At 42.4% G+C, this 576,716-nt stretch overlaps 6 protein-coding genes, 1 long non-coding RNA gene and 1 pseudogene across 22 annotated transcripts; 3 read left to right on the plus strand and 5 right to left on the minus strand.

The window, feature by feature from the left end:
* Positions 1–2,788: 2,788 nt before the first annotated feature.
* On the minus strand, positions 2,789–96,159 carry PIAS2 (protein inhibitor of activated STAT 2). 5 transcript variants are annotated; one of them, XM_081253024.1, is made up of 16 exons: positions 95,976–96,159; positions 80,745–80,833; positions 78,437–78,545; positions 67,524–67,998; positions 61,009–61,093; positions 50,549–50,599; positions 50,328–50,418; positions 42,524–42,658; positions 40,190–40,295; positions 38,728–38,801; positions 32,173–32,333; positions 25,311–25,444; positions 22,646–22,817; positions 14,629–14,768; positions 9,537–9,574; positions 2,789–6,846 (listed from the first exon to the last, which is right to left on the minus strand). In XM_081253024.1, the coding sequence occupies exons 4-16, from the start codon at positions 67,993–67,995 to the stop codon at positions 6,664–6,666; spliced, it is 1,842 nt and encodes a 613-aa protein (XP_081109150.1). In that variant the 5' UTR covers positions 67,996–67,998; positions 78,437–78,545; positions 80,745–80,833; positions 95,976–96,159; the 3' UTR covers positions 2,789–6,663. The 5 variants fall into 5 exon arrangements, with proteins under 5 accessions (XP_081109150.1, XP_081109151.1, XP_081109148.1 ...); XM_081253025.1 differs by lacking the exons at positions 80,745–80,833; positions 95,976–96,159 and having other exon boundaries at positions 78,437–78,943; XM_081253022.1 differs by lacking the exons at positions 78,437–78,545; positions 80,745–80,833 and having other exon boundaries at positions 2,790–6,846.
* LOC308627212 (small ribosomal subunit protein eS25-like) lies at positions 14,777–22,615 on the plus strand (annotated as a pseudogene). Its single transcript has one exon. The product of its transcript is annotated as a small ribosomal subunit protein eS25-like (transcript).
* A 15,433-nt stretch (positions 96,160–111,592) lies between the features above and the next one.
* KATNAL2 (katanin catalytic subunit A1 like 2) lies at positions 111,593–199,769 on the plus strand. 6 transcript variants are annotated; one of them, XM_081252550.1, is made up of 16 exons: positions 111,593–111,713; positions 146,932–147,002; positions 160,019–160,185; positions 161,503–161,545; positions 165,259–165,376; positions 166,477–166,575; positions 168,720–168,818; positions 169,028–169,105; positions 171,966–172,064; positions 174,168–174,231; positions 174,430–174,548; positions 179,909–180,000; positions 182,113–182,223; positions 197,438–197,600; positions 198,399–198,501; positions 199,013–199,769. In XM_081252550.1, the coding sequence occupies exons 1-16, from the start codon at positions 111,663–111,665 to the stop codon at positions 199,150–199,152; spliced, it is 1,617 nt and encodes a 538-aa protein (XP_081108676.1). In that variant the 5' UTR covers positions 111,593–111,662; the 3' UTR covers positions 199,153–199,769. The 6 variants fall into 6 exon arrangements, 5 of the variants coding, with proteins under 5 accessions (XP_081108676.1, XP_081108677.1, XP_081108678.1 ...); XM_081252551.1 differs by having other exon boundaries at positions 161,506–161,545; XR_014017331.1 differs by lacking the exon at positions 197,438–197,600 and having other exon boundaries at positions 199,013–199,098.
* LOC308627082 (elongin-A-like) lies at positions 125,170–126,947 on the minus strand (the record flags this gene model as incomplete). Its single annotated transcript, XM_081252790.1, has 1 exon — positions 125,170–126,947. The coding sequence occupies exon 1, from the start codon at positions 126,880–126,882 to the stop codon at positions 125,170–125,172; it is 1,713 nt and encodes a 570-aa protein (XP_081108916.1). The 5' UTR covers positions 126,883–126,947.
* Positions 199,770–202,647: 2,878 nt separating the features above from the next.
* On the minus strand, positions 202,648–245,245 carry HDHD2 (haloacid dehalogenase like hydrolase domain containing 2). Of its 4 annotated transcripts, none has more exons than XM_081253457.1 (7): positions 245,027–245,245; positions 232,678–232,788; positions 229,976–230,184; positions 224,907–224,991; positions 213,394–213,610; positions 211,914–211,977; positions 202,648–207,688 (listed from the first exon to the last, which is right to left on the minus strand). In XM_081253457.1, exons 2-7 carry the CDS (start codon positions 232,776–232,778, stop codon positions 207,585–207,587), a joined length of 780 nt encoding a protein of 259 aa, XP_081109583.1. In that variant the 5' UTR covers positions 232,779–232,788; positions 245,027–245,245; the 3' UTR covers positions 202,648–207,584. The 4 variants fall into 4 exon arrangements, with proteins under 4 accessions (XP_081109583.1, XP_081109585.1, XP_081109584.1 ...); XM_081253459.1 differs by lacking the exon at positions 245,027–245,245 and adding an exon at positions 244,970–244,987; XM_081253458.1 differs by lacking the exon at positions 245,027–245,245 and adding an exon at positions 244,718–244,828.
* A 4,088-nt stretch (positions 245,246–249,333) lies between these two features.
* IER3IP1 (immediate early response 3 interacting protein 1) lies at positions 249,334–277,468 on the minus strand. Its single transcript, XM_081253461.1, has 3 exons — positions 277,277–277,468; positions 251,449–251,550; positions 249,334–250,587 (listed from the first exon to the last, which is right to left on the minus strand). Exons 1-3 carry the CDS (start codon positions 277,365–277,367, stop codon positions 250,532–250,534), a joined length of 249 nt encoding a protein of 82 aa, XP_081109587.1. The 5' UTR covers positions 277,368–277,468; the 3' UTR covers positions 249,334–250,531.
* Positions 277,469–302,003: 24,535 nt separating this feature from the next.
* On the minus strand, positions 302,004–353,949 carry SKOR2 (SKI family transcriptional corepressor 2). 2 transcript variants are annotated; one of them, XM_081252892.1, is made up of 9 exons: positions 353,594–353,949; positions 338,833–341,468; positions 337,747–337,810; positions 337,312–337,386; positions 325,937–326,002; positions 325,458–325,556; positions 316,001–316,068; positions 307,519–307,584; positions 302,004–302,556 (listed from the first exon to the last, which is right to left on the minus strand). In XM_081252892.1, exons 2-8 carry the CDS (start codon positions 341,416–341,418, stop codon positions 307,522–307,524), a joined length of 3,021 nt encoding a protein of 1,006 aa, XP_081109018.1. In that variant the 5' UTR covers positions 341,419–341,468; positions 353,594–353,949; the 3' UTR covers positions 302,004–302,556; positions 307,519–307,521. The 2 variants fall into 2 exon arrangements, with proteins under 2 accessions (XP_081109018.1, XP_081109017.1); XM_081252891.1 differs by lacking the exons at positions 302,004–302,556; positions 353,594–353,949 and adding an exon at positions 307,043–307,107 and having other exon boundaries at positions 338,833–341,459.
* A 2,741-nt stretch (positions 353,950–356,690) lies between these two features.
* On the plus strand, positions 356,691–426,971 carry LOC308626964. Of its 2 annotated transcripts, XR_014017332.1 has the most exons (4): positions 356,691–356,939; positions 377,196–377,257; positions 408,990–409,124; positions 422,720–426,971. It is a non-coding gene; the product is annotated as an uncharacterized lncRNA (long non-coding RNA). The 2 variants fall into 2 exon arrangements; XR_014017333.1 differs by lacking the exon at positions 408,990–409,124.
* The last annotated feature ends 149,745 nt before the right edge of the window (positions 426,972–576,716 follow it).

A 576,716-nucleotide genomic window follows, 5' to 3' on the forward strand; every position in this document is an offset into this window, starting at 1 on the left:
GGTACCAAGTGATTTCCACAGTCAGCGTAAGTCAAATACAAATGACGATCCACCATTTCTTCATTCACAAATATTTATTGAGCACCTACTATGCGCCACACCATGTTAGGCTCTGGGATGCAAGTGAAATAAGATATCACCCCTGCCCTCATGGAGCTTACAATCTAGCAAGGGAAACAGACAATACACAGTAAACTAATACATAAAATAAACACAGGTTGTGTTATCTGCCATATAGGATATAAACAGTGGTAAGATTAGAATAGTTAGGAAACACCTCCTTTTTAGATAGAATGGTCAAGGCAGGCCTCTCCGAGAAGGTAGTTAAAAAACTGGGTATGAAGCCCGGCTCCCCGCTTACGAGCTATACGACCTTAGGCAAGTCACTTACCCTCTCAGAATCTGTTTCCACATTTGTAGAATGGAGATAATCATATCAAACTCAAGAAACGCTCATTACTGTGAATGATCATGAAAACTCTTCAATGAATTCTTGCTATTTTACAAGGCTTTTCATGATATCTTACATACTGAATATTACTTAGCAAATTTCTAGCTATTCTGAACATTTTTAGTCCTCTCTTTATCTGTGTGCTCCTATAGCACCCTGTCCCTTTTACCACTGCACTGTAATCTCCCTATTCACTTATCTGTATATTCTACTGGGTCTGAGGACGTGTTGAAGGCTGTGATAATGGAGTCTAAGTTGGACAAGAAGTACAAAGGAAACAGAAAGGGTTCAACAGTGGTAGGGAGTTTCAATGGAAGAAAATGTTGAAGGTGAGGTAACCAAAAATCTCACTGGCCAGGGTGTTGGATGGATCATCCACCAGAACACTGAAGATACTGAGAATACGAAAGAATCAGAGATGGCAAACTGTGCTGTGAGTTAGGAAGTGAGGCCTTCAGGAAATCAAAGGAGTGATCAGTGGCAAGTGTAGAGGTAACTGATAGTATAACTTCTTGGCATAGGCTGCAAAAGGGGCAGATTTTTGTCAGAAGCTTTGGGAGAAATTATTTAGAAATTACCATAGAGAGGAAGAGCAGCAACCACCATCTCCTGAGGTACATGGAATGTGGACACAGCCCACACTGGTGAGAGCTGCAGGCTAGGGCAGGCCTTCAGGTGACAGCCAAACTGGTTATGGCAAGGCAGTGAAGAGAAAAATCAAAAGAACAACATGCAGCCAAGCCTGGATTAGGGAGGAGAGAGGGAGGGTAGGCAATTGGGAGTGACTAGAATACATATAGAAGGGAGACAAGTGAAGGTGAAAACGGAGGGCAAGGGAAGTTTGCACTTCTTAAGACTGCAGAACTGATAAGCTTCTTGGACACTTCCTTTCTGAAATCTCACCCCTCCCATCAAACTCACCACTGTCTCCCCTAAATGACTAACGTCCATTCTAACTGCCTCCTGTCTTGTAATATCACCATTATCCTGATTACCCAGGCTTGAGAAATGGACTCAGCCCTTACTCCTGTAACCACTCAGACACTGAATCTTGAGTCTTCCTTTGAAATGGCTCCAGCATCCCCGCCTTACTTATTCCTGTGGCCAGCACCTGAAATCAGTTCTCGTAACTTTATGTCTAGATTACCGTTATCAGTCTCCCAAATAGCCTACCTAATTAGTGTCACTTCAGTTTAGTCAGAAGGCTTTTGAGGTACGTCTGTTTCAGACTGCCAAGTCCACTGCGAAATTTACGTTTCTTCCTTTGCAAAACAGAGACAATACTACTTTCCTCTGAAGGACCATGGTAAGGAATGTGACATTTTTGTAAGGTTCTTAGAATGTCTGTTAGTAGGTAAGAATTCCTGAGTTTTGAAAACTTGATTATAAGCCTTCTGAAGTATGGGACCAGATCTTTTATACTACTCTACCCCACATACACTTACAAAACACGTTGAATATTTGTTGAATAGTTTGATGAAGGCCAAAATAAGAGGGATATTTTATAACACAACAACACTCTTCTTCACATAAAAAGAGTTGAGCTTTGAGAACATAAAAGCAGCCTTAAAATCCATTCAAAAAGAAAAAGCAGCCTGGGAAATGTGGTATGCCAATCAAGAAAATAATACCTTGAGCATCCGAAGATAGCAATCTGTTTTTCTTTCCCCAGAGCGGCCCTGAGAACACCAATATGGGACTGAAAACACAAAAAGACAAAGTGAAAAAGCAAAGCTTAGCTCTGCTTTTGTTGTTGTTTCAGCCTTACCACTCTTCCAGTTTGGTTTGGACTGCCTTTGGCTCAGAAGATCCTACTGGCTTTGGGGAACTCAGAAAGGCCAAAATGGAGCCTACAGGAAGAGGAAAAAAAGAGCTGGCTACTAAGGGCTGGCCCCAGGCACAAAAGATTTAAGAAAAGGCAAGATTTTCTAACGAAAAACAGAAAATGTAGTGTAACAATGGGCTACTTCATAGTGCAAGTAAAACTATGTATAAAATCATTTGGATATCCTTATGTAGGTGTTTCTGGAACATATCAGATACATATATTTGAAACTGAGACATCCCAGCAAAGTCTCTGCCCATTATCTCCAAATCAGTTTCCCCAGCTCACCAAGGTCAGAAGGTGGAGGTTCTTAATGCGGATGTCTGCATAGAGTTAAATAGCACATATTCTTGGAAAATATGGTTAGACAGTTCTTCTCATACCAAATGGTTACAGTATAACTTAGTAAAACCACTTGGAAAAATGATATGAATCAAAAACTACAAAGTATTTACATCCTTGACTCAGAAATTCACCTCTAGGAATTTATTCTAAGGAAATCATTTATGCACAAAGACATGAACTGTAACACTGCATCATGAGATGCAACCTAAAATGTCCAACAGGGAAAGGTAACAGGAAGCATGGCACATCCATACAGCATAGTTTTTAATGACATGGAATAATGCCTGTAGATTGAGAAAAAAATCAAGGCACAAATTATAGTGAGAATGAATGAAACTATGTAAAATTGCAGACAAGTAGCTAAAAGACTGGCAAGAAATATGCAAAAATATTAAAGTGCCCTTTTCCCCTTTTCTGTATTGTCTAGATTTCCCACAATAAGCATGTATTACTAAACATAAACAGAAAAAAACCATTATTGAGTCAGGCAAGCATTAAAGAATGGGCATTTATATTTAGCCTAATCTGTTTCTCCTAGGAATTGGAGCGTGTTTCTTAACAAAAAAGTGGGGGCTTACAAACCAGTCATTCTTAAAAAAGCAGAGGAAGTATTAAATTCTTTCCACAAGTTTCACCGTATTAGTGTAGAACCGCAGCAGAAAAGATGGTGAATCAGGTTCAGACATCAATCACCAACCTAAATGACAACTCCATGCTCCCACAAGACACAGATCCAGGGTCACAAAATACAACGTCAGACCCAAGTTTAAATGGCATACTGCTCTACATTTTTCAAGATGAAAAAGATTAGGAAAATAAAAGCGTTTACTTGGGGGCGGGGGGGGAAAGACTTTTTTTTTTTTACACCCATTGGGGGCTAGAGAGAAATGAAAGACAAAGCTGAGAACTAATGCTTTATAAAATTCAACTTTACTTAAAAAGACAAAATGTTAACAATAAATACTTTTTTGGCAGAAGAAAAGCAGACAACTCGGTTACTAAATGACGGATGTCCAAGACTCGTCTGAAGGCAGAATGGTTCAAAGGTCAGAATCCAAAGTCAGAATAGTCTCTGTTGAATACCATTCATCTAAAATCCAACATCTTACCTTTCTTCAAATTCTTAGAAGTTTCTACCCTAGGGAAACTTGTTTTATACCAAGAGTTATGGATCTCCTTATTTATACTCACACTCTTTCACCAAATCATGATATTTTCATTCTAGCTTTCCTGATTCTACTGTTTTGTTTGGCCTTTATAATTATTCCATGACAGATGCCAAGAATTTATACCTTCTGGGCAGAAATGGAAACAGAATCCTAAAGCGGCTCACCTAAGGGTCAGAAAGTCAGTGAATGTAAGCAGACCTTAGGCGTGAAGCTACATTCAGCACCCATTACATTGTCACGAGTTACCAAAGCAAGGAAATCCTTTAACGTTTCTATGTGAATAAAGATAAAAATACAGGTTGGCTAAATGTTTGTAAGAGACTAATAACTGCAGTTCCTTTCCTTAAACATAATCACTGGTTGGCTGACATCTAAGCAACAGCTATAGATGACCTCCTCTGAGACTGAATTATACTTGGTTGAGCAGATATCTGGACTAGTGAAAGAAACTGCTACAAAATCAGAGCCGCAGTAAAAAATATTTAGTGACCATTCTAAAAAAAGGACAGTGGCTTAATAAGCATGCAGTTGTCACAGGGCCAAAAGCATGAAGAAAAGTACTCACCTTCAAATATACATACACAAAAGTCTTAATGTTAAGATTATAAACTTAAAAGTATATTTTAAAAAATGTTAGTCGCCTGTATGAGATAAATTAAAAATTTATGTAATTCAGTGTAAAGCACCAAAAATGAACATAAAACTGTTCACATAAAACAGTGAAAAGGAAACAAAGCACAACTATAAAAGCACAGAGGTATCATTTACAAGAACCAGGTAAATACACTAATTTCTATTAATTCTTTTCATTTACCTGATAAAACTCTGTTGGTTAAATTGGGGAGGGGAGGGGAGGGTCTCTGAGCATCTAAAGGGTAACAAAATGGTAACAAATATACAGCATTTCTTTATTAACAAATTACACCACACAAATCAGGTTATTTTTTTCTATCTGATTACAGAGTTAACAGAACTTGCATCCATATTTAGAGCAGCAACATAAAATTTTACTAGGAAGAAATTCTGTATCTGGACCAAAGGACTGTAACCGTGGACTAAGAAGGTAAAACTGGCAACTATGATGCAACTACTGCAAGAGAATTCAGGTTCGTTTTCCATGCTTATAACTCTCCAAAAGGGATAATACATTAAGGGGATAATGCAGCCAAAGAAGGGATGATGTAGAAAATCACATGAAATTAAATGAGTACAAAAAGAGCACGGGGGGTGGGGGGGCATGAGAACTTGAGAGGGTGTGAAAAACCAAGCAGTGACAAGTCAGCTCCCTGGAGTTGCACCAACCCAGATTGTTCCCTATCCTAACTGAAATTGGTGGACTCTTCATCTGGGCACTTCGGCTTGAGAAATCAGTTAGATTAATCATTTTTAACACAGGTGCATTTTTAAAGTAGATACAGCTTAGGGAGAGAAAGCTAAATATTAGGGAAGTATTAAGTCCTTCAGAACTCAAAATTTTGCAGCCAAATGAAAGCAAAGGAAAGTATAAAATTTGGATAAAAATGTTTCTCTAAGGGTAAAACAGTTTTCTGAGAGATTTTAAAACCAAACACACAGTAAGAGAGTGGTTTTCAAAGTGGGTTTCAGGCCCATCCTCTCCTCTTCAAACGTTTCTTATATTCAAACATTTCTAATTCTGTTTTGTCTTTTGTGGCTTCAGGAAAGATTTCCTTTTAAAAAAAGGAAAGGGAAATCTGATGCCATCCCCATCCCCTTGCTACTGTTTGTTCTTTAAGTTTGAAAATCACTGCTATGAGAAAAATGAGATCTAAAACATATTTTGTCAGTGTTACTAAACTGAAAAGTTTCAACACAGATCTGTACATTATCCTATAATGTAATAGAGGATAATGTAATTATCCTATAATAAATAAACGAGCAAAAGAAGTTCTTAGGAAGAAATTAAACTTTGCTATTCCCACCGCCCCTAAATCTGTTCTTCCACTGCCTCCAACCTCTCAATATTTCTAGACAGTGTGAACAAAATTCTAACAAACATTCCAGACCACACCTTAATCTAAAAACATTTCATTTGACGGCTGCAGAGAATTTTTTTTGAGAAGGTAAGCCCCCAATTTATAGAAACCTCTAGAATAAGAATGTACGATTACCAAAGTAACACACATTACGTCAGGGTAGACTCTGCATAGGGTTTCTTCAACATAATCACTAATAAAGAACAGTCAAATCCCAGAACTTCACTCTGCATTCATCAGCACACAATACCAAAGTGTAAACAACAACCAGGGGAAAATGCTTAATACAAAGGCCATTTTTCTTTGATGGAATCAGGGAGAGAAGTGGAACTGCAGGAAGAAAAGTGGAACCCAAGCTTTGGCCACTTATCAAGACTTCATTACTTCAACGAAATAGAACAAATCTCCATGGAAAGGACTCATTCGGCAAATGTAATTTCTTTCCATATATTTTTTCCTTCACATCAGATTAAACAAAACCTGTCATTTCAGAATCATTGATTACGTCTTTTTTTAATTAGAAAAAAGTTCACTTGAATATTTACATAACTTTATTGCTGTTTATTACAACAAAAAAATTTTTAACTGATTTGTAGAATCCAACCAGTAACATATGAAATTGAAATCCATCTCTCAAGAAGATGCAGTTACAGCTGAATGTATCTGATGCTCAGAGTACAGCATGAATAAGAAAAATCCTTGCATGTCATGTGGTTCTTGCTGCAGTCATCTGTGTTCATCTCTCAGAAGGCAAAAGGATTCATTTGACACTTCAATAAATATCAAAGTAATCGTTACCAAAAAAATAGCTTCCACGGACCAGAGATCCAAGAAACAGCAGTTTTAATGAATGATTCCTAGAATCGAGTGAGTCCTCCTTTAGTCCAATGAGATGATGTCAGGAATGTTACTTCCACTGCTGGTTATGACCCCTGTCTCACTCCTGCTGCTGGATGAACTAACATGAGTACTGCTTTCATGGGGGCTGGTGGTGGTGACAGACGTACTGCTTGCTGTTAAGGGTGAGGTGAGACTATCCAAAAACATAGGAGGACAGTACTGCTTGAAACAAACAATGATGTCGATGAGGAAGAGGCTACATTGATTTTAAATACAGAGACTAGAAATTGTTAGATATGCACAAGTGATAGCCACATATTTAAATCTCAGTGGGACTTAAAAACTTCTCAAAACTTCACATCTTTGGATGGAAGGTGGCATGAATTTTAACATTTTACATTATTTTGTGAGTGCGGCATATTCCTGATTGTCTCAAAACTTACAGAAGCTGTGACCAAATATGTAGTAGTACAAAAATGTCAACAATAACTAAAGTTATTTAATACTAAATACTGGCCCCAAAATTATGACTCATACTTAATCTCAAAAAGAATTTGCTCACTAAATGTATTTATACCAGATTTAAAACACACTGTAAAAGGCTAATAAACTTATTTTTAATGGTGTTAAGAAAAATGCTAATGCAAAATTCAATAATTCTCTCAAAATTTAGTATTAATCAGACCCTTAGGGAATAATGTTAAGACTGATCAGCGGGAAGGCAGCATCTGACCCCTTTGTACATACATATAACAGTACCTGTGTAATTAGAAGATAGCATACATTCTAATATAGAGACTACATGGTAGCTAACTACCATGGGATGCTCAGAAAGAGAGTTATCTCAGGTACTCACAAAATTTTGGAATAAATCTTAAAGGAAATCTAATCTGATCTAGTTTCCTTTGAGATGCTTGCTTGACACCCCCTTCCAACTGTTCAAATTCTGGTTTCTTTAACATCTTAGTTGCCGATTCCCAAACTAATCCAACCTGAGTTTAGTACTCTAATACTGACCTGGAGAACAGAGAGAGACAAGAGCTAAAAGCTTTATTATCACCATAGAATATTTTATGTGAGACAACTGCACTGACTTGAGTGAGATAAGTGAAGTCCAGTATACATTACAAGAGGAGAGGTCCTAAGTCTGTGTTTACATTGACTGTATGAAAGAAGATCAGTAAGGATATCTGATCAATGTGATCAATTCTATATATTATTCAGCCTATCATCAGAGATATTAAAAACAGAAATTTAAAACTGAAGTTGTTTAGACTACATGATCTTCAAAAAGACCACAAAATGGGAACAACGGCCCCAGGTTTAAGGCTGCCAGTCAGTGGAAGGGCAACAACTAAAATTCAGGGTGACTTTTAAAAAAGTAACTTAATCTTTAGGATGGACAATTGTCTTGGTTCCTTAACAAAATGAATGCCAGGCACAAAGACATTCAAGGGGAGTTCTTAAAGAGCTTCTAAGAACCTCTACAGAGAGTTGCATTGTCGGGTATTAAACTTCTTTAAAAGCAATTTCTAATTTTCCACTAAAATTGAGCCAAGAATCTGGAAAAAGCCCAGAAAGTTAACGTTTTATTTCTACTACCTCTGAGGCAGTTTTTGACCACCTAGGAGTAAAAAGGTACTCTTCTTCATTTGTATAATGAATGCTAGATACTACAGTCCTGCTATCAATAGCCTCTACATCTTGAAATCTTACAATACTCAGGTTGCAGCCAATCTAACTCTGTAGCCTTTATGTGTAATTTGAACACATCTGCATAAGGATAACAGGGATTCAGGGGGCAATGTGGAGGTAAAGTAGAACAAATCTAAGGATTCAAGGAAAACTGAAAGCACCACCTCACCCTTCATTTGGCTTAGCAACAAGTTAGCCTGACACCAAGCATGCTAAATAGCCCTATAAAATCAAAATCCTCTAGGTTCCAAGATCATTTTTTAAAAAGGAATGATTCACATTAAAAACAGTAATACTTTAAGCCTGAAGAATCTATTTCCTAAAAAAACAGACAGATATTTTGCTATAGAATCTACTGCTGTAACAAAGTCAACTCAGGGTGAGAAAAAGAAACTCCTCATTCTGTGCCTGTTCCCTTGGGCCCCAATTTCCAGTGCTGTTTATGTGATCAAATACAGAATACTGAACCAGGAAGCTGACACAAGACCTGTGGTTAGCTGACTCTGAGCAGCCTACGAAGCAGTGGTGCATGGTTCGTCCTCTATCCCTCCCTACTCTCAACACTTCTCTCAAAGTCTCTTTCTCTGTTTTGCTTTTCCCTTCAGCGTTTCCCATGCCTTTTCCTCCTCTGCTCTACCTCTGCTAGAAGCCTTATCAGTGGAGTCCATGCTCACTGAAAGGTTTTCATGTTGGGACGCTGGGATACTAGAGTTTCTTATCCCTGACAAAGAAAACAGGAATTACTGGTTTATAGTAATTTTAGATTAGGGCATCTCCAAAGTCTGAATCTGATTGCCTTTAAAAACAAGGAAGAATCAAGCTAATGATTCAGTCTGTTTAATCAGCTTCAGCTATTTTCTATGTATAGAGCAAGTGTTTTACAACTTATCTCTATAAGGTTTTAACTTCCAGTCATGTAGCACTGCTTCCCCTCATTTTAATCACTCAAATGCTCATAAGAAATGCCAACTGATTATATTAAACTAAATAAAATATAATTTAAAATTCCAATATTAAAGGCCAAAATATCATAAACTGAGAACTAGCAACTTCATCCCTCCAAGTAAAATGTTGAAATATTTATATAGTACTTCCTTTCCATCAGTTTAAGTAACTGAGAGTTGACTGTCCTGATTTTATGCAACTGGTCATTTTTCGTTAGTATGACACAACCAACAATCAAATACAAATTAGTTGCTTAAATTCAGGATACATACCTGGGGATCAACTGGAATAAGGGAAAGAAAATCCAAACCTAAAACAAAAATGTTCTGTTAATAGTTGTCTCATATGTTGGAGACAAGAATTATTTCCCTAAATCATTTTTTATTTATCTTAAGTCATAAAACATTTGGGTTAAGGTCTTACCATTCTGCCATAGGGAAGGTCTATACCACGATCAGGATATTTCAGGATGTTTACGTGGATAAAACCCCAAAATGAACATATTTCCTAACAAAACAACTAGAAAAACCGCCTCCCAGAGACTTAAAGGGGGCAGTCCAAAATTTTCAGATAAATAGGACTAGTCAAAGCAAACTTTCCCCCTTTATCACTTAGCAGAATGAGAAGCAATAAAATGAAAAGATGACGATCTGGATTCGGACCATTAAAAAAACATACTTAAGACTCTTAAGGTACTTCACATTTATTTTTTAGAAATACACCACACTGAGCTTCATCTAAAATATCACTTCTTAGGCAGATAAATGTCTATTTCATGGACAGTTCTGTTCCCCTGTTCCCACAACAAGAGTAGCAGTACACAGTTCAACGTGCTGCACAAAGCAAGCACTTGCTAACTGCTGCTCACTAACAAGCTAAATCTTACCAAGGTTTGCTGGGTTATAAGCTAATGCAGTTTTCTAAACCAAAGCTTTGGGATTCTCCAATTATGCTTTTGAAATAGAACTGTGGTAGAACGTTGCCCAGTAATACCATTTTGAAATATTAAAGTTATAACAATAAATAATAAAAAATTTCAGGTCTGAAAAATCTAGCAATAAACTTCAAGGTCAGTCCCCATAGACCTCTGTTTGACTAAATTTCAAAACATTAAAAAAAAATAAAAATCATACTAGGTGTAGGTTACTAAGACAGGCCAATTTCTATTCATTCTATGAATTTTTATATGCTGGTATTCAATGTCATCTCAAGTATAATAATCATACATAGTGTACTCTAATACTAGACTGTTACTCTAAAGAGAGAATATTAGTGGGAAATGATATTTAAAATATTTAATAACCAGTATGAAAAATTTATAAATCAAAATGTTAAAGTAGGGCTTCCCTGGTGGCGCAGTGGTTGAGAGTCCGCCTGCCGATGCAGGGGACGCGGGTTCGTGCCCCGGTCCAGGAGGATCCCACATGCCGCGGAGCGGCTGGGCCCGTGAGCCATGGCCGCTGAGCCTGCGCGTCCGGAGCCTGTGCTCCGCAAAGGGAGAGGCCACAACAGTGAGAGGCCCGCGTACCGCAAAAAAAAAAAAAAAAAAAAAAAAGTTAAAGTATATTTATTCCCTGATAATCTCTAAATAAGGGTATGATTAAAATACTTATCGAGTAATACAAGCTATAGCACCAATCATTTGAAAGAAGTCATTTAATTTCTAAAGCATTTTTGAAAACTGCTGATATTTTTCATTTCATATGCCTATCACTAGCTATATGATACAGCAAGGTTTGAGCCAATACTGGAATCACAACAAACTTTTCCAAGGAGTTTCCCATTAAATTGATACTAAGTAGGTGACATATCTCAATAAGCAAAGAGTTTCTCTTCACACTAATGATACTGTCCAGTAAATCCTCTCTCTGCGTCAGCTGAACAGTAATTCACAATTTGTCTAGCCCTTATAATACCTTCTGAGAGTTTTATACATTCAACATTTCTATTATGGACTACGTCACAAAAAGAGCTTATTTGCATATCATTTAATTGGCTTAATTTTATTAATTTTGTTTTGCTCCAAATGGTACATAACATTATTTATATAGTAATTTCTGCTTTTAAAAGCTTATTTAATTTCAAATATTCAATTACTTTTAATGTTTGTTGAATCACTCAGTCCATTTGAATAACAAAATTTCTTTATAAAGCTACAGAAAGTATTGTTATTTCTGTTGGAATATTGTGTATTGAAGCCAAATCACTCAAAATGCTCATTTTCTAAAGCTTATTCCCATTTCATAACTTCAGTTTAAATAAATACACAGGCTTGATATAATTTTCAAGCTGTTTTTGCAGTTCTAGCACTGGAGACTGCCCATCGAGGAGGTGCCAAGTGTCTCCATATTTTCATTATTTCAATTCCCATCTCTTCAGAAGTACTGCAATTCTCTTTGATGATTATTTCATGTCTGCTAGTAGATATATAGTCTATTGATAAAACATTTTAAGAGATTTGTTTGACCTGTATCTTTTGACACCTCATCCAGGGATAACTGAATACAGTAACTTATACAATGCCATAATAAAATGTCTAGAAATTTTTCTGAAATTTTGGTTGAAACCCATTGTCTCCCTAGCATTACACAGATGCTGTCTACACAAAATTCAATAATGTTTTTAATGTAAATATTTCTCACTGAAACCATTTTTCTCAAACAGTAACACTGAAGTTCGATATAGTATTTCAGATGTTATTCCTCCTATTAAAAAAGATTATCAACAATGTCTTGCAATTCTACTTTGTAAGTACAGACTATTAAAACTCTTACATGAAATAGATGAAGTTTCATGAACAGTGATCAAATGTTATTGCCTTATTTTGTTTAGTAAAATGCTGTTTTCTTATTTCACCATAAGTCTGAACTGCAATGATATGCTGTACTGACGTATTTGTAGGCCCTCCTAAGTATTCCACAGTTGAAAATGCTCAATTATCTTTAACTAAAAAGCAGGTAGTGTTAAAAATTCTGATGGTACATTCTAAATGCTTTTGTCAATACTGATAAAATTGTTGTTTTAGATTTTAAATGCTTCTTCATGTGAAACTGACTCTATATGGCTTATTAATAACAACACATTCTCCTTACTTGAGCCATGAACTTTAACAAAACATAACTCCTACATGATTAAATATGTAAATGTTTAGCACTTTCAAATTTTAATGATACAACTTTTGAGCACTATTCCCACCTGACAAATATGGCACTAGCAATAATAAGGCAGTCATATTTTTTCATGAAATAATCAAGCTGTTTTCCATTCCATAAATACAAATTATGTTTTATTTTGCATTCACTGTTGCACAGTATCAGAAGATGTTCCAAGCTGCAGTTCATTATTAATATCATTTCTTCTTTGTTCTCCTGCAGATTCAGAAGATTCATGTTTATGACGTTTAAAAGGAATGTTAAGAAATGTATTAAAAGTTTGTCATCTCTCCATTCTTGGTGTTCTATTTAATATTTTATTATAAATTATTAAACTTATAAATATCAAAACTGTACAGTATGACTAATTACATAAAAATTATGCATAAAAAAGCCCCAAAGTAATTACTAATTACAAAAGAGCATATTAACAGTAAAACTAAAGTAAAAACTAAACTATTTAGATGTAGTAACTGCTACATAATTCATAGATGACGGTAAACTGGTAACTCTTCTAAAGTACAACAGCTCCTATTCTATTCTGTTTATCAACTGATAAGAAAGCCTTTCAACATTTTAATAATCGGTATGACTATATTGGCTTATATTGGCTAAATATCAGCCCTGGATATTAGTCTTAGTTCCTTAATGTCAGCTTGAAATGCATTTATGTATGAAATACACAGTTAACATATTTTACTGTTTTTCTCAACTCTGTACATTTTATAAAGTAAATAGGCTGACTTTATGCCCAAATTTTGAAATAATATAAATTCCCTGAAATTAAAAATTCATCCAAGCTCACATAATTCAAAAACTAACAGGGCAAGTGATTTGTACATTGTACCTATTCTATTGTTAAATAGCCAGTCACTTAGTAAAAACAGAGAACGTTCATTATCTTTTTTCAGGATTTTTAATTCAAGGTCTTTAGGAAACAAATCCTTCTGGAATGCTTGTTTGTAAGATGACATGTGGACACTCTTCAACTTCATTTGAAACTAGCCACAGTTAAAGCAAAACATGGCAGTAAGGAATTAAGACTCTCTGACTTTCCATCTTTCTTAGGACCATGAAACCTCACCTGTAACTCAGCATCAAGCTTTGTATCAACAAATACTCTATAATTGGTGCTAGCTGGGTTTACAAACAATTTTTTAAAATACCAATTCCCAAAGTACATGTGGAGTAAACACATTTAAGAAGCAAAAGGTACCTAACGTTTTTTTGATGGATACTATTTTTAGTCTACTCTTTTCCATTAAATTTTATTCAAACTGAATAAATGATGAACAAATTTCAAGTGACAAAATTACACTGGGGCAGAGTACACAACTATCAACTTTTTCAACAACACAAACTTTGCCCAACAGAATATACATTGTGCTTAAAATAAAGACCTTACTAAGAGGGGCAAGAAGAATAAACCATAGGTCAAAATTAATTTCCTAAATCCAGAAAATTAATAACAGGAGGAGGTGACTGTATTCCACTAAAAGGACCCTTCAAAGAGAAGGGAAGTCATGATTTTAAGAGTCACCGGTACTAACTTGCTCAAATTTGATCGACCAAAAACTGTCTGCAAAAACAATGGCTATGTAGGCAGAGAAAAAGAGGGAGGGAGGAAAAAGCTTTAATTTTATAATATGGCCTTGGTTGCATACATCTTGGTACTAAGGTAATTCAAGCAGCCTTGAAGCTTTTAACTGTTGAGTTAACATACATATAAAAGATATCCCTCAATATTAAGCAGAGCTCTAGGGAAACAGCAGGTAGATCCTATTTTTACAGGGTAAAGCTGGTAGGCAACACTGACCTCACAGTACACCAGTATATTCTGAAGTTGTGATGGGATACCAAGAAGTGATGGGCTACTAAAAAAAGTATGAGAAAACACTCTCCCTAACCTGTGAAGCTTCCATGATAAATGAAGAAAGAGTCTCCGAGTACAAATTCTCTATGAGGAAGAATAAATTCGGTAAAATTTTTGTACTATATTTCCTCTCATCAAAATCTACAGATTGCTCTAGAGTTAAAATGATAGGAACTGAATGTGATATATTTAAAACAGATACTACCTTTACAGGAAGCCTTTCCTTAGCAATATCCTTAGCATTTCTATTTAAGATATTTAAATTATATTTGCTCCACAGATTAAGATAAAAAATAAATGGTAAAACTTGATAAAAAAACAAAACACCTCTTCACATACCTGGCAAATCTGATGACATGCTTGATATTGGCGTGTGGTGGAATGGTACTGAGTAGTCTGTTAATGAAGGCGGAATAGCAGCAGGATCAACCGAAGTCACACTGGGCACCCTTACAGAAGATGGCTGATACATGAGAACCCTGTTTTAAATAGCATGGGAAATTACAAACAATCTGGCTGTTAGTTCACAGGAGAGAAGGGCTGTACCACTGGGCATTGTCAGTCGTAAGTTCACTAAGTTTCCAAACAACTATATGGCAGCTACTCACTACACAGTACTCCACTCACTCTCCTCTTTCATAACAGTCTTCACTTTAACATGAACATATGTTGGCTCTCAACAGCAGCTGTGACATAAGAGCAAGGTGGCATTAAAACATAATGGACAGTGCTGGAGCAATACATAAAACTTTGATCCATAAACAGGAATATACTCTACATAATGATTTTATTAATGTATGTGTAACATGTATGTGAATATTAGTAATTTTATATATAAAGAAATTTAGAAATAAAATAGAAGACTCCTAAGATTTGATTAAAATCAGGGTACCTTTATGAGTGAAGCTACTTACTATAGCTCAAGCATGATTTCTTCCATTCTAACGTGAATTGTATTAATTATTAGTGATCTTATCTGGGAATCACCCAAGCCATGAGAGCCAGTCCTAAAGCCAGCCAGCCTGATAACAACAGGCAGCAATCAGAAATTAGAATAAGACAACTACTCAGGATTTAAGACATAATATCCAGAAATAAAAATACTGGCTGCCATGATACCATCTACTCTTCTAAGAGGGCTTATGACTTTGAAATTCGCTGTTCATGCTATGAAAAACACAAATTACACTTAAGATATACTTTATTACTGGTATTTATACATGTACGTATACACACTATATATATAATAACTTTATAATTTTAAGAAGCAGTATAGTTAAACATATTTTTGAAAAAGTTCAGGAAAAAAGAGAGATGATTTTGCATTCTTCCTACTTAACCTTCATTTTATCTTAGTCCAGGGTAAGCAATTAGAAGTTCTCAAGAAAACATCTTGAACATATATATACAAGAAACTAAGCAATGTTACAGACTCTCTGGCTGATGGTGGCCACCTTTTTGTCCAGCATCTTAGTGAGGCTGCAGTGGTAGCACCTGCTCTCCGAGCTCTGCGATGCCACACAAGGATGACAAGAAAAAGATAGATGCCGGAAAGTCAGCCAAGAAAGACAAAGACCAAAGGCAAAATGTGGGACAAGCTCAATAACTTAGTCTTGTTTGACAAAGCCACATAAGACAAACTCTGTAAGGAAGTTCCTGACTATAAGCTTAAAACCCCAGCTGTTGTCTCCGAGAGACTGAAGATTCACAGTTCCCTGGCCAGGGCAGCCCTTCAGGAGCTGCTTAGTAAAGGACCCATTAAACCGGTTTCAAAGCACAGAGTTCAAATAATTTATACCAGAAACACCAAAGGTGGAGATGCCCCAGCTGCCAGTAAAGATGCATAAACAGGTCCCACCACTGTACATTTTTAAAAGTAAAACTTTACTAAACTAAAAAAAAAAAAAAAAAAAAAGGAGGGTGGGGGACGGGGACACAGGGACATTAGGTCATTAGGACATTAAGGTCAGCATTCCAAAGCGCTGCCAGTAAACTACCGTGAGCTTAATGAGAGAGGCACAGAGCTCTGTAGCTGGAAGGGACCACTACAAAGATGAAGCACAACTGACAGAAACAGTACAACCATCAAAGTTAGACTGACAGGACAAGTAGGACCTCTAGACATCCTTTCCCTTGGTTGAAACTTCCTGTTATTGCTCAGATTATTAAATACTGGTAATAAGAAATGATGACATATTTGCATGACATTCTTCATACTCTAAACAACTGACAAAACTATTTCATAATCTCTATTAAAAATCTCAAACCACTTAAATAATCACCACCTATCTAGACACCGGAGTCCCTCTAAAACCAGTTTGCATTATAACATGAGGCTCTTGTCTAGCTGTTATTCTGTACTATTTGTCAAAAATACAGATGTTGTTGGAAAGGAGGAAAATGAAGCCATCTTGAGAGGACACACATGGCTGTGCTGGCGAAAAGCAAATAAAAAACATAGGTCAGAGTTCAGGAATCTTAAACTGATCCATTTGGGAGGCAAAGGAAATATAACATGCTTGAGACGGTAACATAAGCCTCATGTTTCAAAACACATTTTCCAGATGTAGATGAAGATGGACAAAAAGAGCAACCTGCCTCTGTTAGAATCAGAAGGTTTCTTGGCCTCCAGTGTTACCTGTCAACCTAAAACCACAAAGGTAGACTCCAGAGGGGGAAAGAGAAAACCTGAGATGAGCTCAAGTACATATGTTATATTAAAGCACATCTTTTTCTGGAGGTTTGAAGACACTGGTCCTCTACAAGGATGAAAGTAGAACAGAAAACCACCAAAAGTGTTTTCAAATTACAAATGATCCTACCTCCCACACAGGAATGTGTATCAGAAATTGGGGGATGGGAGATGGGGATAAGAAGGAAAAAGACAGGGACTTCCCTGGTGGCACAGTGGTTAAGAATCCGCCTGCCAATGCAAAGGACACGGGTTCAAGCCCTGGTCTGGGAAGATCCCACATGCTGCGGAGCAACTAAGCTCATGCACCACAACTACTGAGCCTGCGTTCTAGAGCCCGTGAGCCACAACTACTGAAGCCCGTGTGCCTAGAGCCCATGCTCCGCAACAAGAGAAGCCACCACAATGAGTAGCCCCCGCAACTAGAGAAAGCCTGCGTGCAGCAACCAACACCCAACACAGCCATAAATGAATGAATGAATGAATGAATGAATGGAGACACTGGTATATGTTAGTACTAAGGAGGGGGTTTAAAAAGTGGCTCTGGGGCTTCCCTGGTGGCACAGTGGTTGAGAGTCCGCCTGCCAATGCAGGGGACACGGGTTCGTGCCCCGTACCGGGAAGATCCCACATGCCGCGGAGCGGCTGGGCCCGTGAGCCATGGCCGCTGAGCCTGCGCGTCTGGAGCCTGTGCTCCACAACGGGAGAGGCCACAACAGTGAGAGGCCCGCGTACTGCAAAAAAATAAAAAGAATAAAAAAAAAAACTTTAAAAAAAAAAAAAAAAAAAAAAAAAAAAGTGGCTCTGATTATTATGGTTGTTTCACAGTATTAATATATCTTAATCATATATATATTTTTTAAGATGCAAGCTTTTGAAGAAGACCCATATATATATGTGTGTGTGTGTATATATACATATATATGTATGTGTGTGCATATATATATACACACACATACAATATACACACATACATACGATTTCATTTATTTTAAAAAGTTCCTACTTAAAGGTACATTTAATCTGTCACTTTTTCTCTGACACTGAAAGAAATGAAAAGAAAAATTTCAAGTTTACAAGAAAAAGACAATGGCTGCCTTCCTCTTGCTCCCTCTTCTCTTCCTTTGATATCTCACATTGGAGATTGTCTTTTGTCTTGATCCTGAACTGACCTTTCAACCTGGATCAGACTTACAGAAAACAACAATAAAACTCATTTCCCTACCCTGGCCCCTTTATTTCCATCTGTAAAGGAGTAAGGTCAATGTCCCAATGCGCATGTCACCACAGTAACTTTTTTTTTTGTTCTTTTTTTAACCACAGTAACTCTTAACCACTGCATACCTTCTGTTCTCATAACATGGAACTTTGAGTGATTAAATAACTATTCCTTGTTTCTCCAACACAAAAGGCTGTCACAACACATGAAAATGTCACAATCCACTGACAGTACAAATTATTAAATCAACATCTAAAATCTCAGCAAACATCAAGCTATTTAGTGTAGGTTAATTCCTATTACCTGAACTTTGTAACCATTAATACAAATTCAACTTTATATCGAATGGGTGAAATGTGTCGTTTGTTAGGATTATCAAATTACCTACTGGTAGAAAGATTTTTGTTTTAATCAGAATCTTCACAAAGACCACATTCAGAAAGGTAAATGATTCTGATGCCTATGCAAAAAAAGATGTACTTATAGATACGGAATAACAGGAACCATGGAGAAATGTAAATGGCTATGTCTGGTGGAATTGTGGGTATGTGATGCTACAAAATAATAAAAACATTTTTTAAAACTTTTAATATTTGTTACTCCCTCCTCACAGGATTGGCAAATACACACACAGGCTTTATGTGTACAATATGTATGTGCACATATATGAATTTTTATAGCTGTATCCCTAGTATCACAGCACAAAGGTAAACTGCTGGCATGCTGCTAGACAGCAAATATTAGTATTCTAGACTGTGTACTAGATCACTGAATTCATCATACTTGGCCCCAACTTACATGTCTGAAAATTCAATAACTTGAATTTTTATCCATAAACCTAAAATTCACTGGGTGCTCCCACTTTATGATCATAAAAATATTTTAAAAGATTCAATTTTGCTAATGATTCTTAATCTATTTCTAATCTTTGTTTCCTGTCTTTAGAATACCTCCTCATTAATGACAAAGCAGTCATTCAATTTCCCAGGCATGGGGTAGGGACACAATATTTAAAATTATCTTTTAATTTAGAAAAATAGCAGAGGTTTTCTAAAAGTCTTAGATTAAGGTGCCAATTTCTTCTGACAGGCTATGCAGGGAAAGAGGCTAGAAGAATTACCATCAAAGTGTTAACAGAATGCTTTTTATTTCTTGATGCTTTGAAAAACTGTTTATAAGAATAATTTTTTTCAAAAACAATACCTCTTAAAAAATAACTGCTCACCTGAATTTTAGACTGTAACTTAAAGTTTTCCTGTTTTTCCTCTATTTCCCATTTGCTTACTATCATTGACCAAGAAGTCCTATGATAAACTTACACCTCAGAGAAAATTTCTAGATGCTGACACAAAAGAGAGGATATGAACAGAATGACCAGGAACAAAAACTAGGAGATAAAAATGTAAGAGTTGGAAGGGATTACAGAGATGATATAACCATAGCATGAGTCTCCACTGTGACACCTGGACAGGTGGCATCCACTCTTCCTTAACACAGAAAATGTGATTTTAGCACAAAACTTCAACTTTCTTAGTGTTCAGAAAACTCCAACGGGAAGTTTTTCCATGTATCTTTCCTCCATTGGACTTAGATCTGCCAAATGTTATAACAAAGAATCAACTTAACCCAGTTCATCAATGACTCCCGTTCAAGAACTACAAGATAACTATAACATATTCTTTTCTCCTGGCTTAACAGCTTCAATCCTTAGACCCATTCATCCATCAGGCTATGTTTCCACTATTCACATCCTGTTTCCCTCCTCTGGCTGCTCTCATTAATACCCTTCTTGATGACAGCCCTGACTAAAATGGTCTAAGTGAAAGTTTTCTAGCCTAAAATGGAACAAAACTGGCATGCGTATGTATCCTGGACACTGCTTCGTTTATTAATGCAGTCTAAGAACAAATCAGCTCAAGTGGTGAACCCTTCAAACCATTAAGTGAATTCTGACATTTCAAAGAGTTTCTATCAGGAATGGCCATTAATTTATGGAATGCCACCATCTATTAATATGACTATATACAGTCATCCCTTGGTATCTACAGGGGATTGGTTCCAAGGACTCTCCCACCCCCTACAGATACCAAAACCCATGGATGCTCAAATCCCTTATATAAAATGGAGGATACTTGCATATCATCCCATATACTTTAAATCATCTCTAGATTACCTTATAATACCTAATACAATGTAAATGCTATGTAAATAGTTGCTGACAACAAAGAGCAAATTTTGCTTTTTGGAACTTAAAAAAAATTTTTCCCCAAGTATTTGTGATGATCCCTGGTTGCCTGAATCCATGGATATAGAGGGCTGACTTGTTATCCTATGACAAGATCCATTTTATCAATGTATTTCCTAATAATAAAGCATTCTTAGATAAACCCTACTTGGTGGTAATGGATGCCATTTTAATATATTATTAAATAATTTACTAAGACTGAATTCAGAATCTTCACTGAACTTCCTAATGTGAGCCTGTTTCATAATGGTTCTTCTCTTTTGGCTGTTAATGTGTAAGTCTAGTTAGGGTATTAAGAGTTATGTCAACTTTGTGGAATGAGCTGGGAAGCTGCAATTTACAGACATTTTAAACCAAAATTTTCATGTGTTGCTGGTTTAGTCAAAAATTCCTACCTTATACTCACAATGCTAGTTTTTATTTTCTTTTTAACCTCGATGAGGAGACTTACATCTACCTCTACAGTAGCTGACTGCAGGTGTGAACTATCCTGATTCCTCTGCATATTGAAGTCATTTCAGATTGTCACCCAATGTACGTGCCACTCCTCCAGTTCTGAGTCCTCATCAAGTATTGGTAAAAATGTGCTAAAGGACACATAAAGGGTAGACCCTTATGGCGAGCCACCAGAGACACCCTCTACGATCACAGTAACTCACGAGTCCATATCACTACGCACAACCCTTCAACCTGGCAGGAACCCATCTAACTATAATACTGTGCAACCTATGTTTTTCCAGTATATTCTAAAGGGTTTCATTAGAGAGTAAAATCTGGAAATACCACATCTAAGCATTCATTCCCATGATTCTCCACTTCAGGAAACATTTCAAAATTACATTTTCATTTTTTATTATTTAAATTCTAGAAGTGCCAAGCAAATTGTCTGAAAGGAACAATAAATGATCAGCACCCCACCCAAAAAATCCCACTTGAAATACTTCATTTTCTGTTCCACTAAAAAAACAAACAAACAAATAAAAAAACACCCTTACTGTGATGTGTAAATCACATCTGGAAATATAAGCATTTTAACAGTGAAGAAAGCAGCACAAAAAGTTTAATTCTCCTGGTTTCAAAAGTAACTATAAAAAAAGAATGTTTCAAAAGTGCACCGAGAATATAACTCCACTTGTATAAAATGTCTAAAAAAGGCAAATTTATAGAGATAAAAAGAAGATCAATGGTTGCCTAGATTTGGGGTGTGCATCAGGATTAACTACAAATGAACATGAGAGACGTTTACTGGCTGTTGAGAATATTCTACAACTGAATTGTGATGATGACTATACAACTCTATGAATTTACTAAAATCACTGAACTGTGCAATTGAATACTTAAGATGGGAGAATTTTATGGTATATAAATTATACCCCAATAAAGCCACTAGAGAAAAGAAGTGCTATGAGAGGCCAAAAGATAAGGCTGGCATACCCAAGTTTGAAACAATATGCTCATGGATGTCAAGAGAACCCGCTGCTACTTTCCTGTAGGTTCCAAAATCTCTAAGAAGCACCTATTGCTAAATACTCAAACCTGTCACTCACTATATGTCAGCAACAGCTTCTGCCAGATGACTCATAAATAAATGCTAGACTACATTTACTAGCCCATATTTTGCCCTGGAGAGGGTGAGAAGGGAAGGCAATCAATTTTTTACTGAGACAATGACCATGTGGCTGACACTGAGGCTGAGCTCTTTCATTACCTTATTGAAACCTGAATTTAGTCTTATGAGGTAGGCATTATTTAACCCCATTTTACAGAACAGGAAAAGGAGGCTCAAACAAGTTAAATATTTCACCCAAGATCACAGAATGAGTAAGCAATGGTGTCAAAATTGGAATCCACACTTGTCAGATTCCCAATTCCACACACTCGGCTTCCTCATGTTGGTCTGTGATGCCAAATTTACTCCTTCCAAACAGATTCAAGAAAATAACAAAAAGTATAAATCTGAAATAAATATTTAGACATGAGAAGATTTCAACTCTCACTTCCCAAAGATGGGAATATATTCTTCATCAAAATTTGCTTTCCTATAAACAACATGCTCACTTGAAAATATTTCAACTGAACAAAAGGCAAATTAAAATAGCCCTATATGGTTATGCAACTCTCAAAGAGACATTTACAAACTTATCCCAAGAACAGTTAGTTCCAAGTGTAATAAACAATAGTGAACTATAAATTAACAAACCCTTTGGTTGGGCTGCTTTGTGTTTCTGACATAAAGATGCATTTCCTTTTGGCAGGAGGGTCTTCCTCTTCATCAGAAGAGCTTTCTATTGTTAGGTCAATGACATCCACTTTCTTCTTGTTTGTCTCATTGGCTACAGTCACTGAACAAGGCTTACTGAGGATACCTGCAGCTGCAAGTAGGGAACAGAGGGGAAAAAAAGTCAAAGATGCAACACGAGCTCTAACCATAAGAGTTTTAACAGTGCAGCACATCCTGGAGAATACACAGCCAATAAAGCCCATACTCTGTCCGGACAGAGACCAACTCTCTAACTCCAGTCATCTGTCTATAAAATGACTGCTTACCTAGGGAGACAGGGTGAGCGCTATGCCTTGTGAGAAGATCGAAAGCCTCTTTCAGATGGCACACTCCGCGTTATCTCTCCAGTACTGCCGACAGATTTGCACAGATCCTGCTCCTCATGCTATCTCCCTAGGTGAGGACTCATGTTATACACAGACATCCAGAGTTAAGGGGCTGGTCTCTGGCCATGGACAAGAGTATGTTGCTTTACTGGCTGTGTACTCTCACAGACATGTGGTAGGGTTAAGTCAGAATCATACTTCTAGTCTAGCAAAGCAGTGGTGCTCATATCAAAGAATATATAAGCTCTACACCATAAGCAAGAACTTGATAAAATTTTCACCTTGATAAGCGGAAAAAACCCCAAACAGCTCACTTAAGTTACTCAGACATCTAAAGTTTTTCTTACCCGCTATCTACTTAGGTTCTCCTTTCTGCCCACTACAATAGTCTCACATGATATGTTAACTCAACATTTCAAAGAGTGGCGAGTTGAATCACCATTCTATTACAATCTATTTAGTAGAAAATGCATGCTACTTAATAATGGAAAAGCAGCAGCAACTAATTAACTAAATCACTATTTTTCTCAAGGATGAGGAAAACCCTGATCATTCCACCCATAGGTTCAGTAACAATCACAGGAGAATGATTAATATTGACATAAATCCTTTACTTTTTCCTCTCTTCTTACTCTGAACGCCTATTATTCATTACATTATTAGAATGTTAAATATAGTCAGCACAAAACTCAAATGCAGTGAGTTGACTATGTCAGATAAAAGAAACTAAGTTCACCTATCAGTTTCAATTTCTCAAACAGCCTTTATTTTCCCCACTCAGTGTAGACAGCACAGGGAGTTGAAGGTTGAGTATAATTCCTAGGTAACCAAGGCAATAGTCAAATTTCTTCCCACAAGGCAATGGAAACAATTAGTTCACTTCTTTACCAACTAACCTATGACCATCTTCCCCCACCCTCCATTAATGGATGATACAGCCTCTCTAACCACACCTCCATCTGGGGTTCCTCCAACAGGTGCTCTAAAAATAATTCTGAGGGACCTCCCTGGCAGTCCAGTGGTTAAGACTCCATGCTCCCAATGCAGGGGACATGGGTTCGATCCCTGGTCAGGGAACTAAGATCCCACATGCTGCGCAGTGTGCAAAATAAATAAATAAATAAAAATTTAAAAAAAATTTTTAAATGAAAAGTTCCAAATAAGTGTCCACAGAAATGTCATTTATAATTTTTCATGTTGTAACAAGCACCATATATATTAAAATGATTTTAAATAACACAAGTAACAAATGTTGGAGAGGATGTGGAAAAAAGGAAACTCTTGTGCACTGTTGGTAGGAATGTAAATTGGTGCAGCCACAGTGGAAAACAATATGGCAGTTTCTTAAAACATTAAAAATATAACTACCATATATGACCCAGCAATTCCACTCCTGGGTATATATCCAAAGAAAACCAAAAACACTAATTAGAAAAGATACATGCACCCCCAATGTTCATAGCAGCATTATTTACAACTGCCAAGATATGGAAGCAACCTAAGTGTCAACAGATGAATGGATAAAGACAATGTGGTATATATATGTATTAATATATACAATGGAATATTACTCAGCCATAAAAAAGAACAAAACTTTGCCACTTGCAGCAACATGCATGGACTTGGAGAGCATTATGCTAAGTGAAATAAGTCAGAAAGAGGAAGACAAATACTATATGATATGACTTATATGTGGAATCTTAAAAATATAACAAACTAATGACTATAATACAAAAAAGAAGCAGACTCACAGATACAGAGAACAAACTAGTGGTGACAAGTGGGGAGAGGGAAGAGGGGAGGGGCATTATTACAGGGGTGGGGAAGCAGGAGATACAAACTATTAGCTATAGGATGTGTTGTACAACACGGGGAATATAGCCAATATTTTACAATAACTATAAATGGAGTATAACCTTTAAAAATTGTGAGTCACTACATTGTACACCTATAACTTCTATAATATTGTAGAGCAACTATACTTCAATAAAAAAATAATAAAATGATTTAGGTGATTGTTTTATTTACTTTATATATGAAAAATATACTATGAAAAAACTGATTATAATGTGGTATAAACTTTAGCATACTTCTTACGAATAAAAATCATTTGGGAGAAATTACATATGTAATAGATGATCAAAAGATAAAGTGAACAAACTGAGCTCCAAATGGTAGCTCTAATGGCCAAAGTTAACGCTAATGATAACATCACACAAGTCTCATTGCTTTGCTCTCTGCTGCCATTCTGCACATACTTTCTATTTTTGTACATGGTTGGCTGGATACTTTCATAGCTTCTTTCTTCGGTCTCATTGGGCACCAAGAACCATCTTCTTGGAATTTGATCTCATCCACATCAGAACAGTCATTGAGAATTTCCATAAAAAGCCTATAAACCAAGTAAGAAGTACAGAAATGTAATCAAATGGCTCTGTTCAAAGGTGAAATAAAGTAACAAATTTTACCTTGGAGACAAAAGTAATGCTTTTTGTTTGTTTTGGCCCTAGGCTTTAGCTGTTTAATGGGCAACAAAAGAGTTAAGTGACTTACTGAATATCATCTTAAAAATCAGTGATTAAACAGAAATAGACACCTGGAGCCTTCTTGCTGGGATTGGCAGTAAAGAAACCACCCTCAGGGACTTCCCTGGTGGTCCAGTGGTGGTAAGTCCGCCTTCCGGTACGGGGGACACGGGTTCCATCCCTGGTTGGGGAGCTAAGAGCCACATGCTGCGGGGCAACTAAGCCTGTGCACCACAACTACTGCAATTGCACACCTCAACAAGAGAGCCCACGTGCCACCAACTACAGAGTCCATGTACCCTGGAGCCCGCGCACCACGACTAGAGACAGAAAACGTGCACTCCACAACTAGAGAGAAGCCCATGCACTGCAGTGAAGAGCCCATGCGCCGCAAAAAAAAAAAAGATCTCACATGCCACAACAAAGACCCAACGCAGCCAAAAAAAAAAACAACAACCCCCAACATAACACATAAACCAAACATAAAAATTCTTGTACGAAAAATCATTTATTAGCTTACTATCAAGAAAAAAGGATTATAGGGGTGGGGAAAGGAAGTAGAAATATGGACACAGAAGAAGTCTCAATAAATTTAAAATAACTCAGCATACAAATTATGTTCTATGATCAAAATGAAATTAAATTTGAAATGTCTTCAGAAAAATACCTGGAAACTAAACAAAACAACCCATGAGACAAAGATAACATTAAAATAATCAGAAATTATTTTGAACTGAATGGAAATGAAAATATAATACAATCTGTGGAAGGTAGTTAAAGCAGTACCATCTTCCTATATTACAAAAGGACGCAAATCAATAACCTCAGCTTCTACTTAAATGAAACTAGAAAAAGAAGAGCAAATTAAAGTGAAAGTAACCAGAAAAGGAAAATAACAAAAAACAGAAACAAATGAAATAGGAAAAAATAAAATAAAATAGAGAAAAATCAATGAAACCAAAAGTAGGTACTTTAAGATCAATAAAATTGACAAACTTCTAGTCAGACTTAGGCTCACTCAGAAAGAAACAGATAACCCAAAGAGCGCTGTGTCTATTAAAGACATTTGTAGGGCTTCTCTGGTGTCGCAGTGGTTGAGAATCTGCCTGCCAATGCAGGGGACACAGGTTCGAGCCCTGGTCTGGGAAGATCCCACATGCCATGGAGCAACTAGGCCCGTGAGCCACAACTACTGAGCCTGCGCGTCTGGAGCCTATGCTCCGCAATAAGAGAGGCCGCGATAGTGAGAGGCCCGCGCACCACAATGAAGAGTGGCCCCTGCTTGCCACAACTAGAGAGCTCTCACACAGAAACGAAGACCCAACACAGCCAAAAATAAATGTAAATAAATAAATAAATTTGAAAAAAAAAAAAAGACATTTGTAAAAACTTTACCACAAAGAAAATTCTAGGCCCAAATGTCTTCACTAGGAAATGCTACCAAATATTTGAGGATTCATGGTACCACCACTTCCCGCTCCCTATATAAGGCCAGCATTACTCTGATACTAAAAACAGACAAAGACAAAACAAGAAAACAACAGACCACTATCTCTCATGAACTTTAGCAAAACAAACCCAACAATAAATATAAAAGATAACAAATCATGACCAAGTGGGGTTTATCTCCAGAATGAAAGGTTGTTTAATATTTGAAAGTCAGTCAATGCAAATCATCATGTCAACAGACTAGTCAGTTCAAGACAGCAGGACAAAGATATAAAAGGCATCCAGATTAAAAAGGACGAAGTAAGACTGTCTTTATTCCTAAAATATTACTGCCTATACGGAATATCCTATGTTCTATAACAACGCTATTCTAACTACAAAATGCATTTAGTAAGGTTTCAAGATAGAACACACAAAAATCAACTATATTTCTATATAATACAACTAAAAATATAAAAAACAATGCCACATGAAAAATATGAAACAATGGGATAAATCTGACATAAAGCATACAAGACCTATATACGGAAAACTACCAAACATACTGAGACCTAATTAACTAAATAGATATATATCATGTTCATGGATCAGAAGACTAAATATTGTGAACTCACCCTTAACTTATCTATAGATTCAACATTATACAAATCAAAAACCCAGATTTGTTTTCTAATTGACAAGCTGATTCTAAAATATGCAATGAAATGCAAAAGATCTATAATTGTCAAAATAATTTTGAAAAAGAATGAAGTTAGAAGTCCCAGGTTACCCTGATTTCCAGACAGTGCAGTACTGACATAAATACAGACAAATCAATGGAACAGAATACAGTTCAGAGATAAATCCACATATATATGGCCGACTGATTTTTGAAAAGAAGGTGCAAAGGCAATTCAATGAGGAAAATACAATCTTTTCACCAATGTGGCAGAACAACTGCATGACCGTATGCCAAAAACAAAAATGAAGCTAAAACCTTGCTTCTTATCTCACACCATGTACAAAAATTAACTTGAAGTAGGTAACAGATCTAAGTATAAAATTAAACTATAGAACTTCTAAAGCAAGCAAGGAGAAAATTTTTGCTTAGGTTAGGAAAAAATGTCTTAATATGATATCAAAAGCACAGTACATAAAAGAAAGCCTTGATAAGCTGGCCTTAATCTAAGAACTTTTTCTCTTTGAAAGACACTATTAAGAGACTGGAAAGAGGAAATGGCAGAAAACATTAGCAAACTACAGATCTGATAACGGACTTACATCCATAATATATACAGAACTATCAAAACTCAGTAATATGAAAAACAAACAACCCAACTGAAAAATGGGCAAAAGTTTAAGCAGTCACTTCACCAAAGATGACACACAGATGGCAAATAAACACACAAGAAGATGCTCAATACAGTCATAAGGGAAATGCAAATTAAATCCACTATGGGGTACCACCATATACCACTAGAATGTCTAAAATTAAAAAAACTAACCATACCAAATGTTGATGAGAATGTGGAACAACTGGAACTCTCATATATTGCTAGTGGGAATATAAAAGAGTACAACCACTTTGGAAAACAGTTTGGTAATTTATTAAAAGATTAAGCATACACCTAGTATGTGACCAGGGATTCCACTCATAAGTGCTTACCCCAGATAAATTAAAACATCAGTCCACACAAAGACCTGGACATGAATGTTCTTAGCAGCTCTATTTGCAAGAACCCAAAACCAGAAGGAACACATAAACAAGTGAATTGATAAACTGTTGGATATCTGTACAACGGAATGCTATTCAGGAATAAAAATGAACAAACTATTGGTACATGCAGCAATGCAGACAAATCTCAAAGCAAGTATACTGAATAAAAATAAGCTAGACAAAGGAAGCAGACTCTTCATGATTCTATTCATACAAAATTCTAGAAAATCCAAAACAACCTGTAGAAACAGAAAGCATATCAGTGTTTGACTGAGGATACAGTAAAAGAAAGAGATTATAAAGATAAATGAGAAAACTTTAGGTAGGACAGATATATTCATTATCTTATTGTAATGATATTACAGGTGTATACTGGGTCAAAATGTACCAAATTGTACACTTTAAATATGGGCAGTTCTTATACCTCGATAAAACTGATAAAAACAAATAAGGAAAAATGCTACCTTCATTAGAATATGTAATACTTTAAATATGTATTTTCCCTAATTATATGAAAAACATAATTCCAATCAAAATCCAAACAGGATTTCTTTGTGTAATTTAAGCATGCTTTTATTCAAGTGAAAATGGCAAACTGTAAAAACAGTCAAGAAAATTCTGAAACATATGGCCTAAGAGATATTAATGAATAACAGAAATCCAATAATTAAAATAGTTTTGTGCTGGCCAATACTTTGATCAATGGCACAAATACCAGTTCAGAAATGACACTTGAGTACAAAAAATGGTTTAAATGATGGAGGCAGTATCTTAAGCCCATGGGAGAGATTATTCATTAAGTGTTGGTGAGATTACTGACCAACCTTCAGGTGGAAGGGTGGAGTAGTGGGATCACCTATTCACTACTCTAAAGTTTCTCCCCTATCCCCAATTTTTTCACATAGTTCCATTCTTTAGCTTCATAGAGCTTAACACAATATGCAGTTCTTCACTGTCTCCCACTCTGGAAGTGCTCTCTTTACCATTTTAGATCTAGTATCTGACACAACAGCCAGTATTTAATAAGTATTATATTGAATGAATTCATGAAGGAATGCATGATGGAATAAAGAACTGCATGAATGGAAGGGGAAAAAAAAACGAAATCTTAAAAGTACCTGACAAAAAAACAAGTGAATGCTCATATAAAATCTCTGGGACTTTCTAAAACACATTGAAGACAGAAAACCAAAATGAAGAGACAGACTTGATGGAATAAAAATTTAAAGTTTCTGAATGAGAAAAATGTAACAATACAATCAGAAGGTAAACTGGGAAAATATATTTAGCATGTGTAAACAGAGAAAATAATATCCTCACTATATAATGAGCATTTATAAGTCAGTAAGAAAAAGATGAACCACACAGGAAAAAAAACATTAAAGGCAATTCATAAAAAGTATTATAACCAATATATGGATGAAGATAATAATTGATAATTATTGATAACTGATAATTCTTACAATAAATAAAAGTCAAAACAATAAGATATCTTTTCAACTAGGAAACGAGTAAAGGCATTTTAAAAATAAGAATTAATATGATAAGCTTGGTAAGAAGACTGAGAAGTGGGCTTCCAATACACTACTGGCAGGAGAATGAAACGACAACTTGGCGAGTAAAACTGTTTACTCCTCCTGGGAGGCATCTTGGTAATAAATAGTAAAAGTCTTAAAATTATATATTCTCTTTTATTCAGCATTTCAATTTCTGAGAGCTTAAGGAAAAACCCATAGACATAAACGAGCAAACAAAAGCTTCAAAAATGTTCATATCAAAAAAAAAAAAAAAAAAAAGATGTTCATATCACAAGGTAAAATAGAGTGGCAACCACATAGGCAATAATATTGGGTTGGCCAAAAAGTTTGTTTGGGTTTTTCCGTAAGATCTTATGGAACTTTTTGGCCAACCCAATAGGAAAGAAAACAAACAAACAAACAAAACGCTTAAATGATTAGTAGTGTAACCACAATAGAACATCAAGTATTTAGGAAACACACCCTAAAATATTAATGGACAAAGGGACATGACATATGCAACTTAATTCTCAAATGGTTCAAAAGGTTTCTGAAAATAGTTATCTCTTTCTCTCTATATACACACATACACACACCAAAAATACCTACACATTAAGAGGGAATGTGACAAAACAAATATGGCAGAATGTTAACAACTAACACATTATGCTACTGTGCAACTTCTTGCTAAATCTGAAATTATTTCAAAGTAAGTTAAAAAGTAAAAGTTTACAGAGAAAAAAGTCCCATCACTCTTCATTGTCTCATTCCTTTCTACAGTAATACTCTTTTCAAACTGAAAAAATGCCGAAGTATCTTTAAAGATCTAGGATATTTTTCACTCTATAGAGTGAAAATCATGATGTATATACACATCATTATGCAAAGAGTGATTTCAATCTTTTTTTTTTTTTTTTTCTTTTTTTTTGGCGGTACGCAGGCCTCTCACTGCTGTGGCCTCTCCCGTTGCAGAGCACAGGCTCCGGACGCGCAGGCCCAGCAGCCATGGCTCACGGGCCCAGCCGCTCTGCGGCACGTGGGATCCTCCCGGACTGGGGCACGAACCTGCATCCCCTGCATCGGCAGGCGGACTCTCAACCACTGCGCCACCAGGGAAGCCCGATTTCAATCTTTTTAATACATCAATAACAAAATCATCACCATAGGGTGGGATGTTGATGATTTTATTTTAATCTTTCCATTAACTGTATTTCCTAAATTTTAATAGGGGTGCATGGATGATATATGCAATTTTTTTAAACAGTGTTACAGGAAAAGAAGGGTACCTCATTTACCAATAATTAGTTTATATCATTTTCCTTAATTCTGACATACGCAATATGACATGAAAGATAATGCTTAAAAAAGTTTGGGCTCCAGGGCCTCCCTGGTGGCGCAGTGGTTGAGAGTCCGCCTGCCGATGCAGGGGATACGGGTTCGTGCCCCGGTCTGGGAGGATCCCATATGCCGCAGAGCGGCTGGGCCCGTGAGCCATGGCCGCTGGGCCTGCGCGTCCGGAGCCTGTGCTCCGCAACGGGAGAGGCCACAAGAGTGAGAGGCCCGCATACCGCAAAAAAAAAGAAAAGAAAAAAAAAAAAGTTTGGGCTCCAGAGTCAGAAAAACCTGGAAGTGAATTCTAGTTTTAAACTTAACAGCTGCGAAACACAACTCTAGCTACCCTATCACTTGCTCTGCGGTTTTACACAGACCTGGTTGCTCTTCAAGAAGTTCTAGGTAAGCAAAATGACATCACTAAGTGGATTTTACCCTTTCCTATGGACAATGAAATATGATCATGAAAAGCAAAAAGAAAAGCAAACTACTCACCCTCTTGTCCCCAAACACAAATAATATTATAAAGATAAAAGGGCCACTAACTACAATTTAGAAATAAGATTAAGTATAATTAAGTATTATGTTGGGATATACTTACCCGTCTAAAATTAGACTTTCATAGGCAGCTTTTTTGTCACACACAGGACAAATCCAGGTGGGCTTCTTCTCATTCATTTGCAGATAAAGGGCAGCGTCAAAGCACTGTAGATGTGTACAAGTCACTGCACGGCATGGGATTGTCAGTCTCATTTTTCCTAACTATAGGACAGGGAAGACAACATGGGAAATCATTTCAGAAAAGAGGACAAAGCCTCAAAAGTCATAAAAATGTGAAGAAGTCATACGAGACTAACAAAATGAAAAAGAAACTAAAACCAGAATTTATTTCCATCAAGATTGCTATATATTTTATTTGTATTCACTAAAGGACCTATAATTTTTAAAAGACTATCTCACTTTTTGAAAGTAGGTAAAACTTGTAAATTCACAGGAAGGAAAAGATATATATACAATGAAAACATGTCTCTTTCTCATCTCTTCCCCTATTTAGAGAGAACCACTGTTATCCATCTCTTGAATGTCCTTTCACAGATGTTCTATGCATAATCAAATGTGTATTTTAAAAAACATTTTCCCAGATATGGTGGCATGAAATCCACACAATTCTGTACTTACATTTAAACTGTCTCCAATCTCATCACTACAAATAATGCTGCAATAAATAGCTATGGGATAAATTCCTAAAAGCAAACTTTTTAAGTCAAAGAAAAAGTGTATGTGTGATTTTTGTCACAATGACAAACTATCTTCTACAGAGGTTACCTACTGATTTACGCATATACATGTATTAATGTGCTTGGTTCCCCTCGACCTTGTCAATATAGCACTATTGAATCCTTTGACCTCTGCCAACCTGATAGGTGAAAAGTACCCCATTGTAGTTTTGGAATACACTTCTCTTATTATAAGTGAAGTTGAACTGCTGCTGCTGCTTGTTTTTTTTTTTTTTTTTTTTTACTTCTAAGGGTCATTTGTGTTTCCAAGAACTGTCTATTCATAACCTTTTCTCATTTTCCACTTGGTTATTTATCTTTGGTTACCTGTATTAATCAGCCTCCTGTATGTGATATGAATTGCAAATACATTTTTATATACTTTTCTTCACTTTTGTATAAGCGCATATGTTGATGTTTCAATATACTCATATAATCTAGTACTCTGTTCAATTCTTATTCCAATTGGTAGAGGAATACCAACATCAAGACATATATAGCATCCAGATTAGATCAGATCAAGTTTTTCTGTAGAGCCTTTTGAATCTCCCTGTATACTCCCTTTATAGAAAAGATCTCAGTTTATAACCAGCTTTCTTATTCTGATAGAAAATCTGTTTCTCCCACTACACTCTAAACCCCACAAGGTCTATGTCACTGTTCACCAGTATAATCCAAGTGTCACAACACAGTACCAAGCATGCAGCCTATGCTCAGTATTTGTCAGCCAGATGGTAGAATGAATGGAGAGAGTGGGTAAGGGGCAAAGAGAAAGAAAAGGAAGAAGGAAAGACTTCTTTATTTGTACTATAAAGTCTAGAAGAAGTCACAGCTAAACTATAACACTGTTAACTCTGCCTGAGGGGTGGGATTTTTAGAATGTTCCTTTTTTTTTTCTTTTGGTTTATCTGTAGTTTCTTTCTGCTAAAATGAACATTGGTTATTTTATAATTTAAAAAGAAAATAATTATCCAACTCATCATTATAGCAGTAACTAATGCTTATACAGTTGTACCTACATGTAAGGTATCACGTTGAATACTTTAATCTTCGTGACACTTTACATTTTAACCTAACAACTACACTAAACAGTTGATATATATTATCATCCCCATTTTATAATGAGGAAATAGGCAAAAAGAAGCTAACTAAATTGACTAACATTACAAAGTTAGAAAGTGGCAGAGTCAATATTTGAACACAGATGCTCTAACTCCAGAGTCCATAGTACCTCTAAGTGTCTAGGATTCTAAAAGAGATTTTGGAAGTTATAGTGATTCATGCAAGTACGTAGCACAATTTATTTAAGGTGGAAAAAAAGTGAGAAAAGAATGTGAGGTAATTTCTCTTCTATGATATTTGCCTCTATATTTTCCCTTCCTTTAATAACGAATTATCCCTTAAGTAATGTAGAACCTTACAGCATGCTAAAGACTTTTATGTAAATTTCATATAATTCTCATAATAACCCCATGACTCCAAAAGGACTAGTATCTATATTTCTACTTCTGAAATGAAGATGCTGAGGCTACAAGAGGCTAAAAACAATACAATCACTAAGATGCAGTTGCTAGAGCTATAACACAAATCCAAATGTTTTTCACTTTCATAAAGACATTCCTAGTCTTACATTATACACGGTGGTAGTTTTTGGTTTTACTTATCTACCTTTTCCTACTTTGCTAAGAGTTTTTGTTCTATAGGAATGGATGTTGACTAAATATCTATTTAGCACCTAATGAGATGATCAGAGGATTATTTTTTCTTTTTCAATTATTATTATAGATAATTTCAACAGATTTTCTAATATAAAACTATACTTGCATTCCTAAGAGGCATCCCTTTGTTATCACATATTATCCTTGAAAAAGAGTACTGGATTCTACTGGCTAGTGTTTTATTTAGGAATTTTCCATCATTGTTTTTTTACATAATCCATGTTTGGAAACAACCCAAATAATCACTAAAAACGGTTGAAAAAAAATAAGCTGTACCATACCAATTCAACAAAATACCTAGAGTGGTTAAAATTAGATCTAGACATATTAATATATTTAAGATATACCATTAATTTAAAAACAGTAAACCACTGAACAGTATATATAGCACAATATAGTTTTTTCCAATAAACATACACATGATTATAAACAGAGTTAAATCTAGAAAGAAAGATATCATATTATTTAAAATGTTACTTCTGAATAGGTTTTAGCAATTTAAAATTTTCTCTTTTGTTTATTTGAACAACTGTATAATAAAGTAGGTATTATTTGTCAATTTTTTGGATTTGTTTCTTTAAAATAATGCTCTATCTAACTCAACCTACTATGGTTTTTTTAGGCAACCAGTTCTCAAACTTTTGGCTTCAGAATCCCTTTACACTCTTCAAAATTGAGAACCTCCAAGAGCTTATATGTATGTAAGTTGTATTTACCAATATTTATTGTATTAGAAATTAAGAGACATTTTTAAAACACAAGAATACACAAGTACAGATTCCATCAGCCATCAGAGCAATGACAGCAGCCCCTGTCAGGTAACCCCTATCAAATATCACTGTCTACTCATGAGAGAATGAGAGCAAGAAAGGGACAAACTGTGTCCTAGTATTATTATAAAAATAGTTTTGACTTTCTGGACTTCTTCAAAGAGTCTCAGGGATCCCCAGGTACCCTTGGGCCACAATCTGCAATCTGCTGCTTTTTTCTTTTTCTTCCTCTTCTACGCCATTCTCATCTCTCCTGTAACTGCCTTAGAATTTCCATAGCATAAAGAAACAAAAACATTCAGGACTACAAAAGTTGCTGATCCTAAATTTAATGCTACTCTAGTGTCTTCCAAGAGCTAATGAACATTTCCCAAGTTAAAAAAGCATTTATTACTAACTGGCAAAATCTGACCGATTTCCTAATACTGATTATGGAATGTTAATAAAAAAAGATTTGAATGTGCTGAATTCTATTTAGTCAGATGACGGCACTGTTTTGAAATGTATTGATTTTTTTTTTTTTTTTTTTTTTTTTTTTTTTTGCTGTACGCGGGCCTCTCACTGCTGTGGCCTCTCCCGTTGCGGAGCACAGGCTCCGGACACACAGGCTCCGCGGCCATGGCTCGCGGGCCCAGCCGCTCCGCGGCATGTGGGATCTTCCGGGATAGGGGCACGAACCCGTGTCCCCTGCATCGGCAGGCGGACTCTCAACCACTGCGCCACCAGGGAAGCCCTGAAATGTATTGATTTTATGAATAAAATGGTATCTAACACTGTAATGCAGCTTTTTTATTAATCAAATATTAAGCAGGTAGCATCTAAATTGATTTTTACTTCATTATAGACTAATTAGTATCTGTCTAAAGAAAGAGTAGGTATAAGCAAAAATGGCTCAAATCAGTGGTTCCAAACTATTTGTAGAAGCGGTACCTTTTTAAAAAAAAACTTGAGTCAGAATCAAACAGGACATAAAATCAAACCTATTTTTCTTTTCTATCCTGGGGCACCCACCTAGCCCACCTCTGCAGGACAGTCCAAAAATCACTAGCTAATATCACTAAGATGGAACTCCTATGTAAAATTCAGATACTGTGTTCAAAAATTTAATTATACACACTCAATCAGATCCCTCTTTAACAGGTGTTGTAAAATGACCTTCCTTAGGTCCTAAGGACAGAGGTTTTGAACTGTGCTCTCACTATCCAGATTCATGTCTACTTCAAATCACTTTACAAACCATATTGTGAAATAGAACATTTCTCCCACAACCTTAAGCTATCATTTTCTCTCATTTTTGCCTAATTAACCCATGGTTCACCACTTATCCTTCCAAACGCCTATGATCCTTTTTTCTTCACCATTTCTCATCACCACCCCAGATCCTGTGTTATTTCCACAGTCAGCTGGCTATACCCCCTCCATTCTGCTATCTTCAACTGATACTAGTATCATCTCTACCTCTAAAACTACTTTCATCATCTAACTTCTGTCATCTATCTGTTAAATTTGATCAAAACACCTGTTTGGTTTTCTGATAACATAGATCACATCCTATAGTTAGCAACCCAACGTTAGGTTAACACTAGTATAGTTGGAAGAGTACCATTCACTCTTTTCTTAGAAAGTGCTCTGAAAAAATCAGGTAGGATGAATACTGAGGAAAGCTCAAAAGATAGTCTCAGAAACAGATCTGTTTTCACTTGTAAGCAGAGAAAGAAAACATTTAATGAACTTAAAACAGAATCTTGTTACTTCATTTCTTCAAATAATTGAAATGTTAATTTTCTTAAAACTGTCAGTTTTATTAAAATTGACACATGTGAAAGGAACTATTCCCTATTCTTATATAGAAGAAATCCTAACCATGCCAATATACCACTCTCACTATTTGGAATGTCCAAGAATCCAATAGTTTGGTTATTGTTTTGTTTTGGTTGTTGTCATGTAGAACAGCACAGTGTTTGAAGGAAAAAGTGGAAAAAAATTTAAAAACCAGTTCCAAGACAGTAAGACTTACAGAAAATGGAACTGTGCAAACTGTACAACTCCTTAAGTAAATTGTGTAGAAGCACTTTCTTCCTGGACATACTAAAACAAAAAGGTGACGTGAGTTCCCTTCCCAAATAGTGGTTGTGCTTAGAATACAGCTGGCAATGAACATTTGCTGAATATACTAGAGTTAAATCATAAGAAACTTCCAATATCCAAACTGTTTTTGACCAACAAAATGGCAATTTCATGTGTTCCAATTTAATATCAATCTTAACATGAGAAGGAGGAAAAGGTACTGTGAAGAAATGAACTCAAATGAACTCACGACCAGCTTGTGAGTAGAGGAGGTCCCAAGCCCCTCTAGGGCCCCTGCCACCACCTCAGGGCATTAATGTCCTCCTGCAGACCTTCTCTGTGTTTCATAAACACACGTTTCCGATTTCGAAGCAATCCCAATTTCATGTTAAGTCTATCCCTTCCCAATAAAGGTAACTTAAAGTTAATGATAATAGATAATAAAGCTTTAGAAAGAAAGATATCTGCTTTCCCAAATAGAGAGGTAGAGACTTATAATCAGGATATTTATATTTTTGGCCCCATGTGGCAATATGGTACATTGTCTTATAGGAGAACTGGAATAATGTCAGAAGACCAAAATTTAAATCCTTGTTCTACTACAAACTAACTGTGTGATTTGGGTTAGCCAACTCCTTTCAGTCTCAGGTTCCTCATCTGCAAAATGGGAACAATTCCATACAGGCTTGCTAATAAGACAATATAAGGAGCACACAATAGGAACTCAACAAATTATTCCCTTCTCTGACAATTCTCTTTCCATTTAAAAAACTGTATGTTTCTCACAATGGTAGCTGGTCACCAAATGCCTCCCCCCAGCAACTATATTATAAATTCCTAATTCCATACTTTTCTCATAAAGTTCCTCTCATCTGGAAAGGGTCCCTTCCAAGAGTAGTGATTTTATAGAAGCCTTCATCCACTCTTCCTGATCTCGCCTATCAATTAGCATTTATTAGGTCCTAATAACTTTACTGCTATTTTTCAATACCGTTTATATTCTGATAAAAGCAGCCAACTCTCTAGATATGTTCAGTATTAGCTGTGGATTATCGATAATTAACAGTGACAGATTATTCTGAACCTAAAACTCTCTTCCCTCTTTGATGCAATATCCCTTTACACCTCTTCTTGCTTAGTCATTGCCTGAAGAACGTTTGCATTCTTTGGAATTATAATGCTTAACCATGAAGATCCCGGAATGGGAAAACGAAAAAAGTTCAAAGTTCTATAATATACCATTCATTCACATACTTACTTTTATAGGAAAATTAGTAACTTATAAAAAGTAAGATGCCCCAGAATGTTTTGTTGCTTTACTTACAGGGCACATCAAGGACACCCGAAGGCTAGTGGTAGCAATTTCACTATCAGGATCCGCAGTAAGTTTTTCTTTAACTTTAGGAGGGAAAATCAATAATAAAAACACAGTTTAAAAAATTAATTGTGACATATGAACAGAATTATAGAAATATATATATCATCTTATATAGTTTCCCAAACACTTCAAGAAACTACAAAAACAAAACAAAATGTTAAGTATTAACCATACTTCCAGTTATTAGGTTAAAGAATTACAAACTTACAAACTCTAGATGACACGTTTAATTGAATTTCTAAAATTTCTTTTTAAAAGTAAAATTGCAGGTGAGGAAGAGTTTCAAAGCAGAAAGCTGTTTAGGACTTAAGAACAATACAACAACTAGGAAAGGAACTTGGAAGGCAGCTATCCTCTGAGCTTCAGTGCTTTTCTAAAACACATTCATGACTGTTTTAATTTGGGAGTACTGGTAATTTCCAACAATTGTTAAATCTGTAAACAGAAAAGGTAAAATATTCTTATACTTCCTTTAACTATTGAAAACTACTATGGATGTGGGAATGTCTGTGATCTTAATCATCACGTAATGTATACAAGTTATTGTCTATACAAGCTAATGAAGACATACACCACCTTCAGATGCCTAATTCTCAACACCACGATAGGGAGAACAGGACTGGAAGTAGAGACAGTGGAACCTGAGTGGGGTAAAAAAAAAACTATGGAAGAGCTTCCATGGCTTTCAGCTCTAGGCAGGAAGATCAATACTGTACTGTCTGAAATGAGAAATGGCTTGAGTATAAGAAACAAAATACCATTTCAACCTACTTGGTTCCCTTTTCAACCTAGAGATCCTCTCCTCCTTTCTGGTTCATTCAGTGATATGGGAGGTAACTGGGAGAAAAACATTCTCTTTCCCCCCAAAAAAATGTCCTGCTCCATTAATTTCAATTACTGAACTGAATTATTTACACTTTGGGTTAAGACTTTTTTTCTCTACCTATTATTATACAGTATGAAAGCAAAGTACAAAATAAAACATCTCAGAAGGCAAATATTATTGTTGATGGATATCAACATTTCTTTTGCAAAAAGACCTTTTTTACTTAGAAGTTTTTAAATGTACATCACACTACACACCGCAGGTTTTGAAGACTTGCATTCCTATTCTCAGGTCAACGTAGGCATCAAAACTGCCATCAACCTGACATTTACCTAAATAACTTCTTATGAAAAGGTGAAAAATCAGATTAGTTGAGATTTAAAATTAATCCTCTTGGGAGTGGTTTCTAAGAGAAGGGCTTTTCAATTCATAGGGCTCCATTCTTAGAGTGTTTTTAATTCATAATTCATTTTAGGTTTCTAATAATTGTTCCCAAATTGTTCCTGTACGGATGTATATGTGAAGCTTTTTAAATTTCCATTTAAAGCATCTCATATGCTCAGTCTTACAAACATTACTTACTTAGTGCTCTGGAATGATCAGGGTTTCTAATACCTTTCATTTTTAATCTCTGTAATAACATGGCTGATGTGAGCTGTCGTACAAGATATACAGACATGGAGTAATTCTACAAAGAAAGATAATCTGTATTAAAGATGAGAGATAATAGTCTATTTACATAAAACACTTGTCTAAGAAGCTCTGGTTTCTAAAAATAACATTCAAAATAACTTCCACAAGACGGTCAATAACTGGGAAGGGAACAAAATCAACTCAGCTACTTTAGGGAAGATGAACGCTTCATCATCTCAGTGATTGAGATATTTCTCAATCACTTATAACTTTAAAACATCTATGTGAAAGATAAAATGGCTCAGATCAGTGGTTTTCAAACTGTGTTTCTAACTTAGCAAAACTGATGCTTTAGGGGCCACCATGGTATAAATGAGAATGCATTCTCCCATGCCCACTTTTAACTAGAATTTTCTGTTTTTATGCAATGGGGCTCTCATAATATATTCATTGAAAAATACGTTCCACTGCAAAAACAAAGTTCAAACACCTGTGGTCTAAATTAACACTTCACATCCAGAGTTCCACAGTTCTAATTCTGGCAGACACTTGCTACATGGCCTTAGGCAAATCACTCATATGAACCCAAAATCAGCTTTCTTTTGAGAAAAAATTTGACAGTTAATTCCTGTTCCCAAACGGGCATTTTACTAGGGAAGGGGAAGCTACTACAGTATATAAGACACATGAAGAAACTATAAAAATAAAAAAGACAAGGCCAGAAAATAATAGCATCCAATCCCATACTCTCTTAGATCTGGCACAAAGGAACTTTCATTAGCTATTTATAAAGCTATGAAGAGATGATATACAATTTTACCTAAACGCTAAAAACCTACTTTCATTACATTCATTCATTCAATCAATTCTATAATAAACAAAATACTTTTAATAGTTGCCAAACCAAATACTTTAAATATCATTTTTAATGTCCTGTAACAGTCCTTTCAAATTTCTGAATACCCACTATAGTGTGAAAATTTAAGTCAATTAATCATTATAATTACAAGGAAAGAATATTATTCCCATTATGTGGCCAAAAAACCCCCACACCTGTCAGGCCTTCAATGTCTGCAATCTTTTACTCAAAAAATCTGTAAATTCATAATCATTTCAAAAAGATATACTAACTTTTGTTCAAATTCCTCTCACTAAGCTTTAAAGCATTAATACTTGCTCAGTTAACAATGTCCCTTATATTTGCATATAACACCCATTCTCGAGATTTTATTTATTCTTTATAATAAGCAGGCCTCAGGGAATTAAGCAATTTGGCCAAAATCAAACAATTTGCCAACTTGGGACTAAGCCAAGATTTCCCAAATCCTTATCCAGTGCTTTACCACTGTACATTCAGTTCACACAAATAAAAAATATTAGGGATCAGTGTCTTATGATAAAAAAGTTAGAGTAAAAATTCAGAAATGAGAGCTCAAGAGAACAATCATTAAAGAGATCCTAATGTCTGTACAGTCAATACAAAAATATTCTTTATATCCAGCTCTGCAATTACCTTGGTGATAAAACCAAATAATTCTGGCTACAAACATGACTCAACTTCTCCATCCACAAATAGGAATACTATCCTTTATTTCTATGAAACAGCAACATTAAAGCTGATGTTCAGAAGTTAACTGAAATCTCTTGCCATTCTATTATTTCAGTTATATAAACAAGCAGTTCTAAAACGGAAATCCCTTGTTGTATTAATCAGTATCTCATAATTGACAAAATGCATTTTGAGACTAAGCATCAGCAGAAACCCAGGTTCATCAACCTAAAAATACAGAGGAAATAATATAAGTCTAAGTAAATATTTTCATATGGATGTCCACGTTATTTGAAGTATCAGCTGTTCATATAAAGGCTGGAACAGATTATTTCTAATCACAACATGAGTGCATTTAACCAAATGTTAATCTTCTTCAAAGCCTGAGAAAGCTTTCTTTGTTCCTCTTCAAAAATATATAACATTACCCCAAATTCCCAGTTTCTTAAAATACTACTTAAACACACATAAACACAATTGTGATTAACCATTAACTTAAGAAATACTGTAATGATACTTATTTCCTTTCTAAGAAAATAAAGAGATGATACTCAGGAAACCTTAAAGTTTTAACCTTGAAAATCTCTACATCTCTACCCTGAACTGAAAATTACTGCTTTTTAGGGTTACAAACAGAAAACTGAATGAGCTGGAGCTAGTAGCCTAAGAAAAAACAAAGTAAATCAACACCTAGTGGGAACAGTTTCATGCTACCCAGAGAAAAGAATCTTTACCTTTCCAATTTCTGATGCCCAAGAAATGGAAATCTGGTTTGGCACAGCTGAGGATAATCTAACTAAAGATGTAATATTCAAAGGGCGTCCAGGGCGCTTCTGTTCAATCCCATTTTTAGGTGGTGGTGCATAGCCCTATAACCAAGAAAGAAATATAATATTAAATTCTCTGTAGAGGAGCAAACATTTTCTCCAAGACGAGTACAGTATCTTGCCTAATTTCAGTCACACTTAATTACTTTTATTTTATCCTGGAAATCACACAGTCCTCACCCTAAGGTCACCAATCCAAAAGAGGAAAATGACCTTTTAAAAATGTTACAAAATATCTCACAAATACAGAAAAATACAAAAAAATCCATGTTCCATTAAAATTAAAGATGCTGAGATCTTGCCATATTGACTATGAATTTTTTTCCTTTTTTTAAACAATAAAGTTGCACCTCTTTACACTGATTCATCTTAGGAGCTCTCATTCATTCAAATACTAGGGGTGAGAGAGGGAAAACGAACTCTGGAAATTAAAAAAAAAAAGCAAATCAGTGAATTTCAAAGGAATTATTAAAATCTTCTGAGTGATATAAAAGCTCTCCACTGTCTTCTCTCCGAGTAGAACAGAGATTGCCATCTTTAAAACCAGGTCACGTTAACAAAAAAGAATAACCAATATTTCATTTGGCATTGAATTAGCTTGATGGCTATAATAAAATCGCTACTTATATATTTTTCTATTTTTTCTACTCCTTAAGTATTTGTTTTAAATAGTAAACAGTCTCACTTTTGATTTCACAGTACATCCGATTCTCAATTACCACAGGACTTTTCAGTTTCTGATTTTCAAAACCAATATAGTTTTTAGAAAATTAAAATTTCTTAACTGCGAAAACATCTACGTATTGAAAAGCACACACCATATTTCATTGAATCTAAGACGCCAATGATGCAATTTATGTACCACTGAGAAGGAAAAAACAGTAAGTTAATGATACAACCTAATGTACTTTTTTTCCTGCATACATATCAAGAAAACATAAGCAAAATGAACTGGCTAACATATTCCTTTAGGATATACAGAAGAATCTTTTGAATCATTTTTTTCACTGTCATCAATGCATGTTTTCCACATGATACTCTCCTATATGCCACCAAGAGCTCAAGATAAAAATACTTCTTAAAATTATATTCTACTCCACAAATATCTCTCAGATTTCCTTACAAGTCACTGACACCCTTAGACTAACTGCAAGTGTTAATGTTGACACACCCTGGATATCAAGAGAACAAAAATTTCAAATAACAGCCAGGATTCACGAACCTTCCTCGAAATGTTCTCAAGTCATTTGTTGACAGAAAAACCGATGAAGGGGAGTTAACCAGTCATGCCATGGGAATAATAACATCAGGGTTGTACAAGTGCAGGCAACAACAATACATTACAGCTGCCACCTGATCATCAGAAACTGTCAAGACACCTCTAGATTTTAAAGATGTCAAAAATATGCACCTTGGTAACTATGAGCTACAGTTTTGGTGGTATCACACAGCAGAGCCTAGGAAAACAGTCTATCACACTAGGGAACACCTTTCGCTGCCTTGTAGGATGTAGGATAGTAATTATTAAGTGTGAATTCCCATGATAACTTGTAATCTATAACTTACAACAAGACTTTGAAAATCATTGAGAACTATCTGAGCAGAGGAATAGAAGACAAAGAGAAGAACGTAAATAACTTTCATTACACTATGGAAAAGGGAAATTGTGTGTGCGTGTGTGTGTGTGTAGAGGAGGATTATGCCCATCTAAAGTTGTTCAAGTGAAATAAAACAAAGAAGCAAACTCATAAGAAAGTCCTCTTATCAAGACTAGGAATTGGTTCAACGAGCAACACACACAAGGAATATCAACACCAATATCTGGGTAATTGTAAATGAAACCTTTGTTTTGCCTGTTTTGGGCTTGAAAGACAATTCTGTCTTCTGGTATGTCCACTAGTACGTTAACCAAATAAAAATAATGGCACAGGGTGTGCCAAAATGATAAAAACTCATGAACTAGTTAGACAATAAACTCTGTAAATTGGAATTTGAGACACCCAGCAACAATGTTGTTAGTTAATTTGACAGAAGAGAGCAATAGAAGGGAAGAGAATAAATGAGCATATAAGAATGAGGTGTTAGCAAATTCAAAACCAAATATGGTACTAGTATTATTCACCGAAATATTTTAAATCTATTCTCTACCCACATGACTAGTTTAATTTCATTGGTAATTCTGAGTTATCTGTATACTTATATTCTCCCTCTGACCAACAGTATCACCTCCAGTCAACCATCAGTCACCTGATTATTGAGAACAGGATATACAGTTGACCCTTACACAATGCGGGGTCTGGGGCACTCACCCTCCACACAGTTGAAAATCCAAGTATAACATACAGTCAGCCCTCTGAATATTCAGTGCCTCTGTACCTGAGGCACATGCAATACTGTAGTATTCACTACTGAAAATAATGCAGTATTTGGACCCGAGCAGTTCAAACCCATGTTGTTCAAGGGTCAACCCTAAAAGCTGAGCCTTCACATATTTCTAACAATTTTCCATATCTAAAGCAAAAATACAATTAAGTTCATCTGACAGGAGACCTTTGGAGTAAATCTAAAGCTTTCTAAATAAAGGCTGCTGGAGAGCCATTGAAAGATTTTTTCATCAGTCTCAACCTAACATTTCAATAAAAGATATACCTAAAGAACCTTTTCTGTTACATGCTCTGACAACATCCCATCTACTTGTAATTCTGACAAAAGATGAGTGTTGCTCCTTTAACATTTTCCCCCTAATTTTCTAATTACCATTACTACTATAATACTACCAACATATTTACTATTTTACTTTGTATTATAAAAATTTTCACACATACACAAGAGTAGAAAGAACAGTAAAGTACCCACCAAACCACTTCAATAACCAACATGTTGCCAATCTTGTTTCATTTGTCTCTGGCCCAACCCGAGCCCACCCCAAAATACATACCCCCTCCCAAAATACATACCCCACACATATACACATTTATTTTTGCCCGAGTATTTAAATGCAAGTTCTAGACATGCCATTTGACCCATACTTTTATATGCATCTTTAAAAGACCTTAAAAAAAAACAGTATCATGACCTTAATTTAATCATAACTTAAAAAAACTGTCTAGGGCTTCCCTGGTGGCGCAGTGGTTGAGAGTCCGCCTGCCGATGCAGGGGACACGGGTTCGTGCCCCGGTCTGGGAAGATCCCACATGCCGCGGAGCGGCTGGGCCCGTGAGCCATGGCCGCTGAGCCTGCGCGTCTGGAGCCTGTGCTCTGCAACGGGAGAGGCCACAGCAGTGAGAGGCCAGCATACCGCAAAAACAAACAAACAAACAAACAAAAAACTGTCTAATATCTTTATATTCCAATTTCTCAACCGCTTCAGAGATGTCTTTTATCTTTTTATTACTGAAAGTTTCAAACCTATACAAAAATAGGGAAAAAAGTGTAACAAATTCCCATATACCTATCATCCAATTCAATAATTTACTTATAAGCAGTCTTTACCCCCATCTCAGATTATTATATAAGGTATCACAGACACATTACTTTATCCATACATAGTTTGGTATATATGATGTCCTTTTACAGTTTGAATCGCAATCCAAACTTGACCCTCACAGTGTTGTTTCTGAAGTCTCCTTTATTCTATATTAAAGAATAATTTTTATTCTCTCCCACCCGCTGCCTCCAATTCTACTCCTTTTCCAGTGCTGTCACTGGAGACCCCAGGGCTTCTGACCTGAAGAATGACCTCTTCTTCTGTATTAGACAGACTGCTTCCTCACAGTATGAAAGTGTGATACTCCCATGTTTTAAGCTGGTAATTAGTTGTACAGGTTTGACCAAATTCAGGTTCAAATTTTCAGGCACAAAAACTACATAAGGAATGTTATGTTCTTCCTATTGTACCACATCATGAGGCACAGAATGTCTGTTTGCCCCATTTTCAGAAATGTAAAAGTTGATCAGTTCAGCTGATGTAGGCCTGATCCTTCCACTATAAAGTTCCGCATCCAGCTTTGACCTAATGGTTTTAATATCCATTGATGATGGTTACCGAGATCCATTATATGATTACGGATTACAAAAAAAGTTTTTAAATCCATTCTTCCTTTTGCTTATATTAGTTGAAATCTTTCCATAAAGAACTTGACCACATCAACATTTGGTTACTCTGAAATCAATGATTCTCTCCCTTAACCAGTTTTTAAGAGTAATGAGTTGATGTAACCTCCAATGGTTTATTTTAGCATAATTATAAACTCATTTATATATTTGATAATTTTGAGTCCACTTAAGTATTATTTTTTTAGATGCCAATATTATCCCATCTTAGGCCAAGGGAATCTCTTCAAATTGGTGTGTGTGTGTGTGTGTTTCAAAAGAAAAAATATTGATTTACTTCAGGCCAGATTTGCTGTGAGGCAGACCATCGGTGTAACTAATATATGCAGGAAAAAAATAATATATCAGCAAAAAGAAATCCACAAACTCAGAAAGAGAATACATTGAGATAATGGCACTAGTACTAATAAGTCTCCCGCTACACCGAGAGGAAATACTTAGGAGATCTTTGTCAGCTGAACTGTAAGCACACATTCTCTCCACTCTTTGGAATCTTTCCAAGAAATACTACCCCATGTCAACCCACCTCCACACCCCAACCTTACAGGTCCACAGTTTTACATAAATTTCTCAAAATCCGTTTAAAAGGAAAAATAATTCAGCCTCTCAAAATAACTCTCCAAGCAAAGAATTTTTCTCTTCTGCCCTTAAAAACATGTAATTTTCTCATTTGGCTGTCAGTGTGTATGCTCGCACTGCTTGAGTCAAAGGTGGAGGTGCGGGGAAGATTCTCAGAGGCAGTTTCACTTGTGTCTGTCCACTCTGCACTTATCGTTCTACAAGTCCTGCTATGAACTGCTTACTGTCATCCCTGTATCAAGGGACTGGAAAAATCAAGGGATAAAGATGTCTTATAAAACTCAGCATGTTGATATGGGTAAAACAGCACATAAACTGCTTTCATCACTATTTGACCCTTAAGAATCCAGGGACACATTGCTATTATCAAGGTAACACCATTTCCCATTCAGTTTACTCTTTGTTCATCATGGATCCATAATGACTACATACTGCAATAAGGTCATACACATAGACACTTGTTCCCAGACACAAATTCGAATTTATTCAGAGCTCTAGTGGGAAATCCCATGACTTACTCCTCCAGGATCTGTTGTATGATAAACCAGGATCATGGGCAAGGACACATGTCGAACTTCTTTGTGGCCTGTTGATGCTTCTTACAATTAGAACAAAGTCCCTGAAGATCTCCATGGTGGTGAAGAGCTCACTTCTTCTTCTCAGGCAGCAGTACACTCACATGATTCTCATAAATCTGCTTCATGCTAGTAAAGGCTCCATATTACATTATCCCAAACAACAGCAATTGTGGATCAAGGGGAGGTCTCAGCAGTTTTTCATCAGTTGCATGTCAATTTATGTCAACTGTTCCATAGGCGTTCACAGGGCTGAAGACGAAAAACCTGGGAAAGACTGGCATCTAGTCTTTGGGGTGGTCCTATTAGGGTCAGGCAAGCTCACCCTTGCCCCCACCATCACCCCATTGCCTTCTGTTTGTGAAATCTGTTTTGAAATCCTTTGTCCTAATGCTCACCTTTCTTCTCCTCCCTCACAAGTGCTCCTGGAGCCACTGCAGGACTCTGGCTCCAGAGGTGAGTGCAAGACTCATCAGACAAAGGGTGTTTCACGTAGTAGCTGATGTGTTCACGAACAGCTTAGTGTAAGTGCTCAACGGTTAGTTAGTGCTTTTGGTAAGAAAGCAGCAGTGACTGAGTAACAATGTCCCAGAGGAAGTGCTCAACTGCCTGATTTCTTCTCTCTCACAAGTCCTGGAAGAATGACAAATTCAGAGCTATCCATAGTGGTGCCGCAGATCTCATGGATGACAATATTATAGCAAAAATACTGGTCCACCTGGAAAATTGTGTGGAACGTGTGTATACACATCTGTCACTATCATATTTTCTGAAGCAATGCCAGAGTTTAGGTAGAGCCTCACACATTTCAGACACGACCCCCCAGCACTGGCACATATAATACTGGATAGATCTTCAAGGTGGGTCTACAGACACCAAGAAGATCATCATAATTAGGTATTTCTTCAAGGAGAATGAGAGTGAAATAGCAGTAAAAGTCAAAGGTCAAAAGAAATCTTAGCCCATCGTGGACAAAGAAAATTGGATATGAAAAGCAATGGAAAATGTGCTACCATTCCAAAATCCCAGGTTTCCTTTGCTACACATCTGGCCGCCCAGTGGCATCCTTCAGCTCCAAGTAAGGCTGCTTCTTCCCTTGGTTTAGATCATTATATGATCCATCCAGATAAAAGACAGCTCCTGAGATCTGTTGTTGCTTATAGTCAGAAACCCAAGAGACAAAATGTCCAACCGGGGTTTGAACATGCACAAGGCCATGTAAGCATTCCTCCCCACCATATCTGCTCAGCCTCTGAAATTTCCCCTCTCATCCCCAGAAAACTCTCTCTCATGATTTCAGCCTCACAGACATGTTTCAAAAAGAGTAGGCAGTGGTGCAGTATTGCTCAAGCCCTATAAAATGCATGAAACACGTTATTTCTCAGGTCTCTAAATCCACAGGCTACGTATGAGAGAAATCAGACTCGTGACAACCAAGAAGTCACATCTTTGACTGGCAGGGTCGGCCTTGGCCATGGGCCATCTTCACTTTGGGCTTCAACTACAACCACTTGGTCCTGGTACAGCCTGCTCACAGTTGTTGCGCATATACTTATTCCAGAGACAAGACTTGTGCCCAGCAGGGATGCTAAACAGCTGCCCCATCTCTATCTCAACAGTCACATGGTATCTGCTTTGCTGAAATGGCAGCTTAACATAATGGTGGAATCACTGTTCTCACAGCACTTCTTCAGTTAAGATACATATCCACTCTGTAGGGCTTGAAAAACAGGCCATGCTCTACTACTATTGTGATTAAGGCTTTACTTCCACACAGCTGTACCAAATTAGTAACTTAGTCCAAACCTCAGTGGAGACAGATACATAGTCCAGTTCAACAATAAATTGTTATATTAAGATTTGACTAACAGGATTTGAAGAGTCTGGAGCTGTCTAACAGGTCAGAAACAGGCTATACACACTGAAAGAGAGAATGTGTGTGTTTATCTCCCAGGTGCTGAAGCCCATGTACTACTTCACTGCTTAAACAATAGGTTGTCAGTCAAATACCACTGCATCCATCCCCCAAGTGTGTGCACCATCAAGGCTCAAGCTCAGAATTCTTAATCTCCATGTCCAGTTGCTCTCAGCAGCCTCTAACTTTCATCATCTCATCCATGGCTGAGGCCCAGCTCATTCAGACATCCACTACAACATGCTGCCCTAGATATGCAGGTCCTGCCCTGCTACTATGCCATTTGATATGATCTTAAGAGTCTTTCACAGCTTCCTCGCTTCCTGGCACAAGATGCTTCAAGCTCATCTTTTCCATCTCCCCCAAACCTGGAATCAGCCACTTCCCCAAGGAGCCATGAATCTCTTTAGTGGAAAACAGTATTTAATGCTGGGACTGTTCATTGGTACTAAGTGATCACTATTTCTAGGCCTTGTTAGTATTTATAATAAACTTACATACAAAAGTCTGTGAATAAAAAGCAACTTACAGGCAAAGGAAACAGCTTGCCATTTACTTTTATACAGAGACTATTGGGATAGTTATCTTCTTGAGGACAACTCGTCTCTGCCAGGCAAAGTCTGCATTAAAGGAAAAAAAGAAATACTCTTAAATAATGTACTCAAACATGCTTATGTATTTACAAGTTCAGGACTATATACATATAGTTACAAGTATAAAATTAAAGTAACTAGAAATTTTCAAACTCACCTCAACTGAACTTGGACTGTATAATCTCTCCTACCACCTGGCAAAAAATCCCTGTTGGAAAGAGAAAAAAATTGGGTTAAGAAAACACAACTAGAATTCACAGAAACATTCTCAACAGAAAAAAGCATTATTGGTATTTTTACTCTTAGTCCTTAAAAAATGAACACTACCTTACCAATAGCACAAGGCTTAATTAAAACACTGTAGTGATGAAAGCCCTCATTTGCTTAACATTTAGTCTTGTCTTTATGGCAATTTTAAAGTATTTTCAATTCATGGGAACTTGCACAATACAATTTTTATTTCAACAGACAACAGACTTGGTTAACAGGAAAAGGAGCATGGTTCTAAAAGAGATTAATAAATTAATTTGTTTACTTACAGTGGTTCTGAAGCCTTGGCTGAGCATTCTAATCACTTGCAAATTTTGTTTTAATATACAGACCCACTCATCAGATATTCTTATTGGTTCTGAAACACAGTCTGAGCATTAGTAGTTTTTACAACTACTCAGGTGATTCTAATAAAGAACTAGGAGAGAGAACTGGTGTCTAGAGTCTCAAAACCTCTATACCACAGCAACTTCATAACTATGTACCCGAATAAGGAAACAGAATCTCCTAGAATTTCTAGATGAGAACCTAACAGAGTCCCATGTGAAATATCTCTGGGATGGAACCTCCTAAACACTTGCCACTCAAAATGGAGTCCACAGTGAAGAGCACTGTAACTGCTTGGGAGCTTCTTAGTTAGAAATGCAGAATCTCAGGCTCCATTCCAAAACTACAGAATTAGATCTGAATTTTAGAAAGATTCCCAAAGTGACATGTATTCACTTTACAGTTTAAGAAATCTTCTCCTTAGCCATTATCATAAATCCTGGACTGTGTCAGAGAGAAGATCATTAGAGATTAGTCCTGTCTTGAGAGTACATATAGCCCTCCATCTTGTTCCAACTTGCTTCTTACTGCTTCCAATTCTCTATGTTCACTGGAAGGCAGTAAAGCACAGTAGTGACCAGCCTGAGTTCTATAGTCCCAAACTGTATGACCCTGGGCAAATTACCTAACCTTTCTGTGCCTCAGTTACATCTGTTAAAGACTGAAAATTACTGCATCTACTTCATGAAGTTGTTGTGACAAACGTGTTAATACTACATGTGAAGTGCCTGGATATAAGAAGTGCTCAACAAGTGTGAGCAGCTGGCTGCTATTACTGTAAACTGTTTCTCTTGCCAGTAGTAGCTTCCACATTTCTCAAATGCCTATTCAAAATATCCTAGACAACACTGACCTCTTGAGAGTAACTCATGTCATTCTGCTCATTAAAATCAAGAAACACTGCAAAGTCTGGGTGCTGGAGCATCAAAGATAAATAAGACATAGTATTTGCTCTCAAAGGTCTCATATGCTAGTAAGTAACAAATATATACAACTAAAATAACATGTGGTGTTATAGTACATTATGAAAAATAAGTGTTACAGAAAAGAGGGAAATTCAATTTTGTCTTGAAAGTTCAAGGCAGTTACCACAATCAGTCCAAACAAATTAGAAAACAGGGTTTGTACAGCAGTGGTTCTATTTCCATGTAGAGAGACACACTTCCATCAGTAACAGTGGCTTCACTAGTAGGGTGATTCTCAATAGAAGGAAAGGTGAGTATCAACCAGAGATACATGGCAGAAACTTGTTAGGTTGGGAATGTAATTTTTAAAAAGAGAAAAGACGAACCTAGAAAGATAAATGGGAGAATGTTCTAAAGGGTTTTGAATGGTTCACTAAGGATTTGTACTTTATTCCAGTAAGGGAAATTAACATAAACTGGGAAATGCAATGTGTTACAGATCTTCACAAACGTGACGAGTAATGGCTAAGCATCTTCTGACATTCATTTTCTGCCAGTCACTGCTCTAGGAACTTTCACATGTTGAACTCATTTATCAGATATAAAGGCATTTACTATATGCCAGGCACTGTGACAGGCTCTGAGAATATAAAAATGAGTAAGAGATGTTGAATTTACAAACTTCTTAGTGAAACCAAGTAGTCAAATAAATGCTCTAATAGAAAATAAGTTCATGAGAGTAGTACAGAGAGAGACAAATGATGAAGTTGGGGAAATGTGAAAAGGCATCACAGAAGAGGGAAGACTTGAACTGGCCCTTAAAACATGACTCAGGGGGCTTCCCTGGTGGCGCAGCGGTTGAGAGTCTGCCTGCCAATGCAGGGGACACGGGTTCGTGCCCCGGGCCGGGAAGATGCCACAAGCTGCGGAGCGGCTAGGCCCGTGAGCCATGGCCGCTGAGCCTGCACGTCCGGAGCCTGTGCTCCCCAACGGGAGAGGCCACAACAGTGAGAGGCCCATGTACCGCAAAGAAACAAAACAAAACAAAACATGACTCAGGTTTGCCAAGCAGAGTAGGGAGGAAGAGGATATGCAAAGATGCACAGCTATGAAAGTCTAGCTAGAGTATAGGCTGCTAAAGAAGAGTGACAGGAGATGAGATGATTAAAAAAAGTTTAGTAGGGCTTCCCTGGTGGCGCAGTGGTTGGAGGTCCGCCTGCCGCCTGCCGATGCAGGGGATGCGGGTTCGTGCCCCGGTCCGGGAGGATCCCTCATGCCGCGGAGCGGCTGGGCCCGTGAGCCATGGCTGCTTGGCCTGTGCGTCCGGAGCCTGTGCTCCACAGTGGGAGAGGCCACAGCAGTGAGAGGCCCACATACCGCCAAAAAAAAAAAAAAAAAAAAAAAGTTTAGTAGATCCTACAGAGGCCACTTCTCCGAAGTCGAGAAACAAAACTAACCTCCCACATACATAAAAATACAAAGAGCAACTCAGATAAAATGAGGTGGCAGAGGAACATTTTCCAGATGAAGGAACGAGATAAAACTCCAGAAGAAAAACTAAGTGAAGCAGAGATAGGCAATCTACCCGAGAAAGAGTAATGATCGTAAGATGATCAAAGAATGTGGGAGAAGAATGGATGCACAGGGTGAGAAGTTAGAAGTTTTTAACAGAGTTAGAAAATATAACGAACAACCAGAGATGAAGAATATAATAACTGAAATGAAAAATATACGAGAAGGAATCAACAACAGACTAAATGATACAGAGGAATGGATCAGTGGGCTGGAAGACAGTAGCAGAAACCACTGCCACTGAACAGAAAAAACAAAAAAGAACGAAAACAAATGAGGATAGTTTAAGAGACCTCTGGGACATCAAAAAGCACTAATAATTCACATTATAGGGGCCCCCAAAAGGAGAAGAGAAAGAGAAAGGGTCTGAGAACATATTTGAAGACATAACAGCTGAAAACTTCCTTAACGTGGAAAAGGAAGGAAAAATAAATAAATGGGACCTAATCAAATATAAAATCTTTTACAAAGCAAAGTAAACCATCCACAAAACAAAAAGACAATGTACTGAATGGCAGAAAATATTTGCAGATGATATGACTGATAAGGAATCAATATCCAACATTTATAAACAGCTCATACAACTCAACATCAAGAAAACAACCTGATTAAAAAATGAACAGAACAGACATTTTTCCAAAAAGGAAATGCAGATGGCCAACAACATTGTTAATTATCAGAGAAATGTAAATCAAAACTACAATGAGGTATCACCTCACATGAGTCAGAAGGGCTATCATCAAAAAGTCTACAAAATAATAAATGCTGGAGAAGATGTGGAGGAAAAGGAACCCTCCTACACTGTTGGTGGGAATGCAAATTGGTGCAGCCACTATGGAGTACAGTGTGGAAGTTCCCTAAAAAACTAGAGTTACCATATGACTCAGCAATCCCACTCCCAGGCATATATCCAGAAAAGACAAACACTCTTAATTCAAAAAGATACATGCACCCCAACGTTCACAGCAGCACTACAATAGTCAAGACATGGAAGCAACCTAAGTGTCCATCAACAGATGAATGGATAAAGAAGATACACATACACACAGACACACACAGACACACACAGACACACACACACACACACAAACACTGTGGAATATTACTCAGCCATAAAAAAGAATAAAATATTGTCATTTGCAGCAACATGGGTGGACCAAGAGATTATCATACTAAGTAAAGTAAGTCAGACAGAGAAAGACAAATATTATGTACCACTTATATGCGGAATCTAAAAAAAAAACCACAAATGAACTTATTTACAAAACAGAAAACAAACTCACAGACATAGAAAACAGACTTATGGTTACCAAAAGGGAAATGGGGCTAGGGGTAGGGATAAATTAAGAGTATGGGATTGAAAGATACCACCATATATATAAAATAAATAACAAGGATTTACAGTATAGCACATGGAACTATATTCAATATCTTGTAACAACCTATAATGAAAAAGAAACTAAAAAAGATACATATATATCTGAATAACATAGCTGCACCTCCCCCAAAACTGATGCAATACTGTAAATCAACTATACTTCAATTTAAAAAATTAAATTTAAAAAAAAGAAGACGAGTAGAGTAGGATGTTGAAGAGAACTGTCAAGCAGTAGAGTATGGACTTCATAAGGTTTTTAAGCACAAGAAAGAAAAAACAAGAAAGAAAAAACTACAGGGTTTTTGAGCACAAGAAAGAAAAAACTGAATAGGCTTTAGAAAGATCACTTGGTCAATTGGGAGAGTTAGGAGGTCATTACAACTGTATAGGCAAAAGATGAGGGCTTGAAAGTTATTTAAACATAAATATCACTGAATGATATTTAGGGATAAAAACTGATAGGACTCAATGACTGCCTAGATACAGAAAGGTAGGATAAGGGGACCTAGGATGGTACCCAGGTTTTGGAATGGTGCAACTAGATAGATGGTGATGCTACTCACCAGGATGAGCAGAGGTAGAGCCAGCTGTGGCATTCAACCCCCAACCATTGAGTGAGGTGGTGATTATTTTTCCAATTTTACACACTGGGTAAATAAGACTCAATAGGCTTCAGGAACTTACCTAGGGGCATAGAGACTTAAGTGATTGAGCCAGAATTCACATTCCAATTGATACTATTCTAAAGACCATGCTAACGCCCTCAAAGGTAGAGTTAATTCAAGTTTTAAATCTTGAAAGAGACATAAAAGAAGGATCAACAGAGTGTAGCAAACTGAGGGGATGTGGCAGATGATGTATGGGATAATACAAAGAGGCCTGTCCAGGCAGATCCCATGCCATTAATGAAATAGGCAATAGACTGAAATATATACTAAGCAAAAATCTCTTTGAAGCCAGTTAATAAAAAAAAAAGCACATTCACGGATACTATCACAGGGCAGTGAGAAGAGAATCACACACTGATTTTGGGAACATGCAAGAGAAGTCAGTGTAAGAAACTGAGAGAGCATGATTACAGAGGCAATGGTACCCAATGGAAAGAGCGGTGCTATAGCCAAGAACAGAGCTGAACTCACTGATCAATCGTTATAAGATGTAATAGAAAAAAAACAACAACCCAAACCTGAATGTATTCACGCCTCTGGTTTAGACCTTATCACCATTACAGGCAAAGGGGAGGAGCTGGATGCCCAGCAGTAGTTTTTAAATTTGCACACTGGAAACACCTGGGGAGCTTTAAAAACTACTGCTGTTTGGGTTCCATCCTCAGAGATTCTAATTTAATTGGTATGAATGAAATCTGGGTATCTGGAGTCTTAAAGGCTCCCCAGTTGATTCTAATATGCAGCAAAATTTGAGAACCATAGGGATAGAAGTCAAATGATACCACAAGAAGCACAGTTATCCAAATCCAGAATGTGTAATATGCTAACAGAGTCAAATGAACCACTTTTTTCCAAAGAAAGTGGTAGGAAGTACTGCAAGAGCAGAACCAGAGCTCCTTGGAGAAGTTATCTTTCCAGAACTGGGGCAGAGAAAATAAAAGATGAGCCTGGAGCAGTAAAGTAGTCCTCAGAAATGCATGGAGACATATCAAAAGGGCATAGGAGCCAACCTGAAAGAATGGCCAATAGCCAAAGGTAGAAAAGTTTGAGCAACAATATGAATTATATAGCACTGGATTACAACCCAGAGTACTCCAGGGCCCACACAGATACAAGCAAGTAATTGAATAAATAAATGGGGGGCAAGGGACAGCTCTTCCTTACAAAAGAATAATTCCAATGTGAAAAAGAATAATAACAACAGAAAAATCACATCATTGGAGCACAAGAGTGTTTATGATGAAGTAATTACTGAAGGCAAGATCCATGAGTGAACGCTAAATCGGTGGGAAAAATTTGAAGATAAACAGAATATGTGCCTAGTCTCAAAACATCTCCCCCAAGATATTTATTATTAATAAAGGAAAAAAACAGCAACTTTACAGTGCAGAAGTCTGGTGAACAGTACCTTACCCAAGTGATCAAAATTAACATCACCAAATATAAGATGTATCAATATTATGGAGCACTGTTATGATACACTGAGAAGGGCATATAACTTGAGGTACTCTTGCTAAAAATGCATAATCTCAATCTAATCATGACAAAACATAAGACAAACCCAGGGCCTCCCTGGTGGCGCAGTGGTTGAGAGTCCGCCTGCCGATGCAGGGGACGTGGGTTCGTGCCCCGGTCTGGGAGGATCCCACATGCCGCGGAGCGGCTGGGCCCGTGAGCCATGGCCGCTGGGCCTGCGCGTCCGGAGCCTGTGCTCCGCAATGGGAGAGGCCACAGCAGTGAGAGGCCCACATACCGCAAAAAGAAAAAAAAAAAAAAAAAGACAAACCCAAACTGAGGAACGTTCTCAAAATACCTGATCGATACTCCACAAAAATATCACAAGTTAAGAAAGAGAAGAAAACACTAAGAAACCATCACGGACTGAAAGAGACTAATGACACAACTATTAAATGTGATTTGGGATCTTGGATTGGATCCAGGAACAGAAATTAATTAGCAGAAAAACTGATGAAACCTGAATAAAGACTGCAGTTTAGTTAATAGTATTACACCAAGGTTAATTTCTTGGTTTTGATCATTGCACTTACAATTATGCAACACGGTAATATTAAAGGCACTGGCTGAAGAGTATTATCTACTACGTCCACATCTTTTCTATAAACCTAAGATTACTTCAAAGTAAAAAGTTTTTTTTTAATCTTGGGAGACATAAAAGTCAAAATAATACATGTCTGAATACTGAAGAACTGAGAAAATTTCAATATAGGGTAGACACTTTTATATTAAAGAATTATTAATTTTTTAGTGTGATTACATTAAAAATTAGAGCTGTATCTTGAGGTATTTCTGGGTGAAATTATACGATGTCTGCAATTTCCTTTAAAATATTTCAGGAAAGGGCTTCCCTGGTGGCGCAGTGGTTGAGATTCCGCCTGGCAATGCAGGGGACACGGGTTCGTGCCCTGGTCCGGGAGGATCCCACATGCCACGGAGCGGCTGGGCCCGTGAGCCATGGCCGCTGAGCCTGCGCGTCCGGAGCCTGTGCTCCGCAACGGGAGACGCCACAACAGTGAGAGGCCCGTGTACCGCAAAAAAAAAAAAAAAATTTCAGGAAAAAAAGTTGAGGAGTGGTCACATACAGATTCCAAAATGTTGATAATTATTAAACCTAGGTAATGGGTACCAAACTGTTATTTCTGCTTCTTAGGAAGAAGGAGATTTTTTACTATTTGATTACCCAACTCTGAAAAGGTTGGAGTTTGCATGCACATGTGTATATGTGTTTTGTCTTCTTTGCTGGTAGGATCACAAATAGCCTTACTTTTATGGTTATTTTTTTTTTTAATTTTTATTGTGGTTAAATATTCGTAAGATAAAATTTATCATGTTAACCATCTTAAAGTGTATAGTTCTATGGCTTTAAGTACACTCACATTATACCATCACCACCATCCATCTCCAGAACAAGATTAAAATTTTTAATTGAAAATAATTTAAATTTTAGTCATTCATTTTTTTTGACTAGTTAATACATTCATAGAGTTTAAACTTCAAAAAGATACAAAAAAGGATATAAAGTGAAGAGACTCCCCCAATTCCGACCCCGGCCACCTGATTCCCTCTCCTCCAGAGGCAGCTTATCATATTTGTCCAGACATACTTTATGCACTAGGCAAATTACACACACATACCTTTTTAAGGCAAATGGTACATATTATTCACAATTCCATGCTGAGTAAATAATCTCCTTCCTTCAAAGGCCCATCCAACACCCTAAAGAAGCTTTCCCAGACCACCAACGTTAATAGTAATCTTCTCCTATAAATCAGCTCTTACTTGTCATTACTGAATTGGCTCTTTCCATACTGGCTCTTGCAATGCCAACAATCATTTTATGTATATGAGCTAGTTCACTAACGAGACTGCAAGCAACTTGTAGAAAAGAGGCATGTCATATAATACAGTGTTTTGTACCTAATAAACACTTAGTAAATGTTCTCAAGCAAGGAATCATCAATGAATAACACACGAAACTTAATAATAATGATATGGCTTGGATATAAAATATAATATTTCATTTATCCTATTAATTTTTTAGTTGGTTTATTACTATCCCCAAGATTGAAAGTACTTCCAATTTATTAAAACTGCCTGCAATGTCTTGCCCCTGGTGGACATGAACTGTATCAAGCTACATTCATTTTACTTCTTTGATAATTTCCTCCTCTAAATTTTCTCTACTTTTCTTAAAACTCCTATTATTTGGATATTTGGATATTGGGTCTTTTGGACTAATCCTTAGTACTGTCTTTTTTTTTTTTTTTCATCTTATTTTTCAACACTTTGTCTTTTTCCCTTTTGTGGGAGAGCCAGACTATCTAAGCACTACTTTTTTGGGAGCTCAAATTTTACCAGGTCAAGTTAGAAAATCATTCTGAGACTTTGTTGAGAGCGGTGATGTGATTAATGAAAGAATCTAAAGCTGTGTGTGTCCCATACTCTTCCACATAACAACAGTGCATCTTCAAGATGTCAGGATGTTTAAAAGAGAGAGGCCCATAAATTTGGATCCACCATCCTGGGAGACTGACAATACACATTAACATATTAAAGGCTCTGAAAAGTCTGGCTTTAAGAACTATGTACCTACGATGAATACAGAATTTCCAAAACTTAACTGCAGAATCTTTACTTTTAAAAACTCCTATTAACATCTCAAAGGTGAGTGTTCTAATGAAGAGCTGAAAGGATGCAAAAAACCTCTCATTTGCTCAACTCTTTGTTCCAACTTTTAACTCTACAATCCCAGAAAATCATGTGACCTCCGGGAGTCTCAGTCTCAGTTTTCTTATGCTAAATCTTTCTAAAGTCTTATAAATAATATAATATTAACACCAAGTATGACTATATTTTTAACTGGGAAAATATATACTACAGATTTCCTTTTCTTTCCTCCTATCTCCTAGTTCATTTGCTCTTTATAAATGTGTTTAAGTTTACCTATTTTTTGAAATGGAAAAGCTAAGAGTATTTTTCATAATTGTTTTCAGATTTCTGCTAATTTTTTGGTCTAGGTGACCATATAGCTCAGAATGGTCCCAGTTTATGTTCTTATCCCAGAAAAAATTATTAATAATATCCATTTTCACTCCAAAAATGCCTACGTTTGGATGATGAAGTTTATGGTCACTCTATCTTTGTTCTGTTACCACAAATTCTTTATGTTGCTATATTTAGAATAAAAGTTTAATTAAAAAAAAAAGTTACTGCCAGTCCGCCTGCCGATGCAGGGGACACGGGTTCGTGCCCCGGTCCGGGAAGATCCCATATGCCGCGGAGCAGCTAGGCCCGTGAGCCATGGCCGCTGAGCCTGTGCATCCGGAGCCTGTGCTCCGCAACGGGAGAGGCCACAACAGTGAGAGGTCCGTGTACCGCAAATAAATAATTAATTTAAAAAATTAAAAAAATAAAAAGTTACTGCCAAATGTGACAAAAAGTAATTCAAAGGGGTTTTATTCAAAAGTTAAATTTTTTTTCTAACAGAGTATTTATTAAATATTTGGCTAAACTTAGTCAAAATATACTATGCTTACTTAAGGAGAAATGGCCCAACTGTTATGGACTGAACTGTGTTCCCCCAAAATTCATATGCTGAAGCCCTAACCCCCAATGTGACTGTCTGTGGAGTTGGGGACTTCAAAGAGGTCATTAAGATTAAATGAGGTCATAAGGGTGAGGCCTTAATCCACTAGGACTGGTGTCCTTATAAGAAGAAGAGACACCAGGAATACACAGGCACACAGAGGAAAGGCCATGTGAGTACACACAGCAAGAAGGAAGACATCTGCGAGCCAAGGAGGGAGGCCTCAGAAGAAACCAAATCTGTCAACACCTTAGTCTTGGACTTCAAGCCTCCTGAAATGTGAGAAGACAAATTTCTGTTGTTTAAGCCACCCAGTCTATGGTACTTTGTTACGGCAGGCCTAGCAGACTAATACACCAACATCCTGGAGAATATATTCCAAACTCCTCTTACCTGGATATGCATATCTCTCTAACTTGTTGAGGTGTCAGAGCAAAAATAAAAAACTTCTCTTGAAACCGTTGAATACTGCTTTGAACTGGGGAAGAAAAAAGAAAGATAGATAATATTCCAATAACAAATCCAATAACAGAAGAATCTGCAATAACCAGGCACTTCTGATAAAGAGTCTGCCGAATTCTGAAACTTTTATGGTTAAAATACACCAATATAAAGTATTAAGCTACATTCATCTTGGACTCATGAAAGTAAAGTCACTCTAAAGCAGTTTCAATGTTAAACATTTATCATTCTTCATTCTAACATACTAATTTTAATCAAAATATAACACAACCTTCAAAATTACATTTCATCCTTGACTACAGTATCATCTAATGAAAAGTCTGAGGAAGTCAAAAACACCCCCCAGGAGAATTCTATCCAAGATTCGGGTCTCTTCTGTTCTTGTTTGTTTTGTTTCTTTTGTTGTTGTGTTTTGTTTTCAATACTTTATATTCAATTACACAGAGCATTCATATAAGAGAAAAATTTTAATTTTAAAACTTCTAAGTTGGGAGACTTATTAAGACACAAAATAATTATCGGCATACAGATGATTAGCTAGTTAAAAAAGATTATCTAACGAAGTCATCCTTCAGAAGTGTATTATTAAAAACTGAAGTGTATTTTCTTCTCAAAGAACTTTAACAGATTCAATGATGTTCTAGTACTCATTAAAACAATGAATGCTTTCAATGAACACTTGACTGAATATGCATCTATATTTCAATAATCAATTGTTTACAGTTATTATTAAACACTGCTTTATGAGAACATTTTAAAATGATAATCCTCCTATACACACAGCAAAATTTTTCTAATTTTATGAGATTTAAATAGAATATAGAAAACTTGAATCACCTGGAAGAATTTTATCTATATAGAAACAATCACTATATTAATAATCATCAGTGATGTTTAATACTAAAATACTTTTCTCCCTATACCACAGCTGCAAAGATCATTTGGGGAGGGCAGAGTACTGAGGTTTCACGCTCCTGTAAAACAGTGGCTTTAATTCAGAATTATGAAAAGAGGAGAATTGTTACCAATTGTTCAATCACAGAAATCATTCATTTCCTTTACCTCAGTTCTCCGTCTTCATCCCCTATATCCAGTTAGTCATTAAGTCCTGTTTTGTTTTGTTTCTTAATTTTCTGATTGGCTGCCTCCTCTCTATTTTCACTACCACCATCCTACTCAAAACCTATTATTACTTTGTACAAATGAAGAAGCAACCCTGCCTCTCTGCCAGTCCGTCATCAGAACCCAAGTGCAGAGCTGGTAATCCTTAGCACCACTTTTTCATCACCATTCCTCTGCTGAAAAATGCTAAGCAGAACTTATTTGTGAATGAACCATGTCTAAACTCCTTTATCTATGAGAACCTCCATAACAATGGCCTCAACTCTTTCCTAACAAATCTACATTTCCAGTGTCTCCCGAAGTCCTGCTCTATTCACTGTCAGGTCTCACAACTGTGTCATTTTTATTTCTACTCCTGTGACTACTCACAGTTCTCATCCTTCCTGACGCCTACTCTCCTATACACTCCATCAATTCAAAGCAGGCACATTCATCCTTCAAAGCTCCCTCAAGTGTCACTCCTACTCCAAAAAATCTTGATTAACTTCTTCATTCATTAGGCCAATACAATATTTGAGCTTTAGGTTCACAAGTTATAGGGCTTCGTCATACAAGCATATAACTGCTTGCTACTCTTCTCTCATGGTAATAGTCTCTCCAACTAAACAGCAAAATTCCTAAAGCCCACTCCATACTTCTGACTTCTCCACAATTAGGCTACATGACCATATCCAAATTAAATCCTCATTATATACTTGTTAACTGAGTTAACAGAAACGAAATTATCCAAATTCTTTAGAAGTGAGATTGTATTTTAATGGCTTTACATTAATGTGCATATCACTTTAAACCTGTTTAACTGCACCCAGAGGCTTAATGAGTATTTCCTCATATTCAGAAATTTAAGAATAAGAAAAGATGTTGATGCTCATTAATTTGTCACCTATCAGATTACAAAGATGAAAAGACCAACAACACAATGCTGATGAGGTGTAGGGAAAATAATACATTCATACATTATTGGGAGTATAAATTGCTACGATGCTTCTGAAGCAACCAAAATTTCTCTACAAAAGTTCAATATCAAAATATTAAATAATCATACTCTTTGACCCAAAATATTCACATCTAGGCATTTACATTTCATGAATATGCAACGCAAGTATTCAGAAACACATATGCAAAAATGCTCACAGCAGCAATGTTTCTAAGACTGCAAGAATAGTGCCCAAGACATGTTATACACTAAAATACTTCTGAATAAATAATAAAAACTGAAAATGTACATCAACAGAATATTGGTTCAGTTATGGTACATCTACAAGATAACAGACCTACTATAATCTACAGATGTACAACATATTCCTAAGAAATACAGTTAAGAAAGACTGTCAAGGCGCAGAACTCCAGAGGGCACTTTTCACAGTGGTACAAGTAGAATAATGCCTACTACCTCCACCAGAAAAGTGGAACAGTGGCTCTGTGGTTAGAAGAGCCTTGTTTAATGAAGGGGAAGAGAAAAAAGATGACATAACACGCAGAGAAACAGTTAATTATTGATATGACTCAAGCTGAGTAATAAATGAGGTTATGAGCGACTTTCCCTTTTTGCTATACTTCTATGTTTGAATTTTCAATTACTAGCATAAATTACTTTTGTAATCTGAAAAGCACAATGAAGAAATTTTAAGGAATCAAAGACTCATAATACTTTGACGGTATTTCACAAATACTAAACAGTTAGACATATCGACATGTAGATGTTTATAAACAGAGTGAACAAAAAGAGCTAGTCACAGAAGAATATATACACAGTATACCATCATATAAATTTCAAAAGCCAATTAAACATTACATTTTTTTTTTTTTTTTGCGGTACGCGGGCTTCTCACCGCCGTGGCCTCTCCTGTTGGGGCGCACAGGCTCCAGACGCGCAGGCTCAGCGGCCATGGCCCACGGGCCCAGCCGCTCCGCAGCACGTGGGATCCTCCCGGACGGGGCACGAACCCGCGTCCCCTGCACCGGCAGGCGGACTCCCAACCACTGCGCCACCAGGGACGCCCAAACATTACATTTTTTATACACATATGGTAAAACAAGCAAAAGAGAGAAACACAAAATCCAGAAGAGTGATTTAACTCAAAAAGGAAAAGGCAAGGAAATGGCTTCAAAGATACTGGCAATGCTCCTTTCTTAAAAACTGTGCAGTGGTTTCACAGGTGTTCATTCATGGATATTCTTTATAACAATGTTTTTTATGTATTCTTTTGTACACACTGAATATAGACAAACTTTTTAAAGAGAAAGGATTTCATCATCAAAAGAAATCTTAAAAAAAAAGAAGAGAAGAAAACAGAAAATTGAAAAAAAAGACAAAAATACTGCCTGTGAGAGCAAATTAGAAGAGCTATTTAAGGGAAGAGAAGAGAGATTTTGTTAGCCTGTTTTCAGATTAGGGGATTATGCATCTGTTACAGTAAAACCTCAGCTATAGAGAACCTCACTTAGCATTATTGTGTACACTCACGCTTTCTAGATGCCACAGTTTGTCATTTTAAATGCTAAAATAATTTTATTTAAACAATTTTAATAAAACCAAACTGCAAAACTATGTAATAATGTATCTTCTTAAATAGAATATACTCATCGTGGTTGTTTGGGTGTTTTATTTGGCATCAATACATGCGCCTTGCTGTAACAGCGATTCCCTCAATACTAAAGGACTATTGGTTTCAATATTCCCAAGAGGTTTTGGAATGACATTTTTTGATTTTGTTTGTTTTTTTTCTACCAGGGCTCTTCCAATCTTTCCCATGTTGTTAATTAATTCCTGCTCAACAGGATGTTGATGGCTTAGAAATCATCTAATCGACTATATATTAAACTGAGAATACACAGACTGACCCACAGATGTAAAGAATATGTGCTTTGAAATACGGATTTGTTATCTCTTTCAATTCCTGAGGCTAATTCTCAGTTCCCAAATGTAAATAGGTTTCTCCATAACAGTGTTCCAAATAAATGGATTTACCCCAAATTTTTATTTTTACAAGTATTTTCAACATTATATAACCAAATCATTAAAACTTAAGGCAGTTTCTAAATGTCACTGCATTGCTTTAGACATCATGACACTAAAAATTTTCATATGAAGGTCGTTACTGGAAATGATTAAATTTTTCCACTTTTATTTGGCAGACTATATGGTATTATGCCGATTTTTTAACTTTCTACTTCAAAGTCTAAAACAGCCTTTTTTTAGATCACTGTTTTATCAACCTGAAATAATAAGACTATATACATTAAGAAAATTCTTTTTTCTTTTTAGGGAAGGCAGGATAAGGAAATGTTTAAGCCTCGTTTTAAAACAAAAATCTGTTTATAAAGTTTATAGAAACAATGATAGGCAGAACTCCTGAAAAATACATGAGTCAACAATTTTTTAGCTCAGGAGCAAAAAGTTGTTTTATAAGCTCTGAGGTTTTATGTATTTCTTACATTCTAATGTAAGCTATGAGCAAAAGGCAGGTTTTCTTCTTACCCACTCTTCAACAAAAAATGCCTCTGACATTATTTTATCTAAGCCACATGAGATACAAAAATTTTATTTTAGTAAATTTATAAAAAGCCTATTACCTTCCTTTAATTGAGGTTAATGAAAGAGAAACTCTGAAGAATACAGAAAAGTAAGAAAATTCCTATTTCTGTTTCTGAACAAAGGAAAGTATGGAAAGCAAGGCACAAAGCCTCTTAAGAGCTCGCTTCTTGGCACACCACTGACGCTAGGAGCAGGGAAGACATGCTGCTGCATCTTCTCTCCATCTCCAGTCATCTTCCTTCCAGGCATTCGATCCGGCTGTGAAACACCTTCCCCTGTAACCAGGACCCCACATGGCCTCTTATGCTCAGTCCTGCCTTAGCCATATTCCTGAGGAGTTCCATGAGGTAGGGTCACCTAAGCACATTACTCATCTGAATCTTTCTCAAAACACAAAGAAATAAATTTGCAATAATTCCTAAGAAACATGTGAATGAGCCATGACACTCTATGTACATTGGTGTGAACCAAAAACCATGAAAAAAGGAGAAATAAAAAAATAAATTATGGAAACATTTTAAGCAGATAAATGAACCTGGTTAAAAAAAAGTTAAAAATGGAAGTAAAATCATAAAAGAAACACAGCTGGGTAATAAACATTTTAAATGTTTGTTCCTGTTATTAATTTTAAAAATGAAAAATCTAAACAAGATACAAGTTTTCATCTACCGAAATTGCAAAGATCAATAAAGGCAGGAAGTAAAAAGTGCAACGAGAGACATTCTCTCACTTTGTGGAATTTAAACTGGCACAGCTATTCTGGAAACTAATTTAGTAATATGTTATCAAGAGTTCTTACTCTTTGATGCAATAATTCTACTCAAAGGACTTTGCACAAATGCGAACAAACACAGAATCCTTATTTCAGAATGAATGTAATGAAGGGATAAAACGCGTTACTCTACCTCCCTGGCTCAGTTTTGTTAAACAAAAACAAAGCAAGGAGAAAGGGCCTGGGAAAAGTCCACCTTGGCCTGCCACCATCAGGCCATACTGAGCCCATTAACCAGCCCTGCCCCTCAAGATTTCCTTCTAGTTCAACCAAGATGTACAAGTATAGTCCTACACAAAACTAAAAAAGCACACTGATATATTTAAGAGAGTTTTCAAATGACTTGAGACAAAAAGGGTTCTTCCTAGGATGGAAAGGAAAATGACCTCCCGGACTAACTATGAAATGCTATTTCCCAAACAATTTATTTTATCAATAAATTCAAATACCTCTGTAAATAATTTCATTAGCCAGTAAGAAATTATGCCATTACAGCACAGAAGTCATGAACCTAGGTATAAATTTGTTAAAGTCACATGTATCAACGTTTAATAATATAAAATTTATTACATTTTCTAAGCAGTCAACGGTTATTAAACAAAAAGCTAAAAAACGTGTGTCAAACTCTGCCACGTTAGGAAAAAATTAAGTATAAAAGATTTATTCCTTAGGAAAACAGTTTAAAAAGCTATGTTAAACAGAAACTAAGTCTCTGTAAAAATATCAAAAGCATCAAAAGGTGGAACCACGGCAATAAATGAGATTTGTGTCTTTTCGTATACACACAGAAGCAATTTGAGTTCTAAGCTATAAGAAGAAAGTCTGACAAATGAAGAGTTTTATACTAGATTTCTGTCATGGTTGCCAATATTTCTTTTTATTTGTACATTTAAACACTTGGTATTTTAATGCCTCAGTTTTATAATATTAACAGCAAATCATTAATGAACAGTTGACGGCCTCTTGCTTTACTTACTCTCTTGTCCAGAAGAAACAGATTTCTCTAACACTTACCTAAACTCGTGGGCTTGATGAGAACATCAAGGACATCATAAAAGGGTAAGTTTTTTAACTGCACATCAGGATGAACAGGAGGGATTGGGGGAGATGGCTGCTGCATCTCAAACGTGGGTTTAGTATCTTGAAGCAGCACAGAACCAACAGGAGAGGACGGCGAGTGAGATGTAACTGAAGTGGAAGGCAACGAGTGGATTCCAGCCACAGCCAAGTCAGGTTCTACAGGTGAGGAGCTACCATCCAAACTGAAAACCGATGATTTGATTGTGGATAAATCAGAAAGGCCTTCAAGAGTGCGTGGGTATCGGCGTCTATACAATTCTCGGATTTTAATCTGAACCGCAGGGCTGCAGCCGCTCTTCAATAAATGCAACGCCCTCATCAGGAGGTCATGCTTGCGTCCACTTTTATTCCTTCCGGCAAAGCCTAGTAACACTTGTAGTTCAGAAACCCTAAAACTAGAAACCATATTCTAAAAGGAAAGAAAAAAAAAAAGGATATAAGCCAACAGTCAGCCTCAAGCATATAAAAATCCTATCTAAAATCTACTGTGAAATCTGATTTTTCTAGCATTCTATCAACTGGCATGTGCTAGTAACCAGCATTTTCACATATCACTTAGAACTGTTATTGTTTCTATAGCCACCACCCCTCCCCCACCAATTACAGTCAAGTTATAGTGTTAATTATGCTTTGTTGTACTCAATTTTGGTAATCTATGGTCTACTGGTTTCTGCTAACCACTTCATTATCTGATTATGCCCAAGTGTAAACCCATATTTGCCTTATCACTATGAAATCTAAACCAGTGAAAATGTTCCTCTTCAAAACTAAGCCCTACCAATACACAATGTAATGTCTGTTACAGTATTATCACCAATTAACCGAAAAAATTTAGGTTTCTGCAACAACGTACCTGTAAAACTTCTGAGATTAAGCAAGAAATCTACAAAATCAAGACAGAACTGTAATACAAGATCCAATGAATTTTTTCACCCCAGCTCAAATATTAAGGAACACACAACGTAAGAAAATAAGAATATTTTTAAATATTAAAGCTAAAAACCATATACATCTTATTTAGCAGTCAAACTTCTAAAATGATTGAAATTCTCAGCTAAGTATCCAATGTGAAAAATCGCTTTGAAGAGGAAGGATATGAGTGGTCATAAATCTTAAAAGGCAAGATACCCTCCTTGCCACTCTACCTACTTGTTCCTGGGTGTAAAATGAAGATTATAAGTAGTTCCTGTTTCACAGGAACCTTCTATTTAATTGAACAAAACCTAGTAAACTCTAACCACTTACTGCCTCATAAACCCACCTTAAGTCATTTTCAGCCAATTCTGAACTTAGAGGTAAAACCACACTTGGGTCAGATTTATCCGTACCACACATGCACCATCTGGCCAGAAAGAGGAGTAAGACCTGGAGCTGAGCAAAAGCCCTTTCAGAAACTGACCTTAAGGAAACTTTCCCCAGCCCTCCTCCTCAGTGCTGCACACTCTGCAGCTGCCTGGGATTCCTTCTCAACCTGGTGAGTATGCAGTGGCCATACCTACAGTTGGCAGTGATTCATAATTCCTCCGTTCTGCACTTTTAAGTCTCATTGACAGCCCAGGAACAACTGCTATAACTCTGGTTTTTAAAATAATTGTTGGCAATACTTGCTAGTTTTCCAAAATGCAAACAAATTTCAATATATCAAAGTAATCTGCATGTACATGCTGTATCATAATTCTACTTCATATACTATGTCTCCAAATTTCATATTGTACAAGTCAGAGAATACTAAGTTATAATCCTAGCAACCATTTTATACTCTTGATCAGTGCTGTCCAATAGAAATAGGAACCACATATATAATTCTAAATTTTCTAGTAGCCACATTAAAATAAATTTTAAATTAATTTTGATAATATGCTTTATTTAACCCAATATATCAAAAAGTATTATTTCAAGATGAAATCAGTTTTTGTGGTTTAAAAATAGTCATTTTGGGGGCTTCCCTGGTGGCGCAGTGGTTGAGAATCTGCCTGCCGATGCAGGGGACATGGGTTTCTGCCCCGGTCCGGGAAGATCCCACATGCCGTGGAGCGGCTAGGCCCGTGAGCCATGGCCGCTGAGCCTGCGCGTCCGGAGCCTGTGCTCCGCAGCGGGAGAGGCCACAGCAGTGAGAGGCCCGCGTACCGCCAAAAAAAAAAAAGTCATTTTTTGTCATTTTTTAAGTGTCAATGAGATCTTTTTCATACTAGGTCTTCAATATCCAGTATGTATTTCACACTTGGAGCACATCTCAATTCGGACTAACACCACTTCAAGTGCTTAGGGAGCCACATGTGGCTAGTAGCTACCACACTGGACAGTACGGCTCTAAATCATACTCTAATAGCAACATATATCACAAATACCATGATCGTTATACTTTAACTCGCTTCATTTCCCCCATGTGTAAAAGGAAGACTTTATCTTACCCCTTATGCTATGAACAACAAAGATGGAAAACAAGAAAATTTTTGGCCTATCTCATGGCACACCAGTAACAGTCAAGGTTTCATGCATAAAAAGGACTATGATAGCTTTTGGAAGTTTCCTCCCAAGCAAGAAATGCAATGCATCTTTCCCAAAGTCCTCAATCCTAAAAAAATACTTCAATTGAAATCTGCTTATATTACAGTAGCATAAATAACATTAAATCATGGAGAACGCTAACAACAATCACGCTATCTGTGATTCTTTCTAAAGAAATCAAACTAACTCAGAATACACTGCTTCTCTCCTGACACTTATTTTCAGGTATTCTTCACTTTAAGGAAACTTGTTTTACAGAAATGACAAAATAGAGTACAAGGCACCCTAAAGCTTGACTCTCAAAAAGGCATTTCTGGGAGGTTTCATAATACTTATTTCCAATGGTAACTTTATTTGGCAAAGAATGCTGAAGTAATTGCTCTAATAGCTATTGTAAACATACGAATGAAAAGGAAGAAAGAAAGAAAGGCTTACAACTATGAATGAAGAATCACAGGATTCTGAAGCAAAACAGAAATCCCCCAGTTTAGGGAAGGGCAAAGGAAACAACAGGAGACAGGACAGTCTTTGCACTGCAAAATGTTGCCAAAATAAAGTATTGCCAGGCACGTGCTCAAAGATGATGGTGTTGAGAGTCAATGGTACCCTGTGGAAAACTTCACACCAGCAATCACTAGTTGAAGGTCAAGTCCTGGCATCAAGACTTAGGACTTTGGCAAAGTCACATTATCTTTCTGGTCATCCATTTCTATTTTAAAACAACAACAACAAAAAACCTCTCCTTTATTTAGCATTCACTATTAAGATATTCTCTGATATTCTCTAAGGAGATTACTAAGTCAAATTCTATGAATATGTTTTTCTTGGCAAACTTTGCTGGATCCCACTTCTTCTTAAAGTGATGCCTTTTTTTTTTTTTTTTTTTTTAAACTCTGTCTTCAACCAATTTCAGCAGCCACCAGCTAAGGTGAGCCTGCTATGAATACTACCAAGAATGGATTTCAGCTGTTACTTTCCACCAATCTCTGATGTCTACATTTCTAGTCTAATTTTTTTCAACTGGATTTTATCCAGTTCATCCTGCTGCCTCCCAAACTCTGCCCTCTAATACCTCAGTTACAACTGCTATGTGCTCTACACAGAGAAATTTCTCAATAAATGTTTGCTGACTGACTTTAAGGAAATTCATGAACTACAGAGAACTATGTTGGCATAACTGATTTTTAAAAAGATACATAAGCAATCTGATTTCTAAAGAAAAGCTAAATAAATTAAGACTAGAAATTTAAATCAATCTTTTTCTTTGTCAAATTTAAATAGCACAAAATTATTAAAAAATTTTAAAGCTGGGACTTTATATAACTGAAACATTACATATAGGAGTGAAGGCCACTTGAAGGTGCTATAAAATTGTCAAAAATAGCACAGAATTTGGGGAAGCTCTAGTGGGTCAGCTAACGTATATATATGGAATCTTAAAAAAAAAAAAAGGTACTGATGAACCTAGTTGCAGGGCAGGAAGAAAGATGTAGACATAGAGAATGGACTTGAGGACACAGGGTGGGAGGGAGAAGCTGGGGCGAAGTGAGAGTAGAATCGACATATATACACGACGGAATGCAAAGTAATTAGCTAGTGGGAAGCAGCCGCATAGCACAGGGAGATCAGCTCGGTGCTTTGTGATGACCTAGAGGGGTGGGATAGGGAGGGTGGGAGGGAGGCTCAAGAGGGAGGGGACATGGAGACATATGTATGCATGTGGCTGATTCACTTTGGTGTACAACAGAAACTAACACAGTATTTATACTGTGAAGCAATTATACTCTAATAAAGATCCATTAAAATAAAAAGTCATGGTAAAGAACAATACAGCTTTGTAAATCCTCCATCTGCTATGATGTATAATATGGGGGAGAGGAGCTGCTGAGGGAAACTGACAAATCACATTATTAATATCGCCTATCCCAACTACAATATTAAAACAATCTACACCTTCACTTTTAAGTAAGAATGGATTGAAAAAAGAAAAAAATCAGGTACATAATCAATACATCAAAGGCATGTTTGAGCTGACGCCATAAGAAAAACTATGTGGCCAGTTAGAAAGATACTGCAATTCCAGAAGTCACAGGAGGCCCCAGTTCCTGGCCCTGTACTCCTGTGAAATCATGTAGTCCCTATAATTAAATCCCTTTTTACTTGAGATACTTGATGTGGATCTCTTCCTCACAACACACTGATAAAAATAACTACTCAGCTAAAAAAAATCAAAATTGGAAATCATCTATTAAAAGAAACAATAAAAAAACCACATTTTAAAAACCTATAAAATTAGCCAAAGCTTGGGAGACCATCTCCCTAAATGCTTCCATTTTATACAAGATTTAAAATAAATCGAGTAGTCAATTCGAGAAGCAAAAAAGTAACAACAAACACACACCCTCAAAAAGAGTGAAGAATTAAAGGATAAAAGCAAAAAAACATGACTTAGAAAGCAAAATGCAAGAAGTCTGTAAAGTCAGGCCAAAAAAAGGGTAAGAAAATGAATACGGTCCTGAGAATGAGAAAAGAAACATAAAGACCACAAATACTAAGCAAATTTCTTTAAACAAAGAGAACAGCACATGCTGTTATATTCTAATAACTTAAAGATATAGATGTAAGTTATTTCCTAGAAAAATATAAATTACTCAATCTGATTTAAGAAAAAGGATATTATCTTTGTCCCCCTCCACTTCCAAAAGTATCTGTCCAGACAAGATAGCTTTGTAAATAAATTCTACTAACTCTTCAAGGAAAAGATGGAATTCTGCTCCTTAAACTGTTCAAGAGCATAAGTAAGAGTCAGAAAATCAAATACAAGATAGAAGACAAACATGGAAAAAATGGTTGCACACAAAACACAAGTTTTTAAAATATGCAAATTATTGTTCTTCAAACTTCAGCAGGGGAATCCACTCATCCAACCAAAAGTTTAGGCAAAAGCCTGACGAAACGCCTAGTATACCACCTATTCTTTCTCATTTCCCAAGATAGATGATAATGAGTCTTTTTGTAACACATCAATGTTTCCTATGAGTACAGACACAAAAGCCCTCAAAGTACCCAAATAAAGTTTAATCTACGAAAATAAAAATGGTTTAACATAAATTTAGTAAATTACTTGGTTAAGATAATTTCTGTCCTTATAGTCACATACTGAAATATTTATGAATAAAACTTATATAAAATATATGGAATTTCCTCTAAAATCATTCGTGGGGAGTAGGTGAGGACATATGAAAAAAAGACCAGAGGTGATAACTGTTGGGTATTGGGTACACGGGGAATTCTCTACCTTTGTAAGTTAGAATGTTTCCACAGTAAAAAGTTTGCTTGAATGGGAAACTGGTTGTGGGGTATATGGCACTGCACTATCTTCCCAACTTCACCATTAATCTGAAAGTATATTAGATTTAACTAAACAAAAAATGTCAGTTTGTTTAAAGCTAGGATAAAAAGATTGTGGTCTAAATACCATTTCCCACAAAAAGAACCCAGGCTCCTTGAGAAACTGGCAAGTCTGGGGTAGAAAATGCACAAGATAAGCCTACAACATCCTATCCAGAAAGCAAAGAAATTATCAAAGACTACTGGAATCTTGTCAGAAGGACACAGAAAACAACCCAGTAGCCCAAGACAAGCCAATTTGAGCAGCAAAAAGACTAATAACTGCCATCAGATTCAAACACATCAAATATATTAAGTATCATTTGCACATAATGATACTTAAAAAAACAACTCACTGATCTCCTTTAGAAAATATTGGGAAACCAACTCATTAGTATTCTGAAAATTGATAAAGAATGAAAACAATACAAAAAGATTTATTGGTTCACAAAAAAGCCATATGATTATGTGGATAAATGCTAGAAAAGCATTTGATTATATCCCTTCCTGACAAAGCCTCTCAATAAACAGGAATAGAAAGGAACTCTTAACATGATAAAGGATACCTATCAGAAATCAATAACAAATATACTTAAAGATGAAACACTGGATCATAAAGACCTATAAAATACACATTATATTTTGTCATTTAAAAGAATTCCAAAGAACCTAGACAGTAAAAAACTTAAAAGTAACACTAACAATTTACAAATGATATAACTTTTTATATTGGAAATAAAAGAAAATCCACTGAAAAATCAGACCCAATAATAATCAGTCAACAAAATTTTTTGAATTATCTGTACATCCAATAGGTTTTCAAATGACTTATCAGGGAAAACAGTATTTTTTAAAATGAATCTAGGTAACATAAGGATATGAAATGCAAAGGTATAAATTTTAAAAATCTGCAAGACCTACATTAAAAAAAACCTGATAGTACAGTTTTTAAAAAACCTTGAATAAACTAAGGAATATATTATGTTACTAGGCAAAAGTAGTAAATGCTGAAAAGATGTCAATTCTCCCCAACTTAAGTTATAAATATAATAAAATTCCAGTGAATTTTGACAGATCAAACTTACAACAAAGAATTAAAATTAAATAAAATACATAATATGACATGTGATGATGAACACAATGGACAAAAATAAAGGAGGAAAGGGAAGTGAAGGGAAGAGATAGAGGATTTGCAATTTTAAAGAAAGTAGAGCTCCCTGATAAGGTAACTGAGTAAGTAACTGAAAAAATAATGAAGCACCCAATGTATATCAGAGGAAAAGCATTCCAAGGCACAGGACACAGCAGGTGCAAAAATCCTGAGGAGGAAAGCATACCTACCACATTGAAGGGAAAGTAAAAGCCCATCACTGTTGAACCAGAGTAATCTAAAGGAATGAGTATTCAGATAGCAGAATGATGAGCAAAGAAAATGACAAACCTGGGGAGGGAGATAATTAACTGGATAAAATTATAATATCAAATTTGTGAGGCTAAGAAAAGGTAGAACAGAAGTGCTGGGCAAAATGGCATGCATGAAGAGTGGTGAGCAGTTTAAAGTATTCTACAGGCAAGGAAGGAAAAGAAAGTAATTTTAGATTTACATACATATATTAAAGTCTCAAGAGAAAATTCAAGAAAACTTCAAGAGTCTGTGAGAAAGCAAAAAAAAAAAGTACTAATTTCACAACTAGTAAAATGGCGAAAACATGAAAAAGAAGGAAGGAAAATGAACAACCCAAAAGACAGCAAGAAAACAGATAGGGAGACAAACCCCAGCAAAAGCAAGATGCTCAAAATGAAGGGGTAGAAATAAATGCAAATATATCAATAATCCCAACAAAAAACAATGAAATAAACTTCTCAATTAAAATAGCAAGATTAGGGGATATCATTACAGAAACCACAGCATCAAAAAGATAATATGGGAAGACTAAGAACAACTCTCCACACATGAATTTGGCAACATGGTTGAAATGGATCGATTCCTTGAAAAACACAAACCACCAAAACTTACTCAATATGAAGCATAGGGCTTCCCTGGTGGCGCAGTGGTTGAGAATCTGCCTGCCAATGCAGGGGACATGGGTTCGAGCCCTGGTCAGGGAAGATCCCACATGCCACGGAGCAACTAGGCCCGTGAGCCACAACTACTGAGCCTGCGCGTCTGGAGCCTGTGCTCCGCAACAAGAGAGGCTGCGATAATGAGAGGCCCACGCACCGCGATGAAGAGTGGCCCCCACTTGCCGCAACCAGAGAAAGCCCATGCACAGAAACAGAGACCCAACATAGGCTAAATAAATAAATAAATAAGATGACATAGTAAAAAATAAATTAATTAATTAAATCTTTTTTTAAAAATGTGAAGCATAATTTGAATACCCCCTCTAGCTATTCAGGAAATTTAATTCTTAATTTTAAAACTCCAAAAAAAAAAAAAAAGAAATTACCACACACCCAGATCACTTTATTGGAGAATTCTACCCAACATTTAAATAAGAATTAACACCAATTCTACATAATTTCTTCTGGAAAATAGAATATGAGAGAAGACTTCCAAATTCATTTTATGATGCTAGTATTATCCTGATACCAAAACCAAAGACAGTTCAAAAAATAAAACTACAAACCAACATCCTTCACAAACACAGATGCTAAAATATTTAAAGTATTAGCAAGTAGAATTCAGCAATATAAAAAGAATTAACAACAAGACCAAGTGAAGTGTTTATTCCAGGGATACAAGGTTGGGTCAATGTTTGAAATCAATGAAGTAAACCATATTAACAACTAAAAAAGAAAATGACATGATTATATATACATAATCTTTTATATATACAGCAATGAAGAAAAAAGCATTTGACAAATTCAATGCCCACTCATGATAAAAATTCTCAGAAAGGGCTTCCCTGGTGGCGCAGTGGTTGAGAGTCCGCCTGCCGATGCAGGGGACACGGGTTCGTGCCCCAGTCCGGGAAGATCCCACATGCTGTGGAGCGGCTGGGCCCGTGAGCCATGGCCACTGAGCCTGTGCGTCCGGAGCCTGTGCTCAGCAACGGGAGAGGCCACAACAGTGAGAGGCCCGCGTACCGAAAAAAAAAAAAAAAAAAAAAAAAAACTCAGGAAAATAGGAATAGAGGAGAACCTCCTGAACTTGACAGAAAGCACCTATAAAAAAATCTAGAGTTAACATATTTAATGGTGAAAGAATGAATACTTCCCCCTAAGATTGGGAATGAGGCAAGGATGTGCTGGAAGTTCTAGCTAGTGGAATAAGACAACAAAAAGAAAAGACATAGGGGTTGAAAAGAAAAAAATAAAACCGCCTGTATTTGCAGATCCCAAGGAATCTGAAAAACAACTACTAGAACGAATAACTGAGTTCAGCAAGGTACCAGGATACAAAACCAACACACAAGTACCAATCACATCTCTATATACTAAAAAGAACATGTGGGGCTTCCCTGGTGGCACAGTGGTTGAGAGTCTGCCTGCCGATGCAGGGGACACGCGTTCGTGCCCGGGTCCGGGAAGATCCCACATGCCGCTGAGCGGCTGGGCCAGTGAGCCATGGCTGCTGAGCCTGCGCGTCCAGAGCCTGTGCTCCGCAACGGGAGAGGCCCCAACGATGAGAGGCCCGCGTACCGCAAAAACAAACAAACAAACAAATAAAAAGAACATGTGAAAACAAGTTAAAAACACAATACTACTTATAATCACTCCTAGGAAAATGAAAATACATATGTTTAAAAATATAACAAAACATATACAGGACTTGTTTGCTGAAAACTACAAACACTAATGAAAGAAGCCTAAAAGGATCTAAATAAATGGATTCTTTGTGGATTGGAAGACTCAACAAAGTAACAATATCAATTTTCCCTACATTGATACACAGATTTAACACAATTCCTACCCAAATCTCACCAAGACTTTTTATGGATATAGATGAGATTATTCTAAAATTTACATGGAAAGGTAAAGGAACTAGAAGAGCTAAAACAATTCTGAAAAAGCACAGAGAGAGAGGAATCTGGCTATCCTATTTCACAACTTAGCTCAGTAATTACGACTGTATGTAGTATGAGTAGAGGGACAGACATAAAGGTCAGTGGAACACAACAGAGAACCCAGAAATAGACCTACACAAATACACCCAAATAGTTTTTGGTGAAGGTGCAAAAGTAACTTAATGAAGGAAAGACAGCCTTTCAACAAATGGTGCTGGAGCAACTGCGCATCCATAGACCAAAAAACTAATTTCCACCTAAATCTCACATTTTATATAAAAAATAACTCCAAATGGATCACACGCTTAAATGTTAGAATAAAGCTGTAAAACTTAGGGAAAAAAACACAGAAGAAAATATTCAAGATCTAGGGCTAAGCACAGAGTTTGTATACTTGACACTCAGAGCAAGATTCACAAGAGGCATAACAATAATATACTGAACTTCACCAAAATTAAAAAATTGTGCCCTTGCAAGACCCTGCTAAAAGGATGAAAAGACAATCCAACAAAGGACTAGTATCTAGAATATATCTAGAACTCTCAAAACTCAACAGGAAAAAAACAATCCAATTAGAAAAAGGACAAAAGACATGAAGCGACACTTCCATCAGTGGGGATACACGGATGAAAACTAAGCAAATGAAACGACGTTCAGTATCATTAGCCATTAGGGGAGTGCAAATTAAACACCTTACTAAGGGGCCTCCCTGGTGGCGCACTGGTTGAGAGTCCGCCTGCCGATGCAGGGGACGCGGGTTCGTGCCCCGGTCCGGGAGGATCCCACCTGCCGCGGAGCGGCTGGGCCCGTGAGCCATGGCCGCTGGGCCTGCGCGTCCGGAGCCTGTGCTCCGCAGCGGGAGAGGCCACAGCAGTGAGAGGCGCGCGTACCACAAAAAAAAAAAAAAAAAAACTTACTAAGATATCACTAGGTACATACCAGAATGGCTAAAATCAACAACAGTGGTAACACCAAATGCTGGCAAGGATGCAGAAAAACTGGATCACTCCATACATTGCTGGTAGGGATGTAAAATGGTACAGCCACTCTGGAAAACAGTTTGGCAAGTTCTTAAAAAACTATATGCACAATAATCATACAACCCAGCAACTGCACTCCTGGCATTTATCCCAGAGAAATGAAAACTTATGTCAAAAAAAAAAAGAACAAACCCTATGCACAAATCTTCATAGCACTTTTATTCATAACAGCCAAAAACTGTAAACAACTCAGATGTCTTTCAACAGGTATATGGTTAAACAAATCCATACCATGGACTACTACTCGCAGTAAAAAAGGATGACCTACCAATACATTTAACAACATGGATGAATTTCTAGAGAATTATGCTGAGTGAAAAAAACTGAATCCAAAAGGTGACAAACTGTATGAGCCCATTTATATAACATTCTTGAAAAGACAAAATCATAGAAATGAAGAACAAATGAGTGGGTCCCAGAGATTAAGGGGATGGAAAGGAAATGGGTGTGGCTATAAAAATAATAATATGAGGGATCCTTGTGGTGATGGAAATGGCCTGTATATTGTGTCAGTGTCAATACCCTGGTTGTGATATTGTATTACAGTTTTGCAAGACATTACCAATGGGGGAAACTGGGTAAAGAGTACACAGATGTCTCTGTATTACTTCTTAAAACTGTCAGTGAATTGACAATTATTTTAATAAAAAGTTTAATTTAAAATTACAAAGACCAACACTATTACAGCAGATTAATTTTTTAATTCAATAGCATGACATTCACAAGAGATTAAAAGAACACAAAAATGTAGGGGAAGGGGGAATTCAAAAAATCAGGCAAAACTAGCTGACCAAAAAAAATAGTAATAATAATAGGTATGTTAATATCAAACAGTAGTAGGTAATACAAAAAGCATTACTAGACATAAGGAATCACTACACAGAGTAAAAGTTTCAATTCAACAGCAATATATGATAAATTTAAATTTTCATGTACTACTAACAATTTTAAAATGTATTTTAAAAATTGAAAGAAACTACAAGGAAACTGAAAAAATAATTCTAGTAAAAGAGTAACATACACCTGCTCTCTAAAAAACAAAGATATAAGATTTGAACAACAGAATTAACAAGCCTAACTACTGGACATATATAAAACTTTGCACCAACAAATAGAAAATACACATTCTCTTCAAATTCAAAAAACTGACCACAGTCACAACAGATTTCAAAGGACTGTATCATACAGATCATGCTGCCTAACCACAACACAATTACAAATCAATAACCAAATTAACTAAAGGATCACCCATATGTTTGGAAATACAACTTTTAAGTAACGCATAAATTAAAGAATTCATCCTTTGTGTGATGCAGGGAAAGCAAATACATAGAAATTCATGATCATTTAAGCCTGTCAAAGTGCTAAAAGTTAATAAGCAAGGTGTCCAACTTAAGAAATTAGAAAACAGAAATAAACCCAAAGGAAGTATAAAAGAAAGCAAGCAGAAATTAAGTAGGGGGAGGATACATTAAAGAGCATAAAAAGGACAAAAATTTGATTCTTTGAAAAGCTTTTTAAAATTGGCACTTTTAGCTTTTAAAACTCATCAAGAAAAGGGTAGCATTTAAAAAAAAAGATAAAAAGGACAGTAACTACAAAATAAGAGACTAACAATTTAATGCCATAAATTCAAGAACGTGAATGAAATGGACAACTTTCTATAAAAGTATAACCGACCAAAACCAGTTTGAAAATTGAAAATATGAGCAATCATATAACCAAAGCAATTGAATCAGTGATTAAGATGTGTCCCACAAAGAAAACAGTAACAATTCTACAAGGGGGTTCTACCAAACACTCAAGAAACAAATTATTCTAATCTTACATAAACTCCTCCAGAAGAAAGAGGAAAAGTATATATATCTTTTAAATTATAGGTCAATATTACTCATTATTAGAAACAAAAATCCTACATTAACTATATTCAAACTGAGTCCAATAATGGAAAAAGGGGACAGACCAGGGCTGACTTTATACTTGGAACACAAGGTTGGTTTAAATATTAGGAAATCAATCAATGTATTTCATCATGTTAACAGGTTACAGAAGAAAAACATGATCCTTTAAAAAGATGCAGAAAAAGCTTTTGATAAACTTCAAAATCCATTCTTTTTCTTTTTAATTAAAAAGCTAATAACAGAAAGGAACACCCTTAACCTGAAAAGATTATCTACAATAAACCTACAGCAAGCAGCATACTTAACTGTGAAACTCTGATAGCATTCCCTTTAAAATCAGGAACAAGATCAGGATGCCCCCATCACCGCTTCTATTCAACATTGTACTGGAGATCCTAGCCAGCACATTAAGACAAGAAAAAGAAAGAAAAAAAAAGCATAAGAATTGGAAAGGAGGAAACAAAGAGGTCATTATTCACAGATAGATCTGTCCACACAGAAAATCCTAAAGAATTCTATACACAATTTATCACAATTAGAAGGATAGCAAGGTTGTTATATGAAGTCAAATTGTACTTCTATACACTAGCAAGGTAGAAAATATAATTTTAAAAGGTACCATTAATGATTTGACACAAAAATAAGGTACCTAGAAATAAATCTAACAAAATACTTGCAAAAGTTTAGTTGAAGAAAATTATAAAACTTTATTGAAAGTGACTGTAAAAGACCTAAATAAATGGATACTACAATGTTCATGGTTAAGAAACTTAATAACAAAATGCTAGTAGTTCCCTTCAAATTGGTTTACAAATTCAATGCATTTCCCATCAAAATCCCAACAGGTTGCATGTGTGTATCTATATAACTTTAAAAAACAATACTAAAATTTTATGGAGGAGCAAACCAGCAAGAAATTCCTTGAAGAAGTACAAGGCAGGAGGACCTGGCCTACTTCTGTGTCCCTCTATGACTGACTAGACGGTTTCACAGCAACCCTCCCTATGAAAACTTTAAAAACTGAACATAATATAAAAAACATCTGTTTGAAGACAAGAAGCACTACAAAAGGCAGCAAGAACCTGGGAGGCCAAGACTGTGGAAAGAAGGGAAGCCTAGAAAATGGGAGTCTAACATTTGATGCCTCTTTTCCCCTGGAGATAACTGCCAATGGAAAAAGGGCAATTGATAAGTTAAGAAATCCAGCAGAACTTTGAATAGACTTATAGGGCTGGGAAAACCAGAAGATATTTGCAAAATATAACCTGCAAGTCCTGGTATCTGTGATATATAATAAACTCCTACAAATCAGTATGGAAAAGACCCAATATAAAAATGGACAACATATATACAATGGAATATTACTCAGCCATAAAAAGAAACAAAATTGAGCTATTTGTAATGAGGTGGATGGACCTAGAGTCTGTCGTACAGAGTGAACTAAGTCAGAAAGAGAAAGACAAATACCGTATGCTAACACATCTATGTGGAATTTAAGAAAAAAAATGTCATGAAGAACCTAGGGGTAAGACAGGAATAAAGACACAGACCTACTAGAGAATGGACTTGAGGATATGGGGAGGGGGAAGGGTAAGCTGGGACAAAGTGAGAGAGTGGCATGGACATATATACACTACCAAACGTAAAGTAGATAGCTAGTGGGAAGCAGCCGCATAGCACTTGGAGATCAGCTCTGTGCTTTGTGACCAACTAGAGGGGTGGGATAGGGAGGGTGGGAGGAAGGGAGACACAAGAGGGAAGAGATATGGGAACATATGTGTATGTATAACTGATTCACTTTACTATAAAGCAGAAACTAACACACCATTGTAAAGCAATTATACTCCAATAAAGATGTAAAAAACAAAAAATGGACAAAAGACTTAGCAAGCCACCTCACAAAAGACATCCAAATGGCCAGTAAGTATATTAAAAGGGGCTTAACACCATTTCTCATTAGGGGAACTCAAATTAAAACCATTAAACATCCACCAAAATGTCTAAAATTAAAAGGGTGGATGAGAAAGGACAAGGAGCAACTAGAACTCTATTATTTTGCTATTGGAAGAGAATGAACAAAAAACTACAATTACATACAACAATAAGGATGAATCTCACAAACAAAATTGAGAGGAAGAGGTGAGACACAAAAAATATACACATAATATAGTTCCATTTATATAAGGTTCAAAAATAGGCTAGGTGTTTCCCTTGGAACCCGGCGCTGCTTGGTCTGGTGGGGAGAGGGTCGCCGTAGGGAAAAGATGCAGACAACCCCGGAAAGAAGCACGAAAGCTTGTGGGATCCCAGCTCCCTGACCGGAGGTTGAACCCAGGCCCTCGGCAGTGAAAGCGTGGAGTCCCAACCACTGGACCACCAGGGAATTCCCTAAAATATGTACTCTTTAAAGAGGATTCTTTAAAAAGGAGAAGCAGGTTTGGGAGTGAGCTGAAAGAATACTAAGGACATCAACAGCAGACTTTATTAAGCTACCAACCAAGCAAACCTTGGATTGGATCAAGATTATCACAAGGTCTAGAGAGACTTAAAAAAATATATTGTTTTTCTTTCCTTCATTCTTTCACAAGGGAATATGCAAGACATCCAGAGGGAGGGCTTGAATAACTAACTTGAAATGCTGAGACGGTTAACTCCTTTGTGGCACGTTATGAGCTGGCAATTAAAGACATGTCCTAAAAGGCTAGAGAAAAGCTACCTGCAGGAGCATCTGAAACCAAGATGTACTGAGTCTTCAAATACAACTCTGATAGGAAGAAAATATCTGAGTAGGGTTCAAAAGTTTTCTAAATAAACCTGAATAAAATCAGATTAATAATGATTGTTAGTGCTTAAAATTTAGTGAGAAAGGTACACGTTTATATCTGTTTGCTTTTCTATATAAACTCTTCTAACAAGAGAAAATGGGGCATATAGGATAAGTTTGATCATGTACAAATCTTATAATTTTAGGGACGTGAGTCTAGGGGTCTTATTTGGAATTATTACTATGTTTCTGCCTTCAGAATTGAAATCACGTTTTAATTATCTTTTAAGCTACCGTTGATATTAAAAATATTACAATGAAAAATGTTCTAGTAGAAAAATGCCTAGGAAGATAGACATCAGTATAGTAAGAGTAGGAAATGAAATCACTGTCTCAAAAAGACATCTGCACCCCCATGTTCAATGTAGAATTATTTACAAGAGCCAAGACATGGAAACCACCTAAGTGTCCATCAATGGATGAATGGATAAAGAAATTGTGGTATAGGTATACAGTGGAACATTATTCAGCCACGAAAAAAGACATTCTGCTAAGTAAAGTAAGTCAGAGAAAGACAAATACTATACGATATCACTTACATGTGGAATCTGGAAAAAAAAAAAAAAACCAACTCATAGATAAATTGATACCATACAGATTGGCAGTTGCCAGAGGTTGGGGGTGGACAAAATGAGTGAAGATGGTCAAAAGGCTCAAACTTCCAGTTATAAGATAAGTAAGCCCTGGGGATGTAATGTACATCATAGTGACTATAGTTAACAATACTGTATGTCTGAAAGTTGCTAAGAGAGTAGATTTTTAAAGTTTTCATTATAAGAAAAAAAAAGTATATATGTGTGGTGATGGATGTTAACTAGACTTACTGTGGTAATCATTTCACAATATACACATATATCAAATCAGAAAGAAACACTAAAGGTAATTACATATGTGTACTTATTTCTTTTTTACTCCTATCTGTATTTCCAGATGATTTTTTTGCAAAGTGTAAACAAAAAACATATTTATAAGGCTTTCTCTAAATTGAATATAACATGATATTTCATCAAGTTTAAGATGTGCATTTTTTCTATATTCTAATATCTCTGAGATAGGACTGTGTCTTACAATTAATGGCATCTCACAGTTGCCGTTGGTCATTTTTTCAGTTTAATCTCTCAAATCAGGATGCATTTTAAATTGTCAGCACCTTCAGTCTAATGAAATATAATGTTTTACACTTAAAAAAAAATAGGCAAAACTAGTCTAAGATGTTAAAGTCTGGCCAGTAGGTATCTTTAAGAAGGAAGAGGTTAGTCACTGGGAGAGGACTCAAGGGAAATCTCTAGGGTGCCAGTAATATTCTATTTCCTGACCTGCATATGGTTATATTGAGAAAATTCATCTAGCTGTACTCTCATGATCTGTGTACTTTCTTTCTATACATATGTATGCCCTATAGCAATAGAAGTTTGTTTTTACAGAAGCTGTACAAAAAGTTACAGTAATTAAAACAACGTGATGGTGCGTTTAGACTAAGAGACTAGAGTCCAGAAAGTACAGACAGATCCAACTGTATAACAAAATCCGTAAGAAATAATTTTTTTAAAAAAAAACCTAGTACAATCATGGGCAAAAGAAATGAACAGAATCTCAGAAGAGGGAAGAACATGTTAATCAGCACAGTAAAAGATGCTCAAACTCATTAGTAAAAGGAAAAAATTGAAAACTAAAAGGTGATACTTCATACTCACTGGCAAAAACTTTTAAAGCCTGATAAAAGTAAGTATTAGCAAGAAAGCTAAGGAATGAAAACCTCTCTATTCCTGGAGGGAGCAAATACTGATACAATCCTCTTTGGAAAATAATCTGGCATTATCTAGTACTGTTGAAGATGCGAATATCCTTAAGTCCCAGCAATGCAATGTTATTCCTAGAGTTTCTACAGTGAAACATACTGTATCAAATATTCACATTAAATGAGATCAATAAAGACTACAAATAACATCATATCAATGCAGATTAAATTTGTTCACAAAGTTTTATTTATTTATTTTGCATTTCAGAGCTTTCTGGATTTCAGAAGTGTAGATAAGGAAAAAAAGGAAACTAGACAGATTTCCAACGAGAATGGATAAATTGGTATTTATACAATGGAAACTCAAAAACAATGATAAACCAAAACACCCCAAATATATACAGCTTTATTCAATTTGTATAAAATTTAAAAACACACAAAAACAAAAAATTTGTATATATAAAATGTGTGATTTATATATATATGTATATATATATAATTTTATATATCTATATAATGTGGATGTGATCAGGGAAGGGCACCCTGCTGACCTAATGAACTATTTCTTAACTTGGGTGGTGAGCACATGCATGTTTATTTACCTACATCTTACCTGTTATAAACAACCTTTTGTACCTATTAACTAATTTAAATATTTAAAAATTTTAAATTAGCATGATATACCCAAATACATAAACCACTATTAACCATTACCAATTCTGAGAAATGACTCAAGAGAACTTTTTGAAGGAATTAGTATCCTAAGAGAGTTCAAGGACAGGTTGCTATTTTGTAAAAAAAGGGAAGAAATAAAGAAAAAGAGGATAAAACTCTTATAAATCAAAAATATAATTACTAAAATAAATTCTATGGAAGAGTTCTAAGGAAACCTTCCAGAATGTAAACAAATAAAATGTCAATCTTGGAAATCCGATATTCACCTGCCAAGAGTCTCAGAGAAAATAGGAAAAGAATTATCAAAAAAATAGAAGATAATTCCCCAGACCTGAAGAGCCTTACAACTGAAAAGGTTCCACCAGAAGGAATGAAAAAGGCCCACAACTAGACGCATTTCACAACACCAAAGATAAGATCACCATCGAGACTGTAAACAAGGTTACCACAAAAGATAACCATCAGATTTGCAATGGATCTCTATCAGCAATATTGAGTGTTTTAAATTCCTAAAGCAAAGCTTTCAACATTCAAAAGGAAACACTGTATTACCAACTTATAATTCTGTATCTAAACTTTCAATCAGGAACAAATGCAAGCCATTTTCAAACATTCAAGAAATTAGAAAGTTTATCACCAGCATATCCTTTCTAAAACAACTACTCAAGAGGGGGTGGGGGGAGGAAAGGACTGGGAGTTTGGGATTAGCAGATACCAACTAGTATATATAGGATGGATAAACAAGGTCCTACTGCATAACTCAGGGAACTATACTCAATACCCGGTGACAAACCAGAATGGAAAAGAACATGAAAAAGAATATATACGTATAACTGAGTCACTTTGCTGTATAGCAGAAGTTAACACAACCTTGTAAGTCAACTATACTTCAATAAAATTTAAAAAAAAACTCCTCAAGATTATATTCCAGTAAAATCAAAAAGAAGTCTAGGGCCTCCCTGGTGGCGCAGTGGTTGAGAGTCCGCCTGCCGATGCAGGGGATACGGGTTCGTGCCCCGGTCTGGGAGGATCCCATATGCCGCGGAGCGGCTGGGCCCGTGAGCCATGGCCGCTGGGCCTGCGCGTCCGGAGCCTGTGCTCCGCAACGGGAGAGGCCACAACAGTGAGAGGCCCGCATACCGCAAAAAGAAAAAAAAAAAAAAAAAAAAAAAAAGAAGTCTAAAAAAGAGAAAGACGTGAGATCCAAATAACACACCTAACCCAGGAGTGCAATGTAATCTCAGGATGACAGATGTATAGCAAGATCCAGAAAGCAAGCTGCCCAAATTACAAAAAAAGGTTGAGAGCTCCAGAAAGCCCATCTTCAAGAAAAGTTCAATGGCTACAAGATGAAAACACATTGTACTGGGTTGCCAAAAACTGCCTTCAGGTTTTAAGTAAAAATAAAAGACACATTTTTCATTTTCACCAGCACTTCCTTCCTTTCTTTCTTTCTTTTTCTCTCTCTCTCTCTCTCTCTCTCTCTCTCTCCCCCCCCCCCCTCTTTCTTTCTTTCTTTCTTTCTTTATTTTTGCCTGCATTGGGTCTTCATTGCCACACACGGGCTTCCTCCAGTTGCGGCAAGCGGGGGGGGGGGGCTACTCTTAGTTGCGGTGCGTGGGCTGTAGGCACGCGGGCTTCAGTAGATATGGCACCAGGGCTCAGCAGTTGTGGCTTGCAGGCTCTAGAGCTCAGGCTCAGCAGTTGTGGCACACGGGGCTTAGCTGCTCTGTGGCATGTGGGATCATCCCAGACCAGGGCTCAAACCCATGTCCCCTGCCTTGGCAGGCGGATTCTTAACCACTGTGCCACCAGGGAAGTCCCACCAAGCACTTTATTGAACAACGTATTCACCCTTTTGTTCCACTACCTTCTGCCATTCTTCAGGCAACTTCATAATTCCATCTTCCCAAAACTTTTTAACTTTTTAAGCAAAGAACTGTTCCAGATGCCTTTTACAGACTTCCAGGGAACTGAAATTTTTTCCGTTAAGAGAATCTTGTAAAGACCTAAATAAATGGAAATCCGAAGGTGCAATGTCTGGTGAATACGGCGGATGAATCAGAACTTCCCAGCCAAGCTGTAACAGTTTTTTTGCCTGGTTATCAAAGAAACACACGGTCTTGCCGTTATCCTGATGGAAGATGATGCGTTTTCTGTTGACTGATTCTGGATGCTTTTGGTGGAGTGCTGCTTTCAGTTGGTCTAACTGGGAGCAGTACTTGTTGGAATTAATCGTTTGGTTTTCCAGAAGGAGCTCATAATAGAGGACTCCCTTCCAATCCCACCGTATACACATCACCTTCTCTGGATGAAGACCGGCCTTTGGTGTGGTTGGTGATGGTTCATCTCCCTTGCCCCACAATTTCTTCCATTCCACACTATTGTACAGTATCCACTTTTCATCGCCCATCACAATTTGTTTTAAAAACAGAACATTGGGCTTCCCTGGAGGCACAGTGGTTGAGAGTCCGCCTGCCGATGCAGGCGACACGGGTTCGTGCCCCGGTCCGGGAAGATCCCACATGCCGCGGAGTGGCTAGGTCCGTGAGCCATGGCCGCTGAGCCTGCACGTCCGGAGCCTGTGCTCCACAACGGGAGAGGCCACAACAGTGAGAGGCCCGCGTACCGCAAAAAAATAAAATAAAATAAAAACAGAACGTTTTCATTACGTTTAAGTTGAGAATTGCATGCAGAAATACGGTCAAGAAGGTTTTTGTCGCTTAACTTATGTGGAACACAAACATCCAAGTGATTAACATAATCAAGCTGGTGCAAATGATTTTCAGTGCTTGATTTGGATATTTTAAGTAAGTCGGTTATCTCTCGCGTGGTATAACATTGACTGTTCTCTATTAATGTCTCGATTTGATCACTATCAACTTCAACTGGTCTACCCGACCGTGGAGCATCGTCCAGTGAGAAATCTCCAGCATGAAACTTCGCAAACCACTTTTGACATGTTCGATCAGTCACAGCACCTTCTCCATACACTGCACAAATCTTTTTTTGTTTCAGTTGCATTTTTACCTTTCTTGAAATAATAAAGCATAATATGGTGAAAATGTTGCTTTTTTTCTTCCATCTTCAATGTTAAAATGGCTACTCAAAAATTCACCAATTTTGATAAGTCTTTTTTTAAATGCACGCTGATATGACAGATGTCACATACAAGCTAACACAATTGTTTCGAAGGAAGTTAAAGATAACTAAGTGCTACCAGAGCCATCTTATGGAAAAAAGGAAAGAACCTTTTGGTGACCCCAATAATATTAAAGTTTAAAAATGATTTCCATGAGCTCTCCACAATCATGCAGGGCTTTATTATATTTCTCCTTTAAGGAGCCCAGGTTTAACAACACAGAAGTTCCTCAACAGCTCCACACTACTTGGCTCTATAGTAACTAATACTTATATCAGCACACATATAACAAAGGCTGGCTATTAGCATTCAATTTCTAGAATCTTCCTGTAGAAGCACAGAGAAGTTTAGAAGAGTTATAAACCACAATATAAATGCTATAAATCTTGACAACGTAGTATCAATAGAAAATTAAGGCTAGAATGGGGAAGAAAGGTGGAGGGTGGGAGAAACAAAGGGAAAAAGATGGGTGCTAAATCCTCTTTAAGACTGGGAACTAAAGAGATAGTGTCTCAAACTGATAGGTCAAGAAAGAAATGTAACTGTTACAAAAAGATGAAAATAATCAACAGCAGAATTAGGAACAAAAATGTAACTGGTAGAAATCAAAGTGCTAGGGCAGGTGGAAAATGAAATGACCTAAATTTCTTATCTACTACAGAGTCAAGCAACAGATACTGTTTATAGAGTTGAAAGAAAAATCTAGACATAGAAAAACATGCTTTATTTTTGAGTTTTGGAATTAACCTAAAAAAAAAAAAGAAAAAGAAAAACTAAGGAAAAAAATCCCCATTAAAGGCAGTTATATAAAGATTTAAGAAAGAACTTTTACTTTTCTTTTTGGATTTTTCTGCATTTTTATTAAAAATAAAGAATGAAAGAAAGAAAAAGATGAAGAAAAGAATAAGAAATTTTAAATATGTTATTAAAGCCATTCTCAGATCGGGGTGGGGGGGAAGGTCAAATAATTTGTCTAAGGTGGTACAGTTGAAAACCATGCATCTCCAATGCTAATATCAAAAAAACCCCAAAGAACAAACAAAAAAAACATACCTTCTGTGGCATAATCTACATCTGCTTTTTTACTGACTTGTATGAATAACCAAATGGAGAACTCCGAATGTCTATGTTAAGTTTATATTGTTCTCTGCAAAGTCACAAAAAAAAAAATCTTATTCGTTTCACACCATTTTCCCAAAAAGTCTAGGGAAATGACCATGTTACTAGTGGGTTCAAAATGAACATTCATAGAGGATAGTTTGGACTATGATACCAATTGATTCCACATCACTTTTACTTCAACTTCAATTCAACTGTGAATTTCTTAAATTCAGATTCCTGAATAAAAACAGACAAGCTGTCAAGAAAACTCAATGGGGAAAGAACTGTCTTTTCAACAAATAGTTCTGCAAAAACTGGATATCCACATGCAAAGGAAGCTGTATCTCTACTTCACACCATAAACAAAAATTACCTCAAAATGGATAAACAATCTAAATATAAAAGTTAAAACTATAAATATAAGCTCTTAGATGAAAACAGGAATAAATCTTTGACACTGGATAAGGCAATGGTTTCTTAGATTTCACAACAAAGGCATAAGCAACAAAAGAAAAAACATAAAATTTAAAACATTTGTGCTTCAAAGTACACGATCAAAAAAGTGAAAAGATAGTCCATAAAAAGGAAGAAAATATTTGAAACCATATATCTAAGAACTTTAACTGGAATATATAAAGAACATAAACAGTAATAAAAAAGCAAACAACCCAATTTAAAAAATGGGCAAAAGGTCTGAATAGATATTTCTCCAAAGAAGATATACAAATGGCCAATAAGCACATGAAAAGATGCCCAACATCATTAGTCATCAGGAAAATGCAAACCAAAACCGCAATGAGATATCACTTCACACCCACGAGGGACAAGGATGTGGAGAAAGCAGAACCCTTATACACCACTGGTGGGAATGAAAAATGGTGTAGCAGTTGGAAAAGAGTTGGGCAGTTCCTCAAAAACTTAAACAGAGTTACCACATGACCCAGCAATTCCACTCCTAGTTATATATCCAAGACAATCGAAAACATATGTCCACACAATACTTATACACTTGTAGATAAATATTCACACCAGTCAAAAAGCAGAAATCACCCAAATGTATATAAATTCATAAACGGATAAACAAAATGTGGTATATTCCATACAATGGAGTATTATTCGAAGATAAAAAAGAATGAAGTACTGATACATCTACAAGAATGAACCTGAAAAGATTATGTTAAATGAGAGAAACCAGACACAAAAGGGCACATGTAAGATTTTATTTCTATGAAATGTCCAGAGCAGGCAAATCCATAGAGACAAAGTAGATTAGCAGATGCTGAGAGCTGGGGGAAAGAGGGCATAGGGAGTGACTGCTAATGAGCATGGGTTTCTTTTGGGGTGATGAAAATGTTCTGAAATTCAATAGTGGTGATGGTTGTATAACTTTGTGAATAGACTAAAACCACAGAATTGCACGCTTTAAAAAGCTGAATTTTATGGTATGAGAATTATATCTCAAAAAAAAAAAATTTTTTTAATAGACTAGCTAAGATCCAATCCAGAAAAACGAAGGCAAAAATGCTGAGAAAAAAACATTTGGAGAATTTGCTAGAAAAATGCCACCTTTATCAGAAAAGATATTCATGTTTACCAGAGGGAGGGTGCAGACCTAAGGAGCAAACAAACACAAAAATGTCACCACAGCTAAGAGTATCTTGGTTTACTGACTATACAAAATTATCTATTTCATTTTAAATTAAATATTTGGTTTTGAATGTGCTTTCATAGACGTGATCTTAAATGAAGTCCTCCTGGAAGTTTAGTTGTATCCACTAATAACAGCTTTGAATTACACGGTGAATTCTGTTAGCATCTATCATATGTATTAGTCTATTCCTTTGCCCAATAGTTGGCAGCTTGGAGGGGTGAGGACCTCTAACTTCAACACTCCCCTTCCCCACTAACTTCCTATTCTCCCTCTGTATCCCAACAGCACCCGAAGGTACCAGGATGGCAAGTAAGGAACCAAACCCTCAAGCCTTCTAGGCAGAAAATCTTCTGGTATAGAATTATTTAAGCCTCTTATTAGATCTTCCGTGTCTGGCTTACCAGTATCTATTAAGAAAGTTACTATCACTGGCTCTTCCACTAGATTCCTGCACACACATTGACTCTCATTCTCTGACACGCACAGAGATAATAAACTCTCAATGCACAAGAGAAAGAGGATGAGGAGTACAGGAGAGAGAGCCTTAAAAAAAAAAGTTAGTACAGTAGATCCCCCCTCCACTCCCACACTTGAGAGAAGAAGGAAGAGTGGATTAAGCAGGTTAAACTGTAGCAGGGACCCTTTTAAGGACTGCACCAGTAGAAGTATTGAAATTATGCAACTGGAGGAGACAAGGGTTGAAAAGCCGCTCTGGTTGAAGAAGAGGTGAGGGACTTCAGACTCCAGCTACTCCGCCTCTCTTCCACCACTGTGCTTGGCACTGCTAGAGAAAATTTTGGAGGAAGAAAGCAGGGCAACAGTGACAGAGGCCTAGGCCACCAGACTGCATGAGCTTGTCCCAGGTTAATTCAATAATCAGTTAATTCACAAACTAGTTAATTCACAAACTCCTAACAACATAAATGTTTTAAACAAGCCACCACTGAACGGAATAATTTCTTCTCTAGCACCTTGAAAGCTTCTAATACCTGATGCACTATTATAATCACCTTCGACTATACAGCCCACAATTTCCCTTCACAGAGAACTTACCCTTCCTTCCCCTCAACCCATCAGGATGATCTTGTGAGTCAGGTTTGTATGATGTGACTCTAACCTCCTGGCCACAGATAATTAGAACAGAAGTGGACCCTCACTGATCCTCTCTCCCAGAAGAAATGAAGAGAGGTGTGCTGGTATTCCACTGGTCACTTGAACTGAAAGCAGCGACGTGTGGGGATGCCATATTCTGCTGTGACTGGACAAGATCTCTGGTACTGGCCCACAGGACAGTCTCAAAGACTGAAATTGTCAGGCAGCCTCTTAAGGTTCTACAGGAGTTCCCTCGTCAAATAACTCCCCTTCCCCGAGCGAAGCAAAGGCACAGGAGCCACTGAAGCACAGTGAAGATGACCTTTCCCCAAATTCCGGGCCTCCAGTACAGTAGACGCCAGCACTAGCCAGCAGTGACCTGCTCTGGTTATACGGGCTCCTAGGAAGTGGCCCTGAATGATAACGGACAAAGATAAAGGAAATCCTCTCAGCGGCATTATCAGCAGCCAAATATGTGGCATTCAGGTCGGCTGGCCATTTCTTCTACTGCCAGGAAGTTAGCCAACAAACCAATGTCCGTGATTTTTTCCTGGTCCTTCAATTTACTTCAGAATATATTCTGTAGCAGAGACCATTTAGAAAACCCTCGATGTTTCTTCCCCTTTTCCTCCTTTCTAATTAGATTTTTCTTCAGCTGTCCAGTTTTCCCTACAATATTATATATCATATAAGCAGGGTATTGTTTATCATTCAATTTAGTTCATAAGGTGCAGGATGGTAGCTAGGAGAGCCACGTGGACCCAAAGGAAACTGAACAGAGCCGTAGAGCTTAGACTCTAAGGAGCATTCACTCTAAAGCTAGACCTCCGAGGTTAAAAATCCCAGGTCTGGGCTTGCCTGGTGGCGCAGTGGTTGAGAGTCCGCCTGCCGATGCAGGGGACACGGGTTCGTGCCCCGGTCCGGGAGGATCCCACATGCCGCGGAGCGGCTGGGCCCGTGAGCCATGGCCGCTGAGCCTGCGCGCCCGGAGCCTGTGCTCCGCAACGGGAGAGGCTTAACAGTGAGAAGCCCGCGTACCGAGGAAATAAATAAATAAATAAATAAATAAAATCGCAGGTCTTCCAGTATTGAGCTGTGTGATCTAGGTCAGGTTATTCAACCTCTCTGTGCCTCAATTTTCCACAGAATTGTTGTGAGAACTAAATAAGTATGTATGTAAAGTGCTTAAACCAGGGCCAGGCATGTAATAAGCACTTTCTTATAATGGATATCTGCCATCATCATCATCGTCACGATCTGCAACGGGGAGTGGGGAGAGCTACAGCACATCTTTAAGTGCAGAGGATGCTACTGAGCAGGTAAGGCAAAAACTGGGGTGGATAACTCTTTCAGCATTTGCACAGCCCATACCCTTCCCTCCTCTGAAAACTCTCCCCAGTTAGTCTCCTAACGTGAACTATGGCAGAGGAGCTATCTTCTAGCAAGTGCAGGGAGAAGAAAAGACAGCTGATTTACAGAAAAAGATGAGGAAGCGGACCCACAAAACAAAATGGGAGGGAAGAGAGAGGGGTATGGGATGGAGACAGAGGATGGAGGGAGTGGGGAGGGACGGGGGAAGGAGGGGAGACAAAGAAAGAGAGAATCTTGGTTTCCAACCACTTTCCAGTTCCTGATTCCACTCCAACCTAAGCACTGACTGCCCTTTCTGCCCTATACCAATAAATAAATTCTTCACTTTTTATTAAGCTTTGACAAACAACAGAAAAGTCTAACACAAGCCGTGGAAAACTTTTCATCAACAACAACAAAAATCTTCGAAGAGGTAAAGTTATATAATCCGTTACTACACAAAACCCAAGACAATACTGCAGATATAAATAACTACAAACTTCAGTATTCTCAACCCATCCTAAACCTAATGCATGAATTTACACAGGGGAGGCTCAGGCCTGGTTGTTTCAAAAGCTCTACAGGTGTTATCACCTCTACAGCTGAGGCTCTGACACTAACACCCTTACACTGATCAATATGAACACCCTTTACCTACTATCACGGTTCTCTGTATAAACTAGCATAGGGCATAAAATGCATGAATATACTTTTCTCTTTACTGGGAATTAAATAATTTTTGAAACAGCCAGAGAGAAAATGGCAGGCATTATTCGAACTGAAACAATTTACCTTTAGATCAGAACCATGAATACGTTCTTTTGCTGATGTTCACCAAACCAGCCAGGTAACCAGACAACATGCCTCCCCCGCATCCCATCCCTCTCCAAAAAACAATAATAAATATACAAACTGAATCTTTTACCAGATTTCTCTTCATTCTTATTCGGAAACAGTAATGCTAACAACACGTCCATGGTTGTGCAAACTGATTGCAGTTAACTTAATTTCAAGTTCCTCTTCATCCCTTTTTTGAAAGACTATTTTTTTTAAATCAGCGTTTCCGTCCTTAAGTATCCCATTTATGCCGCCAGTAATTCAGCGATCCATAAAAAAATCTGGCTCGTTTATCACAATTTTGTCTCAGTTGAGGGCTTTGAAGGTTATCACCCACGGGAAAAATATCTTTTCCGTTCTAACCCCAACACAGCGCATTTCAAACCTCTACTATACAAAGGTTAACAACAATAAAGTTATGATCTTGTTCGAAAGGCTAGGGAGAGAAAATTTTCAAGTGCAAAAGGAGTTCACAAACCTCATGACAACACGGACTTTGCGGAGTTCTTACCATGGCACTAAGAAAATACCAAGGTTTAAGGCCGATCATTGAAGGTAGGGTTCCCAAAAGACCACGCTTCTCCCCAAGATGTTGAGGAAGCACTGGTGGGAGGAAGGGGCCTTTCTCGTGACAGACCTAAGCGGTAGCATCATACACAGAAGAGAGAGAATTCCTAAAAGCAACTTCACGTTTCAGTAGACAGCTTCCCACCAAGTGAGTAGCCCGTAGACTTAGGAATCGCCAGACACGTACACCCCTCGCGAAGGTGGAAAAGCAAATCCTGCTTCCCACCTCCCCCCTTAAAATAAATGGGGAAGTTGGGTCCCCACGAGCCCCTCCCGAGAGCGGCCCCGGCGTCCCGCGCCAGGTGTGGGGACCCACGAACCGGCTCACCTGGTCCCCAGGCCCGCCACCACCGGGTGGCACGGGCTTCCTCCGCCGCCTCGCTCCCCTCCCCCGCCCGTCCGGGCGCCCGTTGGGACGCGGGCCGGGGCTCGGGGCTCCGCCAACCTGTCCCCGCGAAACAAGAAGGTGGCGGCCGGCGACGTTGCGGCTCCCCCGCCTCGCCTCCCCTCCCCTCCCCTCCCCCGCGGCCTCCGCTCTCCACTCCCACGCCCCCGCTTACCCTCAACTCCTCGAAATCCGCCATTTTATACCACCCGCGGGCGCCGCCGCCGCTGCCACCACAGCACCCCCTCCCGCTGCCGCCAACGACACCGCCGCCACCACGGCCGCCGCCGCCGCCTCCAGCACCATCCTGCACTGGGAGCCGCTAAAGACGCCGCGGCCGCCGCCGCCGCCGCTGCCTCCGGGCCCGTCACGTGACCGCCGCCGGAGCTCCGCCCCCGGCGAGCGCGGCCCCGCCCCCCGGCGCCCCGCCCTCTCGGCCAGCCGCTTTCCGCCCGCGTCTTCCGCCAGTCCTACAGGCATGCGGCTCAGGCCTCGCCTGAGTACCCGCCCCCTCCCGCCGCCTGCCCACCTCCCGCACGCCTTCCGGCGCCCGGCCCGGTCGCCGTGCAGCCCTCAGCCCGCGGGTGCCTCCTCTCCCCGGCGCGGAGGCCCAGCCCCAGTCCCTGAAGCGCCCTCGCGACTGCAGCGTTACCCGCGGGACTGGAGGAGGGCCTGGGCTGGGGGGAGGGACGGAGAGGAAGAAGAGATGGCCGGGACTCGTGACGGGAACATTTACAGTGCCCTTCCCCACGGTGGCTGTGGACGGAGGGAGCACCCACAAATAAAGGCATCCCCCGGAGTAGTTGTGGCGGAACAGCCTAAATATGGGTGTTGGATAAGCTATTGTTCTGATCTCATGGGGCAAGGTTGGTGAGAGCTTTTTGGGTTGCTAATATCCTCAGTACTAACCTGGCTGGTTCTTTCTGACTTTGAAGGGCGACTGAATGTCAAGGACTGCAGAGTGGAAAGGGTTGGGGGAGGGAAGTTGGAGAAGTGAAATAGGAGAGCGCCCAGAAGGGCCCTGATAGAAAGTCGAGGGGTCAGGGAAATAAGATAGCTGGGAAAGATGAAACGTCAGAGGAAGAGAAGATGGAAGTTTCACGGCACTCCTGACTTGCTGACAAAGGATGAGAAGATGCTGAGTTAAGCTGGTCAAAAAATTCAGGGTTCAAATTTCCTTGAAGAGGTGGATGGAATCCATTTAAGACACCTAATGTTGATCCCTGGGCCAAGAATAGTTTACCACTACACCTCTTCGCCTAACTCCTGTTCATCCTTCAGCTCTCAGTTTAAGTATCACTTCTTCAGAAAGACCTTCCCTAAACCCACATGCCCCCATTTTAATTCTGATCCCTCTCTGACTGCTCATAGCATCGGAATATTTCCTTCCTGATATTTTTCCATGGTAATTACGTAGGTCTTTGTGTGATTATTATATAAGTAATTATCTTTTAACTTTTTTTCTTAAAAATGTTTTTAAACCCGCTAGACTATAATGACTGACAAATGCTTGGAAAACTGTGGGCCTCTTACCGGTTTAATGAGTAAAAGAATGAACAGTACCTAGAGTAGGTTCTAATTCTGGCTTTCCACCATTAACTTTAGCTTGGCTTATTCCTGATCTTGGCTTATTCTCCTTAGACCTTGATTTCCACCTCAGTAGAGTTTAACATTGTTCAACAGACATTAAGTGAAGGCAATGTGAGCTAGGATCTTCAGGGGAATAAAGATGAATAGAATACAATACAGCCCTTCCACCAAGGAGCTTACAACCCATAAAAAGCACCATGCATGAAATACTGAGTTTAGTTTCTAAGCACCTGTCCTGTTAATCCTTTCTCTGCCTGTCTCTGAACCCATCAGTCCTCTGGATCTCAACATCTCTCTTTTCCTTTCCACTGATTTCTTCCTCTTTCCCTATATCCGTGTTCAAGCCTCCTAGATAGTTTCAAGCCACCTTTCTTCTTTTGCCAAGCACACATCTATTTTAATCACATTTCTTTGCTCCTTTACACTTTACCTTAACCTTTACTGAAACTATACAGTATCAAAGAAAATGAACAATGAATTTAGCCTTTATAGTCCCAATTTTTTACTCTGGAATTTTTAAACACAAAAGTTGAAAGCATAACACAATGAATATCTGTATACATTCCAACTAGATTCAACAGTTATTAGTATTTGAACAATTTTTATTAAGGTATAAATAACATATAGGTAAATCTTCCTATCTTAAGTAAACACTTCAGTTAGTTTTGTAAAATGCTTATCAAGATACAGAACATTTTCATCACCCCAGAAAATTCCCTCCTGCCCCTTCCCAGTCAAACCTCCCACCAGAAATAACCAATGATCTGATTTCTAATACTGTAGAGAGAATTTTAAAATGAGGGAAACTCATTTTAAAATGGTATTATAGCCTCAATGCCAAAATCAAACAAAAATTAATTTTCCTATCTAACTTATAAGCAGATTTTATGCCAGTAATGCAAGGATGGTTTCACACTAGCATATATGTTAAAGAAATTGGTAATTTGATACAACTCAACAACTAAGAACAACCAAAAAATCTGGATTTAGAAAATCAGAAGCAAGTGCCAAATGTAAGGAGTTAACCAGTCAAAATCTTAGAAGGCAGTATTCTAGGCAGTTAAACTGAACATTTATCCTGAGACATTTGACAATCCAAAAGTAAAATGTATAAACTGAGCTATGACTTTTGCAGGATTGCTGGGCAAGAGAGATGTAAATCTAAATCTAGTGCCACAGAAGAAGCAAAGTCCAATAAACACCCCCCATATTTAATACAAGATCCCGTAGGGTAAAGATAAACCAGAAATAAATCAGCACTTCCACAAATTGCGTTCAGGTTTTATAGCAATCAGGAAATCTCACTCCTAGAATACTGAATAAACAGATCCTAGGGTGGTACTCCACAGACACTGGGCAGAATCAAACAAAAATTCTCTCCAGATGAAGATATCATTAGCCCAAACCTCAAATTAATCTACATAAAATTTTACAAATTAAATGACCAAACATAATCAAAAATCAGAAAAAGACTGCAATAAAAACAAGCTTACACAAGTAAGTAAATAAACAAACCTTGAAAAAATAATCTAATAGAAACTCTAGAATTGAGATGTTTAAGAACTCAATGGATAAGTTTATAGGTATATATGTATATTACACATGGTTTAAGAGAGAATTAATAACAAGAACAAGTTAGAAGACTATTTAGAATGAAGCTCAGGGAAATAAAAAGATGGAAAATGCATAAGAAAATATTAGAGACATAGATTTGAGACAGAAGATAATGCTGGAAAAGTCTAACAAATGTTTAATTGGAGTCCTCAAAGAACAAAAGACCAAAATAAGGTAGTAGCAATATGTGACAAGATAAAGTTTGAGATTTTTCAGACTGATAAAAAAAATCACTACAGGTAAAGGGTTAACAACACCTTTTCCTTTCTACATAAGAACTTGACCCTCAGTTAATTTTCTAGCTCTGTTCACCTGGAAACATGATAGAGTTTTATGATAAAAACGACCTCTGATTAGTAAATTGCCTCTGGACCAGGAGGAACTATAAATGGTCTACATTTATAGACCTGATGGAGATACCATACTTGGGACTTTTCTGAGTGAGTTAAGTTCACCAGTAAAATATAGCAATTTTAAATCTGTATGCACCTAATGACATGCACTTAATAATGTATCTTACAGAACTACAGTGAGAAAATCCACAAGTATAGTGAAGCATTTTACCATACCTATCTCAGTAATTGGAACAAAAAGCAAACAGAAAATCATTAAAGATATAGATTTTTGGAACAGCATAATTAACAAATTTGACCCAGTGATTACAAATAATGTGCAGAAAATGTATTATTTTAGGTACATATGGAATATTTACCAAAATTGAGCATAATAGAGTAAACCTCAACAATTTTAAACATTGTGATAAAATATGCACAACATAAATTTTACCAACTTAACCACTTTTAAGTGTACAATACAGTGCCATTAAGTATAGTCACGTTACTGTACAGCCATCACCACCATCCATCTCCTGAATTCTTTTCATCTTGAAAACTGCAACTCCATACTCGTTAAACAATAACTCCCTATCCTTTTCTTCCCCCTGGACCCTGGCAATCACCGTTCTGCTTTCTTCATGACTTTACTCTAGGTACCTGATATAAATGGAATTATACAGTATGTGTCTTTTTGTGACTGGCTTATTTCCCTTAGCCTGATGTCTTCAAAGTTCATCCATGATGTAGCAAATGACAAAAAATTTTCTTCCTTTTTAAGGCTGAATAATATTCCATTGTATGTATATACCATATTTTGTTTATCCATTTATCTGTCCATGGACAGTTAGGTTGTGTCTTAATCAGGCTGGGGTACTAAAACAAAATACCACAGAATGTGTGACTTAAATAGCTAACATTTCTCACAGTTCTGAAGGCTGAGAAATCTAAGATCAAGGTGCCAGTGTGTCTGATGAGGATCCACTTCCTGGTTTACAGATGACCACCTTCTAACTGTATCCTTACATGATGGGGAGAGAGAGCTCTGGTTTCTTGATCTTCTTATAAGGGCATTAAGCCAATCCTAGGGCCTCCACCCTCATGACCTCAGCTAAATCTAATTACTGCCCAGAGGCCCCACCTCCAAATATCATCGCATTGGGGATTTAAGCGTCAACATATGGGTTTTTGAGGGACACAGACATTCAGTCAATAGCAGGTTTCTTCCACCTTTTGATTATTGTGACTAATGTGAACAAATATCTCTCCTAGATCCTGCTTTCAATTCTTTTGGGTATATACCCAGAAGCGGAATTATTGGATCATATGGTAATTCTATTTTTATTTTTTGAGGAACTGCCATACTGTTTTCCAAAGCAGCTGTGCCATTTTACATTCCCACCAGCAGTGCGCAAGGGTTCCAACTTCTCCACATCCCCATCAACACTTGTTATTTTCTGGGTTTTAGTAGTAGCCATCATAATAGGCATCAGATGATATCTCCTTGTGGTTTTGATTTGCATTTCCCTAATGGTTAGTGATGTTGAACATCCTTTCATGTGCTTATTGGCCTTCAGAATAACTTCTTTGGAGAAATGTCTATTCAGTCCTTTACTCATTTTTACATCAGGTCGTTTGTATTTTTTTTGTTTTCGAATTTCAACATATTTTAAAGGATTGGAAGCTGCTACAAGTCTATTTTCATTTGCTCTCTATGACAAAGATTGTCTTGAAACAGTGTTTTATCATCTCTCAGGTTCTGATGAGATATAATAAGCCATGATGATAGTATGTACCCTTGATATGATGTGATGAGAATGGCACTTTACCTCTGTGATCTTCCTCTCAAAAAACACACAACCGGGCTTCCCTGGTGGCGCAGTGGTTGAGAGTCCGCCTGCCGATGCAGGGGACACGGGTTCGTGCCCCGGTCCGGGAAGATCCCACATGCCGCGGAGCGGCTGGGCCCGTGAGCCATGGCCGCTGAGCCTGCGCGTCCGGAGCCTGTGCTCCGCAACGGGAGGGGCCACAGCAGTAAAAGGCCCGTATACCGCAAAAACAACAACAACAACAACAACAAGAAGCACACAACCCCAGTTTAATCATGGGAAAAAGTATCAGAGAAATCCCAATCAAGGAGCATTCTACAAACCACCTGACCAGTATTCCTTAAAAGTGTCAGGGAGGGCTTCCCTTGTGGCGCAGTAGTTGAGAGTCTGCCTGCCGATGCAGGGGACACGGGCTCGTGCCCCGGTCTGGGAAGATCCCACATGCCGCGGAGCGGCTGGGCCCGTGAGCCATGGCCGCTGAGCCTGCGCGTCTGGAGCCTGTGCTCCGCGGCAGGAGAGGCCACAGCAGTGAGAGGCCCACGTACCGCAAAAAAAAAAAAAAAAAAAAAAAAAAGGGTCAAGGTCATTAAAAACAAAGAAAGTCAGAGAAATATCACAGCAAAGAAGAGCCTGAGGAGACACAACAACTAAATATGATATGGTATCCTGGCTAGATTCTGGTATAAAAAAGGACACTAGGCAAAAACTAAGGAAATATGAATAAAATATGAATTTTAGTTAGTAATAATGTCTCAATATTTGTTCATTAGTTGTGACACATATACCATATTAATACAAGATGTTAACTACTGCATAGCACAGGAAACGCTACTCAATATTCTGTAACAACCTATATGGGAAAAGAATCTGAAAAAGAATGGATATATGTATATGTATAACTGAATCACTTTGCAGTATACCTGAAACTAACACAACATTGTAAATCAGCTATACTCCAATGTAAAATAAAAATTAAATTAAAAAAAGATGTTAATAATCAAGGAACCTGGGGTATAGAGAAAGGAACTCTGTGCTATCTGCACAACTAGAATCTAAAACCTATTTTATTTATCAAAAAAATTCAAAATTATATTTGTCAATGATAGAACAGGACTGGTTACTTGACTTTTAAAATATAATTTTAATGATTGCAAAAATGCAAAATCTCTTGTCAATAAGAACTTGAAGACATTTGTCATTAAAATCTCTTGATCAGGCTTCCCTGGTGGCCCAGTGGTTGAGGGTCTGCCTGCCGATGCAGGGGACACGGGTTCGTGCCCCGGTCTGGGAAGATCCCACATGCCGCGGAGTGGCTGGGCCCGTAAGCCATGGCCGCTGAGCCTGCGCGTCCGGAGCCTGTGCTCCGCGGCAGGAGAGGCCACAGCAGTGAGAGGCCCACGTACCGCAAAAAAAAAAAAAAAAGTACAGACAATTCAAACATTCAACCTGCCCATAGAAGTGCTCTCAAGCTTTTCACTAACACTTCTGAAATTTTTTATTTGGAAGTTTTATGCAAATTTAATATTTTATATTTTCCTTAATACTTTAGTATTCCACTCTTTCTTATAATTATACGAAAAAATAATGAGCTTTTTCACCAAGCTCCATATAGATATTCCTGAATCCCCTCCAATTTATTAACATGCCACAGAAATTTTATTGTTTTCTTTGTGTGCATGACCTGAAGTTAGGAAGTACTAACCTAGAGAAACTCTTACACAGGCACATGTGCACCAGGAGATATGTACAAGAATATTTATTCCATCACTGTTTGTAACAGTGAAAAGTTAAAAACAACTTGTCTTGTCCATCAAGGATAGGGTAGATATATATATGCATTGTGGTGTGTTCCTGCAAAAGAATGCTATGTATACAGTAAGAAAAAAATGAATAGAGCCAGAGCTTCATATAAGAATATGGACAAATCCCCAGAACAATGCCAAATGAAACAATCAAGTTGGAAAAAGTTATACAACTTTCATGTAAATTTTGCAAAAAGGGAAAACGATGCTGTATATTTATGGATATGTACATATGTGATAGAAAACATACATGTGAATGATGAGTATCAAAACCAGGACAGTGGGCACCTCTGAGAAGAAGGGAATAGGATCTGTAGGCTATTCTGGGGGATTCTACTATATTTGTAAAGTTTTCCTTCTTAAAAAAAAAAGATCTGAAGCAAATATGGCACAATGTTAAGATATGATAGAATTGGAAGGTAGGTATACCAGTCTATCACCCTCTATATTTGTATGCTTGAAATATTTCATAGTGAAACAAAACCCAAAATGCATCCTATATCTGATCATTCTTTACTTCACGGCTGCTGCCGCCATTGTCCTGGATGACCACAGTAGCCTCCTCTCTTTCTATCTTGCTTTCTATCTTGTTCCACTACAATCATTCTCCATGTAACATCCAGAATGATTTTTGGTAAATATAAATCTGATCTCACCATCCCCTATTCAAAATCTTTCAACAGGTTTACAGCACTCTAAAAATAAAAATTAAACTCCTTACCGCAGTCCACAGGCCCTGTTTTGTCTCCTACATTTAGCCTTTATTCTTTCTCCACTGTCATTACTTATTCCCTCAAACTGTGGCACTTCTCACTACCTCAAATTATATTTATTCATGGGTACAATTCTTCCCAGAGTCCCCACCCCCACTAGAATATAAGTTCCAGGAAGGCAGGGACTTGGTCCTCCACTGTATCCCCACTGCCAAGAACAACTGTTTGACTCATATTAAGCATGAAATAAATATTTTCTGGATGAATGAAAAAAATGAATGATTTCATTTTTATTCAAATAGAGGAGGAATAACATTTCAGTGGTTAAAAGAATGATGTAATCAAATGTATGGAACCTGAAAATGACAGGGTACACTCTCAACAATGACAACAATTGCTAAGACCCATTAAGCACTTATTATGTGCATTTCCAAGCACTAGAACCACTTACATTTTGGGGTGCATGTCAGCCTTGTTCTCCTCAGAAGCCCTGCAAACCTGAGACATGGGGACCTCCTTCCTAGCCACAGCTGATTGGATTTGGAGGAGAGGGGACTGAGAAAAACCCATATGTTAGCCAGGGGGAAGCAATCAGGTTCTTTTTCTCAAAAATTTGTCCTGAGTGACGTGTGTGCTAACGAAGTTTGAAGATGAGTCATGTTAATGGCAGGATATTTTTGAGTGAACGGAACAGCTGCTGAGGTCCTGAAAGCTGCACTGGTATCTACCCTTTCTGAACCTTGTTGTTCAATGTTTCATTGGCTAATGACAAAAGTTACCCGACTATTCTTCCAGAAAAATCCTCTCCCTTCATTTTTAAAACTAATACAGTTACTTTCTTTGTTGATTATTCATTCTTTTAGAAACAAACCAACAACAGCAACAACAAAAATTAACAATCTCTTAATCAGGGAAACGTGACTAGGGCAGTCCTTCCCACACAAGGTCTCATTTCACTATGAGACGGTATTAATGTTTCCACTTTACAGATGAGGACTCAAGGCTTGAACAGGTCCAATACCTTTCCTAAATCACAGAGCAGTAAGTGATGGGAGAAGATTCCAATCCTGGCCTATGTGCCTCTGAATGTGGCTGCAGGAATGGCAGCAGGAGGACTGTTCACAGATAAAGTTAGGAAGACAGGGCACACATTCTGATACCATTTAGGGTAAATTAGAAAATGACACTGATAACAGTGAAGGGTAAAAACCAGATTTCATTCTGTTTTTGGATAAGATCTAGTAAAAGCTCTCTATTCTTATGTTTCAACAACTGTTGGCAGAGAGAGATTTATACCAACACAGACTGTCTGTATGATTAAAACTTTTTCTCTTTCTACTGACAGAGATGACAGTTTTTAAAGAATGACAGGATACATTCTTTTTAGGTGACATAAAAAATGGAGTTTTAACAATATATATTCAGAGACAAGTTACAGTTGACTGTCAGAGGGTTTGCAGTTAGGCGGGTATCTTTCTTGTCATTCTTGAAAACTCTCCCTCATTCCTGCATGCCTAGAGAAGCTCTGTGGAAGGTGGTTTGACATAAGTGAGGCTGTGAATACAGAATTCCAAGGTGTTTGCATGGGAAGAGGCTAGTGAAGAGAAAGGGATAGACATTGATGGATTCACGCACAATTTGAAGAGCATAATCAATAAAACAAAAAAGTTTATGAATAAAAAACACTCAGGGGCTTCCCTGGTGGCGCAGCGGTTGAGAGTCCGCCTGCCGATGCAGGGGACACGGGTTCGTGCCCCGGTCCGGGAGGATCCCACATGCCACGGAGTGGCTGGGCCCGTGAGCCATGGCCGCTGAGCCTGCGCATCCGGAGCCTGTGCTCCACAACAGGAGAGGCCACAACAGTGAGAGGCCCGCGTACCGCAAACAAACAAACAAACAAACAAAAAGACCCACTCAGAATTCACCCTATAAAACATCCTTGCCCTAAGAGAAAGAACAAGTGGAATAACTAGTTTTCTCCAACTGAAGTTGCACTGTGGTTTTCAACATTTTAGAAATAATATGCCTTAAAAAAAAAGAAATAATATCTCTTGAGAAACAAGAGGTAAGCTTTGGCTCTGTTTCATACACGTCAAATGACACAACTTGGAAGCATCAATAACGTGGACACCAGATGCAATTTTACTACTTTGGTGATTATTGAAACAATGTTTTAAAACTCAAGGATAAGAAATTTAACGAATGTTTTATAAAAGGAGAGGAAAATAAAAATTTCCTTAGAAAGAGGGGAGTTTTTCTTTTGTCTGTAGGTATGAATAGTATCGGAAGCAATTAATGGACACATTTTTTGAAATGGTTCTGGCAGCGCGGGCGGGTGGTTCGCGCACCCGTCCCTGGGGTTGCAAAAGAAAGGGAGGCAGAAGCAGCACGCTCTTCCTCAGAGATGTCTATTGCTGTGCGTGTTCAAGTCCTACACGAGGCTGAGGACCACATTGTGAATGTCAGACAAACCCGGCGACGTGTATCGTGGGAAGTTCATGAGGTGGAGGACAACAGGAACTGCCAGATGTGCAAGATCACAGTCCCCTACGGAGGTGATGGGCAGCTCACCTGGAGTGTACACCCGTGGCAGGAAGATCCGCTTTCTGATCTTGCCAGATATGCTGAAAAACTCACCCATGTTAAAAAGCATGAAAAAGAAAAACCAAGGCTCGGGGCCAGCCGGTGAAAAACTGCTATTCTGAAGGCCCAACTGGCCACAGGAGAAAGAGGATGTGGAACGGGACGTGGAAACATCTTCCAGAAGCAAAGATACATTGTTGAAGAGAACTTTGCCCTTATTTTTTCTTTTAGGTTATCTGGGTTGGGGTGTGGTGGTAAAGTGCATGCTTATGTATATACCCTAGTTTTTCTTTGACATCTTTCTCTTTAGATGAGGAGAAATGTTAAATTTAATAAACATGACAGTGGGGTTTTTTTTTCTTCTTGAGAAAAAGAGATAGGTCTAAACTGGGGCAATTTTGCCCTCCAGGGGACAATCGACATTTGGCAATGTCTGGTGATATTTTTGGTCGTCACAGTTTGGGGGTGCTGCTGGTATCTAGTGGGTAGAGGCCAGGGACCTGCTAGACATCCTATGATGCTCAGGTTAGCCCCCCGCAACAAAGAACTATCTGGCCCTGAATGTCAACAGTGCTGAGATAGAGAGAACCTGCCCTAGCCCAACAAATCTAGCTGGAGAATATCAGTGAGAAAAAATGGGTTCCTCTCTTAAGGGAAAAAACACATGCTGCTGCTTTTGTGTTTTCTTTCTAAAGTGGTAGCTTTAATTAAAACTAATTTTACCGTACGACCCAGCAATCCCACTACTGGGCATATACCCTGAGAAAACCATAATTCAAAAAGAGTCATGTACCAAAATGTTCATTGCAGCTCTATTTACAATAGCCAGGACATGGCTAAGTGTCCATCATCGGATGAATGGATAAAGAAGATGTGGCACATATATACAATGGAATATTACTCAGCCATAAAAAGAAACGAAATTGAGTTATTTGTAGTGAGGTGGATGGACCTAGAGTCTGTCATACAGAGTGAAGTAAGTCAGAAAGAGAAAAACAAATACCGTATGCTAACACATATATATGGAACCAAAGGGGGAAAAAAAAAGGTCACGAAGAACCTAGGGGCAAGACGGGAATAAAGACACAGACCTACTAGAGAATGGACTTGAGGATATGGGGAGGGGGAAGGGTAAGCTGTGACAAAGTGAGAGAGTGGCATGGACATATATATACACTACCAAACGTAAAATAGATAGCTAGTGGGAAGCAGCCGCATAGCACAGGGAGATCAGCTAGGTGGTTTGTGACCACCTAGAGGGGTGGCATAGGGAGGGTGGGAGGGAGGGAGACGCAAGAAGGAAGAGATATGGGAACATATGTATATGTATAACTGATTCACTTTGTTATAAAGCAGAAACTAACATACCACTGTAAAGCAATTATACTCCAATAAAGATGTTAAAAAAAAAAGAATATTTGAAGAAGAGAAAAAAAAAAGCTAGTTTCAAAACAGGGTGAGATGAGATTGGGGAGTGATGTACATGTCAAAATGAGGGATTTCAATGCTCTAGGTCACAGGATTTTGTAGGTAGTAGTGTGATAAGATCTCTATTCTAGAAAACTAACACTGGGAGTAAGTCAGGGGTCAAGTGACCTCCAAAGATGTCCTCTGAGAGTGTCTCATTTGTGATAGTCCCCATGCCATGACCCCTCATCTAGGCTACACAGCCTCCTTTCTGACCTCCCAGCTCCTGGCAGTCACCCTTTCCAAGTCACCTTAATTTCTGGAGAATATTTTCACTGGGTATAGAACTCTTAACTTGATAGTATTTGGTTTTCTTTCAGCCCTTTAAAGATGTTTTCTATAACCATCTGGACTCAGGTTGTTTCTATGTCTTGGCTATTGTAAATAATGCTGCAATGAATATGGGTGTGCAGATACCTCTTCAGGATAGTGATTTCATTTCCTATGGATATGTATCCAGAAGTGGAATTGCTATACCATATGATAGCTCTATTTTTAATTTTTTGAAAAAACCTCCATACCATTTTCCATAGTGGTATACTAGTTTATGGTTTCACCGAGAGTGCAGTTCCCTTTTCTCCACATCCTTATCTCTTGTATTTTTAATAATAACCATTCCAACAGGTGTGAGATGATAGATCATTCTGATTTTGATTTGCATTTCCCTTATGATTAATGAGGTTGAGCACCTTTCCATGTACTTGTTGGTCATTTGTATGTCTTCTTTGGAAAAACGTCTATTCAAGTCCTCTGACCATTTTAAAATTGGATTGTTTGGCTTTTTGCTATTGTATTGTATGAGTTCCTTACACATTTTGTATATTAACCCCTTATCAGAAAGATGGCAAATATTTTACATTCCATAGGTTGCCTTTTCTTTTTATCAATCATTTCTTTTGTTGTGCAGAAGCCTTTAGTTTGATATAATCCCACCTGTTCATTTTTGCTTTGGTCGTGTGTGCTTTTGGTGCCATATTGAAAAAAAAAACATCATTGCCAAGACCAATGTTAAGGAGTTTTTTCCCTAGGTTTTCTTCTGGGACTTTTATGGTTTCAGGTCTTACATTCAAGTCCTTAATCCATTTCAAGTTAGTTTTTGTGAGTGGTGTAAGATAAGGGTCCAATTTCATTCTTTTGCATGGGAATGTCCAGTTTTCCCAGCACTATTTATTGAAGAGACTGTCCTTTACCCATTGAGTATTCTTGGCTTCCTTGTCAAACATTAGTTGACAAAAAATGTATTTCTTAATGTGTGTCTCAGTTGGAAACATTTGAAAGCCAGTGGTTATGTGGAGAAAATTCTTTAGAAAAACTTATATTACATTTGGAAATAAGTCAAAAGATAGTACAGAATATCCTTTCAATGTCATACTAGAGCAGTGTTTAAGAGGCCCACCTGCTTTCCAAAAGGACTTTTTGTGATGATGGAAATGTTCTATATCTGTGTTGTCCAATATATTAGCCATTAGCTACATATGACAATTAAATATGTGAAATGTGGCTAGTGTGACTGAGGAACTGAATGTTTAACTTTATTTAATTTAAATTAGTTAAATTTTAAATGTAAATGGCCAAAACTAAAGGAATGTTTCTATGTCCTTTAGAAAAGAAAATGTCAAGATTTTACTGCCCTGTAGAACATTAAATAATTTTGTATCTAAGCTAGCAATCTTATCCTAACCTTTCTTCTCAAAATGCCTATAAATACCCAGTTCCTCAAAATGCTCTGTTTAAAGAGCTTTACCATCTTACTGGCTCCCTCAGTGAGTTAGATAAAACCTTTGACATTATGTCCGTTCATATCAAAAGAGTTATATTTTTAACTTTTTTTTTTTTTGCGGTACACGGGCCTCTCACTGTTATGGCCTCTCCCGTTGCGGAGCACAGGCTCTGGACGTGCAGGCCCAGCGGCCATGGCTCACGGGCCCAGCCGCTCCGCGGCATGTGGGATCCTCCCGGACCGGGGCACGAACCCGTGTCCCCTGCATCGGCAGGCGGACTCTCAACCACTGCACCACCAGGGAAGCCCATATTTTTAACTTTTTTGAAAGTCATGTCAACAAAAGAATGTGCTAAGTGTAGCATAAAAGGATATATAGTGGAATCAGGAATTAGTCTTCTCTCCACCTAAGCTCTGCCTGGAGTAAGTATTGTGATCTGATAAACACCACTGAATTGTCCTAGGAAGTGATTCCGGAGCTGACTCTTAGTAGGCAAAATAGGCTTCAATTAGGCAAATGAGGTAGGAATGATCCTTCAAGCAAAAGGAACTGCTCAGGACTGGTTCACAAGCATTGTAAGCAGTTCATTTATGCTGGAGTGAGCGATGAGGGGAGGTGTCTGGGTCAGGGTGGGAATGACAGGTGAAACTGGACAGAAAGAATAGCAAGAGAGTGTAGTGGAAAGGAACACTGGCTTCAGTCAGGAGACCTAGGTTTGCATCTTAACTGTATCTAGTTGGATAACCTAAAATGAGTTAACTCAGCTCTTTCAGCCTGTTTCCACAACTGTAAATTGGGAGTATTAATAACTTGCCATGGGGTGTTAGGAGTAAATTGGATAAACACATAAATCACATAGTACATTGCCTGGTGCCCTACTTTAAATGTTTAATAAATTATAGCTATTATTACTAATGAGAGAGTGGTGAACAACTTCAAATGGTGCCAAGTTTAAATTTGGTAAAGTGTAAAATAATCTATAATTGGATTTCCTATTTAGGAAGTTATTGGCAACTTTGACAAGAACAGCTTCAAAGGAGTAGGGGCAGAAAGTGTTGAGAAATGAATGGGAGGTGAGGAAGTGAAGAAGAGGATAGCCAGTCCTTCCAGAAAGCTTGAAGTGAGTGCAAGAGAGGTGATTCAGTTTAACAATTACAAGATGAGAACTTTTTTTTTTAGATTGAGGAGACTTGAATATTTTTTTATCCTGAGGGGAGAATGGATGAAGGAAGCCAAAGATAATGAGGAGAAGATGGTTTAGAATAAGATTCATAGCAAAAGAGACTGAAAGGAAAGACATTGAAGACACAAGAGTAGTTAGTAGATGAAGAAAATAAAGCAGAGGAAAAAGTAAAGTCCATGTTTGTCCACTTCTAATGAGTAGGTCTGATGTGGGGGAAATTGGAGGGAAGGAAAAGTTTAATGCACAGGTTGCATCCAAGAAAGCCCCTGACAGCCATAGTCCACATCAGATTCTATCAGTCTACATGGACCAAGTACAGACAATTTCAAAGTAAAGCAGGAAGGAATTTCCAAACCTTTTCGTTAATCAGGAGGGAGAGGGGGGCCTAGAGAAGACGGGATGCCAAAATAGAGCCTTGGGAACAGAAGCATTGGGTCACGAAGGCCTGAACAACTGCCGAAATCAAGGACAAATACTATGGTGCATAAACTTTATTTTATTTTATTTTTTTTGCTGTACGCGGGCCTCTCACTGCTGTGGCCTCTCCCGTTGCGGAGCACAGGCTCCGGACACACAGGCTCCGCGGCCATGGCTCGCGGGCCCAGCCGCTGCGCGGCATGTGGGATCTTCCGGGATAGGGGCACGAACCCGTGTCCCCTGCATCGGCAGGCGGGCTCTCAACCACTGCGCCACCAGGGAAGCCCGTGCATAAACTTTAGAGACAGAATTCATGGAAACAAAACAATTGCAAATGACCCAAGACCTGCCAATCATCCCCTTTCTGTCTCTCGATTGGTCAGTGCCGTGCAAAACCTCCGGATTAACAGATTTATTCTAACATTGATTGGCATGAGTAAAGAATCCATCTTTGCCCAGTGATTGGATGGCATGTCCAGGCTCTGGCCAATCCTGAAGGGGGCGGGCTGGTTAAGCGTCAGGTTTCCCTGAGCCGCCATCGGTGGATGTACTGGTCAGCCTAGTAACTGGTTCCTGTTCTCCCTGCTCTCGGTCCCTAGCACAGTGTCCTGATGGAGCTTTCTTACCAGACTCTCAAATTCACGCATCAGGCGCGGGAAGCGGTAAGGAAAACATATACAAAAAAATAATTGGGACTTCCCTGGCGCAGTGGTTGAGAGTCCGCCTGCATGGAACGCGGGTTCGTGCCCCGGTCCGGGAGGGCCCCACGTGCCGCGGAGCGGCTGGGCCCGTGAGCCATGGCCGCTGAGCCTGCGCGTCCGGAGCCTGTGCTCCGCAGCGGGAGAGGCCACGACAGTGAGAGGCCCGCGTACCGCAAAAAAAAAAATAATACCAGGAGCTCCTCTCCCGTTGTTGCTGCGGGCCGATTCGAGTGTCTCCAGTTGCTGTGGTGACAGAGTCCGCTGCCCGAGTGGAGCAAGCGCAAAGTCCGGGGACTGGGCTTGAGGCAGGGGGTGAGGGAAGGATGGGTCTGGGACGCAGGCGGGTTTGGGCTTGACAACGGGTTTGATGAAAGAGACGGCAGGGTTGGTTTGTGACTGAGGAAATGAGGTGTCGAGGGGGAGGTATTATTAGGCAGGCCGAGTCTTGATGGATGAGCGGGTTTGGGGTGTGTTCAAAATGGGATTGTTCAAAGGACAGCACTGACCTGGGAATTGGAATACTGGGTTCTGGTCCTGACTCACTACTACCAAGGCTGACAGACCTTAGGAATTCAATTCCTCTCTCAGGTTCCGGTTCCCCATTTGAAAGTAGGTAATTGGATTGTAATCCTTTTCACAGGAAGATCACATGAATTTTACAATACATACTGTTTCCTGTTGTCTGTGTTATCCGCTAACTGGCTCAGCAATACTTTCCACAACCAAAAATGTGAATTGAAGATGTACTATATGCCAGGCAGTGGGGAAATAAAAACAATGCTTTAGGGGGGAAAATGATAAAAAAAATTAAATTAAAAAATACTGGTATCTAAGCTCCACCTCCAGAGATTCTGATTTACTGGTCTTGGTGTATCCTGTGCATTGATATTTTAGAAAATCTCAATAGGTGATTACAATGTGTAGCCAAGGTTATGAACCACCACTTTAGTGTCTCCCACCTTTAAAAAAAACTAATAATACACAAAAAAGGTAACCCTTTGGTCTCACATCCCCTCTACCTAGCAACCTCTCTCCAACTTCTCCAATTTCTCTCCAACTTCTGGAAAGGATTGGCTACACTTGCTGTTGCTAGCTACTTCCTCACCTCTGTCCGTTCCAACCTGAGCCTGAACTACCTGCATCAGAACATTTTGGACTGGCTTTTAATAAAGCAGATTCCTGGACCTCACTGAGAATTACTGAATCAGAAACTCTCAGGGATGGGGGTCTTGAAACTTGCATTGTAAATGCACACTCCAGGTTTGAAAACCACTGTCCTAGATGGTCTTATACATTTTCATGACTTCCAGTGCCATCTGTATGCCAACAACTCCCCCAAACTGACTCTAGACTGGACTTGTTTGCTGAGCCTCAAACCCATGTGATATCCTAGAATATGGAACACAGAGAGGACAGTGAATCAATTGATTGTTTGACAAATCCAGTGGGGAATCTCAAGAATCTGCATGTTAACTTGTTCAACCCCTAACATTTAACCTTCTCCTCTAAAACCTGTTATCTTTCCCAGTCTTCCTCCCTCTGGGAATGTGAAACCACCCTCCACCCAATTGCTCCAATCAGAATTCTGGGAATCATCCTTAGCTCCTTCTTCCTGCTGATTCCTCCCCCCCATCCTCTACATAAGGAAGGCATCAGCAAATCTTACTGATTCTATTTCTATAATGGGTCTTTAATAATAGCCTTTATCCGGGTCCAAGCCACTATCATCTCTCACTTGAACCACTTCAATAGCCACTTAACTATTCCCCCTGTTGGTTTTGCCTCCTTCCAGTCCATTGTTCATCTAATGATGAGAGTGATCTTAAAATTGTGTCATTCCCTGGCTGGGATCCTTTTAATGGCTTTCCATTACACTTGGGATAAAACCCCCAACCTTGACATGATCTATAGAGCAGGCAGTGATGTGGCCCAACTTCTACATCCAGCCTTTTTCTCACCACTTTCCATATTGCCTCACACTGCTCCAGGCACATTCTCTCAGATCTGACATGTTTCTGAACTCCATATGGTTTGTACCACACAGGTTACCATTTAATTGTGATTAATTTATGTTATTACCTATTTCCTGCATGTGACATAGCCACTCAAACAGAATTCATGTGACTTGGAAACAGAGACCCAGTCTTATTTTTTTGTTCTATTCCCTAGATGGGACTAAGAGCCATATTTAGGTATGCACATTGATGTCTTGAGCTTTTGGGGTCTGAGTGCAAGGAACTGTGTCTGTGGAGGGAATAAGGTTGAGGTGGGGGAGGTGATCAGTGAGTTGGATATAAAGAGGATTGCATGTCCACAAGGAATTTTGATCATCTATGTTGTCTACTGTATTAGGATTTCAAGAATACTTCCTTTTTATTTGGTTAATTTTTATTGTAGTTTCAAATTTTAAATATATATATATATATATATAATATATATATTAAATATATATATATATATATATTGGATTTCTGTTTTAAACAAAGTAATGCGAGCACTCAGTTTAAAAACATTTAATAGTTCTACAAAACTTAAGAAAAAGAAGTTTCCTGTTCCCCTTCACACTGCCTTCCAATGTTGCTCCCCAGAAGCAACTGCTTTTGCCCTTCTTAGCAGCTTCTTCAAAATAACGAGTTAAAACTTCTGAATTCTGATTTTTCATTCTCAGATGTAAATTCTATTTACTTTGGTGGAAAATGAGCATTTGGCTTTTTTTAACTTACCTCACTCCTTCCCCATCCTCTATCACTAACCCATACTTCCTTCCCTTCCTCCATTTTCCCAAGATCATTTTATCACAATTTTTGGTTACATACATATTCAGTACAGTTATGTATATTAATCTGACCATGAGAATGTTATTCGCCGCTGATATGGTACACTGTGGTTATATTTTATTTTTTATTTAACTTTGGGCAGGACTCAATCATAGCTTAAGTATGCCTTACCCTTTGGCTTAATTTTCTGTATATTTGATAACTACTTTCTTCCTAAATTTTCTGCAGGAATTGTAAAACTCCTCTCCATGTGGTGAAGCTCACCAGGAAATCTTGCAGTTTCTTTTTTTTTCTTAGTCACATCCTTTCCGGACCTCTTGCATCTCCTGCTTTGTAGACTGGTTGTTCTCTGGGCTTGCTATGCAGCATTCCTCCTGGGAAATCCCTTCCCCTCTTCCCTGTGTCAGAAACCCTGTTTCTTGGACCCCATGTCTTCTTCCTTCTTGTCCTATATCCCTGTTTTAGTGAAACATACTGACCAATGCCTGCCTGAGAAAAGGTACATGGGAGGCAAAGTTTTTGAAGTAAGGTACTATGTATGAAACTCTGTTCTTCTCTCACCTTGTTGATGGTTTGGCTGAGATTAATATTCTAGGCTGGAATTGATTTCATCTCATTTGAGAAGGCATTTCTCCATTATCTTTTAGCTTCCAATGTGACTGCAACAAGTCTGGTGCTACTCTTTCTCTGAAAGCTTTTAGAATCTTCTCCTTGCCGTTCCTGGTTTCTGAATTTTCATGAAGATATCGCTTGTTGAGAATCCTTTTTCATTCACAGCGCTGGTATGCAGTTATGGGCCATTTAGATCAGGGAATTCATGCCCTCAATTCTGGGAAAAAAATTTTTTTTTTTTTTTTTTTGCGGTACGCGGGCCTCTCATTGCCGTGGCCTCTCCCGCCGCGGAGCACAGGCTCCGGACGCGCAGGCCCAGCGGCCATGGCTCACGGGCCCAGCCGCTCCGCGGCATGTGGGATCTTCCCGGACTGGGCACGAACCCGTTTCCCCTGCATCGGCAGGCGGACTCTCAACCACTGCGCCACCAGGGAAGCCCCTGGAAAATATTCTTGCATTATTTCTTTAGATAATTTTTTCCCTTTCTTTTTTTTTTTCCTCTCTTGCTCTTCCTTCCTTCCTTTCTTTTTCTTTCTTTCTCTCCCTCCCTCCCTCCTTCCTTCCTTCCTTCCTTCCTTTTGTATTTTTAAGGTTTTTCTTTTCCCTGGAAGTCCTATTCATTTGGATATTTGATTTCCAAATGGAACCTCTAATCTGTTTTATTTTACATCGCTTACTTTTCTTGCTTTTCTTATCAAGAGACCTCTTCAACTTTTTATCCCGTTTTGTTGAGTTTTAAATTTCTGCTATCATATTTTTATTTCCAGGTACTTTCTTATGTCTCAACGTTCCTTTTTCACGGCATCTTGTTCTTACAAGATGCCATGGCTCCTTTTATCTCCCTGAGGTTTCCTCTCTCTCTCTCCCTCCCTCCCTCCCTCTTTGTCTTTTGCTCCTAGCATTATGTCTGTTTCCCCTCAGGTTTTTCTTTGCTTTTTTCCCTGGTGCTCTGTCTTTCATGTAGGAGGTTTTCCTCAGAAGTCTAGTGAACCTTGCCTGAGGTGAGACACCTAAAAGCTAATTAGAATCTGTGTGTTTTGGAAGAGGCTCCTCAAATAAAGATGGGTTTCTCTGTAGGATGATCGCGAAGCCAGGGGCCTTTTCACTGGGACATCCCCAAATGCCAGTCAGTGTCTGTAGGTCTTTGCTCTGAGGCCTTCAGTTTCTCCAAGGAGAAGTCCTTCTCACCCTTCTACAGGGAATGAGGGCAAAACAAGCATGGTTGCCACCACTGTTGGAGTTGAACAGGGAAAGACAATTGAGTGGGCGGGGGGGCTTCTCCTCACTGTTCAGCATATAAATTATACTTAATTACTCCTTCTTTAAAAAAAAATTCCTTTACCATCACTTTAATGTGATTTTGGGAGAGAGCAGAGATAAACAATCTCTAGAACAGTTTTTGTTTTACAGATATTTAGTGAATGCCTACTGGGTACAAAGACTTGTACTAGTTGCTTTTGCAGGGGGTGGTTTCAGAGAGGTGAATTAAAAAAAAAACTAATATATGATTCATACCTAAAAGAAAACTTTATTTTGTTAGTTTCAAGTTAGGCATTTGTCATACATGTTTATATATTAAAATTTACTTTTAAATATGGTTATTTCTTTGCATATGATAGGGGTTGGTGGCTGAGCATAAGAATGGGAGTTAGATACTCTTGAATTCATACTCCGGTTTTTACTTAACACTGAGGTAAATATGCATTTATTCATCAACTCATACAATGAACACTTACTTAGTGACTACTATGTATAAAGCCTGGTGTTTTGAGATACCCATAATGCTTTGTGCATTGACACGGTTGATTATCCGTAGGAAATGCCTCTTCTCTTGGTTTTCATGATGCTATAGTCTCCTAGAGTTCTCTTTTCCTTCTTGGCCTCCTTAATGCGCTTATGTTTCTCTGCCCCTTACATTTTTGTTCTTTAGGATCTGAACTTGCCTTTCTTGGTCAACCTGCTTCCCAAACTTGACAAAGTGCCCCTCCTTGATGCAATGAGTAGACATCACCATGCCACCTTTATCCCAGGAAATTATAATTGAATTTTTCCTTGTCGATTGCCTCCCCTGACCCCAGTAGACTATAAGCTCCTTGAGGGCAAGGACTCTGGCAAGTTTCTTTCCTGACTGGTAAACAGGTCATGCTTCTGCAGGGCTTCTGAGTCTTTAATGTGCACACTAAACACCTGGGATGTTTTGAAAATTCAGATTGTGATCCAGTAGTTCCTGGATGGGGTGTGAATCATGAACTCCCTTGTGGTACTGATGCTGTAGTGATCTGTGGGTAGCAAAATCTGTCAGTGGAGAATTTTCTCCTATTCCATTTTAAATTTAGTGTTTAATTAAAATAAGACTATATGCAATTTGTAAACCTCTGCCACTTTCTTTTTTTCAACTTGAAGGAAAGATCCTGGGGGCAAGGAAGCTCTGAGGAGCAATTGCTTCAGTGTTTTTAGTTTGACCGTACAATTAAAACCAAACAAACAGTAATTGGTCTCAGTGCAGAAGAATGGTTTTTAGAAAGCCATAATTGATCCACACATTCATGTGTACACACAAAATAATCTGAAAAATAGTTACTTTTATTTATTCTCATGTGTCCTGTGTCTCATGTGTCATTACATGTCCTTTTCAAAAGTTGTGACTTTGCTTGTGTGAAACTTATATTAAAAATATCTGCTATAAGTGTTAGCTAATTAATGAGGTGTCAGATTAGGTTTTTAAATGAGCATTGTTAAATGCCTTAGCTTTTATTAACTGCATGGGCCCCTAAAAAAAAACAACTAGAGTAATTGAAAATTTAATTACATCAATGTTTTTCTTCGGAGAACTAAGGCTTATTAAGCTTTAAATGTTCGAACATTTAAGCGTCTATTGAAATACCAATAGCTATAAACAATGTGCAGTTCTAACTACTAATTAAACAAACTCTACCTCACCATAAAGCTAAGCTGAATTGTAAGTTACTCATGTTTTAAGTTCTCGGCCCTGCTCTTACGTAAGGAAGGTTAACCACTTCACTACCGAGCACTGCCATAGCCTTGTGGGCATCTTTAAAAGTGCTGTGGCTGCTGTTGAACCCCATTCTTCCTGTACCTGGACCAAGAAAGGGAGGCTGATCAGACAACCTGGAACATTTTGCTAGTGTCACATTGCTACTCTTGGAGATTTGTTCTTTTTTCTTCTATTTTTCTTTTTAACCACTAACTGAGAATATGAGAATATACAGATATGACTTTGTATATTTGATGTTTTGGGTTAAAAACACCTTTCTTTCTTTTGTAAAAATAACATTAATTTTATTAGGTTTTATTTTTAAGTATAAAAAGTATATATCTCTCCACCCAGGTCAATCTTGTAAACATTAAAAAAAATGATAAAGCTTTCTGCTCTCAGATGTGGCAGAGTAAAGGGTACCAGACTAGCCTTCCTGCTATATGTAACTAGGAAACTGGACTAAATATATGAATAATCTGTTTTCAGACATTGGGCAATGTGATCATGAGACAAGATCTTCTGCCTGGAAGCAGTAACTGGGTTCTAGCACACAAAGGAGTATCTAAGCAGAGCACAGCAGTTTTGCAGAGATGAGACAGGGAGTTGAGTTTGGGAAGACTTAGCTGGTTAGAATTGGGAGGAAAGAGGATCAGAGAGGAGGGAGCTAGGCAAACAAATTGCTCCATACATCTGAGTTTTTGGCTGAATACTAAGCTGTGCATACACAGAGTGGAAAAGTATGAAGCTGGGGAAAAACCAATTATCAGGGAACTATAAGCTAAACAACTACTGGTGCTCACATAACATTGAGAGACATTTGAAGTCCAGCCAGCCTGAGTGGAGACTTCTTGTGGAACAGCAGAGCATTTAGTAGAGATTCCAGGAAGTCAATGCATTAAGAGTAACCTAAACTAGGCTTAGAATAAAAGTGACTTTGGATAACCTCCTGCCTAACAAAGCTTGATAGAATCAGACTTACCTGCAAATAACTAAACTATCTGCCCCCTCAAAACCCTCAAAATACTTAAAAGAAGGCAATATAACCTAGGTATTCACAAGACTGGCATCCAAGGAAATAACTAGTAGCGGTCATAAAAACCAGGAAAATGTGCCAAAACCAGGACAAAAATCAGTCAACAGAAGATCCAGTAATACAACAAAAGACAGAATTAGCAGACAGGGTCTTTAAAAATAGCTATTATAAATATGTTTAAACATTTAAGGAAAACATGATTATAAAAAGGAGAAAAACAGAAGATATAAGAAGCATAAAATGGAACTTAGCAGACTTGAAAAATATGCAGAATTGTTTCTGGGTCCTCAAGTCTGTTCCATGGGCCTTTTTGTCTATTTCCTGTGCTAATACCACACTGTGTTAATAAACATAGTTGTATCCATTCTTGATATCCATTAGAGCAAAGACTTCTACTTGTTCTTTTTTTGTCAAATGGTCACACTATTATTTGTTCTTGTAGTTTCTTTAGGTGTAAGATTAGATTGTTTATTTGAGATTTTTCTTGTTTCTTGAGGTAGGATTGTATTGCAATAAACTTCCCTCTTAGAACTGCTTTTGCTGCATCCCATAGGTTATGGATCGTAATGTTTTCGTTGTCATTTGTCTCTAGGTATTTTTTGATTTCCTCGTTGATTTCTTCAGTGATCTCTTGGTTATTTATTTACTTATTGTTTAGGCTCCATGCATTTGTGTTTTTTACGTTTTTTCCCTGTAATTGACTTCTAATCTCATAGCACTGTGGTCAGAAAAGATGCTTAATATGACTTCAATTTTCTCAAATTTACCAAGGCTTGATTTGTGACCCAAGATGTGATCTATCCTGGAGAATGTCCGTGTGCACTTGAGAAGAAAGAGTAATCTGCTGTTTTTAGATGGAACGTCCTATAAATATCAATTAAATCTATCTGGTCTGTTGTGTCATTTAAAGCTTATGTTTCCTTATTAATTTTCTGTCTGGATGATCTGTCCATTGGTGTAAGTGAGGTGTTAAAGTCCCCCACTATTATTGTGTTACTGTCGATTTCCTTTTTTATAACTGTTAACATTTGCCTTATGTGTTGAGGTGCTCCTATGTTGGGTGCATATATCTTTATAATTGTTATATCTTCTTCTTGGATTTATCCCTTGATCATTATGTAGTGTCCTTCCTTGTCTCTTATAACATTCTTTATTTTAAAGTCTATTTTATCTGATATGAGTATTGTTACTCCAGCTTTATTTGATTTCCATTTGCATGGAGTGTCTTTTTCCATCCCCTCACTTTCAGTCTGTATGTGTTCCTAGGTCTGAAATGGGTCTCTTGTAGACAGCATATACATGGGTCTTGTTTCTGTATCCATTCAGCGAGCCTGTGTCTTTTGGTTGGAGCATTTAATCCAATCACGTTTAAGGTAATTATCAATATGTATGTTCCTATTGCCATTTTCTTAATTGTTTTGAGTTTGTTTTTGTGGATCCTTTTCTTCTTTTGTGTTTCCCACTTAGAGAAGTTCCTTTAGCATTTGTTGTGGAGCAGGTTTGTAAAGCTTTTGATTTCTCTGTCGAATCTGAATGAGATCCTTGCCGGGTAGAGTAATCTTGGTTGTAGGTTCTTCCCTTTCATCACTCTAAATATATCGTGCCACTGTCTTCTGGCTTGTAGAGTTTCTGCTGAGAAATCAGCTCTTAACCTTATGGGAGATCCCTTGTATGTTATTTGTCATTTTTCCCTTGTTGCTTTTAATAACTTTTCCTTGTCTTTAGTTTCTGTCAATTTGATTATTATGTGTCTTGGCGCGTTTCTCCTTGTGTTTATCCTGCCAGGGACTCTCTGTGCTTCCTGGACTTGGATGGCTGTTTCCTTTCCCATGTTAGGGAAGTTTTCGACTATAATCACTTCAAATATTTTCTCCAGTCCTGTCTCTCTCTCTTCTCCATCTGGAACCCCTATAATGTGAATGTTGTTGCATTTAATGTTGTCCCAGAGGTCTCTTAGGGTGTCTTCTCATTTCTTTTCATTCTTTTTTCTTTATTCTGTTCCACACAACAAAAAGAATGAAATATCTAGGAATAAACCTACCTAAGACCTGTATGCAGAATATTATAAGACACTGATGAAAGAAATTAAAGATGATACAAATAGATGGAGAGATATACCTTTTTTCTCTTTTAAGAGATGCATTTAAAGATTTAAATTTCCCTCCAATCACTACTTTGCCTGCTTCCACATGTTTTAATATGTAGCATTTTAATTTTTTCATTTTCATTCAATTTCAAATATTTTCTAACATCTATTATGATTTTTCTCCGACCCGTAAGTATTTAGAAGTGTATTATTTGCATATGGGAAGTCTATTGATACCTTTTGGACATTGTTTTCTAGATTAACTGCATTGTGTTTACATAACAATATTCTACATAACAATCTACATGATTTCAGTCCTCTAACATTTGTCAAGAATTGTTTTATGGCTCAGTGAATAATTAATTGTGTTGTTCAAATCTTTTATATCTTACAGATTTTTTCTTCTTCTTCTGTTAATTATTGAGGAAGGCATATAATATCTCTCACTGTGATTGTATTTTTTTGCCTATTTCTTGTCTTGATTTTGTCAATTTTTGCTTTATTTATTTTGATGCCATGTTATTATGTACATAAAAATTTAGGATTGTTATCTTCAATTAATTTGTGTGTTTTATGTGAGATAGGGGTTAAGCTTTGTTTTTTTCTTATTTGGTTATCCAGTTGCTCCAGTACCTTTAAAAATTTTTTTGAATTACAGTGGCAACCTTGTAAAAAATCACATTACCATATATTTGTGGGTCTATTTCTGAACTCTCTGTTCTGTTCCATTGATAGATTTATCTATCTCCGTGCCAATATCAAACTATCTTAACTATTGTGGCTTAGTATTAAGCCTTGAAAACTGGTAGTGTAAATCCTCTGACTTAACTCTTTTTCAGTGCTGTCTTGGTTATTCTAAATTTCCACATAAATTTTAGAATCAGATTTTCAATTTATACAAAAAAGTCTGCTGAGCTTTTCGTGAGATTTCATTCAATCTCTAGATCAATTTTCAAGAGAATTAACATCTTAACAAAATTCATTTTCCCAATTCATAGACATTGTATCTTCTTTAGTACCTCTTATCCCTATTTTGTCATTTTCAGCATAGAGGCTGTATTAGTGTGCTAGGGCTGCCATAACAAAATGTCATAGACTGGGTGGCTTAAACAACAAAAATTTATTTTCTCACAGTTCCGAAGGCTAGAAGTTCAAGATCAAGATGTTGGCAGGTTTGGTTTATCCTGAGGCCTTTCTCCTTGGCTTACAAATGCCACCTTCTTGCTGTGACCTCAATATGATCTTTCCTACATTGGAGAACATCCCTGGTGTGGCTTTGTGTGTCCAAATTTCCTCTTCTTCTAAGGACACCAGTCAGATTGGATTAGGGACCACCCTAATGACCTCATTTTAACTTAATCGCCCCCTAAAGGCTTTATCTCCAAATACAGTCACATTCTTAATTATTTAGGGTTAGGGCTTCAATGTATAAATTTGGGGAGGAAAGGACACAGTTCAGCCCACAAAAGAAATCTGAAACATCTTTTGTTAGATTTGTTCCTATCTGATTTTTATATACTATTGTAAATGATATTGGTTGAAATAGTTTTTCTCAAGTCTGTGTCTGAGAGTTCCAATATCTTGAGGCCCATGTGAATCTGTTTCAGTTGTCTGTAATTCCTAATGTTTTTCATTTATGTTGTTCTTTTCTTAGACTGTATATGGCAGTGTAGTTGATGGTTTGTTTTTAGAAATAATTTGAGATGAAGGATGATGATATCTTCCTGTAGAGGTAATTTAGGCTTGTTTCTGTCTTGTGCCTGGGGAGAGGAGCTAGTAATCTAGGAATATCTCAATCTAAATTCAGGGTCTGAGATTTTTCTGGGCCATACAGAGCTTAGGCAGCCTAACTTATCCTTTGTCCTTATTCCTTGGACTGATTAAGGACTGAGTATTCATTGGTTTTACCAGGGTCCCCTATCTTGGTGGGTCTTGGATTAGAACTTTTGCACCTGTAGCACTTTGAGGTTGTCAAACACACTACTCAGCATCTTAGCCTCTTAGAAGCAGGCAAATGTCTTGGAGAAAAATTCGATTCAAGTGCCATGGTCATGTCTTTTTATTAATTGAGTACAAACACACACACAAACACACACAGTTGTCTGGAGAATAAAATCCTATAAGTGAAATTGCTATATCAGAGTTTGTATATGTGTATGTTTGATATATGTGCATCTGTAGAATACAATTCTTGTGGAAATAAATAAAAACCACCCAAACTGAACAAACAGAGGCTATTTATTGAGAGCTTGCTATAGCAAGGGAGTCAGCTACCATCACTTGCATTTGGCAGGCAGGGGAGTGGGAAAGCTTTATAGTGAAAAAAAAAGGGAAGGTTTTAGTATTTTCTGATTGGAGGTTGCTGACTTGGGAAATCCGGAGTTGGGCCTAACTAGAAGTGGGGCATCTTATGTGATTTGGAGATCATATTTGGCTTTCTCTGGTTGGTCCTGATTTGGAGGCTGAGGGCAAAAATAGGGAGGCTGGGGCTTCCCTGGTGGCGCAGTGGTTGAGAGTCTGGCTGCCGATGCAGGGGACACGGGTTCGTGCCCCGGTCCGGGAGGATCCCACGTGCCGCGGAGCGGCTGGGCCCGTGAGCCGTGGCCGCTGGGCCTGCGCGTCTGGAGCCTGTGCTCCGCAGTGGGAGAGGCCACAACTGTGAGAGGCCCACGTACCACAAAAGAAAAAAAAAAATAGGGAGGCTGGCAGTTTTTGACCAAATCCTCACTATTCTGGGCCAATTGCTAAGGAGGTTGTGATTTCGTTTCCTGGACTGATTGCTGGAGAGTCTGTGATTTGGTTTTCTGGGATGGTTGCTGCAGAGGTTGTGGTTTGGCTTCCTGAGCTTATGTGGTTCTGGCCATTCGTCATTTATATATTCAATTTCTCATCCTAAAAGTGATACTGTAGTACCAAAGAATATATATTTAACATTTGCCTATTAACTTCCATAGAAGTTGTATTAATTTATCATCTACTAGTAATGTCTGATCATCTGCCCCAACACAGCAGGCTATTAACCTTTTGAATTCTACTTAACTGATAGGTGGAAATTTGTATCATATTATGGGTTTTTTTCTTTATTTTGAATTTAATTGAATTTAATTTTTTTATACAGCAGGTTCTTGTTAGTTATCTGTTTTATACATATTAGTGTATATATGTCAATCCCAGTCTCCCAATTCATCCCACCACCACCACCTCCCTCATATTATGTTTATTTGCATTTTAGTAAGATTGAGCATCTTGTCATATATTTAAGAGTCATTTGTGTTTCCTTTTGTGTGAACCATCTTTTCCTATGTTTGCCCATTTTTATAGTAAATTATTGGTCTTTTTCTCTCATTAATTTGTGGGCCCTTATTATATATAAAGGAAATTGGCCTTCTGAATGTTAACTGAGTTATAAATATCTTTCCCAGTTTGTTGTTTATCTTTCGACCTTGTTTTTTTAATATATTTCTAAATTTTTATGTGGTCAAATATATCAGTCTTTTTAATTAATGGCTTCTGGGTTTGTGTCCAAGAAGACCTCATCTACTCTGAGAGTAAAAAAAAAAATTCTCATGTTAAGTACTTTTGTTTATTTATATAAACACAATCTGGGGATAATATTTGTTAAGACTATGTCATATTGTTTACAAAGAGGCTAGTTAACAACAAAAGTATAATGGATCTTAAAATCGTCAGTGGGACTGAGGCATCTCATCTTCAGAATTCTGAAGTGTTCTCCAGGCAGGAGGCAGTGGCTATGGCAGCTCACAGGTGCAGCACTTGAAAACTACAGGAGTCAGAGTCCAAAAGTTTCCACAAAGCAAAACATTCTGGTCTCCTTTGGAAGTCCCATTCCCTAACACCCACTGCCCTTGTATTCCTCCTCTGGAATTCCAGCTCCAAGGGAAGGCCTCAATTTACCGTTGGGAGAACCTGTTCTTGAAATCTTTAATTGTCTTGGCCATCATGGGGGTGATTTTCTTTGCAGGTTTCCTGCTGCTGACTACCCGCGGCAAGTGGGTACTGGTGGTGCTTGAGCAGGCTCCGGCTGGCTTCTCATGGGTGAGGTTAAGGCTGTTTCTGCTGGAGGGAGTATGGATGGTTCCTGTGGGGTACAGGGCTGGCTTGATCTTGACTTTTTCAGGGGCAGCTGCTTCTCCTATTTCAAACTTCTCCTGCCTCCTTCGAACGTCAGAAGGTGGCCTGGGCAGAGAGTTGAGAAGGATCATCTTTGCTTGTCGGCCTTTGGGCTTATTGGCTTGTGCAGATTGGATATTCATTGTCAGTGCTTGAAGCCGCTGCTCTCGGGCATCCTGAAGCCGCATGTACATCTCTCGCCATGTCTCGTGCTCTTTTGGCCTTTCTTTCCTAAAGTTTTGGTGAGAGTGAATTTTCCATAGTTTGTCTGTTTCTTGGATTAATGCATGATTGTCTTTCTCTATGCGATACAGCTGATCAGGTGCACAGCTCTCCAAGATGGGTTCAAGAACCGAATATGGGACTCCTCCCACTTTAAAGATTGAATTGATGTTGTTTCTAAGTACCCAGATGCACTGCTGGCGCAAGGTCATCATTTTGGCAAGATAGGTACGCTTGGAGCCAGAAAACACTTGCATCTTAGAATTCATTCTACGTCCAGTAAATCCAACTTCTTCCTCTTCCTGGGGTGAAGACAGTGCTTTTTGCTTTGGTCGTAAGGAGGACATCAATCCAGAGGCAAGAAGTGGACGGTCATTAGCCTGGACCCTGCGTAATGGGGGGTCCGGCCACGCTGGTGCATCAGTGGTGACTTTTTCCAGCTTGGCCCAGATGTTTCCAGAGGGCTGCAGCTTCTCTGATCTGTTTTCATTCACCTTAGGTAGTTTGTGAACCAAGTCCAAGTTTTCACTTGAATCATATTTTTTAGGTCCTTTTTCTTCAAGAGCAGTGGCTGAAGTTTTCATAATCTTTTTCTTTTTCTTCCTAGGCTGGTCGTAGTTGAGGTATGACTCAAAAGACATGGTGGGCGGCTTGAATTCTTTATCCATATCCACCTCCTCACTGTTAGGGAGAAAGCCCTCAGGCTTTCCATCCAAATGAGGAGGTCTTACTTTCTCTTCTTGAAGCTTTTGGTTATTGGAAACCTTCTCTTTCACCTTGGGTAACAGGCCTCTTGCCCCCTCTGCTATGTCCAAGCAGTGGCGACTCTGCTTGTTTTTGTCCGGTTTGGTTTTCTCGGAGTCTTGGTGCTTCCGCTTTTTAAGGTGTGAAACTTGTCTGAAGGGAGGTAAAACCTGGATGCTGCGGCCCTCTCTTTCCTTCTCTTTCTCGACACCACTAGAGGGTGGATTCTCGTTTGCTCTGTCCCGGGGGAGAGGCCGCGGCCTTTCCTCTCTGGAGAAGACCAGGCCTGATTTTCGTCTGGTCAAGGCAGAGGACTTCTCGTGTCCCTTGGTACCGACCAGGCATTTGTCCCTGTGGGGAGGCTGGTGTCCCCTGCTTAGACTCCCAGCCCCTCTCCCCTGGGGTGCACCCAGGTGGCGGTCTCCTCCGAGCTCCAGTCTGGCCCGATGGGCATCTGAGGGGCCTTCCCCAGGCCTCTGCTGTGCAACACGGGCCTCCGCCAGGCGTCTGTGACAGTCCCCGTACATCAGACAAGGACGGATAGACTGTGGAGGGGACCGGCTGTAACCAGATGATCCCCGCTCCGAAGAATAAACTGGGGAACCCCCGCGGCACCGCCTTCTGTCCTCGCCCCTCTCCCGGCCGTGGGACCCGTGGCAGGGCCTCACGACCTCTGAGGGGTGTCTGTGGAGCTCCGGTCTGTGCTCGTGGCCGTGTGATCGGTCTTTGCGGGCTGCGCGGTGTGCGTGGCCGTGCCCCTCCATCGCCTCCTTCTACGAAGGAGCGCCCTCTGGGCGCTGCCGGGAATTGTTCTTCCCCAGGTCCCTCTCGTCAGGCTCGTGGTTTCCGTCCACTGGAACCAGCCTCCTCCACAGCGCCGCCAGGTCCCAGCCAGGCTATCGACGCGCTGGCGTTTGTGCCCGCGACTGGCCGTCCGGCCGACCCCACTCTCTGTGAGAACGGCCGCCGCAACGGGCGAAGCCAGTGGCGCTTCTGTTCTCTTCACGGCCTTCTCCGCAACCTCGTGCCCGGACGCCGCCGCCCGGCCCTGCCCTGCCCCGAGCTCCCCTGGGTGCGCACGGCACGGCCCCGCCTCTGGCGCTCGGGGCGTGGAGCCCCCGCGGGAACGGCCACCAGCGCGCGTCCGGGACGCAAGGAAGCCCCAGCGCCCCCTTCCTGAGGGGGCTGAGAGCTGTGCCCAAATTACATCACCACCAGTCGGGAGTCCCTGGGCCGCCCCGTCCCACTTGGGTCCGGAGAGCAGCAGGAATCAATCAACAGTGACGACCACCCTAGCGCTGTGCGCTTGCCATCGACTAATTCCAGCCTCTACACAACCAAAGAAGAGTTATATTATCCCCATTGTACGGGGGAGTAAACTGAAAGTCTTAGAATTTATTAGATCTAAGAACTCCTGACAGTTATTTTTATTTTGTTTTCAATATTCTCAGTAGTATCAATTGACAGTTCTAACGATTACTTACGTAATAATAAGTCAAGCTTAAAGAAATAGTACGTAATGGGCTTCCCTGGTGGCGCAGTGGTTGAGAGTCCGCCTGCCGATGCAGGGGACACAGGTTCGTGCCCCGGTCTGGGAGGATCCCACATGCCGCAGAGCGGCTGGGCCCGTGAGCCATGGCCGCTGAGCCTGCGCGTCCGGAGCCTGTGCTCCACAACGGGAGAGGCCACAGCAGTGAGAGGCCCGCGTACCACAAAAAAAAAAAAAAAGAAAAAAGAAATAATAACAGAATAAATAAGTAAAACCACCACATTCCCACAACCCAGATACACTAAGGTATTATTACCCAACAGTGAACGTTGGTGTATATCCGTATATCTTTCCAGATCCTTTGCTATGTATGTATATACACATACATGCACACACCCGTATGTTTTATCAAAATGAAATTGTATTGTAAATACTGTTCTTTAACCAACTAGTTCTCTAGCCAGAGTGCAAAACAGGATCATGCATTGTATCTGGTTGTATCCCCTATGTCTCTTTGAATTTGCACAGCTTCCCCCATCCCCTACCTTCTCTATTTCTATTTTATTTATTTTATCTTCTAGTTTTATTGAGATATAATTGACATACAGCACTGTATAAGTTTAAGGTATACAGCATAATGATTTGACTTAATACATCATGAAATGATTATCACAAGTTTAGTGAACATCTAGCATCTCATATAGATACAAAATTAAGGAAATAGAAAAAAATGTTTCCTTGTGATAAGAACTCTTGGGATTTGCTCTCTTAACTACTTTCATATATAAATACAGCAGTATTAATTATATTTATCATGTTGTACATTATATCCCTAGTACTTATTTATCTTATAACTGAAGTTTGTACCTTTTGACCACCCTCATCCAATTCCTCCTCCCTCCACTCACCGCCTCTGGTAACCACAAATCTGATCTCTTTTTCTATGAGTTTGTTTGTTTGTTTTTGAAGTTTAATTCACTTACCATACTGTGTTAGTTTCTGTTATATAACATAATGACTTGATATACATTCGATTTATATAATTTCAAAATGATCAACACAGTAAGTCAGTTTTGAGTTGTCATCATACAACGATATTATATAGTTATTGACTATATTCCCCACACTGTACATTTCCTACCCGTGACTCATTTATTTTGCAGCCAGAAGTTTGTTCCTCTTAACCTCCCTCACCTATTTCTTTGCTCCTTCCCGCTCCCCTGTGGCAATCACCTGTTTGTTCTCTGTATCTATAACTCTTTTTCTGTTTTGTTATGTTTGTTCATTTGTTTTGTTTTTTAGATTCCACATATATGTGAAACCATATAGTATTTGTCCTCAGTTGGATTTATTTCACTTAGCATAATACCCTCTAGGTCCATCCATGTCATTGTAAATGGCAATATTTCATTCTTTTTTTATGGCTGAGTAATATTTAATTGTATATATATGCCACATCTTCTTTATCCATTCACCTATTGTTGGGCAATTAGGTTGCTTCCATATCTTGGCTATTGTAAATAATGCTGCAATGAACACAGGGGTACATAGATCTTTTCTAATTAGTGTTTCATTTTCTTTGGATAAGTACGCAGTAGTGGAATTGCTGGATCATATGGTAGTTCTATTTTTAATTTTTTGAGGAATCTCCATACTGTTTTTCATAGTGGCTGCTCCAATTTACATTCCCATCAACAGTGCAAGAGGATTCCCTTTTCTGCACACCCTCACCAACACTTGTTATTTGTTGTCTTTTTGATAGTAGTCATTGTGACAGGTATGAGGTGGTATCTCACTGTGGTTTTGATTTGCATTACCCTGATGATTAGTGATGTTGAAAATCTTTTCATCTGCCTGTTGGCTGTCTGTATGTCTTCTTTGGAAAAATGTCTATTCAGATCCTCTGCCTGTTTTTTAATCCAGTTGTTTGTTTTTTGATGTTGAGTTGTATGAGATCTTTGTATATTTTGGAAATTAACTCCGTATTGGATATATTTTTTGCAATTATATTCTCCCATTCAGCATGTGGCTTTTCATTTTGTTGATGGTTTCCTTCGCTGCACAAAGCCTTTTACTTTGATGTAGTCCCATTTATTAATTTTTGCTATTGTTTCCCTTGTCTGAGGAGACATATTCAAAAAAGCATTACAAAGATCAATGTCAAAGAGCTTAATGCCTATGTTTTCTTTTAGAAGTTTTATGGTCTCAGGTCTTACATTTAAGTCTTTAATGCATCAAGTTTATTTTTGCGCATGGTGTGAGAGAGTATTCTGGTTTGATACTTTTGCGTGTAACTGTCCAATTTTCCCAACACCATTTATTAAAGAGGCTGTCTTTTCCCCATTGTATATTCTAGCCTCCTTTGTTGTAGATTAACTGCCCATATAAGTTTTGGTTCATTTCTGGGCTGTCTGTTCTGTTCCATTGATCCATGTGTCTGTTTTTGTGCCAGTACTATACTGTTTTGATGACTGTAGCTTTGTAGTACAGTTTGAAATCAGGGAGTGTGATACCTCCAGCTTTGTTCTTATTTTCTGAAGATTGTTTTGCCTAATATTTTGTTGAGGATTTTTACGTCTATGTTCATCAGTGATATTGGCCTGTAATTTTCTGGTTTTTTTGTGATGTCTTTGTCTGCTTTTGGCATCAGGGTGATGCTGGCCTCATGTTTGGAAGAATGTGTTTGGAAGTGTTCCTTCCTCTGCAGTTTTTTGGAACAGTTTGAGGAGGATAGGTTTTAGGTCTTCTCTAAATGCTTGGTAGAAATCACCTGTGAGGCCACCTGGTCCTGGACTTTTGTTTGTTGGGAGTTTTTTTTTTTATTATTATTACTGTTTCAGTTTCATTACTGGCAATTTGTTTGTTCATATATTCTATTTCTTCCTGATTCAGTCTTGAGAGATTGTACATTTCTAGGAATTTGTCCATTTCTTATAGGTTGTTCATTTTATTGGCATATAATTGTTTGTAGTTGCCTCTTATGATCCTTTGTATTTCTGTGGTGTTGGTTATAACTTCTCCTATTTCATTTCTGACTCCGTTGATTTGGGCCCTCTCTATTTTTTTCTTTTCTTTTTTTTTTTTTTTTTTTTTTTTGCGGTACGCGGGCCTCTCACTGTTGTGGCCTCTCCCGTTGCGGAGCACAGGCTCCGGACGCGCAGGCTCAGCGGCCATGGCTCACGGACCTAGCCACTCTGTGGCATGTGGGATCTTCCCAGACCGGGGCACGAACCCATGTCCCCTGCATCGGCAGGTGGACTCTCAACCACTGCGCCACCGGGGAAGCCCTCTATTTTTTTCTTGATGAGTCTGGCTAAAGTTTTATCAAGTTTGTTTATCTTTTCAAACAACCAGCTCTTAGTTTCATTCATCTTTTCTATTTCTTTTTTTAGTCTTTATTTCATTTCTGCTCTGATCTTTATGATTTCTTTCCTTTTATTAATTTTGTGGTTTTTTTCTTTCTCTAGTTCCTTTAGGTGTAAGGTTAGGTTGTTTGAGATTTTTCTTGTCTCCTGAGGTAAACTTGTATTGCTATAAACTTCCCTGTTAGAATTGCTTTTGCTTTGTCCCATAAATTTTGGATAGTGTTTCTTTGTTTTAATTTTTTTTCTCCAGGTTTTTAAAATTTTGTCTTTGATTTCTTCAGTGAGCCATTGGTTGTGTAGTAGCATATTGTTTAGCCTCCACATGTTTGTGTTTTTGCATTTTTTTCTTGTATTTGACTTCTAGTCTCATAGTGTTGTGATTGGAAAAGATGCTTGTTATGATTTCAGTTTTCTTAAATTTACTGAGACTTGTTTTGTGGCCTACCATGTGATCTATCCTGGAGAATGTTCCATGTGCACTTGAAAAGAATGTGTATTCTGTTGCTTTTGGATGGAATGTTTCATATATATGGATATGATCCATTTGGCCTAATGTGTCTTTTAAGGCCAGTGTTTCCTTATTGATTTTCTGTCTGGATGATCTGTCCATTGATGTAAGTGGGGGTTGTTAAATTACCTTACTGTTATTGTAATACTGTCAGTTTTCCCCTTTCTGTCTGTTAATATTTGCTTTATGTATTTAGGTGCTCTTGTATGGGGTTCATATATATTTACAGTTGTCTTCTTCGATTGATCCCTTGATCATTATGTAATGTCCTTCTTTGTTTCTTGTTACAGTCTTTGTTTTAAAGTCTTTTACCTGATATAAGTATTGCTACCCTGGCTTTCTTTTCATTTTAGTCTGCATGGAATACCCTTTTCCATCCTTTTACTTTCAGTCCATGTGTGTCTTTAGTTCTAAAGTGAGTCTCTTGTAGGCAGCATATATATGGGTCTTGTTATTGTGTGCATTCAGCCACTCTATGTCTTTTGATTGGAACATTTAGTCCATTTACATTTAGAGTAACTATTGATAGATATGTACTTATTGCCATTTTATTAATTGTTTTGGGGTTGTTATTGTAGTTCTTTTTCTTTCTGTCTTCTTTTGCTCTCTTCCCTTGTGATTTGATGACTATCTTTAGTGTTATGGTTGGATTCCTTTCTCTTTATGTGTGTGTGTATCTATTATGGATTTTTGGATTGTGGTTATCATGAGGTTTATATATACCAATATATATTTTAAGATGCTGATCTTTTAAGTTCAAATACATTTTAACAATCCTACATTTTTACTCCCCCATGTTTATTGTTTTTGACATCATATTTCCCATCTTTTTGTTTTTTATATCCCTTAAATACTTAATATGGATATAGATGAGTCTAGTATGCTTGTCTTTTAACCTTCCTACTAGTTTTACATGTGGTTGATTTACTACCTTTATAGTATATTTGCCTTTACCAATGAGATTTTTCCTTTCATAATTTTCCTATTTCTAGTAGTGGTCTTTTCTTTTTCACTTAAAGAAGTCTCTAACATTTCTTGTAAAGCTGGTTTGGTAGTGCTGAACTCCTTTAGCTTTTGCTTGTCTGTAAACCTTTTGATCACTCTGTCAAATCTGAATGAAAGCATTGCCAGATGAAGCATTCTTGGTTGTAGGTTTTTCCGTTTCATCTCTTTAAATACATTGCCACTCCCTTCTGGCCTGCCGAGTTTTTGTTGAAAAGTCAGCTGATCGCCTTATGGGAGTTTCCTTGTACTTAACTTGTTGCTTTTCTCTTGCTATTTTTATCTCTCACTTTATCTCTAATTTTTGCTATTTTTATTACAATATGTGTTGGTGTGGTCCTCTTTGGGTTGATCCTGTTTGGAATCTCTGTGATTCTTGGGCCTAGATGTCCATTTCTTTTCACAGGTTAGGGAAGTTTTCTACTATTATTTCTTCAGATAAGTTTTCTTCCACTTTCTCTCCCCTTCTCCTTCTGGGACCCTATAATGTGAGTGTTAGTACCTTGATGTTGTCCTAGAGGTCTCTTAAGCTATCCTCATGAAAATGTTTTTCCTTTTTTCTGTGCAGCTTGTGTGATTTCTACTACTCTGTTTTCCAGCTCACTGATCCATTCCTCTGTATTATCTAATCTACTGCGGATTACCTCTAGTGTATTTTAACATTTCAGTTACTGTATTCTTTATCTTTGGCTCTTCTTTATGTTTTCTAACTCCTTATTAATAACTTCCAACTGCTCACTCTGCTCACCCAATCTTCTCCTGAGTTCTTTGAGCATCTTTACAGTTATTACCTTGAACTCTTTATTGGGTCGATTGATTATCTCCACTTCACTCAGGTCTTCTTCTGGGGTTTTGTCTTGTTCCTTCATTTGGAACATATTCCTCTGTCACCTCATTTTGCCTAATTTGCCATTTTTATTTCTATGTATTTTGTAGGTTGGTTATGCTTCCCAACTTTGGAGAAGTGGACTTTTGTAGATGTCCTGTGTTTCCCAGCAATGCACTTCCCTCTGGTCACAAGAGCTGTATGCTCTAGGGGTGCCCCCTATGTGGGCTATGTGGGTCCTTCTGTTGTGACAGGCTGACTACTGTGGGTGGTCTTGTATGCCTGGCTGGTTTACATATAGCAATATCTATCTATCTATCTATATCTATCTATCTATCTATCTATCTATGTATATATATATATATATCTATGTATTTTTAAAAACTGGTTTGTTGCCAGGCCCTGTCTTGTGCTGAAGCTGCTAGTCACTGGTGCATGAGGCGGGGTCACAAGGCAGCTGGGTACAAGGCCCTGGTGTGTTCTGGGGCTAGTGCTGGTCTGCTGATGGGTGGAGCCAGGTTCTAGGATGGTGGTTGTGGGGCTAGGTGTCCCGGATCCACTAGATGGCCTGCTGGTGTGGGGCCTGTTCCTGACACAGTTGTCTGTGGGATCTGGGGTGTCCTAAAGCTGGTGTTGGCCTGCTGGTGAGTGGGGCTGGATCCTGGGGTTGGGGGCTCCTGGGGCTAGTGTTGGCCTGCTGGTGGATGGGCCCAGGGCCAAGGGGTTCCCAGGACTAGTGGCGGCCTGCCATGGGTGAGGCTGAGGCCCATGAGGTCCCGGGGCTAGTGCAGGTTCACTGGTGTGAGGGTTCTGAGGAACAGGACTGTGGGCTCGGGGGTATTAAGGCAGCTAGCCTACTGGTGGGTGAGGTTTTATCCCCACCCATCTGGCTACTTGGCCTGAGATGTCCCAGTACTGGTGCTTCTAGGCTGGTAGGTGGGGCCAGTCCTAGCACTAATAAGCTAGAGGGAGGATTCCAGAATGACACTGGCCAGCAACAGTGTCCTGTGGTAGAACAAGCTTCCAAAAATGGCTGCCACCAGTGTCTGTGTCCCCAGGGTGAGCTCCAGTTTCCTCCCACCTCTCTAGGAGGCTCTCCAAGATCACCAGGTGCATCTGACCCAGGCTCCTTTCAAATTATTGCTTCGGCCTTAGGTCCCAGCACATGTGAGATTTTGTGTGCATTTTAAAGATGAAGTCTCTATTTCCCACAGCCCTCTGGCTCTCCTGAAAGTAAGCCCCACTGGCCTTCAAAGCCAAACATTCTAGGGGCTTATCTTCCTGGTGCAGGACCCCCAGGCTCAGGAGCTAGATGGGTGGGGATAAAACCTCACTCACCAGTAGGGTAGCTGCCTGAGGGCCTGAACCCCTCACTCCTTGTGGAGAACCACTGCAATTGTAATTATCTTCCCATTTGTGGGCTGCCCACCCACGGGTATGGGTCTTGACTATACAGCATCTCTGCTCTCCCTACCTGTCTCCTTGTGGTTCCTTCTTTATGTCTTTAGTTGTAGAAGAACTTTCCTACTAGTCTTCTGGTCTTTCTCGTCACTAGTTGCTCTGTAAATAGTTGTAATTTAGGTGTGCCCATGGGAGGAGGTGAGCTCAGGGTCTTCCTACTCCACCATCTTGGCCGTTCTCTCCTATTTTATTTTTAATGACACTAACGTGTTCAAGAAACCATGCCAATTGTTTTGGAGAACATCTCCCTTTCTACAGTTGTCTGATTGTTTCCTCAAGGTTTCACCTGCTGTTCTATCCCTGGTGAGACTGTGGTGTCACCTTACTGTGATGGCAGTCTGATCTCTCCATCATGCAGCCATGTTGCAACTAGAAAGTAGCCTGTCCATAATCTAGTTCCATGTTTAATAACAATGGCATGGCACAGCAAGTCCCCTGTGTTTCAGTAGGCTTTATACTTCCCTGAAATCCCCAATTCTATAACCAGTTCAATCTCAGGATTGACAACAAGTGCCTCCCTTCATGGAACACTGTTCCTGAGCGTAGTTGACCTGTTCTGCTTTTGTATTAAATACAATACATACCTTCCCTGGATGTGTAGATACCCCTTCTGGTAGTTCTAGTGCTTTGTCAAGTTGTGCAGCATTTGGCACTTGGGAAGTTTCTTGGTAGAAACAGGAGGTAATCAGGAAACAAATTAGAACCTATGGGTATATATATTCAAGCTTTTAAGTGAATATTAGATGCAAGGACTGTAAAATAGAACTATAATGAAAACATTTGAAAGAAGAAATGTGTCCTTTTTAACTGTTTTTGAGATGGACAGCTTAATGCAAAATTTGGATCTTATTACAGAAATTGAAACGAGCTCATGCAAATTAATCTCCATTGCACCCATAAAAAAGAAATTAAAAGCACGAATGCTGTTTGTGGTGTATATACAGTAACATTTCCTAAATATCTTCTGGGTCTAAAGCTAGGAATGATATTCAATGCTTTCTTTTCCTCAGGCTACAGTATCGTAGGATTCAATTTTGAATCTGATAATGGAGGCACTTTTGTTGCACAGTAGCCCACAAAGGAAATGAAGAAGTAGAAAACAGCCAGATTATTGAAGCAGAGACAAATGAGACACCCCAGTTAGATGCTCATTTCTGGACCTCCTTTCTTTGGTAGACAGAAACTAATTGAGCATCTAATTGTGTCCATTTCAGGGGCACACCATCTTTTACAGTTTAAATTGACCATTGGCGGTGGCCATTTCTTAGTCTTTTAATTCAGAAGACAATTTTCTATGATAATTTGAATGGCATGAGTAGAAAGGTGTTATAGATCTGGCAAACTTTATACTTTCAATTAACAAATTTATAAGACCATATTCTGTGTTTCAAGTAACCGCACGCCTTAAATATTTAACACTAGGTATTTGAATAGAGTTTTCTTATCTCTCCTTAAATTCTGAATTTACATCAAACTTAAAGAAGAAGTAGCATTATTATTTTAAGGCCTGGGCACCCCAACTATAAGGTAAGAAAGCCATTTTTGAAGCAACCTCATTATCAAACAGTTCTAAGTCACTGAACCAAAGAGTATCCTTCAGTCCCCATCATCTGCTGTAGAGATCAGGACTGTTTGCCAAACTTTGTGATTCCAGCCATAAAGCCCTAGAAATACTCTTGATTGGAGTTGGGACAGCTGTCGTTTTCCAGGAATATAATAAAAACTTTGCACAAGTCCCTCTGATAGATTGTTTATAGTCTTTCAAGAATATGATCAACATTGCTCAGATCAGCTCAGAATCCGGAAGTCCATCCCAAGAATTAGAGCTTTGCCTTCCTATTCATCCTGACGTACCATGAGTTCACTAGGTCAGTGGTGTTCACTGTTTAAGCGACTCTCCAGGGATTCTAAAAGGAATTTGAGGGAGATTATTCTGACAAATCCTCCAGCTCAAGTTTGGTGAGGGCAGCTGTGAAAGCCAAAGCTCTCCCTATGGATAGCGGACAATAAGACTCCTATGTTTCTCTCCCTCAGTGTATACGCACATGGAGGGAGGGAGGTAAACTCAGGGGGACATAGGAGTAGGAAGTGTAGTGTGGAGGAGGAGCTGCCTTTGGGTGACTTTGTCTGGATCTTTCCCTCCTAGTGAATGGAACACCCAAGGCCAGCATCAGTGTCAGGACATTTCTCACCCCACCTCCATATCTACTGATGGAGGGGAGGGGAGGGAACCCAGATGTCAGAGTGGCTCATCTGCCAAGGTGATGATGGAATTCCTTAGCCTGGAAGTGTTTTGATCTGTGAACAGTTGAACCCAAGCCGACGTGTTTCTTTGTTCTTTACTTGCCAAAGTATTGAAGTTAAACAATTCAGAAGTCTATGGATAAAAAATTGAGCTGCTGTGCCCCCATCCCTTTCCTCTACCCAGAGGTAACTACACATCTAGATTTTTATTCCTTTCTTTTTCTATGAGTGAAAGAGTGTGGGTATGTATTTCTGTGATTTTTCACCTTACATATGTCTTAGAATTAGGTGGATTTGCATCTGCTCACATAGAAAGATGTTCAAGACATATTATTAAGTGGGGGAAAAAGCAAGATGCCCAACAGTATATACAAAATGATAAACTTTTTTGCAAATTTAAAAGAATTTGTTTATATATATGTTGATATATTCATAAACCCCTTTCAGAATGATTACATGACAAGTTAACAATGGTGGATAGGGTGAAGAGAGAAACGTTTCTTTTTAAATTTTTTGTACTAATCAAAGTTTTTCTTTGTCAAATTTAAACATTACCTTTTTTTTATAAGTTTATTGGAGTATAATTGCTTTACAATGTTGTGTTAGTTTCTGTTGTGTACAACAAAGTGAATCAGCTATATGTATACATATATCCCCATAGCCCCTCCCTCTTGAGCCTCCCTCGCCTCCTCCTTATCCCACCCCTCTAGGTGGTCACAAAGCATAGAGCTGATCTCCCTGTGCTATGCAGCAGCTTCCCACTAGCCATCCATTTTACATTTGGTAGTCTATATACGTCAGTGTTACTCTCTCACTTCGTCCCAGCTTCCCCTTCACCCCTGTGTCCTCAAGTCTGTTCTCTACGTCTGTGTCTTTATTCCTGCCCTGCCAATAGGTTCATCAGTACCTTTTTTTTAGATTCCATGTATGTGCGTTAGCATACAGTATTTGTTTTTTTCTTTCTGACTTCACTCTGTATGACAGACTTTAGGTCCATCCACCTCATTACAAATAACTCAATTTCGTTCCTTTTTATGGCTGAGTAATATTCCATTGTATATATGTGCCACATCTTCTTTATCTATTCATCTGTCGATGGACATTTAGGTTGCTTCCATGTCCTGGCTATTGTAAATAGTGCTGCAATGAACATTGTGGTGCATGACTCTTTTTGAATTATGGTTTTCTCAAGGTATTATGCCCAGTAGTGAGATTGCTGGGTCTTATTTTTAGTTTTTTAAGAAACCTCCATACTGTTCTCCATAGTGGCTATATCAATTTACATTCCCACCAACAAAGCAGGAGGGTTCCCTTTTCTCCACACCCTCTCCAGCATTTATTGTTTGTAGTTTTTTTTTTTTTTTTTTTTGCAGTACGCAGGCCTCTCACTGCTGTGGCCTCTCCCGTTGTGGAGCACAGGCTCCGGACGCGCAGGCTCAGCGGCCATGGCTCACGGGCCCAACCGCTCTGCGGCATGTGGGATCTTCCCGGACCGGGGCACGAACCTGTGTCCCCTGCATCGGCAGGTGGACTCTCAACCACTGCGCCACCAGGGAAGCCCTGTTTGTAGATTTTTTGATGATGGCCATTCTGACCCATGTGAGGTGATACCTCATTGTGGTTTTGATTTGCATTTCTCTAATGATTAGTGATGTTGAGCATCTTTTCATGTGTCTGTTGGCAATCTGTATGTCTTCTTTGGAGAAATGTCTTCCACTCATTTTTGGATTGAGTTGTTTGTTTTTCTGATATTGAGCTGCATGAGCTGCTTGTATATTTTGGAGATTAATCCTTTGTCAGTTGCTTCATTTGCAAATATTATCTCCCATTATGAGGGTTGTCTTTTCATCTTGTTTATGGTTTCCTTTGCTGTGCAAAAGCTTTTAAGTTTCATTAGGTCCTATTTGTTTATTTTTTATTTTATTTCCATTACTCTAGGAGGTGGGTCAAAAAGGATCTTGCTGTGATTTATGTCAAAGAGTTAAACATTACCTTTAATTCACACTTTCTTTCTATTTGGGAGTGGACGGTAAGTGGGTGGAGAGAAAACACAATGTCTTCAAAATCTTTCCTCGTCAGTATATATAGATCTACTTCGTTCTTTTTATTGGGGCATAGTGATACATAGTAAGCCTGTATCATGATTTAGTTAACCACTAATGGACATTTTAGAGTATTTCTCATTTTGGAGGGGAATACACATAATGCTGTATTAGACATCCTTGAAGATTTATTATTTTGCAGATGTGAAGTATTTCTATAATATAGTATAATTGATCTGGCATAAATGGTGAGTTATGGAATTGCGGGGTCAGTGGGCATGTGCATGTTTCCTTTTGCTCTATAAAAGTGTTGTACTAGTTTATATTTCCACCAATTGTATCTGAGTACATATTCTTTCACACCTTGCCAACTCTGAATATTATCTGGATAAAAAATTTTAAATTTCTGCCTTAAAAATTTTTGAGATTCTTTTTGAAAGAAGTTTATTTTTTTCCAAATGAACTGAGGAAATATTAACACTACTTAAGGTGGTTTCTTCAACTTTTTTGTGTACTGCAAGTTGTGATAAAACCAGAAAGAAAACATATAAAGGACATATCTGCCTAGATGATTTTGTGTTTTCTTTTCTGTCTGGGGAGTCTACCCTGTAGCCACATTGACTCACCAAGCTTGTTACAGCCAAGTCATCAGAGCAAGTAAAGAAGCATCATTGCCGCATCCCAAGACATGACCAGGCTCTGCCATCAGGGTGGTGAAGAGGCCCTCACAGCAGTGTGGGTGATAAGCAGCACCCCCATTTCCATTTTGAATAACTTCAAAATATTGCATGAAATCATTTCTATTTCCAGTCATATCATTTATTTTATATTACTCAAAACATTGCTCAAATTATTTACATTCGTTTTAGCCTTTTTCTCCCTAACTCTCCCTGTTTTTATGCATTTTAAAACAGCTTTATTGAGATATAATTCATATGCCATGCAACTCACCCATTTATTTTTTTATCTTTTATTTTTCTAAGATGATTCTTTTTTTGATTTTTTTTTGGCTGTGTCGGGTCTTCGTTGTGGCATGCAGGATCTTCGTCGTGGCGTGTGGGCTTCTCTGTAGTTGTGGTGTGCGGGCTCTCTATCTGAGGCACACTAGGGGCTCAGTTGCCCTGTGGCACGTGGGATCTTAGTTCCCTGACCACGGATGGAACCCGCGTCCCCTGCATTGGAAGGCGACTTCTTAACCACTGGACCACCAGGGAAGTCCAACTCACCCATTTAAAGTGTGCAATTCTATGGCTTTTAAGGACGGGGTGATGGTTAAGGGGTGCAGAGTTTCTTTTTGGGGTAATGAAATATGTTTTTAAATTTTCATGGTGATAGTTGTATAAATCTGATCTGGGCTCTACCCAGGTGATCACCTTTAGGAAATTCAGGGCTGTCAGCCAAAGCCAGTGCAGTGTGTGTCGTACTGAGGAGCACAAGCAAAACACTCCCGGCTGTTTTTTCTCAGCATCTTAGTCATAAGGGACCATTTGCATTAGTGCGTGTTTAGATTAGGAAGAAGCATGTGCTTTCAGAGTGAAGGATGGAGGGTCTCTGAACTATATGAACAAAGCAACTAACAGCTGTTAGGTACCCACCAAACACTGACCTGATGCTGGCAGGGCACCCCACAGTTTGCAAAACACCAGGTGGAAATCGACCTGGTCAGTGTCCAGTGCAGTCCCTCTGGGGATATTCATGGCTTTCATGGCTCTTTAATTCAAATCCTTTTGTTCTCAAAGACCTTTGCGTACAAATGAGATGGATGGGCTTTGCATACAGCAGGACTGTGTTTTTCAGGAATTAAAGGCATAATCTCCTACAAGACGCACTACTCCTGGTGCAGCAGGGTGACTAACTGAGGTCTAGCCAGTAGTTGCTTTGAAATGGTCACTAAAATTGTGAGATTATGTTTGAGGAATTGTAAGAGACACCATTTGTTGCTATGTGAGCTCAGCTAAGACTGGCAACCACGGTTGTTTGATTCTGGCAAATTTGGCACAATTTTTGGCAGATTAGAACAGCAGCTTCTCTCTGGTCAGATGTGAATGTGCAGGGGCAGGAGTGGACACTGATGAGGAGGGGTTAATGCAGGGGAGGAGTTGATGGAGGGAAGGCCGGGACCAGAGACCTCGGTTCTGAGTCTAACCCCCAAGCATGAGTTTGAGAATGTGGACATTTAGAAACATATCCCATCAATCTTATTACTGCTTGTTTAATATGCAGTTTTATTTTTATTTTGAAAACTTGATTTGGACTAAATTTTGTGATGATTGTCATCTTTTTTGTTATGTAAGTAGTAATTTGGAACTACCTAAATTTCGTGAAGTACTTCCCTTCCTCATACACTAGATGGCACTACAGGCGAGGCAAATCAACTTAGAAAAATAGAGCCGTTGACTACCAAGGCTAATTTTGGTAGATGAGAAAGGTTTCAGTCTTCACCAAGAGTTGTTGTGTCAGCATCTTCAGAAAGATGAGGGAAAACTGCCAGTGTTGGACATCTTAATAGGATGTCATTTTGTATAGTGGCTTTCGAGTTTTTTTTTTACTGTGACCAACTGTGAGACGTTTTAGACTGGGATCCAGTGGACACACACATGCAAACGCAACAAAAGTTTCACGAAGCAATACTAAGCCTTCTTACCTGTTATGCATTCTGTGATAATTCTGTTGTGTTGAACTATGCTGCTTGTAGCCCATTGATTTCATGACCTGTAGTTTGACAAAAACAGTTTTCTAGTGGACCTATCAAGAAATATCAGTCTCTGCTTAGCACTTGGCACCATGCCAGGTACTTGGGGGCGCCATGAAGAAATACTTAATTAACTATATTTCTGTTTTCTGGGAAAGAGAAGAGTTACCTTGAGAAGCCTTAGAGAGCAACCCTGTAAGACACTGCAAAAGTATGCCCACAGACTAAAAAAACTGCGGAAGCAGATAATTGAAGTGAAGATATTATGGAATAGTTGGATCATACCTAAGCTCTTACTCTGATATGATTTTTTTTTTTTTTTTCGGTACGCGGGCCTCTCACTGTTGTGGCCTCTCCCGTTGCGGAGCACAGGCTCCGGACGTGCAGGCTCAGCGGCCATGGCTCACGGGCCCAGCCGCTCCGCGGCATGTGGGATCCTCCCGGATCGGGGCACGAACCCGTGTCCCCTGCACTGGCAGGCAGACCCTCAACCACTGTGCCACCAGGGAAGCCCAGTTACTCCGTTTTGATTTTTAAACGCATCTTTTCCTTAATGGTTAAAGCAGACGTACAATTTGTCTGATAGGCTACAGAACAGGCTATTCTATTCAAGCCAAATCACGTATACGCCAGAATGACTTCCCCATACCTCAATATGTGAAAATTTCTTGCATTGTAACCTTTTTAGATTGGCTTTTTTTACTAAGTAATATGCATCTAAGTTTCCTACATGTCTTTTCATGGCTTGGTAGTTTATTATTATTTTTTTTTCCAACGGATTAATATTCCATTGTGTGGTTGTACCACACTTTCTTTATCCATTCATCTACTGAAGGGCATTTTGGTTGCTTTCGGCAATTATGAATAAAGCTGCATCAGCAGCTTCAGTGTGCAAGTTTGTGTGTAAACGTAAGTTTTCAACTCTGGAGTAAATACCAAGGAGCGTGACTGCTGGATCATATGGTAAGGGTATGCTTCATTTTGTAAGAAACCACCAAACTGTCTTCCAAAGTGGCTGTACTCTTTTGCATTCCCACCAGCAATAAATGAGACCCATTGCTCTGCATCCTCATTGGCATGTGGTGGTGGTGTTAGGGTTTTGGATTTTCACCATTCTAAGAGGTGTGCAGTGCTATCTTGTTGTTTTAATTTGTCATTCCCTGGTGACATATGATGTTGAGCATCTTTTTATATATTTATTTACCATCCATATATCTCCTTTTGTGAGGTGTCTGTTCATCTCTTTTGCCCATTTTTAATTGGGTTGTTTATTTTCTTATTGTGGAGTTTTAAGAGCTCTTTGTATATTTTTTAAAATAGTTCTTTATCGGATGTGTCATTTGTAAATATTTTATCCCAGTCTAAGTCACTGTTTTTTATGTTATATATTTTATTACTTCAAGGATTATAATTTTCCTTTAATCTCCTTTTCTCTTAGACTTCTGAGATCTTGATTTCATTTATTTTAGCCTGAATTCAAAGCAAAACATTAAACTAACAAAAACAACAACAAAATGTGTATAAAACTGTGATAAATAAAATGCAAATTAATTTTTTAAAAAAGCAATAACTACCTTTTGAGTGGCAGAAAACAGAATACCTTTACGTTGAAAAAGTGGTACTTACTTTACTTCCTTCACAGGCTCTTTGAAACACAGGTTGCTTCATTTATTTTCTGGCAGTCTGAATAAAAACTTATTACCTTAAGCAACAAAACTTTATTTGAATCATTTTGGATGGATATCTTTATAAAATAGTGTTTTACCTGCCTACATAAACAGCAAATATTGAACATAACTGACATTGAATCATAAGAGAATAGTGCATTCAAAAAACAAGAACAAGGGGCTTCCCTGGCAGTCCAGTGGTTAAGACTCTGCACTTCCAATGCAGGGGGCGCAGGTTCTATCCCTGGTCGGGGAACCAAGATCCCACGTGACGCATGGTGTGGCAAAAACAAACAAACAAACAAATAAATAAATATTGGGAAACTGCTATATGTCTTAAAAAAAAAAGAACAAGATGTTGTGAAAAAGGAGCAATCAGAGAATAAGAACAAGCTCTTGGAAGTTAAAAATATTATTGTCTAAATAAATTCTGTAGAGTGGTTCAAAGACAAGGCCAAGGAGGTTGCCCAGAAAATAGGAAAAAGAGACAAAGAAAAGGGACACTATAGGAGAAAAAACCTTAAAAGATCAATCCAGGTTATATCCCGTTCAATTAATAGAGGTTCTTAAAAATAAACTGGAGAAAACATAGGGGAATAATTTATCACAGAAATAATAAAAGGCATTTTCTTTTAGAACGGAAGCATGAGAATGTCCAGCTTGACAACGGCCAGCACAGTGAATGGAAAAAGGCTGGCACCAATGAAGTTGTATAATTTCAGAACACCAGAATTAAAAATAAGATTCTAAAAGCTTCCTGGGAATAAAAGATCCTTTACCTGCAAAGGAATAAGAATGTTTTGCCCTTTCAAACTATCAAATTTTTTTTTTTTTTTTTTTTTTTCTTTTTGCGGTATGCGGGCCTCTCACTGTTGTGGCCTCTCCCGTTGCGGAGCACAGGCTCCGGACGCGCATGCCCAGAGGCCATGGCTCACGGGCCCAGCCGCTCCGCGGCATGTGGGATCCTCCCAGACCGGGGCACGAACCCGTATCCCCTGCATCGGCAGGCGGACTCTCAACCACTGCGCCACCAGGGAGGCCCCAAACTATCAAATTTTTAAATAGAATAAAAACACTTTCAGGCATGCAAATTCTCAACCACATTTATCTCCGTGTACCTTTACTTTAGAGGATGTGTGCTTTACTACACCAAACCAGTGACCAGTAAAGGAGAAGACTCCATTTCTAGGGGATCCAACGCAGGAAAGTTTCAAAGGGAAATCCCTGGATGAACACCCATAGCAGGCCTAACGGTCAGCAACCTAGAGTGGAGAGGGAGGGTGGAGGCTTCAGGGAAGCCATGGCCGGGGGGAGTGTAACTGACACATTGTCTGATGTATTTGATGTGTGGAAAGTGATGTGAGGGGCCTTTAGAGGTATGTTGGGATTTGAAAATTAGCAATAGGTATATAGAAAAGTAACCAAACTTTTAAAATGAGGCAATTCTTCATTCCAAGGAAAATAATGTTGTCCAGAAATGGTAAAGTAACCACAGTACTTTTTGACTCAGCAACATTATTTACACAGTCATAATTAATGTAATCACTGCATACTGCTATAACTGTAAGGGGAGGAGAGGGTGAGAAGTCTGTAAGGCAGCTTACTGGTCATCTACCTTAACAAGAAATGAGTAGTTTAATGTCTAATATTCATATATTATGAAACAGTGATATGTTTAAAAACATGGAGGCAAATATCAGAAGAAACAGCTAAAGTAATTAAGGTTGTTGCCTCTCGGGAGTGGGGGGAGGGGGTAGTGGAGTGGGACAGAGACTATTGTTTTTCCTTAAAAATGTATAGTACTGTATTACAGGGCCACGCACACACTACAGCATGGATGAACCTTGATGACATTATGATAAGTGAAATAAGCCAGTCACAAAAGGACAAATGAGTTCCCCCTATACGAGGAACTTGGAATAGGCAAATTCACTGAGACAGGAAGTAGAATGGTGATGGCAGGGGTTAGGGGGATGGAGTTATTGTCTAAAGAATATAGAGTTTTAGGGCTTCCCTGGTGGCGCAGTGGTTGAGAGTCCGCCTGCCGATGCAGGGGACACGGGTTTGTGCCCCGGTCCGGGAAGATCCCACATGCCGCAGAGCGGCTGGGCCCTTAGCCATGGCTGCTGAGCCTGCGCGTCCAGAGCCTGTGCTCCGCAACGGGAGAGGCCACAACAGTGAGAGGCCCGCGTACCGGAAAAAAAAAAAAAAAAAAGGAGAATATAGAGTTTTAGTGGGGGAAGATAAAAAGTCCTGAAGATGGATGGTAGTGATAGTTGTGCAATTTGAATATACTTAATGCCACTAAACTGTACACTTAAAAATGGTTAAAATGGTCAATTTTATGTTATGTATATTTTATCACAATGAAAAAGCAACTTGAAATGAAAGAAAATATAGTACTATTTGATTTTTAAGTAACTATGCATTTTTAATTTTATTACATTAATTTTTAGAAAGCTTGGATGGATGCCTGAAAAATTTTTGTCATCAGTGTGTTTGTGTCTAGGTTTTATGACATAATTTGGCCCACTCTAGGGCCTTTTTTGCTTTCATCCAGTTCTTACCTGTGTTCTCCTTAGATAAATGTAAGTTATTTTCAAATAAGGGAAGTGTTAGTGAAAGTAAATATTTTCTGAATACATTTCAGGGGAATTTGAGATACCAGATAACATAATGTAGCACATTAATACTGTGAGTAAAAGTACAAATTCATCCAGTTTGAATAAGGACACTGTTATGCAGGAATGTCCCCTTTATGGCCTCTGCTACTCAGTGGATATTCTAAGTGCTCAGCTGCGGGGTCCCCCTGAATGGATTATTGGAACTCATCTCCACGTTTGTGCAGGGTCTGGGTGGGACTCCGAGTGAATTTAAGATGCAGTAGCAGGTCAGTACCTGTGATGGTACAGCTTGATTTCTGGCTCATGAGTTTATCATCACTTTCCTTCACCTGGTCCAAATAAACGTGCGTATATTTGTTTCTTTGCGGTGATGAGCAACAAAATGCCAATTAGCTTGGCAGTAAGAAGTTAACTAGTCAAGTGCAATCCCAATCGAAATCACTGTACCTTCAGTTTACAATCGAGAAGGCAGCTCTGAGAAGAAAATAACCATGGAAAACAACTTTATATATCCTTAGAGACGTCAAACTGCCTTCCAGCCTTTAAGTTACGCTTCTTGCTTTTGACAGGTTACATTTACCGTCAAGGGTTTTTTGCTATAAAAGGAGTGTTATATTTCATCGTCGTCTCACCTACATTTTCTTTTTTGTTCACAGTGCGAGATGAGGACAGAAGCACGACGGAAAACTCTTCTCATCTTGATTTTGCATTACCTCACCCGAGAAGGGTATGTTACATTACACATATCTACAGAGATGATTCCTCTCTCTCTCTGACCTCTGCTTTTCCAGATACTCACTTTTAAAAACAGTTAATAACTTTATTTTTTAGAGCAGTTTTCTATTTCCAGAAAAATCAAACAGAAAGTGCAGACAGCTCCCGTACACCAGCAATACCCCGCCCTGCCCCGTCTCCCCTGTTACTAACATCTTACACTGGTGTGGTACGTTTGTTGTAATTGATGAGTCAATATCGATATATTATTATTAGCTAAAGTCCATAGTTTACATCAGGGTTCGCTCTTGTGTTGTGCAGTTCTACGAGTTTTGACAAAGGCATAAAGTCACATATCCACCATTGTAGTATCGTACAGAATAGCTTCCCTGCCCTAAAACCTCTTGTGCCCTACCTATCCCTGCCCACCCACAGCAACCTAGACACATACTTTTTATTTTTTATTTTTTTGCGGTACGCGGGCTTCTCACGGTTGTGGCCTCTCCCGTTGCGGAGCGTAGGCTCCAGACGCACAGGCTCAGCGGCCATGGCTCACGGGCCCAGCCGCTCTGCGGCATGTGGGATCTTCCCGGACCGGGGGACGAACCCGTGTCCCCTGCATCGGGAGGCGGACTCTCAACCACTGCACCACCAGGGAAGCCCCAAGACACATACTTTATTGTCTCATTTACCTAGATATTTTTCACATTATGCATTTGAAAACTTCATTAACAAAGCTACCCAGTTCATGGGATACTTTCTCTTTCCCATTCAGGTTTGAAGATAGTGTAGGCCATTCAAAGAAGGTTTCGGGGTCCCACTGCTTGCTGGCTAATGTACATAAAGATAACATTCTTTCTCCCCAGTTTTCCTTCTCTCAGAATAAAAGTATTGCATTTCCCTGGACGACCTGTGCTCAGATCTCTTGCCTGTGCGATGCCCATTCTATAGCTGGCAGGGGGAGGAAATTTGGAATCATTTGAGTTTGGCCACCTACCTCATGTGCGAGCACTTACATGAAGGCCGCTGATATGCTGGGAGTTGCGAGAGGGAGAGAGACCACCAAGTATCCGAAGGCTACTCTTTAAAGTTTCCTTTCGTTTCAGTTTTCAGTCAGGAAGAAAATATTCAGGTTTCAGGGTTCGGGCTCAAAACTTTCAAGTCAGAGCAGTGGTTCTCAACCTGGAGAACCCCTCAGAGGACATGTGGCAACGTCTGGAGACCTCTCGGGTGGCACACTGGCATCTAGTTGGAGGAGACCAGGATGCTTCTAAACATCCTTCATAAGCAAGCGCAGGACAGCCCCAAATGTCAATCACGCCAAGATGGAGAAACCCTGCCTTAGAGCAGGAGAAACCAACCAGCTGCTGTATTTTCCCAAAAGGTTGAAAGAGCATCTTTTCCTCTGATAAACATAGTAGCTATCAGTGAACTAGGACAGCTACCATAACTAAAAGCCACATTTGAGAATCTAGTAACCCTAGTGCTGAGGTAGGAAGGAAAGCTGATGAGGGCGGGAGGGTGGGAGGCAGCTGGGGCGAGAGTGAGAGTTGGTCCTTGTTTCTTGAGCTGTGCCAGCAACAGCTGTTTTTTGCTTTGTTTTGTTTTGTTTTTTGTTTGTTTTTGCGGTACGCGGGCCTCTCACTGTTGTGGCCTCTCCCGTTGCGGAGCACAGGCTCTGGACGCGCAGGCTCAGCGGCCATGGCTCACGGGCCCAGCCACTCCACGGCGTGTGGGATCTTCCCGGACCGGGGCACGAACCCGTGTCCCCTGTATCGGCAGGCGGACTCTGAACCACTGCGTCACCAGGGAAGCCCCGCAACAGCTGTTTTAAATGAATCTAGTGCCTTCTTGAGGGGAATGACCGTTCTACGGACCTTGAGGAATTTTTCTGTTAAAGTTTAAGGGAAGTAGTATTAGGGTCCCCATTTGAAGAAATCGAGGCTCAGAGGAGTCTAGGAACTTGCCAGAAGTCTCCTGGTGCTAGGTCTCACCCCAAGAGTCTTCAGGGTCCCATTCCTCTGCTCCAGTGTGGAAGATTTAGTTTTGTTTGAGGGTCACCTCAGGAAAATCAAAATGTATGTGGGGCATATTTTATGAGTTTAAAAAAAAATGATGGCTTTTTAAAGTCAGAAAATGAAATCACTGCAACTGTATTTAAGCATTCTTTTATTATCTAAGTCATTGAAGGATTTGAATTTTTTCGCCAAAATTTCAGAGGCACTGCATTTTGGTGACCAATTACAACACTGCACTTCTGAACAAACTTTGTTATTGAGTAATTTGATTTATTTTCTCCCCTGGACTGACCATGTAAGATCTTCAATTACAAAATGTGGCCTTTTTCATAATACCTTAACATCACAATTTTGGAAATGGCCCTTTTCTCAGGGTAAATATGATGAATTGTATCGTCTTTAACACAAAAACGTTTCTCAGTCCACTTACTTTGAAACAGTTTTATCAGACAGTTCTCTTTTTGGTGTTGGGGATTTAAATTTTATTGAGAAAATGGCTCATTCTTTCCACATCACCACCAGTCTCAGACCAGAGAAATGAGTCCCTCCCCACCCCCCATGGTTGGCAGGCAGGCCAATCAGGTGATGCTCAACTGCTAAATCCACACACAGCAAGGGGGTGGAAGCGAGAGCCCAAGCAGAGAAAGGCTGACTTTGGTCCTGTCTGTGTCTTTTTTTCCCCATCTGGAATATGAGAGTGTTCCTGAAGTTGCTCCACACTGTTCACCATCCATCCATGGAAAGCAATTCCAAGGGCAGCATGGAGCTGAGTGTTTTGCTCTAAGACAGGGCTGGCGGGTTGGCGTGGTAGGGGGTGCTTCCTGGGTAAGAACACAGACTCAGGAGCCAGCCTGCCTTGGTTCAAATGCCCACTCTACTCTTTGCTAACCAGCGACCTCGGGCAAGTTACTTATTCTCTTTGTTCCTCAGTTACCTTGCTTGTAAAATGGAGTAATGGAAGATAGTATTTAAGTGTCAGGCAGATGTTATTATTATGAGGATTAAATATGTGAGATGCTTAGAATAGTGCCTGGCACAAAGTAAGCGTATATGAGTCCTTGCTATTTTTACTATGCAGGAGGTAGGAGTTGGATTTTATTCTTTTAATACCCAACCTGGTTCAGCAAAGGACTTGAAGCAGTGGGAATGTGGGTTTGGCACATTTTACATTATCTTTTGATAAAATCTCAGCTCCATTCAAAAAACCCTGAGCTAAATTACCTCAAGGCAATGTTTTCTAAGTGCATGGAACCCTGAAACAATCGTTCTGCAGAATGTTAATTGATGTAACTTTATTTTATTTTTTTATAAATTTATTTATTTTATTTATTTTTTGCTGTGTTGGGTCTTTGTTGCTGCGCGCGGACTTTCTCTAGTTGCAGCGAGTGGAGGCTACTCTTCGTTGCGGTGCGTGGGCTTCTCACTGCAGTGGCTTCTCTTGTTGCAGAGCACGGGCTCTAGGCGTGCGGGCTTCAGTAGTTGTGGCACAGGGCTCAGTAGTTGTGTCTCACAGGCTCTAGAGTGCAGGTTCAGTAGTTGTGGTGCACAGGCTTAGTTGCTCCACAGCATGTGGGATCTTCCCGGACCAGGGCTCAAACCTGTGTCGCTGCATTGGCAGGCAGATTCTTAACCACTGCACCACCAGGGAAGCCCAACTGATGTAACTTTAAAAGAGCTTATGGTCAAGTAAGTTTGGCACACATTGGGTTAAACCGGGTTAAACAGGTTCTCTTATTTCAGGACTTCTCAGATCCTCTGACTTATTAATGTGCAATGGGAATATCTGTGCTAAAGTCACAGTATTCAGGGCTTTGCAAACCAGTTTGGCCAAGGAACCCTTTTCTTCCTCAGGCCAACTTTAGGGACTAGTTTTCCATGGAACACTCTGAGAAATGCTGCCTTCATAGATTAATTGACCCTTTTAAAACCTGAACTCATCTTATAAGACCCCAACACTGTAAGCATTGTATTAATAGGTGCTTGGTAAATGTTATTTGAACAGCCATTAAAGAACTTACTAGCAGGTAGATGGGTAGAATAATTAGAAAGCGACTCAGTCGTTTACACAGGTAATTCTTTTTTTTTTTTTTTTTTTGGCTGCATTGGTTCTTCGTTGTCACGTGCGGGCTTTCTCTAGTTGCGTTGAGCGGGGGCTACTCTTCATTGCAGTGCGTGGCCTTCTCATTGCGGTGGCTTCTCTTGTTGTGGAGCACAGGCTCTAGGCACGCGGGCTCAGTAGTTGTGGCTCATGGGCTCTACAGCACAGGCTCAGTAGTTGTGGCGCACGGGCTTAGTTGCTCTGCAGCATGTGGGATCTTCCTGGCCCAGGGACCGAGCCCGTGTCCCCTGCATTGGCAGGTGGATTCTTAACCACTGCACCACCAGGGAAGTCCCTACACAGGTAATTCTTGATTTTTATTGTAATGTATTCTGTATTTCAGAAACTGTATCAGAAAGGAGAACTGTAAAAACAAAAAGACAAAAGTCAGATAGCTTTCCCTTCTCCTGCAGGTGCCTCAAGAGTTTCCTATTTACAAAGCATGCATTTCCCCTTCTTGCCACAAGATGGCCTCTTGAATCTAGAATCGATGAAAATTATACTGGAGTTGATCATTTTCCTGAGACCTGCTGGGAAAGGGACTTATGAGTGGATTATCAAGATGAAAAGTAAACTATAGGTATTTTTAAGGACATATCAGTGTCAGAAAAGTAGACCTGCCTTTAACGAAAAACTGAGAATTCACAAAGAGGACAGATTATTGTGGATTGGAATAAACAATCAGAGAAGGCTTGGTAGGGAAGGCGATGTGAGCTGGTCTTGAAAAATGTGTAGAATATGGATGGACAGATGGGATGGGCAAGGACATTCTAGGCAGGGGCACAGAGAAAGAAGGGGCAAGGCGTAAGTGGAACCACTAGGTAAACAGAAAGAGCAGAGTTCAAATGCATGAGGGAGAGTTAGTGAGATCAGACAGTGGAGGGTCATGGCTACGGGTTCTTCTAGGTCTGCACATGCATCTCCTCTGGCCTATGTCCCTGTTAACAGCCTCCCCATCTCTCCTACTCTGTCTTTCTCTTTACTGCTCATGCCATTTTTTTGAAGTCTTGTCCTGTTACTCTGTTGGTTAAGAATTTCCAGTGGTTCCTCCTGCCAACCCTATTAAGTTCAGACCTCATGCAAGCCCAAACAGTGGAATAGGAACACAGAAGCACTTCTGTTCACCTGATCAGTTAGTTTAGGAAAAATGGGGCCTGCCATCATCTATTCTTTTTTTTTTTAAACATCCTTATTGCAGTATAATTGCTTTACAACGTTGTGTTAGTTTCTGCTGTACAACAAAGTGAATCAGCCAAATGCATAGGTATATCCCCATATCCCCTCCCTCTCGCGTCTTCCTCCCACCCTCCTTATCCCACCCCTCTAGGTGGTCACAAAGCACTGAGTTGATCTCCCTGTGCTATGCAGCTGTTTCCCACTAGCTATCTATTTTACATGTAGTAATGTATATATGTCAGTGTTATTCTTTCACTTCGTCCCAGCTTACCCTTCCCCCTCCCCGTGTCCTCAGGTCCATTCTCTACGTCTGTGTCTTTATTCCTGTCCTGCCACTAGGTTCATCAGAACTTTTCTTTTTTTTTTTTTTTTTTTTTAGTTTCTGCTTTATAACAAAGTGAATCAGTTATACATATACATATGTTCCCATATCCCTTCCCTCTTGCGTCTCCCTCCCTCCCACCCTCCCTATCCCACCCCTCCAGGCGGTCACAAAGCACCGAGCTGATCTCCCTGTGCTATGCGGCTGCTTCCCACTATCTATCTACCTTACGTTTGGTAGTGTATACATGTCCATGCCTCTCTCTCGCTTTGTCACAGCTTACCCTTCCCCCTCCCCATATCCTCAAGTCCTTTCTCAAGTAGGTCTGTGTCTTTATTCCTGTTTTACCCCTAGGTTCTTCATGACATTTTTTTTCTTAAATTCCATATATATGGGTTAGCATACGGTATTTGTCTTTCTCTTTCTGACTTACTTTTTTTTTTTTAGATTCCATATATCTGTGTTACCATACAGTATTTGTTTTTCTCTTTCTGACTTACTTCACTCTGTATGACAGACTCTAGGTCCATCTACCTCACTACAAATAACTCAATTTCGTTCCTTTTTATGGCTGAGTAATATTCCACTGTATATATGTGTCACATCTTCTTTATCCATTCATCTGTATATGGACACTTAGCTTGCTTCCATGTTCCGGCTATTGTAAATAGTGCTGCAATGAACGTTGTTGTACATGACTCTTTTTGAACTATGGTTTTCTCAGGGTATATGCCCAGTAGTAGGATTGCTAGGTCATATGGTAGTTCTGTTTTTAGTTTTTTAAGGAACCTCCATAGTGTTCTCCATAGTGGCTGTATCAATTTACATTCCCATCAGCAGTGCAACAGGGTTCCCTTTTCTCCACACCCTCTCCAGAATTTACTGTTTGTAGTTTTGATGATGGCCATTCTGACCCGTGTGAGGTGATACCTCATTGTGGTTTTGATTTGCATTTCTCTAATGATTAGTGATGCTGAGCATCCTTTCATGTGTTTGTTGGCAATCTGTATGTCTTCTTTGGAGAAATGTCTGTTTAGGTCTTCTGCCCATTTTTGGATTGGGTTGTTTGTTTTTTTGATATTGAGCTGCATGAGCTGCTTGTATATTTTGGAGATTAATCCTCTGTCAGTTGCTTCATTTGCAAATATTTTCTCCCATTCTGAGGGCTGTCTTTTCATCTTGTTTATGGTTTCCTTTGCTGTGCAAAAACTATTAAGTTTCATTAGGTCCCATTTGTTTATTTTTGTTTTTATTTCCATTTCTCTAGGAGGTGGGTCAAAAAGAATCTTGCGGTGATTTATGTCATAGAGTGTTCCTCCTATGTTTTGCCCTAAGAATTTTATAATGTCTGGCCTTACATTTAGGTCTTTAATCCATTTTGAGTTTATTTTTGTGTATGGTGTTAGGGAGTGCTCTAATTTCATTCTTTTACATGTAGTGATCCAGTTTTCCCAGCACCACTTATTGAAGAGGCTGTCTTTCCTCCATTGTATATTCTTGCCTCCTTTATCAAAGATAAGGTGACCATATGTGCCTGGGTTTATCTCTGGGCTTTCTGTCCTCTTCCACTGATCTATATTTCTGTTTTTGTGCCAGTACCATACTGTCTTGATTACTGTAGCTTTGTAGTATAGGTTGAAGTCAGGGAGCCTGATTCCTCCAGTTCCGTTTTTCTTTCTCAAGATTGCTTTGGCTATTCGGGGTCTTTTGTGTTTCCATACAAATTGTGAAATTTTTTGTTCTACCTCTGTGAAAAATGCCATTGGTAGTTTGATAGGGATTGCATTGAATCTGTAGATTGCTTTGGGTAGTATAGTCATTTTCACAATGTTGATTCTTCCAATCCAAGAACATGGTATATCTCTCCATCTGTTTGTATCATCTTTAACTTCTTTCATCAGTGTCTTATAGTTTTCTGCATAGAGGTCATTTGTCTCCTTAGGTAGGTTTATTCCTAAGTATTTAATTCTTTTTGTTGCAGTGGTAAATGGGAGTGTTTCCTTAATTTCTCTTTCAGATTTTTCATCATTAATGTATAGGAATGCAAGAGATTTCTGTGCATTTTGTATCCTGCTACTTTACCAAATTCATTGATTAGCTCTAGTAGTTTTCTGGTAGCATCTTTAGGATTCTCTATGTACAGTATCATGTCATCTGCAAACAGTGACAATTTTACTTCTTTTCCGATTTGGATTCCTTTTATTTCTTTTTCTTCTCTGATTGCTGTGGCTAAAACTTCCAAAACTATGTTGAAAAATAGTGGTGAGAGTGGGTAACCTTGTCTTTTTCCAGATTTTAGAGGAAATGGTTTCAGTTTTTCACCATTGAGAATGATGTTGGCTGTGGGTTTGTCATATATGGCCTTTATTATGCTGAGGTAAGTTACCTCTATGCCTACTTTCTGGAGACTTTTTATCATAAATGGGTGTTGAATTTTGTCAAAAGCTTTTTCTGCATCTATTGAGATTATCATATGGTTTTTTTTTTTTGTTTGTTTGTTTTTTTGCGGTATGCGGGCCTCTCACTGTTGTGGCCTCTCCCATTGCGGAGCACAGGCTCCGGATGCGCAGGCCCAGCGGCCATGGCTCACGGGCCCAGCCGCTCCGCGGCATATGGGATCCTCCCAGACCGGGGCACGAACCCGTATCCCCTGCATCGGCAGGCGGACTCTCAACCACTGCGCCACCAGGGAGGCCCTATCATATGGTTTTTATCCTTCAGTTTGTTAATATGGTTTATCACATTGATTGATTTGCGTATATTGAAGAATCCTTGCATTCCTGGGATAAACCCCACTTGATCATGGTGTATGATCCAGTGTATGATCCTTTTAATGTGCTGTTGGATTCTGTTTGCTAGTACTTTGTTGAGGATTTTTGCATCTGTGTTCATCAGAGATATTGGCCTGTAGTTTTCTTTCTTTGTGACATCTTTGTCTGGTTTTGGTATCAGGGTGATGGTGGCCTCGTAGAATGAGTTGGGAGTGTTCCTTCCTCTGCTATATTTTTGAAGAGTTTGAGAAGGATAGGTGTTAGCTCTTCTCTAAATGTTTGATAGAATTCGCCTATGAAGCCATCTGGTCCTGGGCTTTTGTTTGTTCAAAGATTTTTAATCACAGTTTCAATATCAGTGCGTGCGATCGGTCTGTTTATATTTTCTATTTCTTCCTGGTTCAGTCTCGGAAGGTTGTGGTTTTCTAAGAATTGGTCTATTTCTTCCACGTTGTCCATTTTATTGGCATATAGTTGCTTATAAATCTCTCCTGATCCTTTGTATTTCTGCAGTGTCAGTTGTTACTTCTCCTTTTTCATTTCTAATTCTATTGATTTGAGTCTTCTCCCTTTTTTCTTGATGATTCTGGCTAATGGTGTATCAATTTTGTTTATCTTCTCAAAGAACCAGCTTTTAGTTTTATTGATCTTTGCTATCATTTCTTTCCTTTCTTTTTCATTTAGTTCTGATCTTTATGATTTCTTTCCTTCTGCTAACTTTGGGGTTTTTTTTTTTTTCTTTCTCTAATTGCTTTAGGTGTAAGGTTAGGTTGTTTATTTGAGGTTTTTCTTGTTTCTTGAGGTAGGACTGTATTGCTATAAACTTCCCTGTTAGAACTGCTTTTGCTGCATCCCATAGGTTTTGGGTTGTCGTGTTTTTTTTTAATTATCTTTTTTTTTTTTGCGGTACGCGGGCCTCTCACTGTTGTGGCCTCTCCCGTTGCGTAGCGCAGGCTCCAGACGCGCAGGCTCAGCGGCCATGGCTCACTGGCCCAGCCGCTCCGCGGTATGTGGGATATTCCCGGACCAGGTCACGAATCCGTGTCCCCTGCATCAGCAGGCGGACTCTCAACCACTGCCCCACCAGGGAAGCCCGGGTTGTCGTGTTTTCATTGCCATTTGTTTCTGGGTATTTTTTGATTTCCTCTTTGATTTCTTCAATGATCTCTTGGTTATTTAGTAGCATGTTGTTTAGCCTCTTGTGTTGGTATTTTTTACAGTTTTTTTTCCTGTAATTGATAACTAGTCTCATAGCGTTGTGGTCAGAATAAATACTTAATATGATTTCAATTTTCTTAAATTTACGAAGGCTTGATTTGTGACCCAAGATGTGGTCTGTCCTGGAGAATGTTCCATGAGCACTTGAGAAGAAAGTGTATTCTGTTGTTTTTGGATGGAATGTCCTATAAATATCAATTAAGTCCATCTTGTTTAATGTGTCATTCAAAGCTTGTGTTTCCTTATTTATTTTCATTTTGGATGGTGAAAATGGGGTGTTAAAGTCCCCTACTATTATTGTGTTACTGTCAGTTTCCTCTTTTATGGCTGTTAGCATCTGCCTTATGTGTTGAGGTACTCCTACGTTGGGTGCATAAATATTTACAATTGTTATATCTTCTTCTTGGCTTGATCCCTTGATCCTTTGATCATTACATAGCGTCCTTCTTTGTCTCTTGTAATAGTCTTTATTTTAAAGTCTATTTTGTCTGATATGAGAATTGCTACTCCAGCTTTCTTTTGATTTCCATTTGCATGGAATATCTTTTTCCATTCCCTCACTTTCAGTCTGTATGTGTCCCTAGGTCTGAAGTGGCTCTCTTGTAGACAGTATATACACGGGTCTTGTTTTTGTATCCATTTAGCCAGTTTATGTCTTTTGGTTGGAGCATTTAATCCATTTACATTTAAGGTAATTGTCAATATATATGTTCCTATTACCACTTTCTTAATTGTTTTGGGTTTGTTTTTGCAGGGTGGAATTTAGGTAGGGGTGGGGTTTAGGGTGGGGTGGGACCTAGGCAGGTGGGAGGTGATGTTTGAGCATGGGGCGGGGCCTAGGCTCAGGACCCATGCAGCCAGAAAAGGCCTTTGGGGTGGGGCCTTGGGGGTGGGGCCTAGGCGGGGCGACATTCAAGCATTGGGCGGGGCCTCTGCTTAGGACCTGCTGGGAAAGGGAGAGGCAGCACGTGGAAAGGAGGGCCTGTGGAGTGTGGAGTTCCGGAGTTTGAAGGTAGGGCCCTGGGTGAGGGTGTGTGGGTGGGGTTTAGGCCCAGAGCGTTGGAGGGGGTCTCCGAGTGTAGAGGTGTGGCCCTGGGTGGGGGTGTATGGGCAGGGCTTGGGCTCTGTGCAGCAGGAGGGAGGCTCCGAGGGCAGAGGATTAGGCCCGGGAGCCCAACAGGCTTCCCGGTGCCTAAGTGGACAGGGAAAGAGCTGGCCCCGTTCCCTTCCATTCCTTCATGCCCCTCCCCCACCATCTCCCCCAGGGTCTCCCCCGTCGCCGCTGTACACCTAACTGTGGGTGGGTCCCTCTGGGTGTAGGAACTCTTCCCCTCCCCCAGCCACCCCTCAGGGGTGCCGGTCCCGGAGGTCTGGCCTTTACTTTTGCTCCCCCTTCCTTCCCTCCCACTCCCTCAGGACCCACGTGGCTGGAGGGACCTAGGTGAGCAGAGGATCAGGCCCGGGATCTCAGCAGCTTTCTGGGGGCCCAAGTGGGCAGGGGAAACCTGGCCATGCTCCCTTTGGATCCTCTGCCCTCCCAGTGTTTCCCAGTTTCCCCCTTTGGGCGTGGGATCCCTTCCCCTCCCCAGCCGCCCCTCGGGCACCATTCCCGTCCCGCCTCCACTTCCCCTTCCCCTGCACTCCCCCCACGCCCCACGTCCTACCTGGTTGCTGGGGGTTCCTCCCGTCCCCTTAGGTGTCTATGGTCCCCCTCAGGTGCCTGGTAGGTGCCCTAGTTGTGAGGAGACGCGAATTCCGAATCCTCCTAATACGCCATCTTGACTCCGCCCCCCATCATGTATTCTTATAATTTTTGTTTAAGTCAAAACCCTATGATCGGGAGGGAGACGCAAGAGGGAAGAGATATGGGGATATATGTATATGTATAACTGATTAACTTTGTTATAAAGCAGAAACTAACACACCATTGTAAAGCAGTTATACTCCAATAAAGATGTTAAAAAAAAAAAAAGAAAAAAAACTCCCCCCCCAAAAAACAAAAAAAACCCCTATGATCCTGGGAAGAGTTCAGAATGTAATGTGATGTCAGCATCTTTATATTGCTGACAATAAAAGCAATCTTTATATATACAAGCAATCTATAGTGTAGACTCCCATCTTCCTTTTTTTTTTTTTTAAACAAGTGCATATATGTAAGTATATGTGTTTTTAGTCATTTACAAAATGTTTGGAAAGAGAAAATGTAAACAGTCATTATCTCTGAGTAGTGGAATGTTCTTTTGACTCATCTGTATTTTCTAGTGTTTTCTTAAATGAACATGTATTACATCATACTAAACAAAAAGTATTAATAAAAAATGTATTTAGTTTTTCTCTCTGTAAAATGGTGATTAAGACATCGGGTAGAAGCATGGTGAGCCATTAATAAGTATAGAAGCTGACAGACTACAGTCAGTTGATGTTTGCAAATTCTTTAAAATTAGCAAGGTCATTGGAAATAGCCACGGCAACCTCTTTCAAGGAAGTCCAATCTTCTAACTGATCTGAATCTGGGACAGGGAAGGAAGCATAATAAAAAAAAAGTTTTCTCCTCTACCTTCCCAGATTTGAAATCAAAGAGAAAGAACTCTAACTGCAATGAGAATTCTTAATCTGAGGTCCTTGGATGAGCTCCTGGAATTGTATGCTAATTTGTGCATATTGCACATTTTTCAGCAGAGAATTTTTGGTTTTAAAAGAAGTTAGGGACTCAGATTAAAACCAGAGAGTTTTTTCACTTTCAGAGGATTGTGAGACAAGGAGCTTGCCTTCAGTGCTAAGACCACTTAAGTCAGATGGCCTTACAACTGACCACGTTAAAAATGAGTGAGAAACCCATGGTGATGACACTACATGCATGCAGAGGCACCTGGTAGTATAATCTGTGACTGATGAAGAAATTATCAGAAATACAATACATCCAAGTAGATGACATCTTCTTATACTAATTTTCCTCGGTGATATTGATCAACATATTTTTGGAATTCCCTTTAGAGCACATGACATATTCTTTTGAGTTGCCTCAATGATGGCAAGTCTTGCCTGTTGGGGTTGAACTGGGGTTTTATCAATTGTCAAATGTTACCTAAAATGAATACTGGTAAATAAAGAAGTAATCAAGTTGGGCAAATAATCATCTTTGGCTAAAAATGAGTAAAAGTAAATTACAAGACATTTTCTTAGTTTATTTACTTATTTGACTTTTAAGTACTTCCAAAATGTTTTGAAAGACAGTATTTGGATTTACTTAACCTATGTGGGGCTTCTTTCTCTATAGGCAAACCTCATGTATTCTAGTTTTCATTTGATGTACTCTTTAATTATAAGCTTTCTATTTGTATTGAGTCTCCTTGGACTTATGATGCCTGTTTGCCTTTATTGTTTTTACCTAGAGTTAATTTTTTCTTTCTTCTGTGAAATGGCCAGATATATTGATGCAGCCAATGCTTTGGAGCAAGAAACTAAACTGGGGTTACGACGCTTTGAAGTTTGTGACAACGTTGATCTTGAAACTATTTTGATGGAATACGAGAGCTATTATTTTGTAAAATTTCAGAAATACCCCAAAATTGTCAAAAAGGCATCAGACACAGGTATCTTTAAGTTTCGTGTTTCTTCCTCATTTTATTTCCAGATAGATGATGTCCCCCACCCTACACTGAAGGAATAGACCAGAAGGATTGTGTAGCCTCTCTTAGATCCAGTGCAGACAACTTAAACATGACATCTGGGACATCTGGACATTGACGTCCCTTTTGTCACGTTGGCATTTGTTTGAGGGCTGTATGATTTAGGGCAGTGAAAGCAAAACCCCAGTGTGTCACAGTACTTTTTAGAAGATCAACATTACTTTCATTTCTTTAGAGATGAAAAGAGCTGTTGGAAGACAATAAATGACAGAAGACTTCTTTTCTTGTTGGGAAGACCTATTATCTATCTTGAAAATAACATGAAAATGAGTATTGGTGAGGCTAATAGCTCATGTATAGATAATGAAATGCTTTTGAAAGCCATCAATCCAGATAATGATCAATATAATGCAAAGACCCAGTATAGGTTAACAGTCAAGGAGGCTGGCTGGAGGAAAGATCTAAAGTTAAGGCCCTGTGTTTTGTAGTGACATTGACTTAGAAGTCTGTAAGTGGGGGAAGTAGTTATAAACCAAGGGAGATCATTCCTGTTTACAAGGCACTTGTTAAGCCACAGACTTTAACGTTTCATGTGGGGACCAGGAAACTAAGAGGAATATCAATTAAAAATGGCCAGCACTGAATCTCAGAGCTGGAGGTGTTCCGAGAGGGTGGTGTTTTATCTGAGCTCCCTTTCCAATGCAGGGTTCAAAGCTCCACATCCTTGGCTGGTTGTTGGATCTGGGTTTTGGCAGAAAATGCACTGACTCCTAACCACTGGGCCACCAGGACTGTTATTGACATGATCTGATATCTAGAATGCTAGTTCTAGCTTGGAACCACACTCTCCTGGGGTATTGGACACAATGTCTTTTTTTTTTTTTAAGGTAAACAGGCAGAATAGACTGGTAAGTGTTCCCTGCCAGGCTCATGCAATCATCCTGGTGTCCCAGGGACCACAGCAAAATGGTGTCAAGTTCATGAAAACTTAATAAAATGGTAACTGTAAAGCTAGCCCATTGGAGGTGCACTGAGTCTGTGGTCTCCAACATGTTTAATATCTGAGGTCTTTGGGGTCCTTGGGTGGAAATGCTTGGGAAGCATGGGCTTCTTTCTCTTCGCCGGTAGTTAATTCCACTCCTCTCTGGATGAGAATAGGTTAGAGTTTCTGGATGTAGCACAAATTTTAAGAACAATGTAAAAGGACAAACATACCTGAAAAATCACTTTCTCTTAAAAATTAAATCTTTCCTTTTCCTCCCAATATTTGTTTTGTCACAGCAGAAAATAATTTACCACAAAGAAGTGGAGGGAAGACCAGAAGGTAAAGTAAATGGTAATTCATCTTGACCAACTCAACTCTAGGAGTTTGTGGGATCTGTTTCCAGAAGATTCTCTCGTGCAGCTCCATATCTGCCTACCAGCAATACCAGACTGTGGTCCTGTGACCTTGGTGGGCCCAGCCATGGGTTCCCCTCTTGTCACAGATGTTCAGGACACGGACCAACGACTGTTGGTTCTCTGGTTTTACCACAAAGAATTGCATCCACTGATGCTCCGTCTTTCTAGGCTGGGTGGTATGAAAAGTATGGACCTCAGAGATTAAAAGACCCATGTTCAGCTCCCAGCTCTGCCACTTACAAGCTTGGAGCAGGAGTTTGACATATAGTGAGTTCCTGCCACATAGTAAGCACCCAAGAGCTATAATTTTCCCTTTTCACATCGTACCTGTCATTGCTTTGTGCACTCCAGATCACATGTCCTGACTGTCTGAAGGGAATCAGGTCTATCTTTTCCTCTCCTTTTCTCATGCTCACCTTATATTTCTTTCTCCAGCTTCTCAAATCCAAGTCTCATCTGGCACTTGGGGTATCTGATTAGAGCCCCTCTGTCTCTTGACCATACTGGGTTGACACAGGCCCCCAGTCTTGCCTCAGTGTCCGTCCCATTCCTCTCTTCACTCCAGACCACACCCCTGTCGTCGGAGCCTGTTCAGAAATGCCCCGGACGGCACAGCTTTGGGGCATCAAGGCCTGTGAATTTTTGCTATTACAATAAAGCCCAGACCTCAGGGGAAGGTGGAAGTGGGCTTCCGGTAGGGGCCACACAATCACTCAGGCAGTGAACAAAATTTTTTAAAATCTTTAGAATGCAATTGAAAGGAGAAAACTTAGATTGTGATCATAATAAGCAACTCATTAGGCCATCAAGAAGTGTTGTGAATTCCACAAATCCCACTAGGCTGTCTGCTCTGTGACTCCAATCCCTTGTCTGCAGCCTAAGAAGGAAGGGACTGAGACACCTCACCTTTTATGAGCGAAGGTGTTTACATCGCTTGTAGAAGAGCCGTGGAGCCCGAGCCTGCTTCATGACGATACTCACGGTGATATTCAGCCTGAGGCTACCTTTGCTTTGTGCAATTCTTTAGGAACAGGTTTACTGTTTTGACCAAAGTGTTCTTCTTTTATTTAGAGTTTCCATAAAGCTAGTCAGACTCTGGTAATAAATGATAACTACTTGGGAACAGAAACAGTGAGCAGCATTTTAAGAGGCAGCTTTGGAGCGCATTTGGATTCTGATTGCTTTTCAGCCACGCATTCATGTCTGGAACTTCCTCAGCATTCCTTACCTGGCAGAACGTTCTGTGGGTGAATGTCCCTGGAGCCCTTCGCCTCCCTTTAGGGCTGGAGCATGGTGGCATCGGACAGCTGGGGGCTTCTTCAGCCCCCCTCTGGGTAGCTGTTTGTACATGGCAGCCATCGAGTTTGGATGGCAAATGGTTGGCGTCAGGAAGGATAACTAGAAAAGTGGTGTTTGTGTATCATTTTCTGCTTAAAATAGTTACTGAAATGAGAGGTTGTGTCATGAGACTGGTTATTAACAAATGAACGTGCTTTTTCCTAATTCCTGCATCTCACACCAGAGAGCAAGCTCCGACTTTACAGATTTGCAGATGACCCAAAGGAGGAAGGCTTACCTTGTGTGACGAATGACAGAATTAGGATGCCAAAAGATCTTGACAAATTAGGAGACGGGGTCCAAAATAGCAAGATGAAGTGTAATGAAATAATGTTTAAGGTCGAATCAAAGATTCACAACAAATAGCTCCATTATTACACAATCTGAGACCTAGAAATCTGAGTGACAGAAGATGCAGTGTGAGTCAACAGTATGATGTGATTGCTAATGTGGTCTCGGGCCTCATCAAGAGAAACACAGCGTCCAAAAAGTAGGAAGTGACTCTATTCCAGTCAGATGACAGTGGACAAAGGGAAGATGACCAGGATGAGGATGACTCTGGGAGCCTTAGGAGTGCTTGGAGCAACTGGAGGTGTTTAGCTTGAAGAACAGAAGACTTGGGGTGGGGGTGGGCGCCTAGAGCAACCCGGTGGCAGTCTTCACTTTCTAAAGAGGGATTGGGCCTTCTTTGCAGAATTTCATAGGGCACACCAAGGACTGGTGACTAAAGTTAAAGCAGGGTGAATTTGGTTTCATATTCGGAAGAATTTTACAGTCCTTAGAGCTGATTGGAAATGAATTGCATTGCTTGTACATTAGTGCACTTGTCTTTGGTCAAGTCAAAGCAAATCTGTGAATCAGTTACCTCCAGTGGGAAATCAAAGTGGGAAAAAGACTCTCAGTTCCTCACCAGCCTCACAAGGATGTTTAGGCACATTTTATATATATATCATGTATGTGTGTGTGTGTGTGTGTGTGTGTGTGTGTGTGTGTGTGTATGTCTCCTTACTTCATTTAAATCAATGCTATTCACAGGGTTTGTACTTGTACAATGCTTGGCACTCATTTCATAGATACTTGATTTTTGTGCCAGCAAAATGCCTAAGGGACAGACATTCTTGTTCCTAGGTTACAGATGAAAGACAAATGCCCTGAGAAACTGCCAGTTGTCCACGTCTTAGGACACTCACCCCAGTGGGCCCAACACTGGGATCACCACGAGCGGACACTGGTGGTGGTATTGGCGTGGGTGGTCTTGCTGGCCAAATACCTATGCGTTTATATTAGACACCAGCAACTTTTTCTTTCCTACAAAAAAAATGGGGTTGAAATAGCAGCTCTGTGAGACCACTTAGGACATGGGGAGAAATACTTCTAGCGAACGTCCTGTAAATGCTCCTCACGTGAGGGACGAGAACCAAACGACTTCCCACGGGGGAGCTCCTGTTCTGCCCCGCGAGCACACCCTGCCTCTCTCTGGATATCATCGCCTACCTGAAAGTATTCCATGTCTACTATGTGGATGTAGTGACAGGTTTATTTTACCTTTGAATTGATGTATGACATAAACACAGTCAAATGCATGCATACTCTTTGAACCACCACAAGTCCCACCCCCGGGCGGGCCCCCTTCCAGGCAAGGTTCCCCGTCTCCACCAGAGTTAGCTACCACTGGGACTTCCAGCCCCATCAGTTCATTTTGCCTCAAGTGAACAATGTTTGGTGAAAATTTGTTCTGCTAATATGAATGATCTGTGACAGCAGAGATGAGGGAACTTTGCCTCCCGTCCACAAGCCACTTTTGATGCTGGCAATGCGCGGCTTGAAAGGCAGTAGGCAGGGTGCACCCAGCACGATGGATTGAAACGATGGACAGATGCCCAATACTTCCTAACGTTTCTTAGTTTGAGCAGGAGGACTCCTTCCTGCCCCGCACCCTTCCCCTGGTCTGAGTGCTATTCTTTAAGGAAGGTGGGAAGAAACATCGGAGGAATGCTTGTAGAGCAGTGTGTTCTTAGGGATAGAAAGCTATCTGTAGAAGCCAGGTGATGTGAAGGGGAAATGAAAAGAGGGTGTCGGGGACCTCCAGGAGGAAGTGGAGCCTCTAGCCCAGTCTTGGAGGAGTCCGGATAGACTGAAGAGGGACAGGGCCGGGCTGGGCAGAGTGGGAGGACGGTGCAGACAGACTTGCATCTGCAGATCTTTCCAGAACTCTCTTTAAATGCACTATGCAAGGTGTTTAGCTGCCTCAAATTCAGTTAAGAGGACTTCCACCATGGTCTTTGTTCCCTTCTCTAGAGTGATGAGCGACGGTTGTCAAAATCTTCCCAAGATCAGCCAGCAGAGGCCACGGTCCAAAAGCACAGTGGGGAAGCCAGAGGGCACCAAGCCCCTCCACAGGGAGCATCCTAAACAGGTCGGGCCGGCTTTACTTGACGTTGGTAAAATTGCAGGTGGCTGAGAAACAGCCCCAAGAAAAAAGTCACATTTATTTGTTTATTGAGCACAATTTGATTTTGTTAAATTGTAGATTTTCTTCCAGCACACTGGGTTAAAAGGACAGGCAGAACCCCAGGCTTCCTAACGTTTCTTCACTTGGAAGGAGGACTCCTTCCTCCCCACAAGCTTTCCGCTGGTCTGAGTGCTGGGTGACAGGTCTTGAGGGGTGAGTCCTAGGCCCAGTCAGAGCAGGAGGGCCTGGTCCTCACGAAGCACAATCCTCCCGCTTGAGGAAACTGTAGGTGCCAGCTCTACCTGTCCTGAAGCATGTCCCTGGGATCCGAAGTGTAGGCCAATGTAGTCTCGGGTGTGGCTGGGCCTCACAGTCGCCTGCTGGGTTTCTCCAAGGCGCACATGGTGGGTCACCACCCCAGACCTCCACACTGGACTTTCTGGGGAAAGAGATGCGTAGCAAGAGGAGAGAGCCCAGCAGGCGTGTGAAATCCATGCCAAGAACCTTCTGGTTTAGGACAAAACATACCAGTTTCAAAGGAAAGAGAACCAATGGAAATGGTGAAGAGGAATGGAAGAATGCATGATAGAAAGGCATCAACACAAAACTCAGTTGGTCAAAAGGAATCTCTCACCTGCAAGGAGGTTGTGTGGTCCTGGCCATTGCAAACTGGCTCAGGGGGAGGGGAGGTGAAGGGGGGCAGGATGAATCCCACAGGAGGCTGGCTAACTGTCGACTATGTTGCATCTCCAAACTCAGCCGCCCCTGCCCACAAATACCTCTGGTCCGAGGAGAAAAGACAGGCCAGTGAGTGGGCATGGGTGGAGGCCCAACCATTTCCTCCACTGCTTGTGCTGCTCAGAGCCCGTGGCTTCCTGGGACAGCCCCTCCCGCCTGTCACAGGTAGAGTTTATTCATCTTGTTGGGTCTGCACAGAAGTGGTTGAATCACACCTGGGAGTCCCCGTTTGCAGGATGGTGTGGGACGACGGGACGGGCAGCTGCAGCCAGCATCTCGAAGTTGCTTTCCGCAGCTGGCTTCTCACTGTCTTCCTCTTTCTCCAGGAGCTTGTCAATCACACTCATAAGGAGAGTGCTGACTTTGGCTTAAGTATATCTGGAATCAACAAAGGCAGTGGAGAAGAAAACATCCGCCCACCAAAAGTAAGTGGGACTCATGAACTGAACACTAAACGGGGGAATTCCCTTTTCTTTTTGAAAATGAACATTTTTAAGTGTTATATTTCTCAAAGAGGAAAGGTAATACCAAAGGTTGGCTGTGGGGTGAATTGGGAAGGGACTGGCTGAGGATGAGACCCTGAGGTGCTGGTCTGGATCTCCCTCCTGGGTGGATGGACTTGAATGAACGGCCCCATCTCCAAGGGGCTCAGTTTCCCATTTGTAAATTGCTGGGTTTGGAAGAGACGGCTTCTAAGGTTCCTTTCAGCTTAAAAATTCTGTGATGACAGCAACAAAATTCTCTGCATTACCTAAGGAGTTGTGGCCTCGCACTCATTCTTTTCTGCCCTGTCAGTAGGAGTTGACTAGCCATGTTCCTTTCTCCTTGGAGATATGGCTCTAGGCTTGAATGTAATTTCATGTGAACCAGGAAACCTCAGTTGATATAAGGCTGATCTTGTCCTCAATAGATATTTACCCCTTTCCTAATGAACCTCATGTCCTGACTCGTAAATAATAGTCTCTCAAACAGAAAAGACCCATATTGGGTAATTGTAGGCCAAAGGTAGGTAAAAATGGGTCACTTGGAAATAAAAAGCAGCATCGACACCAACGTGTGTCTCTTGATGATAACTTTTCAGGGTTGAATGTCATTGAGTCATCTTTCTTTTTTTTCATCGTACGGGACTGCTGACTTACCTCTGGCCAGCTCTTCTCAGGCAAACTAAACTCTGGGTGTGTGTGTTTGGAGGGGAACTGGGAGCATCTCCCTGAAATCAAGGGGAGCCGCTTCATGGGCCAGAACTGGCTCCTTTTAGGGCCTCGATTATATGGGCAATTCCTGGAGGTGACACATTCGAATCACTGCTGCCCATGGAGAAATACTTTCCTGCTCACCGTCACTACCTATGTCATGTTTTTGGTCACTTGTGTGCCCAGCAATGCTGCTCTCATGAATATCTCATGTTAATATGAATGGATGTTTCTGACCAGGTCAAGGAAGGGGCTATTTAACCCAGCACTTAACCTTTGAAAGAATCTGGCTATAAATTCTCTTTGCAGCAGAAATGTCCTCAGGGTAAACTGTGGACGGTTTTCTCCCTAGCATTTCATAAGCTGAATGAGGGCATATGGTCAGGGGCCTATCTCCAAAATGGGTCTTTCATCGCCATCTCAGAGCCCCTAGCTTCATGATTCCCAGGCCCCCGTGCAAATTTTGTAGATGTGCTGTTTCCAAAGGCACTAGCTTTGGAGTCAGCCTGCCTGGGTTCAAACCCCAGGTCAGACCTTCCTGGCTGTGAATCTTGGGCAAGTTGTTTAATCTCTCCAAGCCTCATTTCTCTCATCTGTGAAATGGAAATAATCATAGTGCCCACTTCCAAGGTCATAATGAATGGAGTGCCTTAGTCTTACACCCAGCACATAATAAACACTCAGTAAATGTTGGCTACTGTTATTGTCTTTTATTTTTTACAGGCATCCTTGCTTTTTCATTCTGCCTCTAGGGGAGACAGAAGGAGTATGGGTAGGGGAGAGGGATATCTGGGTTTGAATCCTGGTCTTAAGTCACTTGTTAGCTGTGTGGCCCTGGGCAGATCATTTAACTTCTCTGGCCTTACCTCCACATCTGTGAAACTAAGATACCACTCCTGACTAGCAGAAGTGTTAGAAGGATTGGAAATAATCCTCACAAGTACCTTGCACACCTGTTTTGTGCCAGGCAGTCTCCTGAGTGGTAAATGTACAGTGTAGTCCATAAATAGGAGCTATCAATATTCTTGTGCCAATGAGGTCTTCCTGCATGTGGAATGTTTAAAAAGGACAAGACAATACAGGGAAGTAGACATGTAGGAAGCAGATGGTGTGTCAGGGACTGACAAATGCTTGGGAATTTTATCCAAACCAACTCCATTCCGAAGAATTTCTTTATAACTTGTTTCTTTTTCCTAGAGTGCCCCAACTTGATGAAATCATCTTGTTCATTATTAGTGCAGTTTCTTTTTGAGGCTTTAAGTTTGCACTACATACCAAGGCACATAAATGTGTCTTAATTTAATGAAACTGAGCTATTAAGGTTAGTCTCCCCTCATGTTTTAATAGCCGTTTCAATAACTGTTACTTCCTTTCAGGGCCAAATCATTGACTTCCGAGGGCTCCTCACAGATGCCATAAAAGGAGCAACCAGCAAACTTGGCTTGAACAGCTTCGACTGTAACCCAGACCCTTCAGTAAGTGGCTAAGATGGGACATTCATCTTGCAAACTGCCAAAATCCAGATGAACTTTGGGAATATAATTTTGGGTCCAGGGAAACCTTGAGATCAAGTCAAAGTTCATAGCAACCTGCCACCATTTGTGTCCTGGAGATCCGTGCCCTGCTTTTCTTCCCAAGTGATGAAGTAATATTGTAACGTTAGGCTTTCTATTCCCATCGTCAGGAACGATTGTTGAAACCTCTGAGTGCATTTATTGGCATGAACAGTGAGATGCGAGAATTGGCAGCCGTGGTGAGCCGGGTAAGATCTGATATTCAATTCACAAATTTACGGAGGCGGATTGGGGCTCCTGGAGCACTGTGGGCTGCTTCTTTTATTAATAACAATAAATATAATCATTTATTTATAAAGTGCCCCCACTTGCAAAGGCACTCATATTGTTTAGAGGCACAATAATGCATGATGAATAAATTATAGAATCGTAAAATTACAATATAAAAAGCCCACCATCTCACTATAGAGGCCAAGAAAACCCAAAGAGAAAAAGACTTAGAGTGGAAGGGACAGGTGAAAGGGTTTAGAGCCGAGCCAAGACTTAAGGAAAGAAAGCCTCTCAGAGAAGGAAAGAGCACATCTGCGTCTTGTTTAAACAGTCGAAGCCTAGAAATAGAGATGTTGGGAGTCTGATTTCCTAATTGGAAATTTTCATGAAGAAACGGATTAGTAGGAAAGATCTTACCATCCAAACTACTGATTTTTCAAGATTGGCCCCCAGGACCTAAAGACAGTGAAGTCTAATGGTTAACGACACAGGCTGTCGAATAGGTTGACCTGGATTTGATTCCTAGATCCTCCTCTTTCTAGCTGTGTGACTTTGGGCAAGTTCCTTGGGAATAGAATAGATTCCTGAGTTATAGGAGGTTTTTCTAATTTCCAGTGATCTCGTGTTTAATGAAAGACTGAAAGCTAGACAGGCTCAGAGAGATGTTTAAAATGATGCAAGAACTTTACAGCTGCTCTGAGGTCATTAAGGTCCCCCAGGTCTCCTTTCAGCCCAGCATTTGTCCTCTGCACGCCTCTGATGTGTCAGGCATGTGCTGGTGGCTGGAAACACAAAGGTGAACGACTCAACACAGTCCTTGCCCATAAGGGTTTCTCGTCCCACGGGCAAGGTGCACTTTGAGAGCATAACGGATGGGTATTGTTGCGCCAAGAAGTGGGGAAAGTGTTAGGGAAGAAGATACGCAGGAAATAGCCACGTGAAAAATGAGTAGAAGAGGGTGGGGGGAGGCATTCTGGGCAAAGGTACAGACCTGTGAAATTGTAGCGCTTGTGCAGTGCTTCTCAGGAGCCAACTGGGACGCAAGGAATGGTGGGAGTTGGGCTGGAGAGAGAGGCCAGGGTTCCTGCGTGTAAGGGTGCTGCGAACAGGACCCAGGGCAGGAGTCGGTCTGTAGGAGACTGGGAATTTTCTCAAGTCGTCCATCAGGAGAATGGGGCAATCAAATGTACTTTTAGACAGTTTGTTCTAATGACGGTGTGGAAGGCTCTCAAAGACATGGAGATAGGAAGACCAGCTCTGAAGTTATTGCCAGTGAGAGGTTGAGGGATGGAGCCAGGCTGTGGTAATTAGGATGCGTAAGAGAGCAGAGAAAAATATTTTTATACCCCCACATCAATAGTCTTGTTAGTGTTTTTGCAAAAGGATACCAGGACTAGTGATAATAAAGTTGTAGAGTAGAAGTGGCCTGAAAGGATTCCATTTGGAACCCTTCCCACAGTACAGTGGGAGGCAGTCATGCAGACCCTGCTTGAATCCTGACAGGGATGGGAGCTCACCACCTCCTGAGGCAGTCCTGCTGAGTCTTGAGAACTTTTGATTGATATAAGGAGGGACTTCCTACTGGGAACTTAAACAGTACCACGTGGAATTCAATGTCAACTCTAGAAGAAGGCAAGAAATACTGCTATTATCTATGGATGCCTTGAACTCCAAGGTAGTTGAATCCCCACTGTGTGCCAAGCTTTTCCTAAGAAAGTGTGGTAATAAGAATGAGTGGGTGGTCCTTTAAAGACAGGGTGGTTCTCCCAAGATTTTGGAAGACTGAGACCTTCGTCAGCTCACCCAGGAATGGATCATACATATTATACACCATGAAAATCACCTGTTTATTAGTTTCTCTAATAAAATTTGTCACTTCTGGTGAAGGGAACTGGGAGGATGGGGGACAGAAGTGGAGGTATAACATCTCACCAGCATTTAAAAAATATGTATATTTTTGAGCCATGTGCATGTATTACTTATTTAAAAATTAAATAAATATAAAAGTAGTTTGCAGATTGTTCTGTAGTCATTCAGAATGACTTTGGAAAAGAGGTGGGTTTTTTGTTTTGTTTTGTTTTGTTTTGTTTTTGGCTGTAACACTCTAGACATTCAGCTTGCCCAAAACAGCTCCTACTGAGAAAGGCCCCTGAGTGACTGTTCTGAGCATCTAGTGAAATTGAAGTTTGGAAACTGTAAATTAGTATCAGTAAAAGCTACCTTAATTGATTACCCTCAGTGGTTGCTACAGGGCTCTGCTATGCGAGGGGAAGACTTTCGCTTGGTTGTTGGCTTCCTTGGGTTTTGTAGAAGCAATTGCTCCTGATGGAAGTAGGGAGCGATCACTAGGGAAAAAGAGAAATTGGTTTCAGAGGAGCATTATCTCTTTTAGGCAGCAAATTAAGAAAGTGTTTTCGAGATCAAGGAGCAAGAGAGAGGCCAGGCAACGGCTAGGAACTATGTTTCAGAGTAAAAGCTAATGTAATTTGTAGGCATATTCTGTAGCTTCTTTGATTACGGTTGTAAATCAGCATGGTTTGCTATTGACCGAAGACAGGTATAGTCCCTCATTAGAAGATTTTTTTTTTTACCCTAAAAGTACCATATTATATCAGCAATGTCTTCTTCAGGGAATATCACTGAATATTTTCATGACATCCCTTTGGTGAACTAGCCTCAAATTACAATGTGTATATATACACATGTATCTAACATGAAAAGTGTTTATCACAAGCACTTTATGTCCTGTTGTAAGTCAGGTAGTCTGCTGCTCCAATGTTTATTACAGCTGTAGAGGAGAACATTAGTTTTAACAAAATGATCAAATGTGCATTGCAGGACATTTATCTCCATAATCCAAACATAAAGTGGAATGACATTATTGGACTCGATGCAGCCAAGCAGTTAGTCAAAGAAGCTGTTGTGTATCCTATAAGGGTAAGGATGGGAAGGAAGCCTCTTGGGAGATATTTCTGTTCATTATCCATTGGACAAGCTATATGTCATATACCCATCAGGAAGAGAACGACAGGGTGATTTTCTGTCCACAAATTAACTTTTTGCCTGTGTCACAATATTTTGTCAACACTGGAGCACCAAGGCTCAGTCCATTCTAGGCAATTTGAAATCATGTTACATATCGGTTGAAGGCAGGTGTCTGCTCTAAGAGGTAATTTAAGATCTAAGACTCTATAATATATATGATTTGTCAGTTACTATAGGTTCAAATCAGCCTGCCTCCCTAAAAATATACTTCTTATAGTAGAAATACCTGCCATAAGAGAGAGCATCTGACTTTGTTTGCATAGATCTTCCCCCTGCCCCCAACACCCCCATCATCGGGGGCTTTGCTTTCAGCTGGTTGTAAAAACTAGACAGCCCCTTCCAGGGCACTGGCCAGTAGAGCCATAGGCTTGTGCTCAGCTTATTCCTGACAAATTTTTGTGCAGAGTGGCTCACTAAATAGGAAGAAAAATAGAAAAACAAGACTCTTCACGTTTGGTTTACAACAGTGGTGATGAGAAGGTCAGTGTACCACATGGCTTTTGCTGTGTAACAAATCACCCCAACACTTAGTGCCTTAGAATGACAATCATTTATTGGTTTGCAATTCTGTGGGTGGGCTCTTTGGGCTGGGCTTAGCTGGGCCAGCTTGGCTCTTTTCCACATGATGTTGGTTGGGCTCACTCACGTGTCTGGGACATCAGCCAGGGTGGCTGGAAAAGATGGAAAAGCTGTGAAAGCTGGGATCACCAGGGCAGCTGAGGCCTCTCTCTGCCCCTCGTCCTCTGGCAGGAGACCCCAAGTCTTGTTCACATGGTGCAGAGAGTTCCCAGACAGAAGCAAGAAAGGGCAGGGCCCAATCTGTGAGCCCTTCCCGTGTCTCTTCTTATATTCCGTATATTTGCTCGTCTCTATTTTCAAGTCTCTTCTATTTGCTAATGTCCCACTGGCCAAATTCACCAGGCTAAATCCAGATTCAAGTGATAGACAAATACCCTCTGCCTCTTGGTGGAAGGAGCTGCAAATAATTTGTGGCCATTTTTTGTAACCTCCTGCAGTTAGGATTACAGATTTACTTTATTGAATAACCTATTTATTCTTACCACTGGGCCCTTGCAGCCCCTGATTTTTGGATGCTTCTTTTCGAATGGGACAAAATCAGTAAATTTGGACTGTCTTCCCTTTCTTCCTTCCTGTGTTCAGACATGGGGGTAAGAAATATACTGGTGTTCAGAATTAGTAGAAATGTATTTATTCCCTATTTCCTCTGAGTGGCTCTATTGTACAAGACTTCTTGCATGAAAGAATAGAACTTCCCAATCAGACCCTCTGGTTGTGTTATCTCCATGGTATTGGAAGTTCCACATGATGTCAACATTTTGACATTAGCATCAGCAAGAAACTAATAGCTAGTTATAATTTTACTATTATTTTTCCTTCTCCTTGGTTCTCTACCAACTCCAGATGGCTTGAGTTTGAGCTAATGGGAGAGACTCACTGAAAGTCCACGCATGTCCTGTTTGGAGTCAGTGTCTCATAATGTATTCTGCACTGAATGTTCGCAACTTCCAAATCAGGCTTCACCATAGCTTTGAGCTTTATTCACATACACTTTTGTATGTTGGTTCTAGTGTGTATCTTAAAGAGCATACCTGCTTCACAACATTCAAAAGATTGCCAGATGCTCTGCATATATATCGAACTCGGGGAAATGATGTTATGCATGTGAGAAATGACTGTTGAAACAGAGAGGAAAGTACCTACATATGCCTTTCTTCTCCTTAAAATAACTGCTCTTTTAAAAAGTGACAAAAATTAAGCCATGCATCCTATCAAGTGTGAAAGTAAAATTGGGATAAGTAAGATATATATATACAGAGAGAGAGAGAGAGGGAAGGAGAAAGCCAGCCTTAAAAAAAGGAGGGCCTGACACAGAGTTGCGTGTGTTTCACCCTAGCTCCCCTAGCTTGCCTGAGCTCAGGGCGCGCAGGCGGACGTACAGGTACTAAACCTCATCCTTGTTCCTTGTTCCCATAGTACCCACAGCTGTTTACAGGAATCCTTTCCCCCTGGAAAGGACTGCTGCTCTACGGACCTCCAGGTAAAGGGCTTTCTGTTTTGGCCTTGGTATGAAGCGTGTGTGCAGAGGACGAGTTGCCCCATCTGTCCTTACTTCAGGGCTGGGGCAGTGCTTGCTGAGTAACCACCTCCTGTTTTGCTTGTGTGACTGCCTTCTGTCTGCAGGCAGAGGAATGGAGTTCGAGGGCCGCTCATATATTTTACCCACATGTGATTCTAGGTACAGGAAAGACTTTGCTGGCCAAAGCTGTGGCTACGGAATGCAAAACAACCTTCTTTAATATTTCTGCATCTACCATCGTAAGCAAATGGAGAGGGGATTCAGAAAAACTTGTTCGGGTAGGGATTCTTGATTTTGGATTTTTAGAATAAGTTCTGGCAAAATACCGTGGTACAAAATGAGGTTATATCTTATTTGTTTTAAGTGATTTGTATGTTCAAATTTATCCTGGATCTTAATTACCAAAAACCTGGGAGGTAGATTGACTGCTATATGTGGCTATCAGTCATGCCCCTATCAGCAAACATGATCTCCCTTCCTTTGGGAATTTGACCAACAGCCCTTTTGCGATTCATGCGACTTGGGAATAGAAGCTGGAAAAAAATTGTCTCTGAAGTGGCCTATTTTTTCTTAATTCAAGAAGCATTTATTATTAAGCATGTGCAGTATATTTAGTTAACATTTATTGAGAGGCTACTACGGTATGCTAGTCCCTATACTAGATACTCTAAGGAAGAGTCAGGAAACTTCTTTCAGGTGCTCTGAGCAACTTTCCTTCGCAGAGCCCATAGCCTGTAGGGATTTTTTTCTTCCCTTAAGAGATTGTTTCCATCTTTACAATATCTCATTCATAGTATATGGTATACTTTATATTATAAAATTTTACTATATCTTCCAGTCACCTTATGAGAACACTTGTTTTTTGATTTATGCCTCAATGTAAGGTGGGTCCTGCTCAGAAATCCTGTTAAACTATTGCACTCTGTAGGGTGACTGATAAGTAATCAGTACAAAGTGGATATAAATATGATATATTTTCTGAAAAGAAATTACCCTAAAATATTATGCTTAAATTACATTACTTTGGATAGACTTATTTTCAAAATATTGTGGCTTATTTGGAAGTGATAATAAAACATTTTTAAAGGATTGATTTACCTAAAATAACCTATTACTTATTACTTTGTGATTGTTCTCAAGTTACTTCAAATGTGTAAGTTTCTATAAATTCTTATCACCCCTACCAGATTGTAATTCATGGAAATCTATGTTGACATCTTCTATTTCATTGTTCTTCATCATGAGTCTAACTCAATGCCAGACAGGGTTTAAATTCAGCTGCTCCTAAATTTACGGGTTCCATGTGATTCTAGTTAGCTAGATTTCAGTTAGCTTAAATCCAATAAACTAGAATTCTTATCAGCCTGAAGACTTTTTTCTTTAACATTCCATTTCTGCTTGATGAGGAACAACAAAACTTACAAGGTGCCCCCAGAATCAGTTTAGATTCATCTCCTGTTATGAAAAGTGGTGTTTTGAACTATGAGCACAAAACACTGCAAGGTGCTCAGAGAAAGATTCCCTGGACAAGACTCGCCCAGGCAAAGAAGAAATTCAGATGTTTAATGAATATTCTTAACAAAGATTTAAACTAAATGGACTTTCTTGTTTAATGTTGAATAGCCAGAAAAGTCATTTAATTAGAATGCTCCGTTCTGTGTGAGCATTTTATTTAACTCAAGTTTTCCTCTGCTTCAGTACTGTTTTGTTAGACTTCTAAGAGTTAGGAAATGATTCTGCCCCCAATTTTTTCCCCTTCCTTTACCATACATTTAAAAAGTAGCCTTTCAGGGACTTCCCTGGTGGCGCAGTGGTTAAGAATCCACCTGCCAATGCAGGGGACACAGGTTCAATCCCTGGCCCGGAAAGATCCCACATGCCGCAGAGCCACTAAGCCTGTACACCACAACTATTGAGCCTGTGCTCTGGAGCCCACGAGCCACGACCAACTGAGCCCGTGTTCCACAGCTACTGAAGCCACACACCTAGAGCCCGTGCTCTGCAACAAGATAAGCCACTGCAATGAGAAGCCCACGCATGGCAATGAAGAGGAGCCCCTGGAAGAGTAACCCCCACTCGCCGCAACTAGAGAAAGCCAGAAAGCCAGAAAGCCCAGGTGCAGCAATGAAGACCCAATGCAGCCAAAGAAAAAAAAGTAGTCCTTCTGAAAAAAATAGTAAAAAAGACCCCTGAGCCCTCTCCCCGGAGGAAACTACTACAGTTGCTTTCTAGAACATTTATTTATATCTACATTAACGTCAACAACTGTATCTCGATCTCCCTCCTTTTAAGATACAAGTAGGAACATAGCACACATACTCTTCTGTACCTTGTGGGTTTTTTCACACTTAACAATGTAACTTGGATATTGTTCCACACTATTATAGATAGACAGAACATGTTTTTAATATGTCTGCATGACACTTCATTGCATGGTTGTACCAAAACGTGTTTAACCAATCTTTTCTTAATAGAAGTAGAGTTGCTGGGTCAGAAAGAAAGAAAACCACTGCTTGCCAAATTCCCTGCCGACAGGGTTGCACCAGCTTACATTCTCATCAGTGGTGTGTGTTTGCTTCCTCACACCTTGGCCAACACCATGTAGTACCCAAATTTAAAAATCTTTGCCAGTCTGATAGTGAAAGTAATATTTAAGTGCTCAAACAAGCATTCCTTTCATTCTGAATGAATTTGAGCATCTTTCTATAGGTTTAGAAGATATTCATATTTCTTATTTTCTATGAAATACATTTTTTGGATATTAAAAAATAATTCAAAAGGAAAACAGGACTTCCCTGGTGGCGCAGTGGTTAAGAATCCGCCTGCCAATGCAGGGGACACGGGTTCGAGCCCTGGTCCGGGAAGATCCCATATGCTGCGGAGCAGCTAAGCCCGTGCGCCACAACTACTGAGCCTGCGCTCTAGAGCTCATGAGCCACAACTACTGAGCCTGCATGCTGCAACTACTGAAGCCCGTGAGTCTAGAGCCTGTGCTCTGCAACAAGAGAAGCCACCGCAGGGAGAAGCCCTCACACCACAACGAAGAGTAGCCCCCGCTCGCCGCAACCAGAGAAAGCCTGCACGCAGCAACGAAGACCCAACACAGGCACAAATAAATAAATAAATAAATAAAGTAATTAATTAATTTAAAAAAAAGGAAAACAGATAACTCTGCTAATGCTAATCTGGAATGATCTTATCTTCTGTCCTTTCAGAAATTACTCTTATTTTCTGAGCTCCTGGAAAGAGCCTCACCTGGAAAACCTTGGTCACGCTGTCAAGATTCTTACAGTGAAGCTTTCAGATAAAGAAAGCCCTTCAAGGCCTTCCCCTAAATCAGAGACGCTTTCCTACCATTTGCTTCTCTTTCTATTCCAATTAAAGAGTTATTTATAGGGAACCCTTCGGTTACGTTTCTCCCTCCCCTCCTAATGTTCATGTCTCTTAGGAGTGGATGCTATTGAGTAGCTGAGTGGTCTCTTTAGCAAATGCACACACCTGTTGTTGCTTACATCTTTCAAAATCCCACCCTCCCCCAGTTGTGTGATTTAACTTCCTCCAAGAACTTTTGAAAATTTTAGACTAATGCTTCCCAAGCACTTACCCAGGATTCTATATATTCTCTGGCAGTGGAAGGGCAGTGGCGTGGTCCATGTGGAGACATAGGCTGCAGACGTGGTTCTCCTTCCAGCAGGATGTTTGGTCTTATCGAGGCTGTTGGTCTCTCTGCACTTTGGGGAGCTCCTTAAAAACGTGTAAAAGTGTTCTAATGTGCCATTTTTCATTGGGTAGATTGCTGCTGTTGTAATCATCCTTAAGACCAGGTATATTTGAGCTTTTCTTTTTGTGACAGGAAGACAAATTACCTGCTGCTAATGTGTGTCTAAAAAACATTTGTGATGAGTGTCCCGGCGTTGACACTGTTCTCTTAAGCTCACTGGGCTGAGCCAGTTGTCTTGGCTGAATGAAATAGGATTCTGTGAAAGGAAAACACTTGCACATGAACATGGAGGGACCACACACACACAAGCAGTGGTGAAGGTGAGGAGTTTCCCATTCAGTGACAGGGAGGCCTGTAAGGGACGACCTGCTACTACTATGAAAGCCACAATCTGGCCTCTTCTGAGCCCTTCCCCTCTTATTTATTCTGTGATGCTTTGCTAGTGCTAAGTGACACAGAAGATAAATCTCCTATGCCTATTAAAGAACATCTATTCTTTTCTAAATCTCTAATGCTTTCTCTGATCAACCAGGGAAGAAAGAATTGTATATGGTGCTCAAGAGATTAGTTTCAGGGTTTTTTAAAAAAAGGTCTAGTTTTTTATACTCTTTTCATCACTACCACATCTCCCTTTAGAGCTCTCCATTTTGTTTTTATGGCTGTTCTTTTGCTGGTTGCTTTCCTGTTCTTATTCAGTCTATAATATTTTATTCTGGAATGGAACATTTTATTCAATTGGGAATTGCCTTCAAGTACCTGAGTCTACCAAACAGCAGAGTTGGGGACCCCGTGGAGTAATTTGGGGAACAGAAAGGGCAAAATTCTTTGGCCTTGTTACCCATGACTGGAACTCTGTCCTTTCTCTGCAGTTCTTCTGAGAATAACGTTCTTATTGTCTCTAAGTGGTAAGGGAAAAAAATTATTAACTGATTTTACGTATTCCAAGGCTTTTGTGTCCATGTGGAACATGTTATTGGCAGGGGGTCTCAAGGGTTAACTAACAAATTAGCTAACAAAGTAACTAACAAAGCTCAGGAACCGAGTTTTATCTTTTTTTTTTTTTTTTTTTTTGTGGTACGCGGGCCTCTCACTGTTGTGGCCTCTCCCGTTGCAGAGCACAGGTTCCGGACGTGCAGGCTCAGCGGCCATGGCTCACGGGCCCAGCCGCTCCGTGGCATATGGGATCTTCCCAGACCGGGGCACGAACCCGTGTCCCCTGCATCGGCAGGCGGACTCTCAACCACTGCGCCACCAGGGAAGCCCCCTGAGTTTTATCTTAAGCTCTCCCATTTATGATTAGTAACTTAAAAAAAATAAATTTATTTATTTTTATTTATTTATTTTTGGCTATGTTGGGTCTTCGTTGCTGTGCGTGGGCTTTCTCTAGCTGTGGCGAGCGGGGGCTACTCTTCACTGCGGTGCGTGGGCTTCTCATTGCGGTAGCTTCGCTTGTGGCGGAGCACGGGCTCTAGGCGCATGGGCTTCAGTAGTTGTGGCACACGGGCTCAGTAGTTGTGGCTCGTGGGCTTTAGAGCGCAGGCTCAGTAGTTGTGGCGCACGGGCTTAGTTGCTCCACGGCATGTGGGATCTTCCCGGACCAGGGATCGAACCTGTGTCCCCCTGCATTGGCAGGAGGATTCTTAAGCACTGCGCCACCAGGGAGATCCTATGATTAATAACCTTGAGCTAACAACTTATTCTCTCTGGCTCTAATTTTACCAAGTGATAAATGGAAATAATTGGACCATGGGGTAGTGCTAGGGAGAAGTAACTGTAACGATTATAAAGTTATTGTGAAATAACAAAGTGAAGCATAAATGCTTAATATTCCAGCTATCCTAAGCTTTTAATCTCTGGGAGCATCTGAGAACTTTAAGTATATGAATTTGAACAAGTGGTTGCTTTTCTCCCACCCAGGTGTTATTTGAACTTGCCCGCTATCACGCCCCCTCTACCATCTTCCTGGACGAGCTGGAGTCAGTGATGAGTCAGAGAGGCACGGCTCCTGGGTAAAAGAAAGGGTTTTTTTGGTCATCACTTCTCCCCTCTCATAAGTGTGTTTGACGGTCGGAAGCCCATCGACATTTACCAGCAGTATTAGCCTATTAATAAGCCCACAGATTTTCTGCAGACACACAGAAAGGTCTTCAAATTAGATCCTGTTAACTGAATAGCTGATTTAAGTAGTTTTTATAACCAGAGGAAATGTCATCCTCCCTTCCCCCTTCCCCACAGAGTGGATTTCAGGCCTGAAGATCACCCAGCCCCTGATCCCGGGCTGCCATAACCATCCTGCTGGCTCAAAATAGCCGCCTGTGAACACCTCCCTTGGAACCAGAGGGGCTGCCTGGGGGGAACGGGGCTGCCAAGGGCTAAGCCCTGAGAGGCAGCCCTGGACAAGGCGTGTGAGGCCAGGGAAGCCGCCACTTCTCTGTGACACCAGACTGTGGCTCAGCTGGACCGATTTTAAATATGTCACATATGTTATCTCTAAAGATTAAGTGTCCACTAATGTCCCCAGCAGGCAGAACACATCTCAGACTGTAATGAGGTTGTGTGTGTGTGTGTTTTAAGAACATCTTTCTGTCTTCATCAGAGGTGTTTTTCTTTGAAACTTTGTACTAAACTTGGTATCCCTGGCTTGAAAAACCAGCTCTCAGGGAAAACTCAACACAGCTGCATTTATTGATGGCCTCTAATGGTCTGTCATCAAGGCAGAACTAATATTAATGAAAAGTAAACAATTATCTTGTTGGAAGTATAACTGGAATATAATTTATGAAATTTTACTTATTAAAAACCATTTTCCCAGCAGAGAAAAACAACCATCAAGATGCATCCAAGATGCATGAGATTCATGTCGTTGATTGAAATGCGACTGTTTCTGTGGCTTCATGGGTGCTAGTCAGCCCCAGGCTGGATGCTCTGCCTCTCCAAAGGGGGCCTGGCTGGGAGCCCACCGGGCCGCCCTAGTGGTCAGTTCCTCTGCAATGCCCTGTGCTCCTGGCCTGCCTTACTGCAGTGACACTCGCCCTTACATGCGCTCTGCCCATCTCCATCCCCAGGGCCCTCCACAGCTTTGATTGAGCTACTTTGGAAACTTCATCTACCAGCCTTGAGCATGTCAGTTTCCTTGTCTGGAAGTTAAACACTAAAACGAGAGTCTTCAAAGGATAAGGGAGTAAGGGCAGGTGCTCTGAAGACTTTGGGGGTCATATTATGTTAAAAGAATAGTAATTATGTGTAAATGCTAGACAAATATATAATGATGTTTATATTTATATTTCCTCTTAGATAGAAAGGGGCACAGTTCCTAAAAAACCCATAAGCCTAATTTGGGCTGCCACCATATACAGGCAGAGATGAGAAACTGAATGTCGTGTTGTGCTAGAAAGGCACTTTTTTGTCCTTTTAACTTGATCTACATGAGAGTCTGCTGGAGCTGGTCAGGACCTTGAGCCACTTTCGATTGTGCACGTCCTATGGTGTAGTGATCTCTTTCTTGGCGGGAGGGTCTCAGCAGTGAGGGTGGTGGGAAAATCGGAGGATGAATTTGCACAGAAAACTGCCTCTAATCTGCTGTGCAAGGAAAGCCTAGTTTCCGTGTCATTATCTTGTCTCTTATTAGAAGAGAATGAAGCATTGTGTTGTAGCTCATCTCTCCTTGGACAGTTTATGTCCATACATTATACTAAAAGAAATAGTGTGTGTAAAATACTTCATGCCTGCTGTATAAATGAAAAGGATTATTCTCAATGAAGCCATTTTTTAAAAGGGTAAATGATAGGGCAGGTCAACACAGCCAGGCTGCCTTTTTTAATCTACTAGTGCCACTGTCTCCCCTTCGGTTATTTTCTGGTTCATTGTCAACCTTTGGTTTTCTTTTCAATATCATCATTGTATTCATTTACTTCCTTTCTGTTACTGTTTGAAAGTAGTACCAATTGCTTCTTTTCTCCAACCCTGGGATGAGTAGCTCCTGAGAATGCGGCAGGGAAGGGGTTAGTTGTCAGAAGGGAACCCGGTCTGCCGTCACTGAGTCCTTGCTATGAGTGTCACTCTGGTCATGGAAGCAAAGACTCTGCCTCTTGGCAGCATCTCACCTCCTCGTCTTTCTCCAGGGGAGAGCACGAAGGAAGCCTGCGGATGAAGACTGAGTTGCTGGTGCAGATGGATGGGCTGGCCCGCTCCGAGGATCTCGTGTTTGTCTTAGCAGCCTCCAACCTGCCATGGTAAGAGATCTAGGGAGTACATTCTGAATGCATTTTCATGAGCCACTGAGTACAGATGAAGATATTATACTGAGCACTTGAGAAAAAGTCCTCTTGTTTGGTTCCAGCCCCGGAAGATTAAGCTGAAGGCTTTCCTGGTCAAGTCCTCAATCCTTGCTACTTGTACCGTGAAAGAATCTGCCTGAACAGAAGGAACATAGGTCAGGGCTACCACTGACAATATTTAAAATGGACATTCTGAGTTTAAAGCCAAATTATTAACTGCGTTTAAGCAGGGGTTTGGCAGAGAACTGTAAAATGCTAAAATCTGCAGGACTCAAAGAATATTCCAGAAATAATATGTTTGGATTTTAACATGTTAAAATGAAACTTTAGGGCTTCCCTGGTGGCTCAATGGTTGAGAGGCCACCTGCCGATGCAGGGAACACGGGTTCGTGCCCCGGTTCAGGAAGATCCCACATGCCACGGAGCGGCTAGGCCCGTGAGCCATGGCCGCTGAGCCTGCGCGTCCGGAGCCTGTGCCCCACAATGGGAGAGGCCACAGCAGTGAGAGGCCCGCGTACCGCAAAAAAAAAAAAAAAAAAAAAAATTGTGGCTGTGAAATCCTTTAGAGAAACAATCTCCCTTCCTTCACCTGTTTGAAACAGGGTTGATCATAACCTCTCTACTTATGACCCAGGGGGACTGTGAGAGTCAGCTGAGGAGGGTGGGTGAAAACTGGACAGCTTCGTGCACGGCTCCGGGAAGGGCTGTGCCCCCCAGGGAGGAATAGAGAGCCTTACCTCCCAGTGAAACCTGGGGCTTTGCTGAGGAGGTTATAGTGCTGCCGCAGTTTCCCTAAGGTGATCAGTTGTTGGGAAACCTGACATAAAATGGTTCAGAGAGGAAAAACAAAAAGCTAGTAAGCAATCAAAAATAGAGAAGCCTAGAAGGGTTTTTCTGAAAGAATTGCCTCTCATCATGTCAAATGGCACATACATATGTGCTTTTGAGCTTGGATTCCTTGACATCACAGATTGCATCCTTTCAGCATATCTGGGAACCGGTAAGTCCTACCCATTCTTGAACATCGCTGGGTTTAAAAAACAACTTTTTATGATGAAAAATTCTAGACAGACACTAAAGAGAAAAGAGCACAATGAACCCACCATTTCCTAGTTTCCATAATTAGCATCTTGCCCAATTGATTTAATCTATTTAATCTATTGATTTAATCTATTGCTTTTAGTCTAGAGTAATTTAATCTATTGCTGCCTCCTCTCTTGTTTTGCCGCAATATTTTAAACTGTATCCTAGATTCTCATGTTATTTCTCACATATATATACTTCAGCATACATCTTTAAAAAAAATAAGGACATTTTCTTACATTACCACAGTGTCATTATCAACCCCAACAAAATTAACAGTAATTGCTTAGTATCCTCTAATACCCAGTTTATATTCAGATTTCCCATATTGTTCCAAAAATGTCTTTTTACAATTGGTTTACTGAACTGGTAACCAATCAAGATTTGCATTTTGTAATTGGTTGTTCTCTTAAGTATCTTTTAATCTAGAACAGACTCCCTCTTTTTTTTCCCCCACTTGCTATTGACTTGATTGCTAGGGAGGTTGTCCTGCAGAGTCTAAACTTCCTGGATGTGGCTCATTGTATGCTCATGGTAATACTTAGCTAGTTCTTCTTACCCTTATAATTACTCTAGACTAAAAGTTAGATTGATTAGATTCGATTCAGGATCAATATAATTTTTGGGCGACATACTTCATACATGATGCTGAGTACATCACATTCCATCCCATGCAGAAGTATGCAGTGCCCTGTTGTCCCACCTGTGGTGGTACCAAGATTGGTCAGTGGGTTCAGGTGTGTCAGCCAGGTTCCTCTGCTCTATAGTTCCCATCAATGGTTGTAGCATCCATTGATGAGCTTTGCCTGAAACACTTACTTCGCTAGAGGTGTGATTCTGTCATTCCTTCTGATTGATAGCTGGAATTATTCTCTACCATAGAACTTTCCCCCATCCAATAGTTATTTGGTTACCCTGAAATGTAGTTCATACTTGAAAATCAGAATTTTCTCTTTGATTTTTAGAGTCATGAGTTGTGCCCTAGCAACCTCCAGTGGTAACCAATGAGTCAGTCTCCCTCCCCCCCCCGCCTCTCTCTCTCTCTCTCTCTCTCTCTCTCTCTCTCACTCTCTCTCACTCTCTCACTATGATCTCATGACTTGTTTGGTATAACATCATTAGTTTTTTTTTTACAGCTTTATTGAGATCTCGCTCACATACCATACAATTCACCATTTAATGTGTACAATTCAATGGTTTTAGCGATATTTATATTTATATGATTATACAATCATCACTGCAATCAATTTTAGAACATTTTTCTTTACCCTGAAAAGAAACCCTGTACCCATTAGCAGTCATCCCCATCTCCTACCCCCAGCACTAAGCAACCACTAATCTATTTTCTGTTTCTATAGATTTGCCTATTTTTATACCTATGAGTGGAATTATTATGGTAACTCTGTGTTTAATTGAGGAGCGACCAATCTGTTTTCCAAAGTGGCTGCACCATTTTACATTCTTACTAGCCATGGATGAAGGTTCCAATTTTGTCACATCCTCATCAGCACTTGATATTCTCTGTCGTTTTGATTATAGTCATCCTAGTGGATGAGCAGTGGTATCTCCTCTCTTTGATATGCATTTCCATGATGACTAGTGATATTGAGCATCTTTTCGTGTACTTATTGGCCAATTGCATATCTTCTTTGGTGAAATGTCTTTTCAAATCCTTTGTCCGTTTTTAAATTATTGATTTATAAGATTTGTTTCGTCCTCTGTCAGATTTGTAGATATTTTCTTCTGTTCTGTGGCCACTAGTCTGTCTTCCCTCCCTCCCTCCCTCCCTCTCTTAAATTTTTGTTCCTCTTTCTCTCTTCATGCCTTTGCTAAACTTCCCACGTCTGTCCCATTTCCCAAGCTCCGAGCCTTTCAGAAGACCCTGTAACTGGTTTTTCTAGAGCAGCGCTGTCTAATAGAAATATAATGTGAGGCACACATACTTAAAAATTTTCTAGTAGCCACATTAAAAATTATCAAAAGAAACAGATACTATGCAATTTTGATAACATATTTTATTTAAGCAAGTATATCTAAAATACTATCATTTCCATATATAATCAATATAAACATTATTGTGATCATTTACATTCTTTTTTTCATACTAAATCTTTGAAATCCAGTGTACACTTTATACTTAGGGCATGCTTCAGTTTGGACTAGCCTTGCTTCAAGTGCCCAGTAGCCACATGTGGTTGGTAGCTACTGTACTGGACAGGGCAGATCCAGAGACTGATTGTCAGCCCCCATGCTGCTGTGGCAGAGATTGATAACTGCCTCCCAATATTTACTTGCATCCTTCTACTCTCATAATAGAACCCCAACTTTTGGATTCTATTTCTTAGCCTCCCCTTCTGTTAGGTGTGGCAGGGCCAAGCTTCTTTGTCATTTGCACAAGGTGACCCAGGCTCAATTTGAATATTCTGCTGCAGACCTGGAATCAGCCATTGATTCACAGAGCCCTGGTTCCCTTTGATGGGAAATACTATTTAGAGATCACAGTCTCACAGTTACGGGTGTTCCTTGCTACTGGATTATCATTGCTTCTTGGCCTTTTGATTGGGCAGAGCTAGGAAATACATACCTAGTTTTATTTATTTATTTATTTAGTTAGTTAGTTTGCGGTACGCGGGCCTCTCACTGCTGTGGCCTCTCCTGTTGCAGAGCACAGGCTCCGGACGCACAGGCTCAGCGGCCATGGCTCATAGGCCCAGGCGCTCCACGGCATGTGGGATCTTCCCGGACCGGGGCACGAACCCGTGTCCCCTGCATCGGCAGGCGGACTCTCAACCACTGCGCCACCAGGGAAGCCCATACCTAGTTTTAAGAAGAGGCAAATGATGAGTTCATACTAATATTTACCACTCAAATTTAAGATTACAAGGTTTTTTAATTATTTGATTTTATATTTGTGTCTTTTCTGTGTGAAAATTTTAGTTCTTAACATTAATATAATTGCTATTCACTTTAACCTAATATGTAGATATATTTTATATTTGTGTCTATAACAGAATTTTCAGTAATAATAGCAAACCTATCGTAACAGTAACATTTTGATGAAGAAGATGGTACAGACCTGGCATAACTAAGATGGAAGAGCTAATTCTGGATTTCTCATCTTCAGCACTCTTGACATTTGGGGCCAGAGACTTCTTTGCTGCGGGGCCTCCTGTGCGCTGTGCCATGCTGAGCAGCATCCTTGGTCTCTCCCCGCGAGATGCTGGTAGCATCACCCCCAGCTGTGCCGCCAAAATAGGTCTCCAGACATTGCCAGATGTTCCCCAGGGAGGGGGGCAAAATCACCCCCGGCTGAGGCTCACTGGACTAACGGAAGGAGTGACAGACATTTAGAGACAGACTGTCACACCCTCCACGAATACACTGTCAAGTTGTTTGAAGAACTCCGTAAAATAACTGAACTTGGTTTACGTACACAAAAGGCGGCATGTTACAGAAATTGTTCTGTATTTTTATGTTTTCCATGACAGAATGTTCTGGAGATCTTTCCAAATAGGTACAGAAAGTTCTCCCTCCTTCCCTTTGTAGCTGCGTCTATTCCATCTACCCCAGTCACCTACTGATGGGCATTTGGGCCGTTGCTACTCTTTTGCTCTTATAAACAATGTTGCAGTGAGTAATGGTGTGCATATATCACTTTGCGTGTTTGCCAGGGTATCTTTGGGGAAGGTTCCTGGAAGTAGAATTGCTGGGTCAAAGGGTTAATGTGCATGAAATTATAGTAGAGATTGCCATATTTCCCTCCATAGAGGTTGTACATTTTGTATTCCCACCAGTGTCCTGCTTTCATTACTTAACATTATAGTAAGAACATTTCCAATGTCATTAAATAATCCTTGAAAATTGGATTTTGTAATGGCTGCCCAAAATTCCCACGTGTGAATATACCACAATTTAGTTAATCATTCCTTTCCTGTTGAACATAAATGATGCTCCCAACTTTCTCTATTATAAATAACACTGAAATGAACTTCCTTGAATAAAAATCTTTGACCAAAATCTAGTTATTTCTTGAGTACAGATTTCTGGAAGTAGGATTGCTGTATGAAAGGGCATAGTTTTTTTTTTTTTTTTAAGTATTTTGCTACATATTGTCCAAGTCCTTAAATTAGGAAATAGTATATTTTTATCAAGAGTCTTGGGACAGACCTTTATTTTGGCTTCAGGGTCTTAGATGAGGGAATAAACTTATCTGGTTCAAGCAATCTAATAGGCTTGTTGGGGAAATAACTAAATTACATACCAAACTATGTAAAAACCCAGTCGTGAAATCCCCAAAGAAATTCTTTATGGTTGGTTAGTGGTATTTCTTACCTACAGCATCTTCCAGGGCACTAGGCTACCATCTACTGCTTGATAACTTATCACTTTCCCTAGACAAATCCATTCTGTCTCAAAGGGCTAGTCATTTTCTCCCTTCTCAGCAGTGAGGTGGCGTGCAGCATCTTGGTTTATTCAGTGCTTCTCCTCCGAGGACCTCCTTCCTTGATCTGTAGCATCACAGAAAGGACAAGAAGGAAGCAAGAAATAACAGCTCATCTGTGTCATTTGATGTGTAAATTAGCAATGAGAAGAATAACGAATGTCGCATATTTAATATTACCACTTAAAGTAATAGCCATGGAAGAAATGTTTAACAAGCACAGTGAGGGCTAATTTGACCCGTCTCGATTGTTGAGTATTCACAAACTCAGGCCTAGAAGTACAGAGGGAAACAAAATACTGAACAGGGCTATTAAGGCAAATGCCATCTTTAGATGTCTACTAAACTTGATGATAGTTCGTACAAAGAAGGTATAAAAATTGTATGTGTGAAGCGTGTTGAAACTCATCTTTTCCTTGTTATTTTCAAAAGGGCTAGACATTTCACTATCCCTTTTAAAAATCATCCACCTAGTATGACCACACTCTGGATTAAAAAAAAAAATCTTAATATGTAAAGAAAGCATAAGATCCTAGAGATTCTGGCACTGGGAATGTGGAAGAATGTACCCATGTAGACTGACTTCTTCCCATATGGGCTCTCTCCTGTCTGGCGTGAGATTCCTATAGACGTGTATACATGTGACTGAAGGGGTCAGCAGACATAACCCTGGGTTTTTCCGCAGTAGCTCCATGTGTCTCCCGGGCTCTAGGGAGAAGCCGTGCTCTCTGAGGTCCTACCTTTTGGCCTCGTGCCTTGACTATCTATTACCCTCTAGATCAACATTTCTCCAGGAATGGTTCCCCACAGGTCATTATCCAAAAAATGGGATCTAGTGGGATCTAATTTAACTCAGAGATACTGAGTTACAGTTCAACTGATTTCCACCCTGGCAGGACTTCTCAGTGCCTTTAAGATGCTATTGTGTGTTGTGACTCTCCAAGAAAAGCTATGAGAAAGCAGTACATTCCATATTTATTTGACCCCAGAATCCCCTCCTTAAGGAGCATCTCATAAGACCAATGTTCTATTTGAAAACCTTTCAGGAAACGGTGGTTTGCATTAACTCACTCTGATCTGATAATTGCATCTTTCATTGCAATAGCATTCAATCATGCTTTCAGGCTTTTAAAATCTTGTATCATTTTAAAAAAGGGACAACAGGCCCCAAATGAAGTCACTTGTTCTAAGCCCACATCATCAAACCGAGACTCAATACTTAACCTAATAGCAGTTTCAGTCTCTCCCAGGAATGTAATCTTAACCAGTCAGTCTGGAATTACCTGGTCAGTACTGGTGAGGTAATCCACTGGGTGGACTCTGCTGTTCCCCAAAAGAAGGTGACCTTACCCAAAACAATCCACTCTTTGCTCATAACTTTCTTGTTGCATCTCCGTCGGCCTATAAAACATTTTCCATTTTGTACGTGTCTTCAGAGCTCCTTTCTGTTTGCTAGATGGGATGCTCCTGGATTCCTGAATCATTGAACAAAGCCAATTAGATCTTTAAAGTTACTCACTTGCATTTTGTTTTTTAGCAATAGTATGTCCGTGCCTACCAGTGGTCAAATTGCTTTGCTTGAAATTGCTTCTCTCTATACAAAGCTTCACTAACCTGTGCAATGATATCAAGTTCATGATCCTCCATATGTTGTTGCTGGGTGATTCTGACACAACCAGGAAAAAAGTGTGTGGTGCAGGATTTGGTAGGTGCAGCGGGGCAGGCACAGGACTCACTGGGCAGGAGGTTACTAGGAGTAACCTTGCCCTTGCCCCATTCACAGCTTCTCAGTTTGTTTGGTTTCATCAGACATAAATTGATTTCAGCCTGGCCTACTGTGGCATTACTTTATCTTAACAGGGTGCAGGTTGACATGTGAACTGTAATTCTAAAACCAAATTTTAAAAAGTATAAAATTAACATAACCATTTTATAGAAAATTTGAGAATGAGGGAAAAACTACTCATAATTTCACCACTGTGACATAAGTATTATCATCTTTGTATATACCCTAATGGTGAAAATGGTTTGGTTATTTGCTATCATTTGTTGCCTTTGTATCCTTCTGTGGCATTTTTTTTCCCCAAGAGGGAAATCATTTTCACCATTTTGGCTATTTAGAAAAATAATACATGTTCATTATAAAAGTTATATTTTATATGCTTTGGTGTTGCTTGAAAGTGCACAGTCCCCTATAACTGTACACACAGACACCACCCCATGCCCCACACAGAAACAAAAATGTGAACGTTCGTGGATACGTATTATTTTGTTCTATGGCCTGTTTTTTTCTTTCACTTAATACATTGTGGACAACTTTGAAAATCTACCTAATTCCATATAGAATCCCACGTATGAGTGGGCCTTAATTTATTTGACTTTTCTTTTTCTTGAGGGTTTTAATATGGCACCAGCGCATTGGACCAAGCTCCCTCCACCATGACTCCCAGCACAGACACTCAGTGGGGGCAGTTTTCCCTCTGATGTTTAGCTGGGGTAGGGCAGATATTGTCAAAAAGGCTTTGTGTCCTGGTGGACCTGCTCTTCCCAGCCCTTTGTTAGAGAAAATGAGCTTTTCTTGAGGCTTCTGTCTCTGCCTGTCAGCAGTTTGTCAGCGGGCTTCTCCAGCGCCCCATGTGGGAGGTCTGAGAGAAGCAAAACAGAAACCTGAGAACACTGCCCTGTCGGTCCTCATGTCCCCCGCTCCCTAGCCCCTCATCCTCCTTCTTTCCAGTATCTTCCTATGTTTAGATGCTGTATTCCATGCAATGAATTTTAGTAGTAGTGGGTGGACTAGAGAAGGATGGGCTGCTCCATCTTGGCCAGAAGCGAGTCTCTCTCATATTTTTGATTCCCTCTTTTATCATTTTATACATCTTAAACACAATTATTTTATCGTCTGTATCAGTGGAGTTTAATTCTGTTCTTAGTTTCTTCTGCAGACTCTCATTCTTGGTGGTTCCTTACATGTTTCAGAATTTGGGATGGTGAGCTTACATTTAGTGAGGGGAACTCTACCTGTGAGAGTCTTACACGTGTCCTTTCACAAAAAATTTATGTCTGACTGTGTCAGGCTTTGGACAACTGGAAGCTAATTTCTTAGCATAGGGTTTCTTCATCCATGCCAGTGAGGGTAGGTCAGATTCTGAATTATCAGTGAAGACTTTTTTCCCACCCCAAAGTATAAGACACATTCCATTGCTAGTGGGGAGATTTTTCTAACCCATCCTTTCATAGACGATGTGCCATCTGGTTTTTTGTTTTACGTGATGGGCCTTGTTTCTACCTGCCACCTTGAATGGGCCCAAGGCCTTCTATGCTATCCCACAGGTAGACTTTAAAATCCAAACTTTTCTTGCAACTAAGAGGCAAACACTCAGCCACAGCTTCAATTTCAGCTGCCCGGTCTTGATTTTTGGCTTCCTCTTCATTTTTAGGGCTTGAGAATTTTGCTGCTTCCTGTGGACTCATTTGTTGTGTATACCAAAAGTGTTTCCTATAATTCACCAAGCTTTTAAAGTGGCTTTATAACAAGAGATTTCTGAATATCTAGTTCATCTTTTTGCTGGAAAAAGAAGATTCCCATTTCTTCTCTCAATTATTGGTCATAAATTTTCTGGCAAGAGTAATAGGAATATATCTCCTTGTTGGTATTCTAGTAACTCGAAGTAATTGTCATTCTTTATTATAAATATGTGATGCTTTTACCCTAACATCAGTAGGACATAGACTGAACTGATGGCTCTCCTGTTGGATCCCCTTGTCTCTTGCTTGTGAGCTCACTCTCCAGAATGAGAAGTGCAGTCTCTGGAGATGAGAGGCCCCCTATGGAGACTACATCTTTCGCCTCATCTTCAAAAGCACTGCCCAGCCAAGTGAGTTGAATAAATCATCCCTTTAAATCAGCATTTCTGTGTTTTTTTTTTTTTTTTTTTTACTAAAGATGAAAATAGAATGCTTTATTCCCAAGTTGATGCCTGTTTTCTCTGTTAATTTGAACTAATGATGCTTATAAAATGCTAATTTTCAACAAAGCAGATTTACCTTCGTAAATAAAGACTGGGCTTGAAGGAAGCAGATCACGTACATGAAGCCAGTAGCCCTGAACTGAAACTTTATTCATTCACTCAAGTAGTATCTATTGAGTACCTCCTGTGAGTATTCTGCATGATGGAAGGAGGGGGAACCCAAGATATATGGTCCGTGACCCTTGGCCTCTAGAGGCTGGCTATCTGATGGGACAATGGATGAGATATAAACGCAGATAACTAAGAAGTGAGGATATAGCCAGCCACGTGGCTGGTACAGACAATAAGTAGAATAAAATTATATCGGGAAGAGGCCATATCTGATTAAAGATATTTAAAAGAAAAGGGTAGAGAGCACTTGAACTGGACCTGTGAAAAGGACCTGGCTCTTGGTAGACAAACTGGAAGCTCCAAGTAAAGAAAATGACCTGAGTACATGCTCAACTAGGATGGCAAAATGTAGATTCAGATAACGGCCGACAGAGCAGTTTGGCCCAGGTGGGAAGTGTAGGTAGGAGTCAACTTACCCAGAGCTCAGTGCAGGAGACAAAGTAAACTTCAGCGCTTTATTCATTGACTCCCTCTCATCTACCGAAGAATACAATTCCTGAATCTGCTTTTCAAGGATTGCCACGATCTCTGACTTCACGTTGGTTAGGGACATACTGCAAAGACTTTGCCTACAAAACTGAAGGTTGCTTTTCTCTTGTCACACTGAGATGGTTTGAACTTAATGTTTTCACTATGGAATGAACAAACTAGAATTATGTTTGATTTCCAAATTCTGTAAAATTTGGAAAGAACATTATCCCAGGAACAACATGGTTTAACAGGGGAGACAGGCCAAGGGCTGAGGAAGGGCCCCGAAGATTTGGCGCGGGAGCCCAGGTGCTCAGGTGCAAGGCCTCGTGGCCCATGCAAGCTGTCTAGGTGACCAGTGGGCGCTGCCACCTTGTATATAGCAGCGGGCACCGGTCCAGTGGCCAGGCTGTGGGTGAGGTCTATGAGCCCTCACTGTGTCACAGTCACTCTTGCTGGTTGCTTTTGACCTTCGAGGTGACGGAAGTACCAAATGACCAAGATAAAGGAGATGTGAGAACAGAATAACTTGGGTGTGAAAATCAAAATGTAGCAGCTAAAGGGAGTGTTTTCTGGTTGCCGCAGGTTAAATTTTTTCACATAAATGTGTTGGCATAGAGAATGATTCCTGGGTACATTCCATTTGTCCTTTGTTTCCTCCCTTGTATGATTATATTATTATCGATGTCATTAAAAGTGCATTAATCAGGCCTGGCTGTCAGAGAGTTGCACTTATTTTGTGCCCACAAGCAGTTTTGAGGTCAGTCTCTTGCTTTAGGGCATTAGCTGATCAATACAATCATCTATAGTGAGGGATTGTTTTCCCACCTCCCTCTGCCTGCCTGCATTTTCCTAGGGCCTTCGGGGATCTGCTCTTCCTTTCAATAAGAAGTCCCCCTGGCTGGGACGAAGAGACCAGAGGTGCTCCCACCAGAGAGCCTTCCTTCTGCAGCCCCTGCCCTTTCAGGAGGGGCAGCTGGTCCAAGGAAAGGCCTTGGGGGAAATATGGCAACTGCTCATCAACCCAGCACTGCCATTTCCCCAGCTTATTCTCTCTTCCTTCCTGGCTTTAGCTTCAGGTTCCCAAGTCTTATTTCATTTTTAGAGTTTACAGGACCAACATTCCTGCGGTCCAAGGCCCAAACCTCCCAGTTATTGCCTATTATTTACATTGAAGTGAGGAGTTTGTCATATTCATTTCTGTGTATTGGAGACTCAGCAGTGACAACACACTTGGCGGGTGGGCAATGTTGCTGGACCGAATTCCTAAACGTGAGTCTCATGGTTTCTCTTCTCTATATCTCCCTGACCCCCCTTCTTTCGTTCCCCCTCACTCACCTCCTCCTGCCACTAATCGAGGCCCAGCTCCCTGCTAATTGTCTAAAACAGCTCTGGATTTACTCAGACATACCAGGTATTCAGTCAAGTTTATCTTCTTGGAGGCACGTCTTCCAGAGCCTTCTCACCTTCTCCAAAATGGGCGGATTGTCCTCTGCACCCTAGGCACCCCCCTGCGTCATCCTGGAGGTTTCCTTCTCTCTCTGTGTCAGACCCTCCATTTCTTGGAGCCCATGTGGCCCTTTGGTTTGGTTTCTCTCTCCCTTTGGTCCTCCAGTACTTTCCCGATAAAGGGTACATGGGAGGTAATATTTTTTAGGCTCTGCATATTGAAAATGTCTTTATTCTATCCTCCCACTTAATTGATGGTTTGATCAAGATACAGATTTCTACACTGGAAATTATTTTTCTTGGACTTCCCTGGTGGCACAGTGCTTAAGAATGCACCTGCCAATGCAGGGGACACGGGTTCGATCCCTGATCCAGGAAGATCCCACGTGCCACGGAGCAACTAAGCCCGTGCGCCACAACTACTGAGCCTGCACTCTAGAGTCCTCGAGCCACAACTAATGAGCCCGCGTGCCACAGCTACTGAAGCCTGCATGCCCTAGAGCCTGCGCACCGCAACTACTGAGCCCACGTGCCACAACTGCTGAAGCCCGCGTGCTCAGAGCCCGTGCTTTGCAACAAGAGAAGCCACTGCAATGAGAAGCCTGCGCCACAATGAAGAGTAGCCCCTGCTTGCCGCAACTAGAGAAAGCCCACACGCAGCAACAAAGACCCAACGCAGCCAAAAATAAACAAATAAATAAAATAACTATAAAAAATTATTTTTCCTCAGAATTTTGAGGCATTGCTCTATTTTCTTTTAATATCTCACATTGATGATGAGAAATCTTATTCTCCATTCATTGGATGCAACCTGTTTTTCCTCTCTGGAAGCTTTTATGATCCTTTGTTCATTCTCAGGGTTCTGAGATTTCACCGTGATGTGACTTAGGGTCTCCCTGCTGTTACTGTGCTAGTTATCAGGCCAGTTACTGAGGCACAGTCTCCAGAGTCTCACTGTTCGGGTTCAAGTCCAGGGCTGCCATTCACTAGCCTTGACCTTAGGCAAGCTACTCGACCTCTATGCCTCAGTTTCCTCATCTTAAACGAAGATGTTACCTACCTCATAGGTAGGTTCGGAGAATTAATTAATATCTGAAAAATGCTTGAAACAGTACCTGCCACCTGGTGAGTGCTATTTAAGCACTAGCTTTTATTAATATTTCAAACGTAAAAAATAATTTCCTAGAGCTCTGCAAAGTTCCCTCAACCCTGTGTCTGGAATATAAATGTTGGCCCTGAGAAGGGGCGTGGTTGTGCAGGTGGCTGTCTCTGATGAGATGAATTTCAACAGGGTGAAGCTGATAAAGAACAAAGCAAATGCAAAAAAGAAATAGGTACTTTTTATTGCTGGGAAAGCAGCCCTGGAGTGGATTCTCAGCTCAGGACGGGAGGAATAATAGGTAAAGAAAAGACACAATCTTTTAAGAAACCTGATCGCTCCAGTTTAGGATTCAGATATGCTCCCTGGAAGGGTATTTTCATGTTTTCAATTTAAAAGGAAATATCATGACATAGATTCAGAATAAGAAAAAAGGGAAGGTGCTTTGGAAATTCTCGGTATCTTTATGAGTGAGAAAATCTGGTGATGATGTTTTCATTGTTACTCTTTATTATCGGCTAAGCCAGACCAATACACAGGCATTTCCTAATTTCTGTGCTAGAAAATCAAAGAGGTATTTCCCTCCCGTCTAGGAGCTTGAAATTTTAACATAAAAAGGGTTCACAGGGGCTTCCCTGGTGGCGCAGTGGTTGAGAGTCTGCCTGCCGATGCAGGGGACACGGGTTCGTGCCCCGGTCCGGGAAGATCCCACATGCCACGGAGCGGCTGGGCCCGTGAGCCATGGCCGCTGAGCCTGTGCGTCCGGAGCCTGTGCTCCGCAACGGGAGAGGCCACAACAGTGAGAGGCCCGCGTACAGCAAAAAAAAAAAAAAAAAAAAAGGGTTCACAAACTCACACTCAAAAATGATCTGTTTTCAATAGGAATGGTAACTCAAGGTAACCAAAGAGCCCCAGTTAATGAGGGAAAGCTCTCCTTTACATAATAACTCTAAATAATCATTTGGAATGGAAAAAAGTTTTAAATCACCGTTTTGCACCACTCTCATGAAACAGTTGATTCAAAGATCATCAACAGATGCTAAAACCACTAGTTGAAAGGGATGGGGAAAGGGGTATTCACATGGTGCCAAAGTACTGTATGTAGAATATTTACTCCTTACAAAGAGATGCTTGAGAGATCGTCCAGTGAAGAGAGCTGTGGTCACCAGATGATCTCAGTAATTAAACATCCCATCACTAGCAGTGAAGCACGCCAACATTGGATTCCAATGTAATGAACGTGAAAACATATTATCTATGAAATATACTTGCCAAAAGTGTTTATCCTGATTCTGATGAAGCTTTGAGGTCTAACTTCCATCTTGGAGGACAGGGGATACAGGAACCAGTTACCTGATACCATGAGGAAAACCTCAGACGAATCCAGAATGTGGGACATCGTACAACTAGCCTTACCTATTCAAAAAGGGGCCAAGGCAAGGAGACTGCTTTGGATTACAAGAGATTTAAGAGACATAATCATATGTAGTGCATAATCCTTGATTGAATATTGGTTGGGAAAACTGTAAAAGATATTTTGGGGGTGATTGGAGAGATTTTAATATGGAATGGGCATTAGACATATTATTCAATCTGTGTTAATTCTGTTAGTGTCATAATGGTATTGTAGTTATATAAGGAAATGTCCTTTCTTTGGGAAATGCATACTGAAGCATTTGGGGGTGGGGTTTCATGATGTAATTTACATTGAACTAATTTAACAAGAATAGATAAATATATATGAAGCAGATACGGCAAAATGTTAACCGTTGTTGAATCAAGATGGTAGGTATGTGGATATTTGTTGTTTTATTCGACTTTTCTATTTGCTTGAAATTTTTATATTAAGAAATAGAAGGAAATGGCCTGCAGATGCAACTTGCATAAACCTGGCCTGACAGTGTTTTGGAAGGGAGGCCAGGAATGAGTGTTTCAAAGGGCCACGTTTGCACTGGGCGCCCGGGAAGGAGCATTCGCACTTTACTTCACCAGAGCAAGGGAGTGAGATAGTCATTCACTCCAGAATATATGAGAGTTTTGGAAGAATTAGCGTACTTCCCAGAGTGCCCAGGTTATGTCAGGACTAATGTACTCGTTGGCAGGCTCAGGTAGAATAATTGATGTTACAACTGCAGTGGGAATGCTCACGTTTGGTTGGTGTTAGCTGGATTTATTCTCCCTCAAATTAAGTCAGCTAAAACTACCTCCTTCACATGAGGTATTTGGGGGATGTATATTTTCTTTCTCTTTTTCTTCCTTCCTTCCTCCCTCCCTCCCTCCCTCCCTCTCTCTCCTTTCTGTTTTTCTTCTTTTAAACCATTTGTTTCTCCCAAACAACATGAAGTAATGGTCCTACCCACTCAGACATAGATGTAGAGTAACAATTAAGATGCAGGATTGGTTCCTGGTAAATTTGTTCTTCAAATATAGTTGTTGCTTAAGAAGTGAGTTACTGCCCCAACCAGTTCCTGTGTTTTGGACGTGACTCAGGGAGCTAGACTGTGCCATGTTGCGGCGCCTGGAGAAGAGGATTCTGGTGGACCTCCCGAGCCAGGAGGCCAGGCAGGCCATGATCCACCACTGGCTGCCGCCCGTGAGCAGGAACAGTGCCCTGGAGCTGCGCGCGGAGCTGGAGTACAGCCTGCTGAGCCGGGTGAGCTGCCTGGGGAGGCGCCTAGGTTGAGGGGCCACTCCATGACCGTCTTCTCAGCTGTTCGGAGCCTCGAGTCACTTAGAAAAGATCCAAGCTGCCCCAACAGCACAACGGGCCTCTCCTTCTTGAAAGACCGAGCTCTTTGTCCCTCGGAAACATTCAAGCAGAGAGAGATGTGATAAAGTGGAATAGGGTTTAGACTCAGAGGACCTACGGTCAGATTCTGGCCCTACCACTTATTAACTGTGTGCCATCAAGGAAGTCACTTCCTCTCTGAGCCTCAGCTTCTTCATCTGTAAAATGGGTAACAGGCCACAGAGGATTGCTGTAATGATTAAATGCAAGTCTTTCACAAAAGGAAAAGCATGTTACCCCCATGCCCACTGGTGTCATTGCCTCCTTGAGAGGACACTTGAATGTGATGTTCTCTGAGGTTCCTTAAAGGCAGGTTACAATCTTATTTACAAGAACAGAAGTGTCTACCAAATTTTGCCATCCTTGAATTTGGGCACAAGGGCCCCATTAGGCTGGCTTGGGTGGGCCAGTCGTCACCAGCGTCTCACCACCTACGTTTGGATGGTGTTAGGAAGTTGTTTGTGGCCCAAACCCTTAGGTTATCCAAACACGTTAGCAGCCTCTCTCCCCCTAAACACTGTTTATCTGGGAATCTTTATATAGCGTCCATGGGTGACGGATACAGAATCCAAACGGGCTCTGACACCCTGTCCTGCCTGTAAGCATGTAACCACCACCAGCGTTCTGCCTGCTCTCTAATGGCTGGGTTTGCGGCTGTTTCAGGAGATGGAGGGCTACTCGGGCTCGGACATCAAGCTAGCCTGCAGGGAAGCAGCCATGCGGCCTGTGAGGAAGATCTTCAATGCCCTTGAAAATCAGCAGTCAGGTATGGTGAGGATGACAGCCAAAGTGCTCTGGGAGAGAAGTTTGTTTTTAAAAATTGGGCTTTCACCAGCAGGTGGCACCTTGCCCCTGTTCTCTGTGGCTTGTTACACTGGCACTCATTCTTTGGTCAAAAATCCTTCTTCTGCACCCAACTGCTTTCTCCTCTGCTGTTCTGTTTCGGATCAACTTTGCCCCCAGATGATAAACTCCTTAGGGCTCGGGCTTTTATTTCCCCGGCACACTATGTTGGGCTGGATCCATTTGTGGCACTATATAAATATTAAATAATACTTTATAATGATACATTTAAGTCACATTTTGTGTATGGGCTGCAGGGGCTGAGTTGCACATTAAAGACTTTTTCCCCAGCCCTCTATAGTCTTGCCTGTTGCTGCATTAACCATTAAGAATGCTGCATTGTGCATTGTCTTGAAAGAGGTCTATTAGTGTTTCAAGAGCATTGATCACCATTTGGTAGATTGTTGTGCTGTTCCTCTTGTGTTTTTATCTAGAGAGCAGCAGTTTACCCGGGATCCAGCTGGATACAGTGACCACTGCTGACTTTTTGGATGTGCTGGCCCACACCAAGCCTTCAGCAAAAAATCTGACTCAGAGATACTCAGCCTGGCAAAGTGAGTTCGAGTCTGTGTGAAATCACATTTACCCTGACCTGGCCACAAAGACAACTACAGAGGCCTCCTCGTTAATTAGTGTAAGTGGAAGAAGAACATTATGCTTGGAATAGAAAACAGAAGATTACTCTTGAAGACTGGATTAATTTGGACAACTGTACCATTTTGGAAATATATATTTTCATGGTTGATGTCAGCAAAATATTGAAGATTCCAATTACAGGTATGTGTGCTATGAGGTCTCGCAACAGAGACTTTTCTCACAATGAGATCCCATAAAATTTAGATGACTAATTTCTTGTAGTGTTCCTCATTTGTGAACTGGCATTTTCATTTTTTTTTTTTTTAAAGAAGATGTTGGGGGGTAGGAGTTTATTAATTAATTTATTTTTGCTGTGTTGGGTCTTCGTTTCTGTGTGAGGGCTTTCTCTAGTAATGGCAAGCGGGGGCCACTCTTCATCGCGGTGCGCGGGCCTCTCACTATCGCGGCCTCTTTTTTTTTTAATTAATTTATTTATTTTTGGCTGTGTTGGGTCTTCGTTTCTGTGTGAGGGCTTTCTCCAGTTGCGGCAAGCAGGGGCCACTCTTCATCGCGGTGCGCGGGCCTCTTACTATCGTGGCCTCTCTTGTTGCAGAGCACAGGCTCCAGACGTGCAGGCTCAGTAGTTGTGGCTCACGGGCCTAGTTGCTCCGCGGCATGTGGGATCCTCCCAGACCAGGGCTCGAACCCGTGTCCCCTGCATTAGCTGGCAGATTCTCAACCACTGCGCCACCAGGGAAGCCCTGGCATTTTCATTTTGAAAAAGATGTGGTAAGGAAAGTTGTGTTGGGATGCAGAGGGTGGTTCTAAGTTGGGGAGCCAATCAGAAGCGAAGCTTGACAGACCATCTGACAGCTGACAGTTCAAGGGTGGATAAGGGTGGGAGCAAGGAAGAGAAACAGCGTCTGCTTCTCTTGACAATATTCTGAATCTCATCAGCTCTCCCTGATTCTGGCTCCAGGCAGTTTTATCAGCAGAGCAAACCCCTACCAGACTAGCCCCACTCAGGAGTCTCACTGGCCCATCTCTGGAGATGAGCTAATAGCAGTGGTAACAAGCACCCCACTATCACTACCTACCAGTTGCAGCGTTTTGAGTTCTGGCCCCTAATAACATCTTCACATCTCACATCCTGTGTGTTCTGCCCTTCTCTGTCCATTGCCACAGCTCCTCATTGGATCCAATACTTAGGATGGGGTACCTGAGCTTCTAGAACAGTCTTCCCTGCTCTTAGGCTCCTCCACATCTCCTTATGGGGTTGGAAACAGCTAGAAACATCTCATTCAGAAACCCACAACCTGAGGCAGCTACTTTCAACTCCTGGTCAATTTTGAAGGCTTCCACTAAGTAATGCCACCGCTCCCCCCGCTTAGAATTTTCCTATGGTCACCTTTTGTTGTCTCCCTTGCCTTGTTTTCTTCATCCCTGCAAGGCAGACTCCTCCAGAGAAGAAAACACTTCCAGGAAAAGGGACATTTTGGCTAAATAGTCCAAAGTATTTCACCCTTTTAAACAAAAACACTTTGGGGTTTTGACTGTTTTGAATAGAATATTCTCAAATGCCTCTTAAAATATCATTTTATGGCAAATGTAGTCAAATTGAATGAGTGTAAAAGAAACAAAAAGACATTTCATCTTAGTAGAAGCTCAGCTGAAACTTCTTCATGGTCACTAGGTAGTACCCTGTGAGCACTGCTGATATGCAGACATGGAGATCTCTAAGCTCAATGGCCTAGACTGCTGTGCTGTTCAATTTCCAACATCTGCCGTCTGTGCTTTTGGGTTACTTTCTTTGTCAGGCTGTCAGCTGACGTTTCTTATAGCTGTTAGTCCATTTGCTTATGGCCTTTGCCACCCTTTCTGATTTCATCAAATCTCAAGTGGATGGAACCTCAATTAGAGCTAATTTGCTGTGGTTGGGAAGCAGGTTGTGTGTGCACTGTATGTGTACCTAAGAATGAACAGGCAGAGGGGCAGAGGAGGGCTCCCGTGGACAGCATGCTTTGTGACAATAGGGTTGGGCCCTTTTAGCTCACTGCCTCGGAGTTCCTGGTTCCGTTCAGGTAAGTGTGGTTTGGCCATCCCTCCCAGCACATAGCGGTGACCTTCCACTTCCAAAACCCCCCTCCACATCCTCCCTCCATTCCTTTTAAGAATCTCCAAGTTCATCTTTGTAACACTTCCAGCTACATTCAGTCACAGTCCATCCTTCTCTCCTCATTCCTTGGAAAGATTTGTCTACAAATGATGACGCACATATGTTTTTAGGTCGTGCCTTTATTTTGGTGGCTTCTTACCAGTTTTATACATTATCTAATGACTTCCTGCTTTGGAGGAAATGAAATATAGCCTTTTCATCCCTTTGCCCCATCCCTACCACACACGTCTTTCCCTAGTCATCCCCAAACAGTTGTACTACAGTTTTAGGTTAACTCAATAATCAATATTTTTATGATATTGTTCACTGTACATTGTTTACTGAAGAGCCAACTAGTGGATTAGGATTACATTTCCTTTCTTGTTGAGTTTTGTCTTTCTTGGAATTAATAACTGCCTCGTTTTTTTCATTTGCTTTATTTTCTAAGTATTTAGTCTTAATTTTTTGGGCAACATTTTCATATCTGTCCGATACCCATCAGTATTGTCTCCTAAAAGGCCAAACATATCAGATTAACTTTCAACTCCACTCCCACGCTCTCTGGTCCTGGTTGTTAGGGGAAGGGGACCAGACAATGGCTGTAGAACAAGCAGAGATTTACCTAATCCCGTTTTCAGCCCTGCCTCTCAGCCTGGCCCACAGCCGTGTCCAGTGTCTCCAAGGCCGGAACGTTCATAGTTCCACTTCTCCAGAGCGTAAACCGCCCCCTCTCCTGCCTAGCTGAAGGTGTGTATCTGGCTGCTCAGGGTGGGGAGGGTTTCTGGGGCTCCAGCCACTTTCCCAGCTTTGAACCAATTCCTTGCTTCTCAGGCTTGCCTCACATCTCACGACCTCTCTACCCAGTGTCTCCAAGCCTTGCGTCTTTGAGGAGATGACCTACAGGATGAATCTTGGTTTTTGTCTTTGCGCTGATTTTAGTTATCGACACTCCATCATCCTCTTTCCATCTCCCGAGTTACTGAACCCTGCCATCCACTGCTGTCTCCTCTACCGTTCTCTTGTGGGTTGTCCTTGTTGGTTTATAACATCTTTATTCCTTTCCTCTTCTTTTAGTGGGGCTTTGAGAGAGATCAACTAATACACGACTAATCTACTGTTTAGAGTCTGGTTATTTTTTTAAAAGTAGACTAAAGGGGCTTCCCTGGTGGCGCAGTGGTTGAGAGTCTGCCTGCCAATGCAGGGGACACGGGTTCGTGCCCCGGTCCGGGAAGATCCCACATGCCGCGGAGTGGCTGGGCCCGTGAACCATGGCCGCTGAGCCTGTGCGTCCGGAGCCTGTGCTCCGCAACGGGAGAGGCCACAACGTACGGCAAAAAAAAAATAGACTAATAGTATATCTAAGTTTATAGGAGATTGGCCCGTTAGTTGTTTGTGGAAATTTGAACTTAATTCCACATGTGGTATTTTCTTCTAAAGCAGAGGTCATAACTCAGATGCTATAGGAACTTGGAACATCATTACACATGGGTAAAGGAAGACAAGGAAGAGGTGGGAGACTGTGGTGAACTGGAGAGGCCAGAACTATCTGAAGATAGCTCAATTTCCCAACTAGAAGATACGTATCTAGGAGTTGGAGCTACCTTCTGCTGTCTTCCTCAGTGATTTACTCCCAGGGGCATTTAAAAATATTTGGGAGACTTCCCTGGTGGTGCAGTGGTTAAGAATCTGCCTGCCAATGCAGGGGACACGGGTTCAAGCCCTGGTCCTGGAAGATCCCACATGCCGTGGAGCAGCTAAGCCCATGCAGCACAACTACTGAGCCCGTGCGCCACAGCTACTGAAGCCCGTGCGTCTAGAGCCCGTGCTCTGCGACAAGAGGAGCCACCGCAATGAGAAGCCCGCGCACCAGAACGAAGAGTAGCCCCCGCTCGCCTCAACTAGAGAAAGCCCGTGCACAGCAACGAAGACCCAACACAGCCAAAGATAAATACATAAATAATTTAAATAAAATAAATAAATATTTGGTTTTCTCATGCACATCAGCCAGTGAAACAAACAGGCATTGAGATGTGTATGACATTAAACACAGGAAAAAGATATCAAAATCTGTTTCATTTTAACAGATGTGGTTTGAATTATGATAAACGATTTCTGGTGCTCTGGCACCTCGCCTCTCAAGGACAGCAGCATGCTTTGGGTAGTAGGTCTTGATGGCTGGTGTAACACAAAGTCAGCAAAGGCCCTGTGCATTAACGCCGGGAAAGGCCTTTTTTTTTTTTTTTTGGCGGTACGTGGGCCTCTCACTGTTGTGGCCTCTCCCGTTGTGGAGCACAGGCTCCGGACGCGCAGGCTCAGCGGCCATGGCTCACGGGCCCAGCCGCTCCGCGGCATGTGGGATCCTCCCGGACCGGGGCATGAACCCGTGTCCCCTGCATCGGCAGGCGGACTCTCAACCACTGCGCCACCAGGGAAGCCCGGGAAAGGCTTTTTTGACTTATGTCAAAGAAACTCAATAATGCAAACATGGCTCTATGCAAACAACTGCTAACAGGACGAAAGTACTCTGCTGCCCAAGGCAAGTGTTTTACTGCAGTAGGTTAGTGCAGTTTTAAAAATTCTTTATTATAGGTGCCCAAGGACTTCAGTTTCATCCAACATGAACCACCACTGATCCAAAACCAACTGAACATAATCAGTGCAGGTGTGTTTTGACTTTCCTGTCCGACTTGCTCCTGTAATTTTTCAGTGCGGGGTTAAGAGTGAGGTGATGACACCGTCACTCCAGGGCAGTTTCTGATACCCACAACCGCAGGTGTTTGAGGGAACCGTCACTAGGGAGGTGGGCCAGCCGCCTTCTCCTTTCCAGGCATTACAATCCCCTCCGACAGGGGTAGAGTGGTGGGTCGGCAGAGCCACTGCACAACTAGCTGATTCTGGACGTGTGTGAAGTGGGTGCAACAACCTTGTCTCCCCCCCAGACTGGCCCTTTGCCCTCCTCCACGCCCAGCTCACAGCAGATGCCCAATAACCGCCTCCTGACAATGGGCATTCTCTAATGCCCTTTCAAGTCCTAAGATGTCACTTGGTCCGCTTTCTGGGGCCAGGACAGGATTATAGTAAAGCTGGCACAAACACTATCCTTGGGGTCAGTACCACAAGACAGCCCCTGAAATGTAATGGCTGGAAAATGAAGTCCTTTACGTACTTCGGTTATTCAATCTCCTCCATGAAGCCCAAGGCAAGCCAACCAACCAGCTGAGCTGGGAATGTTTACAGTAACCTCGACCTAAACCAAGATTTCTATTTATCCTCACGAACTTCACACTGTGGACAGGTCAGTTAGAAAGTCCTATATAATGTTTATTAAGTAAATAAAATAGCCAACTAAGATTTTAATGGCCTAGAGGGCCACGCGAGAATGGAGGAAAGTAGAGCGGCCGTTTCTCTTGGCTGGCTCGTTACACGCAGCTGGGTTACCCCCTCCTGCCACTCACCCATCAGTGATGTCTACTGCTTGGATTTAGCTCTAACCTGTCTCCAGAGCATCAGAGCCATTATTTAAGTGCCTAACGGGCCTCCCCTATGGGCAGCAAGTCTAAAATGAAACATTTTCTCCTCCCTACAGACAGCTATACCCTCCAGCATTCAATTCCTATAATATTTACAGCTAATTTTGAGTTGTCTGGTGACGGCCTGAGTGCCCATCTGTGTTGTAGCACAGACAGAGTCCTGTCTGGTGGGGAGAAGAGACGTTTGAAGACCTAAGTATAATCTGACAACTGCTCCAGGGCACGAAGGAGGGAACGCTTCGCTCCACCCTGCGGTCAGGACCTCGTCACAGAGGAGGGAGACAGACCCATTGCCTTGGGTATTCTCCTTAGCTCCTCACCTAGTAAGGGCCCTCCAGGCAAAATCCTTCTCTTAAATGTTTATTTCCTAGAAGGCACTTCGCGCACAGCAGCTAGCAAACCCCTGATAACGCTTGGGCCAAGGAATCAGTGACCCAGGTGCCCGGGAACAGACTACTGGTGAACACGCCCAGCAGCCCCTCTTGCCTGCACGGTGGGCTTTTCTGTGTGGCTCCGGCCTGAGGGAATTTAAATGTAGTAGAATGTCTCTCTTTTTTAAATTCTCAGGAAGACTTTCCCCACTGAACTGACTGTAGAGATGAATTCTACCAACCTTTCCAGATTGTTAAATGCAGATACTCCTGCTACATCTGTGTCATCATCGCAAACAGGCAACACTTAACATTCGTCCGATTCTATTTAAAGTCCTTGATATACGGGTTGTGCATTTAACCCTCACAACAAGCCTACATGGTGGGCACTATGGGTATCTCCACTTTACAGAGAAGGCAGAGGAGGCAGGAACGGCTAGGGGAGTTGCCCAAGGTCACCGAAGGGAAGTGCTGGCCAGGCTCCCTGCTCTGTGCCCCCAGTCACTGCACTCCTCCTTCTGATCTGGGGTGGTGCCCTAGCACATCTGTCTTCTGCACTCTAGGATCATAAGGACTAAGTTGGGGCATCTGCAAAAACAAGAAAAGTGTTCACCAAACGACTAGAAGGAGGGGAAGCGGCCATTTATTTAGCTTTGCTCCCCCCCATCCAAGACCAAGCTGATCTCTAAACAAGCATCAAAACCCAAAACTCATTAACACTGCTGTGTGCTTCAATAAGGTGAGCACCATGATAATGGACAATTATAGGCTAATAATCCAGTGCCCACGAGCCCAGTAAAACAATTGCAAAGGCCCAGGATCATCACAGTATGCAAATGCACTAAGAAGATCATTAGCTATTTAGTCCCCTTCATTTTGGTGGGTTTAACACGAGAAGAATCCATGCTGCAAGACGAGATTTCATTTTACAGCCGTAGTAACCAAGTACATAAAAGCTTGAATCTGTCCCAACAGCTTCTAAAAGATTTCTCCCATAGTGTCAGAGGCAAAAATAATGAAATCTTGCAAATGTACAGTTAATAGGACCCGGGTGGACACTAACCTCAAAAATGCATGGTCTATAAGACATTAAAGGTTTGATTTTAGTTTCTGCACTGTTCCTGTTAATAACAATGTCTAATTAAAACATCTGTAAAATACTGATAGTTTTAATTTTACATAAAATTTCCAAAACAACTGTTACACAGTGTAATAGGTATCTGCAATGAATAGGTTATTAATGGAAATATTATTTTAAATTAAAACCAGGTTCTAAATTTAAATTACTCATCTCTGGCTAACGAAGAGAAAAAGAAGTCACCTGTGCTGGGAATAATACAGTAGCTAATCTAGTTTTCAACATCTGTTAAAGCAAATTCATTCCTTCACTTGGGCTAAAGGACACTTTATTTTGCTTCTTCTGTCCTGTACCCCACTTGGCACTTCTGATGGATTTCACAGTTGAACTCAAAATTAAAACTACAGCCTAGAGCTTCCCTGGTGGCACAGTGGTTGAGAGTCCACCTGCCGATGCAGGGGACACGAGTTCGTGCCCCAGTCCGGGAAGATCCCACATGCCAAGGAGCGGCTGCGCCCGTGAGCCATGGCCGCTGAGCCTGCAAGTCCGGAGCCTGTGCTCCGCAACGGAAGAGGCCACAACAGTAAGAGGCCCGCGTACCGCAAAAAACAAAAACAAAAACAAACAAAGAAAAACTACAGCCTAATGCACTCTTCGGTGCAGTACTTTATAACTTAAAAAACACCATTCAACGGGCTTCCCCGGTGGCACAGTGGTTGAGAGTCCACCTGCCGATGCGGGGAACACGGGTTCGTGCCCCGGTCCGGGAAGATCCCACATGCCGCGGAGCAGCTGGGCCCGTGAGCCATGGCCGCTGAGCCTGCGCTTCCGAAGCCTGTGCTCCGCAACGGGAGAGGCCACAACAGTGAGAGGCCCGCGTACCGGAAAAAAAAAAACAAAAAACCCAAAACACCATTCAACTTTATTCAGAGTCTGAACCCCTCCAATTTACCAGCGAGGAGACAGCAGAGAACAGGGTCCCTGCAGTAGACTCTTCCCCAGCACCGCTAATCTGATGAATATTTTAAAAGGAATGGCACAAAATCTCAGCTTTCCCTTTCTTTGGATCCCATCTTCTTTTACGAGAAAAAAAAAAAAAAAAAAGGGATTAGCCAGGCTTGGTGTCTGGCTGCAATTCAATACCTTTCTTTCTATTTACTGCCCAATAATAGAGGGTTAAATGGTGACCGGGGCTGAGTGGTCTCTGTCTGTCATTAAGTGGCATTACGTTGTTGAGGGATTCTTTCCAGACAATGAAAAGCTGCGTTTCAAGTTGCTTCTGATTCACATAATGGTTCACAGTAGATGCTGCAGAATGTGGTCCACGGCATGAGGGAAGCTGTGACAAGTTAAGTAAGGAGCTGGACTAATTTTTTCTTCGTCTGCTGCTCGATATTTCCCTGAAATGAAAGTAAAGCCAGTGAACAAAGGCTACTGGTAGAACACCAGATTAATCACACCCCGTGAGCACCTGGGACACCAGAGACCACCCTTATAATGATGAGAGAATCAAGGTCTCCACAGCTCCCAAAGCACCTTTTATCCAGGCTTCAGGAATGCCATGAGGCAATTCAAAGCAAGGTCATATTCAGCATTTCCCAGGCCCTCTGGTCTTTCATGATGGACAGTCACAGGTACTGGGTCACCTGAGAGCTAAGGGTGCCTTCGAATCTCCTCAGCTGTTGAAATCATTTTCTTCCCCCAGCAGCCTTACAGATAGGGATGGTGATTAAATCAGTGCTTTTAAATGAAAGCCCAGACCCCACAGGGCAGAGGCCTTGTCAGCTCCAGAGGGTGACTGGAAACAGCATGAGCTGCTGCCAAACAGGAGCCCTGTGAGCGGGCAAGTGAGAGCGCCCAGGGGTGGGAGGGAAGGAGGGATGGGTGCTCACGGTGCTCATAGGCGGGCCGGCAGGACAGGCTGCCCGGCAGGGCACCGACGGGTGGGCCTGCTGCCGAACTCTCGCAATTCAAGGCCCACAGCTGAACAGTGCAGCACGGTCACAGACTCTTACAAATGTAAATCAGACCATGCATGGCCCCTGTTTAAACACCCTTAATGTGTTCCAATGCCCTTCAGAAAGAACCCCATATCCCTGTTGTTGCCTACCAGGCCCCTCAGTCACCAGGCCCAGTACCCCTCACCTTAGCACGTGCTACTCTCACCAGCTGCAGACCTGTGCTGGACACATCTGCCGCTCCCTTTGCCTGGAACATTCTTCTCAACTGACAACCTCCTTCAGGCTTCGGGTCAGTCCCACCTTCCCATCCAAATGAGATCCCCTCCCTGTTATTCATTCTCATCCTCTCATCCTCTCATTCATTCTCTCTCTCTCTCTCTCTCTCTCTCTCTCTCTCTCTGTACCCTGTTCTTTGTCTCCACAATATTTATAACAATTCGTAATTATATATTTATTTGTTTAATGTGTGTCTCACATCTAAGACTGTAAGTTCTCTAAGTCTATGTCTGTTATGTTCCCCAATGTATTCCCAGCGACTAGCACATGGTAAGCATTCCACAGCATTTTAGGAAGGAATAAAGCAAAGAAGGAAGCAAGGAAGGGAGGGAGGGAGGGAGAGAGGGAGGACGGGAGGGAGGGAGGACCACTGTTTTAGATGGGGCCTTGGGGGAACGAGGCCGACTGCCCTGTAGTCTCAGCGCTGCCTCTGCACTTGCCCTTTCTCCTTGCTCCTTCATCCCCTTTTCTGTGATCTCTGCTATTTATTCTTCTGCATTTTTCAGTATTCTCTGTCTAAATCTGGGTTCCCCAACAACAGAGCCACCACTTTCTACAATCCCTTCTGTTTTCTATAACTACTCTTTAAGAGGCTTTGTTCAGCAAACACCCAGCCTGAAAACCCCCCTTCCCCAACTGGACAACGTGGTAGTGAAGATGCTTCCTGTCCTGTCTTGCTGACTGTGAATTCCTGCAGGAAAGGAGCCAGCATCTAACGTACAAAGCTAACTTACCTTAGCGTCCTCAAGGCACCTGTCCACAGTATGGTCCACACAGCAAACTCTACTGCTAGTTTTTTCTCAAGCTTAAATCCCATTGAGTATAAACTCCTCTGCAGGGTTTCTGCTTGTTCTCACAGGTAAGTTAATGACTAACTTTTGCTATACCACCCACTTCTTGGAGCCAGTGGTCTAAAGGCAAATGTGTGAAAGTCATGTTTCTTAGCCATAAGCTTCTAGAATGCTTTTGCTGAGTCTGGCTCTGCAAGTGGGGTTTCTACAAAGCACAAATTGACACAGTGGCTCATGAATGGGTGATAGTTCTAGCAACCTGCATCGTGTCTGGCACATGGCAGATACTCAGTAACGTTGGCTGAGTGAATGAAGCAGGCCACCGTCACTCAGGCCTGACTCCGTGTGCCAGTCTATACTTTCCTGGACGAATAAATGGTGAATGGAGGGAGAATGCAGGAAGCCATGTTGACAACAGTGGACAAAGGGTGATCCCATCTTTTCTAGGTGATTGTTTTACATGCTAAACAGAAACGGATTCTAGTTATGGCTAGTCAAAAGTCTTTACTAACAAATCGTGGAGCAAACGTATATTGAGCATCTATCATGTGTTACTGAGAAACAAAACTGCTCACGACTATCACTGAATAATTTAAAATCTCTCTGGTAATTTTCAAACACTGGGAAACCCAGCAACTGTTCACTGTACTGACTTCAAACTTATGAGTAGAGCCGGCTGCTCTGTACGCTTTCAGAACAGTGGGCTTACTTGGGACTTTTTTCTGACCAAAGATGAACAATACAAATGGGCCTGTTTTCATGAGCTGGACTTAGCTACGTTTCTAAGTTAGATATTTTAGATTTGATTGTGTGGAGCTGCTGGCTTGGAGCTGCTGGCTTCTCTAAGACTAACTGGATGCCTCTGACAGGCTGACCACAACCAACTGCCAGTCAGAAAAGAAGGCAGAGCCAATGGAGACCAGCTAGGGAAGCTGGACCTACAAGACCCCGGCATAGGACCAGTTTTCATACTTGGTGTAAATCCTTAGTTATGTGACCTAAAGAAAGGAAATGTTCATGGGAACAATACCCGAGAGGAAAATAGTTATCTGAGGGTTTCCTCAATGACCAGATCATAAAATGATGAGGAATGATAAAAGTCTGAAAATTCAGATACGGGGGAGGAAGAGGAATGTGGCTATTTTTCCTGACTCCCTGATAAATCCTCTTTTTTGCTTCCATCAGAGGGCATGTTTCTGGGAAGACGGTGATCATTTTGAATTAGAAATGTGAAAAAACAATACTATTAATTCTAGAGTGACTGGAGTCACTATCTGCAAGGCTCCAATGGTTCACTCCAGACACCCAGCATGAGAAGACTGGTCCCATTCTTTGTTCACACAGGGCCTGGAAAATACTTCTTATTCAATTGTAGCAACATCTATGTTTTCTTGTTTCTGTTTTTAAATTCAAAATAGCTGTTATGCAACCACATTTTCTTGAACATCACAATCATGAGTAAATATACTCTATCTAAAAAATTTCCCAGTGGCAGCTCGTCTGTGACTTTGTGTTTAAATCTTACCTTTTCTGAACAGCCTGTATGAAGCCAGGCATATGAACTCACAGAGCCATCTATGGAACCACCTATCTGCTGTTTAACTGATAAGAGCCCGATGACAATTCTCAGACCAGACTCCTGGCTGTCATCCTCAAACACGTGCTATTAGTTTTAAGCTCAGCAGGTGGCAGCTGGGGGCAGGTGCGGGGGAGACCTTTTCATTTTATCTGCAAAGGCTCATCAAGTCCCTAGTCAACAGCACACAAGCCCACACAACTCTCATGACTATTCTTTCCTTACCTTGAAAGGACTTTATTAATCACACTCCACATAGGAAAACTGCACAGTGTAATACTCATATACTGTGAGAGCTAGAAAGGACCAGTCCAGCCCCATCATCTGTAAATGGCCCAAAGAGGTGAAGGGCCTTGCCCAGAGTCTCACAGTCAGTGTAGAGCTGAGACCAAGACCCAGGACACCTAACTGGTCCACTGTTGCCATGATACCGTATTAGCTGAGTCTCCCCCATTAGGTTCTTTCCCTTTCCTTAAATTTATTTGAGGGACCACACCCGGTTTACCTAATTTTGGTACAGGAAATTGTTACTAAAACAGTAAGTGAAAAGACCAAAGTTTTTTGTGTGGTTTTTTAAAAAAATGTAAACATGAACACAAAGTATCAGATCACTTAGCTAGCCAGTTGCTAAAAAGATCAACTTCATCTTATAGCTGGTGCAAAAAGAAAACATATTTTTACAGAGCCCCACTATCAATGGTCTTTTGGTCAACTTTGGTGATTTGTATGTCCAGAAAATCATACAAATGCTAATGGTCAATTGTGTATGGTTATCTCTGTGTAACTGTTAAAATACCTCTGAACTCTGATCTGATCTTCCTAGCTTTGCACAGCATGGGCCCTTCTTTCACATTGTCTTTTTCCCCTGCAATCCTAAACCCATTTTATTTTTGCTTTGTGGTAGAAAGAGAATTAAAGTGCCCAGTGGGCTTTGCCATTTCTTCAAAGACTGTTCTTTAAGCAGTTGTGTATTCTACCATTCTGTTTTAGAGAAACAGAATATTACGCTGAAGATACATACCAGTTTTGACTAAGATGCCCAGCATGCCGGCATTCTGAGCCCCACCAACATCATCCCTGCAATCCTAGAAAAGCATAACAGAGCATTTAGTCCAGTGCCATCAGTGAACTTGCCAACAAAACTGACCAACTGATTTATTAGGACAGGATGGCCAACTGTAATCCCATGTTTTTTTTCCTTAAAATGAAAGAGAAGGAGGTGTAAAAAAGGATAAACCCACGTCTGAGGGAGCATACCATTGGAAAAGGGAAGCGTAATAGAGGTAGAGGTAAAAAACGGAGTAGTAATCCTAGTAACCAAACATAAAGAGCACAGTTACAGTGCTTCATGTTTTGCCACATGTACATCTATTCCCATTTTAAAAAGGAAATCTATCATTTGGAAAAAAGCATTCTATCATTTGGCAGCTTTTAAGGTAAATGATCCAACTGCAGGACAGTGAATGAACTAGGTTCAGAAGACAGCTCTTGTGCTATCCACGTAACATTATCCTTACTTTCCATCCAATCGTCCCTAACAGGGGGAATCAAATCAGATCAGTGCACTTAAACAGATTCTGAGACTGTCTGATATTCACTTCACACTTAGGAATAACAGATCAGTTTCAAAGGGAAGCTTTTGTCTTCCAATTCTTACTCAAGATAGGGGTGAATATACTTGGCTAATTGTGATGACAAATGCAAGGTAATAAAAATCCAAGAACTGGAAGAAACATCATCAATAAAATCAATCCTACCATCTCATGTGTATAAGCAGGATTCATTCAGATCACACCCAAAGAAAAGTTTTTTCCTTAAAAATCATTCATATTATTCAATAACAGCCCTTGGAAATGAGTCTTAAAATGTCAAAATCTTCCTTCAAGGTCTAACTGAAAAGCTTTTCTGTGCCTCTAAACTTGCCTTGTTGAAGCAGGGGAGATGGGGGAGAGGGACAGAAGGAAGGGAGGTGGGAAAGTGAACAAGGAAAGGGAGGGCCCACTGGGTAGGGCCGCATTGTCCAGGTTCAGCCCTGCCACTCCTAGGCCTGAGGCAATCGATACCTTTAGCTATTTGTGGCACACGGACTGGGAAGTTCTTCCATAAAGCATATACTAGCAAAAAAATCAGTAATTTTGATTATTGAGAATTCTTTGGGTATAGGTGTTCTTTGCCTTAAGGAAGAGTCAAAAAAGTCTAAATCAATGTAGAAGTTTTCTTCAAAAAGACATATAAAGCATTTAATTGCCTTGCAGTTGATGGTCTTTTGAATTGTATATATCTCGTCACACTATGAAGAATGTCAGAAATAATCGATATTTCAGTTCTTTAGAATACCAGTAAACAACTACTGGAAAGCCTGTTTTATGGTAGCCTCTTACTACCATCTGATATCACCATCACCAATAAGAGCCTGCTTGTGTTTCAAAGCAGTGCTTTGAAGTTGGCTCCTCCCAGCATGACAGGTAAGCCCAGGGCATTTCCTGGGCTCTTCTACTTACATCTCCAATCATGATGGCCTCCTCAGGTTCACAGCCAGTGCTCCGCAATGCCTCCAAAAAGAACATTTTCTCTGGTTTCCCCACGACTGTGGCTTTGGTATCTGTGGCATACTCTAAAGCAGTCACAAATGGTCCGGGCCCCAGGGCTAAGCCATCTTGCCTCTTGTAATACCTGGCTTTGTGGATTGCTATCAGAGGTGCCCCATCCAGGAGCAACCTAGAGAGACAGAGAAAATGGAAACTGGCTAAAAGCAAGGTTTCTATGACTGGAAAAGAATGTCAGACTTACAAAGTGGTTTTATTCACACTCACAGAAACAAATAGTTTCTTATTAACTTTTAATGACTTGCTGTCTTCTCATGACTTCGCTAGGAACTGCTGAGAATTACAATCAGATACACTAAAGAAAGGTGATAGATTATTAAATTGGGGATTGCTTCAACCTTTTACCTTTAGTGGTTTCAGACATTTTACCCAAATCACCACGGAAAGAGAATTAAGGGAAGTAAAGCTAAATAAGACACTTGAGGGAAGCAGCTTAACTTAATGAGACAGGTTGTTTCAACCTCCCTAATGGTAAGCAGGAGGCTCCTGAGCCTTTTACAGTACGACTCAACTGATGCTGCAGTGACATGTTCAGCTAACTCCTAAAATACCTGGTTTCCTCTGTCCTCTGCTCCAAAATATGATTCTTTCGAATTCAGAAATTTCATAGACCATTTTATTTTTATTTTTATTTTTTTTACATTTTTTTTCCTGCTTTATAACAAAGTGAATCAGTCATATATATACATCTGTTCCCACATCCCTTCCCTCATGCATCCCTTCCCTCATAGACCATTTTACAAATACTTTCTGCTTGTATCTTTCCCTCTTCATTTTACCTTTTGACTGCTTCGGACGTTACTTTGCAAATCAGGCTGCCTTCCCTGAAGGACACAGCGGTAAGGCTTAAGGGTGAGCCTATACTGTGAAGTCCTTTCCTTCTTCCTGGTGTAGGACAGACACTCTCATACCAACCGGAAGGGCATAAAGAGTTTTCTTGTTACAGAACTAAACTCTACATATAGTCAAGGATCCTCCTTGCTGACTCAGGCAAAACACAACAAATCTAAAAAAACCCCCACTACCCCCCATCCAAAAAAATCTGCCAACCATCCCAACAGTGCAGCCTGTAAGTCACACAGCAGAGAGAGTCACACACATACTATTAATCTAATCGAATGCAGGACATGATACTCTTCTTTTTTTTTTTTTTTTTTTTTTTTTTTGCCTTACGCGGGCCTCTCACTGTTGTGGCCTCTCCCCTTGCGGAGCGCAGGCTCCGGACGCACAGGCTCAGCGGCCATGGCCCACGGGCCCAGCCGCTCCGCGGCATGTGGGATCCTCCCGGACCGGGGCACGAACCCGTGTCCCCTGCATCTGCAGGCGGACTCTCAACGACTGCGCCACCAGGGAAGCCCCCATGATACTCTTCTTAAACTGCTTGTAACCAATGTAATAAATGCTCTCACTTAGCTTAATTTAAGTCATCTACTTAGTTAAATATTTAGTATGTCCATCGAGAAAGAATTCATCACATCTTACCCTTCACAATTATGAGTAATTAAGCGCTCAACTATGAAACTGCTAAATTATTCTTGTCAGTGGGCATGGAAATGCCTTCCTGTGGGAGATGCAGGATTCAGACATTTATGATTAAATATTTTATTAAGTAAAAACCAATACTGGACTCTTACAGGGCCTAATTGTTAGTTACTACGAATTGCTCACAGCACAGGACGGATCCTTCAAATTTATTCACTAATAGTAATACAAATTTATTTCTTAAAGCAGATCTTAAAACCCAACTGTTAGGAAACCTGATAAGGCCACTATGTTGGCCTTAAAGAACCACAGCTGATAGCAACGAGATAGTAACGGGTGAGTTATCTATCTCTCCTCTCGTCACTCTGCCCCCAATCCCATTTATCTGCTACTCTATCACGGAACTGGAATTCTTTATGCAACAGACCTCAAAATTGCTTTCCACTTACATAGCTAAACTAAAAACTCATTTGATTTAGCTTTGTTAATATTTTATTATGTATTAACTGGGGATGAGACTTATCAGCTTGATTGATGTGTGTACTTAATTCCCGTGCCTTCTCTGGAAGGGCCGAAAACTGGGGGTTCCTCTACATTTCTCTAAATGGGAACTGGTTCTTCAGGAGCTTGGAGAAGACAGGCATCTCTCCGGGAAGTGGTTCTTGCTTCTGTCATTCTACGTACAGCATAAGCTTTACTGACTCTTTGAAGAGCCAAGGCATGTTCAGCATAGACTGAAAGGTAAATATTTTCAAGGACACAGATTGAAAGATTTTTGTATAGTTAAACATTTTCAAAATGTAAGAAAATAGACACCCCAATACTTGGGACTGTTTTCACACTTCCTAGACAGGGCAAAAAAAAGTTGGTTGTTTTGTTACCAGAAGTAATGTATTGGGAAGAAATCTGAGAATCTTCTATCTCTATTTAACTATAAGCCCATTGAGGTGCAAGAAACAAGAAAAAAAGGCATAAAGAAGGCCTGACGCAAAAATCCATGGCTATAAATTCCATGTCGGCAAAGGAAAAAAACGATAAAAAGTCCTAGCCAGGGAGCTGGACCACATTATAAAAATGTTAGGCAGAGCAGTGAGAGAAAAGCTAAGGGGATGACTTAAATTCAGAGCCACAGTACGTTACTGAAAGGGACCGTAAAGAACACCAAGTCCAACACGCCCCATTTTACAGATGAGAAGATCACCTTGCGATGCTGGCCAAGACCAAGGAGAGCGGGAACCCAGAACTCCAGAAAACCAATCCACCACTCTTCCAAATAAACTCACTTTTTTAGAAAAAATGATCAACTTTTCACCATTTCTGCTGAAGATGGAGAATGTGGAAATGAAATTACACGGCAGCTTAATAAGAAACCTAATATGCCTGACATCGAACGATTGAGTCCTTTTCTTTCCACCCCCCAAAACGACCCTCCCCCAATCTTTCCCAACTCAGTTTTAAATTGGCCCCATTGCTCAAGTCAGAAACTAGCAGTCATCCTTGATTTCTCACTTTCCCTCACCCTTCCACATCCCTATTATTAGCAAATCCAGTCACTTCCAAGTCCAAAACAAAAACAAAAATTTCTCAAAATGGTCTTACTTCCTCTGGCAAACCTCTGCAATAGTCTTAACTCATCTTTCTGCTTTCTACTCTTCCCCTGTTATTCCAACCCATCGTACATGCAATAGGGGGAGTTTTAAAAGTACAGATGGGATCGTGTCCCTACCCTGCTTAAAACCTTTCAATAACCTCTCGTTGCAAAGATATAAAACCCAAAGTCCTTACCAAAGCTTGTAAGGCCTGGCCTTACCTGGCCACTGTCTGCATCTCCAATCTCAAGTCACCTTCCCCGTCACTGACTATGTACCAAAAATGTACACAGTCTTTCCTGCTTCAGCCCCCACACCTGGTGTTCCCTCCTCCTGAAACAGAGCCCCATACTTTGCACACAACTATCTTCTGCTCACTTGTCAGGTCTCAGCTTGAATGTCAGCACATCAAAGAAGCCATTCCCAATCTCCCTGCAAAGTGGACTTCCTCCTCACATTTCATCTCTATCTCATCCCCCTTTTCCTTTATGTCACCTTTATATCACTTCCTATAGTTTATAATCCTTACTCAACTGTGTTTGGTTTGTCTTCCTCACTAGCTTACAATCTCCACTATGCCCATTAGTTTTACTCATCACTGTATTTCTTACTTCCAAAAAAAAAATCCAAAACAAAAACAAAAACCCTGGTACCTTTCACTAAATATTTATCGAATAAGTTAATTAATGGATGAAGCATTGTATGCCTTAGTGTCCTGATCTATAAAATGGGGAATAACAATTATCTTCTTGGGGAATAGAGATGATATATGCAAACTTTTTCATACTATCTATCTGACAGTAATGACAATTATTTTTATTCATAAATATAGGAAGTGTAGTGTCTGTGCTACTTAAAATAGGTAACAGCAAATCACTTCACATTTGTGGGCCCCGGTTTCTTATCAAATGAAGGAACTGAATCAGATCAGGTCTTTTCACTCTCAACACTTCTGACATTTTTTTCCTGAAAAATGCTTTATGTGGGGGGATCTGTCCTATACCTGTGGGATGTTTAGCCGCATCCATGGCCTCTACCCACTAGATACCAGTAGCACCCAGTTGTGACATCCAAAAATGTCTCCAGACATTGCTGAATGTCCCCTGGGGAGGAAAAATGTCCCCAGTTGAGAACAAATGAACCAGGTGATGCCAAAACCTTGACATGCAATACATTTAAAACTAATACCCACCAACCTGACAAACACGACTACCAAAAGTTCAAATTAAAACAATAGCAAACCATGAAATATATCAAGAGAAAATCCCATCAACACTTAATTGAAACCCCCAGAATATCTCCAATATCATACTGACACAGCAATTTTCTCATTAATAGTAGGTTACCTACTATCCCCACTTCTATCTGGTATTGTAGTTCCCAGAGAGTGTAATAAAGCAAGAAAAAGAAATGAAAATACAAAGATTGGTAGGTGTGAAGTAAAATTATCATTATTTGTGGTTGACAACTGTCCATGTAGAAAATCCAATTCAAAAGATTCTATAAATAAATTATTAGAATTAGCAAGTGAATGTAGTAAGAAGGTCATGAATACAAGGTTAACATACAAAATCTCAATTATACTTCTATGTATTAGCAACAAGCAATTAAAAGTGAAATTTAACAAAATACCACTGATAATTGCATCAAACAACATGAAATACAAGGATTAATTCAACAAAATTTCTAAGACCTATACTCTAAAAACTGCAAAACACTGCTGAAGAATGTAAGACTAAGATCTAAATAAACGGAGATATATTCCATCTTCATAGACTGGAAGACACATTACTGTTCAGTAAATTCTACCCAAATCCACAGATTTAATAAACTAGCAATCAAACTCCTAGTGAGCTTTTTTTGTGGAAACTGACAAGTTGATTCCAAAATTTATATGGAAATGGATGTAGAATCTTAAAAAGGATTAAGTTGAAGAATGTATACTACCAGATATTAAGATTTATTATAGAGCTACAGTATTCAAGACACTGTGGAAGTGCACAAGTATAGATAAAAAATCTAGAAACAGAGCCACACATATATAGTCACTTGATTTATGTCAAAGCACTAAAACATCACTGCAATTCTGTGAGGCTTTTGAAAGAATGGATCTAAGCAATAAATGTTGCAGAAGCAACTGGATATCTGTAAAGAAAAAATGAAATTTACTTCACACAATTCACAAAAGTTAATTCAAAACAGACCTTAGACCTAATTGCTAAAGGTAGAACAATAAAGCATGCAGAAGAAAACACAGGAGACTATCTTCATGACCGTGAGGTGGGCAAAAATCTCTTAGGCATAACAGAAGAAAATATTGACAAATTGGACTCCATCAAAATTAAAAACTTCATGTTCTCATACTGTTAAAAGAATGAACTGGCAAACCACAGACAGGGATAGGACATCTGCAGTACATATATCCAACCAAAGACACGTGTGTACCTAACACATACACAACCCCAACAAATCACTAAGAAAACTATAACCCAATCAGAGGCGATAAAAGACTTGAATGTGTAGGTCATGAAAGAAGTTATCCAATAGCCAATAAGTATATGAAAAGGCTTCAACAATCTTACTCACCAGGGAAATACGAATTGAAACTCAGTAAGGTATCACTATACACACCAGAAAGAATAGCTACAATGATATAGACTAACGAGAGACTGGTGAGAATGTGGAGCAACTGGAACTCTTGTTCATAGCTGGTGGGTCATAACATATGACTCCACATAATCACTGTGGAAAATTGTTTGGCAATATTTACTAAAGCTAAGCAAGTACTTATCCTATTATCCTGTAATTTCACTTCCAGATACAGACCCAAGAGAAATGAGTGGATATGTCCCCAAAAGACATGTAGAAGAATGTTCATAGCAGCTTTATACTTAACAGCCAAAACTGGAAAAATCCAAATGTCCATTAACAATTGAATAAATTGTGGAATACACATTTAATAGACTACTACACAACAACAAAAATAAAGAACAAAATAAAAACAAAGTACTGCTACATGCAACAATTTGGATAAATCTCAAAAACAGACCAAAAACAAAATGCTACAACTGTGTGATTTCATTCATATGAAGATCAAAAACTGGCAATATTGATAGAAGTCAGAGTAGTGGTTACCTTGAGGAAGGGGTGGTATTGACTGGGATAGAGAGCCTTCTAGGGCCCTGGAAATGTTCTGTCTCGTGATCAGAGTGGCGGTTACACAGGTTTATCTATGTGTCCATTTTTATTGAGTTGTACACTGACAATCTGTATACCTTATTGTACATGTTATACATCAATTTTAAAAGATCAGTAACAATATATTTATGTGGTTTATTCACCTAAAGCTTTTATTTAGAGTAGCAAGAGTTGCCTTGATCATAAAAGAATCTCCCCAGTTAATTAAATAATGAGTAATGACTAATATTAAACTCAATTCTGTATTCTGTGATCTTCAAATTGGCATATAAAGTTGTTCTGCATATACTAATGGAACGCTTTAAATAACTCAAGTTCTTAAGTCTTCAACAATTTCTCATCTCCAGAGTGTTTTATTTTTATAGTCTGGACCTTAATTAAAAAGATTGCATAGGGGGCTTCCCTGGTGGCGCAGTGGTTGAGAGTCCACCTGCCGATGCAGGGGATGTGGGTTCGTATCCCGGTCCGGGAAGATCCCATGTGTCGCGGAGCGGCTGGGCCCGTGAGCCATGGCCGCTGGGCCTGCGCGTCCGGAGCCTGTGCTCCGCAACGGGAGAGGCCGCGGCACTGAGAGGCCCGTGTACCGCAAAAAAAAAAAAAAAAAAAAAAAAGATTGCATAGGTCTTCCCTGGTGGCGCAGTGGTTGAGAGTCCGCCTGCTGATACAGGGGACACGGGTTCGTGCCCCGGTCCGGGAAGATCCCACATGCCGCGGAGCAGCTAGGCCCGTGAGCCATGGCCGCTGAGCCTACGCGTCCGGAGCCTGTGCTCCGCAACGGGAGAGGCCACAACAGTGAGAGGCCCGCGTACCGCAAAAAAAAAAAAAAAAAAAGATTGCATGGCAGTCAGCCCTTTCAAAATGGAAACAGCTCACGGAAATATTTCTAATTTAAGCCCCACTGCCACATTGTTCTAGAATTCCTTATGCCCAGGGCTCTTAGAAAAGATTCACGAGCTGCTGTACAAATGCAGTAACTGAGGCCATTATTGTTGATTTTTCCCCTCCCCTTCCCTTCTTCCCTTTGTAAGCAATTGAATACATTAGTAATTAAACTTTTTATTCTTTTCTTAATGAGAAGGGGAAAAGAAAGCAATCCAATATTCAACAGAAACCTTTTACGGGGATAAGAATCTCTTCCCCAAACACACGAGAAACTAATTTCTGCGCACCTCTAAGACTTTTGGAGGATTCTCGTACCTTGTAACAATTATAGGAAAGAAGTCATTAGCAAAGCTTCAAAACATTATTCTTAAGCAGCCTTCATCTCCGCATTTAAATGTGAAAGTTATATGATGTCGCTTATCTTCAATTGTAACATTTTAATCAGCTCCTTGAGAAGCTAGAGGGCAGCTGCTCTTAATGTAGAAAAATTTTTTTCTGTGAACTATTCTTAAGTTAAGCAATTTCCATGCAGTTTTTTCCCAAAATTCCTTTGATCCAGCAACTGTACTTCTGAGAAAACATGTTACGTAAATATAAATATTGCTTATCAAACACGTTCAGAAGTTTTTTTAAAAAACTAACTCATGAAACCTGGAAATAACTAACAATCAGAAATACATGGCTACACAATTTATTGCACTTTTTAAAGTGGAATATGCTCTGGGAATCAAATATGTTTTAGAAGAATATTTAAGAATATAGAAAAACATGCACAATATATTGTTGGCTTTTTAAAAGGCAATTACAGCACAGTATGTATACACTCTCATTTTTGTCTAAATATGTATGTGCATGGAAACAAATAAACTAGCTATATGCTAAAATGTTAACTGTAGTTCTCTTAGGTGGAGAATCACAGGTAATTTTGTTTATTCATGTTTCTTTTTTGGGCATTTGAAAATTTCCACAATGAGGACGTATTAATTTTTTTAACATCTTTATTGGAGTATAATTGCTTTACAATGGTGTGTTAGTTTCTGCTTTATAACAACGTGAATCAGTTATACATATACATATGTCCCCACATCCCCTCCCTCTTGCGCCTCCCTCCCACCCTCCCTATCCCACCCCTCCAGGCGGTCACAAAGCACCGAGCTGATCTCCCCGTGCTATGCAGCTGCTTCCCACTAGCTATTTTACATTTGGTCGTGTCAATGCTACTCTTTCACTTCGTTCCAGCTTACCCTACCCCACGGCCCCATCCTCAAGTTCATTCTCTACCTCTGCGTCTTTATTCCGGGAGGACGTATTAATTTTGAGGTTAGATATTTTTTAGTCTTGTTAATACCAAGTTCATTTAGATTAAGTGATCTGCTTACCCAGGTAGGCTTTCTCCGAATAGAATTTAATTAAAGTTGGTCCCTTACTAAAATGCTCAAGCTTTTTTTTTCCTAACAGGTCAGAAGATGAAAAAAGACCTTGCTACAAGCTAGTACTACAACTGTGAAAATGAATGAACTGGAGTTGTAGGTATTCATATTGATGAATCATACATTATTTCTAGGGAAGCAAACTGATGCACACATAAAGTATAAAACATGCAAGATAATACTAAATACTACGTATTGTCTAGAAATACCTACGTATGTGTTACAAGTATAAACAAATGCAAGACAATGATAAACAGAAATTCACAATCCTGATTACTTTTGGGTCTTGGCTGACAAAACTGAGGAGGGACATACAGGGGATATCAAACGTGTTGATAACTTGTATTTTTTAAACCGACTGATGGGCATATGGGTATTCATTATATTACACTTTGTACCTTTTAGTATTAGGTAAAAGGTAAAAAGCCATCCATGGCTCTCAGGATTTGAATGTTTCATAGAATCCAAGCCCAAATCACGTCTATCCCCTATAAGTGGTTCATATCCTTTTCCAAAATTAATTCTTTAAAATTCAGTGTTTTCAATCTTATTCAGACATTTAAGACATTTTTGTAGACAGAGCATACTATGTATTTCAGGGGGGCCTACACACTCAAAATACAGTAACTAACAGGAGTGTAATGTGGAAGGTTGATGTATCTGCCTGAGGGCAATATGCCCCTAAAGCTGGTATTTAAGGCAGCTATGCAACGGGGTTTAAAATCCAATGTTTATTCTCATTAAGAACCTGAACAGTAATTTAACTAATTGGCGGTGCATTTGAGATGTCACAACCCAAACAGCTGTAGTCATTGGTTGGAAGGCATAGTCTCTGTGGAGACATCAATATGCAAAGAAGGGCAAGACCTAAAATCCTTTTGTTAACTTTCCACCCAGCTGTTAAGTGCATTTGTGAAATTAGAGTTGACTTATAACTACACTGTAATGCTTTAAAAGGTAGTGTTTAAAAAAATCAATATGGTTAGGGAAGTGTACAATTACAAAGTCAGTATTATATCAACATACATTTTTATTACCCTGAGTCTAGTATTTATCTAGGACAGAGACCTTCCAACTTCCTATTAAATAGGTCCTTCCCAAATTACCAGCTAAAATCAATCAATACCTTCTCCTTGAATTCTGTGGTTCAGAAATGAATAAAATGTAGCAGGGGGTAAATTCGGAAGTAAGAAATAATAGCAGGTTCTCTATTTCAAATGAAAACTGTTTGGTTATAGTTATAAAAACCTTAAGGAGCTGGTGAGATAATCCCTTTGTCCCCCTGTCTCCCAAGAAGCTACAGTAGAAAACTGAAGTAGGTGAAGCAAAGAAGTTTTAATACTCAAGCAATCTGGCACAATAGTGGATCTTTGGGAAATAATGTCTACTGAGCAATTATAAAAAGTGAATTTGTTTTTATTTAAACAAAGGCTTGACTATCACAGTAACTAAGAGCGTCACGAATAAAAGTACATTTAGTAGCCATAGTTTTCATAACCGAGGATCTAAAATTAGTGTGCAAATGGAAGAAAGGTGACTGTTCCCAAAGGGCTATTTCTGGCCACATAGATTGTACACAGGGTAGCCATCTTCAAGACCAAATAATGTGCCCAGATGTGTGAACCTTGTAGTGAGTTTTAACATTTTGATTCTAGAACATATACATCAAGAAGTGAATTCTACATCAAGTATAAGTGAGAATGATTCTTGAAAATCTTCGTACTGGTAAGAAAATGATGTTAAATTCCAAAAATTTACCAAGCTATTAAAGAAATTTTTTTTACGTTAGTTCAATGTACATCTATGCAATATGTAGGACTACTTAGCTTGTCATAAATTTAAAGGCAAATTACACTGTTTAATGTTCAACAAGAAGCAAAAGGCAAGATGAAAAATGAAAAATCTATAAAAAACGAAAAATCCCAGGGGAAAAAAGTCACAATCTCACTCTAGGGTAGACTTGCGAATAAATTCTGATCCAATTTAGTTTAGGAAGTATGAGAACCAGTACGCAGTCTGCCTTTTGGAAGTAGCAGTAAAAAGTTCATACAGGTAAAATGCACACACAAGTGAAGATTTATAACATTTTACATGTTAGTTGTGGTTCCTCACTTTCTACCAACAACTATTGGAACCCCTCCACTTATACAGCCCACAGTTCGAAGAGCCCCACCCTAAACTCATCACCTCCTGAACCCACACAGGGAGTGTTCTCTATCACAGGCACTTAGGTTAGATACCTAGATGTCGACTCACTGTTCTTCTTCACCCCCTTGACCCAACTGTCCATCAAGTCATGTTGACAATACCAGGATCTCGTTTTCTTCATCCCTACTGCCACAATCACAGATCAGACTACCATCGTCACTCGTCGAATAATTTCTTTGAAAGTGTGGTCAAACGTGCCAACTTTTTTCGATAGCCTGGATTCTCGCTGGAGGAAGAATCACATTTACTGTTTTGGGTGAATTAGCCTGGATCTTATTTTCCTTCAGAGATCAGAGTCAGTGAAGAATCACAGGAGTGATAATAAAACTCCTAGCTTTAGATTTACAATTTGATTATGAATTTCTGTCCCAGAATATTGATCCTATAAACCAGAAAAACCCCAGTGATCACCACGTTTTAACATACTGATTATTTTTTAAAAACAAAGGAAGACAGTAATAAATATTTAATGTTGATCTTGAAGTGATCTTTAAGATATCTGTCCACCTACAATCTAGGTGGCCAGAAAGTAAATTATGTATAACTTTACACAACAAAGACTTAAGAAGAGAAGAAGGGAGTATATGATCACATGAAAACTAAACAGCTAAAGACTTACCGGAATGCTTGATTCAGAATTTGATAATGAAAATGGTCTGGCGCCAATCCTATGACCACAGCATTAGGATCACTTGTTTGTATTCCTGGGAATGGAAAGAAAAAATTATTGAAAAATGCAATTAACAGTAATGTCACATTTTATGATAAAGTAGTTTTAGTCAATCAAGTACAAATTTTTGCCGTAGCAATAATCTGAAGTTTAAGAGATTATCCTGCCCAGTGTACTTTGGAAGTATCAGCTATAACTTAAAAAAAAAAAAGGTCTCCTAGTATTTCTGTATATTCCTTTTGCATGGTCTTACAGCTACTGAGTAACTAGAAGATCTAAACTGAAACTTGTAACCTGATGTTCTCAAACAAGCAACAGTTTCTAACTTCAAAAAGCTTTACTGATTAAACTCAACAGGAAGAGCCACAGTTCTCTATCAGATCAATAGCAACTGATGAGGGACTGAAAACCTACCAGGCAAGGGAAATTAGACTCTCTAGGTGATACAGCTGAGGCTAACACCATCATGATAAACATGGAATGCACTGTAGGGTATATAGTTTTCTACCTAATACCTAATCCACTACTAGTTTCACAAATATTATTCTATAATCAAAGCACGTTTTAAGGCCTTGGTACCTTACGACAAGACTTTAGATACAAGAACCAAACAAGTACTTTCACCATCACAGTTATTAAAACTCTGATTGAAGTGTCTGTGCATTATCCATATGCCGATTCCTATTTGCCTCTCTTATTGCCTGCCTTTAAGCATTCTCATGATCGATTCTACCAAAATGTGAGGGGAAGAAGTAGAAAGAGCAGATACCCAAGATTTCCAATTTCCTGCTTACCAGCAGCCATGAGTATTGAGTAATTGGTTAAAGTTTGTTAAAGGAAGAAAATAAAATCAATGGCTACAGTTAAGAGTTGGAGTTTTATGTGTTCTTTTTATTATCTCCATCTACCACTGGCTAAGATATTCAATAGAAGCCAAGGTATTTCCATTCCCTTCAAAAACCTATCTACTTTGGGTATTTTCATGTATACAAACATGTTGCAAGTTTAGTCTTACATCAAATAACAAAGATTTCTTCCAGACCAGAGACTGTGCTTATATATGTCAACTCCAGCTCACTACTGCACAACTAGAAACTTTCTTCAAATAAAGTAAAAAATCTGAGAAAAAAAATTGTTTTGCAGTACTTCAGCTAACTCAGAAATATAAATACACTGATTATAGAACGTATTTGTCATTGTTTTTCATAGCCCAGTTTCTGAATACCATTTTCATAATTAGGGAATCCACTAGCTCATACGGCTTAGTGAGGAGCGGAGTCCACCCTCTCCTGAGAGGGTGAAAACGCCAGATACTTATTTTCCAGCCTCTGTAGCTACAGGTACTGGCCTGAGACAGAGGTTCTGGCAATCAAAAGCACGCCCTCCCCACCCACCCCGGGCTTTAAACTGGGAGCTAGGAACATAAAGCAGCAGGGAGAACCTCACTGGAAATTCTGCGGCAGCAGTGCTAGCTGGAACTTCCAATCTCCAGTGCTACTGGGGTGAACAGGCAAGCTGCAGAGGCCAGTGTTCAGCAGGGACACCGAGGGCGTCGGATCAGCTCTGCATGAGATGTCGCACGCTGCTCCTCAGCGCACAGCCCCCGAGGCTAATCTCCAGCTCCCCTGGGCAGTTAGTTCTGTGGGCTACAGTCTTTTTTCTTTTTGTCATGGACATTTAAAAAATATTAAAAAATAGAAGGACTAGCTCATAATGAGCCCTGATGTACCCATCACCCAGCTTTAGCAGTCATCAACGTTTTGCCAATCTTATTTACCATTCTCTACATATTTTAAAGTCTTTTAAGTATATTCCAGTATCATCTCACCCTTTCTTATTTCAGTACGTATCGTTAACTGATAAAGACCTAAAAAAAAAAACCCACCTTAACATTATTACACCAACAAAGTTAATAATAATTCTTTAATATCACTCAATACCTAGTCCACATTTGAATCTCCCCAAATATCTCAAAATGTCTTTTTACATCTGATATGTAATTGACACCCAACAAGGTCCATATATTGTATTTGATTGTTATCCTTTACATCTCATTCTACGGCAACATTCCTCTCCACTTACTGGAGCAACTAGATCATTAATCTTGGAAAAGGTCCCACATTCTGGATTTGGCTGATTGCTTATGATATTTATTTATTCCTTTACTCTTATTATTTCCTATAAACCAGCAATTGAATCTAGAGGCTTCATAAGTTCACATTCAATTACTAGGCAAGAGTACTTATAGGCAATGCTATGAATTTCCGATTATATCACATCATGAAGCACAAGAGTTCTGCTTGTTCTACTTCCAGTGATGTTAAGACTGATCAGTAGGTTCAAGTGGTGTCAGCCTGATTCCTCCATTTTGAAGTTCCCCATCAACTCTTCACCTAATGTGTTTAAAATCTATTGATATTGTTGCCTATTTCACTAGGTTTTTTTTTTTTTTTTTTAACATTTTTATTGGAGTATAATTGCTTTTCAATGGTGTGTTAGTTTCTGCTTTATAACAAAGTGAATAAGTTATACATAGAAATATGTTCCCATATTTCTTCCGTCTTGCATCTCCCTCCCTCCCACCCTCCCTATCCCACCCCTCTACGTGGTCACAAAGCACGGAGCTCATCTCCCTGTGCTATGAAGCTGCTTCCCACTAGCTATCTTTACATTTGGTAGTGTATATATGTCCATGCCACTCTCTTACTTTGTCACTAGGGTTTGCCAAATGGTGATTTTCTAATTCTGCCATTCCTTTTCCATTTACTAGCTATAATTCTTCTATAAAGAATTTACCCTCATCAAATGCTTAGTTACTATAAAATATAGTTAAAATAGGAAAGGCAGGATAAATGCTTGTTTCATTTATCCATTTTCAGAATGAGTTACTGCCCTAACAACTTCCCACAGTGACCAATGAGTTTTGTGGGGATGAATATCATTTTGAACTTTTTATACGTACGATGCGTTGCAATTTATTGCAATCAGTATTCTTTTTGATGCTCAAACTATCCCTTCAAATTGGCTTCAGTGTCCTTTAGGCATGACCTTATTAGTTTTCAATAGTTTCCTTGCCAACAATTAGTTATCCCAGACTCATCTTATTACAACGCCTGCCCAGATCTGGAATCACCCACTTCTCCAAGGAACTAAAGTGGGAAACCATAGTAGACACCAGTCTGACCACTGAGCTTCACTGCTTCTATGCCTTTTTAGTAGAAGATCTAGATAATATGTACTTTTTGAGAGAACAAGGGAGTTGATAATATTTTTAATTCAAAATTAATACATACCTCATTTGATTTTTATATTTCTATCTCTTTTCACTTACACTTAAAACCTGGAGCACTAACAATACTAGCGTAACTACTACTTTATCCTATAATACATCTATAATTACAAAATAATATCAACACTACTAATAACACTAATACTACTGAATGCAGTTTTAGATTTCTTTGCAGTTCTTTTATCCTTAGAATTGATCCCTCCATGAATGAACTGTCAAAATACTGAATTTTAAAGTCATCTGAAGTAATTCTTTTCTCTGAGTGGTTATGTCACCAACTTTATATACAGTTCATTTGTTTCAATCTGTTTTTGGTTTTCAGGGATTGGTTTAACTTTTTAATTCTTTTAAATATGTAAAATATTTACATGGTTCCAAAGTCAAAACTAGATAATAACGTACTTTTAGAGAAATCACCTCTCCTCTTCCCACCCTCCCCCTTTAGATAACCATTTTTACTAGTTTTTCATTTATCTTCCTTCAGCTTCCTTTCACAAATATAAGACAAATACATTTATATCCATTTTCCTCTCATTTTCTTACACAGAAAAAAGTGTGTAAGGTTTTCTATACCATCATTTTTTCACTTGATATATCCTATGAAGATCACTCTTATCAGGATATAGAATTCGCCATTACTTATCTTTCAGCTACAAAGCATTCCATTTTGTGGACATTTCATAGTTTTAATCAGTCTCTTCCAATGAACATTTGGGTTGTTTCCAATCTTTTGTTATTACAAATAAGGTCACAATGAACAACCTACCTTATTCATATGTCCTTGCACATTTTTGTCACTGCATCTTGGAGATAGATTCCTACAAGAGGCAGTACTGCTTCACATGCAATTTTGAGAGCTACTGCCAAATTCCTCTCTGCAGGAGTTGTGCCATTTTATATCCTGTCAACAGTGGGATCTTTTAATAAATTTACTTTCTGTTTAATTCACCCAACGTTGGTTTCTGGTTTTTGCAAATTCTGATTGATATACAGTTATATTTCCTGATAGTATAAGTTTTGAGGTTCTGCCTAACTATATATCCATGCTGAAGTTCTCTAATCATTATTTGTAAAGCCATCACAAGGTTTTATAATGATGTATTTATACCCACTTTTTCTATGTTGTGTATTTCACTCTGAGTATCATCTACAAAAAGCAGTGTGGCAAAGCTTCATAACACAAGGATATTTTTCCAGTTTGTTAATTTTTCCAAAGAGAAAAGTTTTATTTTCTCTTGATTGAAAATATTTCATGGTCATTGCGAAAACTTCACACCATACAGAATGACATCTATTTTTAAACAAGTTGACCTTGGTTTATCTCATATAATCAAACTAATACAGTGGCTCCAGGAATGACGATTATAATACTCAAAGAAATCTTAACCTGTGTTTTTTCAAACTGTGGGCCATGATCCATTAGTAGATTGTGAAACTAATCTGGAGGACTCTAAGCAGCATCAAAATCACACAGTTAAGTAAACCAAATGGAAAATAGAGTACATCTCACAAGTAAGAGTATTGTTTAACATATACAAATACACATACATACATTCTGGATTTCTATGTAATGGAGTGCAGTCAAAACAGGTTTGAGAAACACCAATTTAGATTCAAACTACTGTTGACAGAGGAAATCTGACTAAATGCTTCTAAACATCCAGTTTTAAGAACGATTTATAAGCAGATATGAAGAACCAATTTTTAAATCTTTCCAAATTTCTCCTACCTTTAAAATCAGGTAGGGCCCGATCATCAACCAGCAGCATGGGTCGGACTTGTTTCTGCTCTACCAAGTTTCTGGCTGCAGTCAGAGAAGTGAATATTTCATCTTCAGAGATATCAAACTCCAATTTTTTCAATCTTTCCAAGAGGTCTTTCTTGCTCTCTTTGGTTGTATTGGTCACAAACCTAACCATTACAGAAGTAGCACGTAACCTGGAAAAGTAAAATTCAGGTGTCAATAGGCAACTTTTACATTCCAGCTCCATAAAACCTAATTTGGTAGCACTTGCCAAAGGTCAGAAAATTAAGGGTAAGTCACTGAGTAAGTGTTTTTATGGCCAGTAGGTTTTATAATCTATTCAAAATTGCTTACAGATTATCCACACCCTGTGGACTGCTTCATCTCCAAAGGCTGTAAAGTCTACCCTTTCAAGGGCCTTCTATACTTTAACTGAATTTTACTACGGATTTTAGTAAAGAAGTAAAAAATAAAACAAAAAAACTCAACACTTAGTAACCACCATACTCACAGAACATGAGAGGTGAAAGTTATCTTAGAGATTATCTACTAGTGTAACCTTCTGAAGATGAGAAAACTCAGGCCTAGAGGATTAATGACTGGGCTCAGCTGTACACAGCTGGGCAGCAGTAGGGCCGTGACAAGAACTCCAGCCTACGTCCTAGACAGGGTCTGACCCCCTATACTAAAAGAACAGAGGACACCTCAAGAGTTCTTCCTTCCTCTTAGCCAATCAGACACTGGCTAAGCCCTAATGTGCTACTAAGTTTACAAACAGAAACTATTTGGAGAAAGAAACATTCCATTTTTACAGACTCGAATGTGTTTTCCCTTTGAACTACTTTTGATTCCACAATCTGGTTTTGGAACCTAAACTGGCAATCAGGTATCAGAGAAAGAACTCATGATAGTCCAGCTTTCTTTCAAAACAAAAATTATTTTCTTGGTCCTACAGTGCTTTAACCTAAAAATAATTTACCTACAATTAAAATTTTTATATTAATACCCTGTTGCTTTTTATCTTATACCTGCCCCAAATAGACACAAGACATAAAGCACTATCCGCAATTTAAAATAAGCAAGCAAATAAAACAGAAAAGAGATTTTTAAGAATTCACTCAAAGAGCATTCGTAAATTTATATTATTAAATAGTTCATTATAATAATGATTATCTCTATAATATCTGTATGGTAGCTTTTCTGAAAAACACATTAAATTTGGTAGTTTATCTCTCAAAAGAAATTGAATACTTCAACGTAACTATTATCTTAAAAATGAACAAGTCTAAAAAAAAAAAAAAAAAAATGAACAAGTCTAAGTACTGAAATGATGATGTCATTTTTAACGAGCATTTTAAAAACCTTTTCTTTTTGCTAGTCCCTCAACTTCCCTTAGTCTGTTTGTTTCTATAGAAACCAAAACTGGCAGTGACAGTATAGCAATCTCTCTGGGATGGAAACCCACCAGTGTCAGTGAGAGAACAATCTGTAGGCTCCTGCCCCTCCAGAATGGCAGGCTCATAGTTTACAGAGGTACTTAGAGATGTCATTCACTGTTCACCAGAAATAAGATTTTTCTTTCCATCCAGAGCAGAAAGCTCATCTTTGAAGCAGTAAAAGCTCTTGTCCAACAGGAGAGGAGACTGATCGACAGACATCCTTTTCCCTAGGAAGTCTGAGAGAGACCATGGCAAGGAGTCAAGAGAAAGTCCCCGTCTCCAACTGATTTACTTCAGGCTTTAAACATGTTGTTGTCCACCTGTAAAATGAATGTCATGACTGCTGGCTAAGTCAACAGCTTCCAAATGACACCTACCAGATCTAAAATCTCTTCACACTGATTGAAGCCCCAAATGGAGAGTAAGCTCCTTGAGAGAGTGCCAAGTCAGTGTTGATCTCTTGCCAAAATACCTGGCACTGTGATACTAGTCACTAGATTTCCTGAACATCACCATACTATGTGAACATTGTAAGGTTTGAAAATGATAAAGCACCACATGTTAAGTATTGTTGATTTTGAAAACTCCTCTAAATTATTTGAAGATGAGATGCTTAATAACATTACTAGTTCTGTTGTACTGAGGAGTACTTTTCTGAGGAACAAACGTTCACATTCAGTTCACTTTACCAAGATTTCATTATGTATTTTGTGTCTAGACTTGTGGTGACGCATCAGAAATGTAAGACAATCTCTAACCTTCAAAAGCATTAAGTTTAGTTAATGGAAATAATTCTAAAATTTCAAGTTCCTTAATTAAATTTTATTTGAGCAGCTGCACACTCAGTGTTAGATCTTAGCTGAAGAAGAGTGCGCAGAACTATGGCTTTGTATATGTGTGTGTTTCGTTTTGTGATTCCAGGATTCATTTGTGATTTTTCCAGTGCTACTTATTCCACATTTCAGAGTCTCGAGTTTTCATTCCCAAATTTACACTACTGACTTAGAAAAAGAAACACATAAAGAACAAAAAGACTAAATCAAAAGGCCAAACCTAACAAAAGGCTTAGAGAACAATGTTTGGAAGATATTACAATGCATACATCTTCTAGCTAAGCCCAAGGCAGTTCCTGTATATATGGTAAACTGGTGAAATGCCACCTTAAGGCCATCCCTTCAGCTAATGATCTGCCTTGGTAAAACGGCACCTACAAACATATTTGTCAGCTGAACGGGGAGGATAGCTTGCCTTTGAAGAGCTTCCTGTGCGCCTGGCACAGCTGCATCTTCAATGTGAAGGGTGCCACTGAGATCCACCAAAACAGCTTTTAATGCACGGCGTGCTGCCATCCTTCATTCCCTAAGAGAGAGCAAATGAAATTAAAAATACAGTTTAGGAAACAATGGACAATTAAAAACTGGTAAGTCTTCAAAATATCATTCATATCTAGGAAGATACTTAGTGTTAAGCTGCCTCCCTTTTAGAAAAAACGTTTTTTTTAAAATCAAAAATCCAAATTTGATCCATAAAACTTTTATAATGGTTAGGGGTTTTTTTTTTTTTCAGTCTTAAATTAAAACCATAGGAAGGAAAATGTTAGAAAAGGAGGTTACTATTTACTTCAGGTTTCTTAAAATAACTCTTCGTGGAACAATTCACGCATTTATTTTTAAATATGAGAAAACGTACTCTGAAGAATGGGTGGATGGAAGGAAGCCCTAAATCACTGGCAATATCTTTTTCCTCTTTGGTTATATACAATGAAATGTTCTAATCGCCCATCTCCATTGTTATATCCTGAAGCAGCATATATGGCCAAAGAGCTACCAGTATTTATACTGGTCAGTGAGGAGGAAATTTCAAGTTACACAGCAACTTTAGTCAGGAGATGTTTTCCTTACCTTACAATGTCTGACTTTTGCATATTTTCCCTTTAATATATGTTTATTATGAGCTATATCATATATACAGTGGAGTATAAGGTATATTTGTGGTTTAAAGATAATAAGGGAGTGGGTAAGAATAGTGTGGAAGCTAAAGAGAATAGGATGGGACTTCATTTTTAGTTTTTTAAAACTTATTCTTTTTTCCATTAAAAAATTTTTAGAATAAAATATTTCAGACATACAAAAGGTATCAAGGATAATACAACCCCCTTTACCCATCATTCAGCTTCAAAAATAAAACATCACTGGGCTTCCCTAGTGGCGCAGTGGTTGAGAGTCCGCCTGCCGATGCAGGAGACACGGGTTCGTGCCCTGGTCTGGGAAGATCCCACATGCCGCGGAGCGGCTGGGCCCGTGAGCCATGGCCGCTGAGCCTGCGCGTCCGGAGCCTGTGCTCCGCAATGGGAGAGGCCACAACAGTGAGAGGCCCTCGTACCACAAAAAAAAAAAAAAATAAAAAAAAAAAAAAATAAAAAAAATAAAACATCACTGAAGGAGTTGGAGCCCTCTGTGTACCCTGTCTGATCTGATTCCACTTCTCCCCCTCCCCAAGGTTACTACTTTCCGATTTTGATGTGCTGAAAGCTTTGTATTACTGTTCTTCTACAGACACTTCATGACTTGCTTTACCACTCCACACTGTTTGTGAGATGTAGCCATGTTAACACATGTAGATATAGGCCATTCATTTTTCACTGCTGTGTGGTATTCCATTGTGTGAAAACACAATTTATCTTTTCTGTTCTCCTGATCATGAAGACTTAGGTAGTTTTGTACATTTTATTACAGTGAAGAGCACCTCTATGAACATCCTTCTGCACATCTCCTGGTGGCTGTGTGTGTGAACATTTCCCTGGGGTCTTCCTTAGTCTGAGGGCATGTGCTAATCTTCACCCTTACAGAATGTTGCCAAGTTGCCCCATTCATTGTATCTTCATAGGGCAAATGTGTACTGAGCACTTACTATGTCAAGCCCTGATGGGGCAGCAGGGCTGGAAGAGCCACATCTTCTTTAAAGTGAGAAGCAGAGAGAAAAGGGGGAAAGAACCAGGGGAGAGATAAGTAGTCAATGAACAAGAATTTGCGGAGAATTCTACCAGAAGAGTTCTCCGGCGGTTTATGACATCCATGGGACACATGGTGGATGGAGGGGAAGACCTCTCTCTCCTAGCTAGCTCCCTCTGAGATGTCATTGTGAGAGCTCAGGACTGACAGTCACCAGGCCCAGGTGTTGGTGCTGGTTCTGCCTCAAATTCACTGTGTGACCTTGGTCTAGTGCCTTCTCTGGTTTTAAGTTTCTCTTCAATATGTGGGGCAGGGAGGCAAGATGAGCCCTCAATCTTTTTTTTTGTTGTTGTTGTTGTTTTTTTGGCCGCAAGGCATCTTAGCTTCCCAACCAGGGATTGAACCTGCATCCCTGCATTAGAAGGTGAATGAAGTCTTAACCACTGGATCACCAGGGAAGTCCCGAATCCTCAAACTTTACTGCCTACAGTTGGGCAATCTGGGATGAAAGAATCAGTGTATCACATACCACTACCCCCCAGCCCCGATTTTCTCTTCTTCAACATCGGCCTGCTAGTCTCTGCTGGGTCCGTCTCCCAAAGCTGCCAGTAGTACTCCAGATTGCACAGTGTTACCCTTTTAAATGTTGCTCTCCCCTAGGTGTAGTCCTGTCAGGAGGCAGAGGGATAGCACAGATGACCCCTGAATTCCCTCCCAGCTTCTAGCTTTTAGCTCCTTTGCTCCTCTCATTTTCCAGACCCCGCTCCTACTCCAAGTCAGCTATCTTTGCACACAAGGTATAAATACAAAAAATAAACCCAGACTAAACCCAGAACTGTAGCCGATTGCTGGCAACTGCCAGCTGCTGATTAGCATGCATAGAGGACTTGCCACTGGGCATATTGGAGAGAACTGCATTTTCCCACAGGGTCAGCTGTCAGCACGGTCCAGACTGGGGAGGGATACAGAGGGAGGAAGGCGCAGAGACGGTGCTCCGGCTGGATCCACGCCTGCTCTGGTCCTTATATGTGCTCCCCAAATCTGAGCGGGGTTTCCCTTCGGTGAGCTAGAACTTGGGTCCTAAGTGAGGGAGATGCAGAAGGTGGGGGAAGCAGAGCCAGGTGGTGAGGGTGAGGTAGGCCCAGGGTCCAGGATTAGCTGAGTAACCTTGGGCAAGAGCATTCATTCATCATCCTAAGCCTCCACTTCTTCGTCTGTGTAAGAGAAAGAATACTTGTAAAGACCCTGCAGGGATGTGAGGGTTTGCCGAGTTAAGGGTGATAATTACATCACTGGCAGTGATAAGCACATAGTGGGAACATAAAGAATGTGCCCTCTTCCTTCCCACTCATCACTGTGTAACAGGTACCTCCCTCCACCTGCCCACCTACCCCACCCCATGCACAGCCTGGGGTCACAGACCAGGAAAAGTAAAAAGCAAGAGAAGCGACTGGGAGGAATTCATAAAAAAGAAGGGAAATAAGAACAGCTCATATTTATTGGATGCTGTAGGTGTTCCACACTGTGCTAAACCCTCTGTAGTCTTCACTACATCACTGAAACTTCTCAGCAATCCTACAGAGACACTGAGAAGTTACAATTAGCTTTGACTTTGAACCATGTTAATGGTTTATATATTCAAACTTAAACAAAACCAGCCCTAAAATAGAATACAAACACAAACTAATCTAAGACAACTTCTGCAGAGTGCTGACTCTAGCCCTGCCATAGGATATATGCAAAGGACAAAAGAACTGCAAGGAAATCTTGAACTTTACTTAGTAGGTTTCTTGTTGGTAATGGTATGAGTTCCAAAATAATTCTGTGCATGTTACAGGACCGAGCAAATCAGTATAGATATATTGTTGATGTTTAAAAAAATTACGGTTCTTAAATGGAAGAAAAGAGCTATAAACATGGAATGGGAAGACAGGAAGAACCCTGTGTTGGTTTGGAATCAGAGGTGTCATTATGAATTTGCAATTTAAATACATATATATTTCTTAGCACCGCCCACTAAAAGGAACAAGAAGCAACAAGACTCCAATAGCTATGAGCGCAGCTAAAGTGCACTAAACAAAACCTGGACTGGGTCAGCCAAAATACAAGGTGAGCCAATGTACTGTTTTACCAGATCACAGGTGGACAAAAGGACACATGAACCAGGGGTTCCAACTAGCCAAATCTGGGGCACCAAAAAGAAAAAATAACAGAAACGAATAACACATGATAAAACCACTGGATGAAAAATTGTTGGGGAATAGTACAGTTGACCCTTGAACAATGCAGGGGTTAATTCATGCATAACTTAAGAGTCCACCCTCCACATCCAGGGTTCGTCTGCATCCTTGGATTCAACCAACCAGCAACTGTGTAGCACCATAGTATCTACTACTGAAAAATATCCAAGTATAAGTGGACCCATGCAGTTCAAACCCACACTATTCAAGGGTCAACTGTTTAATCACTCAGGCTCAAATAATCACCCACAAATTAAGATTCTCCACTAACTACAAGGAGAAGATACTTTTACAGTGGAGAAAACAGCCAGATACCCCCTTAACTAAATGATCAAAGTAACACCATTATTAATATGAGAAACTGACATTATGTGCTTCCTGAGAAGACCATTGCAGTCGTCCTGCCTTTGTAGAATTTCTGCCAAAAATATTTAACACAAATCAATCATGAGGGAAACATGAGACAATTGTAAACTGTATAAAACAACTTGCTTGAACTTTTCAAAAATATCAATGTCATAAAAGACAAAGAAGGGGCTGGGGAACTGTTTTAAATGAAAGGAATGTGAAAAGACATGGCAAATAAGTGCAATGCATGAGAGAAACATAAAACAAATATAGCAAAATATTAACAATTAGTGAATTTTGGTGAAACATATATGGTTTTCACTGCAATATTTTTACAAATTTTCAACTTTTGGAGGAAAACAAATTTTATAAAGATCTCTCTTAAAAATGGGTTGAAGGCAAAAGAAAGACATTTTCATACCTAATAAAAATAGTAATATAAAAAATGAAACTTGTGTGTTTAGCCAGCCCCTAGTTTAAGATTAGAACACTGTCAATACTGCTGAGGGTCCTATATGAGCCCCTTCAATTACATTCCTGTCCTACCTCCCAGAAGTAATTAACATAATGAACTCTGCGATAATCATTTTCTTGCTTTTCTTTATATTTTTACCTGTCACACAGCTTTAATGTCTTTTAACCTTATAAGAATGAAGTCATAATCTTGCAACTTTCATGTTCTGCTCAACATTGTATTTCTGAGATTCATCCATGCTGATGCCTGTTATTTTCCATCAAAACAAACACCAACCCCCCCTTTTGGGATTCTGACTGGAACTGCACTGAATCTATAGAGCAATATTGGGAGACTGAGATCATTACTATATTGAGCCATGGAACTTCTTTAAGTTGATAAAAGACAAAAAGCCTATATATAGCCAACATTAGTTTTATCAGTAATATACTGATATTTATCAGTGTGTAACTTATACTTTATACTATGATATCACTTTTCAGTAATATACTGAAAGCACTGAGATAGGGAATAACACAAGGATGTTACTTTCACCACTTCTATTTAACATTGCAAATGATACCTTAGCTAGTGCAGTAAGGCAAGAAAAAGAAGATATAAGGATTGGAAAGAAGACACAAAACTATCGTTATTCATAGATGATTTGACTGTATATACAAAAAATTCAAGAATCTAAAACAGATTAACACGGTAAAAAAGTATAGCAATTAAAAAAATCACTATGTCACAAATAATTAGAAAACTAATTTAAAAAAAGATATCACTTACAGTAGTATACAGTTACCAGGAAAGTCTAACAAAACAAGTCAACACTTTTATGGCAAAATTATAAAACTATAATGAAAGACACATAGAAGACAAATATATAGATAGATCTATTAAAGGACCCAATATTACAAAGATATCAGTTTTTCCTTTTAATGATCAACAGATTCAGAGCAATTCCAATCAATATCCCAAAAAGGGTTTTGTAGAACTTGATAAGCTGATTCTAAAACTTACACAAATAGCCAAGTGCAAATAGCCAAGACACTTCAGCCAAGATTGAAGAGAAAGAAAATGGGAGCCTTGTTTTCCCTAATATCCAGACAATTAATCAGGTCTTGTAATTAACTAAGATGTTATGGTATTAGCACATAAAGAGACAAAGTCAATGGAACAGAATAGGGAACCCAAAAAAATGACCCCCCCACCCCCTACCCCAACCAGTGTGTGGAAACTTGATATATGACAGAGATAGTGTTTGAGATCAGCGAACAACGAAAAATGGTGTTAGAACAACTGACTATCCATAGGAGAAAAAAATGGAACTGGACTCCCATATCATACCTCATGTACATTTTTTCCCCAGGAAGATTAAACAACCATATGTTTAAGGCAAAACTGTAAAACTTTTAGATAGGAGAGTATCTTCATGATTTGAGGGTAGGCATGGCTTTCTTATGATATAAAAAGCATAAAGGAATAAAGGAAAAGACAGATATTTCAAAAGTACTGTAAAGAGAGAAAGAGTAGAAATATACAGAGTGAAAAACAAATTTTCAACACATGTGAGAAAGGATCAGAATCCAGGAAATATAAACTGTAAATATTAAGAAAAAGACAAACAACCCAATAGAAAAATGGCACAGGATCTCAAAAAGGAACAAATCTGAAACAAATGAATAACCATCAACATATCCTTTACAAAAGAGCACATAAACAAATGAAGATGTTCAAAACTCACTGGTAGTCAAGGATATGCAAATTTAAAGCAGAATGAGATCACTACAACAAAAAAGACTGGCAAAATTTAAAAGTCAGAAAATATCAAAGGTTTTCAAAAGCAACTCCCTAGCCTCTTGAATAACTGGTGCTGGGAAAGCTGGATAGCTACATGTAAAAGAATGAAATTAGAACACTCCCTAACACCATACACAAAAATAAACTCAAAATGGATTAGAGACCTAAATGTAAGGCCAGACACTATAAAACTCTTAGAGGAAAACATAGGCAGAACACTCTATGACATAAATCACAGCAAGATCCTCTTTGATCCACCTCCTAGGGAAAAGGAAATAAAAACAAAAATAAACAAATTGGACCTAATGAAACTTAAAAGCTTTTGCACAGCAAAGGAAACCACAAACAAGACGAAAAGACAACCCTCAGAATGGGAGAATATTTTTGCAAATGAAACAACTGACAAAGGTTTAATCTCCAAAATATATAAGCAGCACCTGCAGCTCAGTATCAAAAAAAAAAACAAACAACTCAATCCAAAAATGGGCAGAAGACCTAAACAGACATTTCTCCAAAGAAGATATACAGATTGCCAACAAACACGGGAAAGGATGCTAAACATCACTAATCATTAGAGAAATGCAAATCAATACTACAATGAGGTATCACCTCACACCGGTCAGAATGGCCATCATCAAAAAATCTACAAACAATAAATGCTAGAGAGGGTGTGGAGAATAGGGAATCCTCTTGCACTGCTGGTGGGAATGTAAACTGATACAGCCATTATGGAGAACAGTATGGAGGTTCCTTAAAAAACTAAAAATAGAACTACCATACGACCCAGCAATACCACTACTGGGCATATACCCTGAGAAAACCATAATTCAAAAAGAGTCATGTACCACAATGTTCATTGCAGCTCTATTTACGATAGCCAGGAAGCAGCCTAAGTGTCCATTGACAGATGAACAGATGAAGAGGATGTGGCACATATATACAATGGAATATTACTCAGTCATAAAAGGAAACGAAACTGAGTTATTTGTAGTGAGGTGGATGGACCTAGAGTCTGTCATACAGAGTGAAGTAAGTCAGAAAGAGAAAAACAAATACCGTATGCTAACACATATATATGGAATCTAAATTTTAAAAAAGGGTTCTGGAGCTTCCCTGGTGGCGCAGTGGTTAAGAATCCACCTGACACTGCAGGGGACATGGGTTCAAGCCCTGGTCCGGGAAGATCCCACATGCCACGGAGCAACTAAGGCCGTGCGCCACCACTACTGAGCCGGCGCTTTGGAGCCCGTGAACCACTACTACTGAGCCTGCGCACCTAGAGCCTGTGCTCTGCAACGAGAAGCCACCGCAATAAGAAGCCCGAGCACCGCAAGGAAGAGTAGCCCCCGCTCACCACAACTAGAGAAAGCTCCCAAGCAGCAACGAAGACTCAATGCAGCCAAAAATTAAAAAAAAAAAGGTTCTGAAGAACCTAGGGGCAGGACAGGAATAAAGACACAGACGTAGAGAATGGACTTGAGGATACGGGGAAGGGGAAGCTGGGACGAAGTGAGAGAGTGGCATGGACATATATACACTACCAAATGTAAAATAGATAGCTAGTGGGAAGCAGCTGCATAGCACAGGGAGATCAGCTCTCTGCTTTGTGACCACCTAGAGGGGTGGGATAGGGAGGGTGGGAAGGAGACGCAAGAGGGAGGGGATATGGGGATATATGTATACGTATAGCTGATTCACTTTGTTATACAGCAGAAACTAATACAACATTATAAAGCAATTATACTCCAATAAAGATGTAAAAAAAAAGAAAGGCAACTCCCTTATACTGCTAGTGAGACAATAAAACAATACATTTTGGAAACTGGTTTGGAATCACTATGCTCTATAACCCAGCAGTTCCACTCCCAGGTATTATATCCTTGAGAGAGTCTTTCATACTCTACCATTAAATACAAACAAAAATGTCCAAAGCAGCACTGTTTGTAAAAGCCAGAACTGGAAACAATACAAATGTCTATCAACAGAAGAATGGACAAATAAATTGTGGTATATTCATACACAGAATGCGAAAGGCAGCGGAAATGAATGAACTACAGTTACATCATCCTAGGTAACCCTCCAAAATCTTCTACAGAGTGAAAGAATCAAGTCACAAAAGACTACATACCATATGGTTCCATATTATAGCACACATAGGTGATAAAACTGGAAAGAGAAGCAAGGGAGTGATTAACACAAGAGTGAGGATAGTGATTCCTCCAGGCGATGGGGAGGAGATAGAAACCAGGAGGAGCACAAGGATGCCTCTAAGGTCTTCTTGACCTGGACAGTGAGTGCACAGGTGTTTTTTATTATAATTATTTAAAACTTACATATGTTTTGCATACTCTTGTGTAGATGACATATTTCACAATAAAAATTAGTCTTATCATGTTTTAGTCAGTCATTTCTCATATATTTAATTTTATAAAAAACTAAATTAGTCCAATCATTATACATCAGTATAACCCTCATCAAGTATTTTGATTTTAAAATAAATCCCTGGTTCTGTTTGCCTTTTATAATGAATCTGCCGGGGGATGGGGGAGAGTGCAGAGGCAAAAAAAAAAAAAAGATATTAAGAGCTCTGGTTAATCAAGATTCCACTGCAAAATCCTTTCTTTTATAACAGTCCTCATATGTTATTCGATTTCCGATCTTTACTATAACCTTGAAATGGAGGATTACATCAACAATAGCATCAACTATTACCTGCCTGAGAGGGGAAACAGTTTGTTACTCAAAAGACTAGACTGTTGCTAGCGACTCTATTTGGATGTGTGACAAAGGATTCTTTAATTTAAAATACATTGCACCGGGCTTCCCTGGTGGCGCAGTGGTTGAGGGTCCGCCTGCTGATGCAGGGGACACGGGTTCGTGCCCCGGTCCGGGAAGATCCCACATGCCGTGGAGCGGCTAGGTCCGTGAGCCATGGCCGCTGAGCCTGCGTGTCCGGAGCCTGTGCTCCGCAATGGGAGAGACCACAACAGTGAGAGGCCCGCGTACCGCAAAAGTAAAATAAATAAATAAATAAATAAATAAATAAATAAATAAAATAAAATACATTGCACCACAAAAGGTAAGGCTATGCAAAATGTAGACAAAGCATTCTCTTTTTACATACAGAAGAACCTAAAATTTCTTCTCTCAAAACCCAACTTTTATGAGAGGCACCTAATATTCCATAAAAAAATGTTAACTCCATTCGGAATTCCCTAGCGGTCCAGTTGTTGGGACTCGGTGCTTTCACTGCTGGGGCCTGGGTTCAATCCCTGGTCTGGGAACTAAGATCCCAAAAGCCGTGTGGCCCGGCCAGAAAAAAAAAAGTTAACTCCAAAGGTGATTAAAGAAGAGTAGAAAAACAACAAAAGAATTGTACTGTTCAAAGAAAAGAAAAAACTGTCCAACTAGAACCACGGTCATAAAAATATTGATAATTCTAATCTTTATTGAAGGGTCCACAAAGACTTAATGTTACACCAAAGCACTTTCATCAGTTCCATAGAACACACCTTTTAAACTCTAAAATGCTCTTATAGAGCTTATCTGAGAGTGATTGAGGCCTATAAGAACATAACTGAGGTGTACCACTCAAACCTCAAAATATACTTCTTCAGTTAGCCCCACTACAGGCCTCTACCACTTCTGCCAGGATCTCTTTTCTTGTCTAAATCTTTATAATACTTGTTACCGGAACTACAAGTTAGTACTTGATAAACTGTAATTGTAAACTATTAGTATCACCCTAGAAAACTGAAAAGGCTTCAACGCTGGTCCATGTTTGTTTATATTGAGTCCACGTCCCACCATCTCGCATGGCTTGAACAAGGTATGTGGGATATACTTTAGAAAGTCATAAACAATTGATATTGGTACATATTCAATGCAAAGAAGAAAAGTAAATTCTCTCTCATCCCAAAAGGAACTCTTCAAGATACTTCAGAGGACATCTCCCCTTGAATATTCCAGGGGCATCTCAATCCAAGTCCTTGTTACCCTCTAAGCTGCTCTTCATCCTGCAGTCCTTATGAGGGAATGGCAGCACCATCAATGGAGATGTACCCACCACTCTCCCAAGCCTTCTTCCCAACCAGTCAAGGGCCAAATCAAAGCATGTCAGTGCTACCTCCTGTACAGTCCTGAATCCACTCACTTCTTCTCTTCACTGTTACTAACACTATCTTAGTTTTGAAATCATCATCTCTCATCTAGCCTATTTCAACAACTTCCTAAATGTCCTCTCTGCTTCGACTCTTCTCCCTATTTCTAGCTCCAAATCCATTTTTCGAAATGCAACAGTGCAGCAGTTAAGTACAAGAACTACGGAGTTGTACATGCCTGGATTTGTACTCACTAGCTGTGTGCACGTGGGCAATTTTCTTAACATCTCAGCCTGAATTTCTTCATTTCTAAAGTAGAAAGAATAACACCTCTAATGGTTGATTGGAAGATTAAAGGAAGTAATACATACATTGTGAAGTGTTCCGCACAAAGAAAGGCTGGGTTATAGGACATATATGCGTATTGGGGGTGGGTGTGTGTGTGCTGGGGGGGGGGGACATGATGGATGTGTCAAGGGCTACAAAAATCACAGGATAAATATGATATAGTCCTAAAGCATTAGTATAATTTGAGGATATGGGAAAACATTTTATACCAAAATAAGGATATACAATGGCCTATCATTAAGAACGTGCATAAATATTTAAAACTGATTTCAATATAAATTTTCTCCTGGGAGGCTGGGGCTCTTCTGAATATGTCTCTGGACATACTTATACTCACCCCCTGGAGAGTACAAATTCTCTTTTCTTCCCCATATGCTTCCAGTGAAAAAGTCGGGAACCACACTGCATGCACTCACTCAACAAATGTTATTATGCAGTCACTCCCCACTGCGCCCAGGATAAAATATGAACAATGTACACTGGTGTCCAGAGCCCTGGTTTACCTCTCCAACTCGTTTGTGTCTACTCCTGCACCAAAGTTCAACGGCACTGCAGTCGCCCACCAGTCCTATACGTTACCTCCCTCATCGCTGGACTTTTGTCTGAAACCATTTTTGCTCCCTGAATTCCACCACCCCTGTCGCCTACATCCTCCCTTTCCCTGACCAATTCCTTCAGTCCCTGGGTCTCAGACAAACATCACTTCCTGTTTTTCCTGAGTCCAACTCCTTTTCTCCCAAGGCTGGGCCAGGACCCCCCAGCGTGCTCCATTAGTACACTCCTCACTCTGTTCCATCCGTGGAGCCCTGTGAGTCAACGGGCTGTTGCGTTTCCCCCTGTACTACTGATCGCTCAATAAAGAGTTTTTAATTAGCTAAACTCATGAATCCCGGCCTCCATAACTGGAAGGATTCCACGAACAAGGCTCTTTCAGCACTAACTCAGCTGCAATCCCCTCCTTATCCCGGGTGTGAAGGGGCCTCAAGACTGGTCACGCACCCTCCCCCATCGCAAGTTCCAGCACCTGGCAAACGCCAGACTGACCCGAAAGGACGCCGGCTTCGAAATACACTTCAGGGGCACGTTAGTGGGAAGGACTAACCCCAGATTCACCATCCGCCCCGCGCACGCGAGACCTGGCGTAAATGCGGCTCGCCCCGCGCCGCGCACGCGTGGTGGCACCACGCCGAGGGCCGCGAGGGGTGGGCAATTCACACACAGCGAGCACCCGGTTGGTCCGGGCCCCAGGAGGGTGGTGGCCTAGAAACCCAACCGGTATGTCCCCAGCCAGCTCACAAAGAAATGCAGCCTCCAGACAGGCGGGCGCTCGCCTGTCCCAGCGCGGCTCCTCACCGGGCTCCGCACGCCGTCCTCAGCAAAGGCAAACGCCCCGCTAGCAGAGAAGTCAGCACAGAAGCTCCGCTCCGCAGCGTCCTTGCCGGGGAAAAACGCGCCGCGGCTGCTGCCTGAGGACGCCGGAAACTGGGCTGAGGGCCGTGCCGGAAGTCCCGCCTCTCCGCACATGGCTCCGCCCCATCCATCCAGGGCTACTTTCCGGTTTCGAAGACCAACTACGGGGTCTTGTACTGCTCATTCCTCACCGTGTAACAGAACGGTAAGTTATTGAGACCTGCTCCCTCAAGGGCGGGGCCTACTGGGCCTGGGTGCAGCAGGAAAAACAAAAACTTCTGCCTTTGCTCAGTAGCAGTTTCTCATTCCACTGCAGTGTTGTCAGACCAAGTATTTATTACCTTTCTTTGCCGCCACCCTTGCTCACTCCACCACTTCTGTTTTCCAGTCCTCACAACAGGGCAAAAAGAGGTGTTGGTGCAAGGAACGGTGACTTTATTTGGAAAGCCAGCAGACTGAGAAGGTGGCGGACTGGTGTCCCGAAGACCCGTCTGAGTTGGAATTCAAGGCTTATTTTACACTGAAAGGAGAGGGGTGTGGCTGGTTGTTGCAGACTTCTTGGTGCCAGCCAGACCCCAGAGGGGATGTGATAATCCTTTGTTCTTTTAGCTGTCCACTTAAGTCAGGTCACCATGTTCCTGTCAACCTCCACGAAGACAGATGTTATCCTCTGTTCTGCAACTTTTTATCTCTACAGGAATGAAAAGTATGACACCTTTAAAGCAGCGGTCCCCAACCTTTTTGGCACCAGGGACCCAGTTTTGTGGAAGACAGTTTTTCCACCAACAGGGTGGCGGGGGACTGGTTCAGGCGGTAGTGCACGTGATGGGGAGAGGCACATGAAGCTTCGCTCGCTTGCCCGCCGCTCACCTCCTGCTGTGCAGCCCGCTCCCTGACAGGGCAAGGACCAGGACCCCTGCTTTAAAGGGCAAGCCTGGGAGGCAGAGCCTTGAGAATGGGCTGTATTTCAGGCTTTGGGCAACATTCCCTTACAAAGGTGCAGAGTCACCATAACTAAGAGCAGACAACAGAGTACACAGATTAAAGATTAAAGGAACAGATCCAATATGGAGCCAGGTTTGTTCTCCCTTACACTTCTCACCCATTCTCGAGGGCTATCTCAGAAGTCATCTCCTTCATACTTCCCTTGAAACACCCAATCTCTGAAGTCATTTCCTGCTTTCCTACTTGAATAGCATCTGGCACTTATTGCTGTCTTTTATTAACCACTACCACTGGCAGCAGTGTCCCTCTTTTCTTGCATCAGCTATTCCAAAACTTTACGCTGTCAAGTTTCCTACCCTGCCTCTCTGAGGGACAGCTACCACAGGTCTTGCCTGTTATCCCTAGGGGAGCAGTATCTTGGGATTCATAGAACCACCTCCCTCACTGCTCCCTTCCCACACCCATGTTGGGAGTCTCCACTTGTCTCCCTTTGATCCAAATAAATTAAACCCCTTGAGTGCAGAGATGGTCATCCTATGCACTCTATATGAAAATGACTAAATGAAAAGCTTTCAGGAGCAGTCTGACATAATAGGCTCTAGTTTACATCTATGGAACCCCTTGACAAAACTACTGATCTGCCCTTGACTGGGGACTCATTTACTGCTAGCACACCAACATCCCCTCTGCCCACTGCTGCAGTCAGCCACGTTGTAAGCTATAACACTTTCTGTTCCCTGGACTAGGGACCCTTTGCTTTTCCTCCTCACTAGGTCTGGAGGTTGTTTTCGTCTTATATTTACTAAGTCTGAGTTTTCTGTTTCAGGGCCTTACTTGGTTGAAGGAAACGGAAACTGATCCTAGTTTCCCCTTCAGAATTAGGAGCTGTCTTTGACCAGATTAAAACACCACCGAAGGTGGGTAATATTAAGACATGCATTTTTCTAAATGCTTACTCTGGCTGCAATATGGAGAACAGATGGGAGAGGTGCCAAAATGTGTGTGAGACCAGATAAGAATCTATTGCAGGGCCACAGAGAGATGCTTAAACTAAAAAGTGTGGAAACAAAGCAAACAAAACAAATTTAAGAAATCTTTAGGAGGTAAGAGAAATTGGTGGTAAATTAGATTAAGGGTAAGGGAGAGGAAGGCATCAAGATAATTATTAGGTTCCAGGTTTGGGCAATTGGGTAGTATGGTGTCATTCACTGTGATGTGGAATAATGGAACATGACTATTGGCTTCCTCCTTACCAAAAGACTCAAATGGCTTTGCCTGCCAAAGGGCAAGATGAGTAAAGATGGGATGGGACCTCAGAAGGAGAACTTGAGAAAGAAAAAGATGGGATAAAGAACCCAGAGGAGGAGCGGAGGTGTAACGAAAACAGTATCAGAACTAGAACAAAAAGAGTAGAATTCCACAACTTACCTTGATCATTAGTATCGGCGGACACTGCCCACTATGTGTCCCAGGTCCTTGCACAGATGTTTTCACTATATCTGACATCTAATGACCAATTAGGGGCCAAAGAAAATTTTAGCAAAAATGATTTCCATTTTGGTTGGTATCAGAATTTTATTATTGGTAATAACTTTGAAGCTGCCAGTAAGAAAGTAATTTATTTCACCAAAAACATTTTACTTCAAAAGAACATCTCTTTGATCGAGGATCAAAGGTCAGTGACCTGGAAATTATATATATATATATGTATGTGTATGTATGTATGTATGTATAGTCTGGAGCAGACTTCTGTTCTAAAACAGTTATTGACTAATGTTACAGAGGAAGGAACCAAAACCAACTGAGGTCTTAAGAAGTTTATTTAAGTCATATGATAAAACATGCTAGCATACTGGCAATGTCCTACCTCCTGTGTTACTCAGATGAACTGCTTTGTCTCAGGTCATTTCATGAGTACACACACATATACACACAAGTGACTGCAAATATCTATAGAGCACAGATCAACGTGCCTACTCTACCTAAAGCAAGGATTTTTTTTTTTTAAAAAGATACTTCATAACCATGTTTTTGAAAACTTAGGGTTTCGTGGAAGTGCCTTAGGAAGCTTGTTAAGAGTGAGGTGGAGGCTGAACAGTGGGCCTGTGGGTCCCATTCCCGCTTCCACTGATATATGGACCTGCTCCCATCTATTTTAGATATCGGACAGTTACACTTCTATGTTATTATTCTTTTGAAAATCCAGTTCTGTTAACAATCAAAGTTTGAAAACCACTGTACTTGATTAAGGACTAGGGTATGAATTTGAGTATGTACACACTACAGCCAAGAGCCTTCACCACAGGTCATAGGCATATAGACACAGGGTCAGAATACACAGGACCATTAACACCACAGATATTTGGAGTCCAGAATAATCACAAATTGTTAATCCTGATAATGGCTAAGGGGGAAGATGTTGGCAGGCAGGCAGGCACTTAAGTTACTGTCTACTAAAACAAGATGCTGTCGTTACTGAATTGCAACTTCTCTGGATAAACCAGGGTTAACCTGTGAAAGCTTACAGACCTGTCTTCAGGCACGGTAAACCTAGAACTGTGCAAGAGTCCTTTAGAGATGAAATATTTTGATGTCCATGCTGCACTTTCCTCAGAACCACTTTGCTACAGAAAACTCTGATCCTGCCCTGCTATGACTGCTCTCCACTGGAGTGTGAACTTGGACAGTATTCCGACAATTAATGAATATAAAGGTGTGTTGTAATGTCTTAATGAAAATGGTATCAGGCCAAGGTCTCTCTTTGCTTTCTTTTTAAAATTCTATATGGCTCACTGCCTGTGGAGAAACAGGAGTGTCCTCAATTAACTGCTACTTTTGAATCTGTTCAGCAGCTTAAACTTGAACTTGTGCATCAGATCCTTCTAAGGCCAAAAGAACATTGCCTTTAAGTGCCAAATATGTTAGTTACTCCCATGAGCCAAGTAATCAACTTAGGATCCCTGGTACATTTCTTTGGTTCAGCTGCAAGGCCCCCCTGCTCAGAGATCTTCCGCTCTTCCATCTCCAGCTCAGGCATGGCCAACAGTCATCCAATACCTGCTCCAAAGTTTTAGAAGTAACTTAAGTCATAGAATCAAAATTGCTCACGAGTCTTCCTGATATATGTCAGCAATTCTGTTAATTCATTGAAGAAAAAAAAAAAGGAAGAAAAAAAAAGGAATGTGAATGTTTACTTTCATTAAATCTGTACTCAATGATTTTACAGCAAAGAACATATATAAGTGTTGCACACAAAATGAAATTAATTAACAGACAGGTTATATGCTGAAGTACAAAAACAAGTGTTTGACTTGGAAACTGAACTTTATTTACAAATGTTCTCCTGTAGACAAAGATTCCATTCCACCCCCTTTCAAATATTATAACTAATACTTCCCAGAAAAATCATTTACGTTGTTTTAATCTTTCTGCATAAAACAGTATTATGGCATAAGCAAATATGGGATGGTCTAAGACATAAAAAAACAAAAGACAATTTATCCACCATGAATGCTCTACTGACTGACAGAATGAAGAATTACAAATCACACCCCTTGATGTGCTACTCCAAGAAACGGAAACGTGATAATTTGGGGAGGTAAATGCTTCACAATAAAGTCTTCTTACGGTTTAATAAAGTCTTCTTATGGTTTAATGGTGATTGTTTAGGATTGCTCCTGCAGGCTGCTATTTATGCTGATTTTAAAAAATAAGTCATCACTGTTAAAAAGGGCATAGACTTTTCTATACAGATTTTTTTTTTTACCTATGGAAATATGTAGATACTGACCCGGTCTCATCATGCAGGCCAATTAATAAAATAACAGATGCATGAAAAGAACTTAAAACTTAAAAAAACAATCATCATGTGACTAAGCGACTTACAAAATTAGAATTCTCCCAGAAATCAGAGTATTGCTCTTCGATGGTTACTATGAATTTGAATTTTTCATAGCTGAGACAGTATACAGAAAAAATATTTAACCAAAGAGTTCAAAATAAAATAATCCAAATTTCCTATCTAACATTTTATATTTTAAAAATCCTTTAAATTTTATCTAGGAGGATAATCATTCTCACATCATAGCTAAGTCACAAGGAACTTTGAAAGAAACATTCATCCCTGAGAAGTCAAAGAAAGAAGCCTCTACAAACACAGAAGTGACAGTCCTGCACCCTTTCAACAGTCTTTACCATCGCGTGAACTGTTACCGGCAGTCGGCAATCAAATGTGTTCCAATCTGGCCTCGCGTGAACTGTTACCGGCAGTCGGCAATCAAATGTGTTCCAATCTGGCCTCTGACGATCTGATCGTTTTGCAATAAAACTATAAGTGCAACATTCAAAAAAATCAGATAAATAGGGACTCTGGCTTTATTGGCAGGTTTACATTTTTGTCAAGTCCAAGGTCAGCCAGCTGAGATACGTATGTTCCAGTAAAGACTGAAGTAATAACTTCCGCTGGCAGCTCTTCTTCTGAGTCTCCATTTTCCCCATTGATCTTCACCCAAATAGTAAAAGTAATACAATTGCAATTGAGTTTACTATTATCAGTGGCACTGCAAAAAAAACAAAAAACAAAAAAAGTTTTTTATTATTAAAAAAATGACATAGTTTTACTAGCATCCAGGAAGGATGGAAATACAGTATGTCATCAGAATCACATTGCAAATCCTTGTAACAGAGTAACGTTCAAACGTGCATTGGATCATAAAGTCCAAAACTTATTGTAAAGTGGGCTTGTGTGACTGGGGATAAGGGTCACACTGGTACAAGATCAATATAAAGTCATCTGTGGATAGTGCTGGTGCAGCTCTGGGAACAGAGAAGCATACTGGACCCAGGCAGAAGTAGACCCACATGGCTGCCAGTGACAACTGACATTAGAAATACAGTGCAAAGAAGATTCTGTTGCTTCATCACTAAGAATGAAACTTATCATTCTACCCAAAGCTGTGATGAAATCAGCCAACAAAGAGAGAGATAGAAAGAGACCCTAATTTTAATGGTTTTAAATAAAAGGTTTTGAATTCTTGAGTTGCTCTAAAATATTTTCTAATAAAAATAGCAGATATGGGACCTGTATTTTTCTCTTGAAAGTCTTACAGGACTCTAGATGATTTTTCTACTTAGAAGCAAAAGAATTTCTAAAAGGTAAGAACACCATTGGCTTTCAACTCTGAGAGGTGACATACAGGTAGCATACAAATATTATACCACTGAGCATTCCATCTGCATCAAGATAGAAATAAGATAGAAATAAGAGGCAAGCTGGGAAAGAAACTAGTAACTTTTAAGCAGTAAAGCCAAGTTAAATATTATAGAAAAAAGTTCCCACTACAAAAATGGCATTCACACTTGGAAGTTTTGCTACTTAAATCAAACCACAAAATTAAGAGTGTTCCACTAGTTTTTCTTACCTCTCATCACAGTTCTCACAGATCGAATAAGGTTCATTAGCTGAGATTTAATTCCTGGCTCTTCTCCAAATCCACCAATTCCCTGGTCTGTTCCCCAGCCAACTGCATAATATAAAGATGATTAGCTGTGATAAAATTTATTATGCACTCACCTTGCTCCCTCATTAGTCACCTTCTAAAGATGATTTTGAGCCTTTGTTAGACATAAATTATAGTTATATGACTTAAAAACTTGAGTATATTTTTTACTTTTGATAAGCAGCACAAACATTTAATTTCGATTTTGATTTTATAAAATAAACTACAGTCTAATAAATTCTTCCATGGCACTGTATTCAGTAAAGATGACTGTTGTGACACCCTGATTGTTTTCTTTCTCTTTTTCTAAACTAACAAAATATTTTTCAGGTCAGAATTGAAAACCAAAGCATAAGGTCAAGTTGAATAATTAGCTCAATTCAGAATTCATAAAACCCAAAGTAATTATCAGTATAAAAGTGTTGCAGCTGAGCTTCACTATCTGTTCACCTGGGGAAATGTTAATGTAAACCTGGTCGCAGCTTGGTTAGGCCTTCATAGCATGCTCTAACCTGACAACAGAGGCACATCTTTTTAACTTGATCATTCCTCTTCATTTCTCAAGTTTGAGGTAAGGAATTTAGCCTATTATCTAACCCTAACCCCACTTATTTTCAGTAAATGAGTCTTTTACCTTCTATCATTTTCCTGATAATATAAATCATTCTTTCTTTTTTTTTCTTTTTTTTTTTTGCGGTACACGGGCCTCTCACTGTTGTGGCCTCTCCCGTTGTGGAGCACAGGCTCTGGACGCGCAGGCTCAGCGGCCACGGCTTACGGTCCCAGCCACTCCGCAGCATGTGGGATCTTCCCGGACTGGGGCACGAACCCATGTCCCCTGCATCGGCAGGTGGACTCTCAACCACTGTGCCACCAGGGAAACCCTAAATCATTACTTCTTTACCTTTATCTGCTAATTCTGTTTTTATTGCCTTACGCATTCTTCTAGAGGCTTACATGTCCTCATTTCTGCAACGTCCTTCTCTTGTCCTCATTTCAGGTCCACTTTTCACATCTCACATGACTATGTATTTTTTTACTCTCATATAACTACAGGGCTTAATTAATTCCTGACATGTTAACCCTTAAACTTGAAGACAGAGAACAAGTTTTTATTTTATACATGAAAGAACCATGTATCAGGTAACAAGATTTCACTTTGTTTAATCAACTTTTACTTGGTTGTAATAAAGGTTAAATAATGGTTGCTTGTTTTTTTAAAAATTTTTTGGTCACATCAACACTGAGATATGTTGTGGTATAAAACTAATGTAAAATTCAAGCTCACAGCAGAGCTGATGTGTTTTCACTCCCACTCACCCTTCAAGGCCTAGCTCACTTGTGCTTACAGCCTTCCCCATACACAGGGCTGTCACTCTTTTTTGAGCCCCCACAGCACAACTTCTATCACAGTGGTTAATATCACAGCCTCTACTATCTCTTGCCAGACTCTCAACAGATGCCTCTGCAATTTCCTCTCGACTTCCTTCTCCCTTAAAGTGTCAGATCTTTCTAGCTCACAATGTGTGATGATTCCCCATTGCCTACTGAGTGAAGTTAGAAACTCCTTAAATTGACATGCTAGCCTTGTATCATACTACAACCCCCCCCCAAGTAACTAGTGGTTACTCAGTTACCCACTAATTGCTATACATGTTAAAGGCAGCTTCTGAATCTAGGTTTGTCTGACTTCAATGTCAGGGCCTTTCCTAATTCCCTCCCATGCCATAATAAACCTTTCTCTTTGCTCCCCAAATAGTAACTACTGATTGTAAGTTACATTATAAATTCCTGGAAGACAGGAACTGAATTTAGTCTGTCTTTACCTTTCCCCTCTCCCCCACCCAGAGCAAGTACTTAGTAAATGTTTGTGGAATTAAACTGAATTTATAGCAGACCAAGTTAATTTTGGATAAATAAAGATAAGGTAAATCCTAGAATCGCAGATAAAACTTCCAAAGAAACATGTTTCTTTATTTTTAAGACACAAGAAGTATAACCAATCATTCAATTGTAGCTTTGCAGGAGGGAGGAAGAAATCCTCCAATATTAAATGTACACATCTCTCCAAGATAAAAACAATCTCAGAAGATACACCTGCATCTTGCTTCCTACTTCTGGATCTACTTCTGTCTCTGACAAGCAAATACACTTACGCTGTTTCTCCAACGCTGACTTTTACCATATAACAAGTTCTACTGTAAGTTCTTTCTCCCACATACCTGTCTCACTGTTCCAGGGAGCTCAATCAGCATTCTCCACTACATGGCAGTCCTCTTTTTGTAATCTAAGTTCAAAGGTGTAGTACCAGCCTTTAACTACTTATAATGTGGTAAAAACTATTTCATAACAGTGTCTCTAGAAGGACATAAAACAAAATGGCCACCACCACCAGGTGTATCATTTTCCAAACCAGTTAATCTTACTCATATAAACCTACTTAACAACTCTGCACAATAAGAAAGCAGCCTGGTTTTGGTTAAATATAATGGTTACTGTAATGAAGGAGAAAGTGTTCCTTGACCCTCTTAGGGTCCCTGGCTATGTCTGAAAATTAAACTGACAAAGACAGATTAACAGGAGAAAAGCACACAAATTTTATTAAGTTTTTACATGTACCTGGGAGTCTTCACAAGAAAATGAAGATCTGAAAAACTGACCAAAGCAGGAAGTTTTTCTACCTTTTAGACAAAAGAACAAATTTGTGAAGAATTAACAAAACAAAGGGGTCTGGGCTATGGGTAGGAAATGCAATAATGTCTGTTTATACAGTCTTCCTGGCTCTAAATTCCCTGTCTCTGGTGATAAGAATGTCTCCTTTCCTCCTGGTACAGGAAGGATACCTTTCACATGGGAGATTTATCTCCTGCTTTCAAGAAAGAAGGGCCAGGGAGGGAGGAGGGCGGAGTGACCTCTCTGATTCTGGTGTTTTCTCTAACCCTTCAGCTTAAGATATTCAACATGCCACGGTGCCTTATTTGGGGGTAGCACGTCCTGAACCCCATCAGTGGATACACACTTTTATCTTAGCTTTCTCCTGAAACCCTACTAAAAATGACATTAAAAGAGTAACAAGAGAGAAGTCTGAAGGCAAGAGAAGTCGATCTGGACAACGAAAAATAAAGGGAAGAATAACTGACTTAGCAGAGAAGGCTGAAACCTAAACATCCAGGGAGCACACAATAAAAAACTGAGGTGAATCGTGCTGAGAACCTTGGAAACTTGAAAGAAACTTCAAAATGCCAGTGAGGGCGACAAAGCTGAGACACAGGAGGACTAATTGAAAAGTCTCCACGAGAGCAGTTAGCGCTGCTCCTCCTTGCCCTCCCATCCCATCCCCTTCCCTAAACTGAACTGATAGGAAGAATGTCCCTCTCTTACACCCTCAGAAGACAGGAGGTTTACTCTCAGCAGAGAGTGAAGCCTGGAAGCTCTGGACCTGGGGACATCTAGGGAGGGTGGATTGAATTAAAGTCTGCAAACCTAAGCGTCAGACTCCTGCCCACTTTCCTTGCTTGTGTCTCACGTAAGCCTGTAAATAAGAACCCTTACATTCTGCAGACAGGAAGTGGTAAAATTACTCTGGTAATTGACCAGCTGCCCAAGAAGACTTCAGATACTGACATACTGGGGACTTTAATGAAACAGCGAACTTACAGAGAGGCCAGTGCACTGGTGAGCAAATCCCAACCACATACACAGAGCTTCCTAAGAGCCTCTCAGTGCTTTACTCTTTCGAATGAACTGACAGTCAAGAGGGAACAATTCTTAACGTCGACAGACAGAACAAAACCAGAAAAGAAGACTCTGAGGAAGAGACAATGCAAGAAGTAGAAGTTCATTTAAAAAAAACCCCAAACATCCTTAGAGAGAGAACAACTACTGTAGCTATAAACCCCAGAGAACAAGATGCCATAAAAAAAAGGGGACATAAAAAAGAAGGAGTGGGACTTCCCTGGTGGTGCAGTGGTTAAGAATCTGCCTGCCAATGCAGGGGACACGGGTTTGAGCCCTGGTCTGGGAAGATTCCACATGCCGCGGAGCAACTAAGCCCGTGCGCCACAACTACTGAGCCTGCGCTCTAGAGCCTGTGAGCCACAACTACTGAGCCCGCATGCCACAACTACTGAAGCCCACCCACCTAGAGCCCATGCTCCACAACAAGAGAAGCCAGCACACCGCAATGAAGAGTAGCCCCCGCTCGCCACAACTAAAGAAAGCCCGTGCACAGCAACGAAGACCCAATGCAGCCAAAACTGAATAAATAAATAAATAAATTTATTTTTTTAAAAAAGGAGTGCTTGTTCATGCTATATTCGCATAAAAAGTTCAAAAGAAGAGGCCGACACACTAAGTTGAAGACACCTACCAGACAAGGCAAAATTAAAGAAAAAATAAAGTATCAACATGTCAAAATAACAGGAGTTCCAGAAAGAGAGAAAAAGAGTAGGAAAAAATGATCAAACAAGATGGTCAAAATGCACATGAAAAGTTCACCATCACTAATTATTAGAGAAATGCAAATCAAAACTACAATGAGTTATCACCTCACACCAGTCAGAATGGCCATCATCAAAAAATCTCCAAACAATAAATGCTGGAGAGGCTGTGGAGAAAAGGGAACCCTCTTACACCATTGGTAGGAATGTAAATTGGTGCAGCCACTATGGAGAACATTATGGAGGTTCCTTAAAAAACTAAAAACAGAACTACCCTATGACCCTGCAATCCCACTCCTAGGCATATACCCAGAGAAAACCATAATTCAAAAAGGTACATACTCCCCAATGTTCACTGCAGCAGTATTTACAATAGCCAGGTCATGGAATCAATCTAAATGTCCATCAACAGAAGAATGGATAAAGATGTGGCACATATATACAATGGAATATTACTCAGCCATAAAAAAGAAAAAAATAATACCATTTGCAGCAACATGAATGGACCCAGAGATTGTCATACTGAGTGAATACTGAGTGAAGTCAGATACAGAAAGACAAATATCATATGATATCACTTATATGTGGAATCTTAAAAAAAATAAAAGGTATAAGTCAACTTATTTATAAAACAGAAGTAGAGTCACACATGTAGAAAACAAACTTATGGTTACCAGGGGATGGCGGCGGGGGTGGAGCAGAAAGGGATAAATTGGGAAGTTGGGACTGATATATACACACTACTATATATAAAATAGATAACTGATAAGAACCTGCTGTATAGCACAGGGAACTCTACTCAGTACTCTGTAATGGCCTATATGGAAAAAGAATCTAAAAAAAAAAAAATAGAGGATATATGTATAACTGATTCACTTTGCTGTACACCTGAAACTAACACAACATTGTAATCAACTATACTCCAATAAAAATCTTTAAAAATTATCAAACAAATATTAAGAGATGATATCCCAGAACTGAGGGATATGAGACTTCAGGCCAAATGGGCCCAATCAGAACACAGCCCAATGAATGAAAAGGAGACCCACATGTTGCCACATTATTGTAAAATTTCAGACCTATAAAGATAAAGAAAATACCCTAAAGGCTTTTAGAGAGGCAACTTAGGTTACCTACAAAGAATCAGGAAACAGAATGGCATTAGACTTCTTAACATCAACGAGGAAAGGAGAAAATTAAATGGAATAATGTCTTCAAAACTCTGAAGAAAAATTGGTTCCAATCTAGAATTCTACAGCCAAACCATAAATCAACTAGAAGGATAAAATTATGATTTTTTTTTACTGTTCATCTGTAATACTCATAGTCATAGTAATGTAAGTATGGAATATTGATATAACCAATAATTGGTTGGAGATGGGAGAGATGGAGAAGGGAAGTACGTGTGTATTTGTGCTTACACAAGAATGAGTGTGCTGCTGATGGCATAATTGTGCTAAACCCTTCCACAGTAGCAGGTCAGTGACTTAAAACTGAACAAGAGTTGAAAATAATTGCTTTTGAAGAACGGGGGAGGTTGAGAGATGGAGCAGAAGGCTTCTATCTTTCTTCATAAACTGAAGGGGCTTTTTTGACCTTTTTTCCACACACATATGCTGCTTTGATAAAAATAAAAATAACATTTAAAAACAAAGCCTGTAAAGCTGCTCCTCTATTGGAGAAACCCCTCTAGAATGAGGCCTTCCTCTCCAGAGCATGAACATCCTGACGGCAGGGACGGGTTCCAAAAAGTAGAGGGGTTTCAACCACTAATCACTCTGAATATTTAAACTTGCTTTATAACCACCTTTAGGTGGTATTGTTGGTTTCATTTCCTTTACCTGCTTTTTGGAAATTTATCATTGCTAAGATTATCAATCCTTTCCATTCATGGCCACAAGCTCTTACATGGTAAAAAAAAGAACTTGTTTTAATCACTTCGTGGATCATGCACTCAGTTCTTATGAGAAACCATGATTTTCAACAATCTTTTTATCTTTTAGACCTGTTCCAAAAAGATATTTAAATATATGCTTTTACATAATGGGAGCAGTGACTCCCAGAAAAAATTTACCTTCCAACTGCTCTTCAACAAAACAGGATAAAATTCTACAACATAGGGAGGGAATAGCATTGGAGTAATTTTTTAAAAATCAGAGGGGGCGCCTTCAAGATGGCGGAGAAGTAAGACGTGGAGATGACCTCCCTCCCCACAAATACATCAAAGCTACATCTACATGTGGAACAACTCCTACAGAACACCTACTGAACATTGGAGACTTCCCCAAAGGCAAAAAAACTCCCCACGTACCTGGGTAGGGCAAAAGAAAAAAGGAAAAACAGAGACAAAAGAATAGGGACGGGACTTGCACCACTGGGAGGGAGCTGTGAAGGAGGAAAAGTTTCCACACACTAGGAAGACCCCTCTGCAGAGATGGGGGGTAGCGGGGGGGAAGCTTTGGAGCCACGGAGGAGAGCACAGCAACAAGGGTGCAGAGGGCAAAGCGGAGAGATTCCTGCACAGAGGATAGGTGCCGACCAGCACTCACCAGCCCGAGAGGCTGGCTTGTCTGCTCACCCGCCAGGACGGGTGGGGGCTGGGAGCTGAGGCTCGGGCTTCGGAGGTCGGATCCCAGGGAGAGGACTGGGGTTGGCTGCGTGAACACAGCCTGAAGGGGGCTAGTGTGCCACACTAGCCGGGAGGGAGTCCAGGAAAAAGTCTGGAACTGCCTAAGAGGCAAGAGACCATTGTTTCGGGGTGCGTGAGGAGAGGGGATTCAGAGCACTGCTGAAACAAGCTCCAGAGACGGGAGCGAGGCGCAGCTATAAGCGCGGACACCAGAGACAGGAATGCTGCTGCAGCCACCAAGAAGCCTGTGTGCCAGCACGAGCCTGTGCAGCCTGCCACTGCCAGGTTCCCGTGATACAGGGACAACTTCCCCAGGGGGACACACGGTGCATCTCAGGCTGTTGCAATGTCATGCTGGCCTCTGCTGCCACAGGCTCACCCCGCACTCCATACCCCTCCCTCCCCTCGGCCTGAGTGAGCCCGAGGCCCCTAATCAGCTGCTCCTTTAACCCTGTCCTGTCTGGGTAGGAACAGACGCCCTCAGGCGACCTACACACCAAGGCGGGGCCAAATCCAAATCTGAACCCCAGGAGCTGTGCGAACAAAGAAGAGAAAGGGAAATCTCTCCCAGCAGCCTCAGGAGCAGCAGATTAAAGCTCCACAATCAACTGGACGTACCCTGCATCTCTGGAATACCTGAACAGACAAAGAATCATCCCCAAATTGCGGCAGTGGACTTTGGGAGCAACTGTAGACTTAGGGTTTGCTTTCTGCGTATAATTTGTTTCTGGTATTATGTTTATCTTAGTTTAGTATTTAAACATTATAATCACTGGTAGATTTGTTTACTGATTTGGTTGCTACCTTTTTTTATCTTATATATATATATATTTTTCCATTTTCTCTTTTTATGAGTGGGTGTATGTATGCCTCTTTGTGTGATGTTGTCTGTATAGCTTTGCTTTTGCCATTTGTTTTTGCTTTTTTTTTTTTTTAGTATAGTCTTTAGTGCTTGTTATCATTGGTGGATTTGTTTTTTGTTTTGCTTGCTCTCTTCTTTCTTTCTCTTTCTTTTTTTCTTTTCTATTTTTAATATTTCTTTTCTATTTTAATAACTTTAATTTTTTATTCTTTCTTTCTTTCTTTCTTTCTTTTCTTTTCTCCCTTTTCTTCTGAGCCGTGTGGCTGACAGGGTCTTGGTGTTCTGGTGGGGTGTCAGGCCTGAGCCTCTGAGGTGGGAGAGCCAAGTTCAGGACACTGGTCCACCAGAGACTTCCTGGCCCTACGTAATACCAAACGGCAAACGCTCTCCCACAGATCTCCATCTCAACGCTAAGACCCAGCTCCACTCAGCAACCAGCAAGCTACAGTGCTGGACACCCCATGCCAAACAACTAGCAAGACAGGAACACAACCCCACCCATTAGCAGAAAGGCTGCCTAAAATCATAATAAGTTGACAGACACCCAAAAACAAACCACGGGATGTGGCCCTGCCCACCAGAAAGACAAGATCTGGCCTCATCTACCAGAACACAAGCACCAGTCCCCTCCACCACGAAACCTACACAACCCACTAAACCAACCTTAGCCACTGGGAGCAGACACCAAAAACAATGGGAACTACGAACCTGCAGCCTGCAAAACGGAGACCCCAAACACAGTAAGTTAAGCAAAATGAGAAGACAGAGAAATACACAGCAGATGAAGGAGCAAGGTAAAAACCCACCAGACCAAACAAATGAAGAGGAAATAGGCAGTCTACCTGAAAAAGAATTCAGAGTAATGGTAGAAAAGATGATCCAAAATCTTGAAAACAGAATGGAGAAAATGCAAGAAACATTTAAAAAGGACCGAGAAGAACTAAAGAGCAAACAATGATGAACAACACAATAAATGAACGTAATATTCTCTAGAAGGAATCAATAGCAGAATAACTGAGGCAGAAGAACGGATAAGTGACCTGGAAAACAAAATAGTGGAAATAACTACCGCAGAGCAGAATACAGAAAAAAGAATGAAAAGAACTGAAGACAATCTCAGAGACCTCTGGGACAACATAAACATACCAACATTCGAATTATAGGGGTCCCAGAAAAAAAAGAGAAAAACAAAGGGACTGAGAAAATATTTGAAGAGATTATAGTTGAAAACTTCCCTAATATGGGAAAAGAAATAGTCAATCAAGTCCAGGAGGCAGAGAGAGTCCCATACAAGATAAATCCAATGAGAAACACACCAAGACACATATTAATCAAACTATCAAAAATTAAATACAAAGAAAAAATATTAAAAGCAGCAAGGGAAAAACAACAATTAACATACAAGGGAATCCCCATAAGGTTAACAGCTGATCTTTCAGCAGAAACTCTGCAAGCCAGAAGGGAGTGGCAGGACATATGTAAAGTGATGAAAGGGAAAAATCTACAACCAAGATTACTCTACCCAGTAAGGATCTCATTCAGATCTGATGGAGAAATTAAAACCTGTACAGATAAGCAAAAGCTAAGAGAATTCAGCACCACCAAACCAGCTTTAAAACAAATGCTAAAGGAACTTCTCTAGGTAGGAAACACAAGAGAAGGAAAAGACTTACAAGAACAAACCCAAAACAATTAAGAAAATGGTAATAGGAACATACATATAGATAATTACCTTAAATGTAAATAGATTAAATGCTCCAACCAAAAGACATAGACTGGCTGAATGGATAAAAAACAAGACCCATACATATGCTGTCCACAGGAGACCCACTTCAGACCTAGGGACACATACAGTCTGAAAGTGAGGGGATGGAAAAAGATATTCCATGCAAATGGAAATCAAAAGAAAGCTGGAGTAGCAATTCTCACATCAGACAATATACACTATAAAATAAAGACTATTACAAGAGACAAAGAAGGACACTACATAATGATGAAGGGATCAATCCAAGAAGACATAACTGTAAATATTTATGCACCCAACACAGGAGCACCTCAATACTTAAGGCAAATGCTAACAGCCATAAAAGGGGAAATCGACAGTAACACAATCATAGTAGGGGACTTTAATACCCCACTTTCACCAATGGACAGATCATCCAAAATGAAAATAAATAAGGATACAAGCTTTAAATGATACATTAAACAAGATGGACTTAATGGATATTTATAGGACATTCCATCCAAAAACAGCAGAATACACTTTCTTCTCAAGTGCTCACGGAACATTCTTCAGGATAGATCATATCTTGGGACAGAAATCAAGTCTTGATAAATTTAAGAACATTGAAATCATATCAAGTATCTTTTCCGACCACAACGCCATGAGACTAGATGACAGTTACAGGAAAAAATCTGTAAAAATTACAAACATATGGTGGCTAAACAGTACACTACTAAATAACCAAGAGATCACTGAAGAAATCAAAGAGGAAATCAAAAAATACCTAGAAACAAACGACAATGAAAACACAACAACCCAAAACCTATGGGATGCAGCAAAAGCAGCTCTAAGAGGGAAGTTTATAACAATACAATCCTACTTCAAGAAACAAGAAACATCTCAAATAAACAACCTAACCTTACACCTAAAGCAATTAGAGAAAGAAGAACAAAAAAACTCCAAGGTTAGCAGAAGGAAAGATGTAATAAAGATCAGATCAGAACTAAATGAAAAAGAAATGAAAGAAATGATAGCAAAGATCAATAAAACTAAAAGCTGGTTATTTGAGAAGATAAACAAAACTGATAAACCATTAGCCAGACTCATCAAGCTAAAAAGGGAGAAGACTCAAATCAATAAAATTAGAAATGAAAAAGGAGAAGTAACAACTGACACTTGCAGAAATCCAAAGGATCATGAGAGATTACTACAAGCAACTATATGCCAATAAAATGGACAACCTGGAATAAATGGACAAATTCTTAGCAAAGCACAACCTTCCGAGACGGAACCAGGAAGAAATAGAAGATATGAACAGACCAATCACAAGCACTGAAATTGAAACTGTGATTAAAAATCTTCCAACAAACAAAAGCCCAGGACCAGATGGCTTCACATGCAAATTCTATCAAACATTTAGAGAAGAGCTAACACCTATCCTTCTCAAACTCTTCCAAAATATAGCAGAGGGAGCAAAACTCCCAAACTCATTCTAAGGGCCACCATCACCCTGATATGAAAAGCAGACAAATACATCACAAAAATAGAAAACTACAGGCCAGTATCACTGACGAACATAGATGCAAAAATCCTCAACAGGGCTTCCCTGGTGGCGCAGTGGTTGAGAGTCCACCTGCCGATGCAGGAGACACGGGTTCATGCCCCAGTCCGGGAAGATCCCACATGCCGCGGAGAGGCTGGGCCCGTGAGCCATGGCCGCTGAGTCTGCGCGTCCGGAGCCTGTGCTCCGCAACAGGAGAGGCCACAACAGTGAGAGGCCCGCGTACCGCCAAAAAAAAAAAAAATCCTCAACAAAATACTAGGAAACAGAATCCAACAGCACATTAAAAGGATCATACACTATGATCAAGTGGGGTTTATCCCAGGAATGCAAGGATTCTTCAATATATGCAAATCAATCAATGTGATACACTATATTAACAAATTGAAGGAGAAAAACCATATGATCATCTCAACAGATGCAGAAAAAGCTTTTAACAAAATTCAACACCCATTTATGATAAAAAGTCTCCAGAAAGTAGGCATAGAGGGAACTTACCTCAACATAATAAAGGCCATATATGATAAACCCGTAGCCAACATCGTTCTCAATGGTGAAAAACTGAAATAATTTCCTCTAAGATCAGGAACAAGACAAGATTGCCCACTCTCACCACTATTATTCAACATAGTTTTGGAAGTTTTAGCTATGGTAATCAGAGAAGAAAAAGAAATAAAAGGAATCCAAACTGGAAAAAGAAGAAGTAAAGCTGTCACTGTTTGCAGATGACATGATACTATACATAGAGAATCTTAAAGATGCTACTAGAAAACTACTAGAGCTAATCAATGAATTTGGTGAAGTAGCAGGATACAAAATTAATGCGCAGAAGTCTCTTGCATTCCTATACACTAATGATGAAAAATCAAAAATGAAAGAGAAATTAAGGAAACACTCTCATTTACCATTGCAACAAAAAGAATAAAATACCTGGAATAAACCTACCTTAGGAGAGGAAAGACCTGTATGCAGAAAACTATAAGACACTGATGAAATAAATTAAAGATGGTAACAGATGGAGAGATATACCATGTTCTTGGATTGGAAGAATCAACATTGTGAAAATGACTATACTACCCAAAGCAATCTACAGATTCAATGCAATCCGTATCTAACTACCAATGGCATTTTTCACAGAACTAGAACAAAAAATTTCACAATTTGTATGGAAACACAAAAGATCCCGAATAGCCAAAGCAATCTTGAGAAAGAAAAACGGAACTGGAGGAATCAGGCTCCCGGACTTCAGACTATACTACAAAGCTACAGTAACGAAGACAGTATGGGGCTTCCCTGGTGGCGCAGTGGTTAATAATCTGCCTGCCAATGCAGGGGATATGGGTTCGAGCCCTGGTCCGAGAAGATCTCATATTCTGCGGAGCAACTGAGCCCGTGCACCACAACTACTGAGCCTGCGCCCTAGAGCCCGTGAGCCACAACTACAGAGCCAGCGTGCCACAACTACTGAAGCTCATGCGCCTAGAGCTCGTGCTCTGCAACAAGAGAAGCCACCACAATGAGAAGCCCGCACACCACAACAAAGAGTAGCCCTGCTTGCTAAAACTAGAGAAAGCCCATACGCAGCAATGAAGACTCAACGCAGCCAAAAATAAAATAAATAAACTTATTAAAAAAAATACAGTATGGTACTGGCACAAAAAACAGAACTATAGATCCATGGAACAGGATAGAAAGCCCAGAGATAAACCCATGCACATATGGTCACCTTATCTTTGATAAAGGAGGCAAGAATACACAATGGAGAAATGACAGCCTCTTCAATAAGTGGTGCTGGGAAAACTGGATAGCTACATGTAAAAGAATGAAATTAGAGCATTCCCTCATGCCATACACAAAAATAAACTCAAAATGGATTAAAGACCTAAATGTAAGGCTAGACATTATGAAACTCTTAGAGGAAAACATAGGCAGAACACTGCATGACATAAATCACAGCAAGATCCTTTTTGATCCACCTCCTAGAGAAATGGAAATAAAAACAAAAGTAAACAAATGGGACCTAATGAAACTTAAAAGCTTTTGCACAGCAAAGGAAACCATAAACAAGACGAAAAGACAACCCTCTGAATGGGAGAAAATCTTTGCAAATGAAACAACTGACAAAGGATTAATCTCCAAAATTTACAAGCAGCTCATGCAGCTCAATATCAAAAAAGCAAACAATCCAATCCAAAATTGGGCAGAAGACCTAAATAGATATTTCTCCAAAGAAGATATACAGATTGCCAACAAACACATGAAAGGATACTCAATATCACTAATCATTAGCGAAATGCAAATCAAAACCAAAATGAGGTATCACCTCACACCAGTGAGAATGGCCATCATCAAAAAATCTCCAAACAATAAATGCTGGAGAGGGTGTGGTGAAAAGGCAACCCTCTTGCACTGCTGGTAGGAATGTAAATTGATACAGCCACTATGGAGAACAGTATGGAGGGTCCTCAAAAAACTAAAACTAGAACTACCATACGACCCAGCCATCCCACTACCTGGCATATACCCTGAGAAAACCATAATTCAAAAAGAGTCATGTACCACAATGTTCATTGCAGCTCTATTTACAATAGCCAGGACATGGAAGCAACGTAGGTGTCCACTGACAGATGAATGGATAAAGAAGATGCGGCACATATATACAATGCAATATTACTCAGCCATAAAAAGAAATGTAATTGATTTATTTGTAGTGAGTTGGATGGACCTATAGACTGTCAAATAGAGTGAAGTAAGTCAGAAAGAGAAAAACAAATACTGTATGCTAACACATATATCTGGAATCTAAAAAAAAAAAATTGTTCTGAAGAACCTAGGGGCAAGACAGGAATAAAGACGTATAGAGAATGGAGTTGAGGACACGGGGAGGGGGAAGGATAAGCTGGGATGAAGTGAGAGAGTGACATGGACATACATACACTACCAAATGTAAAACAGATAGCTAGTGGGAAGCAGACACATAGCACAGGGAGATCAGCTCAGTGCTTTGTGTCCACCTAGAGGGGTGGGATAGGGAGGGTGGGAGGGAAACACAAGAGGGAGGAGATATGGGGATGTATGTACATGTATAGCTGATTCACTTTGTTATACAGCAGAAACTAACCCACCATTGTAAAGCAATTATACTCCAATAAAGATGTTAAAAAAATTGTAAGTTATCAGCTAATTTTAGCCTCTCTGTTCTTATGCCACTAGAATGAAAAAGAAAACTGAATTTTGGGTAGAGCGAGTAAAACATCTGTCTAGATATTCCATAGACAAATACAAAGGTCACAAGTAAAAGCGCAGCAAGGAATTATCTCTTACTATAACAAATAGTTTTCTCTCCAACTGCTGGTTAGAGTGTCAGTTGTTTTTCTAAGGAACCTAGCCAAAGCTTTAAAGAGCTTTGCTTTTTTTTTTTTTTTTTAAGGAGAAAGAGTGAACTCTGCAGCTTTCTTTTCCATAGCTAGAGGGCCTAGCAGAAAACAACTGATAAAACCGCCCAGCAGTCGCTGCTCCCAAATTTCAGGAATGAACTTAAATGGAAAACACCACATATACATACATCCTTCGACTGCCCAGACTTCAAAAAGTCACACACAAAACGTTAATCCATTCAGATTCAGTCAGCAACCCTCAGCTAGATATTATTTTGAAGAAAAAGTTTTAGCTACAGTTTTGAGGACTGGCTGACCCTGGCAAACCTCAGCCTCTTTGAGGTCAGTTTCCATTTCTGTAAAAGAAAATGAATGTGCTTTACTTTGTCAGTGTCACCAAATTTACATGTGAATCAAATGCTATCATAAATGTGAAAGTACCTAATAAACTACACAAATAACTCTGTTAATGTAAGTTTTAAAAAATTACCTTGATCAAAAAGATCACTGCTGAAGTGAATGATCTAGTACACTTAGACCAATCTCTCTCAGACCAATCCAACACAGTAATTTCCATTTATTCCCTGATGAAAGTAAACAAATGTTTTTCAGGAGTATATATTTAAATAGAAACTTACATATCCAGATGGTTTCTTCAATGTTTTATAAACTGCCATGCTCATACTATGTCTATCATACGCAAGGCCTGTGGAATGCCTTGTTCATTTCTCTGTACATTTATGCAAACCTGATTTACTGTTTAAGGTCTAGCTCCTTTAGGAATTCTCTTTCTGTTACTTAGGCTCACACAGCTCTCACTATTCTAAAGCTTAATATTACAGTGGTCTGGAGCAGTCATTCAAACCTGAGTCAAATAACAACTTGTAATATTTTAATTGTTTGCTATGGACTGATTTGTGTTCCCACCAAACTCACATGTTGAAGCCCTAACCCTCAAAGAGACTGTATCTGGAGATAGGATCTTTAGGAGATAATTAAAATTAAAGGGAATCTTAAGGGTAGGGCTGTAATCTGATAGGGCTGTGGCCTCACAAAAAGAGGAAGAGAGAGATCTTGACTCTGCCCAGCCATGTGAGGACACAGTGAGAAGGTGGCCATCTGCAAGCCAGGAAGAGAGTCTTCACCAGAATTCAAACATGCTGGCACCCTAATCTCAGATTTCCAGCTTCCAGAACTGTGAGAAAATAAATTTCTGTTGTTTAAGCCACCCAGTCTATGATACTTTGTTATGATAGCCAGAGCTAATACAGTTTCATGTGTGAAATGTTTCTTCTGTATTTACTCATAACTGCTACTGAAACTGAATTTCCCTAAAACCAAGTTCCTCTGCTGAGTTTATGATTAACATCTCTAACAAACTTATGGTTAGCAGGGGGGAAAGCGGGGGAGGGGGAGGGATAAATTGGGAGATTGGTATTGACATATACACACTACTATATATAACACAGATAACTAATAATGACCTACTGTATAGCACAGGGAACTCTATTCAATACTCTGTAATGGCCTATATGGGAAAAGAATCTTAAACAGAGTGGATATATGTATATGTAAAACTGATTCACTTTGGTGTACACCTGAAACTAACACAGCATTGGAAATCAAGTATACGCTAATAAAAATTTTTTTTTTTAAATCTCTAACCAAAATGTTATTCCTTTCCTTGTCCAACACTTGTTCCCCTCAAGGTTGAGGAGTATCAAAGAAAAGGTGGGACTGAAACCAAGCAGGACCCTGTGGGGCCCTCCTGGGTACACAAGCCTTTCTGTGTTCCCCGTTTCTTGTTTGGAGGAAGAAGTCTTTCAGCCTCCTAGATCTTCCCTGAGTTCCCATGGGCAGATTCGAACAGTTGCTAATTAGGGGAGTGAGGGAATGCAGAAACAAAAGAAAGGCAGTCAAGAAATGGTAGTGCAGTGATAGGGCAGGGTCCTGGTTCCTCCTCAAGAAATATACATAACAATCTAACACAGATCTCTGAGTTCTTCTACAGGAACTAAGGCCCCACCCAGGCGGAGGATGGTAACTTCAGGCTAAGCATAAGCACATGGACCCCAGACTGGCTGGGACCAGAAGGCTGACTGGAACACCACCCCGTTACCTCACCACCAACCAGTCAGAGGAAGGTCACATACCCTGCAGCCCTCCCTCCAAATTTTGCCTATAAAAACTCTTCCCCAAAATCCACTGGGGAGTTTAGGCTTTCTGAGCATGATCCACCTGATCTCCTTGCTTGGCCATTGCAATAAACCTTTCTCTGCTCCAAACTCCGACTTTTCGGTTTGTTTGACCTCACTGTGTGTCAGGCACACAAACCTGGACATAATAAATATATGTCAAATTGATACTGGGCATCACAAACGAAACCTAGTAAGAACAATTTTGGCAGGTATTAAAATCCATTAGGTAGGGGCTTCCCTGGTGGCACAGTGGTTAAGAATCTGCCTGCCAATGCAGGGGACATGAGTTCGAGCCCTGGTCTGGGAAGATCCCACATGCCGCGGAGCAACTAAGCCCGTGCGCCACAACTACTGAGCCTGTGCTCTAGAGCCCCCAAGCCACAACTACTGAAGCCCGTACCACGCCTAGAGCCCATGCTCTGCAACAAGAGAAGCCACCGCAATGAGAAGCCCATACACCGCAATGAAGAGTAGCCCCCGCTCACCGCAACTAGAGAAAGCCCATGCACAGCAACGAAGACCCAACGAAGCCAAAAATAAATAAATAAATAGATAAATAAATAGATAAATCCACTATGTGATTTTTTTTGGTACATAAAGGAAATTAGCATCATTGTGGAGCACTAAAAGAAACAACACGTTCTCTGCACTATTGCCAAAATACTGGCTAACCTATGCGTATAACTATAATAGCTCTCAGGTCAGGAATCACAAGAATATGACAATGGAAACATAAAGTTACCTAGAAAACATTCATTGACTGATGGAATGAATTGTAAAGATGAAAGGACCCTTGTTGTCAGTCTACTGGAGGAGACAGAAAAGAAACTGCACTGGTATATTACCCACAAAAATGGGTCAGAGATGGTTTCTGGGAAAGGCAAATGCCAGAAGTAGGCCTTAAAGGATAGGCTGAAGAGTTAGCCAGTCAAAGAAATGAAGTAAATCAAGGTCATCACAGGCAGAGAAAATAATTTGAGTAAAGGCTCAGCAGTGAAGAAGAGTATCATGGTAAAAAAGGTACACGGTAAATATTAGGGAAAGGTAAAAGAGGGGAAGGACAGAGAGGAAGGGAAACATTATGGTGGGTTTATAAGTCACACAAGGGAGTATGAATTTTACGTTGAAGGCTAGGGATATTGAAGAACTCAGAATTTCAAACACTGAGGAACACGCTCAGCTTCCCATAGAAGGGAGAACAAAGAGAAGCAAAAATGGATGGAGTGTGACCAGTGAGGAGGTTACTATGAAAATCTAGGTAAGAAGAGTTAAGAGCTTATATAAAAATTATTTAACACTTAAAATATTTTTAAATTCTGTCTTAAAACTATTCAGATATTTTAGAGCAATGGCTTATCCACTTAGTCAAGGCAATGTCGTGTTTTCCCTTAGTTCTGGAACCATATTCAAAACACATGCTCAAACAAAATATTTCTGTAGTATTTCTGGATAAAAGAGGAAATGTGGAAAGCAAAGTTCTGGAGGGCAAAGTACTAACAATTCTAGGCCATTCCAATAGTTTGTGGTAGTGGTTGTCATCTAGGAGCACAAATCTCAATCATCTGTAGAAATTCTGGAAAAGACACATTGCTCAACTTCACTTCTGGGAAATTTGAACGCAGGTCTGGAGTAAGGTCTGGGCAGTGTATTCTCTTTCGAAGTTGTTTTGGCTATTCTGGATACTTCGAATTTCCTTTAGAACCCAACTTTTCAGTTTCTGCCAAAAGAAAGCCAACTGGGATATGGATTTGGATAGACATTGCATTAACTCTGTAAATCAGTAATATTAAGTATTGTTATCCTAACAATATTTAGTCTTCCAATCCATGGAGTGTTTTTACACCCATTAATTATCTTTAAAAATCTTTATTCTTCTTTAATGTCACTCAACAATGCCTTGTAGTTTTCATAGTATAAGACTTACACTTATTCTGTTAAATTTATTCCTAAGTATTTTGTTCTCTTTGATGATATTGTAAATGATGTTTCTTTAATTTCATTTTTGATTGTTCATTGTTCATATACAGGAAAACAACTGTTTGTTGTTTCTGATCTTGTATCTTGCAACCTTACTAAACTCATTTCTTAGTTCTAATAGTTTTTTAGTGATTCCTTAGGACTTTCTATATACAAGATTATGTCATCTGCAAACAAGAGATTTACTTTTTCAACCTCACAATCTGGATGTTTTTTATTTCTTTTTCTTGTCTAATTGCCACGGACAGAATCTCCAGAACAATGTTAAAAAGGAGTGGCAAGATCCTTTTCTTATTCCTACCTGGGGAAAACACTTAGTCTTTCATTATGAAGTCTGTTAACTGGGGGATTTTCAAAGATGTTCTTTATCAGATTGAGGAAGTTCCTTCCTATTCCTAGTTTGTTGAACATTTTATCACGAAAGGGTATTAGGTTTTGTCAGATGTTTTTCTGCATCTATTATATCATGTGATTTTTATTTATTTTATTAATATGATGAATTACATTAACTGATTTTAAAATGTTAAACCAACCCTGCACTCCCAGGGTAAATCCCACTTGGTTTAGTTTGCCAGTATTCTGTAGAGAATTTTTGTGTCTATATTCAGCAGATACTGGCCTGGAGTTTCTTTTCTTGTGCTGTGTCTGGTTTTCATATCAGGTTAATACTGGCCTCACTGCATGAGTTGGGATGTCTTCTCTCCTCTCTATTTCGGTGTTAAGTCTTCTTTAAATGTTTGGTAAAATCCAGCAATGAAGCCTTGGGTTTTTCTTTGTTCAAAGTCTTTAAGTTACTAACTCAATCTCTTTACTTGTTACAGGTCTAATCAGATTTCCTAGTACTTAAGTCAGTTCAATAGTTAGTAGTCTATCTAGGAATTTGTCCATTTCATCTAAGTCATCTAATTTGTTGGCATACGGTTGTTCACATCATTCCCTTATAATCCTTTTCATTCTCTAAGATAGTGATGTCACCTTTCATTCCTGATTTTAGTAATTTGAGTCTTCTTTCCTTTTTTCTTGGTCTAGCTAAATGTTTGCTGATTTTGCTGATCTTCTGAAAGAACTAGCTTTTAGTTTTGTTAATTCTATTATTTTTCTACTCTGTATTCCATTAATTTTCACTGTAATCTTTATCATTTCCTTTGTGTGTGTGTGTGTGTGTGTGTTGGAGAGAGGGAAGAGCTGGTTGTGGCCCAAATACCAGAGATTCTCACTGCTCTTACTGAGCTTTAATAGATTTTCTTGGGGGCAAAAAAAAAAGTTTCTTCATTTGTTGTACACTCCTATGACAATTCCCAGAGACTTCAAATGTTCATTTTTAAAATAATTTTCACTAGTTATAGTTGTTTTATTGGAAAGAGGGTCCAGTGGAGGTTCTCACACTACCATTGTGGAGGTGCTTTCCATTAATAATTGCATTTCCAAATAATTCGATTAAAACTGGGCCGAGGACTTGATTAGGTATTTTTCCAAAGAAGAAATAAAAATGGCCAACAAGTACACGAAAAGGTGCTCAACATCACTATTCATCAGAAATATGTAAATTAAAGCCACAATGAAATATCATGTCATACTTGTTAGAATGACTATTACCAAATAGACAAGAGACAATAAATGCTGGCAAGGATGTGAAAAAAGGGAAACTTTGTGCACTGTTGATAGGAATGTAAATTAGTACAGCCACTATGGAAAGCAGTATGGAGGTCCCTCAAAAATTTTAAAATATAATAGAACTGCTATATGATCCAGCAATCCCATTTCTGCGTATTTTTCCAAAACAGATGAAGTCATTATCTCAAGGAGATATTTGCACTCCCATGTTCACTGCAGCACTATTCACAATATCCAAGACATGGAAACAATCTAAGTGTCCAGTGACAGATGAATGGATAAAGAAAATGTGGTGTACATATATAATGAAATATTATTCAGCCATAAACAAGGAAAACGCGCCATATGTGACAACACAGATCGACCTTGAGGACATTATGCTAAGTGAAATAACTCAGAGGAAGACAAGTACTGTATTATCTCACTTATATGTGGGATCTAAAACCATCAAACTCATAGAGAGAGTAGTATGGTAGTTGCCAGGAGTGAAGTGGTAGGGGAAATGGGGAGATGTTGGTCAAAAGGCACTAATTTTCAGTTATTAGATGAATAAGCTCTGGAGATCTACTGGACAGCATGGTGATCCAACACTGTTTACTTGAAAGTTGCTCTGAGAGTAAATCTTAAATGTTCTCCAAACAGCAACATTAAAACAACAAAATGATAATTATGTGAGGTGAAGGATATGCTAACCAGCCTTACTGTGGTGAGCATTTTGCAATATATACGTGTATCAAATCATCACATGTACATCTTAAACTTAGACAATGTTATTTGTCAATGAGATCTCAAAGCTGGGGGAAAAAAGAATGATGTCTCACATTTATAAACGGTTATATAGATACCCGCTTAACAGCCTCAGTTCTGCCTCCTGGCCTGCAAAAGCCTACTATTTTTAATAGGGCCCTTTCAGAAACAGTTTGTTTCCTTCTAGCTTTGTTTTACCTTCCTCATTTCGATCTACAATGCTCTTGCAATTGGCTTAGGTGTTTAGCCTGAGGCAGAGGGTCAAGATTCACTTATTTCTTTTTGAATATCCAGTTACCTAGAATCATTTATTGAAGGACCATCCTTTCTATCACGCTCTACTGTTAACTTCATCATAAGTTAAGTGTCCATATAAATATGTGTCTGTGTTTGGATTCTCCACTCTGCTGCTCCATTGTTCTACTGTCCAACAACCTTTTAGTAAATTTCTTTCTGTTTGATCAGGCAGAGTCAGCTTCTATTGCTTGCAACCAAGAACCCCGACAGGAGTGAGTAATCTCCGGACTCAATCCTTGAACCTCTTCTCCCTCTGAGAAACAGCCTTCATTCCAATGGTTTCAAATTACCAGCCAACACCAAAAATCCCCACGTGTAAATCCTTCCCAGACCTCCTCCCTTCTGGGCACCAGACCTGTATATGCAAATGCCTACATGATATCTCTACTTTGAAGTCTTAAAGGTACCTAAAAATAGGCTAATTCCTATTCCTATTCTAGGACTTAGCTTTAAATGCTATTTCCTTAGGAACTGATGCTGTTCTGATTCAACCAGGAGGTTATATTCCCATGGTTCTCACCCAGTTCTCTTCCTTCAAAGCATTTATCCTAGACTCAACTATTTGTATAATTATTTATCTGTTCTACCATTAGACTCTAAGATATGCGAACAAAGATACTGTGTTATGCTCACTGCTACATCTTTTCCACCTAGCTCACGGTGACTGGCCTATTTGTCATAAGGAATGAAGAAAAACTTCCTGCCACCAAATCTGGGAACCTCCTCTTTCTCCAGCTAATCACTTCCTCCTTTTTCAATGAAGAAAGTATCCCACCTCCCACTTAATGCCATCTCCTCCATCTGTGCCTTAGGACCCATCCCTATCCACCTTCTCAGAATCCTTGAGTTATCAATTACCTAATTTCTCTCCAGTACCTTTTATATTTCTCTCATTACTAGATCTTTTCCCCTAGCAACTCCTTTTCTAACCTTTAACTATGAAAGTTTTAAAACATACCTATCACTCACATTTAATAATTATTGATTTTTTGCCTATGTGCTTCCTTTTTTTCTGCTTGATTATTATTATTATTATTATTATTATTATTATTTTTGCGGTACTGGGCCTCTCACTGTTGTGGCCTCTCCCGTTGCAGAGCACAGGCTCCGGACGTGCGGGCTCAGCAGCCATGGCTCACGGGCCTAGCCGCTCCGCGGCATGTGGGATCTTCCTGGACCGGGGCACGAACCCGTGTCCCCTGCATCGGCTGGCGGACTCTCAACCACTGAGCCACCAGGGAAGCCCATCTGCTTGATTACTTTAAAAATAAATTACTGGTACTGAAATATTTCAGTATGATTTTTATCACACTAACAAGATGTACAGTGATTCCTTAATATCATCTAGTATCTACTCCATACTCAAATTCCTTCAAATGTTACCAAAATGTTTTTTACAGTTGATATGTTTGAACTAGAATTCAATCAAGGTCCACATGCTGCATATGAATATCTCTCTCTCTTTTTGTCTTTTTTATATTTTGTATATTTGCCTCAGTGGTCACTTCCTCCCCACTTATTTCATGGCACTGACTTATTGAAGAGACCTGACTAGTTCTCATTGTCGCTGCTGAGACCTAAAGAACAAAACAATCATAAAACATATCTCTGCATCCCCTTCTGGCTACCATTTCATTTCCTCCAACTCAGTGATACATTTGGATAATTTGTGCTGTCTCCATTCTATGACTTTCCACTTGCTCCTCCCCATTCCAATGTGGATTTTACCCACTGTTGTAACTGCTATTACAGAATCACCAATGACCTCTACTACCCTGAATCCTCGGGACACTTTTCAGTCCTTATCTTGCTTGGCTTCTCAGAACATTCCACTGTTGTATTCTCTCTCCTGCTTCAAACACTCCTTGGCCTCTGTGAAATCCCAGTCTAGATTTCCCCATCTCTTTGTTTTGCTCACTCATCAATTTCTCCTGTCAGCTCTTCTATCATTACCTGAACATTAAATACCGGAAGAGATTTTAGGACTGTCCTGGTCAACAATTCTGCTTTGTACTCTATTCCTTCCCTGAACAATTTCATCTCTTCATATCGCTTATTTATCATCTGTGGTTGACAAACTCAAATCTCAGTCTCCACTCTGGCTCTTGCTTCTGGTCTATGGACTTAAGTCCAACTGACTATTCCATATCTCCACTTGTGTACCTCACAGAAATCTCAATCTCAGCATGTGTGAAACTTTTTTCTTTATCTCTCCACCTTGTGACCTGCACCACCCCCCACAATTTTCCACCAGTGCCAACTCAGTAAAGCTACTACCCTTCACTCAGTTGCTTAAACCAGAAAACCAAGAGAGATCTTTGACTTTTTCCTCTCTCCTCATTCCCAATGTCCAAACAGTAAATTCTATCTTTTCTACATTTAAAATATCTTCTGATTTGTACTAGTTTCCTAGGGCTATTATATCAAAGTGCCACAAACTATGTGGCTTAACACAATGGAAGTTTATTTTTTCACAGTTCTGGAGGCCAGAAGTCCAAAACCAAGGTGTTGGCAGAGTTGGTTCCTTTGCGGGGCTCTTGGGATAATGTCGTCTATGCCTCTCTCCTAGCTTCTGGTAGTTACTGGCAATCCTTGCCACTCTCTGGATTGCAGATGCACCACTCGTCTCTGCCTCTGTTGTCACATGGCCTTCTTCCCCCTGTGTCTGTGTGTCTCTGTATCTCTCTCTCCCCATAGGGACACCTCATTGGACTTAGGGTCCATCCTTTTCCAGCGTGACCTCATCTTAACTTAATTTCACCTGCAAAGACGTTATTTCCAAAAAAGGAAACAAGGGTTAGGACTTTAATATCTCTTTTAGGGGCATACAATTCAACCCACAATGGGATTCCTTCTACTTTTCTGGATAGCATAGTGGTGAAGAGATGAACGTGAGTCAGCCTGCCTGAACTGAACCCTAACTCTGCTGCTCTCTAGCTGTGTGATCTTAGGAAAGCTACCAACTCTTTTGTGTTTCTGGTCCCCATCTGTAAAGCAGGAATGAAAACAGTATTTGTCTCACAGGGTTGTTGTGAGGGCTACACAAGTTAATATGTAGAAAGCACTAGATACAGATCCTGGCACATGGTAAGTGTTAAGTGTTAGGTATCATTATTGTTATTATACCCATTCAACTTATATTATACCCACCATCTCTACTTGCCCTATTTGGAATGGTGCTTTCCACATCCACTCTTCTACACTTCTGATCTGTTCTCCACACAGTAACCAGCAAATAACACAAATCAAGTCATGTCACTGCCCTGCTTACGACCTTTCCACACCAATTTTCACACCAGCTCTTACTCATCACCTCCCGACCCTTCACCTAGTTAATGTTTACTGACTTATCTGATTTCGGGTTAGACACACTTCCTCCAAACTTTCAAAGAGTCACAAGTTAGTATCTCCCAGCACTTCTCCTTTGTAACATTCTGCATACTTGTTATTGGTACTTGTTCAGTTTTTATTTAGATTAACTTTCATTAGGAGGGCAGGGCAACTGTTTTAACCTCAGTTTCGCATGGCACATAATTTGTGCTCAATAAATCTCTCCTGAAGGAAAAAATGAAACCAATAAATCTTGCTCAGGGGTTTGAGTTTCAGTGATCTACACAGACATATTTGGTACGCTGTGACAAATGATGCACATCACGCAGTATACTGCCTTAATTGTGCCTCATGCAGAAAAAAGCAGTCTGCCCAGGTGGCGTGGAGGTCGCTGGATTGTGAGATCCCGGTAGGCATAACTTCTGTCTTCTCTGTATTCTCAGATTCTAGCCTGGCACATCCTAGGCACCCAATAAACTGTGCTGAATAAACTTTTCTTGGAACATGGATGACTGTATGTCGTGATAACCCCAACACGTCCCCTTCCTCTTATCCCCAAAGCCCAGGAACCCCTATGGCCTTCCATCAGTTCATTCTTCTGATTACCTACGCTCCAAAAGGAGCCACGCCCCTCCCTCTTTCACTGAAAACTCACACCCCAGGTTTTTGACAATTAAAAGCGGTCACAGAGAAGGGTACTAAATTCCTAACCTAAACTGGACGCAGGCAAGGGCGTTCCCTGGCTCATCCCTGCCTCCCCCCATCCCGACACGCAGAGTCCGACACACAGTGGACGTCTGTTGAACAATCTTCACCCCACTGAACAATCTTCACTCCACTGGTGAGACGAAAGTGGCTCGGCTTCCCCACCCAAGGAAGGGCCCCAAGAGGCGAGCCCTCGGCCGCCCGTCTGTCCCGGCCCAAATGGTCCACTCACGCGGCCCGACTCGGGTCCGCGTCCCCGGAGCTCGCTGCCGCCCCCGCGGCCCCACTCACTGTTCTTGAGGAATCGCTCCTCGTGCAGCACGGCTATGGCATTGACGCAGAGCAGGGCCGCCTGCAGCAGCGAGTACAGCGTAAAGGCCATGGCCACCCGCCCCGAGGCCCAGCTGATCCTCTTCCCTCCGCGACAGGGAACGTGGCGCCGCCACGGCCGGCGCTTCTTACGGCAGCCGACGAGGCCCAAAACGCGTTCTGAGAAGCTCCGCTCCCATCTGGCTAAGACCCGCCCCACGCTTACGTCAGCAAGGCCTGTAGAGCTGCGCTGTCCAATGCAGCAGCCAGAAGTACTGAACCCTTGAATTGTGGCTGGCCCGAACTGAGGTGTTGTAAATGTAAAATACATAGGACGAAAACAAGAACGTAAAATCTCCCAATAATTTAAAAATGTTGATTACAAGTTGAAATATTTTGAATATATTAGGTAAATAAAATAATTACTAACATTAATTTTTACTGTTTATTTCTATATACTTTTTTAAAACTGTGGCTATGAGGTTATTGATAATAGCATGTGAGTCTTGTCCAATACTTCTATTGGACAGCGCTTCATTAGATGCTCCTAAGAGCTGTATGAGATGTTAATAAGTAATTCCTATTTTACAGATGGAAAAAAGGAAGGCTTTGGCAAATAAAGTTTTTTTAAAAATTAAACTAAAATAACATGTATTGGGCTGTACCCCACAGGCCTGTAAGGCTGTAGTTGCCCAGGTTCAAGACCAAAGGAGGAGCCCGGAGTCAGCAACAGACACATGATTTAATGGATGGGTGGCTGGGGGAGGATCTACATGTTGGAAGCAAGGTCCTGGAGCGACACCCCATAGCAGGCAGGACATGGTGGCAGTTTTTGCTCTGGGGGTGGGGGGTGGGAGTGTGAAGATTACCAGTTATAGGGGGCAGTGAGGCACAGTCACTAGCTGGGGTGGGGGCAAGTATGTAGGAAGATCAAGGTCAGTCATGTAAGCAGGGTATAGGTGAAGCAGGCACTGGTCAAGTAGGGGATGTACAGAGAGCAAGAGAACAGCCATCTTGGGTGGCCTGCCCATACAACATGTCTTAAAATTACTCAGTGAGAAACATTCTCTCCTTGATCAAACTCTAGCAGGCCCTCTGAGCCCTCATCTCGACTATACTTCAAACTTGGCCTGTAAAAACTACAGATTCTCAACACAAATGATTTCATCCACTCCCCTACCCCCATGTTAAAAGACTTTAACATAGTTTCTAACAGCTCAAGTCATCCCTAGGATGACCCTAGACCCCCTTAAAGTGCCTGCTTAAAAAGCTCAAGGCTCCCCCCAAAATTTACTGTTTGTTCTACCCAACAACTGAAAATAGACCCCTGACCATCCTTTCTTAGAGCATTTATTAAAATGGATTTACAATTGTGAATATTTGCTCTATCCCTTTGAGATATATATGTAGCTCCTACAGTCCAAGGGTGTCTTTCTCAAGGACCTGAAAGCCATTCCTTTAAAATGTAATCACCAGGAAGGATAGGGCCTCTGTCTCCCAGTCTCTGTATGAAGGAAGAATCCTAATTTTGATACTTGCAGCTAATAGACACAGCTGGCCTAATCAGCATTTACACTGACCACCCCTTGGTAATTTTTCTGCTTCCCCAACTCTACTAAGCCCCTGCTCACCTCCCTTTCTACTCCCTCATTCTCCCTTTAAAATGCCCAGTCACTTCTGTACAAATCGAAATTGCAAGAGTATATTACTGATTAAAATCTGTCTTACCATTCTAACTGATGTCCAGCTTTATTTATCTTTGACAGCAGCAGTAAGAGGCTGAGTCCAATCATGTTAAATTTTAGATATTTTTTGAGATCAAATATACAAAGTAATCATCTCCTGAACTTCTCAGTTTCCCCTTAAAAAAAGGGAAAAGCAGCACATTAGACCCAGAAAGGACTTTGGAAGCCTGTGTGTTGCAGCTGCTGGAAGAGACACTAGCCAAAAAAAAAGAATAATTAGTTAAACTCCCAAGAAGAAATTAAGCTTAAATAGGCCAACTAGTTAGTGCCTACAGGGAAGAAGAGATGTATCGCTTCCCACAGATATACATAAACACTATCTCCAAAATTGGCCCTAAGTGCAAATCAGGTAGGGAGAAACACAGGAAGACAAAGTAAAGGGAATAAAAGAAACAACAGGATGCCAACAAATCCTCCGGTTTTTCAAGGCCCACAAAACCCTAGATACTAAAGACAGAGAAGGAAGGTTGTTCTTGTAAGTGGACAGTGACCATTCCAGGATTTCTACACTGGGCTGGGTGGCAGGAGGGGGTACCAGGGGGCCTTGTCTGGAAGCTTTGGTTGAGCAGTGACTTACAGTTTTTACTAGATTTATGCTTACTGAAGAGGGGATAAAGAGGGATGACTGGAGATTACAGGGACGGATGGAGCGGAGGTGAGAGAAAAGCATCCCATAGTCACCCCTTTCTGTCACCAGCCACTGGGTTACAACTCACATGATCTGATTCTTTTATTGTCAAAAGAATCAGGTTAACTTCTGTGGGCCTCTGTTACATCATCTATGAAATTAAGCAATTATGATCTCTAGGGCTCCTTCAGCCCCCAAAATCTCTAGATCTAGCAAAAGCAGCTTAAAATATAAATAGTGTACAAGTACTTGTACCATGTTATCTGATTCATTACTTTTCAAAAATCCAGACTTGTAGCCTAAGCTAGTAACAGCAGATTATATCCTTAAAATGAATTTTTCCTCTGATCTCTGTACTTCCAAAAAAATTCAAATTCTAGAATTTGAAAATGTATTTATAAAATAGTTGTCTCAGTAAAAAAAAAAAAAATCCATCCCCAAACAAAGAACTGGGTAATGCATAAAATATTCTGCATATTAGTGGCTTGAAAAAAATTACTGGCTATGGCCTATTTAAAATTAGAGCTTGCTACTTGGTGCTGAGCTTCTGATGTCTGTATGAGACGTTTTCATGCACCCATGTTAGATATCCTATCAGACAACTCTACTGAGGATGAGACTGTTTTTCCAGTTTTAGACACAAATGTCTCCTTATCATTTTCTTCTTCAAATTTTGTTTTGCTTTTTTTCTCTTCAGACTGTTAGATGGCACAAGTTGGCACCCTGGATCGTCTTGCTTCAGACTTTCTTTGTAACTAGTAATATAGTGTCCATGTTTGTTTGTTTGTTTTACAGTATGCGGGCCTCTCACTGTTGTGGCCTCTCCCGTTGAGGAGCACAGGCTCTGGACACGCCGGCTCAGCGGCCATGGCTCACGGGCCCAGCCGCTCCGCGGCATGTGGGATCTTCCCGGACCGGGTCATGAACCCGTGTCACCTGCATCAGCAGGCGGACTCTCAACCACTGTGCCACCAGGGAAGCCCTAGAGTCCATGTTTTTATTCCGTTGACAAGAATCAAAGAATGGATGCCTTCAATGAAGTTCCTTTAGGCAAGGGGGAGCAGTGGTTAAGATTACGTCTAGGGTAATACAGTTGGCCACTGATTAAATGTGGGGAGCAGGGTAGATACAGAATTCAAGCTTATCTTTTAAAGTTAAGATGGCTCAAGATGGAGTCAGTCCTTGGACTTGTGAGAGACTGCAGTAATGAACTCTATTTTTTACCCTTTTCTGTATCAATGCCTTTACCTTCCCCTTTTGCTGGTCCTTGACTTTGGGTTCAACTATGTGACTTGCTTTGGCCAATAGAATGAGGCAGATGTAATGCTGTGCCAGCTCTAACCCTAGACCTCAAAAGGTCTTATATATTTCTCCTTTCCTTCTTGTGCTTCTGACATTGCCATGAAAAACAACAATAACAAAACCTAGTCCACTAGTTCTAGGAGAAGGATGAGAGCCACTTGGAGCAGAACCAAATCACCCCAGTCTAGCCCAGCCTAGATCAGCAAACCCTCATCCAACCACAGATCCATGAGAATAAATGATTGTTTTAAGTCACTAAATTTTGGGGTTGTTCTTTCCATAGTATTTTTGAAGGAAGAGATCTCTATCTACTCCGTTGGTGATCTAATTTATTCTAATAGCTTTATTCTAATAGCTTTAAAACATTTATATACTCTGAAGACTCCCAAATTTATATCTCCTACCCAGAGCTCACCCATGAACTCTTGGCTAATATTTCTAGCTGACCACTACTTAGATCTAATACATATCTCAAATTTACCTTGCCCCAAACTGAACTCCTGATTTCCTTCTGAAACCTGCTTCTCCTGCATCCCATTTCAGATAATGGCAACTCCATTCTTCTAGCTCTTTCCCTCATACTCTATACACAATCCATCAGCATTTTCTTTTGACTTGAACTTCAACATACATATATCCAAATCTGGCTACTTCTCACCTTCTCTACCACTAAAACCCCGATCCAACTCACCATCATCTCTTGCATAGAGTAATGCAATAGCTCCTAACAGGTCTCTGTGTTTTCCCCTTTCCTCTCTACAGTTTATCCTCCCCAGAGCAGCCCAAGTACTTCTAAAACCAAGTTAGAAAAGCAATTTATTTGTTGAGAGGATGGGGTCATTTGTCCTGTAGAACTTTCCACATTCTGGATTTTTCTGATTGCATCCCCATCGTTCTGGATGACTTAAATGCTATGCACAGTACCCGAATCATTTGTGAAAAACAAAAACACTTGCTGATTGAAGAAAATAGTCACTATATAAACTGACTAAAACCTTTTACTAACTCAATGAAAAATATCAGGTATGTGATAAAGAAAAAAATTTCACAAGTCAGATCTTAGAATAATTCTTCAATAAACGTGTTGGCTGCTCTCTTTCCATGCCTTATTATTATTATTATTTTTTTGCGGTACGCGGGCCTCTCACCACTGTGGCCTCTCCCGCTGTGGAGCACAGGCCCCGGACGTGCAGGCCCAGCGGCCATGGCTCACGGGCTCAGCCGCTCCGCAGCAAGCAGGATCCCCCTGGACTGGGGCACGAACCCATGTCCCCCGCATCGGCAGGCGGACTCCCAACCACTGCGCCACCAGGCAAGCCCTCCATGGCTATTTTTAAATTTTAGCATTTCTATTTCTGCATTCATTAAAAAATAGCTCATTAAGATAAGGATTAAACATGTTATTTATTAAATATTTAGATTTACCATGAAGAATAAAAATGGATTATTGGTTTTTAACATTTTTATCCTAATATATTTTAATAGACATATTTATTTTATTATTTATGTCTGAGATATGAATCAATGATGACTGAGGTATGTTTGCTTTTAATCCTGCTATTTACAGTGGCTACCTTGAGTTTAAATGGGTTTATGGCAGCAGTATTTACCCAAATGGATTCTATTTGAGGTAAGCATTGGACTAAAATAGGAAAATCCCACAAGATGAGCCTCATTCATGTTTATGGATTCATACAAGCTTTTCCTGGTATGAGACTCAAATAAAACCATTTGCAAGCTGAAAGCTTGTGCATTGTGAAGTGTTTCTGGAAATAGGGTTCTTGGAAATAGAAAGTTTCTTTAAAAAATAAAAATAAGTCACTGTATCTATTTTTAAAGGGAATTAATCCTGAATGGCTGCATATAGTTGACTAGTTCTATTTTAAAAAATCTGAGTAAATGAAAGCAGCATAAAAAGACTAGAGAAACCAGTTACTCAAATGCATACCATTCCTTCCCTCATTCATTCAGTTGCATTCTTTTACTCAAGGAGAATTTATTCAACTTGGAAGATGTACTTTACATTGTACAAGGACTAGGGTAAGATGCAATAGGCTAAGCACAAGTAGTAATCAGATATCCTGCTCTGATGAAAATCATCAACCAGTAAGAAAAATGAGCCATAGAATGCAAGGAGTTACAAAGCATTAAGTGCTCAGTGCTTAAAATAAAGGGAAAGTGAGACTAAAAGATAGTTTGGAACAGTGTCTCCCAAATTTAGCAGATCATCAGAATCACCTGGGAGCTTTTAAATATATATGCATTTCTACTAGTTCAAGATGGCACATAAAGCACGTGTATTTCTCTTCACTATTTCCTAAACTCCATTAAATTATAAAAGAATAAAAAGGTGACATACATTTCTAACAGTAAAGATATAGAGGAACATAAGAAATTTCAACAATCTCTGGAAGACAAAAAATAGAAGGAAGCATATCAATGAATGACACTCAGTGGATAAAGCTGTAGCCAAGAATGAACCATGAAAGGGTTGCATGGAAGTGGAAGTTACTGTCCTGAAAATTTCACGAAAGCTCTTGATTCAGAGGTACACCAGAGATCCAGAAGGAAAATTGGGGCTGAAAACAGGTGGATTGACTGATGATCTATTTATGAAGTAGTCAAGTTTCCCAGCCTGACTCCCAAACTACTTGAACAATATAGCAAACAGTCTGCATTTGCCCCTGGGCAAGACTGAAAGTACTTTCCTCTTAGGAAATTAAACTACCTGAGGAGAGCTAAGTCTTCTAATGTGCATAGTGCTGCTCTAGTGTAGGGCCATTCTTATTTTGACATTGGGGAGGCTGCTAGCTTGATGACTGATTCCTTAGTAGTTGGGTCTACAGCTGAGCTGCTGATTACATACTTTTCCAAGTACATAGAGCTTCTAGTTAGATATTTCTCCCCACACCATTATACAAGTAGTCATTCAAGTTCATTATTATTAAGTATAAAAAGGCAACCAGGACATGATGAAAACCATCAACATGGAGAGGAAAGATTAAGATGAAAAAATCAGTAAAACTGACTTCAGGAGAAAATGAGATAATTCAGTAAAAAAAGACCAATTGGTGATAATGAAAGTGATTTGAAAGGCATTTAAACAGAGTCTCCCACCCACTCACCCACACAGAAATTTCTATACAAAAGGAAGAATCAGAGGAAAAGAATGAATTCTTAAAGTTAAAACATGATAGTCCTCCAAAAGGGTTTATTGGAAGATAAAGTTGAAAGAATATTCAAGAATATAGAAAAAAATACCATAGAGACAGAAAGTATGAGACAGAAAGAAAACATAGGAAAAGTGAGTTTCATAAGGACAGAAATGCAGGATAGGAAATAAAAACAAAAATCAAAAATTTCAGAGATGAAAAGTACATGAATGTTCAGACTGAGAAGACTTACTAGATACTTAATAGTTTAAGTGCTTAAGAAAAACCTGGACCCACCATCATGAAATTTCAAAGCTTATTAAATCATAAATCTTAAATTTCAAATCCTATTAAAAGAAGATTCTAAAAGATTCAAGGGAGGGAGAATGTTATCTATAAAGAAATGAGAAACTGATTACCACTAAATGTAGAAGACAATTATGTGCTTCTTTCAAGGTTTTGAAAGAAAATAATTTGGAGCCTTGTATTCTATAGCCAATCAAACTATCTATTAATGGTGAGGACAAGATAAAGATTTTAAAAACAAAGGCAAAACTAACATTTTCTAAACAAAACTCTTTTTAAGAAATATTTTTAAATGTACAAAAGACTCAGGAAGCTTTTACCTAGTGAGTCAACAAATACTTACTGAGTATGTAGTTTGGCATTATTTTAGGCAATAGACATACAACAATAAACATGACAGAGGCCCTGCCTTCAAGAAACTTATGTATAGATAATTTTCTAGAATCCTTTTGGAGAAAGTTATTTGAAGATGTACTCCAGCAATAGATTTGTAAAAAACAAAAAGTTATATGAATTGACCAAACTAAACTAAGCGGTCAACGAAAAAAACCTAAGATGAGGGCTTCCCTGGTGGCGCAGTGGTTGAGAGTCCACCTGCCGATGCAGGGGACACGGCATGTGGGATGTTCCTGGACCGGGGCACGAACCTGTGTCCCCCGCATCGGCAGGCGGACTCTCAACCACTGAGCCACCAGGGAAGCCCCTAGATGTATTTTTGATGTATTTGTGAGAGGAAGGTGATCTCCACGTTTTACTCCTCTGCCATCTTGAAGGTCCCCAGCTATATAGCCTTATGAAAAGTATTTCTTAAATAATAAGACTTGAAATTGGAAATGACTTCTTGATTCGTTGGCTCCAGAATGGATGTTGTATCAGCAGGCATGAAAACAATGTTAATCTCATACATCTCCATCAGAGTTCTTGGGTGATCAGGTGCATTGACAATGACCAGTAATATTTTGAAAGGAGTCTTTTTTTCTGAGCAGTAGGTCTCAACATTGGGCTTAAAATATTCAGTAAACCATGTTGTATAGCGATGTGCTGTCATCCAGGCTTTGTTGTTCCATTTATAAAGCACAGGCTGAGTAGATTTAGCATAATTTTTAAGGGCCCTAGGATTTTCAGAATAGTATATAAGCATTGGCTTTGACTTCACGTCACCAGCTGCATTAGCCCCTAACAAGAGAGTCAGCCTGTCTTTTGAAGCCAGGCATTGACTTTTCCTCTCTAGCTATGAAAATCCTAGATGGCATCTTCTTCCAATAGAAGACTGTTTCATCTACATTGAAAATCTATTGTTCAGTGTAGCCTCCTGCATTAGTTATCTTAGCTAGATCTTCTGGATAACTTACTGCATCTTCTACATCAGCACTTGCTACTTCACATTGCACTCTGATGTTATAGAGACAGCTTCTTTCCTTAAACCTCAAACCAACCTTTGCTAGCTTCAAACTTTTCTTCGACAGCTTCCTCTCCTCTTTCAGCCTTCGTAGAACTGAAGAGAGTTAGGACGTTGCCCTGGATCAGGTTTTGGCTTAAGGGAATGTTGTGGCTGGTTTGATCTTCTATTCAGACCACTAAAACTTTCTCTATATCAGCAATAAGGCTGTTTTGCTTTCTTATCATTCCCATGTTCACTGGAGTGGCACGTTTAATTTCCTTCAAGAACTTTTCCTTTGTGTTCACAGTGTGGCTAACAGTTTGGCATAAGAGACCTAGCTTTCAGCCTGTCTCCACTTTCGACACAGCTTCCTCACTAAGCTTCATCACTGGATTTTGATTTTAAAATGAGAGACGTGCGACTCTTCCTTTCACTTGAACATTTATAGGCCATTGTAGGCTTATTAATTGGCTTAATTTCCATATTGCTGTGTCTCAGGGAATAGGAAGGCCCCAGGAGAGGGAGAGAGTTGGGGGAATGGCTGGTCAGAGGAGCAATCAGAATACATGCAACATTCATCTCTTCAGTTTGCCATCTTATGTGGGCATGTTATGGCACCCCAAAACAATTATAATAGGATCATCTAAGATCACTGATCACAGATCACCATAGCAAATAGAATAATAATGAAAGTTTTGAAATATTGCTAGAATTAACAGATATGACACAGAGACAGGAAATAAGCAAATGCTTTTGGAAAAATGGCACTGATAGATTTGATTGACAAAGGTTTGCCACAAAACTTGAATTTGTAAAAAATGCAATATCTGCAAAGTGCAATATAATGAGGTATGCCTGTATATAGGGCCTTGAACAACAGGTAAGGATTGGAGATTTATTTTGTAGACAATAGGTAGCATCAAATATTTTCAAGGTAAAAGTTGTGGTATAAAACCTTAGACCATATTTATTTTTCTAGTATTAGTTCTTAAGCCTTCAGATATCTGAGAATATGATACCAATTCAATTTGGTTCTGGAGTAGCTACAAGGATCAATTAACCTTGACTTATTGTGAGTTAAGAATAAAAAGTTCTGTTCCAGAAGATGGAACACCCGTCTGTTGTTGCCATGATTTTGCCTTCTTTGTTACTTAACATTGAAGGAAGGAAACCTCTTAGGAGTCCTGAGAATTAATTAGCATCTCCCAAGGGATTTTCCTATGTCTGTTGTTATTTACATAGCTTGTTAAATAAAAGAGCTCTCTTTACAAATATTTCCTTATTGATCTTTGTTGAATGAACTTCATACGCTCAGGAAAGATGGGGTGGGTGGGTGGGGGAGGGAAACCAAAGTATATCAGGAAGGATGCCCACAGATGTTAGAAAGGATCTGGGGGCTGTGAGGGCTCTGAAAACCTGTTTTATGGAATATCTTTCCTCTTTCTAAGTAATAGGAAAACCACATGGTTTTCTCCCAGCATACTTTCCTGGAGAAGGGAACATAGAAAATGTCTTTTATGTCTTTAGACCTAGCTGTAAGTAAAATTGGGACTATTAAAGCAACACAAGTAGTGGGATAAGCATTTGTTTGTATGTTTTACTTTTAGAGGTCTATTCAAGTAACTTCAGGAATTGGACTTGACTGAATAGATACATATATTATATATATATTCCTGAAAACAGGAATCTGTCTGTGCATCCAGGCCTCACAAGGACCCAGGAGCACCATACAACTGAATTCACAAAGACAGGGATGGAGCTTGGGAAGTGACCTAGATATTGAGTTTCCAGCCCAAGAGTGGGTCTGTAGCTCCCTCTTTTCATGCTTGGCTGTTATGCTGTTAAAAAGTAAACTGAGGCACATTAAAATTTGTTTTCTCAAGGGTTTATTTGACCAGACATTGATTTGAATAGGGCAGTGCCAAACCAAAGTGGTTAGGAACGCTCCAGACAGGGACCTGGATTTTTTAGAGAGAAGATGCTGAAGCAGCGTAAAGCAATTATTTGATTGGTTATATCTTAAGCAGTTGCCTTATTTAGGGAAGCCTAGTTGGTTGTGTGTGATTGGTTGTTCTTAAGTTTCACTCTCTTGGCCTCAAGTGCATTGGCTCTGGCTTAGGTTTGGTTTGCTTACATAGGCTACCGAGGTATCAGAGTCACACCAGTCTACTTGCCTCCTCATTTAATTATTTTAAGAGTTGACTTTGGTTTTTGTTGCCTCCGCTTCTGTTGCTCCTGCCTCTGACAACCACCTTCTCTCAACTCTGCTTTTCTTTGCCTTATTACTTCTGATTACTCACAGCATCTGCTTCCTCTCAGCTGCTGCTTATTAATTACTCTTACCGCCCCATGACATCTGCTTATTGATTTTTTCTCTCTGTATTTTGGCTTCTGCCCCATGCCACCAGCCACTCTGTATGTCTTCAATTCAGATTGCCTGAATCCAAATGCAGGTCTAGGGTCAAGAGCACAGCTAGAAGTTGAGATTTGAATTGGATGAGGGGAAACATCATCGTTTTGAGACTGAAGGGAAAAGGTGAGGTAGATACTTCTATAGGCGGGGAACAGGAAGTTGAGAGAGGTCATATCCAATGACTTATGTCTCCTTACTGGAGTAAGAGCACTGTCTGCTGAGAGGGAGGGAGAGGGTTTGCATAAGGCGCTTGTCCAGCAGTGGAGGGCTGGACTAGCTTTACAGGGCAATGGAAGAGGGACTGACCAGAAGCAAGTGAAAACATTGAGAGGTGGAGCTGAGAGCTGAGATTCTGAGACTAGGCAGGGCAAATCTGCAAATCCCTGTGGGTTGTGTGATTTCTTCCTGATTGCATGATTTCTGCCTTGCCCAACTCTCCCACCCTCTGAGCAGGAATGATGTGGGCAGGTGAGAGGAGAGCTCAGGAGATCAACCATTTGTGCTGAGAGAGAAGAAAGGATAGGAGGAGACTGAGAAGATCAGGAGGTCAGGGACTAGAAGTCTTGAAGAAGCTGATGTAAATGCAGAAAGAAAGGGTGGTTGAGGTTAGAAAGTAGGACATTTGAATGACAAGAGCTGGATTTCAGAGGTGAGGCCATAGTGTGGCACATGTGGTGGATTAACTCTGGCCACAACTTCTTTGCAACTCCTTTATCCACTCTGAATCTGCGCTGGCCTTTGGACTTGCTTTAAGCAATAGAACGTAGAAGAAGTGACATAGGTGCAAGTTCTGGAATCTAGGCCTCAAGAGGCTTTATGGTTTCTGCCTTTTCCTTCTTGGAACACTGCCTCAAGGTCTGCAACGGCATGAAAAAGCCCAGATGAAAGACCATGCATGGAACGAAAGGCTCAGGTAGTTCAGCTGTCTCAGCTGAGCTCATCCTTACCTGCTGCTGCCCGAATGCAGCCACAGGAATGAGCCCAGGGGAGACCAGCAGCAGAACTGCCCAATTAGCCTATAGACTCACAAAAAATGACAAATCATTGTTTTAAGCCACTAAGTTTTAGAGTGATTTATTCTAGCAATGGGTAACTGATACCCTATGGGAGTGCCATAGTGGTGTATTGCTTCCTCTGCCTAAAACATTCTCCCCCCATCCTGGCATTCCATTCCCTTGCATTCACTCTTCTTTCGACCAACTTCTTATTTTTTAAGGCTCAGTTCAGGTGTCGTCTTCTCCAGACAAAGTGTATCGAGGAGGATGCAAATGAGATGTTAGAAGCGCCTTCTCAGCATCCAGTAGTCAAGGTCAGGTGTTCTTTATGTTCTCAAGTCATCCTGTGTGTGCCCACCATAGTACTTCTACCGCATTATAAGTGTTTGTATTCTTCACTAAACTGTGGTATTTTGAGAGCAGGCGTTTCCTACTCTCAGTGTCTTGCACTGTGCCTGGAACATTCACGTGTTTGTTGAAGGGATGACACAATATTTTACCCTTCAGATGAAATGCTTCTTCTTCACTTACAGAGAACTAGCCCTGCCAATAATATAACATGACCATAATCACACTATCCATACCCAAGAAGACACTCATATAGTAATAGCAGAGATGACTGCTCATAAATGCCTTTCCCCTTCTCCTTGTTCATCTAAGTCTTGTTGGTGCAGCTTAAATCTCACTCCTCCATGAAGTCTTGCCTGCTATTGCTACCCCACACTGATTTCTCACTCACTCTGTTGCACTCCCATGGTGCTTACCAGCTGCCTGGTTTAGTAGTTCAGCACAGGGGTTTTGAAATCAGAGAGTCTTAGGTTTAGATCCCAGCTGGGTTATTTACTAATTGGACATATCCCTTGAACCCTCTAACACTCAGTTTCCTGAATCTGTAAAATGATCATAAGAATCCCTATCTCACAAGGTTGTTGTATTATATGATAAAGTATTTAGTACTTGGCACATGGCAAGTTCTTAGTAAGGGTGGTTATTATTAGTAATCCATAAAAATAAAAAAGAGTATAAGCAAAGAGCTAGATTCAACACTCCTCCTGGAAGGATTTAGAGAGAGGTCTGTCTATTCCATGACTCTGAGCAGAACCACATTCATGCCCTCCTGTAGAGCTGTCTTCAGCATCTCAGGATTCTTGGCAAGATGGAACAGTTTCAGAATTCATCTCATGGGAAGTCCTTCCTAATGCATGAATAATAACAAGCCTGGGTTTGTCATTGGTTGAAGAGGTGATTCTTTAGGGACATTTACCTGGATTTCTTTAGTAGCTGCTTTAAGGAAGGGCTTCCTCTCTGCAGCTCAACAACTATTCTCTACTGATGTTCCATTCTGGGCTCTCATGGCTAGGAAAATGGATGATAGCTCAATCAGTTCACATTTGTTGGTTCTAACAGCTCACATCACATCATGCTTCCATAGGGGAATGTGTGGAAATGGAGGTGAAGTGTAGTGAAAATTAGGTCAGCCTGTACTCTCAGAGGGAGAAGCCATCATCATGAGGTCATCTGTGAGATTGAAAGGTACAGGGACTGAGGTGATAGAGTGAGGGGCTCTAAGTTTTCCTTTATGAATCAAGAGGGGGAACTGAGAAGCAGAGTAGCTCTTTCCTGAATGGATTAGCCTCAATCTTTCAGATAAAGAAGAGAAAGGGCTGGGGCTGGGGGACAAAGAGGAAGGATAAAGGCAAAGGAAGAGGGGAGGAGGAGAAGTTGACTAGTTGATTAAATGCTGGGCACTTTTGAGAAGGGTAATGCAAAATGATGTGGTGATGTGTCTGCAATAGAGGTTCTGTGTGCTCTTATTGTTGGTGCACCTTTAAAAGGGAATGATGGGTCTGAGGAAGATCTGAGTAATAGTTCTCAACCTCAGCTGCACCAAAGAAACACCTGGGGAGCTTAAAACAATTCTGATGCCCAGGCTGCACTCCAGACCAATCAGATTAGTCTCTGCTGGTGAAACCTTCCAAGGTGATTCCAATGTGCAGTGAATAAGGGAACCACTGGCCTGGACATACAACTAAAATGATTAGGCATCGAGGGCTACAAATAAATGTAACCCAAATAAGATATGAATAAGATATGGATCATTACCATCATGCCAGGAAGTTCTGTCTTGTCCTTTCCCAGTTAATCTCTACCTCTACTCTCCCAGAGATGACCACTGTTGTGATTTTTCCCCTGTATGGATTGGTTGAAACCATTCTAAATTCTCAAATAATTACAGCATATACTCTTACGTAGGACTTCTTTCATTCAGCAAAATGCTTTTGAGATTCACCCATGTTATTGTATGTATCATTAATTCATTTCTTTATATAGCTAATACTTCATCATATGAATATACCACAATTTAAAAATCCATTCTCATACTGATGGACAACTGGGCTGTTTTCAGTTCTTTGTTATTATGAATAAAGCTGCTTTGAACACCCTTGTACCAGTCTTCATGTACATATATTTTCATTTCTCTTAGATAAATGCCTATGAGTGGGAGTTCTGTGTCATAGGGTAAGTATATATTTAGTTAGTTTTTTTTTTTTTTCTGCGTTGGGTCTTTGTTGTTGCGCATGGGCTTTCTCTAGTTGCTGTGAGTGGGGGCTACTCTTCATTGCAGTGCACAGGTTTCTCATTGTGGTGGCTTCTCTTTGTTGCAGAGCACGGGTTCTAGGCACTCAGGCTTCAGTAGTTGCAGCACGTGGGCTCAGTAGTTGCCGTGTGGGCTCTAGGGTGTGGGGGGCTTCAGTAGTTGTGGTGCATGGGATTAGTTGCTCTGTGGCATGTGGGGTCTTTCAGGACCAGGGATTGAACCCATGTCCCCTGCATTGCCAGGAGGATTCTTAACCATTGAGCCACCAGGGAAGTCCTATATTTAGTTTTATAAGAAACTGCCAGACCTTTTCCTAAAGAGTTTATATCATTTTACATTCACATCAACAATGTATGAGAGTTCCAGTTGCTCCACATCCTTGTCAACATTTGATGTTGTCAGTCTTTTAAAATTATAGTCATTCTGGTGGGTGTGTAGTGGTATCTCATGATTTTAACTTGCATATCTTGATGATTAACGGTGTTGATCACTTTTTCATACGTTTGTTAATGATTTGTATATTTTGTTTTGTGAAATTCCTGTTCAATTCCTTTGCTCAGTTTTTTAAAAATTGTGTTGCTTCTTATTTTTACTAAGTTGAAGGAATTCTTTATATATTCTGGATACAAGTTCTTTGTCAGATATATGTTTGCAAATATTTTCTCTGTGGCCTGCATGTTCATTTTCTTATTGGTGTCATGACGAGCAGAAGTTTAAAATTTTGATGAAGTCCAATTTATCAGGGTTGTTGTTGTTTTTTTTTTTTTTTTTTTTTTTGCTTTTTTGGTCTTTCTGGTGGCTATTATTTTATATGTCTAAGAAATCTTTGCCTGGCTCCTAGTAATAAAGATATACTCCTATGTTTTGCTCTGAAGTGTGTATGATTTCAAGTTTTACATTTAAGTCTATCAATTATCTGTCTCATATTAAATTTTGTATATGGTATAAGGTAGGGGTTGATGTTCATTTTTTTCATATAGATACACAATTATTTCAGCACCATTTTGTTGAAAAGACTTTTTTCCCCATTGTGATGGCAACTTTGCCAAAAAATCCAAAGACCATTTAAGTGTGGTCTATTTTTGGGTTCTCTATTCAGTTACACTGGTGTGTTTGCCAGTATACCACACATTGTTATGATTGCTATAGCTTTATAGTAAGTTTTGAAATTAGGTAATATGAATTCCTGAAATCTTGCTCTTGTTTTTCAAAATTGCTTGGGCATCCTGGATCTTTTGCATTTGTGTTTAATTATAGAGTCATCTTGCCAGTTTCTCCCAAAAGTCCTTCTGGGAATTTGATTGAAATTGTATTGAATGTATAAATACTTTGGGGGGGAGAACTGACATCTTAACAATAATGAATCCTCCAGTCCACATACAGAGTATATTTCCAAAGTGTTTTAAGTCTTTTAAATTTTTCTCAGCAATGTTTTGAGGTTTTCAGTGTAAAGGTTTTATATATCTTTTGATACATTTATTCTTGTTTTTTTAAATATAAGGTGAAATTCACTTAACATAAAATTGACCATTTTAAAGTGACATTTTGGTAGTATTTAATACACTCATAATTTTGTGAAAAAAACATTTTCTATTTAGTGAGCAAACATTTTCATCACTCAGAAGAAAACCCTGTACCTATTAAGCAGTCTCTACCAATTCTCCCTTCCCCGTGGCCCCTAGAAGCCACCAATCCGATTTTTGTCTCTAGGGGTTTGCCTATTCTAAGAATAGCATATAAACGGAATCATGCACTATGTGACCTTTTATGTCTGGCTTCTGTCACTTAACATAATGTTTTCAAGGCTCATCCATGTTGTAGCATGTGTCAGTACTTCGTTTCTTCTTATGGCTGAATAATATTCCATTGTATGCTTATACCCCACTTTGTTTATCCATTCATGTGTTGATGGGCATTTGGGTTGTTTCTACCTTTTGACTATTGTAAATAGTGCTACTATGAACATTCGTATACAAATATTTAAATACCTGTTTTCAATACCTTTGGGTTTACACCTAAAAGTGGAATTGACAAGTGATATGGTATTCCTATGTTTAATTTCTTGAGGAACTGCCAAACTGTTTTCCACAGTGGCTGTACCATTTTACATCCCTACCAGCACTGTACAAGAGCTCCAATTTTCCCCACATCTTCACCAACACTGTTATTTTTTTAAAATTTATTTTATTTATTTATTTTTACTCTTTTGGCTGCGTCGGTTCTTAGTTGTGGCATGCAGGATCTTCGTTGAGGCATGTGGGCTCCTCTCCAGCTGTGGCGTGCAGGTTTTCTCTTCTCTGGTTGTGGCGTGTGGGCTCCAGAGCGCATGGGCTCTATAGTTTGTGTCACACAGGCTCTGTAGTTGAGGCACCTAGGCTCAGTAGTTGTGGTGCGGGGGGCCCAGTTGCCCCACGGCATGTGGGATCTTAGTTCCCCAACCAGGGATCGAACCCGCATCCCCTGCATTGGAAGGCAGATTCTCTACATGGGAAGTCCACCAGGGACCACCAGTTCCCTGAGACCATCGGGGAAGTCCCTCACCAACACTATTACTGTCTGTCTTTTTCATAAGTCATCCAAGTGGGTGTGAAATGGATTTGAAGTGAATTGAGTTCATTGTGATTTTGATTTGCATTTCCCTGTTGACTCATGATGTTGTGCCTCTTTTCTTGTGTTTATTGTTCATTTGTATATCTTCTCTGGAGAAATGTCTATTCAAATCCTTTTCCCATTTCTTTTCTTTTTTTTTTCCACTGTGTTTACATTTTAATGCAACCCCCCACCCCGCCCATGATACCCCCACTCAACAAGATCCACCCAACCCTTACCCCCTACCACAAATAGGATCATCTGTAAGGTAAAGATAATCCACAGCCATGCATTTCTCAAAGTCTGAGTTACTCAGTTAGAAGTAATGCCATGTAGTTAGATGATGTCCAGAACAATCCAAGGGAGGCTTTATTTCTCCAGATCTTGTTCTCTTCAGGGTCCCTCTGCCAGCATGCAGTCAAGACACCCCTCCTCATTCTTCCTGTGGTCTTCTGATTGCCTGTGAGTAACTCTCAGATATCTCTCTCTCTCTCTCACACACACACACACACACACACACCCCAAAGACAAACCATTAGTCTCAGTCCAAATCCATATTAAGGAAGGGAGGGGAGAATCTTCCTACACATAGTCCAATCTTCCAACATATTCTCTCCAACTAAATCTAAATGGGGGCATGCCTTACTTTTGTTAGGCAAAGCAGCTCCAATTCCCCTTTTCTCAGCTCCCACCTGTAGACTATGCCCAGGGCCTACCCGTGCACTAGAAATGCTGTCCATCACGGTGCCTTTCTAAACAGAAAGACCTCTACTCCTTACATCATCCCCTGCTACCCAGAAACTCAGTAGATGTGCCTTTTTGATACATTGAGCCACATCACATTCCTACTTATGACTTCCTCCACTAACAGATTCCATCAGGATGTGAATTTGCACCCTCTGTTCCCCATCCGTAGCAAGCCCTCAAGAGTTGAGACTTTCCTTCTAGTCATAGAAAGGAACTCCCAAATTTTCCCATTTCTTATTTGGGTTATTTGTTTTTTTATTGTTGAATTGTAAGAGTGCTTCATATATTCTGGATAATCCCTTATTAGGTACATGATTTGCAAATATTTTCTCCCATTCTGTAAGCTATTTTAATTTAATTTAACTTTTTTTTTACTTTTTTGATGGTATTGTCTGCAGCACAAAAGTCTGTAATTTCAATGAAGTCCAATTTACCTGTTTTTTCTTTTGTCTCTTGTGCTTTTGGTGTTGTATCCAAGGAACCATTGCCTACCCCAAGGTCATAAAGATTACTTCTATGTTTTCTTTTAAGAATTTTATTATTTTAGCTCTTTGACAGACCGCACTTCAAGTAGCACTGTCTTAGAGTACCTATCTTTCCAGGAACATATAATACCTTAGTCAAAAGAATCATGCTAATGGTGGAATTTCATCTTCAAGTGAGGTTGGTGAGGGGAGATATTTTTGTTTAAGAGAGGTCTCCAACACCCTTCAAATTATGTCAGTCAGGGGACTCCCAATTCACCCATGTGTACAGGGGGCTCTGGCTTGGCTTACTTGGCACTGAGCAGTGGAGTTTAGTGGTTAAAAGCAGAGGTTCTGAAGTCACAGTGGCAGAAAGTTCAAATTCCTGATTTTCCACTTACCAGCTGAGTGACTTAACTCCTTCCAGTTTCAATTAAATAGTTAAATACTGTAATCCCTGCCTCATAGGGTTGTGGAGAGAATTAAATGAAATAATGCATTAAGACACTTAGCACAATGTCCGGCTTATTGTCATCACCCCCTGAAAGCTGGTTGCTGTTATTATTATTGGCTGCCAAGTAATTGGATGATAGTGCCATATAAGTAGAGGGATGAGAAAGCAACCACATATAAAATCACAGTTTCACCAATGATTGTTTAGTACTGAATTCAAACAGTATTTAACCATGTTTTAAAGTGCACGATTTGGGGGAAATATCGATTCTTTATAAAGTCAATCTCTAGAGAGCCATAAAAGCTATTTTAATCACTACAGCTAATTACAAGGAAGTATAAGTCAATAAACTTTGCTAAATGGTCTAAAATATAATAAAGGAAGCCGCCGTTAACCATCATCCAGGAAGCCACTGTTCTTAATAGTGAGATGATAAAAAAGCTGGATGAGGGCTTCCCTGGTGGCGCAGTGATTGAGAGTCCACCTGCCGATGCAGGGGATACGGGTTCGTGCCCCGGTCCGGGAAGATCCCACGTGCCACGGAGCAGCTGGGCCCGTGAGCCATGGCCGCTGAGCCTGCGCGTCCGGAGCCTGTGCTCTGCAATGGGAGAGGCCACAGCAGTGAGAGGTCCCCATACCGCAAAAAAAAAAAAAAGTTGGATGAGAAGAATGAATTTTATTATTTGAAAACTTCAAAAGTTACCCATGCTTTCAGGGAAGTTCTTAATTTAGTACAGAGTCGTGAATTTTCAGAATGATTATTTACTTTAGGTAACTTGAGTTTATGACTTCTAAATTATATGTATATTAGGCCTGGTCTGGACATTTGCAGAAAGGTATTCTCAGCGCTTAGTGTTCTTCCCACACGTTCTCAGCTTAAAACCAGCCCTCTTTCCATTCCCCCTCCCAAAGCTGCAGCACTATTTCAAAGCCCGAATCAAGACTGGACTCAAGGGCTTCCCTGGTGGCGCAGTGGTTGAGAATCTGCCTGCCAGTGCAGGGGACAAGGATTCGAGCCCTGGTCCGGGAAGATCCCACATGCCGCGGAGCAACCAGGTCCGTGAGCCACAGCTACTGAGCCTGCGCGTCTGGAGCCTGTGCTCCGCAACAACAGAGGCCGCGATAGTGAGAGGCCCGCGCACCGCGATGAAGAATGGTCCCCGCTGGCCACAACTAGGGGAAGCCCTCGCACAGAAACAAAGACCCGACACAGCCAAAATAAATACATTAATAAAAAAAAATAAATAAAAGACTGGAGTCAAGGGGCATTTAGGACGCCTTAGCTCTCTTCTAGTTTTGTGTGGCAGTTTCTGACCCAAGTCCGGGAGTCCCAGGGTTACCACCTCATCTCCCAAGCTTACCTTGCTGCCCTCTGACTAGGAGATCCAATGCCCATATGGGTTCCTGAGCCAAATTCCTCTCTGCCTGTCACATCCCTGAGTCAAGGACTGAGCTTGCTTATTGCCACACTATTTATTCTTAGTGGTGTGTTTCCCTGAGGATGGAACCTGCCCATGAAGGCCAAGTGAGTATCCGGAGCCTGTTATCATGGATAATGATGATTGACAGCCTCCTGCTCTGGAAATGCCTGTGCTGCAGAGCTCTATTCCCTTGTGGGGTCCCAGCTACACACCTGGTCACGGCTTTGCTTGCCTTTTGGACAGCGTACCTGTCCAACCCAGTTTCTGTCTTACTCTGGGGAGCAGATCAAGTTCAGGTCCAGTCCCTCCCCCCATCTTCACCTGTCTATACTGTAGTTGGGGATATCAGAGAAGTCGTAGACCTGCTCAGCTGTGATGATGAGGCCACGAGATTCAGTAGGCAAAGCTTGCCACGGCAGTAAGAACTGGATTTGAGGCTTGACTCAGCAACGAAATAGACTTCATAATCACTGACCTCCTTTAGCTAAATCAAAGGGCTAATGAGAAGGTAAGATGACGTACCCAGCATAAATATGCATTGGAAAGTTGTCACACGAATAGGAAGTTGTGTTCCTGTTGGCTGATCACAGCCCCCACATAGAGAAAAGGGTTTTGTAATCAGAGTTAACAGAATATCTAAAGTAATGGTGGTTAAACAAGATAGAACCTCATTTCTCTCCTATATAAAGGTAGCTTGGAAGTGGGCACTCCAGAGTTGGCATGGGGGCTCAGTAGCTGTCAGGGACCCGGGCTTCTATTACCTTTCTGTGCCACGCTAGCATATGGCTTCTATCTTAAAAGTCACCTCACGGTTCAAGAAGATTTCTGAGGCTCCCTCCACCTTACAGACATCAGAAAAGAGGGAAAGGGAAGAGAAAAGAGAAACGCTGCCTAACGAAGCCAAGCTCTTTTTTTTTTTTTTTTTTTTTTTTTTTGTGGTACGCGGGCCTCTCACTGCTGTGGCCTCTCCCGTTGCGGAGCACAGGCTCCGGACGCGCAGGCCCAGTGGCCATGGCTCACGGGTCCAGCCGCTCCGCAGCATGTGGGATCCTCCCGGACCGGGGCACGAACCCGTGTCCCCTGCATCGGCAGGCGGACTCTTAACCACTGTGCCACCAGGGAAGCCCCAAGCTCTTTTGAAGTGACCTTCCTGAAAGTTCCACATATTTTTACCTACATCTTCTTGGCCAGAACATAGTCACACAGCCACATCTAAGAGCACGTACGCCTGGGAGATGTAGTTTGATTTTATCTGGGTGTATTGCCACCTGAGAATGGTCTGTTGGAGGGCAACCAGCAATTTGCCACATATCATCATCCGAAACCAAATGAAATGTCAACGTTCTCTGAGAGAGAGTTTAAAGTGATAACAGTGAAATGAGCCGCTCTTAAGATTGGCCCAAATCAAATAAATGAGACTCACTCACTTATTCAATAAAAAATGTTTTGTGTAGCTACTGCATACCAGGGACTATTCTCAGCACGAGGAAGGTGGTAGTGGGCTGAAACAAAGGTCCTTGCCCTCCTAATGTTTACAGTGTATACCTTCCCACATAGGAGTGTGTAATTACAAACTGTGATGTAGGTTGTGTATGGGGAATCTTGTAAGATGGCCACCCTTGAACTCTGTGCACTCAACTCTGTAGACGGAGACAGAGGAGCTCTCCTCATCGGGCCTGGAATTGGCTGGAAGCACGCCACTGAATGACGTGGTTGCACATCCTCAGCATGGCGACGGTGTTCCTCTTCTCTGACCTTCCTCACTGCTGCACAAGGCTGCTTTAAACTCTTACCCTTAAATGAAAGTGATCTTGTCTGCTTGATTATATCTCCTGTAGCTAGGAGAGAATTCTTCTCTATTTTCCAAAGAGCTGAGGCTACACTTTTTGTACAATCAAAGGAAATTGGGATATGATGTCCCACTCTGCTTGCCTGTGGCAAATAGATGAGCAATTACTCAGGCATTCTGAGGATCAATAGCATCAGTCTGGGGCTTCCCTGGTGGCGCAGTGGTTGAGAGTCCACCTGCCGATGCAGGGGACACGGGTTCGTGCCCCGGTCCGGGAAGATCCCACGTGCCGCGGAGCGGCTGGGCCCGTGAGCCATAGCCGCTGAGCCTGCGCGTCCGGAGCCTGTGCTCCGCAGCGGGAGAGGCCACAACAGTGAGAGGCCCGCGTACCGCAAAAAAAAAAAAAAAAAAAGCATCAGTCTGAAATGTCTAGTCTACCCCAATAGGATAGGCCTGGATTTCTGCTTTGATTTGCTATGGCCCTTTCTGATCTTATAATTTCATTTGGAATTAAAACAGAACCTTTTATTTGCATTGCTTGTTTTCTTCATTAGCCAATATTTGGGTCGATCTTGGAATGATAAAATAGTTGAAGAAAAGAACACAGCATTTTTTGGCTGTCATTTTATTTGCCAAGAATTTTATTTGTCCTTCTGAAGAGTGGCTTTATTTTTAGCCTCATGCAGCACTCTAGATGAATGTCCTGTCTGTTTCCACAAGGCAGCTCAGATAACCCAATCCATCCAGTTTTAGGGACAAGTTCTTTTTGTTCCAACTCTGAAGCATCAAGCATTGCTAGAATAGAGAGGAGGTATTCACTCGCCTCATTGAGAAAATATATGGGTTAATGATGTTTCCGTATTATATGCTGGATTTCCTTCTGAAGGTTTTGGCTTTTAGTGTATAACTTCAGGGTTGCATGGAGAACTGATAGTCACTAGTGTTTGAAAGGAACAGACTCAGTCTGATAAAATACGTCAAGAAATGGGGAGACTCTAAGGCCATGAGGGAAAGGACAACAGGAGTCTCCTAGTGCTCAGGGAAAGATGCACAGCTGGGCTTCCATGGAGCCTGGAATTCAGGTGGAGAACCAGAAGGCACTAATGTAGTTTCAGCATCCTAGCAGCAGAGGCCAATGGACTTCCACACTGAGCTCGGCTATTAACTCAATTCAGAGCTATGCCACGATGAACTCCTCTAGGCTCTAAGACATACCTGTCAAGTTATCTCGTTCTAATTTTTCTTTGGCTACAAGATCATTTGCTGATATTTTAGCACTAACCACTCTGAGACATTTAAAGTTGCAATTGGAAAGAAAAGAATGACGTTTCAGGCTCGTTTACGTGGACAGATGATGTAGCTGCAGGACAAAGACCTTAAATTCATCCACAAATCTTTAGCTCCCTCTGGAGCTGCTGCTCTTGCTCTGAGAAGCTATCTGGTCCCTGAGTTTGCATTGGGTTCTGCAGAAAATGACTTCTGCTGTCCCCTGGTGGCTGGGCATGAAGCCAGGTTTGTGTCCTCCCTGGTCATTTTCTGTCACTTCTGGTATTACTGGCTGAGAGTACAAAGCTAAGGACGCTAGGCTTCCATCCCTATGTGTAATTTAAAGCTTACATAGGAGAAAAAGCTCCACCAACTTGACTGACCAGCTACTCCCGTGTCAAGCACAGCTGTCAGTTTCAGAAGCGTGTGCCTCGTCTGAAGGGCTGTGTGAGCCCCATGCCCAGGCTCCTGGAAGAACATCCTCCTCTCCGCGGTTAGTTGCAGCATCTCCACATTATTTTCTTGCTAGTGGTCACTGGGAACCTGTCCTCAGACTCCAGGACTTGGTTTATAACCCTTCTCTGACCCATGGTCCCATCTTTCATGGGCTGGGAAGAAAATCACTAATGAGTATCCCTCCTTTGGTTTCTTAATGTGGCAGCTAAGGATAAGAAAATTTATCTCAAGGGAGAATTGTCAAGGGTTTTTTTTTTTCGATAGTTTATGATAATGAAGAAGGTGGGTAAAAGTATCAAATATCATGGCAATGCATTTTAAACTTTTGAAATCTGTCGAGGGATGCCATTGGTGAGATGCCTCTTCAGTTAGGATGGTCTTTGGCAATTCCAGGGCAGGAGATCATCCACAGCAGACTTCTGTTCAACCCAGCATTACTCTAGAAATCCTGGCTCCAAAGGGTCACCATTTTGGCCCTTCTATCTCTCTCATCTGAGAGGCAGAATTTCTGGCATAAAATGATCTCATGGACTTTGATTCAACATCACAGTAAAGAGGAAGGCACACTATCGACTTCCTCAATAATGCTGTTAGAAGACCTAGCTGGAATTTAGAACCTTCCCTTACCCATACAAAGATCCTATCATGCTGGGGAGGACTCCAGCTGCTGACAAGGGCCAAAGGCTAATTTAGACTTTAATAACCATTTTTGAAGGAATTTCATTTTCAAAAATAATTTATTCAAATATTTTATGCCAAAATAATTCTAAAATGTATTAGTTTCTATTAGTTGCCCCCAAGCAAATGTGCATTTAACTACATGAACACAACCATTACTTCATAGTTTTTTTATTATAGACTTTTTTTATCCACATGAATGTTAAAGAAACTACAACAGAGTTAAATACCATTTTTGATAACATGATTATATTCTTAATTACACTCAATATTAAACTGTAAAATATTTCCAAAGGAATACAATCTTCATTCATATAGCAGGCAAAATACCAGAGAGGAAGGGGCCACACATAAGTCTGTCCACTTTGCTGGGAAAAGCAGGTTTGTACGACTGATGCCATCCTAGCTGTCGAAACGTGATCCCCCCTCCTAGGACAGGTCTTGTGTTGTCTTTTCACCAAGAATCACTTCTTCAAACGTAAAAGACGGTCTCACAGAGCTGCTCTCTCCAAGTATGTAGCACAGAGATCCCCTGGGACCGTCCATGGATTTCCCACCCCGGTGGCTAACAGCACTCCAGCACTCTGGGTTCGGCTGGCCTTTAAAAACACAGACTCAAACTTTGCTTCCACCAAAAGATGCAACAAGCGTTGACTGCTCTGGTTGGCTCCCCCCTCCCCCAACTAATGAATGTCTGCTACAGTCTATTTTACATGGTTGTCCATGCTGCTTTGAGGTCACTTGTCCTTGGGTTCTCCCGAACCTGATTTTATATTTGATTCCCAAGCCCTTTCAATTTTCAGTCTCTGTGCAGGTCGGAAGTACTCAGGGGCAGTCTGTACCTTACAAGAGAACAAGAGTAAGTGGTTCTGTGCACCTGGGATAAGACAAAAAGCACAGAATGTCAACCTCAGTGTGATACAATCAGGTAATTTAAAAACATTTAAAGTAATATTTAGTATATCCTTTAGAGAAGACATTTTTTGTACAGTTTGAATAAAAATGTTTAAACAGTGGCCATGAAAGCATCTTCCTTTTCCCATATACTTGCCTGCTACCTTACATGATGCGTCTCTGCTGACACTGAGCCAAACTAGAACTATTACATCAGAGCGTGCTGGTTTGCTATGCCTTCTTTACAGTAAAGTCATTTTGCTGGGTTCCAGAAGCTCCAATTTGTTGCTGAGCAAACATTAAGACAGCCTGTGGTAAAAGGGGCAGACAGAATTTCATGCACTGGTGCCCTGCTGGCTTTGGCTGAATGGTCCAAGTTACATCCATTTCTCTTGTCCTAGGGTGTTAGGGCAGCTATAGAGGTTTTGCGATTCAACATCAATGAAACCACTGGATTGGTTATTAACTGCATATTTATAACTGATAATGGAAGATGTGAATTAGGCCACGATTTCAGGTCACAAGTCAGGTGAGAGCAGATGAAATGTGGGCTGCAGAGCCAGGCGGCCTGGTTCAAATTCTGCCACGTGTTATAGCAGTGAGACCACACGGCTTACTCATCTCCGCATTTCTGTTTGCTCAGCTGTAGAATGGTGAGAGTAGCAGTACTTCTCTCAATAGGTTGTTTTGAAGATTAAATAAGATAAGTGACGTAAAGCCCTTAGAACTGTGGCAGCACACTGTCATTCTCAATGGAGATTCTGGAAAGAACCTGGTTCTCTTTCGTTTGAGGACAGAGGCTAGAAATGGACATGCCCCCCCCCCCCGCCCCCTCATCTTTGATCGTTACAAAAGGAAGGCACAGAATGTTCCATTACAATCCCTCCACACCCCTTTAAGACCTTTTTCTTGTTATTCTTTTCTTAGCAATTATCCCAGAATTAAAATAAAAAGAACAAAATAAAAACAACAGGAGTTTACCAAAGAGTTAGATATTGTTAGGATGGGGGAAAAATGATACTTTCAAGCTCTCTAGAGGGATGCAAAGTAGCAATTAGTGATGAAGAAAATGAAGACCTAAGGCAAAAAGTAGGTGGGTTACACCCTCAGGTGTTATATAGGGTTTTATATGAACAGATTTTAATAAAAGCAGCCCCTTTGTGAGAGAGAATCTGGCAGAAGACTGGCATGCAAGAGTGAGAGTCAAAATTTAGAGCTGGCAGAGACTTTGATCAGGTTTGGCCATCCACAGTTCATAGATAAGAGTGAGCCTCGAAGAGATTAAATGATATTACTTCAGATGACATAGGGAAGTAGTGTCAGATTTAGAAGCCAGACTCCCAAAACCAGCCCAATGATCCTAGAAAGACAGAGAAGGGGCTTAGAGTCAAATAGACCTGTACTGAATCCTGGCTTTGTCACTTTCTGGCTAAGTGATCTCACTGATCCTCTGCCTTCTCATGTATAAAATGGAGAGAGTAATAGGATCAACCTTATAGACTTGTAAAGATCAAAAGAGAGAATGTGGCAACTTAACCCAGTATCTGGCATGGGTAGTGCTCAATGAATGACAGTTATTATTATTTCCAGCTTGTTCAGCAGGTTTCTGTATGACTATGAATGAGCCATATCCTATGATTCACTTTCCACTTATGCAAAATGATTGAGTTCTCTGTGAAAGACATGAGTATTTCACTGAGTCACAGGGACAACGTTTGCATAATGTTAAAAGGAGCTTGGGGCAAAAAGAATGTAAAGTAATATTAAACTGGTGTTAACATCATGACATTTTTATTTGGGGTGCAGATTTCACACAGATTATCCTGGAGCGTCTGTGTAGGAACTGGGGCACATTAATGACCAAAGGTAAGAAGACCGTCAGGAGTAATTCCGGTGTTCAAAAGAGTTCCAGATGAAAGGATAACACACACAGCATTTTGAAATATTTTTTCAAATCACCTCCATTGTACTGGTGAGCTCACGCTAAAGCAAATATGCAGAGCAGTGCGACATGTAATCTACAAGGGCTTGTTTTAGAAAGTAGTGTGAAAATAAATAAAATAAACGACAGTTTACACAGCTGGTAGCTAAACAAATAGAATTCATTGCCCCAGAGGGGACTACGACTAGGTTGAAGAAAGGTTTAGATAAATCCATGGATGATGGATCTTTAAGGAGCTATTTAGGGAAAGTTAAGAGTTATTCAGTGTACATGCCTAAAGTTTGAGGTTGGTGTTGTTCAGAACAACAATTTGGCTCTTCTAACAGAATTGCACTGTTAGTCCCCTGGTAGGGGTGGACTTTTATTTTGATTCGACATGGAACTTCTTGTGTCCTAACGTAGGGCAAAAATGATTTGTAGAGCAGTGATATGTGGCAATGCTTGCTCAGCTTATTAAGTGGATTGCCTGTGGTTTTGAAAAGCTTCCTCCTCTTAATAGTCATGTTGGAGTTCACTGGGTGTCAAAGAACACAGCTCACTACCTTAAGGGTCACTCTTGCATGAGACATTAACGTATCAGTCCCTAATTTGGAAACCTGTGGTCACTCAGCAAGACAGAACTTGTTTCTCTCCCTTGGTGTAATGATTTTTATTTTGTCATCTCTCTTGGGGTAATTCCTTGCAGGCTTGGCATGTTGAGAATCGAATACTGCCTCTAACAATATGGTTGTGATTCTCTGCTTGGCTGATTTAGCTCAGCATTTAAGTAACCACTAATCTTCTGAAAGCACCAGGGTCTACTTAGAGAAATCCCTGTTGTCTGCAAGGATGGAAACAAAATCAGCATGGAGGAAGCATTAGTTACTAAACACAAATCAATCTTTTCTTTTCCCACCTCACTGTACACTATGTCACCATCAGAGGCGTGGTTTCTGGGCAGTAAGTCTTCGTTTTGTAGGTGCAAGGGCAGCTCATGTCTAACAAGCAGAGAAGATGAGTCAGGGAAGAAGTGGAAGGGTAGAAAGAGAGTTTATTGAAGTTCCTAAGTATAAATCAAACTACATTCTAATGGATGAATCACAAACGTGGAGTGAAAGAAGCCAGATACAAGAGAACGTTCTGTAAAATGTCCTTTACTAAAGTTCAAAAACAGGTAAAACCAATCTTTTGTAACTGGGTAGGGGCACAAGGTAGCTATCTGGGTGCTAGAAACCTAAGCAAGTTCATTGAGCTCTGATTTGTAGACTTCATGACTTGACGATTTATAGGCTTTGGAGAATGTGTGTTATATTTCAATGAGAAGGTTACTTAAAAAAACACATCCCAATATATACTTTTTGATCTGAAAGAAAAGTAGTTTGATATTTTCAAACTTTTATACATATGGGTTTGTCAGCGTTAATTTGGATGAGTTTTGCGTTGATTACCTTGATATTCTGTGTTAAGATTTATTAGACTCTGAATGTTCAAAAATTATTCATTTCACACTGCTGGGACAAATCTGGTCTACAATGATGAGAAAGAAATCACCCAAAGTCAAGTTCAGATGTAAGAAAAATACTTGAAGATATAGAATGAAACCAAAGTCACAGGTCCATTTGTGTATGACTTCATGGAGATGGAAACAGAATGACATTATCTGAGCATCCCAAAACAGAATGACTTATTATCTGAGCAACTCTGTTGCTAAAAATCTAATCACAGAAGACAAGAAGTCCCTATTTAAGGAGCAAGCAGGCACTGCTTTTAAAATCAGGAGCCCTAGAATCTCTTCCTGGCTTTGTAACAGAGACAGAAAACATCACATCTCTCTTCACTGTACCTTGGTTCCCTGTGCGTAAAATTAAGGGAAAGCATATGAATGAGAGACTGTCTTGGAAAGGGTTTTGAGCTCCTAATGAAATGTGACATACATATAACTGTTTAAGAAAAATACTGAAGATTATCACTAATAAAGATAATGGCAAGAAGTAGAACTGTCATGTGCACATAGTAGAGGAGCCTTGTGATATGCAGAAAAGAGGCATGAAGGAAAGAAAAGGAACCATGAACTTGCATTGCACAGAGTTTTTTTGGCCAGTCAGTTCTATTGAATTGAAAATATGTTCCAGAGGGAAGGAGTGGGAAGAATCACTCTGATGGGAACAAATAAAACTGATAAATGACTACAATCCTAGTTAGCCATGAGCACTTATAAATACCACCTCTGACATCTGAGTTTTCCCCTGATTTAGCAGTTCCAACTGCTAGGTCATCCTAACGTATTGTTAGAGAAGCAACAATATCCTAGTTTTTGCATTCCTTCAAGTCTAACAATTATTTATATCTTCTGCCATATCATCAAAAAGTTGCTTTTGAAATGTTTAGGTATATTCTGAATATAGTCATTGAATTTTTACTGTCTTCTTTTCCTTAGGAGTCTAGAATATTTGTCTTTTAAATTGCTGTCAGGTACGTGACATTGGATCTGGCTTCAGCTGTAGAGAAACAAGGATTGTTTTAGGGAAAGAATGAATGACTAATCCTGCAGCAGAAGTTCTCGAAGGTCTACGTCGCACGCAGTTATTCACGGCACCATCTGTCAGTAACTCACTGAAAGTCGGGTTTCAGGAGGACATTTTGGAAGCAAAGGAGAGACAGAGAAGAAAAAGCATAATAAGCATGGCTTCTGACACTCTGGTTTCCTTCAGAGGACCAGGAATCAGGGTGTCAGGAGGAACCGGAAAAAGGAGAACACCCCAAAACAGAATGAAGATCACATCTGCAGGACTGAACTGAGAATCTCCTTAGTTTTAGAAATTTCCCACAGAATTTATAAGATGCACTTAGCCATTTATTTAGGAAGCCCCACGCCTAGAATGAAGTTCAACAGTGTTATCGGCTTAAACACAGGATGCAACATCATCAATCCCCTGGGCTATTTCAAGTACATCAGTAAAGAACACAGCCGAACAACAACAATTCAGAGAGTTAAGGAAAATCTGTTTCCCCTGGTGAGCTCACCTTTTAGCTTTTGCTGAGATGGGCACCTAGCTTTTCTTTCCTGATCAAGCTTGCTGCATAGGGAATCTGTAAGATAAAAACAAGCAAAACTATCCAGGTGAGCAAAATTTGGAGACATGTATAATGGAGACCCTTTATTGTGCCTAAATTTGAATGCTGGTGGATCTGCCCTGAGGACAAAAGGTCTCCATCTGCCTGGCAGTATGGGGCTTCTGGGGTATAGCATGTCTAAGGCCTGTTAAAAAGCATATCAGGACAGAACAGGTGATCACACTAGGTTGTTGCTACAGCTAGTCTCTGAGGTTCCTATGTGACATTTCACTTAAGAAGTTTTCAAAAATTCGCACTTAATAATATGGTACTTATTTTTATTTAGGTATGAAAATTAAGTTATTATGTTATAACGTATGTCCAAGGTCACAAAACAAGACTGTGATTACAAACGTGTAAGTTTTCATTTAATTAGAGTGAGGAAATATGCTATCATTATAAATCACAAATAAGATTAACTAAACACAAACTATTACTCTGGGTAATTTCCCAATAACTACTAAGAAGCATCAGAAATAATTGCACTGAATGGAAAATATGACCCTTGAGAATTCTACCTGGATAAACTTGAAAAGTACTTTTCAATACTGGGGTTTTGAATGAAAGTCTATCACATTTGATATGCTACTTTTCATTAGAAAATTCAAATTGTTGAAACTGGACTACACGTATTATTTAGATTTGCCTCTCTACTAACCCTAGTTATGTTACTTACCTTCATCATTATAAGGCTAAATTCAGGACTCTAATGATATAAATCTGTTTTACATTTAAAGAAATATTCAGCCTTCTAGAATGTAACATGAACTATGGCTGATATTATGTAAAAGCAGTGAAGGAAAGAAAATTATAGTCATTCAAGTAGGTAATATTTTGAATACTGTTATATACATTCCCCATATCCCCAGCATATTTATGTTTTGCTCTCCTGATCTACCAGCCCATAAACATGAACCTTTATTAATGGGAAGGAACTACAAATCTATAGTGATGCTTGTGGCTAAGACTAGCTGGACCATTTTGCCATAATAACTGGTTAGTTGAATCAAACAGTCTTTTTTTTTTTCAATTAATTTATTTATTTTTGGCTGCGTTGGGTCTTCATTGCTGCGCACAGGCTTCCTCTAGCTGTGGCGAGTGGGGGCTACTCTTTGTTGTGGTGCACGGGCTTCTCATTGCGGTGGCTTCTCTTGTTGCAGAGCACAGGCTCTACGCGCGTGGGCTTTGGTAGTTGTGCCACGCGGGCTCAGTAGTTGTAGCTCACGGGCTCTAGAGCACAGGTTCAGTAGTTGTGGCACAGGGGCTTAGTTGCTCCACGGCATGTGGGATCTTCCTGGACCAGGGCTCGAACCCGTATCCCCTGCCTTGGCAGGCGGATTCTTAACTACTGTGCCACCAGGGAAGCCCTCAAACAGTCTTTTTAATGAAAAAAGGAGCGAAGACTAAAATAACCACCTCACTATCTTGATACACAGCCACAACATGGATGTCTACGATAGAGGCATATCTGATAAAGGCCATAATAGCAGCATCGAAATGAATGGTTCTTATAGGACCATAAACAGTTGTGTCCTAATCTCGTATTTAGGACGAGAGCTGAGATTAGCTAGATAACTATGACAAGAATAGTTACACAGGGACCTCCTCTAGTTACCTCTTCTTTCCACTCTGGGTTATGCTATACCTGCTATTAAGAGAGACATACTTGAATCCTGATTTTCCATTTTGGTGTATGAAACAATATGCCAAAACACATGGATCACCTCTTTCTTTAGATGCATGATCTCAGAGAGCTTTGAATGGAATTCTATTGCTTAGGATAACAAGTAGAAATGATGTAAACCTTGGGGTATAAGGATTACCTAATACAATGTATTTGTGTCACTCTCGCATTTAGAAAGCATTCTCAACATCAAGATTAGATGCCACGAAGATTTAGTAAGTGTCTGTTCTGTGCCAGGCACTGCACGAGGCAAGTTAATATCGCCGTGCGCCGTCCCATCGAAGCCAGTCACCTACTCGCCCTATAACCCAAAGAAAACTGCCTGGAGGGCACTACTTTCAGATCTAAGTCTGAATGCCGTTTTCCTTTTGTTCAGAAACAACAATGTGGCATTTCATTAAGATGGGAAGCTGATAAGGAAATTAAAGAAAAGGACTCAGGGAAAAAAGGACACTTCCAAATAAGCACGTTTGATCCCCAAATCTCCAGATGGAGATTTAAATCTGTGTGAAGAATTATTAATCTCAGGTTGTGAGCTGAGAGAGTCAATAATTCCAAGTCTTAAATCATGAATGATTAAGAAAGAATATATTAGCATATGGTCTGACTGTTCATGGAAACTATCCTATTTCATTGATTCTAAGATGAAGTTTTTTCCCTCACATTTTGACATTTCTGAAGTTGGATGTACTATAACTGATGGTATCTGAGAATAATAGTTGGAATCTTCTTTTCTTATGATACATCAAGTAATGGGCGCTTTTATGATTGATGGTGCTTCACGTTCTATACTTCCCAACTGAGGGAGCTCAGGATCTTAGAGGCTCCATTAAAGATAATTATGCCATGTAAATCTCCTATAATAGAACTGATAAAAGCTTTCTTTCCATTCTGACCAGCTTGGAAATCACCAAGATTGGCATGGACAAAACCCCTCAAAGTTGCTATATAACTTCTAAATCACCTAGTTGGCTCTAGTCTATCAAAAGTATTGAGATTTTACCAAAAAAGATGATTTCCTAGATTGTGCCAAGACAGTTAGCCTGAGCTCAGACATTAAGGTGGGTCAACATCTCAAAAGGAGAAAGACGAGAAAAAGGATATATAATTAAGAAACGAGTCATTGCACTGTCAAGATGCAAGGCAACAGATCAATAATTGGAAAAGGACCCACAGTAGTCAAAGTCTGTCTCCTGGAGAACCTTAAGGCAGCTTCCAAGGAAGTTCAGACTTACATCAAGTCCTCTACTTGTTACATATTTAGTCACAAAATCAAAATCTTCTAGGGGCCCAGGGATCTTTTTCTAAAAATAAAGTGCTCTATCTACCTTTTAAAAATATGTAAAACATATTTTAATAAACTCTCCGTGTTCAGACGGTAGAAGTCTGGGCAAGTTCCCATCCTAATGAATACTGGAGAACCTCCAAGAAAAGACCACACTGAAGAGCTGTGCCCTTGCCAAAGAGGGAGCACTCCTCCAGAAACGATAAAGACGTGTCACCGCTCCTTTTCCTGCAAGGAAGCACAGCGCTCACACCATCAGAAAGTTGTAAACTGACTTTTTACAAGTCCACGGTGAACGAAACATTAGTACTAAATCTATTGGTTGAACATTCATTTTAATTGAGGCTTTAATGAGGAACTTTGAGACTGGTTCCCTCTGGCTGTGTGTGACTGCAGTGCTCTGGAAGAACAGCAGAGGGCACTTCAAGACTAGCATATTTTAAAAGCACTTTTTCTCAATCTACGTGCCCCTTGGTAGCGATCCAGCAAGTTCGAAGGATGTGAATCTGGGTCTAGCCATTTATCATGCGTTTTCTGTTGCAGCTTCACAGTGTCCTTCAAGAACTATGACTAATGTCCTCAACAACTATGTCTTCAACTATGACATGCCTTCAACAAACCTACGGTAGTAGCTTATACACACATGTACTTGCTTTAAAAAATTGTTGCCAAATTAGCAGTAAAAAATTAAAAAAAGGTTATCAAGGCATCACAGTAGTCTCAGCTCATGTTGTAAACTACATTATATTCCAGTCTTTGGAAAAACTTTAATCAAAAGGCTATACACGGGCTTCCCTGGTGGCGCGGTGGTTGAGAGTCCGCCTGCCGATGCAGGGGACACAGGTTCGTGCCCCGGTCTGGGAAGATCCCACATGCCGCAGAGTGGCTGGGCCCGTGAGCCATGGCCACTGGGCCTGCACGTCCGGAGCCTGTGCTCCGCAACGGGAGAGGCCACAACAGTGAGAGGCCCGCGTACCGCAAAAAAAAAAAAAAAAAAAAAAAAGGCTATACACGTTATAGATGTAGAAAACAAACTTATGGTTACCAGGGTATAAGGGGGTAGGGATAAACTGGGAGATTGGAATTGATATATACACACTACTATACATAAGATAGATAACTAATAAGGACCTGCTATATAGCACAGGGAATTCTACTCAATATTCTGTAATGGTTTATATGGGAAAATAATCTAAAAAAGAGTGGATATATGTATATGTATAACTGACTCACTTTGCTGTATGCTTGAAACTAACACAACATTGTAAATCAACTATACTCTAATAAAAATCTTTTAAGAATGGTTATACACTTAGTAAAATGCCTTCACTTTCTTCTTTAGAAATTTTTTAAAAATTGAGATATAATTTACATATAACATTGTAATGGTTTCTTCACCTTCTTCTCAATCCTAAGGGATGATGGTTTTGTTTTAAAAATTGAACTTTTTTCCTAGAACCAGAGCTCATTTGTGAATGAGAAATCTTTTGCTCTTTATTATACTAAACACTAACATCTTCATGAATGTGTTAAATTCTAAAACCTTTGTATTTGGTTCATATTGAGAGGAACATATTTCTTCGCTTGTATAAATAAATCTGGTTTGGTAATAAAAACATTTTAAGCATTTGAAAGCAGAGGTGGGGGACTATAACACAAACTGTGATAAGGACTGTAAAACTCTCATTTTAAACTATTTGTAAAAAAAATATGAGCTTGTGGCCCATGTATATGTGTTAAATAAACTGCATATGCTTTAAATCTCACATTAGATAAATGCACATTTATTTACAAACACACAAAGAGAGTCAATCATTTGAGTGTATAGTCATCACAACTTCGCATTTAACAAACTGTAAAAGGAAGCAATGGGTAGAAATTACAGTCAGCGGAGAATCTAAAAATGCAGGAACCAAAGAAATTCATAAGTTTTCTTTCTATGGCAATGATACCCAAGATGCTTTCGATATCATCTTGAATAAGAACACTGTGCAACAGCATAGGATAAATGCATTGTGGGTCTATGGGAATTGTTACAAAATCTGATGGTTTTAATATATTTGAATTCTCCATGACTGCAGGATAGAGTGGGTTTTTATTTCATCTAAAGGAAAGGATGCCTATTCTGTAAGCAAATGACTATTCTGTAATACATGCTTTGTAAACTTTAAATATAAAATAAACATAAAAGAATAAAATAATTTTTGGTGAATTGTTCTGTTCTCAAGGGGCAAAGCATGTAACTCTATTTACTGATGAATTAGAGCATTCAACTAAAAATATTGAGAAAGTCAATAATTGTGATACCTAGCAACTTCTTGATAATATTTAGGTATAATTTTCTAAAGACATTTTTCTCCAGTTACTTTAGCAAATACAACCAGCTGAATGAGGGACAGGATAAGTTTCTGTTCAAGTAACCTTGAGTTTGCTGCCTCAGTTCTAAAGCAGATGGTATAGTGTGAACACAGGTCCTTCCCGCACAAATATATGTCTAGCCACCAGGGCTCAAATAGTTCCACTAATAGAGGTACTACTTTGAGAAGGGGCATGCCATTAAATTGATTACTTGTATCGGCACAGCATTTTACGTTTACATGTGCATTTCATATTTATTAAATACTTGTGCCTTATCATATCCCTATCAGGGTACTAGGTTGGACCTTATAACACGTCCCTTTGGTTTAGAAATTGATACAATGAACTATACAGGATGAATCTTGAACTCAAGTTTGCAGACCTTAAAGCTTGTATCTGTTAGTCACAAGGACAGTGCTGTAATACATAAGCTCCCAGTAATTCACTAGTATGCCTTCTTTTAGTAGTTTTGGTAGTAGTTACCCAGCACAAAAAAAATTTGAGGAAATCAGGACCAAGCCAGGAAAATTTGGAAAAGAATGAAGAGGATTGCTACATGACAGTATCAGAGTTGGGTCGGGGGCATCCATGGGTGGTGATTAAGTCAACAAATGTCTACTGATCCCTATTTGATGTTAGACACCATGCTAGGTGTTGAAGGTAGCATGAAGACCCGGGCATCTAAGGATAGGGGACACGAAAGAAGGGGAAGACGCAGAAGGGACAACTCATGTCTATTTCACCAGTTTTCATGGTGGTAGTCTGGATGTACTTTTGTGGATTTCAGGAGTTACATGGTACCTACAAGGCTGGGGGAAAACATTCCAGCTCCTCCCAAAGACTTTAATTTGCAACCAGGAAAATTTACTATCTAGAGGAATATGAATTAATAACACTTGTCTAGATAAATAAATACATAATGATAAAATATTTTGCAATACAATAAAGATATTTTGTAATACCAATTTGTATCTTCCATGTACCAGATATCTCAAAAGACAAGAGATATTTTTTCTTTTATTAATACTGCCTGCTTATTACATGGATGCAATATCATTTCCTCTTTTACTAAAGAAACCAAGTGTCAAAGAAAATTAAGACATTAAAAGTACATAACTGGCCTTAAATAACTGGCCCTGAAATAATTATTTAGTCTCCTTTCCTAATGCCCATTTTGCTATGCTCATCACCACCCAGCAGTCACACATTTTTGGTTGCATGTGTGGCAATTTTTGTTTTAAGAGTCTGAAAACGATATCCTATGTACAATAAGTAAGGTCTTAAAATTTTATATCCTTCTACCTCTGATTCTATCTTTACATTCTTCCTTTGGACAAATAAAACAATACGTAAATTCACAGCAAGTAATGAGCAGCTCTTATTATCTAGGTATCAAAAGCTAAGAAGAGTAGATACTTTTTTTTAACCCCTGTGGGGGATTAGTTTTCAATTGATTAAGAAACTCCTCTGTGCCCCAGTGAAGTTAGGTGCAAATAAAATGAACACAAGCAAAACCAAAACAAGAAGAAAGATCCTGTTTAAGAGGGTCTTATGTTGAGGTGGTTTTCAGAACTGAGAGTTGTTAACCAGCACTTGAGATCCAGGAAAACCTCAGAAGGAGGGTTAAAGTTAGAAGCAGTACTTTTAATAGAGCCCCTAGAATGGGGGAAAACATCATGAAATACAAGGCTGCTTTCGAAATGACTCTCAGCAATCTCCATTAACGCAAGCATGATTTCTCCCATGCAGAAAGGAAACATCAATAACCATCTTCCTTAAATAATCCTGACAGAAAGCTAGATGCCTGGCTCTTTAGACAAGACAGGCGGGTCTGCATAGATACATGCTTCATGGTATAAGGATAACGTGGACCAGCTCAGAAACACCAAGCAACCCAAATTATAATCATCATGCTGTGAAGAACACTAAGGATCAATGTATGTCTTTACCCAGGTGATTAAAAATATCTTATAAATAGACTTCTCTTGTGGCGCAGTGGTTAAGAATCCACCTGCCAATGCAGGGGACATGAGTTTGAGCCCTGGTCAGGGAAGATCCCACATGCCGCGGAGCAATTAAGCCCATGCGCCACAGCTACTGAGCCTGTGCTCTAGAGCCTGTGCGTCACAACTACTGAGCCCGTGTGCCACAACTACCGAAGCCCGTGCGCCTAGAGCCCGTGCTCCCCAACAAAGAGAAGCCACTGCAATGAGAAGCCCGGCACCACAACGAAGAGTAACCCTCGTTCACCGCAACTAGAGAAAGCCCGTGCACAGCAACGAAGACCCAACACAGCCGTAAATAAATAAATAAATAATCTTACAAAGACAAAGCAGAAATTATTTCCCCATTGTACTCATGAAAATGAGGAAGCTTGGGAGACTGCTTTCAAAGCACTAATAAATAATACCAGATGTATCTGCATGGGGACAAAGGGCGAGGAATTCAGGAAAAAGAAAAAAAACAACTCAAAAACCGAAAAACATAAAACCTCGCAACATTTATTTATCAGACATTTTCCTATTTCCCTGTTTCTGTATAAATAGATCTTTGTCAGTGTCTACTTTCAGACATGATTAGGATAGAGTCACACACTTCATTTGGAAATAATTCGTTTCTTTTCATCGTCGTTCAAGTGAATTTAATTGATTAATTGTATTTATACTAAGTTCTATTGACAGCAGAGGGCCTGCTCAGGTCTGGGTGGTGGAAGGAGGGGGAAGACAAAGACAATGGCCCTTCCCTGAGCTTCCGGTGCAGCCCAGCGCTGTGTTCGGAAGTTTGCACAGTGGAAGACAATGCAGGTACCTCTGGTTCACCCTCAGAGACAATGTACACATCTGTCTATTAACACATGGTAGGTAGTTACATTTAGAGGAAATGTACTGACACATCTGTGTATCCTGCATCTAAGTAAATCTCTTGGCAATTAGCATCTAAGCCAGCGGAGAGGGAAGTGGACCAAAGGACTTCAAGGCAAAAACACTAACAGTTTCATACATATTGGGTGGTTTGAAAACAAACCCATCACCTTGCATTTATTTTTAAGTAGAAATGCATCTTACAATTTGTAACTGTTGCACCATTTCTTCTCGGTAGGCTAGTTCCCTTTTCATTTGATCCTGAAAATTATCTGGTAGGAGTGAGAAACAGAGAAATAAATTAATTAAAGTGCAAAATCTACTATTGGTATATTTAGTAAAAATATTACTGACAGTCCCATAGAACTGCCCCCCCCCGCCCTTTGGTATTTTTAAAAGTAAACACTCTAGTTGTTTGAAGAGATGTTTTCTTTAAGACTGTGATTTAATCAGAATAGACAGTAAATCCTGAGAGGCTAAGGTCTATCTCTTATATTTCGCAATATCACATAGCCCATCTAGTATAATCCCTTGCACATAGTAACTACTCAGGAATGTCGAGGGCAAGCATGTTCTCTAGTCTTTGAACACTTGAGCCAGTCACAGTATTGAGAGCTTCCACTGTCTTCAGAAATCTAGTGCTAGTGACGGGGTGAAGCTCAGACAAAGCTGATCATAGGAAGCATGGACTCTTGTGCATGCGAACCCTTGGGTGATAAGACGTAGGTCTGTTAGATGTGCCTGCCTGGCTTCACTGCAGCTCATCTCACGTCTAAGAGACTGAGTGATAAATGTATTCTGACTGGACTCTCCCAACCTGCACGCTCTCCCACCCGGTAGCAGCCTTATCCTACGTCCTCCTTGGGCCTATGTGGTTCTACAGACCTTGCCTCAATCTGAGAAGGAAGGAACTTTAAGACATATTGTGCAAAATATCATTGCCATTCTACATATTGATTTTTATTGTATTTCCAGAAAGGAATGACTTCCTAATGTGCATCTTGTTCTTTCATCTTCTCCATTGATCTTTTTTAAAGTGTGGACTTGGCTAACTTCAGCTTTTTCTGCTTTAAGTGAGAAATTAACATGATTTCATATGACTCTGTGGTGGGTGGTCAAGGCAGTGGCTTGAAGAAACCAGAAACTCTGTCATCATCTCTTCTCTTCCTTTCATCTCTACAGCCAGCTGGTGTGTGAATCCCGTATATTCCACCTCCATCCTCTCCTCTCTTTGCCATTGTTACCTCCCAAATGCAGACACCTCTTCCCTGAAAAGTTTCCCAACTGACCATCTGGCCTCCAAATCCCTTTCATTCTCCTGCTTAAAACTCCATGAGGGGGCTTCCCTGGTGGCGCAGTGGTTGAGAGTCCGCCTGCCGATGCAGGAGACACGGGTTCGTGCCCCGGTCCGGGAAGATCCCACATGCCGCGGAGCAGCTGGGCCCGTGAGCCATGGCCGCTGGGCCTGCGCATCCGGAGCCTGTGCTCCGCGGCGGGAGAGGTCACGGCAATGAGAGGCCCGCGTACCGCAAAAAAAAAAAAAAAATTCCGTGAGGGTTTCCCATCGCTTTCAAGGTAATAAACCCTTTACCACTCATGAGATTCTGGATACTTAGAAACTAAAAACATTGTTCTTTTTATTGTTTTGATCTATCTTTCTACACTATTTGAATTCCTTCCCCAACCTCAAGCATGTATTTTTAATTAATTAATTTTAAAAGAACTTTTTAAAAGAGCAGCTTTAGATTCACAACAAAATTAAGAAGAAGGTACAGAGATTTTCCACATGCACTCTGTGCCTCCCCCCACGCACACAGCCTCCCCCATTATCAACATCACTCACCAGAATTTGTTTCCACGGATAAACCTACACTGACACCTCATTATCGCCCAAAGTCCATAGTTTACCTTAGGATTCACTCTTAGTGTTGGACATTCTATGGGTTTGGACAAATACAAAATAACGTATGTCTATCATCACAATATCATACAGAGTATTTTCACTTCCCTGAAATCCTCTAGGCTCTGCTGATTCATTCCTCCCCTCCACTCCACCCCGAGCAGTCACTGATCTTTTTACTGTCTCCATAGTTCTGCCTTTTATAATAGACTTATTTTTAAGAAGACCCATTTCCTACTCTCACCTCAGAATTTGATGTGAGTTACTGCAGTAGAGGTAAGCTTGTGGTGCTATGCAAGGGTCAAGGAAGGAGCCCTCGTTCCCTTGGAGGAAAAGCTTGAGGAGGTGTGATCAGCGTTCTTCGCTAAGATGTGGAGGCAGGAGTAGGCAACAGCAAGTGGCTCAGCTGGTTGCAGCAAAGGGGGCAGAGGAAACTCCTTCCACCACATCACCCACCAAACCACTCTCCAGTCCACACATGCATTGCACTCCCAGCCACTCTGTGTTTGCCACTGCTGTGGCCTGGCCCTTACAGCAAACATCTCCCTTTTCTTTAAAGTCCAGCTCAAACGTTCTGTCTTCTGAGATGTTCTCTCCAATTCTCCTGCCCTCTCCTGCCAGAATTAGCCACATTTCTCTTGTACTCCTCCAGCACTCTGTACATACCTCTGTCAATGCATCCATAATCTGTACTATGATTAGTTGTTATGCATCTGTCTCTCAGTGAAACAGTGAGGACAGGAAGATAAGTTTTAGACCCTTTTAAAATTTCCAAAGCCCACCACAGGGCCTGGCACACAGCAGGGGCTAGTTAATGAATGAGGAATGAATAGAACAATGAAGTACCCACCAGAAGGTCTGGATTCTGCCTTGGACAGTAATTACCCCCCTCTGGAGGCTCAGACCCTTATCTGAACAAACAAGGGTGTGGAACGATGTGCTCTGTAAGGTCCTTTCTTGCTCTACTGCTTTAAGATCTGATGACAAGGTAAACTGATTTGGTTGGGCTCCACACACCCAGTTCTGTCTTTCCTGTGTTGGAAAATGGGGAGTGGGTAATTTTGACTTATACTGATAAAAATGAGAAGTCAGGTACTGTATGAGGGGCTGGCACCCACCTGCCACCTCAGGATGCTCTGGAGGTGGGTCAAAGCCCATAGGCTGGGTACAAGGCAACAGGAGCCAGTGCTCCACAAACTGCCCTGGTTTCAGTGCCCTTGGCCCTGTACCTGGGCCAGAATACCTTCAGAAGATCAGTGTGTTTTCCAGACACCAGAGCACATCCCAAGCAGGTCTCCCTCTGTGAAGGAGAGAACTGCCCTCTGAACCTCAGCAGCTTCTTCTGTCCCTCTCGGGCTCCGCAGTGCCTCTGATCAGGGTGATGCTGAGGTGGGTGGGAGACGAAGGGCTGCCTGAAGCTGGCTGTGGCACCTCCCTGGCATCCCAGGAGAGTCTGATGTTGGAGAAGGAAGTAGCTAAGGGTAATCTGTAGTGGAACGATGATAACTAGTCCTTACTTAATTCATGCTCATTGCTCTATGATGGCACACAGTACAATTCTTTAAGTTAAAGTGAAAAAAAAATGAAGCTTTTAAAGTGCTGGAAAAATGGTGAAAATTTTTATAAAATTGGAGTGAGGAAGGGAATCAAAGACAAAAAGCAAACAGGAAAGACTTACAGATTTGATTAGATAAAAATTTAAAACTTTGGTATGACAATAAACACAAACACAAAACACCATAGTCAACATTTAAAAATGGACAGAAACAAAAGAATATTTGCAACATGACAAAGAATTAATATTTTAGTATATAAAGAGTTCACATAAACCAGAAGAAAATGAACATGTCAAAAGAAATATGGGGAGAGAATACGTGGGCATTCACAAAACATACAAATGGATGACAGACATGTGCAAGGTGTTCAATATCCCTAGCAAAAAAAGAAAAGGAAATAATACGAGGAACCACTTTTTCCATTTAAGTTGGCAAAGATCTAAAGAAAAGATGATACGCGGTGTTCCAAGGATGGAAGTATAAATTAGTACAACTTTTCTGGAAAGCAACATAAAATTATGTATCAAGAGCTTTGAAAAGTTCAGACTCTAACAGAAATTCTTTTAGGAGTTTATCCTAAGGAGATGATCATGGATTTGTACAAAGATTCAGTAACAACGATGCCTAAAACGTGGATAAACTTTAATGTCCAATATAAGAGTGCATTTATAGACTGCTAGGTAGTCTTGAAAAGAAGCTCATGTTAAGTGAAAAAAAGGAGGGTAAAAACTGGTGTGTATAATATTTCAGTTTGTTTAAAAAATGATTTAATATGCACTAGAAAGGCTGAAGCTCCAAAATGTTAACATTGGTTTCCTCTAGGTGACAGGATTATGGGTGATTTTTATTTTCTTTCCTTTATATTTCTGTACGTTTAAACTTTTTTTTTTTTTTTTTTTTTTTTTTTGCGGTACGCGGGCCTCTCACTGTTGTGGCCTCTCCCGCCGCGGAGCACAGGCTCTGGACGCGCAGGCCCAGCGACCATGGCTCACGGGCCCAGCCGCTCCGCGGCATGTGGGATCTTCCCGGACCGGGGCACGAACCTGTGTCCCCTGCATCGGCAGGCGGACTCTCAACCACTGCGCCACCAGGGAAGCCCTAAACTTTTCTACAACAAGTGTGTGTATAACTTTAGAGATATAAAGATTGTTAGTTGGCAAGAGAAAAAAAAACTAAAAGTTTTGCTACATTCTAAGGTTGATGAAGACACAATTTAAGTGGAGATGCAAAAATCATTAAGCTGTTTACTCTAATGAGAATCACTTGAAACCCAACTATTTTTGGAAGACGACAGCATAAAAGGAGGTGGCAGAGAAAAGCACTGAAGGCTGTGCTCTGCAAACGTGGACAGTTTGAAGAGCCAAAGAGTTTTCCAAACAGCAACAAAAAGTATCCAGCATACATACCTGGCGCTAGAAATAAGAAGAGAACTCACATGGTAGATCTAGTTCCCCTGGTAGAGCCTACTTACTCATCAAGCCATAGGCTTTGGGGCTTATTTCATTTACATAGTCTTTATTTTGTTATCACTGCTTTTAAACAACGACAGAGACTTTTGATCTGTACCATGTTTTAGAATCCCCATCCCTCCTTCTCCAGAGGATGCTACAACAAAGAGAGAGGAAGGAAAGACGGAAACCACTGAACACAGAATGAATCTAGTAACAGACACAGGTGAAAGATGGGACAACCATATTCGGGTAGATGAAATGTAGTTTGCTTTTAATAAGAAGTAACCTTAAAAGTAACTTGGAAAAGAAATTTTTTATAAAAATCTAAGACGATGACATGATCAAAATCTACCAGTTAAGTTTTTCACCAAACCCCAGTCATTAGGTCTTCCCTGTTGTCAACCACTGGCCTTTCCACTTGGTTCTCTCAAGTGCCATGAATTTGTCATCATACCTGCAAATCCAAGGACTCAGCTCATGAGTCCTTGCTAATCTCCTTTATCAGTGATCCAATCTCATCTTCATTGTCAGTTTTAATCTCTTCGAATATGACTCCAATATTTATATCAACCACTGATTGAGAGTACGCCACGTTCCCACAATTTGCTGCATGTGCAGCAACAGAAGACTCTTTCCTGAAATTATTTACAACACTGTCGGGCAGAGGGTGAAAGACTCAGAGAGGAGTGAACACAAAACACCCATGGAACTAGAAATAAACACAGGAGAACTTCAGCACAGAGTGCATACTGCAAGAGCGGGAAGGCTTCCTGGAGGTGGCAGAGCTTGAGCTGTGCCCCAAATGATGAGGAGCACATAGACAAGGGAGGCATTTGGACCAGAGGAACGCAGGGCGCAGAGGTGGAAAGTGAGGGGCGAGGGCGGTCCGCAGGGTAAGTGGAACTGAGTAGGGGGAGAAGTGGAAATAAGCCTGGGGGGGCCGATTACGGAGGGTTGTAAAAGCCAGTCAGGAGTTAGATTAGACGTGATACGGTCAGCAATAGGGAATCACTATAGTGAGTGGAAGATGTGGTGCCAAAGGTAGATTTTTAGGAAGGCAGGGCTAATAGCAGTGAGCAGAAAGGGCTGGAGTGGGGAAGGGAGGGGAGGACCCAGGGCACCCTGCAGCAGCGACACAGGAGAGGGAGGGGGTGAGGGCCTTCTCCATTCGTGGCCTCATCCAGCAACCCTTTGGCAGGTCCCAGTCAGGCCTAGGCTCTGAAGTTATACTGATGGCCAGTGGCAAGAGAATAAAATGAATGAAAAACTACAGCAAAGGCCTGAATACTGTAATAAAGGAAGGTGCAGGGTGTTGGAGGAGAAGGGAGGAAGGAGAGATTCACCAGGCAAGGCAGACACAATGTGATGGCTAAAATGATTTCTGGATTTGCAGCCGCAAAAATGATCAGACCAGTCCTTAGTGGGAGAGCTTGGAATGGTGGCCTCTTGGGGGCAGGGTCTCCAACCATTTACTCCTGTCCAGTTAAGCACGACTGTCATTGCAGGATGTGGGGCCAGCTGTCCGACTGCCACCTCAGTGACCTTGATAAAGGTGAAGTTCCTCGTCATCCATTTGCTCCAAACTCTTGCTTCTACCCAATTTAGATTACATTTCTCCCACCTTCCCTCAGGATCCCCTCCTGAGCTCTCTTCTCATGTTCTACCCAGTTGGTCAACTAAATGGATTGTCTCATATCAAAATAAGTTTCACTGCCTGTTTCATCCTCTATAACTACAGCCCAGGAAAACTCTAGAAGTTCTGATTTCTAATATCAGCTGGTTTACAATAAAGCCCCTGCAGGAATGTACATATTACCCTTAAAATGGTAATAGCAGCAGCAACTCACATTACTATGGATCAGTCACTAGTCACTATGCGAAACACTTTATACATTTAATCCTCTCTGCAACGCCACGAGATGGGCAGTAGTATTGTTCTACAGTTGAAAAGGGGATTAGGTAACTTGCCTAAGGTTACTCAGTGGGGGAGTCGGTGTCCAAACCTGGAGACCCCGCTACTAGCCGCCAGGCTCTCTGCGGCCTCCACCTGGATGGTAAATGCCTGCTTGCTCTGCAGTGTCCGCTCCTTTCCTCCTCCCTGCATTTCCCCATCAGAGTCCTGCAGCTCTGGAAGCCTCTGTCCAGCAAGTGGAGAGACTTGCTTGTGCTTCCTCCTCCTCCCAGCCTCTGCCCACAGAGTACGGAGGCCTGCTTTCTCCCCCTCCGCCTCTTCCACTTTCCTCCCTCCCCCACCCCCTCCTTCCTCTCATCTTTATCCTCACTGTTCTGTGCCACAGGTCATCACTCACTCCCAAAGCACAACAAGAGAAGCTCAGAACTTTGGACCCATTCTAGACATGCTCTTCGAGAGCTCGATGCTAATAGTTTCCTCTTCCTCCCCCTGCTTCGTCATGACCGTCACCATCACTGCTGATGTTATCGAGCACTTCTCCTGTGCTAGGGATGTGCTCAGACCTCCACGTGGATCCGTGCATTTGGTCCTCATCTTCCTGTGGGACAGGAAGTATCCGGCCCACTTTACAGTTTCCAAGGTCCTACAGCCAAGAGGTAGCAGAGCCACAAAATATCTCAGGGTATTTTGAGCCTGGCTTCCTAACTGTCACAGGTGATAGCTTAGCTTAGGTCCCCAGTGCTCTAAGTGAACTGGGTTTGAAGTGTTGTGACTGTGAGTCCACCTCCTAGTAAAAAGCTCTTGCTGGGATTCCTCTCTGCTTCCTTCTGAATGGGCTTTACAAAGTTCCGTCCTCCCCTTTCCATCTGAGCGAATCTAAATCTGTCTGCCAGGCTCACCGCCTCTCACACTTAGTTAACAAGCACGTAATGTGCATTTGCTATTTTCACTGGTGTGAAATTAACTGCCTCTTTGTGGTGTGTCTAAACCACGCATTATTCAAACTTGGGCACCACTTCCTTGGTCAGTGGAGTACACTGTAGATAAAAAAGGGCAAAACTTTGCTGTTGTTGTTTAATTGAAGTGTTTCACATACGTGGCAATCGCAGAGGATTCATTTTAATTCACACCAAAAGGATGAGTGATGGGTCTGAATGGAAACTGGACAGTTGTACTACAACATCCTAACTTTTTAAAAAACAGAAACACGTACATGTTGTATGGTAGAGTAATTAGTAAGAAAATGTATAAATTACTTAATTCCTTAAAATGATTGATCAGCTTTTATTCATGGGATAAATTATGGCTACACTGGTTTCACATGGAGTTAGGTGGATACTTTGGGGATTCAGTGGGATTTGGACTCACTCTGCTGGATCCGCAAACTCAACAATTAGATAAACATCAGCTTAGAAGGGACACAGATCACTCAGTGTCTGCTCATCGCTGCAAGGAACGGTGCAGTCTTTTTTAAGATGTGGTTTTAGAAATGAGAGAATCCTGGATCCCTTGGAAGCACCTGTTTTTCAAGGTTTCCAAGATATTTTTAATATGTTTCTCTTTTTCTTGAAGATACAAATGTCATGATGATCCCAACACACTATCAAAAGCTACTGGCCATTCTCCTCTCTTCCATCTTATTCTAAGCCTCAGCAGGCATTCTCCAAATTCAAAATACTGAAGCATCGTGAGCTCCAAACCTCCCTTGCGGATACTGACAGATCACAAACTTGACCGACCCTATCGCTCCTTGGGGCCAGAACTCTCTTCCATCATGAGTCCTCTTCATTTTTATCCCTGCTAAGCAGTCTGGTGGAACTGAGTTTGACATGTTACCAGGAACCCAGTACTATTAAAAAATGCTACCCGAGAGGGCATGTCTTTCAGTTTGTGCTGATGATTACATTTGAGAAACTCTGGCGAGTGCAGACCTTTGTGCTCATACTATTAAAATTGTCACAATTACTGAAAAATCTTTTTCTGGATGTTTGCCTATGGCTCTTCCACAGAAACTACCAACATGAGTTTTGTGATGCCTGGATTAAAAAACAAAGGGCACTGACATTCTAAAAAAGTGTTCCTGAAAAAATTAATATTAAATGTATATAATTTAAAATATGACTAAATGAAACTCCAAAAAGCTTGAAAAATACTACTGTGATGTATTTGTCCAAATGTGATTCAGAACACGACAGGTGAATTTTAGAAATCTGGACACCTATCATAGGTCTTTCTGAAATTCTAGGACTCTGGGAGTAGAACCAATAGTTTTTATTGTACAGTTTCTATTGCCACCAAATTTGGAATGGGATTTTAATACTAAATATGGACGGAGAATCCCAAACTACTAAAATCGTACTAATTTTAATTAATAAAATATGTGTACATTGAATTGTTAAATTTTAAATCTTCATGTCTCAAGCACCAGGCAGCTCTCTAGCACCATCTGAGAATAAGAATTAACTGTTCTTTTGTTTTTCCTACCTTAGAGAAAAAAATACCTGAGTAAGTCTTTTGTTTTAAAAATTATTAATATTTCTGACTATTTCAATATATCTACATATTTAATGGTATATTTGCATACATGTTTTAAATGTACACAATACATATGCACAGATACACATATACCAATAGAATAAACACCAAAAGGTTCTTATAGGAAATTTTATCTGTCAGCTGATTCAAAGCATAAATAACAGGCTAAAATTTCCAAATACTTTGAGACCACCAGAAGACTGTGGTACTTTGTGTAATCACATAATATTTAGAAGCCTATCCTTATGCCTAATAATAGAAATGTCATCAAATATCATAAGGCAATGAAATAAAAGTGATTTCTTACTGAATACTGGGAAAGATGTATTTCCTTTTAACACCTGGAATTCTTGTTCTAGTCGTCTCCGCAAATCTATTTGTTCAAATAAAACCTTCTGAAGTTCTTCTAATAAAGAAAAAAAGAAGAGTCATTTTACTAATCTTTACAAATAACTCTCCAGAGAACTGTTATATATGGCAATTTATTATTATAAGACAAAATATTTTACCAGTTTAAAAAGTGTCACATAGACATAGGATAGATTTTGTGCAGAAATCCATGAATATAAATCAATGTAATGTATTATTTTAAAGAATTATTTTACAGTGTCATGTACTGATTGATATGTATGCATTAATCTCAATTATATCCACCTCATGGTCCATATATTATTCATATGTTGCTTCTCAAACTTAAAATATAGTGTAGAACAAAAATATCCTCCTATTATCTCTTTAGTCTTGTAAAGCTAAGAGAAGTTCTACAGAATTAAAACTTTTCTTTACCTTTCCCCATATTTTCTACATCCTTTCTGAGTGAATGAGGCGAATTCGTCTCTTGTGTGTGTTCACCTTTAAAAAAAAAAAAAAGGAGAAAAAATTATTAGTTTTGGGCTTCCCTGGTGGCACAGTGGTTGAGAGTCCGCCTGCCGATGCAGGGGACACGGGTTCATGCCCCGGTCCGGGAGGATCCCACATGCCGCGGAACGGCTGGGCCCGTGAGCCATGGCCGCTGAGCCTGCGCGTCCGGAGCCTGTGCTCCGCAACGGGAGAGGCCACAACAGTGAGAGGCCCGCGTACCGCAAAAAAAACCAAAACCAAAACCAAAATTAGTTTTGTGTAGGCTATTTTCTGCAAGTTGTTATTTTCACTTTCTATTAATATCTACAAAAGAGTGTTTTTAATATAACTTCAAGGTGGAAGTCCTTGGAGCCAAACATTGTCCTCATTTACTCATGTATCATTCCCCTGAACCATGGAGGGGAGTGACAGAAAATGAGGGCCGAGTCCACCTCGACTGCGACGACAGCTCCATGAAAGCAGACTCCTGATGTCAGCCTCCCTCCCAGCCCCTACCACTGCCCAGCCTTTACAACCAAGCTAACTGCTAGAAGGGCAAAAGAGGAGGTTGAACAGCTGACATTTCTGGGAGAAATCTGATCAGACTCCCTCTCTTTCTAGAAGTGAAGAAGCCTGATTTTATTGGGAAGGCACCCAAGACCATGGAAGCAGAAGCCTCCAGCCTTCTTGGGCCACCAAAATGTGGGGTGGTGAAAAAGAAGTGGGAGGAGGCTTTAGCTGTCCCTGCGAGAGAAGTTATGAGCCTGGAGCAGTTTCCTAATAATTGATAGTTTTTAAAAAAGAAATCAACCGAAAAGAAAGAAGTGAAATAAGTTATGTTACTTTGTAATAGTCATATGCTTGCTGATGATAGTTGCTTAACTACTTGTCTTCAAACAGTATAAACTGTATTGTGGATAGAAGTTAGATGGCTGTTCTTACCTATTTTGCTTCTGTGCTAACTAGAATGATGACAAGCTAAGAAAATGTATATATCTACAGTCATAAATTGAGTCTATATAATCCAGAAAGCATAAACAAAGCAAAGAAATGCAATCATTCTGCTATCAGAATTTTAAAAAGTTTCAACTTGTTATCCGCAATTACCCACATAATTTAATTAAGCTTTCCGTTTTCATCTATAGAGATATGGCAGTGCAGACAGAGGTGCTCTGAGAAGGTTTCCTCTATCCCCCTCCCCTGCCCCCCAGGTTAGCTCTTCCATGTCCTTGGTGCCGTTTGCTTCCAGCCTTCTGCACCTACTAGGCAGGCTACCTGGGGGCGGGGCTCTGTCTTTTCTGCATGGCCAGTGCCTTGCACAGTGCTAGACACATACTCATATTCAATAAAGTGTCTTCAGCTGTCACTGAAAGGGACCCTAGGAGGTCGCAAATTCTAAATCATAGCACAAGTTAGATGCATCGTTTCAATTCTGTTCTCATATCTTTTCATTTCCCTTCCTCAGCAAGAAATGGAGGGAAATGGTCCTGGGCACTTCCACGAATACTGGGGAATTTCATTGTCAAGGGAAACATTTCTGCAAAGAGGGAAACAGAATTTCTTCCCAAAGTGGCAGCCTACAATATCAAGGACGGACAGAAAAGTCCTCAATCTGATATTATAAATGGCGATTCTGCAGTCCACATGATGACTGTCAGGGGTATGTGTGTGCAGGTATGCATGTGTGCATATGTGTGTATGAAAATACAAATGTACAAATATTCCCAAGCATGTGCACACTTATGGGAAGGCACTTCTTCTGGCTCCCCATCATCAGCACAACAATATCCAGGGCATCCTGAGTTCCTTAATGGCAGCCATTTTCTGTACTATCTAGATCATATTTGCACAAACTTATTCTCATTTTCATCTCGGACATGACCTCTCTCTGTAGGCTTTTGAACATTAATACCTTGGCTTTCTTCTCCATATAATAAATAATGAGGAAATACCCGTGAAGCATTTTAAATACAGACCTCAACGTAATTCCTACAAACTACTATTATCTAAAAGAAGAGTAACACAGAGGTTGATAACAAATCGTAAATGTATAAACCAAGAATAATGATATTTTAAAATGAAGATAAATGCATATTATGTGCAGTTTTACCTATGTTTACTTTAGTCTCAGTTAACCAGATGTTAAATGCATAGATGTTTCATACCCACATATAATATTGAGGTTGAACAAGAAAAGAAATGAGCATGCACACATCTCTGCATCTATCTACAGAGCATGATGAGATTTTATCATTCTACAACTTTCCCAACGCCTCAAGACATGATTTAAATGAGATAGTTAGTTTCTGAATAGGCAACTCTAGAAGCCGTTTCCTTACCACATTAGAGATCAGCTTCTTTTTGACCTACCAGTATATTTTGTGGACTGTTTACCTTATATTACATTTCAACTAGATAATTAACTTAAAAAATTAAAACAATATATGTAAAATTGCATTTCTTTTCTACTTCACAGTTAGGAGGTTTACAATGGTATGAAGCATTAAACAAATAGCTAGTAAATAAAACTATATTAACCACAGACGAATCTACCGATGACATTAATAATCTGCTTTTCATCCACTTTGTGAAGGATTAATTAATATTTTACATGTGTCTATTTTAAACAGGTATTTTGCTGCAACTTCTCAGAAAAATCTGTCAGTTTTGAGCTTAGAAGATTCAAATTTCTCAGTTGCAAAGCGTTTTAAAAAATGGTTCAATGTTAGGTAAATAAGGAGCACAGAAGCTTCAGCTGCCTTTTGTGTATCTTTCACTGGACCGTTGCCTTTTGCATATTACTAATCTGTGAAAACCAGATTGTTAATGGTGGTTAAAAATGACCTCTGGGAGCCTGGATATGTTTGTTCACTATTACTGCTAATGTTTTCCATCTGGTTTAAAAAAAAAAAAGGCAGTCTAATACTAGATTAAATAAATGAGATTTAGTTGACAATGAGCTTTCCATTTTTATAAATATTCCATCAGGTTAAATGCATTTTACTTTTCCAAAACTAATGAATGCATTTGGAGAAATCCCCAAGCTAAAATTCTTACTTTCCTTCCCATTATATTCCCCCTTAAAAAAAAAGTGACAAAAAGGCCAGGGTGGAGGGGGGCCACAGAGATCTTAATTGTAAAAGAAAATAGTTGAGTGGCTTAAAGTTGGAGAGTGATGGATAATTAGGGCATAAAGTGCGTCCTGTGGACTGATGTGATGAGGACCTGCTGCTCAGGGATGAGTCCACACCAGTTCTCCACAAGCACATGTTCACGGGGCCAGTTAACCTGCACCGCTGCCCATGAATCCTGCTCGCCCTGGGTTGGGCAGAGGCAGTGTGATGCCACATCAGAGAAACTATACCTCTGCTGAGTGCAGCAGGGGCCAGGGAGCCTGGAGCCACATGGTCCCTGCTTCCCTGGTCTCTCCAGGGTCCTCCAGGACCAGGTGGTCCCACATCCCAGGGGAATGCTCCACCCCACCCTTGGATCTGCCCTTACACAGCCATCAGAAATTGGAAGTACAAGAGGGATGGATGTGAGAATACACCATGCCAAAGCAGACATGAGCAGTAAATAGCAGATGAAGAGGAGACTGGAGTATCCAAAGGGGGAAAAAAAAAAGACCAAAACAGTCAATAGATTCACCAGCACTACGTTTCAAGGCACAACGGTAATGACTTTCTCTTAAACATTATGGCACACCTCTGCTCGAGAACCTGCAGTGTTTCCCCACGGTCTACATTGCAGAATCCACTCAACTCCTCCCTGGAAGACTCCAGGTTCTCCTGTAACCTTGCCCCATCCGGCTCAGCCAACCTGTATTTCTCTGTCACTAAGCACAAAGCTTTCACCCAAGACAGACTTTTATTTCTCACATCTGCTGGCTCTGCTTTATGTTGTTTCTCTTCCCTAAGGTGTCCCCCTCCTCTCCCCATCCACCCCAAATCAGAAAGCCACCCAAGTGTCATTTACTCTTTCATAAAACCTTTCCCAACTTCTTCAGATGCCACTGATCTGTTCCTTCCTGGGCTGAAGTTCTACGTCCTTATCATCTTTACTCTGTCACCTTGTACCCAATATTCTGGTGCTTCACCTATGCTAGTCTGATCTTCCCCAGCTAGAAAATCTGCTTTCTGAAGGCAGAGAGATCCTGCCCTACAGGTAACCCCCATCACCTCAACCCAAGGTGGGGGTACAAATGTATTCCACACACACTTGTTGTACTTCATTTAATCCAATTTGGTTTGTGAAAGAAATACAAACTAATGTTATTGTAAATCCTCAGTTGTCATAAGGTTTTTAAAGCACTAACTCATTCCTACGAACGAACACGCACGTTTTGATCCATTGTATGGTCTAAGAATTACTCTATATTTTCAGTTTACCGGGGAAGTTTGTGATTGTTTCTATTTTTGTTCCTATCTGACATTTTGAAAATTTCTTTCAGGGACAAATAAAACTGTAGCACTGAATGTTAACTGAGACATGAAAATACTAATTCACGTATGTGTCTGCCGTGGCCTCCAGCAGCAAAAATACCTTACAATTTTTAAAAGGTCACTTAATTTTAAGAGCCAAATGAGTAGGTCAGATGACCTGTTCTGTTGGTGGTCATGAGATGGGAGGAGAAGTTGATTAAAAGATATTACTGTTCTCAAGCTAAACGTGAATTCAAAGATCATTTAAGTATTGTACCCTGTATGTGTATAGGGCATCAAAGTATATAGGCTACAATATAAAATGCCTGACATTGGACGAAGAGTAAAAATTTTAGCATTCACCCATCCCTTCTATGGCAATACATCCTCCTTCCTTCTCCTTTCAATCCCACTCATTTTCCTACCCCTTATCTTGGCTGTCTCCCTTTTAAAGTCTCCTTTGAGCCTGCAGCCAGCACTCAGGGGCACTACCCCAGCCTGCAGCCCTAGGGGCTAGCAAGTTGCTTGTCATTGAAAGGTCCTCTCTGTTTCCCCAGGATTGTTGTTGACAACTGATGAAAAACATTTGGAAAAAATGCATTTCAGAAAATGCACACTGAAGGGCAAATTTAGTCAATGAAGCTATTTTAGTTTGGGGCTGTGTCTATACATGAGATTCACATGGATTCTAATATTTAGGTGAGGAATAAAAAATTTCAGTCAAACATCCAGATGTTTCCGTAGTTTGTGGGGACTCATGCTATCGCATGTGTTCTAGTGCAGGGGGGCAGACCCCGGAAGGGAAGGCAAGATCTGCGTGCGAAGCTACCAACGGTGTCTGCCCGCAGTTCCCAGGGCACTGTCACGCCCTCAGGGCAGGCCCTCCCAACAGCCTCAGCACAGGCCTGGCCTCTGTTGATCAAGAGAGACTCCTCTTATATACATTTAACTCCCAAACAAACACTGAATTTTAATAATTAATCTTAGCTTTATAATCTGACTTAATTTAAAATTTCTGGAAGTTTAATTTTCTCTTTCCCTAACAATCTACCTTAGAGGTACAATTTGGATGGGGTCAAAGTTAATCTACAGTTTGTATAACTAGTACACTGAACAAGAACCAAAATTTAGCACAACGTATGGTTTAGAGAGGTTTTAAAGAACATTTTGCATTAAGCCATTAAAAAATCAATTACACAGAAAGCAAAGTTAAGTAATTTTCTCCTCTATCAGTGGGACATGGACTTCTGTTAATTTCTTGGTGTTAAATTCTACATTAAACTCTTCCCCTGTGACATCTGGCACGGTAGTGAGGTCATAGAACAGAAAAGAAAATCAATATCACTGGAGAGGGTATGCTACAAAATGAACTAACTAATTATTAACTCCATTAGCCAAAAAAGGGAACAAGAGCAAGATTAATATTTGTGGGTTTATAGTTAACTAAGAATTACAACAAAATTTACAGTTCCTGATCAAAATTTATCGTGAGTTACATACACATTGCTTCTTGAATCAGTATATCAAGTTTTGTTGATTAGTGAATTGTGAGTTCATTTAGAATTCTCTTAAGTTTTAGAACTTGTGTTGTCAATTAATGCTATTTTTTATTTTTTTCTGAAGAATTTTTTATTGTCCTTCTCTATCTCCTTGATTTTCATATAAATTATTAAAAACGACAAGAAGGAAAATGTTTCCATAAATAAAAAGAAATTTATATTTGAAATATGGAGATTAGTTAATTTTGAATACATATATTTAAATACCTCAAAATTCATTGTTCATAAAAATGTCGGTAGTAATTTAGAGGTGGATAAACTGAGGCCAAAGTACTTAAAAAGGCTTACCCAAAGTCATCTAGTAAGTGAGAGAATTAAAACTCAGATCTACTAGTCTGTGCTTTTTAGAATTTTTCTGCTTCTTCTTTTACTTTAAAAAAAAATCATAAGCATGTTCTAAAATAGAATGGAATAATAAATCAGAGTGCCTCATCTGCTATATATTCATGAGAAGTGTAACTGCTTCTTACTATTCTCAGAAATCCATCCATAGCATATTAAGTACACTAGAGAATCATACCAGTGAAAATCAAATTGATTTTAAAACTTCTATACATATAACAAGATGCAGTCACTCTCAGAGTCCAATGGTTCTGGCGTTTCTACAATGAAAGGGATTGGAATTGAGGATGACTCCACTTTACGCGATTTCCTTGACCTGCAATAGCTTTCAGCTGTCTCACCAGCTTACCCCACTGCATTCAATTTCAAATCACTTAACTTCACTAAAGTTATTCAAAACGGATATGCAAAGCTTTACTCTGGGATTGCAAGCAAAATGCTGTCATTTATATTTTTGAGTAGGTAATATTTTGACCAAACTGCCATCCCCCTAATCTATATTACTTGGCTTTAAAGCAATGGGTCTTATTTTAAAGAGACCTACAGATAAAAGTTCTGGCTTCTGCGGGATTTTGGCTGCTTAAAACTTTATGTTTGGTCCCTCTAATTATAAAGAAGTATAATATCTGCTATGAGTAAGGTTAATGATCATTAACAGGGAGGTTTTTAAAAAAATCGTTAAAAAATGTAATCTTTTTGAAATCGCTGAAAAGTAACAGTTACCAACAGGGCTGAAAGGCTGAGGAAAGGCCAAACTTAATTAAAATGATGAACTAAAAAAATGAACTGGAACTAAATATTGTTGCTAAACTGAATTTGTATTAGGGATAAATTAAAGCAAGTACCTATCATTTAAAGATAAGTCTGTATCTTTACTTGTTTATAGAAAGGTCAGAAATTTCCTGATAAACTACATTTATGATTGTCATGGGAGTGAAAAATTCATGTAAAAATCAAAAATTGCATACTGACTTATTAGGTAGTTTGAAAATACATTTCATTCTTCTATGTTATACTGTATATGCACAGAAATAAAACACTGATATTTTCCAATAATGATGATTAAATTAAACGTTGGCTAAAGGGACATATGATTATATAAACCTTTTTGGATGTTATATTGTGTAGACTGCTATTATAGTATTCATACTGCCTTACACCTTAGCTGTCCCCTCCTTTTGATTGGAAGCAACTTGAGAGCAGGGACTGGTGTTGATTCTATCTCTGAATCTCCAGAGCCTAGCAAAATACCTAGCATACAGTAGGTATTCTGAAATATTTGGGGAGTAATTGAGTAAATAAACAAATGAACGCTATCATGTACATGTGGAAGTTAACAGTTGTTACATGGGGAGAAGTAGCTCCATTCACCAGCAAGGTGTTCCAGATAAAGCATTCTACTGCTACCACTACAAAGCAGTTCATCACAAGGCTTCATAATCTCTTTGGCTCATCTGGATTTTTGACACTTTGCTAAATGAACGGACTCTTGGTGTCTGATCACAAGTAAATACATTAATACCAAAACATAGGCCAATTGGGTGACCATTTTGGGATTTTCTCAAATGTGCATTCCAGTGTGAAGACCATGAGCTGATCTTTCCTACCAGCAAGGACAGTTGAAGGTACAGCGAGTCCTACAACAACCCAAACTCCTTAACACTTTGTGGTGTTTAAAATATCTTCTCTGCAGGCTCAGCAAAGGAACCATGAGGGTGAAATTCTTGTGACCCAAGATTCCAAGATAAATTTAACAAAATATACTCTTCACCCAAACATTTGTTCATGTCAATAATATATGGTCATCCTTTTCACGTCCCACCTGTCTCACATTCAATACAGGATAATAATAATATGATATAACCTACTACCTACATACTTCTCTGAATAATGTGAGAATGAAATTGAAATACAGAATATCAATGTGGAGCAAGTTTCTCTGGGAATCTGTATCAAATTAATTATTGTGAGGGAGGGACTAGTAATACATCAATGGCATGACTAGGTGTTATTACCAACATAACTATTGACTGTACTGCCCTGAGCTCCAGACACCATGGAATTTTTATGTGAACACCGATCCTTGTTATACTTCTATTTATTTCCTTTTGACATTTGTATTTCCATCTGAACATCAGACAACAGTGGATTCTGTGGTTTTTGACCCATTCTGGCTATCATGCTTGGGGTTCTAATGACTTTTTTAGGGTTTATTGAACTTACTAAGTATGGGGGAACCAAATCCCTTCCAAGGCCAGGAGGAACTTGTTTTCAAATGGAAACAGCCCAGCCATCCAAATCGGAGGAAGATGAAGAAGAGAAATTCAGTTTTTAACAAATCTATAGAGACTATTCGTGTACATGTAATAAAGACAATATAATTCAGTAAAGAAATCAGTATGTTCTAATACATTTAGATTTCTAATAGGTATACACATTTGTCAAAATGTTAACTTAAATTTTTATGATAATTATGAATACTAGCTGTTAAGTGCAAGGTGGGAAGTTAAAGTTCCTAAAAAGATGATTTCAGATTGTGAAGTTTGGATTTTCTCATTAAATCTATGGAAACTATTTTAAATTTAACAATTTAAACAGCAAATTGTTCCCTAGTTTTATACAAATCATTGATACCCCTTAAAAAACTACATACATTTTACATCTTTTATAGAATATTTATAAAACTTCATTTTTATTTTCTTTAAAATTTGCCCCCAAATAGAGTAAGAGTTTAGCCCAAGGAGATTTCTGATGAGTTATGCTTTAGCGAAATGAAGTCTGGTGTGAATTATTCTCTAAATGTGTTATTTTATATTAAATACATGTATAGTATAATTTGAACTTTAATATCACCAATAGCCAACTGAAAAATAAAAACTTCCAAATTTAGGCAGTCAAAAACAACCTTAAAATTAATGCATATAAATTACAAAGTACTAATTTTAACAAGCAACAGTAAATTAAAACCTGTCTTGAGATGAGTAAATGAAAAGTGGGGTCCCTGTCCTGCTCTGAATGGCTTACATTATTTAAAAAATACAAGTCATTGCTACATGCAAATTTTCTTATTTTATTGGACTTTGAGCTTCATGGGGCTGCTCACAAGATAGGCTTGTACATAAAATAAAATAAAAACAAATAAAAATTCCTCCCAAATTAAGTTATTGACAATGCCACTAGGATGTGACACTGGTTTTAAACTCTCTTTCCGATCTGTGTCTATTTTGGTTAGAGAGGAATGGGAACTCTCTAAGTGCTCACTGTTTGTACAACACACCCCCAGCAAAGGTCTCCAACCACTTCGGCTGTTGAAACAGCCCGATTAATTTGCATTCACTAGAGTACATACAGACTCCCATCTGTGGTTTCTAGGAGAAATTGGGCTACTTTTAAACCTGTTTTTAGCTCTACAGAGCTGCTAAATATCATTTGATATGGGGATGAGAAATGTTTCCAAAACTGTTTTTTTTATATTCATAAATGTGTTGTTTCCAGTGGCTGTTAATTTCTACACATATCAAACAAAGAAAAGCAATCGACTATCCAGAAATGTCTGGGAAATGGTTAGATATTACAGAATCAATCAAATAGAATTATAAACATTTGTGTGTGTGTGTGTGTGTGTTTGTGTGCAAGCCCATTAGAAATGTGTTGGTACCCATCCTTTCTATTTCAAGCCTCAATTTTGTGAAATATCGTACTAGGGAAGAGGTAGTTCCTGCTCAAATATCATTGCCTTTGTGACTTTATTTTGTACACTTTAGATTGTAACAGAAAAACCCACATTTAACAACTTTATCATATTAGACACAGAGCAAATTTGTGAAAGGTGATTTTTTTGAATTTTCAAAGGGTTATGCTTTAATGTGAAAGTGATAGTAATAAAAACACTTAAAACGTGCTAACAAACAGGTAAAGCCAGAATGCACAATTTTATGGAGACTTGATACGGCCAAGGATACACCACCAAATTATTCTTAGTAACTCCTTAGCACAGTCAGCCCAAACTGGCTGTTGATCAATATTTATAGAAAATACTCATGAAATAATTTGGAAATAACTCACAATATATAAAGCTTTCTTCCCATGATATATAAAGCTAGTTTTTCATTAAAATAGGTGTTTGCCTTTTGCCATTTAAAGTACTGAGAAGTTTCCTTTATGGAAAAATAAAAACAAAGGTTTGGAGACCTTTTTCATTGTACTTTGCTGTTACATAAGATTCCTTTAAGATCCTATTTTCTTTATTTCTGCTCCCCACACCACTCTTTCTCCCTCTCCCTCACTTCCTAGCTTGCTCTCTCTGTCTCATTTGACAGGCAAATTTGCAGACATTGCCGCGGGATAACAACCTCGTTTGACAGTCAATTAACCGTGAATAGTCAAAGCCAAGGCAGTTTGCATTACATAAATGGAAAATTAGATTCCTTTTTCCCAAGAAACAAAACCCTCTCCTTAAGACACTGCAATAGACAACTTAGTATCAAAACTTCTAATCACGTCTTTCCCAAACCCCTTGGAGACATTTAGCAATCAGTAAAAGGTGGTTTCATTTAATTTGTATAATGTAATTTTTGTAAATGTATTATACATTTTGTGTAGAGATCATTATCATGGAGATAATATAAATGTTGGCATAGATGTCATAAAACACCTTTAATGTCTTTCTGACAGATATTAAAAGCAATAAGCTGTGATCCTTTTTAATGGAAGGTTTCTAAGAGAACATTTCAATTATTGTCATTTTATGCTTTTCCAGCCCGTTTCATTGTGTAACCTGATATATTTCTGAATTCTCTTCTGATATATGCCCAGCAATTAATAATCTTATTGCTATTAATGTCACTGCTTTCCCATTTGTGTTTTTTCTTAGTTATATCTACTAGGAATTGTTTTTTTTATCTTTACCCTTGTACTAAATATACAGTCTTCTGATTATGAATTTCAGCCCTTCTCTCTGTCATCTGACTCTTCATTCCTTCTATTTGTCCCAGCCTACCTGATCTTTCTCTCCAAAAATCTCCTCCGGAAGCATCAGAGTCTGTGATGAAAAAGCTATGCTCCTTGTTCTTATCTAGAATCAAACAAAACACAAAATCTACAAGTGAATCTGTACTGACAAGTGGGAAACAAAGACATCCAAGAATTTTAACATGTATTTATGTATCTGTGTATGTTTAGAGTACTGATGCCATTTAAATGCAAAGACGTATGTTGAGATGGGGGCAACAGTGCTGTTATCTGGAAAATTGCCATTGTTTGGAAACTACAGAAATGCTGCCCATTAAAATATAAACTGTAGTATGAAAAAAACCCCACAAAATTCAATGGATGAAAACCCACAGAATGGTGGTAGGGGCAGGAGATGCTGGGTGTAAGTCTCACAGAAATGGTTAAATGCAGGAAAGAAAACTGGGGGCTTATTTTCTTTTACCTGAAAAGTTGTTGTCATCCTTTGTAGATAAAATAACTTGGTTATTTTCCTTAGTTTTCTGATTCTGTATGGAGAAGAATTAGAGACACAAATCAATGCCTGGATGAAACCATATGCTAATGTCAACAGTCAGCAGGAAGAAGCATCAATAAAAGTGACTCCATGGAGCCTCAGGAGACTTCATTTTTTGATGATTATCTTCTCTGAATAGTTGTTGTGCTTAAATACAAGTGTACGACTGCACGTACCTGCACTATCCTTTACGAAGTAGTATGTTAAATATGCACCTATTATACACTCTGTAAATCAACATGCCACATTACTTGTCACATCTACACTACATTAGGACACAGTCACTTCACTATGAAGTCCTTGAGAGTGTTTTCTATGCACACTTGAGTGAACACAATGCTGAGCCACTTAAATTTAACTTTGGTCTTTAGGGGCCCCAGGTAGCACTTTCATGTGGGTGGAGATTGGTTTGGGAGAAGCCAGTCTTGCTAAAGAGCCTGCCTTTTGTTTTACTGGACACAGTGTCTTACAGAAGTGTCCATTCTGGCTAGAGCTCTTGGGTTCAAGCCTTGATTAAAGCAGTTCATATAAAACTGAATTTAACTTTTGAAGTCAATGTATTTTTGATCTTTTCTGGGTCATGGTTCGGGGAGGCACTGAATTACAGAGAAGAAAAATGATAGGATCATTCAGACTGCACCGGTTTTGTGGTCCCACTGCTTCTGGGGGAACAATTGTGCTCAACTGGGGGCAGGGAGTTGGGCAAAAGAGATTGGTAGATTAGAGGAAGGACTTGGTCAATTTAGGGGTCTTTCCCAACTTCTATAAGCAGCCAACTTAAATATAGGGGGGAATAGAGGCCCCAAGGCCTTCGAGAGGCTTTGTGAGAGACCAGAAACCACATTTTTATGGAGGACAGTTGGTAGGAAAGAAGCCCTCCCAAACACACTGAATATTTCATTTCTGTGGGGAAATCTGGTGATTCATCTTTCCTGCGCATATGTAACCGATTCAGCCTAAAGGTGCATTTAAATAATAATAATTAGCTTGAAGGAGCCTAAAGGGGATATTTACATCTTTGTAGGAGGGCTGCTCCTCCAGTGATGGATGGTGGACCGGGCTGCCCGGGCTGCTGCTAAGGCCGCCGCTTGATTTCTGGGAGGCCAGCGGCGGGGGCGGTGGCGGGGGCAGGTCCGAGCCGCCGGGGTCACCCAGTTTCCTCTCCTCCTGCAGCAGCCTGGAGGAGTTCAGGGCCAGTGGGAAAGCGCCCGCGGCGGCCGGAGGGCGGTCCCGGCTGCTCCCCTTCTCCGACAGCCCTCTGCCCTGGAGGAATCGGCCGCCCCCGCCTAAAGGGTCCCCTAGCAGGACCCCTGTCTCCTCGTCTTCCTCCTCGTCGTCCTCCGGGTCTCGACTTTCCTCCTCCTCTTCCTCGCCCTCGGGGGGCTTGTGGCCCTCCACGTCCACCTCCTGCTCTTCTTCCTCGTCATCCTCGTCCTCGGAGCTGTCCTCGCTGGGGTAGCTGCAGCTGGTGCCACTGGGGGACAGAAGGCCTCGGTGGTGCGGCTGCGGGGCCAGCGGAGGCGGCGGGGGCGGCGGCGGCGGGGCCGGGTGGTGGCGCTCGGAACCCGGCTCGTCGGGCTGCGGGGGCAGCAGCAGCAGCGGCGACGGCGGCTGCGGGGGATGATGGTGGTGGTGGTGTTGGTGCGGTTGTTGGTGGTGGTGGTGATGCGCTTGGGCCGAGTGTGGCGCGCCCGCGGACGCCCCGTGCAGTTTGGCCAGGCTCTCTGCGTCGTCCTTGCCGCCCACCGGCCGGAAGGCGCTGGAATGGTGATAGCTGCCTCCGCCGGCTTTGCGCCCCTCCAGGAGGTGCGGGTGGTGGGGCGCGGGCACTCGGGCACCCACGGGGCCCGCTCCGGCGGCCGCGGCCCCAGCCCCGGACACGGAGCCGGGGTCGGCCGGAGGCGTGGAGCCAGCACTGCAGTCCCCGCCGCTGCCGCCCGGGGGCGACTCGAAGAGCGCGTCGCGAGCGCCCGCGCCGCCCGCAGGAGGCGGTGGGCCGGATCCCGGACCGTTGGCGACAACCGGAGGGGGCTGACCCGGCGGGGGGGCCGCTTCGGCGCTCCCGCCCGCGCCGCCGGGCTCGGCCAGGTCTAGGAAGGCCTGACGCAGCAGGGCCGGGCTTTCTCCCAGCGCGCAGCCGAGCGCCGAGGGCGGCTGCGGCGGGGGCTGTAGGTATGTGGGCACGGGAAGTCCGCCCGGGGTCCGCGGAGGCCAGAACATGCAGAAGGGCGGGTAAAAGGCGTCCTTGCGGCCCGCGGGCCAGAAGAGGCCAGACAGGCCGGCCTTGGGCGCCGCGCCCGCGCCGCCCGCACCCCCCAGGGCCTCGGCCGCGGCGCCCGCGTCCTCCTTCTTGTGGCACAAGCCGAAGGCGGCGGCTGCAGCCGGGAAGGTGTAAGGATGCGGGAAGAGTCCCCCGCAGCCTGGAAACTTCTGCAGCACGCCCCCGAACGAGCCCTTGCTGGGCACCGGGATGACCGGATAGCTGCGTGGCCCTTTGGCGCCAGCCGCCGCGCCCGCGCCGGCGCCAACGCCCGTCACGCAGCCGCCCCCCGCGCCTCCCCCGCCCGCTCCGGCGCCGCCGGAGGCCGCGGCCACCGAGAGGCTGGCGGCGGCGGCCGAAAGACTGGCGGCGGCCACGACAGCCGCCTCCTGCAGCGAGTCGTCGTCGTCTTCGAAGCGCGGCCTCTTGTGATGCGCGTGCGGCGCGCCCGCCAACTCGGCCAGAGGTGGCGGGGGCGGCGGCGGGGGCGCCCCCAGCAGGTGCGGGCCCAGCAGTCCGCCACCTCCCGCCACCGCCGCAGCCGCCGCCACAGCGGCCGCCTTGACCGAGCTGAGCGGGTGGCAGGCGGGATGCGCGCCCGGCTGGGGCAGCGCGCGTTTTCGGCTCCCGCCGTTGAACATGGCCTTGACGTCCTCCCAGGCGAAGACTAGCTCGTCCTGGGGGCTCTTGTCAGTGAGCTTGAGGTGACGGCGCCACGAATTGAAGTTGGCTGCGTCCGGCTGCGTGTACTTGGCGTCGGGCGTACGGTGGGAGTGGAAGATGAACTTGTTGGGCGAGAAGTACATGTTGCAGTAGCTGCATTTGATGCACTTGGCGCGGGAGCTGTTGTAGCGCGCGGGGATGAAGCTGCCGCGGCAGCCCCAGGCGCATTCGTGCGAAACGTCGAAGGCGAAGTTGTCAGGCAGCTTGGGGGGCCTGTTTTCGCCTAGGAACGACTTACACAAACGCTCAGCCTCACGCTTAGTGATCATGCCACAGCGGCGCGATGAGATAGGCATGGCCCCGGCGCGTCGCAGAATCTCCAGCTGCACCGGCGTGCACTGCACGCACGTGATGCCCAGCGCTACGCGGCGGTTGTGAATCTCGTTGTAGCTGAAGTTCTTGAGGAGGGTGTTGGAGATCTGCGCCAGGCATAGGCGCTCCTGCCCGTCGATCACCAACGACACGATGGGAATGCCGTAGAGGATCACCTGGCCCACCTGGTTGGGTTTCAGGTTGGCGTGGCCCGGCCGCGGCTGGCTTAGCGCGTCGGGCTGGAAGGCGCTCGACGGCGATGCCAGCAGGATGTCGTTGGGCCCCGGCAGCGGGCTGGAAGCCATCTCCTCCGCCGCGGAAGCCCGGGCCGAGCCCTTCGGGTCGGCCCTGGAGACTGGAAGGGAAAGGAGAAAGCGTTGACTAGAGCTTTTTCAGTTTACAAAGAGAGGGGTGGGTTGAGTCGCTAACTGAAGAATTATAATCACTTCCTTGCTTTGGTTAAGATATAATTATCACTGGGCAAAGAAACCAAGTTTCAGACACAAGGAAGTCATCTCTTAAATTTCCTCAAGGTCATCCTTTGGAAATGCAGGAATTTGGAATTGCTTTTCTTCGGGTCTAAATATCCAAAGTAAATTTTTAAAAAGTCAGTTCCTAAGAAACTCAAGACCTTATCCCCGATTTATAGAAGCTATTAGAATAAAATGGCACTCCTGCTATAAATTAGGAAGTAATGATGACAGTGGTAACTAGTACAGATTATAAAAGTTATGGAAAACTGAGGCTTAGCCATTGAAGCCCAAATTTTAAAAGAGAGACCAGTCGCATTTGCTTGAAAATAGATTGATTTTGATTAAAAAAAAAAACCCAAACCTTTAAAAAAGTAATTTTTGTGGCATCTGTGGTTTCCTTGGGGGAAATTCACTACTGGTTGAGACACAGCTCATTAAAGCAAAACGAAATCCCTTCTCCCTTACCTTTGCCATTAGATATTTTGATACTTTAATTAGAAATTTTTTGGGAAAATGTACAAACCTATATGCAAAATTGCACCAAAACAGGCGTTTCACTTTCAAGGGTTCAAAAAGCTGCTTGCTAAAATTGAGTAGTTCCGGTTCCAATAGGTGGCTTTAAAAGATGAAGTTGTAGACTTGAAGATATTCAAAAACTGTTTGCCTGTCATTTCCATGACAATGAGCAAATAAGTACAGGCAAGAGTGTTAAGCCCAGAAACGGTGCAAAGAAACTGAACAATTCTTGGGGATCATTACTGATGGGCTTTAAAAGGCAAATTTAGTTGAAAGGTGAACCACTTTCTGTGACATTTCTTTTTCTGATCTATGTAGATATCTCTTTACCTTATTGGGGGTGGGGGGAAGTGCCCCACGGTAGAAATAATCCTTGAACTAGGTAATCTGCGGGAGCGCTGAAAGCGGAAGCCCAGGGTTGGGCCTGCGGTAAAATTCCTGTCATCTCTGGTCAACCGGGATACTTAATGGGGGAAAACAGCCAGTAAATTGAAAATATAGAAAAAGCAAGCGAAAGAAACCTTTGTGACAACACTGCTAAGTCAAAACAAGCAAAGCGGCTCATTCCCTGCGAAACTGGCAGTGACCTTGCACAGCTACTTGTCCAGGGCAGCTGCTAAGACTATCGTTTGCCCTGGAAAATCACCGGTGGCCGTCGCATCACCACTTTCCGCCAAGGGCACTGGAGTTTGTTATTACAGAGATTTCAGTGAATACACTAGTGTACCCCTTTACCCAAATTGTCATATCCTGGTCCTCTCTGGGCCCCGTGACCTCTATCCCGACAACCTTCGCCCTTCTGACCCCTGGATCCTCAGCTCTCATTACGTTCTGTGGCCTCCAGGAAGGGTGAACAAACCTCGATGCGATCAACGAGACGAAAGCCAGGCCTGTCACTTTGGATGGATCAGAGACAATATTTCCAGGGGACGGGATGTTAAATGGCACAGTGATACCTGGGCCGGATATAACCAGCCTTAACTTTGCCAAATGGTCCTTCAATCCTCATTCCCCTCCCAAACAAGATTCTTATTATCTTAATAAGACCCTGGGATAATGGCAATGCGCGCAGCGGGCCTGGCCTAGCGGGGAACTGGCTAGAGACCCGCAGCCTGAGCAGCTGTAGACGGGGCAGAAGTGTCTCCTACTGGGTGTGCTCCAGGTCCACCCCAAGCTCTCCCAGAGACTCCTGTCAGAGCAGAGACACAAATAAGAGGGTTTAGGTTGGGGGATTTTTAAAAGAGAGTGAGGGAAGAAGAGACAAAAGTTAGTTGAACTGAGAAAGAAAGCTGGCGAACTTCCCTATCTGACTGACGAGCCAACGACCCTCAACTTAACCCCCCAGGCTCCCAAACCAATCACTACCGAAGCCCTCCGCTGCCCCCAACCTAACCGGAAAATCCCACCGCTCGGGCTCCCAAATAATGAACCGCGAGCTGTGCGCCGAGTGGGGGCCGGCTGGTTCCGGCAGTACCTGGTAACCCCTAGCTGTCTTTACGCGCGTGGCTGCCGGCCCATCTTCCGAGGTCTCTCGGAGGCGAAGCATCCAAGCGGGTCCTGGAATCCAGCGGGCGGGACTTCAGAGGGCTCCGCGTGAAGATCCTGGCGCTCGTCGGCTCTAATGGCGCTTGTACCCCGGCCCGCGGAGAATGACCGCCTGAATTGCTGCGGGGCGTCCCCTCGACCGTATAAAGTGTGGGCGCGCGGACATCCGCGGCAGGCGAGCCCCAGGTGGAGTGCAGTCTGACAGCGCCTTTCTCTGCCTCTGAACTCGTGTCGGACCGAAGGGACGCCACCCAGCGGGCAAGGTGACGTCACTGTCTCCCTGACACTCCACATTAAAGGGCTGGCATGTTACAGGGAGGGAGGGGGGAGAGCGAAAGGGAGAGCGAGCAGCTTCGAGATCCTTTCTCAGCAGGCACGAAAGCTAACACCTAACCAACCCGCAATTGCCAACAACCTCTCCACTGAGCAAACGCAGCAGTGGTGCTGGAGCCGTAGATCTGATTTAGGAGTGGAAAGCTATATAGTCTGCCTGATCCCGGGGCCCTGGATCCTGGAGGCCCCGGATTCTAGAAGGACGCCTCTAAATTGACTGTATCCCTGCCAGTTATTGTCTCCTCCCCTCATTTCTCTGAGCCACCCTTCTTCGCGAATGATCTCTCAGGTACGCGGTGCAAATCAGTAGCCTCACTGTGTCTCCGAAGATATAGGAATCACAGTTCACAGTTAGCCGGAGAATAGAATAGTTTCAGTGCTCCTTTGAAACTGTGAAATGAGAAAAGCGGGGCGGGGCGGGGCAGGGGGGTGCGTTCTGCAAAGCGTACTCAATCTAAAAACTTGGAAGGAAGCGTGGAGAATGTCTTCACTTTTGAACACACATTTGCCTTTTTAGGACAAGACACAGAGTGGCATTCTCTATTTTGGAAAGTGTGCAATAAAGTGAGGACCCCAATGAGTGCATGTGTGCACTCGTCAGTCAACTTCATTCAGAATAGTTCTCCATCCCATTTATAAAACCCATGCAGGCCACTTCAGCACAAGGAAAAGGTGAGACAGGAAAGCAGGGAGGCCCCCAGCCTTGACCCACACTTGGGCAAGTTGCCAATGCTCCCAGAGAAGTTAATTTCTCAAGGAACTATGTAGAAACATACCCTTACAAAAAGGAAACCAGTAATAATACTAATGAGAAGAAGAAGTAAAAGTAGGATGGGAAAAGACCATTTCCTATAGCTTCCCAAAGTAAGGCACACATACAATATAGTGAAGTGTCAGTATATTACTTCCTCATTGATCAGCTGTTAGGAGTCAAAATGACCACCTCTCGTTTATCAGAAATGGAAGAAGCTGCTTATTTAGAGGACATTCTAAGAAGAATACCTACACGGGGTGGGATTGGAAGATCTTTTAAGTTTTTCCCTTACTGTCAGAGCTGAATTTTCGATTGCTGCCTGGTGAAACACATAGCCTTAGAGTTGGGCAGTCGTACTGTAGAAATGGTTGAAAGAACAACCTCCACTAACCCGGAAGCCCAACGGGGACTACATCATAGTATCAACAACAAACCATCACTAAATTCAAGTGTGAAAGTGTGAAATCTTAACACTTCATTAAAGGTCAATAAAACAAAAGGGAGTCAATTGAACAAAAAGTGAGGGATACAGGAATTGTGGCTATTTTAAATTAATATGCAGAAAACACAGTTTCAGAGCCATGAAAATTGTAACGTTTGTGTGAGCATAAGTTTGAAACGGCAGTGAAATAATATTTCACCCAACTCCTAGTTTCTGAAGTCACCATCAGCACTAATTAGGCTCTGTTCTAAGGGGCTGAAGTCAACTGAATGCTCCCTCCCTAGTGCCCTCGAAGCCTCCCATCCTAGAAGAAGGGAAACTCACACTATGCCTGCCTGGCTCATTTGCCAAAAGAGCGTCATTTTCATTCACGAATCCATTCCTGCGGAAGGCTGAAGGCCGCCTGCACGCCTGCTCTTCTGAAGGTTCCCGGCCCAGACTGGTTATTCCTCCTGAGGCCAGGAGCTCCCACAAAGGGAGGTCTCGGCTTGCTTACACTTCCTAGAGCCCAGGCTGCTAGAAAGAAAGCCTGAAAATGGGGCAGATTTTAAGACCGAAAATGGGGAGAAATGAAAAGTCCTATCACCTCATTAATGTACCACAGGAAAATGCGTGGTCGCTGCTGAGAAGGAAGATCATGTGGTGCTTTTATTCCTTTTATTTCGCTGTTTCCATCGTTGCCCCCAAAAGGCTCCTCATCCCCTACAGATCTCTACTTAAAAAAAAATCTGTAAAAACATCTTTTTTTCGAAAAGAGAAACTGGATGAATCTTTGCCTTCCCTCCCATCCTTGTTTACCTTGAGGACTGAATCCATGCCTGAGTGGTACCTGTAGCCACCCCCTTACCTCATCTTTCAACATAACCATGTATACATTAGCTTGGTGGCTTACTGCCATACAAACCTGTGACTTTATTTTAATGCAAAGAAGTGTCACTGGAAAGAGAAACGTGTGATGTTAGGTTAAGTACTTCTGCACAAATAATTCTAAAAATAGCATTTTTATTTTATTTCCCCAGTGAGTCTGGGGTGCCTGTTGAGCTGTCAGGCCAAATATATTTTTGGAAGGTGAAGGTGGAGAACAATTGTTCAAAGCCAGGCTCCGTGGTCCAGCAAATCCTCACCATCAGTCTGGAGCTGGACTTCGGAATTACAGTCTTTTTATACGTTTTTGAGTCTGTGAGCAACTTTCTGTCACTCACTATCTCTCTGATTCTTTGCTGTCCTCTAAGTTTGAACAGGTCTCCTGATGGTTCTCCACTGCCCTTCCAATTTCCTTTTCCGGACCAGAGGCGCCTGTTCCTTGTCAGTCCCTGTCCTAGCCCCCGAGACCTTGGCAGGCGGGCAGCAGGGAGAAGCAGGCGGTGGCGGGAGGCAGCGGGTAGGGGCCGAGTTAATCAATGCTTTCCTATTCGAGCAGACATGCATTTTACACCTCGGGACTCTCCTCAGCCGGCTAATTGATTCAAATTGTTTTATTGGTTAAACTGGTGTCACCCGTTTGCATGATCTATCACCGCACGGAGGAGAGCATTTCCACTCTCATCTCCGTTCCAAGCGGCTGCGGTTTACCCAGGCCAGGGACAGGTAAAGGAGCCCATACACCGGACCCAAAGGAAAACCACAAACCGAGCTGGCTCCCTCGGAACTGGAGGAGCGCCGCCTCCATGCAGGCGCACGCGGCGGTTGCAGCAGCGTGGATGGAGGTTTCTAGCTGCAGTTTTTTTTAAACAATTGGTTGAAGCGAACCCAAACCTGGTCAGGATGCCCTCCACTTTGGAAGCAGACTGTTCCGAGAGGCAGCGTGGGAATCCCGGCAGGTTCGAGAGGAAGGGCAAGGCCGAGGAGCTGTCCGCGGTGCTGAAGCGAATGCAGAGCTCCGTGGCGCAGCAGATCCTACTGCGTTCAAGGCCCTCCCGGAAGAAGCCTCCCAGTCTGCAATCATCGGAGCCCTAGATTCGGCTCTGGGCTCCAGCATGGCCTTGCAGACTTAAGAGGCAAGGGGCGACACAGAAACACACCTCCGTACTTCTGCCACACCTGCTCCATCTAAAAGGACTGAGAAATCCAGCCACTCCCCACCCCCACGCCTGTGTTCGGCATTGACACGAAAGGAAGATAAAGGCCTTAATATAAATTCATTAAAATTAGAGACGCCAGATATTCCCTCTCATTCTACTCCAAGCCTGGGTATTGGAGAACCCATGACAGTTACAGATCAAAGAAACAGCTTCTATCTCTCTCACTCATTCCCTCTTACCCCATTCTCAGCTCTTGGGCAAGAATATTACTGCTTCTGTGTCCCTGAAATAGGTGTCCTTGGCATTGGTATTTCTGCATCAGGTAGGGTAAGAAATGGTTTCCCTATTAGTTCCAAGTCTGCAAAAGTAGACCTGCATGGCCCGGAAAGAAACTGGAAGGCTGGCAAAACTACCAGGGACAGAAGAATTCTCACGTATCAGGAAGTACAGGAGATTCAGTTAGATTGAAACTGGGTACAAATTTCTCCTCAGTCACTTACTAGTTGTGGAATTTTGCTTTGATACCTAAACTCCCCAAGCCCTAGTTTCTTCATCTGTAAAATGAGGAGGTTGATATGTAGCCCACAGGGGTATTATGAGAATTAAATAAGATAATATATGTAAAATGCTTGGCACACAGTAGTCATTTAATACATGCTAGCTTTAAAAGCACCTTCCTCGGAGAATGGAAACATGCTTAGGCCTGTACTGTTACAAGATATGTTTGAAGTCTTTAATAGCTCCAGAGTAAAAGATTTCAAAGGCATTTTAGTTTCATGGTGAGCAGAGAGGGAACCAAATTCCCCAGAGGAATCTTAGTCCTTTTCATTAAAATTTTACCCTGCCCCCTAATTGGTCTAGTGTTTATTTTGTATACAGGTGGCCAGAACCTTAGCTACTATTTGCTTAACCAAGTTAAAATAAGTTGATAACAAAAATTAGCAATGGTAATGGCCATAATGATAATAATTGCTGATAGCCCTCAGTTCCCTCTTTCTGCCCCAAAGAGGGTAGAAAGCCTGGCAAGCCCAGCTTAGACTCCCTGGTTTTTCCTCCATTGCTCTGGCTGGAGTTATATGAAGGAAACCAAGGACGAGGAGCAAACCAAAACTCATCCATTATGGAAATCATAGAAGAAATGAGAAAGGCCTCTGAGCCTTCTCTTAATAAATACTGTCCATAAATGGGAACCCTTTTCCTGGGGCCAGAGTATCCCTGGAGAAGTAAAATGAGAGCACAAACCTAAAAATCTAAACCATAATTGAGGAAGGGAAGAGAAAATGAACACATTTTGCACTGTATCCCTGCCCCAGTGACCCCTTGAGTTCCTCATGCACCAATGACTATGGGAATCAGTAGTTTCTTTCTTACCTTTCAAACAAACACCTTAATAAGAAAATAAAGACTGTAGGAGAAGGAACGAAGGCTTAATTCCCCTTAATCAGAGGAAACCATTCTCACAAGAAAACTTGTCCTTGGGTCAGTGGCAGAGAAAGCTCTTACCCTACCAGTTCACAGAGGCCAGGGACTAATGGAAACATTTGCTATTGGACTTTCTTCTTTTATAACAAAGCATTCACATTTCTTGACAAGTCCTCACAAACTTGTAAACACAGCAAAGAACTCACGTGTGCACATAGTTCACATGAAGTAATAAAATCCAGAATGGAACATGAACTTGGTATACTTGATGGTTACTTAGCAAATATTAGTTGACCAAGATAAAATTCAAAGGAACACAAAATACCTGAGGACACACATAGGCTACGGATGCATGCTTCCTGAACACACCTGCGAATGTGCATCAAAGAGGGACATTGGCATAAGGAATAGCCCACTAGGCTCTCTCCCTTCCCTGTCTTCTCCTTTCTCTCTTTCTGTGCATGCATTCACATATGTACCAGCCCCCTCCACTTCCCTCCTCCCCATGTTGGGAGGGAGGGGGTCCTTTGAAATGGAGGTGGTCCCAGCTGGAAAACCCCAGAGCTCATTTAGATCACATCACTTCAGGCTTTTGTCTCTGCTCCTGAATAACCTAGGCCGCCACAACAAAAGGATAGGCATCTACATGGAGTTTTCATTGGCAAAGATGCGTCTCAAAGATGCTGCTGTAATAATGAATAAGAAGGAAAGATGCTTGCCTTTTTTGATTGCCACTCCTAAAGAAGGGAGAGGAGAAAAGGGAGAAACGCAAAAGGAGACAGTGGAGCAAGAAATAGAGATTGTGGGAGAGAAAACTAAGGCAAGTATTTCAGTGGATTTATGCAAAAGAGTCTTTAATTGTATGAAGATTCCAACTACCACCAAGAACAAGAAATGCTGTTTGAGGCTTAAAAAAAAACAAAACAAAACACTGGCTCTTTTGTTTCAGGGAAGCAATTTAAGGTGTAACTGAGGCTGAGGATGCAGAAAGGGTGTGGAACAGGATCTTTTAAAGCTTGGGGAGGGGAAGCAGAGGAGTAGGAGTAGGGGGAGGGGCTGTAAATTGTCTGTTGACAGGTCACAAGAGAGAAAATGACATAGATATACATTTAACATCTCCCCAGAGACACTGGTGAAGGGAACATTGGATTTTATTTCCTGGGGAAATAAAGGCATTTTTCCCCCTTTCCTGTTCTCTTCCCTCTCACCCCTCCCCATCTGAAAATTTTCTACTTTGCCATCAAGCTTGATCCCATTAGCTAATACATTATTAAACTATCATGTGCTCTCAGGCTGCCCAATAAGAATCATGCCTTCAGCTTTCCTGCTGCCTGCAGTTGTAGCTCAGTGGTAGCAAAAGGTGAAATTAGATAATAGCAAAATAAATCCCAGGGTAGAGGGGGTAGAAATCTGAGTCACTGATTTTTTTTCCCCTGAAAAAATAGCAACCAGTGAAAATTCAGAGATAATGTTCAGAGGAATTTTCTATTTTTGTGTATTTAAGAGTACTTTTTAAGCAAAAAGTCTTTCCCTCATGAGGTTCAAAGTGAAAGCATAGCTAACCAGATCAAAGACAATAACCAATCCCAAACTTTTTCAAGATGCATTATGATATCATTGACAAACTCTTAATGTTGGCAAATAATTAAAATTTCCATCTTTTAGAACTGTGTAACCTTGGGTGTCTTAGAAACAAATTGTACAAACAAACCGTGGAGATGAGCACTGAGGGTTTCAGAGGAGATATAATGACCCAACTTTAATTACTAACTTGAAATTAAAAATGTAATATACAGATTTAAATTTATTTTCACCTAAATTGTGTATAAAATTATATGGCTTTTGCAGGCTAAGAAATGTTTTGTAACCAGCCATGCTACTAAAAAGTCTGAAGTACTTTCCAAAACGGAGTTCCCAGACTCACACAGTAATAATGATACATTTATCATTACTGATGACCACCTACTGGGTAATTATTGCTTTGTTACTATGATTACAATCAAGAGATTTCTTTATTTACTGTTAACATTCACTTAAAACTGAATGTTAATGACTGTTCTGAATTCACCAAAGAGAGTTTTCTGTTATATTTCAGAAGTACTTACATTCTGGTTCAGAAATGGAAAACCATATTGTAACAAAGTGGAAAGCTGGGTGAGCGCTTGGCTCTCACCCTCTCCTGAGAATGAAAATGGCATTCTGAGGAATTCTGGAGCAAGATTTTCCATCTCAGAGTTGCAAAAGGTTAACATAATGCAACCACTTGACTTGTGCTAATTATGTAAGTATTTTATTACAGGAGATTCATTCATTATTGATACATGTTTGCAGTAACTTCCTGCTTGGGGGAGTTATATTTTATATGAGAAGTAAACAACCCATGGCTCCAGGGCTGGCCTCCTCTCCCCCTGATCTGATTTCCTCCCACCCCTTTGTCTAGTTTCACAGCCCTACTGGGTTGTTGTATCCCTACTGAGGCAGAAAGACAATTCCCTAAAACTGTCCCTATTCTCTTGCCTTTTCCCTTCCCCATTCAGAACTTCCCAGTTCTTTAAAAGGTAAGAGCTCAGGGTGTGGAGAGTGTTGGGATAGTGATGAAGTGGGTGAGAAAATAAAACTGGTTTTAGTGTTTTCTTTCATATCACATAAAGACGAGAAAAATTTCATTAAAAATCTAGACTCCTTGAGGCTTGGCCACCAACCTTCCTCTTTGGAAGCTACTCTCTGCTCCCACCCAGAAAAGCCAGGCTGGCCTTTGGTATATTCAGAGCTGGTCCTTAGGGAAGTGGGGGTGGTGGAAGCTGTTAACCAATGGAAAGGCTACAAAAAGCCTTCTGCCTGCCCCCAAGTTGGAACCCAACCTCACAGCCAGTGGTGGTTACTACAGTCTACAATATTTTCTTCCCAGGGCCTATCCCAAGTTGCACTAGGAAAAGACAAGACATGGCTTTGCTTGTGGAATGGACTCAGTGAGGCCCTGTGAAGGATTGTGCTGGATGCTCAGCTTAAGGGCCCTCAGGAGTTTCACTCTGAAAGCATGCACTGGCCACCGGAGGCTAGCCATCTGGTGAGAGGCCAGTGTCTCCTAAAGCGGCCAAAAGGCTCTGGCATAGGCCTCCAACCTAGGAGCAAGGGTTTCCTCTTGGGCTTTCTTCCAGATTCTGAGACCCCTGCCTAAGAGTCTCAGTTCAGAGGTGGGGCAAACACAAGGTGCCAGAGGTCAGCATGCTTAAGACCCTCAAAGGGGGCTTCCCTGGTGGCACAGTGGTTGAGAGTCCGCCTGCCGATGCAGGGAACACGGGTTCGTGCCCCGCTCCGGGAAGATCCCACATGCCATGGAGCAGCTAGGCCCATGAGCCATGGCCGCGGAGCCTGTGCTCTGCAACGGGAGAGGCCACAACAGTGAGAGGCCCGCGTACCGAAAAAAAAAAAAAAAAAAAAAGACCCTCAAAGGAAGTCAGGTATTGGAGATGATGGAGGGGCAGGGGAAGAGCATGGAGGTGTGTGTGTGTGTGTGTGTATGTGTGTGTGTACACTACCCTGTTCTTCAAGGTTTGGTGTAGGAAGATGAGAATGAACAAGCAAGAGGCTGAAGTCCCAAAATTTTGGACCACTTTGAAAAGAAGGAAATGGTATGGTCTGGGATGGAGTGAGGAGGTGGCTTTGGGGAGGTGCCTGCAAACTGGGAGTGGGCAGGACTTGCCACAGGCCAGGGAAGAACTGACAGAGCTCAAAGCCTAGGTTCACCCCTGGGCCTCTACTGTCTAGCCCAGAACTTCTGCACTTTGGGTGTGGGCATGTGAATGACACATGGCTAGAGGATGACTAGAGTTCAAAGGGCTCTGGGAAGATGAGTCCTGGATAGAGGAGAGGGAATGGGTCAAGTGCTGAGACTGGGTCTTGGGTAGGTGCTCTGGGCTTGGTCAGCACAACCCCACTCCCCTGGGTGCCTTGCTTCCCTGCTTTCACCCCCGCCGGGGTGCCTGGGTGTAACCTCTCTGCGATCTACAGAGGAATACCGTTCCCAGCAAGGCTTACTTAATGGTCCTTTAACAAACCCTTCGATCTCTTTGGCCGCCCTGGCTCTCGCCTGCCTCCCCCTCCTTCTTCCTTTTCTCCACTGCCTCCATCAGTTATTTATGACTAGCGTTAATTATTCACGAAAAGAGAAAACTCCAGCTTTGGGAACTTTACTAGGAGCGTTTGGGGGTTTCTCCCTTTCCCGCCTCCAGGTGGGCTTGAGTCTTGAGGATGTGGGGGGGCTGTATTTGGCCGGATCCTGCTTTGAAGTGGGGAAAGGGAAGCCCAGTGGTTGGGCAATGGGGAAGGGGGAGGGTGTACCCTTCGTCGCGGTCAGCTCCAGACTCTGCCTGCGAAGTGCAAACTCCCGGTTAGCTCCTGCCTCTGCTTGCCAGGTGTGAACTCCAGGGATGGGACCCGGAAGTTACTAGCCGCGCCCTCGGGAGTCGCTGTCCCGGCTGGGAAGTGCTGAAACCGCGCGTGGGCTCTGGGGCTGCGGGGTGTGGGAGCGAAGACGTGGCCGCAGTCCCGGGCAGGGTAGCGTCTTTCCACAGCGTCTCCAAAAAGTCTCGTTAGCCTTTTTTTCCTCTCTCTCTCTCTATACGGTCCCCCTCCCCGCCCTCACGCACGCAAATGACACTAGCACATTGTAACCAAAGATTAATTGCCTTAATCAAATCGACCTGCCCTCTGCAGTTAATCTTTTAGCAACAAATTAGAGACAGTTTACCTCAACCTCCCGGGTCAGGCGGAGAGAGGAGGAGGGATGGACAGGGTGGGAGAGTTTGACAAAACCCACAAACGGTGAGGGGTGTGCGTTTAAAGCGGGAGGGGAGGGGAGGAGGTAGGGGTCAGCTGTGGGGTTGTGACGGCGGTCAGAAGTTCCTGGAGTCCCTTTCAACCCATTTTTCCGCAAAGGAGAGGAGGCCGAGCGCGGAGGACGAAGCCACTTACCTGTCTGCGCCGCCCTCGCGGTCTTCAGCCCTCCGTGCTCAGTCCACCCCGCCTGCCTCGCGCTCCGCGGCTCCACCGCCGCTCTCTGACTCCCGCGGCGCCGGCCGCCTCCCCCCGCGCCACATCCGCTTTCGCGGCCCGTCGCCCGCGGTCCTCTGCACTCTCGCTCGCGGTCGGGGTTTCCACTGCGACTCTGTCCCGTCCTGACTCTCCCCTTCTGTGTGGTCTTCCGCAGACACCCAGCTCTTCCCACTCGCTTCCTGGGCAAGTTCGTAAGTTTGGGGTGAGGGTCGCTCTCCTCGAGCCCAGCTTCTCGGCTTAGCTTGCTCAGATCCGCACACCCCCACTCCCCAGCCCAGACCTAGGTCTCTGACGCCGCCTGTTGGTCAGGCAGGGCAGGGCAAGGAGAGGAGACCTGCGCCAACCTCAGCCTCCCACCCATCACCCTTCCACGCCCAGGGGTACAAACATAAGGGAAAGGAGGCGAGGGCTGGAGACCTGATAATTGGAGTGGGGCCAGGGGCAAGAGGGAACAATTTGCTCTGGGGGCATGCAGCCCGGGCAGGCAGCTTGGGCTCCCTGCCAGAAGTGTTATCCCAGGGCGCGCAGGTGCGCCTCTCTTGTGTTGCCCGAGGGCAGTGCACTAAAAGCCGGCGCCCTCCCCCAGTCTTCTGGGGAAAATCCCCTGAGGTGAGGTCAGGCCCGGGGGGCGGGGGGGCGGATTTGTAGGGGGCGCTGATCCTGGGCACCCAATGTGCGTCTTCAGAACAGCGGGTGGGGAGTGGTGCCGGGAAAACTGGAGAAAGGAGAATGAGTCCTTCCCAGCACTACCAGGGAGGAAAGCTTTAGGGACAAACTCATACGTCGCTTTTAAAAGAAAAGTTAGCAGAATCCATCTCATTATGAGCGTCAGGCGCTTGGAAGGGTGAGCACCAGCCAGGGAGTCCAGTCGAAGTGCAGCGCTTTGGCCGGGGATGGTGGGGATATAGGCCGAGTTTGGGAGTACTGTGGTGTTACAAAGGCAGCCTTTCTGGCTCAGGCCCGGTCCCTCCCTTGGCAACTTCCCAAACGCCGGGGCGCTCATCAGATCATTCTACCCTTGGAACTTTGGGAAGCCTCGGTCTAGCCCTGACTCCACCGAGACATCCACGGAATAGAGGTTTTACCTTTCCCCCCATTCTCATCCTGTCTTTTTCATTGAAAGAATTGATGGACTGTTTCTCCGCTACCCCCTCCTTCTCTAATAAACGCTTCCCATAGATTATTCGACGCAGAGAAGGAAGGCGGCTGCTTAAAAAACAAAAAGCCATAGCCCTAATGAGTTCAATTACAATGTGGTAAACACATTGCCTCTACGCTTTAATTAAGCCTGCTGCCCAATTTTAACTCATTAGTAATTCATTAAGAGAACAGCCCGGCGCTGGCGGGTGGGAGGCACCCAGACCGACTGTGCGTGGCAGAGTCGACACGCCCGCAAGCCGCAGCCGACCCTAGGGCTGCGTTGGAGCAAGTCAGGTTTGCGACCCAGTGACTTCACGCACTGGAGTCCCCTCTCCTAGATGCACGGGGATCAAGTTTCCTGGGCCTGAAACAGGGTTTGCAAACCTGTTGGCTGGCTGGTGGTGGTGTGGGGCTGGACTACAGTGGGGGAGAAAGTCTCCGGATTACATGCGCTTTTCACCCCCAAAGTCAAGTCTTGTTTCCGGGTGTGGTGCCCTCCTTGCTTGTTCCACTTTGTACTGGCTTCTGGAGAAAAATCTAAGTCTGGCCTTAGCGCCCAGCTCTGGCTACCCGCTGCAAGCTTCGGCACCCTCTCACCGGGAGAAGCTTCGATATAAATCGAAGCTTTATAACCGAAGACGGTGATATTTTTTTCGGGGGTTGGGGTGGGAGAATTGGAGGTGGGGGGCAGGAGACTGTTGGCTAGAGAAGTGGATATCTGAATGGGAAACGCAGACCTCTTCTTTACCACGCCTTTCGATCTCTACTGCACGCCTGGGAGCAGGGCTGGGGTTATGGCCACATTTGGAACTTTGGCAGTTGAGACCAGCCCTCTCTATGGAAAAGAAATGGGGACAGAGGGTTGCAGAATGAGTCACGCGCAGGCAACGAGAGAACACTTCCTAGTCTTTCCACTTAATAATCGAGGGACAGAGTGCAAACAGTTCAAGCTCGAATCGTTCCCCTCCTCCAGTCTCCATTCCACGGCGGGTTCTTGGAAGAAAGTGCCTGCGTGTTCTGAGCGTCCCACGGTTCGGGTAGGAAGGAACTCGTAGGCCCCTAGGCTCCAGCGTGGAGTTTCCAAAGAGAAGGGAAGGGCCAGTGGTATGGGGTGAGGCTTTGGTTTAGAAAAGGGTCTTCCGCTCTCTTTGTAATCCTGCTCTGGGCGCGTTCTTTCGCTGGGAGGAGGAAGTTGGCACCGCACGGCGGCCTACCGCGCCCCGCTAGGTAGGAACTTTTCCCCCGGGGCAGCGGCTGGCCTGGCTCCGCCTTCCGCCGGCGGACCTGGACTCCCCTGGCTGTCTGTGCGGCCCCCTTAGCCCTGCCCCCTGGGCCTCGAGGAAATGCCGGAGGCCTTTTGCCCTCCACATCCTGAAGCTTCTACTTAGGGTTGCCAGTGCCTCTGCAGGCACCGGGCCGTTCTCGTCCCTGTCGTAAGCGGCAGCTCCTCTTGGAGGCCAGTGGATGGACTGGATTTCTTCGCGGAGCGAATTGCATCAAGCAGTCCAGCCGGGTCGCGTCCAAGAAGCTCAGGGCGCGAGTCCGGGCTTCTCTGACTAGTTTCTGTGCGGTTCGGAAGCTTAGGAGGGGCGGAGGATAATGCCTTTAACTTTCAGTCCACCCCACCCACCCCTTTCCTCTCTCAGCCTAGAGGCAGGAAATGCTGCGGGACCCAGTGTTCTCAGATTGGGTACTCTGAGAACAGGGCTCATGCCGGGCTTCGCTCTCCCTGGGTTCCCGGGAGTCGGCTGGGGAGAAACCGTGGCCCAGGGTGGTCTCCGCACCGGAGATTCGCGGTGCACTGGTCACCGGAAGGCGGAGGCGGGGCGGGAGCTTCCTGGCGGGTGTGGCGCACAGGGGCGAGGACCTAGGTCCCTGATCCAAGGCTCAGCAGAAGGTTTCGTGTGTGTTGCTTGCTGCTACTTTTCACCGCACCGCGCGGCCCTGGCCCTGGGCTCTGCGGCAGCGGCGCCTTCTCGCTCTCCGAGGATCGGCCGTGCAGGATTTGCCTGGAGAAGGGCCTCTCTCCAGCCCTGAGTGCTTTGAAAGTATAAAAATTGGATCCCTACCTAGGCGATCAAGGCGCCTAAAACGAAGGAGGGCAGCAATGGGATCAGAAATGCGTGTAAGTTGAAAGCCTCGCAGGAAACAGGTCTCTTTCTTAGGATTTCCGGGTTTAGAGTCCAGTTAGATGTCTGAGGGGGAAACTCCAAGGCTCTCACCCGAGGAGGGCGTTTGTATCCACTGTGGGGGGAGAGTTGCTGGGGCAAACACTTCGGAAAAGTCCCTCGTGCCCAGTGTTAATTACAACTGAAGAAGATTATCTTCCTTCATTTCTTCCTTCCCTAATACAACGACAGGGAGGTAGGATATAATTCATTTCTGTTGACAGTGGGATAAATAAGTACGTTTTTGTATTACTAGGAATTGACTGCTGGGGGAGGATGGCTTCCTGACAGTATCAGATGGAGACTTTAGAATTGGCTTTGGGACAAGGAGGTGGCCTTGTTTATCAAGTGCTTTTGTCCAAGCTCCACTCCAAATAGCCCCTACCCTCTTCTTTTCTGACCTGCGATATTGAGAACAAAGGTAAAGGAGCCCCGTTTAAGGAGCATAACTGCTAGGGATTTGCCTGGGTCAACTTAAGCTAACCTTCTCGCTTCATGCAATTTGCCTACCTTTCATTTCTTTTGCAACCCTCCATAGTACCAGCTACTGTGAAGATATACCCTTAGATATCAACTGTCTGTTAATATGCTGAAAATGTTAATATGCTGAAATTTTTAGCTTTCTTGAAGGGTGTCTTCAGTAGCAGGACTATTCCCCCATAGTTTAGGTCTGTAAATTGAGGGGAGGGGGGAGAAATAGGAGAGAATCAACTCTTTGGAATGGCATAGAAAGCAAAGATATTTATTAGTCCTAAATAAACAGGCTAGTAACTATTTACAAGCCTGGCTTAACAGGACTGAGAGAACCTGGGCACTTGCTTAGGAAAGGCAAGACTTTTAAGACGGAGCTGGGAAGTTCTGTAGGAACAGCCTCGTGAGACTCACTGTACTAGTAAAACAGGAAGTGTACTCTGACTCATGTTGCAGATCGTTTTTGAGGAGAAGGAAAAATGTGTCCATGATTAAAATACTTTCCATGTGCTAGGCATATATGAAGCATTTTACATATGGGCTTTCATTTAATCCTTATGTGATTCCCATGAGCTAGGCATTATTATCTACATTTTATAGATTATGAAAACTGAGGCTCAGAGAGGTTACTTTTTCTCAAGGCCACCCAGCAGGTAAGTGGCAAAGCCAGGCTTCAAGCACAGATCTGTTTGGATCTCCAATGTGCTCCTAGTCAGTAAGCCAGACTGTGTACTATTCTACATACCCCACACCATTTTGATCCTTCTAAGGGTCTCATTAAGTATGTATGGCCCGTGTTAGTCCCATTTGACAGGTAATAAAGTCAGAGCCCTTAGGCCCTGGTTCTCAAATGTGAGTGTGGCCCACTCCTAGAGACGGATTCTGCCAGCCAGCTTGGGATGGGGCCCAGATCTGCAGCAGGTAATTCTGAACCTGGCATTTGGGGAGTGTTATTTTGAGAAACACTGCCATAGAGGTTGGTAACTTGCTCAAGGTCATTAGGATTGGGCCAAACTGGTACGAGACCCCTGTTTGCCTATCCTCTCCATCAGGGTCTCAGTGGCAGGTGGATGACTTCTTTATTGAAATCCTCATAGTTAGAACCCAGAGACTAGGGTGAGAAAGAAGTCTGTGGCATGGCAGCAGGTTGTCCTTCTCCATGACCCCCCAGAAGCCACCAGCCTTCATGGAGGTCAGTGTCCTGAAGTTCCTTAAGATCACTCACCTGGAAAGGTACCTTCAGCCCACCTGGAGAGGCAGACTCAGGCACTCCAAGCAGTCATGGCTGCCCTACCTCTGGGACTCAGCAACACACTCCACAGGAAACACTGAATAGAGTGGAATGAACAACAGACACAGACTTGTCTTTCTCCACCAGCGTGTGGCTTGGAAGGGGGTGGGAAACACAGTCAAGGAGGACAAATATCTGGACCCAGCCGACGCATACAATTTAAGAGAAACTCTAAATCAGGGGCTGTAGGACTGTGCATCTGACCTGGTTTATCCTGAAAGATTGGGCCTTGCCCTCTAGATGTGCGTGGGGCCTAAACTGTACCCAGAGCTATATGCATGGAGGCAGACGGGCTCTGGCTCCACTGGGCACCAACAAACCTGTTGGCTGATGGCCCTTGTTTTCTTCTGTCACACTAGACTCTGTGAACATTTTAACAGAAACCTCCCACAAGCAGGTCCCCTGTTTCTCTCTGTTTTTAGGCCCAGGCAAATGTTTATCACCAAGATTAAACCAGATCACTCCTTAACCCTTGAAAAATGGGATCTGTGAAAGCAGACAGTAGGAGATTTTTACCTGCCAAGTCATTCCTGGAAGGTTATGGGAGAAACCAAAATATTTTAGGCCCATAATCTAGCTTGGCCCTTGGGCATGTCAACACTGTCTTAGTCTTTTCAGGCTGTTATAACAAGTACCATAGACTGGGTAGCTTATAAACAATAGAAATTTATTTCTCATAGTTCGGGAAGCTGGGAAGTTCAATTTCAAGGCACCAGCATGGTCAGATGAGGGTCCTCTTCCTAGTTTACCGTTGACACATTTTTGTTCTGTCTTCAAGTGGTGGAAAGGGCTAAGGATCTCTCTGGAACCTCTTTTATAAGGCACTAATCCCATTCATAAAGGTTCTACCCTCATGACTTAAGCGCCTTCCAAAGGTCTCACCTCCTGATATTATCATCTTTGGAGGGGTCAAGATTTCAACATGAATTTTGGGGGACACAAACATTCAGACAATAACACTGTCCTAACTGTGATATATCTTATGTTTGCAGTATGCATGAAATAATTTGACACATGTAGTTTTTAAAAAAATAAATTTATTTATTTATTTACTTTTGGCTCCATTGGGTCTTTGTTGCTGCATGCGGGCTTTCTCTAGATTGTGGTGAGTGGGGGCTACTCTTCCGTTGCGGTGCACGGGCTTCTCATTGTGATGGCTTCCCTTGTTGCAGAGCACGGGCTCTAGGCGTGCGGGCTTCAGTAGTTGTGGCACGTGGGCTTCAGTAGTTGTGGATCGCGGGCTCTAGAGTGCAGGCTCAGTAGCTGTGGCGCATGGGCTTAGTTGCTCCACATGTGAGATCTTCCCGGACCAGGGCTCAAACCCGTGTCCCCTGCACTGGCAGGGGGATTTTTAACCACTGCGCCATGAGGGAAATCCGACACATGTAGTTTTAATGGCACATTATTAACTCTAAATGCAGTACTCATCTGCCCTGCCTTTTGGATGACACATATTCTGTATTTATCTGGCCAACCCAGAAGCAGAAACAGAAATGTATTTAATAAAACAAAAATGCCAGATTTTGCTCTTCCGTTTTTTTTTTTATACTTTATTTATTTATATTTTTGGCTGCATCAGGCCTTCATTGTGGCACGTAGGATCTTTCTTTTGTTGCAGTGGGCGGGCTCTTTGTTGTGGTCATGGGCTTCTCTCTAGTTGCAGAGCATGGGCTTCAGAGCACATGGGCTCTGTGGTTTGCGGCTTGCAGGCTCAGTAGTTGTGGTGCCTGGGCCTAGTTGCCCCACGGCATGTGGGGTCTTAGTTCCCTGACCAGGGATCAAACCTGTGTCCCCTGCATTGGAAGGCAGATTCTTTACCACTAGACCACCAGGGAAGTCCCTCACTCTTCCATTATTATATCATATGGTGTGAAATTACTTGATAGTCAAGCTATTCTACTGCAATAGGGCACTTGAAGGAGGGGCTGATGTACTTTCCATCTCTTTTTTCTTGCCCAGGAATACAATAAATATCCCACAGATTTCTTTTTTTTAAAAAAGCTGGCTATAAGCAGGAAGTAGGAAGTAGTAAGAATTGATAGATAGGATTTTGTATAGGCCCAAAGTGTTAGACTCAGGAACCAGTGGAAATTCTGGAATTTCAGGGTCTCCAGCAAAACCTTCCACCCCTCAAAATAACTTCCTTGTTACCCTGCTAATACTTGATATTCTACTAATGGTGATTTGTTTCTTTGGACATTTCTTTAAACTCAAGCAACCATTTATAAATTAGGATAAATTCATTTATCAGATTTTTCCCAAGATTATATATTTTGATTAGCTTGAAGGTGTTAAAATGTGTGACAATGGCAGGTACCTGGGATTAGAGAGGAAATGGTGCAATCCATAGAGGGAAAGAGAACAGGAAGAAAGGGCCCTTAAAGAAGAAGCACTTACTTTCCAGTTTCACCAGGTTTAGCCCTTCCCAGCATTGGGGGAGGTACTACGGGGGTTCAAGCATAGTGTCAGCAAGACCCCTTATATTCTATGTAGGGGCCCAAGAGTAACATTAATGTCACAGAGGAGGAGACAGGACAGCAATCAGGGGTGATTCAGAATAAAAACAATATAGGGGTACAGAGAAGACAGACCCTCTTCTTTTTGTTGAAGGTTGGGGCAGAGAGTTGGGAGACTTTTGTGTTGCCAGCAGGACCCACACGTGATACTAAAAATACCAAAACCCAAAACCAAACCAACATTTTCTAGATTCTACATTTCTTGTTACTGAAATCTCTGAAGAAATGAGTCTTCCCACTGTGGAACAGAAAGAAATGAGAAAGACACCTGCTGAAGACTAATATGGAACCAAAGTGTTGACATTAGCAATCCGTACACCTACCATTGAGAGCCAATGAAGGCAGAGATTCATCAGTCCCCTCTTGCTGCCAAACCTGACCCCCATCTTTTAGTGGAAACCCCTTAGGACTCTGGTTACACTTAGTGATGGACGGTCCAATTGGTACTTAGTGCTCAGGAGTTCAACCTTATACTCCTTCCTGCTTCTTACGGAAGAGGAATGCCAATCTAATTGGTCAGATTTCAGGAAGCTGATAGGGCCACATTTGCTAGAGGAAGATGCTGTGCCATAAAAGGTCAGTACAAGGTGGATGGGCCTCACCCTGCCCTTTAGGAATTTAGTAAGATTTGGCATTTGCATATGGGTACTGGCAAAAGTGGAACTAAATGGGAGGCTATTTTAGTTGGAGGCTTGACCAATTTAGGGAAAAGAATGGGCCACCTGGCCTAACCTCTTACTAGAGTTTTTTTGTATTGTGATTTGGAGCCCAAACTGAGGAAGTGATAACTTGTTACTCTGCAGGACATTTCCTTCTATCCTATATCCTATTCCTTGGGAACCTTCCGGGAAGAGTGGCTTGGTTCATGTTGTTCCCACATTTTATAACGGTTTTCCATCTCTTTCCAAGGATAATCTTGTGTTGTCATCTGAGGTTCAGCTCCAATTCCTCCTCCTATAATATGACAATTTCAGTCCTTGGCAATTTTTCCTTCCTCTGATCTTTTCCAGCACCTGGACACTCTACTGCCTACTATATTGTTCACATGCTGCCTTGCTGTTTGCTATACTCTCCTGTGCCTTAAGTGTATCTTAAACTCCCAACAGAAGTACAGATATCTCAGTGGCACATGACCTGGGGAGCAGAAAGCAGACAGTAGCTATCTGTTATATATAAGCTGTTATGTTGATCTTTGATTATTTAACATGCTTAGATCTTGTCTTCCTGACCTTTGAGGTTATCTTCTAGTTTGGCATTCACTACAGCACATAGAGAGGAGATGGTCAGTAAATGATCACTGATGCTGACTTATCCTAACATTTTCCTGTACCTGTGACCCTCAGTGGAGTAGGCTGGATTTGAGGAAAATTTGGGGGATCCCAGCACTGCAGTTTTATAACCGGAAGAGAACTCTTTCCATGGCAGTGGGGCACTTGGTGTGTGTGGAACACAGAAGTGACATAAGCCCTTTGAGACTCTAATAGCTTGGCATCTTGGGCGTGGGCTCCATAATAGCCCATAACTGTCAGTGTCAGTTAATTCTGTTAGCATCACATAAAATATTCTCTTGGAAGGTGATTCTTAGCATTGTATATTATCAAGGTATTTTGTGGTTTCCTTCTCTCTCCTCACCTAACTAGCTCACACTTCAGTAACATTTCTAATAATAATCTCTTTTAAGGTACCCTTATAATGCCAGCACACTCCAACAGGCTTGACCATGTAATTTGCTTTGGCCAATTACATATTTGGAAATATGAGCAAAGATCACTTTGTCTGGAAGCTTTAGGAGCCCTCATGTGCTTTACCATGATCTCTTCTCCCTTGACCTGACATTGGAAACATTTTGAGACTTTCATCAGTCCGGGTTGGAAACGACATGGAGTTGCCCTACAGTGGGCATGTTGCATGACTGAGAAATGAACTGGGTGGATTGCATGTCTATGCTGCCCTTTCCTTGAATCTGGGCTGGCTTGTGATTTACTTTGACTGTTAAATTGTGGTGGAAGTGACATTGTATGAGCTCCAGAGTCTAGGCTACAAGATGCTTTCACTCTCTTGGGACCCAACCGCAATGTAAAGAAGCTTGGGTTAGACCAGCAGTCCCCAACCTTTTTGGCACCAGGGACCAGTTTCGTGGAAGACAATTTTTCCATGGACCAGGGCAGGGGGTGTGTGGGGGGTGTGATGGGGTGGGGATGGTTCAGGTGGTAATAGGAGCAATAGGGGGTGGCAGATAAAGCTTCACTCATTCCCCCACCACTCACCTCCTGCTGTGTGGCCCAGTACTGGTCTGCAGGCCCAGGAGTTGGGGACCCCTGGGTTAGACCACTGGAAGATGAGAGACCTTACAGAGAAGTTCTGCCTTCTAGCTGCTGTTTCTACCAAGGTGAGGCCTTGTTAGCCTGCAGCTCCCACTGACCCAGCAGATGGGTGCCCATGAATGAGCACAGAACTGCCCAACCAAACCACAGCATCATGAGAAACAAGAGATTGTTGTGGTTTTAAGCCATTAAGATTTGGGGTGACTTGTATGAAGCGATAAATAACTAAAACAGAGATCCTTGTTGTTGTAAGCAGCTAAGATTTTGGGGTCACTTATTGTTCACCTCAGCATAACTTGGCCTATATTGATTAATAAAGCTAACAATGTGGTTTAAAATGTTCTGGATTACTTTTTTGATATTTCATATCTAATTTACTTTATTATTATTGTTATTTTAAATTGAAATATAGTGGATTTACAGTGTTGTGTTAGTTTCTGGTGTACAGCAAACTGATTCAGATATATCCGAATCACTGTACGCGGGCCTCTCACTGCTGTGGCCTCTCCCGCCGTGGAGCACAGGCTCCGGACGCGCAGGCCGAGCGGCCATGGCCCACAGGCCCAGCCGCTCCGCGGCATGCGGGATCCTCCTGGACCGGGGCACGAACCCGCGTCCCCTGCATCGGCAGGCGGAATCCCAACCACTGCGCCACCAGGGAAGCCCCATCCTAAATATTTTATTTTATTTCTTTTCTTTTTTTTGTAATGTATTCTTTTTAATATCTTTACTGGAGTATAATTGCTTTACAATGGTGTGTTAGCTTCTGCTTTATAACAAAGTGAATCAGCTATACATATACATATATCCTCATACCTCCTCCCTCTTGCGTCTCCCTCCCACCCTCCCTATCCCACCCCTCTAGGTGGACACAAAGCACCCTGATCTCCCTGTGCTATGTAGCTGCTTCCCACTAGTTATCTATTTTACATTTGGTAGTGTATATATGTCCATGCCACTCTCTCACTTTGTCCCAGCATACCCCTCCCCCTCCCCATGTCCTCAAGTCCATTCTTTATCTCTGTATCTTTGTTCCTGTTCTGCCCCTAGGTTCTTCACAACCATTTTTTTTTCTTTTTTTTAAGATTCCATATATATGTGTTAGCATACGGTATTTGTTTCTCTCTTTCTGACTTACTTCACTCTGTATGACAGTCTCTAGATCCGTCTACCTCACTACAAATAACTCAATTTCGTTTCTTTTTATGGTTGAGTAATATTCTATTGTATATATGTGCCACATCTTCTTTATCCATTCATCTGTTGATGGACACTTAGGCTGCTTCTATATCCTGGCTATTGTAAATAGAGCTGCAATGAACATTGTGGTACATGACTCTTTTTGAATTATGGTTTCCTCAGGGTATATGCCTAGTAGTGGGATTGCTGGGTTGTATGGTAGTTCTATTTTTAGTTTTTTGAGGAACCTCCATACTGTTCTCCATAGTGGCTGTATCAATTTACATTCCCACCAACAGTGCAAGAGGGTTCCCTTTTCTCCACATCTTCTCCAGCATTTATTGTTTGTAGATTTTTTGATGATGGCCATTCTGACCGGTGAGAGGTGATACCTCATTGTAGTTTTGATTTGCATTTCTCTAATGATTAGTGATGTTGAGCATCCTTTCCTGTGTTTGTCGGTAAACTGTATATCTTCTTTGGAGAAATGTCTATTTAGGTCTTCTGCCCATTTTTGGATTGGGTTGTTTGTTTTTTTTTGATATTGAGCTGCTTGTAAATTTTGGACATTAATCCTTTGTCAGTTGCTTCATTTGCAAATATTTTCTCCCATTCTGAGGGTTGTCTTTTGGTCTTGTTTATGGTTTCCTTTGCTGTGCAAGAGCTTTTAAGTTTCATTAGGTCCCATTTGTTTATTTTTGATTTTATTTCCATTTCTCTAGGAGGTGGGTCAAAAAGGATCTTGCTGTGATTTATGTCATGGAGTGTTCTGCCTATGTTTTCCTCTAAGAGTTTTATAGTGTCGGGCCTTACATTTAGGTCTTTAATCCATTTTGAGTTTATTTTTGTGTATGGTGTGAGGGAGTACTCTAATTTCATTTTTTTCCATGTAGCTGTCCAGTTTTCCCAGCACCACTTATTGAAGAGGCTGTTTTTTCTCCATTGTATATTCTTGCCTCCTTTATCAAAGATAAGGTGACCATATGTGTGTGGGTTTATCTCTGGGCTTTCTATCCTGTTCCATTGATCTATCTTTCTGTTTTTGTGCCAGTACCATACTGTCTGGATTACTGTAGCTTTGTAGTATAGTCTGAAGTCAGGGAGCCTGATTTCTCCAGCTTCATTTTTCTTTCTCAAGATTGCTTTGGCTATTCGGGGTCTTTTGTGTCTCCATAGAAATTGTGAAATTTTTTGTTCTACCTCTGTGAAAAATGCCATTGGTAGTTTGATAGGGATTGCATTGAATCTGTAGATTGCTTTGGGTAGTATAGTCATTTTCACAATATTGATTCTTCCAATCCAAGACCATGATATATCTCTCCATCTGTTTGTATCATCTTTCATTTCTTTCATCACTGTATTACAGTTTTCTGCATGCAGGTGTTGTGTCTCCTTAGGTAGGTTTATTCCTAGGTATTTTATTCTTTTTGTTGCAATGGTAAATGGGAGTGTTTCCTTAATTTCTCTTTCAGATTTTTCACCACTAGTGTATAGGAATGCAAGAGATTAGTGTGCATTAATTTTGTATCCTGCTACTTTACCAAATTCATTGATTAGCTCTAGGAGTTTTCTGGTAGCATCTTTAGGATTCTGTATGTATAGTATCATGTCACCTGAAAACAGTGACAGTTTTACTTCTTCTTTTCCAATATGGATTCCTTTTATTTCTTTTTCTTCTCTGATTGCTGTGGCTAAAACTTCCAAAACTATGTTGAATAATAGTGGTGAGAGTGGGCAACCTTGTCTTCTTCCTGATCTTGGTGGAAATGGTTTCAGTTTTTCACCATTGAGGACGATGTTGGCTGTGGGTTTGTCATATATGGCCTTTATTATGTTAAGTTCCCTCTATGCTACATTCTGGAGGGTGTTTATCATAAATAAGTGTTGAATTTTGTCGAAAGCTTTTTCTGCATCTGTTGAGATGATCATGTGGATTTTCTCCTTCAGTTTGTTAATATGGTGTATCACATTGATTGATTTGCATATACTGAAGAATCCTTTCATCCCTGAGATAAACTCCACTTGATCATGGTGGATGATCCTTTTAATGTGCTGTTGGATTCTGTTTGCTAGTATTTTGTTGAGGATTTTTGCATCTATGTTCATCAGTGATATTGGCCTGTAGTGTTCTTTTTCTGTGGCATCTTTGTCTGGTTTTGGTATCAGGGTGATGGTGGCCTTGTAGAATGTGTTTCGGAGTGTTCCTTCCTCTGCAATTTTTTGGAAGAGTTTGAGAAGGATGGGTGTTAGCTCTTCTCTAAATGTTTGATAGAATTCACCTGTGAAGCCATCTGGTCCTGGGCTTTTGTTTGTTGGAAGATTTTTAATCACAATTTCCATTTCCTTACTTGTGATTGTTCTGTTCATATTTTCTATTTCTTCCTGGTTCAGTCTTGAAAGGTTATACCTTTCTAAAAATTTGTCCATTTCTTCCAGGTTGTCCATTTTATTGGCATAGAGTTGCTTGTAGTAATCTCTTAGGATGCTTTGTATTTCTGCAGTGTCTGTTGTAACTTCTCCTTTTTCATCTCTAATTTTATTGATTTGAGTCCTCTCCCTCTTTTTCTTGATGAGTTTGGCTAATGGTTTATCAATGATTTTTATCTTCCCAAAGCACCAGCTTTTAGTTTTATTGATCTTTGCAATTGTTTTCTTTGTTTCTATTTCACTTATTTCTGCTCTGATCTTTATGATTTCTTTCCTTCTACTAACTTTGGGTTTTGTTTGGTCTTCTTTCTCTAGGTCCTTTAGGTGTAAGGTTAGATTGTTTATTTGAGATGTTTGTTGTTTCTTGAGGTAAGATTGTATTGCTATAAACTTCCCTCTTAGAACTGCTTTTGCTGCATCCCATAGTTTTTGGATCGTTGTGTTTTCATTGGCTTTTGTCTCTAGGTATTTGTTGATTTCCTCTTTGATTTCTTCAGTGATCTCTTGGTTACTTAGTAGTGTATTGTTCAGCCTGCATGTGTTTGTGTTTTTTATGTTTTTTTCCCTGTAATTGATTTTTTCTTTCATTGCCATCGGAGTTATTTAATGTTAAACAGCATTTTTTTTCTCCATTGATTTGTAGAACACCATAGAACAGAGGGTAATTCTTCATTCTATGACAAAAATTCATCTTCAAGGTTTTGTTTTCAACTACCACTACTATGTTAACTTTGTCTTTTTAACAAGAAGAAGAATTCTTTTCCATTAGCCATGCTTATAAAAAATTTAGGGCTACTCCTAGTGTTCAAATAAAAGCTGCATTGTGTAACAATACTTTTTAGATTTTCAATTAAGATACTAGGGGTCCTTGCCTATTGTTTGGCAGGGTTCTGCTGGGTTGTGTTAAGTTCAGTTTCTATATTGTCCTTAAGTTTTTTGATCTTAATCTCATCTCTGGCTACCTGGTTTTGACTTAGACTCTTTTTCTCTGGCTTTCTGTCTGCTTGACTGTTCCAGTTTGAGTCCTAGCTCAATTTCCCTGTAATTGATTTCTAATCTCATAGTGCTGTGGTCAGAAAAGATGCTTGATATGATTTCAATTTTCTTAAATTTACTGAGGCTTGAATTGTGACCCAAGATGTGATCTATCCTGGAGAATGTTCCTTGCTCCCTTGAGAAGAAAGTGTAATCTGCTGTTTTTGAATGGAATGTACTGTAAATATCAATTAAATCTATCTGGTCTATTGTGTCATTTAAATGTTGTTTCCTTGTTAATTTTCTGTTTGGATGATCTGCTGATAGGTGTAAGTGAGGTGTTAATGTCCCCCACTATTATTGTGTTACTGTCGATTTCCTCTTTTATAGCTGTTAGCAGTTGCCTTATGTATTGAGGTGCTCCTCAATACATAAGTGACCCTGTGTCTTTTGGTTGGAGCATTTAATCCATTCACATTTAAGGTAATTATTGATACATATGTTCCTATTGCTATTTTCTTAATTGTTTTGGGTTTGTTTTTGTAGGTCCTTTTCTTCTCTTGTGTTTCCCAGTTAGAGAAGTTCCTTTAGCATTTGTTGTAGAGCTGGTTTGGTGGTGCTGAATTCTCTTAGCTTTTGCTTGTGTGTAAAGCTTTTGATTTCTCCATTGAATCTGAATGAGATCCTTGCCGGGTAGAGTAATCTTGGTTGTAGGTTCGTCCCTTTCATCACTTTAAATATATCATGCCAATCCCTTCTGGCTTGTAGAGCTTCTGCTGAGAAATCAGCTGTTAACCTTATGGGATTTCTCTTGTATATTATTTGTCATTTTTCCCTTGCTGCTTTCAATAATTTTCCTTTGTCTTTAATTTTTGCCAATTTGATTACTATGTGTCTCGGCATGTTTCTCCTTGGGTTTATCCTGTATGGGACTCTCTGCACTTCCTGGACTTTGGTGGCTATTTCCTTTCCCATGTTACGGGAGTTTTTTACTATAATCTCTTCAAATATTTTCTTGGGAACTTTCTCTCTCTCTTCTCCTTCCGGGACCCCTATAATGCAAATGTTGTTGTGTTTAATGTTGTCCCAGAGGTCTCTTAGGCTATCTTTATTTCTTTTCATTCTTTTTTCTTTATTCTGTTCCGCAGCAGTGAATTCCACCATTCTGTCTTCCAGGTCACTTATCCGTTCTTCTGCCTCAGTTATTCTGCTATTGATTCCTTGTAGTGTATTTTTCATTTCAGTTATTGTATTGTTCATCTCTGTTTGTTTGTTCTTTAATTCTTCTAAATCTTTGTTAAACATTTCTTGCATCTTCTCGATATTTGCCTCCATTCTTTTTCCGAGGTCTTGGATCATCTTCACTATCATTATTCTGAATTCTTTTTCTGGAAGTTTGCCTATCTCCACTTCATTTAGTTGTTTTTCTGGGGTTTTATCTTGTTCCTTCGACTGGTACGTAGCCCACTGCCTTTTCATCTTGTCTATCTTTCTGTGAATGTGGTTTTTGTTACACAACTTGCAGGATTGTAATTCCTGTTTCAATATTTTAAAGGAATACTTTCTGGGTAAGTCATATTCATTGTTGGTAAAAAGGCTGCCTGCATAGGTTAAAAAATTTTCAATGTGATATTCAAACCCCTTTCTTCATCCTGAGGAACCAGGTCCATAGGGTCTCATTTACCTGGAGGTGGATTTAAAACAGCTGAAGTTGTACACGTCTAATTGAATAGAATTTGAGTCTTTTCCTGAAGCAAAAAAACAGGGACCAGAAACATGATGAAGTGTTCTTCAGGAGACAAAGATTTGAAACTGCTGCTCTGAGCACTAACAGGAGATTCTTGTAGCAGCCTTCAAGCCCACACTACTGAGGCAGTGTTGAATCAGCACTTTTTTTTGTCTTATAGAAAGAAGAAATGCACAAATGAACACAGGTGCAGCAGTAAAAATCACAGTGAATAATTCCAGCCATTGACAAATATCAAGACTTGATTTTCCTTGCACTTGACTCTCTGGGAAGTAGTAGGAGAAAAAGCAAGCAGTAGGAATGTACCCTGTTAAGTCCCCAGGTTGTCACTAATGCTGTCAAAAAGCTGCCCATATCCGTTTAGCACTAACTGTTCTAGCACATGCCCACGGCTTCCAAGTTCGAGCATCTGTGACTTCCTTGCAGGCTGAACCTGTTGGAAGCTTCATGCCCTTGGGCGTAGCCCCCAGCCAGTGACTGATGGAAGTAGGTGTATAAGTCTACTGCTTACCTACTCCTCAGGTAGCAGAACTCTGTGGCATGTTCTACACTGTGTGCCAGCATGACTGTGCTTGTCCACGGTGGTCACTTGGTTGATGCCTCACCCATTGTTGCTTTCCTTCTCTTCCTTGTCTCGCTTTCCTACTTCATTTCTGTTGCTTCCTGGGATCATCTCTCAAATAAAGTATTTGCACTCAAATCCTTGCCTTAAAGTCTCCTTCTGGGGAAATCCAACCAAGACACAGGGGAAGTTTTTCTGTTAACTGAACATTTTTGTGACATCCGATTCTTTGTCCTACTGATTTGGCTGTAGATTCAATGTGTGTTAAAGCTGAGAGTGCAGAAATCGCTGCTCCAATGGTGTATCTCATGGAAGAGGAAATGGAAGCTCAGGGCACACAGCCAGGTGGTTACAGAAATGAGACCAGAAAAGAAGCCAGTGGTCCTGACCCCCAAGTTGGCATTATCCCATTCCCCACAGCTAGCTGTCCTGGGCAACCTTTAACTCCCATATTTAACAAAGTATTCCTCACCCCAGGTTTTCAGCTTGAGAAATCACTGATTTTCCCCTCTCTCTACCAGGCAGGACTTTATATCAACAACTCTATCTTTTTTTTTTTTTCAAATTCTTGTGAGTCACATTTTCTTAGACTGGCAGATCATCATGAGATTCCATTTTTCTTTTATTAATTTAGACAAACATTTATTGAATACCTAGTTGGGCCCAGGCATTGTGCTGGGTATAGGATGTATCACAGAGTACCACAGTCCCTGCCCTCACAGAGTGTACAGCAACCGCTAATCTTTTTACTGTCTCCAAAGTTTTGCCTTTTCCAGAACATCATAATTGGAATCATACATTATGTAATCTTTTCAGATGGGCTTATTTCACTTAGTAATAAGCATTTAAACTTTCTCCATGTCTTTTCATGGATTGGTAGCTCATTTCTTTTTTAAAAAATTTTATTTATTAAATTTATTTATTTTTGGCTGTGTAGGGTCTTCGTTGCTGTGCGTGGGCTTTCTCTAGTTGTGGTGAGTGGGGGCTGCTCTTGGTTGCAGTGCACGTGCTTCTCCTTGCGGTGGCTTCTCTTGTTGTGGAGCATGGGCTCTAGGTCCGTGGGCTTCAGTAGTTGTGGCACGAGGGTTCAGTAGTTGTGGCTCTCAGGCTGTAGAGCACAGGCTCAGTACTTACGGTGCATGGGCTTAGTTACTCTACGGCATGTGGGATCTTCCCAGACCAGGGCTTGAACCCGTGTCCCCTGCATTGGCAGGAGGATTCTTAACCACTGTGCCACCAGGGAAGTCCCAGTAGCTCATTTCTTTTTAGAGAAGAATAATATTCTGTTCTCTGGATGTACCATAGTTTATTTATCCATCCACCTAGTGAAGCACATCTTGGTTTCTTCCAAGTTTTGCAAATTATAAATAGAGCTGCCATAAACACCATGTGCATGTTTGTGTGGACATAAATTTTCAACTCCTTTGGGTAAATTCCAAAGAGCATGATTTCTGGGTATCTTTGAATATTTAATCTATAGATTCCCCTTCCATCTCTTTTTTTTCACATCTTTATTGGAGTATAATTGATTTACAACAGTGTGTTAGTTTCTGCTTTATAAAAAAGTGAATCAACTATACATATACATATGTCCCCATATCCCTTCCCTCTTTCGTCTCCCTCCCACCCCCCCATCCTACCCCTCTAGGTGGTCACAAAGCACTGAGCTGATCCCCCCTCCCTTCCATCTCTTTTTATCCTTGCAACTTATTTGTTGAAGAAACTGGGTTTTTGTCTTATAGAATTTTTCACAGTTTGGATTTTTCTAACTGCATCCCAGTGGTGTTGTTTAATATGTTCCTCTATCCCATTTATTTCCTATAAATTGGTCATTAAATCGGAGGTGTTACCAGATTCAAAGTTGATTTTTTTTTTTTTTTTTTTTTGCGGTACGCGGGCCTCTCACTATTGTGGCCTCTCCCGTTGCGGAGCACAGGCTCCGGACGCGCAGGCTCAGCGGCCATGTCTCACGGGCCCAGCCGCTCCGCGGCATGTGGGATCTTCCCGGACCGGGGCACGAACCCGTGTCCCCTGCATCGGCAGGCGGACTCTCAACCACTGCGCCACCAGGGAAGCCCTCAAAGTTGATTTTTTTGGTAGTAATACATGGGGGTTGCTGTGTTCCTCCAGGAGCCTTTCATCAAGCTGTCCTGAAGATGAAATGTTGTAAGGCTAGTGAGGGAGGTAGTTTTGATCTGGGGAGGGATGCTCCTTAGGCCTTCAACTTATGCTAGAGAGGTGGCTATTGACCTCACTTATGTGTAAAACCAGTCACCAGTTGGATGTGTGTGTGTGTGTGTGTGTGTGTGTGTGTCTATGTGTCTTTATGTATAAGTTTGGTCTCTAGGATGAGAAAACAATGTGGAATTTAGATGGTAGTTTAATCAGGGTGTGCTAAATTTTCTGGCTCCTCAAGGAAATAGGACCTACTAATGAGAAATAAAACATTCTGATATCAATAGTAAAGATTATATGAAAATAATATTACTATAGTAAGGAATTGTGTAATAATAATATTACACAATAAGGAATTGTAGCCACAAACACCAAGGAAAACAGTGTTTCAGTTTCTGAGCTGACATTATTGGGCAAAACTGTAACCATCTCTCCCTTTAGTTTTTCCTTCTGTATGTGCAATAACATTAGTTGTTGTGTTTAATACATAGGATATTTGTTCTTAGACTTTTATGACTATTGCTAATTAACTGTACAGTCTTTTATTAGCATTTGAAGTTCTAATTACCGCAGTACCAGAACATTTTAATATCATGTAGAATGTAGAATGCGTTGCTTCTTTATTTTATTATTTTATTTATTTATTTATTTATTTTTTTGCGGTACACGGGCCTCTCACTGTTGTGGCCTCTCCCATTGCGGAGCACAGGCTCCGGACGCACAGGCTCAGCAGCCATGGCTCGCGGGCCCAGCCGCTCTGCGGCATGTGGGATCCTCCCGGACCGGGGCACGAACCCGTGTCCCCTGCATCGGCAGGCGGACCCTCAACCACTGCGCCACCAGGGAAGCCCTGTTGCTTCTTTATTGATTTCTTGGTTTTTCAACTCTAGTTATGAATCTCAGTGAGTTAGTATTCATTAAAAGAGGACACTCCAGTTTAAAGCCCCCTTTGTTAGTGAACAAAGGCGTAGAGAAATGATTTTTTGGCGCTGAGGTTAATGTTGAATAGCTTCTTGCACATCCCATGCCAGTGGCTGGTTTTCAAGGAGTTGAGTGAGTTTCTGTGCCTGTTTAATACACCCCACCTGCTCCTGGCAGGCTGGTTCTCCTCCTGACCTGTCCACAGTCCACACTCACTGCCCTGTCTTGGCACCACGTGTTCCCTCAGTGGGACCATTTTCTTTGTTTCCTAGCCACACTTAACCTTCTTTTTAGGTCTTGTTAGATATCACTGTCTTCATTAAGCCTTCCCCAGTCCCAGGTCCCCCAAACTCTCTAGTTTTAACTTCAGTTTAGCATGTGAATTTATCTCGTGTCATTCATCAGTTGCCTCTGTGTGTCATTATCATGCCTCTAACTGGAATGTAAACTCTGGGAGGGTAAAGATTACCTCATGCATGTCTTCAGAACATCCACAGCCCTGTAAAGGTGCAGCTGTTCAATAATCTGTTGATGGATTGTTACCTATTTGTGGAAGATGATGGGTATAGAGAGAAATTTCAGAATGAAACTTACGACCTATGTCAATAGCTATAAATATAGAATCATAAGATCATTGACAATTGGTTCAGACATGCATTAAGGGCTATCCTAAAGTCTTGTATTCCCTCCTTTCCCAAAAATACATATTGGGTACCTCCTGGGAATCAGGTACTATGTTGGCACTAGGGATGCAAAGAAGACAAAGGCATAGAGCTCATAGTCTGGTGGAAGAGAGGCAGCCTTGTAAGTGTGTAGCTGTACTATGAATGGCTGGTACCATGGTGTATGTAAGTCACAGGTGATGGGATACCAGAGGGAAGGGTAAGAAAATCCTCTTGGGGGTTTTCCTTCATCTGTCTGCCTCCTTATTGACTTTGGTTGGTAACTTTTCCTAAGCATGGGATTTTGTGACCTTACTGAGTAATGGTTTCTGGCATGATTATCCCTTAACGTTGGGAAGAAGCAGTTTCACATGTAGCTTTAGAGCACAAGCCCTGGAGCGAGATCTGGGTTCTAGTCACAATGCTGCCACAGTCTAGGGGTGGCCTTGAGAAAGCTTCTTTACCCCTCCAGTCCCCAAATTTCCTTATTTGAAAAAGGATAATCATTATCTAATCATATGAGTAAGATGAAGATTCAGTAAGATGATTCAGGAGTTGCAAGTCTGAATGCTCAGTAAGTGTTAGCTGTTATAATATGGCTAGAAAATGTTCCTTTTATCTTTACTCCCTTTATTCTCCCTCTCCCTACAACTTAAGCCCCCTTTTCTCTGCTATCATGCATGCCGTTCAGTCTCAGAGAAATATCTCATTGGACTCTAGGGCTTTAATTTCAGTACCAGGAGCACTATTTAGACGGATAGAAGACAGTGAGGGCGCATGAAATTGGATGTCCCTGGTTGTGAGCCTACCTTCCATCACACTTGCTGCCTCTGCCGGGCTTACTCTTTACCAAGTGCAGAGCCAAGGGGTGAGGATTTCTCTCTGTCCCATTGGGACATAAAGGGTGAATGAGTTAACATTTACAAAGTGCTTTGAGTTCCTTGGAGAAAAGGCACAATCTAAGTATTCTCATTAGTGTATGAATAATAGATGAGCATAAAGCACTTTGCAAATCTGAAGTTCTTTAGCAATGCTAAATAATACTTGCACCAACCTACCTGTGAGTGGAGGGGCTGGTTTGTGGAACTCTGATGGTTCTAATCTTGGTTGTCACTAATTTGAGGCATGGTGGTAGGCAAAATCCTTTTCCCCCTCTGGGTCTGAAGAACAGAGGGGTCAGAATGGCTGAGGTTGAAGGTAACTCTTATTTAATTCAGTGATTCCTTTTAAGGTTCTTTGTTTAGATGGAGAAAAGGCTACAGCAGGAGTCAGGGCAATGCCATTTGTAGGAGGGGGATGATAACTTCTCCAAAACAGGGCCAGCTATTGGGTAGCGATTCTGAGCAGTGGCTGCGCCTGCTCTTTCCTCCCCCTCAGTGCCAATGAGAATGGGTTTGCTTTTCCTCTGCCTGTGGAGGGGATGGGGGTCCTTGCATCCAGGACTGTGGAGAAAAGATCTCCTGGATCTGGGTCCTGTAAAAATACGTAACAATTCTATCCCTTAAAAATTGTGGTAAAAGCACATAACATGAAATTTACCATCTAAACCCTTTTAAGTATATAATTCAATAGCATTAAGTACATTCACATTGTGGTGTAACCAATCTCAAGAACTCTTCTCATCTTGTAAAACTGGAAATCCGTACCCATTAAACAACTGTGGCAACCACCATTTTACTTTCTGTCTCTGTGGATTTGATTATTCTTAGTACCTCACACAAGTGGAATCCTACAGTATTTGTCTTTTTATGACTGGCTTATTTCACTTAGCATAACATCCTCAAGGTTCACCCATGTTGTAGCATGAGTCAGAATTTCCTTCCTTTTTAAGGCTGAATAATATTCCATTGTATGCATATACCACATTTTTTTAAACCACATTTTAAAATTCATCTATCAGTGACACTTGGGTTGCTTCCTCCTTTTGGCTATCGTGAGTAAGGCTGTTATGAACATGGGTGTACAAATATCTCGTTGATACCCTGCTTTCAGTTCTTTTGAGTGGAGTTCCTGGATCATATGGTAATTCTATTTTCAGCTCTTTAGGAAATGACCATACTTTTCTGTTCTCTAAAATGTAGAGTTGGAAAGGAATTTTTGATGACCTCAGTTTCTCCACTCTGCGTTGTGATCTTCATCAAGGGCCTGCTATCACCTGTATTGCCTGAATTATGATCCTGAAGATAATTCGCATTTTTTTCAAGAGGATAACATAATCTTAGAATCTTGGGCTTGAATGGAACCCTAAAGACTTGCTATTCAGTGTAGAATGCTTTATTTCGGACACATTCAGGGCCCAGGAGCTCATAGTCTTATAGCATAAGCTCTCCTGGAGTTGGACAACTCTAATTGGAGATCCCAAGTTAAAACTTCCCCCCATCGGTCCAGTGGGACCACACAGAACAAGTCAAAGTCCTCTTCCACACCCAGACCCAATGGCATTTTAAGACCATAGGTCGTCTCATCTTCAGCCCACACATTTGTCCTTGACCTTTCCTTATGAGGCACTTCTCATCATCTTTGGCCTCAGAGGTAAAATTAGGTATGTGGCACCTTTTCAGAACTCCTGACGTGTCAAACAGAGGCCCGGGTTGCTTCACCTATGCTGGCTCTCCTGGTTGACACAAAACACAGTCAGGCCCCACCTGCTTTAAACCACAGCTCTCTGCTCCTGTAAAGTCTGCCAAATATAACATTTGGGAAAATGTTGGGAAGGTGGGAAGATGATGATGTTTCCCTCAGAATATGCATAGGAAATGGACATCTCCTTCCAAGGCCGGCCAGAGTAAATATTGTATCAGCAGGGAAGTGTTTTGACTGCAAGTAACATCTGACTCACAGTGTCTAAAATAATAAAGACGTTTAATGAACTCAAATAGCCAGAGGTCTAGGCAGTTTTAGATTTGGTGTGGTGGTTTTCTCCATATTGCTCAATTAACCCCATCTTGTCTGCTTGTTCTTAGGTTTCCTGTCTGATGGTCACAGTGGCTGCTTCAGCTGCAAACAGCACATCTTCATGTTTAAGGTAAGAGGAGATGAAAGCCTTCGACCTTACCTCTTTCTCTCTCTCTTTTTTTAAACAGGGACATTTTTTCTTCCACAAGGCTCTTCCAAACAAACTTCCCCTGATATATCTTTTCTCAGATCTGAGTCCCACTTGCAGCAATTACTCACTCCATTCCAAGAAATGGGGTTGCTGTGCCCGTCTTGGACAAATCACAGCTGATCCTTTGGAAATAAAGACGCCATGCTGTGTGAACAACTGGATCCCTAAGGAAGCAGGGAGAATGCCGATGGGCTGGCGATTGGCAGTGTTGACCACAAATATGTTACTCAGAAAAATCGAGAGTGACCACAATTTTATTTAAAAACTTGTGATTTACAGAGTCATGTTTAATTAAGGGATTTTTAACCTTATCAGTTAAACTTATCGAGACAGAAAGATGAGATACCTTGCTATATTCCTTAAATATTTCTTTCAGCCCTCATTCACTGTTTCTCAGATATACTGCAAAAATGATGATTATAATAATATACCTGAGTAATATTTCATGGTTCACAAATTATTTTCACATACATTATTCATTTGACCCTCACCCAAACTGTGTGGGGGTAGGTAAAGTATTATTATAATTTTCATTATGTTTTAATTGGGCTTAGGTTTAGAGGGCTGAGTTCATCATACTTATTACATGGCACATTAAGTATCTAGTTTGTCTGCTGCCCCTCTGTTGTTTGCATAATTAATTAATCAATACACTATCTTTTATCTCTCTCTTTCTCCCGCTCCCACTTCTCTGCCTCCACACAGACAATCATGCTAAATGTGTCCAATGTTTATCTTGTTATTTATATGTGCACATCTAAAACGTATATTTTGTTTAGCATGTGTGCAATTTTTGTTTACATAAGTGTCAATTTTCTTTAGCTCTCACTGTTGTTTGCATTTTTTTTACTCAGCACTGTGTTTACAAGAGTGATCCGTGTTGCTGTGTGTATCTACCCCCTTGCCTCTAAATGTTGCATAATATTCCACAGTGTGAGTCCGTCATGGTTTACTCGTCTATGCCCCCTAGTGGAAACCTTGGTAGCCTCCAACTCTGGCACACGAACATCTGCACTGCTGATGAGCCTGGATGGGAATTTCTGTGGGAAGCAAACTCAAGAGAACGGTTGCTGAGCCATAAGACAGACACTTAAATTGAATAAGTACCACCAAAAAGTCTCTCTAGAAAGACTGCACAGTCTATACTACCAGAAATTGTTCACATTTTACTGGAAGCTGGGTCTGGAGGATATTTCAGTTGATCAAGCTTATACAAGCAGAAAAAGTGAATTGGGTTGTCGAGAACCCAAATCCAGGTCTTCTGACTCCAAAGCCTTTTTATTTTCCAGGGCATCACTCTGTAAGTCTCTGGATCATAATACTGAACACTTACAAGATTTCTTGGGGCTTTTATTATTTAGTGAATACCTTGAATTTCAGAAATAGCTTCGCTGGTGTTAATGACAAGTAGCGGGCTGAAGAACGAATGAAGGTAAATGGGAACTTCATGTTCTGTGATCCTGTTCAGTTTGGTCTGGGTCCTTTTGACTGCTTTACACATGTTATTACATTCTTTCGGGCAGTATTTGAGAAAGAGGAAGTGCTCGATAGCTAAATTCTATCCCTCCCACCTGCCAAGGGCCTGACTGTAATACGTTTATGTCTGTTTGACTTGAGAGTCAATGAGGAGTCCTAGAATCAGAGAGTGTTACAAACAGAAAGGGACTTAGGGACTGTCAAGTTCAATACTCCCATTTTACAGCTAGGGGAAGGGAGGCCCCAAGAGAGGAAGCCACTTGCCTAAGGTCACATAGCCAGAGGTCACCTGAAAACCAGCCCATCTCCCTTTCCACTTCCCCAGACACAGAGACTTTCCCCTGCTCACTCAGGAATCCACAGTGTAACCTTAACAGCTGGAGGTGTGTGTGTCCCAAACAGTGTTGTACTGGTACATGTTTAACAACCACCTTTCTCGGGGGGAGAAAAACCCCGAACAAACTCCAAGTGTGGCATTTGCCAATTTCTCCTACTATGGCCATTTCAAACTGCCGAAGGGATGTCACTGAATGTGGCCTTGGGAGTGATGGGCCGCAGCCACCATTAGGAGGCATTTTCACCACAGATTCCATAAGAGTAAAATCCAGTAAGATGATTAAGAAGTGATGAGCTTTGACTCTTTATTACCTCTGTCTTTAGTATGTTATTTGAGTGTAAGTTTATATAATTTAGTATCTAATAATGTCTGTGTTTAATGCTAGCCCATAAAATTCCTGAACATTTAACACTCAGTTCTCCTGAGCCAGGGTGACCTAGCTCCAGGACACCATTGCCTGGAAAGTAATGAAACCTCCTTCTCGGTGTGGCAACCTGTTCTCCTGGTTTATAAATTTGTCTGAATTCTTTCGAACACTTTGGGGGAAACACGAAATGTGAATATAGTGAAAGAAAAAAAAAAGGATAAATGAGTTATTCTGGAGATACATTTTCTGGATAGCTGAAGGCTTAGCTCTAAGCTCCCAAACTACAAAAGCTTTAACTCTTATAGATAGACTTTTCGAAGAATTGTGTCTCACCCTTTTCTATTTCATTATGCATGAGGCATTAGAGCTTATTGCCTTTTTTATTGGCAGCAGGGGCAGGTAGAGGTGTGGAAAGATATTTGCCCCTGGAATAAGTGACCCCAGAGTGCTGTGTGGTTGGGGCTCTTGACTCACTTCCTAGAGTTTTGAAAATTTTATTCTCACTCACTGTCCAGAGCTATGACGTCTTCCTACTGTCAGTGTGTCTGTCTTTAGCTTCTCCTCTGCTCTTTGTAATTGACTAGAGATACACGGAGCCAAACCTATTGGAATCATGTTAAAAATGTTGTTAACCTGCTGGAATATGGGCCTGATGAGTAAAATGCTTAAAATGTTAGTGCATGGATATTGCAATTTTTTTTTTTCTTTTGGCTGCTCAGAAGGCTTTCGGCTTAACTTTCGGTTCTCGTAGAATCTCTGGAGAGGAGGCATTCCTAGATTACCATGCTCCAGATCAGTGAGTATTGCTACAATTACATTCTTATTATAAATCAGAATGTACTGTATCGCCACGCATGTATTACGTAGAAGAAAGCAAAAGTCATCGCTGGGCCAGGCACTATGTCAGATAAAAAGTAGAGCAGTCCTGGCCTGCGTTTGGAGGAACCCCACAATGCCGCAGGAATGTGAAGTGTTCCAAATGGTGAACTTTGTATTGAACGGTAAGAATTCAGTTGGAAAAGTTCGGGGCACATCTCCTTGCTCTAAAAGGGATTCTCGGACTCTTTCAGCACAGACCAGGTGATGGCTGGGGAAGCAGATTTAGTGTTTGAGAGTTCCCCCACCTGGAGTGGGGGCGGTCCCTCTGCGCAGCTGCCCATTCTTGGGGCTGGGGAGGAAGTGGACTGCACTGCCTTTCAGCAGAGCCCCCTGCCCTTGTTCCGCTGGTCTATCCATTCCTTTGTGTATAACAACACTAGGTAATCGTCTTCCTACTTTCAAAGAGCAAGTGGTTTTCCCCACTTCTGTGTTCTTTCCTAACTGCAGGAAAGGCAGCCTCAGGTGCTGATGGCAAACCAGCTCTTCTATGCAGAAAAGAGACATCTCACCCCATTCCCAATACCTCCCTTGCGAATTTGCCTCGCTTCCCTTTGGACCCTTAAAGCTTTTGGGAATCCTCAAGGGCCCCCCTCTCATTATACTTCCTTTCCTTAAGCCCTTATTAGCTCCTTGGATAAGATTCATTTGATGAGCCTGGGACGGAAGCAGAGCCCAGTGCTTGGGGTGGTGTATGGAGGGCAGGAGCCAGCAGGTGAGCAGGCCCAGAGACAAATTTCCTTTCCTGGGCTGGCCTGAGACTGCTTGCCCTTGACATCATTCAGGCAACTTTTTTGAAGTCTTTGGAACTGGGGTCACCCCACATAGGGCAGCGGGGAGCCCAGTAACCAGGGCTTGCTCCCTCACGCCCCGCCTCATTGGTCTAATTAACAAGTTGGGTCCTTTCCAGCTCTTTTACGTGGCTCTCATGGGGCTGGGCTCCACTGGGGGCGGGCAGACAGTCTTACTTTAAGCTGCATATCGATCTTCACGTGGTCATGTGCCCCTCTTGCGGGAGCACTCTCATGTTTTAAGTGCATGCAGTTACTCTCTTGACTGGCTTGTAAACAGGTTTTAATGGGGCTATTAGTGTAAAAGGACAGGAAACTTTCAAAAACAGCCTCTTAAATATTCATGAGGATGTTAAATCTGGCGCTTAATCACCAGTGTTTGCACACAGCTAACGGGGAGGGAGGACAGCTGACAGGCTGCCTTCACTCGGAACAATTGACAGGGCATTAATAAACGCTCTTACAGGCATGATTAATGGCCAAGAGAACAGGACTTTTTCTTAAACAAACGGAGCCCCTCTCCTTTGGGGACTCCTTTTTTGGCGGGGGAGTGTCCATGTGGGTATGGGAGTGAGATTTACGGGGAGATGGAGGCTGGAGGGGTGTCACAGACAAGACGTATTTTTCCCTTCAGAAATAGTTAACTGGATACCTCCCCACCTATCCAATCTGACTGTCCATCTCCCAGGGAATGGTTTCCTCAAGGGAAATATTCCAAAAGCTTAAGCAGAGAATCTCCAAAGAATTCCCTACCTGGAGAATTCTTAACTCAACCTTGGCAGGGCCATGAGGTAAGCGCCTGGGCCCTCATTATGGGAGCTCCCTGGAGGGTCATTATCAGCTGCCTCTTCCATACCTGAGCTCACTTGCTTTCAGATTGGAGTTAAATGCGTACAAAGATGGTCCACTGTGGCTGAGGGGCTCCTGCAAGCTGGCTCCCACCCAGCCTACCTTTATATGTGTGCATTTTAGTTCCTGGAGCATCATCATTCTCTTACTTTTCTCTGTAACATTTGATGCAAAGCCCCTACTGAAAATGTATGGGAAGAGTGCTTTTTAACTAGTAAGTGGTCTGCACTTCTGGAATGGACCTTGGAGACTGTTTGGGCCCATCCTTGCTCCCGCTAGAAAAAGACACTGAGGCACAGAGAGGTGAAACAACTTGTTCAAGGACACATACTGAGGTAGTGACAGAGGGCACTGGACCCCCGGTACCTGACTCCTGGTCGACCCTCACATCAGCATGATGTGACTTCTCCAGAGAAAGCCAGAAGGAACAGACACCCAGTTGCTTCAGAAGTACTGCAATTTCAAGTATGCCAGATCTGATAGCAAGATCTGTGCTACTGGGATCCAAACCAGTTTAAGCATGGAAAGTTCTGGAAAATATCCCAGTTTCTTTGTAGTAGGAAATCCCAGCCTCATTATCTGAGACCAACTCAGAAATTCAAAACTGTTTCCTCCCTATAAGTGCCAGTTGGGTTTTTTGGCTGACAAGTTCCATTTAGAAATGAAACCAAGGCATAAAGTCAGAAATCCATAAAAATCTGTTTTTACAAGCTAGAAAAAAACCCACTATGCTTTTTTCTTTTTTTTTTTTTTTTTGCGGTATGCGGGCCTCTCACTGTTGTGGCCCCAACCCTTGTGGAGCACAGGCTCTGGACACACAGGCTCAGCGGCCATGGCTCACGGGCCTAGCCACTCCACGGCATGTGGGATCTTCCCGGACCAGGGCACGAACCCGCGTCCCCTGCATCGGCAGGCGGACTCTCAACCACTGCGCCACCAGGGAAGCCCCCCCACTATGCGTTTTAATGGTAGAAAAGGGCAAGGAAATCAGTGTCTTTCATAAAAGTCTTCCCAGTCCCCAGCCCTTGCTGCCCACATTCCGCATATACCTATCAAGCCCTTCTTGTGCACATGCTACCAAATTAGGGGCTGGGGTGGGGAAGGTTGTCACGAAGATGGATAACAAGTGTCTCCACTCCCAGGATACACTTCCTCTAGTTAGCAATTTAACTCTAGGGCCGTGTCATAAGACTGATCACAGTACCAGGCTGAACTTTTTGCAAATATTGCTTTCATCACCCCTGCTCAAGAATCTAAGGTGGCTCCCACTACATCTGGGTCCAGCCCAGACTGGCTTGCCTCTGCACAGCCAATCTGAGATTCCACTTAGAGCCAAATACATCCTTTCTTTCTAGTCAGTGGACCAGGCAACATTCTACAGACACTATGGATAATGATCCTTAATCATAGATTTGTTTAGAGACTCAGTGCAGCATTTTTTTTTTATGGAATGCCAACTAGGAATGACAAATCAGTCTCTCTTGCTAAACAGTTTGCATTAATGACTTCCATAAGAGCCAATCTATTGATTTTTTAAAATAACAAAACTCCACTTGTCTCTTTCATCTGGATATATAGCTGGTAGGTGCTGTTGGTAAAGCAACCATTTTGAGAAATAGTTTCCTTTTTGTAATTAGAATGAATGTATTCTGACAGTTTTTTTTACCAATAATGGTTGCAATGTTTGGTACAAATGCAAAGCACAGATGAAGCTTTAAACCCCAGTGGGTTTGGGCACTGTTTTCTCAATTAAAGGCTGATTGTCAGCTCTGTGAAGTACAAGGGCAGATTCCACATGTTTTGTTACATTATCAAACTGCCACCAAATACTGGACAGCACAACATTGATTTCACAGCACACAACTTTGGATTGACATTATGCCTTATTCTATAACATTATTTTCGGTTTGTTGTTTGTTTAATCAGCCAAGTGTAGTAGGATTCAGCATGGTTCACTGAAGACACTCGGACTAGGATGTAGGAAGTTTAAGTTCTACTACCAGTCGTTTCCCTAAATTATTATATATATTAGGCAAACCTCACTTTCCTTACCTGTAAAATGGGTGCAGTAAAACCTGTCATATCAATCTGTTGTTTTAAGTGAAGTAATGCATACATTACTTACTTGCTGTTTCCATTTGATGTCTCACAGGCATCTAAAAAGGAAAATTTCCCATACTGAACTTAAAATCTCCCCCCAAAACCTATTTCTTCTCTGACATTCCCAAATCAATCAGTGGCATCACAAACTACTCAAGTGCTCATACCAGCAACTGGAGTCATCCTCTCCCTGCATCGTAGCTAATCAATAACACATTCCACTCTGTCCTTTAAGTGGGTCTCAGGTCTGCTCACTCCACTGACCAGCCTAGTCCAAGCCGTTATCATGTCTTGCCTGGGTGTCTGACTGCAGTCACCTCCTTACTCTCCTGCTCCACCTAGTATTGCCTCCTCCACTTTGGACCTCACACAGAAGCCAGAGTCATCCTCTTAACAGTGTAAACCCACTTGCGTCACTCTCCTACTTATAACCCGCCATTGGCTGCCCAAGACCATTAACATGGCCTGACAGGCCATGACAGTCTTATTCCTACCTGCCCCTCAGTCTCATTTTGATCTCTTTCCACTCCAAACACACTGCTCTCTTCTGCTTCTTATGTGCTTCTTTGTAGACCCAGAGCCTTCACAGTACAGCTCTCTCTTTGCCTGGATGGTTCCCACTGTCTTTGAGATTTCAGTGTAAATATCAAAAGTCACTCTTGGAGAGGAGACTCCCTGCTCCCACTCTCATTCCCCAGTAGGATTGATTCTTATTATCATTATCTTCCGTAGCATTTAAAAAAATTGTAGGGAATTCTCTGGCAGTCCAGTGGTTATTACTTTGTGCTTCCACTGCCGGGGGCCCAGGTTTGGTCCCTGGTCGGGGAACTGGGTTCCCACAAGCCGTGTGGTGTGGCCAAAAAAAAAAAAAAAATTGTAACATGAACATTTATTTGTGTGATTACTTGGACTGTAAGCTCCAAGAGCACCACTTTGTTCACTTCTGTGCCCCCAGTGCCTTGACAGAGTGCACATGACATGGTAGATACAGAAAGATAACAGGATGAATGCCTTGAACACCAAGCATCAATACAAATTCAAGTTATTTTCACCCTTGTGTCTGTGGGACACAAAATTGAGTGGCAAGATGAGACGTTTCCGCGAGTAAGAAATTTTTTGTTGGTAAGTTAATAGAGACTCATCTTGAACTAATTTAAATCTAAAGGCGAAGTTTATTCACCCCAGTAACCTAACTATACAAAGGGTAAGACTGGTGTTGGCCTGAGGTACTCAAAAGATGGTGGTCAATGTCTCTCTATCTCTTTTCCTTCTGTCTCTGTCTCTCTCATTCTTTTTTTTTTTAAATAAATAAATATTTAATTAATTAATTTATTTAGGCTGAGCCGGGTCTTACTTGCAGCATGTGGGATCTTTAGTTGCGGCATGCAAACTCTTAATTGTGGTATGCATGGGGGATCTAATTCCCCGACCAGGGATTGAACCTGGGCCCCCTGCATTGGGAGTGCAGAGTCTTACCCACTGGACCACCAGGGAAGTCCTTGTCCCTCTCATTCTTGTTCGACTTCACTCTTTAATGCAGACAGATTTCTCCATGGGACAGAGAATGCTGCCGTGGGGACCCCTAGATTCACAATTTTTTAGTGCTTCCTGCCAGGAGACCCCAGGGAGGGGCTCTGATTGATCCTTCCTTGGGTCACAAGCCCATCCTTGGTCTCTGTGGCTGCTGTCCCCACTCCAGTCAAGAGGATGGAGCCATCACTAGTCTACTGTAGAACTTCTGGGCTTAGGATCTGTTACCAGAAGGGTAGGGAGAGGTCTGGGCCTCACAGTTAAAGACAATGGCCACCATACATGTGAATTCTGTTGGAAAGGAGACCACTGATCTGTATTCTAATGTTCATGAATTGAGCCTCATTTTTTTCTGGCTCCTGCCACAGCTCAGTTTCATCAGAAAACGCAGACAGAGATGGCTTTGCCTGTGCATAGAGTGGGCAGCCAGCCTCTCTGTGGAATGACTTCCACAAAAGGAGTCATTCTTTGGGTTAGGACAAGAGTCCAAATGGTTAATTACAATTCAGGAACCCATATAAAAAGTCAGCCTTGTAATTCATGGTGTCAATAGCCAACCCAAATATTGTTATCCCTTATTTCTAGGGAGTTAGTGGTGGAGACTTAAAAAGTCTTTTTATGGAGGCATCAAATGGCAGTGAGGATCCTGCCTGGTGGCAGTTGAATTAATAAGTGAGGTGTGAAAGATAATATATTTTCACCAATCCTTCATAGTCTAATTAAATGTCACCTCCTCTCTGAAGCTTTTCACTGTCCCCCTCATGAGGGCTAATAGTTAAAGTTCTATTCATAGAATGTTATGAGATTTTAGTGAGTTAATACATATGAAGCACTTAGAATGGTACTGGGCACATTGTGAGCACTCAATAATTGTTACTTTGATAGGACGAAAGGAATACTATAGTAACAGTGGCTACTAAAAACAGATGTCACAGCCTTTCTATGTCCTGGGTCTGTATATGTTTTTCCACTTGATACATGTTAACTTTTGCTTTAAGAGCTTGCCTGGGAACCACACTATGGGAATTTCCGGTCCAAAATCACTGTGCTGGGGCTGGGTTATCTCATGCATGGCCATTTTTTGGCTGGGCTCCTGTAAGAACTTTACAAAATTTAGATAGCGTTTCTAACATTTTGTGCTTACGTTTCACTGGTGCATCTTGTTTAAAATGTGGTTTTCCTGAGTCCCACCTGAGAGATCCTGATTCAGTAGTTTTAGGGGAGGGGCCCAGGAATGTCAATTTCTAACCACAGCTTTAGTGATTCTCTGGAAGGTGGTTTCATGGACTATGGTTTGAGAAAATGACCCAGAGGAAGGAGCAGTAAAGCTGAGGAGGGATGAGGAAAATGAGAAGCACTTATTCTGTAGTTGGGACTTCCCGAAGTCCCAAAGTGTCCCCACCAGGTAAAGAACTCCATCATGTTCCCCTTATGTGCCAGCCAGAATGAGTGTCACATAGGTGTGAAGCATCTACTGAACCTGCTGGTCCACTCAGCTTATGGCCATCTGGGCCAGTGACAGGGTCACAGCTCTGTCAAGCCATAAACTCAGCACTTATTCACTGCTGTGCTGCCCATTTGAAAGAGAAGATGGTAGTGGGTGGGGGCATGGAGTGCTAGAAGTCCCATGGAATGAATGTCATTGTGGACATCATGGTGGATGCTCCCTAGGGTCCTGTTGTCTTGTATGAAGAGAATTCCAGAAAGGTTCAAGAATAGATTTTGAATGGTCAGATGCAATTCCGAAGACTCTGCTCTTTGGGCAGGAGTTGGTGTGTATTAAGGCAGCCTGTCAGAGGAACATGCATTACCAACTCTTATGCTTTTGTATTAAGCATTATTTCTCATCTTTACAGTCAGATTAATGGAGATTAGTGGTTCCACTTAAGAGTTTAAACATTGTGCTGACCCAAATTTTTGGAGCCATCATAACGTGGTGCTATATGTTCAAAGGCTGGACCAGCTGGTAGTCAAGTGGGGGAGGGAGAGGTCTACATTTTCACAAAGTGATTTCATTAATTGTTTTGTGTAAGAAAGCTGGGGTGCCTCTTTATACATAATGCATATATGGCACTGTCCCTACTTTCCACACACTTAAATGCCCATCAGTCCAGTCCGGTGATGCTCCTTTGCTAAGAGGACATTTAATAATCAATGGTCACTCACGCTTGCCTCCCCTTGACTTCTGTGGGTGAAGCCCAGTCCCTGAAGTCCCAAATGGTTTCATTAATGTCTTTTATCCACTCAATAGATAAAAATAAACCTCTCCAAAGCTCTTAGAAACCCACCACCCTGTATGTAGGAGGGAAAAAGAGGACGGCTGTTAATAAATAAACTTAAATATCTCCACAGGAGCCCACAGCTGTGACCCAGAGAACATAAGAACCATACCCAGCCTTCCTTTCAGGTCAGAGTTACTTTTTATTCATTGACAGATTTAGTAATTGAAAACTCTATGTCTTAGTTCAGGCTAGTATAACAAAATACCATAGATTCAGTGACTTAAACAACAAACATTTATTTCACATGGTTCTGGAGGCTGAGAGGTCCAAGATCAAGGTGGTGACAGATTCTGTGTCAGTGAGGACCCTTTCCTGGTTTGCAGACTACCATCTTTTCGTTGTGTCCTCTCATGGCCTTTCCTTGGTGAGTGCACATTAGGGAGGGGTGGGGAGAGAGAGAGATCTTGTGTCCCTTCCTCTTTGTATGAGGTATTAATCCCATCATGAGGGTCCCCCCTCATCTAATCCTAGTCACCTTCCAAAGACCCCACCTCTAAATACCATCACAATTGGGGGTTAAGACTTCAACAGATGAATTTGCAGGGATGGAGGAGGGACACAATTCAGTCCATAGCTCTCTATGGCTGTTATAAAGTTGAAGAGGATGTCACACATGAATTCTACTTTAAAGTGAACTGTCTGTTTTTCTTGGCAAGTGTATTCAGGGCTATTAGGATATTCACTTGTATATCCTCAAAGTGGAAGAACTTAGTTGGAAACAGTCAAAACCTATGTGGAGCCAAATCTGGTGAATAAGATGAATGATCAAGCTGGAGAAGAGCATATTTGGCTAAAGACAAAATAATGTGACTGGTTTTGTTGCGTGGCCAGCAGGAGCCAGAGGTTACCAAGAAAGGAAGCCCCCAAATGCTTGGTATGATGGTTGCATCAATAGATACAAAGATTGGTATGGGGCGGAAAAGGAATCAGAATTTTGTGGAGGGAGGGGTATGTTTAACTTGAAAAGGCTCTGACCATCCCCTCTCCCCCAAATCCAGTTGTGAATCACTGGTCTAAACTGTCAAAGGGATGTCCTGGAAGATGAGCCCTCATTTAATATGCAGGCGTATTTGTTCTAAGAAATGTTCTCTTTACCTTATAACCATACATGACATGGAAGAATTTTTTTTAAAGTGACTTCATGTTTTTTTTTAGGAGTCTCTATAAATATCTTCATAGTTTTATCTTTCATAAAAAATTCCCCACAATACAAAGTATGTATAAAGTATTTAAAGTAAACTGTTATTTTAACTACAACAGCATCAACCAATTCCCCTACAAATGCTGATGGTGTCAGTAGCGTTGTGGAGAGAGGTAGTCATTGTCATTATTTTCTCATGTTATAGAGGAGGAATCTAAGACTCAGAGGGGAGAAGTTGCTCGGCAAAGGCCACACAGCTGGTAAAGGGCAGAGGCAGGATTAATTTACATGTGTATGACTTAAAATTCACTCTGATGGCAATAAGAGTTCTGTCTTTAGCCCCATTTCCTGCAAATCAGGAGAGAAGGGAGGTGGGACTTGTTACAATCAAGCTTGTTTGGGCAGAGCTCTCCCCTTGGCCTGGTTCTTCTAGGGAGCCCAGATGGAGCTCTTGAGGCTTGAAGATTCACATTAGCAGAGTGCTTTAAATGTTGGGTTGGAGATAAAACTTCATTAGTGCCGAAAGGCCTGGAATTCTTGCATAGAACCAGGGAACTGAGGGAAGTAAAGCAATACCATTTTCTTACTTCTGTTGGCCATGATTGTTTGAAATATCTTTGCTGTGAAACATTAAAGTAGCAGTTAGGTTCCCTGTTATGCATCACTCTTCCTCTCTAGCTCTGTGTGCTTCTGATAGTCTGGCCTTCTTGCTGTCTTCCTGATGTGTTGCCCTACGGCAGTGTTAAATCTGTTCTCTGAAGTTACTGATACATCATTGAACTTATGGAATGTTCCAGAGTCCCCTTTATTCTGCCTCTTTCTTGAAGTAAGTCAGTTAGTCTACTTCAAGGATTTAACAGTTTCTGTCATTGGAGATCTTCTCAGGCCTTGCTACTAAATGTGCAGCCAGTAGACCAACTAGAAGCATCAGCATCAGCATCACCTGGGAAATTATTAGGCAGAATCTTAGCCTCCACCCCAGACATGCTGAGTCAGAAGCTGCATTTTAATGAGACCCCTAGGTGACTTTTAAAATTTGAGAAGCAATGCTCTAATGAACCCACACAATACTTCTGTGCTCGTGGATATCAGCATTCTGACACAGGTGACACTCCACAGGGGTCTGCGGTTGGTTTGGGGTGGGAGGGAACCTGGAAGAGAGGGAAAGCTTGGATTGGAAGACCCAAGGATTACTGTTTCTTTCTTTCCTTCCTTTCTTTCCTCTGAGAGTCAAAACCACCCATATGAACTCTTTGGATATTATCTAATATGCTCCAGGCAAGGGGAAAGAAAGGTAAAATGACTGTTTTCTTATCATGCATTCTTAAAAAGGAAAGAGATTTGGATATCTTCTGTTTACTTCCTTGAATAGAAGTTGCTTCTATAGCATCTCAGACACACAACATCCTGCCCTTGTTCAAGTACATCCAACGTTGGGGAGCTCACTGCTTGCTGGGCAATCGTCTCCATTTTTTCTTTCCAACAAACATTTGTCAAGTGCCTCCTGGGGGTCAGGCTGTGTTAGGGCATAAAGAAAAAGATGTCAGTCTGTTCCTATCCTCAGGTGGTTAACAGTTTGTAAAGTCAGCTCCATGAATGTATCATATCCTCTCTTAAGTCTTCCCCAGGCCAATTGAATCTATGGTGGTATATATATACATACCAGTTTTGGAATTAGTGTTGAGTATAAATCCTAGCTCTATAATCTTGGATCCCTCTGAGCCTCAGTTGTTTCATCAACATTAGGATTATTTTGTTGGTAACAATAACAGACCTCTGATTAGCATTAGAAAAAAGGAAGATTTATTGGCCCATGGAATCAAAAGAATGTTGAACAGACAAAACAAAGCAGCTAGGTTTCAAGAACTGCTGCAAACCAAGACTAGAAATCCACGTAGTTCTCTCTATCTCTTTCTGCTTGCCCTGACTATTGACTTTAGTCTCCAGAGTGGGAAATATGACTACATCTTACAACTCTGAGGACCTCTAAGGAAGTAATTAAGTTTAAATGAGGTCATAAGGATCTGAGAGGATTCGTGCCTTTATAAGAAGAAACACCAGAAAGCTTGATTTCTCTCTGTCCACACATGCACAAAGGAAAGGCCATGTGAAGACACAGCAAGAAGGCAGCCGTCGACAAGCCAGGAAGAGAGACCTCACCAGAAACCCACCATGCTGGCATCTTGATCTTGGACTGTCACCCTCTAGAACAGTGAGAAAATCAATTTCTATTGCTTAAGCCACTCAGTTTGTGATATTATTATGGTACTCTGAGCAGACTAGTACAATTTGCATTTCTCCAGTGAGTAATGGAGTGGGACTTCTTTTCATGTACTTTATATACCTTCTTGGGAGAAATGCTAGTTCAAATCTTTTGCCCATTTTGAAATTGTTTTTTTTTTTTTTTGTCTTTCTGTTTATGAGCTGTAAGAGGAATTGTTTTTCATTTGTTTTATAATTTCTTGACCTTTTATTACAGATTATTTCTTTTTCATCCCCACATCCAGTCAACCTCCAGTTCTCACTCCCACTTATCGCTTGAATGTATCCTCACTGCTGCTGCTGTTATCCAGGCTACAATCCCCCCTCCTTTACTGCTTTTGCCTGTTTTCTGTCCCTGCCTGGATCCATTCTCCATACCACAAACAGAATATCAAGTTCATCATGTCACTGCCCTACCCCAAACCAGTCAGTTGGTCTCTAATTCCTTGTAATGAATTTTAAACTCCTTTACATGGCTTTTAAGACCCTCCATAATTTGCCTCCTATCTACTCATACCTCCAGCTATTCTCCCCCTAAAAATCTAGAGCATCTCTCTCTCTCTCTCTTTCTCTCTCTCCAGGGATACACTGGGGTACATTTCAAAGTCAGTTCAGACATCACTATACTTCACACTAAACCTTTTCAGCATGCATGTCATTTATTTATAATTTTGCATAAAATTTATACACAATAAAATGCACAAATCTTAAGTGCATTATTTGATGACTTTAACCAATACCTGCAACTGTGTATTCCAACCCCCGGTCAAGATCTAGAACACTACTACCATCCCAGAAAGCTTCCTCATGCCCCATCCTGTCAATCCCCACCTCAACAAATCCTGTCTACACACTCCTAATACTCAGCTCAACCAGGGGCTAGTATTGTCCTGATTTTTGTCTCCATAAATTAGTTTTGCCTTTTCCATAACTTCATTCTTTTGTTAAGGCTTCTTTCTTTCCCTCAGTATGATGTTGAGATTCATCCAAGTTGTTGCAGTATCAGTAGGTGGTTTTCTTTTTTTTTGGTTGTTACTAAGTGGTATTTTACTGTATGCCTATAACAATAACATAGTTTAATTATCCACTCTCCTCTTGATGAACATCTGGGCTATCTCTAGTTTTTGGCTTTTATGAATAAAGCTGCTATAAATATTCTTATGCAAGTCTTTTTGTGTGTGTGTGTGTGTGTGTTACGCGGGCCTCTCACTGTTGTGGCCTCTCCCGTTGCGGAGCACAGGCTCCGGATGCGCAGGCTCAGCGGCCATGGCTCACGGGCCTAGCTGCTCCGCGGCATGTGGGATCTTCCCGGACCGGGGCACGAACCCGTGTCCCCTGCGTCGGCAGGCGGACTCTCAACCACTGCACCACCAGGGAAGCCCGTGTACAAGTCGTTTTTGTGGACATGTTTTCATTTCTCTTGGGTAGCTATTTAGGCTTGGAATTTCTGGGTCATATGGTAGGTCTATATTTTGTAAGAAACTGCTCAACTCTTTTCCTAAATTGTTGTACCATCTTACATTCCTATCGATGATGTATGAGAGTTTTAGTTGCTCCACATTAGTGTCAGGATTTGACGCTGTCAATCTTTATAATTTTAACAATTATGGTGACATTGTGGCTTTAATTTATATTTCTCTAATGACTAGTGTTGAAAAATATTATTAGTGTTTACTAGCCATTTGTATATCTTCTTGTGTGAAGAATCTATTGAAATCTTTTTTTTTTTTTTTTTGGCCACGTCGTGCACCATGTGGGATCTTAACTTCCCGACTAGGGATTGAACCCACACCCCCTGCATTGGGAATGAGGAGTCTTAACCACTGGACTGCTAGGGAAGTCCCTCTGTTGAAATCTTTTGCTCATTTAAAAAAGTCAAGTTTAATGCAGTATAATTTACATACAGTAAAATTCACCTTTTTTAGGTGTATTTTTTATGAATGTTGAAAACATAGTCATATAACTATCACAATCATCAAAACATAGTTACCATCACTGCAAAATTTTCCTTGTGCCTCTTTGTAATTTATACCTTCTCCCCACCCCCTGCTCCTGCAACCACTAATCTATGTTCTGTTCCTAAGGTTTTACCTTTTCCAGAATGTCGTACATATAGAATCATGTAGTATATAGACATCTGATTTTATTGCCCAATTTTAATTTTGTTGTTTGTCTCCTTACTGAGTTGTAGGTAGCCTTATGTATTCCAGACACCAGTTTTTTTGTCAGACATGTTTGGTGAATATTTTGCCTTTTCTTTTTCTAAATGGTATCTTTTGGTGATCAGAAATTTAAAATTTGGATAAAGGCCAATCTGTCAATTTTTTGTGTGGTCATTGCTTTCTGTGCTCTAAGAAAACTTTGCCTACCCACAGATTACAAAGACATTCTTCTATGTTTTTTTTCTAGAAACTTTATTGTTTTAGCTTTTTATATTTAGTTCTATAATCCATCTTGAATTAATTTTTGTGTATGATGTGAGTTAGGGCCAAGGTTCATTTTTCATTTTTTCTCTAGTCCCTCAGTCAGAATTAACTTCCCAACTTGTGCTTCCACAGCATGCTGTGCTCTGTTATAGGCACTCCTCATGTCCACCTTCCAGTATGTACTTTCCAATTTTTGTGGACTCATTGCTTCTTCAATTAGACCGTCAGTTTCTTGTGGGCAAGGCCATGTGTTATATATATAAGGAAGGAGAGAGGATAGTGTTAATGAAATAAGCTTTGGGGTCTCGTGGACCTAGAATTTGATCCAGACTCCATCACATAACAGGTGTGTGAGTCTAGGAAAATCTTAACATGTCTTATTTGTTCAGGAAGCATTTAGGGTCTACCATGTGTCTGGCATGGGACTAGGTGGTGGGGTCACAGAGACAAATACAACTCAGGCAGGCTGTGAAGAGCTCCACTCAGGTGGGGAGGGGGATTATGGAAAAAGTCATTATTAAACAATGGGCTAAGTGCTGTGACAGGAACATGAATAGGTGGTTATGAGATTAGAGAGAATGGGGAACGGCTTCCCAATGGAGGTAAAGCCAGGCCTGGACGTCAGTGGATGAGTAGAAGTTAACCAGGAAAAGGAGGATGGGGCAGGGATTTCCTGGTGGAGGGAGCAGCAAGGGCAAAGGTTCTGATGTGAGATTCCTTGCCTAAAGCCTAAAGATTACACTTCATAGAGTTGTCTCAAGGATTTTATGAGATAAGAACTCTGACACAAGGTTGCATTGAATGGGACATACTAATGCTGAACAAATTATTTATTGTTTATCTGAAATTCAAACTTAACTGGGCATCCTGTATTTTTTAAAAAATACCTTTATTGGAGTAAAATTCGTTCACAATACTGTTAGATTCTGTTGTACGACAAAGTGAATCAGCCATGTGCATACATATATCCCCATATCCCCTCCCTCTTGAGCCTCCCTCCTACCCTCCCTATCCCACCCCTCTATGTCATTGCAAAGCACTGAGCTGATCTCCCTGTGCTATGCTGCTGCTTCCCACTAGCTACCTATTTTATGTTTGGTAGTGTATGTATGTTGATGCTACTCTCACTTTGCCCCAGTTTCCCCCTCCCCTCCCCATGCCTTCTTTATGTCTTTATTCCTGCCCTGCCACTAGGTTCATCAGTATCATTTTTTTTCTAGATTCCATATATATGCATTAGCATATGGTATTTGTTTTTCTCCTTCTGACTTACTTCACTCTGTATGACAGACTCTAGGTCCATCCACCTCACTACAAGTAACTCAATTTCGTTTCTTTTTATGGCTGAGTAATATTCCATTGTATATATGTGCCACATCTTCTTTACCCATTCATCTGTTGTTGGACATTTAGGTTGGTTCCATGTCCTGGCTATTGTAATAGAGCTGCAATGAACATTGTGGTACATGTCTCTTTTTGAATTATGGTTTTCTTAGGATATATGTCAGTAGTGGGATTGTTGGGTCATATGGTAGTTCTATTTTTAGTTTTTTAAGGAACCTCCATACTGTGCGTAGTGGTTGTATCAATTTACATTCCCATCAACAGTGCAGGAGGGTCCCATTTTCACCACACCCTTTCCAGCATTTATTGTTTCTGGACTTTTTGAGGATGGCCATTCTGACCAGTGTGAGGTGATACCTCAATGTAGTTTTGATTTGCATTTCTCTAATAATTAGTGATGTTGAGCAGCTTTTCATGTGCTTCTTGCCCATCTGTATGTCTTCTTTGGTGAAATGGCTATTTAGGCCTTCCACCCATTTTTGGATTGGGTTTTTTTTTGATATTGACCTCCATGAGCTGTTTGTATATTTTGGAGATTAATTCTTTGTCCACTGTTTCATTTGCAAATATTTTCTCCCATTCTGAGGGTTGTTTTTTCATCTTGTTTATGGTTTCCTTTGCTGTGCAAAAGGTTTCGAGTTTAATTAGGTCCCATTTGTTTATTTTTATTTTTATTTTCATTACTCTAGGAGGTGGGTCCAAAAAGATCTTGCTGTGGTTATGTCAAAGAGTGTTTTTCCTGTGTTTTTCTCTAAGAGTTTTATTGTGTCTAGTCTTACATTTAGGTCTTTAATCCATTTGGGGTTTATTTTTGTGTATGGTGTTAGGTAGTGTTCTAATTTCACTCTTTTACATGTAGCTGTCCAGTTTTCCCGGCACCACTTATTGAAGAGACCGTCTTTTCTTCATTGTATATCCTTGCCTCCTTTCTCATAGATTAGTTGACCATAGATGCGTTGTTTTATCTCTGGGTTTTCTATCCTGTTCCATTGATCTATATTTCTGTTTTTGTGCCACTACCACATTGTCTTGATTACTGTAGCTTTGTAGTATAGTCTGAAGTCAGGGAGTCTGATTCCTCCAGTTCTGTGTTTTTCCCTCAAGACTGCTTTGACTACTCGGGGTCTTTTGTGTCTCCATACAAATTTTAAGATTTTTTGTTCTAGTTTTGTAAAAAATGCTGTTGGTAATTTGGTAAGGATTGCACTGAATCTGTAGATTGCTTTGGGTAGTATAGTCATTTTCACAATATAGATTCTTCCAATCCAAGAACATGGTATATCTCTCCATCTGTTTGTATCATCCTTAATTTCTTTTATCAGTGTCCTATAGTTTTCTGCATACAGGTCTTTTGTCTCCTTAGGTAGGTTTATGTCTAGGTATTTTATTCTTTGTGTTGCAATGACAAATGGGAGTGTTTCCTTTATTTCTCTTTCAGATTTGTTAACATTAGTGTATGGGAATGCAAGTGATTTCTGTGCATTAATTTTGTATCCTGCAACTTTACGAAATTCACTGATTACTTCTAGTAGTTTTCTGGTGGCATCTTTAGGATTCTTTATGTTTAGTATCATGTCAGCTGCAAAGAGTGACAGTTTTACTTCTTCTTTTCCAATTTGTATTCCTTTTATTTCTTTTTTTCTCTGATTGCTCTGGCTAAGACTTCCAAAATTATGTTGAATAATAGTGGTGAGAGTGGACATCCTTGTCTTTGTCCTGATCTTAAAGGAAATGCTTTCAGTTTTTCACCATTGAAAATGATGTTTGCTGTGGGTTTGTTGTATATGACCTTTATTATGTTGAGGTAGTTTCCCTCTGTGCCCACTTTCTGGAGAGTTTTTTACCATAAATGGGTGGTGAATTTTGTCAAAAGCTTTTTCTGCATCCATTGAGATGATCATATGGTTTTTATTCTTCAGTTTGTTCATGTGGTGTATCACATTGATTGATTTGTGTATATTGAAGAATCCTTGCATCCCTAAGATAAATCCCCCTTGATCATGGTGTATGATCCTTTTAATGTGTTGTTGGATTCTGTTTGCTAGTGTTTTGTTGAGGATTTTTGCATCTATATTCATCTGTGGTATTGGTCTGTAATTTTCTTTTTTTGTAGTATCTGTGTCTGGTTTTGGTATCAGGGTGATGGTGGGCTCATAGAATGAGTTTGAGAGTATTCCTTCCTCTGCAATTTTTGGGAAGAGTTTGAGAAGAATCAGTGTTAGCTCATCTCTACATGTTTGATAGAATTCACCTGTGAAGCCATCTGGTCCTGGGCTTGTGTTTTGGTAGATTTTAAATCACAATTTCAATTTCATTACTTGTGATTGGTCTGTTCATATTTTCTATTTCTTCCTGGTTCAGTCTTGGAAGGTTATACCTTTCTAAGAATTTGTCCATTTCTTCCAGGTTGTCCATTTTATTGGCATAGAGTTGCATGTAGTAGTCTCTTAGGATGCTTTGTATTTCTGCAGTGCCTGTTGTAGCTTCTCCTTTTTCATTTCTAATTTTATTGATTTGAGTCCTCTCCCTCTTTTGCTTGATGAGTTTGGCTAATGGCTTATCAACTTTATCTTCTCAAAGAACCAGCTTTTAGTGTTATTGATCTTTGCAATTTTTTTCTTTGTTTCTGTTTCATTTATTTCTGCTCTGATCTTTATGGTTTCTTTCCTTCTACTAACTTTGGGTTTTGTTTGTTCTTCTTACTCTTGTTCCTTTAGGTGTAAGATTAGATTGTTTATTTGAGATGTTTGTTGTTTCTTGAGGTAACATTATATTGCTATCAACTTCCCTCTTAGAACTGCTTTTGCTGCATCCCATAGGTTTTAGACCATCGTGTTTTCATTGTCATTTGTCTCTAGGTATTTTTTGATTTCCTCTTTGGTTTCTTCAGTGATCTCTTGCTTATTTAGTAATGTATTGTTTAGCCTCCATGTGTTTGTGTTTTATACATTTCTTTCCCTGTAATTGATTTCCAATCTCATAGCATTGTGGTCAGAAAAAATGGTTGATATGATTTCAATTTTCTTAAATTTACTGAGGCTTGATTTGTGACTGAAGATGTGATCTATCCTGAAGAATGTTCCTTGCTCCCTTGAGAAGAAAGTGTAATGTGCTGTTTTTGAATGAACAGCTATAAAATGAACAGCTATAAAAGAGGAAATTGACAGTAACACAATAATAGTGGGGGACTTTAACACCTCACTTACACCAATGGACAGATCATCCAGACAGAAAATTAATAAGGAGACACAAGTTTAAATGACACAATAGACCAGATAGGTTTAATTGATATTTATAGGACATTCCATCTGGTCTATTGTGTCATTTAAACTTGTGTCTCCTTATTAATTTTCTGTCTGGATGATCTGTCCATTGGTGTAAGTGAGGTGTTAAAGTCCCCCACTATTACTGTGTTACTGTCGATTTCCTCTTTTATAGCTGTTAGCAGTTGCCTTATGTATTGTGGTGCCCCTATGTTGGGTGCGTATATATTTATAATTGTTATATCTTCTTGGATTAATCCCTTGATCATTATGTAGTGTCCTTCATTGTCTCTTGTAACATTCTTTATTTTAAAGTCTATTTTTTTTTTTTTTTTTTTTTTTTGCTGTACGCGGGCCTCTCACTGCTGTGGCCTCTCCCGTTGCGGAGCACAGGCTCCGGACACACAGGCTCCGCGGCCATGGCTCGCGGGCCCAGCCGCTCCGCGGCATGTGGGATTTTCCGGGATAGGGGCACGAACCCGTGTCCCCTGCATCGGCAGGCGGACTCTCAACCACTGCGCCACCAGGGAAGCCCTAAAGTCTATTTTATCTGATATGAGTATAGCTACTCCAGCTTTCTTTTGATTTCCATTTGCATGGAATATCTTTTTCCATCCCCTCACTTTCAGTCTGTATGTGTCCCTAGGTCTAAAGTAGGTCTCTTGTAGACAGTGTATATGTGGCTCTTGTTTTTTGTATCCATTCAGTGAGCCTGTATCTTTTGGTTGGAGCATTTAATCCATTCACTTTTAACATAATTATCAATATGTATGTTCCTATTCCCATTTTCTTAATTGTTATGGGTTTGTTTTTGTAGGTCCTTTTCTTGTCTTATATTTCCAAGTTAGAGAAGTTCCTTTAGTGTTTGTTGTATAGCTGGTTTGGTGGTGCTGAATTCTCTTAGCTTTTGCTTGTCTGTAAAGCTTCTGATTTCTCCATCAAATCTGAATGAGATCCTTGCTGGGTAGAGTAATCTTGGTTGTAGGTTCGTCCCTTTCATCACTTTAAATATATCATGCCAATCCCTTCTGGCTTGTAGAGTTTCTGCTGAGAAATCAGCTGTTAACCTTATGGGAGTTCCCTTGTATGTTATTTGTCTTTTTTCCTTGTTGCTTTCAGTAATTTTTCTTTGTCTTTAATTTTTGTCAATTTGACTACTATGTGTCTCCACATGTTTGTCCTTGGGTTTATCCTGCCTGGGACTCTCTGTGCTTCCTGGACTTGGGTGGCTACTTCCTTTCCCATGTTACGGGAGTTTTCAACTACAATCTCTTTAAATATTTTCTCGGGTCCTTTCTACCTCTCTTCTCCTTCTGGGACCCCTATAATCCAAATGTTGTTGTGTTTAATGTTGTCCCAGAGGTTTCTTAGGCTGTCTTTATTTCTTTTCATTCTTTTTTCTTTATTCTGTTCTGCAGCAGTGAATTCCACCATTCTGTCTTCCAGGTTACTTATCCGTTCTTCTGCCTCAGTTATTCTGCTATTGATTCCTTGTAGTGTATTTTTCATTTCAGTTATTGTATTGCTCATCTCTGTTTGTTTGTTCTTTAATTCTTCTAGGTGTTTGTTCTGTAATTCTTCTAGGTGTTTGTTAAACATTTCTTGCATATTCTCGATCTTTGCCTCTATTCTTTTTCTGAGGTCCTGGATCCTCTTCACTATCATTCTGAATTCTTTTTCTGGAACATTTCCTACCTCAACTTCATTTAGTTGTTTTTCTGGGGTTTTATCTTGTTCCTTCATCTGGTACATAGCTCTCTTCCTTTTCATCTTGTGTATCTTTCTGTGAATGTGGTTTTTATTCCACAGGCTGCACGATTGTAGTTCTTGCTTCTGCTGTCTGCCCTCTGGTGAATGAGGCTCTCTAAGAGGCTTGTGCAAGTTTCCTGATGGGAGACTTAAATTTTCTGAGGCTTGACTTATGACCCAAGATGTGATCTATCCTGGAGAATGTTTCATGTGCACTGGAGAAGAAAGTGTATTCTGCCACTTTCGGGTGGAATGTTCTATAGATATCAGTTAAATCTATCTGGTCTATTGTGTTATTTATAGCTTGTGTTTCCTTATTTATTTTCTGTTTGGATGATCTGTCCCTTGGTGTGAATGGGACGTTAAAGTCCCCTACTATTATTGTGTTACTGTTGATTTCCCCTTTCATGGTTGTTAGCATTTGCCTTATGTGTTGAGGTGCTCCTATGTTGGGTGCATGAATATTTATAATTGTTATATCTTCTTCTTGGATTGATCCCTTGGTCATTTTGTAGTGTCCTTCCTTATGTGTTGTAACAGTCTTTATTTTAAAGTCTATTATATCTGATACGAGTATTGATACTCCAGCTTTCATTTGATTTCCATTTGCATGGAATATCTTTTTCCATCCCTTCACTTTCAGTCTGTATGTGTCCCTAGGTCTGAAGTGGGCGTCTTGTAGACAGCATATAGATGGGTTTTGTTTTTGTATCCATTCAGCCAGTCTGTGTCTTTTGGTTGGGGCATTTATTCCATTTACATTCAAGGTTATTGTCAATATGTATGTTCCTCTTACCATTTTCTTAATTGTTTTGGTTTTGTTTTAGTGGGTCTTTTTCTTCCCTTGTTTTTACCACCTAGAGAAGTTTCTTTAGCATTTGTTGTAAAGCTGGTTTTGTGGTGCTGAATTCTCTTAGCTTTTGCTTATCTGAAATGCTTTTGATTTCTCCATCGAATCTGAATGAGATCTTTGCTGGGTAGATTAATCTTGGTTTTAGGTTTTTCTCTTTCATCACTTTAAGTACATCCTGCCACTCCCTTCTGGCCTGCAGAATTTCTGCTGAAAAATCAGCTGATATCCTTATGGGGATTCCTTTGTATGTTATTTTTTTTTTTCCCTTGCTGCTTTTAATATTTTTTCTTTGAACTTAGTTTTTGTTAGCTTGGTTAATATGTGTCTTAGTGTGTTTTTCCTAGGGTTTATCCTGTATGGGACTCTGTGCTTCCTGGACTTGGGTGATTATTTCCTTTCCCATGTTAGGGAAGTTTTTGACTATAATCTCTTCAAATATTTCCTCAGACCCTTTCTTTTTCTTTTCTTCTTCTGGGACCCCTGTAATTCGAAATTTGGTGCATTTAGTGTTGTCCCAGAGGTCTCTGAGATTGTCTTCAATTCTTTTCATTCTTTTTTCTTTATTCTGGTCCTTAGCAGTTATTTCCACCCTTTTGTCTTCCAGCTCACTTATTTGTTCTTCTTCCTCATTTATTCTGTTATTGATTCCTTCTAATGTATATTTCCTTTCAGTTATTGTGTTGTTCATGTCTGTTTGTTTGTTCTTTGGCTCCTCTAAATCTTTGTTAAACATTTCTTGTATTTTCTCACTCCATGCCTCCATTCTATTTCTGAGATTCTGGATCATCTTTCTGTCATAACTCTGAATTATTTTTCAGGTAGATTGCCTATTTCCTCTTCATTTATTTGGTCTTGTAAGTTTTTACCTTGCTCCTTCACCTGTGACATATATTTTTCCCTCTCATTTTTTTTTTCTTTTTTTTGATGGGTGGGATTGTGTTCCTGTCTTACTGGTTGTTTGGCCTGAGGCTTCCAACACTGGAGTTTGTCAGCTGTTGGGTAGAGCTGGGTCTTTGTGCTGAGATGAAGACCTCTGGGAAACTTCACACTGATGAATATTCCCTGGGGTCTGAGGTTCTCTGTTAGTCCAGTGGTTTGGACTAGGAGCTCCCACCACAGGAACTTCGGCCCAACCCCCAGCTCGTGGACCAAGATCCTGTAAGCTGCGTGGGTTGGCAAAAAAAAAAGAATAAAAAAAAATGGAGAACAATAACAAATAATAAAAAATAAAGTTAGACTGGGAAACGATTCACTTGGGGGTTCCTCCTCTCTCTTTGGGCATCCAGGTTCCCCACCAGTGTCTGGCAGGTGCCCTATTTGTGGGGAGATGCAAACTCCATGTCTTCCCACACTACCATATTGACTCCGCCCCTCCACATCCTGTATTTTTATTTGCTGAAACTGGCAGTCTATTTATTTATTTATTTATTTATATTTTTTAATTGAAATATAGTTGATTTACAGTGTTTTAAGTGTACAACAAAGTGATTCAATTATATATATATAAAAAATAAATATATGTATTTTTTTCATATTCTTTTCCATTATACGTTATTACAAGATATTGAATATAGTTCCCTGTGCTCTACAGTAGGTCCTTGTTGTTTTAAAAGTGGCAGTCTTAATGTGATGTCACTTACTCCAGTACCTGACACCAATATATTTAGTAGTACCTGACACCCAGTATATACAGTAGGCAACCAAAAAATATGTTAAATTTAACTTTAAGCTGTTTAACTCTATAGTGGGGAAAGAGGAATAAACCTAAAGGTAGGAGGAGTTATAAAGTGTAATAAAGAATTTGGCCCTTGATATCATTGACAGTTTCCTTTTCAGGAGTAAAGACATTTCCTGCCAAGTGCAAAATTTGTGTTTAAATAAGTCCTCCTTCATTATTAGAAATGTTCCTGGAATAACGCTGATGGGCTTCTGGATTATGGCGGTCCTTCAAGATGAACAATGGGCATAGTTCTGGGGTTAGTGTACCATAAGGGAGATGCTATGCACAGTTTTGCTCCAGGGAATGTAATTTAAATATTCTTTTTTTCTCTTTCTTCTTTGTAGTCTGTGGAGTTTTAAAAATCTGGGTGACCACTTGTAGAAAAAATTTGGTACTAAAGCAGCCTAAGAACCATGCAGTTTGGTTCCCTATCCTGACTCCCATCTGAGCCCTCTTGGGAGTCTGAATCATCCCCCCACCACCCCACTTCTGGCCACCCCAAGGGCCCAGATCCAGATCCCAGGATCATGCTTCCTGACCCTCTGTAGGAGGGGAGTCAGGGTACTTCCAGCCCTAGGTGATATGGCTGCGTCTAGATGTGCTTAACAAATTGCCTGTTCACTCAATTACATTTTATTTAATCATCTGTAATCATATAAATTATGCCTGATGGTAGTAAATGTTCATGTCAGTTCTTAATTACAGATTGATTAATTGGCTGGGGTGATCTGTATTACTACTTATATAAGAATATATGAAGATGATGATAAATTAGGGCTGGCGATGCTGAGCCCAGGAACATGGAACATTTCCAATTGTATCCCACTTTTTGGGGATGGGGAAGCCATTCCCCCTTCCCAGTCTTATTCATGTCAGATGCCTCCAGGAGGGTTTGCATTCTATTGATTGGTTGATTTTGGTAACATCTGAGTCAATAAATATTTATTATTATTTAGTTAGTGTGTGTGTGTGTGTGTGTATGTGTAAATTTTTTTGCCATGCAGTGCTTTTCTTTTTGGCTGTTGGCAGAGATGAATAATGACAAGCTCATTAAGTTCAGTTGAGCTCATTACAGCCTGCTGGGCCCAGAAACTTTCCAAGGCTGGATTTGGCCTGGAGAGCAGGAATCCAGAGAATGAAGAGTTGGGGGGGGTGGTGGGATTTTAGCAGTGCCTATGGAATCATTCCCTATTAGGTGATTTCCTTTTTGTTTCCTTGAAAGATAGTATGTCCAATGATCCAGAATATACCTTGAAATTTTTCTCTAGTAACATCAGACCTTTGTGGATGTCTTTAAGGCAACTCGCCTTGGATGTGTAATTATTAGTTCTCAGCTTTTGAGAGCAAAACCTAATTAGAATGTACTCCCCTTCCATCATCCTTGCTTCCCCCTCTCACTCATACCTGAGGATACAGGTAAAGATGAGGTAACATGAGGTAAGGTGGAGAATCTTATAATCCAGGAGTGGACTCTGGTTTTAGAGAAGGAGCTTGTGACTTTATCCCAGGATCCTTGCTTTCTGAGAAGTGATGGGCAGAGGAAGAATTGCAGAAAAGCCTATGCTCTGAAGACCCAGCATCCCAGGAGGTTGTTACTAGAGAAGAGCATCCCCTTGACAAACAAGCTACAATAGGAGCTCCTTCCATTTACTTTATTGCTGAAGTTATCCAGCTGACTTTTTCTCAGGTCCCACTGGCCAAGATTGGCTGGTATGTGCACCCTAAATCAATCATTGTCAAGGGGATTGAGACAATTTGGATTGGTCCAGACCAATCATGATTGACTCTCTGGTGGTCTGGAGAGGAGGATCACCTTTCCTGAATATATGGCCTGGTAGAGGGTGAAGCTTGAAATAAACTGAGGCTCTGCCAGCCACCAAGAAGGAGTGTATGTGTGAGTGTTGAGTGTGTGTGTAGGATTAGGGGCAATTGGCTGTTCCAGGAAAATCACATGAAGACCCTGAAATGCAGGAACCCCGAATCTCCCATATCAGATCCATAGGAATGAAGATTCAAGTGCTTCAGAAGAAAAACACAATAAATAAGGCATATACTACAATATGACTTGGCTTTTCTTCAGTTCTTCTCATTTTGTTCTTCATAATAATACCTTGCAGTTATAGACGGCTATCACAACTTTATTCTGCACATTACCTGGAGGTGTCAGATGGTTAATCTATTAAAGAAACCATGCTAGTGTGTGTGATGTAGGTGGGACATGTGGAGGACACTGTTAGTAATCTACCCAGTGTTCATTCTCCCAGTTCTTTCTTTCAAGTTGAACCCTGGTTGACACCATCCCCAGCGTCTGAGGAGGATTCCCATGACTCTGAGCCAATTGGCATCTGGCAGTCCCTTGGTGGCGGTTACAGGTTCAAGGATGGGCAAGTTGACTTAATCATTATGAAGGCAAAAACTGGAGTCCTGCTTGGGGAAGAAGTTCTTCTTGCTCTCCTGCTGGGTGGGAACAAGGAAGTATATAGCCTTGACTGCCACTGGCAGCCATGTTGTGAACATGAGGGGCGCAAGCATTGAATAGAATGAGAGCTGAGAGAGGGGAAGAAAGTAGGGCCTCAGTGGCATCACTGAGCCAAACCTGGAGCCTCTGACCTTGCTAAGTAATATGACAACTTTCCTTATGACTTAAGCCAGTGCGAATTGAGGCTTTTGGTTACTTGCAGCTGAAAGCATCCCCTTACTAAAACAGGCATCCATTATTATTTTCTTTTACAAATGAAGAAACTGAACAAGAGAAAGTGAGCTGTAAGGCAGTAAGTGAGCTGCCTCAGGTCTTACAGCCAAGAGAGCGAAGGAAGAATAGAAGCCCAGTCTTTCACTCCAAGGTGGCTTTTTTCCCCCACCTAATTCCCTCCTATAATGGGGATTACTTCTCAGTGATCACAGTTATCTTGAATTGATCTGGTGAGGCTGAGGGGAAGGGTGAAATGTTTCCTAGGAGTCCCAGTAGGGTGGGGCTGAGAAATCTAATTCCCCCTGGGTTGGCCGCTGGCTGCCATCTGGATGAGATAATTATTACCCTGCCCTGTCTTTGTTTAACTGGCTCTGTAGTGAGAACAATGGATTCCAATGAATTGTGCTGGTAAATAATATCTTCTGCTTCCTGGGGGAAACTTACAAAACAAAGGATGAGGGTGCCCTCCCAAGAGGGAGGGAATAGGATGGAGAAGGAGAATAGACTCAAGAGCCATGGCAACAGTACCTCTGAGGTTGGTCAAGGGGAAAGGTCAGGCTCATGCAGACCTAGCATCTAGACCACTGACAGATCCTGTCCTTTAGGGCTACACTACTTCATTCCCCAACCACAGCCTGGGTGATTCCACAGGGAGCTCAGTAGCTGAAATGGCTCCTCAGAGTTGTCCTACATTGTGTTGAGGTAGCCTGGACTTTATATACTTGCCTTCATTAGTCACTGGATGTAGGATGCCCCTGGAAGTATGTGACTTGAGCAAAGCAGTTCTTTGCAGCTGAAGCAGTCCTGAAAAGCTGAGAGCTGACCACTGACGACACTCTGGGCAGCTGGAGGCACCAGCACTTGAAAAAGGATCTGGGCAGTGTGTCTCTGTGTCCATCACACCTGCCCCCAACATCACCTAGTGAGAATCTCCCATCCTTGAATCCTTCTCCTCTGGGGGTCGTGACTCCATTTTCTTTCCCATTCATGAGGACATCACAGGAGAAGGAGTGTCTAAACAGATAGACTCTGTTGCAGCATCTCATTCCATGGTTCCTGCCTGCTGTGAGCCCAGGTGGTGGTGGTGATGCTCAGAAACTGGCAGCCCAACCTTAAGGCTTAGGGGCCACCTCTCAGCTTTAGAAGAAGGACTTATCAAGGGGGGAGGCAGTTCTGGCCTTTAAGTGTAGATAGCTGGAATGAGTGCTGACTGAGACCAAAAGTGGAACCTGACCCCAGTGTGATGTGAATCGGTTGCAAAGCCTGACTTTGCCTGTTTTTCTGCATCCGTAGAAATCAGATAACATCTCCTTTTCTTTTTGTATGAGATTTTGCGAAGGGGAATATAGTAACAGTGTAAAAACCAAAACTTAAAAAATCTGCAGAACTGTGGGATAGTGCCACTAACATGTTTGAGAGGCGGCTGATGGACTGTGTAAAAGCCATACCCCGTGTACCATGGCCCCATCCTGGAAAAGACAAATGCAAAATGCAAAGCATTTGAATCAGGGCAAATGACTTTCCCTGGGCACCAATTGCCCCTGAAGGAGAACCCTATGCCTTCTTCCCTAGAAGGTCCAGCTCAAATCTCACCTCTCTGCTGCTCAGTGATGGGTTGCTTCTTTGATCTGCTTGCCTTGCCTTGAGTTTACTCCGTTCACACTTGCCATGGTGGTCTTCCAAAAGTCTGGGTTTGGTGTGTAACCCTGGCGAGCCGGTCAGCTCTTGGATGGCACGGGTTGTCTTTCTTCTCTTTCTTGTCTGGAACCTGCCTAACTCAGGGTTGGACAGACAGGGCTTTGGGTAGCTGAGTTGTTCTCTGACTGCAGCCCACAGTTACAAGGAGCCCATAGTGTAAGTGCCTGTGGGTGTCCAGAGTGGGCTGAGAGATGTGCATGGCAGGTCATGGACTTACAGACTCATAGTATGTCAGCACTGGAAGAGACTTTAGTGATTATTTGTCATATGTCCTGCCACTTCTCTCCCCTTTTCCACCTATTAAATATTCAACAAATATTTTTGGAGTACCTTAAAGATGCCAGGCCCTGTTCTGGGGGCAGGAGGTATAACATTGAACAAAATCCCTGGCCTTGTAGAATTTTTATGCTGGTTGGCACATAATAAACAAACGAGGCAAGAAAATACATATTGTGTCAGCTGGTGGCAACTGTGCAAAGAAAAATCAAGCAGATAAGGGGAAGAGAGAGTACCAGAGATGGAGAAGGGGCAGGGGGTGATATTTTAAATAAGATGATCAGGGAAGGTGACATTTGAGTAGAGTTCTGAAACAGGTGAAGGAGCAACCATGTGGATGTATGAAAGAAGAGCATTTGTCTCTGGGGATGTGAACAGCATGTGCAAAGGCCCTGAGGTGAGTGCTTGCTCTTAAGCTTGAGGTGTGGCAAGGAGACCAGGGGCAGGAGTGGTAGGTGGGAGGTAAGCAGAGAGGTAGTGGGGTGGGGATGGGAGTGGCACACACCGCAGAGAGCTTCTCGGGCCTTCACAAGGACTCTGACCTTTGCTTTGACTGAGGCGGGGAGCCATCGCAGGGCTCTGAGCTGAGGAGCACCATGATCTAACTTGGGCTTAAAAGGATCCCTCTGGCTGGTGAGTGAATAGACCCCAGGAGGCAAAATGTGGAGGAAGGGAGATGTAAGTGGTTCATGTAGTCATCCAGGCAAAGGGTGAGAGTGGCTTGGACCAGCTGGCAGCAGTGAGGTGGTGAGAAGTGGATGGGTGCTGAAGCACCTTTTTTTTTGTAAGTTTTTTGGCCACGCTGTGGGGCATCTAGGATCTTAGCTCCCAGACCAGGGATGGAACCTGTGCCTCCTGCAGTGGAAGTAGAGGGAGTCTTAACCACAGGACTGCCAGGGAAGTCCCTGGAAGCATCTTGAAGGTAAAGTCAGGAGTTCATGACAGATGAGGAAACTGGTCCAGAGAGTGATTTGGACCAAAAAGGAGTGATTTACCTAAAGTTGTACAGCTAAGTGACAGACCAGGACCAGAATAGCCAGTTTTAACTGACGTCTGTGTCTGAACCATGCTTCCCCTTGTGCTTCATGTGTCTTTCAGCTTATGGGTGTGAGCTGTGTGTGGCTGTGTGTGTGTGAGTCTGAGTGTGTGCTAGTGTGTTCTTGCCTCCATGGGTATGGGGGGAGGGGGCAGCTGTGCTGGGGCAAGTGACAGCAACGGGAGAGGAGTGGGCAGGGGGCATTTCAGCTGACTGCCTCTTCCCATATCCGTCCTGCTCATGCCTCCTGGCACCTTCAAGCCCACCTTCTTCCATGCAGGCTCTGCCGATCCCTGGTCCTGGCTAATCTGCTTTCATAAAGCATCCCTTCCCCCATCCTCTCTGACAATGGAGAGGAAAGATTGAACGCTTAGGCCACCATTCTGACTCCTCTTTTTTTTTTCACATGTAGTTCTCTTGGTCCAAGTCCCAGCTGACCAGCTCTGTGACTGGACATCTCTCTGTGGCTTAAGCTGAGATGGGGACTTGATGGAGTGGCAGATGGGGTAGGAGGGAGAGGACGGCTCACACAAGACCGTGGGCAGGAAGACTGACCTGGTGACATGCCTTTGTGTGTCTCCAGGAGGAAGTGGACACAAAAACATCACTTGGGAGAGATACCCATGACACCAGAAAAGAAAAGGGATTCCCACTAGAACGCTGAAAAGAACCCACTGGGCTGTCCCGAGGCCTGGGATTCCTCCTCGTGGTTTTGTGGGTGGGTGTCCCTGATTCTGGCACCAGCTAGCTGTGACGTGGGGTCAGGAATTGCTTCCCTTGGTTAGCTGTCTTAGATATATGCTATCCAGGAACTCATACAGGACTTTAGTAAGTCGTTTCATATTTTAGCATGAACTTCATCTTTGGGTATTGACTGCACAAAGATGCAAGTGTCAGTTCCCAGTTATCATCCACCTGCCAGAATGGACACCATAAAGGACTTTTCACTTGTTTGCCCCAAACCACTTCTTCCTAACAGGGTCCATTACAATTACCTGGGAGCTCTAAAAAATTAATTTTATATAATATGAAAAAATGTAAAAAGCTATACAGTGACACACCTTCCCTATCCCCCATAGTGCATTTCTCCTCACTGTGTTAGCACTGTTAGTGGCTCTGTGGTACCCTCTCAGAGTTTCTCATAAAAGCAAATATTAAAATAGATTTTTATTTTCTTTCACCCAGTTTTGTACAAAATATAGCATACTGTACACATTGTTCCACATTTCACTTTTTTCCTTAATATATTTTGGATTTTTTTTTTCTTTGCGGTACGCGGGCCTCTCACTGCTGTGGCCTCTCCCGTTGTGGAGCACAGGCTCCGGACGCGCAGGCTCAGCGGCCATGGCTGACGGGCCCAGCCGCTCCACGGCATGTGGGATCTTCCCGGACCGGGGCAAGAACCCTTGTTGCCTGCATCGGCAGGCGGGCTCTCAACCACTGCGCCACCAGGGAAGCCCTACCACTGCAAGTTATAGATGTATGGGGGGAGAATTCAAGAAATTCAGATTCTCAGACTCTACCCTAGGCTGATTGAATCTGAACTTCTCAGAGACTTACATTTTTAGAAAACTCTCCAGGTGATTATAATGTAGACAAAACTCTTAACTAGTTGTCTAACCTACATAAACCATTTTGGTCACTAGGATGGCGTCCTTCCTCTGCCTTTCCTGAACAATTGTGGTAGGCTGAAAAATGGCCCTCCAAGATATGGTCACTTCCCAGCCCCTGGGACGTGTGAATATTACTCAAGATGGCAAAGATGTGACTGAGTTCAGGATCTCGAGCTGGGGTGATTATCCTGGATTATCCAGATAAGCCCTAAATGCAATCACAGGTATCCTTATGAGAGAGGGGCAGAGGGAGATTGCAGACAGACACGGAGGAGACCACGTGACGATGGAGGCAGAGGTTGGAGTGATGCAGCCACAAGCCAAGGAGCACTGGCCGCCACTAGAAGTGGGAAGAGGCAAGAAACAGATTCTCCTTTAGAATCTCTGGGGGAAGCGTGGCCCTGCTGACCCCTTGATTTCTGTCCCGTGCCTCTGCTGTCATACTTCTGGCCTCTAGAAGGGTGAGAGGATGAACGTGTGCTGTTTGGAACACTAAGTTTGTGGTAATTTGTTCCAGCAGCCTCAGGAAATGAACACAAGCATCTACACACGTTTCTGCTGCTAGAGAGCCTTTGCTTAGCGTCTTCCTCCTAGAGGAAGGGACACCTAGAGTCCTTTTCCTCCTTCTCTGTGCCTGTTGGTATTCTTCTAGTCTTTAAAGCTGACCAAACTCTTACCTCCTCCATGAAGGATTCCTGGACAGCCCATCTCTGACCTGCTATAAGGTCTATTGTTGGTCCCCATAAATGGTCTCGTATTTTCAGTTAAGCTCTTGTGTGGGTCTGGGTTTCCTCTGGAGACTGTATGCTGCCTGTGGCAGGGATCTTTCTTGTTGTTGTTCTAAAGCCTGCATGGTGAGGTATTACTTATGGTTCTAGGTAGTTTCACTGTAAGAATCTTTGCCGTGGGCAGTTTAAACGGAGGCAGTTTCACTGAACATTTGGCCATAAGACAGTTTTGCCAGGAAAGATAAAATAATGAAAATAAAATAAAGAGGGACATTAAAAAGAATATAATGAAACACAAAAAATTAGTAACAAAACTTTTAAAAGATTTTATTGTCAAAAAATGAAAATACAAAAATATTTGAATACATTTAGAATGCGTGTAGATTCATGGCTAAAGTTGTGTTTGGGTACATCTTAGAGAAAGCGACAATACTTCCTTTCTCAAAGTCAGTCATTAAGAATTTAGGATCTAATGTTGGATGTAAATTCTTCACAATGTTAAAAAATTTGCTGAAACTGCCTCCAGCTTTCCCTGGAAGTAAAACAAACAGATGAGGGATGCTACTTCTTATCAATACATGTAATATATATAACTGGTCATACATATCTGGACTATATTTCAATGTTCCATTACATGCCCGGTCCTTGTATTTCATTAAGTCATGTAAGCCAGATTCTGCACCAAAAACCAAAATTCTGTCTACATCATGTTCTCCACTGTTAAATAGCAAAATTTTTTTCACATTTTCAAGAAAATTATATTCATCAGGAATCAGGTAAACGTTTCTTTTTGGGGGGGATAGGAGGCGCTTAACTCTTCTTTGGCCTCCAATTGCTAATATTGAGTGACGAATTTGGTACAGACAGCTGCCTTTTAAAATCTGCCATAGTTTGGTGAACTTTTGGTTCTGATGGGTAGGAGAGATGACTGTGCTCATGAAGGATCTTTAAACTGGCAAGTGATTGTTTTCTGGTATAGTATGCAGCTTGGCTTTACACTCTCTTATTTCACACGTCTGGTAAGTTTCCTTATTACCATATTTTCTATCAAGTCGATATACATCTTGACTGGTTTGACCAAACAGTTAACCAATTATTTTAACTTTTACAGCAAAATTGCCTTACTGCCAATTAGTTGTGTGATGAAACTGCTTATGGCAAAGATGTTTCTGGTGAAAATACTGGAAATGACTACTCACAGAGGACTTGGGGGTCACTGGTAACCTGACTGTATATACTCCTCCTCCCTCTCCCTCTCCACTCTGCCATGTAACGTTGGCTTCCTTCTGTTTGTAGAAAATACTCAAGTTAGAAAGTGTTAAGGCTGGATCGTCTACCCCCGAAATTTATACATTGCAGCCCTAATCCTCAGTACCTCGAAATGCGACTGTATTTGGAGAAAGGGCCTTTGAAGAGTTAACTAAGGTAAAATGAGGTCATATGGGTGGGCCCTAATCCAATATGACTGATGTCCTTAAGAGGAGATTAGGACACAGACACACACACAGGAAAGACCACGTGAGGGCACAGGGAGAAGTGGCCATCTGCAGGCCAGGGGGAGAGGCCTCAGGGGAAACCAAAGCTGCCGACACCTTGACCTTGGACTACTGACCTCCAGAACTGTGAGAAAATAAATTTCTGTTGCTTAAGTCTTCCAGGCTGTGGTACTTTGTTACAGCAGTGCTAGCAAACTGGTACAGAAGGGGCCTGCCTACTCTAGGAAGGAATCCCTTTACAGCGTTTCAGAGACCCTTGGCCTGGCTACTGTCAGCAAAGAGGAGCCCACCGCTTCCTGTGGTGGTCCATTCTATTGTTGGACAACGCTAGGTCACATTCAGTTCAGTTCAGTCACATTCAGTGTTTCCTGCATACCTATCTGGTCTTAGAAACTGGTTGAGTGGTGAGGACACAGTTCTTGTCCTCTGGGAATTCACAGCTTGATGGGGACAGGAGAAAAGTCAAGTCAACAGTGATGAGGACTGGACAAGAGATTAACCTAAGTGCAAAGGGAGCCTTGTGGCAGGATCCCTGGCCCATCCTGGGAGGCAGTTGTGAGGGTGACATCGTGGCCCCAGAGGTGGAGATATTCAGTGGCATGTTAAAAAATCTGTATTAGTTTCTGTCGGCTGCAGTAACAAATTACCACTACCCTGTGGCTTAAACAACAGAAATTTATTCTCTCACAGTTCTGGAGGCCAGACGTCCGAAATTAGTTTCTCTGGGCTGACGTGAAGGTGCCAGTAGGGAGGTGTTCCCGTTGGAGGGTCTAGGGATGAATCCCTAGTAAGGTGGGGAGTAAGGTGGATGCAAATTCTATCTCCACCAGTTGCTGCTCTGCGGCCTTGGACCATTTTGAATCTCAGTTTTGTCTTCTGTAAAATGGTGGAAAAGAATCCAACCTTTTAGGATCCAATGAAACCATCTATGTAAAACACCGGTCACAGCGCTCAGCTCCTTGAAGGCACTAAAGAAACGTTAGCTGAATTTTCAAAACATGCTCTGATTTAAATAGTTATGTTTCCCCAATTTCCCCTGGAGCTGCCTCAAGAATTTCACTGTTGAAATTTCCTCAGTAGTGATACATTTGAATAGGTTAAGCATTTTTTTTTTCTCCCCACTAAATAACCTTACCTCTCTTTTCACCTGGGGAGAACTGGGAAGAGGACCACGCTTGAGACCCCCACGGCTTTAATGGCTCCCATTGCTTGTGGGATTAAGCAGAACACTACTCTTTACAGCCTGCCAGCGTTCCAGAGAGGGCAACCCACTGCACTCTCAACAAGTCCTCAGTTTTGGCATCTCTCTGCCTTTGCCCCTGCTGCGTCTTCCTCCTGGAAGACCCTCCGCCCCTCCTCTCCTGTACTCCCTTCCCCATTGCCCTGCCTCTGCTTGTCAAGCCCAGGCTGCCCTCAAGGCCTATGTTCTCCTCTATGAATCTTTCCAGATTGACCCCGAATAATGGGCCACCTTCCGGTTTCTGTCCCCAAGCCCCTCTTAGGCTTCCTGAATGACCATTGCTTTATTCTCCCATGTTAGGTAGTGTAGTCCTGCACCACTAGGTTCATAGTTTCTTGAGAACATGAGCTACATCTCACTCATCTTTATTGCCCTTGTAATTATGATAAGCATAGAGCCTTCCATGCTGGATAAATACTGAGGTGAATCATAACTAAGTGTTCTTCACTTTATGATCATTTTCCTATCACAGGAGAGGCTGGAGCAGGAGAAACGTGCTGGGTGCCTGGGGAAGGGGACAGGGCTGGGGGACAAGGAGAGGTCCACAGAGGCCAAGATGAATGTTGAAGCCCAAGCTTTTGGGCACCACAATCTCGCCAAAGGTGGGATCTGCAAAAATGCAACTGAGAGCCTCACCAAAATCAACCAGGGCCTGGGAGAAAAGAATGTTGGTTGTGTTGTTTACTGTTTCATTACTTCTCTGAAATCTTTGGAAACCCATCAGTGTAATTATCCCAGACTCTCACCAGGGCCTGGAGTTTTTGAGTCCCATGGCTGGCATTATTTGGGCTCAAACTAGAGAAAACATAATTTGCTCTTCCTGTTTGTTTTATTCAAAGTCTACTGAATGGGGTTCATAATCACACTTGGGCTGCACCCCAAGGAGCCTCATGTTTTATAGATCCCGCTTCCTGTGAAGGAGGGAGTGGGTGCAGGACTGGGGAGGTGACTTCCTGTTTCATAAAAGGGGCATGAGGAAGGATAGGAAGATCATAGGTGCACCAAGAAGCGAGGCTTTTGTGGGCAGAGTCAGGGCCGAAGGGGACACCAAAGAGATCGAAGATACACAACCTGTTCCTCAGGAACTTATGCTTGAATCGGGTCCTGACTTGGTTGATCAGCTCCATAGCAGGGATTTATTGGGTGCCGGGTACACACACAAAACTGAGCTAGAACAAACCAGTTTTGACCAAATTATGCTGGTATTCAGTCTCCAGTGCTGCCGCTTGTCCTACTGGGTTGTCTCCTCCCTTTCACTTATTTCCAGGTATCTAGGAGGGTTTCACTTGCATGTAATCCAGGCTGCAGGCCAACCACGTACGTGTCCTTCCAACCTTTAGGCCAGAGCCAAGGCCCTCCCTAAGCAGGCTCCATGCTGCCTCCCTAGTTTATTTCCATGCTCCTTCACTTACTGGCACCGCCTCCTTCCCTGATCTCTACTTTCCTGCCTTGGCTCGTGGTATTCCATTTACTCACTCCTCGCTTCCACTCTTCCTTCCTTTAGCCAAAAATTCTTATGCTAACATTTTCCTCTGGCCTTGACATCATTCCCTGCATCTCTCCTTGTCTAAATCCTTACCCTTCCAGTTCTTTCTTTTGTTTTTTCAATATTTTTTCAATTTTTATTTTCTTTAGATTAAGAATATTTAGTTAAATTCTTAAATATTCTGTTTACAAAAGTTCAAAATTTACTTGGATTCAAAAAAATCCTCCTTCAGCCGCTCTACCAAATTAAGAAAGATTGAGATATGATTGACATATAACATTATATTTTTTTCAGGTGTGCAACGTAATGATTTGATATTTGTATATACTTTGTGAAATGATCACCACAATAATCCTAGTTAACATTTATCCCCACATATAGTTACAATTTTTTGGCTCCTTTTTTTTTTTTTTTTTTTTTTTGCAGTACGCGGGCCTCTCACTGTTGTGTCCTCTCCTGTTGCGGAGCATAGGCTTCGGACGCGCAGGCTCAGCGGCCATGGCTCATGGGCCTAGCCGCTCTGTGGCATGTGGGATCTTCCTGGACCAGGGCATGAACCCGTGTCCCCTGCATCGGCAGGTGGACTCTCAAACACTGCAGCACCAGGGAAGCCCCTCTAATAAGTTTTTGGTAGAGTCTTTAGGATTTCTATACATAATGTTATATCATCTGCAAATAGTGACAGTCTGTCTTTTCCCCTTTCAATTTGGATGCCTTTTATTTCATTTTCTTTTCTGATTGCTGTGGCAAGGACTTCCAATACAATGTTAAATAGAAATGGTGAGAGTGGACATCCTTGTCTTGTTCTTGATCTTAGAGGAAAAGCTTTCAACTTTTCCTCATTGAGTGTGATGTTAGCTGTGGGTTTGTCACAAATGGCCTTTATTATGTTGAGGTATGTTCCCTCTATACCCACTGTGTTGTTGAGAGTTTTAATCATGAATAGATGTCAGATTTTGTCAGATGCTTTTTCTGCATCTATCGAGATGATCGTGCAATTTTACTTTTTCGTTTTGTTAATGCGATGTGTCAAATTGGTTGATCTGTGGTATTGAAACATCCTTGCATTCCTGGGATAAACCCCACTTGATCATGGTGTATGATCCTTTTTATGTGCTGTTGAATTCAGTTTTCTAGTATTTTGTTGGGGACTTTTGCCTCTATGTTCATCAGGGATATTGTTATGTAATTTTCCTTTTTTGGAGTGTCTTTGTCTGACTTTGGTAGCAGAGTGATGCTGGCCTTGTAGAACGAGTTTGGAAGTGTTTTCGCCTCTTTAATCCTTTGAAATAGTTTAAGAAGGATAGGTATCAACTCTTCTTTACATGTTTGGCAGAAATTCCCTGTGAAGCCATTTGGTCCTGGCCCTTTGTTTGTTGGTAATTTTTTGATTACTGATGCAATTTCAATACTGGTGAACAATCTGTTCGTATTTTCTATTTCTTCCTGATTCAGTTCAGGAAGATCATATGTTTTTTTCAGGTTGTCCAATTTGTTGGTGTATAACTGTTCATAATATCCTCTTACGATTGTTTGTACTTCTGTGATATCAATTGTAATTTCTCCTCTTTTATTTCTAATTTTGTTTATTGGGGCCCTGTCTCTTTAAAAAAAAAAAAAAAAGAACCTGGCTAAAGGTTTATCTATTTTGTTTACCTTTAAAAAAAAAATCTCTTAGTTTCATTGAACTTTTCTTTTTCTTTTATCTTCTTTTTTATTGGTCTCTATCTTATTCACTTCTGCTCTGATCTTTATTATTTCCTTTCTTCTGCTGACTTTGGGCTTTGTTCTTTTTCTAATTCTTCTGATGATTGTTTATTTGAGATTATTCTTGTTTATTTAGGTAGGCTTCTATCTCTCTAACTTCCCTCTTAGAAGTGCTTTTGCTACACCTCAGATTTTGGAAAGTTGTATTTTTACAGCTTTTTCTGATTTCCTCTTTGATTTCTTCATGGACCCATTGCTTTTTTAGTAGCAAGTTTAGTCTCCATGTGTCTGTGTTTTTTTCATTTTTCTTCCTGTAATCGATTTCTAATTGTGGCCAGAAAACATGCTTGATATAATTGCAATATTCTTAAATTTATTGAGACTTTTTTTGTGGCCTAGCATGTGATATATCATGGAGAAAATTCCATGTGCACTTGAAAAGAATGTGTATCTGCTGTTTTTAGATGGAATGTCTTGTAGATATCTATTAATGGTGTAATGTGTCATTTAAGGCCACTGTTTCTTTGTTGATTTACGGTCTGGATGATCTCTCCATTGATGTACTGCGGTGTTAAAGTCCCCTACTATTATTGTATTACTGTCAATTTCTCCCTTTATGTCTGTTGATATTGCTTTATACATTTAGGTGCTCCTATATTAGATTCATATATGTTTACAAATGTTGTATCCTCTTCTCAGATTGACCTCTTTAACATTATATAATGCCTTTCTTTGTCTTTTCTTATAGACTTGGTTTTAAAGTGTACTTTGTCTGACATGAGTATTGCTACCCCAGCTTTCTTTTCTTTTCCATTTGCATGGAATATTTTTTCCCAGCCCTTCACTTTCAGTCTGTGTGTCTTTATCTCTGAAATGAGTCTCTTGTAGGCAGCCTATGATTGGTCTTTTAAAACATCGAATCAACCACCCTATGTCTTTTGATTGGAGCATTCAGATCACTTAAACTTAAATTGCTTATTGGTAGGTATGAACTTATTGCCATTTTGTTACTTGTTTTCTGGTTGTTTTTGTAGTTCTTCTCTGTTTTGTCTTTCTTATTTTAGTCAATTCCCTTGTGGTTCATGCTTTTCTTTAGTGTTGTGTTTGAGTTCCTTTCTCTTTAATTTTTGTGTATATATTATAGTTTTTAATTTGTGCTCACCATGGAATTCATATAAGTTGACCTGTAACTATATCTACTTGTTTTAAATTGACAATCATCTAAGTTCAAACACATTTTAAAAGATCTACATTTTAGAATCTCTCCTCCTACAACATTTTATGTTTTTGATGTCATATTTTACATCTTCATGTTTATTCCTTAATATTTTATTGTAGTTATAGTTGGTTTTACAATTTTTGTCTTTAATCCTTTGTATTAGCTTATTTAAGTTGTTGATTCACTGCCTTTACTATGTATTTGCCTCTACCAGTGAGATATTTCCCTTCATGTATTTTCTTATTTCTTGTTATGGATGTTCTTTTTTTTTTTTTGGTCACAGAAGACCCTTTAACATTCCTTGTAAGGTTGGTTTAGTGGTGATGAACTCTTAGCTTTTGCTTGTCTGGGAAACTCTTTATCTCCTTCAATTCTGAATGATAATTTTGCTGGGTAGGGTATCCTAGGTTGTAGGGTTTTACTTTCAGCACTTTAAATATATCATGCCATTCCCTTCTAGCCTGCAAAGTTTCTGCTGAAAGAGTGGCTGATAGCTTTATGAAGGTTCCCTTGTATGTGACTCTTTGTTTCTCTCTTGCTATCTTTAAAATTCTCTTCATCTTTAACTTTTAATTATGGTATATCTTGGTGTGGGTCTCTTTGGATGTATACTGTTTGAGACTCTTTGTCTTTCCTAGACCTGGATATCTGTTTCCTTCTTCAGATTAAGGAATTTTTCAGCCATAATTTCATCAGATACATTTTCTGCCTCTTTTCCTCTCTTCTCCTGCTGGGACCCCTGTAATACAAATGTTTGTACCCTTGGTGTTTTCCCAATGAGCCCTTAAACTATCCTTATTAAAATTTTTTTTTCTTTTGCTCATCTGATTTGGTTATTTCCACTCTTCCATCCTCCAGGTCACTTATGCATTCTTCTGTATCATGCAATCTTCTGTTAATTCCTTCTAGTGTGTTTTTTATTTCAGTTATTGCATTCTTTAGCTCTGATTCATCCTTTTTTATATTTTCTAGTTCTTTGTTGAAGTTCTTACTGTGTTCTTCTATTATTCTCCCAAGTTCAGTGAGCATTTTATTACTATTGCTTTGAAGTCTTTACCAGGTAAGTTATTTATTTCCATTTCATTAAGATATTTTCCTGGGGTTTCATCTTATTCTTTCATCTGAAACATATTCCTTTGTTTTTTCATTTTGTTTTACTTTCTCTGTCTGTCTCTATGAAATTAGGTCAAAAAGTTACCTATTCCAGTCTTGAAGGTGTGTCCTTGTGTGGGAGCATCCCTATGCAGGCTGCATGTGCCCAGTGGCTTTGGTGGGAGAAATGAATCTGAAGTGAGCGCTGGCCATATCCTCTCCTGGGTTGCCCTGGCAGCCACTATCTTGGTGGGAGGTAGGGCTGGAGTCAGAAGTGCTAGAGCCAGAGCCAGGTGTGAGCCAAAGCTTTTCCCAGGCACAGCGGTGGTCACCACTCTATGGGGGAGGGGGCAGGGCCAGGGCCTAAGGGGCTGGAGCAGGAACCTTGAGGGAGTTGGGCTTTTCCTTTACGTGATTGCAATCTCTGCCTTGGCTAGAGGCGGGGTTGGGGTCCAAGGGGTTGGAGCCACTCTTCTGATCTGGTTCTGCTTTTTCCTTGGTACTCACATGTGCAAAGGCAATCATGGTCTCCACCTTAGAGGGGAGTAGTGCTGGAGCAGAAGGGGATGAAGCAGGAGCCCAGTGCAGGCTGGGGTATGTGTTGAGGCCATCCTGGCAAGCTGGCCAGAGCACTAGGCAGTTTTCAATCTGGGGCCTCTGTGCTGGGACTGGAAGCAGTCAAGACTGTGTGCATGCTCTTCAAGAGTGGACTTTCAGTTTCTTTACAGCCTTCTGGTAAACCTCACTGGTTTTCAAACCAGCTAAGGGAGCTTGTTTTCCCTGTGCTGGACCCCAGAATTGGGATGCCTAATATGGAGCTCAAACCTTTTGCTCCTTAGGGAAGTTCCCTGAGCCTGTGATGTCCCCCTCATCTTCTGGATCACCCACGAGGGGTACGGGTCCTGACTAGATTGCTTCCCCTCCCCCCCTACTAGACTCTGTGTGGTTCTTTCTTAATAGCCTTGGTTGTAGAAGAGCCATTCTGCTAGTCTTCATGTTGTTCTCAGTGAGAGTTTCTGTATATGTAGTTGTAGCTTTGATGTGTTTGTGGGGAGAGGTGAGCTCAGGATTTTTGATTCTGCCACCTTGATCCTGCTTCTGGTTCCTTCTTAAAGCTTTTATGGTCAATCATCTCACAACCACTCTTTCTTTTGAGGTTCTTTCCCATTTTTATCTCGAACTTCAAACAGCACCGTCCTTATTCCACACTCAGCAATTCTTGACTGAGTGTCTCTGCTGCCTAGGGAATGTTCCAGATGATAACATAGAAACAGACAATGCACAGCACAGACCCTCGGAGCAGCTTACAGTCCAGTCTTGATTTGGTCTCTTTTTACAAGAGTATTTTTAAAACGTATAAAACATAGTACATTGATGTAAAACATTCAGACAGTACAGAGTCTAAAAAGTGACAAGCCAAAGCACAACTTTGTGGAGCTTCTGGGTTGGTGAACATGTGGAGGTGCTGGGAGAGGGCAGAGAATCTCTACCCACCTTCCTGCATTCCTTGTCCTGTGCATTTCTTCCATCTGGCTGTTCCTGAATTATATCCTTTCATACCAAACTGGTATAATGACATGATTGTCTATATAGAAAATCCCAGTGAATCTACAAAAAATCTTCTGGAACTTATGAGAACTAAGAAAAGAACAAATGAAACTCAAACTTAGCAGAAAGAAGGAATCAACAGAGATCAAAATAGAAATAAATGGAATAGAGACTAGAAAAATGATAGAAAAGATTAAAAAAAGAAGAGTGGATTTTTTGAAAAGATAAACAATTTTGAAAAAACTTTAGCTAGACTAAGAAAAAAAGAGAGAAGGCTCAAATAAAGTAGAAAATGAAAGAGGACACATTACAACTAATACCACAGAAATACAAAGGATTATAAGTGAATACTATGAACAGTTAAACACCACAAATTGGATAACCAAAAGAAATGGATGCACTTCTAGAAACATACAACCTACCAAGACTAAATCATGAAGTAATAGAAAATCAGAACAGACGAATAATGACTCATCAAAAACTTCCCAACAAAGAAAAGCCCAGGACCTGATGGCTTTACTGATAAATTCTATGAAACATTTGAAGAAAAATTAATACCAATCTTTCTCAAGCTCTTCCAAAAAAGTGAAAAGAAGGGAAAACTTCCAAAATCATTTTATGAAGCTGGCATTACCCTGATCCCAAAGTCAAACAAGGACACTGTGAGAAAAGAAAATTACAGGCCAATATTCCTGATGAATATGAATCTAAGAGAGCAGATCTTAGTCATTCTCAACACACACACACACTCACATGCACACACACACACACACACACACACACCAGAAACTAGGTGAGGAGGTGATGGATAGGCTAATTAACCTGATAGTGGTAATCATGTCACAAAATATGCATTAATATATTAAATCATCACATTGTACACTTTAAATATATACAATTTTATCTGTCAATTATACCTCAATGAAGCTGTAAAAAATAGCACTTCTTTCCTTTCTCCTATTTCTACTCTCCAGAAGTAACTGGGGACACCAGTGTCTTCTGTGTTTCTTCTAGAAACATTCCAGACTTTTGCATTTTTTTCCTAATAATTTTGTGTGTGAGTCCCCATTTCCCAGTTGGATCACAAACAGCCAGACAAGGAGACTTAGTTTTCTCTCATGCCCCTCCACATCACCCTTTACAGACGTGGGTACACAGGACCTGTACAAATAGATTGGCATGAAATTCAGGGACAGAGAAAATTCTTTGGGGAACTTGTACAGATCTTAGTATTTCCTGTGTGTAGATTTTTGTCTCACTTAGGGGATAAGCTCCTGGAGGGCAGGGCCACCCAGACTGTCATCAGATTTCTCTTCCAGGCCCATGACTCTTCTGGGTTGCCTCCTCCCAGGCCAGAGCTCTTAGGTGGGTCCCAGGAGTTCAAGGCATCCCCAGGCCCAAGCAAGGGCAGCCTCAGCCTCAACATCCCGCATCCGGCCACTTACATCACTCCGCTTATATTATCAAAGAAATCTCAGAGCCCAAACACCTTTGCTGGCATGACACATCTTGTAAGAAATGCAAGGGGCCCCTTTCCCTTGATGTGGTATTTGGTGGACACCCAAGAGAGAAGGCTGAGCTGTCGGAATGAGAGAGACGGAGAGGGAGCTGTGGAGAGCAGGAGTATCAGAATGAGTGATGTGCAATGTTCAGGGGTCAGTGCATTACAAAATGAGTCTCGTTAATTATTTAGAGCCCACCATCTATCGTATGGCAGGTGTGGACAGCCAGGTTGGGATGTCTGCCTTTCTCTCTGAGCCACTGAGAGAGGGAAGGGTGGGGCAGCCTTGGGCCAGTCTTTGGATGGTGAATCTGGCGGTGGCCCCATCACGGGGGTTCCTGCAAGGAGTGGGACCAGGCTGAGCAGGACTCCCCATCTTTGAGACTGCTGGCATCCAGTGCCATAGTGGTAGTGGCTCTAGGGCTCTCTATAGGGAGAAGACAAAGAAAAATCACCCCTGATAATACAATCTCAAATAAGATAATGTACAGGCAGGCTAAAGCCATTTGCTTAGGCACAACAAGCCAAACGGTGATGAGACCTGGGGAAGAGAGAGGCTGTGTCTAGGAAAAAAGTCCCTTAGCTCCCAGAGGAATAAGTTTTGCTCCCTCTCCAGCTTTTCCCCTTTGCTGAAATATCTCCCTCTCTCCCAAGCCAAGTCTAACTGTTCATTGTCTGCCCAGCGATGGCTGACCTTCCCCAGCATGGCCTGCTTGCCCGATGCCTGGACACCACCTCCAGCACCGGACGCCTGACCTGCACAGCTGGACCCTGGGTTCTGAATGGCATCCCCTGACCACAAGAGTCTGTCTCCGCTGCCCAATTCAAGGAAGCCAAGGAAGCCAATCACGCCGGTTGCAGAAGAAACGATTCTTACCCCATTGGCTTGAATGAGAGTATTGTCAGAGAGATACTGAGGAGAAAGCAGAACAAAAAAGATCTAAGTAAAAAAAGAGCAAACCAGACAATCATGGAGCAGAGGCAGCAGATCTGGGCGGTCAGTGGTGTGGGCCTGGTGTCAAATGCACTGGGGTCGAACCCTGGCCCTGCTGCTGAAGAGCTGGTCACTTGGGCAAATTGACTAATCTCATCCAGTCTCAGTTTTTTCATCTAGACGAATTGCTGGTGGGAGAAGTGACTGGGGCAGGAAGCCTTCCCGGGTCCACTGAAAATGAGCCCCGGGGCAGCTGCTGGGCACCTGGCTGAGCCTGGGCCTTCTTCGCCTGGGCCATGCCAATTGCAGCCTCACCTGGGGCCTACCTCTTGAGCTTGGAAGGAACCTGAACACCGGGAAAAGCAAACAAACAGGTGACCGCCCCGCAAGAGCCCATGAGCAAGCAGCCCACTTGCTCCAGGAACCTGGAGGCTCTCGTGTCGTCCTGGCTCTGGAGCTGCTGGCCGTGTGGTCTTGGACACACTGTGTTTCCTTCCAGAGTCTTGGTTTCTTCATCTTCAGAACGAGAGAGGTCAACACTTCCCAACTTTCAACATTCGCACAACTGGCCAACTTAGGGAGCTGCACAGAGCCCAAGTGAGAGGCCCACGGGGCTCCTGCCATCCGGGCAGCAGCCGAGTCTCTGCAAACGTCATGAGGAGGAGGTGTGTGTGTCTACAGTTCTTGTGTGGTTTTGTTTGCTTCCTCTTGAAATCGCACCTCCTCCGGGATCCTTTACAAACTGCTGTGAAGAGAATGAAGGACCCCCGGGACTTCCTTGTCCACCCGCCCACCGATGCACGTGCCCTTGCCTGTGTGCAGTGTGGGTGATCTTGCCTAGTCATGCTTTCAGCCCGTATTTCCACTTCAAACGTCTGCACAGCCCCTGTGCGTTCACCCCCACTGTGCTCCCATGCTCTGTGAGATGTCACTTGCTCTCTGGTGCCTGGAGACCCTGTTTTTTCATGGCTCCTCACTTGCTCTAATGATTTGGGGGCTGGTTGGCTCGTAGTTTCAGCGATGGCAGTGAAGATGTTCATGATTCTATCTCCTTCCTCCTGGCTCATCTGTTGGCTGGTTCCGAGTCCCCCCACCCCTGCCCCCTCACTAATATTTTCAATCTTCCTTACTGGAGGTGGCACCTCTGGTGGGGACTCCACACATGCCCTCGTCAAACTGGATACCACCCTTCCCCACTCTATGTGCCTAATCCTGGGTTAGGTTCTGAGGGTGCCACAGGGGATGCCCAAGGCATGGTTTTGGCACGTAAAAAATTTCTGATTAACTTGGAGAGAGAATGAGTGCGTCATATGACAGCATAATATCGAGAGCTCTCGATATTATGATAGGGTTCCCTTAAGTGTAGGAAGTAATTCAGAGAAGAGACAAGAAGATGAAATCAAGCCAGTGGGAATTAGGAGAGGTGTGATCCAGTCCCAGAGATGGCACCCACTTGCTGTGTGACCTCCCCCTCTCTGGGCTTCAGTTATCTGATCAATAAGATAAGGAGATAGGTTATGTTAACTTAAACTCTAAGATTTAATAATTGTGAGACTTCTGGGATGAAGAGGGACTTAAGATTTGCCCCCACGTGAGGAGGCTTTGAATGAGGGACTAGAGGAGCCGGTGGGTACTTTCTTGACGTCGCTACTCAGCAAGTCCCAGGGCTGCCCCTTGGTCGCATCTCCTCATCATGACGGCACCCTTCTCTCGGTTCAATGCTACCTCCCCAGGTTGGCCTCAGTGCTTTCTCCCTCCCCTCTTCCAAGCCTAGATTTTTCCAGCGTTTGTAATTGGTCCTCTGCTTCCCTCAGACATCACTGAGTCAAGCTCAGCCAGTTCCCTCCCTCTTGATGCATCTCTTTTATCCCTCTGCTTTTGGACCTTCCTCCCCCACCATCACTGCTTTCCCTTTCCCAGAACCTTGACTCCAGCTCATCCATCTTTGCGGAGCGTGGCTGGTCCCGGCGTTCCCCTTCCAGTGCATTCGGGGGACAGGTGCTGTTGGGATGCACACATGGAGAGAATGAGATGCTCCCCCCTCCCTGGATACAGGGAGGATAATGATGTGAGCGCCCCCCTCCCAGGGCATGATGAGAATCAGTGAGTTAATGCCCATAAAGTATTATAATTACTCCATGGAGTCATCTGATGGAGTGATGAGGAACTGGGCATCTGGCTCTAATTTACTTAGAGCTGGAGAATTCAAGCAGAAGCGGCAGCCTCAATTTTTTTTTTGTTTTTTTTGTACCAACCACTCACCCAATGCAGAGCAGTATATCTAAACAGAGGCTGACATTGCCTAGTGAGATATAAGTATACTGAATTCTTGATTTGGGAGACCTAAATATCCTGTTCATTACAGATATCCTTGTCCACACCCCCCTACTGCCCCTCACCTTTGATGCATTAGGAAACAGTTTCTGGGCCCTTCAGTGACATAATATCAACCACCCAGCTGATTGGTAATTGAATAAACCTCAGCTCATTCTAGCCATGTGCTGTTTTCTGCCCGCCATCCTTCCTCCTTCCCTTCCTTCTTTCCTTCCTTCCTTCCTTCTTCCCTCCCTCCCTCCTTTCCTTCCTCTTTCCCTCCACGTGTATTGGTTGGGGTCCCTCCTGCGGTGCAACCCCAGGCTGGACATGACACCAGGTTTCCTCTTTTGGGTGCCCAGGCAGCAGGGGAAGGAGAAGAAATTGCCAGCCTAGGACTCAATGGCACAGAGCCAGTTCCCTTAACAGAGTCACGCAGCCCTTGCTTCCCGTGCATCCACCAGCCATGTCTCCATCTATTGCCTCCCAGCGTCTGCCCCTGCACGGTGCTGCTCTTTCTTCTACATCTTTGCTCATGCAGTTCCTCCATCCACAGATCTCTTCCTCTTGCTAATCCGCTGAGACACAACCTTCTCCTTTCAAAAACCTTCCGAAAGCACGTTTCTGCCTCACCCCACACTCACCAAGAAGCATTTCATCCTGCATCCTGCTGACAGCGGACCGTGTCATTTAGCTGTTCATTCTCTGCATCTCTCAGGCTCTTTTGGCTCACCGCTGTCCAGACTTGCATGGCAGACAGACATGTTGTTACATGGCGGAGTTGGTGGGGAAGACCATGCCCCTTGCTTCACTTGTTAGCTCTACGAGGTCAGCACCAAACCCCTTTGCCTGGTATTCCTGGCTCATCAGGGTCTGTTCCCACCTTTCCAACTGTCTAGCCATCTCTTGCCCCACGGGAGCCCCAGTCTCTGGCTGTGTCATTTCCATCATCCCTGCAAGCAAATGGCCATCCCTTGTAACATCAGGACCACCGCCCTGACCCTGTTCAGTGTCCACCTCACCCGGAGCCCAGCCCGTTCATCCGTGAACTTGGGTATTACGAATACTGACTATCTCAGTCCTGGCAGATGTCTCTCCCCTCAGACCTCCTCCCTCATTCCAGCTTTGTCCCTATCAAAACATGTAAGCCTTATTTCTGTCTTCAGAGTATAATACCTTGGAAATAGAGATGTTAATTAGAATAGAAAACCAATAAACCTCAATTAATACTAGTCGATTAATGATTTGCTGGTGTTACTAGACTACTAATCTAATTTCTGGACTTTGGTGTTGAGTCTATTGCCTATGGTAGGCAGCTGAGGTCACAGGTTCTGCCGGGCCCAGACTCAGGGGTGGAAAGGTTATGAACTCTGGTTCTGGGGGGAGGTGAACCAAAAGAATTATTAGAATAACGTGGCAGCACCTCAAGTTAATGCCCATAAATGGTGAGTCCTTTGCAGCAAACAGTGTAGTTCTTCTGGTCCTGTTATAATTCTGTTAAGGGGAATGGTCATTTGTTAATATACATGAGCCTCATGCCTCCTGGGGACTCTCATTCTGCTAAAACATTGAACACACTTGTAAACCGAAGCACATTCTGCTCCCTGGCAGGTAGTAATGGCTGGGAGAGAAAATAGCTACTTTCAGGTCAAACGAATAAATGTTTACATTGGTCAAAGAAATTAAAACATGACCCTAGTGAATGAATTTGTAAAGCATCGTCCCCACCTGGCAGTAATTGTGCAACTGCTCTCTGTCACTTCTCTGCACCCCCCACTCCCTTGCCCACTTCTGCAGCTTCCTCTGTCTGACCATGGGAATCACTTCTGCTGGATCCTCTCTGGCCGAAACGCAGATTTAGCCAGAAACATTATACATACCTACAGATGCACAAACAGTGGAAATTAGGTGGGTCCTCAAAGATATCTGCCTGGGGCCGTGAAAAGCTTGAGTGGAAATGGCCCTTCTGCAAGATGGTCTGACCTCTTCGAGGTCAGGCTTGCCTGTGGATAAACTCCTGTGGGAATGACAGTCCTCCCATCACCCAGGCAGAGACCACTCTGGTCAGGCCTCTGCTGGGGTGGGGTGGGGTGCAGCTGTCTCTACTCTCTGGCCACTGGCTGCCCTTTCTCTGGGGTCCCCCACTGGCCCCTCCACGGGGCACAGAGTGCTCGTGCCCAGTTCTTTGGCCTCCTCTGCCCAGCACGGGGGAGAGGCAGTGGTCTGTTCCCGGGGCCCTGAGCCACATCCAGCTTCCTGTCTCTTTTTCTTTTGTTAAAGCCAAATGCAACAATGTAATTAGCTTGTTACAATTAAAGTGACTCGACTGGATAAATTGTAATCACCCAGAATCAAGTCAGGCATCCCTGCAGGTCCCGGACATCGCAGCTGAGCTGCCTCATTTGCATAATTAAAATATACAAATGATAATGGATTTTGTACTCAATTTCCAGCGGCTGTGAATTTGAGGAACTCTGAAATTAGAATAACAGAGATGAAGCCCGCCTTGAGGTAATGGGGATGACAAGTTTTGACAGTAGGGGTGTTTATAACACTAGTTTCTTGCCACAAAATAAATAAGTACAAAAAAGATTAGAGAGTGATATTAGTTAATAGTTCCATGGGCAGTGGGAAGTGGAGATAGACTATGATTACCTCAGTGAATTTACACTGCTTTTTTTTTTCTGACAAGCTCTCACCTAACCTTAGGGGATACCATCCCCCTGATTATGAGAAATTGAGAATGAATTAAATGCATAAAAAGGGTTGTCACAAAAGAAAAAGGAGAGAAATGAAATTAGTCTTGCTACTCTTGCTTCTAGCCAAGGATGGGCTGATGGTGAAGTGTGTGAAGGAGGTGGAGAGAGTGGGGAGGGACTGGGATGCAAAGAGGAGGGAGGGGCTGAGGTAGTCGGGGAAGGAAGGGAGACAGAGTGTAGAAAACAGGGGTGTAGGCAGAACTGAACACTGTGGGAGCCAGAGTACAGTTACTTATGGAGAGAGATTTGAGAGTCTTGGAAAGACCCGTCTACTCAACATCTACTCTGCAGAGGGGACCAAGAATTCTGGGGGACACACATTTTTAATATAAGCACTGGTTCTCTGCCAATACACTGAATATCAACATATGAATAAGGTCGTTCCTTTTCTTCCTGTAAACGAGACAAGGGCAGGGACCATGTCTCCTATTCATCTCGTGTTCCTGGACCTAGCACATAGTAGGTCCTTAATAAGTATTGATTGAATGAATAAACGAATGGATAGGTGAGACTAAGGACAGCTTGAGCATATTGGGAAGGAATGGGAAAAGGCCTGAAGGCTCAAATCACCTATTTTCCCATTTTTTTCTTGGAGCCTGCAGAGCCCTGGGCATCAGTCCCTGTCTGGAATGGCAGCAAGGTGTCAGAGCCTGTGTCTCTGGGGCCAGCCTGCCTTCATCTTGCAGTCAGTTGTTGCAGTGGATGCTGGATGGGTTCCTTCTGCAGGAACAGATGGGGAGAGTAGCAACATGATAAGCTGGTGAGGGCCAGGCATCCTCCTCTCTGGGAAAGAGATCCAGAACTAAGGCTCTGGGTCTCTCCCATTGATGGGCTCAGCACAGCGGCTGTCCAGTGTGGCAAGGAGGGATACTGCTGGTCCCAACAAAGCCCTTGGCTGATGTGCCTTCCGACCCCACTGAAAGAGTGTGCAGGGTGAAGCACTCAGAAAATTGACCAACCAGCCAACCATTATATGGGCAGGGACTTTGGCAAGGAAATGTGCTGGGGGTGCTGGGGGCTGATTCGTGGAGTCCCAGGCTGAGGAGGAAGGGTGTGCAGGAACTCGGTCCCTCTGACAGGGTCTTCTGGGAACCATCATTTACGGGAGCCCATGAACTGAACCCTGCCCTTGGCAAAAGTGTGAGGCCTCTGAGCCAGGAAAGAGGAAGGAAGTGCCACCTGCAGTTTCCCAAAGGGTGTTCCTCACACTGGCTCCCAGGAAGAGAGTAAGTAGCAATCTACATCCTCTGTTGAGGGTCCTGGCTCTGGGGTGGGTGGGGAAACCTGCCTCATCCCAGGTCCTGAGTGACGATGGGACAGGATGCCACACAAAACTCCTTGGAGGAAGTGCACCAGTGCATACAGATCTGGAAATTTACAAACCCCACGACAGGGCTGGCAACTGCAAATATCACGTTAGTGATGGGGAGAGCTAGCCATGTCCTTGTGGGTTAGGACAACTGGGGGGAGACCTTTGGGTGTGCCTCAGACGTGCACTGGGCTTCGTTGTCCAATGTGTATCGGAAATGCCATTGTGGGCTGTCCAATGGTTCGTTCAGTCTTGGCATCTGTCCCTGAAAGAGAGAATTTAACACACATCATTCTAAAGGTTCAACAACTTTGGACTTGCGTCCAGCACTCCCAACTCCAATTAACTCCTCTTAATTAGCCATGAGGAATTTTCATAAGTTTATCCAAATCCTCTTGAATCCCCTTGAATTATGGTCTGCTGCTTCATCTTATAATTATAGTTTCATTAATCTGGAACTTTCTTCTTTTAAAGTTGGGAGCCAGGGGGTGGTCCAATTCTAGCACCTGGGATGGAGCACCACGTCTGATTTCATGCCTCTCATAATGTTCAGCAATGATCTCAGCCCTCAAGTCTCTGATTTCATGCCTCTCATAATGTTCAGCAATGATCTCAGCCCTCAAGTCTCCAGATCCCATGGTTTGAGAAGTGTTCTCAATCTTCCTTCTAGTCCCCAGGCCATGTACTCACCTCCCTGTTCTGCCAAAAAGCATACAGGATATATCAGAGGCTGGGGATGCAGGGTTTCACCGAGGCAGGATGTAGCAAAGCCCTGAAATCTGCTCTGGGGAGTGGAAGGCCCCTCACTCAAGCTCAGAGGGAGAGCCATGCCCTGCTGGGCAGGTCAAACCCAAGGAGAACTATGAAGATGGCGAAGGAGACTTGGCACTGCCACTGAGCTGGGGGTCTGGTTACTACCCCCAGCACACAGTGCCAGGAGGAAAGGGAAGGCCTGCTGATGATGTGTTGGATGGACAATCCCACAGGTGGATCACTGAGAAAAGTGGGAAGAGCACAGGCCTCCCCCCCAACTTCCTTTTCCTAGAAAACAATGCTATGCCAACATTATAGTAAAGAATGTAAATTCCTTGAGGGCCTGGACTGTATCTATTTTATTATCGCATTAGTAGCATCTTGCATAGTGCCTGGCACATAGTAGGTGCTTAGTGAGTATTTGTGGAATGAATTAATGAAGGAATATGTACAGTTTTTTAAAGTTAGCTACATGAAGAAGCATTACAAAAGTATACACATATTCTTAGGCTCAAATCTGTCAGTTGTATTACTAAATCTAGCAGTGGTTATTTAACACCTTTAGGTTGACCCAGGGCTTATGTGTCAACCCTGGTGTCTAACAGTGAACAAGTTCCTGGTTTGGTCAGTTATGCTGTGTCCTACTCTGGACAGAGCTGCTGTTACTGCCCTGGGCCAGGCCTGTCTCTAATCTGGAATATTGCCTTACTGGGTTCCTCATTCAATCTTCCACCACATCTTGTTTTCCACACTGCAGCTCCAGTGAACTTTCTAAAAAATAAATTTGAAGACTTTCCTCTTTTTTTTAAATATAAATTTAATTAATTAATTAATTAATTAATTTTTGGCTGCATTGGGTCTTCCTTGCTGTGCATGGGCTTGCTCTAGTTGCGGGGAGCAGGGACTACTCTTCACTGCGGTGTGCGGGCTTCTCATTGCGGTGGCTTCCCTTGCTGTGGAGCACAGGCTCTAGGTGCACGGGCTTCAGTAGTTGTGGCACACAGGCTCAGTAGTTGTGGCTTGCTGACTCTAGAGCGTGGGCTCAGCAGTTGTCGTGCACAGGCTTAGTTGCTCTGCAGCATGTGGGATCTTCCCAGACCAGGGCTTGAACCCATGTCCCCTGCATTGGCAGGCGGATTCTTAACCACTGCACCACTAGGGAAGCCCGACTTTCCTCTTTTAGGTGAAGTGCTTTCTTGCCTTCAAAACTCACAGCAACCTAGCCTCTGTTCACCCCTCCAGTCCCAGCTCTCACTGCCCCTGACTCACAATCCACCTGGTGTTCCTCCCAGGCCTGGGAGGGTCCTAGGTGCTCTCTCCGCTCTGGGTCTGGCTCCACCAGTGCTGTGTCCTTGGCTCTTCCCACTGTGCCATTCAGGGCTCCAATGGGTCTTCATGGCCTCCAGGAAGCTTCCTCTGCCCCCTGGGTTGGTGTCCCTCGCCCCAAGCATCCACTGCATTCTGAAAGTCCTCCCAAGTGGTTGGGCTCACTCGTTGTAATTGACTTTTTTTCCTGCATAGAACTGGAGATGGCAGGAGGACAAGGGTGGCTGTGCGTCTCTAGCTCCAAGAGACTCTATCTAGTATTTGACAGGTAGTGTGCTCGTCATGGACTTTTTTTTTTTTTTTGGTACGCGGGCCTCTCACTGCTGTGGCCTCTCCCGTTGCGGAGCACAGGCTCCGGACATGCGGGCTCAGTGGCCATGGCTCACGGGCCCAGCCACTTCGCGGCATGTGGGATCTTCCCGGACCGGGGCACGAACCCATGTCCCCTGCATCGGCAGGAGGACTCTCAACCACTGCGCTACCAGGGAAGCCCCATCATGGACTTTATTGTTGAATGAATAAATGATAAAAGGTGGTAACTGAAATTATGAGACTGCTAAGAAAGGAAGTGAAGGGAGGAGGAGGAGTACCTTGAGGGACAGTTGCACGCAGTGGATGGAAAGAGAAAGAAGCACCACAGAAAACACTCCCTGAGAGGCAAGAGCCAGCAAAGTTCCACATCACTGATGCCCAGGGAGGGCAGGTCAGGGTGGGGTCACCCGGCCAGGGATGGGCTTTTTGCACAGGGAGTATGACCTACCTTCCTCCCTCCCAGATGCACCTGATTTGGGTCAGGAGATTGTCAGGGTATTTTATTTTCCAGTCCTTATGAGGAAGACTAGATCACTGTCCTCTTCCCATTTGAAATTCTTTGGGACACGATTTTCTTGGGGAAGACGAATGTCACTATGGCTGCCCCTGGATTCTCCTGGGCACATGAATTTGGAGAGGGGACCCTCTATTCCTGGACAGACCCTGCCTTTGGGTCTCTCCCTCTTGGAGGCAACACACATATGCCTTGCATCCGGAACCTCCGGGCAGCCAATTTGAGCCCTTGTCTATTAGGGGATTAATTTTTAACGGGTTTTATAGCATGGCAGATAAATCAGTTAGGGAGAGACAAGGTGCTGGCAATGCCTAACGAATATCGACTGGGCCATTTAAAAGGGAAACCTTGCCGAAAGGGGGACAGCAGTCAGATCAGTTATACAAGTGACTGAGGGGCACCAGTGACTCCTAGCCACCGCCCCCTCCAGTGGCTGACAAATTTCTCCAACCTGTTGACCACTGATGCCAGGAATATCACTACTTTTGGGGGAAGGGTCATGCCTTTTGTAAATATTCATATACTTTTGAGATAGGATAAGGAACCCATTGTCAATATATAATCTCTCAGGAAAATATAGTTATGTAGATATTTCCCAAAGGACATGAGAGAGAAGGGGAGGATTGAATCAAGGGAATCCTGAGCATTTTCCTGGGATGGCTGTGGCTGGGAACCCGGAAGACAGCATCTCAAGCAGAGGTATAAACACTTTCGGGGGATAATTGGTATTACAGGGGGCAGGCGAAGCTTTAGGAAGGGTATGGCACATTTTGCAATGTCAGTTTTTAAGAGCTGATGAAAAATCTTTTTCTTTAAAGTATATTTTCATGGGGCTTCCCTGGTGGCACAGTGGTTGAGAGTCCGCCTGCCGATGCAGGGGACACGGGTTCGTGCCCCGGTCCGGGAAGATCCCACATGCCGCGGAGCGGCTGGGCCCGTGAGCCATGGCCGCTGAGCCTGCACGTCTGGAGCCTGTGCTCCGCAACGGGAGAGGCCACAACAGTGAGAGGCCCGCGTACCGCAAAAAAAGAAAAAATATATATTTTTTTTTTCATGGAGGTGAATGAAGAGTTGGCATGCCTAAAGAAATATCTTCTTGCTGTGTCCCTCCTTCCATTTCTGCTATAAGTGAGACTTCCTTCAGTGATGGAGAGAGAACCAGCCTCAGGGCAAAAGCTCTGGGTTCAAGTCTTGATTCCAAGCCTAACTAATACAGCAATAATGGGCAAATCATTCATTGTCCTATTAAAGAGTATACAATTAAGTGCTGAATTTTACCCTATAGACTGTAACACAAGGGGGTTCATTAACCTCTGAGGACCCTCCTAGCTCTAACATGCCATGACTATTAAGATAATTCATTGTATTTAATATGACTTAGAGTTAAGACTTATTCTCGTATGTGCCATATTTCTGGATGACTATGTCCTTGGAAGTGATGGTGTCTTCATGCAAAACATGTCAGGAAGTTCTCTTCGGGGATTACCTTTAGGGCTATTGACCCACAAAGAAACATTCACTTTATTAAAAACAGTCATGCCTCACAGTGTGCTGGGAGGGGTGGGCGATGTGAGGGCCAAGGGGTCAGGAAAGGCCAGCTAGAGGCAGCCCTGGGCACAGTCGTGGAGTTGTAAGAGGTGTTTATTTTAATGCCTTCTCTCTCACCCGGGCCCTTTATCACATGGAATTTGCCTTCCCTAGTTCAGGATTGTTTTGGTATTGCTAAATGAATGATACTCCTCACCACCCAAGGTTTGGTCATGCAGTTGGAGAGAAAACATTCAGCCCCAGGCCTCCTGTGATGAGGATGCTGGCTTAGAGGTTTCAGTGGAGTGGAGGACTGAAACTAGATGGCAGTGGGGCTGGGGACACATCGGAATACCATGGGAGGGCGAGGCATTTCCCTCCCCGTTTCCATGTCATTCCCTATTTCTAGAGAAGGCTTGGCTCATGCTGTGAAACCCAAAGGAGTGACTTTAATAGGGGAAATCAAAGACCATGCCATTCCAGGGGGAGGTCAGCAGGGAAGCCGGCCCTTATGTTTCAAATCACATGGTGGGTGTGGAGGGGTGGGCTTGCCAAGATAATACAGCTGTTAGTGACAGAACCAAGTATGTAAATCTAACACCCTAATCAGACTGTAAGGTCCACAAAGGCAGGCGCCACATATTCTCCTGTGTCTCATAACAAGTGGCAGAGTTGTAGGCATATAGTAGGTGCTCAGGAAAATCCTAATGACCTATAGTAGTGATTCTCAAACTTGAGCAGGCATCAGAATCACCTTGGGAAAACACAGATTGCTGGTCCCCACCCCCAGTTTTCGGTTCAGCAGGTTTGGGGTGAGGCTCTGAGAATTCCCATTTCTAACAAGTTCCCAAGTGGTGCTGTGCTGCTGATTCAGAGACCACACTTGGAGAACCGCTGATGTGTATGTTTTATGAACTTACCCGTTTCTATATCATTTGAAACACTTCATTCCCAGGAAGCCTACTTTATTAGACAGTAAGTGGCTACGTGAGAAATCCCAGACTTAAAAGATACTAGTTTGAAAGTATTTAAAGTGAATAATTACCTTCAGGGTGGTCTAGGTAGAAAGATTAAATAAATTAAGTTGAGTCAATAGGAGTTTAAGCATCATTTGTTAAAACAGTACTATTAGTTTTTCTTTTCCTAGTGGAAATTCTCTTCTTGTCACATAATCCTAATTAATTATTGTATAAAGGCCTGAAAACTTAAATGCACAAGGGAGTAATAATCTTATGTTTCATTAACCAGCAGCTTCGAAAACCAGAACCAACTGTGTCGAAAGAGCACAAACAACATAAACTGAGCAGAGCTCCCTCTCCGCCGGCCTGAGGTCTGCCCTGCGCTGCTGTTGCCACCGAATGTGTCAATGTGCATGCACATTGGCACTCTTAAGTATATCATCTCTGTTCAATATAATCTTATCGGAGTTAGCCAATCAATATGAATTTCAGGAGTATTTATCACTGATTTTGCAATATGCTTTGTAATTACTGAATCGATATAAAATTCTCAGCTCATTAGGAGATTAGCATTTTTGTGTGTGTGTGTGTGTGGTATGCGGGCCTCTCACTGCTGTGGCCTCTCCCGTTGCGGAGCACAGGCTCCGGACATGCGGGCTCAGTGGCCATGGCTCACGGGCCCAGCCACTCCGTGGCATGTGGGATCCTCCCGGACCGGGGCACAAACCCGTGTCCCCTGCATTGGCAGGCGGACTCTCAACCACTGCACCACCAGGGAAGCCCAGGAGATTAGCTTTTTTAAAATCATTTTTATTAATGTGTTTAACTAAAGGCACTGGAGTTCCTTTAAAAAAATCACTTGTTTAATTACTTACATTAAAAGTGAACAAATTCTGTGAACTAAAAGCTCACTATGTTCAGTTTTCAAAGGGCACGTGCCCTGTACTTTGCCTCAGAGAGAACCTCCAAATTGGTTGCTTGGTGGAGCCCAAACCATAATCTAGAACAAAATGGGAATGCCCATCTGAATAACTTGATGAAGAAGAAGAAAGGAAAATAAAACCAAAGCCAACCTTTAGGGCTGCTAAACATTGGCCCTGATTTACTAGTTTAATTTGACGGCTTTGTGTTTTATTTCTCACTGGTTGTTTTTGTGTGATGCCTTCTTCCTGGAACAGAGCTTGCTGCATTTAGTCGACTATGAGAAACCAGACAATGGGCACTGAGTACACACAAGGTGGATTAGGTAATTATGCAGATTTTTGGTGGTGATAATAACATCTCACCACCACCTCGGGAGGGGGTTGGGCAAGTGTCTGCCCACTTTGTAAATGAAGAAACTGAGTCCTGGGGGACGAAACGATGAGCTCCAAGTCACCTTGCCTTGGGTGGCAGAGATGGATTTGGAACACAGGTGTGCCTATTGTTGGGATGAAAACTGGGCAGTACAGTCCTCTGTGGGGGTTGTAGCTGTCACTCCCAGGGCACACGCTGCTGGACACTCTTTAACTGAGATATTCATGGTCACCTTAGAGCCCAAAGCAGCCCCTCTTGACCCCTCTCACAGGGTCCACGCAGAGCCAGGCTGTTCTGGCTCCAGACGACAGCTGCTGCCGACAGTTTTCAGGGCTTGGAGCTCAATTTTGGGGAGTTTTGAAGGTGTTTCTTCTACCACTAGGATTGCATCACCCTGGTCACCATCCCTGGGACTCATGGTAGTAACAGTGATCCCATCCTTTTGTGCTGAACCTAAGTTTACATGATGCCTCTAAATGTACCATCCTATTTAATTCTCACAACAACTGAATGAGATGGGCTAGTGCCATGGTCCATTTTACAGGTAAGGGCTAGGGAAGCTCATGAGAGTTAAGTGAATTTCCAGTGGTCAGTGAATGACTGAAAATGCACCCCCTGCCTCACTACACGGTGCAGTCTTCCCGGGAGAGAGAAGCGCCCTAAACACTGAGTCCGGAGGCCAGGCTCTTGTATCCACTCTGCTTTTCACTTCCTTGGATCTCAATCCCATCTCAGGGAGGTGCTGATGGATCTTCTGCTCTTCTCTCCTTCTGGTGCAATTTAGTTCAAATACGCAGCAATTTTTTGTTGGATTCTGCATCGATGATAACAGGGGTGCCTTGCTGCGTGGCAGGTCCCATAGAGCAGACTGATTCCCTCGTGTGAAGGAGCTTACTCTGTGTTGAAAGCAACATTCATCCAAGAATGCTGTCTTAGGATCCAAGCTTCTTGTCCTTTGAGTGGATATGAGTTTCTGGTTGGTGTACTTGCAAACACATCGTGTTCAAGCAGTCAGAGTTTCAACCTTTAATCTTCCCCATGAGCTGTGGCCACAGCCTGAACACTTAGCCCAGTCTTCTATGCCTGTCATCTCCTCTTCTGCACTCACACCACCCCTCATATCTCCGGAAGGCTGGCAAGGTGGCTGAACTGGGGAATTCTTAGAGCATGGATGATTCCATGCAACTACTCTCCACTGTTGAAGAAACCAGTAAAAATGCTTGCAGGGGTCCAGTGTTCAGTCACCTCCTTGTCAGGAGATGGTCTTATTTTGAGGGAACACTGGCCTGTGGCTTCAGCCTGCAGAGCCATCATGGCCAGAAACCCCCAAAATGCTGCCTAGTGTCTTTTGTCCTTTTGGATGAAGCCTGGGGTGGACATGACAGTAATGACACTTACATATATCTGCATGGTACTTATAAAGTTCTTTCACATGCATGATCTCAGCTGGTCCTCCCAGAAACTCTGTAGGTTGGCTGGTCAATTCACAATGCTACCATTTTATAGGTGAGGAAACCAAAGCTTCCCCAGTCCCACATCTGAGTTAGGTGCCCCTCCTACACGCTCCCACCATCGCCTGCCCATCTCTTATGTAGCGCTTAGCAACATGCTACTGTAATTGCCCGTTGACTTGGCTGCTTCCCCCACTAGGATGAGAGCTTCATGAGAGCAGGGACTTTGTGTCACTGGGTCATGGCTGCATCCCCAGTGGTTTGCACAGTGCCAAGTCTAGAGTGGGCGCTCAGGAAATACTTATTGAATGAACTATGAATGGAAGGACAGCTGAGTGGACAGGAGGATGGGTAGATGGAGAAATAAGTGAATGATGAGCATGTTCTCTCAACTGGGATTCCTGTCCATGGTTGCCCAGCAGCGCGGTGGCCTCCAGAGGTCAGCAAGGGCAGGTATGAAGGAGATGCTGATGAATACGTAAAAGACGTGGTGGTGGAGAGTGAGGGCTCTAGTGATGCCCGAGACAAAATGGAGGTGATGGTGTTTGTTACAGGGACCTGGTTGCCTCTCCTCTTGGGGCTCTCCCTCCTCATTCCAGTGGACTTGCCCATTGCCCCAGGTGATCCAAGTTCCTTCCTGGGACATGTTTCTCAGGCTTTGGAATCCTACCAAAACATACTGTCTTGAGTACCCTTCCAATCCATGCCTCAACTGGCGGAGCAAAGAAAGACGCTGACAGAGTCATTCACCCAGAGGTGGAAATGACTAGCAAGGTTTGAATATGTTACCCCTGTGGAATTTCAGTCACCTACACAGAAACTGGGCCTGACTCAGGGTGCACATCCACTGACTACTGGGTCCTGCTGCTCCTCTGGAAAGAAGGATACTGTGGCTGCCCTCCCAGGGACTCCTGTTAATAAATCCGAGTTCTCTGCCACCAGCTGCTTGGCATATTGTTCTTGTACGACGAGTGGAGTTGCCAAACTCTCAGTGTCTTGGTTGGGGTGGCATGGGGGCCGGTGTAATTAACCCCCTTGACGCACCTCCCCCTGGAGTTCACCCAGAGAAATCAGGCTCCTAGATGGCCCATGTGGCAGTCGGAATGGAGGGCTGTTGGCCTGGCTGCCCTCACAGGGAGGATGGATAAATCAGGAGGGAAGCTGACAAAGTGGGGAGGGAGCAGCTGTTCCCCAGGATGGGGGCGAGAGATGCTGGGCTGCAGCCTCTGGTGGTGGGAACTCCCTCTGTCTCTGTATCGTGTCCTCACTCTCAATGGGCATCCTTGGAATTGAGTAGTAATGGGTGTCTTTGGAACTTTGAACTCTTTCTTCCATGCTCCTCAACTCATTTTGCCTCACAACAGCTTTTAAAATTATTGTTGAAAAGAAAATGTAATGAGGAAAAATTTTACAAATGACCTTTGATGGCACCATGACAAGAATCTCAGATTTGCATATTACTATAGAGCTCTGGTTCATATGCATATTTATTATTAATTTTTTGGCAGTTGACCATTAAGGTCCTCTCTTTATTTTGCACTCTCTTTTCATGATGTTTTAAAGAAGGGGAAACAAGTGCAGGGCTGTGAAGCTGCTGTCCTAACTCAGCCCCGGGCTGCTCTTACTGGGGGCACCTGAAGGCAAGGCCAGTGTTGGGGAGTTAGGAACAGAGACATGGACAGGAAGGCCTCTTGGAGACTGCTTGCCGTATCTGGTTCTGTGATGTACATGGGACCATCCTGACAGCAATGCTCAGAGCCTGGTTGGTACCTTCACTGGGCAAGAGGCCCATGGGTGTGTTGGGGTGACAGGCCATAGCTTTCACTCTCCAGATTGTTGGTGTCAGCAGGAACCTAGAGAGACCTTCCCATTGTACAGATGAGGAAACTGAAGCTTGGGACAGGAAGTGACTTCCCTTTCATCTTCTAAGGAGGGTATTCCCTTGTGAATTGCATGTGTTGCAGGGGGCAGTTCAAGATCCTAGAGAAAAATCTATGGTTCACATTAAAGAATCAGGTGTGACATTTAAGTTAAATCACAGCAAATGAACATATATTTTTGACTTATAGAAACAGCAATTTCATATAGTTCAACTTGTTATTTGAGGAGGCAAGACATACGTGAAGAGACCTCCCAGAAGATAAGGAACAAAAACATTTAAAGAACAATTCAGAAGGCTTATTGAAAAGCTGCTATAAGGCATTTATTATTTTTTAAAAATTGCTTAGTTTAAGGGAAATAGCAGAGTCATGTTCAGATTTGCCCTCCAAAGTATGAAGAGTATTTATCATACATAGTACCACATGGTGTCTGATACATAGTAGGTCCTCAGTGAATGTCTTCTGAATGTACAAATAGTCATATTGTTCACTTCTGGTTAGCTGTTGCCTCAGCATTTCGTTTGGTTGTCTGTAACAGAGCCTGACCACAGAGGCTTAAACAATTAGTGATTTTAGTTTTCTCACATGAAAAAGAGACAAGGATAGGCTGTCCAGAGCTAATGTAGCTATTCAAGCAATTCATCAGGGACCAGGCACCTTCTTTCTACCCTGTCATCCTTAGCATTGACCTTTGCTGCTTCCCCCTCAAAAGATCACATCCAGGTTCTAGGCTGGGACGTTTGCAAATGGCGAAAGTCACTATGAGCTAGCAAAGTCTTTCTCTTTTTATCAGGAAAACTATAGGTTTTCTAGATGCCTACACACCAGACTTCTGCTCATAAGTCATTGGTCAGAAGTGAGTCACATGGTCACCCTTAGCTGCAAGGGAGTATGACGTGTAGCACTGAACCAAATTGTGTTCTCTTGGTCAGAGAGCAGCAGATGCATATTAGTAGATACTGTGCATCATCTCCTTCAGTTGTATTAAAGTGAAAAATGATGACTTAGATATAAACGAGTAGAGCTTCTAATTTGGAAATCTCTGAGTATAGAGTCTGGGTTCACTCATGCATTCATGTATTTATCTATCCTGCCAATATTCACAGAATGCCCACTAAGTGGCGGGTGCTGGCTATGAGCTAGGGATGCAAAGGGGAACAAAGGGGACTTGACATCTGTCCTCAAGGGGCTCAAACACATGGATGCAGGAGAGTAAGATTCCCTGTGCAGGGAAGGAAGCCAGATCCAGGTAGGCAGTGAGAGCAGTGTGTGCAAAAGGCCAGAGGAAGCAGAGAGTGTGAGGAAAGGAAAAGACCTTTAGAGCAGGAGCAGGCTAGTCGAGGGGGAGTGGGCTTAATGTGGCCTGGGAAGGAGAGCAGCTGGATCTACACATCCATGTTGGCAAAACCAGACCTGGGGCTCACCCTGCGGGCATCAGTGGGGCTTGGGGCTCCAGAGTGGCAATCTGCACCAATGTGGGACATTTAAATCTTGCCTAAAATGCAACCTCTTAAATGTGATGCAGCTGGGCACTCAGTTCTGAAACACATTTCCTCTGCCGATTTAGATCTGGGAGGGACCTGTGAAATCTGGACCACAGGTCTTATTTTAGAGATGAGTAAACTGAGGCCCAGAGAGCCCAAATGACCTGTTTATGACCATTTTCCAGTTAATGTCAACATTTGGGCCAAAGCTACAGTCTCCTGACTTCTGGCCTTTTCCTCTTCAGGCACACTGTATGTTTACAAGCCCTTACTTTTCCATTGTCTGATTTGGTCTTGATAGCAGTTCATTGACGTGGGCCCAGTGGGATTATTTACCCCAAAGTTACTATCAGGGAGAGGGAGGTTGAGAAGAATGAAAGGCCAGAGCTGGGCACCAGCCTCCTGCTTTCCAGGCCCTGCACCGCCCCCATCTGCCCCTCCCCTCGCCTCTCTTGGGTGGAGCAGGTCAGCATTCTAAGGGATGGTGTAGTTGGGGGAAGGATGCTGTCCCCATCAGGTGAGATGTGGCCTGATTACCACCGCCTTGTGCCATTTCTCATGTAGGCGAGGACAAGTGGAAGGCTTTCACTCCATGATATGACAATGTGGCATTCTCACCCGAGGCTCAAGCCCTAGGAAGACAAGGAGAGGCTGCTGGGCTCCAGAATCCTAATTGCTTCTGACACTCTGTATCATTTGTGATGATCTGGCCATGCTCGTCCACCCCACAACTGTAGGCAGCTCCCAGAGCAGGGAGGAACTGTTACAGAGCTGACCCGGCATGGAGCTGTGGGCGGTGATGATCTCACTGCAAACACACATCCTATCAGTTGAGCTTTTGGAGAGAGAAATGGGTGTCCTGGTTGTTGCTGGGTTCCTGAGGCTGGACTGTGATGAGAGTGGTTCCTAATCAAGACAGATTCTCTTCAGGGTTCACCTCCCCTGTTCCACCTTGGGACCAGGAAGGACACTGCGAGTGGGTCATTTCCACAGGACAGCCATGTGGCGGTGTGCCCCGTGGCCTGGCGAGTTTGGCCTGTGGGAGACTCGGGGGAGATGGGGCCCTCCCCGCCCCCAGCCGGCTCCCCTCCCCCGGCCATCATCCTCCAATATTCCCCTCCTGCTCTCTCGCTCCTGGGGGGCCGCTGGTCTCCAGGGTCTGATGCTGTGTGCCGCGCGGGAACAATCCTTCCTGCGCTCTTCCCCAGCAGGGAGTCCTGTCCTCAGGTCTGCCACTCTTCCTTCCCAGCCACTGACACTCAGCGTGATGTTCTCAGAGCCACTAGACTCTTTTGAAGAGGCAGTCATGTCCTACCTACACTGCTTTTTTAGAAATAGGACTCTGGGTATTTTTTTTTTTAATCGAATGTAAGAGTCTTGAAATTCTATAGTGCTTTACAATTTTCAGAGGTTTGACACACATGATTTCATATAATCCCATAATAACCCTTTAAAAAAATCCCCTAGTCCTATATTGTGCCCCCTTCCCTCTCCCCACTGGTAACCACTAGTTTGTTCTCTATGTCTGTGAGTCTGCTTCTTTTTTGTTTTATTCACTAGTTTGTTGTATTTTTTAGATTCCACATATAAGTGAGATCATACAGCATTTGTCTTTCTCTGCTTGACTTATTTCACTTAGCATAATGCCCTCCAGGTCCATCTTTGTTGTTGCAAATGGCAAAATTTCATTCTTTTTTATGGTTGAGTAGTATTCCATTGTATACATACCACATCTTTCTTATCCACTCATGGACACTTAGGTTGCTTCCATACTTTGGTAATTGTAAATAATGCTTCTATGAACACTGGGGTGCATGTATCTTTTCGAATTAGTGTTTCTCTTTCTTCCGGATATATGCCCAGGAATGGAATTGCTGGGTCATATGGTAGTTCTATTAAAACTAAAAGTAGAACTACCATATGTGGAAATTTTTAAGTCTTACTGTTTTTTGTTAGATGAAAATCTAAAAAAGTTAACATGAATGAATTCCAAATCTGCGAGGGACTTCCGTAACACCAAGAAAGGCCTCACAATTTCAGGCCGCCATTTGCTTTTGAGCTGACAATTGTATTAATGTAAAGTATAATTGTTTTAATGGGGGAAAAAACCCAGAGACTACTCAAAGATATGAATATCAAATAGAGACATTTAGGACACTTGGATTCAGGATGGCAGGAGAGATGTGGGGTCTTTGGCAGCCCCTGAAATGGTACTGACAGAGTGATATGGATGAACGTGGATGTGAATTCCTCCCTCGAGGTTCCAGCTGGGTCGTGGTTATGGACAGAGGACAAGAATCTCCACTCTTCCTTCCCGCCCCTCCTCCCCTGGCCGGGGTTGAGCCACGTTCGGACACTAGGAAAGGTTCAGACCAGAAACTTCAAGAAGGGTTGTTTCCAAAGCAGAGAAATAAAGAAATAATTAGCCTCTTATTGCAGAGTTGGGCCAGGGAGATATTTCCTGCCCTTGAAGGTCATAGGATATTGATATAATAAGTGGATAATAATAAGTGGCGTGACGGTCTGAGAGAAAAATGTAAACAAGCTCCCTGCTCAAGGGGCAGTGTGATAATGGTACGTTTCTTACATTTACTTGAAGGCTTTAGGCAGGCATGGGGCTGAACACTGTCAGAGAATTCTCTTAGTGAATCCTTGTAACTCCACCAAGTAGGCACTACGCCTTATGTACTTCTGTTTTGACGAAGAGAAAAACAAGGTGTGAAGAGGTGAAATAACTTGCCCTTGTTCACACAGCCAGTAGAGGCTAGAGAGACGGTATCAACTCTATTGCTCTGATTCCGCTGCACTGTGCTAACAGGAGACAGAGGTGGGGTCTGGTCTGGGCTCCTCCACCTGTTCTGTGAATTTGGGAGCCCCCTTCACCTCCTGAGACCTCAGATTCCTCATCTGCGCAGAGCTGGGGTTAGAGTAATCTCTCCCACCACGCAGAGGGGGCAAGGTGGCGTCCTCCTCAGCTGCCTGGGAGAATGACTCTCCGTCCCACAGCCACGTGAAGCCCCATTTCTCCTAGATCTTCTGTGTGGTGTGGCCTATGGGCTCCTGAGGCCCAGCAGGCATTGGGGGACCCCTGGAAGGCGGCATTACTGGTCCAGCTCTGTAAATACATATTTCGGGAGCTTTCATAACACGTGTTGTTGACTAGGTAAGCCTGTAGAGCTATTTGGGTGTAAATCCCTATTTAGTACACTACTGATCTGCATCGGTCTGCCAAAACCATATTAGTTTGAATGTGAAGATTAAAAACATTTAGCAAGGGCTTCCCTGGTGGTGCAGTGGTTGAGAGTCTGCCTGCCGATGCTGGGGACGCGGGTTCGTGCCCCGGTCCGGGAAGATCCCACGTGCCGCGGAGCGGCTGGGCCCGTGAGCCATGGCCGCTGAGCCTGCGCGTCCGGAGCCTGTGCTCCGTAACGGGAGAGGCCACAGTGGTGAGAGGCCCGCGTACCACAAAAAAAAAAACATTTTGCAAAAGTTGGTGCAGAGTCTAAAGGCGCGGCGTTCAGTTTCTCACAACCTGGCGGGCTTCGCTTTCCTTTGGAGGTCTCCGTTCAGCTTACTTTGTTTCTTTACCAACTGCTGTCCCCATCCCCCTCCCCCGAGTGGCATTTGTAATGGAGGCTGTGCTGAGCCCCCAGATGTACCCTCAGGGCTGAAGCATCTCCTCCCCAGCAGCTAGGAGTGCTGCCCACTGATGGTTCTCAGTTGAGTCCCACTCCAGAATTTGCCCTCGGCTGAAGAGGACTTTGTCCACCTTGTCCAACGTCACGTGCCCTCCCGGGGACAGCCAATGACTGATGGGTCACGTGAGGATGTGAAGGGCTCTCCCAGCGGCAGCGTCCCCTGTGCAATGGGCTGAGGCCTGTGTGAAGAGTGCCGTGTGGCCCAGCTCCCAGCTCTGCTCACTCAGGACCTTCCCTTCACTCTCCCGCAGGGGTTGGCCCTGCCCGCAAACCTCTACCTCTGAGTCTGTTTGCTGTGGAGCCTGGCCTGAGACACCTCTCAAACCTGGAAACCATCCCTGTCTCCCTCGTCTTCCTCTTCTGCTATTTTGAAAAGAAACTTATGAAACTATAATTCACATATCATATAATCCAGCCATCCAAAGTGTACAATTCCATGTTTCTTGGTATATGAACACCATCAACATGATCGATTTTAGAATATTTTCATCACTCCAAAAAGAGACCCAAATCCCTCCTTCTCATTCAGCCCTAGGTAACCACTAATATACTCTCTGTATCTAGAAATTTGCCTAGTTTGGACATTTCATGTAACTGGAATCATATACTATGCGGTCTTTTGCAGCTGGTTTTTCATTTCGCATACTGTTTTCAAGGTTCATCCATGGGGTAGCATGATTGTTCCTTTTCCTGGCAGAATAACATTCCATTGTATGTAAATAACACTCCATTTATTTATCCACTTATCAGATGCTGAACACTGGCTTGTTTCCTTTTGGGGGCTAATGTGAATAAAGCACTTCTGCTATGTTTTACTTCCTGAACTTTTCTTGAGTCCTGCATCTCCTCTTTACCCTTGTCTGACACTCACAAAACCCTCTTTCGGCCCCCAGTTCTTCAGTCTTTTTTTTTTTTTTTTAATCAATCTCTATCTTTCCTTTTTATTTAGAAATTTCAAGATCCACAGTTCTGACAAATCTTGTCAAAGACTTATTCTTTAAAATAACGTCTTTAATTTTATTTTTTTATTTTTTTGCTTTATAACAAATTTAATCAGTTATACATATACATATGTTTCCATATCCCCTCCCTTTTGCGTCTCCCTCCCACCCTCCCTATCCCACCCCTCCAGGTGGTCACAAAGCACCGAACTGATCTCCCTGTGCTATGCGGCTGCTTCCCACTAGCTATCTACCTTACGTTTGGTAGTGTATATATGTCCATGCCGCTCTTTCACTTTGTCACAGCTTACCCTTCCCCCTCCCCATATCCTCAAGTCCATTCTCTAGTAGGTCTGTGTTTTTATTCCTGTCTTACCCCTATGCTCTTCATGACAATTTTTTTTCTTAAATTCCATATATATGTGTTAGCATACAGTATTTGTCTTTCTCTTTCTGACTTACTTCACTCTGTATGACAGACTCTAGGTCTATCCACCTCATTACAAATAGCTCAATTTCATTTCTTTTTATGGCTGAGTAATATTCCATTGGATATATGTGCCACATCTTCTTTATCCATTCATCCGATGATGGACACTTAGGTTGTTTCCATCTCCGGGCTATTGTGAATAGGGCTGCTATGAACATTTTGGTACATGTCTCTTTTTGAATTATGGTTTTCTCAGGGTATATGCCCAGTAGTGGGATTGCTGGGTCATATGGTAGTTCTATTTGTAGTTTTTTAAGGAACCTCCATACCGTTCTCCATAGCGGCTGTACCAATTCACATTCCCACCAGCAGTGCAAGAGTGTTCCCTTTTTTCCACACCCTCTCCAGCATTTATTGTTTCTAGATTTTTTGATGATGGCCATTCTGACTGGTGTGAGATGATATCTCATTGTAGTTTTGATTTGCATTTCTCTAATGAGTAAAGATGTTGAGCATCCTTTCATGTGTTTGTTGGCAGTCTGTATATCTTCTGTGGAGAAATGTCTATTTAGGTCTTCTGCCCATTTTTGGATTGGGTTGTTTGTTTTTTTGTTATTGAGCTGCATGAGCTGCTTATAAATTTTGGAGATTAATTCTTTGTCAGTTGCTTCACTTGCAAATATTTTCTCCCATTCTGAGGGTTGTCTTTTGGTCTTGTTTATGGTTTCCTTTGCTGTGCAAAAGCTTTGAAGTTTCATTAGGTCCCATTTGTTTATTTTTGTCTTTATTTCCGTGTCTCTAGGAGGTGGGTCAAAAAGGATCTTGCTGTGATTTATGTCATAGAGTGTTCTGCCTATGTTTTCCTCTAAGAGTTTGATAGTGTCTGGCCTTACATTTAGGTCTTTAATCCATTTTGAGCTTATTTTTGTGTATGGTGTTAGGGAGTGATCTAATCTCATACTTTTACATGTCCCTATCCAGTTTTCCCAGCACCACTTATTGAAGAGACTGTCCTTTCTCCACTGTACATTCCTGCCTCCTTTATCAAAGATAAGGTGACCATATGTCCGTGGGTTTATCTCTGGGCTTTCTATCCGTTCCATTGATCTATCTTTCTGTTTTTGTGCCAGTACCATACTGTCTTGATTACTGTAGCTTTGTAGTATAGTCTGAAGTCAGGGAGCCTGATTCCTCCAGCTCCATTTTTCGTTCTCAAGATTGTTTGGCTATTCGGGGTCTTTTGTGTTTCCATACAAATTGTGAAATTTTTTGTTCTAGTTCTGTGAAAAATGCCAGTGGTAGTTTGATAGGGATTGCATTGAATCTGTAGATTGCTTTGGGTAGTAGCGTCATTTTCACAATGTTGATTCCTCCAATCCAAGAACATGGTACATCTCTCCATCTATTTGTATCATCTTTAATTTCTTTCATCAGTGTCTTATAATTTTCTGCATACAGGTCTTTTGTCTCCTTAGGTAGGTTTATTCCTAGATATTTTATTCTTTTTGTTGCAATGGTAAATGGGAGTGTTTCCTTGATTTCACTTTCAGATTTTTCATCATTAGTATATAGGAATGCCAGAGATTTCTGTGCATTAATTTTGTATCCTGCAACTTTACCAAATTCATTGATTAGCTCTAGTAGTTTTCTGGTAGCATTTTTAGGATTCTCTATGTATAGTATCATGTCATCTGCAAACAGTGACAGCTTTACTTCTTCTTTTCCAATTTGGATTCCTTTTATTTCCTTTTCTTCTCTGATTGCTGTGGCTAAAACTTCCAAAACTAGGTTGAATAAGAGTGGTGAGAGTGGGCAACCTTGTCTTGTTCCTTATCTTAGTGGAAATGGTTTCAGTTTTTCACCATTGAGGACGATGCTGGCTGTGGGTTTGTCATATATGGCCTTTATGATGTTGAGGAAAGTTCCCTCTATGCCTACTTTCTGCAGGGTTTTTATCATAAATGGGTGTTGAATTTTGTTGAAAGCTTTCTCTGCATCTATTGAGATGATCATATGGTTTTTCTCCTTCAATTTGTTAATATGGTGTATCACGTTGATTGATTTGCCTATATTGAAGAATCCTTGCATTCCTGGAATAAACCCCACTTGATCATGGTGTATGATCCTGTTAATGTGCTGTTGGATTCTGTTTGCTAGTATTTTGTTGAGGATTTTTGCATCTATGTTCATCAGTGATATTGGCCTGTAGTTTTCTTTCTTTGTGACATCCTTGTCTGGTTTTGGTATCAAGGTGATGGTGGCCTCGTAGAATGAGTTTGGGAGTGTTCCTCCCTCTGCTATATTTTGGAAGAGTTTCAGAAGGATAGGTGTTAGCTCTTCTCTAAATGCTTGATAGAATTCGCCTGTGAAGCCATCTGGTCCTGGGCTTTTGTTTGTTGGAAGATTTTTTATCACAGTTTCAATTTCAGTGCTTGTGATTGGTCTGTTCATATTTTCTATTTCTTCCTGATTCAGTCTTGGCAGGTTGTGCATTTCTAAGAATTTGTCCATTTCTTCCAGGTTGTCCATTTTATTGGCATAGAGTTGCTTATAGTAATCTCTCATGATCTTTTGTATTTCTGCAGTGTCAGTTGTTACTTCTCCTTTTTCATTTCTAATTCTATTGATTTGAGTCTTCTCCCTTTTTTTCTTGATGAGTCTGGCTAATGGTTTATCAATTTTGTTTATCTTCTCAAAGAACCAGCTTTTAGCTTTATTGATCTTTGCTATTGTTTCCTTCATTTCTTTTTCATTTATTTCCGATCTGATTTTTATGATTTCTTTCCTTCTGCTAACTTTGGGATGTTTTTGTTCTTCTTTCTCTAATTGCTTTAGGTGCAAGGTTAGGTTGTTTATTCGAGATGTTTCCTGTTTCTTAAGATGGGATTGTATTGCTATAAACTTCCCTCTTAGAACTGCTTTTGCTGCATCCCATAGGTTTTGGGTCATCGTGTCTCCATTGTCATTTGTTTCTAGGTATTTTTTAATTTCCTCTTTGATTTCTTCAGTGATCACTTCGTTATTAAGTAGTGTATTGTTTAGCCTCCATGTGTTTGTATTTTTTACAGCTTTTTGCCTGTAATTGATATCTAGTCTCATAGCATTGTGGTCGGAAAAGATACTTGATACAATTTCAATTTTCTTAAATTTACCAAGGCTTGATTTGTGACCCAAGATATGATCTATCCTGGAGAATGTTCCATGAGCACTTGAGAAAAATGTGTATTCTGTTGTTTTTGGATGGAATGTCCTATAAATATCAATTAAGTCCATCTTGTTTAATGTATCATTTAAAGCTTGTGTTTCCTTATTTATTTTCATTTTGGATGATCTGTCCATTGGTGAAAGTGGGGTGTTAAAGTCCCCTACTATGATTGTGTTACTGTCGATTTCTCCTTTTATGGCTGTTAGTATTTGCCTTATATATTGAGGTGCTCCTATATTGGGTGCATAAATATTTACAATTGTTATATCTTCTTCTTGGATCGATCCCTTGATCATTATGTAGTGTCCTTCTTTGTCTCTTCTAGTAGTCTTTATTTTAAAGTCTATTTTGTCTGATATGAGAATTGCTACTCCAGCTTTCTTTTGGTTTCCATTTGCATGGAATATCTTTTTCCATCCCCTTACTTTCAGTCTGTATGTGTCTCTAGGTCTGAAGTGGGTCTCTTGTAGACAGCATATATATGGGTCTTGTTTTTGTATCCATTCCGCCAATCTGTGTCTTTTGGTGGGAGCATTTAGTCCATTTACATTTAAGGTAATTATCGATATGTATGTTCCTATTCCCATTTTCTTAATTGTTTTGGGTTCGTTATTGTAGGTCTTTTCCTTCTGTTGTGTTTCTTGCCTAGAGAAGTTCCTTTAGCATTTGTTGTAAAGCTGGTTTGGTGGTGCTGAACTCTCTCAGGTTTTGCTTCTCTGTAATGGTTTTAATTTCTCCATCAAATCTGAATGAGATCCTTGCTGGGTAGAGTAATCTTGGTTGCAGGTTTTTCTCCTTCATCACTTTAATTATGTCCTGCCACTCCCTTCTGGCTTGTAGAGTTTCTGCTGAGAGATCAGCTGTTATCCTGATGGGGATTCCCTTGTGTGTTATTTGTTGTTTTTGCCTTGTTGCTTTTAATATGATTTCTTTGTGTTTAATTTTTGACAGTTTGATTAATATGTGTCTTGGCATATTTCTCCTTGGATTTATTCTGTATGGGACTCTCTGTGCCTCCTGGACTTGATTAACTATTTCCTTTCCCATATTAGGGAAATTTTCAACTATAATCTCTTCAAATATTTTCTCAGTCCCTCTCTTTTTCTCTTCTTCTTCTGGAACCCCTATAATTCGAATGTTGGTGTGTTTAATGTTGTCCCAGAGGTCTCTGAGACTGTCCTCTGTTCTTTTCATTCTTTTTTCTTTATTTTGCTCTGCAGCAGTTATTTCCACTATTTTATCTTCCACCTCACTTATCCGTTCTTCTGCCTCAGTTATTCTGCTATTGATCCCATCTAGAGTATTTTTTATTTCATGTATTGTGTTTTTAATCGATGCTTGATTCATCTTTAGTTCTTCTAGGTCCTTGTTAACTGGTTCTTGCATTTTGTCTATTCTATTTCCAAGATTTTGGATCTGGGAAATAGAATCTTGGATCATCTTTACCATCATTATTCTGAATTCTTTTTCAGGCAGACTGCCTATTACCTCTTCATTTGTTAGGTCTGGTGGGTTTTTATCTTGCTCTTTCTCCTGCTGTGTGTTTTTCTGTCTTCTCATTTTGCTTATGTTACTGTGTTTGGGGTCTCCTTTTTGCAGGCTGCAGGTTCGTAGTTCCCGTTGTTTTTGGTGTCTGTCCCCAGTGGCTAAGGTTGGTTTAGTGGGTTGTGTAGGCTTCCTGGTGGAGGGGACTAGTGCCTGTGTTCTGGTGGATGAGGCTGGATCTTGTCTTTCTGGTGGGCAGGTCCACGTCTGGTGGTGTGTTTTGGGGTGTCTGCGGACTTTTTATGATTTTAGGCCACCTCTCTGCTAATGGGTGGCGTTGTGTTCCTGTCTTGCTAGTTGTTTGGTATAGGGTGTCCAGCACTGTAGCTTGCTGGTCATTGAGTGAAGCTGGGTGCTGGTGTTGAGATGGAGATCTCTGGAAGATTTTCGCCGTTTGATATTATGTGGAGCTGGGAGGTCTCTTGTGGACCAGTGTCCTGAAGTTGGCTCTCCCACCTCAGAGGCACAGCACTGACTCCGGGCTCCTCAATTTGGGATGATGTGTTGTCTATTCATGTATTCCACAGATGCAGGGTACATCAAGTTGATTGTGGAGCTTTAATCCGCTGCTTTTGAGGCTGCTGGGAGAGGTTTCCCTTTCTCTTCTTTGTTCTCACAGCTCCTGGGTCTCAGCTTTGGATTTGGCCCCGCCTCTGCGTGTAGGTCGCCGGAGGGCGTCTGTTCTTCGCTCAGACAGGACAGGGTTAAAGGAGCAGCCTCTTCGGGGACTCTGGCTCACTCAGGCCGGGCGGGAGGGAGGGGCACGGAGTGCGGGGCGAGCCTGCAGCGGCAGAGGTCGGCGTGACGTTGCACCAGCCCGAGGCGCACCGTGCGTTCTCCCAGGGAAGCCGCCCCTGGATCCCGGGACCCCGGCAGTGGCGGGCTGCACAGGCTCCCGGAAGGGCGGTGTGGGCAGTGACCTGCGCTCGCACACAGGCTTCTTGGCGGCGGCAGCAGCAGCCCCAGCGTCCCACGCCCGTCACTGGGCTCCGCACTTTCAGTCGCGACTCGCGCCCGTCTGTGGAGCCCCTTTAAGCAGCGCTCTTAATCCCCTCTCCTCGCGCACCAGGAAACCAAGAGGGAAGAAAAAGTCTCTTGCCTCTTCGGCCGCTCCAGAGTTTTCCCGGACTCCCTCCCGGCTAGCTGTGGCACATTAGCCCCCTTCAGGCTGAGTTCTCGCCGCCAGCCCCAGTCCTCTCCCTGCGCTCTGACCGAAGCCCGAGCCTCAGCTTCCAGCGCCGCGCGCCCCGGCGGGCGAGCAGACAAGCCTCTCGGGCTGGTGAGTGCCGCTCGGCACCGATCCTCTGTGTGGGGATCTCTCCGCTTTGCCCTACCCAGGTATGTGGGGAGTTTCTTGCCTTTTGGGAGGTCTGCGGTCTTCTGCCAGCGTTCAGTAGGTGTTCTGTAGGAGTTGTTCCACGTGTAGCTGTATTTCTGGTGTCAGTTCTTCAGTCTTGTTTCTCTCTGTTCATCTCCCAAGTCTGGGCTTATTATTCTTTTGCTTAATATCAAGATAAAGTACAAATTCCTTACCACGTGGTAATACTGCTCCACCAGATAACACTCTTCTCGGTCACCACAGACTTCCCTGTCACCCCCCATCTAAACTTTTCTGGGTCCTCTGACTCCTTGGTGGCTCATTGGCCTTCAGCATCACAGAATACCCTCTCCTAGAACAGTCTTGTTCTTCTCTTGCCTCCTTGGCTGTTCCTTCTCCGCCTCCTTTGCAGGCTCGTCCTTCTCTACCTGGCTGGAGTCTTCAGAGGCTTGACCTCCTTCTCCCTCTTTACCTTTGTCTCCTACAAAGCCATCCAGATTTGTCTCTCCAGTCCTGACCTGTCCTCTGAGCCAGAACCACTGAGGCAGCCGTCTGCTCGAGATCGCACCTCGGTATCTCAAGGAGACTTCTAGTTCCACGGTCCCACCTGTGCTCCCAGGTAGGCCTGCCAGCCGGGGAGATGTCTGCTCAGAGGATTATGCTTCAAACCTAAGTGACAGAAAAGCTCGCTCATGAGAGTCACCTTCTTGCTTGAAAATGTGATGCCTGAGATCTACCCTCTGGGATTCTGATTTTCAGGTCTGTCTAGGGGATCAGGAATCTGCATTTTAACAAGTTCTCCAAGTGATTCTGATGCAAGTGTGTGGCCCACAGTTTGATCAGTGTCTTGTTAGGGGAAGTCAATCCCTAGACCATGAAGGAAAGTAAGAGTTGAGATGAATAGGGGGAGGGAAGAAACCGGCTTGTGACTCACAAGCCTTCTGAGGCTTTGGGAAGTCACGTGGCCCCAGGCCTGACAGAAGTCGTCTGTTGAAACCTTGGTCAGTCTTTTTACCTTCCCCTTCTCCTGCTGGAGAGGAGGCACCTATAGGACACCTGTGACAGGTGATCTTTTAGCCTCCACTGGAAGCCTGCCATTGTAGGATGTCATGACCTCATAGATAAGTCCACCCCTTTTTATAGGTGAGCCGCTCAGATTTTTGTGGAAATATTGTTATATTTTACCTTCAGCTTCCACTGGGCCTAGTTCTGCCATTTGGAGCCCGGTACAGCCTATTGAACTCATCAGTGAGGCATGGGCTGGTAGGGAAAGGAAGAAGTTATAGGGCTGGATGGGTCCTGGTAGGTAAGACTGATGCCGTCCTAGGGACAGCCTGAACAGAAAACTTGAAATCTACTCTCAGCAGCCTGAAAATCAAGATTGCCCATGGCTAGGCTCGTCTTGAAAGGAATGGTTCCAATCTGGATTCAAGGTGTGGCACAGTAGCAGGAAACTCTAGGTGCTCAGAACATTTAGAGGCAGGTGGCATCCGGATTTAGGGGGTAGACTCCGGCAGCGATGGTGCTAATTATAATAATGACCTCTAACATTTACTGAGCACCTCGCAGAGCACCCTGCCCTGCTGGCTTCTCTTTGAGAAGTGTCAGCTTCACCTGGGGGCTTGTTAGAAGTGCAGTATCTCAGGCCCCAGCCCAGATCTGCTGTATCAGAATCTGGATTTTAATACGACTCCCAAGGGATGCACATCACAGCTGGAGAAGAACCATTCTAGGAGACTTCAGGCTGTATTAGTCAGGGTTCTCGTGAGAAACAGAGCCAGTAGGATATATAGATATACAGAAAGGGATTTATTATGAAGGATTAGTTCATGCGATAATGGAGGCTGAAAAGTATGTAAACTGCCATCTGCAAGCTGGAAGCCCAGGGAAGCTGGTGACGGGGCTCCAGTCCAAACCTGTAGTCCCGAGAATCAGGGGAGCCAGTGGTGTCAGTCCCATGCTGAGTCCTAGAAGCACTGACGTCTGAGGGCCAGAGAACAGGGATGTTCCAGCTCAAGCAGGGAGAACAATTCACCCTTGCTCTGTCGTTTTGTTCTACTCAAGTCCTCAGGGGACTGGATGATACACACCCACATTGGTGAGGGTGTATCTTCTTCACTCAGTCCACCAATTTAAATGCTAATCTCTTCCAGAAACACCCTCACAGACACCCAGAAGTAACGTTTACCAGCTACTGGACATCCCTTAGCCCAGTCAAGTTGACACATACAACTGACCATCCCACGGGTTCAGTCAGTGAGGCCAATTCCAGACACCCCCATCTGGGGCAGATGAACCGGCTTGGGTGTGTCTTGGCCAGGGGTAGTTCAGGAGCTGAGGGTTCAGGGGAGCCAGGGCTAGTTCCCTGGCAGCCTTTCAAGTGTTTGAAAGCAGCTGTCATCCCACCCCACAGCCGCCTCTCCCCAGGTGTCATTTCCAGGTTAATTTCTTCATCAATTCTACTATGGTTTTCAGTAATGTCACCATTCTGGTCACTCTCCTCTGGGGAGCGTATCAGTGTCTCTCTTGAAATGTCGAGTGTGTATTCAATGGACCCCATGTTTAAAATTAATTACATTGGTGGTCTTATTATCTTTATGTCAATTAAATCCAAAAGCTTTTCTTCCTTTTCCATGAAATGGTCATTTAACCAGGTCTCTTACCCTTAAATTGCATAGTAAACAAATATTTTCATTATATCTGTTAATTTCCATTTTGTCAGTTTCAGCTTTGTCCATGTATTTTTGGTATCCCAAGTATATCATTTAATGTACCCATTCCTCTGATCAACAGCAGAGTCTAAAAGGATAGGGTCAAGGAAAGAATCCTGTGACCTAACCTTCCTGATACATACCTGGTAAACACCCTGCCCAGGTCATTTGTTCCCCGAGCCAAGGGTTCAGCCAACACAGGGCCACTCAGGCCACACTTGTCCAGGTTTACAAGTGCATTTCACTAGAGACTTGTCAGGCACTATGCCCTGTCATAGGAGCAAATGAGACCAAGGTCTCTTCTAGGTTCTGGATGAGACTAAAAGGATTGATAAGCCATAACTCTATCTGAGTAGGCCAGCCGTGTAAAAAGTCACTGAGTTCAGTGTACTGGTGTGTACCAGGGAAGTGGGGAGGAAGGCTGACTGCTGAACTGTCTGTGGGGGGTTGGGAGTCAAGAAAGATCTCAGAGTTGGTGGCACATATGGTGGTTTGCCCGTAATCTTTGTCTAGCTCCCCTTGACCTTGAAGGACTTTCATATTACTCTCTGGTTGGCTTTGAGTAAAACCTAATGTGTAGTGCTATCTACACATTAGGTAAATATCTGGGACCCAAAGTGGGACCAGCTTTAGACAAAGGGACATTGGGTAACAGCCACACCATCACCCTCTGCATCAAGCTGGCCTCGGGGAGTGCCTCCCCATAACAAGAGAAAATTAACAAGGCAGGGAGCTCCCAGCCAGCCCTGAGGGTAATGCAGGTTTTCCTGGTAGTGAGCATTACATATGCCCCCACAGGCTATAAACTACCCTAACACGCATAATGACTTCCGCACCTCCACCTGAAGGGGCTCATTGCAATAAGGTAACAGCTCTTGCAGATGCCTCTAGCTTTAACTATGGGAACACTTGCTTTATAGCACCACCGGAATGATCTACATCCTGCTCTCGTCAATAGCAATTTCAGGAGTGATTTGACTTATGTCTTTAGTACGTGTGTGTTTACACAGCACCTGGAAAACCTTTGGCACTGGGAACATGTGAAGGGGGGTGTGTCACAGCTGCAGAGCTGCAAGTAGGTGGAGTTGAGCCCTGAAATTAGATGTTGTTAAGAGATAACTCTCAGAAGTTCACACTAATCAGAGGGACAAGACTAACCCTCATTCTACATTCATTCATTCATTCATTCACAAACCCTTCCCAAGCCCTCCTACTTACGAAGCACCATATTGTGTACTAGGGATACAAAGAGAGAGGAGACACAGGTCAGCTCGGTGCTTTGTGACCACCTAGAGGGGTGGGATAGGGAGGGTGGGAGGGAGATGCAAGAGGGAGTGGATATGGGGATATATGTATACATATAGCTGATTCACTTTGTTGTACAGTATAAACTAACAATTATACTCCAATAAAGAATGTAAAAAAAAAAAAACCTTGAAAGTGAGAGAAGGCAGATACAGCAGTATGCTGGAGCCAGCATGTGCTGGATAGTGAGAGACAGCTGTTAAATATTCAGGAATATGTGCATATTTGCCCCACCCAAATCAGCCAATGTTATAGATCAGGGCTTTTAAAAAATTTAAACCTTTGGAGAGCTAGTTTATCCTCACGCAACTGTGAGGTGGACATAATTGACCCAGTGTGATGACATATACAGAAAGCAAACAATCCAGGAAGCCCATGTGTTTCATGAGTTCCACACCTAGACCACCTAGTTTTTTTTGGCTGTACACGGGCCTTTCATTGCTGTGGCCTCTCCTGTTGCGGAGCACAGGCTCCGGACGCACAGGCTCAGCGGCCATGGTTCACGGGCCCAGCCGCTCCGCGGCACGTGGAATCTTCCCGGACCGGGGCACGAACCCGTGTCCCCTGCATCGGCAGGTGGACTCTCCACCACTGCGCCACCAGGGAAGCCCTAGACCACCTATTTTAAATCCCACCTCTACCAAGGGGCTGCGTGACCACGGGACAATTATTCCACCTCTCTGAGACTCCATTTGCTTATTTTTAAAATAGAGATAATAAAGTATCCACCTCGTAGGGTTGTAGTGAGGATTAAATGAAGCAGTGTTATGTGGCCTGTGTGAGGGTGATGAGAAGATTAGTCTGTCTGGAATTAAAGTCCACAGAGAAGAGAAGAAGCATGAAACCAGACAAGTCGGTGGGGTCAGGCGGCTGGACTTGAACCTAGCTGAAGGGTGGCCAGGGAAAGCTTTTGGGCAGGGGCGATGTGATGGTGGGGGAGTTTTGTTAGACTCGGGTGGAGAGCAGATGTTCTACGTTCTTATAGGTTCAGAGGGAATGACACGCCCAGTCTGAGCCCACAACACCAAGCAACCCCTAGTTACCCCACCAGCTGCCGTCCACACTGCTTTCTTGGCCCTCATCAACTCCAGGCTTTCATGACAGCCGTCACTTCGCATGGCTGGCTTCTGTCTCAGAAGTGGCCTAGAAGCTCCTTGAAGGTTGGGACTTCTACGTCCTCTTCAGTATCTGGCACATGAGAAGTAGGAAGCATCACAGACCCCTGCTTCATGGCGCCCAGTCACTGGGAATTGTCCAGGGCCAGTTGCCTCCTTGCCACGGGCTCTTCTTAGGCCAAGGTCGCAGTTTTTCCATGGAAACTTACCCCAAAGGTTTTACGTGAGTCCAATTTCCCTCTGAGGCTGCTGTCCAATGAGCACACTTGGGTCTGCCCAGCCCTCACCAGGCCGAGGCCTGGTCTATCATCGGAAGTCGGACATGTTGCTACATGAACAAAATCTGTGTTCTACTAGCCAGAAGAAAAAGGCAATGGTGAGGATGGGCAACAGACAGTGTCTACCATCCCACTTCCTGCCACCCCATCCCATCCCATCTCTTGGCTCAGCAGCTGGAGCCGTGTTACCTTGGTGGGTGTGGTTCATTCTCATAAAGACCTAGGTGGGAGTACCCGGCAGTCAACCCCCTCTCCCCCTCTGAGCCTGCAAAGAGGTGGAACAGCTTGTGGAAGTGCTTCTGAGCATGAGGTGGGGAAAGAGACCGGGGAGGGGGGTGACCATGACCCCTATATGTAAGCAGCTCTTGGCAGGAATCTGCCCTCAGCATGAAGCCCCTTTTCTTATCACTTTAGCAAAGCTGTGTTGTAACTAGCTTTTAAACCCGGCACCCCCGTGCCCTACTCATCTCTGGCCCAAGCACACCTTTCAAATCTTTTAATTACACATACCTTGCCTAAACTGTCTGTTCTTTCTGTAGATCAAAGAAGTAGAAATGAAAAATAAGTAATTAACCAATGACCAGATCTCTGCCCTAGCTTCCCCTTCAGTAATCTCCCAAACAAACTGGGTGACTAAACTGTGTGAATAAGAAAACAGCTAGAGGAAGATCAGGAGAAGTCGACAGGCCTGCACACAGCGGGGGACGGTGATGACTCTGACCCCCATCTCAATGATTAACTGAGATTATTGCCCACATTTCCTTTAAAACCATCATGGCTGAGCAGAATCTTCAGAGGTGGTTTTTGGGGGACGCTGAGTCCACCATCTCCCCAGATTGCCGGCATTCTGATTAAAGGCATGTTTCTCTTCTACCATTTGTAAGTATGTAATTGATTTTGTAAGTGGCGAGGAGTGGGACCCGATTCATTCGGTCACATGCAGGGTCAGGGGCTTGGCAAGGAGGAAAGTGTCTGTCTTGCAGCCCAGGGCTGTGTTCTAAACCTGGTTGCCCCCAGGTAGGTGTTCTCCTGTGCACGGGAAAGAACTGCGTAACTATGCCGTTAAGTCAATTTAATTCACGACTCTCATCTATCTTGTTTCATCCTTGCAACAACCATTTTTGAGGCAGGGCAGCTAGTCTCTTTCATAACAGTTCAAGTCACTAAGGACCAAGCCAGTTAAGTGACTTGCCTAGACTTCACAGGCTCTCCTGAATCCCGGCCCTCCAGTGCATCTCTCAACACACCTCTAACTGCTGGAAAAGTAACCCAAAGAATATGTCCTCCAGGTGGTGGGGAAATAGCAAAATTGTCCTTGATTGAAACACTCCCACTCAGCATGTAAGATTCAGTTCAAGTGTCTTTTCCTCCAGGAAGCCTTCCTTGACTACTTCTCCCCTCAGTGTAATTATTAGCCTCTCCGAACCTGTCTTATTCACATTGCAAATATAGGTCTAACCTCTTTGTGATGTGCTTTATTTGTTTACACTTCTGTCTTTTCCCTTAATCCTTGAGGGCAAGAACAGCAAAAATGGAAATAATTATGTAATTGTTTTATTTCAGCTCCACCATGTTCCAAAAAAGGACTCATGAAAAAAACATACAGTACCAAAAAAAAAAAATAGTAAACGAGAAAATTTGGTTTCTGGATGAGGTTAATACTCCAAATGAGGTTACTCTCCAAAAATAAGTGTATACACTCAGGGCATGGTTAGGCTCTGAGATACCTGGCAGACCATGCAAAGAAGGAAATGTGATAGGTGACAGGTTTTGCCATGGCCATCAAATGAAAACAAACCAGTCACAGTGGAGAAGAATAATATTTCCTGACACTGAGGCCAGGAAGAAACTTTTCTTGTGGATTCTCTTAAAGAAGAAGCCATTTAACATCATGGACCATCACCTCAGCCATGTTGTTTCAATAAAATCATGGGAATGAGCCTTGGAATGGCCCAGAATGGTAGCTGATGGCAAATACCTCAATTTATTCTATTAAGAGTATTTCCACAATAACACCCAAGCATGTGCTCCATGCACCCAGGTCTCTGATGATTTTGCTCAGGTCAACATTTTGGAATATTTGGAACAGCGTCCTTAAATTGGCCTCTACGTGGCCTATGAACCCCTAACACAGCATGCACAATTTTGAGTGCGTGTTTACATGCCCACAACTTTTCTGCCAAAGGTTCAGAACCACTAAATTAGATAAATGGCTAGACTCACTCTATATCCAGATTATTTCTTACCCATCAAACTTTGGATCTGTATCATTTGGCCAGGAGTTGGGGCTATATTATTTGATGAGTACTGTACATGGAATCAGAGATTTGATGCTGCAAGTTAAGGTGGTCAGTTGAACTGGGCTGGAGTTTATGTCTTCCAGTGAGAGTTGAGTCATCCAGTGGGCATGCATGTTTGACCTGAAGACCAGTGCTGACACATGGAACAAATAAATGAAAAGGGCAACACCCACTTAAAGGTGACAAGCGCCAGATCCACCGAGTAGCTGTCCAGCCCATTGACCATGTAGTGCTGTGGACTCGGTCAACACCTGACACGGAGCAAGAGCCAGCAGGGGAGGGGAGGGAGATGGAGGCACAGAAGGGAAACTCCTCTCCATCCAGGTTGCCTTTAATCAGGTTGATTAATGAGTCAGTAAATAAACTCTAATCAAAGGATGTACTAAGCCCTGAAGAACTCTTACACTCTTTTTCTTTATTTATTTACTTGTTTTTGGATTAATTTTTTTTTTCTGAGTGGAGATGAAAAAGGAGCCATTATCCAAATGAAGCTGGGGAAGGTGATTAGATGTTATTTACAGAAAGGGCAAGGGGCAGATGAAATCACCCACTGGACCCTGGGTGTGCTTAGCAAGGCATTATTTTGTTATCTGTGTCACTGTTTTTATAGTTGCAGAGGGCTGTCTCCAGTGTGGTGATCAGGGGTTCTCTGTTTCAGTAATTGTCGATTACAGGAACTTGAAAATTCAGTCATTTCCGATACAGCAACACTCAGGGGGCCTGTATCTCATGGAAACTACAGATTTGTCAATCAGTCAATCAACAGATATTGATTGTCTACTATGAGCAAGGATAGTTCACAAGGAATAGCAGATGGCAAGTACAGCCCAGCCTCTACGAAGCTTTCAGTGTGGTGGTCAGTGCTTCCCTACATTTAATGTGCCCTGGATTGTCTGGAAGCCTTGGCAAAATGCAGATTCTGATTCAGGAGGTCTGAGATGGAGCCTGAGATTCTGCATTGCTAACAAGCTGGACCCAGGACCACACTTTGGGTAGCCAGGTGGGAGATGGCAGACTGGCCTGAATGAGGAGTTGGGAGGTGTGCGTTTCAGTGAAGCTCTGTCACTAACCTCCTGTGTGACCTTGGCCAAGTCACTTTGCCCCGAACCTCGATCTTATTTTAAAAATTGCACTGCACAACTCCTCCAAGGGCACCACGGACACGGACTACAGGTGAATGGTATCCTCCGGAGCTGTGCAGCATTCAACCTGCCCAAACGTATGCAGAGTTCCTGGGTAGGTTGGCTTAGACAATGGTCCCCAACTCTGGCACATTATAGTCATCTGGTGGGTTTTTAAAAATACCAACACCTGAGCCCTCCATCTCGGCGATCTGACATAATTGTCTCAGGCTGTGGCCTGGCATTGGCATTGTTCCGTAAAGCTCCCCAGGAGATCATGAGACCATCCTTCAAGCACATGGTCCTGTGATTCCTTCTGTGACTTCAGACAGCACTCACAGAACCCTGGGTTAACTCTAGAAGACCAGAGAAGAGAAAACTTGTGCAGAACAAAGGAGCCCAGGGATGACTCCCGGAGGAAGTGAGCAGCTTTAAAGGGAGAGGTCAGGAGGGAGAAGCCATTCCAGGCTGAGCTGCGTGAACAAAGTGCAGAAAGGAAACCAAGTCACAGACGCCCCTCTTCATGGAACACACTTCTACCTGGGCTGGTACTGGGCATAGACCTGAGAACTATTGTCTACCGGGAGAAACTACCTACCAACCAACCAGTCATGGCCATGAATGTATCATTTTGCACAATGGGGAGGGCTTGGAAGGAAAAGCAGAGGGCATTGTAAGAGAGGCCCTGGTTTGCACTGCAGGGTTTGAGAACAGGCAGCACATTTGAGGAATGAGGAGTGAAGAGGGCACCTCTTTCTGTCCTGGGTGATTTATGTCCAAGGCCTATGGAATCCCCATGACCCAGCTCAGTTGTGTCCTGAGAATACAGGACTAGGGTTGGGGAGGGAGGGGTGGGTGAGGGTCTTCAGAGAGGTCCTGGGCTTGTAGCCAGCTGGGTCTGCTCTATGTCCCTTCTGAGGGATGGGCCACCTCCAGGACCCCATGAGAACTGGCAGCCTGAGTTTGGTCCTCCTTGGTTTTGGAATAGATGGTCCAGGGGCGTGCAGCCTTGGTCTTCAGGACACAGCATTGGAACCTGAGCACATAGGGGGCACTAGGTATTCACGAGCCTCCTCTAAGTCCCAAATGCATTCCTTCTTTACCTTTCCTTGTCCATCTAGCTTTTCACTCAAAGCTGTCTGTTTCTATCTTCACTGTCCCTCTTTTAAACCTCAGCTTGGAGACTGTGGCCATGAGTTCTAGGAGAGCAACCTGGGAGCTGGGGACAGTGCACTCTCCCTCCTGCCCCTGGCTCAGGTTCCACTCCACCCAAAACCAGCTCTCTATGAGCATTTTAACTACAGTGGTTCCTGCCGGCTTTGGAGCGAAGGTGGCCTCTCAAATCCATCCACGGTGTGTGATTGATAGCCCTACTGAGTCAGGAAACAAAGAAGCCCTCCCTGGTTTTTGTATTAATGCTGGGTTATCTCCCACTGTATTGATTTTTTTGTTCAGTTTTGAAATTTCTCTTCTCTGTTTCTGAGCCATTTCTATAAAAATGAAAGAGCAGGTGAGGGATGCTGGCACCCAGGCTGACAACCTTTGCTGACTTGCAGTATTCACTGCTGTTTTCCATTAGGTCTTTCTGAGCCTGTCAACTGCCTTTTCTAGGCAGAAATATATTTAAAACGTGATATGAAAAGGTCCCCGCGGGTCAACAGTAAAGGCCTGTCACCAAGTTTAGTCACTGGATTTGATCTTTCCATCCTTAGCGCGTGGGTCTCCTTCAAAGGGGCATCAAGAGATTAGAATGGACCTGGCCTCCATCCCCCGGCTCTGCTCTTTCCCTCTTCAAAGAGCCCGTCTTCTGCACCCCTGGTCTCAGGCACTCGGCCGTCCTTTCTTTACTCCGCTTTCCCCTCAAACATGTTCCATTCCCACCTCCGCTCTCCTCACCGTGTCCTGCTCTCAGAGCCACCATCAACACTGGGTGTGAATGACTTAGAACAGCTTAGAGGGGATCCTCACCCGTGGGATTTTGTCTTTAGTGGAACTTAAATGAAGGCTTGGGGATGTGGAATTTCATCCATCCAGCTGAGAGAGGAAGGCTGGGAAGGCAGCATTCCTGAAATCTGGGTGTTACCCTCTCCCAAGAGCCTGCTTTCCTTGGCAGTGCCTCCTTCAGATTGGAGGGCATATTGGGCCAATGCAAGTAGCATGGCTGCATCTAACATCCCAGGACCATTCATTCAGTCAGTCAGTCAGTCAACAAGTATTTGAGTGGAATTAAGGGCCCATTTGCTTAAAATGTTATGCTGCAATTCTACTTTCTCAGGGTCTATATCTCTTTCTCTATTCATTTTTCATTCCATAAATATAGGCAGACACAGTGCAAACCCGGGACCAGGTGCTGGGGCTGGAAAGAGAATCAGCCCCTTTCTGAATGGAGCTGTCCAGGCCAAAGATTTGGGAATCACCCTCGCCCTTCTTCCTTTCCAGCACCACCACATCCATTTATGTCATCCTGTCTCCTTGCTGATGACCTTGACCCTCTGGCCTAAAGCTCCTAGAACAGTGTTCATCATATACAGTAGGCCCACAATTCATGTTGGTCCAACAGCATCCCCACTGTACCCCTAAGTGTGATTTAACACATAGGTAAGATCCCTCTCTTGCTCCAAAGTCTTCAATGACTCCCCATTTTCTACAGAATAAAATCAAAATGGCTTTGAATGGCACACAGCCTGCTTCATAATTTGGTCCCTGTCAATCTGTCCAACCTCATCTTCTGCAATCTACCCCTGTGTTAGGTGTTAGTTTTCTTCAGAGAAACCGAACCAATAGGATACCCAGAGAAAAAGAAAGAGAGAGGAGAGAGAGAGAGAGAGAAGGAGGGATTATAAAGACTTGGTTCATGTGATTATGGAAACAAGTGAGTCCAAAATTCGCAGAGTAGGCTGGTAGTCTGGAGGCCTAGGAGAGCTGATGATACATATGAAGTCCAAAGGCAGTCACTGAAGAATTCCCTCTTGCTTGGGGAGGCTGGTCTTTTTGTTCTATTCAGGCCTTCAACTGATTGGATAAGGTCCACTCACAATAGGGAGGACACTCCGTTTTACCCAAACGTTACTGATTTAAATGTTAATCACATCAAAAAACACGCTCCAGTTGCTACATAAAATTGACCATCATACCCCCTTTGCCCTCTACGCTCTGGGAACACTGCACCTCTTTTTAGCTTCCAAACATGGCACTCTATCCTGCCTTTGGGTCTTTGCGTGTGCTTTTCCCTCTGCCTGGCTCAGCCTCTCCCATTCTTATCCACTCAGCAGACAACCTTCTCACCAATCCAGTCTCAGCTGAGAAGCTCTCTCTCTCTCTCTCTCTCTTTTGTTGACCCCTTCCCTGACCCTCACAGATAAACTTGGTATTTTTGTGTCACTGTTTTGTACTCAGCTTTGTGATATCACTTATCATGCCATAAATGCTGGTTGGCATATCTTCCTCCTCACTGGGGAGGTGGAGCTTATCTTTTCATTTCTTCTAACTCAGGCCCTACGGTGGGTTTGGGGGGAAGTTTTCTTGGGTAGTAGGGCCTTAACCAATCTTACAATCATCTTAGCACCTCATTTTATTCATTTATAAAGTGAGAGATTGGACTAATAGGATAGTGACCACTAATTGCTTACCCTGATAGCCATTCTCTCCTTATTTCATCATCATAGAGCCTTTAGCTGAGCCCATGGTCACCTAGAAGTAAAACTACATTTCCCAGCAGCCTGTGCAGCTAGGCATGGCCATGTGATAAAATCATGACCAATGGGATATGAGTGGAGGGTCCTCAGTAGCTCTTCTCTGTCACTTCCTCCACCCAGCTGCCTGGAATCAAACACCACCATCTTAGACTGTGAACAGAGGCCTGGAAGCTGTCTGCAAACGGATGACTATGGATGCCCTCATCAGCACTGTGCCACCTACATCTGACTTTTGTTCAGAGAGAAGAACACCCTCATCCTATTTAAGCCACCATTTTTTGGAGTCTTTGTTACCTGCAGTTGAGTCCAATCCTAAAGATATACCTTCCGAAGTGCCTTTCAAACTCTTCAAGGGAACTCCGGAGCCACCAAGAGCAAAATGGTCCAAGGATGCTGGGCTTAGCCCTCCTTACTCCCTCCCGTCCTGACCCAAGGGCATCTATTCCACTTTTGTGCATTTAACATGTTGGCTTAGAATTTGTTTGAAGATGGAAGAACTAGAAGCTCTCAAAGTCCCATCCAGTTCTGACATTCTAAGACTCTCTCCATATAGACAACTGCATAAAAAGGGGAACAATTCCATGAAGAGGAGCAGGATTTCTCCATTAGGTATCCATACACAAACATGGACATAATGGCCATAGCCTTTTCCAGATGATGGATGCAGGCACTGTGGTGGGTGCTGGGAAGATCTCTGTCTCCTTTGTCTACATCTGGGGACTGCCTGGGCAGTGTCCTCAACAGCTCCCGCCCACCCTGTCCTACCCACCCCAGAGCTGGGCAGGGCACTGAGGCGATACTAACTGCATCTGCTGAATGAGCACTGGAAGGAATGAGCACACGCTGACGCTCTCACACCGAGTTTTGCACACTGAATTCTCTCACTGGCTATCTTGAAAGAGCTGTGGGTTTGCTTCTTGGCAGCCTTGTTGTGTGGCCTCTTTTCTTCCTGGCCTTACCGCACGAGTCTTGTGGTGGGCTGGAGATTCTGCCCAGCACCAAGCCCGTTGCAGAGGCTACTGCACACCCAAGCCTACAGTAGCCGTGCTTGTGTGGTGCATGTGTGCACGTCACACAGCTTATCCTGCTCTCTCCTGCCCAGGCTGGCCTCTCTCTGCCCAGAAATTCACCCAAGAAGCCTAGAAGCGTGCGTGTTGTGGAAGGTGCTAAGTGTAGAGTACGAGGCTGCAGTTGGGAAGCTGCAGCCATCAGCAGCTGAAGTGGGTGGTGGCAGAACTGAATGGTCTCTTCCGGGTTTTCTGTGGAGCTACCCTAACTCCTCAATGGCTGTGGCTTTCATCCAGGACTATTATTAGTCCTGTTTTACAGATGGGAAAACAGAGGCACAGAGAGGTTAAGTAGGTCGCCCCTAGTCCCCCAGCCTGAAAATGACTAGCCAGCTCCAGTTCTTATTTATCTGCTGATCCTGTGGGTGGGGAAGTGCTTTGCAAACTGTAGGACACAATCTGTGCAGAAGGCACCGCTGCTATTACTGCTCGTCTCCAAGAGAGAGACGGGGGCAGTCGGCCCCTCTCCCTGTGAGCTGATACTTCATCTTCCTGGGTCCCGGGTGTGTGTGTATGTGTGTGAGAAAGGGCAGGTGTACATGAGCGTGTGTGCACGCACGCCTGTGTGAGGCTGCCTGGCCACTGCTATCTCTAGCCTTAGCTGCAGCTGCCGTTTCTTTTTTTTTAATTTCTTTTTTATTTTTAACATCTTTATTGGAGTATAATTGCTTTACAATGGTGTGTTAGTTTCTGCTTTATAACAAAGTGAATCAGCTATATGTATACATATATCCCCATATCTCCTCCCTCTTGCGTCTCCCTCCCACCCTCCCTATCCCACGCAGCTGCCGTTCCTGATGAAGAAAAACCCGCACTTTGCCCCCATCACACAGTCCATCATTTTTCCAGCGGGGTGCCTGTCACCAGCACAGGAGCGTGTGTCATCCGGGCCTGAAGGATGGCTTGGCCAGCCCAGGGGCTCTGACAGGGGTGGGACCGTGTCCTGGAACAGGAGTAGGTGGGGCAGGGCAGTCTCTGCCCAGTTGCTCCAGTGATGTCGGGGGTGGCCCCAGGAGGCATGCCCTGGCCGCTCCTCCCGCCCTGGGGCTCTGTGTCCTGCCTGTCGGGTCAGTATGAGGGAGGCGGGCCGATTCCACAGGGGTAAGGAGTCAGACCACGTTTGCCCTGACCTGGGGTCAGTCTTCATGCGTCACTTTCTCTGACACCTTGTTTTGCCGCAGCCCCTCTCTTTCAGTGGAGCGGGGGGAGGAGCTGAGGGGGTGAAGAAGCGCAGCTTCCAGGACCTTCTGGGTCTGAGGGGTCAGTGAAATGGAGAGGAGGCCCAGGTTGGGGACTAAGGAGCAGGGCCAGTCATCAGCAAGTTACCGGAGAGGCAGCACCTGGGGCCTGGAGACAGCGCTGGATGTCCCAGTAACTGGGAAACTTCACCTCTCTCTGCCTCAGTTTCCTCGTCTGTGACAGGTGTTGGGAGGGTCAATGGCAGAACAGGGCTTGGCCTTAGGAAGGATTCAGTAAGAGGTGGCTGCTCTCACCGTTTTTATCTGCTTGAGGTCCTACTCTGAGCCGCCATGGGACTTGGGGCAAGGTGGTCTCACCTCTGTAGGTCTCAGCCTAATCACCAGGCTGAATAAGCAACCTAACCCCACTGGGACATTACTGTATAAGGGGACAGTGATTCCTTCCCATTAGTCCAGCAGCAGGGATGGTCCTACCTAAAGAGCAGGTAGGAGATGAGGGGACATTGTTTACTGATGACCTGGAAAGGCACTTCCAACTCCCACATGATGGGGGTTTGCTTTAGAACACCCTCCCTTTTTCATGGTCATTCAAATTCAGCCCCATCTGAGACCTGTCCTCTAGGAATTTGCTTATAGCCGGTTGGGAAATGGGGAACCAAGCTGAAGAAGTAATGCCCCCAGGGCTAGCCTTGCTTTGGACATGGTGTTTTCAATGCTTGTGAAAGGCAGCATCTCAGGCACTGCAGCAGGCAGGCCTGGGCAACTGTGATTTTCAAGGGAAGAGCCTGCTCAGTGCCTCTCAAATCATACCTCAGAGGCAGCTACTCTGGAGGAGTCATCCTGCATGTGGCTGTGTTTAAAAAAATTTAAATCTTAGATATGAGATTTTAATATGCCAGGTAGTTCAGTTTCCTCTAAACCCTGTTCTGTGTTAAACTTGGCCCCATTTACCTGTGCGTGTGCACGTGTATGCGTGTGACCCACCCCGGAGCTTGAGAGGCCTTTGGAGAATAAGCCGTTCATACCTGTCATTTTAGAGAGAAGGAAACTGAGGCCTGGCAAGGTGAGAGACTTCCCTGAAGCCACACGGCCAACTAAAGGCAGGTCCACTTATGCCTGTGAGTCTCACACTCTTTCTGGGGTACCAAGTTCCTCATTTCATAAGTGAGAAAACAGCAGCCCAGAGAGGTACAGTGACTCACTTAAGGCCACACAGACAGAGCATTATCCACCTTCCCTGCCCATGATTCCCTGAAGACCCCAGTTTTCCCTAAGGGGTGACACTGTCTACTGATTGACACTGAAGGATCCTGGGTAAAAATTTCCCATTAGCCGGGGAACCAGACCCTGCGTTCCATCGGCCTCTGATGGCTGTGCTCATTTATTTCCTCTGGCGCCACTCAGCTTGCCCCATGAGTCCCCCAGGGCAGACTTTGCTGTGGCCCTTTGCCCTCTTCCCTGGTGAAACCCACCCAGCTTCCCCAGCCTGCCCAGCCCACAGTGCACACCCAGCCTCCAGCCTCTGACTCAACTTCTCAGCTACAACCCGGGCCAGGCTCTGCTCATGGACCACAGGTCATGGGCTGGATACATTCATAGTGGGTTATTTTATTTAATTCTCCAATGACCCTAAAAAGGAATTGCTACTACTATTTTTAATTTGCGATTGTAAAAATCAAGATATAAAGAGTTTAAGGTAACCTGCTCAATATCATGCTGTGAATGCGTGTTAAGTAGTAAAAGAAGGGTTCTTTTTGGGAGGTGGGGAGCCCAGCCCAAGACAGCACTGCAGCTCCCTTGGCAGCCATCTAATCCTGAGGCCTTGCAGACCCTCTGACGGCACTGCTCTCCCTTCTTGTGACCTCCTGGAGCACTGATGCCCAAATCCACTTGGATCTGATTAGACACGCTGGTTGCCCTGCTAGTTTCCTACATGGACCAAGACAGAGCCCATATTTGTCCTTGTTGTAAGCTGGTCCTCATCACGGAATTCAAGAATCAGAAGGGGCCTTTAAATCAATCTACTCCAAACACCTCCATCTTTTCTTTTTATAAATAACTTTCACTATATTTTTCTTCAAACGTGTTAACGCACATTAGAGGCACCTTAGAAAACATACGCAAGCAAAAGCAAAACCAAAACAAAACAACTCTTATCCCCCCCTCCTTCAGAGTTAATTATAGTGAACATTTTGGTCTGTATTCTCTCCACCTTTTAAAATAATGAAATATTTCACATGAAATAATGAAAGGATAGGGAATAATATAGTGGACATTCATCTGTCCACTACCGAGGTGTGCCAAATATTTTAAAAAATTAATTAAATGTTACCTTATCCCTGATGCCTCCCTTGTTGCAAACCCCCTCCCCACTGCCGTTCCTTTTTCTACCTCCCGGAGGTTAACTCCTGTCCTGAACTTGATGAGCACCTTTCCTGCCCAGTTTTTATACTTTTCTACGTTCTTCATCCATGGCAATGTAGTATTGCTTTGCGCTAAACTTCATAACAATGCCATCATCCAGGACCTATAACTCTGTAACTTACTGCTTTTTCTCAACATTACATTTTTGAGATTCAGCCAGGTTGCTACATGTAGACCTAGTGAATTAGTTTTAAGAGCTGTATAGGATTCATTGTATGATTATACTACTATGCTTTACTATAGCAGTAATATACTATAGTACTATATAGTATATATTTTGTTGTTGTTGCTGTCGTTTGGCTGCATTGGATCTTTGTTGCTGCGTGCAGGCTTTCTCTAGTTGCGGCCAGTGGGGGCTACTCTTTGTTGCAGTGCATGGGCTTCTCATTGTGGTGGCTTCTCCTGTTGCGGAGCACCAGCTCTAGGGCATGTGGGCTTCAGTAGTTGTGGCGCGAGGGCTCAGTAGTTGTGGCCCGTGGGCTCTAGAGCACAGGCTCAGTAGTTGTGGTGCACGGGCTTAGTTGCTCTGCGGCGTGTGGGATCTTCCCCGGCCAGGGATCGAACCCATGCCCCCTGCACTGGCAGGCAGATTCTTAACTACTGTGCCACCTGGGGAGTCCCTACTATATAGTATATTATACTATGTTACCATACTGTATCCTATGGTACAGTACTATGTTACTATACTGTATTTTTTGAATCTACTAATCCCAGTCATTTAAGTTATTTCCAGCATTTGATTATAATAAGGAATAGTGCAAGGAATATACCTGTACATGTCTCCTTGTATATAGCAGAGGGAATTGCTGAGTCACAGGGTATGGGCAGCTTCAACTTTACTGGTTGTTGCCAAATTGTCCTCCAAAGTACCTGTACCAATTTACGTTCTTATCTGCAGCATGTAAGAGTCTCCATCGTGACATATCTTTGACAAAACTAGGTATTATCAGATTTTTCAATCTGATGGGTGTAAAATTGTATCTCATTGTCATTTTATTTATTTCTCTGATTTTTACTGAGATCAAATATCTTCTCACAAATTTATCAGTCATTCTCCTCTTTTGTGAATTACGTGTCATTACTTTGGTCATCTTTCTCCTGGGTTGTCTGTCTTTTTCTAATAGATCTGCAATTGTTCTTTAATTATTCTGACTACTCATATCTTTCATCATGACAGTTGTAGATATCTTCCTCCAGGTTGTAGCTTCATTTTTCACTTTGATTAGTATATGTGTTTGTTTTAAGTTAGTCTCATTTGTCAGATATTTCCTTTATGGCTTTTGCTTTTCACATTTTGTTAAGGAAATCTTTCCTAAACTGATGCCGTTGAGATATATTTATACAGTTTTCTAAAAAAGTTTTAGTGTTTTGCTGTTTTACATTTAGGTCATTAATCCACATGGAAATTATTTTTCTATGTGACATAAAACTGAAATTTTATTTTATTTTCTTCCATATAAGTAGCAATTATCCCAGTATTGTTTCAGTTCTTTGATGTTACATATGACAAAACTGAAGTCCAAAGAGGTGGAGTGACTTGTCCAAAGTCATGTAATGACTTGTGGTGGTGGGACAGTGACAGGGAATATTTTCTTAACTCCTATCTTGGCACGCCAACATGACCATCCTACTGTGCTGTATTAATTCTGCCGTGGACTGTTTCCTACTGTTCTCATATAGAAATGTCCAAATCTGATGATAAGTTTCTCAAAAGCAGGGATTCTTTCCTTTCCTCCTATCACCTTTATGTACTTAACACAAAGTTGAGTATCTGGTAGGCATTTAGAAAGACCATGCCGAATAAATAAATCATGGAATTCAACAGATGATTCTAGAATAATCAGTTCTTTAAAACTCAGCCCTTTGCTTCATCTCATATATGTTTCTATATTTTGATATATCCATTCATTCAATAAATATTTACTGGGCACTTACTATGTGCCAGACACTGTGATGTTGGAGCTTAAAAGAGGAGTAACGTATGTTCTCTATTCTCAGGGAAGTGTGGAGGGAGAGGCTGAAAAGTTAAGCAACAGTTGTAAGACTGTGCTATTTAAACACTCTACAATGGGAAATGGGAGAGGAGTAAAATCAGGAAGTCTTCCTGGAAGAGGAGCCATTTGTGCTGAGTTTTTATGGATGGGGAGGAGTGGGCCTTTTGGCAAGGGTGGAGAAGGGTGCAGTATTCCAAAGTGACATCACGGCCAAAGGCGGAGATTTAAATTATCTGACTGCAATTCACTGTGGCTTGAGAATAAAATAACTAGGTGGCTGAATCACATTTGTTCATTTTCAAGAATTCAAGGCCCTGCTTCTTAGGTGGTTCTAGCCTAACTCAGTTTTGACCACAGCCTAACACAGCACCCCAAATACTGACTGCCTTGTCACAGATTAAACCAACTGGCTTTAGGGACCCTACTTTGTAATTTTCCCTTGCCTAAAGTTGGCTTCAATTTTTTGTTAAGGAGTGTGGTTTTCACATTGTTTCACGACTGTAAATTGAAATGCCCATTCTTGACATCATTTATGTTGCCAATGTTTTTATTATGGGCCTTTTACATGCAGCCGGAATAACATATGACACCAGCCTGGAGTGACAGTGCACCTGACAAAAGCAGAAAGCTCAGCTCATATTATTTGCAACAGAATTATCCCCTGGAGGTGATTTTTAATTTTGGGGTTTGCTGCAAAATGAAAACCTGACCAAGACTACTTTGCAACCCAAATGCTTGTCTTACCAATCGATTATCACAAGACTTACTAGGTACTGTAGCAAAGCTTTCTAGGCTCTCTAATGGGTTAAGTCCAAGTTGTCTCTGTTATGGGAGCATCTGGGGGCAACTGAGCAGTGTCATTTGCTGATGAGGGGCAGGGAAGATAGGGAAAAAGGTTCTCACATCCAGAAAAAGAAAAGCACAAAATGTGGGTGGGGCAGGCCTAAATTAAAGCCAGCCATGTCAGCTGGGCAGCAAGAAGGCAGCATTTGTAAGGGATTAAAAATTCAGCCCCAGGCATAAGATTAGGGTTTCTGCACAGCAGAAGCTAACTTGCATAAAGGTTAATTGGTTTCTATCGGGTACTGGTTAAGTGGCATTTGCTATTTTGGTGTTTGGGGGGACTTGAGGGAAAAAGAAAAGAGATAGAGACAGAAGCAGAATTGAAAGTGGAGATCCAGGGAGGCCTTTTCTCAGCATCAGGATTTCATGAAATTGTTCTCCTGGCCCCTGCAGATGAGGGGGTGAGGGTGGGGATGGAGGGAGGTTAGGGCTCAGAGCCTTGATGGGCTTGAAAAATGAATTTCTGTGTCGCCTCCATCGTAAGCCTTGCACGTGCTATTTAAACTTGACATGTCATAAATCCAATAGCAGCAAACAAGATGGCTCTGGCTTGCTGTCCACGTTTATTTGTGTGGATGCAGGAAATGATGCTGGCATGTAAAAGTGACAGGCACTGCAAACTGCTCAGTCTAAGGGACTAAGGGACTTGAGGGTTGGGCCTGGGGACCCTAAAAAGCAGGGTTGGGGGCCACTGTGTGATTGGGGGCATCCAGTTTCCTCTGTCCAAATGACATCTGCATGACTTGGGCTTAGGTTCAGGGCATCTCTTGAGCTCCCAGAATAACCCTTACTTCAGGGGGATTCATGTGTGTGTTTCTGAGCTGTAATAAAACTTTCCAGTTTACATTTAGTATAATCAACCATCCCCCTTACTAGGCTGGAGCTCCTTGAGAGCCACACCATGTTCATATTTTTATCCTCAGCATGAGACCTTGGTGTTCATCTTGGTCATGTTTGTTAAATGGATGAAATGGACGGAGGATGTAGGTCTTTGCCTGCACCAGCACATTCCATGGGGCACACGTCTTTGGTCTGGACCGGATCAAGCAGCCATTTAAGTTCAGTGATGACTTGATTGTTTGAAAAGGTCTAAAAGATTTTCCTGTGTCCACATGTCTCATTCACGACCTCCTTGATTTCTTGAACCTCCACCATTAGTCCAACACCCCATGCATATCAAAAGTCTCTATTTCATTGGTACCTCCCCCACCTTTTTTTTTTTTTTTACAACAATTCACAGAAACATCTTATTTTGGAATCTAAGAACTGTCAATCTGCTCTAGGTTTTGTAATACGCCTAAGGTTTTATTTTTAGTATTAGCAGCATTCTTCTAAGGAAGAGTCCAGCTCTGAAGAAAAGTTCTTAAATTTTCTTTTTCCTTTTCCCCTCCTCTCCAGTACAATCAGAGGGTGCACCAAAAAGTCACTTCTCAGTTAAGTGCCTCATTCCAAAGTCCACTTTGCTGGTCTCAGGAGTGTCAGTTATATACTCTCACTCTTGAAAACGTGCTTTCTTCAGGACTACATTGCAACACTTTTAGAGCAAGTGCTTATTAAAACCAGCACTCCTTAAAGCAAGAAGATAAAGAGACAGGAAGGGCCCAGGAAAGATTCTCAGTGCATTTTCCTGCTTCAGGTTTGGACTTTATTAAATCATGTGAGGGCCTCAAGATTCCCTGAGAAGATTCTTCAGTCTTTTGGGGTTCTTTCTTCCTCGGCTTCAGAGCCCTGTTGGTCTGAGTGTTCATCTGATTTTCTAACTACATTTTCCAGCTGAAAATTCAACCCAAAGGCTTTCTCTGTACATTCAAATAGCTTGTTTCCCTTCCTCCCATGGTGTGTCTGACAAAGGGGCTGGAGAAAACAGTGATTGTGATAGTGACTTCATTATGGGGGAAATGGGAGATATAGCTGCATCTTAATGGGGCCACATGGAGAGACGCCCGAATCTGAGTGTCCCAGGCCTTGTTTCAACCTCCTCATAGTATCCAGGAAGACTCCTTTGCCTTGCTCCTCTCCCTCAGTGCAGAAATGTCAAAAGCAGGCAGAGCTCTGAGCACTTGGACTGGCATTCAAGACTTGAGTGAAAGGAGACAATAAAATGGAGTGTGGGCCTAAACCAAAGCTTTCTGAAATGAAAGGCATTACTCTTCTCTTCCTATCATGCTATGACTGAAAGAGCCAGGTAGACCTTGGTTTGAATCTCAGCTCTGACATAATAATCATGCGATCTTTTTGTAGATTATAAAACCTCTAACGCCTGGTTTCTTCATCTATGAAATGGGAATAAAAACATCTGATTTACAGAGTGTGACGAGATGATGTATAAAGCATTATGGGAGGTGGTGAATCCTTGTTCTTTACTCACCAGCTTTGAAGATTTGGGAAAATCACTTACCCTCTGCATGTTAGTTTTCTCTTCTGAAAAATGGGTTAAAAATAGAGCCTACCTCATCTGATTATCAATAGGTAAGATGGTGGCTTAGGGTGTGGCCTCTGAAACTAAACTACCTGGACCTGAATCTCAATTCTGTCATTTCCTACCTGTGTGACCTTGGGCAATTCACTCAACCTCTCTGTGCCTTAATTCCAACATCTTTAAAATGGGAATCATGATAGTACCAAACTGTAGGGCTGCTGTGAGGATTAAATGAATTAATATACACAAAGCACTTAAAGCCTGGCCTGGCATCTTAAAAGTGCTATGTAAGTGTTAGAAATTATCATTGAGAAAATTAAGTGAGATGATACATGAAAAGTTGCTAGAATGGTGTCTGGTACATGCTAAACATTCGATAACTACTTGCTAAGGTACCTGGACCAAAGTGTGGGTCTTCAATAAATGTTACTTCTCTTCCTTCCCATCCTAGCTGTATGGAATAGGGAGTCCCTCTCCTCTCACATAGCCAGCACGTACAGAGCACCTGGCCAGGTAGGCAGGTAGAGAGATGCTAAAAAATCAGCTAAGGAGCAAAGTAAAAATCCTGCCCTAAGCATTCTTATTTTTGGTCAATACGCTGCAAGGAAGCAAAAGGAAATGGAGGGCTAAATTAAAGCAGCATGTATAAATACATTAATAATGATGAATAAATGATTCATCAAAGTTGCTTGCCAAAGTAAATTATTCCAAGATACACGGAGACCCGTCGGAATGATTGTAAACTAGTTAATAGATGATATTGCAACTTGCGAGGAAGCACTTCAAAGAAGCAGCTCAAGTAATTATTTATGCGTTCATACATCCTAGCATAATTTAAGAAAAAGGGAAATTTACTTAGCTCTTAATAAAATATTCATACTACTTTAGTGTGAAATGTTACCAAAATTATTTAATGACATTGATTCATAAGGCTCTATGTTACTCTTGGTATTCTTTCTTATTTAAACCACGTGGCAAAATTAACTAAGCCAGCATGGCCTTCAGTTTAAACAGCTGCCTTTTCTGGAAAAGTCTCAGCATCTCAGGAAAACTTGCAGGGGGCTGGGTTAGGGGTTGGGGGATTGGAGGAGGCCCTGGGGGCTGCACTGAAGTGTAGAGCGTGAGGGATCAGATGGTGGGCCTGGATGTCCCTGGGAAACTGTATGGATCTAGGGATGGTCAGAGTCCAAAGGAGCTTTATACATATTCTGGTCCAACCCCCAAATGAGGAACTGAAGCCTGGAGAGGCCAAAGGACTAACTGAAGGCCCCGCAGCTAAAGAGTAGTGGAGTCAGACCTACTATGTCACACTGAAGTCTTGTCTGGTGTCTCCCTCCACGAGGTACCCTGCAGTGGGCCAACAGGGACCCATCCCATATAGTGGAAAAGAGGTATTAAATGCTTATTGTGTGTGTGGCACTGAGTTAAAATGGGCCAACTGGGGATTAGGCTCAGATCCATGAAACAGAAAACCTAAGTAAGGGGGACTAAAATGAAATAGTGGTTATAAACAGGAAGTCTGGCACCGGTGGTTGGTTGTGTGAGTGACAGCCAAGGTCTCTACTATGCCTTTGGCCTTTCCCTCATGACTGCAACATGGCTGCAGCTGCAGCCATCACCTGTGTTCTCAGCAGGAGGAAGGACAAAGGTAGAAGAAAGGGGGCAAGACCTATATTAGGCAAGTAATCATCTCCTAGAACTCCCCATGGAGCTTCCACTTATACATCATTGGGCAGAAGTGTATTCTCCAGCAATCCTTGGCTGCAGGGAAACTGGGAGATGTAGTTTATTTAGCTAGGCTTAATGAACCCCCAACAAAATGGGGATTCTCTTAGAAAGGAAGGAGAGAGTAGATATTAGGTTGGCGTTGACAGTCTTTGCCATGCCTGAATTATTTTACTTATTTCTCACAACAACCTTGTGGGATAGATACTATTCTTATTCACATTTTACAGATGAGAAAACTGAGTCTTACAGGTTAAGTAATGGGCCCAAGAAACAGAGCTGGAGCTTAAACCTAGGACTGTATGGCATCAAAGTCCTTGCTCTGAACCACTGTGCTACCTACCTTACCTCCCTGGTATCTTTCCTGCTCTCATCTGACAACAGCTTCCTACAATCTCTCCATGAGGGGGTGGGTGGGAGACATTCCAAAGCATGAAGGAGAACTGAGGCAAAGGCAGCCCTCTCTGGCGCCCAGCACAGTGGTTTGCACAGAGAGGAGGTAAGGGCAGGATCAGATATAGAATTTCATTCAGAGATGCATGTCACAGGCACCTGGCAGGCAGCACCAGCCTTGAGCAGAAGGGAAGTCAGTGCTTTTGGTCTGCAGCTCCTGCAGCCTCTGCCCCTGTCTGGGTCCATTTCCCCCTTGGTGGAGCCCCGCCCTCCTTTCAGCTGCCCACTGCTCTGCGCACTGTCTCCTTATTCAAGAAAACACCCTCTACCAGTGAGCTTGCATCTCAGTCTGACTTTGTAGAGAATCAGAGAGGCTGGCTGAGACCGTGTCATTCACTCCTACCCCCTCATTTTACAGAGAGGGAAACTGAGGCCAGAGAGGAGAAGCGTATCCCCCGATTTTACACAGAGGTCAGTGGCAGACTGGGAAGGGAGCCCAGGACTGCTGACTCCTGGTCTAATGTGTGTGTACATGTTTCTGTGCATATATGTACACTGCGTGTGCATGTACATGCATGTGTGTGCATGTAGGTGTGCACAGGTATTGCTGTTTGCATTTTAAGTCTTATTTCACACAGTGTAATTAAAACCTTTCTCTCCTGCTAAGGTATAGGGATTTGGGGTAGTACCTGGGGGAAAATTGGTGGCAGAGAAATAGTCCTGAAATCGTAGCCCATGGGTAGATGCCCCTTTACCTAATCAGAGATTGGGGCTGAACTTGTCTCTTGAAAATTAGGGAAAAGGAGACAGGCAGACCAACAGCCCAAGAGAGGAAGAAGGAGAGATCTGGAGCAAGTGAAGCCAGGGCAGCCTGCTGGGGGAACCTGTCGACGGGAGATGCAGGAAATCCACGTGCAGAGCTGCCTGCCCCTGTGTAATCATTAAGTCCTGGAGGAAGGGACAAGCACCCAGGGCCACTTAGCTTTGCCTTGGCTTCAGTAGATCCGGATGAGCTCAGATCTGCAGATGCCGAGACCAACATGGCTGCTCTCCCAGGGGCCTGGCCTTGCTGTTGATGGGATGCAGTTTGCCTTGGTGAAGGGCAGACCAGGGATTCTGCCCTGAGGCTCTTCTTGGGGGTTTTATAAATCAGCCAGCAAGACAGCCACTTTCATGCTGAGGTGTCATATTCAAGGCCCGACCCAAGATCAATTGCTGGCTGACTTTGATTCCCTGTCACGGAGCCTGGGCCAGTCCTGCCCCGAAGTGGGACACTGGCAAGGCTTGGTTTTTTGTTTTGTTTTGTTTTTTGTTTTTTGCTGTGCGCAGGCCATTCACTGCTGCGGCCTCTCCCACTGCGGAGCACAGGCTCCAGACACACGGGCTCAGCGGCCATGGCTCACGGGCCCAGCCGCTCCGCGGCACGTGGGATCTTCCCGGACCGGGGCACGAACCCGCGTCCCCTGCATCGGCAGGCGGACTCCCAACCACTGCGCCACCAGGGAAGCCCAAGGCATGGTTTTTGATGCTTTCCACTCAGCCCTTCTTTCTCTGTTGTGGCCTCACTCCTGATCCCCATACAACCTTTTCCGTAGTAAGGGGTTCACCTATGACTCTTTTATCCTGGGTACTCTAACAAAAGAGATCTGTTCCCTCTCAAAAAGAACATCCTGCAATTTGGTTGTGCTGCTAAAAGGGGGCGGTAGTTCCATTGACCAGTTGTTATGAATGGTGATGGGAGGGGTGGAACTGCACAGTCACAGAATGTTTTGTTGGGCACTATATTTTTTTTAAAAAATCTAGAATTTGTCACCACCACTTTAACATTAGGAGACATAAAAATTCTGATTTGGGGCTTCCTTTGAAATATCAGGACATTAGGCACTGTTCCCTCAGGCCTACAGCCAGCTGGGGCTGAGTAAATGTTGCCCTCTTTGGGCAGGGCTGGCAGCCTCTTGTCACCACTGTCCTCATCTGGTTGGCAGTCTCTGGTTTCCATTACCTATCTGCTTCCCAAAGTCTCTGTTTTCAGCTTTAGGCCTACTCTAGAGTTAAACATTAATTAAAAACACTAAAACAACTGAATTTAGGTGACAATAAACAAACTCAATATTTAAATACGATGCCTTAGGATCAACTTTTAGATTTTAGACAAAATCTAGGGGACCTTTTTTATTAAACGTCATAAATTGAACCAATTTCAATTTCCAGAATATATCACACTTTCTCTTACCTCGAGGATGACCAACCATACCGGATTGCCTGGAACTAAGGGGTTTCCTGGAATGCAAAACTTTCGGTGCCCAAACCAGAAAAATTCTGGGCAAATCAGGACAAATTGTTCGCTCTACTAACCTCTGGGCCACTCCCTCTGCCTGGAACTCCTCCTCCTTGTTGGGGTCACTGCCCTCTCTCCCTTAGGTCACAGCTTAGTTAGGTCTATCCTGACTTCCCCCCACCCTGAGCCTGCACCAGCATTCCCCCCTAGCCCTGCACTCCCCACCTGTGCTAGTTTACCTGTGCTTGCCTATTTCCCCGCTAGACCCTGGGCTCCCTGGGTGCTGGCCCATGGCCCTCCTGTTCAAGGCCCTCTGTGCCCTGCACAGAGCACACAGTAAGTGCTGAATGCTGAATATGGACTAATTCCTTAATGTCGCACATGGGGCAGGCACAGCATCTAACTTGGCTCTGTATCCCTCATGGGCCTGGCACATAGTAGGTGCCCAATAAGATGTTCATTGAATTGCATTGAACTGGGGCAAGGATTTGGATAGACAGATATCTCTTCTGGTAAAAGAAAAGGGTGAAGGAAAGTAATGATCTCCCATGAGAGTCTCTTTCAGATTATTTTGACTATGACCCAGAGAGAAAAATGCATTTTACATCTGGACCTAGTATATCCCCACCACCCTCCCTCCCTCCCATGCACATGTGAAACAGAAGTCTTATACTGTGGTTCTTACTACACAGCAGATGCACTCTGATCTATTCTGTCTATCCTATCCTATCCTATCCTACCCTATCCTATCCTATCCTATCCTATCCTATCCCACTGTTCCATTCTGTTTCATTTAAAAACACGCTGGTAATAACCTCTCAAACTGATATCATCATCATCGCTAGTGGGTCACACCCCATAGTTTGAAAAACTGTCCACATTCTTAGCAGACATTTGACCTCAGATTTCAGGTCTTTTCCAAACATAAGATGAAGTGGAACTAATCAAGCTCTTACCATCTGCCACATCTAGTCTTGATAATCCAGTCAACACTCATCACTGCTGACAACTCGGGGTGATTACCAGGGGCAGCATGTCCTGTGACACTCAGCGTCATTACCATTTACAACACATTGTTTGTTGTCTATTACAACGTATTGTTGTTCTCTTTTGCTTCCTAGATGGTCCTCATTTTCCTAAGTAGATTGTAAGCCCCTTGTGGGCAGGTACCACACCCTATGTATGTTTTTTGTGTTCCTCTTTTAATGATAAAGAAATGCTAAAAGGTAAAGAAAAAAAAGGCTTGTGTGGCTTAGAAGTGTCTCACACCAAGGTGGGTTTTCTAGTGAGGGACTGACAACTTTGTATGTTAAAATGTTTTATCCCCCCACTATTCCCGGTTGCCTCTGGTCAGTAAAGGTCCTACTCGTCCGTTCTCCATCCCCACGAGGACAAGAATTGCTCCAAGTTGGATCAGACCCTGCTTACATTAAGAGAGATGAAAGTAAAACAAAGAACGGGCCTCTTCCTTGAGTGATCTATCTGAGGAACTTAATTATGGAGGACATCATTGTAGGTCTTTAAGATAAGATAGGGGCTCTCATTTTCAAGACATAGAATGATGTGAGTGGCCCCTTTAGATCCTGCTCTACCCTGAGACCTGGTGGCTTTTTGAGAGGACACTGAGAGCAAGTGGGAGTGGCCAGTGGAAGAGCAGGGTACTTACCCCGAGGAGCGCTCTGACTCCTGCTCTCTCTGGCACGGCCACAATGAATGGCTGGGGTGGATTCCCGTTTCCACAGTTCCATTCACACACCAGACTCCCCAATCTGAGGGCCTTGAACAGGTTACGGGTTGCTGAGCTATTGATCCTCTCAGCCCTCTAGGTGGCCAGGATCCCCAGATTGGGTACCTCTGACTTCTGGGAACACCCCCACTTTACCTACTGTGCTTCAAGTACAGTCTCATGTTCTGTGTGCCTTGACTTGAAAAGGCGGGGAGGCTGTGTCTTATACTACAGTCTTGTGACCCCAAACATAATGCGGCAAAGTGTGTCCAGAGACGTGGGCTCCAGTCCTGGCCCTGTCTCCCACTGAGCAAGAAGAGTATCTCAGCCCATTGTCGTATGTCTTCTCCATATTACGCAATGGCCTCCAGAATTCCATGCAAATTACCGATGCTGGTGACGAGAATATATATTTAGCATTTGTTCAGTGTGTACCATTCTACATCGAGTTGAACTTCTGTCAGTCAATATTCAGCAAGCATTTGGGGAGACTCTTTCTCTGGCCCTCCTGCCTTTGGTGGTTGCCCTCATGGAGCCCCTACTCTAGCTCTTTCTAGCCTTATGTCAGCAAGTAGAAGATCTGCATTCACCCCTACTGACCCTCCACTGTGAGCTGGTCCCTGAAGTGGGGTAACTGTGCCACCTTGCTGTGTGAGGGGGTGGAATCTCCTGACCTCAAGTTCAATGCTAAGAGCACACGTTCCGTGACATTGTGACTTTCATAGTCATCCCCACCCCCACCATACACAGGCAGATTAAGAGCGAGCAGATGGATTGGGAGATTGGGATTGACATCTGTACACTAATATGTATAAGATAGATAACTAATAAGCACTGCTGTTTGAAAAATAAATAAATAAAATAAAATTTAAAGATCCAAAAAAAAGAGAAACGGGCCTTTACTTTACTGAGGAGACTCGGTGTGGGTGCATCACCACATCATTGGGTGCTGTCCTTTTGGTATCTGGTTGTGTTCTTGAGTCCTGTCATCTCAACTCCCCCCAGCCCTGTAGTCTGCTCTGTGTCACTGCCCAAATACCTCCTTTCCAAATAGGGCCAAGGGACATCCCCCTGATGAGAAAGGAAGCATTTGTTTCCATCATCTGTTACTCCAGCAAAGAAGCAGTTGTAAGCCTCTCTCTGGGGAGAACTTGGCTGCGGAATCTTTTATTGAACAAGGCACCTTTCACGTGGAGAAACGGCGGCAAGATAAAATGACACGTTGCTAATGATGTAGTTTATAGACTGCCATCTGTCTCCGGAAAGGTCAGAGAAAAATGGCAGCTTGGTTGCAGGCGATTGGGTGGCGGCAGTGGTTGGGGGGGACAAATGGCTCTCATCGGAGCATGACAAGGAGCCTCGGTGACATCATATAAATGCCCTAATTGGGAAGTGGTCAATCGAGCGGGCCTGACTTCTGAATTTGATGTGTCAATAAACAAGCTCAAGGTGAGATGCTGGATCAATACCGCAGGACAAGAACCATCCGGCAAATTTACTGCAAAGTAATTGGGTGCAAAATGACTCAACTCACACTTCACACTGCCGAAAAGCAAACAAACGGTCCACCGGCTGGCGACTGTTTGTACGTGTCAGCGGCTGCTCAGGGCGTTCGCTGCCTGCTAATGGGCCCGGGGACAGGGAGCCCCCAAAGGGTGAGAACACCACACATACTAGGAGGATGCTGATGCCAGCAGGAGCCAACTCACAGGTGGGGAGTATAGCCCAGATGTTTCCACCAGGATTATATAGTGTCTACTCTAATATGATAATAATTATAATTATTATTATGTATCCATTTTTTTACTCTGATTAGATTGCAAAATATATGAGACACAGAGGAAATCTTCCTATCTATATGTTTACGTCTGTATCTCTACCTCTATCTCTATCTACTACTGGGGCTAGCTTGTTCCCTCCATCTCTGGGTGTAGGGAAAGGGAATAAAGATTCTCAGTTGCATTAACTTCAGGGTGTGCTGGCCAGGATGCAGGTGGTAGGGGGGCGCCTCATGCCCTGAGCCAGTGGTGGTCCTCCTGCTGTACCGTTTAGGCATGCAGACCTCTGAGCAGATTGGGTGAGAGCACACTGGAACTGGCTCATACCAGCTCATGAGAGATGACTGTTAAATATTCAGGGATTTTGTGAGCTGGTTGTTTAAACATTGGTAGCTTGAAATTGACCAGGGTGGAACATTAATGTTGGCGGACATCAGCAAACGCTGTATGTCAGGTGTCTAGAGTCATATACTAGCATACCACTGGGGAGAGGGTAGGTCCTGGAGGACTGGGATCCAGCCAAAGAAGGGTGAGTCCAGGGCTGGGCTGCACTGTCCAAGTTTGGACTCATTGCTGGGTAATTACACTTTGGTCTGGGAGGTCTTAGGCAAGACAGAGAGGCAGCGGAGAACAGAGGAGAGTTCATAGCTAAGGACGAAATATCATCCACATTTTACTTTATTTTTTTTTTGCTGTGCTGGGTCTTCGTTGCGTTGCGTGGGCTTCTCATTGTGGTGGCTTCTCTTGTTGCGGAGCGCAGACTCTAGGGCACGTGGGCTTCAGTAGCTGTTGTGCGCGGGCTCAGGTAGTTGTGGCTCATGGGCTCTAAAGTGCAGGCTCAGTAGTTGTGGCACACGGGCTTAGTTGCTCCGCAGCATGTGGGATCTTCCCCGACCAGGGATCGAACCCGTGTCTCCTGCATTGGCAGGCGGATTCTTAACCACTGTGCCACCAGGAAAGTCCCACCAACCACATTTTGATCACCTTTTTTGCATGGCCCAATTTAGGGAGGATGGATTGGGATAGTAGAAGGAGCACTGGATGGGCATCAGCAGGCCAGCCTTCTAGACCCAGCTTTGTCCTTCACTAAGTAACCAGAATAAGACAAGTTCAGAGCCGATAATCAGCTGGTGTGTCCCATAGGATCCTGTAGATTTTAATATTATTAAAATACTTCTGTGTTGGCTGTTGTCTTAGTCTGTTCGGGCTGCTATAACAGAACACCACAGACTGGGTAGCTTATAAACAATAGAAATTTATTTCTCACAGTTCTGGAGACTGGGAAGTCCAAGATCAAGGTGCCAGCATGGTCAAATGAGAGGCCTCTTCTTGATTCATAGCTGGCAACTTTTTGCTGTGTCCTCACACAGTACAGGAGGTGAGGGATGTCTCTGGAGCCTCTTTTATAAGGCCACTAATCCCATTCATGAGGGCTCCACTCTCATGACATAATCACCCCAAAGGCCTCACTTCCTGATACCATCACCTTAGGCATTAGGCTTTGCACAGGTGAATGTGAGGGGACACAAACCTTCAGACCATAGCAGCTGCCCAAACCCCTGGAGTGCCGTGTCTACAGCTCTGGTCCCTCTCCCACCTGAGACCTCTTTATTCCCCCTTCTCCTCACAACCCAACAATCAAGGGGTTAACCCCTGGCCTCAGGGACCCTGTCCTGTGTTAGGCCAGCTTTGGCCCTGATGGGTCAATGCCCTGCCCTGTGTACAGCATAGGGCAGGAGGATTCGAGGAGTCAAGGGATATCATCTACCCATTGAGCTCTACCGGGTGCCCCTCCCTGGGGGTAGAAGGTGGAAGGCGCCCATATTACCACCATCAAACCACTGTTGGGGGGAGGGTGGGCTGCTGGCTGAGGTGAGCAGAGTCTCCAGGGTGTGAGACAAGAAACCTGAGCTCCCTGGAGAGGAGCAGGTGGGCCAGTGCCTTGGCTGCTCAGGGATGCCACATAGCCTGAGGCAAGGCACTGGACACTCTGGGCCTCAGTTGCCCCATCTGTGAAATGACGTTACCGAGGACTGCATGAGCTAATAACAGAAGGTGCACACAGCAGTATCTGGCTCTTATGTGGTGAGCTTTTTTAAAAATTTTATTTATTTATTTAGTGTTATGCGGGCCTCTCACTGTTGTGGCCTCTCCCGTTGCGGAGCACAGGCTCCGGACGCGCAGGCTCAGCGGCCATGGCTCACGGGCCCAGCCGCTCCGCGGCATGTGGGATCCTCCCAGACCGGGGCACGAACCCGCGTCCCCTGCATCGGCAGGCGGACTCTCAACCACTGCGCCACCAGGGAGGCCCTGTGGTGAGCTTCTGAGACAGCTAGCTCTTGCACTTCATTCGATACTTCTATTATTTCATGTAAGACTCACAGCAGCTGTGGTAAGAATGGGTTTTCTCATCAATATCCCCATTTTTATGATATGGAGTCTGAAGCTGAGAGGTCTAATGAGTAGACTGTGGTCTCATGACCTATCACTGCTAAAGCCATCTGAACTCCAGCTGTCCCCTCTGTGTCCAGAATGTTCTCCACCATTCTGCTCATCTGCAGGTGCCCAGGTGGTGACAACAGAGGATGCGGGCCTGACCAGAGAAGGAGGGCAGGGGGACTAGAGGAGGTGACCTAAGACCAGAGGTGCAGTGAGAGGGCTGCAGGAGAATTCATGGGCTGACGTAGCCTACGGGGTGGGGGGAGGTTGGAGGTGGAGTTCAGAGGGTAGCACAGTAAGCAGAGCTAATGTCACTTTTCCAACTTGAACCCAGCTCACGAGCATACATATATCCCTAAAGGGGCAGGCAATTTAATTCTGCCGACTCAAGGTAGTCTCTCCTGGGTCTGAGTGTTGTCACTTTGGGGTAAAAAGTAGTAAATTCACGATTTTTCCCTTTCTCTTTCTCCCTTCCCTTTCCCTGAGGGTCATTTTAGTCTGGGGGGAGTGGTGGCAGTATGTAAGTGTGTGCGGCATGCCTGTGTAGTGTGTCCTGGCACTGGGAACGGGCCTTCCGGTCTGGACATGTCCTCTTGCCTGTCCTTTTCTGGAGTGTGGTGTGTCTCACCTCATCTTTGGGTGTCAGTCTTTACCCCCGTAGCATCTGCTGCAAGGGCTATGGGTCCCCGCGTTCTGTGGTCACAGGCCCAGGCAGGCCACGCTGTGTCTCCCTCATCACTCTGGTCCCCTGGGCCCCCCCCAGCCTTCCCCACCCGTTTGGTGGGAGCCCCATCACAGTGCGGTGCCCTCAGGCCCTCACAGCTCAGATACTCCCTCCAACCTTGGCCACTTGGACACACAGGTGCCAGGTGAAGCTCACACCAGGCTTAAAGGCTCCTGCCCCACCCTCCAGAGACCAGGAAGCTTGGCCTTCTGTGGCCTCTATCATCCAGACTGCCCCACATTTGGCGCCTGTTTGGGCACTCGGCTCCCCCTAAGAGGCCTCAGCGGTGACCTCTAAGCCATTGTCATGCTCTCTTTTTCCTCCCCGTGCCTGCTGGCTCAACCTTTCACCTGTGGTGAGAACTGCCCTCAGCAGCTTCTTCTGTGCTGTTTCTTGTGTGACCTTTGGGAACTGAGTCCTCCAACCCCTTGGAGAATTAGGAGCCGAGGTCAGGCTTCTGGCCTAAAAAAAGGTCATGTCTTGGTCAATCCTCCAATTCCTTAAAATAAAATATTTTCAAGGCTAGTATTCTTTCAGTGAGTTAAAAAAATTCATTCAACAACCCCACTGACTTCTTTATTCTAAGCTGGTCCTATCTCCCTGATTTCTAGACTGGAGAAACTCAGAGCAAAAAAGACAAACGAGGAAAAGCAAAAGCCAGTTATTATTTAAAAATATTTTCCCTCTGTTGAGTAAATTGCTTAGCTCAGTTCCTGGCATTTATATTTGATAAAGGCTCAGTAAGTTTTAGTTGTTATTATTATATCATTCTATGTTGTTGAACTTATAGTATATAAAAATAAAATAGAAGGTAAGAGACAATTACAATCATGCAGTCTGGGTAAGTGCAGGGAGCCAGGGAGCTGGCAGAAAATTTGGTAGTGTTGGAAAAGGCTTCTGGAAAGAGGTAATATGTGAATGGACATCGAAGCTTCTCTGGCCTCACCTCTTATCACTTCCTGCCCACCTCCCATTCTTCACTTCAGCCTTGCTCAACTCTGCAACCCCAGATTCACTGGGGATCCCTACTGCTCCCTGCCTTTTGCATGCTAGGGATACTTCCTTCCCTACCTCCTTCCTTCCCCGTGGCTTCAGCCTCCATCTTGACTGCAATCTCATGAGGGACCCTGAGCCAGAACCACCCGGCCAAGCAGATCCCAGATTCCAGATCCACAGAAACCAGGAGAGGATACGTGCTTGTTGTTTTAAACCACTGATTTGTGGGTTAACCTTGTTACACAGCAGTAGATAGCTGATACATCTCCATATTCTCCCTTGACTAAGATACTCATTACCATTCTATCACAATTTTTTAGACCCAACAAATAATTCAACAGATGAGAGGGAGGGTTTGCAGCAACAAACAGCTGAGGGGAGAAGCCAGGAGACACAGGTTCCTGGTGTGGTCCTGTCACCCCTACGCTGTGGGCCTTGGCTCAAGACTTTCCCTCTCTGGACCTCAGTCTCTTCATTCTGGGATGAGGGGTTGGACTAGACAATCTCTAAGATGACTTCCAGCTTTAACATTTGATGAAGGGTTGTGAAAATGCTTTCCGACAAGTGCCAATTTTGCAGAGAGACAGGGACTAAATCTCAGGACTGGGCAGCCCTAGTCGAGGTCTCTTCCCTCTTCCTCAGGCTGCCTGTGAGGCCTGAGGGGACTGATCTGATCAGCACATCTGGCCCTGAGTGGGGGAGGGGAAGCTGTCAGAAGAGGCACCAGGCCCTGCCAGCGAACTCTGGTCTGACCCTCAGCCCTCGGAGCCACGCCTGCCCAGGCCCTGTTTGCCGGGTAGCAGTATCCTGTGCACTCCCTGGCTCAGTCCTGGCCCCAAGCCTCAGGTGTTCTGGGATCATCAGTCACACTAGTTATTTTCTTCTCTGACTTGAGAGGATTATCCAGACGGGATGTTTTGCTCGTCAGTGTTATGTGGCGACACTTTCCTACCAGCTTCTCTGGGCCTGAGGACTGGGGCCAGCCAGGCTTTCTCCTGAGTCAAACGCACCACAAGCTGCACAGTTCTGACATCCCAGATTTTGATGTCAGTGCCTCAGGATCTTGGCAAGTAGGGATGAGGCTGAGAGGACAGGCAGTGTGGGGTTGGAGGTTCCTGCGTGAATGACCACCCGGGCCCTCCATTCCTGTGGGAGAGACTCTTACCAGTGTAACAGGAGTGCTTTTGGCTGCATGAAGCAGAAAACCAATGACAGTGTCTTAAAGAGAGTCTCCCCCAACCCCCGCCAAATTTGAAATATCTTGGCAGCTGGAATCAGTTTGTGGCTCTGACCAGAGCATCAACCATCCGAGATGGGAAGAAAGGGATGCCACCAGCAGGCGTCTGCTGTGTCTCATTGTCCAGACTGTGCCTCGTGATTAACTGCAAGGAAGGAGGAGAAGCCCTGAGTGCTGGAGGAAGGAATAGGAGCGGGCAAATGTAGACGGAGGTTAGTCAGGAATGTGCTGGTTGCAAGTGACAGAAACCAGTTCATACTAGGACAGGTCAAAAAGGAAATCAGTTGGCTTCGGTCACCAAAAGGCAGGAAGGCAAGGGTGCAGCTGGGCCTCAAGGACTGCGAGGGTGGCTTCTCCAAGCTCCAGGGCTCCACATTGCCTTTCCGTGCAGGTTGGCTTGTTTATCTGACAGCCTTCCTTCTCCAGTCAACCAAAACACAGCTGCCTGCAGCTCCTGAAATCATGCCTCACAGGCCCTCCAGAGAGCAGTCTTTGTCCCCAGTTCCACACTGAAAGTCTCATGAAGGTCTCTGGCGCCCCGGGGTTACATGCCTCCCCCTGCCCCATTCAGCCTCGGCTGGGGCAGGGGGCCTGTGGACGGAGCGTGAGGTTAGAGGTGGGTGTGGGAGCAGCTCTCATGAGAAGGGGGAGGAGGGTGAGCCGAGAGAGCAAAGGCCGTCCCTATATCAGGGACACAAGGACCTCAGAGAGCGTGGACTGCAAACTCCAGAAAGTGAGGTAACTTGGCCTACGTCACACAGCAACTCAGTGGAAGACCTGGGCTGAAGGGTGACTTCCTGCCTCCTTCTTGACTCTCTGTTTCCCATCCTTAGCACTCTTGCCTGTGGGGCTGGATAGTCCTTTGCTGTGGGGCGTCCTGCACACTGTAGGATGTTTGGTCCAAAACTGCTTTTGACCAGTAATGTGTGTCTTCTGCGCGGAATGAGCTGCTAAATCTTCCCAGCTTCAGTGTCTTCACCTGGCGGTAACAAGAGCTGCCAACCTGCTTCGGGAAGGAGGTCACAACAATCAGATAGAAGGTTTAAGAATACTAGCCACGGGGCTTCCCTGGTGGCGCAGTGGTTGAGAGTCCGCCTGCCGATGTAGAGGATACGGGTTCGTGCCCTGATCCGGGAAGATCCCACGTGCCGCGGAGCGGCTGGGCCTGTGAGCCATGGCCGCTGAGCCTGCGCGTCCGGAGCCTGTGCTCCGCAGCGGGAGAGGCCACAGCAGTGAGAGGCCCGCGGACCGCAAAAAAAAAAAAAAAAAATACTAGCCATGAGAGTCATCTGCAAAGCCAAAAGTATGATAGACGTGTAAGGCATTGTTTTACAACAACTCGTTTCCACTTTCTGTCTGAGAAAGTGGCTGGGAACGTGTGTGTGAGAGTGAGTGTGAGTGTGTGTGTCAGAGTTGTGTGAGAGTGTGTATCTGAGTGTGTGTGTGTGTGTAACCACCTCTCCCAGAGGAATAAGAAACCCTTTTGCCAAATTGACAGCCAGTGAGACACTGTGCACCAGGTAGGGGCAGACATCTGGGAGGGTGGGGACAGCTCCAGCCGCCTCTAGTTAATCCCCAGTGTGACAATCTGCGGCCTGAGAATCAATCTTCACAAAGGGGCAGAGCCTCAAGTCTGCTGGGAATAAAGGTCAGCCACCGGGCGGCTTCTCCTCCACCAGGACCCCCAGCACGTCTGCTCCACTGGCCTCTGATGTCCTCAACCCCAAACCGGGGTCATCATGTCAAGGACACCAACCAACCAGCCAGTTGACCAACAGGAGCCTTAGAGTGTAGAGCACAGTGTAGAACGAGGCTCTCAATCAGGGGCGTTTATGTCCCCTCCTCCCACAGGGACATGTGGCCAAGCCTGCAGACGTAGCTGACATCCCCATCCTTTCTCCAGCTCCCACGGCAGGGCCAGGTCAGTCCCGGGCCTCCCTCGCCAGGGTTGTATGTAGATGCAGACCCTGCGATGGGCCATCCTGTGGCCTCTCTGGGCAGGGATGTCAGGTCAAATGGAGACTGGCCCCTGTGTCGAGGGCCAGGCTAGGCCCCCAGGAGGAGGCAAGTAGGAGACGTTCCAAGAACTGACCATCAGAGATGGGGAGAACTTGAGCGCCACCCCAAAACCCTCCATGGGGTAGAGCCCATCCCTGAGTGGTACTCTGCAGGCACTGGTCCGGGGCCTGGTAGCCAGGGACTGCTTTCTGGAGGACTTGGTGTTTGGAAGACCATGTGATGACGGCACATAGACCAGATGCCAGCCTTTGAGTGCCTCCACCTTGACCCAGCTCCACGGTCCTCCCTGTGGGCCCTCCGGGCAACCTTACCTGCTCTAGCCTGATGGAGGTGTGAGAGAGGCTGGCGGATTTCAAGGACGTTTGCTGAAAATCTAAGGAAAGGAACGAGCATCAGAGACACAAGCTGTTTTCATCAGGTCAAGTTCAAGGGCTTGGGATGGGGCAGAAAAAGACTGAGCTGAGGCCAAGTTCATGAAGAATGGAAGGAACTCTGGAGACGTGGCTCACCTTACAGCGCCCCCCCCCCCCCGCCCCCGCCACCAACCCCAGCCCTGCGTAGAGGGGAGGGATGGCGGGAGGAGAGGCTGGGGTTTTGTCACTGATGACATTCTCTTCCTTTTCCAACATAACCCATTATTAAGATAGTGCTTTTCATGTGAAATCTCTTGCTTCAACCAGGAGGTCCTGGATTTCTGATTTGTGTCTTTGATCTTCATCAGTGTCATCACATATTTACCTCACATTCTGTTGAAGGGAATTTAATAATAACAAGGAATGTGTCCAGCCTGGAGGAGGGACTCACAGGAAAGAAAAGCTGTGGCTCCTAGTTTAACGAATGGACAAGACTGATACACAAGAAGCAATTTAAAGACTCTGTGATCAAGAGGTAAATAAAATATACTGGAGTCATTTATCAATGAAGGGGAATTTGTGTGCTTTATTTGGGATTAAGTCAGTGTTATGATGTTATCTATCCTGGAAGGCTTCCTGGAGGAGGCAAGGGAGAAGGTATTCATTCCAGTTGAGGAACCCTATAGTAAGGAAGGGCAAATCCTGTCACAGTGCAGGGGTGGCTACTGGACAGCCCTCCTTGTGTGGCTGGCCAGACTTTCCCCAGCATGCCCTCTTGCCAGCAGCACCTTTCCGGGCTCTGTAGAAGGTGGCTGGCGGGCTGATTTTCCATGGAAGCTTTCCCTGGGGTCATTACCCGCAACTACATTCCTTTAAGACAGACAACCTTCCGGCAATTTCATTTCTGCTCAAGTTTGTGTTTCACACAAGGCTGAGTTTCCATCCACCTTCAAGTGTCCTTCCCCTTTCCCATTTCACGCTCCTGTCCCTAAATAATGTTTGCATTTTCTGTTTATAGGACTGCCTTGATTGTGGCTGGTCCAGCTGACCTAGTTTCCTCAGTTGTTTATTCCAGAAATGGTGCTGCCTGATTTTCTCAGCACCATCTACCATTCAGCCATTTATTCCACATGTGGTTAGGGACCTCCTGCTGCTTAGAGAATGCAAAAAAATAAAAGTGTGAAGTACAGTCCCAGGCCCCTGGCGGCTTAGAGTCTAGACGGGGCATCAAGACAGGTAGCCACACTACAGTGATCTAGTGGGTCCTGCAGGGTCTTCTGAGTAGCTGGGGTGGCACTGCCCCAGTGTGTGCATTACCTCTGCTCAGACACGGGCCAGAGCTCAGGGCTGGGCAAATCCTGGAAAGCCTCCGGAGGCAGCAGGAACTCGGTGAGTTGTAATATTTTCCTACAGGAGTGAGATCTCTTGCTTCCAGTTGATAATTTCTTAATTCATCAAGGAGAAGAGGCAAGGGCCCAAGAAAGAGCTCATTAGCTGGCTTGCCACCCACTTAGGCCCCCAGCCTTGTTGCCAGAGACAGCTGGGGCTCCGCCCTCTACCTGCCCAGCCCAACGCTTCTCTCTGGGTCACAAGTGTCCTCCTGGCTGTCCTCCCAGAGAAAACTCATACTCACCTCTCAACCTTTGCTTATATAGTCCTTTTATGTGCAATAGCTTTCCCTTTTTCTCCATCATTGTAATAGACTTAAAAAAATTCACTTCCTTCCCACCCACCCCCACCCCCTCCACACACACATACTTCCTGCCCCATTGAAGCTGGGCTTGGCTGTGACTTGCTTTGACTTTATGGTAGACCAAGTGTATACCTCACCTCCTTGATGAAGGGCTTGGCCCTGTGACTTGCCTTGGTCAATGGGATATCAGCAGGTATGATGTTAACACGTCTTCTTGTGCTTCTCCGATGGTCATGAGAAACATGTCCCAACTGACCTGTGGTACAAGGAGGAAGAGAAACAAATGTGTGCACTTGGATCTGACCTGAAGCTTGGAGTCAGGCTTAGCCTGGGTCAGTGGCCTACAGTCACATGGGTGAGTGAATGACTGCTGTTTTAAGCCACTGAGTTTGGGATGGTTTGTTATGCAGCATTAACGTGGTAATAGGTGACTGATACAACCACCAATGCAGGAGTGCCTATTTTTCTGGCACTTTAGGATTCAGAGTTGCTTCCTTCAGGAATTACTCCTGGATTGACCGTGCTGCATCTCTGTGCATCTACTCTGCACTCCTCTAGCTCTCACTGACTACCTTTTTGTTACTATTTGAGGGTACTCTCTTGCCATCTCCCATGTGGGCTCCATGCCTTGCAACTGTGCTGTGAGCTTGAAGAGGCTGCACTGGGGCTAATGTATCTATTTCCTGTCACTGTGTCCCTTTAGGATCCAGGTACCTAGGAGTCACCCAGTGTCACCCAATGCCTGAAGAAGAGTGCATGGCAGCTCTGATATCCCTGAGTTCTTCACCAGAGATTGTCTTAGGCTCCAATGTCATAGTCTGTGTTTCCAGTCTGTCCAGGGGCATCCAGGGGGCAGTTAGGAGTGCACCTGTGCACTTGGCCTGCTGACCTCACCTACCACCTGAGTTTCAGCAAAGCTATTTCCACCACTGGACTTGTTCCCAGGAAATGCCTTGTACCTGGAGTTACGGGGCTCCATGCCCGTCTTCATGGTGTGGGGAGAACAACTGTTTCCGGGTTGATAAAGCTGTGGGCATCCTCTGAGGAGGCTGGTGTCCAAAACATACTCATCCATCTCATTGAAACAACTGTGAAGTTAGAGACAACTTCCCCTTTTGGCACGTCCCTGCCATGGCCTTGCTGCTCCCTTTGCCTAGATTGTCCCCCTCCCTCTAGCACACGAGGCCAGAGGTCTCCTCCACCTGCCAGCCCTGTCCCAAGGCCACTTCCTCTGGGAAGCTTTCTTCTCGTCCTCAAGCAGAATTCATTTTTCGCTCCTCAGTGTTTCCATAGCCCTTGATTTATTCATCTTTTTGGACACATGAAATCGTCATATTCTAGATATTTGCACAAACACCCTTGATCTCTTCTAGACTGTGAGGTCCTTCGGGGGCTGGGGGTGTCCCTTTGTGTTTCCTGATAAATAGAAAGCTCTCAGGGACTGCTCATGGGACTGATTTGAATTGCTGTATACCTCACTCTCCAGGCCCCTCATCCCCATGCACCCAGGCCTCCGTCCCCTCACCCCCTGGCCCCGTGTGGCCTCAGGCAGCCCGGGGTGGTTTTTCTCCATCTGGCCCTTTGCTTCTGAGCTTCTCTTTTTCATCCAGAGTCTGTCTCTGGGCCTTGCTAAATGATGGCCAGACTGCTGAAAACACAGTTTCAGGTTCACAATAAGTACTTAACGCATCTCCTCAGTGCTCTAACACAAAGGTAAAAGTTTCCAGTCCCAAGTCATACTGACAGAGGAGAAACGGGGTGAAGAGAAGGGATTGAGGAATATCACAAAGGGGCTTTGGCCACACCCCAAACTCAACTTCAAACCCCTTGGCCTTTTAAAGACAAAGTAAATCCTCTGTACCAAAAGAGCCTCAGGTGCCCCTGGTCAGAGCTCTGGAAACACTTCCCTCCCAGGGGTGGGGGACACTGTAAACATGCCGTGGTGGGTGCCCAGCCCAGCATCCAGCCTTCCCCAAGCCCCTCCACCCAGGGCCAGGGGACGGGGGAGGAGGGAAAAGGAAGCAGGGGAGGGAAATGAACCACCCTGAACTCCCTCCTGCCTGCTTTCCTCTGCAAATATTCACGTGCTCCCTGTCATGTGCTAAGCCCCATGTGTGTCAAATGGTGAATGTAGTGGGGAGACCCTTAGACAAGGCTACTGCATCGTTTACATTTCAGTTTTCACTGGGCTCAGCTGCACACAACAGTAAACCCAAGAGACTGTGGCATAAACAAGGGGGAAGTTTTTTTCTCTCTTACTTGAAAGAAGCCCAGAGGTGGTGGCATCAGCCTGCTGTGATGGCTCTTCCTCACACTCTTCAGGGACACCACACCTTTCTGATTTCTGGCCCACCATCTTCAGCTTATGACTTATATCCTCAAGGTGGCCTCATCACAAATGGCCACCAGAGCTCTACCCAACAGCCGTACATTCTAGGCAGAAGGACAAGGAAGGGAAAAGTGCAAGAGTTCACCTTCTAGCAGACACAGTGGGTCAGGTTGATTTGAGTGAAGAGAAATGGCATTTAGAGGGGTTTCTGAAGAGAGAAGGGGCAAAGATAAGAGTATGCAGGTAAGGGTGACATCTTGAGCGAAAAGATGAAAACTGGTGGAAGGCACTCTATAGAGACATTGAAGATTTGAGGACAGCAGAAACCCAGACCTTTGTTGCACAAAGATCGATATATATACTCAAATTAGAACACTTGGTAGATGGTGCAAAGGGCTAAAAGTAGAGTTTCCCAGAGGTTGAGACAAATTCCTGGATGAGAGAACTACTGAGGGTTATTAAGGGATGCTGTTTGTCAAGGAGATAACCATTCCTTCCTCTGGAGCCCTCTGCCTCTGGGCAGAGGCAGCCTTCAGGCTGAGGATGCTCTTTCTGATGGTGGTTTTGGCAGACTTCTAGATGGCCAACTGGTGGGACAGGGATGTGAGGGAGGGCTGCTGAGGAAGCCAACTGTTTCTAGAGAAAGGTAGATCTCTGGGGCTGACTTGGAATCATAAAATGTAAGGGCTGGAAGGTAGCCTAGAGACCGTTAGGGAATTCTTTCTTAAACAGATGAGGAAACTGTGTTGCCAAGGTCAAATGTGTTGCCTCAGCTCACCCGACTAAAGCAGTGGTAGAACCAGGACAACACAGGCCACAAATTGTGTGAAAACATTTTGGAAAATGGTGGAGGGTTGACCAGGTGCCATGGGACATAAGGGAGTGGTCAAGAGGAAGGGGTGAGGTCAACTGACTTGGGACACCCACTCCCTGGTCAGCATGATCCATAGGACGGACTGTTTGTGTACCTTCCACTGCAGTTGAGGTCTTCCCCAGGCACCCGAGAAGGAGGACACCCCCTTGCTGGACATTACAATATCTCTTTCTTCTGCCTTTTTCCTTTACTCTCCCTCCAGAGCACATTCCCCACCCCCCCTGACCGCCCCCTTCTGCCTCCATCATATTGAATCACCAGGGTGTGAAATATAATAAAGCATCGTACCGTTCAATCTGTCGACTGTTCCTTAAAGGTGTACTCCAGGTAAATATCCCCTTGGCCTGTGAAAAATGAGCTTACCTGCAACAAATGACTTTGATGAACCTCAGGAACCGGCCCTCTATCATTCTTTTCCAATTGGCTTCCCCAGCCAAGCATGGTTTCCCTGGAGAAATTTGTCTTGCTGAAGGAAGAGTTTCTCTAATTCGCTTCCCTCCCACTGCCCCAGCTTCCCTGCCTAGGTGCCCCTTTATCCTGCCACCTTGGTCAGAGATGTCTTTCTTCAGGAAGCCAGGGAACTCGTCACAGTCATCAAATGTTTCACCAAGTTGATCAAAATCAGAATCCACATTAATCAGTCCTTCCAGGAGCACTTACTGGATGTGGCAGATGGGAAGTGGACTCAGTCTGGATCTGTGAGACGGCTTTAACCCCTGCTTCACCACTTCTTAGTTCTGTCACCTTGAAAACTGTCTTCTGCACTCCAGTTTCCTCACCTAGGTCTTGGGGACAGATAACAATACCTCATCTTCCTCCTTCACAGCATTGTCTGAGTATCAAACACATTTTTACATGTGAAAATGCTTTGAATAATGTATTGATAAATCACTATGCAAACAGAAGTCTGCCTATTATTATTATGAATCTACACTCTTTAGACGACGAAAGAAAAGTTTGTTCATTTACTCAACAAATATTTACCGAGTGCCCGCTGTGTTCCAGACATTGTGCCAGGCACTGGGGGTCATTTAGGGAATAAAAGGGGCAAAATTCCTGCTCTCGTGGAGTTTCATTGTATTTCCTTACAAACTAGTTGTGATGACAAAACCAACATGCACAGGAACCAACTCCAGGACAAAAGCCTGTACTATATATTGGTGAATTAAATAATGTATCTTAAAGTATACGTTTCCTTTATCTGAGTCCTCCTTAATATGCTATGATGTGTAATTTTATTTAATCTTCAAAACAACTATACAAGCAAAATATTTTTCCAGCAGACGAACCTGAGGCTTAGGAGAGGGAAATAATTTGCCTGCAGTCACGAAGCAGAGCTGGGCCGGGGGCTGGGTCTCTCGGACTTCCCTGAGCAACTTCTCATCATGCCTCTCAGCCGGGGGGTCTGCCAGCTGAACTTGCTCTGTGAGATCAGGGGTCGCTCTTGTGGCTGTGGTGGTGTCAGGAGAAACTGCAAAGAAGTTGCCTCCCACTTGCCTTTGAAGGAAAGCCTTAGCATCAGCACGGTGAGCCGAAGAAGGCATTCTCGATAGTGTGGGAGCTATGCTGGTAACAGGGGTAGATTAGCCCGGCTGCATGGAAGCCAAGATGGGAGAGTGAGGTTGGGCAGAGGCAGATTATAGAGGGGCTCAGAGTGAAGGCTGAGGGGAACATTCCTGTGCCGACAGGGAGGGTGGAGGGCATTTTTTTTTTTTTTTTGCGGTACGCGGGCCTCCCACTGCTGCGGCCCCTCCCGCTGCGGAGCACAGGCTCCGGACGCGCAGGCCCAGCGGCCATGGCCCACGGGCCCAGCGGCTCCGCAGCATGCGGGACGCTTCCGGACCGGGGCACGAACCCGTGTCCCCCGCATCGGCAGGCGGACTCCCAACCACTGCGCCACCAGGGAAGCCCCGAGGGCATTTTTAATGTCATGAAGAACCTAGGGGTAAAACAGGAATAAAGACACAGACCTACTAGAGAACGGACTTGAGGATATGGGGAGGGGGAAGGGTAAGCTGTGACAAAGTGAGAGAGTGGCATGGACATATATACACTACCAAACGTAAGGTAGATAGCTAGTGGGAAGCAGCCGCATAGCACAGGGAGATCAGCTCAGTGCTTTGTGACCGCCTGGAGGGGTGGGATAGGGAGGGTGGGAGGGAGACGCAAGAGGGAGGAGATATGGGAACATATGTATATGTATAGCTGATTCACTTTGTTATAAAGCAGAAACTAACACACCATTGTAAAGCAATGATACTCCAATAAAGGTTTAAAAAAAAAAAAAAAGAAATGGACCATCTCCCTGCTCAACAGTTTTTATTCCACGACTTTCTACAGAGAGAGCATAGTTAGCTGTCCCTAACTAGCTGAGTGAAGCTGGGTAATTAACATCCTTTCACTGGGCCTCAGTTTCCCCATCTGTAAGAGGAAGAGGTTGAAAGAGAAGGATGCTGAATCTCCTTCTAGCTCTGAGATGACTTGATTCTGTGATTCCATAATGAATTCAAAAGCAGGTACATATGCAGGTCACAGCCATGTACCTGCCAGGGCTTTTTTCCTTCTCGGCTGTTGGCTGTTGTAATTTTGGATAAGTGCCAATGCTTCTTTATTCTCAAATATAAAAACATCGAGAAGATTAAGCCACAGCCTGACTCATAACAATGTGGGCATCCAATTCCAGCTTTCTGATGAAGCCACCACTGTTATAAGAAAATTGGAAAGTTTAATATTTGCAAAAACAAACAAATAATTCCCCCTCCCCCCACCTTGAAGGAAGCTGAATGTTTTCGGTGACAGTATCTCTCTTCTCAGGTTCTTGATACATGGAGCTTTATTTGGGAACATCTGAGATTTCTGGAGACATGCTGTGGTTACAGCCCTCATTTGGGTCTAGTCTCTCCTTTTAGGGTCAGAATCAGGTGATAGATCTGTGGCCTCTGTAAGAGGTTGAGCCCCCAAGGACAAACCTTAAAAAGAACTCACATAGGGCTTCCCTGGTGGTGCAGTTGTTGAGAGTCTGCCTGCCGATGCAGGGGACACAGGTTCGTGCCCCGGTCCGGGAAGATCCCACATGCCGCGGAGCGGCTGGGCCCGTGAGCCATGGCCACTGAGCCTGCGCATCCGGAGCCTGTGCTCTGCAACTGGAGAGGCCACAACAGTGAGAGGCCCGCGTACCGCAAAAAAACCCCAAAAAACAAAAAACTCACATAGCTCAGATTAGTAATTACAGAACTAATTTGAGCCACTTTGATGGACCACTTGTGCAAAATGATGATTGATGATGGTGATAATGATGATTCAACACAGTTAGTGCTGACTATGTGCTAGGCAGGGTCCTAAGCACTTGACTTGCATTAATGCATTTAATGTTCCTCACAACCCATGAGGTGAGTGCTATTGCCATTGTTATTTTTCAGAGGACCAGAGAGGTTAAGAAACTTGCCTGAGGCCACACCGCTAGTCAGAGATGCAGTTGGAATCTGAATCTGGCTCAAGAGCACTGTTCTCCCGTGATGCTCCACTGACTGGCCTCCAAGGACTCCGGCTGCTGCTGTCGGGAACCATTTTCCACCTTGTGTGTTCATTCACCCTCTGTGGCTCTTCCTTCATTCTTCAAGCAGAATTGCATCACACAACAAACTGAACGACTTACTCACTTGGGCATCTGACCAATAGACTTCCCATTCCACCATTGTTGGGCAACTTCCTGTGCCACGTGCTAGGGATGCAAGATGAAGAGCGGCTTTTTCCCTGGGGATTTCACATGCCAGTGGGGGAGGAAAGAGGCTGCAGCCCAGTGTGCTGGGGGCACACTGGGCCCGAGCAGGGAGTGACATCATTTGCGAGACAGTGCAGGACACGGGACTCCTCCAACCCTTCTTCCCTTCTCACCACCAGGTTTGCTCACCTGTGGATCCTCCAGCTTGTAGGGCCAAGTGCATCCTCTCTTGTTCTCCAGTGCCAACCCCACTACCTTCTTCCCTCTTGTCCCCCACGTACCTCTTCTTGGTGGCCTTACCTACTTCTCCTCACCCTTCTGTGGTCAGTGGCCATTGCCATACTGACTTGATGCTCCAATGCTCAGGACCAGGGTGGTTCTGGCTGGAACCTCCTCTTAGCATCATCACATGGGTAAAACTGTAAACCAGGAAATTTGAGCTGATGTGGGTACATCAGTCAGGGTTCTCCAGAAGAACAGAACCAATAGGATGCACATATATACAGGAAGATTTTTAGCAGGAACTGGCTCATGTGATCTGGGAGGCTGACAGATCCCAAGATCTGCTGTTGACAACCTGGGCACCCAGGAGAGAGCTCATGGTGTAGTTCCAGTCTGAGTCTGAAGGCCTGAGAACCAGGGGGGTCAAGGCTGTTGCTTGAACTCTGAACTGATGCTTCAATCTTAATACAAAGGTCAGAAAAAACAAAACAAAGCCACAAAAACCAATGTTCTAGCCCAAGCAGTCAGGCAGGAGGAATTCCCTCTTACTCAGCATTTTTCTTTTATTCAAGTCTTCTATTGATTAGATGAGGCCCACCCATGCTGGGGAGGGCAATCTGCTTTCCTCAGTCTACAGATTCAAATGCTAATCTCATCCAGAGACCCCTTCCCAGAGGCACCCAGAATAATGTTTGACCAAATGTCTGAGCACCTGGTCATCCAGGCAGGTTGACACAAAATTAGCCATCACAGGGGGGATCTGATGTGTGGGAAGTAGTAGGTTGGATGGAGCCTTCAAGTGCTCTATGCCCCTTCTGTGGACTGGCTGACCCTCTGAAGATGGCGGAGGCAGGAGAGCAGGGTGGTTAGGCATGGGCTCTGGAGTTGGGATGGCCTGGCTTTGTACCTAGTCTCTGCCACTTGTTTTATGTGTGATCTGGGACAAGTAACTTCTCTGTGTCTTAGTATCCTCATCTCAAAAATGAGATTTATAATTGTAATTACCTTTTAAGACTATTATAAATATGAAAAGGGCTCAGGCATATAAAACATCTAGAACAGTGCCCAGTAAATATGAACTACTATTATCCCAGGCTTCTGGACTGAGGGCTTGTGAGGATCTGGCTGACCTGATGAGGCACCTTCAGTCCAGGGCTGCCCCACCCTTTTGGGGGTGCTTGAACAATAGGCATTACTCACTGTCACACATGTGGCTTTCATGGTGCAGTGGCAAGAAACTTAGGCAAGGGATTCAGTGGGCAAATTCCAGCTCTGCTACCTGTCCTGCCTGGAAACTGGAGAACTTCACGGCTCTCCCATATGCCCATAAAACTTTTGTTAAAACTTTTGTTAGGAGCCTGCTGCATGCTGGGCTTGGGGTGGTGGTCTCCCAGATGGGAGAGGAGGTTGGATTTCTGGAATGAAATGTAACAAGCCACTATTGTCACAGATCTAAAGCTGCACCTTCCAGTCTGGCAAATGAAGCTGATTCTCCCTCTGGTGGGCTCAGCTGCTTCTGAGTCATCTGTCTGGGAAGGAGAGTATTATTTATTGACCTGTAAACTCTCATCAGGAGTCACTTCCTAAGTGAGGCAGAGGACTGGGGCCAAATCCTGTCAAAGGAGAGTTGCTCAAAGGAGCTTATAAATGACCTGTGCTGTCACCCCCATTTCACAGATAAAGAAACCGAGACCAAGATGGGGAAAGAGGAGTAAACAAATAATTGGTCACAATACTCCCAACAGCCACCCCCCCCCCCCCGGATTGACATTATTACCTGTTTTCACGAATGAAGAGGAAGACCATACCACAGTTGGCGGCAGAGCTGGGGATCAGACAGGTCTCCTGACTCGTTTGTCCACTTTCCTTTTACTGCACCATGGGAGCCACATGTGTACACTATGGTGAAAAGAAGACTCAGAGCCTTCAGCTAAAGAGAGGACTCTCAGATGGTAATGTTGATTGGCCTAGAGGAGCAGTTGAGGGGTGGAGAACTATTTTAAACCCCAGAAATCATCCTATTTTGGCCACCATCTCAATCTGTAAGTAATGCTGACCTTGGGCCCTCTCTTCTCTTTCCTCTCCCATCTCCTTTTTTCCCTGTGGCAGATACTGGCTCTTACCTTTCTGGAAGCTCTTCAGTTCCACCCTCTTCTCTGCTTGAAAATCTTCTTATATGGGAGTGATATAGATGACAGCAGAAGCTGTGGAGGTTGACAGGATCACTCAGGGAAAGTGGATTGAGGGAGAAGAGAAGGGACCTGCTTCAGAACCTTGAGGCTGAACTTCCATTGAGAGGAGACAGACAAGGAGTTGGTAGATGAAGCTGAAAAGAGGTGGCCTGAGAGGTAGGTGAGGAACCAAAGGTTGTACAGGGGAGTCCAAGGAGACCAAAGTCTGGAGAAGGGTCAGGGTGGGAGGTGGGGTTTGAGTCGTGATGCGGATGGAGGAGAGTGAAGGCTGAGGGAAGTCCCGGGGTTCAGGGATGCCACTGGCAATGCCAGTGAGAGGGGTTTTATGGGTGAGGGAGGCGGCACCCAAAAGATGGGTACTGAGGTCTGACAGAAGCTGAGAAATTCCATGCAGTCTGACTCTGCAGAAGGGGGAACGAGTCCCTGGGGAGGCGAGATCACAGATCCTAGAGAACTTGGGGATGATTGATCTAGCGTTGGTCTGGAAGGGATGGGATCGATAGTCCAGGTGGAGCAGTGCACCTTGGCAAAGTAAAAGAATACGTCTTCCTTCAAGACAGGAGGGAGGATGGAAGGATGGATGATAATGACGCAGAGAGTCTCTGAGACAGAGAAGAGAAAGTCAAGACAGTACGTATTAGATGACCTTGATCTTCCTGGGAAAGTAGGTAGCAACCGACGTGCGGAAAGCTGGTCTTTCTCACCACTTCCTTTTTCTCCCTTCCCTGCCCAACCCCTCCTCTGTTTCCACATAGAAGGAGCAACCCAGGTTATATTTTCTCATCTAAGTTGGACATTTATTTGTAAGTGAGGAATTAGGCTATTGTTAGTAAGCAGACGAAGGGAAAATAAAAGATTGCCTGAGGAAGGATCCTGAGAGTTAAGGAAGAGTGTGGAAACAGGAAGGCATAGAGGAGGTAAGTACTGGTTTTTTTTTTCGGTACGCGGGCCTCTCAATGTTGTGGCCTCTCCCGTTGCAGAGCACAGGCTCTGGACGTGCAGGCTCAGCAGCCATGGCTCACGGGCCCAGCCGCTCCACGGCATGTGGGATTTTCCCAGACCAGGGCACGAACCCGTGTTCCCTGCATCAGCAGGTGGACTCTCAACCACTGCACCACCAGGAAAGCCCTGGTAAATACTGTTTTGATTTTATTTCAAAGACCACTAAGGGAGAATACAAATCTTGGTGGCATTACAGTTTAGTTGTACTGCTCCCAAGAAGGAAGGAAACAGAAATGGGGAGTCCTTGAGTTTGGGGTCTGGAGTTAGGGATGACTCTTGTGGTGAATGGATTGGAAAGCAGAATTTCTTTTTTAATTTAGCTTTTTTTCTTTTTTAAAAAAAAACTAAATTAATGCATGTTATAACAGAAACTTAGCACAGAAATGTATGAAAAGGCCAAAAAAATCACTCCACCTGAGAAAATCATTATTACTATTTTGTATTTTTTCTTCTATTGTTTTCTCAATGCATTAAAAAATTGAAATCTCACCATATCATACTTTTACTGTATAATTGTACTGTAGGTATTTTCCATGTCACTAAAACTTCTATTAAACATACTTTTAAGAACATGGAGGGTGGGCAATTAAAATTATTGGTAGTTAATTTTGTTACATGTCTCATAAATGTAAACATGCTTTTTAAAGGCTGGAGAGTAGTCCTTCACATGGATTCACTGCATTTTTTTTTTAGATCTTCCCCTCGTGCTGGACAGCAGGTTGTTTCCAGTTGTTTGCTTGGGTGTGAATACTCTGAAGAACATCTCTGTGCACAAACGTTTGTTTGCAGTTTGACTATTTCTTCTTCTATTTTTTTTTAAAGTTTTTATCTTATTTTGTTTGAATTTTATTTATTTATTTTTTATACAAAAGGTTCTTATTAGCAATCTATTTTATACATAATAGTGTATATATGTCAATCCCAGTCTCCCAATTCAGACTCTTAGAAGTAAAATAACTGATATGATGGCCATACCTATTTTAAGGATTGTTTCTAGAAGGTTTGCTTGTATCTGTTTACACCCTATCCACAGGGGCATGCAGAGAGTGTAAATCTTGGATGTGTCCAAACTCTGGGAGGTCTTGTTGGGAAGGACGGCGCGGGCATGCTGATCTAGACTCTGAACTGGGAGTCAATTGAGAGGCTATTTGCTTGTTGCTCTGCTCTGGGTACGAGTGGCTGTCCATTGTGTATTCTTGGCTCAAGGTTAGAGACCCATGGTGAGACTTGCCCCAGATGGAAGCAAGGGCAGGGGTGCTGGGGCTGTTTCTGAAAATTCTACATGCAGGGGGAACCCAGAAGCAATCCTTGCCCCTGCAAACGTTATCAGTATCATCTGATCTGCAGTCATAAACCTTTTGAAATCTAATGAATGTGACAAAGCCTCTCCCTGGGCACACAATTGCACATGTGCACTTTCTTCCATGTCAAGGGATTCATTGATCCACAGAGGTCCCGGGTTGATGAACACCAGGTTAAGAACCTCTGCTTTGGAGACCATTATCAGTTTTGGCTTTCCTTCCAGATAGTTTAGCACTTTGGGGACCCCTTTCTGTACTAGAAATTTCAAGCCACGTTCAGGATAACCGTAATGGTCTGAGTCCACCCTTTTCAGACAAAGCTCCCACATTCATAGCTCCTTGATGTATATCAGTGGAAGAAATTCATTCTAACTCTCAGCACTGGGCGTCAGGCAAGGTGTCTGGACCACTTGACAAGTTAGGGGAAAGTGCACGGGAGAGAAAACACACACACATCCACACATATTTTCCCAGGTACACACGTACTCTTATATATATACACGTACACACACTCAGCCACATACATCACTCTCTCGTATCTATACACACATATTCTCAGACACACCTACGTGCACATACATACACACATATATTCTCAGATATGCATGTACTTTCATACACATACACATCACTCTCTCATGCCTACACACATATACACACACTTTCACATACACACACCCACACGTATATTCTCAGATACACACGTACTTTCCAGGAGAACTAGTCCTCCAAGCCCTCTGGCTCAGCCCTGGGACTTCTGTTTCCTCCTTCACTTGGTCTTGCCTTAGATCCCCCCCACCTCCCTCGTTTCCTTCCACCCAGTGATAAATATCCCCTCCTGAGTTCGAACGCATGTAAAAGAAGCACAGGAGGAAAGTGGTAGATAAATTCAACAAACATTAAAGTTAATGTATAATTTAAATATGTATAAAATTATTCTGTGCATTGATTAGAAAATGGGCTGTTGACCATTTCAAGGCAACAATCAATTCCAGAGTTCACAGGTCAGGTCAAGTTTCTTTCTAATGATCTACAAAAGAAGCAGCATTAGGGAGATAATGAACTCCATGGGCTTGCAGACGTGATCTATGGCCGGGTGGCCATGGGGCCGCCCAGCGGCAGGCAGGGACGGCTGCAAGCAGAGTTCTGTCGTGGGCCTGTTAAAAGATTAGCCTGGCAACAAGCCGTAATGTAATCAAGGCGGTCTCTGGGATGACTTTTTTTTTTTTTTTTTTTTTTTAAACACTGCGTGGTTGCCGAGGCTCTCAGTTGTCAGAGGGTGACTGTGGTGGAACCCTGTTCATGCGGTTTGGTGGAGAGCTTCTGCTTTTCTGGGAAACGGAGATAGACCATGCCAGCACTGTTCATCACCTGGCCTGGCAGGGGCTGGGCAGCTTGGGGGAGGGTGCAGACTGAGGAGATGTGACATAAAGGCTGGTCTGCTCCAGGGGCTCAGGCCACAGCATGTCAACAGGGGAATCCCCCAAATCATTGGGTGATTCCACAGCTGGAGGTAGAGGACTTTTCCCAGGGGTACCCCTAGGTCCCTAATAAAACAGAGAGGGACCAAGTTTTGGGGGAGAGGGAGGGGAGAGGCGGTGGAATGGGACAACTGGCCCAGAGACAAAGTGAAGCAAAGGCGAGGTGAGTGGCTAAGGTGGGCCCAACACAGACTCCAATCCCTTTCTGACCTGAGAGGCCATGCAGGACCACCTGGCTCCTGGCTTTGAACCAGACCCAGACCTGCCTTCCAATCATTGCCCAGAGACATTAGATCCCAGAGCGTCCATCTTTCATCTTGAGAAGAATTTGCTCTTCAAAGGCCTTGAGATCTTTTGAGGTAATGAGATGCTCTAAAAAGGTCTGCCCAATTCACTGCATCTGAATTGGTCCAGCCTCCCTGTCATTGTTTGAAGGGCAATTGAGGAGGTGCTCCCATCCTCTAAAACAGCTCTCAGAAGGGCCTATTCATGATGCCTGAAATTCCACCATTAGAGACACATTCATTTTATAAATCATCACATTCTCTTTCTTTTTTCTTTGCGGTATGCGGGCCTCTCACTCTTGTGGCCCCTCCCGTTGTGGAGCACAGGCTCCGGATGTGCAAGCTCAGCGGCCATGGCTCACGGGCCCAGCCGCTCTGCGGCATGTGGGATCTTCCCGGACTGGGGCACGAACCCGTGTCCCCTGCATTGGCAGGTGGACTCTCAACCACTGCGCCACCAGGGAAGCCCACATTCTCTTTCTTTTAAGATGACATCTGCCCTGCAGGTCACTGGTTTACCAGTGGCTAATTTGGTCATAAGTGGTCCCGGAGGGAGAAATACCAGATGAAGATGTGGAGGAGCCACAGCCTGGCTGTCTTCTATGTCATGGTGTGAACAGGGGCTGTTGTTCAACCTTGGGGGTCCCCTGAAGGTTTGCCTTGGCCATGAGCCTCTGGCAGCGCTCCCCTGGGAACTAGTGAAGGAAGTAGGGAGAGAGAAGAAGGAGGTGGGGGACAGAAAGAAGGAGAGGGAAGGAAGGGAGAGGTAGGAAAAGAGAGTCACCCTCAAGTTGTCTTGGACACTTTCGGATCTCCACGCATTTGAACATTCTGTTCCCTGTCCTTCCTGCTGCTCCATTGCTGCCCTGGCTGTCCAGCCAACTCCTGGTCTTCCTTGAGATCTCTCCTCTGCTGGAGAAGTGTTCCTGAGCATCCCTGTCTCCTGCAGTTAATGCTGGATTCTTTGTATCACCACTGGGCCATGTATGTGGAGGTACATGATCAGTGGATGCTGTGACTGTTTCAGCCTAGCTTGACTGAAGCCTCCTGAAAGGACATGGTAGGCTCTCAGTAAGTGCTTGTTGAACTGAACACGGGCAAAACAGTCTGCAGCTGGGGTGCATCCCATTCCATGGATGCCCAGCCAGGCCTGGGGTGAGCAGATCACCCCTAAGGAGGCCAGAAGTGAAGGTTGTTCCTGAGGGGGAGTGAGGGCAGGAGCCAGGGGAGTTTCTAGAGGGCCAGGCTGGGCTAAAGGACATGGTAGGATCCTAACCCCTCTACAAGCTTTTCAAAAGGATGGCACAAGGTATAGCCAACACCAAGGCAAGTTTTGTTGGGGAAAAGAGCACAGAGGGGCAGCCCATGGTGTATGGGGCCGCAGGAGGGCCATCTCTCCTGTTCTATCGATGATGGGATCAAGGGTGGCAGGGTTAAGTTGTCTGGATGTCTAGGAGACTCCCAGATTCCCCTTTGTTCCACATGGCAAACCTCCTTTCTGTACCCTCCATCCCTGTCTTCTTGAGTCTCTGCCTTGTTTTGGGCTCAGGAGGCCTTAGAATTTCAGGCTCCTGCCCTCAGGGGCAGCTGTGACCCTGGGATGCACACCTAGTTCAATCCCTACAAGACAGACCCACACAGCATCTGGAGGGAGGTGTGGGGAGACAAGAGAGCTTTCAGTGAGCCTGAAAACGTGGGTAACCAACGGTCTGGGATGGCCATTTGGGAACAGTTGCTAAGGAAGATGTGACGTCAGGACACTGTGGAGGAATTTATGTAAAAGTTCCACTGAGTTGGCACCTTTGCCCCCTCCCTCTCCCACACTCACCACCCCTTCATTGACTGTGCCCCACGGGCTTGGCTGCTGGGGGAGAGGGGCTGTGTGCTAACTGTCGATCGTGCACCCCACGCACAGCACACGCTAAGTGGTTTGGATCATTTCTGGTCGTTGTCACAGGAGGTGTAAAGAGCCCCACAAACAGGTTTGTAACAAACTCCTTCCCCTCATTAATCGCGTGGAGGGAGGGAGAGAGCAGGGCGCACAGCAGTGTGTGTACATTACGGAATTAACCAGGCATGTAATTAGCACCCAGGTGCTCAACAGACGACAAACCACTCACGATTAGTCAAATTTAGCTTTAATGCCCTAAATTGGGGGAGCCACTGTGCCGCCCAGGTCCAGAGCTGCCTCATCACCCACAGTCCTCGGCATCCCCTCCCTCCCTTCCCCTCTCTCCCACTCATGGAATTCGATGTTTGGGGCATTTGTGGATATTTATGGAAATTTGTGTAACTGTTCCGAGTGCTGTAAATCATGTTCTGACAGGGAAAGTCCGTGGTCCTGGTGCTTGGATAGCAAGGAGCCTGCAGGGGCCAGTTGTGGGAGCAGTTAGTCTTCTCTTCTGTTTTAGAATCTTCTGTGAATTAGATGGAGATGAATGCTATTATTAATTCCATGTTAATGGGGCCTTGGTTATAAAACCATCTTTGTAATCTGTGTGGGGCATTTGTCTACCAGGTGACACCATGTTCCAGCAAAGTGCCTTTGCTGCAGAGGATATACATGAGGTCTTATCACAAAGGTACCTTGGAGATTGTCAGGATCCACCCCTACACTTTGTAGATGGGGAAACTGAGGCCTAGGTGGGAAGCCGTTTGTCTACCATCATCCAAGTAATGGTAGAGTTAGGATTTCTGGCTTCTCAACACCGCGTGGCTTTCGCTAGACTCCTTGAGTAGGATCTGACCTCATCCTGTTCTGAGTGCTGGTGGCCAAGAGGCAGTGTTCTGGGTGATTTCATTATGTCAGCAAGCCCAGTGAGGGGTTAATACACCTGTGGTGGGGTCATCCTCTGGAGGTGGGGTGTGGTGGGAGAAGAGATACCTGCTTTCTCCTCTAAATAGAGACGTCTTGTTGTGCTCTTAGGAGCCTAAAGGGGAGAATGTGAGTGAATAAAAGTAATGCATGATAATCTCTCAGGTAGAGAGAGCTTCTTATTCATGGATGTGGGGAGACGAACAGCTTAAGATGGAGTGGAGTGACTATTCCATGCTGTTTCAGTTATGTCTCCTAGAAAGAAGACAGAAGACAGTTGGTGGAAATGGAAGCAGAGAGACTAATCAGTTTTCTTGACTATTTCATCTCTTTGGGAAAAAAGGTACCAGGTGTCTTCAGAGTTTGGATTTCTAAAGTTGGCTACCCCATCATCTAAGGACGAGGTTCTGGCCTCAGTCTTTCTTTTCAGCATCATCTCCTACAGCTTCCTGGTAAATATCTTCCCCAACAGGCAAACCAATTAATCGTCTAGAGCATGGTCTGCCTTTTTTTGGGGGGGGGCGGTTACCATGGTCCAGATCTACTCTTGTTTTTGGAATGCTCCTCACTAGCCCAGCCTGGTGCAGTTCAAATCTCACCTCTGCCAGGAAACCTTTTCTAACTTGTGCTTTCACAGAAAGCACTCCAGGAACCTGGAGGCCTTCACATTCCTAGGACATCAAATGGGGTTGACCTTATAGCCTCTGCGGCTGGACTGCCTGCCAGGGAAAGGCCACGTGGGGAACATGTTGGAAGGAAGGGTTAGGAGCAGAGAGGGACGAGAAGATGAGGCTTAGGCTTGGTCCACGGCTCCAGGCCAGCACACAACTTTGCCAGCTTCAGACTTTTGAACTTGAATTGTTGCCTAAAAAGGATGGTAGATGGTGACAACGGGCTTATTCCTAGGGCATAGACATTCTTCATCAGCTTTGTATTAATTTGCATGTGTTTATTCACCTCCAAGGGGTTTAATACTCTTTTAGGTGTGTTTGGCTTATCTCACTATTGAAATGATTCAGAGTTGGAGCTCTGTAAGCTTCATGGGTTTGGCCAGCATGCTGGTGCTCAGGTTTTTCTGGATTCTGCATGTCTTGCTATTCCAACCTCATCTCTTCTCTTCTTTCTTGCCCTGAGCTTAGGGCTGGAGGCAAGAGGTGATGAGGCAATATCAGTGATGTGAGATTACCTGACCTTGTGCAAAAGCATGCCAGGCTCTCCTGTAGCCCACTGTATCTACTTCTCTTTAGAAATGTTCAGCTTTATAGCACTGTCTCCTAATTTCACTGTCTCCTGAGTCCCTGAAGTTTGAATCATATCAGAAAATTTCAGTGAGCTCTAAGATACCCAGAGTCCCCCCATTTCCTGAGTTAAAGCTGGCAGCTTCTGTTTGGTTTAGCTTTTATGCAAAACCATGACAAGTGAGTTTCATGCCACCTTAGGATAGGACATGTCTCTGAGCCTCTCGTATCTGAGTGGTATGTGCCAAAAGTTTCTTATTTGGGTACTCATTGATGGCCTTGGTCTCCCATTCTTGAATCTGTTCCTTTTGATAAAACACATTCTTTAATTAAAAACATCCTGCAGACACCACCACGGCGGCTCATTCTGCATTCAGCAGCAGCAATGTTGGAGGACGAGAAGTGGGAAGGTTGAGGGAAATGGCTGAGGCCCATAACTTAATTCCTGTGCATTAGCCTGTCCTGCATTTGCCCTTTCCAATCTTGGCTTCTTTGCTAGTGAAACAAGCAGGATTAGTGCATAAGAGAAGCTGGGGTCATAATTACACCCTATGCGGCAGGGCAGCAGAACCACCAAATAAATCCCTGGACAATTATTAAAATGGCCCAATGCATTACACAAATTAGAACAGGCTGGGACTTTTGGGGAGAAGGGAGGGGAGTGAAGAGCCAGTATTTAAGTGTTCTTGTAAGCCATCTAAGATATTAATGTTGCAAAGCTCCTTATGAATATTTAAGGACATAAAATGGAGCTTCACCGCAGCCCCACATCACCACAGAAGCCTGTAATACAGTTGAGCCCACTTAAGAAGGCAGAGCCTGAGTCCATGGCAGATTGAAGACAGATGAAGCAGGGCTGGTGCATTTGCAGGGGAAATGCTTGGCACAGGCCAGTTTAATGATGCTGCATTATATCCTCATAGAAGAGGATTTAGTTAAAGACTCACAACTTTTATGGATGGGACTCCCAACGGGTTATTAACCGATTTCCCACTCCCCAGTGATTTTAGAAAATTGACGTGATCCCTGATTGAGTTTCAACACAGAACCAATGAAGTCTTCATTTACGCATTCCATTCAAATCCAGGTTGCACAGAACCTTCTTGGAAGTGGAGTCCTGGGACCTCTTGGCTCTCCAGACAGGGATTTCTCAGAGCTGTATTTGTGTCCCTTTTAAGCTGATTCCTCTTGGGAGACCATTGGCTCCAGGTTCTTCTTAGGAATGGATGGCGTCCCCTGGATAAAAGTGAAGGGCTGCTCTGCTGGAAGAAGAGTCAGTTTTCAGAAACCAGGTTGGCTGGCATCTTTCCCAGGATCAGACCTGGTGTGCCCTTGTGTTGGGAATGGAGGTGTGGGCTCCTCTCCTGTAGGTGGTTGGAGACACAGAATCAGTGAGACTCAGGGGAAGGTGCTGGGTAAGGACACTGAAGTCTTGGTTCTGGCTTCACCTCGGTGCATGGTCTTACTTTCTGTCCCGCTTTCCCCACCTGTCAAATGGGAATAATATTCTTGGCAAGTCTGTCCATCAGTGGAATAATAGATGTGGGTACACTTAGGAAGAAGAGTCCTATAGAATAGGTCATATTCTGCAGATATAGGAACAGTATTATGACTTCATCTATTTTTTCATGTATTTGCCAGTGGTTCTGCTTTATCCCACTTCATTCTGCCTCCAGATAAAGGGAAAAAAGGAAATGATCCTAGCCCTGCCCACTGCCTACCACCCCCCTCCAGACCCCTGGCCGCCTCTTCTTAGGATTAGGAAACCTGTGACCTCTTTTGCCGCTACTGGCTGGGGTGGCCTGTGAGAAAGCAGAGCAAGTGCTTGTCTGAGTGGAGGGGTCTGAGGACACCTTTGTCACACAGTGATATTGGGGAGGGAGGGGAAAGGAGCTTCAGGCCCCAGACAGAGGGACAAGAACACAGCATGAGGGGCAGATGGACAGATGGCCTGTGCTAGTGCAGGTCAAGGTAAGATTGGCTACACAATGTTCTGGACTTTTAGAACAGCATTTGTCCAGGTAAGTTCTGGGTTTTTTACCCAAACGGTCTCAACAGCACATGGGAGGCCATGAATTAACAATGTATTCCTTTTCTCAGAAGCTCACAACAGAACAGTTACTTTATCTCATTTTTTGGGAATTTTGGTCATGGTAACTACTATCTATTGAGAAACCACACAACCACCTAAGAGGCAGATATTATTCTCTTCACTTAACCTATAGAACTCAAAGAGGTTCCCTCTCTCCCTACTACCCTGCTCTCTCTCTCTCTCTCTCTCTCTCATTCAGGTATATACACAAAGGTGTCATTTTCTCAAAAAGGATTTTCTACCTGGTCCAGACTTTTTGACACCCACTGACAGCCCTCATAGACACTTCCTGCCTGGCTAAACCACACAAGAATCTATAAGCCATTAGTTAGAGATTTATTAAATCTAAACGCATCAAGCCCTAACAACAGTCAGCCAACCTGGGTTCAGATCATATCACTTTACTTTCTAGCTGTGTGACCTGCACAATGTGCTTTTCCTCTCTGAGCCTCAGTTTCCTTGTGAAAATGGGGGAGGGGGATGATCAGAGTACCTGCTTCTTTGAGTTAATGGGAGGATTAAATGAGATAATGCCTGTGATGTGCCCAGGACGAGGCACAGATTGCGCGCACACTGGGTGGGGGTGATCATCATCTCCATCACGGGCCTGAGATTTCTCCAGTAGAGATTCATTCCACTGCAAGTTTAAAACTCAGACACCTGGAGGAAAAAAAATCACATGTTAAGGGTTTATCTGTCAACAATGTTATAACTAGCATCATGAGGTATGCCTTGGACAACCGCTATGGTGTCTTTCAACTTTGATAATTTCTATTTAATATTTTAGGGTGATTGGAACCTTAGAGGAAATGGTCACAGAAGAGGTGCCTAGAGACACAGGAGGGAGAAGTCAAGAGATGAAAGAAAGCCTGTTGCAAAGAGGATGATCTTTAGGGGGAGTGTGTTTCTTGAGGTTTCTGGGCCAGTCTGATTCTTTGCATGTGTGGTCACTTTGAGTCATTTTCATTAGCTGTTTGAGGCAAAACTAAGCAAAGCTGACTATTCCCCTGAATAACATGTGATTTGCAAGTACCATCGATCAATCTCTCAATACTAATTGTCATTAGTATTTGTTGGGCACTGTACTAGATAATTTGTCATTGAATTCTCATTCATAGGAACTGTCGCCATCCTTATCTTACAGTTGGTGAGACCAAGCTCAAGGTTCGCACAGGTAACTGGTAACATTGAGTTTGACCCCAGCCTGAATCTAGAGCTCTGCTCTCAAACACCACTGCCCCCTTCACGTACGTTTAACAGCATGTGAGGCTTTCAGCCTCGCCCCAAATTCACTTTGTAGTTGCAGCATCCAAGTGGTTCCTGTCCTCTACAAACTTATCATTCAAAAATACTTAATGCCTACTGTGTGCCAGGTGCTAATGTAACCTGTGGTTGGAAAAGATGCTACTGACCCACCACTACTAGGGCTCAAAGGGTTGGGTTGGGTTTGTGTTAGGACATCTGTACTCTCTCAACTCCTCTGGTCTGAGGGCTGCTCATATTCAAAGTCACTGTCTTGGAGACACAGTCTGGAGCCAGGGATCAGAGGGTTCCTCTCTTCATATGAAACTAACTGGCTACCAGGATGCAATGGCAGTTCCCTGAGGGTCATTGGATCACAGACTCATGGGGCTAGAAGAGTCCTTGATCTCATCAGCACTTTAGCCAGTAGGGTTGCACTGGCCAAGCTGAGGAAGATAAGATAAATGCATGCAGTGGAGGGACCCCTATATATGGACAGTGTATGGTTTATATCACTCTTGCCTGGAAAACTCTCATCTTTTACCTTTGCAATCTAAACTCCATTCTTTTCTCACTGCTGTGGCCTCTCCCGTTGTGGAGCACAGGCTCCGGACGCGCAGGCCCAGTGGCCATGGCTCACGGGCCCAGCCGCTCCGCAGCATGTGGGATCCTCCCAGACCGGGGCACGAACCCATGTCCCCTGCATCGGCAGGTGGACTCTCAACCACTGTGCCACCAGAAGAGCCCTCCATTCTTTTTTTTTATAAAACTTTTGACTGTTTCAGCCCTTGCTCATCTCCTTTTCCTTCAAATGTGAGGGCCATTTATAATCTGTAAACACATTATTGTATTCTTTTGGTATTCTCTAGTTGTTTCATGTGGAAGGGTCTTGTTTCTACTAGGCTCTTGTATCTGGGATGGTAAGTGCTTTGAGAGGCGGATTTGTTTTCATGAGCATAGTGCCTGTGCACAAGAGATACTCAGTAAATATGGACTAGTTAAAGAAGTGAAGGAATAGAGAGATGCTATCTTCCCCTCTCCTGAATTTCCCACTGAATCTAGCACAGGACGGAGCACATGGTGGGTGTTCTCTACTACAACTTACCCTCCACAGATTAATAATTCCTCTTCCTCCTCCCCTCCTCCTCCTCCTCCTTCCTCTTCTTCTTCTTCTTTTTTGGCAGCCTCATGCCCAGTATCCAGGGACCATGGAGTGTGCTGCATGGCCTGGGAGGAACTGACCCACCCTGCTTACCTGCCACTGAGGTTTGCTAGCTTGTGCCTCTTGTCAAGAGATGTGTATGTCATGGTGCACTCTAGGAAGACAAAGATGTGGCTTCCTGATAGGCCCAGTGGATGTGGGATAAAAGAACCTTAAAACAGCCAATCATTACTGGAAGTTCCCCTTAGGATTCCGATGAGGGACAGCAAACCAGCCCATGGTAATTAGAAAAAACATGAAGTCTTCCAGGTGGACTTCAAAGATGATCTACTTCAGGGATTTTACAATTTTTTAAAGCTTTTGACCCTTTCCTCAAATGAAAGCTTACCTGGAAGCCTGTAAGCTGAATTTTAGTTTTTCTGATTGAAGTGGAACATGGTTCCCAGAGCCTTGTGTTCCTGACTCCTAGAGGGGCTCAGAGAACCCCCGAGCTTCTTGGATGAACACTTTGAGAATCAATATTGGTGACTTTGGTGAACAAGCGTCATTCATTTTGGTGACCCAGCATCTAAACTGGCTTTCCATTCTGGGGGAATGTAATACAGATACGGGTGCATTTATCAAAGATGTTTGATTCAACACACTAGCTCAAGTATTTGGGATTGCTAATTTTTTTCTTAGAGGGCTTACTGAAACCATACTCAATAATAGACTATAAGGAATGAAAATAAGATGCCAGAAAAATTTGATACAATGTAAAGAATCAAAAAAGTAGTAGACAAGAAGGTTGACATAGATTTATCATATGCAACCTGCTCACCATCCATTAACTGTATCCCCCAACATGGACTAGAAGATGATTCCTTTACCAAGGCACTGGGAAATACCACGATGGGCAGAGCCAATACCCTTGAAGAGAGCTGCAGTGGCTCTTATCCTTTATGCTGAGAGTGCTATAGCTGAAATGGGATCCTTGATTTCACTGGGGAATCCTAGTATTCCCAGGGGAATAGACCAAGCAGTGAACTTTACAAACCTCCAGAGGCAAGGTGGTACGTGTATTATTTAATGTTCTTAATTGCAACATAATCCATGCTGGCTGGCTTAAGCAGAAAAGGGATTTTATAAAAGGATATTATGTACCACGCAGGATACAGAGCCTGGGGCTGTGGGGTGGCTTTAGTGAGACACCACTGCTCCTTGGCACTGGGAATTCTCAGGACTGGACACCAGATGCTTTGCACTCTCACCATTGCAGAGCTGGCTATCTCCACAATGTGTTTGCCAGATGTCAGTTCCACTGCATTTAGCCTCCTCTTCATTTTGCTCACTTCTGAATCCAGTTTTCACACGGATCTGTCTGATTTGTCAGAATCTAAGTCACATACCTGCAACCTAACTACAGGAGAATTTGGGAGCATGAGAATTTTTAGTTGGGCACATTACTGCACTGCAACAAATTTTGTTTCTGCTAACAAGGAAAATGTGGAGAGTGGTCATTGGGTAAGCAGCTAACAGTGACTGCATGAGTTCATACAGGCAGCAGGCTAGTACGGTAATAAGAACATCCTTGACCCATAACTGCCTTTGGCTAACCGATTATAAAGTCATTTGCACTGAAATACATGGACAGTTTTTTAAAAGCTCCTTGGTCCATATAATCAAAACAAACAAGTAACAAACGCCAGATTCAGAGAACAGAATTCTCTTCTGAGTCACCAAGTATGGAGACTATTTTTCCTCACCCAATTCCTAAACTTGGGCCAGAGGCTCAGAGCCCAGATACCTTTGAGAAAGGATCTGGCAATTACACCATAAGTATATACTGCAAATCCTACTCCTGGCTGTTTTCAAAGAGCTCTGGAGCCTTTTACCAAGGTAATGGTGACTTGGTGGTAAAGGAAGCATCTATACCTTTTTAGACCTTTCATTGGCTCTGAGCTAATTCCTGGGGATACAGTATACCACTGTGATCCAATGGTCAATGGATGGGGGATCTTATAGGACTTAGGTGATTAATGGAATTTTAGGCATCATAGTTGGCATCAAGTGGACCCTCAAGTCCATTTCATGTTATTTTCTCAGTTCCTGACTGTATAGTCGGAACAGATATATTTAGTACCAGGCAGAATTAATACATTGATTCCCTTGATGGTTTCCTTGTTAGAAAGCTCCAAATAGAAGACTTAAAGTAGTAAACAAAAAGCAATACTCTAACCCTGCAGGAAATCATTAAGTCTCTCAGAGACTCAAAAGGGCAGATGTGGTGATTCTTAAGATAACCTCATTTAAATCACTTATTTGTTCAATGCAGAAAGTGGATATAGCTTGGTGAATGGCAGTAGATTATTATAAATGTGATGAAGTGGCCTTCAATTACAGCTCTTCCAGATATGGATGCCTTACTGGAGAAAATAACCCAGCCCCTGATACTTACTCTGCAGCTATTTACAGGCTGGTGTTTTTTAAAAATTCAGTCCCAATAAGAAGACACTGTTTAAAAAAAAAAAAGAAAAGAAGACAACTTGCTTTCACTTGGCAAGGATTATAGTACACTTTATTGCTCCAGCACTCCATCTCTATGTTACAATTTAGTCTACAGAGATATTTAATAATCTCTTCATCCTACAAGTCATCAAGTTGATTCAGTATATTGACAATATCATGCTGATATGACTTTGAGAGCAGCAGATGTACATACTATAAAATACCTGGGTAAGATACATGAATGCCAGAGGATAGGTGTTGAATCCCATGCAAATATAGGCACTTAATGATCAATAAACAATTTGAATTTCTCTGTAATATCTTTTTGCAATATAGACATATTTTAAGTAAAATTTTATGCAATTTAAATCAGTATGTTGTTGCTGTTTTATATTTTTCATTTATCACAATTTTATATATGCATTTATATATATGTGAACATTTCCAGTTTTCACTCCTTAAAATGCCATAATCTGCTTAGCTTTGCTGTCCCATTAGAGCTTAGGTTGTTACATTTTATTTCTCTTGATGCTAAGTACTATTTATATAAATGTCTTCATATATACATATATGTGTGTGTGTATATATGTGTGTGTGTGTATATATATATTTGGGATATTTCCTTAGAGTATATTCCCTAAAGTGGAATTACTATGTCAAAGGGTGTGAGTTTTTGCTACATATTGCCCTATTGCTCTCTAGACAGATTGAACCAACTGAAAATTCTACTGAGGGTACATAGTCATGTTATTTCCCCACAGTCCACCCATTGGATTTTATATGTTTTATATATTTTGGTTAAGTTTAATATCATGTAATAATACCTTAAAATCATGTTAAAATGTATTTCTTTAATTGTTAGGAAGCCTGTGCATCACACAATGCAACATCATTCTTTGTCAATCTGTAATTTGTTCATATTATTCTGGTTTCCTTGGCAAGTTTGTAAGCCTATCAGTGGTAAAAGCTGTGCATCATTCATCCATATATTTATCCATTGGTTCATCATTTCTTAAGTGCATATTATGTTCCAGTCTAGGCACTGTGCTAGGTTCCAGGGATAATGGAGAATAGAATGTAGTGTTTATCCTCAAGGGGCTCTTCTGTAGATGGAGAGAAGAATAAGATCAGTGGTTGTAATTCAATGTTACTTAAAAGTGCAAATAGTGTTGATGAGGTTCAGAAGAGGAGCACAAGAGGGGTTTCCCAAAGTTGTCCTTAGGGGAACCGTGGAATACTTTTAAGAGGACCATGCTTATGTTCAGATATCCAGCCCTCAAGGAGGGTGAACCAAGCTTTAGAAGGGAAGTAATTTAGGTATAAAAGGAATGAAAGACACAGCACTTCAAAAAGAGCAGTACATGTACAAAAAGGCACAGAGAAGTGAGTGTATTATGTTACCTCCAAGAAGTGAAGCAGCAGGGACACATTGGGAGAATGCTATAAATTTGGGTGAATTCTGATAGGATGTTTTTGGCTCCAAATAATAGATAACTGATTTAACTGATTTGGACAGTGAGACAAATCTGTTATCTCATTAAGCAACAAGTTCTGAGGTAGAGCTGCTCCAGAACGGGCTAATTCTATGGCTGGACAATGCCATTAAGGACTCAGGTTCTTTCCATTTTTCTGCCTTGCCATCCTAGTGGGCTTCCTTCATGGTTACCAGATGGCAGTGTCACTATTCAAACATCTTTTGCAGATAGAACAATGTGGGGTAGAAGAAAAGGGACTGTCTCTTCCTTGTGTCTCTTTATAAAAACAAGGAAAATTTGCCCAAAATCTCCACAGAGGACTTCCCCTTCCTTGGCATGCACTGGGTCTTATGCCCATCTCCAAACCAAACTCAAGAAAGGGTAGGGGCATGGTCTTGAAGGACTTGTATTTTTTAGGACTTGCTTATGAATTAAGAATAGGATCACCTTCCTTGAGAGTTGGAACTGATAAAAATCAGAGATTATTTAACAAAGAAGAATGGGGAAAGGGGTTTTGGCTAGACAACCAATTGTATTTGCATATTAGGGAACATATTGGTTCCCCCTTTAGGCTGGTTGATTCACTGTCACTTCTGAATTAGTTCCTGTGGAGAGTCTATCCTTAGTCAGTTTTGAGCCATGTAGAGTTCAAGCGGTAATGGGACAGTTATAGCAGTGTCCTCCTTCCCTGCAGCTTCCCCACCTCCCAGTAAAACAGTGGGTGAAAAGAGATTAATAGAGTCATTCAATAAATATTTATTGCATGCCCACTCTGTGCAGATGCAGTGCTAGGGGTCATGGATACAGAGCAGAGTAAATGTAGCACCCAGTCCTGTCCCCAAATCGTTCATGATGATGGTTGGGGTGAGGAGATAGGTGAAGGGAGTAGATAGATTCATACACTGATAGTATGCGGTTATAGACACAATGATGACAGCTGTCATTTATTGAGTATCTGCTATGTTCTATCTAAGAACTTTACCTAGTTTTCTCATTTAATCTTTATAGCTACCCTCATTTTTCTTCCCCATTTGGCTTTGAGAAAAGTGAGCCTTAGGATTAGGTGCCTTGTTCAAGTCCTCCCGCTGGTAAAGGTTCGAGAGCAGATCTCAAACTGAGGTCTGCTGAATCGGAGCCCATGTTCTTAACCACTCTATGTCATCCCCCAAACACGAACACCATGAATTCTCAGAGGAAGGCTATGCTCATGCTGTCCTGGGTAGGGTTGTGACTATTCTGCAAAGGAAGTGCAGTGTGGGCTGAATCATGGAAGGCCAGAGCAGAAGCCAGATGAACAAGGTTGCAAAGGCCTTGTAGTCAGCAGGAAGAACATGTACAAAGACTTGGAAACATGGGAGAGCGGGGAGGTGGGGTATGTTAAGAGCTGGGACTTGAGAAGTAGGGTGGACCAGTTGGAGACAAGCTTGTATCCTGTGCTTAGAGGTTTGAATTGTCTCATGGGCAATGGATATCTTCTGAAGTTTTGGAAGCGAAGTTGGGTTCTAGAAAGACCAACTCGGTAGCATTGTGGAAGATGGATTTGGAGGGGACATGACCCCAGGAAGACCAGCTAAGAAGCTGTTTGTGATCCAGATGAGAGAAAATAAGGGATGACAGTGGAATAACTGAAAAGACATTTTAGAGGTAGAATCAAGAGGATTTGGTGATTGATTGATTTGGGGCTAAAAGGAAAAGAAGATTAAGGGATGACTCCCATATACCTGATTTGGGCAACTAGACTGACAGTAATGCTGTATATTCAGGAATCCCTGTATTGTGGGTGACAGAAACTCAACTCAGATTAGCTTAAGCAAAAAGAAATGTAAAACACCTATAGCTGGGAAAAAAATGACATAGCTCCTAGAGTTGAGGGAGGAGATGTAGGAATGAACCAAGGGCTCGATACCCCTACGACATTGTCTGTGTCTCATCTCTTCCTGTCTCTGTCCAGCTCTTTCCACATGCAAGCAAAGATGACCACTAATAGCTCCAAATATGCATCCCCCATTTGCCCACCCCAGTGGAGACAACTTCTCTCGCCCACAGGGCCGCTTGAATCATGAGCTCACCAGTCCCTGTGTCCAGGGAAATGGGCTATTGTGGTAGTCAGGCCAGGATCATCTGCTCAATTCTGTGGACAGAAGAAAGGAGATGGTGCAGAATGTATCCAGCAGCCCAAGATAACAGTTACCTTGGTTCCCTTCAGATGCTGCTGACTAAGAGAGAAGGCAGTGGGGAAGCAGCATTAAATGGCTCTCAATCCAGTTCTGATTTAGATGTGTGCGATTCACAGCATCAAACTACTCAGCCGATGCCAAGTGCCATAGTAATTTATTTATTTATTTATTTTTTAAAGTTTATTTATTTATTTTTTTAATTAGTTTCTGCTTTATAACAAAGTGAATCAGTCATACATATACATCTGTTCCCACATCCCTTCCCTCATGCATCTCCCTCCCTCCCACCCTCCCCATCCCACCCCTCCAGGCGGTCACAAAGCACCGAGCTGATCTCCCTGTGCTCTGCAGCTGCTTCCCACTATCTATCTACCTTACGTTTGGTAGTGTATACACGTCCATGCCTCTCTTTCGCCTTGTCACAGCCCACCCTTCCCCCTCCCCATATCCTCAAGTCCATTCTCAAGTAGGTCTGCGTCTTCATTCCCGTTTTGCCCCTAGGTTCTTCATGACATTTTTTTTTTAAATTCCGTATATATGTGTTAGCATACGGTATTTGTCTTTCTCTTTCTGACTAACTTCACTCTGTATGACAGACTCTAGGTCTATCCACCTCATTACAAATAGCTCAGTTTCGTTTCTTTTTATGGCTGAGTAATATTCCATTGTATATATGTGCCACATCTTCTTTATCCATTCATCCGATGATGGACACTTAGGTTGTTTCCAGCTCCGGGCTATTGTGAATAGAGCTGCAATGAACATTTTGGTACATGTCTCTTTTTGAATTATGGTTTTCTCAGGGTATATGCCCAGTAGTGGGATTGCTGGGTCATACATAGTAATTTATTGAAATCAACATGCTGGTGAGACAAGGAGCCTGACAGACAGCAGATGGCTCCCACACAGAAAGGCTAATCAATTTTGGCAAACAACAGCCATCATAAAGAGGGGAACATACACAGCACGCACACACTTCTGAACGGTGCAGAGACAAAGGCTCCTGCTTGGCCTGGCCAGGACAGGGAAATAGCCTCTGTGAGTCAGTATCGTGGGAAAGCCTGGGCATTTCAGATGCTCCCCGCTGACCTTACCTCCCACCCGCCACCCACACAGATCTCTGCTCCACACACACCTGACTCTCCAGCCTTCTTCAGACCCTCCTTAGGTTTTCCCACTTCTGTGCCTTTGCTCACTCCCTTCCCTCTGCGTGGGAGACCCTGTTCCCTCCCCTCTTTCTGTCCCTTAAGAACTGACCTAGTCCTCAAGGTCCAGCACAAGTCCCCTCTCCTCCTAAAGACCTGTGTTGTTAATGCTTCATGGATGTGTTTGTGACTAGTCATCTTCACTAGATTAACCAGATGGCAAGCTTCTTGAGGACAGGTGACTTGCCTTTCACATCCCTGCATACCCAGGAGCACCTAGCACAGAACTGCGAACTAAATCTTTAATGAAGGATCATTAGTTTGCTTCCAGTCTTGGGGTGGGGGGAATCACATTTCTTAAGAGATAGGACATCTGCAACATACAGTAAAAGATGTTAATATTTTAAAATCAGCCTTTACAAATCAATAACACAGGGCAAGGGACCCAATAGGGAAGTCAGCAAAGAAAATTAACAGGAAATTCACAGAACAGCCCATACTTATGACAAAGGTCAATTTTACTAGTTATGGAGGAGATACAAATTAGGACAATGTGATTCTAATTTTTGCTTATCAAACCAGGAAGATTTTAAAATGGATTCTTCAGTGTTAGTAAGAGTGAGGTGAAATAGCTAGTCATTTGCTACAGCAGGGACTGCGTACGGGTACGGGCTTCCTGGAGATGAAGGTGGCAAGTTTTATTGAAAGTCTTAAAAATGTCCATACTTTAAAAATCTATAATTCTTTTTTTTTTATTAGTTTCTGCTTTATAACAAAGTGAATCAGTCATACATATACCTCTGTTCCCACATCCCTTCCCTCTTGCGTCAACCTCCCTCCCACCAAAAATCTATAATTCTACTTCTAGAGTTTTCCTAAGAATTTAACCAGAGCCGCATACATAGATTAGGTATAAGTATGCATATCTTAGTATGCTGGTGAATGATCTGGCTGATTCTCTCTTATTCAGTGTCTGGAAGTCAGCCCCAGAAAGAGAAGTGGCATTTATACAGTTTCTTCCCATTTGCCTGACTTGACAATCCCCAAAAAACTCCTGAAAAAAATCTGACTTGACTTCTCTTAAAAACAAAATCCCTGACAACTGGCCGATGCCTGCTGGAAAATGGTGACCAGCTTCCTTTCCATTGGTTTGAGATAGTCTACTCTCCCTGGAGGACCAACACCCAGCATCTAGCTACTGCTGTGAACATCCCTGTTTCCCATGTAATACTGCAACTTTCATCATTTTCCTGCTCACCTATCAGATCCTGGGGGTTTTGAGGGGATCTGATACACTGTGTTAGAGGCTGACCTAGTTAGTGGGGTACAGACAGGAAGCAGGAACCTCATTTTATTATTGTTTAGGTTACCTAAGCACTGTCAACCCATCCAAAAATCTGTCTGCCCATCCGCCTGTCCATCTATCTATCCCCCACAACATTGATGGAGCACATGCTATATGCCAGAAACTGTGCTGGGTGTTGGGTGCTAGGTTTACCCTACCACCAACTTACAGTTCAGGAGCATGATGGATTTTAAAGAGACAGTTCATTGTTTCTTCTTCAGATCAGTACACACAAAGTACTCTGGAGCAGAGTTGGGAGATCCAATTCAGGTGGTGAATCAATGGTGAATCCCAGAGGGAGAGCCTGAACAGGGCTTTCAAAGTTGTCTATGAGTTAACTTTGTAATAGAAAGAGGAGATAGGGGCATTTCAGGGAGACCCAACAGCAGGTTTCAAGGTCTGAAGTTGAGAGGAAGCATGACTGTGGACTTTGGCAGTTAAAGGAAGGAAGAGAGCTGGAAAGGCAAGGAGGCACGAGGGCATCAATGTCTCCTTGGAAATACCTGGGAGTTTAAGCTTTATCTGGGAGGCAAAGGGTGGGGGACATTGGAAAGTTTATGGGAGAGGAGTTTTAAATATTTTTGAGAAGTCAGGTTGGTAGCAGGGAAAGGATGGGTTGGAGGGGTGTGAGGCCAGTCAGGGCACCGTTGCAGGGATCCAGAGAGTCAAGAGATGTTACAAAGACCAAGTTGACAGGACTCAAGGACAGGAGTGTGTGAGGTGAGGGGCGTGGCAGGGAGGAGGGGCAAGGAGGCATCATCAAAAGCTCGCAGGTTTCTGGTGTGAGCTGGCTCGTCTAGATTTTTTTTTTTAACATCTTTATTGGAGTATAATTGCTTTACAATGGTGTGTTAGTTTCTGCTTTATAACAAAGTGAATCAGCTGTACATATACATATATCCACATATCTCCTCCTTCTTCTGTCTCCCTCCCTCCCACCCTCCCTATCCCACCCCTCTAGGTGGTCACAAAGCACCGAGCTGATCTCCCTATGCTATGCGGCTGCTTCCTACTAGCTGTCTATTTTATGTTCGGTAGTGTATATATGTCCATGCCACTCTCTCACTTTGTCCCAGCTTACCCTTCCCCCTCCCTATATCCTCAAGTCCATGCTCTAGTAGGTCTGCCTCTTTATTCTCGCCTTACCCCTAGGTTCTTCATGACTTTTTTTTCTTTCTTAGATTCCATATATATGTGTTAGCATACAGTACTTGTTTTTCTCTTTCTGACTTACTTCACTCTGTATGACAGACTTCCTTAAAAAACTACAAATAGAACTACCATACGACCCAGCAATCCCACTACTGGGCATATACCCTGAGAAAACCATAATTCAAAAAGAGTCATGTACCACAATGTTCATTGCAGCTCTATTTACAATAGCCAGGACATGGAAGTAACCTAAGTGTCCATCGACAGATGAATGGATAAAGAAGATGTGGCACATATATACAATGGAATATGACTCAGCCATAAAAAGAAATGAAATTGAGTTATTTGTAGTGAGGTGGATGGACCTAGAGTCGTCTAGATTTAGACGTTGTCGGGGAGGCAGAGAAGATGCTTCTGCCCTTGTTGCATTTCCTGTGCAGGCCCACTCAGCGTCCAGCCCTCCCCTCTTTCTCTTCCCCTTCTAGTCTGTCTGCTGGAGCTCTTTGGACGTGGCTGCCCTGGATGGCCCAGACATAGCCCTGTGCCGGGGGCCAGCATTCACACAATTTCCTGGATGACAAAAGGTTTCCCTGACATCAAGTTCCATAGCCTGGTCTCAGGGATGGGCAACTGGGGACACTTGTCCCTGCCAAGAAGCTTCCTGAATGGAGTCTGTATTTCATTTCACAAAATTTTGTTGAGGGAGAGCCTCCTTTGTACTTAACGTACAGTAGGGCACTACGCAAAACAATCTATTAGATATTGATTGCACTTTTTATTCTACTTTCAAGGCCCAATTTAAGTGACAGTTGTCCTACAAAATCTTTCCTATGTCCTCAGCCCCACCCCGGGTTCCCATGGGTAGACCTCTATTACATTCCATTTCGTATTGAATTATCAGTATTTGTTCAAGCAGCTATCCCTTTGGATAGACTGGAGTTCCTTGGGGTCAAGGACCACATATATTCCCCTTTCCCCTCCATCATAGGCCCATCCAGTCCCCATCTTTGCTCTTCATCATCCCCTAGCATTTTGAACAGTGTTTGATACGGTTAGTACCTGTCACTGGGACTTCTGACTTCTTTGGTGGGGTAGTGCAATTGTTTATTTCTTAGCCACGAATAGTCAGTTGATAAGATTGTTGGGGGTCAACACAAAAAGTTTTTAAAGCTCGTTGCTGTGGACTGAAGCTCTTAACACTCTGCCTGGTAACCTGATTTCCTCTGATTGGTCTGGGCTGCTCGAGGGAAGCCATTTGGCCTGGAAATGTGATGCTTTGAAGATGCCATGGGAAGCAAAACACTTGGCTTCCCGCTTGGGAATGGGACTTGCGCCTTTGAGACCTGTCTTGGGAAATCAGCCGGAGCAACATAATTGCGATGAAATTACCCCAGATCACACCCACACATTCATTATGAGATTCCTTATTGACACCTTGACAATTTGTTTCAGAAGACATTATTGCATATTCCTCCCTCTGGAATAGATACAGATGCATATAGACGTTCAAGCCCACACATAATGTACATGCATATCAGTGAATTTTTATTATATAATTATATGAGGCTATCAATCAGTTTTCATTTAGAACTCTTTGCATTTGTAGTTCAGGAAGTTATTTACAATCAAGAGGTGGAGAAGAGAGCATGAAAGAACTAAAGAGGAGGCACTGGATTGGGAAGCCACTGAGTGTGTCTTTGCTATTTGGGAGCTGCATCCCCCTGTCCCCCCACCCATTCCTCCCTCCTTCACTCTACCATGTCTTTCTGCTGGTGGGGACTCAATCCTGGGCAGCACCCATAAGAGGAAGGTATCAGTGGAAGAGCTCCAAGGAGAACCTCCTCAGGGTAATAAGGTGCCATCTTTGGCCCTTGTAGGCTTTTCTGTTGGGTCTGGGGAACACTTATGGCCACACTGATCTTCAAAGGGACCACTGACTGCCAGCTGTCCATGAAGATCAAGCAAGACATTTTAGAGTTGGGCTTTCCAAACTTTGAAAGTCATGACACACATGAAAATGAGAATCTTTGTATGGTACATTGTAGTAAACTGAAGGGGACTTGGGGTTCTATAAGGGGCTTGGGGAAAAAAGTCATTCCATTTTCTCTATCTTATACAAAATGAAAGAGAATATACAGTATATTGGGAAAGACAATATATATGGAATCAGAATAAAATATTTTCCTCATTTTAATGAGAAACTTGAGCTTGCTTCTTTCCATGGATGTAACTGTTTCATATCAGGGTTTATGTTTGAAATGGATACACACCATGCCCTATCTTTTAATGATGATCTCTACAAATTCTTGGTGGTCAACCTTGATCAGAAACTCTGTTCGCACAAGTGGGTGATAAAAAATTTAAAGCCATTTTTATAATCATTAAAGATTCATAACAGTTGAAATTATATTTAAAGGATTCAACAGCCTTCCTTATATTTCATTGACAAATGTAGTGTTGAAAGTTTTTGTGATGATGCAGTGGGTTTCAAGTCCAACTGAACTTATTCACGTCAAAGATTCAGAAGAATGATGACACTCTCATTTGCAGAATGTGGATGGGGTGTGGGAACTTTCACTCTGCAGCTGGCTTGGCTGACACTTGAAGGATACAACCACTGCGAACAGACAAAAGTATAGGTCACACGTGAGTTCGATCCAGGGCCATTTCCACTACATCCGCCATTAAGCCCCACCCAGGCTCTCTGCCCCTTTTCTCTAATTACTGCCTTTTGGGCTGCACATGGTGCCCCTTGGCATGGGAACTGCTCCAGCAGCTCATTAGACCTTGTATCAGACAGGGATGTGCAGCCAGTTGCTGGAGTAAGCATCCAGTTGTAGGGTATCTCTTTGGTCATTTTCATTGCAGCTCTGAAGAACAGCATGGGTCAGATGTCTCACATCTGAGGAGCCACAGACAGGTTGCTTGTGGCCACAGGGGACCATCCCCAGGCACTCTGTCTGCCCCATGCCCTTAAATGCCCCGTGCATCCCATCCCCAGGCCTTCGCTCATACTTTGATCCTTCCCGGAGTGTTTTCTTGTCTTCTGTCTTCACTGTTAAGTCCTACCTGGTCTGCAAAGCCCCCCTCAAGCCCTTCTCCTCTGCCAAGTCCTATCTGACTAATGTGTCCCACAGACACCCACCTCCCTTGAACGTCTGGAGTCTGCCCACAGGCAGCCCTGAGCTCACAGTAATTTACGCGGCATTTTAAAATCTAAATGTGCTCTTGTCTCAGCTAGAATGTGCACTAGTGTCTCAGGGGAGGGGCCCCGATCCCAGGGACTCAAGAAGAGACCATATCTTGTTCATTCCTGCACGGTGCCTTGCACAGACTAGGTGCTCAAGACGTATTATCAAAGTGATTGATAGGAAGCAACTGGCACACAGTAAAAATGATTCATAATGATGCTGTTTAATAAATTCCATCAAAAATAATGATTTTCAGCACTAACTTTTGTGCAACATTCGGGGGAATACCAACAACTTCTCAGAACAGAGAATGCTTGAGTCATAACTGCCAAAATGTGCCGGTGTTCCTCTCCTCCCCTTGTTGACTAGTCAGATAAATGCTCGATTAACTGTGACATGACAGGCTCATTGGCGTTTTCTAAATACACTTTACCAGCCAGTCCAGCGTTTTCATTTTGACCAAGGGCATTTCTGCTCTAAAGAGGGCTGTAGAAATGTAGGCTATTTTTGCATGGAGTGAGCTGAGCCCTCCCCACCCTGTCTCTCCCTGGAGAAGACTTTGCCAACTGGGTAGCGGGCAACGCTGCAGGTCCAGGAAGGGGCTGGTGAACAGCCTAGTTAGGGGCCCTCTAGGTGGCTGAGCTTGGAGTTCAGAGCCCTAGTTCGCCTGGGTGCCTGTTTTGCTTTTTTCTTAATTTAAGTTTGTGATCGACTTATTACGTGCACTGGCACTTTTAAGAGATTCGAATAAAACACAGTGAGACTTCAGAACAAATGTAAATGGCCTCAAAGAAAAGGGAGGGGAAAAAACGACAATAGTCTTTTTTAATGGCTGTAAAATGTGGGAAGGATAGATCATGAGCTCTCTGCATGGGGCCCTCATCTGATCTCAATCCAGTATTGTAATTTAGACGTGACTTTTTATTTAATTTCTGACTGAGAAAGGGAAATTAGAAAACAGCATTATCTCAGCTGCTTCTTTATAATGAACAATATTTCACAGTGCCAGCCCTGGAGTTACCTTCAGAACTTCTTTTAGGAGGCGGATGTTGACTCCGGTTCTAGAAGAGCTTGAATTTTCCCACACACTGGTTGCTTGAGGAGCAAAAGTGGAAGTACGGTTTTTAATTAGAAGCTGGTTTAAGGCTCAGGCAGCCCACAGGCTTGCAGGTAGGGGAAGGGAGCAGCGAGATAATAAAACAAGGCGCTGGAAGACACCAAAACCTGGATTAGGCTGTCCTGGACTTCCTTACGTGTAAGTAACAGTTGCCTTTTAATCTCCCCACCATGTTTATTTATTTAATTTTTAAATCGGAGGGGGATTTATCCAATCTGTAATTAACCCTTGCATCTGGCCAAAGCAGTTCTGCTTTCTTCCCCTTCCACTCCCTGCTCCTGGCCACTAAATACATAATGGTCTGATAAATATTTAAGCAGTGATGAGGGAGATAATGCGAGTAATCCATTAGAGCCGCCGCCTGGGCTGGCACCGGGGAACCCGTAGGGCTCGAGTGGATGGAATAAGTGCTAAGATCCCAGGCTGGGTAGCAGGCTTGCTGACTGCTGGGGGCCCTGCATGCCAAGCCCGGCTGTGGGGAGACAAGGCATTGGAGGCCCTGGGAGCCTTTGCTCCCACTTTGCCCCCGCTGAGCCTTTGCCTCTGCCCCCACGGGTCAGCCTCACTGCTGAGTGGGATGGGGCGGGGCCCATCTTCTGGAAGGGGAATGGCATGAACTCGCCCCCATGAGGTGACCTGGGACGTCCACCCTGTGGCTGCAGGGGACTCTAGGACAGCCCACTGCTCACCTCCATAACTGGGGCAACCACCAGCCCCAGTTTGCACAGGACAGTCCCAGGCTATGCTAGGTGTCTGGCATGGGTAATAACAGTGCCCTTTTCCACTTTCAAGAGTCCCACTTTGGACAATAAGTTATATGATCACCCCACTTCTGATCTTCTAATAACATGCTTCGGAATGTTGGAGGGAGGCGGGAAATCATAGCAGCAATTTCCCTCACACGGTGTACCCTAAACACAGCCATCAAAATGAGCCCAAAACCCAACACTCAACTACAGAAGCCCTCCACCCAGACACACACGTGCATGCACACACACACACACACACACACACAAAGAACATTGCCTCCTAACTCCCCTTGCACGACACTTGTGTACCCCTCTCGGCTTGCTGCAATGTCTCTCGATGTTAATGCTGGGAAACACGCCTTGTCTCTCTGGGCTCCTTCAGGGTACCATGTGGGTCTGATGTATCGGGGCTTCCACCGTTGCTCCCAGCTCAGTGTTGACTACACTGGTAGAATGAATGAATCAATTGTGATTGTTTGTGATTATGTTAAATCTCTCTTATTATCTCACAAGGTCTTTGACTTCAGCAAATGTCTTTTTATCCCTCTTTATCCAGGGTATCATTTCATGGACCCAAATACACATCCACATAAAACTTCCCTTTATGAACACACCGTTCAAAATAATCATGAGTGAAGACACAATACGTCATGCATACTCTCTTTCAGTACCTCCTCTCCCCCTCAGAAAGTCGAAAGATCAAGGTCCCCAGTTTTAATGAACTCATCTCCACTAACCTTCTCCTGTTCCAAAGAGGAGTCTTTGGAATAAGCAGTAGACAGTCAAAAGTTCAGGATGCTTCCTATTACCCACTCAATTAACCCTTTCTCTTCCCTCTCACCCTTTCATTCATTTCTTCACTCACTGATTCATCCATAGTCATTTACTGAATACTATGTACTGGGCTCAATTGATTCCTGGCGGGACTTCAGACAAGCCCTCAGTTTCCTCATGACCAGAATTAGCTGAATGTTGCATTGCTGGTTTCAGAAACACCACCCAGGCATTCCTTGTAGACAGAACTGACAGAAATCCATGTGTCTGCCTCCCCCTAGCTCCCAGAAGGCAAATCTGGAGAGTGAGGAGGGAAGGGGCCTCCAGGGGTTTCACACCCTCAAGCCTATTTTACGTATTGACTTTCCCTCCTCCCACAATTCCCTGGGGTCAGCCTGTGTCTGAGGCTGCTCAGCTCCGCTCCTCTGGGGCCAAGAGCGGCCCCAGCCCTCTGGGGCCATGGCTCCCTATGGCCTTGACCTCAGCCCCCTCCCTGTGGCCGTGCCCTTGGGGCATTTGCTTCAGTGCTCGATGCCTGCAGGCCCCACTTCCCAGCAGTGAACCTGCCTAGACGCGCAGGTCTTCATGCCCAGCTAGTCGTTCAGAGGCTCACCCGTAAGCTGGTCCTCTCTTCACGGCTAGTTGCAATATTATTATTCACACACACGCACACACACACAGAGATATATAAAACGTGCATGTGTATATGTCTACACAACATACATGTACTAATACATACACACAGCTTGCAAAAATAGTTCACAAGATCAACACATGCTTGCACACCTGTAAACTTCATCTTGTACACATACATGCACATACATATACAACACATACACCCTAAAATCATAGAAAATATGAACTAGACATCAGTCTTCAAACGTCTGTAGGACTCCCATGTGTGAAGGACTTTGCTACATGCCACGTGGAATAGGAGTGAAAATGTGAGCTTGTGTGTAGCTATGCATACCTTGATCTTGTGAATACACACTACCATTCCTCTCTCTCTTAAGTATCTTTTCCCTCATGTTACTACTGGCATTGTAGGTGGCTGCTTGCAGTAATTTAGTTAAGTTGGTTTTTTTTTTTTTTTTTTTGCAGTATGCGGGCCTCTCACTGTTGTGGCCTCTCCCATTGCGGAGCACAGGCTCCGGATGCGCAGGCTCAGCGGCCACGGCTCACGGGCCCAGCCGCTCTGCGGCATGTGGGATCTTCCCAGACCGGGGCACGAACCCGTGTCCCCTGCATCGGCAGGCGGACTCTCAACCACTGCGCCACCAGGGAAGCCCAGTTAAGTGGTTTTTTTAAAGACTATTTTTAAAAGTAGTTTTAGGTTTGCAGCAAAACTTAGTGGAAGGTACAGAGATTTCCCGTATACCCCCTGTCTCTACACATGCATAACCCACCTCAATATCAGTATCCCCCATCAAAGAGTTATATTTGTTACAATTGATGAACTTACATCGACATATCTTAATCACCCAAAGTCCATAGTTTATCTTAAGGTTTGTTCTTGGTGCTGTACGTTCTAGGGTTTGGACTAATGTATAATGTCATGTATCCATCATTAGGGTGTCATACAGAGTATTTTCACTGCCTTAAAAATTCTCTGTGCTCCATCTATTTATTCCCCCCAACCCCAGTCCCTGGCAACCACTGATCTGTTGACTGTGGGCATAATTTTACCTTTTCCAGGATGTCATATAGTTGGAATCATACAGTATATAACCTTTTCAGGTTGGCTTCTTTCACTTAGTAATATACATTTAAGGTTCCTCCATGTCTTTTCATGTATTGATAGGTCAGTTCTTTTTAGTGTTGAATAATATTCCATTGTCTGGATGTACCACAGTTTATTTGTTCATTTACATGTTGAAGGACATCGTGGTTGCTTCCAAGTTTTGGCAATTATATAAATAAGCAATAAACAACAGTGTGCAGGTTTTTCTGTGGATGATTGCTGGATCATATGGTAAGAGTATGTTTAGTTTTGTAAGTAACCACCAAATTGTCTTCCAAAGTGGATATACCATTTTCCATTACCACCAGCAATGAATAAAAGTTCCTGTTACTCCACATCCTTGTCAGCATTTGGTGTTGTCACTGTTCTAGATTTTTGGCCATTTTAATTGGTGTGTAGTAGTATCTTGTTGTTGGTTTGATTTGCATTTCCCTGATGACATGTGATATGGAGCAACTTTTCATATGGTTTTTTTTTTTTTGGCCATCTGTATATCTTCTTTGTTGAGGTGTCTGTTAAGGTATTTGGCCCACTTTTTATTCAGGTTTCTTGTTTTCTTATTGTTGAGTTTTAAGAGTTATTTGTATATTTTGGATAATAGTCCTTTATAGATGTGCCTTTTGCAAATATTTTTTTCCTATCTGTTGTTGGTGCTCTCATTCTCTTAAAATTGTCTTTTCAATTTTAATGCAGTTTTTAATTTTAATGAAGTACAGCTTATCAATTGTTTTTTTTTCCATGGATCATGCCTTTGATGTTGTATCTTAAAAGCCATTGCCACATCTAAGGTCATTTAGGTTTTCTCCTATGTTATCTTCTAAGAGTTTTATAGGTTTGTGTTTTACATTTAGGTCTATGATCCATTTTGAGTTAACTTTTGTGAAAGGTGTAAGGTCTGTGTCTAGATTCATTTTCTTTGCATGTAGATGTCCAGTTGTTCCAGAACCATTTGTTGAAAAGACAATCTTTGCTCCATTTTATTGCCTTTGTATTTGCCTTTTGTATTTTATATTTGTGCTATTGTATTGACTATATTTACGTGGGTCTATTTCAGGGCTCTCTATTCTATAGATGTCCCATAGTTCTTGGATATTCTGTTCCGTATTTTCACCCTATGATCTCTTTGCTTTTCAGTTTTGGAGGCTTCTATTGCTATATCCTTAAGCTCAGAGATTCTTTCCTTAGCCACACCCAGTCTACTAATAAGCCCATTAAAAGAATTCTTTATTTCTCTTATACTGTTTTATTTTGTTTTCTCTCTAGCATTTCTTTTCAGTTCTTTCTTTGGATTTCCCTCTCTCTGCTTACATTGCCCATCTGTTCTTGCATGATGCCTAATTTATCCATTACATCCTTAGCATATGCATGGTAGTTGTTTTACATTCTTGGTCTGATAATTTCAATATCCTTGCCATGTCTGGATCTGATGATCGCTCTGGCTCTTTAAATTTTGTTTTTTGCCTTTTGATATGCCTTGTAATTTTTTCTTGATAGCCAGATGTAATGTACCAGGTGAAAGGAACTGCTATAAATGCGCCTTTAGTAGCATTGTGGTGAGGTGTGTGGGGATGGGAAGCATTCTATAGCCCTATGATTATGTCTGAATCTTTTAGTGAGCCTGTGTCTCCTGACTATGAACTTCACAACTGTTTCTCAGATTCTGACCTCCTCTCCCAAATCCTGCTCCCCTCCACCTATTCCCCCCACCCTGGGGGGAGAAGATGGCTAGAGCTGGCTTTAAGTATTTCCCTTCCCCCAGATCAGTTAAGCTTTTTTTTTTTTTTTTACACATCTTTATTGGAGTATAATTGCTCTACAATGGTGTGTTAGTTTCTGCTTTATAACAAAGTGAATCAGTTATATATACATATGTTCCCATATCTCTTCCCTCTTGCGTCTCCCTCCCTCCCACCCTCCCTATCCCACGCCTCTAGGTGGTCACAAAGCACCGAGCTGATCTCCCTGTGCTATGCGGCTGCTTCCCACTAGCTATCTATTTTAGGTTTGGTAGTGTATATATGTCCATGCCACTCTCTCACTTTGTCCCAGCTTACCCTTCCCCCTCCCCATATCCTCAAGTCCATTCTCTAGTAGGTCTGTGTCTTTTTTCCTGTCTTACCCCTAGGTTCTTCATGACATTTTTTTTCTTAAATTCCATATATATGTGTTAGCATACGGTATTTGTCTTTCTCTTTCTGACTAACTTCACTCTGTATGACAGACTCTAGGTCCATCCACCTCATTACAAATAGCTCAATTTCATTTCTTTTTATGGCTGAGTCATATTCCATTGTATATATGTGCCACCTCTTCTTTATCCATGCATTGGATGATGGACACTTAGGTTGTTTCCATCTCCTGGCTATTGTAAATAGAGCTGCAATGAACATTTTGGTACATGACTCTTTTTGAATTATGGTTTTCTCAGGGTATATGCCCAGTAGTGGGATTGCTGGGCCATATGGTAGTTCTATTTGTAGTTTACCCCAGCAGGTTAGGCTCTGGTTAACTAGTTTCCCCTGAGGGCAAGTCTTGTTAAGAAGAACAGACTGTTCTCACTTATTTTAAAATGATTCCTTTTCCCCTCCACCTGCTGGAAGAGTCAGGGTATTTTTCTCTGATCTTTACTTTGAGAATCTGGTCAAGCTCCTGGAGGAAAAATTCCCAAAATTGTGGGGAGCTCCCCACTATGAGTGGGTCCATCTGAAGTTTTTAACTCTCAGACTTGTCCACACTGAACCTCCAGCAATTCATCAGTTCTGGTTCAGGTTTTCCTACCCTGGCACTGGTTTCTATGGTGGTTTCCAGTCTCTGCATTTGCCTGTCTGTATCTCCAATCTTGGGGGCAGTAGTTTGCCTGTGTCCTCCCCTCTTTTACAAATCTAAGAAGAATTGTTGATTTTCCAATCTGTTTAGCTTTTTACTTGTTAGGGCAGAGTAGCAACTTCCAAGCTCCTTATATGAGGAACCAGAAACTAGAAGACTAGCACTTTAGTTTTGTCCCATATATTCAGGGATGAGGCCACTTGAATTCTACATGGGCTTTTGTGCCAAAATAAAATAGCAATCTGAGTCCAGAGACTTGCTGTCAATGACATCAGCATTGTAGGACTGTATGCTCTTGGTAATTGTCCTGATCCTTGGCATGACTACTTAGCTGAGCACGGGGCTTGGCCCACAGAGGAGGATGCACGTGAATAGGCAGTTTCTGTCCCTGGAGAAACAACTACATCCACATGAATGGCACCAGAATGGTGTGCAGTCTGCTCTGGAGTCAGACTGACTGAAATCCCAATTATTAGCAGGGTGACCTTTGGCGGATTCTTACCAACCTTTCTAAGCCTCAGTTCCTCCTCTGTGAAACAGCACCAATGATGGGCCTTCCTCATAGGGTGGTTGTGACACCTGAAAGAGGAGAAATTAATAAGTGTTAGCAGAGGGCCCATCTATTAGTATTGATAAGTGCCCAATAACTGGGAGCTACTATTACCAAATGGAATATATGTACAAAAATATGCTTTTACTCAGAAGATGGAAGGGAGCAAGCTAACTTCTTACAGGGCTGGGAGGAGTCAGCAGATTCTAGAGTTGCTTAAACTTAGTCTCTGCCTCTCTCTGTTTGCTTCCCTTGCCTGTACTGTGCATGGGCCATTGGTTTCTGAAGGGGCCATCCCTTTGGCTTAGTTACAAGGTCCTTGCTGTGGAATTGCCTCATAAGTCCTAGGGGTGTTTCCTTGTGCTGCGAGGCCTCAGTGGATAAGGATGTCATCGATGGAGACCATTTTGACTTCCAGAACTTTCCCCAAAGGTCTTCCCCACACAGATCAACAGGGGAGTTGCTGGTCTTGTGAAGGCTGCATCTGCTGCCTTGGGAACTGTAATTTGCCTCAGTTTCTGTCTCCCTGTGAGACTATGGTATAAATTGCCAAGAATACTAGCTTTAGATGAGCAATAGGGCATTGGTAAAGTCCAGAGGAAATGTCTAAGACCATAAGTAGAGAAAAGCCATACTTGTTATGAAACAGGCAGACCAGCTAACCAATCAACCAAAGAACAAAATGGAAACAGTGACACAGGCAGACCATATGAATAAGAAGGTAAACTCTAGGTGGGTCACAGAAGGTAGGATCCAGGGCTGTCCTGGCTGTTCGGGTCTCTAAGCCCATCACATCAAGTGAGCTTCTTTGCACTCCCTGACTTGCCCCTTAGAGCAAAATGAACATTGGTGACAGTCTTGGAGTGCACACAAGGCACAAAGAGTCACACTGACAGAATCGGAGGGGAAGGGAAAGGAGCAATCCCCCTCTCCTGCCTGTGACTTGTCTTGGTGATGGGAAATGACAGGGCAGAGAATTGGAGCATGTGCTCATGGGCTGACAATGGTGTTGCTATGCACTAAACATTTGTGTCCCCCAAAATTCATATGTTGAAACCCTAATCCTCAGTGTGATGGTATTTGGAGGTGGGGTCATTGGGCAGTAATTAGGGTTAGATTAGGTCATGAGAGTGGAGCCCCATGATGGGATTAGTGCCCTTATAAGGAGATGAAGGAGCCAGAGCTTCTTCTCTCCAACAGGTAAGGACACAGCAAGAAGACGGCTGTTTACAAATCAGGAAGTGGGTTCTCAAAGGGACTTAACCATGCTGGCACCCTGATCTTGAACTTTCAACCTCCAGAACCATGAGAAATAACTTCTGTTGTTTAAGCCCCCCAATCTATGATATTCTGTTACAGCAGCCTCAGCTGATACAGGGGTGTACACATACGAATTGCACTTAGCACGAGCTGCAACTTCCTCCTCCAGCTCCTCTGACAGGAGCCTTTTCTTTTCAGAAACTAGGGGTCCCCAGAGTATTCGCTTGAAAGCATTGTCATCTGTAGAGAGCCTCCCAAAGCTCCCAGGGCACATGTAAACAGAGGCCAGGTCTCAGCAGTCTTTTGTTTGGAGGGTGATCAGGGGATGGAACCCGCCCACAGCTGTATGGAATAGAAGAAGCCCTCACTTCCCAGCCAGGACTTTGTCCAGAATACACTGTGACATGATGGTATAATAGGCTGAGTCCTTGATTCTATGCAGATCATACCCTGCTCTAATGGTTCATGTGTGAAGGGGTCTGTGTGGTCCTATGTCTCCCACCCCCATTAAGGAGAGCTCATGCTTCCTCATCATTTCACTTGCGGAATCTCCTAAAGTCTACAATTGCTTGTTAAACAAGGTGTTTGTTGAGTTGGGTCCAGTCTGGAGACCTAGTTTCGATCTGACAGTTATGTTAACTAGTTTCTAGCCCTGGGGTAACTGAAAACACCATTTGAATTCCCCCAAAATTCAAGCGGGTTACCTTTCTCGGAACCTCTGACAAGAAAGATAGAGCACGAGGGTGAGGTGTATCTTGTGCCTTTCCCCCTCCCTTTGCAGCCTCTCAGTATGTCTGTACCTCTCCTGCCCCTCTGGTGCCCAGACCACCTGGAGTCAGCGCCTCCACCTGGCCACCTCCAGACGGATCTTCCCCAGATGCTGCCCTGTGCTTTGAGCCATCCCTTTAGCATTGCTGATCCACATTAGCAAAGTTTCAATTCTGCAGAGACCTTCCAGCTGGACATCTCCCTGAGAGAAGCTGATCACCTAACTCCTGTTAGGCTGTAAAGTTTATGAGACTCTAATGTGCGATCCCTTCCTGAGGTTAATTGCATGTCGATAGGACACAGTGCCCTCACCAAAGCGGTGGACTTCCCAAGTAACAGCATTTTAGGCATCAGGAGAGGGAAGTCAGGAGTCCCTAGAATCTCAGCTGACTTCAACCCTTGACAAGACTTAGTTAGGCTTCCCTTCCCAATGCAGACACTGGCAGTTTGCTTCATGGTGTCAAAGAAATCTGCAGCTGCTCACAAAGTGGCCCCGGACTGTCATTGCTCATAACCAGAATGGAAGGGCAAGAGAGCAGACACAGTCCAGGGTCACTTGGTGAGGTCAGGAAGTGGAGAAACTTTTCTCATATAGCTGCAGGTCACACCTGGATCAATAAACAAGTTTTCTGAATTGTTATTCATTTTTCAACTCAATAAAGCTTAATTATGAGAAAGGCAAGCAGAAAGGCAAGCAGAAGCCACGCTCACATGATATTGTATTCCGTGCAGCAATCCCTGTAGGGCCCTCACACTTGCGATGCAATGTAGAACAAACCAAATTACGGGGACTATTCAAAATTCATTTAAAAACATCATTGAGGAGCATCATAATAAAAACACAATGAAAAAGACAAGCTTGGGTTGTTAATTTGTAGCGCCATGCATGTTCACAGGGGCCTGTGTGCATGTGTATGTGTAGGTACGTGTGCACATGTGGCCTAATTAGCTTTGCTGGGGACCGAGGGCTAGATGGGCTGAGGTGACGAATTGGACTGGCACAAGGGGGACACGGAGAGTGTTGGGACTTCTGGGAAGTTTCTGCTGCCCTGTTCCCTGTTTCGGACGAAAGTCAGCAAGGCAATGTTGGGACCTGAGTCCCAGGGCAGTGTCTAGGGTGACCAGGATGCTAATGAGGGGCTGAGGGGCCACCCCAGGAGCTAGGCTCGGGGAGAGGGTGTTCAGAGAGGGCTGCCTTTCCACCTCGCACTCATCTGGCCTCACAGGGGAGCCTGCTTGCCCCACCTGCAGACAAAGAGCCCACACTCTTATTTGTATTAGTCCCAATCAGGAGCATCTAGGGAGGTGCTGGGGGCTCAGATCATTTAATCGTATACCAACCGCCAACCTACCAGGGCAGCCTGTGTCTATCACTCAGAACCGGCTGACTCAGGTGCATGTGTCTGGCCTGCCAGGGCCTCAGACCCTCTGTCAAGAGCCCACCAGCCTGGGTTCTGATCCAGGGCATCTGAGCCCTCAGTCTCTGCTCCTAGTGTCCACTTGACTTGTTCCTCCAGTCTCTGTTGAGTTCTTCATCTCAGCCTCGTGTCACCTGACTTCTAGAGCGACCATTTCGGCTTTTCTCACCAACCTCCTGCTTTCTTCCTCCAGGCCTGCCCTGCCCTATCCTTTTGTTACCTAAGTCTTAACACTTTGAAGTAAAGCTAAGTCTTGTCCCCACCCCCGCCAACGCCACTTTGTCACTTTTCCTGTTGTGACCTTGAATCCACTGCTTTGGGCCTCAGTTTACTCATCTGGAAAACAGGTGTCATTAAGTATGCCTTCTCTCCCTCCAGGAGTGTTTTCTGAATTAATTAATTCTCTTAATTAATTCATTAATTCCCTTAATTAATTAATTAAGTAAAGCACTTTGAGATACTTAGACAAAAGTTGTGCTAGAAGTGCAGATTATTATTTATTCTTAATGAACCCTTTGGAGATAATTTATTCCTGATTCTGAAGGGAAGCTCAGTGGAGCCCAGGGGGGAGAGAAAATGACAAGGTTGGGTTTTTTTGTTGGTTTTGGGGGTAATAGAAGGGGAGGCTGGTTATTTTTTTATTTTTATTTTTTTGTAATTTATTTTTGGCTGCATTGGGTCTTCGTTGCTGCATGTGGGCTCTTCTCTAGTTGCGTCGAGCAGGGGCTACTCTTCGTTGCAGTGCGCGGGCTTCTCATTGCGGTGGCTTCTCTTGTTGCAGAGCACAGGCTCTAGGCACACGGGCTTCAGTAGTTGTGGCACACGGGCTCAGTAGTTGTGGCTCGTGGGCTCTAGAACACAGGCTCAGTAGTTTTGGCACATGGGCTTTGTTGCTCCGCGGCACGTGGGATCTTCCCGGACCAGGGCTCCAACCTGTGTCCCCTGCATTGGCAGGCAGATTCTTAACCACTGCAGAGGGCAGTTATTATATGTAGTTATTCTCTCAGTGGGCTAATAGGGAGAGAATTAGCCAAGCAGTCTTTGCACCGAACTTGTGCTGCCTTAGCCAGGCCTGTTAACCCATGAAAGTGCAAAGGCAGACAGCTCCAAAGACGGAATGGTTTATAGATCTAATCACAATCTGATTTTAAGACTGGGAAGTCACCACTATTAGAGAGAGAGGAAGGGAAGTGGGGGAGGGGAGGGGAGAGGAGAGGAGAGGAGGGAAGGGATGGGAAGGGAAGGGAAGAGAAGAGGAAAGGGAGAGAGAGAAGAGAGAGGGAGGTTTTGAACGTATCCGTACGCGTCGTGGGTCCTCAAGGAAAGAGGAGACGCATGGAGAAGGCTGTGTGTTGGCTGCAATCTGCTCCGTGTGTATTTCTCAGCCAGCTTCCTGCCCCTTCTGCACCATCTGCTTCCTCCCAGCACTGACCATATCTGGACTTCCAGCAGGCCATCCCTCTCTCTGATTTTTTTTCTTAGGTCTGAACCTTAGCAAAGGTGTGAAGTTTGAACATTTCACCTGTGGGCCCCTTGCCTCTCTGTTCGACCACGCCCGCCCCCTTGATCTATGTCTGCCTTGTCCCCAGTCAGGCACATGGCCCCCAGGTGCTCTTTCCCATTCTTGTCAATTCCTGTCTCAGGAAGTGTAGGTGGCGGTGTGTGTGGGGAGTGCAAGAGGATGGGGGTAAATGACCCAAGGCAACGTAAAGGGTTTCTCTTCTTGGCGGTATTTGTTATCTCTATAGAAAGCAACTTCTATAGCCAAACACAAGTCTAAGGCTGAAGCATGTAATCCTGGTTACTTCTGGGCCTGGAATTGGGGAAGATGAAGGGGGGAGGAATGCGAAGAGGCTTTAGTTATTTCCTTTCTGTGCTTTTATATACTTTGACATTTTTCCCAGTAAAGGTGCATGATTTTTATTATCACCATCTTCTATCTCAAGCACATGAACAAACAGCCTAAAGAGGACATTTAAGGCATTGGCCAAAGGAGGCTGGGCATTCTTCTCCCTGACAGTCCTGATGCTCCTGCCATCACTTGCCTGCGGAGGGAGGTGCTCCTGGGCTGGCCTGTGAGGAGAGGGGGTTGGTCAACGGGACCAAGGAGAGGCGATGTGAGCTGGGGAAGGTGAACGGGTGCGAGCCTAGAAACACAGATGCAAACTCATGCCTCCTGAAGCCCTTGTAGACTCTGGATTTTTGCAAGACATTGAAAGCTTTCCGGGATTTCCCTGGCGGTCCAGTGGTTAAGACTCCACGCTTCCACTGCAGGGGGCGCAGGTTCCATCCCTGGTGGGGGAACTAAGATCCCACATGCTGCGTGGTGTGGCCAATAAATAAATTTTAAAAAAAAGTCAATAGATTTTTTTAAAAAATGAAAGCTTTCCTACAAGACAGGGGACTGGGGCCTTCGGTGACTCTGGCGTGGTGTGAACTCTGCAGAGCCATGGCGGGTATGCTCTACCAGATGTGAGCACATGCTGCTCTGCACGGGTGTCTGATTACGACTGTAGGATGGGAGCTGAGAGGAAGGACACTGTCGTGGCCATGGGGTGGGCTTTGGAGGCAGAGGGCCCACCTCTGAATCAGAGTTTTGCCTCTTGCTTGCTGGTAGCCTTGGGCAAGTTACTCAAGCACTTCGTGCCTCAGTTTTCTCATCTGTAAAATGGGGTAACAGTAGCATCTACCACACAGGGATGTTGTGAGGATTGAATGAGTTGAAGTGGTACAGCCCTTGAACATTGGCTAGCACATGGAATGTGCTAGATGTACATCAGCCATTATGATTTTGTTGTTACCATAGCTTAGTGTTCATGTCTGCAGTGGGGCCCCGGCAAGCCTAAGCTGGGAGTGCAAGGAGAGCTTAGGCGTGTCAGTGTGTGCTTGCAGTGAGGGGAGGGGCCTGCCCTAGGTTACCTGCACGGGGTACCAAGGAACCTGCTGGGGACGAAGCCCTTCCGAGGGACAGCGTGTCTGTGGGTCCAGTCCTGCAGAAGAAGTAATTCTGCTCAATGCCTAGTTTCCAGGCTGTGCCCCACCAGGCCCCCAGTCCTCCAGCCTGATTCCTAGAGGGGCTAAGGGCTGCAGGGAAGTAAAGAATGAGCAAAACCAAGAGCCAGCAACCAACATTTCTGTAAGACACAGCACCAGGCATCACCTGCAACTTTGGGGCTGGAGAAAGTGTGTATGAGTCCAGAGGGCAGGGAAGCGTCTCAGGAAATGCACTGAGGCCTGGGTCCCGGACAAATGGAAGACAAACCTTGAGTGGTAGCTGGAGACGCCCCTGGGACTCTTTGGCAAAAATTTGACGTAGCAGCAGTTCCCAGAGAGGGGGCAGGATCAACACCAGGAAAATGGTGAGCTTGTTATGATAAAAAGAAGAAACTTAAAGTGCTCTTTTTGATGGGGCCTGCCTTTCAAGGAGAGTGGGCCCTGTTTCCGGAAAGGCCTTTGGACCCCTACAAATTTTCTCAGACTCTTGGTGCTGAATGATCAGGCTTTTTGCCCTTTAATTTTCAGTATATCTTAGAAGGATATTTTGTAAGATGCAGTAAAAATGAATTACTAGTAAAATGAAATAAAAACCAGATGTACAACATGCAAGTCCCAATTTTTTTTTATTACTAAAGTCAACAGACATAAAATTACTCTGTCAAATTGCTGTACACTTCTAAATGTTTACTCAAAATTCTGGACTTACCTCTTTGCCGACTGGGATCCAATCTTGGGGCCTGGCTTGGGTCCAGGGACCACACTAAGCCTCACCTGCATGCTGACCTCATGGAGATGCTTGGTGCTTGGGGCAGCAGGTGAAGTGATGTCTGCCCCTGGATTGAGCAAGTGGGGAAACTGCTTCCTAGGGCTGCCCTAATAAAATACCACACCACAGGTGGCTTGAAACAGCAGAAGTTTATTCTCTCACAGTTCTGGAGGCCAGAAGTCCAAAGGCAAGGTGTCCACAGGACAATGCTCCCTCTGAAGCCTCTAGGGAAGGATCCTTCCACGTCTGCTCCAGCTTCTGGAGGCTCCTAGCAATCCTTGGTGTTCCTTGGCTTGTAGCTGCATCCCTCCAATCTCTGCCTCAGTCTTCACATGGCCTTCTTTCCTGTGTGTCTCCAAATCTCTCTCTCCTGTAAGGACACCAGTCGCTGGGTTTAGAGCCCACCCTAATCCAGTATGACCTTATCTTAAATTGATTACATCTGCAAAGATACTATTTCCAAATAAGGGTGCATTCTGAGGTCCCGGTGGACATGAAGTTGAGAGGCGGAGACACTAGTCACTATTCAACCCAGCACAGCTGGCATGGATGGACTCAGACGCTGGAGGCAGAGGGGACCTGGAGGACATGGCAGCACTTAGGGGCCAGCTTTGGACTTCAGACTTGGGGACGTTTGGGCCAATTATTCCTGGTCAAGGAAGTCCTGGGTGATACCAGATACTTAGTCTAATTGTGACCACATTTGTACTCCTGGGCCATGTGGCCTGAGAAAGTGTTGTTTAGAGGAGCAGGAAGGGGATTTCTAGGGTATCTGGGGCTTTCTCTCCATAACTTCTGAGGATGCAGAGGACATGAGCTGGTGGAGTCTGAAGCAACACCAACCACTCTCCTCACCTGAGTGTCTGGGAGAGCCTTGGACAGAGCTCTGAGGGAAAGACAAGGTTTATGGAACTTGCTTGTGTGTGAGAGGCAGCGAAGTCCAGTGGTTAGAGCACAAGCCCTGGTCTCAAACTTGAAGTCTGGCTCTACCATCAGAAACTTTGTAACTCTGGGCAAGTTACTTCCCTTTCAGTGCCTCATTTTCCTCATCGGCAGAATGGGGCTAAGAGTAGCTCCCACTTCTATGATTGTTCTGAATAATCAGTGTGATAATATATGTAAAGGGCTTGGCACAGTGCCTGGCTCATGGTAACCACTCAATAAATGCTCTCTGTTGTCAATAGAGTGGTTTTTAGATGGACCACGGAAGGTGAATGCTATCTTGACCTGTGCCTATTAGGAAAAAGAGACCTCGTATTGATAAACAGCTTTTATGAACCAAGCATTGTTTTGGGTGATTTATATGCTTATATAATACCCATAGATGTTTCTAAGTGGTTACCTTGTGATTGATTTACTTACTAAATTAACATTTCCAGCTTTCACTGAGACCTACTATGTGTAAGAGGCAGTGGGGGATCCAGACACATTTAAGGGAAGGCCACTGCACTTTGGACAAAGAAGTCAAATTTGGCTCTTAATGGGGTGTGAGCCTTTAAGGAAGGATTTTATGCAACTTTGTCTTAACACAGAAGATTTAATAAAAGGACCTTTTAAGACCCTCTGGCCCTTGGTTCTTCAGGACAATGGGATAGAAGAAGAAGGTGACTTATTTTCATGGGCATGAAGCTTCATCATCAGTGCCTGTCTTTGTCTATTTCACGAAGACAGTATTATTATCTTAATTTGAACTCTTAAGCAGTTTCCGTTCTGCCAAAGAAAAGCCTTTTCAGTTCAGTTTAGAAAATATCTTGTTTTATTTCATTCCCATGATGATTCATAACAAAATAAAAAAAATGTGAGTTATAACCAAACTGGATTAGTAATATGTAACCCATAGCATTGCTTAATTTGTCTCGCTATTACAGTTTTAATAGAAAATATCATTTGATTGCAATTTAGACATAAAATTTGATTTCCATATTATAACTAATATGAATAATAAGTCCCCAAATGTCTAATATACTTAGGCATTTCTATTAACACAATGAATATGTTTTGGATGTTCCTGGCATACTAATTCAAAGTCTCATTGTGTCCTGGTACCTTTCTTGAGCTCACTGACCTCACCCAGGCAGCCTTTACCAGCATTTAGTTTTCAGCTGTATTAGTCCTTTGGAGTGCAGTGATAATTAAAGTGTTATGCCTCTTTAAATGAATTTGGCTGCTGGTGCCTGCCTGAATTGCTCTCATAAGAGTGCCCCCCCTTTTTTTTGCGAGGTCTGGGGTTGTGGGTAGCTCTGCCATCTCAGCTCTGGCCTGGAACCTGGAGCTGGTTTGCTCATAATATTTGCCATTTCCAGATCCCCAGGCTTGTTTCCTGTCTGGCCATAGAGAGAGGTTGTGTGCTTTCCTTCCCTTATAAAAAACTGCCGTTCATTCATTCATTCAGTAAGTAAGTAAGTATGAATTGACGGCCTACTCTATGCCAGCACTGTGTTAGATGCTGGAGTTACCATGGTGATTAAAAACAGATTCAGTCCCTACTCTTATAGAATTGAATAATCGTAATAAAGCATCTATAAATACATGCTAAGGGAAAGAGAAATGTGTTTCTAAGCCAGCAATAACAAAGGGAACTGTCCAAGCTGGATGTTAGGGAAGGTTTCCTAAAAGAATGATGAGCTTGGGAGTGCTTTTGCAAGAAGACCAGAGCGAATGGGGTTTAGAGAGAACAGGGAGGAAGGATGTGTTCCAAGAGGAGGCTGGGGGCAGCCAGACTGTGCAGAACCTTGGGGGTCACAGGAAGGATGCTGCTTTTTATCCTAAGAACAGTGGGAAGGTACTGAATGTTTAAAGCCATGTGGCCAGATGTACATTTTGCAAAGATCACTTGGGCTGAAGTTTGAAGAATGGACTGAAAGTAGAATTGGAGCAGGAAGTTATGGTGGTTAGAACTAAGGTGGTGGTATATACACAGAAAGAAGTGGAATGCATGAGTGTTTGGATCTGAAGGATGTGATGAGAGAGGTACTAAGTCCACACCTACCTACCAAACTCATTTTTGCCTCGCTGCCCTTCTCCATCATCCCGCGGCCCATTTTTGCACTTGATTTGGGCTCTGCTCAAATGTCTACCCTGTCTCTCTCCTTACACTGTTCAGTTATTTTCATAATAATTTGGAAGACATCGTCTTATATATTTATTTATTGGTTCTTTTTGCCAGTAGGATGCCAGCTCCATGAGGTCAGGGAATCTGTGTCTCTCATGCCTGGAACATTGCCTGGCACATAGTAGCCTCTCAAAAAGTACTTTCCGAATGGACGAATGATTCTGAATAGCTGGCTCATAACGATCAGGCTGATGGTGGCATCCTGCCTGAGAAAGGGATGACTGGAATGGGACTAGGTGTGGGTGGGGCAAGTGGGAGGGTTATTGAGTTCAGGCCTGCGGTTCTGATTTCAGTCCCACCTCTCACAATGACTGCCACCTGGACCGTGGATGACAGTCCATAGTTTTCTCCTCCCAAGAATGGAATGACCTATCCCCTTATTCCTCACAGAGGCTTTCACATAAGTAAGTAATAAAAATGATTAGAAAGCAACTATCAATGCTCAACCATGTGGGGCATATATGATAATGAAGAAAGGGCCAATTCCAATATTTCAAGCATGTCCTAAAAAGAGTTTAATTGAATGCATCTTGGGCAAAGGAGTTCTGGTGGGAATATTGTCCCACCAGCCACCACCCCCCCCACCGTTGACCCTAACTGTCCCTGACTCACCCTGTACTGATTTGGTGACCGGTATCCAAGCTCAGCTGCAACGTTCTTCTTGGGCCTGAGAAATGATGCTTTGTGTTTCTATGGCATTTTCACTTTCAAGGCGTTTTCCTGTCTGTGTTTTCAAAGGAGCATCATCAGGATGGGAGGATGGATGGGGGAATCTGCATGTTTCACTTGGGAATCCGGAGGTTGGAGGTGCCCTGCAGACACAGCCAGGCAGTGGGCCTGGGACCTGGGTTGGTTCTTGGAGCTTCACCCAGCGCCCACCTCTGACACTGGCCCGATCCAAGGCAAGGCTAGTCCTCACTGGTAAGCTGGAGGCTATCACTGCCCACTTTGCCAGGTTCCTCTGGAATTCAGCGAGAAAAATGAATGTCTCTCCCAGCAGGCACTCAACAAATATTCAATGCTTCTCCCCTGGAAGGATTTGGATAGCATTCTGGGTTAGCAGAAAGTGGGAAAGGGTCAGAAAGGGGTCTACTAGGCCTCAAGGGGTCAGACAAGCGGGGTCTGGAGGACAAAGACCCAGAAGCTGCTGTATGTTCCAGGCCTCCCTCACCCTCAGGGGCTGAGGCTGTTTTCTCCCTTCAGTACCACCGGTAGGTGAGAGGTGAGTCAGGGCTCACAAGTGCGCATGTGCAGTCGGAAGCTCTGCTTAAAGCTGGCCATGTGCCCTTACCCTTACTCCCCACCCCATCTACTTAAAGAACACATTCCAGTGTCCTGCCCGAACCCATCGCCGCATAGCCCTTACTTGGCCAAGCTTCACTCAGGTCATTTATACTTTCTTTGTCAGTCTGCTCTTCCCACTGAGCACACCCACGTCCTTATTCTCTGCCCGTTAGATCCTACACAGCTTCTGAAACCCAGTTCCTCTTTCTGCTACACGATGTTTCCTCTGGGGGTTCTCCCTCGCTGGTTCGTGGGGTCGGCAGTATGGCACAGCAGAGCGCCTGGGATCGAATCCTCCCTCAGCCACTTCCTAGCTGTGTGGTGTTAGGGAAGTTCCTTAACCCCTCTTTGCTTCACTTGTCCCAGCTCTAAATGTGTGTGTTATAGTACCTCATTAGGCTGTAATGAAGACTGGAAAAGTTAATTTACCTGAGGTGCTCAGAGCACTGCTTGATGCTATTCTCATGAGGAGACACCGAGTCTGTGCCCAACCTGATCTCAGCACCAGGCTAGATCTGCCTGACTTGTCTACACCTCAGGCCTTGGCCCTTTGTGTATTTCCTGGCCACAGTGGCCCTAGGGAAGTTTCACACTATTCCTGTGGTTATAAAGGCCCAGCTGCTTCCTCCACCACAGCCCACGGAGCCCCTACATGGGGTGCCAAGGGACCAGGAGAGATCTCGACATCTGTGCTCTGGCCAGCTGGACTGCGGTGGCTCTGGCTGGGTAACACGACCCAGATGACGCCTCCTGGGTGGACCTTGGTCCCTGAGAGAAGAGAGACAAGAAGGAGGCAGTGATCGGGTGCTTGCCCTTCTCCTTCTCACTTTCCAGGCACGTTCTAAGAAGCAGTTGTTTCATGGAAGCAACTCTGGCAACATCTTGTAAGACCAAGCAAATGGCATGTTTGTTGCCAGATGGTGGCCAGCTCAGTGAGGCACCCGCTCATCTTCACTCCCCCTGCTCTGGTTTCACTCCCTGTCCCCTCTCCACTGTGTGTTTTTCCAACACCACTAAGCAGTTAACTCAATTCTGTCACTATCTACCTGAAGATACCATCAGATGCCACAGGCTGAGGGCTCATCCCCACAAGACCACCCTTCTCTTTAGACGCCAGTTGCAAGTCCAGATTATCTTCTGTGCTTCTGACCACTGGCTATAAATCAGAGGTTCCCACGACCCCCTTCTTGGGTTTGACTAATTTGCTAGAGTGGCTCACAGAACTCAGAGAAACATCTACTTTCATTTACCAGCGTATTGTAAAGTGTATTAGAAAGGATACAGATCAACGGCCACATGAAGAGGTAGACAGGATGAGGTCTGAAAGGGTCCCCAGCACAGGAACGTCTGTCTCTATAGAACTGAGACGCACTGCACCCCTGGCATGTGTTCACCGACCTGGAAACTCATCAAATCTTGTTGTTCAAGGGTTTTCATAGAGCTTTCATCTCTAGCATCCCACACCTCCCCGCTACCACACGCAGTTCCTGGAGGTTGGTGGTGGGGCTGTAAATGCCAGCCCTCTAGTCCTTGGGCTTTCTGGTGACTAGCCCCATCCTTATGCTATATAAGGGTCCATCCTGATTTAAAGCCCTTGTTTCAAAAAACAAAGAGATTCCTTTCACTTAGGAAATTACCAGGGTCTTAGGAGCTCTGCCCCAGGAGCCATAGACAGAGACTAAATATATTTCTCATCCCACACCCTCCCTCTCGCCTCCCTGGGATTGTACGCTCCAGTAAAACCACAGAAAGTAAGCTTTTGCCTCAAGTTCTGTTTTTGAGGTTGCCCTGGCTAAAGCAAGGGTCCTTACATTATAATGCTCAGTAACCTTTTACAGGGAATGTATCTTTATGCCTAACTAGAGGATAATTTCTTGGAAGAGTGTATGAGGCTGTATTTTCTCACCCATGTTACTTGACAAAATGGCTGATGGTTTCATTGGCTCCACCTCTGACTTCAAATCATTTGGTCAGAGCCCAGTGTGAATATAGCAAGGACTGCTTACCCTGGACTTGGAATGACCCAGAACTGATCCCACGCTGAAATCTTAGGTGCCAATAGTCCATTCTCAGAGCTCCGTCCAGCCCTCTGTCTTATTCCCTTGAAATCTTCTACCTATTTGCCTCCATACTCTGAAAACATGTTCAGGGCATTCTCATTTAAGAACCAATTAACTGAAACCAACCATCTACCCCTGTCAACCGCACATACCAGTCTAGGAGTTGTCCCGTCTTACTCTTGCCCTTCAGAGCCAATCGTTTCCAAGTGTTTGCTACACTCCTTCTTGTCCTCGTCACCTCCTGCGTCCCTCTCAACTTATTGCAGTCTGGCTTATGCCCCACCTGATCCATCCATCTCTCTTTTTGCTGCTCTCCATCGACTTCCATAATGTTGAATTCAGTGGATACTTTGGTGCTGACTTGCTTGAAGGCTGTTGACCTCTCATACTGTCCATCATTTCTTCCTGAAACTCTCCCTCACTTGACTTGTGCCTTCCTGTGGTCTCTCTGTTTTCCAACAGCCTCTCAGGGTGCTCCTTCTCACCCTTCTCAGCAGCCTTCCTTCCTTCACTGACCCCTTAGCGGCTGGTGTTCCCCAAGGCTTGTTCTTGGCACTCTGCTCCCCAGTTTCTGTGTGACCCTCTTGGGGGGTTTCTCCTTCCCACTGTGACCTCAGTTATCACACATATTTGATAACTCCTGAATCTCTGAGTCCGGACTGAGGACCAACATGTTGCCCACCTGCCTACAGGATAGATATACTCCTATCAAGCCCAACTTGTCTGAATAGAGCTCTTACTTCTCCCTGAAACCTGTGTGACCATTGCCTACCTCAGGGATGAACACCACCACCCAGCCAGGAACCCATGCCAAGACCTTATTTACTAGTCTCTATCTTCCTGCCCAGCTCCCCTTGCCAAGCGTTTAGAAAGGTCTGCAGCCTCTGTGTCTCTGCCATCACTGCCTTAGCTCAGCCTCTTGTAGATTCCTACCTGGATCGTGGAAATAGCCCTCAAATTGATTTCCTTGTCTCCTGACTGTCCTTCCCCGTGGGTCCATGTTTCCACTGACATCAGAGTAATCGTTACAAAATTACACTTGATTTTGCCATGCCGCTTCTTAAAAGCCTCTGGTTGCTGACTCCACAGAGCTTCCGGTTTGAGGTTCGAATTTCTGAGCTTCATGCATACAAGTTCTTTCATGATCGGGCCCTTGCCTAATTCATTAACCTTCTTCTCTTTACCCTCCTACCCCCTTTCTCCAGGCAAATTTGAACTTTTTCATTTCCTTGAACATGTTATGCTGGTTCAGACCACATCTTTGCACTTACTGTCCCTTCTGCCTGATAACTCGTCCATCCATCCATCCACTGCCTTAGCTGGCTAATGCCTATCCTCCCTCCAAACTTGGTTCATGCGCAGCCTCTTCTGAGAAGTATTCCTTTGGCTTCTCAGTCTGGTTTCCAGGGCTCTCTGTTTATGTTTTTTCAAATAGAAGTACTTATTACACCGACTTGTAAGAATTGAAGGAACTGTACTCTCAAGTGCCTTGAGATCAGGGACTGTGTCTTTTTTTTTTTTTAAACATCTTTATTGGAGTATAATTGCTTTACTACGGTGTGTTAGTTTCTGCTTTATAACAAAGTGAGTCAGCCATACATATACATATATCCCCATATCTCCTCCCTCTTGCGTCTCCCTTCCCCCCTCCCTATCCCACCCCTTTAGGTGGTCACAAAGCACCCAGCTCATCTCCCTGTGCTATGTGGCTGCTTCCCACTAGCTATCTATTTTACATTTGGTAGTGTATATATGTCCATGCCACTCTCTCACTTAGAGGGACTGTGTCTTATATGTGTCTCCTCAATGCTTAGCACAATTCCTAGCACATAGTAGATGCCCAACAATGTTGAATGAATGAACTAAGCCCCCGCCCCATCCACTCCATCTCAAAAATAAGCCCCATTGGGCTTCCCCGGTGGCGCAGTGGTTGAGAGTCCGCCTGCTGATGCAGGGACACGGGTTCGTGCCCCGGTCCAGGAGGGTCCCACATGCCGCAGAGCGGCTGGGCCCGTGAGCCATGGCCGCTGAGCCTGCGCGTCCAGAGCCTGTGCTCCGCAACGGGAGAGGCCACAACAGTGAGAGGCCCGTGTACCCCAAAAAAAAAAAAAAAAAAAAAGCCCCATTGATCACAGTCAGAGTGGGCTGGAGAGGCTGTGTCGACGGCTCTTTGTGCAGAACTCGTGGCTCTGCAGCTCCTGTATATGGCAGCTAAAAATGGCAGCTTCATCTTAGTTTCTAATTTTGACTGAGGTCTCCTTAGGTGGGTGTTTCCACCATCTCTCCCCACCCCTGGCCCATTCGTCCCTTCATGGCCCTGGTCCAGGCTAGGCCTCCTCCCCCCGCTTTGCTACCTTGCCTAGTGCCTCCCTCACCCCTCTACGCTGGGAGCCAGCCTTCCCAGAGCCCAGCAAGCCTATTTTAGTTTTTAATCTTTCCTCGTAAATTAATCTCTCCTGCTACCTAATCGTGCCTGGTGCCCTTCCCTGAACTCTCTCCACTTTGCCTACCTCTGTCGGGTAATGAGATGCCCACAGCTGGCTGCAATCTCCCAGGCTCCACCTCACCACCAGAGACCATTTCCTCCTGGCTTTGTGTTGTGGGCCCTGCACATGCCCACATGCCCAGATCATCTTGCGTTTTTTATTTATTTCTCTGCCGCTTCCCATTGCAAACTCATCTAATTTGTGCTCTGCTCTGGGGCTGCTTCTCTCTCAGCAGATCCTCACTTTTGAGGTCCCCCCCACTTATTGAATCCATCTCTGTCTTTATGATTGTATTTTCCTTCCTGTGTTAATGCTTAAGCCTTTCGAAGTCGAATCTCATTTAGGGGCACCTTACCCAAACATTTTGCTTCTCCAGGTCACAGATCATTTTTTTCCACTCCTTCCCAGTTAGGGGCATCTGTCAGTTTCATAAGATGCCTTCCTATAAGTGCAAAGAAAAAGGTGGGCCTTTCCTGATCACACTCACTTTCATTAGAAAATGTCATCATACTCGTTTGCCTCAACTATCGGAGAACCTAAAGCTAAGTTTGTGATTGGTGCGAGCAGCTGTCTTTTCCCTGGGCCTCTGTGGAATTATCTTTTCCCCTTATTATGTGGCACTCTTATTAATTAGTATTATAAAGGGACTAATATATATGAGTTTTCTGCTAAGTTTACTTAAATGGTTTTCGGAAAGAAGTCGGATCTAAATAACATATTTAGTGCCTGGTGGGTTCATATACTTTCTTTTCTTTTCTGTCTCTCTGTCCCTAACTCTTCTTCCTCAAACCTCTGAGCCATCATACAAGTTGGTGTAGGTGAGGTTCGGAGGCTCAATGGACAGAGTCCCTCACAGTCACCCTCAACTGCAGTCATTCAGATGTGGGCCTGATGAGGGCTCGGCAAGGTGGTCCACTCACACAGGTAGGCAGAGGGAGTGCGGTGGAAGGATGCTGGGGGAAGGTCTTGACTTTGGAAGACAGCAGGTAAGCAGGCTTGATTCTCTCCCTCCTGGCTGTGGAACCTCAGACAAGTTAACCTTCCTGAGTGTCATTTTTGCCCTAAAAGGAGGATAACAAAACCTCCAGGATTGTGAGGAATAAATGAGACAAAGTATGTCTTATTACCTGGCGTGGGGGTGGGGAGGGGCGGGCACCCAATTCAAGTTTCTATCCTTGATTTCAGGGCAGGACCCTCTGCCCATACATCTAGTATTACGGGGCCTGAAATCTCACCAGTAGAATATCATTAACTGACTCGTTTTAAAAAGACAAACATCCCCATGGTGTTTATAACTTAGCCTGGCTGAGACTTTGCAGGGGAACAAGCTGGCACTAGGGGAGAGAGGCAATAGTTTGGTGTCGGAGAGCAGGAGGGTGAACTCTGGAGCAGCATGTCTGGGGGGCATTGCTGAGGGGTGGGGTGAAGGTGAGGGAGACGGCACCTGATTAGAGGGTTGTGGTGCCCTCCAACCTGGCAGTGTGTAGAGCAGTGTTTCTGGAACCTCAGTGTGTATCTGACTTCCCTGGGGCGCTTGTCGCCTGCAGATGCTCCTGCAGCCTGGCTGGGGTGGGGCCTGAGATTCTGCGTTTCTGGCCAGCTCCAGCCTTGCCCCTGCTGCTCCTCCCAGGGCCACACTCTGGCTCCTGAGGATTTGTCAAACTTTGACTCAGGCCTCAGTTGATGTGCAGGCTCCGGGCAGTGCATGGGGGATCCCTGCCGTGCAGCCTCCTCCCAGCACCTGATCCCCAGCTCGCTTTCCCACACCCTCTGAGGGCAGTGAGATTCCTTGCTTCCCAGCCTCAGGCCAGGACCCCCTGCCAGGCCCATTAGAATTGTTATTATTAATTTTTTCCCCAGAACCTCACCCAAGTCACTATTCCTAAGCACTTTCGTAAAATTGAGAGCTATTATATTCACTGCTTTCCTTTTATCTCTTCATCGGGCATTTCTATAGATTACAAAAAGAGCAGTTAAATTTGTCTGGCATGATTAGTACTACATCAACCCCTGCTATTTACTGCTTGAGAATCTATCCTCCAACACTTATAAAGAGTTCCTCTCAGTGCTGTGCCCTTGGCTTACTTCAGAGGTGACTTTCATTTTAAGTTTCCCAAAAGGATGATGCGTAAGCCTCAATTTATTCAACTAAATACACCATTATTTTTAAACATACACATACACGCTCATAAAATGGCCAGGATCCAGGAATCCCAGACCTAACTCTTCCATTGACCAGACATGTGATGCCAAGATGGAAATCTCAGTCCTCGGAGCCTCATTTCCCTAGCTGTGAAATGGGTAGAATAAGACATGTCAATATGTCTCACTGTGAAGGGGCTTCCTGGAGAACTCAGTGCATATTAGGTGCTCCAAAAATGCTTATGGGGAAAATAAGTATCTCTATGCTGTGAAAATTAATAAAGGGAAACCTCACTAACATGGAGTCAGGAGGCCAGAAGCGGGGAGTTCTTATGCACATACCACTTGACATCAATACAGATCCCAACAGGAAGAGACTACCTTGCATCTCCAGTAGGAAGTGACTGTTTCACTATGCCCAGCAGGAGAAAGAAAGATTTCCCCCCAGCAACAGATCAGCCAATGAGAGACTGGCACAACTCAGTCAAAGAAAAGCCACTCTACTTCGAACTCCCAGTTTCCTTCAATGGACTTTTTGTTTATAACAGCCCCTCCCAACTTCCCCTTCTCCTCTGTAAAAGAGTTTCCTCTCCTTTGCTTTACCAGACTCGCACATGGTTCACCATAGTTGCATGTCCCGAATTGCAATCTATGCTGCTCCTGAATAAACCTGTTTTGCTGGTAAAATAACTGGCTGTTTTGTTGTTTTATGTGAACAATGCTATGACACTATCACTGCCTACCTACCTGATAGCTATTCACCTCTTCTTCCTTACTAACAATGCCTAATTTTGTTCAGGGTGATGATCAGCTAAAACCATACTCCTTCCCATACTCCCTTACAGCTAGAGGTAGCCATGTGACATCTTCAGGCCAGTTAGATTTAAGCTTTGGTGGGGGTGGGGTGAGGTAATTTCTGGGAATCTTATGTCTTCCTGATTATAGAGGCCATTCTGTCCTTCTTCAGATCTGAAACAGAGACACAATTCACAGAAGAACAGCCATATTGCAACATGAGGCAACAAGCATGAGGATGAAAATTAAAGAAAAAAAAAAGATGGTAGAGTGAGAGAAGGGAAAAGAATGGCTCCCCGACGGTGGCATCACTTGGCTTCCACATAGCCCTGACTGCCTTTGCCTGGAATGCTCATCTCAGAAGAGTGTGATGATTAGGCAAATAAAGCCTCAGTCACCATCTGCCTAGTCCCTCACCACTCAAGATGCTGCTTGTGTTCCAGGGAGCTTGTTAGAAATGAGGACTTTCAGGTTCACCCCATAAGAACCTGCATTTTAACTGCAAACCCCAGGTGAGTTACACCCACATTACAGTTTGAGAAGCACTATCTGGTCAAGGTTTCTGTTGCTTACAGCTAACATATTTCTAACCTAAACCCGTATTCTATATTTTCATGAGAAAGAGATAGAAACTGAGTTGTTGTTGTGTGTGTGGTATCGATTTATTTTTTATTTTTTCACTTGTTTTTAAAGATTTTTCTTTTTTTTCAGTGTTGACCTTTTATTAAAAAATTCTTTCCAAAATGATGATTCTATATACATATAGAGTGAAATGACTTCTACAATCAAGCTAATTAATATGTAATCTCATATAGCTTGGTCTTCTTGTGTGTGGACATATATTTAAAAAGATGTATCCAGATATATCTCTGTTAAAGCCCTTCTCTCGACCTTGGGGAAATTTTTAAAAATCTGCCTCTTTTGTGGAAACTATCTGTCTACTATGTGAAAAAAGCACAACAGACCTTAAATAAATATTTGTTGTTGCATAAATACTTATTTGACTACATGTTGCGTCTCCTTTATTAGGTTAAAAGCTTGAGGATTGTGTCCTAGCTCTCTTAACTCCATCCAGAGCTTAGTAAGTTATCCATATAGCAGTGAGTGCCTGATAAATATTATACAAATTACTTTACTATATATTCCACTTACTGAGGCAACCAAGGGGAGTTTCTTGAAATTCCTCCATCATACCCTCAAAATCCTGTCACAGTTTCTGAGCGTTCAGGAAGAGTGCGTCTATTCTAAATAGTTAATATATTTACTTTTATTAGCTATACTATAGAATCACTTTCCCTCTTCTCTTTGGCTTCCAGGAAGTTCACAGCTAACTGTAGTTCAGTGGCCCAAGTTAACCTTGGTTTGGCTTTTCTTATTTCCCCTAATATCTATGGTTCCTGATTTGATATTTTCTGTTTTAACGTTCTTATTTTAACTATGACTTTTATTTCAGCTCCTCAAATACTTTTTTTGGACACAACAAGGTACAAATTAAAGATAAAACCAAAACATGGGGAGTCTGTCTTGTCTAAGGGAGTGGAAGAGTTTTCCTTAATGGTAAGACCTAGGCTTGAGTTTCTTCCTTTGCAAAAGAGAATTCATGGAATTTACCACCCACAGCTGCTGTGGAGATAGTCACCACCACACCATGGCTGGATGAGAAAGGAGAAAACAGAGGGACAGAGAGCAAAAGCCTTACATATGTCTGAGAATTGAAAAATTTCCACCACCCACTCCATTCCCTTTTCCCAATCTGTCACTGCCCATCATTCATCACTAGTTTTGCTCACTGTGCTTGTCACACGGCTGTGGCTTCTGTAGGCTGAATCAAAGATTGAGAAACACTGTCCCCACTTCTGCACCACTTAGAATGATCTCTTTTCTCTCCAGCAATTCTGCCTATGTTGCAGAACCCTGCTCATCTTTCTCCTCCTGACAGCTGCAGCTCACAGGGAGACCTGCCTCCCTCGGACCCACGGGCAGTCAATTTTGCTGTGTCTTTTTGTTCTTCTTTCTTCCTCTAAGGAGTATCTTCTTCCCAGGGCTGGGAAGGGAGCATTCCTTTGTTTCCGTAACGGTTCTTAGTCGGGTCTGGTATACAGTGGGCACTCAATCCATACCCGATTAGATACTACTTAGCACGTAAACGTAGTCTCAGACATGGTCATAATATGTATAGTGCTTTTTTTTTTAACATCTTTATTGCAGCATAATTGCTTTACAATGGTGTGTCAGTTTCTGCTTTATAACAAAGTGAATCAGTTATACATATACATATGTTCCCATATCTCTCCCCTCTTGCATCTCCCTCCCTCCCATCCTCCCTATCCTAGGTGGTCACAAAGCACCGAGCTGATCTCCCTGTGCTATGCAGCTGCTTCCCACTAGCTATCTATTTTACGTTCGATAGTGTATATATGTCCATGCCACTCTCTCACTTTGTCACAGCTTACCCTTCCCCCTCCCCATATCCTCAAGTCCATTCTCTAGTAGGTCTGTGTCTTTATTCCCATCTTATCCCTAGGTTCTTCATGACTTTTTTTTTCTCTTAGATTCCATATATATGTGTTTGTTAGTATACAGCCAGGACATGGAAGCAACCTAAGTGTCCATCATTGGATGAATGGATAAAGAAGATGTGGCACATATATACAATGGAATATTACTCAGCCATAAAAAGAAACAAAATTGAGTTATTTGTAGTGAGGTGGATGGACCCAGAGTCTGTCATACAGAGTGAAGTTAGTCAGAAAGAGGAAAACAAATACTGTATCGTGATTTTAAGCTCTATATTCTTACCTACAAGAGCACTCATGGGTCAGTCTGTAGCCCAAGGCATTCATCAATACAAAGGCACAGAGTCAGTGCTAGGAGAAACCATAAGGCCATTGGAACCTGATCCTCTTGCCTTCTAAAAGAAGCCCAGAGAAGGGAAGGCCCTGTGGAGTGTTCCACAGCTGGTTGGTGACACAGCAGAGACTAGAGCTCAAGTCATTTGACCTTGAGTCCAGCATGAACATGGCCTTCAGTTGTATCTACTTGCTGAGGCCAACACTTCCTTCCTTCTTCAGAGTCCAAGCGTGAGTGCGCCAGGCTGAGGTTTGGATTAAAGCAAATCAATGCAGATTTCTTCAACACAAAGCTGACAATCACCCAGAAAAATGGGTTTTAACTTCATTAAGATGTCTGGCCAATTAAAGGACATTAGAGGTAACAGGTCTTGTAAAGTGGAGAATCATTTTATAAAGCAAATATCCACCTCTTTGGCCCATTGAGATTCCATCAGGGTTTGTTCCATAAATGGAGGATTTGCCTGTTATACATCTTGGTTATACTCAAAAGTGAATGGTTATGAATTCATTTATAAATTCTGCAATAGGTATGAATTATTTATACAGTCATAATCTTAGAGGTATGAAAGTGTAACTCTCTCTGTTTCTTTATAACTGAACTCAACCTTAGTTCTCTACCTCTCATTTCTTCCAAAGGTGGAAAACAAACTTACCAGTTCAAGACAATCAGTCACTTCTCATTTAAACATGGTCAGTTTGGGATTTAGCCTCTGTTTTGCTCTCTTCTTCCTGTGGTAATCTACATTTCCGGGGGCCATGGGGAAGGATACCTTGTGGACTCTGTTGTGGGTTTTGGGGTATTGGCCTCTGCCCCTGATACACCTGTAGCACAGGACCTTGGTCCCCACTGTGGCTTCTAGGTCAACGCTGTCGTTTTCTCCTTGTCCCAACTGCGAAGCCTCTTTGCCTCTTTTCCAGCTGCTCTCTGGCCACGTCTACATCTCTTTGGGGGAAGCTTGGGAATGCTGGTGGCTTTCCCCACAGTACACTGGGATGAACAGGCTCCTAAGACTGATCTCAGGCACTCACTCTCAGCCATTGCTGGTCTTCTGCTCAGGCACCATGCTGTATGAGGACACCTGGTCTCCTGGGCTACATTCTGGAAGGCAGACAACATTCTCTCTAGCTCTCAGATTTTCCTGTGTCCATCTGAGATGTGTAGTCAGGGTTTTGATCATGATGCAGTCCCTTTTTACCCTGCATCTCCAAGGGTCAGTGCTGCTGGGCTCCACATCAGGGACCCATTTAAACCCCAGTCCCATGTCCTTTGACTCTTCTCTGTCTCTCTGGTTGATCTTCCCCACCTCTGAACCTAGACTGGGGGGCAGTTGGGGAAGAGAATTCCGTACTCACTTTGTATTCTTCTCTATCTTGTTTTTAAAACCTATGGTTTGAGACTTCCAAGCCCCTTTTTAACTACCACAAAACCCTTTGCTCTCACACCTCCATTTCTGCTAAGGACATTCAAAAGCATGCCCTGAAATTCTAAGCTGGGCAATGGCACCATGTTCCTGACTGTCCTCCCTGGAAGGCAGAGTATCTGGAAAGCTGCCCAAGTGGCAAAGAAAGGTGAGATGACAAAAAACACTGGGAGAAGAAACGTCAGTTATTACTTCAAAGTATTACTCACCATATTCTACAATTATGGTAGGGAGTGTAATTTAGAGCAAAACTTCCCAAGTAGCCAGCCACAGATGGTGTATACATAGGTGGAGATATAGCGATACTTTCAGCCCTGGAGGCTACTGGGATCCTCAGAGACCCTGGAACTATCAGCATTGGCTGCAAGCAGCCTGATGGAGACTCCTCTGAGCACAGCCAAAGGGAACAGTTTCCCAAGGGCCCTCCTGTGGTCCTCACCTGTGGCAAGCACAACACCCATGCACTGTACATGCACTGGCCTCCAGGGCTGCTGAGTGCAGCCAAGAGTTGCTCTCCTTTCGACATGTCTCCTGCAAACAGTTATTCGCTGTGTGCAGGGGCATGGAAGCTGCTGGAGGATTTGTGTTCCAGGCACCCAAGGAGCATGGGGGCATAGCGCAAGTTGTGCAGGACACGCTGGGTGGTGTTCTTGGAGGGGACAGCAACAAGTAAGTCCTGAACCTCTACTTTACATTCACGGGGTTCTCTCTTGCATTGCAGGCGATGAGCCCTTTCAGGAAAGCCCAAGCCAACTGCTGGGTGACTGCATCTGCATCCCTCCAATCAGTTTTTATCATTCTATTGAAACATTTGATATGCAAAAGTTCAGTTCACTTAGAAATCCAAACGAAGTATCACAAGAAATTCCGACAATATAATGGTCAAGGAAAGAAAAGGAAAAGCTGTTACATTCAAAAAAGATAATTTCAACTGTTGTAAATTTCTTATCTGTAAAAAAATGATTTAAATTTTTTACTACCTCATTGTGAGAACAAAGTTTCTGGTGAGTTGCCGTTATCGAGAATTTGAAGAGACCATCATTAAGAAGTATTGATCAGGAACTGTGTGTAACCATTTCAAACATAAAACTGAATATGAAAACATTATGTTCGAAGAAGCTAGCTTTCTCATTACAAATAGGAAAATATATTATTTGAAATGCTTATGCATATTCAATCTTTAATATCTTCCCCAATACCTATTTTTCTTATTGTAATTATATAATATAAACAAAAGGTAATAAAAAAATTTCCACCAAGTTCCATAGAAAGACTCCCAAATCCCCTCCAGTTCATTCTGTTATGCAGCCCAAATATTACTATTTTTGTGTATGTGCAAAAAAGTTTGGGAGGCTCCATTCTGCTGCAAAAAAAGGTGAATTCTGGATGCAAACCAACTAGAGTTCCAATCCCACCTCAGCCACATGCTGGCGGTGTGACTTTATCCAAGCTACTTAATGGTCCTGAAACTCAATTTTCTCATAGGCAAGGTGGGGAAACAGCTGCTACTTCTGGGATGGATGAGACCCAAAGGATTTCACTGGTACTTCAAACTCATCTCTGCACCTGTGTGACCTTCAGCAGGATCCCTTGATTTCTGAAGCCCATTTTCCCAGAACCAGGGATTCAAATGCTGCCCTCGAGGGCCAGTGTGATGGCGTGTGGTCCCACTGCCGGTTCACGAGTCCCATCAGCAGCCCGACCTCAGGGAGAGCAGGGACTGTCTCCCGGCGCCCGGCTGCCCGTCACTGATATTCAGAGTTTGGAATTTATGGAGCCGCCTTCCTCTGTCATATCCTCCAAGACACTCAAGACATGGAAGGGGAAAACGTTACAAACCTGTTCATTGCTAAACTTGCTCTAGGCATGTTTTAGCTTATTGTTCAGCTCTGTTCATTTCCATGCAATTTGAATGGCTTTCTTAGTTGCCGTGGCCAACACGTATATAAATGTTTGGCTGCATGGACTCACGGAGATATCTTTATCTCTGGCAAAATGAAAAACCACCAGAAATTACATTGTTTGTGAAGTTTTAAAGACTTAGTGGCAGGCAGGGATGGCCAGCACACTCCTGGCCCAGCTCTAGCTTCCTGGGCACCCTTGTGTGGGTCCAGGCCTCCCTTCATCGGCGGACGGTGCTGCACTGCAGTGTTTGTTGGGGATGCTGCATTCGTTCCTGTCAGTGTCAAGAGGAGTTTGTGGGCAGGATGAGTATAGAATGCATAATGGCAACAGGCAGCCAAGGCAGGCAACTGGATGTGTAGGGATGGAGAGAGGTAAGAAGGTATCAAAGGCCATCTTTGCAGAACAATGACATCCAGCTTTTTAAGGATACTGAAATGTGTCTGGTGGCAGAAGAATCTGACGTAAACTGTACTCCACAGCGATCTGGGAATCCTGGGTGAGATCGCCCGTTCCCACCATGATAGCTTAGTGGGGCCCTAGGTTAGGTTGCTTGGGTTTATTCCCCGCTCCACACTTCTAGCTCTTTGACCTTGAGCTAGTTACTTAAGCATTCTATACTGCAGTTTCCTATTTTCCTCATCTGTGACGTTGGGATAATATTCCTGTAGTCGTGAGGATTAATGAAATGCCTGGCACCATGCTTGGCACATGGAGGGTACCTGATACATATATATATAACTTTTATTCTTATAAATAAATATATATATATACTACTTATTATTATACATTTGCTGTGTTCACCTCCCAGGGCTGTTGTACTAATTGCTCAAGGTGTTGAGTGTGAGTTTTCAGAAGAGTATGAACAGTCAGCACACGGTGGGAATGGTTGACACTGGAAGCCCGCCCCCCCCCACCACCACCCCGTGCTGGGTAGTCAGGCACTGGGCTCGGCTCCCAGGGGGACTGTAGTTGGGCTTCACCCGGAGAAAAGGTCTTCCCTGCACCCTGGAAGTGCTGCCCCGTGGCTTAGCTTGGAGGTGTTTGCTGGGCCTGCTTGGTGAAAGTTCTGACCTGGGGCTCAAGTATGTTATATCTTGCTTTCATTTTGCTTTTTAATTGGTATCCATTATATTAAAAGGTTTTGATTTGTTTTTGACATCTCAGCTCCTTCTACTTACTTTGCATATAGAGAAAGCCTGAGGAAAATGTAGTGTTTTTACAAACATTCACTTCTAGAGGGGGCGTGAGAGAGAACAGACGTTGCCAGTCTGGACCAAGGAGTCAGGCACGGTCTCTGCCCTTGTGGAGGAACAGGGTGACACAGGCAGGGCCCTGATCTGGAGTGGGACTAGGCCATTTGCTGGAAGAGGTGGGTTTGAGCTGAACTTTAATGATTGTTCGGAATTGGGGCAGAAGGAGAGGAGATGATGGGGGTGTTGGCTCTGTGTGTGTGTGTGTGTGTGTGTGTGCGTGCGCGCATGCGCGTGCGCTAGTGTGCTGGGAGTACCTAAGAATCTGACCACTCCCCGGAAATCCCTTTTGGAAGTAGGCATGGCTCTTGTGCACATACATAGATCCAGACTCACATAGCCTGAGACTACTTCAGATTCTGAGATCTAAGAGTTCGATGTGATACTCACAATCCATGGTTCACAAAAGACCTTTTCAAAAAAGAGGAGGCTGGCAGAGCAGCCACGGTGTCTATGGGATGCAGGAAGATTGGCAAGGATGGCGAAGGGCCAGAAACCACACCCCAAGAGGAACAGGGCAGGAACTGGGAAGAAGATTATGTCTGGGTCTCCTGTTAGGAGGCTGGTAATGAGTCACATGGCTGCAGAGGCCTGGCTTGCATGGTCCATCAAAGGCAGATGTGGCTTCTCAGGCTACTGACATTCTCCATCTGAGGCTGTGGGCTGCAGAAAAGGCAGAGGGAAATTCTGTGGGGTAAAGCCTGTGGCTGAACTTTGTCACATTTTGGGCTACAAGAGAGAATATAGCTTCTCAGAAAAAGGTGGGCTTTGGACTCAGACAGGTTCAGACCCCTGCTCCGCTGCTTTCTGTCTTCATGGCCTTTGATAAGTTACATAATTTCTCTGATCTGTCGTTTTCTCATCTCTAAAATGGACATAAGGACCTCTACTTTGCAGGGTTATCTTAAGAATTATAGACAGTGCATTTAAAGTTCCTAGTTTATTATAGGGATTCAATAAATGGTAATAATAGCTAACACTTAGCAAATCTATCCATGTTTTGTTCTAAATGCTTTATACAATCTAACTCATCTAATTTTCACAGCAACCCTTTGGAAAAGACACAATTTTATCCATTTTCTCAGATGGGGAAATTGAGGTGCAGAGACATTAACTAACTTGCCCAAGGCCCACCCCATGTCAGTGGGCAGCTGGAAGGGAAACTGGGCCACTCAGCTCTGAGAGGTTACTTAAGGCACTGCAATACCGCTACCAGTATTCCAGCGCTGAATTCCCATGAGAGAAGATGATTCAAATGGTTGCCACTTACAACCTTGTTAATTAGCTGAAATATACTTTATATATCAATAAACATGTGTGTATATATATACATATATATATGTGTATATATATATGTATATATATACACATATATATATGTGTGTGTATATATATATATGTATATATATATATATATATATATATATATACATACATATATATGACTAGGATGGCTGCGCCCTCCAGTCTGGCCAAGGTGGGGGTCTGATGGGTGCTTCTGGGAAAAGTTTTCCTCTCTGAAAAACAAGTAATTTGGTTCTCTGTTACCCCAAACATCTTCACTGATAGAGTTAGTCTTCAAATAAAACCTGCAGAAGAGCAATATCTGGATTTTTTTCTCTGCTTATTCTCGAGTTCTTGAGACTGAAAGCACATTCGAGTCAGAAAAAGAAAGGTTTGGGCCTGGTCTCCCCTTACCTAGGCAGACAGGCCACAGGCTTTCAATGGGAAGTGAATATGGGGCTGGAATGTGTTTATTTCATTTCCCTTAGGGGTCAAGGGCAAGTTTTGTAGTGGGTTAGGGAGTGGGGTAAGTAGCCGTTGTCAGTATCGTTTCCTCCCCTTTGGCAACATGAAGGGTTCAATCCTTTCCCATCAAAACAAGAAACCATAAAAATCCTTCTTGGCCCTGTGGCCCTCCTCCAACCTTCAGTGAGTTCTCTCATCCCGTTTACTCTCAAGTCACCTTCATGCCTCCCCTTCACCTCCCAAAGCCTGGGTCAAACTGATCAAACTGCATCCTGCTCTCAGTGAAAAAATGAAAAAAATGAAAAAATAGCCAAAGGCTAGCGTTGGGCTTGCTAAGCCCAGTGGTGCTTCACAATCTGGCACACCTGTCCACCAGACCGGGCTCAGCTCTCACCTCTATGTGCCACCTTCTCAGCCCTTCAGGGCACCCTGCAGTCCCCTGAGGGTTCAGCTCGTGATGGTCTCTGCCCATGATGGTGTCTCAGCCTGGATCACCCTGCTGCCCTTTCTTTCCCTACCTCTCTCTCACCTTGTACACCTCTCTTCTCTATGGCATCACCATTTGGGCATAAGAAATGTTAGTTGAATGAGACTATACCTTGCTCTCAAGGAAGTTGGTATGAACTTGAGGAACAGAACGTCAAAAAATATTAACAAATAAGAATACAAGTCAAGGGCAAGTGAATGGTCCAGGACTTGTGGAAAGAGGAACTTGTTTGGAGGTTGCTGCAGTTGTCTGGGCAAAAAAATGATGAAGGGCTGGATAGTGGGAATGCAAAGGACGATACTGGGGAGATTCCATTCACTCAGTCATTCAACAACCTTCTATTGAGCATCTACCATGTACCAGGCTCTGAGGATTCAGCAGTGAGCAAAACAGCCCCAAATCTCAGCCCTGTGGAGCTTACATTTCTAGCTGGGGAGAAAAACAAGATGGATAAATAAAAAGGATAGGATGTCAGATGGTGTGAAGTGCTGTGGAGAAAATGAGGCAAGGAGAGGGGAGGGGGAGGGCACAGGGCACCAGTCTTAAGTGTAGTGCTCACGGCATTTTAAGCCTTGCAAGCCTCCCACCTGCCCAGCTTTCTCAGAATCTTTTCTGACTTCTTTTGCCTATAGTGATGGCCACTCATTTGAAGAGACTCCAGGGCACTGAAGGCCCTCACCTTCTGCTGGGCATCTGGCACATTCTCCTTTGAGTCTTTAGGAAGCCCCTCTTGGGTGTTGTAGAGGCAAAACTCCCTGCAGACAAGGGCCACATCCTAAACTTCCGTTTCCTGCTCTTCTGTAGCATCGTACTCAGCTCTATTAGATAGTCAATAAATACTTGTTAATTTGATTGATTGCATGATTCATAAATAAAATTGCAAGTGAAACCTCCAGTGAAAGTCTCTTAAGGAGTTTTTCAAGACACTGATTACTAAACACTTTAAAAAAGGGAAAACATCTTTAGAAGAGAAATTAGGATACTAACTCTTCTGGCTGTGATGATAAAAATCAGAAGTGTGAACATATCGTATTCCTCCTGAGAAAACTGTCATCCAGAGAGGAAAACAATTTCCCCAAGATCCTACAGTTGTGCTTTTCTCTGACTCAATTTTCTTATCTGTAAAATGGGGTGAATTACCACCTAAATCACTTATTCAAAAAGAAGTTGTGGGCTTCCCTGGTGGCGCAGTGGATGAGAGTCCGCCTGCCGATGCAGGGGACACGGGTTTGTGCCCCGGTCCGGGAAGATCCCACATGCCGCGGAGCGGCTGGGCCTGTGAGCCATGGCTGCTGAGCCTGCGTGTCCAGAGCTTGTGCTCCGCAACGGGAGAGGCCACAGCAGTGAGAGGCCTGCGTACCGCAAAAAAAAAAAAGAAGTTGTGAGGATCAGATGAGCTATGGAGGAATTTAAAAAAGACAGACGTTCAGCCTCATATAATCATTCATTTCCCATTTATTACTCTTCCTTTTCTTGCCAGCAAAGGCAGAGGACTTCCCGACTTATGGCCCATTTACTGATACTCAGCTGCCTATGTTCCTGGTGGAAGAAGAAGTCTTGCCTCACCTACAAAGCCAGGAAGTTCCTGCCTGTCAGGGTGGGGAAGGGAGGCTGGGGCAGCAGGCGTGTGCCCTTGAACCAGCTCTGTGTACCTAACAGCTTGCCTATTTTTAATTTAATCTTTTGCTGCTCTCGTTAGCATCTGGTTATTATTAGACCATAACCACAACAATAAGTATTCCAATTCTATCGTCTATTTGCAGAGTGCTTTGCAATCATTTTCGTTAGTTAGTTGCAGCTCGGTCGTCCTGGAAACCAATATACACACAAACAGGAAGAAAAATGGGGCGGGTGCAGGGGTAAAATGTCTACCAGGCAGCTCAATTTGTCTTTGACCAGCAGGACGCCAATGTTCCCTTGGGGGCAATTGGAGAAGTTCGGCTAAGGTAAACCTTCAGCAGAAAGAAACTGGAACTCAACCCTGGCACTTCTATTCAGTGGGAACCTCTGATGCATCTGTGGGTGACCTGGTCACTGCTGCCCAGCTAGTTAGTGGCAGAGCTAACCCTGCGGTTTGGGGCACAGAGAGAGCTCGCTCTTTGTCTTGCATCTGGGGCGACATCTGAAGAAATCGCCTTGTACATAAGCAAATGTACAATTCTCTCTCTGGGAGATCAGTCAATTACAGCAAATTGAGCTATTTCATTTCGGCTTGCAAATGGCTTTCAGTTACACAAGTAGACACATTAATCTAATAACTAATGATCATATATTTCACTAATCATACAGCCCTGCATGTGGTATAATATCTAATTATATTTAATATTAAGACATCTTCACATGTGCGTTTTTACCAACTGTCTAGCTCGGGGAGCCATGCAAGAGCAGAGTGGCGAAGAGAAAGGAACAGCTCCAGGTGGAGGGCTAGCTGGGAGGGGACAGGCGGGATCCAGGAGGCCAAGGGATGCCCCCTGGGGGAGGGGCCTTCTTCAGGGTGTGTGAGGGAGACCTGTGTCAAATCAGGAGCCAAAGCTAACTAATGGGGAGCTTTTGTGATAAAAGTACCCCCTGGGGCCACCCACTGGAAAAGGGACCCCTTGCTTGGCACTGGTGTAGCCAGTCATCAGGGTGCTCAGTTGGGCCTAAGCCAGCAGAACATGTGCTGATATCAGCTCCCATTTGCGCTCCCTCCTCCTCCGGGTACCCTGGTGCCGGGCACTGTCTACATGGCCCTAGGCAGCTGCCCTGGAAGAGCTTGGAGTCAGGGCAGGGAAACTGAACACACAGCTCCCTGCAGGGTGAACTCAGTCACCTCTTACTTTATCTCTTCTGAGAGCCAACCCTGCAAATAGCAAAGGACCTTGAATGGGGGGGTGAGATTACTGGGTGGGGTAGAGGAGGAGGTAAGACTGAGGAAGGCCCGAGGGCTCTGGGTTGAGTATGTGTTTCTGAGCTTTTTGTCCTTTGGGATCAGCCTCCAGCTGTCACCTCCTCCACTTTTGGCTGCATCCCTGAAACACTGGTTGTTATGGGATGAACGTCTGTGTCCTCCCCCGCCAAATTCCTCTGTTGAAGACCTAACCTCCAATGTGATGGTATTTGGAGGTGGGGCCTTGGGTTTAGATGAGGTCAAGAGGGTGGGGTCCCCTTGATAGGATTAGTGTTCTTATAAGAAGAGGAAGAGAAAGAGATCCCCCACTTCCTCTCTCCATGTGCATGCACTGAGGGAAGGCCAAATGAGCACACAGCAAGAAGGGGGCCAGGAGGAGGGTGTCACCAGGAACCGAATCTGCCAGCACCTTGATCTTGGACTTTTCAGCCTCCGGGATTGTGAGAAATAAATGTCTACTGTTTAAGTCACCCAGTCTATGGGATTTTGTTATAACAGTCTGAGCAGATGAAGTCACTGGACACCTGCCTGGTCATTGAAGTGGCTCTGGGGTCGTCCTGAAGACAGCTCTGGTCACCTGTGTCACTATTTCTGCAGGGACTCACGAGGACAATTGAGATCCCCTCCCAGCCCAGCCATTCTGGTGTCTGGGACTGACAGTGGGCAGTTCTCTCCACGCTCAGAGGTGTGAGGGCGGCCAATCAACTAAGAGCCTCGAGGCCCATCTTAGGCAGGCACCCCTGGCTCCATCAAATTAATTAAAAAAAAAAAAAGAGTCTGCAACCCCTCTTCAGTGTTTGAAGAGCCATGTGGACCTGGAACCTCCCTTCTCTGCACCTTCAGTTGTCACAAGCGGCAGCCACTGCCCATTGCTGGGGGCAGTGCAGACCTATTCCTGGACCCACACATTCCCCATGTTTCCTCTGCTGGGACCTCAGGGGTTAGGAGATTTTCCCGGGGCAAATGCTTGTGTTTCTGTGCCCAGTTTCCTTGAGCACTTTATTGTTTGCTACCATTCCCTGTCGCAAGCTGGGCAGGAACTGGTGAGAAGGAGGAATCTAAGAACACAGGGGGAAGTGGAAAGATGAGGACCTGGGCACCTGAAGGGCCAAAGCTTCCAGTGTGCAGGGGTCCTGGAGAGAAGGAAGCGCCAGCCTTTGAAGGCACCAACCCAGAGGGAGGTAGGTGTCCTTGGCCATAGGAACTAGGCTCAATGGAATGTTAGCTGTTTTTTGAATCTTTAACAGGGACTTGGGCACCAGAGTTTGACTTTTGTTTTGCACAGGGCCTTTCTGTTGACCTTGGATGCATCACATCATGCCTTTGAACCTCAGTTTTCTGGATTTTAAAATGAGAGGGCTAGCAGGGCATAGGTAAAAGCAAATGGTTAGTGAGGGCCAGTTTGGGAGTCAGGAGTCTGAGGTTCTAGCCCTAACTCTAATCTTATTCTTGGCTGTGAGGCCTTGGACGGATCAATTTCCCACTCTGGGCATTAGCTGTCTGTAAATCGTAGAGTTGGATGGGGTCAGTGGTTTTCCAACTGCATTCACTGACAACCGCAGGGGACCATCTTGGGGGGATGAGGGAGAGAGATAGCCCCGTTGATGGGGTGCTGATCACAGAACAGCCCTCCTTGTCTCCCTGTTGAGCGCAGAGCGCCACGTGAGATGTGATTTGTCAGGAGGGTTCCACTGTCCAGACAGGTTTTGATGCCCTTGGCTCCAACCTGCTTCAGTCTCTGGATTTTGGGAAAGTCCCAACCGAGGAGCCCTCACAATCTGTCCCCCAAGGAAACTGAGTCCCAGGAGGTGAGAAGGATGCTAGAAGAAGCTTAGAGTTTAGAGGAGGGGCGGGGAGAAGGTTGAACACAGGCAGGGCCAGCCCACATAGGCCGTGCTGTGGCGTTGAACTACCCCCCTGCCCGGAAATCTTTTTTTTTTTTTTTTTTTTTTTTTTGCGGTACGCGGGCCTCTCGCCACTGCGGCCTCTCCCGTTGTGGAGCACAGGCTCCGGACGCGCAGGCTCAGCGGCCACGGCTCACGGGCCCAGCCGCTCCGCAGCATGTGGGATCTTTCCGGACCGGGGCACGAACCCATGTCCCCTGCATCGGCAGGCGGACTCCCAGCCACTGCGCCACCAGGGAAGCCCCCAGAAACCTTTGAAGTGTTCTCAGCAAAGAGGCAGAGTCAGACTTGGAATGAAGAGAGATTTAGGTTGAGGCAATGGTCACATGGCCCAGGACACCCCTGAAACAGCATCTCCAAAAAGTGACTGGAAGAAACCTTTTCCGGGCCGTGGCCGGCCGCATCTTGTGCTCCTTTTGGGAGGGAGCAGGTGGAGCAAGGTTCGAAGGAGGCAGAAGTGACAGGTAAACAATGAGGCCTGGGTCCCCTGCAGACTCTCGGGTCTTTGATGACACCCTCCCCACTTTCCCCTGAGCTTCCTGCAGTGAGGACAAGGAGACCACCCCTTGGGGTTTTCCCGCCTGCACCAATCAATGCTCCTCAATTACCAACAAATCTAAATGTGATTTATCTGTGCAAGAATCATTCCAATATCAGGCGAGAATCTATCAATAAAACCCCCAAGGCAATCTTGCTCAGAGTCGTCAATAGAGGCTCTAAAGCACAAAGGCATAGCAGCTAGCAATCAGAGTATTTTTGCCTCCCTCCCCCCTTTTTGGGGAGCACTTAATTAAGTTGACCAGAAGCTGTCAAAGATAATTTTCGAAGCGCATGACCTCAGCAGCTGACATTTGATAATATTACATTCCACGTTGATTGAAATTGATTTTCCCCTTTTGGGGGGGATGGGGAGAAAGTGGGAGGGTGAGACTGCAGAAGAGGGAGGTTTGGATCCCTTTGGCTGTGGTACTCTGCCCAGGGCCAGCAGCCGGTGGGTTTACCGCAAAGCAGACTGTTGGGTTCCCTAGCTTCAGTGGGACCAGGGCTGGGCAGCCATCTTCCCGCAGAGCCATCATCCAGAGCTGGTAGAGGGAGAGCCACCTGGGGAGGAAAGATTCTGGTGTGCAGAAACTGGAAGCTGACACACAGGTAGGACCCGATGAAGTTGATGTGTCCAGTGGTCTGTGTTTGCTGGAAAGGTAGGCGCACTGAGTGGGGAAAGCAGGTTGGGTGGGGTGGATGGGCTGGTCTTGTTCAGTCCGTGCTCCACATTGGCCTCTTAGTCTTTAATGGATGAACAAGGAGGTTCGCCGTGGAGGTCAGGTTCCCTTGGCTTTACTGTTATTAGGGAAGCTCCTTCCAGCGTCTGCCAACCCTCTGCCCTGCTAGCGCTCCTGAGCCCCAGTGAGAACACACTGCGGCCACAGTCCTCTTCTTACTCATTCAGCACTAGTCTCAAAAGCCCCCGTTGGGTTCATGCAATCACACGTCCCTCATCCAGACAATTTCCATCTTGGGATTAGCCTCAGGATCAGGCTTGGTTCTGTGTCCTATGGTGGGTGTGGGACGCACCTACGTGGCTCCCTGGTCTCTGGATCTCTGTCTGGCATTGGTTCCTTACATTGACCAGCTTGTGTCTTACAGGTGGTTCTAGGTAAAAAGGATTCTTGACCTCTGCTCCAGGTTCTTGGTTTCAGATGGTTTTCCAGCTTTGACTCATTAGCTAAGGCTGGAAGTTTGACCTTCAGGCAAAGTATTTCGATAAGCTTTTTTAGGAGTCCAGATTCTTATTGAAAATCTATGTGTGATTTTTTTCAGGCCTGACCATAGGCCCTCCTCTCTCCCTCTTCCTGAATCCCAGGGTCCATAAAACTGCCAGAACCTTCTATCTGGGTCTCCCTCAACAGTGAGATGACCCCCATGTCTGTGCTGATCCAACTGATCCTCGACTGTTCCCTTGTTCCATAAGGGAAAATGGAACAGGGGAGTTGGCATTTTTCTAGTTTTAGCTTCTTGCTTATATTATCCCAGCAATTGATTAAGGGCTTAACTCTTTTCATTTCTGGCTTGTTGCTCTCTCAGCTCCTGGCAGCTTTAATAGATGAGTAGTACTGAAGAGTTAGAGGTGATGGAGAGAGACGGGTACACGTTGAGAGAGTTACAGAGGTGGAAACAAGTCAGGGGCTCTTCCTGGTGGTCTAGAGCTGGAGGATCTAAGCACTGAGGGCTGTGCAAGGGATAAGAGGAGATTAGACTTGATGTGGTAGGAGAGAGCTACAGAAGTCTCTGGTCATATTCATCGTGTTTTAAAGAGGAAAAACTAAGCCAGATTATAGTTAACAATAGAGTATTGGATATTTGAAAGCTGTTAAGAGAGCAGATCTTTAAAGTTCTCATCATAAGGATAAAAAAATTTTTATAACTACGGAAGCTGATGGATACTAACTAAACTTACTGTGGCAATAATTTCACAATACATATCTGTATCAGATCATTATGCTGTACACCTTAGACAATGTTATATGTCAATTGTACATCGATACAACTGGAGCAAAAACAACTAAGCTATTAAAAGTTTGGAGCCTGGTGTTGAAAAGCATTGTGATATAGTGGACAATTAGCTGTGTTACTGCAGGCGAGGCCTGTCACCTCTAAGCCTCCATTTCCTTGTCTGTGTGGTGGGGTTTCAGAGGCTGTTATGTGGACTAAAGGAGATATAAATTAAAATATGCAATATGATGATAACAAAGCTTTCTTCCTTTCTTCCCTCCTCCTCAGGAGATTGGCATATAACTTTTTACATGTTCCATGTCCTTCCCACGGGCACTGCTTCCCTAGGGATAAGGATGAAGGTAGATACACTTATGGTAATGGAAGAAAATAGTGGCTCAAATGATTCAAAGCAGCAGATAACATAATTCAGTTAACTTTCAGCTGCATAATGTGATTTTAGTTTTATTGAAATTGGCTGACTTTTCTAAATGTACTTTTTTCCCCCTATTTTTTGGCCGTGCCTTGCGGCATGCAGGATCTTATTTCCCAGACTAGGGATCGAACCCACACCCCCTGCAGTGGAAGTGCAATCTTAACCACTGGACCACCAGAGAACTCCCTAAATGTACTTTTTTTCCTGAATAATACCCACTTCATCTATAAACATCTTAGCCCTAAATTATACAAGAGGCAAACTCCAACCATGTTGTTTCCACGCAGGGACTACATCAGTTCGGATAGGTTTGGTGATACTACAGCCCTTCAAATACACAGTTTATTTCCTGATTGGCTATATGTCCATCAGGGGTCAACAAGAGGGTTCTGTGCTTCCTAGTTATGCAGGGTTCCAGATTTATGAAGTCTCTGTTTCAACATATGCATGATTGCAGAGGCAGGGAAAAGAGAGCTAGTGAATCACATACTGTCTTTTAAATCTACTGTCCAGAAGTGACACATGTAACTTGCTGTTACCTTTCATTGACCAAAGTCATATGACCATGCTTAAGTCCAGGTGGCAAATAAGTGCTATCCTACTGTGTACCAAAGACAGGAGGGACAAACATTTGATAAAAGACCAAATGACAACAACAGGAATCAAGGGTATATAATGGTTATACTTGACAGCTTATTTCAACCTTGTAGAGTTTCTGAAGTCTTGGCGGGAGTCTCTGAAGAAGTGTGAACTGTGATTAAGCATCTTCCTTTTGCCTTTTAACAAACGGAGCACTTACCATGTGCAGGATATGATTTTGGTGGCACCTGTCAGATCCTGTCCATTCACCAATATCGGCTGCAAATATGAGGGGTAGTTCCAGATGAGTTCAGACACATACTGGCCTAGTTCCATCCCAAGGGCACACTGATTTCCACCCCATGACCTTCTCCAGGAGGAACTTGCTCAAGCAATGAGCAAATGCATCCCAGAAATGCAGGGGCATTATTGTCCTTGGGAGTAATCCTCTTCCAGTTGGGGATGGGAACCAGTGGACAAATATTCCAACCTCCCAACCTTCAGATGGACAACTTCACATGGGATTCTCTCTAATTCTCAGAAGTCCTGTGGACCAGAGTGCTCACTGCCTATCATCACTGCAACCTTGACAATGTGTCTTTAAATTGCCTTTTTCTCCTTCTCTGTCCCATTCTTCCTAATCCTTCACCCCTTTCTGGGCTTACCTCCAAAATAAGTGACCTGCAACAATGTCCTTGTCTCAGGATCTGCTGCTGAGAGAATCCCAGCTAGGACACCAAGTCTTCAGAGAGGAGGGCATTATATATATATATCTGCTCAAAAATTGGGAGGGATAAAGGACCATTGTAGGAAAATAGAAAAGAGACCAGAATTACCTTAGGTCTGTATTAAAATAAGTTTGTGATCTCTGATGCTGGGATCAAGGGAAAGATTGCAAAGGGGGAGCGGGAATGTCTAACTGAGATTAAGCTTGCCAAGGAAAGTTCACAATTATATACAAGCAGTAATTTGGGAGGTTGCTGAAAACAGCTTCCTGATTCACTTCAATGTTATAAGGAAAACTGAGAATCAACCAACCTCTTCTCATCCCCTGAAGACTATGGAAGAGGAAAGCTTTAGTCTAGGCACTCAACTGCCTTGGCCCTTATAGGTGATCCTTTCTGGGCTTCAAAGAAGCAAAGAAGGCCTGGCACAGAGTTTAGGTAACAAAAGAGAGCAGAACTACTCTGCATAACAAAACTGGAAAAACTAATTTTTTGTCCCATAAAGGAAAGGGCAAGATAACTCTGACAAGATGAGAGGAAGGAGAGAAGAAGTTAGTATGGAGCCCAAGACATAGAATGGCTTAGGTTCTTTTATATTTATTATTATTTTCTTAATGAAGAATATTTTCTTACTTTCATTATTTTCTTAATGATATTAATTCTTGAGTATCTTGTTCTGATAGAAATACCTCCACCTCTTCAAACACTCAGTAAAGTCTACTGCATACCCAAGTGCCTTGTGCACATGGTGTGTCTGGAAATTGATGGCAATTTTAGTCCGAATCCTGAGTCAGATAAATGTTGTGTACGATGCAGAGATTGAGTTCAGGGAAGTAAGACATTCTCCAAATGCAACCAATTCAGGGATTTGGGGCTCAGGGATGGGGTTTGCAGAAATCTTGGGGAAGACTTTGGCCTTTCTCAAATCTATGGAAAGAGAGCTTCAGTCAATCTTGCCTAAATGCTAAGAGTTATATGGGGACACCAACTGATTTCTCAGTTACTGAACACATGAGGACAGAAATCATTAACCATTAATTAATTAATCATTAATTATTAATTTTGATGGAGGGAAATGAGACTCAGTGCAGTTTCATGATTTAAAAACTTACTCATTTCATGCTAAAGAATATTCTGTTGAGTGCCTGTTGGATGTGAGGCTAGAATGGTGGGTGATATTTTAGAAACATTTACGCCCTGATCCCTTCCCTCAGGGAATTTCTAATGAGCTAGGGCAAAGCCAAAGACGGACTCTGTCATTTGGGGAGCTCTTCTCTTCACAGTCTTGCACTCTCCAAGAATCAGTCATCAAATCCCAAGGGGAGAGGGGTCCTCTGCCACACTGCATGAGCGAAGCTAGTGGTTTTTAATCACTGCACTGGAGTCAACTACTTGCTGATGTGGTCATTGTTAGCTTAATGTGATCCATCAGTCTAGACATAGATAAAGATATCTGAGAAGTTGAGACTGATGGGGAATGACTTCTGGGATGCTGATGACTGCTGTGAAAATACGCTAACTATTTCAACAGCAGTTTCCTTGTTTAGTCAACCTATCAATCAGCAACTATTTGTTGGGTTCCTACACCATGGGTAGGACTCTCTGTTGTCCTCCTTGATGAGGAGGTGAGACTGTGTTAACAGCCATGAGTCAAACAGGTCATTAGAATGGAAGTAATGAAGAGGAGAGAAACCTTCTCTTCAGGCAGAGCTGCTGTTTCAAGACTTTCTTACTCACGTTATGGACAACTAACTTTGACTGATGCTGCTTCACCACATGGAGTGTCTTCCTACCTTCTTTCTTCCTATTAAAATCGTGCTCATTCTTCAAGTCCTAATGCCCACCCCCTCCATCAGGAAGTCTTCTCTGACCCTCTGGCCCTTATTATTTGCTGTGTGTGTAGGTTACCCAACTGTTACTTCTGTCTATGTCAACGTTCTTCAGAACATTGATCCTGGGAGATGTTAATAGATGTTAATGTAAAAAAAATAATTCCACCCTCAGATGCATTTGGGAAACACCAGGCTTAACATAGTTAAATGGGTTTCTTTCAAGCAGGATGACTCAGCGCCTTTAAAATGCTCATGTCATGTAACCGGGGTGACCATACAATTTATGATCCAACTGAGAACTCTCAGAGAGTGAAAAGGGTGCCATTATTAAGGATGCCAAGACAATTGGTGCAAACTGGAACTGTCCCAAGCAAACAAGGACATATAATTAAAATCTCTCCAAGTGGCGTTCCCAAAACTTCTCAGACCAAGGAATCCTTTGGTTACGGAGCATATCTCTGGGTCACTATTATGTGGATCACACTTTGGGAAATGCTGGTGCCATGTGACCCATCCAGCGCATGAGCTCCCTAAGAGCAAGGTCTGTGTCATGTTCATATTTGTTTCCCCTCGGCCCCTAATGCAATTCCCTGCAATAGCTTAGCCTCCATAAAATACTGATTGAAAATCAAAGTAGGAAGAAAATTGCTTTATTTTCCTTGGGCATCTCAAGTAAGAGGTTATTTTATAGGGTCTTGATACATGTGTTAGTCAGGGTTTCCAGAGAAACAGAACCAACAGGGTATGTGTGTGCCTGTGTGTGTGTGTGTGTGTGTGTGTGTGTATGCTTAGAGATATAGATAAGATAGATAGATAGATAGATATTTAGATGGATAGATATTGATTTATTTTAAGGAGCTGGTTCATGCTATTGTGGAGACTTGGTAAGTACAAAATCCACAGGGCGGGCCAGGAGGCTGGAGATCCAGAGAAGGGTTGCAGTCCAAATCCAAAGGCAGTCTGCTGGCAGAATTCCTTCCTGCTTGCGGGAGGTCAGTCTTTGTTCTATTAAGGCACTCAACTGATTAGAGGAAGTCCAACCTACATTATAGAGGGTAATACGTTTTACTCAAAGTCCACCAATGTAAGTGTTAAATCACATCCAAGAAACAGTTTCACAGAAACATCCAGAATAATATTTGACCAAATACTTGGGCACCATGGTCCAGCCAAATTGACACATAAGATTAACTATCATGATGCGTATGGGAGGCTCACTCACCTTTAGTAGGGGATGTGTTTGCAGCAGGGGATCCAGCTTGAGCCTCCAAAGAACCATAGGTGGCTGAGCGTATGGGATGGGTTGTGACAGGGCCAGCAGGACTTGAATTGAGTGAGGCCCTTTAGACAGAGAAGAGCTGTGGGAAAGACTGGAGTGGGGAGGCAAGGGCTGCCTCTCCCCACGGATTCATATCTGAGCTTTGTAAAGGGAAGAACACAGAAGAGCTATGAGCACGAGTCTCTTGATAAGACTTGGGGACCTCACGGTGCCTCTGTGTCCCAAGTTACAAAGTGAGTCACAGAAGTGGGGACAGCAGTGCTCCTCCACGTCAGTGTGGAGCATGCATTGACCCTGAGAGGGCCAGGTCTCTGGGGGCTGTACCACTGTGCCCATGTCTCGTATAATTTTAATAGACTCCTACAAGGTAGCTGCTATCCTTATAAACAAACATACACATACACCCACGCTTGCACACACTCCTCTATCCAGGCTGCCTTGCAGAGAGGGGCAGCCATGCCATAAAGTTCTAACTGATGAGATCTGAGATGATACACGAAGTTTCTGGTGGGGTTTTTAGGAGAGCTTGGAAAAGAGGGCAGACTTAGTGGGCATAGGCCCGTTCACTTCATTTGTCCTGTTCCCTCTTCCTTTCTTCTGGCCTGGAACTCGGATGTGATGCCCATAGGTGGGGCAGCCAAGTTGCCATCTCAAGAACCAAAGTCACCTGCTAAGGATGGTGAACCAGGAAGGGAGAAGAGGCCTTTTCCTTGAGCACTGCATCTATGCTGCCTACTCTTGGACTCTGTTATATGAGAAAAAGAACATCTTATTTGGTTAAGCCCTTGTTCAGGTTTTCTAATCTGTAATAAACCACCCTACAGCTTTGTGGCTTAAAACAACAACAACAGCAGTCATTTTGCTCATGAACCTGTGGTCTAGGCAGGTGAGGATAGCTTGTCTCTGCTCTACTTAGAGTCGGTTTAGACAATGGTAAGGATACAGGATTGGAGTTATCTGAAGCTTTGCTTACTTACAGGTCTGGTAGTTGAAGCTGACTGGTGACTGAGGCCTAAGCTGAGACTTCAGCTGAAATACCAGCATTTGGCCTGAACTTCCTCACAACATGGTTCCCCGGGCTCTAAGGTCAGGCATCCCAAGAGAGGGAGATCCAGGCAGAGGCCAGGTTACCTTGAATCAACTAGCTTAGAGTATTATGCAGTGTTGATTCCACTGCATTCTATTCACTGAGTCAGTCAGAGGCCAGTTCAATCGCAAGGGGAGAGGAAAGAGGCTCCACTCCTTTATGAGATAGAAACACATGGGACTGGAAATATAGCTGTGGCCATTTTTGTAAAATATACTCGGCCGCAGCATTCAGGT

This window comes from Mesoplodon bidens (assembly GCF_964165515.1).
Source record: "Mesoplodon bidens genome assembly, chromosome: 13".
Classification (NCBI taxonomy): Eukaryota; Metazoa; Chordata; class Mammalia; order Artiodactyla; family Ziphiidae; genus Mesoplodon; species Mesoplodon bidens.

Excerpts from the sequence above, each read along its gene's own strand:
- KATNAL2 (XM_081252550.1), top strand. The coding sequence starts at position 111,663 with ATGGAGCTTTCTTACCAGACTCTCAAATTCACGCATCAGGCGCGGGAA. Across the intron at positions 111,714-146,931 it reads CGCATCAGGCGCGGGAAGCG|TGCGAGATGAGGACAGAAGC; the intron begins GTAAGGAAAACA and ends TTTTGTTCACAG. Across the intron at positions 174,232-174,429 it reads GCTGCTCTACGGACCTCCAG|GTACAGGAAAGACTTTGCTG; the intron begins GTAAAGGGCTTT and ends ATGTGATTCTAG.
- SKOR2 (XM_081252892.1), bottom strand. The coding sequence starts at position 341,418 with ATGGCTTCCAGCCCGCTGCCGGGGCCCAACGACATCCTGCTGGCATCG. Across the intron at positions 337,811-338,832 it reads AGCAGCCCTCCTACAAAGAT|AATCAGAAAACTAAGGAAAA; the intron begins GTAAATATCCCC and ends TTCTCCATACAG. Across the intron at positions 337,387-337,746 it reads GGATGACAACAACTTTTCAG|ATAAGAACAAGGAGCATAGC; the intron begins GTAAAAGAAAAT and ends GTTTGATTCTAG.
- IER3IP1 (XM_081253461.1), bottom strand. The coding sequence starts at position 277,367 with ATGGCCTTTACGCTGTACTCGCTGCTGCAGGCGGCCCTGCTCTGCGTC. Across the intron at positions 251,551-277,276 it reads GGAGCGATTCCTCAAGAACA|TTGGCTGGGGAACAGACCAG; the intron begins GTGAGTGGGGCC and ends TATATTATGCAG. Across the intron at positions 250,588-251,448 it reads TGTGAGAACTGTGATGAGAG|TGCCACTGATAATAGTAAAC; the intron begins GTAAGAAAAACT and ends TTTTTTTTGCAG.
- PIAS2 (XM_081253022.1), bottom strand. The coding sequence starts at position 95,999 with ATGGCGGATTTCGAGGAGTTGAGG. Across the intron at positions 50,600-61,008 it reads AGAGAGATATGCATATCCAG|GGATTTTTTGCCAGGTGGTA; the intron begins GTAAGAGGAGTT and ends TCTTTCCAACAG. Across the intron at positions 9,575-14,628 it reads CATGTCATCAGATTTGCCAG|GTTTGGATTTTCTTTCCCTT; the intron begins GTATGTGAAGAG and ends TTTTTGTTTTAG.
- HDHD2 (XM_081253457.1), bottom strand. The coding sequence starts at position 232,778 with ATGGCAGCACGCCGTGCATTAAAAGCTGTTTTGGTGGATCTCAGTGGC. Across the intron at positions 224,992-229,975 it reads GGCCCTACCTGATTTTAAAG|GAATACAAACAAGTGATCCT; the intron begins GTAGGAGAAATT and ends TTCCATTCCCAG. Across the intron at positions 213,611-224,906 it reads ATTCTGAATCAAGCATTCCG|GTTGCTCCTGGATGGGGCAC; the intron begins GTAAGTCTTTAG and ends CTGTCTCTCTAG.